General features: G+C 41.7%; 7 protein-coding genes and 2 long non-coding RNA genes across 37 annotated transcripts; 4 read left to right on the top strand and 5 right to left on the bottom strand.

Annotated features, from left to right (window-relative positions):
- Positions 1–2,938: 2,938 nt before the first annotated feature.
- Positions 2,939–224,218, top strand: PALLD (palladin, cytoskeletal associated protein). Of its 5 annotated transcripts, XM_077353635.1 has the most exons (22): positions 2,939–3,103; positions 8,552–9,579; positions 87,936–88,114; positions 88,773–88,833; positions 90,537–90,642; positions 92,464–92,538; positions 93,035–93,176; positions 93,989–94,012; positions 106,510–106,629; positions 108,250–108,595; positions 188,437–189,132; positions 197,563–197,698; positions 198,812–198,913; positions 201,006–201,056; positions 201,869–202,090; positions 205,778–205,927; positions 213,801–213,895; positions 218,015–218,147; positions 219,438–219,645; positions 220,801–220,966; positions 221,083–221,216; positions 222,256–224,218. In XM_077353635.1, exons 2-22 carry the CDS (start codon positions 8,552–8,554, stop codon positions 222,426–222,428), a joined length of 4,347 nt encoding a protein of 1,448 aa, XP_077209750.1. In that variant the 5' UTR covers positions 2,939–3,103; the 3' UTR covers positions 222,429–224,218. The 5 variants fall into 5 exon arrangements, with proteins under 5 accessions (XP_077209750.1, XP_077209751.1, XP_077209752.1 ...); XM_077353636.1 differs by lacking the exon at positions 201,006–201,056 and having other exon boundaries at positions 2,940–3,103; XM_077353637.1 differs by lacking the exons at positions 2,939–3,103; positions 8,552–9,579 and adding an exon at positions 62,902–63,362.
- Positions 173,624–175,393, bottom strand: LOC143845340 (A-kinase anchor protein 4-like). The gene has a single exon (XM_077353641.1). It carries the CDS (start codon positions 175,238–175,240, stop codon positions 174,290–174,292), a length of 951 nt encoding a protein of 316 aa, XP_077209756.1. The 5' UTR covers positions 175,241–175,393; the 3' UTR covers positions 173,624–174,289.
- Positions 224,219–236,496: 12,278 nt separating the features above from the next.
- CBR4 (carbonyl reductase 4) lies at positions 236,497–244,625 on the bottom strand. The gene is made up of 6 exons (XM_077353634.1): positions 244,442–244,625; positions 241,694–241,848; positions 241,113–241,233; positions 239,408–239,544; positions 238,060–238,194; positions 236,497–237,050 (listed from the first exon to the last, which is right to left on the bottom strand). Exons 1-6 carry the CDS (start codon positions 244,528–244,530, stop codon positions 236,872–236,874), a joined length of 816 nt encoding a protein of 271 aa, XP_077209749.1. The 5' UTR covers positions 244,531–244,625; the 3' UTR covers positions 236,497–236,871.
- Positions 244,626–264,691: 20,066 nt separating this feature from the next.
- On the top strand, positions 264,692–283,279 carry LOC143845338 (uncharacterized). The gene is made up of 3 exons (XR_013234368.1): positions 264,692–265,019; positions 280,082–280,164; positions 283,197–283,279. It is a non-coding gene; the product is annotated as an uncharacterized LOC143845338 (long non-coding RNA).
- A 444-nt stretch (positions 283,280–283,723) lies between these two features.
- Positions 283,724–347,204, bottom strand: SH3RF1 (SH3 domain containing ring finger 1). 4 transcript variants are annotated; one of them, XM_077353629.1, is made up of 13 exons: positions 346,834–347,204; positions 346,101–346,258; positions 344,306–344,787; positions 317,082–317,357; positions 315,786–315,881; positions 306,490–306,792; positions 304,437–304,547; positions 301,249–301,400; positions 296,731–296,901; positions 296,305–296,561; positions 294,754–295,094; positions 291,489–291,826; positions 283,724–287,439 (listed from the first exon to the last, which is right to left on the bottom strand). In XM_077353629.1, exons 3-13 carry the CDS (start codon positions 344,684–344,686, stop codon positions 287,271–287,273), a joined length of 2,595 nt encoding a protein of 864 aa, XP_077209744.1. In that variant the 5' UTR covers positions 344,687–344,787; positions 346,101–346,258; positions 346,834–347,204; the 3' UTR covers positions 283,724–287,270. The 4 variants fall into 4 exon arrangements, with proteins under 4 accessions (XP_077209744.1, XP_077209745.1, XP_077209747.1 ...); XM_077353630.1 differs by lacking the exon at positions 346,101–346,258; XM_077353632.1 differs by lacking the exons at positions 346,101–346,258; positions 346,834–347,204 and adding an exon at positions 346,462–346,606.
- A 9,244-nt stretch (positions 347,205–356,448) lies between these two features.
- Positions 356,449–400,284, bottom strand: NEK1 (NIMA related kinase 1). Of its 10 annotated transcripts, none has more exons than XM_077353605.1 (35): positions 400,131–400,284; positions 399,004–399,151; positions 396,516–396,612; positions 396,067–396,164; positions 395,021–395,104; positions 394,600–394,667; positions 394,430–394,516; positions 393,621–393,675; positions 392,660–392,860; positions 391,510–391,570; positions 390,630–390,784; positions 388,898–388,957; positions 388,637–388,696; positions 388,457–388,504; positions 388,298–388,372; positions 387,298–387,470; positions 387,084–387,215; positions 385,434–385,536; positions 382,831–382,914; positions 382,314–382,397; positions 378,903–378,980; positions 374,728–374,823; positions 373,471–373,623; positions 372,615–372,677; positions 372,302–372,530; positions 371,072–371,224; positions 370,196–370,363; positions 369,616–369,733; positions 369,377–369,477; positions 366,854–367,071; positions 365,362–365,516; positions 362,384–362,583; positions 359,068–359,201; positions 358,719–358,851; positions 356,449–357,724 (listed from the first exon to the last, which is right to left on the bottom strand). In XM_077353605.1, the coding sequence occupies exons 2-35, from the start codon at positions 399,118–399,120 to the stop codon at positions 357,705–357,707; spliced, it is 3,861 nt and encodes a 1,286-aa protein (XP_077209720.1). In that variant the 5' UTR covers positions 399,121–399,151; positions 400,131–400,284; the 3' UTR covers positions 356,449–357,704. The 10 variants fall into 10 exon arrangements, with proteins under 10 accessions (XP_077209720.1, XP_077209719.1, XP_077209723.1 ...); XM_077353604.1 differs by lacking the exon at positions 400,131–400,284 and adding an exon at positions 399,961–400,124; XM_077353608.1 differs by lacking the exon at positions 400,131–400,284 and adding an exon at positions 399,961–400,124 and having other exon boundaries at positions 387,298–387,383.
- Positions 400,285–401,790: 1,506 nt separating this feature from the next.
- Positions 401,791–471,024, top strand: CLCN3 (chloride voltage-gated channel 3). 11 transcript variants are annotated; one of them, XM_077353615.1, is made up of 15 exons: positions 401,791–401,808; positions 411,938–412,114; positions 418,837–418,908; positions 443,906–444,066; positions 444,669–444,768; positions 449,528–449,715; positions 450,811–450,933; positions 451,059–451,265; positions 451,863–451,943; positions 453,455–454,000; positions 457,853–458,039; positions 459,360–459,758; positions 460,364–460,580; positions 466,602–466,677; positions 468,109–471,024. In XM_077353615.1, exons 2-15 carry the CDS (start codon positions 411,955–411,957, stop codon positions 468,265–468,267), a joined length of 2,676 nt encoding a protein of 891 aa, XP_077209730.1. In that variant the 5' UTR covers positions 401,791–401,808; positions 411,938–411,954; the 3' UTR covers positions 468,268–471,024. The 11 variants fall into 11 exon arrangements, with proteins under 11 accessions (XP_077209730.1, XP_077209729.1, XP_077209733.1 ...); XM_077353614.1 differs by lacking the exon at positions 401,791–401,808 and adding an exon at positions 402,991–403,244; XM_077353616.1 differs by lacking the exon at positions 401,791–401,808 and adding an exon at positions 403,557–403,574.
- A 3,875-nt stretch (positions 471,025–474,899) lies between these two features.
- Positions 474,900–484,028, bottom strand: HPF1 (histone PARylation factor 1). 3 transcript variants are annotated; one of them, XM_077353626.1, is made up of 8 exons: positions 483,804–484,025; positions 483,140–483,299; positions 482,068–482,257; positions 480,652–480,750; positions 479,522–479,672; positions 477,050–477,137; positions 475,411–475,583; positions 474,900–475,121 (listed from the first exon to the last, which is right to left on the bottom strand). In XM_077353626.1, exons 1-8 carry the CDS (start codon positions 483,987–483,989, stop codon positions 474,990–474,992), a joined length of 1,179 nt encoding a protein of 392 aa, XP_077209741.1. In that variant the 5' UTR covers positions 483,990–484,025; the 3' UTR covers positions 474,900–474,989. The 3 variants fall into 3 exon arrangements, with proteins under 3 accessions (XP_077209741.1, XP_077209742.1, XP_077209743.1); XM_077353627.1 differs by having other exon boundaries at positions 483,833–484,023; XM_077353628.1 differs by lacking the exon at positions 475,411–475,583 and having other exon boundaries at positions 483,804–484,028.
- On the top strand, positions 483,979–487,247 carry LOC143845335 (uncharacterized). The gene is made up of 3 exons (XR_013234367.1): positions 483,979–484,397; positions 485,025–485,068; positions 485,635–487,247. It is a non-coding gene; the product is annotated as an uncharacterized LOC143845335 (long non-coding RNA).
- Positions 487,248–487,587: the final 340 nt, after the last annotated feature.

Genomic DNA, 487,587 nt, shown 5'->3' with positions numbered 1-487,587 from the left:
ACATCTCTCTCTGTTTGGTTTTGACTACATAATTGTTCCACACTTCTCCCTGCCCCACTCCTTTCCCATCCCATCTGTGACCCCCCCTGAGGGCTTCCCAAGGACTTCTCTAAGAGGGAGGACTCTTGGGTAGTTTAGGTGGCTTAGGTTGTGCAGGAATGCCAAGTAACTTGGCATTTCCATTGCAATGTATTATTACTACATTATTACCCATGGAAGTAATGATGAATGCAAAGTGGACTTGGAATGTCAGTCTCTAGGCACTGATTGCTCTGGAACTGGAATGACAGAGGCCAGAGTGGAATGATGGTCTTTCCAGCCTAACACCACCTCTGCTCAATTCAGGAGGGAATTGGGGGATTTGAAGGTGGTGCTTCACATTTGAGCCCATCCTAGTGGCCCCCTCTCCTGCTCCATCACTGGCAGGGGTGGTGTGGGAGTGCCCTCAGCAATGTGGCTGGGCTGCTGTGAAGTGCACCCTCAGGTGAGCAAATGCATAAGGTAGAAATGATAGCCCACCTTCTCCTTCTGTCAGTGATCCTGTGCCCTGTTTGGTCATTGAGGCAGCTGTGAATGCCTATGGGGATGCCTTTCCCATTATTAGGTGCCTGGGTCTGTGGAAAGGAGTCGATCCCTTTAAAGGAGTGGAGGGTGTGCTCCTGTCAATGAGTGTCACTCCCATGGCCCATCCCTCCCTGCCCGCTGCCTGAGAAGGATACTAGACTCTGCCCTCATAGTGACACTGCCTCCACACAATCTGTCCACTGGCTGCTCACATTCTTTTTACTGCTGAGAAACCCCTGAAACAATCTTTAGGCCTCGAGAAACCCCAGAAGTTGCACGATCCTGTAGAATGTGGTTGGGAAGCAGAACTGTACACACGCTCACCTGGGGCTCCTCCCCTTCCCACCCCCCAATGGCCATTTTGGGAGGGGAAGGTGGTCAACATGACCATATATGATCATATCACCCAATAAATGTTTAACAATTTTTAAAAATATATAAAAAATCATTAACCTCCATCCATTCAGGTCTAAGATGTAGACAATGTCTGCATCTCACCATGCTTTTAATGTACAAAAATTGATTTTCTAATTTTTCAGACAGATATTGCCAGCCATATTTAAGTGACTCTTAGATTACACTGGTGCAAATATGGTTTTGGACATTTGTAAATCTGGCTGAGTCAAAACCCCTGTGTGAATGTCACACAATTGCTAATGTGGTGTAGTGGCTAGCTGTTTGAACTTTGATCAGGAGGAACCTGTTTAAAATCCTCACTCAGCTATGAAACTCATGACTACCTTGGGCCACTGTTTTTCAGCCTGAACTAGTTCCATAAATCTCAGGGGCTTTTTAGTCTTATACTAGTTTACAAATTCTGGCTTTCCCTTAAAATCTTGAGAATTATAGTTCTGTATGTATTTCTTCACATACGGAGACTGCAGTTCCTAGAGTTTTCTGGAAATGGCTGTTTATCAGTTTATGTGTCGGGTGTGCATGTATGTGGGTATCTTGTATAGCCCTTGAGACAGGGAGGTAGAAGGAGAAATAGTAATAGAGATATTTATTTATTTATTTATTTATTATATTTATATACCACCCTCCCTGGAGCTGCTTCCACAAAGAAGTTTCTCTCTCCACCCTGGCTTCCAAACCGGAGTGCTCTTCTTAAGCTTCCACATGTTATCATGGCCTAGCCATCCTTTCCCCAGATTTCCCCCTTTCCCAAACTTCCTTTACTGTGATCCTTTTAGAAGGAATGCAGTCTGAGTGTGTTAGCACATTTTCCTGCTGCTAATGTCCCACCCCCATTGATATGGTTTTCCAACTGTCAGCTTCATTTATCTGTTTTAAAATTTAGTTAATTTGAATCCCCAGTTTTCATCCTTTTAAAAACAAAAGTCTCAATTCCTTTGTGAAGGTACCAGGAGAAAAGTGCAGGCAATTTCTGTCCCGACTCCTGATTGACAAGAAAGGAATGAAGAGGGGAAGCGCCATGAGGACTAGAGGGATAGTCATTGTATGTTGCATATGTGTGGAAAAGGGGTGATGACCATTCAGTGAGAGTAAATGCAGAGTCACTGAGGGGGACCCATGGAAAAGAAAGGGCTTGTTTAGGGGTTGTTGTTGTTGTTTTTAAGATGGAGGACATTCTGCAGAAAACTCTTTGTATGGAAACTCTGTCACCAGCGTGCATGATTCTGCATTACTAGTGGTGCTAACAACAACACAGATACTCTTACCCATGTGAAAGCAGCCTCAGAAATCCAAACTGGTTTGCAGGTACAGCTTGAAGGTAGATCTGAAAAAGCCAAAGACTGCTGATACAGAAAAATGCACAATTTAAACATCATATTGTATGATTGTACATACAGGAATTGTACATGCAGAAATTCAGAATCATTTCATTGTTTTGCTGGAATATAAACTGTGAACAGGAAAGGATATGCAAGGGAAAGTACTATAGGATATATCCCAGAAAAAGTGTTTAAAGTAAAGTCTATCCTGATGAAGAGCTATGAACAAAAAATGGAACCATTAATTACTAGGTATCCAAATATGCATTGCAATCAAACAATTGGATTGTAAACTAACATTTCAATAAACAAAAATATTATATTCAGATGCTTATCTGAAATTCTATCTGAGGAAGTTTGTTTCCTAGCGATCAAACCATACTGAATATTTCCTCAGACTTGCTGCAACTTTGTCAATATCACATTTTAAATCCCTTTAGTATTGTAAAGAAAAGTACTGAAATGCCATAAACTCAAACAATGCTGTTTTCCTTGAAGCTATAAGTACACTGAAGTGGCTCATTCATCGAGGCCCAACGTCCATTCCGTTGGAATTCCAGATAGTGGCAGTCGCTGAAACATGAGTTCAGTTGCCAAATATAGTTGAGAGGGGTAGGAATACATAGTCAGAGAGGACAGATGTAACTCAGAGGCCACAGTCACCTCAATGCTTACTGTGGACCAAGCAATCCTGAATGAATAGTTAAAGCAACTTCCAGCTTTCTTAGACAAAAGTGAGACAAGCTTCCAAGCCTGAATTGTATTCTGAATGAAATTCTTCACACTGATTTAAGAGTTGCAAGGTTTGTAAGATTCTCTCATATTCTTCATTAAATATTGTTGATTCTGCTTAGCAAATACTGGTTTTGCTTTTTACAGAAAAATGGCTACATTGATACAGATCTTCTGTAAATCAGTTTGTTTTTAAAGCATCTTTCTATGTTAATTTGAAACTTTTATGATATAACTAAATGCTGCATATTTATCTTTCCATTTTAATTGCACCATGAAAATAATTATGTTTAATGCTATATTTCTCATTTATTTTGCATCTTCATATGGTGAACTATTAGTAAATACCTTTAAAATCCATACATGTATTAAGAATTTTAGAGATATTTAAAAGTTATGTTCATATCTTGGTATACTGTCTAAACTTTGAGATGTGTTACTTTTTAGGAAAATTATTATATTTTAGACATGACACTGATGAAAAGCAGGAAATAACAGATACATTTAATTTTCAATGTTTATTTCAAATTATACAGGATATTGTTTTATGGTGATTATAACTTGTTGGGGAGATGAGCAAAGCACTTATAAATATGCTGCCCTCTAATCAGTGGACTAGAAATAGCTCATAAGCTATTTCTAACTGTGATCATGAATGCTATTTAATAAGGGTCAAGCATTGTTTTAACAAAATTAGCTATGATTTAAAGAAGCAGGATCCAAGCCCACAGGACATTCAGTTTCCTAGACGACATTTGAAACTTACATTATATCCACAATGCAACAGAGCATTAAGTGTGCTTAACTCCACTGAGATAAATAAGACTTTATATGCTTAAATCTACATTTGTAAATTTGTAGTCCCAAAACTAAATCAACATTTGTCCCCAAAATAAAGATTTTGAGGCTTAAAGTTGGCGACATAAGGTTAGATTTTTTAAATTTTATTTTATTTTTTGCTTTGGAACACCTGGTCTATTTTTGAGAGGAACCATGCAGCTATGGTTATGGAACTTTTAAGTTTATTCATGACTTAGCGCCTTCGAGAAATCTAGTTGCCAGGTGACAAAATATTTGCATGAATATCTATTTTAGGCACCCCTGGTCATATTAGCTGAATATTCTGGAGTTGAATTCTGTCTTATTAGTTCTTTGTCAAACTCAACGAACTTTCTGAAAGAAAGTGAAAAAGACACTTTCTACAGCTATGTTTTGTTTCACTGTACCATGGGTAAAGCAGTCAGAGAACCAAGTACCACCTTGCATAACTGATGCAATCCAGGATATGTGGGACTGAAGCAAAGCTAAATTTCCCTTTCTTGAATTCATTGTTTCACTGCAAGGGTCTGTGCTTTGCATATAGCTTGACTGCATATGTGAAAGACTTCTGTAGTGAGATCTTAGCTTGTATGAAAGCAAAGCTCTCTAGAGTTTTATAGAGATTTGAGCCATTTACCACAAAGAGATAATTAAAGATGAAGTCAATAATAAGCATACAGTTTTTATAACAATTTTAAAACTAGACATATATAGGGTAAGAGCCTCTTGTGGTGCAGAGTGGTAAAGCAGCAGACATGCAGTCTGAAGCACTGCCAATGAGGCTGGGAGTTCAATCCCACCAGCCGGCTCAAGGTTGACTCAGCCTTCCATCCTTCCGAGGTCGGTAAAATGAGTACCCAGCTTGCTGGGGGGTAAACGGTAATGACTGGGGAAGGCACTGGCAAACCACCCCGTATTGAGTCTGCCAAGAAAACGCTAGAGGGCGTCACCCCAAGGGTCAGACATGGCTCGGTGCTTGCACAGGGGATACCTTTACCTTTATATATAGGGTAAGTCAGAAAATATCCCTACAAAAGCAGTTTTTTAAAAACATATTCATAATAAGCCCTTGTGATTGTCCTGTGACCCTCAAGAAAATCTTATTGTTTGGAATAAACATTTTTTTTGAATAAACCCATGTATGAATCAACTGGAATCCTAGCAAAAAGCAATACTTTTTTACTTTCCCTCCTAGATGGACACAGAGAGGTCTTATATTCAAATAGACAACACTGGTCTATACTGCAGATATCTAAATCTGAGGATCACAGGTACACTGACTGTAAAATGATAGTTGTTCAAACCTGGGTTAACTCCCAGGTTTTCTGCAAAGCCAGGGAACCTCTCAGGCTTGTATATGATCTGAATACATTGGGGGATTTAAATCCCCTCCTCAAACAATAATGTTTTTGGTGCATGCACAGACAACGGATTTACTACCTGTGCCTTAGAGGAGTTCTGAGAGCCTTCCTGGACTCAACCACAGTTGAGGTGAATTCTGGGCAGCTACTCCAGGTGCAGAAAACATTCTTAGCGTGGCTACAATGGTTTCCAGGGAATCCCTCCAGGCCTAAAGCTTCTCCCAGACACTTCTGTGGCTGTGGCTAGGTTCAGTGGCAGCTGCAGAGGCCTGGAGCCATGTCTGGGCTCAGTGTATAAGTTGGGGGGGGGGGGGAGAATGGGATTCCCCTCCACAAGTAAAGTGGAATACTGTGGACCTTTGCCTGTGTGTGTGAGAGAGAATGTTCATATGTTCACCAGAGGTAGCCAGAGCTAAGCACTTCCATGTCCTGCTGATTTCCACTAAAGAGTTAGGATCTTTCACATCCTTAGAAATCAATGCAACTTTAAAAGTAGTAAATTTAAGTAACTTTAACCTTCATATGCATACAACAAAAACAGCATTCAATTTTCTGGCATTTGCAATTACACCTGAGCCCCTAGACAAAAGCCCAGTGCACCGTTCCCTGCACACATCAATGTGCATATTGATAAATGAGCTCCATAATTCCTACAGCCTTCCCCATTTACTTAAAGAGCAAGAGCAGTTCCAGGTGGATAGAAAGCCATGACCTACTCATAGAAGTAGAGAACGCTTTCCACACATGGATGCTCTATTAAACCTTTATATGGAAGTCTCAACAGCAATTATTGTTTAATATATGATATTTTTAAAATAAATTTATCAAGCTGTGGATTGTTAAATATTATCCAGTTTTAAAGTTGTTATATACTATTTGTCACAGTTTGTAAATCTGATTAAGGAAGCAGAAAACCCAATGTAATTAAGAAATATATTCATATAGAACAAAGATTCAAAGTCTAAAATTATAAGGCCCATAGTTCCCATTCTCTGTCTAATGATGGTCCATTAATATGGCACACAGAACAAGAGTGGTTATAGAGAGATGTGTGTACTAGTTCAAGAATTCAGACATTCTACCCATCAATTAACGGTTCCGTGCAAGGTAAATCCCAGAGAAGCATCTAACTGTAACAGGAGCTTGCACAAGCTAATGTAAAACACATCCGATTGCTTCTCATGACTGACAGTTCAAGCATCTGTCACTGGACAAAAGTCATATGGCATATGACAAATGTCAGGTTTAAAACTGTACAGGTTTTTAAAAAATATATGTTGAATTAACAGTTCCAAAACATCATGTTAAACAAGTTTGCTTGGCTTTTTAATTTAAATTGTTGTCTTCATGAAGAAATGTTATTGTGCACTCATTTAAATTTTGGTCTACCAAACTGCAAAATGTAACGCCACCATTTCTTGGCAAGACATATATTGCAGCAGTAAGCAGATGTACAGCCATGCCTGCATTTTTCACGTATACAATATACTTAGATGACATTTAGTCATTTTTTTTTAATGGGAAGGAAAATATTTTTGGCTTATGACTTGGTGCAGCCCCCCATCTATTTTTTTCTCATTCTAACATCTTATTTCAATCAACAAACAAAGCTCACAAGCAGAGCATAAAAGCTAATACCAATGGCAAATCTCTAGCTTCTCCTTAGACTAAGGAAATAATAGGTTCATATATTTCATGGATAGAGCTAGCTTAACCATTAGAGTAAGATGGTTTCTCATAATTTTTAGGCTCTCTGTTTAGCCACGAAGTTTATTGGGTGATTATGTTTGCTCTCAACATAATATGATTCATGGGTTCTTGTGAGGATAGGTGGTTGAAGAGAAATCCTATGAGCATTAAGCCAAGCCTGAATGTATTTAATAAAGCTATTTTGAAAAAGAAGGCAGAATAAATGTGTACTGTATGGAAATGTAATAGCAAGGCTTTCAAGGCCTAATGTACATAGCAGAGTGTATTTCATCTTGTATGGAGAGCACATACTCAAGGATGGCTCTGAAACCAAATATTTTAAGCATTAATAATTTGCTTATGACTTCAAACAAAATGGCTCTTTCTTCACATGACCTCTCTAGGCATGAAAGGCTAGCCACTGACAGGGATGGGTTTGAACCAGAAAATGCAGCTTGTGTTAATTCACAGTCAAAGCACAAAATGAAACGGACCAGGAAGTTCATTTGTGAACCAAAGTAGCTTGTGGTTCATGGTCCCACAATCCCCACTTAAAGGCCACAAATAGTTTGCAGATAGCCTTCTTGGGCTTTCTTTTGCAGTCCCAAAAGAAAGCCCAAGGGATTACACAAGATTACACAAGAAAGCCACCAAAATAGCTGAGCAGTAGGAACGCCTCACCACTCAACTGTTTTTCAGGCTTTCTTGCTGAGTCCCTTTAAAGTTTAACATTTAAGTGGACTGCACAAGAAAGCCCAAAACAGCTGAGTAGTGGGGAGCAGGCAAGGAATTTTGCTTCATGGTTCCATTTGTGTCCATCCCTAGCCACAAGGAGTCATCATCTGCTGACTATTGTAATATATTACAGTGAGGCAGCAAGGATGTTACAATGGACTGTACCATTTATAATGTGAAAAAGGACATTTTAGGAAGAGTTTCTATATATTTGTTAACATGAAGTAGCGTATATTTATTTAATTTTAAATGTCCCACTTTGTTTTTAAACTTAAGGCAGCTAACAAATCATTCAGACATGCCTTGTCTAGGGTGGAAATGGCCTGAGTTAAATGATGCAGTCCATTCTAACATTAAGTATTTATGGCCTTCATTTGCTGATTGCATCTGAATAAAGTCTTAGGGCTTGTTTTACAAATTTACATTTAATTGATTAATGAATGGGCTAAAAATATACTTATTATTTTATTTTTAAAGGCTTTGATTGACAATACTGTCCAAAATATGTTAGTGTTTTAGTTAACATGTCCAAAATATGTCTTGAATAGTTCCTATTAATTTATATTGGACTGTGATTCTCAAAAAATCTATGGACAATGCATGATTATTATTGAAATTCATCACCATAACAGGCAATATTTCTTGGATTTGGAATGCTTGTGTTTTTTGTTGCATTGGAAATGTTACATCTTCAGTCAAGCATCTGGTAACCATTGTTCCAATTACATAGTTCCAATTAAAAATCAGCATGTTGAGCCTATTACAAATTTAGGAAAAATATTCCTGTTTCTGTGTTTCAGCCTTTCGTACCTTTTTCTTCTGACTTCGTAGGCAAAACTGTATTAATGCAAAAAACAATAGTTAACTGGCATGGAGTCTGTTGATCTCATCAAAAATCAATGTGTTGTGTTCCAGATGCAGGAGATGAGGTATGAGCAAGAAGCTCCCCTGTCTTTAATGATGAAGGACGCGTATTCTGCAGAGGAAAGCGATCATGCAACCAGCCATGAAAACACAGGTGAAAATGCCTCTTCTTTCGACCTCTTTTATGATTCCCTCTCAGACATACAGGGTGCGGAACTTCCACATCAATTGTCTGCCTTTCTTAGTGAAGAGGAGATAAGCAAAAGCCTTGAACTTGCCCAGGAATCTATTGTTAATTCTGAAGATGGGAAGGCAAAGCAGGAGTTCACATATTACTTCAACACCTCTTCTCCAAACTCACCAGAGGAGACCAAAGGGTGTGATCCAGATGCTTCCAAAAGGACACAGGTGACAAGCCCAAATTCCCTATTGATTGCAGCTCAAACTCTCCCAGAACAGAAAAAGAAGAATGTACATTCTCAGGAAGCAAATAATATTTTCAGTGTTACTAGGGAAAAATCTAGCATATCACCCGTTCTACCTGCAAGGCCAAGCTTTATTAGAAGTCTCAAACAGGCTGAAAAATGTGGTCCAAGCCCTAAGATGAACCCTAAGTCCAATTCATCTTCGAACAGTGAAGCTACTTCCAAGAACAAGCTGTGTGATAAAGCTGCCACTTTGATAGAAGAACTCTCTTCCATATTTAGAGAAGCAGCCAAGACAAGAGTTAGGAGCCCAGATGGAAACTCTTCTTCCCCAGACAGTGGGTACCTGTCTCCTAAAAATAAACAATCAGTCATGTCAAATTCCTTAATTAACTCAATCCCAGACAGAACATGTCAAGAGGGCATTGCTGAGAATGAATTACCCAAAGTCATTCACAGTGGAGAATCTGTGTTCCACAGGAAGGTCAGCTCTCAAGCCAATGAAAATGACTCCATAAACCAGCTCTCAAAGGAAAGTCACAATCAACTGTCAGCCCCTCAATTTACGCTGAAACTCAGGAGTCTGGAAGTTGCTGAAGGAAGCAAGGTGCTACTAGAATGTAGAGTTACTGGAAACCCAACACCTCATGTCAGGTAAGACTGGAGAATAGTCTTCCAGTTATATTATTGTGGACCAGATGAAGATGTTTCTTAATCTCATATATCTGCATCACCTGTAGGAATAACCATGACAGCCAGCCATTATTTGTGGTGCTCCCAGTCTCATTCCCTCTTCATTGCTTGCGTACTTCTTAATATTGTTGCACAGTGAATTAATGATCCCAACCCTTCCCTGAGTTTGACAGAGCCACTCATACCACTTCATACCTACCTCATTGTCAGTGATATTGTTTGGAAATAATGGTTTGAGGAACATGACTTTAGTAATGAGATCTTGAAGCAATGTCAAGTTGTGCTGATAGAGCTGTTAACAGTGGGACATATCATCTGGGTGACTTTGCCTTAAAATAGAATACACATCAGAAATAGGGAAGGGGTGGATTTCAGAATTTCACAGTTTAGATGTGCTTGGAAAAGGGAAACATGTATTGCTCAACACCTCAGCATTTTGTTTTATATAACCAAGAATACTATCTCTATAATATTAGTGAAAAGGGTAATAATTATAGTAATAATAGGTTGAAATAGATGGAAGTAACAATAGGTTGAAATGTGCTGGAAGATTTGCTCTGTGGATTGACTTTGAAGAACAGAAGGAAAATGGATGAACAGGTCCCCTGGAGCCACTGTTTGTCCCATTTTTCCTTTTTAAAAGTCCCCACAAGTCTATGTAAAATATGATACGAATGTAACTTTTTACTATGTCTATCTAAGGATCTTACAATTCAGAATCGTGTTTCTGTGCTGCAACTTTAAATTGTTTCCTATGATACTGTCAATTGCCATGACTTCCATACTGGATTGCTTCATTGCTGACTACTGATGCTTAAATCAAATACAGCACATGAGTTATCAGATACGTGGAAAATGCCCACTGAACTGAACTTTAACATATCAGTTTCATTCCTAAAAAGAGTGTGAGGTCAACAGAGTTGTCATGTATCCACATTCTGGCACTCTTATGCATACAGTTATGGTAATTACTTTCACATACCACCAGTGCTTTTCCATGCTGTCTTACTTTAATTCAAGGGAAACACATAATATAAAAATCCATTTTAACATTATGCCATATGGTCCCAAAACAGTCATGTTCCAGCACCAAACACTGGTATAGCCCATTTCACACATTAATCAGAAGCAAACTTGGCTGTTAATTTGGGTCTGGTTCAGATACTTTTGAACCACTGACTGCTTTTATATCGAAACTTAATGTGGATATCTGTACACATTGTACACATACATGCATGCACACATATACACATAAGAGTCTTGCAATACACAAACACACATACAGAGGAAATTATAAGGTCTTACTCTCTCACTGAATTGGGGAGGGGGTCTGTAAGAAGTTCTTCCAGATGATTCCAGTGGCTGGGGAGACCTTGCATTGTAAAGTTTTTGAGAATTAATGCTTTGTACCATTTTTGTTGATGTAGCTTTGGGCCCCAGTTATCTAGGAGAAAGGCAAGTTTAGAACTGGTTTAAGTTAATTGAATAAACAAATATAAATGTAAAGCCATTGTGTCTCTTAATAATGAATGTTAGAATCCAAACTATGTTGCTGGCACTAGATGATCACATGGAAGGCTGATTTCAAAAATGTATGTTCATCACTTCATGACCAGCAATAATTTTCAACAAACTAATAATTGTTGTTGTTAGGTGCGAAGTCGTGTCCGACCCATCACGACCCCATGGACAATGATCCTCCAGACCTTCCTGTCCTCTACCATTCCCCAGAGTTCATTTAAGTTTGCACCTACTGCTTCAGTGACTCCATCCAGCCACCTCATTCTCTGTCGTCCCCTTCTTCTTTTGCCCTAGATTGCTCCCAGCATTCCAGGGAGTCCTTCCTTCTCATGAGGTGGCCAAAGTATTTGAGTTTCATCTTCAGGATCTGGCCATCTAAGGAGCAGTCAGGGCGATCTCCTCTAGGACTGACCGGTTTGTTCGCCTTGCAATCCAAGGGACTCGCAAGAGTCTTCTCCAGCACCAGAGTTCAAAAGCCTCAATTCTTTGATGCTCGGCCTTCCTTATGGTCCAATTTTTGCAGCCATGCAACTGGGAATACCATAGCCTTGACTAAACACACTTTTGTTGGCAGGGTGATGTCTCTGCTTTTTAGGATGCTGTCTAGATTTGCCATAGCTTTCCTCCCCAGGAGCAAGCGTCTTTCAATTTCTTTGCTGCAGTCCTCATCTGCAGTGATCTTGGAGCCCAGGAAAATAAAATCTGTCACTATCTCCATTTCTTCCCCATCTATTTGCCAGGAATTGAGAGGACCGGATGCCATGATCTTTGTTTTCTTAATGTTGAGTTTCAAGCCAACTTTTGCACTCTCCTCCTTCACCCGCATCAACAGGCTCTTTAGTTCCTCTTCACTTTCTGCCATTAGAGTGGTATCATCTGCATATCTGTTTATATTTCTCCCTGCAATCTTGATCCCAATTTGTGACTCCTCTAATCCCGCCTTTCTCATGATGTGCTCCACATACAAGTTAAATAGGCAAGGCGACAGTATACAGCTTTGCTGAACTCCTTTCTCAATTTTGAACCAATCAGTGATTCCATGTTCAGTTCTCACTGTTGCTTCTTGACCTTGTCAAGAGACAAATAAGATGCTCTGGTATTCCCATCTCTTTAAGAACTTGCCACAATTTGTTGTGCTCCACACAATCAAAGGCTTTAGCATAGTCAACGAAGCAGAAGTAGATGTTCTTCTGGAACTCCCTAGCTTTCTCCATGATCCAGCATATGTTGGCAACTTGATCTCTAGTTCCTCTGCCTCTTCGAAATCCTGCCTGTACTTCTGGAAGTTCTCGGTCCACATATTGCTGGAGCCTAGCTTGTAGGATTTTGAGCATAACTTTGCTAGCATGAGAAATGAGTGCAATGGTGTGGTAGTTTGAACATTCTGGTAGTTTGAACAAACTAATAATATTGTTATCAATTTTCTCACCAGAATTCTCCCCACCATTCATAGCTAGGATTTCCATCTTAACATTGTTAGATCCCTGGATATTTAGGAGTGGTGCCATGAGAAGGTGAAGTTTAGGGAGCTCAGTGAGGATGTGATGTCAACTCATCGTTGTAGTCTGTCTGTCAGTTGTAATTCTAGGACTCTTTGTTACAAGTTGGATGTTCTCCCAACCAGTGTCAGGCTATCGTTATGTCACAAACTGACTTAAGCTTCCAGCTCCTTACCCAGCCAGTTCTAACTCTTTGGGAGCTTTCACATGAAATAAGTCTAAGTAATGCAGTTTCAATCCACTTCAGCAACCATTCACAAATGGCTTTTGCTATTTCACACAATCAAATCCGGTTGCAAAGTGCATCAAAAGTGAATTGGAAACGTTTGTTATTTAATGTGCATTAAAGCTCCCTTTGCCTAGGCCTAGTCTGCACACACAGGATAATGCACTTTCAATGTGCTTTGGCAGCTGGATGTTCCTGTACGGAACAGGAAAATCTACTTCAAAAGTGCATTGAAAGTGCATTATCTATTGTGGGCAGAGTAGGTCCTGATATCATTCATGGCTGAACAAAGTTAAATTTCAGTGGCCCCTTTAAGGCTAACCAAGTTTTTTTTCACAGTATAAGTTTTGTGTGCCTGCACACTTCTTCAGAGAGTTGCCAGTCCATACATATAAATGGGCAGCAAGTTTTGCATACAGCATAATAAAGGTACTGAACAGGTACAAGGGCCAAACTAGAATAAAAAGCTTAGTTTATATAGTGGCCATTTAGTTTGGGCTTAATTCCAGAGGGAAACATGGTGAAAACATGGTAAAGGAAACATGATGAAGGAAATAATTATCAAGGAATAAATAACTAATTAAGGAATAAATTCATTTATTTATTTAGATTTCTATACCACCCATATAAAGAGCCTCTTGTGGCGCAGAGTGGTAAGGCAGCAGAAATGCTTTCTGAAGCTGTCTGCCCATGTGGCTGGGAGTTCAATCCCAGCAGCCGGCTCAAGGTTGACTCAGCCTTCCATCCTTCCGGGGTCGGTAAAATGAGTACCCAGCTTGCTGGGGGGTAAACGGTAATGACTGGGGAAGGCACTGGCAAACCACCCCGTATTGAGTCTGCCATGAAAATGCTAGAGGGCGTCACCCCAAGGGTCAGACATGACCCGGTGCTTGCACAGGGGATACTTTTACCTTTACCTTTTTTACCGCCCATATCTTTGCAGCTCTGGGCAGTTTACACAGAACATTATAACTTACATGGAACATTATACAGACTATAACATCAAAACAACTTTCAATAAAACATCAAAAGATTACAAAACCACAATTATAATATAATAACAATTAACAGTAACTTTGGGAGAGTCATGGGCAGGCGTCTGGGGGGACCAGCAGGTGTTCTGAGTCGGTCGGCCTCAAGCAAATGCCTGGTGGAAGAGCTCCCTCTTGCAGGCCTTGCAGAACTGTGGAAGTTCAGGCAGGGCTCTGATCTCCTCAGGAAGCTCATTCCACCAGGTGGGGACCACGACCAAGAAGGCTCTGGCCCTTGTTGAGGTACGACGTGCTTCTCTGTTAAATGTTAAATCATTAATGTTAAACCATAAATGTTAAATCATTAATGTTAAATCATTTACAGCTTTACCTGCCTACATTCTGTCAGCTCCCATTGGTCACTCTTAGAGAGAAGTGAAACTTAATCTGCCCGCTGCACTATATTAATCAGTTCTAGCAATATACAACAAAAAGTACCACTGGCCTTTAAAAAAGAAATATAAAGTAATCAGATATTCCTGAAACGTGAAGAGGATTGCTATGGATGATATTCATCTATTTTTATGACACTGCTGAGAACACTGAGAACACTGATTCGTGTCTGAACCATTTAATGAGACTGGCCGAGAAAATCTGACTTGAACCATCATTTTCTTTTTATTGAATAACACCAGGGGGCAGAATAAAACACTGTTCTATTAACACACAGCATAGTTAATGCTACATTATTTAGATCAATGGTTAAGAAGTTTTCACTTAGAGTTCATCGTGGAACAATATTTAAGGTGTAACAGAGAAGGTAGAATTTTACCTAATTTTATTTTATCATTATATTAGAATGGGATGGTTGTTGTCTAACTGGTTTAGTTAGGCAACTCATAAAACATGACTATTAACTATCTGTTCTCAAACTCTTCCATATAGTTGTACAAATGAAAATTTGGATAAATATAGATTTGGGGGGATCTTCCCATCAGTTCTGTATTTTTTCCATTCAAAATCCTCCATAATTGATAGAAGAATAGCTATTGTTAGATTATACAAGGTAACAACAGGTGGCACTGTAAGGCAGGATATAATTTTTTGGATAAAGATTTAGGAATAAGTTTGATGAAAGAACATTCTTAAATCATGCCATAACTGTCCATAACTTGCTGATGCTTAAAATGAAGCAAAAATGTAATTCAGATAGCAATCTTAAACATGTATGAACCAACAATACAAAACAAGCCTCCACACTTCATTGTACTGTATCTGAAAACTTCAATCACAGTTATGTATGACTATTCATCTATTTTTTTATTTGATCCATTTGTAATCCCAGGATGTTGGTCAGCAACTATGGAGAACTGAAGCTAGTTTGAGCCTGATCAGTACTTAGATGGCAGACTTGTTAAGAAGGTTGTTTTTGATTTAGTAATTCAATTTTTGAGAGGGAAGAAATCATGGTGTAGCCTGATCTCATCAGCTCTCAGAAGCTCAGATAGACTTGGAAGAGAGACTACCAAGGAAAAGAATGGAAAACCACCTCTGCTTCTGAGTTGCTTTGAAAGACCCTTGCTGGGTTCACCATTTGTACATATTTTGATCCAAACAGTAAATAATTTTCAGAAAGTTTGATGATGGTCACCTCCGGAATAGATTTCAGTAACTCACTCTACTTGGGCCTAAACCTTGATCCAGAAATTGTAGCTGGTTCAAAATGCAGCTGCTAGGGTCCAGGAATACCTGGGAGGGCCCATATCCAGCCTGTGCTGAGGCAGCTGCATTGGTTGCCAGTTGTCGCCAGGATCTGGGTCAAGGTTTTGGTTTTGACCTTTAATGCCCTTCGCAGTCTGGGACCCATATACTTGAGGGATCATCTGTTACCATATGCCCCCACAGAGCTTTACTCTCTGTGGGCACCAAATTTTTGGTCTTTCCTGGCCCCATAGAAGCATGTCTGGCCTCAACCAGGGCCAGAGCCTTTTTGGTCCTGGCCCCTACCTGGTGGAATGAGCTCCTAGTAAAGCTTTGAGCCCTGTGAGAGCTTTTGATGTTCTGCAGGGCCTGCAAAACAGAGCTCTTCTGCCAGGTTTACGGTTGAGGCCGGGGTAATGATTAAGTTCTGATCAGGGCTCCCCTGGAACTAGGCAGAGTTGAGTCTATCTGTTACCTATGCCCCCCTCTTCCCACTCTCTTTATTAGATGTTTTACTGTGGAGATGGGAGACTGCATTAGTTGCATTCGTTGTCAGGATGGCCTAGTTAGAATCAAGGTGCATAAGTAACTGGGTTAAAAGAATTGATAAGACCTGTGAATTGCAACAAATGACAATGCAAATAAAAGAGATGAACAACACTATGGGAGGGAGCCTTGACAGTTATACTGGTTGATGGAGTCACAGAGTTACCTCCTTGGGACATGCAAGCACTGGCTGCTGAGTAATTAGTGACTTGGGATGGGCTGCTGATATTATTACCTCCAGTAAGATAGTGTCACGCTAGAAGAAATGGGAAGCCCTTTGGAGAACTACGTCATGAGCTGCTATTGGCATAAATTACTTGCCTCCACTGAAAAATATTACATCAAAGTTACATTACAGAGTGTATAATCTGCCAAGTGACAGAAAGGCATCATCACTGACAACTATCTGGCACATACAAATCTTTACAATTTCCAGCAGCCACTGAATGATAAAATGCCTCTGTGAACTCCTCACCCTTACCCTGATGTGACAGTCCAATATAATAAATAGGAGTTTAAAGATAAACAAGACTTTGTGTTTAGAATGCCTGCGTGTACAGTTTTCATTCTGATGCAAGGAGTTCAAATGGCGCCTAAACAATAAAAGACTAAGGGAAGTAACTGATTACCACAGAAAGTCTTTAAGGAGCACGAATGCTATTAAACTTCATTGCTCCTTTTTGACTGAGTACAAGGCATTTTATTTCCCTCCATTTCTCCTAGACTAACCAGGGGAACTATGTTTTTTGATTCAGCTGTGTAGCTGTGTTGGCACAGAATCATAGAATCACAGAATCATAGAGTTAGAAGGGGCCATACAGGCCATCTAGTCCAACCCCCTGCTCAACGCAGGATCAGCCCTAAGCATCCTAAAGCATCTAAGAAAAGTGTGTATCCAACCTTTGCTTGAAGACTGCCAGTGAGAGGGAGGGGGGGAGGGGGGCATCAAGCAATATGTTTTATTTCAGTGGCACCTTTAAGTCCAACAACATTAATTCTGGGTACTAATTGAGAGGATAGGAAAAGAGCCCAGCTGCCTAGTAGCATGGCTTAGTACAGTGGTCCCCAACCTTTTTGAGGCTGGGGACCGGCAGGGCAATTGCCCGCCCGTGCATGCTGTGCTTGCGCACCACGCCACGCATCATGCAAGCGCAGCTGAAATTGCGGCACTTTCGCGCACACGCAATTTTGGCCACGCATGTGTGCATGCGCGCCCCGGCCGCGCATGTGTGATGCGCGGGCGTGGCCCTGATTCCCTCCCCCCCCGCAGTAAGAAGCTTCCTGGGCTGCAAGCTTGTGGCCTGGGAAGTTTTTTACTGCGGGGGGGGGGGGCGGGGAGAGGGGCCCGTGCCCCGGTTGGGGATCACTGGCTTAGTAGGCAGTGTTGAGTGAGGCCAACACCATCTAAAGTCAAGTGTGCTGCAGCAGAAAGCAGGAACTCAGGAAGCAGTACCGGACTTAGGCAGAACATCTTTTCTATGTGAAATACATCTTCTTTACAAAAATCCTCCAGGTCAAAATGATGAACAAATGTTTATCATTTGACTAATGGAGTCTTAAGCTTCCAACCCAGCTATAATTATGTCAGTTTTTAAAATATGATTGTAAGAGCAGAATTCTAACACTGTGTCAAATAATTCAACTGTTTGAAACATAAATGAGTGTTTTTTGTGTCACACTGAAGGCTAATCCAGGCACTATTGCTCTATCCAGGGTTTCCAGGATACACAAGTATAATGACAACAAGTATAGAAGCACGCAGGGGCAAGGTCTATAAGCCAGTGTCAGATATTCTAAGGTTCAATTCAAGGATCTAGGAGTCCAAGGCTTGGGAACAGGTAAAGGATATAGGAGTCTGAGTCCCAGGCTTCAGGAGCGAGCACAGATTGCCAGAGACAAGGCAGTAGGTTCAAGGTAACACTGGAACACTGAGCAGCCCAATCATGACTAGAAAGCATTCTTGCCTTCCCACTGAGTCTGCTACCCAGTCTGGTTGCTCCAGTGAGGATTCGTTCTACTCACTGACGAGAACCAGAAGTTCCAATCATTATAAATCCAGTCCCCAAATTAATAATGATGGGTTTATTAATAGAGTTTTTCCTCTTCTGACCTTCCCATATCTAATCAGAACGCAGATTTAGGGAAGCCTCGGCCTATACACACTTATCTGGGAGTAAAACCCGTTGTCCATGTGTGTAGTGTCCAGTGACAGCTGACAGAGTGAGATCTATTTTGAGTAGATATATATAGAACTGCACAATAAATATCTGAGGTGAGGCTTCACCAGTACCTGCTTCAAAACTATTTTCTCAGTTATACCTGTTGTCTTTACAGCTAAAAAAAACCTTCATGAGGAGTAAATCACTATGGATAACCGTTGTTACCAAGCTATCTTGCTTTATGAAGCCAGAAAAAGGATTCAGGTCATATTATTTTACATAAGAACAATATTGGCGATATGTCTAAATAAGCATATGTAGACATATGTGTGTAGCTGCATGAAGTAATTAATATTGTCCACATTGCACATTCTTTTTCACATTATACATTCTTGAATTTCCACAGTCATTGTTCTGAGAAATCTGATTGTCATCAAATACCCTATATTTTAAAAGCCCCTAGCAGTTATTTTCATTTCAATTAACTCTGTGTGTCATCTGTAGATTTCTTCTTGCCCAGTTTCTTTCTGGTCTCATTGGAGCACTACGATTTTATAAAAAGGAAATAGATTGCTGATGCTCTAATCTGACAATCATAGGCCTATTTGGCAACTTTCACATATCAGTGCTTCCAAGTGGAATATCTGTTCTTGACACTGTAGGATTCTGACAGCAGTGGGAATGTGGGAGGGGAAAAATCTCAGCAAAGAATGACACTTGGAAACAGTCTTAGTGGTGGAACTCCAGTCATTACTGACCAGTGCTCATAATTATATATGATACAAATACTAACTATCTTGCTTAGATTCCAAGATATGACAAGCCCTGGCTAGTAGTTGGATGGAAGACCACCAAGAAAGTCCAGGGTCACTACACAGAGGCAGACTGGCAAACTGTTCTGATCATTTCTTGCCTTTAAATCCCTATTGGGTCGCTGTAAATAGGCTGGTACTTTAAACACACACATTCCAAGCCGTTCTAAATTATGGTGTTTAGTCAATTTTTGACATTTATTGTTGCTTGCTTGCTTGCTGGCAAGGAGGCATCTTAGATGACTTTAAATTCTTGGAAACTGTGATTGTATAACCATATTTAAATGGCACATTTTTGTGGGATGGAGTGAATGGCTTTATAAATATTAATGTGGCAAATAGAATTATCACTTTAAACATGACTTGGTAATCCAAAATGTTTTAGAAGACATAATCCATACAATGTCTAAAATGTTTAAAATTAGTGTGTTGGTGGTTTCGTGATTGGGAGAAAGATTCAGCAAAATTGCATTTTTGCCATTTGAGGTTGGGAACTATTTTAACATCTGAAGAAATTGGGTAACTCCAAATTGGTTACTGGTTTACACCCAATCAGAGTTTTAGAAGGGTAGCTGTGTTAGTCTGTAATAGTAGAGCAAAAATCAATTTCCACTAGCACTTTAGAGTCCAACAATATTGGCCAGGGTATAAAAACACTCATTATTCCTCACCAGGCTGGACTTAAACTGAGGAAAAATCACTTTTGTTTAGCCATAAGTATACCTCATTAACATATTAACTGGAGAATTTACATCCCAAAAGGGAATGTAGGGCCAATTCCACATGATAGCAACTGTGCAGGACCACCAGTGGTGTATCACTGCATAGCTGCATAGCTGCATGCTCCACAGCTTTCTGTGTCCTTGTGGAGGATGCATTTCAGCACTGGATCTGCTCCAGTGCCGAAATGTGTCACTGTGGGTGACACATTTCAGAGGTACACCCGGTCCCCTGATGAAATATGTCGCCCCAGGAGACAAAGCTGTGCCAAAGAGGTTCCACCGCTTGGGGGGACAATGGAGGATTTTAATTTTGCAGGAAAGTGGGATTGTGTAGGACCACAATTTTACCTTCCTGAAAAATATTTTTAAAGCCCTGGTGTATCCTTCAGCATCACAAAGTGCCACAAAGTGGACTGTGGCATTTTTTGCCTCCTCCCAGCCTCTGTAGGGTGGGGAGAAGCCGGACCTCAAAGATTCAGTTCTTCTCATCCACACAGGCCTGCCACTAGACAGGTCCTGTTGGCTCCTGCAGAAGGAAAAGAGAACACAAATTCTCCCACATTCCCTTGCCCCAGGCTATATGAGAGCCCGATCTGCAGCAGTCCTTGAAGGGGGCCGAAATGGTGTCATCATCATGTGGATATGGGAATTAGCCCCACATCCATACTAATGCTGCCCTGGCCTTTTCCACCCATGCAGAATCGGCTGAAATGAGCTGAATTTTCTATTCTTTTCACTTTACTTCTTCATATTCAGTTCCTTCAGACTCTTTATTTCCCCCTCAGCTCCATTTGGTATCAAAGCAGGGTGAAAAACAGTGACTGGAGCAACAGAAGCAGGAAAATAAGGCAGGGAAGGGTGAAGTCAGGGAGTTTTAATGTTTAATTAACTCAACTTTAAATTTAAAAATTGGGACAGATACATAAACAACAATCACAACCCTCTTGTAGATGTTAGGATAAACCATGCCGAAGGAAAGAGCATACACAGCATGATCCTCTCAATGGACGTGATTACCATTATCTGTGAACAAGCCAACACATGTATTTACTGGCTTTGTTACATAGAATGAGAACCTTTCAAATTTGGATCTTCCAACTGCATATTCTTTAGCAGAAAAAAATGTGCATCTGCCCTATTCACACAACATGATGACCATGTGTCTTGAGAGGACTGGGCAATGTGTACTCTCCTGTCATGCACAGTTTATTGTAATGACAGAAAAAGGCTATGTTGACTCCATCTTGTCTACTTTGGCCCGATCTCACTGGGACCGATTATGCACAGGGGGAAAAGACTGGGCTGGTACCTGCATGGCAGTGGGGGAAATTCCCACTCATGCACAATGTTGATGCCATCCCGGCCCACTCCTGGCCCTATTTATTTAATGTATTTATCCTCATATTTATTAACCGGCACTTCCGGGTTCAGCCGGCTTATGGTGGTTTACAATAAAAATCCTAAAAACCACATAAAACATAATCCATAACAACAATCCAATACTGGCAGCAAAAAATTAATCTGCAGACTTTCCACCCACCCGTACACTACCACAACAGCCTCCTCCACCCTGGAGGGAGGTATCTACTGGCAATGTACAGCCTATGAGCCTATATAGGGGGGATCCGATCTTCCTAGCCTGGTCTCAACCAAATGCCTAGCAGAAGAGCTCCGTCTTGCAGGCCCTATGAAATACTGACAATTCCGTCAGGGCCCTCAGCTCTCCTGGGAGCTGAGGGGCCTGACGGTTGGGGCCGCTTTAGGGCTTCTGATGCTTCATGCAAGGGAACACTGATTTTAGCATTCCCCTTTTTGCTGCAGCTGCCATTGGTGGCCATGCCAGACCAGGCCTGTGCATACAGGAAACAGCCAAGCCTTCAAGGTCCAGCTCCTCCTCCACCTATGGTATCCCAGCAGGGACAGAAAATGCCCTGCTCAACTTTGTGGAGCCAAATGGGGCATATTGTTACCTGCCATGAGGGTGGGATTGCATTGCCATGCAATCTCACCCTCATGAAAGTAACCTAGCCCCACCCCCCTGACACGGTGGGAAAATGCAGCAGAACCTAGGCTGGTATGTGCACATTCCAAAATCCGGGGCAGACCGTGTCCAGCAAGGGAAATCTTCTCGTCAGGACATGAGAAGAGGGGGGCAGGCTGCCCTGCTGCAAGAAACTGGCAGCAACCCAGTGTGGCTGTAGCCATTCATAATGGGTCTGGGAGTGATAAAGAATTGCATCCTGTAATTATCCAAGAATGACTAAGTCTTACAATTGAATTGCTACATGGTGAAATCAAAGTATAACGAAGGCAAATTGCATGGGGCTATTTCATACATTGTTTGCCTAATAAAATTGTAGCGTTTGAATTGGCTGTAAGTGCAGTTAGCCAAGACTCCTCACCATTATTTTTAGTAAATACCATGTTCAAATAAAGATTATGTCCTTCACATGATACCATTTTAGCAGATACACAAAAGTAGTTTGCAATGTATTCCTGCTAATAATGTACATATCACATTTTAGCCATACTGAATTTCATGTGGTTATGTGGTCAGTTTTGCAGATTTTTAAAAGCCTATTTCTTCATGCAAATACAACCTAAGATGCTTCACACTACACACACATTTTGAACAACTGACTGTGGTATCCTTTGGATTTTAGTATCCTTTGCCATGCCGAATTTACAGTAAACATTTATGGATGCTTGACTTACTCCTGATTTTTTTTTTTAAATAACCGCCCAGAGCTGTAAAGAATTAGCAGTATAAAAATATAAATAAATAAATAAATAAATAAATAAATAAATAAATAAATAAATAAATAAATAAATAAATAAATAGAATTAAATCCACGAGCATTGGAATCAGTTTGGGGTCAGTTCTTCCACATGTCTCTCCTTCCTCTGCATTTTCACACTTGTGGAGTTAGATTATTTTCTTCTGTATGTATCTGAAATGATGACTATTTTCAAGGGAGGGTAATTGTGTTATTGGTGCCATCATCAGTGGCATCACAGAACCCCCTTTTAAAGAAAGGCTCTAAAATCCCTCTAAAAATAAAAAAAATTGAAACCACACATCTTCATGGAGGGGAGTGGCTTGATAGCCCAATCACTGAAAAGTTGGCTAGAGATGGGTGGGAGGGGCAAAGCAAAGCAAAGCAGTAGGGGGCCAGAATCAATGTGGGGGGAAGTCATGCAGAAAGCCATAAGTCATAGGAAGAGGTCCAAAAAAGGATGGACCAATGTCAGATTAGAAGTGAAGTTTCTTCACAAGTCTATAACTTCTCAAATAATTAGCAAATAGAATTGCTTGTAAAAGCTGCTCTTTACTGAACTACAAGTAAAAGCAAGTAGAAGACTTTTAATATCTCATCCATCTGTTTTGTTAAGGTCTTTTTCTTATAGCCTCTGTAATGTCAGCTTCAAAGCAAGCATAACTTGATGATCCCTTATGTTGAGCATGTATGTAATAAAAATTATTATTGCTTTGCATTTATAGTTCCTTCATATCAAAGGATTTGACTGTTTAACAACTTCTGCCATATGCTGGCAACCTTGCTTTCATTTCAAACATCTAAAAATGAATCCTTGATCAAGAGGAATAAAAGAAAAGACATATGTTCCATCTGTCCCTATTTATTAGGCTAATCCTGGTTTCTGTGCCTGATAAGCCACTGCCCTTGCTTTTTAAAGATGCCTTAAATGTTTATTGGTGTGAGTTGCTAGCATTTAGCTCTCTCGCCAAGCTACTTAGAAGTTATATCACTGAGTAGAAGGTGCATTTATCTAATGTACATGCATGTAAACAGACATGCATGAATACTAAAGATACCATGCAGTGCGCAGCCTGTCACTTCACATAAATCTATGATGCAACCTCATTTGGAACACTGTGTACAGTTCTGGTCATTGCAGCTCAGAAAGGATGTAGCATTGGAAAAGGAGCAAAAAAGGGCAACTAAAATGCTAAGGGGGTGAAACACCTTCCTTATGAGGAAAGCTTGGAGAAATGATGAGGAGTGACAGAATAGAGGTTTACAGAATTATGCATGGAATAGAGAAGGTAAAGTATTGTTTCTCTTTCTCACAGTACAAGCACTCATGGGCACTCAGTGAAATTAATGAGTAGTAGGCTTAGAAAATATAAAAGGAAATTTGCCCAAAGATATGTGGAATTCACTGCTGCGGGAAGTGGTGGCAGCTACAAGCACAGAAATCTTCAAGAGGGGACTGGATAGACACAAGGAGCAGAGGTCCAGCAATGGTTATTAACCACAACATATAGATGGAACACTATATCTGGAGCAGTGAGGTTTTATATTTTTGGTGCTTGGGAGGCAACAAAGAGGGGGCTTCTGGAAATCTAGCCCTTCTGGTAGACCTCCTGATGGCACCTGGGTTTTGGCTACTGTGTGACACAGTATTGGACTGGATAGCCCACTGGCCAATCCAACATGGCTTCCCTTATTTTCTTAAAGCTGAAAACAGATCACCAATAAGTTAATCAAATCAAATTAAATAAGGTATGGAAACCCACTAGGGCCCAGTATACTTCATAGTTCTGCTCCCTGTCCAGGACTGCAGAAACAGGGTTGAGCACCTGGCAGATCACAGTACCTGGGTACTGGTGGTAGGAGGGCTGTCTACAGCTTGGTAGGTCTCAAGTTGGTAAGCCTGATCTACACTTTACAGAAGCTTTATCTGAAAAAGAAGGGACTCTTCAAAAAAAAAAGGGGGGGGCTGTGTATTTTGCTGAAGGTTGGAATCCCTTGTGAGAAACACAGTAAAGGTAAGGTGACCAGATTTTAAGATTGGGAAAGAGGGACACGATTGAGCAGGGGTTGCCAACCTCCAGATATCACCTGGAGTTCTGGAATCACCACTCAAACCTGCACTGATTGGAGACACCAGGGATTGTCAATCTCCAGGCTTTGCCTGGAGTTCTGGAATCACCACTCAAGCCTGAACAGCCCCCAAACTATGTTGTCCTTCCCCTCCCTGAAAGTCCCCATAGCCTTCCTTGCCTACCTCTTCCCTTGATGTGCAATAGTAATAGTTTTATTTATTCGATTTTAAAGAGGAATGACATAGAAAATGACATATGTCATAATTCAGGTGAGGTTCCATCTTTCCATCTTATAAATTCAGTACAGTTAATTTGTAGCTACTTTTATATTATGAAAAATGCATTCTTGTCTTCTTATACTTGCAGCACAACTGGGTACTTCCTGTATCTAAAAATACATGATGCTTGGAAGCACTCATTCATTTTGATCTTGCCTTAATCAAGTTATGACTCATGTGACACCAATGGTGTACTGCAGTCTCTTTGAGAGCTACTTCTTCCTGAGACACTTCAGATATATTTCAAATCACATTCAGACAATTACCTAAACAGAATACCTTTGGTAAGATATCACATAATGTGCTTATTACAAAGTAATGTTCCATGAAGGATATCACTTTTAAATAATGACTGCAATCTGCCCGTCTTTTAAAAAAAATAATACCACCACTCTTCATAATTCATTACTTGTTCCAGAAAACAGCAAGCTGAGTTTCTTTAAGAACAACTAGCCCTGACAAACATAAAAACTGATGGTATTTTTAAAATATAAATGAATGGATTTTAGGACCAATGGTTTCCTACTTAAGGAGTCCAACCATAATTTCTTCTTTCAAATAATTAGGATTAACACAGTATCCCATATAGCAATACCTATTCCAGTCATTCCACGTTTTCATTTTTAAATTAAACAAAGTGAAAAAAACAGCTTTCCACTTTGTTTCTTTGTGCTATCTCAATATTGTGATTGTGGCAGTCTCCGTAGCAGGGCCTTGCCAATTTTCAGACTCCGCATCTCACTACCCTATAAAAAGCCACCTCTAATTTTTGTCCTCCCCCTCCCTCCCCTTATCTGCTGGCAGTCATCCTTCGCTCTGCTGAGGGTGGTGTAGTTTCATAAGGACAACAGGGGCAGGACTGGGTCAGGCCAGCTCAGGGTCTTCCTGGTGCGGCAGCCAGCCTGGCAGTGCAGCTCCTCCTCCAGCTCCTTCAGGCCCAGCCACCGCCCACAGGTAGGGCTGGCTGCCTCGACTCCACCCTGCTGGGTGGGGGGAAGGGGACCAGCTGGCTGCAGGTGGGGAGCAGCAGAGGTGTGGGCTTACCAACAGGCTGCCAGGCGGAGCGGCAAGAGGGATTGGTGGGTGGCATCCCTCACTGTGTGCTTGCATGACTGCCTGCCTTACCAGGGCGCTCCGCTCATATGCGCGCTGGGCTGCGCTGGGCTGGGGCTAAGCGTGCTGTGGTCTTGGGCCTGGCGGGCATGTGCCAGTGGGAGGTGGGGGGCCTCCTGGGGGCTGTGCAGGGGAAGGAAAGGGGTCTTGCCAACTGCAGAGCGAGCCTGCCTGCCTGCCTGCCTGCCTGCCTGCCTTGGATGGCCATTCACATGCCCCGGCACCCAGTGCGGGAGTGAGGCTCTGGCGCCAGCAACCGTCGAGGCGGAGAGGACAAGAGGGGGCTTTTGCATGGCCTGTGTGCTCCTGTGAGGGAGGACGGGTGTGAAGCTCTGGTGCCCACAATCACTGACCCGCTTCCCAAGCCCAGGGCGGTTACAAATCAATCAGGGTCAGGTCCCATGGGGTGGGAGAGACTTAGATGGGTGGGTGCTGTGGGCAAAGCTGGTCTCCAGCTGAGGCCTCACAGGATGAGCACTGGGAGTGGCCCCTGCTGCTGATGGGGCCGTGGCTCGTCCGAGCGTGGAAACTGGCCGGGTGCTGGAGCAAAGCTGGGAGCGGGGCAGAGGCAGCCGGAGGCATCCAGGCTGTCCCGCTGCACAGCTCCTCTGCTGCCTCTGGCTCCCTAGGGCTGGCTGCCTCACACCGCCTCACACCACTCCGCTTCATGTAGCCTTGCCCTGCACCACCTCGCCTGGCAACAGGGCCGGGCGCCATTGCGGGACAATTGCAGGACATGGTGGGACCCGGGAAAATTCGTCTGGAGACGGGGCAGTCCAACCAGAAATGGGACAGGTGGGCACATTAAATAAAGATCAAAACATATAAAGGTAAATGTAAAGGTATCCCCAGTGCAAGCACCGAGTCATGTCTGACCCTTGGGGTGAGGCCCTCTAGCGTTTTCATGGCAGACTCAATACGGGGTGGTTTGCCAGTGCCTTCCCCAGTCATTACCGTTTACCCCCCAGCAAGCTGGATACTCATTTTACCGACCTCGGAAGGATGGAAGGCTGAGTCAACCTTGAGCCGGCTGCTGGGATTGAACTCCCAGCCACATGGGCAGACAGCTTCAAACAGCATTTCTGCTGCCTTACCACCCTGCGCCACAAGAGACTCCTATTCAAAACATATACCTCCCTTCAAAATAATAATCTGAACTCTTTCCAGGCAAGAGAAACAGTGCTGAGCAGTTAGTTCCCTAAGAAGAGAAAGATAGTAAATAAGTACTAACTTCAAGAAATACTTGCTAAAATAATTTAGTGTGGAATTCAGGTTGGATCACTTTATCCAAGTATGTCCAATAATAAGGACATGGGGCTGAGCAGAACAATGGCAAACAAATATTGCTTATTTATTTATTTTATTTATGTCCATACTTTTATACCACCCCTCATGACGATTGTCTCGGGGTGGTTTACACATAAAAACCAGTAAAATACAGCATAAAAACCCATAAAAACCCATTATACAACAACTGAATGTAGGGGTGACTTTAGATGCCTCACTAACTATGGAGGCACAGGTCAAGATGGTAGCCAGCCAGGAATTTTTTCATCTTAGCCAGGCTCGGCTATGAGCACCCTACCCTTTGCCTGAACCCTTGGCTACAGTGATCCATGCAACAGTCACCTCCAGAATTGATTTTTGTACCTAGCTCTATGCGGGCCTGCCCTTGACCCTGATCTGGAAATTATAGCTCGGGTCCTCACATGAACACCTTGGAAAGCTCTTATCCAGCCTGTGCTGAGTCAGCTACACTGGTTGCCAGTTTTGGCATGGATTCGGTTCAAGGTCTTGGTGTTGACCTTCAAGGCCCTTCACAATCTGGGACCCATATACTGAGGGACCGGCTTCTGCCCTATGCCCCTTGCACAGCCTCGCACTCTGCACGTACCAAGTTGTTGATTGTTCCTGCCCCCAGGGATGCTTGCCTAGCTTCGACCAGGGCCAGATCCATTTCAGACCCGGCCCCTACCTGATGGAATGAGCTCCCAGAGGAGCTGTGGGCACTTGGAGAACTTGGTGCTTTCCATAGGGCCTGCAAAATGGAGCTCTTCCACCAGGTTTATGGTCAGGGCTAATGATAGAGCAGGAGATATGGGTCCCCCTTGGCACTGGTACCTGAACATCTGGTACCGAACAACTTACTGCCCTTGCTAGGGCCTTCCTGTTTAAGGAGGGCCATGGGATTTTTGCTATCTATTATAATTTTGTGTATTGTGATTGGGCTTTAATGAAGGTTTTATTGAATGTTATTGTATGGATTTTTTTTTACCCGCCACAAGCCAATTTTTTAGAGTAGTGGGTTATAAATCCAATAAATAATAATAATAAATAAAAAATAAAAATATCATCAAGAGAAAGATGATGACATTCATCAGCCCAATCACTGTTCCAGCCAGATCGGCATAGCCGTTCCCCTAATCCTGCCCATCTGAGGCGGATCACATAATTTTGAAAAGCCCCTATCTTTCATTGATACATGGCTGTTGAAATCAGCTGGTATTGGTTATAAGCACGCTGCCAAGCCAAGTGCTTCCACAAATGGACAGACAATAACGACCTCTCTCTTTGTAGATTATTATCGGAAGTATAGAGGAAAATCAATCCTTACAATTTAAATATTTTCACAATGAACCCATCATAAAAAATATTATTTATCAGTTTTGGGTATGTGTGTATTTGTCATTTTTGGCATTCTCTAAAGGTGGGTGAGGACAACAATTTTGTACCCTTGTGACACCAGTCAAGAGCAGGAGGAGATGTAGTCCACTGGGAATCCAGTATGATGGAAAGCGAAGTTCCGTTCTGTCTCCCCCTATAACAGAAGAAATCCTGCCCTTTTAATCATATATATTATGTTGTAGGCAGTTAAATTACATTGTAAAATTACAAGCTAAAGTTGGAAGGTGTCATATAAATGTAGTAATTAAATATGTAAGAAAAGAGAAGACCCACAACCTCAGGAAAAGAGAAAATCCACCATCTTTCTTGACTGCTACACTGAGAGATAAGCAAACAGAAAATAAACAAGTTCATACCAAAGTTCCTAGAAGAATCTTAGGTTCGCATTTTGGACCCAAGTAATGTTGCCAATCTCTATTTGTGACCTGGAATTCTCCCTGGATTATAACTGATCTCCAAATATTAGTTCCTCTGCAAAGTGGAATGCCTCTATGGCATTCCTGCTGCGCTCCCTCCCAAATTCTATCTTATTCAGGCTCTATCCCTAAATCTCCAGAAATTTCCCAACCTGGATTTAGCAATCCCACGCTTGATTGGAATTCCAATATGGAATTTGTCTCTAAAAAGAAGTCTTTGGTGAGGGTGATATGGATTGGAGGTACAATGCTAAGGAAGAGTGGTTAACCTTTCCCACTATCATTTTCCCAAATGGAAACAACCCCACAAACTGTCTTAAATCTTAGGAGGCAGGAAGGAAAGATGCCCACAACATATGCATTTTGCATCATTAATTTTGAGACTTATCCAAAGTACCAGGTAAAAATGGTATTTTTTGTAGAGTTCATTACATTCTGTGTATGCTGCTTTTAACTGTTGATTTAAAAAAATCAGTTCTCTGTGCAGGAGACTCTCACAGTTGCACCCAGGACTGGTGCCAACATTGTACAGCTGTGGGAATTTGGCCTAATCTGCAATGAGCAGTGAGTTGAGCTAAATCCCTTATGTGGTAATGGTAAGAGAGACATAACTAGCTAGTTTTCTATAGTCATTCTTCTGTCTGTCCAATAACTGTTCTGCGTGTAATCTGCATGGGGCTTTTTAGTCAATCCCAGCTCAAATAAATGCATCCCATCTACACTGAATTCGATTTCTATTTTGAATTTGAGCACTTTAAATTTTCCCTCTGCAACATGCATAATTGATCCAGAGTGACCCTACCTTTCCCCCTGATATTCAGGAGTGGATATAAGCCATGGCATTTGAAAAATCGCCATCAGCAAGTGTGTAGATTTCTCCTTTTTGCTAACTAACTTCCTGCTCCATGCCTTGTAGCAAAGCAGTCTTCCATGATTGGCCATGGCATCAGTTCAAAGACTTCCTGGTTCCTGGTTGCAAGACTTTCTTCCCAAGATTAATTTTTGCCCTCGTTTTGAAATCTGTTTTACAGTGAAAGTGCTCTAGAATGCCACACTTCTCTTAGCAGAGATTTGCCTCATTCTGTGAGGCTGCTGCTAGCTCGGCTCCCCTTCCCCCACCACCACCACTTGTTAAGGAAAGAGATAAGCAGACTCATGCTGTACTTGGCTTCTCCACAAGCCGTCAAAAGAAATAAAGCAGACTCCTTTAATGCCAGCTGGACTTCACCCCCTCCCCCCCTGAGCTTCCCCAATCAAGTGCAGAATGCTTTCTTTTTCAATTCGGGGGGGGGGGGGAGACCCAGGTTCAAATCGATCTGAATTCAACATGGACAATGGAAAAAAACAAAGTGCAGAATCAGCCCTGGAGGCATGCAGTGATGAAATGTACTCAAAAGAGCAGGAAGTCTACTGTTGAGCCCAGCAGATCACTGGAGGATATAATTTGAAAATCATCAGGAAGGAATAAAACTTTGTTGGTCTTAAAGATGCCACTGGACTCTAAATCTGTTCTGCTGCTTCACACCAACATAGCGACCCACTTGAATCTTGTTCCTGTGCGAAGTAGACCTCTCTTCCAATGTCCCTAGGATATTGTTTATATTCTGGTAAATTACGCACACTGCAGATCTTGCATATTCTGACATAATCCACTCTGATTCTAATCCTTAATCTCTAAATTAAACTAAAATGTATACTGAGATTTTGTGTAGTGTAGGGTCCCGTTTTTTTGACGGGCCATTGCTTCTGAATATCCTGTGGACTTAAAGACTGACTTACCAAGTGCTACTGTTGGTAATACTACTGTTATAGCATTTGCTATGCTCATGTATATATTGAAGCTTGTATAAAAGTTGGAGGGAAATTCAAAGATGTAGAGCCAGTTTGGTGTAGTGGTTAGGAGTGTGGACTTCTAATCTGGCATGCCAGGTTCAATTCTGTACTCCCGCACATGCAGCCAGCTGGGTGACCTTGGGTTCACCACGGCACCGATAAAACTGTTCTGACCGAGCAGTGATATCAGGGTTCTCCCCTCACCCACCTCACAGGGTGTCTGTTGCGGGGAGAGGAATGGGAAGGCGACTGTAAACCGCTTTGAGCCTCCTTTGGGTAGAGAAAAGCGGCATGTAAGAACAAACTCTTCTTCTTCTTCTAAAAACACCCATTCTGCATAAATGCATGGTCCTGCAAAACATTGGGTATTGTGGCTCAGCTGGCCTAAGGAAACATTAAACTTTAGCTCTAAAGCTTTATGATATATTTATATCACACACATCTGGTTTTCTCATGGTCATGAGCCTGGAGAGGATGATATTTTGCATATACTACCCATTCTTTATTTCACCAATTTAAAACCGGTTCTGAAAAATTATATATCATTAGTACTGAGCATAAACTGTCAGAACAGGGGCCCTCAGACATTTCCTTTACTTTTCCCTTCAGGAAGTACAATATAATTTGCTCAGAGAAAGAAGATGACAGAACCAGAAAGCTTGTTCTTGCTTGTTTTGCTTTTATTGTAAGTGTATGTAAGGTGAACATTGTGTAGGCAGTAAATAATTAACCCATCACCATGGAAATGTTAGTTTTTTAAAGAATTAATCTTTTTTACAGACCTGATCAATTCCGTGGGACATTACATATAAACATGCTTAGAATTAGGCGGTATAAAATGTGTGTGAAGATACACTCTTAGGAATAGTGCTTTTAATTTCTCTCAAATGTCTACTTATTTAAAATGTCTAAAATTAATCATATGCCTGTGTGCAGCTGTTGGTATGGGGAAAAAATGAGGAATCCGGGTGACTTTTATATAGATGTTGGCTTTAGGGCTGCCAGACCTCCTTCTATGATAGGAAACCTCCCACTGTTAACCCTCATTGTCAGCAGAGGAGCCATGGGAGAATTCTTTTTCGTTTTTTTTAAACATGTCTGTGGTGCCAAGCCACTCCCAGGGCATAGTCTCCTCCCCCAACCTTCTTACAAGTTGCCAGTCATGGGCTGGGCATACTGGTTGGTATCCAAACCCTGGAGGGCCTAACAAGCAGAGCATAAAGACTGAGGCCTTCTCCAGCACTCATGTTCAGAGATTTGCTGTCTGTAGATGTAGTCACTCTGGCTAACAATTATTTATGGATCTCTCCTCCAGGAATCTGTCTAATCCCCTTTAAAGCCTATACAAACTGGAGCTGGCAGCCCTATTTGAGAAGTATCTCATTGCACCACGGGAGGGAAATCTCAGGGAAGCATTGGCATAGAATCCCTTTAAGGAAGCTAGAGAACAACTATTTTCAAGTATAGCAGAGGCCTAGCACAGAAAACTGTGAGCTAGTTGTTGTCTGTGATCTATTAAATCAGTAATCAAATTTCTTTCCAAGTTTGTTTCTGTTTAAGCACCCTGAAATTAACAGTGAGCATGTGGCTAAAATGTATGTTTCCCTCCCAATGTATGTTTTCCTAGTTTATGATAACAATTGCCAAAGACTATAGTGTAATACTGACATCCTTAATGTTTGTGAAGCAAGAAAAGAAAAGAACAGCAATTTTATTCAAGGTGTTCATAATTAACCTAATGTGTCCTGATTAATTGATCTATAAAGTCATCATTTCTTCTTGAGATAATTTTTAAAGGAAGGTATTCAATGGAAATAAATAAAATTTTTGAATTTGAAAACAGCTCTTCTTATTCAGTTCACACTTTTCTGAAGCAAATCATTCATGGACACAAAAGTACACATCAACAATTGGACTTTGTTATAGATGTTTCTTTGGTTAAAAGAAAATACCTGGTTTGCTATTTGTTTCTGTGAAGTCCAGTCTGGGAAGCTCTGTCTAGTAAAGAAAACCAGCTACAATTCCATTACCACAGTTAAAGATTTATTCTGCTCTTTGTTGACAGCTTTTTGATGACAGTCCATCAGATCTTAAGGTCTGAATAAATGTAAATTTTGTATCACTACTGAAAAAAGCAACATCAAAGAAGGGACAAAAACCCAACCCCAAAATGGAATTGGATACAAGTGATGACATAAAATTTCAAAATACAACTCTCTCCCTCTCACACACACACTCATACTCACACTCACACTCACACACATATATACATATATATATATACACACACACAAAAGCAAATGAATCATGGATTGGATCCTGCAAAACATTTCTGGTAATAGTAATTTCTCTCAGCCCAAGGAGACTTCCGGGAACACAAGGTACCTTCTGTTGAAGAAAAATGCCTCTGTGACCAGAAAACTTTGGTAGGATCCCACACAATGCTTCATTAAATGAATGGTTGTTAATGAGGAATGGTTTAAACAGCCTTTCCATGATATTCACACTCAGAGAAGGGGGAAGGGAAATCTATTTTACCTGCATTATCAGCTCATTGTAGTCAAACAATGACTCCTTATCAACAAGAACCAGATTTAGTCTTATGAATGGGCTGGATAGGCAATCATCTCCGTCTACATAGTAACTGGGCAAATATTATTCTAGACCTGTGTGGGGGCCAATGAGACTCAGGTCAGGTCATTTTCTATTCAAGCAATATTAGTGTGAACAACTTCTCTCTCTCTGTGTCTTGACTGTTCTTAGAGTATGATCTCATCTGCAGATTGTAAATACTTATGCTTTCAGGGAAAAAATATTACAAAGGAAGAATTTATGAAGAATTCAGATGGGAGCCAAAGTTATAACTATGTTTAGTTATTTATTGATATCTGTGTCTAACAAATGGAAGTAGGGCTGCTAGCTCTGGGTTGGGAAATACCTGGATATTTTGGAGGACAGCAGGGTTTGGAGAGGTGAGGGACTTCAATTGTACATAATTAGGAATGCCATACCCCAGGTGGAGGCAGGGGGTCCCTGTGCCCAGGCCCTATTGCCAATCTGCACTGCCAATAATCTGGTCAGCAGGGGGAATTCACCACAAAAAGGGACAAACCATAGAGTTTTTGCCCCATAACCAGAGCGGCACCCTGACATGCCTACATCACTTCTGGGTTATGTTGGAAGTCATGTGGGCACATGAAGCTCCCTCCTCTTAGTAAGTCCACTCACCATCCCATGCTGGCTGCCGTGAGGGATCTGACCACTGTAGGTATGGTGCCATACAGTCCACCTTCCAAAGCAGCCAGTTTCTCAGGGGAGCTGATTCATCACCTGGAGAGCAGTTGTAATCCCAGGAGGTCTCTAGCTATCACCTCAAGGCTGACAAGCCTAAAAAGATGTCTTACAGTAATGTATTGAATTTGGTGGGAAGGTTTGACATAACATCAGACTGGGGAAAGCTGTTACGATGCAGCATGTAGAACAGTAACTGAAGGAAATGTGAGTTAATGATTTATTTGTTTGTTTAAAATGCTTCTATGTCTCTTTTCTGTTGCATACTCCAAGAGATTTCCATAGATAACAGCTTTAAAATCAGTAATGGCAGAATACCAAACAATCAGCACACCTGGTCAATTGCCAGAAAGAAGAATGTGTAGCTGAATCACAATCAGCTCATAGCAACTTCTTCCACAGGGTGTTCCTGGCATGAGATGAGCAGAAGGCAATTCTTACATATAGAGACCACAGCCTTCCTGGAGGATCTCTCATCCGAATACTGACCGTGGCCTACTCTGATGAGCTCAATTGCCAAAGGCCCTTTGAATTAGTGCAGCCTTGCATTTTATCCTAAACATTACGTCCCCATTCTAAAGGATTGAAGCTGTCACTGAAAATGTCCAGGTTGAAGCTGACACTGTCCTACCCTCCCTCTGTATTGGCACTAAAGGTAACCCCTTTTGTAACAGGTATAGGTCTCTCAAAGGCTCATACTGGGCAAGATGGATAGATGAGATCATCATGCTCTTATTCAGGAGGGTACTTCTTAAGCTTTTGCCTTCATGCTCACTGAATTTCCCAGGAAACATAGCTTCCTACTGTCATATTTAAAACACAGGATTTTCTTCTGTGAAATCGGGGCTGGTTAGATCCCTTCCCTCTGTGTCAACAAGCAAAACATTTCCATTACATCAACTAGGTGAAGAATATTTATCTACCTGGTAGGAGAGGGAACAAATACTGAAGACTAGTAGAAATGTGGGTTATTTATCACTAATTATAAAGTTGAAGTTGCCGGCAGACAAATTATTCCCTACCTGATTGGTCCTGGGTGTGTGCTGCCAATAGGGAGATACCACTCTATCAGTGAGGGACAATCAGTTCAAATTGCACTCAGCTAATTAGGTCCAAGCAGTGCAAATTGCAGTGTCAATGAGAGCCAATCAGTTCAAATTGCCTGCAGACAACTCAATCACTACCTGACTGGCCCACCCTGGGAATATTCTGCCAATATGGAGATACCACGCTACTAATGAGGACCAATCAGAACAAACTGCACTCCGCCAATGAGGACCAATCAGTTCAAATTGCACTCTGCAAAAGAAGGCCAATCAGCTCAAATTGAACTATGCCAATGAGGGCAAATCAGCTCAAATTGCATGCAGACAATTTACTCCCTACTTGATTGCCTTTTCAGAAATATTCCCCAAGTAAGAGATGGTTCTTACCCAGAAATGGCCTGTCCTGGTAGTTTGTTGGGTGGAAAAGGAGGCAGCCTCAGAGCATGCCCTGCTGCTAGTAAGTTGCCCTGGCTGCTTTCAGCTTAGAAGATATGGGGGGGGGGGTTGTCTTCTGGGGCAGCCTCTGTGTGCCTTCTGGAGGGGGGTGCAACAGGAGGCCCAGAAATAGCCCCATGGGAGCCAGGAAAAGCTTCTGCACTGGAAATGTTTTGTTGTTATGTGCGAAGTCGTGTCCGACCCATCGCGACCCCATGGACAATGATCCTCCAGGCCTTCCTGTCTCTACCATTCCCCGGAGTCCATTTAAGTTTGCACCTACTGCTTCAGTGACTCCATCCATCCACCTCATTCTCTGTCGTCCCCTTCTTCTTTTGCCCTCGATCGCTCCCAGCATTAGGCTCTTCTCCAGGGAATGTTTACTCATGAGTAACTCCTGTGAGGTCTGCAATCTGAGAAGAGAGGAGTGATTTGAGGTAGCCATCACAGGCAATTGTAGCACGGAAAATGGTGGGACTGGGAAGATGTACACTTTCCCTTTCCATATTCAAGCTGCCCTTAGTCTTGCTGCAATATTTCCAAGATGATCACAATAAAGCAAATTTGAGACCAATGGCATGGAAGATGGTGAATGTGTAATTGGGGCACAGAATCACCATGAGGCCATGGGGACCTGTGGAGGGGGAAGACACAGCTTCCTAGTAGAATAGTTGGTTTGTATGCCCTGCTTTTCATTGCCTTCCCTTCCTCTCCCCAAAACAGACACCCTGTGAGGTAGGTGAGGCTGAGAGAGCTCTGAAAGAAACTGATCTGTGAGAGCAGTTTCTGACAGGACTGTGACTAGCCCAAGGTCACCCAGCATGTGGAGGAGCAGAGAATCAAATCCAGCTTGCCAATTCTCTTGACCACTATGTCAAGGGTACTGACCAATGGTTTCTCAGGGATGCACTTGGGTACTTCCTAAATGGAGGGGTGATTGTGTGATAAATAAGGTTTGCTATTTGTGTGTGTTTGTGTAAAGGAAACTGCTATACATCCCCCCCATCCCAAGCAGATCTTTCTTCCAGGGAAACTCTCAGTTTATAGCCATGAACCACATATGTTGGCCTAGTGCAGGGGTAGTCAAACTGCGGCCCTCCAGATGTCCATGGACTACAATTCCCAGAAGCCCCTGCCAGCATTTGCTGGCAGGGGCTTCTGGGAATTGTAGTCCATGGACATCTGGAGGGCCGCAGTTTGACTACCCCTGGCCTAGTGATTCCACAGCCCTTCTCCAGCTGTTTGGACCCAGGGGGTTCCATTTACTTCCGCCAATTCAATGAAGAACCATCAGGTAGCTGTTTTGCAGCCCCAGAGAACCACCAACAGGCTCATGAAGGCAACTCCAGTAAGTCATGTGTCCCTTCCCCTATTAATGTTTTTAAAATGTTAAAGGATAATTGGATGGATTTTCTTTTTAACTTCAGAATGGGTTTCTATGATATGCTTTTTGGGTGCCTGAATTCCAATCTGAGGACACACACACACACACACACACACACACACACACACACAATTCCAGCATACTGAAACCCATACCCTGTAGAACAGGGGTAGTCAACCTGTGGTTGCTGGCAGGGGCTCATGGGAATTGTAGTCCATGGACATCTGGAGGACCACAGGTTGACTACCCCTGCTGTAGAATACCTGAGCCCAAAATTAAATTGGAAATTTCTGTAGTATATACTTTTTATTTATTACTTTACCTCCTCCCCCCATATAAAATGGTTTGTGCTATTACTCCATGATACCCTGTCACTAATCTGCCAACCCCGTACTTCTAAGGCAGCAAATCCATGGGCCCAACAACTGTCTTGCATTTGGTGGTTTACTGCTGAATGTATGAACTGACTTTGTTATGCTTGAAGTTATATGAACATTCTATCTGTAATGATGGATGGCCCAGGCCCCTCAGTCTTGTTGGGTCTCAGAAGGTAAATAGGGTTGGCCATGGTTGGTACTTAGATGGGAGACCACTGCAGAAATCCAGGGTCACTATGCCGAAGAAGGCAATAGCAAACCACCTCTGTTAGTCTCTTTCCTCCCTGATTGTACTTGATGTACATGTCTGTGATGATGTACTGACATATATGGAACTCAACTCATGTGATATTCCCCCATAGGAATCTTTAATCAAATTCTGCATAGTTTGCTTCTAAGAGAGAAGGGAAAACTCCAGTTACACGCAGGCTGCATGGTACAATGGTTAGAGTGTTGAACTGAACTCTGGGATACTCATGGAAGCTTGCTGGGAGATCTTGGGCCAGTCACTTTCAACCAAACCTGTTTCACATGGTTGTTGTTATGAGCTAAATGAGGGGGAAGAGGTTAATGTCGGCCACTTGGGTGGGCTAAGAATTTCATTCTTAAGAGTAGAGGGGGAAGCTGCAACTGTTTCTGCCCTCTGTTGTGGGGGGACAAAAAGTCATGTGTGATGTTGTATGCCACAAAACTCCCACTGAATATCTGATTCAACACAAAGATCTTGTAATGTGTAAATTAGACTTCATCTCTGAGTTCAGGCTTGCCAGTCAATCTACTTAAGAACTAGTACTTCCCAGACCTGTTGCTAGAGCAAACAACCATCTGCATCTTTGTGGAGTATTCTTCTGGAACAGTTTACATGTGGAAGTGTTTCGTTGTTGTTGTTTTTGGTTGTTTGCAATTGTGATATTATTGTTTCCTTTTAGCCATCTTGAGCATATAGGTGGATAGCAATGTTTTAAGTAAATGTAAATAAAGACTAGCCAGTAGGTGTCCCTGTATAATAGATATATCAGAGGATATAGCTATACCTCTAAACACAGAGGATATTGCAAACAAGGGTTCCATTAATCATCATTTAAAGGTTTGCTGCCCAGATTTTTCTCCACTGGGACAATTGCCAAGCACTGTTTCAGCTTGTTAGTACCATTATTTTCCTTGCTGTTACGTAGCTATTACATAGATCTCTGTCGCACACACAGAGAAACAACTTTGCTATATTTTGTGGTTACAATGAATGAGAGATCACTTGGGTTTTGTTCTCAAATACTGCAGACCCAGCATACAATCAGTTTATCCAGAATATGGGCTAGATCTTTTTCATTCAATCTTTACCAGTTTGCCACTTTACTACAGTCCTTTCCCACAGGGCTTCCATCCCCACCACCGCCATGCACATCCCATAGCCTTTGAGGATGATCATATGGGGAACATTTTCCTCTACCAAAAATGTTGGTTGGATGCAACAGGGACTTTTTTAAATTAAACGTGTGTTCATTGATAGCATGAGTGTATGCTTACAAAAGTTAAGCATGCCGAAGTCCCATTGAAATGTAGCCCATAATGGCTTTACTTTTCAACCCTAAAGTTCACTAGGTAGCCTTGGCTCACTGTCTCACCACTTAACCTACCTCATGGGGTTATTACAGTACGATGATCTCAGGATATTGAGTTAAGATGGGAAATAACTTTAACGTACATACACACATTTTGGTAGCAAGGCCACAAAACATATTAAACTGTGTATCATGAGCTTTCCAGGGGGATTTTAAAAATCTACTATAATTGATTCAGGCTCAGATGGGTTTTTCTAAGTATCCAATAGTTGTAGGGAGGAGTGGACAAAGGCACTTAAATGTATAGGAAGTAGAGTGCTCACACTACTAGACTGAGGCTGACAGATGCTAAACATTAGACTAAAACTGATTTTTTTCTGAAGGACCTCATTGAAGATAGGCATAAAATGAGTACTCCAGCACAGGAGAGTCTGTAACATTTTAGCTTTTTTATGAGAAAAGAGTTCCATTTTTTTCCACTGAAAGATCCAAGCCAGAAGCAGTATCCATTAAGGAAGCAAATAAGACATGTGGGACACATTCTTTAAGAACCAAATTGCGGAAATAATCTAAAAGATCCAAATCTGGAGGTCAAATTGGGGAACAGCTGTTCCTTGTACTTCCTAAAAGTTTTGAGTTTGTTTTATATTTCACCCCTTGCCATATGACTATGCTTAGGTTTCACTTAATTGGTGAATGTTTTGTTTGTGTCTCTCGTGAGGCATCCACAGTACAAAACAAGTCATGGATTTCAGATACAACTCATTAAATGGAAATATCTCATTCTCCTTAAGGTATTTTGTTCAAGTTGCTTGATTGTGATGCCCCTAACATCAGACATATCAGAATACAAATAATTATGCACAGACATATTAGAATTATCAAGGATTGCACCCTTGTTCAAATTATATGTAATCCATGCATGTATGAGAGGGAGTAGGATCACCATCTGCTAGCCCACCCTTCCCTACATATGCATGTACAATTCATATATGCATACTGGGCATGTGCATATAGATACTGGCAGGGAGTCCCATTTAGAGTATATTGTGGTATTCTAGTTTTGAGATTATTAGAATATGGATGGGTCCAATTTCTTTTTCAAAGAAAGGTCATAGTAAGTAAACCAACTAAATCTCTCTCAAGGGATCATATGCTGCGGAGGAGCTCTGAGCCACACTCTTTAAGCACCAATGTAATAGCATATCCAAACTGCAAACTTGCTATTTCAGGGGAAGTGCCCCCCACGTTCACAGCAAGCTGATTATTCAATTCCTAACTTGCCTAATAAAAAAAATTATCTTGTTCATTGGTCCTTCTCCAGGCCATTCTAAGCACCTTTTTAGCATATCTGCTATCTTGCCAGATTCTATGCTATCTTCATCTATACGACAGTTTTCTCCCCAAAAGTATCTTACATTATTCTACTGCATTTTGTCCTTAGAACGCCCTTGTGAGCTAGGTTAGGTTGAGTGTGTGTGACTGGCCAAAGGTCACTCAAGTTTCATGGCAGAGTGGGGAATCAAAAATGGGTCTCCCAGATCCTCCTCTAACAGTCTAACTACTGCACAGCTGAAAGGGAGAACTCAGTCTGTGTATCATCAACATACTAATGACATCTTTCAACAACCTTTCCAGTTCAGAACAATGGCAAATGGTGGGAGTTGCCATTTGTACTTGACTAGGACTAATCAATATATAGTTGAATTTCTGACTATTGAGATTCAATTGAGTGTTTACTGGAACATGATGGGATCCAATACATTCTGTAAACATAACATACTTCCACCATAATATGGACAGAGTGCATTCCTTGTGTCTGTCCCTAAGGAACAGGAAGTTGGATATACATAGGGCTGATCAGTCAGTAGGTCTATCAACAGAGAAAAGAGTCCTTCATGCCAAGCTGTTTACTCCTAATTGGGAAGCATGAAGCTTTGAATTTGCACATCCCAAATATCTTTCCAAACTACATTAAAAGCAGTGTAGCACATGTAAACAATTTGAGCAAAACCACAGAATGTGGTCATTGCAATACCTCACTGCTTTCTGAATATGTTGAAGTAAGCCAAGAACATTTTGACAAAGTATACCATTCATTCACTAACACTCTCTGGTGTTTGAAAGAGTACTGATGGCAGAACTGTACAGATGAGCTATCATTTTAGCCAGGCAAAGGAAGCATAAATTACAGCTATGATGAACTGTATATTGAGACCACATTAAAAGCAATCCTTGAGGACTCCCTGTTAGTGTACAGCAGATTGTACTTACTATTGACAATTAAGCTACTATACCCCATCACATTTTCATTCTTGAAAATTATAACTTCCATTACTTTTATGTCAGATGAATATATGGTAGCCTTTCTGCAATGTCCTACTACAACACACTGTACAACTTCTTAAACTCTCCAGGCCAGCAGGGATTTGACTTATTGGAGAGTGGAGACCTAAACAGAGTTATACCTTCTAAGTTGATTACATTCATATCCTTAGAAGGGTAAAATTCTACCTAAGAAGACTGTCAGAGTGCTAATTGGTGGTGAATGCCCTCCTTTATCCACCACATCAACTGGCATTTAGCTAATATAACAACTAAATGTACGGTCCTCCCTCCATGGCAAGGAGAGACATACCAGAATGAACAATATTTGAGGCTGACAAAGAGGGACATGGAAGAAGAAATGTTTTTATACCAACTTTTTCTTATAAAAAGGAGCCCGAAAGTGCCTTCCCTTCCTCTCGCCACAACAAACACCCTGTGAGGTAGGTGGAGTTGGGAGAACTCTAACAGAGCTGCCCTATAAGAATGATGACAAGTCTAAAGTCACCCAGCTGTCTGCATATGGAGGTATGGAGAATGAAACCCAGTTATCCAGATTAGAGGCTGCCAGTTCTTATCCACTATACTGTGCTGATGTATATTAACATATTAAGGATATAACCCTACATTATTACCAAAAGTGAAGTCACATTGAACTCATTTACTTCTGAGTAAATGTGTTTTAAGATTTGGGTTTTAAGAAAACTAAATAGATACACTGGATATTTGAGAGGAGGGAATTGATCCAGATGAGTCCAACCCATTGGACTTCTGACTTCTCAAAACCTCCATATGACAGATGCATGTGTTTCTACCTCATGCTACCGATAGTGGTGGAGCTAATTGAAAAGGAATTGTTCCCTGGCATGGGCATGACTTGGGCCACATTGTTGATTCCTCATTGTACTTCCCTACTGTAAGACTAAGCAGGGTAAATCCTGGTTAGGATTTGGGTGGGAGATCATCAGGGAAGTTCAGGGTCTCTAAGCACAGGTAAGCAATGGCAAAGCCACCTATAAACATCTCTTGCCCTGAAAACCCCGTGGGCTCGCTGTAGGTCACCATGGTTACTACCTTTCCAACTGGATTGCCATTTTCTCAGGATAATTACTGAGAGAAGAGCCAAATAGGGAACCTTAGTAAACCCACGAGCTGATCAGTCAGTCCTGGAAAAATCCCAGAATGGTTTCTGTGCAAGAAACAAGAAACCTTTCCCATTACTCGAGTCATGCTTTGAACTGTGAATCAGGCTGCTGGTGTATTTTTTGTTATGACTGATTATGAGTGAGAAAGGAAATCTGTCTGAAGATTTGAAGTTAATTTGAGAATTACCCTTGCAGCTGTTGATAAAGTATAGTTCCAGTATGTCCATTGACATTTTCTTTATTGTGGCACCTGACAGGAAAGCTCATCAGTCAAGCTGGTGTGAAATCAGAGTGAAAATAGAATAGATACTATGTGGGAAATATGAAGGGGTGAAACTATTTTATGTGAAATTTCACACTGCTTTCTTAAGAAAAACAGAAAACCATACCCCTGGTGTAGTGGAATATGATGTGAGCTAAATGGAGTAGCTCTTTGGTGCCTCCTAATAAATCACAGACTTCCATGACATCAGTTTTACAAGCAAATTTAAATTCTCTACCTACTGCTGATTAGTCACTTCTCTGCCAAGAGTGCTGTCATTTATAGCAGAAATTTCCCTGCAAGCTCACAATATCTTTTTTATATGCATTTGTTAACATCAGGTTGTTCTTGCCTATGTGTTCTCTTCTGAATGACAAGAAATAGAAAAATTGCCTTTGAAAGTATATTCTTAGGGACAGCCAGTAAGATATAATACACAGGTGGGATGATATTTTGCAAGCTGACGGTAAGGATCTTAGGTGCTTAAGTGGGATTGTGCTATTCACTCAACAAAGTTCAAGGACTTTGAAACCCAGCTAACCTAGTGCTGTTTTACTGAACACACAGTTGCTGAGGTAGTGGATTTGAGAGTGTTTATTAGACTACTGCATGTGTAGTGGTAACATTATAATATATACTTTGGTGCCAACATGCCTTTTTAAAAGGATGGCAGTTTTTCTTAAGAGCCAGTTTGGTGTAGTGGTTAGGAGCGCGGACTTCTAATCTGGCATGCCAGGTTCGATTCTGAGCTCCCCACATGCAGCCAGCTGGATGGCCTTGGGCTCGCCACAGCACTGATAAAACTGTTCTGACTGAGCAGTGGCATCAGGGCATTCTCAGCCTAACCTACCTCACAGGGTATCTGTTGTGGGGAGAGGAAAGGGAAGACGACTGGAAGCTATGTTGAGCCTCCTCCTCCTCCTCCTCCTCCTTCTTCTTTTAAAAATTAAACATTTTTAATGTTATTGCTCTGGTTAGTATGGTATTCAACTTCTGTCGCTGCTAATAATTTCAGTTTGCCAGAGTTTTATTGGACTATTTTGTTCAGCAATACAAACAGCCTGTAAATAATCATTAAAATGTCAAAATTAAGTATGTGTAGCCAAACTGAAATGCCAACATCACTTATGAGCTACTGTTTATGTCCTTGCTAGCAATTCATATCTCTTTTCCCACGGATAATCCAGAATCCTGTTATAGAGACTATTGGTACTGATTAAAATGTTATATGTGACAGGCCATGTCTATCGTGGTTCCCTGTAGTTCCCAAACAGTTGATGCCATCCTAAATAGAGGGGCTCAGGGATAAAACCCATAGATATAGATATAATAGCAAATCTAGAATCGTGTGACAAGCCTGATCCCATCAGTTCTTGAAAGCTAAGCAGGGCTGACCTGGTTAGTATTTGGATGGGAGACCTCCAAGGATTTGGGTGGTAGTTCTTCGAGCGAACACTTGGGGTCATGACATGGGGGCAGGAAGTGGCAAACCACCACTGAACGTCTTTTGTCCGACTGCTTCTTGGATCTCCTGGCTATACCACACATGCCATACAATAATTAATAAGATGTGGTAATTAATCCTGGAACCCACAAATACAAACAGTTTTGTTTAGGGAAGGGAAAAGATGTAGGGGAGGTTGTGGATTATTGTTGATTGTGCTCTTAAATACTTTTAAAGATCATTTTAATATGTATTACAGGTAAAGCTAGCAAAAAAGTCATGTAGACATTCTCTTTTTTGTTCACTATACAAACATTATTACTGTTGTTTTAAATTTAATTTTTTAATAATTTCACAGGCCTTATTCAGTGTCAGGTACAACAAAGATTGAGCAAGAACAATATAAAAAGAATTAAAATAATTCAATGTATTATACAGTGCATTTAAAATTAAAAAAATTAAAACATAGGGCTTGAATAGGACTTTAGACCTGAGAAGTCCTCAGTATAAAATACTAAGTACAAATTAGTATCTCAAAGTTGATGACATACAAACAAGACCACTGTAAACCTGCCTCAATGAGTATCTCTCAGTGGGTAGTTCACAAACAAAGACATAGCAAACAAAACCAGACACATTCCAGGGGAAGAGAGACACCTTCATTCCTCCAACAGCAGTTGCTGGTAGAACAATTACAAGGACAAGAAATGGTGCTTGCGGGGTGGGGGATCACCTTATAAGGAATTTGTGGAAAAGTTTTATACAAAGTGAATTCTCTGATCCCCCTGACAAAGCTTTTACAGCAAAACGTGTAGCGGCCTTTTCTAACAATAAAACTGTCACTTAGCCTCTTTGGGGGTTTGCTGGTACATTGCTAGAACAATCACACCAAATAAAAGGGTTTGAGGGCTCTCAGGAAGAACTGGAAGTTTGAAGGGGATATATTTAAGATTGAATTTAAGACAACTGGAAGAAAACTTCTTTGCAAGGTATGTAACTTTGTAAATGCCTGCTGCATGCTCAAAGTGGGCAGTTTAGCTATCCTTACGTTTCCTTTGAAAAGGACTGTTAGGAAGGAGACAGTAGGCTTGCCAGCCTCTACCTGGGCCCTGGAGAAAATGGCAGTTTCACAGGGCAGACTCCGTGATAAACCACAGTTTTTAGGTGAAATTCTTCCCCAGATTCTACCCAGCACAGTGACTGCCCCCGAATCTTGAGATTTGTCAACCTGAAATAAGGCTAGAGTTGCAATTTGGCCAGAACTGGCAAACCAAAATTAGGAATGTTGGCCATTTCACAGATTTGTAAGTGTAAGCCAAGTTAATGGTGGCAGTTTATGACAACATGTATTTCTTCCCTGAATCAGTTCATTTTTATCAATGCTTTCTTGTTCTCATAAAGCTTTACATAGGAAAACAGCTTTAAGAACATCAGTGTATTCTAGTATACTGCCAGGAAAACAGGTAACAAGATGATTAAATCTGTTTTTTTTCAATACAATAAAAGGTACACAAATGAAGAATGATTAAATTTACTGAGAAAAAGCACTAAAGTAAAAAAAATGTATAAATGCAGAACCGCATTAGGAAGGCTAACAGAAAATGCAAAAATATGCTTCTTTAATCATGATAGAAGTAAGCATATACTGTATTGTCACTTGCAATCCCACTGCAAAATATATCTGCCAGGTTTTATCTTGAATCGGGTTTTATGAGCTCTTGAAAAGAGAGATTAGGCACGTTAGTCACAGTTTTAACTGTAGGTGTAACTAATTCCGTAAAGGGCATTCCTTTGAAAAGATAATTAATTTTATTTGTGCTAGAAAAACTAGAATTAGTCAGCAGCCTCAGTACAGTTACCAGGAATGTGTAACTGACATGTTAAAAATGCATTATAATATGATCAGCACTGAATATCCCAAGGCAGGGGTGGATCAGACTATTTCACATGTTCCTGCAAGATGAGAGTCTAACAGAGGATGTAAAGCAAGAGACAGCTGTGCTAGAAAATGCTAGAAGACTATGCTAGCCTCTTGGTTTATTCAGAGGCTGTGGATGATGAAAAGACAGGGGAAATGGCTAGAATGATACTGGAGAAAACCCCAGGATGAATCTGTCAAGGCATGGACTAGAACTCATTTTTCAGCCTGCTCTGTGAAGGTGATGGCAGTAAAGAAGCAATAGGCCTCTGCCACCATTGCACAGTGCAGGCCCACAGAGCTCTTCTGGGAGGCCAGGGGCTTATTGATTTCTGGCCAACAAGAAGAGGTGGACTGTTCTGCTGCCTGCTGTGATCATTTTGCTAAGCACTTTGTGGATAACATCTCTTGCATCTGTTCTGACTTGACTCTACATTAGTAGCAACAGGGTCAGGTGGTCCCAGAGTGTTGATTTGCCAGTTGTGTGGGATGCAGAAGGTGCCTTGTCTCCCCTTACTTGTTGGCTTAGTCATCTCCAGTCTGGGGTAGCTGATGTAGGAAGCAAAAAGGGTGAGGGGGGCAGGGATGCAGTTTTAATCTGTTAGCACTGTATTTTATTGTAATTTTTTTTTTACTATTGTAAAATCCTTTATTGTACGTGGTTCTATTGTGAACCACCCTGAGCCCAGCTTGGGAAATTCCTTGAGATTTGAGAAGTGGAGTCTGGAAGGGGCAGGTACTTTTGGACAGGAAGGACCTCTGCAGAGAATAATGCCATACAAACCACCCTCCAAAGCCATTTTCTCCAGAAGAACTAATCACTGTAGTCTAAAGATCAGTTGTAATTTTAGATGATTTTCAGGCCCTGCTTGGAAGCTGGCAACCCTAATGGACAGAGAAAGCAGCAAGAGGGTCCTCAAGACCAGGGGAAAGCTGAGATCAAGCCCAGTGGCTAGTCCAGGATATATCTGGGGCCCCAGGGCAGAACTAAGTCAAGGAGAGCAGGATAATGACAGGGATGGAGCTTGGAACCCTTCACTAACTTCACTAACTTGCTTGGAGCTAGTTACACTGGTATAGGTAGACACACAAAATGCACAGGGTCACCTGCAAGGGAAACCAAAGAAAAGGAAAATTGTGTCAGGAAAGAGGGGCCAGGGACAGACCACTAAGGAACCTGATCCACGACAGCTGGGATCAAGAAACCCAGTAAGAGGTTTTGCAGGTAAACATAACACTTAACACATTTGTGAGGTCTAAATGTGTGGTGTTGTTGTTTTTTGCAAGGGAGTTTAGTTTACTTTGTAGAGCTCTGCAAAACAACAAATTAGATTCTTTAAAATAGTTAATGACACCTTGTCATGCAGATACCTGATTTGCTTACTAGATAACTCTCCTGAAATGATTTGCCCAACCACATCAACACCAGAAACACTGATCTGGTTTGGCCTCACTTGGAGTATTGTGTTCAGTTTTGAGCACCTGAGTTGGATGTTGACAAACTGGAACGTGTCCAGAGGAGAGCAACAAAGATGGTGAGAGGTTTGGAGATCAAGACGTATGAAGAAAGGTTGGGGGAGCTTGGTCTGTTTAGCCTAGAGAGGAGACGACTGAGAGGGGATCTGATAACCATCTTCAAGTATTTAAAAGGGTGCCATATGAAGGATGGAGAAGAATTGTTCTCTCTTGTCCCAGAGGGACAGACCAGAACGAATGGGATGAAATTAATTCAAAATAAATTCCATCTAAACATCGGGAAGAAGTTCCTGACAGAGCGGTTTCTCAGTGAAACAGGCTTCCTCAGGAGGTGGTGGTTCTCCATCTTTGGAAATTTTTAAACAGAGGCTAGATAGCCATCTGACGGAGAGGCTGATTCTGTGAAGGCAAAGGGGTGGCAGGTTACAGTAGATGAGCGATTGTGATGTGAGTGTCCTGCATAGTGCAGGAGGTTGGACCCATGAGATCCCTTCCAACTCTATTATTCTATGATTCTCTGTGATTTGTTTTGGTTTCTATGAAGAATGATTGTTGGTTCATTAATCCTCTGGAATAGCATTTTAAAGATTTTTGTTTATTTCCAATTATAAGAGCCAACTTATCCTAGAAATAGGTGGAACAGGGAGCCTGGTAAAGTTAATTCTTCACAGCTATCCATACTGCAAACATGAACATTGTCTGTATAAAAATTGATTGATGAATACAGGAGGCTCATTGCAACTGAAGCATGAATCGAGTCCTCTCTGGTATAGTCGACAGTCTCCAGCAGGTGATCTATAGGGAAGCTTTTCCCCCTGGCTGACCTACGCTGTGGGAACTCTGCCAAACATAGCTTATCTGGGAGTCATTCTCATTGCAAATGTCCAAAAATGCTTGCTCAAATACAGAATGTGATAGGATACAAATAAAAATTAGTTTTTGTTCAAACTTTTAAAAATCCCAATTGTAATATAATCCTTTTAACTAGACTATTTCATAGATGTTGTTATTTTACTGCTGTCATTCTGGCATTATAGTTGATTACTCCTGGCCTTCTTTTCCTCCAGTTTCCGACTTCCAAACTTATGTTCTCACATTGCTGAAACTTTATTGTTAAAACTATAAAAATGCATCCCATGTCCAACATCTTTTTGTGTATACTGAGGTAATGGAGCCTCAAATCACAGTTCTATTTGTGTTTCAGTGTTCAACTGAAGCTGTTATGCAGATAGTTCCATGTGTGTGTTTGTGTGTGTGTGTGGGTGGGTGTGTAGCACAATAAAATATTAATCTGGAAAGGTTCCAAAATTTCCAGTTAATATCCATGAGGTTATGCAGGTGGCTTCCTTACACCACATGCCTTAAATTCCTGCTATTATTAGGGTTTAATGGCTGGAAACAGGCTTCAAATTATTTCTAAAATCTATGGTTTTTCATAATCTGTTTTAAAAGCAGGATGATTCTGTAGCAGAATGCTTACTTAGAATGTAGACAAGCTATATAGAGGAAACATTTTAAATTATTTTACTTTTGTTCTGATCAACAAAAATATAAAAAGTGTTGATAAATTACTTCTTATTCCTCTGCAAGGCAAAACTGGTATCTGCCTCATTGCTGCCAACATTTTTTAAAAGGGGTAGATTTCAATTGTAATTAGAAAATTTCTTGTGTGGTTCCTATTTTGGTCAAAAGGTACCACAGAAGTGTTCTAAATAAGAATGTAAATAAATTATAAGAACAAGCAAATTAAGAAAACTAGGCTGAAGGGTTTTAAAAAATAATTTTTGCTTTTTCCACACAATGTAATGGTGTATCTTTATGGTATCCAATCTGCATGCTAAACAAGAAACATAATACAGAGATTTTCAGCCATGAATTACTGGCAGTCAAAAGTAGAGCAAGCTTGATTTTTTGTTTGTTTTCAAATTTACACAAGTGTAAGACTTGTAGCAATGCTAAAAACATCCTTTTATTGTAGAATCACTTGTCAGTTTTTCACAAGCAAAACTATGAAATATTTCAGTTCAAAAATGCTCGTTTCAATTGTTTGACATATATGGGCACTCTTGGGTCTGTGCATGAGCCAAAAATAAGACCACTTTTCATTGAAAACATATGGAGCAGCAAACATGGAAACCAATAAAATTCTTCCATTTGTTCTCTGGCACTACAGCTTTCAAAAAGATCCAGTTAAAATAATATAAAGACAAATATTGAAAAAAGGCCTCTATTCTGTTAATGCTCCAAAATACCAGAAGTGAGATGTAAACAGAAATAATATGGAGGGATTTTCGTTGCTGTAACCACATTTATTTAGGTTCCTTCCCTCCAAGATAATGCGAGCTCAAAGATGTTTAGAACTTGAATACAATCAATATGGAATCGCTTTAATATAAATGGTTGAATTTGATGGCCTGCAAAATACTGTTCACGTTAATTTAAAAAACACTAAATCTAAGTACTTTCAGTACCATGTTTTCTATACATTTAATATGTGGTTATCTTATTCTTAAACTACTTTTTGCTTTTTCATGTCTAACTCTCTGGATACATTGACTTGCAGGCAGATCTGTTGGGGCTGGACAGAGGACACTTACAACTTACATGGCTTCAACATGGCCACAGCTTTATTAAACATTGAACAACTTTTTGTTGGCATACAAACTAGGCACGGACCAGAAAGAGCCTGACTACGTGGATTTTTTCCTATGGCTACTGCAGCCCAGGGGGCCACCTGTCTCACCTTAGGAGCACAAGTCCGCTCTTCTGCTGCATAGCCCCCAAATCAGGAGGTGTTCCCGCCTGGCATACCAGAGAGAGGCGCAAACCTCCTCTGGACATGCAGGCCACCTGGCTCTGAGCTTCCAGCCTTCCCAGCCAGGGTGGCCTAGCTCACATCGAGCCACCTCATTGATGAGGCCCACCAATTTCATTTGAACCCCTGTTCGAGCCTGTCCTTTAGGCTCTCTGACCGTGCCCTAGCTGCCCCCCATAGCTGTGAAAGATTTATAACAACAATTCCAGATCAAATACAAACCAAACAACAATATTGTGTCTTAACAACCAGCATACAGTAATGGGAGGGTGGGAGCAAGCTGCTCGTGGCTCGGCAGGAGGGACAGGGAAAGAGGGCAGCGTGACGCAGCCAGCGCCTTAAATAAGGCACCACAGACGCACATGCTTCCCTCCCTCCTCATGCACTCTGCCCCTCCCCTCCAATCTTTGTAAGGATGCAGAGCATCCTCTTCCAGCCCCGCCCTACCGTCTCTTCAATGGCGGCGTGGGGGTTATTTCCCCATCCGCATTTCTCCTAAAATCTGGACTCTCACTATTGGTACAGATGCATGATTCTTTTGTCAAAATTACCCCAAGTCATATGGCTCAGTTTAGGCTGCCTTGGTCATGGAATGCTAGTTTTTCTAATCTACAATACACAAGGGAGGATATGGTGAACAACAAGATTCCTGGATAAAATACCTGTTTCAGATGGATTTAGAAGAAGAGAGCTCATTTTTATACCCTGCTTTTCACTATGACTGTTTATACACTGGAGGTTTCATGCCAGGCTGCAGGCTGGGGTTTTAATCATGGCAGGTTGCCCCACCTCTTCCTGTACCCACACAGGGGAGTATTTGTCCTGGTGAGCCTCATCCGCCCCCGATTTGTTCTCCTGCATGAGAACTGGGCAGTGAAGTTCCCAGTGAGTAAACAGTCTATCAGAAGGAGTCCAAACACCTTTCCCTTCCCCTCTCCACAACAGGCATCATGTGAGGTAAGTGGGGCTGAAAGAGCTCTAAGAGAACTGCTCTGTGAAAACAGCCCTAAGAAAACTGTGACTAGCCCAAGGTCAACTGTGCGGTTGGGTCATAGGGAAGTTACACTCATGTAGTTCTGATAATATATAAATCAGATCCCCTGGCTACCAGATAAGTTTTTTTTAATTCTGAAGTCTGACAGAGTTTGACATTGCATCCATGAGGTTCAGCATCTCTATGTTGATTGTGACCACCCTTTGTTATTCTGGATCAGTTCCAGGAGGTTTCAGATGACTAAGCTGAACAGGCAAATCCTATTATTTCTCTTTCAACTAACTAATTTCTCTTTCAAAGATTGAATGATTCCAAATTTAGTAATGTAGATATCTTCAGTGGCATATATTTTTGAGCTCTGATACTTTGCATTGTGAAAGCCAAATTAGATCTCACACGCTGTTTGGCTCCTGTTACCTGCAAGAGAAACAGTGTCTATAATACAATTCTACAATTTTCATCCAATCAAGACTGCTAGTTTGGTCCACCTAGATATCAGTTTTAACTTGCAAACTGATCTCTGTCTTCTACCTTTTTCCTTCCTTCCTGAAGGGCTGTAAGTGATCTGCATTTGAAAGGTCCCAAATTCAATCTATGGCACATGCAACTTAAAAGCATTAAGAAGAACCTGAACAGCTGCTGCCAATCATAGGCTTCTTCCATGCTGAAGTTTTGTTCTTTCCCTCTGCCCCATCTCCAGGGCAAGTCTGAAGATAGTGCAGATGGAGCGATAGTGCATTCCACAATGTCTGTTTTTAGGTGGAACTTCCCTCTGTGTGTGTGCCCCACTGCTGTCTACAGATCGTTCAGTTGTAGGAACTGCACTTGCACCTTTATCCTGGAGCTATGCAGCAATTTAACACCCCCATTGGCTTATGCAGTTACCACCCCCAAATCCCACTGGTGAATTGAATCTTGCCTACCTATTAGTCCTTTCAATTGCTTAGCTGCTTTCCCACATTACAATGGTTGTTTTGACTGGATGTGCTGCCTCCTTCCCTTTTAAAATTATGGACAGTAGCTAAAGAAGTCAGTATAACTGCGTCCATGGCCAGTTCCAGGACTTTGGGAATATTCCTTTGGAAGGCTATCATTAAGGTTCTTCAAAGATCCCTTACACCAATCTTATTATGTTAACCAGTATAGAATTTTACTATATTTATGCACATTCAGTATTACTGTGCACCAGTTTGGTCACAGAAAGTGTGTGTGCTGGGGGGGGGGGGGGGGAGAGACATGGTACTATCTACAGGCACCTCTTTTGGCCAGTAGAGATTGAGGCCTGGCTCATCAACCCATCTGTAGCTTGACAGGTTGTAAGCTCCCTTGCCACCACTTCAATTGACCTCACCCCAAACAGCCCCATTGTCTGGGGCTGTTTTGCTGCTGCCTTGCTCACCCACTCATACAGCCTACAGAATTTGAAACTTGAGCTCAGTTATGGTGCCTGTGTGCCCTAAGGAATGTTCCATGAGGCAGCAAGGCAATGATTGCCTGCTTGTTTGGGGCTCTCTGACTGGCTATGACAGTACAATCAGTGGATGCAAAAAAAAAAAGGGGGGGGGTTAAACAAATCACCACCTATCGTCCACAACATCCTCACCTCAATGGTGGGCGGAGCACTACGAAATTGCACAGGCATTTCATACTGGAAAAAAACAAGCTGTTCCAGAAAGAAGAAAGGGAAAATAGGTTTCAAAAGAGCAGAGGGAAAAGTAGAAAAACTAGCATTGCTAATGAAGCTGAGTGTGAAAAAATGTTAACAAAGTGAAAATACATGGGAATATGAAGGCTGTCTGGAAGATGCCAGAATAGGTGACCTGAATCAGATGAACAGCCATCTGATCACTATAAGAATCATAGAATCATAGAGTTGGAAGGGGCCATACAGGCCATCCAGTCCAACCCCCTGCTCAACGCAGGATTAGCCCTAAGCATCCTAAAGCATCCAAGAAAAGTGTGTATCCAACCTTTGCTTGAAGACTTCCAGTGAGGAGGAGCTCACCACCTCCTTAGGCAGCCTATTCCACTGCTGAACTACTCTGACTGTGAACATTTTTTCCTGATATCTAGCCTATATAGTTGTACTTGTAGTTTAAACACATTACTGCGTATCCTTTCCTCTGCAGCCAAGGCAGTTCTATGTGTTTCCTTCTGCATCGTTCTTTAATTATAAGCTTGAGCACAGGGTTCTCTTCTATATTGGGAGACAATGTTTTAAAAGCAGGATCTAAATATAATAGATGAATAATATTAAGTGCCTTTTCTCTAATGTTTAGCTATTGTGCTGAAAAGCAGCCTTGGATGCTGTAACTGAGAGAGGGCAGTGCTGCAGGTAAAATGACATTTCCAAGCCTCTTTTCTACATACTTACTACATTTGTGCCTCACTTTTCTCCCCCATGGAGGTCCAAAGTGGTTTACATTGCTCTCTCTTTCAGCCTCACAACAACCTTCTGAAGCACATTATGCTTAGAGAGAGTGACTCATCCAAGGTCAATCCATCATTACCATGGCAGAATGGCCACTGTACTGCACTTTCTCTCACCTATGGGAAAAAAGATATAGATACCCTTTATTTGCAGTCACATGGAGAAAAGCAACTTAAGAAGAGCGATTTTTAGTTAGAATGGACTGGAGAAAGAAAGGTTAAACAGTTTCTTTCCCTGACTTCCCTCTGCTCAAACTAGCAGCCTGAAGAGGCTGCCTTTGTTTAAAAAATTATATAGGGGAAAAAGTCAGAGATGTCCATGTAATGTCTAATTTGGCTTTGAATTCCATTGAATGCACAATGACAATTAGATGGTTTGGAGAAAATTATAAGAATTAAATCCCTCATATATTACATATATATGTAGACACTGGGGATTTAACTCAGAATTTCCTAGTTCATTATTACCAGTGCAATCCTAAATAGTTATATTCTTCTAAATCCATTGAACTTAATAGGCTTAGAAGGGTGTAATTTTGCCTAGGATTGCACTACAAGTCTTAGAATAAACATAGAAGGGAGCAACACTATAAAACACTGCCCGCATCAACAGGAAAACACTGTGGAACCTCTGGATTGGCTAGCTCTGTTGCAAATACTTTGATCTGGTCAACAAGGCATTTCCTGGCTTGCAGCAGTTTCTGGGGCTTATTTAAAATGTCATGTTTTTTTACTTGAAATGGGCGAAATAGTCTTCTTGTTCCCCAAGTACATAATGGTAGAAACTCTAAGGATCTTTCTGCTGTCGCAGTTTCATTACTCTAGCTCAGGGGTAGTCAAACTGCGGCCCTCCAGATGTCCATGGACTACAATTCCCAGGAGCGAATGCTGGCAGGGGCTCCTGGGAATTGTAGTCCATGGACATCTGGAGGGCCGCAGTTTGACTACCCCTGCTCTAGCTACTAGCATCCAGATAACCAGCATTGTTACATGATTGCTGAAGGGTCCATGTAAGCACACAGCTTCCATAGCTGGCCAGTAGTTGGCCTCAATGGCATGAAAAGAGCTATGTATCAAGCCTACTATGGGCAATGGGATTGTGAATGATTACTTCCTACTAGAGCCAGCTTGGTGTAGTGGTTAGGAGTGCAGCTGGTGAACCGGGTTTAATTCTGCGTTCCTGAACGTGCAACCAGCTGGGTGGCCTTAGGCTCACCACAGCACTGATAAAGCTGTTCTGACCAAGCAGTAATATCAGGGTTCCCTCAGCCTCACCTACCTCAAAGGTTGTCTGTTATGGGGAGAAGAAAGGGAAGGTGAATGTAAGTTGCTTTGAGACTCCTTTGGGTAGAGAAATGCAGCATATAAGAACCAACTCTTCTTCTACTGTGTGAGCAACCCAAGCCATGAAGATCCGTTTGGCATAGTCATGGAACCATTGGATGAAGACCATAAAAAAGGCCCAGATTCAAACCCCACCTTACCATGAAACTTATAGGGTGACCTTGAGCTACTCATTCTATCTAAATCTAATTTAACCAACAGAATTATTGTAAAAGTAAAATGGAGGATGCCACTCTGAGCTCTTTTTAGGAAGGGGTGAATAAGAATGCAAGTAAAAATTTGCTTGACTACAGGGGAAAGTATTGTGTTTACAGTATACTCCATTGGTGAACAGATGAATATGAAATTAAGGACTGATGTAAAATCACTCTAAATATCTACAAGTTAGCAATTTATCTTTTTAAAAAAAAGCAATAGTATAATATTCAAGTTCGACATAACCTTCAGTAGCACATGGTTTTTAGTCATCTGGAAAAACCAGGGATCAATTCAGCCTTTTTTCTTACTTTCAGTACAGCATATGGCATTTAGTATTCTCGAGCATGGCAAATTGTTCCATTCAAGTTATTTCATGTGATATTAAAATGTATTTCCAAAAAAATTGTTTCTGACACTTTCCTTAGACTTGCCAAACAAATATGTCTGTTCCTAGTTTAGCTGGGCCTGAAAGAATTTCTCTTATGAGAAATTGCCATCGGGTACAAGATAGAACAGAACATTATAAAATTACCTGCTGTTTTTAATACTCAAAACTTTCAAGGAATTCAAACTTGGTTTCTTCAATCCAGTCTATCTATAGTTCCTGCACACTACTGTGCTCTTAATGTTTCTCACAAACAGAATGAGAATTTTTGCTGGTTACCTTAAAAGCTACTAACCAATACTAGCCAGTGTGCTGGAAATGTAATAGATGGAATACTGAGGGCCATGCTGCACCCGGAAAAAATATAGTGAAATGCTTACCTTATGCAGATGCCATATTTTTGGCATTTTACATGATGTCATCACCATCCAGTGCCCCAGCAGCAAACCGGTAGCTACATCCTCCATTTTAAATTGCTAGCTGGGGAATCGCATAAAATAGATTTCCCAAACTATGCATGAATAGCCATAGTAGAGCAACCAGCAAGCCACATGCTAAAGAAATGTGTGCAGCCGAAGTAGCACTACCTCTGCGTCCAGTGCCTGCCCTCGCACCTGCCTCCCTTTCCCTTCTCCTGGGGATGGGTTTGTTATTGTTTGTTTTTTTGAAGCAAGCTGCCTGAAGCAACGAATAGGCGTTAAATCGTCCAGGAAAAGCAAAAAAAAAAAAAAAACTACCAGTTAACACACAAAGCATGCATCTCTAAAGTCCACCCCCCAAAAAAAAGCAATCAGGAAAAAGATTAATTTTTAAAAGCTTCAATGCTCATGATTCAAAAAGGCGTGGCATTAAAAAAGCACTATGCATCTATGATTAGATGCATAAGCATCACAATGGAGAAATTTTACTTTAAAAATCAATTAGCTGGCATTGCAGTCCCTTTAAAACACAGAGAAAGATGATTGGCTGCCTGGCTTATTGACAGATGGAGAGTTGCATGTAAAGTGTGTTGCTCTCTTGTGCCATTTCAAGCAGGCGTGCAGAGTGCTAAGAAATGCGAGAAGGCGGCAGAGGAAAGTGAGAGAGCTAGAAGGTGAGGAATAGCTGGAGGTACGTTATTTTTTAGTGTCATGCTTGATTTTTTCAATGTGTAGAATTGCCCTGAATATCAAACAGGCTAAAATAGCAGGGTTCCCTAAACAGCATGGGCTTTTAATGTATGGAACCCTGTTCCTATGAGGACCTGGATTAGATAACCTATGAAATACTTTCCAAAATTATGTTCAAGTTTATGTTCAAAATTATGTTCCATCCTGGTTTCAGCACCAACCCAATGGACCTATTTTCTATTATAATCTTTTCTATTTCTCCTTCCCTAGTACAGCCATAATCATGTAACTAGCTAACTCAACAATTCCTGTTTAATTTTTTGGATTATGTCTCTAAGGCTAACAATCTATCAGTCTATTTAGAACCCTTATGTAATGTCTTTTAGCCCTTTGATTAAAAGCTCTTCTACCTATGCTAACTTTTTGGATTCTAGTGAGTATTTGTTTATTTATTCATTCATACGTACTTAGACTCAAGGTGGCTAAAAGTGACTCAGTAACTATCAGCACAATTCTAAGCAGAATTATATCCTTCCAAGTTCATTTGATTTTGAAGAGTCTGTATAGGGATGGGCAGGAAAGTGCAGTTTTGTTCATTCTTCATGGCATGCACAGTTCACGAATCACAGACTTGACAAGCTTTTTTTGCGCTAGACAAACTGGTTCTGTTTGTGAAGTTCATGATGCAACAGAATACCTCCTATGGCCTGCTGGAGACACCAAACTCACATGGGATCTCTGACTGATTCTTCTCTACCTGCCCTTCAAGTTGGTGAGGATTGGATTTACAGGATCTGAATTATGCTCCCCTCAAAGGAAATGCCTCCAGGAAAGAGTTTTCTTGTGAAATGAAGAGCAGGTTCAGGAAGTTCAGGAGTGTAAAGAACATATCCCTGATAGGGAGTAGGCTTTTCTTCTTCCCACTGGCTACCACTCTTTCCCCCACTTGGAACGTCCTGGGGAGCATCCTTTGCAGGTGCCTATGGAGGACAGAGGAGGACAAGTGTTGGATGTTTGTGTCCCTCTGGACATGGGCATAGCACACCTGGCACTCTATCACACTGGGGAGGGTGTGGAAATGTTTCAAAAGTGCAGGCTGGAAATGACATCCTAGGACTGGAGAAGGTGGGAGGAGGGACAGCTGTTTTCTGGCAGTGGACTGGGAAGGGCCATGGAGGGGTGTCCTGGAAGCAGGAGCAGCAACGAAGAGTTGTGTGGAAAGAGAGACTTTTCTCCCCCCCCCTTCCACTGGATCACTGCTCTCAGAGACTTATCTTAAGAGTCTTATCAACTGCTAGTCTTTGGGCACTGCTAACAACTCTTTGTCCTCTAGGGAGAATCTCAGGAACATGAGGGAAGGAGACTCTGAAACCTCTGACAATGCCCTGCTACAGGCTAGCTCCAGTGGGCTTGCAGGATACATTTAGTACCTGGGAACAATGGCCTATGGTATGGGCATCTTCCCGCCATGATGAGCAGCCTTTATGCCCACTTTCACCCTCATGGCACAAAGAAGTTAGTTCATAATCAGGAGGGTGGGAGGGTCATCAGCTGAGAAACCCACTAGTTAAGTTCCTCTGCTTACCATGAGCAGAGAGAAAGGGTTCTCAGAGTCCTGAGTCCACCTAAGACCCCCAAACCCTAGCAGGGGAGAAGAATTGCAATCAAAATGTGGGTCCTCAGCTAAGGAACCCACTAGCTAAACCCCTCTACTCAGCATGAGCAGAAAGACAGCTGAGAATCTAGAATCCACCTGCCAAACCCCTGATCATGGGGAAATATGCTGAGGCACTCCACTTTTAACAAGACCCCTGCTTCTCTGTGTAACTGTGAACAATCAAGAGAAGAGAGGCAGCTGAGTGAGCTGAACACATATATAGAATTCTGATCCCATAGGACAGAATTGGAACTCGGTTCTTGGCAGCCAGCAGATCCTGTTAAGGCTTTGGAGTGCTCCTATTGGCATTTTCCAAACCAGGGTACATGTGGAGATTTCCACATGTACCCCGGTTGCCTCGGAGTTTTGTAAACAATTTAATTCAGCGGAGACAGTCTGTCTGGAAATGTAATCATGTCTGAACCACCACAAACCATAACAAACAGCCCCAAAATTTGTGAAATGTTCATGCCAAGCACCCTTCTATGAACAACACTTTGCGAACCACAAATCAGCTAAAATTCATGACGAATTTTATTTCATGAGCTGGTTTTTACCCATCCCTGATTGCTCTGACCTGGATACCCCAGATCAGCCCAATCTTATCAGACCGATCGACCCTGATTAGTACTTGGACAGGAGACCATCAAGGCAGTCCAGGGTTGCTCCAAACTACCTCTATTCATCTATTGCCTTGAAAACCCAATGGCTGCAACTTGACATCACTTTCTTCCACCACCTCTGATTAGGACTGCACTGAGATCAGTTCTCAAGCAAACAATATTATCATGTTTTCAGGATTTCTTTGGAAACCCTGAAGACTAGAAACTGTTTAAAAATGAAAGTTAGTCCCTTTCAGGATCTAGAAAAAGGCAGCATATTCACCCACCTGCCCCTTCTTTTCCTTATTCCTCCCAAGTTATTGATGGAATATCATGCTACACAAATGTATTGAACTGTATATGACTAATTCTGCTGAAGAACAGTCATACACATATGCACATGGCTGAATAACACATCTCTCAGTGATTAGAATGGGAACTCATGGGCTGCCTCCACTGGAAAGTACTGTGGTTGTTTCACACATGTAACTCATCAGCTGAGCCTGCAGCCATCCAACAATGAACATGAAGGTTGTCTATGACAGCGCTGACAAGGAAAAGACAATGCTGCTAGTTTAACAATTATCTGTCAACTTTGCAAAAATGTCTATTCTTCTGCATTGCATTTAGCTAATTGACTGATTAATTAGTCAAACTATTCCAATGGCCCCACAATTAGAACACTTTTGAGGACACTGCATAAAGAAGGAGGTAATAAGCATAGAGGACAAATGTCTCCTGAAGGAAAGCATTGACAGAGTGGCTACAGCAAGGCCATGTGGATGGGATTTTTACAGATAATGTATAAGCAATGGAAAGTCCATAATTCAAATGAAACTCAGCCAAATCTCACTCAAGTTATTATTTTGTAATGGTTTTATAATGAATCAGTTTGAACATGAACTTCTAAGTCCTTAGTAGTGAATGTCAAAAATACTGAAATTATTCCTTTTTATTCCCTTGAAACAGAAGCCTTGCAGCTTGCAGCTGGGAACTTTCTAATGGAGAAAGTTGTGTTCCTGTTGTGTGTGTAACAAAAATCCAGGTTTGAATATATACTGAAGGTCCACAGATTTGGGAGAGTAGTAACCTCTTCATTCCCCCTTATAAAATCATATGCACAAAACACTTTCTTTTGGTAGCATGCTAGAAGTATAAATACCACCGAAACACAACTGTCTACATTTGGCAACTATAAATACAATCTTTCTTCTTAGGACCAAGGAATGGTGAGTAGGAAGCAAGCTTTCAAGTTAACCAGAGCTCAATACTAAGTGAAGAGAAAAAGAGAAAGAGGGAGAAAAAGATGTTGCTGGACAAGATTCTGCATAGTGTTAAAAGAAAATGTGTAATAAGATTGAATGGAGGGAGCATTAACACAGATTTACAGAGCACATTCCTGGGAGTAAGCCCCACTGAATAGACCCTAGTAGGATTCTGAGTAATCCGGCTTACCAGGGCCAGTTCCAGGCTTGTGTGGGCCTTAGTCAACACAATTGACCAATACAATATAACTGGGCCCCTTTCCCCTCCTCTAGCCATATCCCTTTCATTTGGCTTCTCCCCGTCACTCTTCCTCAGTGATTCCCTTTTCCATTTCCATTTCCTTACACTGGCAAAGGGGTCATACAAAATGTTGCTTTCTTACTTATTTTTATTTCTTTGTATAAACTCAAAGAGAAGAATATATGCTTCCGGTGATTGTATTTGGAGCACCATTCAAATAAATTGGCATGATTTGTATGGAAGCAATACAAATGTTCGTCTGGAAGAGCCTCGGCCTGTGGGAGCCTTGGTCTGCAGAATAACAACCGGCCGGATTGTGGAGAGATATGGGTAGGGGTGTGGTTAGAAGACAGTTACTGTTGTTGTTACAGTTTTATGATGGTTTTATTGAATGATAATGATGTTTATTGCTATTGAAAACATTAAAAGCCTGCAGTCACTTGACTCTGTCTCTATTACCAGTTGGCACATATCAGAGCCTTACAAGATGCCAGTGTGTTGCTTTTTACTGAAAACAGGACAGACCATAGCCACCAACCAACCAAACCCCTGCATTTCTGGTATAGTTAGATATTGTGTTGACCTTTCTTATTTTTGAAAGTGACACTTGACCAACTCATTAGGCTTCATATGAATCAGTGGTATAAAACATTATAAATGAAAATGTCATTGTGTACCATCGACAGACTGGAAAGCAAAAATAGCCCTGGGCCAGAGCAACTGGCTGGCTTGCAGTGGTGGCTTGCATAGGGCTGGGTAGCTTGCTTGTAGCTGCTCGATCCTGTAGCTTCCCAAAATGGCGCTTATGAGGAATGCATCTTGCTTGGGGGCCAGGATGGAGGGAGGTGCCCCCCCCCCGTGATCAGCCTACTGGGTGTTTTTTTCCTAATGGGCAATCTGTCCTGGTTGAGCAATCTGAGATTTCTATGAGGAATAATATGTACAAGAGATATATGTGTTCATATCCCATTTCTTGGTGTGAAAAAGTTGTTGTTTGGTGTTAAGTCATGTCTGACCCATTGCGACCCCATGGACAATGATCCTCCAGGCCTTCCTGTCCACTACCATTCCTCCAAGTCTATTTAAGTTTGCACCAACTGCTTCAGTGACTCAATCCAGCCACCTCATTCTCTGTTGTCCCCTTCTTCTTTTGCCCTCGATCGCTCCCAGCATTAGGGTCTTCTCCAGGGAGTCCTTCCTTCTCATGAGGTGGCCAAAGTATTTGAGTTTCATCTTCAGGATCTGGCCTTCTAAGGAGCAGTCAGGGCTGATCTCCTCTAGAACTGACCGGGTTGTTCGCCTTGCAGTCCAAGGGACTCACAAGAGTCTTCTCCAGCACCAGAGTTCAAAAGCCTCAATTCTTTGACGCTCGGCCTTCCTTATGGTCCAACTTTCACAGCCATACATTGCAACTGGGCAGGCCATAGCCTTGACTAGAAGCACTTTTGTTGGCAGGGTGATGTCTCTGCTTTTTAGGATGCTGTCTAAAAAGCAGAGACATCACCCAGCCAACGAAAGTGCAAAAATACCCACGTGTTGATAGCAGTGCTTGTATTGGCTCTTTCTTTTCCCCACTTATACTTTATTTCAGAAGACAGGAAGGAGTTGTGGGTTACCATAAAGATTAACAAGTGCACAGTGTATGAAACTTTTGCCCCATGCCTCCTCCAGCGCATTGGCATATATCTCTCAAGTGGACTCTAACAATTCATTGTTCCCCCAAGGGCTGCTTTGCAAAACCCACTTTTGGATTTCTCTTTTCTGTGAGCTGGTGCCATTCCAGTCTGCACCAGGCATCCAATGCTTATTATCTCCCCTAACCATTACAGGCTGTGTCTGTTTTTTACTGTAGGAAAAGTCCCTGGACTGGGAGAGACAGGAGTCGGCAGGCCTTCCGAAAGTGGTACCCAGCTCCAATAGTAGAATCGCAAGCGTTCACCAAAGCAGGCAAATTCAGCTTATCTGATTTACGGCCTGTCTTCACGAATTCACCTGAAAGGAGCCGAAGATCCGTGTTTGCCAAGGCTGAAAAGGTGCCTCTTGCGAAAGAGGCCCGTGACGTGGCCCATTTATTTCACGGCAGCCGCCAGAAATCCCACATGATGGATTTGTGCAGGGAGGTAACGCTGTCAGGTCACAAAGGAAACTTTCAATAGCTGTTGTGCTGGGGAGGAGGGCAGGGACAGGCAGCCAGGAGAAAAGCCACATTGTGCTTCATAATTGACAGTTAATTGGTCCCGAACACCCCTTTGCGCAAGTTGCCTTGGCAGGTTCCGCCGCTTGGCTGATGCCCGGCCTCACCGATCCCGAGGACGGCCGACTTTCCCCGCCAGCATCTCTGGCATTTTGCTCGCCACCTTCGGCGAGATCGCAGCAGCCGGCTCCGGGCGACGGAGAAAGCCGCGCGCACATGTGAGCGGAGGACAGGCTGCAGGGAGCCCGATCGCCCCGGTGGTTTCCTTGCGTGTTATTTTTGGACATCCCCGGCATTCCTGCCCTCGCCTTCCCCGCCCCCACCGCCCGCCTGCTTGGCCAGCGCGCGCCCGCCCGATCCGATCCGCGCTCGTCCTGGGGAGCACCAGCGAGAGCCCCACGTTGGCGGCGCGCCAGACGCCTTCCACTCGCCTCCCGCGCTGCCAGCAGCCTTTGTTCTGCCTTGGGAAGCGGTCCGGACTCCGCGCACGCGAGCGTCTTCCTCCGCGGCTGCCCTCGTAAGTGGCGCTGCGCAGGCGGAAAACGGGGCTGCCCGGCGCGGACACAGCTGCGGATAACCCGAAGAGCGGCGGCGGCGGCCGGGCGCGGGGCGGGGTGGGGGTGGGAGCCGTTGTCTATGCCACCGGTAAGTGCCTGGGCTTATATGTCGCATCTAGGGACAGAGCAAAGCGATGTGCTCGGGGGGGGGGGGGTGCCGAATGATGGATGCTCCAGAAGGGTTCCCTGGAAGCGTGCCTTTGTCCGTCCTTTCCCTCTAAACTAGCAAAAGAAAGAATGGGAGGATTTAACTCCATCCCGAAGCACCTCTCTCGTGCAGAAAAGGGCTTTAGTTCTGTGACTCTGGGTGGGAAGCAGGCTGGGCTCCCCTGAACCCGCGCACGGGAACGAGAGAGAGCGGCTCCTACCGCGTATGGGGCGTTTAGGATGACCTGCCTGGGAGGTGGAGAGTATTATGGCTGACCCAAGTAACGGAAACAGGAGTTCGTGTAAGCAGGATATTTCTCTTCAACCCCCCCCCCTCCCGAACTACACTTTATGGAAAAGCCACAAAGAGGCTACTCCTTTGAACGCCCCCCCCCCCCTTCATTCAACGCCACCCCCCTCCATTCCGACACACATACTCTCTCCTCCTCAGAGTTTCTCAGAATAAAGTTTAAAATAACAGATCACAAGCTGTAGGCCCCGCAATATCTGGATATGCCTTGTTTTTAACAGGCCATTGATACAGCTGAATTTGCTTGTTCAGGCTTTTGTGCTGCTCCCTGCCCCCTTGTCCGCTGTCTAAAAAACATCCGCCAAACAATGACAGCAGTCTTAACTCATCAGAGATTTTTTTCAGGCCTCATTCATTTTAAGGGGAGAAAGTTAAGAAACCCATTTAACTTCCCCACGGAAATCAGTGAAAAGCATAACTTGGTTGGACCATGACCTCTTAAGACTGTCTGGGTTACAAATTCAAATAGATATGGAAGGGAATTTAACATCTCTAATAATGTTTTAATTATCTCCTACATAAATAGAATGATTGCATCTGCTTTTTGTTATGGGAGGGATATTGTAATTATAGAACGTTTATGTTGTATTAAAAGAGCCATTCAAACTGTTTTTCCAATATCCTGTAGTATCAATTTCTCTCCTACTTTGACAGCTAGGTTACATCTATGGAATAATAATTCCACTCCTACCCTAAAACTCCTTTGTCTTAATGTTCTTGAGGGACTGAAATTTTAACCCTGCTATCTATTTGTGCTGACAAGATAATGTAGCCAAATTCATTTGATGATGCGATCCAGTCTACAGATCCGAGTATGAAAATCAAGTTAGGATTTACCAACAAAAGAGAGATGTGAATGGTTACACTAAGCTAAGTGTTTGCAAAAGGAATTATAACATAAATTAAAAGTATTGGAGAAAATAGTTTCTTTCCCTCAGTACTTGCCCCTAAGTCCAGAGAATAATTCTTGCATCTTCTGTTGATCTGTGTAGAAGCACATAGTGAGCAAGTGTTCTGTTAATCAAATCAGCTGTTTGCTGATGGAGATTTTGAGTTCTTGCTTAATGGGCATGGTGTTTAACTTTCATTCTCTGTTCAACAAATTGTCGTCATTGCATTAGGAAACACATCTCTTCTTGCATGCTGTTGTTTAGTCTATTTATAAAACAGAATTCACTCACTGGAACTAGAGACCACAACTACCAAAGATTCCTGGCCAATGCTAAAATTGGAATGGGCCTTTCTAGAACTGTGCTTCCCCTTCTGATGGTGTTACGTCCAGCAGTGTTTCAAATGCAGAGATGGAATGCCACTTCTGTACAGAGAGAAGGGTGCTGCTGTTCTCTCTGTCCTGATTTTATGTCTAATGTGTGTATTTAATTTTTAAAAGCTGACATAACATACAGCTGGAAAGGACCAGAAATTCACATCCATTGAAACTGTCAGATTCCCCATAAATTTGCCCCCTGCTGATTTACACACACAATGTAGCCACCCATGTGTATGTCAAATGGAAGGCATGAATGAACAAAAAGAGCCAATGTCCACCCCTCCCAGAAAAAACAACGTACCAAAACTAGAGTAGACAGCTCCTAATAGCACAGGCTGCAGGAAATGAGAGCCAGAGTCACCAACAATTCTGTCCCAGAGAGTTTTCATCTCCTGATCTAGTCTATCATCAGTTATACTCTGAGCATGAAATGCAATTAAGCCATACATTTTCTCCAAAAGTAATCCTTCTCATTTAATCATTATAAAGACAACCATTAACTACAACTTCTACTTTTAACAGCACAATCCTAAATAGAGCTACATGCTTCTTAGTCCATTTGAACTGCTTAGGGTAGCTTTGTAGACATTCAAACTGCTGCAAACCCAATAAGTAGAAACTCTTCTGGCTTGCTCAGTTTGAGAATAGATTTTAATGTTTGAAATCACATTGGATTTGTTCAGGGTTTATGTTTTGTTTTGCCTTTTACTCAAGCGATAGATTGATTAAATTTTGCTTTGAACATTTAATAATGCAATCCAAAGTAAAGTTATACCCTTCTGTACATTGAAGTCAATGGTCATAGAAGGGCATAGCATCAAATGTTTTAGACATAGCTGATGAACCAATGAACCAGATGAACTCTGTGAACCAAGAGTTGCTGCCTGGCACCAGATGTTATGTGCTTCTTCAGGGGTTTGCAGTTACAGTGTTTAATTATTAATTGTCTGGACACTTTGCTGGAATGAAGTTGCAGAGAGTTAATTTTCTTTCATATTAGACTTTGAGTTGTAAATTGGGCCTTGTTTCAAGAAATGCTGGTAATTTGCCTACGATATGTCAACTACCCATTTAGTTTGCATGTGTTGGCAACTTAACTTGTACAGTTTGTCCAACGTCTTTTAATCCACATGGGTTAAGTGCTAGTCCTGATGACATGATCAGAATGCCTGGCCCACTTTTGAAGGTATGCTTGTCCCACTTGGAAATGACATCACTGCACAAAGCTAGCTAACAAATATGGCAAATTATGAAGGTAATGCTGCAGAAACATTTGTGACCCAGATCCAGTTGGATCCTGGAAGTTCAGTAGAGCTTGTAGGAAATGGTTGTCAGGAAAAGTCAGTTGTACTATCCCTGGTATATTTTTTGGAAGTTCATTGTCATCAAGGAACAACAAAACATTTGGGCAGGACTATATGGCAAAATTAATTGATGAGTATTGCTTTAATGCATGATATGCAATGTATATTTTGTATGCTTCACAGAATGTTTGCAACATATCTGTAAAATAGAAGGTGTTTTTTTTAATTTTAAAACTTTGCACTGATTCATTGTTTCAACTATAACTGAGTTTGCAGATCCTAAACCATCTTTGAATGATGTCATTAACCAGTGTGTCTGCCAGCCGATTGTGGTATCCGTGTGTGTTGCAATAGAAAGACGCCGAAACCTTTTGGTCTGGCATGGTGAAGTAGATGTGGTTTGTGGTACATTATGGTGACTTTGCAGCATTTTAGATTCTTTCTTCCTCATCCTATTATGCGATGATGTCATTTCTAAATTCAAAACCTTAACCTTGAAAGATTCTGCTCTGGATGCGACTCTTCCCTCTGGGGAAAGGGAAACTGCCCCACAACTTCATTGTAGTACAGAACTGCCTATTCAGACACATTCCATTGTTAGCCACCAAATGACCTTGTGGCCAGAATAATTCAGAACTGGATGAATGTGATTTTTAAAACAGTCTATGGGCACACTGCAATGTACATTTAAGAAAATACTTTGTATGTGTGCTAATTTTCTGACTAATTGAGACCACATGGCTCTAGTTGACTCTTAAAAAACATATAAATGTTTGGCTAGGCTGCTTGCAATGAGTTTCTTTTCTTTTTAATTGCCCAGAGAGACAGAATTTGAATCATGGCATAAGGCTCAGACAAAGGTAATGTATGTTTTAGGAGTGCTTCAAAACATAGGGTTTGCGGGATATCAGGCACACTGATTCATCACACTGGACAGAAACAACAAAAGAGGGAGCAAAGTGACCCAACCTGTGTACACATGCTAGCAACCAAAAAGGTTGCGCAGCAGCAGAATAGGTATTAAATATTAAAATACAGGTATTTATTTCAATACATGTGCAAAATTAAAACTTAAAAACATCAACGTATATCAAGCACTGTTGCACAACTCCAAAACATTTTGACACATGGATAAATGACAAGGAGCAGATCATACTGCTTGATATACGTTGATGTTTTTAAGTTTTGTATGTACACACGTATTGAAATAACTATTTGCATTTTAATATTTAATCCATGTTAATACATATTCTGCTGCTGGTCAACCTTTTAGGTTCCTAGCTAACCTAGGACACATACAGGCCACAAACTTCACCACACTGATCTCAGTTATCCCAAATGGTAGACTGACTAATGGGATGAAGCAGCAGTCCCAGACTTCTTGTTGCAAAACCAGGCTGCTATGTGAGCTGGTTACTCAGTGTGTTGAGCCAGCAAAGGCTGAGTCTAGCTGAGGAGTTTTATAGACTACTGATAGCTCCAGAACTGGTTTATCCTATTAGCACGAGCTACGGACCCCACGGTTCCAAGGACCCAGTGGTGCTATATGGTTATTTTTAGGTTGTTTTCTTTTTTATGTTAAGGAAGTTTAAGTCCAGGTTAATACTAGTAAGTGTTTTCGGCAAAGTGAAACATCAGTTGCTTCCAAAATTCCAACTATTCCTGGGAAGTGTGCCCTGATGTGGCTTGTGTAGAATAAGTAACATCACCAAATTGTGCACTGTTAGGGCCCTGCGATGCTTAAACTGGCTCTGGTGCTATGGGCCCTGTGAATCCTTAAACCAGGCTTGGGTAGCTCCATCTTTACCAGAATAGCAGCCCTGATCTCACCAAGACATTGAATGCAAGATTTCCCCCCAAGTTGGACCAAATTTAAGAATATCTTAAACTGCCAGGCATGCACTCCTCTTTCTGTTCCCATCCTTTCTTTGATCCAACCACCTCCTTTGCTTCTGGGGTACCAGTATTATTGCAAGTTCCCTAGTAGGGTGGGGGGGGTGTCCCATCCCTAGCTCCTGTTTCCTGATACCACTCTGAGTGGAAATAGAATCAATTGTTTTTTTTAAGGTTGATGGGTCTGTGATGTGTCATCACTTCTGGAGAAGACCTGGAAGGCACATCATGCCTCCATAGAAATTACTGGAAATTCTTTTGTTAAACCATTGTGTTCAGCAAAACCCAGAAGTGAAGTCATGCCTTCATTGCCAGATGACCCCCATTTCCCCTAGCAGGTCTTTTCCTTGTTTCCAGGCTAGGTCCTAGGAGACTGATGGATTCTGGAGGTGGACACATCTACTCAGGCATTCCTGATTCACCACCTCTACTGGAACAATAACTGGAACCTGTTGCTGTATAGTGGCCATGGACATTCTGAGATGTTTGTAGTGTAGTAGTAGAGAACATGGGTGAATCCTCCTTCTCTGAGGAATCGTCGTGTAATATCAAGGTTGGCTCAGAATAGGTCTTAATACTTCCCAAGGATGCTGCTCAGTGAAGTTCCCTACAAGCAGAAAATTAGCATGTCTGGGGGAAAGCCATCCTTATTTGGAATTTAGAAAAGTCTCTGCCCCATCCAGTTTCCTGGGAACACCCCTTGCAGGTTACCAGCAAGGAAAGTAAAGCATCTTCCATACTGCTCTTGCCCAAAGCCTGCTGCACTAAGGCCTGCTGGGTTAGCCTCTGTAGTATATAACAGGAGAAATGTATACCTGGGCTTCCTCCAGGCCAGTTTTGTACTTCCTGGGAGCCAGAGCAGGAACATCAGGGGAACTAATTTTGCCAAAGGCTTCCTGGGTTATTGGAGTGGCATAGGATGATCTATGACACAGCAGCTCCCACAGCTAAGAGCAGGAGACTTCTTATGAGCCTTGAAAGGACACATAATGAATACATAATGAATACTTCCTTATAGCATTCCCCCATCCTTTAATGAGGCTTTTAAAAGTTATATTCTTTGGAAGTTGAATGCTTCTTCTCTACAGCACTGAAGTGAACATTTATCCTGTTTTTCTTTAAACAGTGTTATAGGTACTGAGAGGTACCTGGTGTACAGATAAGATGGGATACCTCTCCATATATTTTATGGGGATTGCATAGCAGTTATGCTGGATCTGACTATACTGGCAGTGAGAGACTCTGGCTCTTATTGTCTGGAAAGAGTAGTCTACACATTATTGTGAAGGGGAACAGACAACTAAGCTTGTATTTGGAAATACTCTGGCAGGCTATCAAAACAGGCTGTTTGTGGTATAGAAATTATAGTATTTGATATTGTCCTGTGGAGCCTTCCTGTTCATTTGGCTCATCATTACCTGCTGGGAGTGGGGGATATCCACAAGAGGCACTTCCCCACTTCTCAAGCACTGGCCAGGGGCGGGGGATGTTGGCAAGTGGGGGAGAATTGCCAGCAGCATCCCAAAATTATGACTTCAGTCCCCAAACATAAAATTTTGCCTGGATGCCAGAGTGTGCCTGCTGTCATCTGGCAATCTACTGACATCACTTCCAGGTGATATAATGCCATCATGCATTACCAATATTGTCATCACACCACCAGTAAAGCCCCTCAGTCACCAATAGTCCCCCCACCCCAGTTGGCAGGTCCTGCCTTGTAACCCCACTTTTTAACAAGGTATGGCAACACTAAAAATGTCCTCATCTTCACCTGAAATTACTGTTTTATTCACCCAGATTCAGGGTGCTTTGTTTTCCTTCCCCAACTGGTGACAGATTACAAGGCAGAGAAGAGAGAACAAATGGTACTGATTGAAGGGTCATGTGGGAAAGGAGGCAAACTTGATGAACTAGTTTTCTCATCGGACAACTTGTTTGATGTTGCCATAGTGTGATGACACTGTGACACTCTTTATTAGGTTCTATCTTCAGCCTTAGACTCCTGATGGCTGTTGGTAAGCAGATGTCGAACAAACATTGTTCAGAATAGCTAATGATTGGCTTCCTTTAAGCATTTGGCGCAACTGTTTTCTAAATATTCCCTTTCCACATGTAATGTTGGCACATGGAAGCTGATAGTGATATATTAACCCATGTGCTCTCTTGAAATGTATTTTAGTTTTGATACCACATCTGTAATTGAAATTGTGGTTGTGCTGAGACATCAAGATCCAGATGCTCCTGCAGTTTATCTGTTGATTTAATGGAATATCGGTTTATAGATTATATTAAAGAAAACCTGCACAAGTGTATCCAGGATGCTGATTACAGCTAGGCAAGAATCAGGTCTAGACCAGGGGCACCTACAACTGGTGGAAATTACTGATTGCTGGGCATTCTGGAAGAATCTACTGATAGTTACTGCTTATTTTATTTTATTTTATTGTTTATCTAGGCTATGTAATTTTTATCAATTAATTATAACTATGAATTACACTTGTTCTCATGCCATTTATATGCCATTAAAGGTTTTTTGAATTTGAATTTGATTACTGCTTGTGCTTGTGTAGTAATCTGTTCAGAATCTTGTTTCACATTTTAAGCCAGAAAATATTTAGGGGGAATGTTGCATGATAAAAATGGATAAAAGCAAAACAGAAGGAAAAGAAAATCCTCCAGCAACATGGAAAATAAGGCAGGTTTAAGACAGACTCAGACCCTAAACCAAGAATGGACAAACTGTGGCTCTCCAGATGTCAATGGTCTACAATTCCCTTGAGCCCTGCTGGCAGGGGCTCATGGGAATTGTAGTCCATGGACATGGAGAGTCACAGTTTGGCCACCCCTGCCGTAAACTATGCCATGTTGAAGAAACCCCATAGTGTTACTACAAAATGGTCGAATAGTAATGCATGAGGAAGATATTTAGAGAACTCTCTTAATCTGAGCCTCTCATTGCTTGAGCACAAATCCAGCTCTGACTGAATATGCCCCTATGACTAGTTCAGTATATGTCAGCTTTTCTAGCCTCATGCTGTGGGAGATAAGAGGTTGCCCAGTCAAAACTTCACTTATTTTGGCAGCATTGTTATATTCCTGTGTTTGCATATTATTTCAGAACTTTTTATTATACTAGCAACATTTTGTATATTGAACTGAGGGCAGAGGGCATCCTTCTTATCTTCCTGATAGTTGACATCCACAAACCTAATTGGTCATTTCAGTGGTTTCCACAAAATTTACTGCTTATAGAAAGCCATTGAATGTCCAGATGGAAAAACTTAACCTAACCTGAGATTGAAATATGTCACATGACACATTCCTTGTGACCCATATTACTCATTTAAGTCATGGTCCATTTGAATCTTGTCCCTGAATTCAGCTAATGATTCTTTTCTTCTCAGTCTAAGGTTCTCTCTAATACTAGAGTGGCTATACCTTACATGATGTATACTGTAATAACTGATAAATTTACATTTCTTATTTAAACTTATTTTATTATGACAAAGCACAACATTTGACTGTTTGGGGCTCACTGTAAATAGCTGCATGGAGGTCCCCATGCTATTAAAACATGAATTATTTTGGAACAGGCTAGGAGCTACAGTCTGCTATATCAATGTGACCATAAGAAGATTACAACCAGTGACACTAGCTAACAGCTGGTAAGCTAATATGAAGACATAATGGGTTGTATGATGCCTCCCAGACCATGAATTAGCTATTTATGAATATGGACTTTTACAAATATGCTAATTTAAATCCTGGAGCCATATCTTTACACTGCTCCGCGGTATAAATAAAAGGCTAAGGGGTGTGGGGGTGGGCTCAGTCCGGTATGGGGGGGGGGCAGAGATTGGCCCCTTGGCCAGATGCAAAGTATCAGCTTAGTCTCACTCACAGGGTTGTTTTGAGGATAAAACAGGGAGGATGTTCTTACCATATAATTTCTAACAATTCTAAGAGCTACCATTTTTAGTTCTGTGAATAACCAGGAACTCTATGGTAAGAACTTCCTGTAAGACAGTAGATGTGGCCTTTCTGATGCCCCTTCCAGTAGCAACAGGCAATGAGACCTGGCACAGGTGATCCTCCACTGAGGACTTGGCACTCCTAAATGGATTTCATCTTGTGGGTAATGGTTTCTAGCTCTGAATGGTTTTTTTTTGTTTTACAAAATCACCATGCAAATGGAAAGCTAGCACAGCAGGGAAAAGGTTTTTTTTACCACTTCTCTTTGCATGTGCTGCTAGCCTTTTGTTTGCAAGGAGTTTTTAACTGGGGGAACTTTCCAAATAATACGTGAAATAAAACACAATACTGGATTTCTAGAAAAGTGATGTCACTGTTGACTTAAATCTTTTATTTGCCTAGTCTTTCCTTAAATAGTTTCTCTATGGATACTTCTGTCATTCTTCAGAAACAAATTAATGTTCATCATATTTTGTACCCTTATACTAACTACTGGTGAGAACATTACACATTCTATTACAGTCTATGCAAAAAAACACTCACTGGTTTCAATTGTTCTTGATTGCACCCAAAGTACAATGTAGCACAATGGAAAGTAATCGAAATCTGTTCTGATGAGCACTTTTATCCGGGTTACCTGGCATGGAGAGAGGGACATATTTATACAGAAGATATTAATTTGAACATTTGTCTGTAAAATGTCAATACCTGATAAAATAACAAGAAACGAATCAAAAATATACTTCTTTCAGTATGTATTAAAATAATATTGAATGATACCACAATAAGAAGAATCTAAATTAAATTATGGTGCCTTCCATTTTCCGTAGAGATCTATAAGCATAAATAATATGAAACATCTTACAGTATAAAAATCTTGAAGGATCCATGTTTATACAGTTCAGTTGCATATTTTAGATTGTTGCTGTTGACACCACCAGCTCATTCTGTTTCAATAGCAAGTTAATTTGGTGCTTGTGTGAGATATGCAACAATTGCACTGACTATTTCTGGAAACTGAAAACATAACCAATCCAAAGCAGAATCCTTTTAAGTTCCATTGATTTCTATGGGGAAAATAAGCACATTCTTATATCTTTACCACTGAAATCAGGACAATTGCTTTGTTTGGCCTAGACCTTCATCAGATATATGAGGAACACATGTACCCTTCATCAGATACAAGAAGCTGACTGATAAAAAGAATTCATGGAGGCATCCTTAAAAAGGTAATGTTTAATAATGGATAGGAGCCATGGCTCAGTGGACAGCACAATTACTTTGCATGCAAAAGGTTCAATCCATGGTTCCTCCAATTAAAGTACATCAAGTAGCAGGCATTGGGGAAGGTCTTTCTGTGCAAAAGACCCTGGAGAATTACTGCCATTCAGAGCAGATGATTGTGAGCTAAACTGAGCAGTGGTCTTACACAGTGTAAAGCAGGAGAACAAGGGTTTTTTTATAACATATTTTTATTTTTGTTTCACATAAAATAGAAAAATACAAACACAGTAATATACAGTTGCTATAATTCCAAGAATTCTAAAAGTTAAGCACTATCCCCCCTCCATATAATAATCCTTTACCTAGGTAACTCAGATAATGGTCCCATTGTTTTTGAAAGGCATCTTATGTTTTTCCATTAACAATCAATGTTAATTTTGCCATTCTGGCTAAATCCGCCAGTTTATCTAGTCAATCGTATACTGAAGGTAGCTCTTCCAAGTTCCATTTCCTGGCCAATACCAATCTTGCTGTCGTTGGCACATAAAAAAAGAATGTTCTGGTTTGAGCTGAAAGGCACTGTGGTGGTATACTTAATAACATGGATTCAGGTTTTAAGGGAAAATTTAGAACCAAGATTTTCTCCAAAATAGTATGAACCTTTGCCCAAAATTTATGTACTTTTCCACATATTATCACACCCTTTTGCCATTTTTACAATCACTTTAGGAGTCACATACCACCTATAAATGACCCTGTAGATGGGGTTTATCTTCAATCAACAAATTCTCAAATTCTGGCATTCTGACCACATCACAGGAGCATGTTCTACCCCGGCCTTTTCCAACTTTTTTACCATTGAGAAAACCCCTGAAACATTCTTCAGGCTTCAAGAAACCTTAAAAGTGCCATCATTGTGCAGAATATGATTGGGAAGCATAGCTGTGCCCCTCCCCTTGCCACCCCCTCCAGGCCTATCATTGGCCTTTGGGATGGGGGGGGGGAGGTCAACATAATCATATATAGTTATATCACCCAATAAATGTTCAACAAATTTTGAAAATATATTAAAATTTATTAACTCCCACCCATTTGAGAACTCTTGCCGGGCTGTCAAGAAACCACAGGGTTTCATGAAACTCTGGTTGAGAAACCTGTTCTACACAGAACCCTCCCAATATCTCAGCTTGCCGTTTGGTGTGAGCAAAGCAGCATGCATATTTTTCATGCCTGTACATTTTTGGTACATGCAAAAAGAACACTGGATTTTTAGGGGATACATTTACATGTTCTAAAATGCACACTCACTGAAAATACATGCAAGACCCCATTCACACAAAATGGCAACCTCACATATTGGGAGACTCATCCATGGCACATATTCCCATTATATGAGATGGGAGCACCAAAATAAAGTACCTGAAAAGGGCTATGGGATTCTTTCCCAATATGCTTCAATGAGAATATGTCAGGTGTGTGCATGTCTTACTCTGAGCAATATGTAGAGGATTTATGTGCATGGTTTCCTTTTAGCATTAACAGGAATAGACTGCATAAAAATATTGTACAGTAATACGTGAATGGTCCCCTTAATATTTAAATGGCTATAATTTACTGCCCTACAGAGCAACATGAGAAGTTGCGTGCCATGCATCCAGACCTTTGTTCACTGGACTGCCCTGGGTAATAAAAAAAAAGGAGCTGAATAACTTTATGGCTAATAACATTAGTAATTCTATATGTCTGGGATCAAATCTAATTCTGTAGAGTGTAATAATAGAAAGGAGGGTGGTCTGGCAGTTTATAACACAGATCCCTGGGTCAAATTTCAGTGTTCTGTTTAAGCTCTGTAAACTGTTGGCATAGTAAGGAACAGTTTGCTCTCACTTCATGTTGAAGGAAATATAATGGGGAAATTTATTCACAAGCCAATGAGATTGCCATATGGAATGTGACATAGTTTCAGTATTTTTTCTTAGTCAAAAGGAATGAAAGGTTGATAGAGTTAAGGTTCATAAAGGATCACCAAGCACCTGACATCTTCTCTAAAACAATGTATACATACGGTTGCTGACTATGGGTTGGGGAATTCCTGGAGATTTGGGCATAGAACCTGTGGAGGGAAGGTTTGGGGGAGAGTAGGAATGTCATATAAGAGTCTGTATGTATTGGTTTTATTGAGCCCATGCTAAAAGCCTTTGGTTTTTAACTTGATTAATAAATACTGGTACTATAATTTAAAATTGTGTTCCACCCTGACCGTTTATGCACTGGAGGTTTCATGCTGGGCTGCAGGCTGGGGTTTTAGTTGTGGCAGGTTGCCCCACCTCTTCCTGCATCCACACGGGGGAGCATTTGGCCCAGTGCACCTAATCTGCCCCCTATTTGTGTTCCTGCATGAGAGCTGGGGCAGTGAAGTGCCCAGTGCATAAACGGTCCCTGTGTAGACTTTAGTTCATTCCCCTTGTGTTGATCTCTGTTGCCTGCAGATCAGCTGTAATCCCAGGAGTTCTCCAGCCGTCACTTGAAGATTAGCATCCCTAGCTCCAAACCACACCCCTTTTGTAAATGTTCTGAATCCAAATGGGATCTCTTTTGACATTCAGTAGAGGATGGAATTTCCCCAGCAGGGGTAAAACGGGGAGGGGGGTTACCTTGGAAAAATGGCATGAGAAGGATTTTTTTCCACATTGTTCTCCAACTCAACATAGCAACCCCAGAGGTTGCTCTTTGTGAAAGTGCAAGCATCCTTTTAAAATAAACTTTAAAGGCTAAACAGAGCTTAACCATCCCCCTCTCTTTGAAAAAATGGCCTACACATCACTGTGGAATGCCTCTCTTAAGCTGACCAAAGAGGATGCTATCCAGTGATATTCAAAGTATGATGCCCTTCCTTTCCTGGTTCTTTCAGTCAAAACATCATACACTTAAAACATTCATATGCTTTCAGGTAATTAATCACTGGCTGATTTATTTAACTATGTTTCATCTTTGTCCTCTATGGGGACTCCTTCCTTTTATCCTCGCAATAACTCTGTGAGGTGGGTTAGGCTGAATGTGTTATGTATGCGGACAGAGACACTTGCCTGAACAGAATGCTAATGAGGGACTGTAAATAACCATTCTATGACTGCATATAGGCTCTGGACATGGATCAATTGCAGAGCTTCATTAAGGGCCACTCAGGTTACTTGGTGGGCTGCCTGAATTGTATATAAGTTTGAGGAGTTTTTTTGTCTGCTGTTCAGTGTTCTAGTTTGAGTCAGTGTTTAATAAAGAGCTGTTGGATTTGAAGAAACCCGCATCTGTGTCCTGCTGAAGCCAAAAACTTAATAGAAGGTATGACTGGCCCAATGTCATCTAGCAAACTTCTGCGGTGCAGTGGGGAGTCAAACCTGGGTTTTCCTGATCCTAGCCCAATGCAGTTGCTGCTGTACAGAAATGTCTGCCTTAAATTACATTGTCTTCTACTGTAAATATGTAGCATGAATCTGGGATGCCAGTATGGGCGGAATGAGGTCTGGACAGGAATGTGGAAAACTAATTACATATCTCCAGTCAGCCATGAAGTTTGCTATATGACTGAGCCGGTCACCTCTGTCAGCTTCTCTACCTTACACAATTATTGTGAAAATATTGTGAAAGAGGATGGGTGAACCACGTACAATTACTCTGTGCTCCTGGAGGAAATATAGAGAATCACTTTATTCTTCACAGAGGAGTGACTTAAATCCTTTCACTATATCTACACAAACACACGTGCACACACACGCACACACACACAAATGTGTAGTTTCAGCCTCTGCTTCTTTAACCAGGAAGTTTATTCATTTATTGTTTTGCTAGTAAAAAGTCAAACTATGGCTGATAAGACTGACTACTTTATTAGATAGCAGAGTGTGGGTCAAGTAGACTGAGACAGTGAATGAGAGTGGAATCCAGAGGTAGGCTGAGTCCAGCCTTTTGAAAGATACCTTATCTTTTTCTTTAGCCCAACAGCAAGTAAATCTTGTTTCGTTGGCAGGATAACGGAGGCAGATAGGAGGGAGATGCCTGACATCTCAACAAATGAATTAGTGAAACAACTTGAAAATGTAGATAAGTTTACCGCATTTTGTCTTCGGGTAAAACATTCCACCCACAGGGAGGAAGCTGTACAAAAACATTCAATTTAATTATCTGTCAAAAGCAGCACAGTTTCTGGAGACCACAGAGATAATGCTGTGATGCATTTATTTTTAACATGCAGTGATTGTAACGAATAGCCATGAATGAATGAATTCTACAGTTCTGGGCTTATTACACAGAATCACTGTAGAATTCATTCATTCATTCATTCATTCATTCATTCACTTCAATTATAACCTGCTTTTCTCCCTACTAACCTAAAGCAGATCTGGTTGGTTAGATTGACAGTTTCAGCAAGCTTTCATGGTTGAGTTGGGATCTGAACCTGGGTTCTAGGGACAATCTAATCTCTATACTGCACAAGCTATGAATACGACTGCAATCCTAAGTACATTTAGGAGAAATCACCATTGAATGGACCTGATTCTATTTCCCTAGATCAGAAAAGTCTTATTAACTTTTGTGTGATTATGTAAACATGTTATAGTCTGGGACACAAACAATTCAGACTGGACAAATCTAATGCTCATTACAATGAGGCTTCTTGGAGAAGGGACAGGTATAGCCTTTCTCAGAACATCAATGTATCTTCTCTTATAGAAGCAAATGGCTTCTATTCCTAGATGTTATTTATTTATCATATGACATGTGTAGTATAGCCAGGAGATCTAAAGATGATTTCCTATGTCATGAACCCTTGTATTCTTTGGAGGAACTACCACCCAAATTCTTGGAGGTATCCCATCTAAATACTAGCCAGGGTTGGCCTTACTTAGCTTCCAGAATCTTATAGGGATCAAGCTTGCCTGGGCTATTGCTAGGAGAAAAATTAAGCACTTCATTTAGGGTCAAGTCATCACCTCAGCTGAGGGGTTGGAAGTTGATCAGTGATATATATGGTTGTACCTGCTGAAAAAATGACACAAGGGGAAAATAGTAGTTGCTCTAACTATTCCAGCTAGAGTTGCCAACTTTCAGGTGATGGCTGGAGATCTCCTAGGATAACAACTGATCTCTACCCAGCAGAGATCAGTTCACCTGGATAAAATGGCCTATTTAGAAGGTGGTCTTTGTGGAATTATACTTCATTGAAGTCTCTCCCCTCCCCAAACTCTTCTTTCCACAGGCCCCACTCACAAGATCTCTTAAGTATTTCCCAGCCCAAAGCTGGCAACCAACCATGCAGCAGGACTACCTGCTGCCAACCATGCAGCAGGAGTGTGAAACAGAGTGATAAAACTGGCTTTCTCTGAAAGCACTGTCAAATCCAGAAAACTCCCGTCTCTCCGGCATCTCACTGAACTTAGATCACCTTTCTTGACAACAGTGCTTACCAATACAGTAGGCTTGTTGAAGGGATCTAATTCTCCAAGCTCAAAAGCATCTGGTCCTTAGTTGAAGGAATTTCTCTAGAGGAGTATATTTAGCCTCAGGCAGCTGTTGAGAGGGAAAGCCCTGCTGCTTTTCGTTGGAGTGTGGGTTACTTGTTTGGGGTTTCGTTCCTGGGCTTAGTTTGCTTCAAAAGCAGTTTCTGCCAAGCCTGTGTTCAGGGTTTTTAAAATTGTTGTTTAAATATATTCAGAGAAACCAGATGCTCATCAGATTGCAGGAAGTGGACTGTGAGAGTTTCACTCATGGTGAGAGCAGGAGCTTTGCATACTCTGTGGTGTTCTTATCAGGTTGGGGAAAACTTGGGTGTGTGTATGTGTACATTTGGTGCTCCATTAAGGAAGAGTATGGGGGCAATGGGCAGGTAGGATGTGAGAGTGCGATCTAAGTTATCACTTTGACCGTTTATGCACTGGGAACTTCACTGTCCCAGCTCCTGTGCAGGAGTACAAATCGGGGGCAGATGAGATGCACCGGGCCAAGTGCTCCTCTGTGTGGGTGCAGGAAGAGGTGGGGCAACCTGCCACAACTAAAATTCCAGCCTGCAGCCAAGCATGAAACCTCCAGTACATAAACGGTCTTAGTGGTGCCAACTTTGGGTCAGGGAATATCTGGAGGCTTTGGGGGTGGAGCCAGGAGTGGGGAGGGACCCCAGTGGAGTGTAATGATATGGAGTCTACCCTTCAAAGCAGCTATTTTCTCTAGGGAAACTGATCTCTGTTGCCTGGGGGTGAGCTATAATTCCAAGGGGAATCCCCAGGTCCTACTTGGGGACTGATCACTGCATGATCACTGCACCTTGTCTAAGAAACTGCCTAAGTTCAGGGCAGAATAGGAATTGTGTTATTATATCACATCTGCTGCTTAATGCCCTACCCCCAGGCTTGTAGTCCTGGGGGATTTAGACATCTGCTGTTACCTCCTTAATAGGCTAAGCTCAGAAGTTTGTGGCTGCCATTGCAACCATCACTCTGCCCATCATTTTTAAAAAGCTTAATGTATATGGGAACATTCTCAGATACATAAACTATTTGTTTGTTCTGAATTGAAGTCTATGACTATTTCTTTCTCAACATTACCTGCTGATAAATGGGCATCCAGTTCCCACTTCCCTAAAGCATGTGGGACCAGGTAGGCTTGCAACCTCCTAATCCAGTGTGTGTATGGATGGGTGTTGTCCACACTTCTTGTGTTTACTGGAACCAGTATATGTGCAGCAATGGACCTTCTATGAGACTAAAGCCAAGGCCTACAGCAGCTGGCTTCTACACCTGAGTAGCATGTGTATTCTTCAAGAGACCTTTAAATGATCTTTCATTACGTTTTCCGTCTTCTGCTCATTATACATGTAATCTTACATGATTATTTTTAAATAAACTATCTAAATTAGGATCCTTTGTTCTACCTAGTTTGCTAGTCATTGCTTAATACGAAGGTTTTCAAATAATCAGGCAAACTATGGTTCCCAAGATCTGTTAAGAGACAATTGAACATATGTCTCTGCAGCCACTGTAGGGAAAGCAAAGGTAAGAAATATTAATTGATGACCCAAAGAAGATGCTGTTCACTATGACCATGTGAAGTTTTTGCATTCATCTGGGTTGGAAGGTGTATTTCCTCTGAATTATGTCTTAAATTTATATAGACAAAATAAGATTTGCTCTTGGGAGATACTTTTGTTTCATCTTAGTGTTTTGGTAAACAAAAGGTGAAAAGAGAGACTAGTATGTGAAGAGTGACTGGAATGTGAACAGTGAGGGAACAAATGGCTTCTACATGCAGGACTGGTTCAGTTAATTGTTAAACTAAAACGATAGAGACTATTCTGTTTTTGTTTCTGTATGACTAAAAACCAACAGCCATATTTGAAAGAACATCACAAAGGTCCTTCATTCCATGCATATTTACAAATACCTTCCAGGGAGCAAGTCAGGTGAAGATATAAAAATAAGGAAAACAGAGTCCATGGTACTCATTTCAAGCAAGAGCTGTAGAGTGCAGCTGCCAACCTCCAAGTAGGTAATATACACAAAGCAACGGTTGTTCTTAAAGGCCAGATAACAATTAACATACACAGTTTTTGTTATCTCAAAACAAATTTAGTTATGTTTCACATCAAAGAAAATGATCCTGTCATTCAGCTGTTGAAGAGACCTGAGTACAGATTTCAACTCCAAAGTGTAACACCCCTTCCCAACCTTTTGCCATATACTTTATCAAAGAAAATGTGGGGGTCTAGGAGATTCTCCACTGTTTTTTTGAGTATATAGTAAAATGTCTTAGTTTATGTCACTATATTACTTTAGGGTTTTGTTTTCCATACTTGTGTTTGCTTTATTAACCTCCAGGTAGGGCCTGGAGATCTCCCAGAATTACAACTGATCTCCACACAACAGAGACTAATTTCCCTGGAGAAAATGGCTGAGAGGTTCCTCCCCTCCCCAAACCCCATCCTCTCCAGGCTCTACCCCCTAATCTCCAGGAATTTCCCATCCAGAGCTGGCAACCTTAGTGTAGAGCAGCTTGGTGGTAGATAAAGTATCTGACTAGGAACTGGGAGATCCAAGTTTAAATGTCCACTCTGCCATGGAGGTCTGCTGGGTGATCTTGTGCCAGTCACATGCTTTGACCTACCTTATATGTTTAGTATGAGCAGGGCTATCTTAACACTATTATTGGCCCCCAGGTAAAGCAGTGCCCTGGAGCCCTACCAACACAACTACTAACAGGAATAAAAACATAAATTATCAATAAAATTAAACTTATATTTATCAGTATCTCCAACAACATTAAGGTTCCAATATTTAAAACATGCTGTACAGCAAAGATTAATAACACAAACATTTGGACAATATAACTAACCCTGAACTTGAAAAAAAATACATACACAGATTAACATGGGGTCCCTATTTTCGTGGGGCTGCTGGGCAGCTAGCTGCCCAGTGTGCCCATGTGTTGACAGCCTGGGTATGAGGGTTAAATGGAGGAGAGGGAACAAATAGATGCCACCCTGAGAAGACTAATAGATGCCACCCTGAGCTTCTTTGAGGAACAGTGGGATAAAAAAGTAAAAAAATAAAATCTATTTTCTAATGTTTTCTTGAAACATCCATGGGTGTGGGCAATTTGGGTGAGGGCCACAGTGCCAGGGAAGCACTTTCTTAAGAGCTTAAGTGATCTTAAGTGCTCACTAACCTAGTCTATAAATAGTACCATCACAAATACTTGTTTGTCTAAGGAAGTATGCATGCACACGAAAGCTCACACCTTGAATAGAACTTAGTTGGTTTTGAAAATGCCATTGGACTCAAAATTGGGTTCAATTAAGATCACTGTTATTTGCTACCCATAAATTATCTATAATCCTTTATTGTCCACCTGCACTAATAAACAAGCGAAGACCAGAACTGGAGGTATGGCCATCTATCTGGTTTGTTATCAAAATATGCTTCTTTAATTTGGTCCATAAATACATTTTACCCTCCAAACTGCAATATTTTGGGGGTGGGGAGGTGACTTCAATGTGGCTTTCAACCTGTAATTCACATGTAAGTGCTAGAACTCAGTCAAGGAAAGGGGGGGGGACTTGTATTTTCTAAGCACCTCTGAAGATAAATAAGATAATATTGACAGTGGATAATTATTAATTACTAAATTTGTTGTCTGCTGTTATTTGAAAACCGATTGTGCTTTGTGACATCCAGTAGTCTCTGAACAGAGAGATTCATTGTCAGAAGGACTCTTCTCTCAACCTGTTCTTCCACAGGGTGAAACTAGCCACCTACTTTCCAGCAAGAAAGGAGATGATCTGTCTTCTGTTCTTGCAAAATGAGTAACAGCTGCCTCCTGTTCTACATACTGACTGTTAAAAATGCATTATTTAGAGTGTGTTATCTAACCCTTTGGACACTGATCAGTTTTCACTAGCAGATATTTCTCTGTTCTGTCTTCCAGCTTCTCTTTATAAATGCGCCCACAAGGCATATTGCAATCTATCAAAACTAAATTCAGTGGCTGTACATTTTGCGTATGTGTTTTTCATAAGTAAAGGATGAGGAATACCTTGCCCATTTTTTCAGTTATAAAACCATGACTTTCATAAACATATTCAGTAGAATAAGAGTTTCCCTTTTTAAAGTAATTCATTCTGGGCCCTTATATGATGGCCCTGATCTGCTGAGGTTAGCTGCAGTGCTAAATGCACTCATTGAACAAAGATACTATTATTTCCAAAGAAGAATGTGTAGGATCAAGCTGTAATTATCAATGGACTGTGTTTGTCATGGGTAATTTAAGCTGTGTTGCAACTTGGAGCAGGATCTTGTCTGTTTACTCCATTGAGCTAATTAGACTGTTCCCTAGAATGTACACTTAAAGACCGCAGTCTTAGAGAGCTGAAGTTGTCATGATTAATTTTAGCTGGTTTGTGAGCAGTATTTTTTGAAAGGCGATACTAAGATTCTAATTTTAGTTTACATTGCAGGCAATAACAGCTGAAAACTTTATTGTTATAAGAAAATTGGGATTTTTTTTTTGAATGATAATGAAGTCAGCATTGGGGGTGGCAGCATCAGTTGTTATTCTAGAACATCAGGCCCCACTTAGAGGTTGGTGATGGTTTTGGTGTTGTAGACTTAACTCTCACTATACTACTTCAGGAGAAGGGTGGACATGCAAGGCTAAATACTACATGCACAAAAGACATCTTTTTACATAGATAACAAATTTATTGAAGAGAAGAAAGCTCTGTGCAAGAAATGTGGGTGTTTTGTTATGGTGGCACCTTAAGAGATGGCACAATGTCTAAGCTTTCATGTACAGGAGAAAACAAGTTACTCCAAGCCCTGATGGTTATGAAGAGCACTTAGAATACCCCTTAGAATAAAGGCTGCAAATCTTGCACAAAGTAATGCATGAATGTCTGTGGGACATAAGCACTTATAACTGTAAACTGGACTGAAGCCAACATCCTCTTTCCTTGAGTCTTCAGACTGTTTTTTTTTTAAGGCAATGAAGGGTGTGAACCTCTCCCTCATTAATCATTGTAAAGAGCCAGGCCTGCAGCAAATAGCACAATAGTTATCGTTTTGTCACTACTGATTATTCACTGTTTTTATCATCTAACAAGGCCTTGTTATGGCGGGAATTGCTATAGGAAAGCAGAAAACAGGATTGATGTGGGGAAAAGAACAAATGACAGTATGCTAAATTTTTGAAATAAAATTGTTGAAAGAAAGGGTTTTTTTTTTTTACAAAAAATCCCTGAGAGATTCAGTAATATTGAAATAATAAAATGATACATGACAGGCTTGACATCTGGATTTAAATTCTAAGTTCTTTTCCAGGGTCCTGAAAACTGTCCAGTCGTTTGTGTGTGAGTCTGCTCTTTTTCAGTAGCATTTTCCCTCCCAGGGGAGATGCAGGTGGGCTCCTGCAGGTGTCTGATTTCTGCAGGAGTTCTAAAGCTGTTCCTTTCAGGCAGGTACTTGGCAGTTAGTCTAGAAGGAAGTATTCACAAGAGGACTGGTTAAATCAGGGGTAGTCAAACTGCAGCCCTCCAGATGTCCATGTCCATGGACAGCGAACGCTGGCAGGGGCTCATGGGAATTGTAGTCCATGGACATCTGGAGGGCCTCAGTTTGACTACCCCAGGGTTAAATTGTCTATTTACTTACTTACTTACTCACTTACTTATTTCATTTCTTCCCCATCCCCCCTCACCCGGGGAATCCAAAGTGCCCTGCAACATGACTTGTGCTTTGATCCACTGTGGCCAGTAGGATAGGCAGCATAGAAATACTTTAATTAATAAGAAAGGTTAAAATCTGTCAAAGAAACTTGCTGTTTGTTGCCAACAAAGTTCACTCTAGCTTTGAGCTATATGAACACTCTGTTCTTATTTTTCATTATGTTTGACCCATATACAGAAAACTGAGAGCAGACTCAGTTAATTTTCAATCAAGATCCAGCAGAATATGACTGGGTTAATATTTTCATTCAAATTTAATACAAATTAATATTTGTATTAAAATGGCAGCAACAGACTGTACTTAAACATAAGCCTTTTGTTCATCCTAAACATCCTATACTTTTATAATCCTCGCACCATTCTCTGCCATGCCTCACTTAAATATTGCACCAATCAGGAAAAATACAACTTGATCAAAGGCCCACTTTTGAAGTATTTAACTTTGTACCAGTCCTTTTGGAAGCTATAATACACAGGATAGTATCTCTGATTTCCATAGAGCAAAACCCATCTCTGTAGACTTCATGCAACCTATGCAGCTGGGAGTCTTCAGTAGGAGTAACCACTGCAGCACAGAAAGTGAATGTAGAGCACTACAGTTGCCAACATCTAGGTGGGACCTGAAGTTCTCCAGGGGTTACAACAGATCTATAGACCACAAAGATCTGCTTTCCTTGACCGTTTATGCACTGGAGGTTTCATGCCGGACTGCAGGCTGGAGTTTTAGTCGTGGCAGGTTGCCCCACCTCTTCCTGCACCCACATGGAGGAGCATTTGGCCTGGTGTGCCTCATCCACCCCCAATTTTTGCTCCTGCATGGGAGCTGGGGAAGTGAAGTTCCCAGTGCATAAACCGTCCTTGAGAAGAATGGCAGTTTTAGAAGGAGGGACTTTATGGCAGTTCATCCCTACTGAGGTCTTTCCCCAGGCACTGCCCCCAAATCCCCAGGAATTTCTCAAACCGGAATTGGCAATCCTACAAAAACACAAAAATACTGGCTGTTTAAACTTGCGGAATGCTCTCTGCCTGCAGGCTTCCTCACTGGAAAATGAGGCCAAATGGGGCTACTGAGTAAACAAAGTAGTTGGATTCTATACTGAAGTGATCTATTTTCTCTGGGTGCAACAGCACACACAATAGGAGCTCGTTGGATTTTAATTACAAGGAAGGAGTGGTAGAATGTTTTAGTTCCATCATCAACATTTCCTAGCCTTAAGGGATGTATGGTTTATTCTTCTGCAAAGGGAAACTGTATACATAAGTTTTCATTAGCATGAATGGAAGTTGCTTTGCCTGCCTAATCCTATTGTGCGTTGATTAGAGAATGCACTGTTCTACTCTGGAGTCCATCCTAAATAGAAAGAAACATTATTTCATTGTATATTTTTGCTGAGGCCCATATCCTGGTTGTGTTAACTGGTGTTGTTAAAAGAAATTCTCTTGATTCCTCTTAACCTAGTTTCTCCTTGAAATCCAACAATCTATTGTTTTTCCTCATTTTAGGAATTTGGGATCTGTTTCCAATCAATTTGAAGAGAGCTGGAGCAGAAAGGGAGGGTCTGCACAAAACCATAATTTCATTCTGTAGCTTCTCAGAGGCAGGCAATGTCTTCCCACCTTCCTGTCCAACTTCTAGAGCATCCTCCTGTGGTCTGTGACATAAAACAACTGCAAGGACTAGAATTATAAAAGGGAGCATTGATTTCTCTACAAGAAGAAATAGAAGAGAAATAGCTCTCTTCAAGGAGGAAAAAAGAGATATCAAAGGAAGCAAAATTTTGAAAAAGAAATTCCCTTCCCCATAACAATGCCAGTGTTAACCTTATCCAAAGCAAGCAGAAAGTTTTTTTATTTTAGAGAGAATCCCACATTGGCACATTTGCTGACATTCCTGTTTGGAATACTTGCATATGCATGCTAGCCCATGGTCAGCTTTGACTGACATGATTTGGAATATGTGATCAGTTAAGAACTGCCCATAAACTGAAAGGCTATTCTCGGGCAATTAGTTCTAATCTTGTTTTAATGCTTAGAATTTAATTTCTTTATCTTAAATTCCTATTTTTCTATTACAATGTTGTGTGTGTGTGTGTATACACACCTCTGCCATAATCTGTCCTGAGTCTCATGAGAGAGGGTAGAAAATGAATACCCATAATCATAACACATTGCCCAGCAGAAAGAACCAACTGATATCTCCAATGCTGAATAGAGACAGCAAGAACTTCAAGCTCACTAGAATCCTATTTTGCTAGACACAAACAACAGTTTACTACCTGAAAATCTAATTCAAGCTCAACGTTTGCCAGTAGCTTTGTCATTTTACTAGGGCAGCCATGTTGCTCTGCAGTAACAACTTCAAATCCAACAAGATTTACTTGTGAATCTCTTTAACAGCAGAAGCAAATTTTCTCTTTCTATTTGAGACAGGAGTGTAGATTTGAGCATTTAGTACGTTGTTTCTTTGCCTGGAATCTCCCATGCCAGAATTTTTTGTTTGGGAAAGGAAGGGTCTGCTCACTAAAAATGAGTTATATGTCTTGTGTGAGAAGTGGTATCTGTGTGGTCATGTGACCTGTCTTGCTAACATTAACCTTTAAAACACTGAGGGCATAGAAGGTATGATAGACAACATAGTTGTGCCAGTTAGGTATTTGCAGGCAAGAATCAAGAACATGTGCTGGTAGCGTCATAACAAAACTAAGAAGACTTCCATGCCTTGTGACAAAGTGAGACCTTTGTAACCTACTTGAATATAAATCAAGTTACTGTTTTAAAAGTTTATGATTAACTTCATAGTTGAAACTTAGCAAAATGTTAATGGATGCATACCATTCCAAGGCATTCTTGGGTAGATATATTGAATGAATGAAAGAAAGCTTAGGCTCCAGCCATCAGGCCCTACCTCCCTTTTCTGCTCCAGTACTACACTCTGATATGCCAAGCCACAATTTTATGGCCGCCTTTCAGTCCAGCATGACCCAAGCATCTCACGTAGAGAAATATGAAAATGCTTTTGAATATTGCAAGTATTTCTGCTGCCAATTAATGTTGTGAACTGGTTCTCATGTAAATTTCTTGCATTTTAATAATTTTGCACTTTAGTTCCTTAGCACTTTTTATTCTTTCTTTTTATATTAATTACAGGTGGTTCTGTGAAGGCAAGGAGCTAAAAAATTCTCCTGATATTCAGATCTACTGTGAAAACGGAGAACTCCATAAACTAATTATACCTGAAGCCTTTGAGGACGACACAGGGCGCTATTGTTGTCTTGCCTCAAACTCAGTCGGTTCTGACTCTACATCTGCAGAAGTATTTGTTGAAGGTAAGGAAACGTGACAACTAATAAGGCCACACACATTATGTACATTATGTACAGACTCCAAGAGATTTACAATAATAGCCCTAATGTATAAAGGCATGCAAGCTGCAGAGGGAGGCTTGTAACTGTATCTCTCCTGCCTCCATGGCTTGCCTGGATCAGGTAGTCATTTCTTAAGGAGGCACATTTCCCTGGAATTACAGGTCATCTCCAGACTAAAGAGATCAGTTTCCCAGGAGAAAATGGCCTCTTTAGAGGGTGGACTACTTAGCATTATACAACACTGGGGTCCTCCCACCCTAATATATTTATTTATTCATAATTTAATTTAATCTCTGCACCAAATCCCACCCACAAAGTCTCCAAATATTTCCTAAACCAGAGCTGGAAACCCTATAACTGTGATTCTATAGACTTCAAGGTTTTGGCTTGAAATTTAGAAAACTGTGGTATCTGGGTGCAGGGATAGATTACCAAGCCATGTTCAACAAGTGAATGTTTTAATGTATTTTATTTATGATTCTGTTTCTACACCACCCCTCTCAGACTGCAAACATAATTGTAAAGTAATGGGAACATTTATTTTTCTTTAACTTACAGCTTTGTATTGAAGTCTAGCTGATGACCATGATGGCATGAACTTTCTTTGGTCTGTTTGCAGGTGCCAGTTCCTCTGATTCTGACAGTGAAATTTTCAAATCAGATTCTGGAGCCATGCCACAGTAAGTTTACATAGCACAGCCCTTGGTTACACACTGTGTTTCTAGGATAGTCTGGAGGGATTATTGCAAAGATGTTCTGCTTCATCTCTTTGTCATACTGTCACAGCATAGGAAAAGACAACCCAGTGTTCATTAATGATTGGGCCATGTAAAATACTGCATTGAACCTTGGACATGGGGAAACAGAAGGGATTTGTGTTCATTATTTGGATGGCCAATTAGAAAGTCTATGCTGGGTGAACCGTCAAAGTAAATTTGATTTGCAGACAGAGTCAGAAAGACTTTCTGTACTGTGTTCTCTGTTTCTATTAGTGTCACTTAGTTCTACATAGCAAAAACTATTCTCATGTCAGTGGCACCTGAAATTCTGCATATCTGAAAATCTAGGTATGTAGCATTTCAAACGCTTAGTTGAACTTTTAGTTGAAACTTAGTTTGTGCTCTTTCTAGTCTATATCTTTGCTTTGCTCCTTTTTTGGATTTGTATTGCCCAGTTCAGATTTCCATTCTAAACTGGATACTATTCGTTGTTGGCCTAGTTCAGAGTAAATTGATAGAAGGATGGGGTTTCATACAGCAAATTTCATCCACTTAATGAGCCATTTTGTCATAAATTAAAAACAGAATTTTTTTTTGAAAGAGAGTAGCTTTAGAATTTCAGTTTATAGATCTGTCTACTGCCATGCAAAGACTGACCAACAGTCTGGCTGAACAGCTGTCTTTTCTTTGTGCCACTAAATTACACAATGAAGGGGATGGAAAGTAATGCACTTCTGCTGGCAGGTTAAATCCCCTGCTTCCTGAATGGTTGACCAATAGCCTCTCATTTTATTGCAATGAATTGTCCCAAGGATAAAATTAAAGATTATATAGTATGAATCAACTGGAGGTGATGGAGCCAAATCCACCAACCTAAAGAAGCACAGTTGCCCCTTGACAATAGGCAACCAAAAGATGAAAAAAATGCAGAGAACATGTAGTAGATAGGACACTGACACCCCATGGTCCTGGAGGTGTGTATGTGTCTTGTCCACTAAGATGCATCATTTCACAACTAGACTATTTACTAACAACTTTATATGCTAACAGGTCACCCACCCCACCAGAGAGAGGGCAATAAATGAAACATAATCACCAAAATGAGCAATTCAGATCATATCAGCTATAGGAGAAGCTTAGTCAAAAGCTAGATGTGAGGTTCAGCAACTCATATATGAGATTAAAGGTAAAGGTATACCCTGTGCAAGCACCGAGTCATGTCTGACCCTTGAGGTGACACCCTCTAACGTTTTCTTAGCAGATTCAATACAGGGTGGTTTTGCCAGTGCCTTCCCCAGTCATTACTGTTTTACCCCCCAGCAAGCTGGGTACTTATTTTACCAACCTCGGAAGGATGGAAGGCTGAGTCAACCTTGAGCTGGCTGCTGGGATTGAATTCCCAGCCTCATGGGCAGAGCTTTCAGACTGCATGTCTGCTGTCTTACCACTCTGTGCCACAAGAGGCTATAGCAGTGGTGTACCAGGAAGTAAAACCCTGTGCACACTAGCAACATGTTGGCTAATATATGAAGACAGGACTAGAATCTATCAGTGGGCTAGATCACTTCTGTGGCTGTCATGGGCTACCATGGTCATGAGAACAGGACCTATAAGAGGTAACTAATCATAGGAATATTGTCTGACTTTTCCCCTTCTTTATGCAGGGCCCAGAAGAAAAGTACTTCTGTTTCTTTAACGATAGGATCTTCTGTTCCAAAGGCTGGGATCACTACAGCAGTAATCCAACCTATCTCAGTGCCTAATCAGCAAGTATGTAGATGTCACATTTTAACTTAGTTATGTTCTAGGTAACTCATTATGACATAGACATTGTAAATAAATAAAATCACTTGCTTCCAGTGTTCCAGCTTAAATTCCTTGTTAGAAAAAAAAATCCTTTTTGTGGGATGTGATTTTTAAAAATTCTGCCATCACAACCTATAGAGACCTTCGTCCTAACTGAGGATGTTTCTGGGTTTGTCTTAGCAGCATGAGAAATGCTGTAACTTCGTGCCATTTTTGCTTTGTTTTGAAAACATGATGCAGCCATTTTTAGAATACAAAAGAACTGTAAAATTGGCATGACCAGTCCTGTGGGAGAAAAGTTCCCAAAGCTCCAAACTTCTCAACCTCAGTCTTATTTGAGCTATACAGCCCGATTAAGTTCTAGAGCAGATAAAGGATATATAAAGATTTCTCTGAGAGATGTTTTTAAAAAAACTAATAAAAGCAGTACAGTGCCTTTCTAGAACTGTTTGTTTTTTTAAAGGAATCAGACTGCAAAGAATTCCCTTAATTTAAAAAACAATAAATCGACAGGGAAGGGGTGGAAAGGGCAGGACACCCTTGGGAGCATTTGTGAACTCTTCCTCCCTTGCTATATGATGCACATATCAGAAGGAAGAAGTGGGGAAGCAGCTGGGAGAAACTGGGGATCCACAAGAAAGGAAGGCTTGTCTATTGTTCTGACACTAATGCTGAACCCTGACTCTTGCAAGACTTAAGGGGAGCTTATAAAAATTTAAATGCTTAAGTAGTACTAGAGTTTAGTCAAGTTGAAGCCAGGAAAACCTTCTACTAAGATGGCTATCCACAAGTCAAAGCAGCTTTAAGAATCTCTCTTACAATTTCAAATGGCACCCCTCACCTGAAACTGACCACAATGATCAGAGACTGCAGCATGAAATCTGTTGTGGAGGTATGACCTCCAGGAGGGGGGAAAGAAAATCTGATGGAGTAAGTCTTGTGAATTTCCTTTGCCTTGGGAGCCAAGGAAGGAGAAAAACTGGGGCGATAAAGGTAAAGGTAAAGGTATCCCCTGTGCAAGCACCGAGTCATGTCTGACCCTTGGGGTGACGCCCTCTAGCGTTTTCATGGCAGACTCAATACGGGGTGATTTGCCAGTGCCTTCCCCAGTCGTTACCGTTTACCCCCCAGCAAGCTGGGTACTCATTTTACCGACCTCAGAAGGATGGAAGGCTGAGTCAACCTTGAGCAGGCTGCTGGGATTGAACTCCCAGCCTTATGGGCAAAGCTTTCAGATGGCTGCCTTACCACTCTGCGCCACAAGAGGCTCTTTTTTTATTGCAAACTATATGTGGCTTATTTTGGGGCAATAGGACTTTTAAAAGAAAGGGACATACAGTGAATGGAAAGCAAACTGAGTCTTGGAGGGACCTAAATTTACATGGCCTACCTGCAAAGTGAAAGTGAGTTGGTATGGAGAAGAGAAGAATACACTTGAGGGGAATGGAGGGCAAAGGCAAGTGCATCAGTGTTTATGAGATTCAGACCTATATTTGACCAAATTGACAAGTTTTTGTGCAGTTGGGTTGTCTATCTGTTTTAATCTTTAGACCCAATAACTTGGCTTTCTATGAAGCTTTAAAATTAAAAATACAATAAACAGAAAAATTGCAGAATAAGAAATATATGTGAGTTTAAGCCAAGGTACTAGCTTTAAAAGGGAGTGTGCTGTTTTTGGCATTGTATGTGTAAATGGGCTAGACTGTTTTTGCATGCAATATATTATTACTAGTGATACCCCTATGTCCTGCAAACATTTGTGTCTCTCTCACTCTCTTTTCTTAGGTCCAAAGTCCTACTTCATACCTCTACAGATTAGATGGATCTAAACCCAGTCATGCTGTGCCTATTTTTACAAAGGTATGGTTTCTCCACTGTGATTCCCATTGAATTAATACAAGATGTAATATTAAAATCATTTTAGTGCATGGATCACATAACACATTCAAAAAGTAATGCTGTTCCTTTTCTGTATCTATATTTTAAAAGCTCCCGTTATGTACTGATAATAGTAATTGTACATAGAAGGGCTCTGAGTGAGATTAATATTCTTCTTGCACTTATGATAGCCTGTTTAAAGGACTACGAGTTTTCTACGAGTTTTTATGGCTGTTTTTTGGTATCCCCTTTTCAGGTAGATTTTGTCAATGTGGTTCTAGCATTTTCAATACCATCTTGCACATAACAGTGAACAGCTCCTTGCAAAAAAGGGAGGGGGTGGATCCATATGTGATATATCTTGGCAGTTTCCCAGACCTCACTTTCAGATGTAAACAATGAAAAACAGACTAACACTTATTAGAATGCTGGTATCAGATTTTACTGTCCAAATAAAATCCATATATTGAATTTTCAGGAACTGCAAAATGTGACAGCAACTGAAGGACAAGTAGTTGTGTTTGAGTGCAGAGTGAGGGGACCACCTCCCTTGCAAGTCAGTTGGTTTCGGCAAGGCACCGAAATTCAGGATTCCCCAGACTTCAGAGTTCTTCAAAAAAGTAAGCAGCGGAATATTTCTGTTTCCAACAGCCACATAGCATGAGAAAGTACAGGAATGTATCTTCAGTATTGTTTTGTTATACATGATTATATCATTTTTATTCTTGATTTTTAAGTGCCTCTAGTTATAAAGCTGCATTTGAATGTCAAAATAAGCCACAGATAGTTTGCAATAAACTCTGCTTTGATGTAAGCAGCAAGCCCTGGGCTACATTTAGATTCCCCCTGCCCCTGACAGAGGGCAGTGGGGAGGCCCTCATAGTATTTTGGAATATCCTGATGATGTCATGACTCATCTGGCTCCCCTCAATTTTGAGCCAGATCAAAAATAAACCTCCTTTGATCCAGCTCAGAGGGAAAACTGCAGGATGGCTGCAGGTCCATCTGCATGTTCCAGCCAGAGCCCCTAAGGGAAATGTCCAAACTTAGCTTCACCTAATGTGGAGCTGTCACTTCTGGTTATGTAGCTGGAGGTGACATTGGTGCACTGGAAGACAGTTGGTTGCTCCCCAGTGAGTGCTGTGGGGAACAGGGGAGCATTGAAAGGCAAATTGCAAACCTTATATAAACTTTGGCTAATAAACCAGCAATAAACACTTTCTGGTATGGTTTCTTGTGTCATCTTCATGCAGAGAGCTCAACTGACTGGAGTCTGCCCAAACCCTGGCATATTATGTCGTCCGATGCAGCCTAATACTGCTACATCAAGACATGCTCATAAGGTTTTTCAGAGTAACTGATTTCTGACACATTTTGTTCTTTCCCCTTTTCTTCTCTTTCCTCTGTTCTCTTTGGATGATGTGATAAGCAGAGCCTCGATCTGCAGCTGAACCTGGTAAGCATCATGTGAAAGAACAATCTTTTTGTTCACTCGCCCTTTGTGTTTGTACTGAAGCTAAACAGTGTAATGTTTCTGCAACGGACTGGTAACATGAAACCCCCTCCCAGACAGCCTATTCTTTATTACAGACTTCGGATCCTGCTATTCTGCACTTTACATCAGTCCCTTTATTAGTGGAACAGCAAATTCCATCCAGGCCAGTGTGGGGAGCCTCTCCCTCCCCCTCCCGTAAAACTTTTAAGCTCTCATTTTCTGAAATGGAGCAACTTGCAAGCTAATAAGGACAGACGCTATCTACAATTTTCCATCACTGAAACTGTACTGGGATGGTTTGATAGTGAAATTTCATCTTCTTAAATATGTATTGTATTTAACAAAATGTTGTTTATTTTTTGTTGCCCAAGGCAAATGGAAAAAAATGAGGGCAGAGATACCCATGGGTTCAGGGCCTGATGTGGGTAAACTGGCACAGCTCCCTAGAGTCTTCCGTTTGAATAAGGGTGTTGAAAAGTTGTTTGAAGATATTAAAATGCAGGTGCTTGGTAAAGTGTTACACTTAAAATAATTTGATTATCTGCCTATGTTCTTTTCCAAGGGTACATCTTTCCAGGGTACATTTTTAGTGTCACTGGTGTAATAAATAGAACAGGGAAGCAAAGCAGAGTGCTTTTATCTCTTCATCCGCTAATCTTTTGACAGTCAGCAAAAATATTCTCCGGTGGCCACTCACTACATGCTAACAGGTCAGACATGGTTGGCTCTGGAGAAGAACAAACAGCTGCCCTTTCTGGATTCAGGCACCTGAACATTTATGAAACAGGTTTTTCTTGTCACTGTTAAGCTATATCTGCTAATGTGTTTTACACTCCTTTTTCTGTCTAGACGGAAATCAGCCTGCATCACTAATCTCTTCAGACTGTTTTGACAATTAATAGCCAGTCGAATTACTTCAGGCCAACATCACAGTTTGTCAAATTACCTGCTCAGTACTACGTTATTTTGACATTTTGACTTTATGCTGATTGACTCCTTCAAAGAACAGCCTGTTTAGGAAGGAGGAAAGAAACCGGTAGAATCATTTGCCAGCTGTTGATGCTTTGGCCATTACTCAGCTGTCTGGAAGCAGCCACAAAGAATATTGAATTTCTTTACAATAATTGTCTTCTGGTATGTAAAAATACTAAAGCCAAGATTTTTTTTTGGGGGGGGGGGGGTGCTTGATTCATGTTGTTCTCATTGGAAAGACATAGACCCCCCTTCTAAGTGATATTAGTCTTACAGTGCTGTTCTAAACGGAATTACAATCTGTTTGCGATTTCAATGTTAAAGGAACATTGTAAATCATGTATAGTCATTCTTGTTCAAGCTGTGTTCTAGTCCTTCAGTTGTACAAAAGAGCCCAAAACCACAGAGGCAAAGCCTTGGATGCAAAGCCTTTTCTTTGTAATGCCCGTAATCCGAGGCCTTTTCCTCACATGAACTTGTGGCAAGGGAATCACTGTGGCACAGCTTCTGGTTTCAGCGCAAAGGTAACATCAGAAACTGTTGAGCACATGGGAGCAGTCCCAGCAACAATGCCACCCTGCATCAGCACTCTCCTAGCATCTTGGAAACCAGATATTAGTAGGAAAAGCTGTGCCAGAGAGACTCAAATGTTGCAAAGGCAGCGCAAGAAGAAGATTACAAGCGGAAGTGTAACCTTTGGATGACTGTATTTACGCAAAGAGTGGGCCGTATTCCAAAACAGCATAAGCTAATGACAAAACATGGAAGTCTTATCACAGAACTCGAGGAAAGGAATTGTACCAACTTTATGTGGTTCATCAAGCAACAGGATTTAGAGGCCAGCGGCGAATCTGTTTTGTTACTTAACTGAACGGAACTCGGAAAAAAGCCAAAAACAAAACAAAAAAGATAAATAACGTTAGATTACTAAGGAAAAAGAATCCTTTCTTGCTGTGTCATTCTGTTTTTGCTGTAAAGGTAAAGGTAAAGGTATCCCCTGTGCAAGCACCGAGTCATGTCTGACCCTTGGGGTGATGCCCTCCAGCGTTTTCTTGGCAGACTCAATACGGGGTGGTTTGCCAGTGCCTTCCCCAGTCATGACCGTTTACCCCACAGCAAGCTGGGTACTCGTTTCACCGACCTCGGAAGGATGGAAGGCTGAGTCAACCTTGAGCCGGCTGCTGGGATTGAACGCCCAGCCTCATGGGCAAAGCTTTCAGACGGCTGCCTTACCACTCTGCGCCACAAGAGGCTCTTTTTTTTTTTTTTTTTTGCTGTACTTTTCTCTTTTTGTCTTCTTCTGCAGCACCAACGTGTTTACAGTATGGTGAACTCTATGGGGAATGGTTACTTGAGGTCCTTTTGCTTCTCCAGTTACTCTTCAGCTTCTTCAATTATCTTCTCTAGATTTTTGACCTCTCTTCTACCCATAACCTTGAACAGTTGGATGAAGCTGAAGAACAAATTATTTTTTTGCCAGATAAGGAAACTGAAGTATTTTAAAAAATACCTTGGAAAACTGATCCAGCATTTAAAGAGGGAGGGAAATCAGGGTAGGAAACAGGAGGCTACAGAAGAAATTTGGGAACACCTTCAGTAAGTCTTTGAGGCAGCAAATGTATTCTTCTGTGATAAACAGAGATATTTACTGTTACTTTGCATATATGTTAGCTGAAGCTGCCATCGTTTCATGCAAAATAATTGTTTGCTGAGTTAGGAAATTCTGGAAGTTTTCTCTGCAAAGGTTTCTGCCATTTGGTTCAGCTCATTTAGTTTTCTGTTCAACAGACCTTTGTCCTGCCTGAAGCATTTCCAGATTAGTTAGTAAAATGCCATCTTTCAGTGGACCTGCAATCTTAATGTGATTTAGGACATTGCAAAACCACAGAAATGAAGGATATGCAAATGGCTAGGACAGCTCCTTGTTTATACTTCTGATGGAAATGTCCATAGAAAGTTCTTGTACATCTTTATTTATTTTATTTATTTATTTGTAAATTTATATCCCGCGACTTCTCCAAAGACTCGTGGCAGCTAACAATAAAAGACATTCAATACATTGAAACCCCAATAACCCCCCAATAAAAGCCTCAATTAACTTTGCAAGAATGAAAGCCAAAAATATCTCCTATCTCCTGATAGGGGACCACCCAGGGGTGGGATGCAATGATGGAAATACTCATCCTGAGGAGGGGCCACGTTGATCTTCCTTCCAAAGTCACATCAGCTGTATCTGTATTTGAATTCATATATCTCATTAACTCACCAGATGTTACAGTGGTGGTGCAAAAACAGGATCTGCAGGGTGCTCTTCACAGCTTTCCAATGAGAATCCCACATGGCTATGGGCAATTTGTGCATGAAGCAACCACATGGGCTCAGCAGGTTGGGTTTCTCCAACATAATAAGCCACCCTCATTTCCAACAGTTGCTGATCAGGTTGTGAAAACCCACACAAGCAGCCCTGCCTAGGTGGTGGAACATCTGTTTTGTTCAAAGAACTAATATTAGATAATGTGAAAGATCTCAGTCTGAGTTGAGAATCATTGCTTGTTTGAGAAGAGAATACTGACCTTGATATATCAGTTTAACTCACATGCAGTTTCAGTACTATTTTGTGAATCAATACAATTTCACTTCTTTGTTCTTTGTATTACCATAGAAAGAGGATTGCCACCAAAATGTCAGTATTCTTGCTCAGTCTTCCTCTGTTTGGTATACCACCTAACATGTCATATATTTCCTCACACCTGACATTAGAAGCCAATAATATGAGTGTGATTGGAGAAATGCACAACTTAATGATACAGAATGTGCTGCAAGTGTGAAGGTAGTAGGAAGGCAGGTTTGAATAAAGAGGGACATTTTTTTAAAGAAACCCTGTTTATCTAACAGCCTATAATTCTGCTCTTAATCTCCAGTGAATGGTAACATTCACCCATAATTACTCAGATTGCTTAATATTGCTTAATATGAAGTGTCAGCAAGTTCTTTTTAAAACTTCTATTATGGAATTTTAAATACATGTAAAAGTTTTCACAAGAGTGACTTGATACCATCTATTGTTCTAGTTTGGTCTTTTCTGTATCTCTGTGGAAACTGGGTTGTCTCAGGTTTCTCACAGAAGTCCTGTTTTTTGTTTTCTGCCTGAAATGTTTTCTTCTCTACAACCTAAATTTTCACTTCGTCATTGCTATTCACTATGTTGTTTAATAATTATTACATTTTATCCTATTGGCCCTTCAAGGAACTCTGGTTGGCAAACGTACTTCCATGTTTATCCTAAAGGTAGATAGGCTATCACAGTTTCAAGTTCCAAATTTCAAAAAACCTTTAATGGCATATAAGAACATCATAAAATAGGGGTAATTCATAATTAACTGATAAAAATTACATAGTCTAAATAAAACAAATAAGAGAAATAAAATAAGCAGCAACCAACAATAGATTTCTCCAGAATGCCCAGCAATCAGTAATTTACACCAATTGTAGATGTCCCTGGTCTAGAACTGATTCTTGCCTAGCCGACTGTCCCTTTGTATCACAGTAGCCAAGAGTTCGGCCAACAGTTCCGTTATTTCTAGGGACCTAGCTAACAAATGTCTAATGATTCTGTCCGTAGGGCCAGAAAGGTCCACTGTGATAACTGACGCAAGATCACCAAAATAGTTTAGTGGTTCCGGGGACATTTGATCCAGATCTTCAATTTTAGTACTATAATACACTCTGGACATTATACTCCCTTACTATAGGCAAAGGTCCAAGGTTGAATGCAGAACTCAAGTTCTTCCATATGTCAAAATCACAGCATAATGAGTGGGTTTGTGTTACAGTAGCGTTGACCACTAAATAATGTTAAAATAGCTCAATGAAATCGTTTGCTTCCTATAATTATTTTTGCATCAAAAGAGAAGGCATAGATGAAAGCTGAAAATAAAATCTGTGGTGTTGCCATTCTTTTGGTATGACGCATTTACATCCTAATCTATGCATGTGAATGTTAGTTTCAATGGGTTTTCTTCACTTTGGTTGCTTTCCCAGAGCATGTTTTTTTTCTGGTCTGGCACTGAAAACTGAAGCAAAGCTAATGAAACTATTATTATTGTTTTTTTCAGCATCCACAATAACTTCATCTCTTAATTGTCTATGTCAAGTTCACCCCAGCTTCACTCTGATCTTTCCAAACCTGGTTTGATATAGTTGTTTTGGAAGGATCACAGTTTAACCATGTTTGCACACTGTGGGGACATTTTTACAAATCCCACATCAGGGCTATATTCCATCATTCTCTCACCATCATTCTCTCACCATAAGAGGACTTCTTCCTTTATTTATAATCAGTTAATTGTTATAGTATTAATGCTATAGTGATTCAGCAATAACAGATTTCTTTAAACACCCCCTCCCCAAACCACCGGCCATATTTATTTATTTTATCTGTTTATTTATTGAATTTATATACCACCATTTCCCTTTGGCTCACGGCAGTTTACATAATAAATAATTATAATAAAATCCCATAATCCCCTCAATAAGACTATTAAAACCAATTAATATCAATATCAAGGCGGCAAGCGAGAAACCCCTCATTCAGCCGGGGGACAACCATGTTACTAATCTTCTAATGGGAGTGAGGTACCAGATGAGTCAGATGGACCCAGGAGGCCCAAGATCGAATGTCAGGACCTCCCGCCCTGGCCTCAACCATATGCCTGATGGAAGAGCTCCATCTTGCAGGCCCTGTGGAAAGCTGGCAACTCCGGCAGGGCCCTTAGCTCTTCCAGGTTGGGGCCAGGGCCAGGGCCAGGCAAATGTCCCAGGGGCCCGGAACTACCAGTAAGTTTGTACCCACAGAGCGAAGAGCCCTGCAGGGGGCATAAGCAACCAAGCGGTCCCGTAGGTAGGAAGGACCCGGGCCGCGTATAGCCTTAAAGGTTAATACCAGAACCTTGAACTTGATCCGGAAACAAACTGGTAACCAGTGCAGATGTTGAAGCACCGGCTGAATATGGGCCCTCCAAGATGTCCTAGTGAGGACCCTAGCAGCCGCATTCTGTACCAGTTGTAACTTCCGGATCAAAGACAAGGGCAGCCCGCATAGACCGAATTACAGTAGTCTAATCTGGAGTTGACCCTTGCATGGATCACTGTGGCCAAGTGGTCAGAGGACAGGTAGGGCACTAATAGCCTAGCTTGGCAAAGATGGGAAAACGCTGTCCGGGCTACTTTCGTGACCTGAGCCTCCATAGATAGGGAGGCATCAAAGGTCGCACCCAAGTTCCTGGCCATTGGGGCAGGTGTTAATTGCACTCCATCCAGGCATGGGAGACGCGCTTCCTGATACAGCCCTCTTCTACCCAGCCACAGGACCTCAGTCTTGGAAGGGTTGAGTTTCAGGCAACTCTGCCTGAGCCATCCAGCCACTGCTTCCAAACAACTGGCAAATGTATTCAGTGGGGAGTCCAGCTGTCCATCCATTAGGATGTAGATCTGGGTGTCATCCACATATTGGTGACATCCCAGCCCATAGCCCTGGACCAGCTGGGCTAGAGAGCGCATATAGATGTTGTAAAGTGTGGGGGAGAGTATCGCCCCCTGTGGAACCTCATATGGGAGCTTCCCCTTATGGAGGGGAATGGTAACAGCAGTGAGCAGGATCAAACAAAGTGCAGGGGGAAACTCCATGTAGATATTCTATTGCTTTTGCAAATTTGTATTCGAAATGAAACATCCATCTAGCAGTTTTCCCAGCAGCTTTCCCAATGTCTGCAGGAATAATTGGAGTTGCACAGATAGTTGTCACTAAATGGCAACAGTTCCAGATGCTGCCATAGACCATTGTCATTAAAGCAAAATTGTTAGGTCTAAAAATGCCTAAGGTTCATTCCCAGGATAATCAGTGTGTTCAGGCAACGTGTGAGCCAGCCCCAGTACAACACAATGTTCTTGTTAACAAAATGAACTGACAGATTAATCCACAAGCTTTCTCTTTCTTTTTGTGATACTTAAGATTTAATTTTTCCCAAACGAACAATGGTCTTCTGTTGTGACCTTCTTGGTCAGATTAGGATGGTTACAGAACATAAAGGGGGTTTCAGTGGCTGCTACCCAACTGTGGAGCTCATTTCCCTTGGAGAATCACCAACACTTAAATCATCTTTTGAAAGTATGAGACCCTTTCTACAAAACAAAAAAAGGGGGTGGCTGAGAACAAGCTGGCGCAAGTTGGGCTTCTGGGTGCCTGCAAAGCTTTTGTTTGGTTTAAGTTTGATTTTACTGGATTCTTCTAATAGCTTCACTTTTACTTTATGGTTTCATGCTGTGGACTTCAAGGTCAGAGTGAATTAGCATTTAAATTAAATAAATTACAGATTGTATATGTTTCTTGTACAAATAGCTATTGGCAATTTAATTAGTTGGTATCACTTAACAAATTGGCTATTGAGTAAAGGTGGAAATCCTGTGCTTAATTACACAGGCTTAAGTCTGAGAATCTCACTGACTGGCTTTCTCAAGAATATGGATAAGCTGAAGGAAATGGGGCAGGAGGGGTGCTGCCTCAAGTGCACTGAATGGGGTTCAGAAGATGGTCCAGCAGGAACCTTGGGAGGAGAAAGAAATAGAAGAAAAGAGAAGAGCTGGCAAACAGAACTAAAATTGGAGCAGTGAGGCCTATGATCTGGAAGCTGCACTGCAGGTCACAGCTAGAATTGCCTACTTTTTCTCAGTTGCAACTGCAGGGTGTGGTTCAAGTGGCAACACAGAGGAAGAGGTGATTCAGCCCTTTTCCCATGAGAAAGTGTATTTTCCCATCTGAGTAAATAGAATCATATGGATCTTTCTAGAGTGGGAATTCAACAAATGGGGCACCATCACTGGAAAGGCCCTTCTCTGCTGAATATATTGAACATCAGATAGGTTCATACTGGGTAAGGCAGTCCTACACCTGGTCCCATGCCACTTAGGCCTTTGAAGTTCAAAACTAGTGCCTAGTGAAGTTCAAAACTAGTGCAAAACTAGTGCCTTGAATGGTTCCCAGGAACATACCGGTAACCAGAGCAGTTACTTGAATATTTAAAAATATAAAATGGTTGCATTCCAGTTAGTAACCTTGTTGCCGCATTCAGAACAAGAGGAGTTTCTATATTGTTTTGAAGGGCAGCCCCTTGCCCAACACATTGTCATTATCAGCCTACTTGTTAGCTTGACCATTACTATTTATGTTCTTCTGTCTCTCTCTGGGAGAGTTGCAGCTGGCACACTGGTACTTCCTGCCCCAGATATTATCTGAGCTGTCCAGAACAAGGGACTTGTCTAACAGCACCAATAAACCATGAACCTGTTTTTTAAAGTGCAACCCCATCCAGAGTAGGCTGTTCTAGCCTCCCACAAATGTAGAACCACTTCCTGGTTGAACCTCTCTATCTTGTTCAGATTGAGCTTCAAGCTGTTAGCCTTTATGTCGCTCATTATTGATTTCAAGTACTTCTGGCTCAGAAACTGGAAACAAATACAACTAGGTATCACTGAGACATGGTGACACCTCACTCGCTGGATTCATGTAGATGTTGAACAGCCTCAAGAATAGGTTACAACCCTAAGGGACATCATAGCACAGGAGCCCTGCTGCTGAATTTCTCCCCCAATACCACTTCCTGACCTTTGTTTCTTAAGCAGCAGCAGAGTAACCAGAGAAGTGGTCCAGCAGGTCAGCATTGAAAATGATATCAGAGGCTGCTGAGGAATGCAGAACTAGTAGGGGCAATTTACAATTTGAGTATTTTGCTGGTCCCCATAACAGAATGCATATTTTGATTTTCACAGAAAGCGAATCTATCAAGCTAACTCTACTAAATGACATTGCATAAAGTAAGCCGCTGTGCCCAATTGCTAACATTCTGAAAAATCAGTCTTGCCTATTAATTGTCTGACATGATTGTTCCCTAGTCATCATCTAGAGCAGATTAAGATCAGTGTGCTACAGGAATACCAGCCCACATTTTTGTCACGTTCCCTAGATTGCTCACTGCTGCCAACAGAAACTGTTCTACTGTCTGAAAGGGAGAAAAATCCTGTCATGGACCTTTCAATTGGTTCTTCATTTACAGATTGTCTCCAGCACAGGAAGTCTCTGGATGTGTTTTAATACATGATGGTTTTTCAAAAAAGAAAAACAGCTTAATTTAATTAAGACAGCAATCTGCTGCCACCCAGTATAACATGAAGAACTGCTTCCTGGATATAATCATTTAAGGAGGAGAAGGGCAGTGCTAGCTCATTAGGCATGGCTGCATTTGTTCTTTAACGTGAGCATGCAAGTAGTGAGATTAGAGATACAAAAATTTGCAGCCTTTGGTGCCTTAGAATTAGACAAATGTGATTACACTTGGGGTTCCAAACAAACCAGCCTCTGGATAAATTCAGCCTTGAGGAGGCTTCTCAACCACCTGGAGATCTCACCCACTTTGTCCACAGCATTGATTTATCTGGACTAATACCCCACAAAGCTCCAGAGTTTCAATGAGTGGGAAGTGGTCTGTGACCTATGGATGCCTTGGAAATAATGAGCAGAGGGGCAAGGGGAAGTCTATCTTTTAACATCCTCGTGATTTTGACTACAAGATATACGATAAAGAGTCATTATGAAGCAATTAGGAGCATGCACACCTAGATTTTGAAGACAGTTTCCTCTTGTTTGAGTAGCTCCTAAATTGCCATCCTTCAGGTAGAATCTGGTAAAAGATAAAGGTATGCCCTGTCCAAGCACCGGGTCCTGCCTGACCCTTGGGGTGACGCCCACTAGCGTTTTCATGGCAGACTCAATACAGGGTGGCCTTGCCAGTGCCTTCCCCAGTCATGACCGTTTACCCCCCAGCAAGCTGGGTACTCATTTTACCGACCTCGGAAGGATGGAAGGCTGAGTTAACCTTGAGCTGGCTGCTGGGATTGAATTCCCAGCCTCATGGGCAGACAGCTTCAGACAGCATTTCTACTGCCTTACCACCCTGCACCACAAGAGGCTCTTTTTAGAATCTGGAGAACTGCCAAAAGTACAGAAACTGGTTCCCCTGGAGAAAATGGCACCTTGAGAGGGTAGACTCTGTGGCATCACATCCCTATGAGAGACAGCTTGGTGTAGTGGATGGGAGTGTGGACTTCTAACCTGGCGAGCCGGGCTTGATTCTGCGCTCTCCCACATGCAGCCAGCTGGGTGACCTTGAGAAAGCTGTTCTGACCCAGCAGTAATATCAGGGCTCTCTCTGCCTCACCTCACCTACCTCTTTTGTGGGGAGAGGAAGGGGAAGGTAAGTGTGAGCCATTTTGAGACTCCTTTGGGTATAGAAAAGTGGGATATAAGAACCAACTCTTCTTGTTTTGAGTTCTTTCCCATTCTGCCCTTCTCAGGGTCTCTCCTGAAATCTCAAGAAATTTCCCAACCCCAGAGCTGGCAAGCTTACTTTGCATCTTTCCCCCCTGTATTTGTAAAATATCAGTGGCACAGATCCCGTGCTGTATGGTATCATTCACGTGTGGTTACCCAGGAGCCTGAGCTGGCTTCCTGAGAGCCAAGCCTAGGGTTGGTGTGCCTGATGCCTGTAATTTTGAAGGCCAAAGTGTTGTCATGCAACTTGAAGCCAAATTTCTCAGTTTAAAGGAAAGACAAGCCAACATTTAGAAAAGCTGAATAGTGTCTGATAATGAGAGAGGAAAAACCCACAATAAAAGTGGTGGTAAGACTTACATTATTATCAAGGCGCTTAATTCTGTTTGGAAGAATTCCATAACTCTGTTTTAGAGATGTTGTGCTCTGCAGGCAACATGTTATTTTAAATCTGAAAATATGGACTGCCTGTGAATCTTACTTTGTGTACAGAAAGTACTGTTAAGTGTGACCTCTGCTGGGTAGCATATGATTGCTCAATATCCAGGTTTATTTTAAATTACTTTTTGCCTTTGGCAATTCTGGCTGCCAGGATTGTTTTATCAAGGATGAAGACATCTTTGAGAAAGATGAAGCCTTTTCTCAGGAGGGAGGGGGAGACACAGATCACCTGATTTCCTCTTGGGGAAGAGGGGTAGAAACATGTAAGGTGTCACTAATTAGGGTAAAAGCAACTCAAGGAAGGCTTTTTTCCAGGGAGAAAACAGCAAGGAGAGGAGTTAAGAATTCTATTTTTCTCCATGATAGCACAATTCTGGCGGCCAAATTTTGGCAAAGAAGAAAAATTGTCATTCAACATAAATGTAGGATAAACTGTAGCCTGTAGTTGAACCATGAGTTACACAACTTAGAACAGAGTCCCTAATTTTTTTTTAGTCCATTGGCACCTTTGGAATTCTGACACAATATGGTTGCTGCTGGAAGTATAGCCTGCTACAAAATGATTGCCCCGGTGTATCATCATTAGTCACCTTTGTGCTGTGGTGGCAACTGCTTCCAAGGCAACATTTTTAAAAATCTGCATACCCAATCAAATCTCCATTGGCCAATGCATATAGCTGTAAACTGTATCCATTACAACGTTGGTCTGTATAAGGATTTCTTTAAATGTTTTTTTGAATGTTTAAAGTTTGGGAGTGGAGAGGAGATCTGACCACATGCTAACAATAATTTTGAAACTTTTACATGGGGTTCCCCTCAAAGACCATTTAGAAACTGCAACTAGTGTGACAGCCCAACTAGTACTAGGAGCAGGTCACAAGGATCATGTTATACCTATTTTGCCATCTTTGCTTTGGTTGCTTATGGCTTCCATGTTCATTGCCAGGTGCTGGTGCTTATTCTTAAGGTCTTTCATGACCTAAAGCCCATATACCTGAAGGACTACCTCTCCTGATATGATTTTGTGTGGAAACTCTACGAATCCCAGCAATACATTTTAGTTGTTCTGACACTTCCCCATAGCTGTACTTTCTGCTTTGGCCAACTTGTGGACCTTTTCTATGACTGCACCACTCTTGGTGTATGACTATACTATGACTGTAGAATAGCCTACAAGAGAAAGCTAGAAGACCTACATCTCTCTTGCAGTTTCAGAAGGCTTGTAAAACAAAATGTTTTGGTTTTTGAATCCTCACAACAATTGTTTCTTCTGAGTCTTGAAAAACAGCACTCTTTGTTGGGACTTTGTTCTTAAGTTTTTCTTTATTGTTCATTTTAATTACATTGCTTTTATAGGTATGTTATGTTGTACTGATTTGATGCTATTAGTCACCTTGATCTCAGTTACCCGTAGAAAAGGTAGCTGTATGAATGTGTTCAATGCATACATACAAGTCACACATCCAATGTGCATACATATTGTCTGATGCCCAACATGGGGAGTTACACATCTTTCTCACATGGAGAAATGCATTATCTGGGGCTGACACATATTGCCTGCATCATGTAATTTTTGAAATAGCTTTGTTTTCTATTGCAAACTGAATGTTGTGTTCAGGCCCACAGCTCACCTGTTTGCTGCTTCTTTCCCATTCCTTTTTAGAGGAGATATGTACTCTGGTAATTGCAGAGACCTTTCCTGAAGATGCAGGAACCTTCACATGTACAGCAAGAAATGAGTATGGATCAGTGATAAGCAGTGCAAAACTGACTGTGCTATCAGGTATTCAACAGAGCTGATGTGATGTTTAACATGTATAGAACTGGTGATGTCTTTTGGCTGCTCTTGCACACAGCTGCAGAAACAGTGAAATGGCTTGTTTCCCCTCCTGGTTCAATCTCCTGTTTAGTCTTCCATGTTCTCCATTGTTGACTGATTAATCTGCATCTGGGGAGAAAGAATGTGTACTGTTGCCATGGGGAGGAGGCTTCTACATTGCCTTAAACTGTGGACTATAAGAAAGGAAGTCATTTTTATCTCACTAAAGGCAAGTGCTGAGAATCAAGTATTGTCAAGCATCTGCAACTGAGACATGGTTGCCCTGATCTTTATTTCAATATGGCGGCCTGCTGTAAAAATGCCATTTGCCTAAGAAAATGCTGTGCTGCTGTGGAATTGTCTCAGCCCCAAAGCCTTCGTAATGAATACCCGAAGTTTCCTTAAACTAAGTCAAACCAAAGATCAACATTGTCTACCCTGATTAGCAACAGCTCTCCAGGGTTTCACACAGAGGTCTTTCATATTACACATGACCAGTCCTGAGATGACTGAACCAAGAACCTTCTGCATGCAAAGCAGATGTTCTACTTGAATCACAGCCCCTCCTCTAAAGTTGACCGGGGTCCTTTTATGTTATATATTAGCAAACACATAGAAAGAAAATCTTAAGATCTGTAGGGTTAGGTGACAAAGGCACATTTGGAGTATGTGGAGTATATATATATATGTGATGCATAAAATTTACCATGCTGGTGCTGCTATGGAAGAAAAAAATGTATACATTAGATTAGCATCTAATAATCCCTTACTATAGATCTTTCTCCCTTCTACTTCCTCTTTCTTTCTGCCTTCTTATATTGTTAAGCCTTAGGAAGTTTTTTAATGCAGTGAAGCACAGTTTAAGTATGCTTAACAATATTTAATTGTCTGTATCACCTAACCAAAAAGTTTGCCAAATCCATCCTATGATAGAACTGCCTACCTACTGAATCATCCAGTTACACACACAAACACACACCCCATCTTGAACTGATGATTGCAATTTAATAATGAGAAATCTTGATTTTTAGGGGTCCCCCCAAAAAAAGATTACACTTTGAGTGAAAGTTAAGCAGGGCTGGCTGCTTTTAACACCGAGATCCTAAGGCTAGGTGGCAGCAGATACAAAGGGGGCAGGAGGAGATTTCACTGAGAAGTGAAAATGAAATCCTCATGCTAGGATAAAATCTGAAACAGAAATATATATTTGGAATAAGTTAGCAGTTCTCACGCATGAAGATGTTGAATGTCTGTGGTGAGTGCTAACAAAATTTTGATGCATGTGGTTCAGTTGCTCAGCCAGTACTGAATGTGCATAAATCAGTTACTGTTCTCAATTGGCAACAGTTTCTACCTACATCATAGACAATGGCAGTGAATAAATATTCATCAAGATGGTTACATCAGCTCCAATGATCATGAGAAGTTGAGAAAGACAGTCCTTTTGGCAGAGTTGTCAGATATAACAAAATATAATAGTGATGTAACCTTCCATTAACTGTTTTTGAAAATAATTCAAACTATCTGTTAGTAGTTATGGAACAACCTAATAGATGGGATTAATATCTTCTTTTTCCACTTTAGCTGGTTCTGAAAGCTCCATGCAAAATTTGTCAGTGAGGGAACAGAACAATGATGACTTTCACCATTTTCCACCTCCACCTCCACCTCTCGAGATTAGTGCTGTTGAGCTTCCTCCAAAGAAGCACTCAGACAGCCATCAGATGAACAACACTGAACGGAGACCAAGCGTAGCAGCCCTTCAACTGCAGCTCAACACTGCTGACCAGAAAACCAATGGTGTCCATCCCAGTCATGGAGTTAATGGAGTGTTTAATGGCAATGCCAAAACTGATATACCTGTTCCTCATTCAAGTAGCCTTCTTTCACCCACAAAAACACCACCGCCTGTGCTTGCCAAGCCAAAACTGTGAGTACTTACCTTGTCTTGTGAAATGCTGATTGGATAAAAATCATTGGAAAATAGACAGAATGTGGATACTCTTGAAGACTGGTTTCTGTACAGGAGTGCACATAGTTGTGGGAAAACCTTATTCCCATCATTGTACCTGAGTGTGTATATATGAGCATTGAACATCAATATGCATAATGTGAAAGGCTGCGGTCTGAGGCTACCTAAATCTGCAGATTGGGGCTACATGGACACTAAACAGATCTTCCTACAAACTTCGGGGACCTCCAAGGTTTGAAGATACATCTGAAATCTTTTGAAGATACATCTGAAAGGGGTGACCAAACTGTGGTTCTCCAGATGTCCATAGACTACAATTCCTATGACCCCCAGCCAGAACATGCTAGCAGGGGGCTCGTGGGAACTGTAGTTCACAAAGGTCTGGAGAGCCACAGTTTGGCCATGCCTGCTCTAGTGTATTTGAGATCTTTATAATATATAAAATGTGCAATTTTGACATGTGGGTGGTAGGGACAAGGCTTTTTTCCTGCATATACATCTTTTCTTTTCTTTTTTTTTCTTTTCTTTTTAGTCTCATTTTGGTTTGATGGATGTGCAGAATTATCTTTGAAAAAAAGCAGCAATGAAAGTGTGTGTGTGTGTGTGTGTGTGTGTGAGAGAGAGAGAGAGAGAGAGAGAGAGAGAGAGAGAGGTAGAAAATGAGAGAGAACAAATATTTGTCTGAACAGAAATTGAACAGTCTTGCTTTGTTCACATTTTGGTTAAAGTATTACTGTAATTTTTTTTAAATAGGATTCTTTACCTTCATGTCTCTGAAAATCAGACAAAATCATTTTTGTGGTTATTTGTGAGGTTTAGACTTAGTTCTTGTGGAATGACATCATGGTCTCTTTGTGCGTGGGATTTTTGAGCATCAGGTTCAGGTATATGGTGAAAAGCATTGTGTTTAGACTTAGCTCCAAATAATTGTAACTTTTTGGGCTGATACTGAGGTTCAAGAGAGGACATGATCTAGTTGAAACATGCTCAAAATACAGGATTACTAATACCAATCCCAGAGATTTAAGCAAATTTGAGGAGAGAATGAGCACAAGAAGGTGGTGATGTTCCTGTTGGCTCAGTGAGTAAAAGTACCTAATTGGAGGAAGGGTGGGGCAGCTGATGGGCCAGAACTAGGTGGTGGTGGTTGGGCAAGTGACCAAGAGGCTGGAAGTTTCTGTTTCCCTGTAAAATTGTTGCAGAGAGTACAAAATACATCTTGTTCAGGATTTTTTAAAAAAAATTGGAATTAAATTCATTAAGACAAACCTGATAACATATCTTAAAGGAAATCCTTCATTTGCTTCATAACTCAAAGCCTGACAACATTTGCATTTATTTTACTTTCAAGTTTAGTCTTGAGGTGTTAATCTCATTATATTTTAGCAGCAGCCTAATTTGATTAAGCTACCTGTCATCTGTTTATTGTCTGCCAATAAACCAGTGGTCCAATCTGCTATTCACAATTGGTCTGTCAACATATAAAAGAGAAACAGGAAACTGACATACATTGACATTTTTTGAATTTTTAAAATTCTTGCATATTCCTGTACATAGAAGTTCTCATGCAGTAATGATCTGGATCAAAACAGTTTAGTCTCTTGCAGATCTGTAATTAGGTTCTGCAGACATTTCAAAGCTGTGAATAAGGTCCAATTGAGATTTGTGAGTAGATTTCTTCCCTTCCCTTCACTGGTTTACATTACCCACTGCACTTCCTCACAATCTCTAGTGTTAGTCCTTAGATGAAAAAAGAGATAATCCCATCTAAACTCTTTTGAAGACTATCAGCTCAGAGGGAGATGGTTTCAATAACTATAACCACAAGAGAAGGATGAAACCTCATCTTTCCCTTTCCATATGATTAGGTTTGCTTGCAAATGTCCTGGTGGGGCAACTACAAATGATCTCCAGACAACAGAGATCAATTCCTCTGGAGAAAATAGATGGTTTGGATGGAAGACTCTATGGGTCATGCCTTCTGCAGGCCCACCCCTCAAATCTCCAGGAATTTTCCAACCCAGAGTAGACAGTTCTATTCTGCATTGGGGGCTTATGTTATTTCTGTTAGCATTTTGAAAACACTGGATGTATCTGATTGTAGCTCAATCACCATTTCATTGTGTGGCACTTAGGCCTGCTTCATTATCACTCAAAAACACTATACTTAACCTTGATACTACCAGCTAAATGGGTGGAAAACACTGCATTTTAGATGACATGAGGGGAAGGTAACCTGCATTCCCCTTCATACATGAAGGTCATTGTTTAAAGTTTAAGTCATAACATTATGAAACATTCCTGCTTAAGATGTTTTATTGACACAAAATGAAAGTCTTTGTCTAAGCATCTATGGTAATTTGTTATAGGTATGTAATTTAGGATTAAAATTCCTATTCTCTATATGTCTTTAAAAAGTCAAATGATCTAACTATGGTGTATCCCACAAATGAGTCAACACGTCTTAATTTTAGCAGAGCTCAGTCTTTCCATATTATTCTTGGAGACTATAATGCTAACCACATTTTCTCGGAAGTTGGTCCCACTGGAATTTCATGGGACTTACTTCCAAGCAAGCATTGTTAGAAGAATGTGGATTTGTTATTGGACCAGAAAATGCTGATGTGTACAGGGCTATGGGTTAATGGGTTAATGCAAAATGTGCATTTCTGGAAGGCAGGGGCCATGGTTCAGTAGAACAGCATCTGCTTGGCATATAGAAGGTTCAGTCCTCAGCATCACTAGTTAAAATAACTAGCAGGCTGTAAAATACTTTCCACCCCCAAAGCCCTAGAGCAGGAGTAGTCAAACTGCGGCCCTCCAGATGTCCATGGACCACAATTCCCAGAAGCCCCTGCCAGCAAATGCTGGCAGGGGCTTCTGGGAATTGTGGTCCATGGACATCTGGAGGGCCGCAGTTTGACTACCCCTGCCCTAGAGAGCCACCGCCAGTCTGAGTAGACGATACTGATTTTGATGGACCAAGGGTCTGTTTCCATATAAGACAGTTTCACATGTTAATGTGATTTAAGATGGGGGGGGGACTATTTGATTTAAAAAAGGATGGTTCTTGGCGTGTCACCAGAGAGAATCTACAATTTCTTACACAGTAACTTTTGTAGTATCATTAATGTGATTAGGTACAATGGGTTAGATCCTACAAATGATTTCTGTTAATGAGAGCTCCTTCCTCCCATCTGTGTATCTATTCACAAACAGCTGAGAAGAGTGACATTTATAAGAATGAAGGTTATCTTTGGTAGGATTTAGTAATTTCATTTGGCTTCAGCAGAACCAAACTCTCAGCCAAGGTGAGCACACTTAATATGTTGACACCCTCCTACATACCCAGAGCTTCCTGTAGAAGAGCTGACACTTCCTTTTAAAAAATGGGTTACTCCCTCTTTGTCCTATTTATGTTGGGAAGTCATTTAGGTTAATCACCATGAATGTTCAAAAAGAATGTTTGTTTAGTAGAGTATAAGCTGTCTTTCTGCTTGAAAAGAACAAAACTGCCAGAGTAGACTCTGTGTTCAGAAGTGCTACGTACCAGGATCTGTAATTAATAAAGAAGTATCTCTGGATTCTCAATCCTTTTATGTTTAGGCTTTTCCTTGTTGATTGGTTAGTTTTGTCTCTGCCACTGTAAAGAATGAGATAATTTAGTTTATTTTACACATATCTAATAGAACAGGTGTTTCACCTTCATGAAGAATGACGTGTATGTGATTAGCCCACATCTGAACAAAAAATAGTAATTTTAAATGTTAACTTCCTAAACATTACTTCATCTCCTCCTCTGCCAAAATGGTTAAATAAGGAAATCTAGTTTTTGGTTTTTTTATATTCTAATTTGTTGCCTCAAATTTTCAGGTTGACTGATCATTCACATTGAATTTACCAGAGATGGAAGCATTTACCAGTTTGGGATGGTGGTGGTGGTAAAGATAGTGAATAGATAGCCAAAAGAGTGATCATTATCTTCCTATCTAGCTTGCCACACTTCTGATTTGGTGCCATACCACCTAATCACCAACATAAGGCATGTCCTGCATACTACTTTTCCCCAAGGTAATCCCATAGTGATCATAGGGAGGTCATGTAGGTAGGTCCCATGTTACTGTTTCTTGACCATGGATCATAATTGACTATTACGAATTGAAATACACTGGAGCAGAAATGCAGTCTATTGGAGCTACAAGATACATTAGTTCAATAAGGATACCACTCCATGTTTCCCAAATAGTAGGGAAATAGTGTTTCTCAAATAGTAGGATGGACAATTACAGGAAACAATTCGCTGTTTGGATGGTTTTATTATTGTGAACTGCCACCAGCCATCTGGCAGTCAACAAGTCAAACAAACAAAAAACAACAAGTAAATAAAAAGAAAAACAACAGTTCATGGTGGGTCATAAAAATGTGCCTGTGGACAATGCACAGTGATGGATTTGCAGTGCTTTCCACTGCTTTTAAATAATGGAGCAGCATGAAATTTAATGGGTGTTATTATCTCCCTAAAGTTCTGCACTGTGATGGCACAAACACTGATGGATGTCTGTTTCCCTTTATGGGTGCTTTTGCTTCATGGTGCTACTATTTTATGCAGGATCAAAATGTGGCCAAATGATCGCAAATGTAAAAAAATTATATAAACCTAACCAAGTTGTCTTGTTACCTGCTGTAATTCTAATCTTTGAAATCTAACATTTCTAAGTTCAAAATGCACTGGAAAAGGAAATAATTATTTAAACAGAAATCGGGGAATACTAGCCAATTTGTGTTGTGGGGAAGCAGTGCTCTTTGGAAATGAGAAGAACATTTTATAAAGCTCTAGTAAAGGGAACAGCTATTAAAGTGTATTGATGATGAATTTCAGACTGGCAGAACAATGCATCAGGACCAATGCTGCTGAGTTTAATCTGAGATTTGTGATCATCAAATGTCAGAAACTAGTAATGAATATCTACTAAAGAAATAAAAGAACTGCAGCAACAAACATCAAAACAATTCTTCAAATTGCATGAGGATGAACAGAACAATTCTAGAAGTAATACTATTTGTATGCCATAATTCAGAACATAGTATGGCATTATTCAGTTCTTTTAACAAAAAACAGGAAGTAACTCCAGTAAGACTCTCTCTTCTGTTGCAAATATAACTTTTGTCACAATTTAAAGGGGTAGATACTTTTAAAAAATGAAAGTTAGGGATTCAAAGGAATTAGAAAGATTGTTGCACTACAGCAGGACTCCAGATGGATAGTGTAAACATTTCCTTATTTTTTAAAACTTCCAAACAGCTCTTCAGAGGTGCCACAAGCAAAATGTTAGCCAAGAGTGGCTGTGGAATGGAAGATATCACCAGTGTAGGTGGCCCTTTGAAATATGTGCACTTTCCTTTCCAGATCATCTGATAATATACTTACATGGTACTCATCCCCCAAAAAGAAAACCAGATTTGGGGAGAAGCTTACCAAGGATGACTGGAATACTTAAACATGAAGTCATGTGGATGCTCCAAAAATAAATTTTGCAGTTTGATAACCAAAGTGAAAGAAAACTTCAGTGTAGAAATGCATTGGTTTGTTCCTTAGAATTACAGTCCTATGCAAACGTAATTGGCTGATTCATGACATGTATGACCTGTTGATGCAGGTTTGCAATTGGAGAACAATTACAGTTCAAAAGAAGATCATTCCAGTGAGTCTAAGTCTGTGATCCTAAGCACTAGTGAATCAATTTGCTTAGAGTTTCACTATTACTCTAATGTTAATAATGATAATTATACATACCCCACTTGGCATCACAGCAGCCTTATTGGACATCAGCGTTTTAATGATATTCATACTGTTTTATTGCCATACTAGTATCAAAGCCCTTTTTAAAAATGGGCTTTGTAAGGGCGGCAGGCAGGAGGGCATGAGAGGGTAGCTGCAGCTCCCTTTGGCCCGCAAAGTGGGCTAAAGGGAGTGGAAAGCCCCCTCCCACCAGTGGCAATGGGGCTTTATGGCCCGCAGGGAGGCTCCAAACTCCCCTCTGCTCCCTCCCAGCAGGAGCATACCTGCGAGTTGCAAAGCCCTGTTGCTGCCTCTCTCCTCATGGGCAATAACGGAGGCCGCAGCCACAAGGCTTCTCGCAGGCAATGAGGGAGGGGGGGAGCTGGAGGGGGAGGGCCAATCAGGGTGGACCTGGACGGACAGGGTCCTGGACAGTCTGCTCCCAGGAGGCTGTTTCCCAAATATATAAGGGAGTGAAATAGTGTTAAAGATTGTATTGTATTTTCAAAAATATTGCTAGCAACCCTGAAATGCAAGCAGGATATAAATTTTATAAATAAATATTCTTCAAAATGTTAGGTGAAAAATTGTTACGATCATAGACACGCAGGACTTGTAATAGAAGCACTCTTGGAATTTCAGATTCATCCTTCTAATCAAAATACTTGATGCCTTTGATGTAATATGTTAGCTATGTTCCTATCTGTTGAGGTACAGCAAACAGAGTCTGGATGTGACTGAATGTGGATGATGCAATTAAAGATCTCTGTCCAGTCAGTCACAGACTGGCTGGATGTCCATGTGACAGCTGCAGGTTCTCTGTTTTATTTATGGAAATGAAGATGGATGAGCTAAGGAGTATTATAAAGTCCTTGATGGCCTTTAAAAGCGAAGAAAAATAATCTTGCATTAGTTCTTCCTTTCTTGCAGTTAAATTGAGGTTTTTTCAAAGGAACAGCTTTAGATTCCACTCCTCATCCCTGGATTCCTCTGATCATATCGCTATGAGAACAAGAGAACAAAGAAGAGCTCCTTTTTGGTCCCTTGTACCAAATAATACGAGTTTAGTACATTCTCCCTCCTCTGATTCCAGTGCTTATTACACATGCAAAAGTTATTGATTCCTGCCAAAGTCTTGGTTTTTCCAAACATTCTTCTCTTCTTCTCTCCTTTTATGTAGAACTTCAAATGGTCACTATAAGACTTTTCCAGAAAATTAATATTTGTTGTTCATTCTTGAATTTTCAGCCAGCTTCATGTCAGCAGAAAGCTTCATATTAGCCATTCAGGTCTTTCATATCTGATTTGGAAAGCACAACTCAGGACTCTTATGTGTGTCAAAAGTTGACTGAGTTGCAAAGCACCTTCTCTTTTTCTTAACATGTTTCCATTTCCCAATAGATAACCATGAGCCGTCTGAATGTTTGGCTGGGGTTTTAGAGCACTTGTCTGCCTATGCCAAAGTTTCACAAGCATCCCATTTCTCTTGAAAATCAGCGAATAGGCTGAAAAGTGCCAAACCTGAAAGGGAGAAACAAGAAAGCTGGGAAAGCTTGTTCCTTTAAAGACACCTTCCCTAAAACAAGATCTCTGAGAGTTGGCAGCACTTTTCAGTGACACAGAAAAGAGTGTATTGATACGAATGGCTTTAAGCATAGAATTAAACACTTAGCCCTATGGGAAATCAGTACAATTTAAGGAGTGTTACATGAATTATGGAAAGGCAAACTCACTTGTCTCTGGGAAGGAATGTTCAGATGCTGCCTCATCTCTCGATTAGGGAGGAGTTGATTCCCCAGCTCCCTCCTGATTGGGATTTGACCTTTATTCACAGAACTTCTTTCCAGTTTTCTTCCATTGAACTTCAAAAGGACTTTGGGGAGGGTAACCCAAGAAGGGAAGGCTAAATACTCCTAAAAAGAGATAGGATGCAATAAAATTCCTTCAAACTATGGGGTAGAGGGAAGTCATTGTAAAGTAGAACCACCTTTAATTGTAAAATGGAAGAAAACATTTTGGATATTTATGACTCTGGGAAGTCACTAAAACAATGGGAGGGGGCATTGAACAAAGCTGAGGGTCTTTGTACTGATGCTATATATACATACGAATTTAAAGTTGATGATGAAGAAAATCCAGCTGCATCTGTGCATCCTTGGATACTGTATTGTCATGTTGCAACAGGAATTACTCACTTACTGGAGCGTCTTGTCCACTTGGAAGAATCCAGAATGCAGATTAATTTTTCAGCTCAACAATAGTGCAGTATTTAGTCATGCAAGGATGCAACTAAGATGTTGCTCCTAATGATAAATGTGATACAGTAGAAAAATTTGACGAAGAGCTCCTGTTGTTTTTTATACAATTCTAAGTGACTACGATAGAACCTTTTTTGTTCTTTTGTACTGCTGTGGTCCAATTGCTTGTGATTGACTCAAGAAAATATTTGGTCAGAAGTATATAACTTAAAGCAAATTAAGAAGTTTGTTATTTCAAACTCTATTTACAACTAATTTAATCTGTAAGATCATTCAGTTTTGAAACACTGTGTTTTGATGAGATAGGAGCCCTTTTTTGTGCATGGCTCTGTGGAGTGTGTCTGTTTTCTTTTTCTTCATAAATAAAGATGTGTTTTACTTCTGTTGGCATTTTAAAAACATCTATTCACTATAAAAACCTGGCAAAAAAGCAAAGACATCTTTACAAGACAAACTTTAAGAATGATTAAAGTAGGATAGTAAGGGAAAACTTACAAAACAAAATACTCCCCTCTCCCATCCAAAATAAAATTACCTTACTTCATAGACGCCAAACATTGGGACAAAGTTTCTAATTGGCCATTAAAAAGATTTAAAATGGAAACACATTCTGCTTCAGAACTTTTCCAGTTAGATTTTCTAAGACATTTAAAAAATATTGTGATGTCTTTCTTTCTTTCTTTTAAAAGATTGCTTTGAAATTATCGGCTGTCATTTGTAAGCAAGGAGTCATTCTAAATATGTGTTTGAAGCAGTTTATATTTCCATTTGCTTTTCTAATCCACACCCACTGAAAGATTCTTCTCAACATGAGATCATATCGATCAAAGGAGATCTTCACTCTGAATGATATGTTGTTCTTGCTATTTCCTGTTGTCTCCATCCTGCACTTTCTTAAAGGAAGAAAGGGAAATTATCTTTGACAAATAATAGTCTGATGGGGTGGTTGCATATCTTCTGACAGGGCAAAAGTGTGAAGCAGAGGGGATAGACCTACTTCCACAGAGCCTGAGGAGACCCTTAAGAGACCCCTGCCAGGCTACAAGCTCATTATCATAACAACATAGACTTTTTTCCTCTCTCATGATGCCTGAAATGGTATGTATGAGAGATGTTGTCTGGAGCTTGTTAAGTGGCACAGGAAGATATGCTATAAGTCTGTATGAGGCCTAGAAGAAGGATGCATATGCCTGCCTTCTGGAGTATGCAGTTCTGTGCCGAGTAGTCCCCATGGTTTATGGCTGCTTCCTAAAAGTTGCAACCTTAAGATGGCCAGTCCTACTGGGTTTGGATTTCTATGGTCTTAGTCTATTCCTGTGGACCAGCTCTCACATTCGATTGCACTGTACATGAATGACTATTCAGCTTGGCCTAGAGATAATTTCCGGTCCAGTATCTGTTAGCCTTGAGGGGGAGAAATGTAAATAGATGTCTCTGTAAATAGATGTCATCTCCCCAAAGAACGAAGGAGTACGTATCTGGCCAGCCCCAAGGAGGAGGTACTTGATCAAACTGGGTTGCCAGGCAAGGTGCAACTGGGCAGGGACAACCTGTCCCTTGCTGTAGTCAGACTGTGATGAAAAGGCACATCCCATCCTCCTTGCAGTCAGGCCATGCCTGACAGGCACATTCCATCCTTTTAAAGTGTGCCGCATTCTTTGCCATAGCAAGAATGGGTAATGAAGGCTCACCCTTGCTATGCTGAGACTTCCACATGCTTCCAGCTTGCAGCCACTTTTCTCTTTGGGCTGGGGTGGCCCCAGTGGGGTGTGGCCTCTAGGTTGGGACAGTTCCATTAACCTTAATGGCCAATCTGCCATTGATCCTCAACAATTGGTTACCAAATGGAACAAGACAGATATGTCATTACATTTGCTAATATATTGAAATAACCACATTTATTTGCGACTTAATTCATAGGATGCTGTAAGTTAATTGATGTAGCTTTGAAACCCCATCCATGTCAAGGAAGAACCTGCTGGCTTCTTTCCTGCTCATGATTGAGCATGCTAGCTGCTACTCCCAGTTGTACATAGTTGCCACAGCATGGCATGTCAACTGTATGCTATGTCTTCATGATTTGTACACTGTTTTCCAAAATTCCTGATCTCAGGACAGAACCTATGCACATTGACCTTGTCTACATAGATGCATCATGCAAAGGCAGAGAATTTGGCCATCCCACTCAATAATGTGTTCTGTGCATTATGTTGTACTCACATATGTTGTGTGTATAGAGCTATGGATTCAAACAGGATGTTACTGAGTCTGGGTCATGTTGTAAAGCAATTGGGAGAGGTTGTGAGGCTCCATAGAAGAACACATGCATCCAGAACCAGAATCAGTCCAGTTAAATAATCAGATAATAGAGAGCTAGTGTGGTATAGATGGTAGAGTCTTGCGTTGGGATATGGGAAACATGGTTTCAAATCCTGATCCTGCCGTAAAGATTGCTTGGTGGCTTTGGTCATTCACTGATATTTATCATAACCTACATCAAATGTCATAAGGATACAAGGGGCTTGTCTGCATTCTCATTTTCCTCATTTGTAAGTTTTGGGAAGGAGTTGCTTCAGAGAGGAGTCTGTTCTGCATATACTTTGCTCCCCCTAGTGATCAATTCAATATTGTAAAGGTGTATGTCCAGTTTACTTATCATCCTTCAGATTTAAACTGCAGGTTTTTATGCAGGACATAAAGCAATGTAATATTGAATCAACCACTAGTGGGAGCAAAACACATGTAGAACAGGGGGAAAAGCAAGAATTTATAAGCAAAGAAAATGAGAATGCAGAAAAGCACAATGAAAAATGGCAAAACAGGCATTCCATCCTGAGATTCTTGGAGCATCGGTGGGATAAAAATAACAGATAATGTGAAAGACATGTCCCAGAAATCCTTATAGGCCATGGCCAGTTAGAGCAGATCAGTAGTTCCCAGCCTTGATGTGCTGTGGGCTTTTCTGAAAAGTTTTTGAACCTTTAATGTGCTTCTGATTTGATGATGGAACTGATGATATTATTAGTTTGTTATATCATCATTTGTATGTTTTTAACTTGAGAGGCTTTGCAAATACTGCCTCATTTTACTGCCTCAGTTTTGCCTGTTGGCCAGAGAAACCAATAAAATGGGGAAATTGCCCAGGAAGAGGCTTCATTTAACCCTCTGGTTTTGCTCTTCCCCTTCAGAACAGAGGGGAGAAAAACCAAAGAATTAAATGGCTGGCAGCCATTTAAACCTAACAGCTGAGCTGTGGACCTTGGCACTCAGCTGTTAGATTTAAATGGCTGCTAGCCATTTAATTCTTTTGCTCCCCACCATTTCAAGGGAGGGTTGAATGTGGGGGTAAAGTGCCCCTTCCTTTCTGACTGGCCTGTTTATAGGGGCTATTTGAGGGAGCCCGAAATAGTTAAACTGGTGCAGAAAAACCAAAGACCTGGACAGCAGGCCAAAGTTTAGTAAATGTTTGGGGAGCACATCTTCTCCAAACATCAGTTCCTGAGCCCCAAACTGGCCCAAGTTCGATCTGAATTTTGGCTCATGAGCTGATTTGTGCCTGTCCCAAGAACCCAAGTTCTTTTGATTCCTTTAAGGTATCCTCTTGCTGTCCTTGTCTTGTGTGTTCCTAGGAGTCAGCTGAAATAATCTTTATTGTAGAAAACATATGTATTCGGGGTACAATAAACAAACAGCAGTTAAAACTTGATTTTAACAACCAAACTCAATGCCATTAAAAGCTGTATGGCATTTTCAGGGGCAGCTGTTTTCCATCTTGTGGTGGAATTTAATTAGCATCAGCCTTACTAAACTTGATAAAGCAGTTTGCAAAAAAATAGTATTTTGAATGAAATGACTCCTACTTAATAATATAAAAGAGGATCCTGTGGACTTGATTATCATCCTACATTGTTTGATTTCATGTCTCCTTTATTGCCTTGAATTAACAAAACCTGACCAAGCTCCAGACATTTTCTTCTGAGCTTGGAGCTGTTGAGATATTTCTGAATACTGAAAATGAAAGACAAATTAACTTGTAAAGGGGGGGCTGGGTTTTTGTCTTGCCACCCTTTTAGCTTTGGAAGACAAGAGACAGTCCACAGTTTTGCAGTTTGTTTTGCAAAGCAGCTATTTCCGTTTTGCTATATAGAAGAGAGGTACATTTAGCTAGACCCACCTTGGTTGGTGGAATATTTCAACGACAGCATGAGTTCATTTCTGTGTTTCACTACACCAGGAGCATACTTGGTGTAGTCATTATGAGAGTGGCCTCTAATTACGGCCTATTCCACACATGTTGGATAATGCACTTTCAATGTCCTTTTGCAGCTGGATTTTCCTGTGTAAAACAAGAAACCCTACTTCTAAAATGCATTGAAAATGGAGAGCCGGGTTTGATTTCTAGCTGCTCCACATGCAGCCAGCTGGGTGACCTTGGGCTAGTCACAGTTCTTTTACAGCTGTTCTAACAGAGCAGGTCTGTTAAAGCTCTCCTAGCCCCACCTACCTCACAGGGTGCCTGTTGTGGGGAGAGGAAGGGAAGGTGATTGTAAGCTGCTTTGAGACTCCTTTGGATAGTGAAGTGGGATATAAAAACCAACTTTTTTTCTTCTTCAGTTGTTTAAAGAATGTAGTTCACAAAGCTATAACAAATATCCAGAGAAACAAAGATCACAAAGGATAAAAGAATCTACTGTTCTAAGATGTGACAGTTTGTTGAGCAGTATTTTTTCTCAGTATCACTGAAGGATACGCACCCATTAAGTGGTCCATTTCCATACGGAGAATTACTTTCATTTTGTGGTGTCGTCATGGAAGAAAGAAACTCTCCAGAGGTAGCATCCATCCATTTGTATATAATAGCTGACTAGGAGAATAATATCTTTCTGCTCCAAGAGAAGAATATGTACAACAAAGGGTAGGCTGAAGACACCAGCAGTGTCCTTGACATGACTCACTTGGGGGATGTGTGTGGTTACTGCAGCTTTAGCCATTCATCTTGATGTGTCAGTTGTGTAAACCTTGTTATAATCAAGGCTGTTGCAATGCTAAAATCTGGAGGGTGGAAAAAAGAAACTGCTGTTAAATTCTAGTCTCTGTTCCACCAGGCCTGTGGTTGAGGCTAGGTATAAACATCAAGATACAGGCCTCCATGCTTGAGAACCTGACCACCAGCACTATTACTATTACTATTACTATTACAATCTCTTTCCTATTTTTGCTTTTGTATAAACATGCATAGGTTCTTGTAACAAAAAATATCCTCGGGAAAGAACCCACAGAAAAGCCCATCAATTATTTTAAGTGGGTTTTTAAAAATCTTTTAATTGCACTGTACAAGACAACAAATATTTCCATACATGTATAACAGCCAAAAACTCTTTTTTAGAGGGAATAAGCAGTAATATTGTAAAGTCTCCTGATCCTTTAAATTACCATGTCCTTCCTTGCTATTTTTTAGCCTGAATTTGCCTCCCAGTTTCAAGTCCTACCTTCTCTATGAAGCCTTTCATTCCACCCATTTTTCTCCGTGCTGTTCAGAAATTGTATTCTAAATGTGCAATAAGAAGATGCAGCCTTGCCCTGGTTATCCCTGCTTCACTCTCCCTGCCCTCCCCTTGCTGTCTTCTTTGTATGTTTCTCAGAGCAGAGAGTGGTCATTTTCCAAGGCTGCTTTGTAAATAATGCATAGTCTCAGAGTAGTGGCAAATGATCTAGAACAGAGAGAAAATTGCAAGGTGTTCCAGTTCAGCATCCAATGTTAACCCCTCCTGCTAACCCATCCAGTTAACACATCCAGCTGAAAGAACATTATAACAACACCAAATGCAATAAAGACACACTTTGCCACTTCCCAAAGGAAAGATCTGCTTGCCTTAATTGGGGGGGGGGTTGTTTCTCATTTATAGGGGATTGTTTGTTTTTGCTCTCCTTTGTTTTTATTTTGCATGAATCTTCTTTCTTTTGGATGGTTTCCTAGATTTTCTGAAACATATGCAAGTTGTTTTTTGTTCTGGTGCAAACAGACCTCTAGCCAAGTTTATAAACATTTCTATTGACTGCTCTCAAAGTGCCTGCAGATTCCTTGACACTTCCGTAAAGGATTCACTTAAGAAGGAACCTGTCATTTAACTTAACATTTTAGCAACTTTCTTTCATAGTAAGTCTCATTCAGAACATGAAATTGCATCACTCAGCATCAACCAAAAAGAAGACTCCTTGCTGTAAAAGCTGTTACAAGACAGATATCTGAGCTCAGTTTGTATACAATGTGGATGTTCTGGTGGAATTAATTATTACTGAAAACTGTTCTTTTCTAAGTAAGACCGCATTAAGCAAATTCTTTGCCTGCATCGAGCAATATCAGTGTGTGGTCTTATTTGGCATGACTTTCTCATAATATCAACAGGGTGCTGAGGCCCCAAAGTTTTAGTTATGGCTTTCTTTACATAAACATTACCAGCACTGCTAAAGAAAATTGACTAATGTGCAGAGGTTCATTTCAGTTGAATGGAAGATCTTCATAAGAACTGCCAGTTGGCTGGTGAAATGTTATTGCACTGACTTTTACCCTGCACTCTTGCTCACCAGTATCCAACCAACAAGTACCTACTTTCCTCTAGGCCAATGAATAATACATGGACTATAGCCAGTGCCTTCTCTGGATGGAATCAGAGGCAAGTTAAGAGATGTCTATCTAGTTTGCCATTAGATAAGCTTGAAGCCAGCTTTGCATAAGCCTAAAGCCAGCTTTGGCACATGAGAGGGGAAATCAGAATGTCTGAACATGTCCATACTCCTTGTCCATATTTCTGGGTTATTGCCTGTCCCGTCTAGATCTAGTGGATCTTTTATTGAGAGGTGGGAGGGGAGAACCCATGGTCATAACTCCCAGGCAAGCTTGAGCTTTTAGAAATCAACCACTTGAATTCCACTTGTAGGTAAGTCTTTAAGCACTTAGGACAGCTCTTAAAACTTTATTCAGAACTTTTGTAAGCTCTGTTCCTCTCCATCCTGGGAGGAGGTCTTAGGGTTGCATTATCAGGCTCCGATTAGTCTGTTCCTTCAAGCAGATAAAAGAGCTGCTTTTGATTTCTTTTACCTCCTTTTTCATCTGGGATCCTTTTATGTAGAGCATAATGTTATATGTGTTTATACTTTTTGGCTGCTCTTGTTCATGCTGTTCATGTCTGGCCAAGGGCCTAAAAAGGAAGACTGTGCCTCAGTCTGGGATGTTTGGTGCAGCTGAATGGCAGAAAAGCTATTACAAAGGCAGTTTCCATCTTATAGATCTTTTCATCGACATGTTTCTAAGTGCCTGTGCATTGTGTTATGTGCCCATCTGTAAACACTTTCCATAACTGAAATATCATCATGCCCATTTATTACAAAAAAGGCAGGAAAACAATAAGAAAAATAATTAACATTCCTCCTGTACACATTCTTGGCAGCTAGACTTCCAGCATATCTGCTCTAGCCAGAAGTGTGTGGCCTTGCCAGTGAGAAAATGGAATTTACAGTTTCAACTTGTTCTGACCGAATGCTGACTCCTTAAAGTTTCATGTTTGGAGAATAACATATCTAGACATAAACTAGGAAGGAAGTGGCCTGCTCGTAAGGTTAAGTCAGAGATTTATCTACCTGCCACTCCCCACAAGATCAATGGCTAGCATCAAGAATGGCTTCAAGGTGACCAAAGTTCTGCTAGGGTCATATCTGTTTTTTCAAACAAGTTAATAATTCTGCTTGAATATGAAGGCATGTTGTGCTGATGGATTTTGAAGGCACCCAAGTCCAAAGTTTGTGTTCTGTTTTATAGTGAATGCTGGTTTCTGTAGTTATCTATTGTCTAAATAAGTCCATGGAAACAGCGAAAGCTCCCTTTCTAGCAGCATTAGCAGACTTTATCTGTCTTCCCAAGACCTTGGCCTGAATCCAGTGGTGATTTTTCTCTGACAGAAAGCATTTCCATCAGCAGAATGAGACTTTCCTGCCTCCATCCTCATCCTGCAGTCCACTGGGCTCTCCAAAATACTGCTTTTGGGGACAAGGGGACCTTCACAAACACCCTGAGCAATGAATGGTGGATTCTGCAGTGAGAGGGGGCAAACAGTGAAAATAACCCTCCTTTACAGCAACCACTTAAAGCAGCTCATCAACAAAAGGAGAACAGAAATAAATGCACAATGAGGCTGAATGCAGAAAGAAAAGTGGCATACTTCTCTTTCCATAGTTGAGGTGAGACAAGTGTTAGATCTAGTACAGATTTACTGATGTAGCATTGCAGTGAAATGATTCCGTTAATTTGCTTAGTTTGCACATATATGAGTGGCAGAATGATTCACATCGTTTTTTATAATTCACATTACACAAGAGACCATACACCCAAATCCCTTATTTTTAGGAGACAGCAAATGAGAGATGTGGTTCTCCCGATGGACTACACTTCCCATGAACCCTTGCCAGTGCTGGCAGAATCATCAAAGGTGTTCTTTTATTTCTTTTCTGGGATGTTGTGGGTCCATTGTCAGTGGTGTGATTTCATCAAGCACAAAGGCCTAAAGAAGAAGGAAAGAGAAACCTGTAGAGAAACAAAGGGACTACAGCCTTACATCTTTTGATGTGACAGAAACCTTTTTCATATTAGGCTCCTTTTGCCAGTTCTCAGCAGGCAAATTCATGCAAGTCAAATCCCATTCCAAATAAGTTTTATTGGCTCCTGCTAGAGGCCTTTAAGGCTGAGGGAAGTAGAAGTTTAACCCTTTTTATTATTGCACTTTATAGGAACCTTGTATAATATTTAAGTACAAATCCAAGATCAGCTAAAAGTAAAACATGGACAATTTCACATTAGAAGCCCTTCTTCTTCCCCCTCCCCCTTCAAAACCATTAGTGCAGGAAGGCTTTGCACTTGCTTTGGCTTAGGGGCAGTTGACACGCAGCCCAGTTGCTTGCTTTTTCAGGCTACACTATTTTCCTGCATTATTTCTCTCTATGAGAATAAATAAACTATTTAAGACAAGCAGGTGTGAGAAAAATTTTTAAAAGGACATGGCATTGTCCAGAAAGCTTTAAAGGACACAGGCCTGCTTGAAGGATTACAGTTTAATAAACAGATATCACTTTAAATACATTATATCTCCTTTACTGAAATTGCTTCTCCCACCAATAGAATATGAAAAAGTACCTCCATCAATTTGTATCTTTATTGGCTTTAAACTGATTTCTGGCTTTCAGCAGAGTAACAAGTCTTTTCATTTTTCCACATCTGGTTGTTTGTTAAAGCTGTGTGAGTCAATAAACGTTTCACCTCATGACTAGTGTTCATTTGATGTAATTTGCCTTGCAAATTAAATACATTTTAGTCACTTTTGAAGAACTTCTTCTGAGCCCCCACAATGACTATTTTTTGACAGTATCTTGGTGTAGTTAAGCTTCTAATCTGGTGGGCCGGGTTTGATTCCTCATGTCTCCACATGCAGCCAGCTGAATGACCTTGGGCCAGTCAGTCCTGTTAGAAGATGTTCTCACAGCACTTTCTCTCAGAGCTCTCAGCCCCACCTACCTCACAAGATTGTCTGTTGTGGGGAGAGGAAGGGGAGGTGATTATAAGCCCTTTGTGACTCCTTTGGGCTGTAAAAAGCAGGGTATAAAGACTTCCTTGTTTTTCTTCTTCATCCTAATTCATCAAGATGAGGTTGAAAGCAAGATTATTTTTATTTTATGTTGCGCTAGAAATGTTAAATGTCAGGGCTACATAGCAAGATTTTAATTTCTAAAAATATTATAAACAGACATTATGAGTACTGTATCATGACATTGTACTTGAGGAAGTGTGTCTACACACGAAAGCTTGTACCTTGGATAAAACTTTGTTGGTCTTAAAGATACCACTGGCATCTAAATTTGTTCTATGTGTACTGTAGTTTGCTTTGAGCACATAATTTTGAAAAAGAATCAGCTCTTTTTCTGAGTTATTAAGCAGCATTTTAACAGTAAATGCAGATTTTTAAGATCAGATTTTTAAAATCCCTACCCACTCTGGCAGTATCCAAGATACAATTTTTTCAGAAAGATCCAGATTATTCCCACTATGTCTGGGACAATTTAGAGAGAAGGTATATTTAGGGAGGTATATTTAGCAGTAGGTGCAAACTTAAATGGACTCCGGGGAATGGTAGAGGACAGGAAGGCCTGGAGGATCATTGTCCATGGGGTCGCGATGGGTCGGACACGACTTCGCACATAACAACAACAATATTTAGGGATGGGTGTGAACCTAAAAATTCTGATTTGCTTCATTTTGGGCCTTGGGGCAGACCTTGAACCAAGCAGGAATTTTCCTGATATTAACTGAGCAATTCAGATCCCTTCTCCTGGCCATGACTTGCCTGCTCAACCAATACAAGTGGGACGACATGAAACTGACCACCAATCCATTTCACTTCCTCCTTGCTTGGCAACAATTTCACAAGTCAGTTTTGCTTCCTCATCCCCAATCAAAGCAAATCTGACTAGTGAAATGGCTTGCCACCATTTCAGCCTAACATCATGGTGGTTGCACCCATCTGCTGTTAGGCTGAAATGGCTGCAAGCTGTTTCACCAGTCTCTTTTGCTGCCCCTCTCTTGTAAGTGGGGGAAGCAAAATGGACAGGTTAAATGGCTTGTGCTGAACTCTGGCTTGTGAACTTGTTATGTGCCCATTCCTGGCTATATTCTTTTAGTTAAAATCAAGTGGTTTTATTCTTGCTTTGGTTTTTTTATCTCTTCATTTTTGACTCGGAAAGGGATACGTTTCTACAAATCCCTTTGAAAGTGATATGAATTGAAAAGAGCCAGAGCATAAAGAGTTTTTCAGCAGAGCAATCACTACATCTGTCTTGAATATGTCACTGTTAGTGTTCTGCAAAGATTCAGAAAATATACTTTTATTGCACAATCTTATTGAGAGTTACTCCAATCAAAGCCCTTCAGATCTTATGGACTTGGATTGGAGTAACTTTGCACTGTTAACATAAGCAGAAACCAAGTATTGAATCCTTTGCTATTTGACATTACAACACAAACCAGTTCTGTGTCAGAAAATAATGTTGTTAGAAGGATCAGTTCTTTTATCTGCATTTGAACATATTTTTAGGTGACAGGCAAAGACCCTGCACAAGCCCCTGACTATTCAGCATCCTATGGAATATTTTGTTAGACTTCAGCTGCTCTCATTTGAGCAGAAGCTTTCCTCAGAATGTAACTTCATAGCAAAAGTCACCGATATGCTGTGTGCTCTTTGTTCATGAGGGGCAGGCAGGGTATTAGTACTTTGAAAGACACAAACATAGAAATACCTGTTGATCCTATTAAACCTTGACTGCAGATAACTCATTGTCATTACTGTTGACGAACTGGCTAGGAATCCCTCCTGTTGCAGGTCTGTGGAGTTTGAGCACGCTAAGATTATTGCACAGGCTGAGAATGGATTATGCATGCTTTGACCTCAGTCACCCTTTTATCTTTACAACAGGGTGTGTTTCTTAACTATTGCTGTCAGCTAATCGTTGGGTGTATTTATGTCTAGTGAATATACCTATTAGGAAAATGGAATGCAATTTCAAATTTCAAGAGTTTCCTATACTAACTCTGTCTTCTGAATTAGTGAAAGGTCCTTTGTCTGGAAACAGCTTTGTACTTTATGTGGATTGGTTCTTAACCGCAGCTATAAAATTGTTACAGCATGCTTCACAAATCCATTGGATTCAAAGAAATGTAGCTTTTGAACTGCAAGCAAGCTTGGTTTCCATGGTACTGTGAGAAATTTAAAATTCAGAGACCTCATTGTGGATTCCAGATGGAAATAAATTATGCTGATGTTTAGTTTCTGCTTATTCTTCTTCATGATGTCTCCAAAGATACTGCTTTAATATAGGAACATTTCACGGCATAACTGTTGGTTGTAGATTTAAAAGCAAAATCAGGCAATATGAAAAACAGTGTAGTCACTGGATTTCAAGGATCTCAGTTATGCTGCCTGAAAAGACTGGAATGAATTTCCTATTCCTTTTGCCAAAAGCAAATGCCACAGAATAAGCATAGTTCTGAAACTTGCAATACTTTACCAACTAGATTAATGAGTGCTTTGTGTTGGGAGTTTTCCCTTGCCATATTGTAGCCTCTGTGCATTGTAAATTATTGATAGCGTAAGATGAGCAACAGCAGCTGTGCTATAAATGCATCTAATGTTCTGGCACAGATGGTTGTTATGTCAGTGTTGTCTGCAGGGTTGCCAGTCTCCAGGTAGAGAATACAACAAACAAAACTGAGGTACACAGTAAATGGAAAATACACTTATGACTGTCTTGATGAGGCTGTAAATCCTTGGTATTGCCATTTGGAAACTACATGTGCAAAAGCAAAGTCAACCTCCAGAGGGCAGTATGAAGGAGATCCAGAGAAAATGGACAACTGCGGAAATGGCCCTACTCTATGTATGAGTGCTTAAGAATCTGAACATCCCTGGATCTCTGGCACCCTCAGTCTGAGAAGAAGAGCAGACAGTAACATGTCATTTTAAGGTTGAACCATTATAAAGCACACCAAGTAGACTTTTTTCTCCAGGGCATATATGTTTCCATTTGTTTATGTGTCAACTTAGAATTGGGGGAAAAACTCATGGTGTTCCGTTTTTCAAGAACAATATCATTTTTTAAACAAAAGAATGTAGTCAAAGTAAGCTTGCAATCATTTATTTGAAACGGGAAACAAATTATGAGACTTTTAAAATCACATACGTCCTCTATGCTTAAATGTATAAGCCATTCGTTCCTCCATTAGATAATGTTTCAGGCTTCTGTTTGCTGACGGTGATGCTTATAATTGCCTGACTCATTTTAATATCTTTAAGGTGAATTTTTAAAAAGGCGCTTGATCTGTTGTAATAGCTTGCGATTTCATCCTACCATAGCCTTTGCAAATGTACTGATTAGATTGTTAACAAAAGGGAATAATATGATACATATCAAACAAAACAACAAAAGGTTTTGTAAAAGAAAAAAGAATCTGTTTGCATGATTTCACTACATGAATACAATCAGCTATTACAGTCATTGAGAGTATCCATGGCAACACTGGGACTTTTGCAATTTGTTGCTGGGCCCACCCATCACTCCGGCCACACACTCGACTTGATTTTTGGCGCTGGGATAGAGGTGGATCTGGGTACAGCTCTAGCTGTGCCGTGGTCAGACCACTATGCCCTGCGGGCCCGGCTCAAGATACCACCCCCCCAGTTGGGTGGCGGGCGCATTCTAGCTTGCCTGCGGAGACTCATGGATCCAATTGGATTCTGGAATGCTCTGCGGGACCCGATGCCTCCTGCCGACTCACTAGCAGCCTTGGTGGCGGACTGGCAGTCCCGCCTGACAGCTGCTATAGATGAGATCGCCCCTAAACGTCCTCTCTGCCCTCGACTCAAATGGGCTCCCTGGTATACTGGGGAGCTCCAGGAGAAGAAAAGGGAAGTGAGACGACTGGAGCGAGTGTGGCGAGAGACCCGCGATGAAGCTACGAGAACATCTTATCGCACGCTTATGAGGGTGTATGAGATGGCAGTGAAAGTGGCAAAACGTGAATTTTTTGCCGCAGAAATCACGTCTGCAAGCTCTCGCCTGGCCCAATTATTTAGGGTAGTTAGATCTCTTACTGCCCTTGAGGGACGCCAAAATAGTAGCAAATTGGAACTCGGCCGTGAGGCATTAGCAAGCTATTTTGCGGACAAAATCTCATCTCTCTGCCGCGATCTTCCTGCCACAGTTAATACAGTAAATGAACTGGAGGCCTGTTGGCCACCTTGGGAAGTGACGTTTGATGGCTTCAGACGGCTCTCCTTATCCGAAATGGACAAGTTGCTAGGCTCGGTTAGGGTGACCACTTGCCCCCTTGACCCCTGTCCATCATGGCTCCTCAAGGGAGCTGGCCAGAAGATAGGAGGCCAGCTCAGGGACATTTCAACCTCTCCCTGGAGTCCGGGGAGTTCCCTGAGCAGCTGAAGGGGGCAGTGGTTCACCCTCTCCTGAAGAGATCCACGCTGGATCCGCGGGACTTGGCGTGTCGCACTTGGCATTCCTGGGCAAGGTGGTTGAAAGGGCCGCAGCAGACCGGCTCCTGGCATTCTTGGAAGAAACTTCGGTACTCGATCCATATCAGTCTGGCTTTCGACCTGGCCACGGGGTGGAGACGGTGTTGGTCGCCCTGTTGGATGACCTCTGTCGCCAGCTGGATAGGGGCGGGTCGGCAGTGCTGGTTCTTCTGGACCTGTCGGCCGTTTTCGACATTGTGGACCACGAGCTGTTGGCCCACCGCCTTGCCAGCATGGGGATACAGGGTGCAGCGTTACACTGGATACGCTCCTTTCTCCAGGACCGGATCCAGAGGGTAGCAGTGGGGGATGAGTTCTCGCGCTCCTATAGACACCCTTGCGGGGTCCCCCAGGGCGCGGTCCTCTCCCCCACATTATTCAACATCTTTATGCGCCCTCTGGCCCAGCTGGTATGGAGTTTTGGACTGGGTTGCCACCAGTACGCTGATGACACCCAGCTCTATCTCCTCATGGACGGCCACCCGGACTCGCCCCCCGGAACCATTTGCCAGATGTTTGGAAGCAGTGACGGAATGGTTTGAGCAGAGTCGCCTGAAACTCAACCCCTCCAAGACGGAGGTCCTGTGGCTGGGACGTAGGGGGCGGGACCAGGAAGCTCGCTTACCCACCCTGGCAGGGACGCAACTCACCATCACGTCCCAGGCCAGGAATTTGGGTGTGACCATTGAAGCCTCCCTGACTTTGGAGACGCAGATCAAAAAAGTAGCGGGCCAGGCGTTTTTCCACCTTCACCAGGCCCGACTACTAGTGCCCTACCTGTCCCCCGAACACTTAGCCACAGTGATCCACGCAATGGTCATCTCCAGAATAGATTTCTGTAACTCACTCTACGCGGGCCTTCCCTTGTCCTTGATCCGGAAACTTCAGCTAGTGCAAAACGCAGCTGCTAGGGTCCTCACTGGCACACCTTGGAGGGCCCACATCCAGCCAGTGCTGAGGCAGCTGCACTGGTTGCCAATTGCTGCCCGGATCCGGTTCAAGGTTCTGGTTTTAACCTTCAAGGCTTTACGCGAGTTGGGACCCACATACCTGAGGGACCGCCTATCGCCCTATGTCTCTCACAGGGCCTTGCGCTCTGTGGGTGAAAATCTGCTGGTCATTCCCAGCCCTAGGGAAGCACGCCTGGCCTCAACCAGGGCCAGGGCCAGGGCCAGGGCCAGGGCCTTTTTGGTCCTGGCCCCGACCTGGTGGAATGAGCTCCCGGGAGAGCTGCAGGCCCTGCGGGATCTTTCAATGTTCCACAGGGCCTGCAAAACGGGGCTGATAATATAGATCTATGCCCCCCCCCCGGGGACTCGGGATTCGGACCTGAAGTAAAACATCATCAGGACCTCCTCTCCAACCGCTAGTAGCGGGAGGGGGGGAAGTTGAGCTGCCGTTCTTGCCATGCTGGTAATATTTGGTAATGTTATTATTGTTTTAATGAGGTTTTAATGCGGATTTTGGGTTGCTGTTACCCGCCATGAGCCGCAAGGGAGTGGCGGGAAATAATAATAACAATAACAATAATAATAATAATAATATTTCTTTTATTTAACTCATTTATACCTTGCCTCTCCTCCCGGTGAGGATCCAAAGTGGCTTGCATTGTTCCCCTCTTCTCTATTTTATCCTCAATGGGGCTGCTAGAAGCCATTTGTGCACAGAACTCAAGTTACTAAAACACTTCTGCCAAATGGCTGGCCTTCTTATTTGGGAGTAGGAAGAAACAGAGTACTTTCATAAAATGTATTGGAAAGCAGCGTTAGCCCACAGTGCATCCATTAACCTCCGGTTCAGACATGACTATATTTAAGGTAGCCAGTCTCAAGGTGGAGCCTGGATATCCCATGGAATTAAAATGGCTGCTTTGCAGTATGGACTCTGCAATGCCACATGAGCAGCTGGTCTCTTATTGCACTTAAGGAGGGAAGCTTGTTCCTATAAATGTTTAAAGGTAAAGGTATCCCCTGTGCAAGCACCGAGTAATGTCTGACCCGTGGGGTGACGCCCTCCAGCACTTAAAACGTGGTTAATTGTGTGTGCATTAAATGCCATCAAGTTACTTCCCAACTTAGGATGACCCTATGAATTGTTGCCCCCCCCCCCCCGCCGACTTCTTGAATTATTGACACAGATATGAACCCGGGAATCAGATCCTAGATCCTATGACATATTCAACCCAATAGAGTTTAAATCCTTTCCCCCTCTTCAATTTTAGCTATATTAGGCTCATGATGACTGCTCCAAATGTAATACTGCCAATCAATTTCACTGAATGAATTTCAGGTTCTATTATTTTCAGAGAGGATAATCTATGTTCACTCTTGACACTAATTCATAATTTTATACATCCCCAATATGTCCTCTCTGTAATCATCTTTTTTTACACTTGAGATCCCACTGCCTCTGTGTTTGTGTGTGTGTCTTTTCAGTCACTGCCAAGTGAGAGCGTTAAGGGAACCTTCTGCCTCACACTCATAACAGCATGATTTTACCGTATGACATAGTGTGAAGGTTGTAAAAAGAACACAGTAGTCTTTGAGAACATATTTTCCAAGCCAGAGCAGGCCCTGCAGAGCTGTAAACAATGGTGCATTATAATGTCTGTTCATGGGGTATCAGTGGGGGGTTCTTTCTTTTGCCAAGGCTACAAAGAAGCATCGTTTAGGTTTGGCAAAAAACTGAAATCAGAAATACTTTTCTCATGTGAAGGCTAGTCTCGTTGTTTTTTTAAGAAATGCATTCCTTTTCCACATTTATTTGTTCATAAAGGTTACAGTGGCTCTGCAACCTGTTCATGCAATACGAAATTACCAAGGCCCATGAATTAATATGACAAGCTCTGCCACAGGATTTTAACAAGGTTTATAGCTTTCTTCAAGATTTGAAACATATGTGCCAGTGCTGTGGCAAGATCACTGGGACATGAGTATTTCATTCATTTGGTGAAGAAATAAAGTAAAATATATAATTATAAATGATCCCTTACCAGAATTTATGTCAGCAGTGGGACACCTCCTGCCAGAAAAGCCTCCTCTTGTTCATCTATTCTGGAGCAAGCATTTTTTTAAAAAAACTATTCTTACAGCTTTGTTTTCCCCTGCAGAACCACAAACATTCACAATTTTACAAATCTGGTCCATTCATTATCTCATGCTGCTTTATGTGTTCATAAAAAGAGTATACCTGTGCATTAAAATATGTGAGTGATCATCTCTCAGGGATAAAGTCAGGGCTGCCTGTTTGGATTCTCTATGAATTAATGTCACCTGGTACGTTGCACAGAGAGACCCACTGTCTTTCACTTAACGTATCTGTGGAGAAAGCTGTTTTGGAAAACTTTTTGTTGCTTGTTGGGATGACTTGCAGTTTCAGTATTCATATTTATTTATTTATGTTTAGTTCTTATATACCACCTCTCTTGACCAAGTCGCCTGTTCCAAGAGGTAGGAATATTTAAAAAAAACAACTAAAAATTATGTCAGCTGCATCACTATGTCAGTTCCAGAGAAAACTCCAAAATGACATAGGGTAGCTCCAGAAATTGTTGAAAATTCCATGGTGATTCCTAAAGTTACTCTGTAGTAAAACCATGGAGTTCTGGTAATTCCTAAGGATACTTTTTGCTACTTCTGAGTTTTCCCTGGAAGTGACATAAAAATACAGCCTAAGTTGCCCACCCTCCCATACCAGGCAACCTGATGACCCTAGCGAGGTGGTTAAATTAGAGTTCTGTGGTCAGATGCTGCTCGTGATGTAGACAAGAGTACTTTATCCCAATTCTTTCCTTCCATTGTTCTACACGTAAGATACAGCTTAATTTTTGTGACTGACCATTTTAGTGCAATGATGGGCACTTGTTGTAAGGAACCAAAATAGTTCTTCAGAAGACACATTGCCTAAACCTCAACCTTTTAACACTGGTTTCCTCCTGTTTATTCTTGGCTTCCCTCCAGCTTTAAAACAGGGTTGGACATATGCAGATAGGTCCATCAGCAGCTACTAGCCACAATGACTAATGGGAAACCACTGTAGTTGGAGGCATCTAAGCTCTGAATATCAATGTTTGTTTGGCTGTGAAATAGCTTTGCTGGATTAAATGAACCACTGATTTTGTTCAGCAGTGTTTTTCTTATTTATTTATTTTTATTTTATTTGGGGATTTATACACCACCCCTCCCAGCAGGGCGGTTTCCAACATTTATAAAAACCAATAAAAGGTAAAGGTATCCTCTGTGCAAGCACTGGGTCATGTCTGACTCTTGGGGTGACGCCCTCTAGCGTTTTCATGGCAGACTCAATACGGGGTGGTTTGCCAGTGCCTTCCCCAGTCATGACCGTTTACCCCCCAGCAAGCTGGGTACTCATTTTACTGACCTCGGAAGGATGGAAGGCTGAGTCAACCTTGAGCCGGCTGCTGGTATCGAACTCCCAGCCTCATGGGCAGAGCTTCAGACTGCATATCTGCTGTTTACCATTCTGTGCCACAAGAGGCTCTTTTAAAACCAATACATAGTCATAAATACATTCTCATAAACATTAGCATCAACATTAAATTCAAACCAAAGAGACAGCTCATGCCTCTATATTGAGGCTTCAGGAGGGGGGTACAGAATATAGAGGGTGCTCCATCAATGTTTTCATCCAGTATTGTCATGAAGTTCATTGGCCCAAACAAAATGTTTGATGGAAAAGCTCCATCTTGCAAGCCCTATGGAACTGGGTCAGTTTTGTCAGGGTCCTCAGCTCTACCAGGAGTTCATTCCACCAGGTGGGGGCAAAAACTGAAAAGTCCCTGGCCCTAGTTGAGGCCAGATGTACCATCTTTGGGCCAGGGATCACCAATTTACTGGAAATGGATTATTATAATGTCCTTTGAGGGGTCAAATATACTGGGCCCAGACTTCAGATGGAATTAAAGATTAAAAAATAGAATTAAAGGTTAACCCCAACACTTTGAAACTAATCCAGAATTCAACTGCAAGCCAAAGCAATTGCCTCTTGGCAAGCTGGATATAGGCCCTCCATGGAATTCATATGAGGACTTGTGCCTTCTGGACCAGGTACAGTTTTCAGATCAGCATCAAGGAAAGGCCTGCATTATAGAAATCTAATCTGGAGGTGACTGTCACATAGATCACTGTGGCTAGGTGTTCCAGAGCCAGGTAGGGCTCTAGTAGATTTGCCTGGTGGAGATGGTAAAATGGCAGCTGAGCTACCTGTACCTCCACTGATAAGAAGGCATCAAAGATCACACCCAGTGTTCCAGTGTTCTTATGATTAATGCTTTGGTGACACTTTTTAAAAAAAGCAATAGAGGTGGTTCTTATTAGATATATGATCCAGCCAACTGTAGTGAATATATCCACCACAATAACATAGCCAACATTGCTTTTCTTTTTAGATTTTACTATGGACATCTTAAAGAGAGGATTGAATAGACATATGTTGTAGAAGTCCGCGATTAGCTATTATCTACAACAGTGGTCCCCAACCTTTTTATCACTGAGGACCGGTCAACGCTTGACAATTTTACTGAGGCCCGGTGGGGGGGTAGTCTTTTGCTGAGGGACGTCGCTGCTGCCTGAGCCCCTGCTCCGCTTGCTTTCCCACCAGCTCCCCTGACTTCCCACCGCCTGCTGGGGGCGCTGCCAGCAGCAGCTGCGCAGTGCCACACCGAGGGGGAGCCCTAACCATGGCAGCCAGTGGAGAGCACCAAAGGTGAGTCGGCGGCAGAGTGGCAGGGCAGCCCCCGAGGCAGCAGCTGGGGAGGAGGATGAGGAAGAGCCGCGGCCCGGTACCAAATGGTCTACGGACCGGTACCGGTCCCTGGACCGGGGGTTGGGGACCACTGATCTACAACATAAAGATGTCTCAGGCAGTGATGCTCTGTATTCTTGGTACTTGGGGATTACAGTGGGAAGGTTTCTAGTGTCTGACCCCATTTATGGGCCTCCTGACGGCACTGGTTGTGGTTACAGAGTGTTGGAGTAGAATAGATGAACACAGAGTGTTTGACTAGATTTTCGTATCTTTTGTCTACTTTGAAAAGACCAGAATTTTTCAGGTAGAGAGGGACTCTCCCTATGGAGAAAATAGAGTCCACAGACTTAATAAGTAATGCTATCCTAATTTGGTTTACATTGACTCTTTATTTACTATATCAATTAAAATTGGTGTCCAGTGTTGCTATTATAAGGCCTATTATACCATTCCTTTGCTCTTGACCTTTGATGGTGTGTCATCCATCTGGCATCAGGCATTTGACCAATTACTGGGTTTTATATTTTCAGTTGGATGACTTTTATTTTTGCTCCTTCTTTCCAGTATACAATGTGTGCAGTGGACATTAGTTATATCCTGCACCCTTTGAAATTATATAGTGCATTCTACCCTATATGCAGACAAAAGGGCATTAAGATCATGGGTAGGGTGGCCATGGTCTACCAACCAGTGGGAGAAAAGGGAGACAAGCATTGGTGACAGCATAACAGCACTACCAAGAAACCCCAAAAGTAACATCACACCTGTCTCAGAATCACCATTTTAGTACTTGAGTTCTGTTAAAATTATTTAGAAACAGTTTTTGTCTAGGCCGGAAAAATGGTAGAAAATAAGAGTTCGGTGTGAGAATTGAAGGCATTTCTGAAGTTCCATCTGAACAAGCACAGAAGTCATGCATTTTGTGTTCATACATGTCTACCTGATCACATTTTATACTATCTCATATAGCAAATAACAAGCTGTAGTTGACATATGATTTTTACTCTATAAGCTGAATTTTAGTTCAATAAATATGTATGAATAGTCAAAGCAGTATTTTATTCTTGCTCCAGGCTTTCCCTTTAAATTTCAGTAATACTAATCAGGACTTAAAACTCTGAACATTTCCATATAACGAACTAAGAAATATATTTTGCAGTTATCCAGCACCATTGTTGAAAATATGTGGTTTGATAAAGCTGAATATATATGGAGCTTCTTGACTACAGTTTAGGTCTATCTTATTAATGTGTGATCCTGCAACAATGTCCGTGAGTCATACCCTTTCAATAGCCAGTAACCTATACAGATGACCCCATTCCTTGGGCAACGTGAGTTCAATTCTACTTCACTGGAAGTTCCGGTGAGTGATTCCTCTTTCTATTTTAGTAGAAGTAAACTCTTGCTCTTGCTATTCTTACCCAAATGCTTTCCTAGTGTGAAAGCTCTTATCAGTGTGGCAAAAGGAACAGCACAAAACTAAAGAAGGCCATCAATTCTTTTGGAACTCAGTATATTTCTGAGACACTACATTAGCAAGGATCTGATTAGACTTCAGTTTTTTTGTTGATTCTTCTATAAATGTTCAGAGTGGTTTTTCATCAGGCTTTTTTGCTCATGCAATCATCATATCTTTGCCTCTCTGAGAACTGAATGAAATTGACTGACCATTAGCTTTCTAATGTGAAAGTATAAGATACACCCACTCATAAAGAGTATATTCAGGCTCTAATACAGCCCTTTTTAACCTTATGACCATGGAGGTACCCCTTAAATATTTTTCCAGCTTCAAAGTACCCTGGAAGTGATGTCAGCTAGCCATACCTCCCTGTGACATACTTCAGAAACTGCATGTCATGACCCACCCAGGTGAGGGCTGGAGATCTCCCAGAAGAGCTTCCCTCCAGCCATCCCAAGAGATTTGATGAGCCAGTAGGTACACCCAAATGCAATGACCCCATGGTCAACAGTCAATATGATATAATGGTTAGAATGGCAGTGTTGCACTGAGGAGGACCAGGTACAAATGCCCGTTCTACCATGAAACTCAGTGGGATGACATGCTGGCATCCTAGCCTCCTTTATATGATTGCTAAGAAGATAAAATGGAGGAGAAGGAACCACATACGCAGCAGCAAGATTGTGAAGGTGATGAGAATAAGAGAGATTGAAATATTTTTACTGCTGCAGAATGTTACAGAGATGTTTAAAAACAACTGTGAAGGATTTCACCTCCACTTACTCTCTTCATGAAGGTTATCTGTGGAATTCTAGTACTTAAGTCAAACTGGGATGTCCCATTTACTAACAACAGCAAAGACTTGTGCATAAAGGGAAGGAAACTGGGCAAGAGGCCAACTGTCTTCCTAATGAATCCATGACAACTAAGGATGTAATCAGACAACTGAACATTGGTCACTGATTGTTTCATAGCAGTGATGCAGGTTATCAACTCTAGTGTAGTATACTCATCTGTCAGGAATACCCAGTCCTGATGGAACCGTCAGACAAGTGGTGGAAATGTTAGAATACATCCTATAAAAGAGGCTTCTTTTTAAATGGGGAAGGCCTGCCCACAATAAATTGAACAGGAGGGACCACAGGATCTGGCAAAAGATACCATTTTTCCTGCAAAAGAAAGCAGTTGAGATTTCCCTAGATTCTGAGTCAGCACAAAAGGTAGGGTTCTGTAGCCTGTTGTAAATGGCTAGTCTGATACGATGAGCTTCACTAACATTGACCAGCCAGCTGGAAGCAGTTTTAGAAGTAAATAGAATGGAGGTACAGAGGGTGGTGACTAAGGCATGGCTGGATGAGGCCTGCCAACCTTAGCAGATGAACCAAAATCCAGGTGGATGTGGCCCAGGACCAGTGCAGTGGGTCAAGAATGATTGGCTGTCACAGCCTCTTTGGGGGCAGTGGTATACTTCTGGGCTAACATTGGCCAGGTCCAAATGCCAGGTCAGCCTTTCAAAGAGGTATTCCAGAGGAGCCTGAGGTATGCAGAGCTGGGAGCCAGTCAGCTTAGCCATGGTTGAAGAAGGAGTTATGCAAAGTCATTGTTTGTAACCCCAGAAAGAGTGATTAAGGACTGTTTCCTTGCAACTTTACTAGAGATAAGTTTGGAGAAGGAGATAAGATAGACAAATGCTCCACCACAAGCCTTCTGGGCTCTCTGCTGGCCCAGGTATTCCGAGCCCCGATTGCATATGACTTCTCTCACATTACCAAGTGCAAAGAACACTATACAGATATTGCCTTTCAAAATAGTCAAGCTTGATTCAAGCACAGCTTGAAGGCAGAAAATGAGGGCTAAATATACCTGTGTGAACATTTATACCTATATGCTCACATTGGGGATTCAGAGTCTAGATTGGAGTCCTCCTGGTCCAAAAAGTCTAATGGACAACAAACCTCATTGTAGCCCAAACAAGACAATTAAAGCAGGTGATGGGAGAAATTACACCAACTTTGGCAATCATTTGCACCTCTCAAGAGAGGTGGTACTCACCTTTACCACTGTTGTCCATCAAGAACCTATAGCAGATAAATGTATCAATGTTGTCTGACATTTTCTTCATTGTTGTCATGAAAGCCAAATACTGTAACATTAAAATAATCAATCAGCAATACAACTGGATTATAGGGAAAATGTGATATGACTTGTAACGGGAAACATCATGAATTACAACCGAGCATTGGAAATTATATGGCAAGGAATATGCTTCCTAGTCATGGTGAGGAAAAGCAACATATACATTGTTACCAGTCTGGGCTTTAAAGAGTTGGCTAACTATAAATATAAATAAGTTAGTCTAAATTATTTTATTGTTCCAAAACACAAGAATTGGCTTGGCTTTTAGGTATCTGGTGTTTCCTGCTGTCTGTTGACTAAGATCCTTATCAGTTATGTAAATTGCTGGACTGAGGGGATTCTAGCCTGAGAAGACAAAAGTCCCGCCAGACCTTTTCCCCCCTGGCCACCTCCTGTGCTTCCATGGCACGGAGGTGCCTCTGGGTGAAGTACGGCCCCTCGAGGGGAATGACTGGAATGTAGGGGTCCACAGCTCCTGCTTTCAATCAGCCCTCCTTGACAGCACTGATCACATTTTGGAACTGCATCTGACTCTTGCAGCATGGGGGAGTGGGGTTTGGGTTATAAGAGAGCGAGGCACTGACATTTCAGTGTTTGTTTCTGTGTAAGACTGGATGAACCAGGAGAAATGAAGGGAAATCATTGTTGCATCCCCTCTGCTGTTTGGAAAGAAATCTAACAAATGAGATTGGTTTTGCTCTACTCCCCTGCACCCCTGAAGTTGTCGAAATGCCAGGAACAGAGGTAGGGCTGAGGCTCAGTGGTGCAGCATCTGGTTTGCATACAGAAGGTCCTTGTTCATTATTCCCGCATTGATCTAGTTTTAAAAAACCATGTAGTAAAGTGGGTGATCCTTATCCTTACCACGATACTCTGGAGAACCACTGCCCATTAGAGTAGACAATACTAGCCTTAATGCAGGGGTAGTCAACCTGTGGTCCTCCAGATGTTCATGGACTACATTTGCTGGCAGGGGCTCATGGGAATTGTAGTCCATGAACATCTGGAGGACCACAGGTTGACTACCCCTGCCTTTATGGACCAATGCTGGGACTCTGTATAAGGCACCATGGATTGTGTGTGAATCCTAGGACACATCCCAGAATTCTCTGAAACACCCATAAGGTCATTCTAGCAAGGCATTACTTGTTCCTCATTATGCTGCATATTTGTTGGATATATTCATGATACTGTTTACTAACTCACTGCTAATTTACTCCTTTTCTGTACTCTGGTGATTCCTATTTCATTGTCTGAGGAAGTGTGCATGTGCACAAAAGCTCACTCCTTGGATAACTTTGTTGGTCTTAAAGATGCCACTGGACTCAAATTTTGGTATACTCATAGGGCGTTCTGTTCCAGACATGCAGTATTTCTTTGTCCAGATTGGTGTCAGAGGAATCAAATTCTACAATCTCTTTCCCCTACACAATTGCCTTGTTAAATCTTGGCTTTAGGTGCTGTGTTGACTGTTACATCTATTTATGGGTATATAATTTTATTTTATTTTTAGAAATATTAGGAGGGGTTATACCTAGCCTCTGAAAACTGATCAACCCAGAAATGATTGATTTCTCTTTCAGATGCCTCTTACATTTGTGTTACAGTGACAAATCTGTTTAAGTTCTGTTTACTCAGTTAAGTTAAAGTTCTGTTTACTCAGAACTTATTTTCTCCCCCCCCCCCCCCACACACACGAAAAAACACCCCATTTCAATTCCTACCACAAACTTTGAATGATGCTGCAGATGAATTGATGTTACAGGGTAGCTGTGCATCTTTAATCCTTGAAACATTATCTTTAAGCAGTTATGGCTAGACTACAAAGAAACTAAGCTATGATAAGAATTCCAAAGGGATGACAGGTTAGTCCGCAGCAGCACAGATTAATAGGTATTATCCAGAACTGTAAGGACTGAGCCTACACCCACCCCACAACGAGTTGGGAGAATCGGCTATACAATTTCCGGCTGCAGATGCGGAGGCCACTTGCAATCCTTCCCCCACATACTAAAATCTGGGCACATCACACATAGAGAGAGGTGTTTGGCTAGCTAGCTCTTTGCATGCTGTGATAGATTCCCATGCCGGGAATGCTTAGTGCAGGGGAACTCTGAAAGGTGAGTTCATCCCCAAAATCTGCAATGGTACAGTCCATTTGGTGGCCTCAATGCTCAGATCTCCCATTCCCTCTTCAAGTCTGCAGGATCAGACGAAAAACTTATTTCAGCAGAATCTTTCGTGGACTGGAGGGCACTCCCCCCCCCCCGCCCCGAAGCAGCTACAGACCTAGCTGTAGGCCGGTGTGTCATGTTAGTCTTTAAATTATCACAAGTTTTTAGCTGATTTCCCGCACACGCACACGTACCGCTCCCACCCCCACCCTCCGGGGAGGTTTCTGGGTTAAGCAACCAGACTGTACGGCATGAAAAGGAAAAGCCCTGTTTTGTGCTCCTTCCAGCGCATGCCGCAGAGCAAGCTTTCCAAACCGCTGAAAGCTCCCCGTTGACCCGCTGATTTCCAAAAGGAAAGCCCCTCCATAAATGGGCATAAGCGCGGCGTGATTGGCTTGCGAGCGGCAGGGGAGGCTGAGTCAGAGTGACCTGCCTCAAGGCAGACGGGGCGGGCGGCAGGCAGGCAGGGAGGGAGGAAGGCAGGCGCACAGCTTCGCCCCAGGGCTTCAGCGAGACACAAGAACCGTTCCCGCAACCAAATAAGGAAGTCGGAGTCCGGGTGTTTCAGAATACGAGCATGTTCAGGGTTTGGGGGAAGCGAAGAGTGAATGTTCCTGCAGCGAAGTGCTGCAGAAACCCACCTGCCCCTCTGTCCTCGCTCAGCCGCTGTCAGTAGCCTTCATTGGAGTCCAGCGGCCCCTTGGAGAGCGACAGCGTTTTATGCAGGGCTTACATCTTCGCGTGCATGGCATCCTTCAGCTGAAGAACGGTGCTTGCACACGGAAGCTTATGCCTTGAATAAAACTGCACTCAGACTTTGTCCTGCTGCTTCAGATCAACACAGTGACCCACCTGAATCTCGCAGTAATTTTGATAAGCCTCACCTTTTCTCAGTGGACTTTGCTCTTGTGGCAGAAAAATGAACGTCAGGAGCTTTGAGGCCAAGGTGGTGTGTGTGTGTGTGTGTGGGGGGGGTTGTTCCCCCCCAGCCATCTGAAAAACTCCATCAGCACTTTTTCTTATATTGTGTTTTCATGACTTGTTGGGTGGTTGACAGATCATCCATGAAACACAGCCTCTCTGTTTCTGAGTAGAAAGAGGAACAACAGGGGAGGTGCCAAAGATTGCCCTTGCCAATTTTTTTGCTGTATTTAAATGTTTGGATGCTGTTTATGCAGCGCTGCTTTTGGAGAACATGAAGTGGATGGAAAGCAATAATTATTTTTAAAATGAGATGGCAGATAATGCTGGAGCAATGGGGAACAGTGTTTAGGGTATCAGATTCTAGTCCCAAGGTCTCATGAAACTCACAGACTTTGGGCCATTTACTATTTCTTTGCAAAATCTACTGCTTGCTAGCCCTGTAAGTTACAGTGAACACGTGTACAAAGGTACATTTGTTTGTAGAAAGAGCCAAAATGCATTCACGTGTACATTGATGGGTGGGAAATCACTTAATCTGGGTTTTTAAAAAAGATGGCACTTAGCTTTTGCCAGGCATTCTGGTGCCTGAGGGGTGGAGGTGTGTGGGTCAAGGGACTGGAGTCCAGAGTGCATCCAGTGGTGAAGCTGAAGGCAGAGCCCAGCAAACCAGAGGAGCAGAGCCAGTTTGGAATAGTGGCTAGAGCAGCCTTTTTCAACCTTTTGACCATGGAGGAGCCCCGTCAATACTTTTTCAGGCTTCAAGGAGCCTCAGAAGTGGTGTTAGATGGCCACTGCTCCCTGCCACACCCCTGGAAGTGACATAACAGGCAGTCTCAGGGAAGACTGAGAGGGGAGAGACAGGAAATGGCATGCAGGCTCCACTCCCTCCTAGGTGTAGAAACCATGAGAGAACCCTCTCAAGTTTGGAAGGGGAGAAATGGAAGCAGCTATTTCCATAGCTTGTGGCTAAGTCTGTTAACGCAGGAGGGGAAAGGCTGCGGACTCCCTTCAGAGCTCCCATGGACCCTTGGGGACCCATAGATCCCAGGTTGGCAATCTCTGGGTTAAAGTGTCAGACTAGGGTCTGGAAGACCCATGTTTTAATCTGCATTCTACCACAGAAACTTGCTGTGTACATTTGGTCTACTCACACACTCTTTCAACCTGATCTGGTGGTGGTTGTATGTTATAAACCTTTTTGGATCCTCAGTGGGGAGAAAAGCAGAGTATAAATGTGTATGTTAAGTGCTGTCAGGACACAGAAGGTTTATGGTAACCCCAGTAAGGGGCTTTTGGGGCCAGTAGAAAGCAGAAGTAGTTTACCATTGCCTTCAACTTCCTTGGTGTTCTCCCTTCCAAGTAATCCTGCTTGGCTTCTGAGATTTGGTAAGATCGGGGTATACCATGCTTCCTTCACTCCAAGCTGTCTAAAGCTGTCTGTTTACCTAAGGTGTGCTACTCAGAAAAATAGCTGGGCACGAGGAAGGGAGCCAGCCTTCCCCTTGGTTGTTTAGCAATTGGCCCAAAAGTAAAATGGGAGGGAGGTGAGGCTGTTTTTTCCTGATCAGTTGGTATCCTATATATCCAAGATATCCTAAACTAGATTATACAAAATGCAGTATTTTTTTTCATTCCTGTGCAAACAGACATAAACAGACAAAAAAATGTAGTGCAGGCAAAGCTTTTAAATTAGGAAAGTTGGGAACCAAGCATTTGCTTCATGCTTTTTAATTATCTTGATTAGATTTGTTTGAGAGTTGTTGTTGTTAGGTGCAAAGTTGTGTCCGACCCATCGTGACCCCATGGACAAGTTAACATGCAACAAAATTCCATTTTACAACCCCAGCATTGGGTTAGTGGGAAAAGACATGAAAACTTGTCTTTGGGTTGATATGCCTTTAGGTTGACAGCTAGATAGAAACTATTCATATTGTCCCATTATAGTTTCGAGCTAGGGTCCATGGGAGTGACCACCTGTCCCATTTTGTTTCCTGAAGAGCCTGATAACTTGCTTGGCATCTCTGGACCCAGAGAGATCTGGCTGGTCTTGCCTGGAGTCAGGGCCTTTTCGGCCTTGGCTTCTGCCTGGTGGAACATGCGGCCAATAGCGATACGGACCCTGATGGAACTATCAAAGTTCCACAGGCCCGTCAACTGGCATTCTTTCATGACGCCTACAGTTGAGGCCAAGATGACTTAACACCTATAGGTCTCCCTCCTCTCCATATCCTTTCCCCTTGTCTATTTATTTCTGGAATTTATATACCACCCCTCTCGAACCAGCCAAATCGGAGTGGTTTTTTGGCTTCCCCTCATTTCAGGGCATATCTCAGTACTGATAACCAGAAAATAGCCTGTTATACAATGTTGTGGGTAAAAATTGTGAAGTCCCAATTTTTTTTACAGTATTTTATCTTTTTATTGAAATGGTTTTAATATGTAAATTCATGCTGTAAATCGCCCTGAGCCCATTTGCAGGGAGGAGTGGTCTAGAAATTAAGTTATAAATGAATAAAACATATCCCACTATAAAAGCAGATTGCTAAATTTAGGGGGTGGGGATGAGTCAGAAGAAATAGTTTGTTTCTGTATTCTTCTGTGCCTCACACTTTCAACAATGTGACTGACTTGAGTTTATCGACTCTGTGGAGATGATATGCTGAGTAATGTTCAGTGACATTAGAGGAAGATAATTAGCAAGTGGAGCTGAACAGAACACTACCTAGATGGGGGGCAGGGGGCGCTATACTTACCATTTTCCCTTACCAGCTACCATTTTTAATTGTATAATTTCATCAAGAACCTAATCTCTACTGAAATGGTGTACTAAGAAACTCATCGCTTATGAACTATGATGTAGTTTTGTGCAGGCTAAGAACTCTCATTAGATACTTCAGAATCACACCTTGGGATTTCAGAATATGTAATATAAGATAATAATATTTTTAAAATGTGTATCCTGCCCTTACGCAACGCTGAGGGCAGGTAACTGCAATAAAATAACATACAGATTTAAAATGTAAAACATTTACAATCTAGTTAAAATAGCTAACTGCCTGTCATGCCTGCGTCTCCGCCACCACCGCCGGAGGACTCGTCTGCATTCGCACCGGCCCCACCGGGAACATCTGTGCCTGTGCCACCCACAGTGCTACCACTTTTGCCAGAACATGTGGCTGAGGGGGCGAAGCTGAGTGTTGAGGAGTTGGGGTGTGATCGATGCAATCTGAGCCTCCGGCGGGATGAGTAACCAGGAGGACACCCTGCCCTTTGTCCCAGCAACAACTATATCAGCACCAGCACCTCAGTCCAGCCCAGACAGCTCACCGGAGCACAGGAGACAGTGCCAGCAAGTGGGTTTGACAGCATGCTGGCAAAGTGCCCGGTTGATGGCACGCTGTCAAGGAAGAGGCCCCTGCTGCAGGCATTTCAGTGGATGACGTCTGAGGCCACAGGTATGGCCAGTTAGCAGGTTGCACTTAAGTGGGGTGGCAGCTATGCTTCCTCATGGGTACAGTCTGAACACAGACCCCACCCATCACCTTGCTCTCAGTTCTTGCCTCGACCTCACTTCAGAGAAGCTCTGCTGGACTGTCTACTGGTTCCTAACCTGCTTTCAGTTTCTGGACATAAGCTCTTGGTACTCGGACTTCTGACTCTACTCTCAAGCTCAGCTGCTTCCCTGACTACTCTCTGGACTACTGACTCAGCTTCTGACCTGTCTCGCTCCACAACCACACTCCCACCTCACCACCTGGACTCAGACCTCGTTGGCCGGTAATTAGAACTCAGACTGGACTTTGGCTCCGCTTTTGGCGCACGTTTTGAGTCTCAGCTTGCTGGATGAGGGTGTTGAGACTCGGACTATGCTGGGGCACCTGGGCAGGGCAGCACATCTGGCACCCACCACCACAAACTGTGCTTGCAGTGCAGCTCATCCCAGCTGGAATGCAGCAGCAGGTGACTGACCTGGATGCCTGGAGCAGTAGGTGGCTGACCTGGCTGCCGGCAACCAAGCGGTGGAGATGTGGGTGCAGTCACTTATGATGGCTATATTAACACAACGGACTGGGGAGGTGGCAGCTGCTGTCTCTCATAGTCCTTTCTGCCCGCTTAAGGCGCCAGAGAAATTTGACAGGTTCTGCAAGGTCTATCAGAACTTTTTGGCCCAGGTGAAAATGTTCATGGGGGTGAGGCCTGTGAGTTCCCAACTGGGCAAGCCAAGGTCAGTTTTACTGACAACTTGTTAAAGGGACCAGCAGCTTGCTGGGCTAATCCCCTGTTGATTGCTGATGCACCAGAACTCTCGAGCTTCCCACCCTTTGCCACCAAGCTGGAAGAGACATTTGGCAATGCCCAGAAAGTGGTCCACACAAGCCAGAGCATACAACAGCTGTGCCAAGGGACCAGGTTAATCTTGGACTATGCCACAGAGTTCCAGTTTCTCGCCTAGGACCTGGACTGGAAAGAGCCTGCCCTGGTCGACTCGTTCGTGCCAGGGCTCACCAATGAGGTCCTGGACAAGCTGACCCTTGTGGACTGGCTGTGCTTCCTGTGGGAGTTAATGCAGCTGTGCTTCCTCATCAATAATTGTTTGGAGGAATGTTGCTTGGCTCAGGCTGGGCCATGTGCTCGCTCTCGGGGGAACCAGCCCCTGCCACGTTCCTGTGCTCCAAAGTTACCGCCTCCTCCAGAGTTGGGAGAGCTGCTGCAGTTGGGAAGCACCTGGCTGAGTTGAAGCCCAGTGAGAAGCTGAGCCGGCATCAATACAATTTGTGCCTGTATTGTGGGGGGCTGGAGCACTATGTAAGACAATGTCTGGGTGTGGAGTGGAGTACCTACATGACATGCAGAAGGTCCTGAGTTCAGTCCTCACCATCTCCAGTCAAAAGGATTAGTTAGTAGATGATGCAGCCTCCATCTGAGACCCTGGAGAGCCACTGCCAGACAGAGCAGACATGGCTGAGCTTGGTAGGCCCATTGTCTGATTCAGTATAAGGCAGCTTCATGTGTTCATATGTGTTCACTCAACCCTAAGGTTGATTAACAAACTGTCAGGGGCATCAGCCCATCAGCCAATGCTACTGTCTAGCAGGTTGTTACACCCAACAGATTGTTGAACAGCTCAAGTGCTGTGTGAAAAGCACCCATGGGCTATCTGTGGCTGTGATTAGCCCACCTCTGTTCTACACAGTTCATTTTATGCCCTTTGAACTTATGAAATGGAAGTTATAACAGCATAGGTTTTGCTTTCTTAACCTCACATTACAAGTCTAAGCATCATACTGTAATGGTGTTAGTAAGATCTGGGGACATTTAAATCATTATAACAGGTCAATTGTGTGTGTGATTACCTTGCATGCTAGCACATAGTTTAAATTCTTCCAGTGAAGGCACAATGTTGACACTTCTTTTGAACATAACCCAATAGGAACCATGACTTGGGCTTAGTTTCCATGGTTGTCAATACAGCACAGACTGAACTCTATGAAGTGTGCTCAGTAATCCTCATTGACCTTAGCTGAAGATGCAATAAATCAGAAGTTGCAACAACAACTTAGAACAGCACCTTACTTTCTTTGGTCAATTTAGAAGAACATTTATCCGTTTCTAGCATCTGAAAAGATTAATTTTTTCTAGTGCTTGCATTGCTCCTAGGCTACAATATTGGCATTGCAATCCTAAACAGAGTAACACATTTCTAAACCCATTTGATTTCAAGGGATTTAGAAATGCTGTAACTCTGCTCAGGACAGCACAATAAGCATGGTTGCTTAAAATGTGGAATAAGGAATTACTACCAAGTAAATGACTAAGATGAATTTTTTAAAGAAACTTGAGAGGGTATGAGCCTAAGGAAATACTGCAATGAAAGATCTATCACTAAAATGAAATTAATTGAACTGCCTTTAGTTGTTTAAGTTTCCATTCTCCAGGGAAACTGCTCATTCACAGAAAATGCTCTTCAGTATAGTGGCCATAAATAGAAAATACAGAGTTATGTATCTAGGTTTTTATATCATATCTCTCAGTTGCTATGGAGTAAAATTAATTCATCAATAATACTGAATTCACTCAAATGTAGCCTTGTTAGGTTGACGGAAAAAGTTAAATGCTTGGAATTTGAGTATCTTACAGCAACTGTCTTCAACCTATGGAACTGGACTAGGACAAGCCCCTAAGTTGCCATTTTTGCTATGTTTTCAAAAGACCCTGTGACAGTTTCTGCCCAGCCCCCCAGCTTGGAGACTGGGTCAGGAAGTTGTTCTTGTACTCCCTAGTTCCCCCAGGATGTGGGATGAGAAGTTCTTCAGAGATTCTTGCTACAACCTGTGGTTTGGGCCCTGTGGCTTCCCTAGCTCCTGGATGCTGCCCAGAGGTACAGCATCCAGGGTTTTGTTTGATCACATATATGATCAGACTAGACTGAAGGTAGGAATCAGTCAATATGTCTTAATTAAAAGCCAACTTTATTTTTGCATGACACATCTCTATAGTAAAAGACAGTTCCCAGTCTAGAAATGCAGGCTGAGAAAAGCCACTGAGACTTACAAATCCTGAGCATCTCCTTTGCCAGAGGTTTGCAGATGGGAGTGTTTCATGGAAAGGATGCTGGTCCTTCTACATACCTTCTCATGCAGTTCCACATGCAGCTGTGCAAACACATATAGAAGGGTCTCCCCCCCCCATTTGTATTCAAAAAGGCAGGATGTTCTCAAAAAGGAGAATACCACTTTAACACAAACATCCCAGGCTAACCCAATCTCATAAAATCTCAGAAGCTAAGCAGGGTTGACCTTGGCTAGTATTTGGATGGGTGACCTCAGTACCAGGGTCATGAGGCAGAGACAGGCAATGGCAAACCACCTCTGAACATCTCTTGCCTTGAAAACCCTATGGGGTCACCCCAAATGAATTGTGACTTTGTGACATTTTCCACCTATCACCTTGGTTTAGAATGTTCCTCAGAATTCAGTGAAAACACTGAACCACTCTTTAAAATGTGTACATATCAGTACAAAAACTACTGCAACCAGACCCCAACTTGCTTTCCTGTGGGCAAGGTTGTTGAGCTGATAGTTACTTTGAAGCTTTGGGCATACCTGGACATCTTTTACTTTTTTCAGTCTGCCTGAATAGGCAGAGACTGAACTTGTGGATTTAGCTGCTAAATTTTTTAAAGAAAAGCTGGATGTATTGACAGTAAAAAGTGGTGACGTTTGTAAGAGTAAAGTTCTTCCTTGCCTTCTATCTCTGGCTAACCCACTGTGCACCTAGCTATACAGTCACTAATGCTGTTTGATGTCATACTTGGACCTAAGAGATGCCATGAAAACTTACTGGGTGACCTTGGACAGTCATATCCTCAACCTAGCTCACAGGCTTAGTTTAAAAATGAAATGGAAAACAGCACAGTGATGGAAGCTGTTTTGGGTTCCCATGGGGGAGGATGGTAGGATAAAAATGATGAAATCAAATAAATACTGATTTAAAATGGCAGCCTCATCCTAACCATTTACTGGCTCTAATATTTTGGAAAAGCCAGCCTGGGCGGAGCGCTGTTTGGGACGTCTCTGGGTGTCCGGCTTGTGCTTCTGCCTGCTTGGGCCAATTTGGCCATGGCCACACCTGGATTCGGCCAGCCCCTGGAGCACCCACCTCCAGAAGCCAGCCGCAAGGTGCTGAGCCAACCTTACCACCAGACACTTCCTGGCCGGCGAGGAGGGCACTCCCATGGCTCCATATGTTCTCCGCTGCTTGACCCGACCACCAGCAACCATGCTGGCCCAACTGTCAGCGCACACATCACGCCACCCACCAGTGAGCCTGCAGCCTCTGATGGCCTGCGGTGGCCCGACCACCTCCAGCAATGTTCCATGGCCACCAGTACTGTGCTCCACTTGACTGCCGTGCCGCCAGCGCCTCAGGTATGTCGGCCGCTGCCTGCCCACTCTGACTGCGCACACCTCTAGCACCTGTTGCATTCCTGCATGCAACGGGCTTGATGGCTAGCATTTGTAATACTTTTACAATGCAGTTGCAGAAGCTAGACAACTTGTGAGGATCAGTGTTGTGTAATTTTGCCTGCTCTTTGCAGAAAGGTTTCAGAGAGTAGTAGGGGATAATTAATTGATCTTGTATCACTGGGATGTTCCCTGCAAAGTTCTGCGGATAGTAGATGTATTTTGTAGGATCCATTCTGCACAGCAACAACCACAATGGGCTGCTTTATGCTCTGCAGCTTTCTGTGTCTCCATGGGGGGACGCATTTCAGCACTGGATCTGCTCTGGCAGTGAAATATGTCCCCCTAGGCATCACAGCAGCAGCAGGATGGTTCTGCCAAGCAGAGGGGCACAGGAGGGGATATTTTGCAGGAAGGTGGGATTGCTCAGAATTCAATCCCACCTTCCTGCATAAGAAAACAAAATGCCCCAGTCCTTCCCCAGCACAGCGAAGTGCCGTGAAGCTGACTGGGGTATTTTTTGCTCCCTCTGGGCCACCATAAAGCAGGGAGGAGCCAGGCCTGAAAGGTCCAGGTCTTCCCTGTCTGTTTGGGCCTGCTGCAGGACAGGACCTGTTGGCCCTTGCAGCAGGCTAAAGGAACACGGATTCTCCCACATTCCCTTAGCCCAGGGCAACTGAGGACCTCATCCGTGGCAGACACCGGAAGGGGCCTGCCCAGTGGCTACGTCATGTGGAAGAGGGGATTAGCCCCGCTTCCCTATGACTACCCTCGGGCTTTTCTGCCCCTGTGGAATCCGCCTAGCTGACACTACTTAGGGAAGCAAAGAAGTTCAAGCTGTGTACTATTTATTTAATTTCATTGGATTTCTATTCTGGTCTGTATCAAGTGACCAGCTGTGGACCTGCAGGTTTCAACAGGATTGAATCCTTGATCATAAGCTTTTGGGGGGCTGAGTACTCTAAAGTGAGACACAGTAACAAGTCACCTGGCCAAGACAAAATGGAGTGAGTCAAGAACACCACAACAACAACTCAGCAAACACAAAAGAGTTATTTATTTTGATTAGAGTCCCTATCAAAACTCCTGTGAGGCTACTCCAGAATAAGTAATCTGATGACTGAAATATTAATACCATAGTTCTGCTCTGCAATGGGGGGGGGGGGTTGAGAACGGTGTGGGGTTTTTATCTCTTATTTATGTAACCCGTTACAAGATGGTTTGCCAGTAGCAAAGGGGAATGAATCGAACAAATAAATATAAACGAATAAATAGTAGGAAAGCTGTTCAGATGCTAAAGTTACAATCCCAAACACGTTTACTTGAGAATAAGACTTGCTTAAGGATAAGTCCTAATCATACTTATCTGCAAGCATCACATTGAATTTTGACCTAATTCTTTGTGAATATGTTTAGGTCCTTTTATAAAAGAATTCCTTTGCACACTTTCCTGGGAGTGATCCCCCCCCCCCCAGAACACAGTGAGTTTTACTTTTGAGTAAGGTGCAGAAGATTGCACTGGGTGCAGTTCATGAAAAATTCAGATGGAACTGCAGCATAATGGCTCCCTTTTTAGACTGCAAATTGAATGGGGCTGTTAAGTATCTGTTTTGTATGAACAAGGTTGCAATTTCGATGCCTGACACTGCCAGTTAAAATGGTCAGGTAGTAGGTGGTTTGAAAAGTGCTCTCTGACTGTCAAACTAGATGTTACAATGGCCATAGGTCCAACCCACCGCTATTTTAGCACTTAAAAAGGGAAGGGGGGTGGGACTAAATTTCCTAGTGGTGGTACACTGTGGGCCCAACAGGGAATCTTTTAAATGGCTAAATTCTCTAAAATGGTATAAGTTTGGCTCTTACATCTTGGAGAGCTGCAGCCAGTCAGAGCAGACAATATTAACCTTAATGGGCCATGATCTTCTCACTAGAGGATAATCTGATGTGTTCAAGCTGAATGAAACTGATGCTGTAGCCACTTAGAGAGATCTTTGGATAAGGAAAAGTGGGCTATAAAAACAACTTTCCTTCTTCAAAAGAACACAGCAACAGAAAAAAGCATAACACGGTCATCCATCCAGGGGCACCTTTATTCAAGATAGAAGCTTCCGTGCGCAAGCAGACTTCCTCAGACCAACACAGCTCCTCACCAGAGAAAAGTGTGTGGCATACTAGAAAATGTAAACATTGCTTTGTGCCATGCTATCAAGTCCAGAGCTTATTGCAACACTCCCTTTTAACTGCTGCCATTTTAAAACATGCACATTCCAGAGAACTCTGCTGTTTTCCTTTCCCATGCTTGATTTATTAAAGATTTCTGTGTAATTTGTAATGGAAACAGACACACAGGCATAATGGAAAGGAGGCAATTGCTACAGCAGCCGGTTAACACACAGCCAGGAGCCCTGCATGCTGAAGTTTTTAAAAATTCCAAACTTTTGCACTCTGTGAAGATAAGAATAACTTGAGCAAGGTTGGTGGTTTTCAAGAAAAGAAGCCCAGAAGGGTATGGCAGTATTCTGTTTTTCCCTTGAAACTTGGCTTTTTTAGCTACTGACTGGCTGAATTCTGTGGAACTTTAAGGGACTCTTATTGTGAAACCGCTGGAGCTAGAAAGCTTTAGCGAAGAATCACTGAGTCATGAAGTTGGTCTTCTCTCCTCTGACTAATCTGTATATATTATTGAGTACCTGCTAGGCTCCACTTTAGTTCCCAAAGTGGTGGTATTACAGCTGCAGCTGGTCTGTCTGTCTTTTTATGTGGGAAAAGTTGCACAGCGGCATGAACTAGGTACAGGAAAGGTAAGGCATGAGGGTTATGTGTATTTATTTCTGTATGTGCTGGGTGCTTTTTGTATGTCAGGAATGTAAATAAGTTAAACGAAGGGATAGAAGATGGCAATCTTTTTTTTCCCAAAACCCCCACAAAAAACTAGTGTAATGTGATCTTGTATGTAGCGGCTCCAAGAAACAGAGCTAAGCTCCTTTTGCCCTGAGTCTGCCTGTGTCTTACTGTATTAGTTAATCTTTTTTTGTAATTGGAGCCATATGTAGGGAACACCACAGTTTGGCACCACTGTAACATCCCCCCCCTCCACTTGAGATGTCCATGTGGCAGCAGCTGTTTTAGTCCATGTGTGATTTTTCACACAGAGACAGGGAGGGACTGTGTATGTTTCAAAATGTACTCATCACTCCACTCACCACATTCTGATACAAAAAACAGCACCGGAGGGTAAATGTGGGCTAAGAATCCCCTGCAAGCAAGTTCAGAAACTGAGGACAGTTAAAACCAAAACACAAACAGGGAAGATTCTGAGTGGGGCCAGAGATTCAAAATGAACCTATGACTGAACAAATGATGTGTGAATGTTTCGGTCAAGCAAGCAATCCATTCCCTCAGGGATTCTGAATATCTGACAAGAGTTTGGCATTTGAAATGTGATGGTTCATTAACAAACTCACAACTTGTGGCTCAGTTTGCTGAGAGCTTCTGGGGAATGCTCCGTTGTGTACTCAGTTGCTGCGGGTTTATTGTTATTTCCAGGTCTTTCGAACAGAGTGGTGAGAGACATTTTTGTCAGTGGTACTCGAATAGCTTTGTGCGTTTCTGAGCAGCTGCCTTTGAAACAGCTTGGTTTTTCTGGCTGTCCGTCTCCCTGACTGCAGTAGACATTTGTTTAAATGTTCGAATGGGACACAAAGTACGTGAAAGTTTCCTGGCAGCAGCTACCTAATTAGGAAGAATGCTGGGGAAAGGCAAGCTTGCTTTTTCTATTTTTCTTTTTTTTAAAAAAATAATGATGTGTTTCCAGAAACTTGGACAGCAGAGAGATGTGTTGGCTTTCAAAGAGAAACCAATGTTTGTGTTGAGATCAGCATTAGATGAATCCGAAGCACACTCGTCTAAAAATAGGCATGGGCATATTTTGCATTTTAGAAAGAGTTTAGAGGGAAGGAGGAGGAATCACTCGTGACAAATATTTTTGTGAGTTATGCTAACCCACTGTGTGGTTCACAAGAGCAAATGAAACACTGAATTATTAATAAAAATAATTTTGGAAGGACTGAAGAATTGTCACTACCAGGGAGCAGTCAATACTCTATTTATTTACACACATTCTCAGCAGAAGGGGCAGAGTGGAGGAACCAACCGTGGTGTTCTCTCAACTGATGCTTGCTGGTTTCTGACAGCCTGTGCGAAGACCACATAGGAGCTTGTGACGAACTATACAAAGGCTAACCATGAAAGGATTAGGATGAGTAACTGATGACAAGTGCAAGAGGTAGTAAATAGGAAACCTTATCTTCTGACAAATCGGTTGACCTCCAGGGACTTGTCTAAAACTTTGAGAGGGTATTAGGTGAGTCACTGGCAATTAATTGGTGCTGAGCACAGAATGCCTAAAGAGTTTTCTGCTATGTTATCTCATAGAAAGAATAAATAAAATAACTAGTTATCGATTCTTGTAAGTCTCTTTTACAAGAAGTCTGAGTCTGGTTGACTTTGGAAAGGAATGAGAGTACTTATTTTGCCCAGTCACATGAACTATATGTTTAATCACATTTGAGATGTTGCTGGCTTCAAGTTGGTGCAATGGATTTCTCCTTAGAACTGCACTGTATGAGAAGTCATCTTTTCTGGCTGCAGGGTATCCATTATTCAGATAAAATATACATCAGTGTCATATCCTCATCCATTGTTGTTCCTCTATATATTTATGAAACAGCCTAGGGGATGGGACGTGTCTGGCTGTCCAAGTTGGAATAGGGCCAATCAGGGTGCAGCCAGCTTTGCCCTGATTGGCCCTGCCCCTGCAGCTCTCGCCCTCCATCCTTGGACTCTAGCCTCTTTGCTCTCAGACACCTCAGTGCCTAGAGCCAGCAGCAGGTAAGGGAGAGGCCCTGGGCAAAGGATCGTGGTGGAGGGCCTGCTAACAAGGGCCACTGGGCCTGCTGACGAGGGCCTCCCTGCCTGCTGACTGCTCGTTAAGGACTGCTAAGGAGCTGACTAGCTGACTGCTAGGGAGCTCTGTCCTGGCCCTGCTAACGAGCCACCCACCCCACTCCCACCCCACACCCACCCCACTTGATCTGGCTGCCAGCTGCTGCCAAAGGCCACCTTAAGCTGCCTGGCTGGGGTCCAGGGGAGGGGACCCTTTCAAGGCCCGTTCTTAGGAATGGGCTTTGAAGCTAGTATTTTATATTGAAATAGTATCCTGATATATAGGAATGGGCTGCTGACTTGAAAATTGGCATTTAATAGTTAGCAATCCTTATTTTTTCATATGCACCAGTAAAAAAAAATCTTTCTGTTAGGTTTCTGCATTGGAGAACAAGTACGTGTCTCTAAAAAAAATTTTTTCCCCTGTAAATTGGCACTAAAGGGGCTGCACACATTCAGTTTCCCTTTCTGCTAAATCCACTGTGCTATCCTAAGCAGAGTTGCACTCTTCTATGAAATCAGTGGCTTACAAGGGTGTAACTAATTAGGCTGGTACCCTTAGAGTTTGGATACTGGGTTTATTCATCAAAACCTAATATAAATTAACATTCATTAATTAACATTGACAGCCAGCTTGGTTAGGAACCCCAACTTCTAATCTGGGGAGCTGTGTTTGATTCCCCGCTCCTCCTCCACATACAGCCAGTTGGGTAACCTTGGACTCCTTGTAGCACTGATAAAGCTGTTCTGACTGAGCTGTAATATCAGGGCTCTCTCAGCCTCACCTGCCTCACAGGGTGTCTGTTGTGGGGAGAGGAAAGGGAAGGCGACTGTAAGCCATTTTGAGACTACTGGTAGAGAAAAGCAGCATATAAAAACCAACTCCTCTTCCTCTTCAATATGCTAAATTGCTCAGTCATATAGCTAGCTGATTCAGTATCCTATCACAATATATAAGAAGAAGAAGAGTTGGTTCTTATATGCTGCTGTTCTCTACCCGAAGGAGGCTCAAAGCAGCTTACATTCACCTTCCCTTTCCTCTGTGAGGTGGGTGAGGCTGAGAGAGTCCTGATATCACTGCTTGGTCGGAACATTTTTATCAGTGCCATGGCGAGCCCAAGGTCATCCAGCTGGCTGCATGTGGAGGAGTGCAGAATCGAACATGGCATGCCAGATTAGAAGTCCGCACCTCTAACCACTACAACAGGGGTAGTCAAACTGCGGCCCTCCAGATGTCCATGGACTACAATTCCCAGGAGCCCCCTGCCAGTGAATGCTGGCAGGGGGCTCCTGGGAATTGTAGTCCATGGACATCTGGAGGGCCACAGTTTGACTACCCCTGCACTACAACAAACTACACCATGAAAATGCATTTGATGTTATAATTCTATAATTTTTTAATGCAATGGTAAGACCAGATAAGTCATTTGCTCACTTGGGAATGTACCAAGTATTTTGATGTTTTATGATGTTTTCATATTGTTTTATTGGATATAAACCACCATGAGCCAGTATGCTGGGAGTGACAGTATATAAATGTAATTAATAATAATAATACCATCCTGTGGTATTATTTAAGTTTGGAATGCCTATTCTATAGAAAATGCAGTATTCTTAATTACTGAATAAGTTTGTGACATTTTGTTGTTGCCTGCAAAAACTGAACAAAATAGCAGGGTTTTGTTTTAGAAATTTACATAAAAGTGCCTTGTAAGATTTAGTTGTGCTTATACTAACAAACTGATATATCATGGATAATTTGGGATATTTAGTTTTAGTTGCTCTTGCATCACAGGTTCCACTGTAGCAGACATCCATGATTATAGAGATCAATTCTCTGGCAAACATGGCAGTTTACTAGGGTAGACTCTATGGTATACCATAAAGTAAAGGTAAAGGTAAAGGTATCCCCTGTGCAAGCAACGAGTCATGTCTGACCCTTGGGGTGATGCCCTCTAGCGTTTTCATGGCAGACTCAATACGGGGTAGTTTGCCAGTGCCTTCCCCATGGTATACCATAGATGGTATACCATAGATTCTAGTGAAACCTCTCCCCATATTCCCTGCTTCCCCGGGCCCTGCCCCAAATAACCAGGAATTTCCCAGGCCAGAACTGGCAGTCCTAGTGTTGATTTAGGCTGCAAATCTAAAAATACTAGGGAGTAAGAACTGTTGGATTTCCAAGTAAATATGCATGGGATTAGGTTGTCCTGTTGCCCTTAACCTGTCATTATTCCCAACAGGGTTTTCAGCATTATTGTTGCACTGTATTTCTGAGTTCAACAATGGAGCTGCATCACCGTTTATGTGAGCATGGAGAAGGAGAGAATGGTAGAACCAGGAAACAGAAATACCCTTGTGCAATGTGGGGAACTGTGTTACTATGGAGTGATGTAACTTGATATTTAGTGGATGGAACTTGATCATTATTGGTGAGAAAAATGCCTCTCAGGCATAGGAAGTACCATTTCCTGGAATCCTATCCCATCAGACAGAATCAGATTTTCCATACACTATTTGACAATTTACAAAGGCTTTTATCTCTTATACCAAGAATAGGAGGGTATTATGCACATACAGGTTTTGACCGAAGTCAGCACGATGACCCTTTTAAATCTTCATTTTTTTAAAAAAGTTATGTTTATGTCTGTGCTCTGATACTGTGTTGGGGTTGTTTGTATATGTTTATGCATTTGCAAGACTTACAATGGCAGAATCCTAAGTGGGGGACACTTCCTCCATTGTTGTAGATGCTCATTGACAGGACATGGTCAGCTGACAGCCACTATGGCACATGATGCTGCCAGGGCCTCATGGGAATTGTAGTTCATGGACATGGAGACCTCAACAAGAAATTTCTGGGGGGGCACACAGCCTTTTGAATGCCAACACTACAACCTTTTCCCTTCAGAGGTATGCTGTTTCTCGTAAAGAGTAGATTGAAATCCCATTGGTAGACGAAGGACTAGGGACAGTCCGTTCCCCCATTGGTGTACGGAAGCACAGGAGAGGAAGCCAAAAATACGCTAATGTTTAGGCAAGCGAAAAGAGGCATCTTCAGTACCGTTATTAAAAAAAAAGTCATTGTAAGGCTAGTTTCAAATACTGCGCTGAAAAGATGCAGTTGCCTCCATGAGTGGAGAGGACAGTGCATAATCAAAAATACTATGGTGGGTTTTCCATGCCGAAAATGGCACCACATGCAGAATTTAAAAAGACTTCTTTTCAAAACCTTTTGCAGTGATCCTGCCATACATAATAGGCCCAAGCCTACTGTACTCAGCACAAGTACTTCTGTTTAAGCATGCATAGAATTGCACTACAAAGTTTCAGACCTCATTCAGGACTTAGTCCAGTATTACTCAAGTGTTCCTTTGTATGATACGTCTAAATTCTTCCAAACATTTGGTTATGCAAAGATTGAACTTAACTTAGATGTTCTAACAGCTAAGACCAAGTGAATGAATTCTCACACTTCTTAAACATGAAGCAAACAAGCAATTTCACCAGTTGCATCATAGCTCTATGATTGAGTCTACACAATGAGTTCATGGGAGAAGCTGTTAAACTTTATCTTACTCTACCTTTCCCTTCTTCTGAAGGGTCTGACGCTTCTCTGAAGATCAGTAGAGCTTTGCAAACAAAATGAGCTGCAGGGCAGTAAACTACAACAAAGAGCAGGACCTCCTCGTTCCCCCTTTTCTGTTCATGGCATGCACCAACAGAAGAGAGGAAAATATATTTTTCTTGATTTCCCTTCCCCCACCATCCCTGCAGCTTGCTATCCTGAGGCAATTTTGCCTCCAAAACCCTTCTGATCTTTCTAACAGGCATTTTGGACAAAGAGCAGGCTGCTTGAAGAAAGGGAAGGTGGAGGAACATCTGTTCTGCTGTCACCTTCAATTAATTCTCCCACTGGATCCAACCTATCTAGTATATTACTTAAAGGTTTTCAGGTATGCTGACATTTCCCAGTAATGAGCAATACTTTTTCAGGTATTTATCTGAGCAAAGGAACCCCAGGGCTGAATGAAGGATCCAAAACCCTGGATGGGTGAAAAGTGTCCATTGGGAGAGCTTTTCAGGGAGGCAGTGGAATATGGGGAGGGGGAGATTAAACAGGCTGTTGTTGCTTGCAGCTTCTCTGCCGCAAAGTTGTCTTCTCATGCTTCTTGCTTTACAGCTAGGGATGCAAAACAGGGGTGGTGTTCATATTACAAGTTTAACCCATTGAGTGGTAGATGTAATGCTCAAACTGATAGATACTGAAGTCCCTATGCATGTTCCAGTCAAAAACCCCATCCCAGATTCCTTTTACTAATTTGTTTTAAAAAAAAAACTTTGATTTCCAGTTGGATTTTTGAACATTTTTGAGGTCATCATTCAGCCTCTGGATTTTTTTTTAAGTTTTGGTTTGCAAAGTTATTTAATTGGAAAATATGTGCTATATGCTGAAAGTACTGCTCATATACTCAAAAAGTAATCCCAATTAAACATGCTTTAATTTTTTTTGTTAAAGTAACATTTGTTTTAGTTCTTTGCTTGCGCATCACTTGCAAGTGTGCTTCTATACACTAGATAGGAATTTGAGATTATTTAGAGCACACTGGACAATTTGCAGCCAGTGTAATAGTTGTCGAGTTGAACTTGGTCTCCTGTTACCCTTTCCTTCAACTGCCATGATATTACATTTTTCCAAAGTCCATGCCTGAGTCTGGTCATCAAACAACATCTAGGAGTTCCATGTTTGGGACTCAGTTCCCTGTTGCCTATGGGTCCGCAATGCCCATGGGGAAGTGACTCAAGCTTTCCTATGACATTTTATTGACCTATAGTGGTGCTGGGAGTTGCAGTTTGCCTGATTTGGAGAAGCATACCTGCAATACACTTTCAGCCTGAGAGTTCAGGCAAAGTTTCCCCAACAGACCAAGCAGCAGTTCCCTTGGGCCGTTTCAGGCTGAGGGCGGGGTGCTTAAGTTCTCTCCTTGTGCCATGATTCTGATCTGAACTGGGTCTTGTGTGCCAGGAAACTGAGTTCCAAGCATCAAATTCCCAGACCCTGTATGTCAGATGTGGAAAAAATATATAATCTTGGGCCATTCTTTCACTCTCAGACTAACTTATCTCATAGGGTCTTTAAGAGGATAACATGAATGACTGGAGAGCTAAGCATGCTGCCTGAGCTCATTGAAGAAAGTGTGGAATAAAAATGTCTAGACAAACAAGGAACACAATTCATATATTAAGACTCAGTTGATGTAACATAAAAGGGAAGTATCTACTAATGAAAGTTAGACCAACGAGTGCTTCCTTTTTTAATTGTGTTGAAGTACTTAAGTGTATCCTGTGATAATTCTGTGCTATTTTCAACCTTTTCACAGCAGGAAGGTCATTTAAGGTGTATGTTCAGTTTTAAACGAACCTAGAAGCCTGAATATTGGAGGGACACTTGAAACTGACTCACAGTATCCAAGTGTGCTGTGACCACAGACACAGTAGGCGTCCTCCCCCTTCAGTGAGTAGCCATTGAGTTGGAAGTGAAAAGCGACCTCTGATGAACCCTGTGACTTCACTGAGAAGCAGGGTCTCCCTATCTGTGTCCTAATCAAAGTCAATGGAAGCAGCTGGGCATTGAGAGCCTTGTATCTATATAATCGTATGCATAGTCCCAGACCTTTTTGGTGAGTGTTGGAATTATGTCTGATGGTTTTGTATTTTAGGAATAATATGGATGCAAGTTAGAATTATGGTTATCAGATGTCTTTTAGGAAGAGTACCTATATGTCCTCATAACTGTCTGCATACTTCTGGTCCAAAGTTTATTTTCAGTTTCCGTAGCCAGGAAGAGTCCCGTTCTCCTTTGCATCTTGTTTCTCAAACTTGAGGTACCAGGCATTATACCTAGAAATGTACACAAGGTTTCTATCAGAGGGAAATTTGTTTGTTTTTTACAGTGTCCTGGGCTTTGTTTTCTGCTGCATGGCTGAACTTTGTACCAACTTAGAGAACTCCTTTTAACAAGCTACTGGACTAATGGCAAATGCAATAGTAAATAAATAAATATGTATGTGGGGCCTTAGGGAAGTAGGCAAAGCTCCCCAAAGATGCTCTGGTCCTCCAGTTGGGCAAGTCCTGATACCATATTAAATGTCATAACAGAGACTTAAATTCCATATGCAGTGAATAGGAGCTTCCTTGGAACTTCTTTCGCGTGTGTGCTTTATGGGGGAATCTTAGTAGACCATACATTGAACATGAGTCGGCAGTGTGACTTGGCGGCTAAAAAGGCAAATGGGATTTTGGCCTGTATCAAACAGAGTATTGTGTCCAGATCATGAGAGGTGATGATACCGCTTTACTCTGCTCTGGTTCGGCCTCACTTGGAGTACTGTGTTCAGTTTGGGGCGCCACAGTTGAAGAGGGATGTAGACAAATTGGAGCATGTCTAGAGGGGGGCAACAAAGATGGTGAGGGGTTTGGAGACCAAGATGTATGAGGAAAGGTTGGGGGAGCTTGGTCTGTTTAGCTTGGAGAGGAAAAGACTAAGAGGGGATCTGAGAACCACCTTCAAGTATTTAAAAGGGTGCCATATAGAGGATGGAGCAGAGTTGTTCTCTCTTGCCCTGGAGGGACAGACCAGAACCAATGGAATGAAATTAATTCAAAAGAAATTCTGCCTAAACATTCGGAAGACGTTCCTGACAGTTAGAGCAGTTTCTCAGTGGAACAGACTTCTTCAGGATGTGGTGGGTTCTCCATCTTTGGAAATTTTTAAACAGAGGCTGGGATAGCCATCTGACAGAGAGGCTGATTCAAGGGGGTGGCAGGGTACAGTGGATGAGCGATAGGGTTGTGAGTGTCCTGCATACTGCAGGGGGTTGGACTAGATGACCCAGGAGATCCCTTCAAACTCTATGATTCTATGATTCTAAAGCCAAAAGATCTATCAGTGACAGGGTGGGACATTCAACTTCACTTTTTAACAAAGAAACCATGCTACAAAGGTAGCTCAATCTGCGAGGTAACAAAATTTCATTTTGGAAATGTAAAATTTCCCTCAGAGTGGGGTGTGTGTAGGGGTTTGTTGTAGCCTACAAAATCTCTTCCATTTCCTTCTTCTACTTGACCCAACAAGAGCTGTAGCATTTTCCATGTAAACCATGATTGGGTAGCAATTAGCAGCCAGCTAGTAGGGTTGCCAACTCCTGATTGAGAAATCTCTGGAGCTTCGGTGCTTGGAGAGGGTGAAGCGCGGGGGGGCTCAGTGAAGGTATTATGCTGTAGAGTCAGTCTCCAAAGTTGCCATTTCCTCCATGGAAACTAATCTCTGTAGTCTGGAGATCCATTATGATTTTGGCAGAATGCCAGTCTCCACTTGGATGAAAGATAGCTGTCCTTCCAACTAAGCATAGCTCTGTTAGCAGGAGACTTTTGTATGTATGCAAATGGTTATATAGTTAACATATTGTTAGCTATTTGCCTTGAATCCACAAAATGTCAAGACAACTGAATAACTTTTTTTTGGGGGGGAACCTTTTTGCATGATGTCTGCATGCTTGTTTGGGTTTACTTTAATCAGCTCCTTGGACTTGATTTAAGCAGATCTTGGAAACTGGGCAGTCAACAGAGCTGTTAAGGAAACATCTGATCTGATGAATGAATAATCCTGACATGGGACCCAGACAAGCACTTATTAAGGAAACCAATTAAATTATAGGAATCCATTGAAGTGTAAATATGCTGCTTCCTTTCCTGAAACACATGAGGAGACTTTCATTCTGCCTCAGACTTGGAGAAGCTTTAATGAAATTCAGATTACTGTCATCTAGGTCTTCGTTTCTTGGAAATGACTTTTAATTGATTATATTTGTGTAGTAGTCTTTCCTGCAGTGCTGAATTTAAGTGAGTCTAGACAGTGGCCAACATATTCCAACCTCACTGAAAGCATCTTGGATTTTGTATGGGCACCACTGTGAATTGTTTGTACAGTTCAAGCTGTGCTGCCTTGCTAGCAACATAACACTCCCCCTCCACCCCAAAAAAGCCCCTAATAAACTCATAGGTCCAAATCAGAATAATAATTATTTGTGGACATTATGGTTGTTGTATACAGACCATGGTGACCTTTTATTTTTTCCCCCTTCTTTATCATTCCCCCTTATTGTCAGAGCTGGATTTATGCATAAATCAAGAAACCTGCCTACTGCCTTGTGGCCCTTTGCCTGGCAAACTACTTGATTGTGTACTTGCTGGACCTCTTATTAAGTTAGTTTAATAGGCTGGGTTGTTTTCTCAGTTGCAGAACCATTGCTGTTTCCATATGATAAGTGCAAACAATGCTTTTCTCTGTGCAATTTTAAATATGTATAATCAGAATAAGCTGTGTGTGGATCAGACAGCATTCCTACCATTTGGATATACAAAGAGAAATAGGGGATTTGCTTCCCGTTTGGGAGCATTTAATAGATTTTTGCAGAATCGAAACATAAAAACTGATGATGTGCCAAATATGAGAGGTGGTATAGCCAGGGAGAACTCTTTCAAGAAAGACTGTGAATTTATCAATAAAACTAAGATCCAGGGTGGTATGTGTGCACTCTGAAATTCAAATTCAGAGCTGTTCATACAGGCTGAAGCCAGAAATAACATCAAGAAGATGCTGGCTTCCCTGTCTAAAAGTCCACCTGATGGCTTCACTCCAAATAGTCCATATGACCCTCAGTTAAGTCCACCCTAACTGTTTATGCGAGAAGAGGTGGCAATAGATCTTTATAATGGAACTTGCTTGCATTTTAGGATTGAAATAGATTTTAAAACTGGTACATATTTAATTATTGTATTTTAAACCTACTGCAAGCTACCTTGAGCCCTCTGGGGAATAGCGGGATAACAGTCTAAAAATAAAGAAAAATGGTGTCCCCCATCAAAATCCCAAGATGATAAACTGAAAGTAGTATAGTTTGAAAAAGACCTTGGACGTTGAGTATAAGAACCTTTCTAAGTGGGAATAGATCCAGAAAACATTTTCTTGAAGTCTGAGAGGGATTTTAGCCTCATAAACCTTGGATCCTTTTCTCCTTCAAAGGCACATACACTGGAACCCTGACTCTGCTTCTCTTTTTTTTTTTAATGTGTCACAGTGCCATCCTAAGCAGAGTTACAACCCTCTAAGCCCATTGACCTCAATGGACTTAAAAGGAGTGTAATTTTGCTTAGGAAAGAACTGTGCGAGTAGGTTGCTGTGACAACTTCTGAGGTGGAGAAAATCTAAAACGAAATCAGATTCATGGTTATGACCCAAACAATGATACATCAAGTAAGAAAATGTAAAAGTCTAGTGATGCTGCTATAAGACTAATTTGTCTGTTTCCAATACTGGATGCTGAAAACATCCTTCATTGGGATTTTCTAGATTCTTACACCGCTGCCAGTTTTCGCTTGTTTACACTTTTATCATTCCATCGACTGGTTAGTCTGTAGCCACTTTGACCTGTTGCCTAATTCTAAGCATATGTACTTGGAAACGGCCCATTGTTTTCCATGGACATTTACTTTCAAATTAGTGTGTTTATGATTACAGACCTTGACATATATAAATGTTTTGTATAGTCTACTTTATGTCTAAATAAGGGAGGCTGACTGCATTCAGGATATTATACTCTACTATATTACAGGATTCAAAACACAAATATTTATTGGAGTAACCATAACATTGCTGTTTTGGGGAGCTGTTAGGAGAGCATTATCAACTTCACCCCCCTCCCCCAAGTTTTCTGTAATTATATAGAAAAAAATGTTAAGAGCATGCATGATCCAAACAAATTAACATTTTAGAACTACATTGATGTCACAAATTTTGGCTGAATGGTGCTCTGTGGATGTCACAAATTTTGGCTATCTGTAAATTAAGTACTGCTAAACACATTATGCTGATCCTGATCCAGCTGTAGTTACATGCAGTCACATACAAGTGAGAATCAGGGGGAGGGGGTGACTTTGCCTAACTCTAGCTTTGCTACCACTGTGCCCCTCCCAGCTTGCCCAATTCCAGATTTGCAACAGTTCTCTGCCCTGAACTCTTACCTTCCACTGTCACCGTCCCTGGCCCTGACATGATTTCCAGCATGGAAAGACACACCAGGCCAGACACAGCTCTCCCCCCCCCCTGCTGCTGTCCCCCAGTGAAGTTATGGTTGTGAGGACTGGGAAGCAGGGTTCCACACCAAACCTGTACTCTGAAGGGTCATCTCGTTCTACCTCCCAAACCAAGTGCCCAGGTAATGTATGCCACTTACATTGCTACAGTGGCATCCTCTCACTGTCTAGCAGAGGTGGTTTAAATTTTCTTTGAGGACTCCCAAGTTTGAATCTTCAATTGTTTGATCTGGGAACTTAAGTATCCACTGTTCAGGGTACAGTTGGCTGTTAGATATATAACAGCTGGTAGCCCAGGCATTTACCCCCATGGACATCTAAAGTCTAGTTGAATCAGTTCAGTTGGACTCAGACAGCAGACAGTATTGTGCATGCAGAAACTCGAATGTAGATTAATAAACCTGCTTTATACATGCAGATTTTTGTTTCTGGACTGGGATATGTGCAATATTTGTGAAAACAACCAGTGGAAATAACTCAAAAGTGCATTGTCCTGAATGGAAAATGGTGGGGTGTGTGTCAGTATATTTTGCTTTAGCTGAAAGCAGATGGAAGGTTTTCACTTTCTTGTAATTGCCCTCTTAGAATATGCTTTAGGGCACAAGAGTCTCTTAGGAAATGAATTGAGACAGAGGCTCTTTCTTGACAATGGCTATGCTTTCCTTTCCTAGGTCTCAGACCTATTGTTTGTGGATTAGAACTGATGGCCCATTCCCAGGGCCCTGGCCTATTTCCCATACTAGTTAATCACATGGAGGGCAGATAACATTAGAAAACATAACTTAAAAAAAACTCACAATGTTATGGACATGTTTACATTCTCTGTGGGCATTTCTTACTAACTAAATGACCCACTGGTCTCCTCTTATAAATAAACATACCCAACTTATTAACACAAAATGAAGAATTCCTACATAACATCTTTCCATGATACAGTGAAATGACCCAACAATATCCAGCTAACAGTTAAAGTTCAAAATATTAATTTTCTTTCTTGGCTGCTATAAATAGACCATGAGCATGTAATGCATGGTTAAATTAGAAGAGAAGAGAGAAGCACTTTTTCCATTACAGTTCATTTTAACAGATGTTTTCTTTGTTTCCTCCCCCCTCCCCCCCCCCGCCCCCATGACAACACACCAAGGGACTGTGCTTCAAGCTCTATAGGGAACTAAAGCAACACTTAGAGAACAACAGTTGCTTCATCTATCATTCATCACCATTTAGATCCAAGGATTGTTGCAACTCCTAGACTTGAGGGATGCCTTGTAAACATAGTTATACTATTATTTATATGTATGGATTGAGAAGAACAGTGAATTCCTTTTTCATACTCTTGAACATTCCTGGAAAAGGGGGCAGCATGTAGTGAACCCTGCAAACTACATCTTTCAAGACCAAACGGTGACAGAAACCTGGAAGCTCTCGATGTACGACTTTTGAATGAAATGTGGGAAAACGAATAGTATTCTTTTTTTCTTTTGCATTATACCACTAATAATGATGGCCTGCCCCATTAATATTGCTTTTTAGAAAAGTCAGAAGTGTAGTGGCAGTAAGAGTAAGGCATAATATTTATGCAGTGCTTTGCTTACACAGTAAGACTTTAAGTAGTCGTGCACAATTTTCCATCTTCTCTTACCAAAGTCTTTGCCCTGCTGGTGGTGTTTTTGTATCCTGAGAGAGTCCATTTGGTTTGTTAGTAGGGTTGCCAGTCTCCAGATAGGGCCTGGAGATCTCCCTCATTTAGAACTGATATCCAGGCAGCAGAGATCAGTTCCTTGAAGAAAATGGCTGCTTTGGAGGGTGGACTGTATGACTTAACCCACTGAGGTGCCACTCCTCCCCAAATCCTTCCCTCCCCAGGCTTTGCCCTCAAAATCTCCAGGTATTTCCCAATCCAGAGTTGGCAACTTTGTTTGTTAACTGTAAAGCTAAACCAACCCAAACTTTTACTAGCCAGATCAGAGCAGATATCACATTTTTTTGTCTTGTCTCTTAGCCCAGCAGACACCAGTTTCAAAGCAGTGGACTAGTCATCATTGTCAGTTTAGACCTGACTTGGCGAGCAAAGGTCGTTTTCCAGTCCAAATCCTCCATCGGATCTTCCCTCCCTCCTGCCACCATAGCTATAACTTATATTCTCCAAGGACCAGCAGCCTTACAAATCTACACTCAGAGAGATGCCTGATTTATGAAGAGGCTTGACTGGACTTCAGAAATGAAATACATACCCCTGGTGTGCTCAAGTTTTCTGTTCCCTCAGGCCGTTGACAGTTATATACTGGTTTATAATAGGGCCTGTATTCTGTGGAGCTTGCAGAAGGACTTCAGTAAAACTTGCTGTTCTTTTGTTTTGAAGGATACAAAGAAAGAAGTTGCCTAGCCTTGTTTGGCATTCATTTTGTGGTGCTGCTTAGCAAAATAGTCTGCAATGTGCAGGAGAACAGAAGGCAGAGCTTTGCTCTCCACCCCAGCTTAAAGCATAGTTTCAGTTGTTGAGCTCAGTGTGTAGCTGTTTGGAATGCTTAGATCTGAGAGAGTTATCTTATGGTATGTCATTTATTGTTTGCATCCATGGATGTTCAAATGCAGCATGACCTTAAGCACGCTCAGAAGTAAGACCTACTAAGTTCAGTGGTATTTGCTCTCTAGAAGGTGTCTTTATTCTGCCGCATGAGTATCATTGAATTTATGTTGACTACTTGCAGAGGAGAACTCAGCTCAACAAACAGATGTGGGGTTCAAAATATGAGCCATTGTGGAGTTATGTTCTAGAACCACTTGTGTAGAATTTTAACTGACACAACATCATCTCTGAGGTGGCATAGCATTCTCTGCTTTTTGAATTAATAATTTATATATTTGGCAGAGTTACAGAGGTTAAATCAGAAGTATCAAAACAGAAGGATGCTGGGCACCTATCCTTCATGAGGGTTGCCAGTAGGTCAGAGTGAGGCCTGGAATTATCCAGGAATTGTAGGTGATCTCCAGGTTACCGAGACCAGTTCCCTGGTGGGTATTGGGCACCCATCCCCCGCTGAGCTGCTTCTTCCTGAAACTCTTTCCTCCTCAGGCACTACCCTCAGATCTCCAGGGATTATTTCCCAAAGCAGAATTGGCAGCCCTGTCCCACATTCTGGCCACAGGTATCTTCTATGGATTATTTGATGGGTAAAACACAAGGTTTCTTCCTTTGTACTCTTGATGAGAAATACTGAAAGCCTTAATCAGCTTTCCTATTTCTTTTGTATCGTACCCAGAGCTCCAGTGGTTTTGGAGCAGCAAGAGGACTGCTGTTTTAAATTCTGTTTCTGATTAACAGCATCAGCCTTACAAGATGATCTTCTCTGAGAACTTAAATGGATACACTGAAGCAAATTGTTATGTTGGAGAGAGGTTTTCCTATTAAGGGCGAGTGATGTAATGCCTGTGGAATACAGCCAGGTTCTCTCCACTCATTTTATTTATATTAGCTGCATACCAGAGAAAGATACCCCTAAAAACATGAGTGTGGCTTGCTATTTTTAGCCAGGCTAGATTGGAAAGAATCATTTTTAAAGGTATTCTCAGCATCTAAATTCAATCAAATAGTTTTAGCAAAACATTTGTTAAGGATCTTAAAAACAGAGTATATATTTGATGCTGCCTGTCTTGAGGCATGTGAAACAGTTACTCTTTGGACTAAAGCCTTGATCAGTTCTTATAAAGTTCCCCCCACCCTGGCTATTTGACATTTAACATTCGTATTTAAAACCAGCATGTAGGTTGTTTAACAAGCCATTGTAACCTCTAGGATTCAACTGTTTGCTTTCTATATCCCTTGCCCAGTCCATCTTGGCCTGGTGTATAATATTCATTAAAACAGTAGATGAACCTGTCACCTTCCAACTCTATGGGCTTAGGTGGACTCAGATTAGGGCTACCAGTGCTTGGTTGTGGACAAAGAAAAGTGTTCCCTCTCTCTTTTAATAATTTCAGGACAGAGCAATAGACTTAGCGTCTCCTGTCACTGCAACACTGGGTCAAGCTTGGACAACACCATGCCTGCAGAATCTCTCCCAACCATGTTGTTTTTAAAGTCAAAACAATTCCCTTTGAGAAAGAAAGCAGAAGTCCTGGGTGCATGTAGCCCTGGCTTTCATTTGTCCTGGAAGCAAGGAGACATGCCCCCCCAAACTACAGCATCCTGTGGGTATAGATGTTGATGTGTATGAATGTGGTCATCTTGCTTTTGCAGAATTCCCCCTTGTTCTCCCTGATCACTTTTGCCGACAGCGTGTTTCTTTCCGACTATAATGGTGCTATGAAAATGTGACCAAGGAACAGTCTTGCATTAGAAATGCTCCACCAAACTATAGCTGGACAAAAGGAATTCATTTGCTTGCTACCACTGGGGTATTTCATTCATTTACTTCTATAACACACAGATGTGCACATTTCTTTATTGCATTTCTGCTCCACCCTTCAAGGTCCCCTGGGTGCCTCATTATAGTATTAGGGGGGGGGAATTTCAGGGGCTTAAGTGGGACATATTGAATCAGTTATTTGATGCTTGTAGGATATGCTAATAAGGGACTCATCCAAAGAGCAACCTGGAACAAAGAAGACAGGCAGAGATGTAAAACAAAGTCCTAGTTCAGTAGTTGGGAATGTGATCTCTGAGACCCAAACCGGAGAGAGCCATTTATGCTCAAGTCAGTACATGCCAGCTGTAGAGTCTGGGACCTTCGAGTGTGATGGGAACATCCCAGCAGAACCATCAGCAGTTGCTAAAGGAAGTTATGAGCTACTCTCTGACCACCATCACTCCCTAGTTTCTCTGCCTGATCATAGGGCTGTGCTTGCCCTTCCCCGCTCAGCAACTGTGTTCCTCATCATGTATGTTGTATGGTAAACTGAGGGAGCTTGGAAGAGCAGGGTAATTTTTTAATGCAAGGTTAACGTCTGGGTTCCTTTCAAAATACCTTTATTGGCATAAGCAGGGTATCTTTCTTGCATGGTCTTTTGAACTTTGCTTAGTGAACCAGAACAGTTCTGTGCTGGCAGCCACTAAAATGCACTGCAATCCTTAAGCCTGAATCAAAGGAAACTGTAATGCAGTGATATTAAGGGGAGATACACAAGGCAAGTATTTGTCTGTGTGCATCTGCTGGAATTTGATCAGTGCTATCCTAAGCATAGTTATGCACTTCTACATCCATTTAAATCAGGCTTAAAAGGGTAGGACTTTGTTTAGGATTGTACCGTAAAGCTCATCATACTTGTACCCCCCCTCGGTTGGTTCATCTAGCTGTAATGTATGTAGGAGGTATTCTGATGTTGTTGCATCCTAATGTAGAAGTGTGATATTTACCTTCCTGTTAGAAAATACTTACGAGAATATTTTGTACTGGTCAAGAGATGTTTTTCCCTTTCCAATCCTATAATTCTACAGCATACTATTCACTCTTTATGTTCAACTCATCTTAATTTTAAGTTCAAAAGTACATTCTAATTGGAAAAAGTTGGTTTGAAAATATCCATTAGTGTTTCTGATACCAGGTTCGAAAAGACTATATGTGTTTGGTAGGACTGTAATTGGCATTGCTAACGTATGAAGTATTGCCTTGATAGTATACAATTACAGAGATGTGTAATCACTTCTTGTTTAACAAATATTTCCCATTTGAACTAAAAAGGTAAAAAACTTTTCTATTGAGCCACTCTTCATCGTGGACCTAATCCTGCTAAAAATGAAGCAATGTAGATTCCCATTGATTTCATCGGGGCAGTTAAGCATGAGACTAAAGTGCTTGACTGCGATTGTCAACTGCACCTGTTCTCTTCTTCTGGATTGTGCTCTGTGTCATACTGTATTTCTGAAATGAGTGACTTCAAACAGGAGTATCTGAAGACACAAAAATGCAGTAGGATTAAATTATGTAAATCTAATTCATGATAATTCATGGCTTTGATAGTACATAAGTTTATGTGAGTTATGTAATATGCTGGGGGTTGCTTTGTTTTACAGGACAATATATCAAAGGTGCTGGAGAACCAGTTGGCATACAGTAGACCTTTAAATGTGTTCAACGTGTGTACAGTCACTGTAGAAGGATGGGGCTAAGATCATGGTGGCAACGTCAGTTTCACAATGTGTTTTTCTTCCCAAACCTTGAGAATCATTTGATATTTTAAAATGATACAACAGTAAATCATGAATACCCAAGACTCTTATCAACCTAAATATCTTGATGCAGTTAGAAGTCACCTAAAGAAATTAGGTTACTCATTCTGTAACTTTCTGAAGTTAAATTACAAACAAGCCAAAGACATGGTCAAACAGAGAGCAGTTGTCATAGAAAGACAGCAAGACCTAAGCAAGTCACCCCGTTTTAGAGCCCTGGTGAAAACGAGGCACATTATGTCACCAGCCCCTTATCTATTGTTTATTGAGCTCCATCCCGATAGAATGGTTTTAACATTGGCTAGATGTGAAGCCTTACCCATAGCCATTCTTGAGGGCAAGTATAAGAGAATTCCTTACTCTGAAAGATTATGCCCATGTAGAGTGGTAGAGATAGAATCTCCTTCGCTGTCCCCTCCATAAAGAGCCAATGGCTATGTTTATTCTCCCACTTCTGGGTAAATTCCATGACTGCTCAGAGGAAACTTGCTTGGACATGTTATTAAATGGCAAAAAACCTGTCTTTTACAAGCCAAGTGGCCAAATTCTATGCATATTTGTGCAGAGATCGAAATAATTGATGGTAATAGTGGCTAGGGCATTTATGATGTCTAATGTTTAAGTTTCATATTATTTTATGTGATTTTATTTTATTCAGATGGCTTTTTACTGTTTTTATCTGTATTTGATATTTGATGGTCTATGACCTTAACAATAACTAATTAAAACTAAATCATGACTATATATGTGGGCACGGATGCATCAAAGATATAAGAGTAGAGGTAACCAATAATCAGAAGCTAGGGTTTCTTTTCTCTGTAACTTGTAGGTGACTCTTCCATGTCTTTTCATGCCTTCTAACTCTTCGTGTTCTCAAGCCTTTCTTCCCTATCATTCCCAAAGCCTTGCCTAAAACAATCATGCAAGTTCTAGAAAATGAGTATTTTAGAACCAGTGATAGAAACATAAATTAAATGCCGCGCAAGTTTGCCTAATTTGTGAATTGTACCTTTAGCTGTAGTACAAGTTTCCTTAAAGTAACATTTCTAGCTCCTTTTGTGTAGCATCCAGCTGGTCCCTGGTTTCTTGGTGGTATACAACTGAAGAAAGCAATAAAACAGCCTTTCTCCTACTCTCATTTTTTACAATTGTTTTAATCGATGATCTTGCCCAGCTACAATTTTATCAACCAGTTGAATTCTGTGTGTATGTTGTTATTGTTGCTCTTGTTTATGTTAAGGCTGTGGTGATGACAAGCGCTGTGCCAGCCAAGAGTGAGTTGGGCGCCTAGGCTTGGTTGAAGCAATAAGAGAGTGAAGAGTTGGCTTTTCCAGGTACCAAGTAACCATTCTAGCTGTCCATATTGAAGCATGTTTCCTGCAATGGCATCTTTCTGTTGCTTATGTCATGAGCTCCTGAAGAAATTCTCCCATTAGCTCACTGGACATTTTCCCATCACTCTTGTCAAACTGGACAGTTGAATTAATAGGAAGAAAGGCCAGAACCTTGTTTTTCTCCTGCAAATTGTTGGCATTCTGGTTATTAGTCCATTGCCACCGCAATGGATTGTACCAAGTTTTCTCCCTTCATTAGAGAAGATCTTCTTGCCCTTGTAATAAGCAATTGTGGCAATTTTCGCTAAATCAGAGCCATTGGTTGCCTTTGCCACAAACTGACTCAACTTCAACACAGATTATATCAACTGGTCAATAAATTGTTTGCTTATCCGATCCATATTGCCATACATATCCCGTGCTCCATTAGTCTGTTTTAATAGGGCCCTTTTGCTCCTGAGCCTGATTTATGAAGTGGAGGCCTGCTTGTAAGCCCTGTTTGCATCACTGGCACTGTCATCCAGACTGGAAGCAGCATCACGCAAGACTTTCTGAACAAGGGACAAGAGGATACTAGATATACCTGCCCGTGGCGATTCACGGTGAGGAGACTCCTGTAGTCCACCTGACCCTTGGTGACATTTGGAAGATGGGCTTCCTCCAGCCCGGTCGTAATTGGGATCCTTGTGAGCGTAACCAGAGGAAGAGGCATGTACCTCATGAGATATTTCCTTTGTTTTTTCCATTAGATGTTGCTGTATCAGTTTCAATGCCATTCCAAAAACATCTTTTGCATGCACATCCAATGACCAAGGCTTTTCTGAACCACCATCATAAGTCCCTGGAGCTGCAACCTTTTCAGGACCGCTCACAGGCTGGCGCGTGGTCTTGCTACTGCTACTTTCCAGTTTATTCTGGATTTCCTGACGTGCCTTTTGAACAACCAAGGAGCAAAGTTTGTTGACATAACTGGAACTATGTTCTTGGCTTCCTCTTTGACCACTGGTGCCAGATGAAGGCAACTTCTCAGAGGCAAGGGTGTAGGCATTAGTTTTACGAGAGCCAGTTGCAGGTGTCAGTGCATGTTGAAATCCAATGGCATATTTTTGAAGGTCGTTGCTTAGCCAACTCACAACATTGAGCTCTTCAGTGGAGCCTTGCTTGAAAAGGCAGACTGCACCTTCAGTATTATTGGGATTGTTTTTTTCATTGTCTTTTATTACAATAACTTCTTTCTCCTCCAAACTGCCAAGATCAAGTTCATTTAATCCTCTCTGATCTTTATCCTTTATACTTAGGCTGGAGACATCAACAAAGCAGATCATTTTGCGGTCCTGGTCCTTCTGTCCCTCAGGGCTGTAGTGGTTTACTTTACATACAGCTGCCCCACTGCGTAGCCAGTCAATTTCTTGAGTCATCTTTGGTGTGTTAAGGTAGAATTGCAACCAGGGCCATAGAGTGTTCTTCTGTTACGTGAGCAGCTTTGATCCTGCCAGACTCAAGGTGTTGCCTCCTCTCTCAGCTTTCCATGCTCTTCTACTGGTAAATGGGATTTTTTGCCTGTGTGGTCAAACGGTTTCTATGACAGCAATGACATCATAAAGCATCAGTATCTTCAGCCAATCAGTGAAGCATCCGGGCGATGTTTTAAGAAGGGCTTGAAAAAGAGAAGGCAGGATCTCCTCCACATGTACACAGATTCTGCTTTAAGGTTGTTGGGTTGAAAGGATATTAAGCATCTGAAAGAAGGGGCTTTCTGTTTCAAATTGAAGGGTGCATCCTTTTATGAACTGAAATATCTACCTGTGATTCCTAAACTGGGGAATAATAACTCTCATACACGAAAAAGAAAGCTGATAAAGAGAGGGTGGCAGGTCCTCTGTTTCATCACCCAGATAGATTATGTCTGTTCTGTGAGGTTAGTTTAACAACATTATTGCGTGATAATGTTTTAGGATCATTGAAGTATTTCCTAAAGATTATGGCTGTTTTGCTTGTGAACATTTGTATAAAACGGAGAATTTTGTGTTGTTCCATTCTAATATTTGAGCAGTATGAAAATAATACTACCTGCTAAGTTTTCCCTCCTGTGGGCAGCCTCTAATAAAACAGGAGCTACATAAAAAAATTGTTGTCTATACATTTTGCACCCTTCACAACAAATTTGAGATATACTCTTTTGGTACAAGGCTGATAGCAGCAGTCTTGCTGTATTGTGGACTGAACATTTAGTAGACCCTGAATATAGACTTGAGCACAGTGTTCCCTTTCTTGGGTAACCCTGCTTTGTTATTTCAAGCAGTACTTTAAAGGGGGGGGGGAGGATCCTTCCTATACTGGCAATATTTTGTGTTCTCATCATCCCAGGCCATATCATTGCTTTTGGTTTCCTCAGGACAAACATTAGCTTGAGGCCTAGTTGTCAGATAAGGAAACAAAAATGGAAAATGAGCATGAATACAGCTGTTGGGTTCGGTGATGATAAGGCAGGAATAGAAGAATTAGAGTGGGATAGCCTTAATAATGTTCCTCAAGAGTGCAGCTGGAATGTCTTCTTAAGTTATCTGAAAAAGAAGCTTAATTGCACAATTCAGTACAGAATTAGGTCCATTTAGAACTATAGACATTAATGCATCAGAATACTTAACTGGATAAATTAACCACTGAAGACGTTCAGGGAATTGGAGATCTTTTCTATTTTCCTTTCCTCCCCCCCCCCCCCCACCTTAAAATGGGAAATGCTAAGTTTATTCTTTTTTCTCTTCTTTGAAGCAAAATATCACAAATAGTGAATGCTGTTTGCTTATTTCTGTTAGAGAAATAGGAGAGACAGAGGGGTGTTGGGGTTAAGAGCAGTGGACTCTAATCTGGAGAACTGGGTTTGATTCCCCATTCCTTGACATGCAGCTAGCTGGGTGACCTTAGGCCAGGCACAGAACCTATTTCACAGGGACCTATTATGCATGGAAATGGCTGCGCTGGACCGCTGCCAGTTCCTAGCAGCGGGCCAACATGATCTGCCACTTCCCGGGAACGCACAAGGGTAGGAAACCCCTGGTGCATGTGGACTGCCCTGACATTGTGCATACACATGCACAACGCCGGGGCTGGAAGGGTCTACTGCATCATGTAGCAGAGGTGGCAGTGGGGGGGGGGAGTGGCATGCCACTATCCCACAATCATAGGGGTGGAAACCCGCCCCGTTATGCTCCGTGGCTCTGCAAAGCTGACCAAGGTGTTCAGTGTCCCTGTAGGGGTGTTGTAGGTTGCGGGAGGAGCCAGGCCTTGAAGGCCCAGCTCTTCCTTTGTGCATGGGGCTGCCCCAGCAGGGCCGCTGATGGTGGCCAAGACAACACAGAAAACACAGAAGTCTCCATGTTCCCTTACTGCAGGCCATCTGAGTCCTTGATTTGGGCAAGGGCTGGGATGCAGCCGGGATGACAATGATGTATGCATAAGCGGGGACTAGACCCATTGCCCTGCCACTGACAGCCCAGCTTTCCCACCCCGTGCATAATTGTTCAGGGTGTCTGTTGTGAGGAGAAGAAGGGGACTGTAAACAGCTTTGAGCCTCCTTTAGGTAGTAAAAAGTAGGGTACAAAGAACTGCTCTTCTGGCAAGCTCCTATTAGCAAACAGATGCAAGAAAGAATGGGATGGTTTTAAAAGACTGTGCTAAGTTATTGGGTATGTTTGTTAACTGGGTGAACTCCAGAGTTCATGTGTGGTTACATCCATATAACTTTCTCAGGAACTTTACATAACACTATACAGTGCTTTGATCTCCACTTGTTCACAGTATCTACATGCAGAAGTGATTCTGCAGAGGAGCTAAACAGGCCCTGGATATTGTTTGAAATGCAAAGGGAACTGTGCTTAAGGACGAGGTTTGCTCTGAGATTGTCAGGGCTCAGTCAGAATCTTTTGGTTTCGCTGAGCCGCCCAGCGCCCTCCCCGGGGCCTGGGGAGCGTTTTTCCAAGTCGGCCAGGGAGCCAAAACGCTCCCCAGGCCCCGGGGAAGGCAATCCGCGGCTCCGCGAGCCACGGATCGCCTTCCTCGGGGCCTGGGGAGCATTTTCCTCCATCATACGCCGAAGAAAAACGCTCCCTGTGCCCCGGGGAAGGCGAGCAGCGGATCCGTGAGCCGCGGATCGCCTTCTCTGGGACCTGGGGAGCGTTTTTCTACATCGGGGGGGGGAGCCAAACCCCTAGGGCCTGCTGTATTTTTTTTACAGCGGGCTATACTGCTAGTACATAATAATTCATAGAGCTAAACCAATAAAAATATTAAAAACATTAAGGGCCATTTCCCACGGCGATCTTTGTTGCAAATTGTTTGCGGAATGAAAAATCGCCATTTAAAATAGTGGAATTCGTCGTTTTGCACACCTGGCTTTGTAGTGGAATCAGTTGCGTTTTTTTAGCGTTTCCCACAGGCTTCCGGTCTCGGCAGAAATCGCTAGAAAGGAAGCGCTATTGCCAAGCTTGTCCCGCCCCTGGCCGTCAAGCAGCCAATGGGCAGCCGTTAGCATGCTCCCAAACAGCCCCTTTCCCTTTAAGAAAGCTTTTTAAAAAAAAAAAACAGACCCATAGCAACGAATCTACGTAGATTCCTTGCACTGGAGAGACCCATCCAGCTGCCTAATGTGATCTATCGTTTGATTGTATGATCGTTGGCACGCTGCCTCGAGTGATAAAAAAAAATTCCCCCCCCCCTTCTCACGGGCTCGATTTTCGGCTGAATTTATGTGTAAAAAATAAAGGGACTTTATTTCAGCAAACGGGCTTTTAAGTGGTTTGTGCTTAGTGACTAAAGGTGAAGGACTGAAGCCAGGGAAGCCTCTAAACAGAAAGAGGCTCGCCGGTGCGTTTATCCCCGCTCGCTCCGAGAAAAAAAAATGGCGATCGCTTCGCCGGAAGTTTGGAGGAGAGATCCAGGGGGAGGGACTTTGAAGAACCAGCTACAATGGTAACGCACAGGTCTTTAGCGCTATTGTTGCAGATTGGTTGCAGGAGTGTATCGCTATCCGGAGGGTGAATCCAGTTTTCTGGATTCCCCTGAAAGCGCCACAACGAAGCGCTTTTGGCGGGTCGGTTTCAGGATTGTTGCAGATTGTTGACGACGTCGTGCGTTATGGCAAATTAGTAGCGTTTTCAATCGGCAACCATTGTGCTATTTTTAAGCCGTGGGAAATGCCCCTAAATATTCTCAAAACATTAACAATTAGTTCATAAATCAGAGCATCAATAAGCAGTGATGTATCATTGTTAGCCAGGAGGTTCATCCTTGCCGAAAGTTTATCGCAGGCCGAATATTACTAAAGGGTTTTTTTGTTGTTGTTTTGGCCCATCGATGTATCACAAAGGAAGGAAATTCAGTGATGATATAATGACTGCTGTTTGCAAATGCTCATGAGTTTTGCATAGAAGTGTTAAGAGCTTTGCAGAGAAATGTCACAAACTATTAGGGTTGCCAGCTTGCGGGTGGTGGTTGGAGATCTTCCACTGCTACAACTGATCTCCAGGTGCAGAGTTCAGTTCACCTAGAGAGAATGACTGTGGCATTTTACTCCACTGAAATCCATCCCCTCCCCCAAACCCCACCCTCCTCAGGCTCCACCCCCAAAACCTCCAGGTATTCCTCAACCTGGAGCTGGCATCCCTACATCCTATACCTCTTGGTTTTCCTGACCATCTCTATACATTTGCTTGTGTACATTGGAAGTGTGTGACAGCCTTTCTTTCTTTTTTAACAGACTAAACAAGTTTATGTCCTGAAATCTGAACCAGTTGGTTTTGCTCCAGAAAGGTCTGACAGGGCTTGGAACACATTGTACCTGTTCCAACAAAACGCTGGAATGGATCCCACCGTGTTTTCGTAGCATCCAAGCAGGCATCTAGCATGTCTTCTGCTGGTGTAGTGCTTCTCGATCCAAACCCACAAGAATGCAGCCTCCACCTGCAGCCCAGAGATCATTCCATCACAACTGGCACCTGGCTTCCAGCCACATTGTTTGGTTGAAGAGTTGGGACAAATTTCAGTTCAATCCCTACTAAAGCTATTTGCCCCAACTTGCCATATGTCCTTTGTTGGCCAGACCTCAGACCCTTTGGTGCAGCATTCCACATGCCCAAAGTTTCTTCGAGGCAGGAGTCTGAGCATCTGGGTCTTGCCATTTGTGGGAAGTATATTTACAAGAATGCTTCAGAATCCTAAAGATGTATAGCATGCATGCATGTGGAACCAGACAGGGAAAACCAGCAGATTACATTCTGTATTATCACTTTCTGTATTATCTTAATCGGGCCCTTTCAGCTGCCCCTGCCCAGGTTCCAAGCAGAAAGGCTTGATCTTCACTGAGAAAGCTGCAGCCTCTCCAAAAGCTTCTTTATGCCAATGTTTTAATTAAAAGGCCTGACAAAGACTGTAAGCTGGGGTTTTCCAGCTTTTTAAAGCTTGCAGGCACCTTTGGGGTTCTAGCAGAGGGGAATAAGTACTATCACAAAATGACTGCTTCAGAGATGGGGCACAGCATCAGATAGGGTTACCAGCTCCAGGATGAGAAAAACCGGGTGGCTTTGGGGTGAAGCCTGCAGAGGGCGGGGTTTGGGGAGGGGAGAAATTTCAGTGGGGTACAATATCATATAGTCCACCTCCAAAGTGGCCATTTTCTCCAGAGGAACTGATCTCTGTGGCCTGAAGATAAGTTGTAATTCCAGGGGCTCCCCAGGCCCCACCTGGAGCTTAGCATCCCTGGCATCAGATCGTTCCATTCTATGTGTTCAGTTTGTGTCTTAATGCCTGCTTTGCATTCCATGTGGAAATGGGGCAGTACCCCTGGACTACCAGATCAGCTGCAAAATATTTCTTTCTTTGTAGTGTGCTTCCTAGGGTACTGGCTCCCTCAGCTTGCTGTAATAGGATGTGCTGGACTTCAGTTCCTTTCCAGTTGAGTTTGGTTCTTGCCAGCAGCCAGTTCAAGGTCTCTTTTTTATGGTCACAGTAAAGTTACTGGTTAGGTACCTGGTCTCTTCTTCGTGATACTTGATGCTGCCTTTTGACTGTAGCCTGCAGTGAAATAAATAATAAGACATCAATGTGCAGAAAGATTTCTGCACCAAATCTAAAATTTGGCACAGGAAGATGACAAAGGGAGAGGGTGGTTGGGCTAAGGAGGAGAATAAAATGTTCTTTTCAGGTACATGTGTTTATCTGTCATTTCATTGGGCAAAGGGGGAGCGCTGGGTTTGAGACAGGATTTGAATGGCATCCTGGAGGTGCTCTGAGAGGTAGTTCTAGACATAAACAAGGGAAAAGGAGAAAGCCGTTGGCTGAAGACATGCTGGGGGAGCAAAGGTCATTGAGAGGTATGATGGGAGGACAAGGCCATGAAGGGCTTTGAAGGGAAGCACAAGAAGTTTGTGTTGGATTAAATAGTGGACCAGGACAAAATTTAGGGGTCTAAGGAGAGGTGTTCCATGATCAAAGTTATATGGATGTTGAATTATTTTGGCAGCAGGGACAGGTTTAGAGAAGGGAATTCAAGTTCAACAACATCACCTTAAACTTCTAAAAAGGAATGGGAAGATTATAGCAGTGGGCCATACTGCATACATGATGACTGCTACCCAAAAGAAGAGGTTCCAGTGGAGTAAAGATGACCCAGGACTGCAATAGCAGACATTTTCCTTGAATGTCTCAGATTTTCACTGCCTGAATCACTGGCTGTTCTGAGACAGTGATGGCAAAATTCGATTCGATTCAGATGCAAGGCCTGGTCTGCAAATTGTGCAACAGCACTTATCTTGCAGCATTAGTCATGGAACTGGTCTATTTAACTTGGCCTCGGCAGAATGTCTGTCTGGGATGCTTTGTCTATTGAAAGTTTGCACACAGTTGACTGCGACTGGTATGCGTGAGTGAATAAACATAATGTGCTGATGCGCCTGGGTTTGAAGGAATACGCGCAGCTAGTGCAGAGCCCTTGTACTAAAGATTCCTCTTTTGCTTTTCCAAGGAGCGGGTGTGTGAAGAGCCCTTCTGATGATGATTGATTTATGGCTTTTCCCCCCCTTTTTTTACAAACAGAAGCCACAAAACTAAACCATGCACTTTCTCCTCCCTTGTCTTTTGTAACTTGCTAGGTACTGTTTTTCAGGCCGTGTGTTCAGCAGTTTCTTTGCCACTGACCCAGGCCACATGGACAAAGCCCATGTTTTAGAAGAGACCCATTCTAAAACTGTGTGTGTAATGCATTGCCTATGGCACTTTGCCTTGTATCTTTTGCTTCTTTCTTGTGGTGTGTCATTTTTGTTTCCATTTGACTGTTGTTATGTTGGGATAACCAAGCTGTTCTTCATTATATACACACAGGATTAGCTTGACTGCCATTCCTTGGCATTTTGCCATGTTCCAGATGTGGAGAGTCCTGGCAATGCAGTCTGCATAGGCTAAGTTCAGGCATAATGGACTCTCAAGAACGGGCTCTTCTCCCCTCTATGGCTGTCAAATATATTGATGCTTTAGCATTGCATCTAAACCAGAAGAGGGAGAAAGAGCTGGGCATACCCTGCTTTTCACTATCCAAAGGATTCCAAAGTGGCTTATAAGCACCTTTCCCTCCCTCTCATCACAACAGACACCTTGTGAGGTAGGTGATTGAAAGAACTCTAACAGAACTGCTCTGTGAGAGCAGCTCTAAGAGCACTGTGACTAGCCCAAGGGCTGCATAGGAGGGAGTGGGGAATCAAACCCAATTGTCCAGATTAGAGGCTGTCATACTACACCACACTGGCTCTATATAAACTATAACTAGTATTGATGTGCCCCAATTTGGTCTTATTCTTAAACATGATAATTTGAAGGTAGTGATGTTTAGGATTGCCAGCCTACAGATCATAGCTGGAGACCTTCTGAGATTACAACTGATCTCCAGGCAACGAAAATCAGCTGACCTGGAGAAAATGGCTACTTTGGGAGGTAGACTCTATGGCCTTAGGTCCCAATGAAGCCCACCCCCTCCCTAAACTTTACCCTCCTTAGGTGCCACCCCCAAAATCTCCAGGTATTTCCCAAACCAGAGCTGGTAGTGCAGGTGCAATGTTGTATCCTTTTGAAAGCCCCCAAATTAGGGAGGAAAGAATTAAGGCTGGAGACTGTAGCAAGAAGGACAAGGATGTCCCTGAGTCTGACTTATCTTTGCAGGTATGTAGTGTTCTGTCTGTGCAGGGTCATTAAAGGTAAAATGGAGCTGATCCTGTACATTTGTATCTTTTTGTCTTGGCCTGTTTCTGTCTTTTGTGCTAAAGCAGCAACCTAGGAGCCTTGGATGATGCTGGAGGATCAGCAGCATATCTACCCTATTTTGCAGCTGGGACCAGCTGCTGGGTGGGGTTTGGTGATATGTGGGTGGGGCCCCTGCAGAGAAATGAACTGGTCCCTCTCCCTGGTGCCCAGCCTCCCACCACCACCGCTGTTGCCATTGAAGGTGTGATGGGCAATTGGCAGCCATCCGGGGTGGCCCACACCAACATCTACACCAGAAGGAATGCTGTAGGGGTTCATGTGGGGCAGCCATTGGGTATTGCAACATTGCGAGCAGCCATCTCACCTGGCATCAGGATATGGCATTGTGGGGCTGGACCATTTGCAGCCAGTGTACACACCATTGAACCATCTTCCACCTGCCAGGCTGGTTGGGTTGCACAATTCCCACTGCCCATCGAAGTTTGATGGGACCCAATGTGCCACCATCAAGTATGGGACCCAGGCATGAGTCCTGGTCACCATACTTACACACGCTGTTGTGGAAGTTGCTGGTCAGAGATTCCTTGTTATATATTATGTATTTTCCCACAAAACACCCATCCATAATTAAGACTTGACAGTGGCTGTTCCAGGTACATGTGTGGGCAGAACCAAAGCTATAGAGAGCCAGTTTGATGTAGTGGTTAGGAGTGCGGACTTCTAATCTGGCATGCCAGGTTCGATTCTGCACTCCCCCACGTGCAGCCAGCTGGGTGACCTTGGGTTCACCACGGCACTGATAAAACTGTGCTGACCAGGCAGTGATATCAGGGCTCTCTCAGCCTCACCCACCTCACAGGGTGTCTGTTGTGCGGAGAGGAAAGGAAAGGCGACTGGAAGCCGCTTTGAGCCTCCTTAGGGTAGAGAAAAGCGGCATGTAAGAACCAACTCTTCTTCTTCTAATGTCCAGTTTGTAGGATTTCTGTGTAGTTTTTTGTCATATTGCAGAATTTTGGGCCACTGGAAAGGGAACTTAGTAAATACCAGGAATTAGGGCAAAGAACCCATTCAAGTTTAACTGCTCTGTCCCTCCAGGAATCCATGGGATCTATGTTGCAAGAGTTCATTTAATTTAAATAGGACTGGTGCATTCTTCAGTTGTCCATCCCTTGATCAGAAATCCCCCCTTCATGAAAGGGTTCACTTCTTGAAAGTGTTCACTGTCACAGGAATGGACATGAGAGTGCGTGCTAAATACGATAGAACTATCCAGCGGAAGCTTGGGCTGGCTTTTGTATCTGCGGATTGTGATAGGTCGCTTTGCAGGGAGGAAAGTTGTTGTTTTTTAAAAATTAAGAATGGGAGTTTATTTTGTTGATAATGTAAAGAAAACTGCAGTGTTACCGCTACATTTACACATGTGCTAGTCTGCAACTGTTAAGGCCATGTAATATATGGTCCTCCGCTTACAGGGCAGTATTTAAGCCAAGATTTTATAGCTGTCAGCTCCACTACATGATAAACGCTGTATATGCATAGCATTATAAATATTTATATGCCAGATATACAGGAAAAGGTGTGAGCACCCACTAAAAGAAAACCCACAACAGCATCTGGCAGATTGAGTCAAATTCTGGACTTTCCAGCTGCAATAGACTGCACATAAACAAGCCAGTCAGATGACCCTTCCAATAAAGACCACACAAGGATGAAGCTGGTCTTTGCTTTGATAAGAGCTTTGCTTAAGGAGGTAGTGTTGCCACAACAGTCTCTGTAGTCATGACTCCTACGGGGCAGGGGGGAGAAGGAGCTTGTATATGACCTATCAGGCACAACTTGTCTTTGAGAAGCTCAGCCTGGCTGTGGTTCCATGTGCCCTGGTGGCTTCCCGATTAGATTGCTGTGAAACGTTTGGCACAGAACTGCCTTTGCAACATTCTAAAAAACACCAGCTTGGCCAAATGCACTTCCTCCATTTCTGATGGAGTTAACTTATTTGAGTACACTATATATGTATTACTACTGCTGGTGTCCAGTTTGGTGTCCAGTTTGTTTCTGATACCGGTTCCAAAATGCTGCTCTGTTAATTTTTGTAAGCCTCCTCAAGTGGCTTTGGTGGAGAGAGTAGGACTGAAATGCCTAAATTAAATAAACTTTAAAACTCTAAGGCAGGGGTGGTCAAATTGTGGCTTTCCAGGTGTCCATGGACTACAATGACCATAAGACCCTGCCAGCAGAGGGTCATGGTAATTGTAGTCCATGGACATCTGAAGAGCCACAGCTTGGCTACCCCCGCTCTAAAGGCTTGAGATTGGAAGGACCATATTCTCCAGCATGATCGTATCCATCAGTATCCCATCTGAATGGGGTCAAAGACTGTCCTGAGTTTTGGTTAGTTAGTTTGGGCTCTTGTGTTCTTGATCACTATCTAATTTTATGCTATTACTCTTGTGTCCCTGTTCAAAGTTCATGCTCATCTTGGAAATGTTTTGCCACAGAGTGTATTTTGTGACCCGATGTCTGTTTTAAGCGTTTAGCTACTCCAAGGGTCCCTTGTGAGGGGAAAACAAAATATTTTATTGAACAATTGTATATAATGTTTATTTATTTACATCACCTATACTCCTTTCTTCCCAGTGAGGACCCAAATTGCCTTACATCAATCTCCATTTTATCTTCCCAACGACCGTTTGAGATTGGTTAGGATAAGACGAAATTTGAACCTGGACCTCTCAGATCCTGGTTGCAAAAATATTGCAGCCTCGGAATTGGAAAGTGCTGTCAAGTCACAGCGGATGTATGGTGACCCCGGAGGGTTTTCAAGGCAAGCACATTCAGAGATGGTTTGCCATTGGCTGCCTCCACATCACAACCCTGCTGTTCCTTGGTGGTCTTCCCTCCAAATTCTTGACGGGGCAGACCCTGCTTAGTTTCCAAGATCTAACGGGAAGGGGCTAGTCTGGGAGGCTGAGGTGGACTTTGGAGAAGGGAGGAGCCTGAGTGGAATATGATGCCATACAGTCACCTTCGAAGCATCCATTTTCTCCAGAGGAATGGGTTTCTGTTGCTGGGAGATGAGCTGTAATTCTGGGGAATCACCAGGTCCTTCCTGGACCCTGGTACCCCTATTCTCACCCAGTATACTCCCCTCTCACAGGGCTTCTGTCCATACAGATCCCTTTTTGGTAGACCCTCTCCCTTTTCACCAGTGGAAAATCTGGTTGGATTGTAGCTCAGACTTGAAGGGGCTGAGCAAAGACAAGAATGAGTACTGAGAACAATTACCGTTGGCCTTGTCGCACTTTTAAGCTGCATGGAGAGAGTCCCACTTGAAACTGAAGGTTTAGAGCTCTCCTCTCCCTTTTGCCATATATTTCCTACTCACTTTCTTACATTGTACAGCCCCCCAACATTCACCTCCCTCCCTTCCTCACTGGAAATTTCCCCCTGCTTGCTTTCTTTTCCTCCTCCTAAGAATCCAGCTTCTGAAAGATGCTCTTAAATGTCATCCCTATTCAGTGGTACCTTTAACAGGGTAGAAAATTCTCCAGCAAATCAGTTTCTCTTCCTTTGTTCCTAGCCCCCCTAGCTTTGGGACATAAGTGGAGGGAAAACTGGGTTTAGGGATACATACCTAAAGACACCCACCACGGCCCAATATCCTTGAAGCATCAAGTTGGACAAGAAGCGACAAACTGCCCATTTCCCTTCAGCTTAACAGCAAGCCCTGCTGACCAAAGGTTATTATGCCTGTGCACTAGAATTCCATGGCATCATGAAGGTAACCTGCATCATTCTCAAATAGTTTTGGAGCTTTTGAAAGAAAATTGCTGTGTGCCTGCATGATGCCCTGTCTGGCCCCATTTAGGGACTTGCCATGTGCAAACTTGAGGTGGCGATAGTAGCTAGAGTAATAAAACTAATCTTAGTTGTGTGTTCCCCCCCCCCCCCATTGTGGACTAGGTTATAGGTAACCTGTCCTCCTTCTTGTATGTGTCTTTTATGAGGATTAAAGAGGGTTAAGGTTAAGATGCTGTCAAGCTAGTATGTAGTGAGGTATCTTGAAATATGTGCTTAGCCTTAGAAAGGAAAGAGGGATCTACTTTAATCCACGCTTAGAGAAACAACCTTCAATCGGTTACTGAAAGTTGACCAAATAAGAACAGATGACTCCAAATGAGAAAGTGGGTAAGAATCTTCCTTGGAGCTAAGCAACAATGCAGAAACATAACTATGGCTTGTTAAAATGGCATAGCGATCATAATCTGCCGCCAAATAGTTTTCTGAATTGAGTTATCTATGTGCAAACACACACCCCTCCCCCAATCTCTGTGGCATTTTTCAGGCATTTGACAATTGGATACAGATTAGTGAGAAATTATCCTGTATAACTTAAAAGGCATCACTTTGCATGTGTGTGTTGTATTCTGTCATGTTTTCTCTTTCTGTGGCAGGATTTATTTACTTTCTGGCATTCCATCAAATTCACAAGGTTAACCCATGCCAAAACACTATCATCCTAAGAAATTAAAGAACAAGTTTTGCTGGAGGTTTTGATAATAAAAGAGGAAATTATTACCATTTCTATTCCAGCTCATAGGCATTCATATCTAATTGTTTTGTATTTACTTTATTCTGTTTTTATTGTAAAATATGTTTGCATAAAATATCCTGTTCATAGATGGTTAGATTAAGAGCCTGGAAGGGTATAATATTCCTGATTTCTATCCATGGTTACAAGATTGGCAGTACTATATAATAGTGTTGTCCTTTCCTATATTATGCAGATACTCCCTGCTTTCCTTCAATACCTGTATTAACCAATTGCTGTTTCACCTAAAGTTGGCATGCTATTCTATTCTATCTTTATTCTCCTTCAGCAAAGGAGCCCAGGGTTGCATAAGCCACCTCCTTTTGTCCTTACAAAGCTCCGCGAGGTAGGCTAACTTTAGAGAGAATTACAGGCCCCAGGATATTAAATGAGCTCAGTAGGGAATAGAACCTGGTTCACCCCAATCCTAATCTATCCACAGCACTCCACTGACTCTAACTTTAAACCCCTTCAACTTGAAGCTAGTTTCACACCCTGGTTTCCAGTTCTGGTTATTAAGAGGACTCTGGTTAAGTTGATGTAGCTCTTCACCCAGCAGGAAGGGCTGGGAGAATTCACACATGAGAGGAAATGATCTCGAGGGGGAGGAAATGTATGATGCCACGTCTTGTTCCCAAACAGTTAGTCATGGTTAGAATGCCTTGCCTGCAGACAGCCAAGTAGGTAGTTCACTCTTTTCTCTTCCGACCCCATGCAAAAAAGAAGCAAAAATTCCCTTTCATCTAACCAGATCTCTTTTTTAATGTATATCCACAGGGACCCTTTAAGACTTCAGCAGCTGCAGAACCAAGTCCGCCAGGAAAAAGAAGCGAGTCAGTGTTCTCATCAGCAACAAGTTGGTGTCTACCAGAGCCTGCCCTCCTCGCCATCTTTCCCCCCTCCACCTTCATTCCAAGAACTTGAATCCAGCCACTCCATTGTTCCTCCTGGGCAAATGAGCGTTCTCAACTCTCATTCTGCTCCCACTATGCAGTCCTCCAGCTCCTTCAACTATGCCCGTCCTAAGCAGTTCATTGCCGCCCAGAACATCAGCCCTGCTTCAAGCTACATGACTCCTTCATCAGGATCTTCCACCTCCAGCCTCCCATCCCCGATGTCTCCCACTGCTTCCCAGAAACAATTTGGCAGGACATCCATCCCCCCTTTCTCTCAACCTTTTGCTCCTGAAGGGGAATACCCCTGGCCTCCATCCTCTCCTTCACCACCACCGCCACCTCCCCCTGTTTTCAGTCCAGCGTCCACCTTTTCGGTGGCTGATTCCTTCCCACTGCCTCCACCTCCTCCACCTCCTCTCCCTGCCTCTGTTCCATCACCCTCCCGCAGTCTGTCTCCTACGTCTCGATTTTCCAACTCCACCCAGTCTCCAGCAGCCTTCCTCAGTTCCATGCTACCATCTCAGCCATCTCCTGTTGCCGTCAACGCACTAGGACTTCCAAAAGGTGTCACACCTCCGTAAGTAGAAACATTTGAACTTCTCAAACATTATGTCTCTTCTTTTCACTTTTAGTATTATGCCTTTTGATGCCTATCATGCGAAATTAGACATGATGTGGGAGACCCATAATACTTCTCACTGGCTTTTGACCCCTCCAAGCTAACTTGCAGCCAGACAAAATCAGAAAAGGGGTGGTTGGTGGTGGAAGTAATATTCTAGTGTTTTGTCCATTGTCTCACCAGTGAAATCACTCTTTTCAAGTTGCTGTTAGTGCCACAGGAGGGGAAAGACGTAAAAGCAGCCATTAATGATCATTAACAACCTTTTTAAAAAATGAGAGCTCCTAATTATGGATCACTTGAACCACATCTGTGATGATCTCTCATATTCTTGATATGAGGCCTCAATTTGCAGGGCAGTTATTTTGGGGATTATTGTGTATTTGTGCATCATGGACTTCTGTGTACCTTGGAGGACAAGCAGCCATGGACTCTTTTTTTCTTTCCTGGACAACATGTTCCTAGACATGGCCCATAAGTTGCTCAGTGCAGTTACATATTGTGGATATAGGAAGAAGGGTACTTTACTGTCTTTGCTTAATGCATATCCAGCTATGCTCTGCAGTGCTCTAATATTAAAAGGAGTGATCTGAAAACATCTGGAGGACAATTTGGTGATCCAAGGAAGTCAACATGGATTTGTCTCCAACAGGTCCTGTCAGACAAACCTGGTTTCCTTTTTTGACCAAGTGACAGGTTTGCTGGATCGTGGAAATTCGGTTGATGTCATTTACTTGGATTTTAGTAAAGCTTTTGATAAGGTTCCCCATGATGTTCTGATGGATAAATTGAAGGACTGCAATCTGGATTTTCAGATAGTTAGGTGGATAGGGAATTGGTTAGAGAACCGCACTCAAAGAGTTGTTGTCAGTGGTGTTTCATCAGACTGGAAGGAGGTGAGCAGCGGGGTACCTCAGGGATCGGTGCTCGGCCCAGTACTTTTTAACATATTTATTAATGATCTAGATAAGGGGGTGGAAGGACTACTCATCAAGTTTGCAGATGACACCAAATTGGGGGTACTGGCAAATACTCCAGAAGATAGAGACAGAGTTCAACGAGATCTGAATACAATGGAAAAATGGGCAAATGAGAACAAGATGCAATTTAATAAAGATAAGTGTAAAGTTCTGCATCTGGGTCAGAAAAATGAAAAGCATGTCTACTGGATGGGGGATACGCTTCTAGGTAACACTGTGTGTGAACGAGAACTTGGGGTACTTGTGGATTGTAAACTAAACATGAGCAGGCAGTGTGATGCAGCGGTAAAAAAGGCAAATGCCATTTTGGCTGTATCAACAGGGGCATCACATCAAAATCACAAGATGTCATAGTCCCATTGTATACGGCAGTGATAAGACCACACCTGGAGTACTGTGTGCAGTTCTGGAGGTCTCATTTCAAGAAGGACGTAGATAAAATTGAAAGGGTACAGAGGAGAGTGACGAGGATGATCTGGGGCCAAGGGACCAAGCCCTATGAAGATAGGTTGAGGGACTTGGGAAGGTTTAGCCTGGAGAAAAGGAGGCAGAGAGAGGACATGATAGCTCTCTTTAAGTATTTGAAAGGTTGTCACTTGGAGGAGGGCGGGATGCTGTTCCCATTGGCTGCAGAGGAAAGGACACGCAGTAATGGGTTTAAACTACAAGTACAACGATATAGGCTAAAGTAAAGGTAAAGGTATCCCCTGTGCAAGCACCGAGTCATGTCTGACCCTTGGGGTGACGCCCTCTAGCATTTTCATGGCAGACTCAATACGGGGTGGTTTGCCAGTGCCTTCCCCAGTCATTACCGTTTACCCCCCAGCAAGCTGGGTACTCATTTTACCGACCTCGGAAGGATGGAAGGCTGAGTCAACCTTGAGCCGGCTGCTGGGATTGAACTCCCAGCCTCATGGGCAAAGCTTTCAGGCGGCTGCCTTACCACTCTGCGCCACAAGAGGCTCATACGATATAGGCTAGATATCAGGAAAAAAATTTTCACAGTCAGAGTAGTTCAGCAGTGGAATAGGCTGCCTAAGGAGGTGGTGAGCTCCTCCTCACTGGCAGTCTTCAAGCAAAGGTTGGATACACACTTTTCTTGCATGCTTTAGGATGCTTAGGGCTGATCCTGCATTGAGCAGGGGGTTGGACTAGATGGCCTGTATGGCCCCTTCCAACTCTATGATTCGAATAGGTTTGTTGGATATCTTCAATCATAGCTAAATGCTTGATGGGTACATGTTGCTGGTCAGAGATGCTTGTGTTTTGGTTGTGTGCTCTACAAATACAGAGGTCTTGGCCATATACATAGAGTCTAGCATCTAAGCACCTATTTCCAGGAAGACAGAGTGTGGGCAATGGTTGGTAGGATTTCATCAACTGGTGGTAGAAGTTGTACATACTTTGTCTCTTTCTTACAAACAGATGTATACATGTAGTTTCAGGTTGTATATGCATTCACTGCAATATGCGAGTCGATCTTCTTATTCTCATTATGTGTACCTGTTCACCAGTTGGATAGCTCCCCCCCCCAAATTATAATTCTCCAGGCCCCTATCAAATGTGTCTTGCCAAACCTTGCATTTTTAACTTTCCTTGTTGTCATGAGTCCTCCTTGCAATCTTTGCCATAATTCTGTGAAATTGAGTCAAATGGTTAGCAGGTCTCCTCCAGTCTACAGCAGTTATTAAATTGCAGTTGACCTAGTTACCTTGTTCTCTATAAGTAGTAGAGAGGGTTGATGTAACATAAAGTGTATAAATGCCTAGCTATCCAAGAGAAATTGCCTTTTGCAGGTAACACTTAGGGACAAACAATGTTTTGCAGAGCACAAGTTTCCTTGGTGTACTGGAAAAGGTACTTAAACATTTTTGTGCTCAACTACTCAACTACTCACTCTGTGCATGCATGCATGCACACACACAGACTCCTTAGTGGAGCTTTTTGATGCCCAGGTATAAGGTAAATAGCCTGATGAGAAAATCAGCCAAAATGGAAGTATTGAGCATCCCAATTTTTGTCCTAGGCTCCATCTCCAAATCTCCAGGAGTTTCCCAACCTGGTTTTGGCAATCTTATCCCCTCGATCCTCCATCAGTGGCCAGGAAGGACCTGGCAACCTGATGCCTATGCCTTCTTGCTGCTGATGGGCTGGCCTCACTGGTCAGCAGCAGCACAAAGCAGGAGGCAGTGATGTCATGAAGCCACCTGGGACTTCCAGATCATTTTGCTATTGCCTGCTGTGCACCAGTGGGTCCAGTACAGCAGCAGCAAGCAGGTTCTGATACAAAGCCTGGGTCCTGCAGCCTGCTCTTCCACCACTATCAGATAAAAAGTTTGTTAAGCAGCAGCTGCCATTTTCTATGAATGCTTGTTAGTAGAGCTTTAACTATATTATGAAAGTTGTTATACCAGGGTTGGTGTGTGGTCCTGTTTTGGCCAGTGGTATTTCTCTGTAAGTGCAGGCAGTATGAACCAAGAAGAATTATGCTAGCTCTTGAATCATACCAGGGGACACCCTATTCCAGTTTGGATGCTGGTCAGCCTTCTTCCTTACTTTTCCTGTGCAATGCCTTCCTATTCATCATATTGTTCAGTGAAGGCTCCTCTGAGCTCCCTTCTCACTGCTTCCCAATTGCCTGTTTCCCTTTGGCTCACAGTTTGTAGAATTAATAGCTAACATGACCTCAACAGTTGTGGTGAAAGTTGAGGAAGCAATTGTTGAAAATATCCTACATATGTACAAGAATGGAATCCATATTTAACTTAGGCCAAAAGAAGACATCTTGATTTCCCATGGAGTCAACCTTCTATAAAGCTTTCAATCTAAGCTCAATAACACTTATTCCTAAATATGTGGCATGAAAGCATGTGCAATAAATATCACATAGGCATTTTAGCCCAAAGGAAATTCATCCTTGTAAATTAGAGGCCTCAGTAGGCTGTGGATTTGGCAGTGTTGCCTGAGCCATCATTGTTCAAGTGAACTTCTTCCAATTGGACAGTTTGAAGATGCTCATTTGCCAGTGTATAGGTTTATTCTTTCCAAAATCTTATTTTAAAAAACTGACTAAAATGTAGGTTTCTTCCTGCATAAAGAAAACATTAGAAATAGCAACTCTGGTACCCAGTAATCATCAGTTTAGCATTAAACATTGGCTTGAAGCAACAAAAAAGTTTGCATCTGTAAGAAGGACTGGATAGAGAAGGCAACACCACTCATTGTGCGTGGGACGCCCCCCCCCTTTAAAATTGCTAGAGACATTTAGCCCTATTCCTTCCACCATAGTACTGTAAAGCCGCTTGGCAAACACTGTACTGGAAGCTTACTAGATTTAAAGAGCTCTGCTTTCATATTTTTCAGTGTGGGAAAGCTCTGGATAAAGAGGTTAGTGAGGGCTCATGCCCCTGATCAGCTGAGATGTGAGATATTGCTCTCCTTTTTTGGAAAGACTCCCACCTTTTCAGTCTTTCAGCCACAGCCAGGGTATTCCTGGCTGTTGTCATTCCTGGTTTTTGCTTACCAGCAATATTTGTAATTCTTTTTCCAGTAATTCTTCCTTCCCATTTATTCTTCCTTCCCGTTGCTTCTGTCTCAGTATTTGACACTAGAACATGCAGATAATTTGCCCCCTGGCAGTTGTATTGAAAACCAAAATGTAAATTATCCTTGAACTAGAATGTGGCCAGAAATGAGACTGTATAATTTAAGTGTGTGTGATGGGGTGTCTTTTGGATTGACAGGTGTGCATTTCTGCGTCAGATGCAAAGGTAGACCTCTGGTTATATACACATTAAGGAGGAGAATGAGCCATGTAGTTGAAACAGGAACTGGTTCTATTTATTCCTCTATGTTTATGAAAGTCCAGTTTTCACTTGTCTTGGAAGGCCAATCCAGATTTTTCCATTTGTTTATGCTCATGAAATTGCCTGGGTATGCCTGAAAGCACAGCTGGCTCATAGGGAGACATTGAAAATATACAGTATATAACCACTAGAAAGAGAGCATAGTATTAGTCATCCATGCATGGCCAGACTGGAATCCCTTTCAAAGACAGGGGGGAAATTCATTTTCAGCTTATGTGTATATTAGCTTGAAAGTATCAGACTTAAGCAGGATTTGCTGAGGCTTGGTTGTCCACATTTTGGTAACATTACTCAGGTCATTCACTAGCACCCAACTATATAAGAATTGCTAACAGTAATGGCCTTCAATAGGAATAACATGTACCAAATTTAATAAATACCTTTGAAACTTGAGAGGAAATCTTGTTTTGGAATGAACATTGTTTATACTTTGCACAATTACCATAAGGTATCTTTTCTCTTTATTGCTGATGTTAAATTTAATAGCTATTTCCATGTTCTGCAGAGCAGTAAATCACTCTGAAAGATCTATGAGAACTGAAAGGATTAAGGAATGCTGCAGGGGAAATAGTGTCAAAGTTTTTGCCTTTCTCTGAGTTAAAACAGCTGGCCATCTCTTTCAAATGTGCTTTAAAAATTGGTTTACTAATTACTGACAGTTGACATGTTCAAGGACTTTTAGATTCCTTTTCCTCATATCAATGGTTCTGAGCAATCTCAATGGAAGGTTCTATATCACTATAACAGCCTTTCTCAACTTTTTTAACATTGGAAAACCCGTGAAACATTCTTCAGGCTTCAAGAAACCCCCAAAGTGGTGTGATCATGAAGAATATGGTTTGGAAGCATAGCTATGTACATGCCCACCTGGGCCCATCCCATTCCTACCCCTTCCAGGCCCATCAAAAAAAAACCACGCTGCAACAAATATGTGTTAATTCGTTGCAATGGAGAGACCCATCTAGCTGGCAGCTGGTGTATGAGCTGGCGATTCATCGTTACCACCCTCCCCCGAGTGAAAAGAAAAATCCCCCCCCCCCTGCACGGGTGCGATTTTTGGCCGAAAATAAAGGGAACTTGCAAACGGGGCTGTGTTGTGCTTAGGGACTTAGGGGAGTTTTACAGCACTTCTGTGGAGGGACTGCATTCGGAGAAGCCTCGGTGGGTGAATGAAGGCTCACTGGTTCATTGCTTTCTACTCGCTCCGAGAAAAAAAAATGGCAATCGCTTCACTGGAAGTTCGGAGGAGAGAGCCAGGGGGAGGGACTTTGTTGAAACCGCAACAAAGGGAACGCACAGGTCTTTTTTCTAGTGTTGCAGATTGTTTGCAAGAGTATAGCGCCTTTCGGAGGGTGAATCCACTTTTCCCGATTTCCCTTGAAGCGCTACAACAAATTGCTTTTTGCGGGACTGTTTCAGGAGTGTGGCAGATTGTGTGCGACGTTTTGCGGAACTGCAAATTAGTAGCGTGTACAATTTGCAAGCCTTCTGCTAAATTTAAGTCATGCGGAATGGCCCTGCATTTCAGCACTGTTCTGTCAGTGACTTAGTCAGGGTCTCCGACACCAGTAATGGCTAACTAATTGGACAGTGGGCTAATTCAGAAGAGTTAACTAGACTGCAAAAACAGAGATTTTTTCCAAGGTTCTCTCTGAATTTTCAGTCTATTATTTTGATGGGTTTGCTCGCCAAAAAGTAAAACCCCTAGTGATTCAATAAGATGTGTTCCTATTGGGTCAAAGTGAAATCTGTAACTGCCTCATCTTTCAGAGTCTGTATCTGGTGATTAATAGAAAATAAAGAAGAAAGTCACTTGCTGAGAAGGTGAAGTTAGATCAGTGAGCACAGGCTAGCTGTTTACTACCTCTCTCCTTCCAGCCTTTGACCCGTTAGAGAAGAATTAATTGGAAATAGTAGGACTAGCTTCTGAGTATCAAAAGCTGTAACTGGGTGCATATTGTATCATGATACTTCAGAGCATAATAAAGATGGCAATCTTCTTAAAGAATAAAAATAAGGAGCTGTATGATCCCCATGCATCAACCCGAGATCTGTTCCACATATCGCAAACCAATTAAACTTAAAATCCTGGTTCAAAAGAAAAGCTTGTTCCAGGAGATGTGTACCCCGATAAGGGAGGATATTTTAAGCTTTTTTTTTTTTGTTCAAAGGCCCTAAATTCACAGTATTGGCACAAAAGGCCTTTTTAGATTTAGATTTTGTGGCGTCAGAAGTTGATTTTTGCCTGGTGTTCTCTCGATGTCAGCGGTAAATGTTTTGATTTCTCATTTAGCAGTCTGAACGTTTACTATCTTCTGTAGATCGTAAACTCATCAAATAGTTCTATATTTAATGCAAATGAACAGATAGGCAAACAAAAGGTGAGTTCTTGCGTGGTCATTAATTTTTTTATAAATGCTATTGATTGATCTTTAATTTGCAAATGAGTTTATACACTGGCTTGCATTCTACAAGTCAGTTGAGACTCAGACTATATGTTACCATGACCATGAGTCCAACACCGTGTTTTAAATAAGAATTCAGACATTTCAATATGTTGCAAGAGCCTGCATTGCAGCAAGACCAGGCAATCTTGCGTCCACCTGCACATCTTTTCAAGTGCCCCCTTCCCAGTGGCATTTTTAAGTGGCTGAATGCATCTCTAAAATTGCATTGGCATCCCCAGGCTTGACCCATGGAGCTGATAACATTTAGTGTGGCCCTCAGCCAAGCCTGAAATCTTCCTCTGGGCCAAGGCACTTGATAGAGGAGGCTCTTCTGTCAGAGGCAAGAAGCTTGGGGTGGCTTCAAATGTGGTCGAGCAGAGAAGTAGGAGATGAGATGTCGCTTTGATACAGTCAAGGCAATTACCATTCATTCTAAATTTTTGCAGAGTTGAAATAAAAATTGCTATTATAGTTATTGAAGGCTTTCTCTGCACTTACAATGATTCCTCATTGTCATGGCAGCATTTCACAGAGTAGTTTATTTTTGTTCATAGATAAATACATTGTGGAATCATTTCTGAATGGTATTAAAAGCTTTCCCTGTACTGTTGGCTAGTTGCCTTTCCTTGTACTGTTTTGTGTAGTACTACTGAACAATGTTATCTGTAATCTGTAACATAAATAAATCTGATTGGGCCCTTGGAGAGTCACTTGCCCTGGAGAACCAATCAAGCATCCCCAACTGCCTTTCCTTCCACCTTCCAGTTGCATGAAGAGGGAGCGGTCAGGTAAGGCGGCCCCTGGCCCAAACAGCTCTGCCACGGCTTTTCCAGGCCTTGGCAGGGCTGCCCAGATGATAGGGGAGAAGGAGGCAAGGAGCTCCTGCCTGAGCTTGCCCCCAACCCAAGTAGCCCTGCCGGGGCCTCGCCAGACCCCAGCAGAGCTGTCCGGTGGGGGGCTAGAGCCCATTGCATTTTTTGTACAATGGACATTTCTGCTAGTAAGTTAATCATTTCATTGCAAAGACAAATTGTTCAGTTGTGTTTTTATAAATGGAATCAATTAGGTCTGTAACCTACTCGTATATTTTTGCAGGGGATTTCCAAAGAAAACAGGTAGAACAGCAAGGATTGCATCTGATGAAGAAATTCAGGGCACAAAAGATGCAGTTATCCAGGATCTGGAAAGAAAACTTCGCTTCAAGGAAGACCTGTTGAACAATGGTCAACCAGTAAGTGACAGGAAGGTTCAAAGGGGGCTTTGGGTATTTAGAGAAGTGTTCTGAACCATTCCCCCAAATCTCATGTTCAGAAAGGACAGGATTCATGGCTCAGTGGTAGAAAATCTACAATACCTGCAATAGGCTCCAAATTCAATCATCAGCATCTCTAGCTGAAAGAATTAAGTAGTAGGAGATGTGAAAGACCTCTGCCTGAAGCTCTGGAGAACTACTGCCTATCTAAGTAGACAACTGTTTGACCGACCAAAGGTCTGATTCAGTATAAAACATCTGTTAGGGGTGAGAGAAACAAATATTTGCAGTCTTCATAGAAGATACATGGTTCCTGAATGTCTAAATAAATAGCTAGCCAAGGAAATCCATCTACTGTCTCTAATAAGTTGGTTTTCATTACCTGAAGATGCGATCTGAAATTATCATACTGTTTTATATTTTCAGTGAACAATTTTATAACTAAGACATAAAAGTAGTACTTAGTCAACGGCTTTCCCCCCTCCCCAACTTTTCTTTTGGGAGTAAAATAAATAGCATCACTTTGTCATGCAGTATAGATTTTAAAGGGAAAAAAATGCGCAACTGCGCCACAGCAGTAAAAATTATTTTTTCCCTCGATAAATACTATTTAATGTGAATATAACAAAGTACTTTAAATGGACCAATTCTTGTTGTTGTTTACTTACTCAAATTAGGCACTATAGTATGTATCAGATGTGATTGGGTCATTACATCATTCCCAATACAGTGTGATATCCAGAGGAACCTGCACTTTGCATCTCTCTTTGAGTCAGTAATCAGCATGATGATTAGATTAGAAGAGGTGTGAATGGATGAGTGATTCAGACAGAAATACAAAGAATGGGTGGGGGTGGTGTTTTACTTCTGCATGCACTAAAAGATATATCTGCATGTATATGTGTGCATGTGTCTATTATAATGTCAGCTATATATATGATGTACTTCTGGTTATAGAGATCCGGGGAAACCTGTTCCAGAAACTAACTTGTTATATCAATGAACTTCAAAATGTGCTGCAGTTGTTCAGCATGTGTTCCTCATGCTTATTAGCCTGAGATATTGGAACTCCTTTTTCTCATTTTGGTTTAGAAGTTAACCTACGAGGAGAAGATGGCTCGTCGACTGCTAGGGGCTGACAGTGCTGCTACCGTCTTCAGTATCCAGGAGCCAGAAGAAGACATGACACTCCAGGTGCTGCTATGGCACTTTCCTCTTGCAAAGCACAACAGCCATCTCTTCTTTTTCCTCTGCATCTTCCTCCCCTCCTTCTTTTGGAGGTTTGATTAAATCAGTGCTTGACTGGCCCTTTGGCTTGAACCATACACTATTGCTCAGAGAAGGCTGCTTCCTTCCTTTCCACTCCCCCAGGACTTTTCTCAAGCTTTGACTGCCTGAGGACAATTGGCTAAACCAGACCTCTGCCTGTAGTCCTTGCCTGAGGGAAAAATAGACATGTCTGAGGGCCAAGCTAGGCAATGTCAGAATGTGCCATGCCTCATCTGTAGTGGAATCCCATAATACCCAGCCCATATATAATTGATTGCGTGTAAGGAAGACTAGAATTGCCCCTATGAATGGGATAATCACATTCCTTCCCCCACCAACTCAAAGAGAGAAGGAATATGTAATTCAGCACTGAAGGTGCAAATTTTCTAGCCTGTAAGAAAGTTTAGATTAGGTTTCAAGCAGGGTTTATTAACTGGTAAGAGACTGCTGAAGAGAGAATAGGTAGTTGCTGGTGTTTGTCAGCAGCCCTGTCCACATGTTACATGAACCTGCATGCATGTGGGTACACCTGCTTACAAGAAAGAACCAAGACATGTTCACTTTATACATGAAACCAGGGACAAGTACTTGAGTAAATGTTTTCACATGTTCAGTGCTACATTCATTGAATTTAACATGAGAATTATTTAAGGCCCATATAAAGAATACATGTGTACACTAGTGTGTACACAGTTTGAATATGCATTCACAGTACTTTGTAAAAAGGGGTTACTGTTTGAGCCAGAGCTAGCTAAGATAGCTATGTGCCTCCTGGCAACTGGAAGGAGATGGGAGGGATTTGCCAGGAGAAAAAGGTAAGCCCAGGCCATGTTGCTAGTGATGTCATCATGCCAACTATTTGCAGGCAATGTTCTTGTATTTGGGCAAAAACACCAGGGCCTGATGGCAGGGGAGCCCTGCCTAGAGAAGTCTGGCCACCCTACCCAGAGTCTCCTCCTTGGGTAAGTAGCTTGTACATCAGGGCCCTGGGGAGGAGCAGAGCTGCTTTCTCATTGGCAATCAAGACCAGCTGCATGATGGTACTACCCTTGTATGCTTGGGAGTGAGCAGAAAGGGCAGTGTCGTAGGGGAAGCTGTTCCATACGCAGACTTCCATGCACAGGAAGAGATATCATGAGCTGCCTCAAGTGGGTCTGGGAAGGACAAGTTCAAATTTTCTAAATAGATAAATTGTGCCATTTTCCCTCATAACATGCTTAAATGTTACAGTGTGGGGGAGGGGGAATTAGCTTTTAAATTATAGAGCAATAATAACTCTTAGAAAATCTGAAGTTTGGCACAGGGATTGTGCAGAAATCCCTAAGAGACGAAACATGATATATATCCATCCTTCAAATCAACTAGCAGCAGTTCAAGTTAAAGCAGAAATAACCAGTTTTAAGGACCAGCTAGAACAAATGTAGGTTTCTGTTGGCAGATAGCAGTAGTTGGATTGAGATGGTTATATTTAATCATACAGATGGGTGCATAAATTTCTCTTTCATCTGCAAAAGTGTAGCATCTGCATATGGTATGGTAAGAGCTGAGTAGAAGAGGATAGATTCCCATCAAGCAAGGGTGCTTTAGCCAAAGCCATGTGTAACATTTGTACTTTTGTACCATACAGCAGAGTACTTTCAGTTCACTTTCCCTTCCGGCATACAGTGGGAGAACACTTTGAACATCTGCTTCTGTTCTTGTTCATTCTACCTCTCTGATCTTTCTGTGTTCAGCGATAAAACACAGTCCTTGTCATCTTGAGATCCCTTTTGTTGTCTCCGTATGGAAACTGCGTTTTGGCTACCACCCAAATTCAGCAGTGAAGTGACAAGTAGACTTTAAAGAATCACCAGTCATTTCTGCTTCTTCACTGAAATGCCCATGTTGGTGATTCAGACCATCCTTGTCAGTCATTTGCATGTGTTTTCATATGTAGTGAATTTTAACAAAAGAGCTCTCTGAGACTGCTGTGTATTTATCTTGTTTCCAGTATCCCTCTTTTCTTCTGCCTTTACAGGAAATTGGCTCTTTTGATGGTTCTGTACTGACTCCTGTGGATGTTCAAAAGGTTAAACTTTTCTCCTTCTTTCTTGGATTGCTGTCCACTGATGTTTTCTGTTTCCTTTCTTGGCTTTTACAATGCTGTCCCCAGACATTCACCATTGGTCTCGTCAGTTCCAGGGCATAATTCTTTAAAAGGCATAATATTTTGTTCTTTTATACAGTGGTTTCCCATGATTATATATATGCAATTTCTTTCCTAGAGATGGCTCTATGTGTATGTGAAATCCATGGTGCCCAATAAAGCTCTAATTACACACTAGACGTTTAACAAGTAACTACATGTTACTCTTACCTGTGTGGAAAGGTAGTCTCCCATAGCCTCCAAAGCCTTTTAACGCCAGTATTATCCGTATCTTTTGCTTCTCCACTGCAGGAAAATAGTGACACTGAGCTCATGCTAAGGCTGACATTTTGAGATGACCAGTTCCCTTTTTAGCAGAGCCACAGTATATTTACCAACATCTGCCACATGGACATCTGTTTCCAGCCATTGTTTAGTTGCATTCTCAAGGAAAGCTAATTGCAGTGTGGAACTGGAGGGGGGTGGATAGTTAGTGTGCGGCAGAAGTTTTAGGATGGCTTAAAATGCAATCCAGACGTCTTATTGCATGTGCCCATCGTTTCATAAGGAACTCATTTAGGACTGAGGTTGTTACAATTTGCTTGTCTATATAATGCCATTTCGTTCTTTGTGTGTAATGCTAATGGATGGTGGTGGGGGGGAGAGAAGCTACAGAATGGAGTTAATGAGGAGCATGTCAAACTATTTATCAAATAAAGATGGGACTTAACCTTGAATGTTTTATTTTTTGGTAGGAATACAAAGTATCCAGCTTTGAGCAGAGATTGATCAGTGAGATCGAATTTCGACTGGAGAGGACTCCTGTAGAAGAGTCAGATGATGAGATCGAGCATGGAGAAGAGCCCCTTGATAACAGCGTGGCACCATATTTTGAGATAAAACTGAAGCATTACAAAATATTTGAAGGAATGCCCGTCACATTTACCTGCAGTGTTTCTGGAAATCCAAAGCCAAAGGTGAGGGAATGAAAACCTGTCTGGAGTTGTACCTAAGAGAACCAGACTAGATTGGACAGGGACATCTAAAGGTGATTTCCTTATTTGTGGATAATGCAGGAAGTACGGGAGGTCTACAAGCAGATCCTTCTGTTTTTATCCCATCAGGAAAAAAAATCTATTTTTGTTTTAACTTGGGAGGTGGGTCAAGGCTAAACTTGGGCATCTGGTAACTTTCATCTCATGGCCAGGTAATTGTATGTCATGGCCATGTGACACTGTCGACCTGCTTGTACATGAGTCTGCATGTAAGGATTTCCTCAGGATGTGGCATTCCACTTATTGGAGATCTCTGTTTAATGTAAAATAACACAACATAATGTGCAAGTTTTTAAATGCCCCAGAACTCTTTATAAGATTGGATGTTAAAAAAACAAAAATAATGGTAGGGGAGGCCTGAAGAAGGGTTTTCTTGGATTAACTAATCATTTTTATATTTAGAATTGGATGGCTTTCAGGTTTTGGGTTGTTTTTTGTTGTTTGTTTGCTTGCTTTTTGCTCTGTCTTCCAAAAATTCCATGGATAGAATTTGATTCTCATCACACACTGGGTTCATTGAAGTCACCCGAGGATTCTTCTCAAGATGCAGACCAAGGGTTTTAGCAGCATGGACTGGGAGACCTTTTTGACTGCATTTTATGAACATGTGCCCAAACTTTGAAATAATTTGTAATAAATGTCTAGCCCATGTAATGCAATATTGCTAATAGTTTGAAATTTAATATAATTATTTTTATTTTGGTAATTTAAACATCTGACAGTTACAAAACCTATATTTTATCTGTCCCTCAAGTCTCGCATGCAGAAGTTGAGTATTTGCATGCATCTGTATATGCACAGTTTCATTTATTTATATTTTTAAAACATTTTTATGCTGCCTTTCCACACAGTTAGGATCATCAAGATGGGCCCATTAAAGTGGCCTCACAGATGAGATCTTGAATACCTTGGGTTTCAAAATTATGATTTCAGATTCTGAAGTGTGGATGTCTACATGTGAAAATATGAGCGTAGTGGGGGGGGGTTTCTCCATAATTCTTTTCCGTATCCTTCATCACAATTTGTTAGGTTGCAATTTTCAAAAACTTTGAAGTCTAAGTAGACAAAAGTATCACAGGGTAACATTAATTCCAGAGGTGAGAATATTGCTTTGAGATTGGGGGAGGGAAGTATTACACAACCAAGTTATACGTAAAAAGCCATACATGGAAGTGAATTTTACAACACTATAATCATGTTAATCTAGGACATCAGGTATATACAATTTAACGTCAGCATGTATCCCTGCTGATTTAATTCCTGGCAAGCCTTCTAATTCTGTAATGAAAGAAGTGTGTTATAAAATAATTACTGGCTCTTACAAGACCAACAGATGTCAAGTAACATTATGAAGCATACAAGTTCAAACTTATTTTTGCAGCTATGTCATTGCTAACCTATTGGTTTACAAATGATAACATATCTTTAGTGATTCAAATAAAAGTTAGGTCAGCATATGGAAACACATCAATAAGTCCTTTATTGGCACCATGGAAGTTTTGCAAGTTTGCACACGAGGAAGCAAGTATAACTAATGCCTCGGTAGTAATTAAATCATTTGACCTCATCAGTACCTGAGAATCCTACATGGAAGGCTTTTCTTTTCTGACAAGTAATCTTCAATGCAAGCCCCATGAGTATTGCTAAATGAGGGGGATATAGGTAGAAATAAAAGACCTGCCCTTTTAGCTCAGTAATAAATAGATGGTATCCAAGCATCAGGAAAGATTATGAAGTTGGAAGAGTTCTCTGCTGTAGTCTATGTGAATGCTGGATGTTTTGCTTGGAAATGTAAAGATCGGTAATGTTTCATCAGAGTGTCTGTCTAATATAAGCACATGAGAAGAATCCTGCTGGATCAGTTCAGAGCACCTGTTTCCAACAGTGGTTTACCATCTCAGCAGCTGGCATTCAGAAGTATATTACCCCTGAACATGGAGACCTCATAGCTAATAGCTGTAAAGGAACCTGTCCTCCTGGAATTTATCTAATCGACTTTTAAAGGTGTCAGGGTCAAACCAGAGGGGTACATTTCCTCATCTCCCTGCATTTTTTCAGATTTAATAAGCAGGTACTCAGGGGTCCAGTTTGGCTTGGACTGCTGGGGAGAGGGAGTCTCCCCTTCTCCTCTGGTTTCCTAACCTGAAACAGCCGTGTTGCTGTAATGATACTGGAACACATAAGGTTCTCAAAACAATAGAAGTTAAGCTCAGCTATGTATGTAAGCACTAGTTTAGAAATGGAGTAAATTCCAAGCCACAAACATAAATAGACTTTGGTAAATATACAATAAATGTAATGAAATAACCATAACATGTAGAACTCTCAAGTTGTCAATTATTACAGTGCCTCCTTGGGGCCATTTTTAAGACCCTTCTTGCAACATTCATTCCTTTCCTCCCCTGTTCCTGATTAGCTTCTTTCGCCAGCAGCTTGAATGCCAGCTCTCATCATTAAGCCCACCATCATAGAACATAGAAGATCAAAGCTCTTCCTGTGCGTTTTCCCTGCACTGTTTCATTCATAGTGGGATTCAGGAGAGTGGAGTAACAAATGCTATAAAGGGATTTATTGATTGGCCTAAATCAGGGGTAGTCAAACTGCGGCCCTCCCGATGTCCATGGACTACAAGTCCCATGAGCCCCTGCCAGCATTTGCTGACAGGGGCTTTGCTGGCAGGGGCTCATGGGAATTGTAGTCCATGGACATCTGGAGCGCCACAGTTTGACAACCCCTGGCCTTAATAATGGTTTTGAGGCAAATCCTGCTGTCCTTACTCTACTGCCAATGATGTGCAACCCCTGCATCGACCTACACTGTAAGTGCAACAGTCTGTGATGTTGGCCTTTTGTGCTCACATTGGCAACATCCTTCCTTAAGTATTGGTGCTTTGATAATGCTAGAACTGGTCCAAAAGTCAAACAAATTTAAGTCTGTATGAAGCAAGAAGCCCCCCCCCCCCAAGTTATTTTTCTTGTTCTGGTTCTTCCTGTTAAGCAGCCCTTTCCTCTCTCGTTTCAGTGACTGATAACATTTCAAAGTGATTATAAGCAGCAAGGACCTGCATAGATGTTTGTCTGAATACAAACATATCCTTGGTGGCCTTAGATGAGTAGGGCAGCACAGGGAACATTGGCTGCTGACATCTGATTCATATCACCCTTCTGGGGAAAGGCATTCAGTGACTAGGTTCTGGCTTAGCCTGACTAGACACAGAAGCTTGGCTTGACTGTCAATGCAATTCAATGAACGCCTTAAAAACAAACTACCACCAAAAAATCTTAAGAGTAGTTCCTGCATTTACATGATGTTGTTGCCATTGGCTTCTGGAGTCTGATGGGTAACTGAGTTTCATGTCAGGGTGTTAAACTAACACCCTGACATGACTTTAGCTGCTTATAAGGCCTAAGAGGTTGGAGCTGGATCTTCTTCATCTTCCTGTGTTTCGTAGAAATAAATTGTCTAATCTCGGGCATTTTGCAGCTAAGTGGGATGTGGCAGCAATTCAGAGTCCTCGTGCTCTGGTCAACCTTTGAAACATTCATGTTATTAGGAATTGTTACTGTATTCACCCTCTTTATTGCTTCTCATGGGGTTTTTTGGGTGCAGATCTATTGGTTCAAAGATGGGAAGCAAATCTCTAAAAGGAGTGAGCACTACAAGATGCAGAGGGAACTTGATGGGACCTGCTCTCTCCACACCACAGCCTCCACCCTGGATGATGACGGGAATTATACTATCATGGCTGCCAACCCACAGGTAAGACAGCTCTTGGCTCTAGAATAAGCATGCTTCGAGGCACAAATCTCCCTAAGTATTTACATCTGAGTTTTGAATAATTTAATTGATGGGTGATGTCATTCTGGAACAACCAGCACTTAAGACCTGTGTTCATCTGACACCAGTAGGGTGGGACATGCACAGGTTGCCAAGTTTAGAACAAGGTGCCGTTGGTAGATTATCATAACAATTATTTTGCCCTGTGATCTATTTCTAAGCAACTGCCAGTATATTAACATTTTCTTAAACAAACTTGAAATATCTGGTGCTGAAATGCTTCTGGACTTTATAAACACAGATCATGTGTGCTTGTGCTCCTGATCATCTTGTTGTGTAAAAAGAAACACAGGACTGCTGCTGAAAATGGCGGCATACTGCCTCTACAGTAAAACAGCCATGTGCTGATGATGGCATGTGTATCTTTGCCTTCCAAGTGTAGCCAATGGTGTGGCATGGAGAACCACACAGTGCTTGTGTGTTATGCTGTTAGCATTCATGGAGGCATTGGACAGGAGGTTCGACTAGATGGCCTATAGCCCCTTCTACCTCTGTGATTCTATGTGGGGTAGCTTTCACTATGGTGGGGGAATTGAAGTACTCCGCAGCCTTGTGTTTCTTTAAAAGTGAGATTCTGCCCTTAGCACAGACAACACAGAGAAGCAATGAACTGTAATGCCTGTGAAGGAAGCCCAGCTCAGTGATTGTTCAGTTTAATGGATGTGCATGGAGGGAAAGCCCAGTTTAATGACTGCTCCATTCTAAACTCTGCATCAGCATACCTGGTACAGGTTGTGAAAGCCAAGCTAAAATGGTCCAGTGTGGTGTGTTTTTAGTTATTCCTCTTAGGTTAAATCATCCCACTGAAACTTCAGGTCAACAAATACTCTTCTATTCTATATAAAGCCAGGATCTCCATCTTCATTCTAAAGTCTTAAAACATGCACCATTCAGAGAAGTAGCAGTCTCCTGTGGGAATTAACTTGTCACCTTGAGATACTGTTGCTTTCTAATCTGAGCAGTTATTTATGTTTCCAAGAAGCAATACTAAGATATGGTCCAGATTTCTTAGCCTAGATAACCTATCACCTTTCTGAAAGGCAAGAATAAACATAATGCATTCCTGGTCATGCTTGCTTGGGAGCCAGTTTGATCACAGAAGCATGTACCAGATTTCAGCTCAAATCTACCTAAAAGCACATCGCCTGTGAACTGTCCATTCCTACAGCCTTGCAAAAAGCAGCAGGATAGACTACTGAATGAGGGCTTGTGGTGGGCAGCACCAAATGTATTGCCAAAACCAAAATTGCAAGAAGGATTTATGTTTAAAAATAACACGTTCTATTGCTAAGCCATAGCTTATCCTCTCGGAGACTGTTGTGGTCCCTTACGAAGGTTGCTAGGCTACTTAACCATAGTGGTTCAATTTTTGCAAAGTTCCAGATCTAGCGGTATCTCTGATGTATGAAATAACAGGAACCTTGACCTGATATCGCAAATGGTATAAAATTATAAAGTATAACTTTTGCTTCCATATAAAGGCAATAGTATGGTCACCCACAGTTCCCATCGTAGACTTTACTGACTTCCAAACTCTGCTGGAGCATACTGGTGAAGGTGCAGTAACTGAAATAATTATTTATTAATGCGCTGCACCTACAGAAGCATCTGCTTGCTGAATCTTGTAGAGTTTACAGCTGAGCCCTTGCCACACCCATGCGGTGGGTGAGCATCTCTGCCTTATTCATGGCCTTGGGACATCCAATCATTCCCGGTGTTGTTATAGAGCAGAATTGTCTATCCTCAGAGGAGGGTACTCACTGCAAGAGACACTTCTCAGGCACATCCTGGATAGTGGCTTATATGAAGATATCTAAAGAAACATAGGGTTTGTGATTGCTGCAAGACAGAATAGGAAACCCTTGTGGTTTTCAAGTCTGGCATGGAAGGCAAGCACAAACTACAGCTTGCCAGTTTCACATGGAATAACTAACTGCAGTTTCTTAGGAAATTATGTTGAGCAAGGTGAGGACGGAGTATGCAAGCTTGAGCCTCCCTTCTGTCATGCCAAGCACTGTGGTTATTAGCATTGTGAATGAACCATGTCAGAGATGTGTAAGAGTAGCATTATTCCTTTCCATGTTCCATCATCATGTTCCCTTTTAATAGCCAAGAGTAAGCAGTAACAAAAAAGCAAGGTTTTTCAAATAAAATTAGAAATGTTTGACTTTAATTCCCTTTTAGCTATTGGACAAAGAGGGCTTGATAGATGTATTTATGTTGGACAATAACCAGAGAAGTCTGCATGTGAAGTTGGAAGTTTATTATATTGTGCAACAAAGACGAGCTTTTACTTGATTCATCCAGTCATTTATAATTCTCTCGTCACAGTACCGTTTCCAAATAAACACAATTATGTCTCCTGGCATTAGTGCAGTTCCACTGTGCTTTTAACAGTGCATTAGAGACCAAAGGCAGCAGTGGATTAATGCATCAGTTTTTCACACCAGAAGATCTAGATTCCAGTTGTGTTACATCATCATAAATGGAAATAAGTATGCTTTGAAATCCTAAACACTGATGGAAGTTTGTCCATAGGCCCGAAAGCTAGTACAGACGTGACTTATCTGTGCTGTGTTATAACACATGAATATAAGAAGGCATTTGGAGAAAGATTCCAGTAGGTTTCTATCAAGCTGTCCAAAATATTCCTTGTTAGAAGTAATAGTAGAGAAAAATGTCTCCTGATGATGTAGGGGGGTTTAGCTAGTTATCTGATTCAAAATTGTATAACGAAGTATATGGAAATTCTGGATTCTTTATGTGTAGGTATCCTCTGGATCTGAGGCTATATCAGAACTTGAAAAGGCTAGACCAAAACAGGGACACTTTTGAAACGATATGGAAGCATTGACATTCACCCAGAAACAGGGATTTGATCAGTACCGTACTGAATTCACATTGAGACTTAAAATAGAAAAATAATGCGCAAGGAAACTCCCTATATAATTTCAGCCTAATTCTTTTAACACTTTCAGTAATCAAACTACTCTTGGCAGCGCTCTGTTGTTCTTTCTCCTGTTATTTATGGTACACTATTTGTACCCTTTCAGATTACTGACCATTCTCTTTTTGTTCATGTGATATCCTCACATGATGTGATTCAGAGGTGTGGGCTCTCTCTTGCAGTTAGGGTAGCCATCCACCCTCCCGGCCACAGGTAGGGGGTGGTGGGTAGGGTTTCCAATTCAAAATTGGGAACGTCCTGGAGACATGAGGTTGGTTGATGAGGAGGACAGGGATCTAGATGGAGTACAATGCCATCGATTCCACCATTTTCTTCAGAGGAACTGTTCTGTAGTCTGGAGATGATCTGTAATTCCAGGGGATCCCTTGATCCCACCTGAAGGCTGGCATCTGTACGTCTAGTGCTCCTTGAAGCTTTTGAATGCTGTTCCCCAGGCCTTTGTGTGAGCAACTTTCCACACTGTTTGATTAACATGAACAATGGCAACATAACTTTCTGTGCATTGGTAGGATTAAAATTACCTGCCAATCCCTCTAATTTGTTTATTCATGTATTACTTCCAATACTTATATGAACCTTTTCCCACACAAAATATTATCAAAGCACTTTATGATAAAACAAATTAATGTTTCAAAAACTATTAAAGTTTTTTTTAAAGTATGAGTAACTAAAACCTCAATGATTTAAAAGCCTTACTCCCAAGAATCTGTGGAATCATTAAAGGCATTTTTGTCTCCAAAAGGAGATGAAAGAGATAAAATGACCTTCAATAGGAAAGCATCCCACAGCTCTGGAGCCAACACAAAAAACGTTCTGTTTGCAGCTGATGACTATTTAGCATCCAAAAAAGCTGGTAACAGGAGCAAGGCTTCGCTGGTGGTCAGGGGTGGGTGTGGGGGAGACCATTCTATTTGAGTTCCTGGATGAAGGTAGTAAATTTAGAAGAACCAAATGTACTTTCTTTACTTTCTTGCTAGTTAAGTGTAATTTATATTGATGGCCAAAATAGGACTCTAAAGATTCCAGATGTTTCTTAACTCAATAAAAAATTCACTTAAAGGTTCATTTCCAGACTGTGGAATTTACCTTAACATGGGGATTTGTTTGGTGATTTAAATTGGCCAAAGAGATGTTGAACACGGACTTTTGATCTCCAGTTCCAACCATTGTTGGAATCCTCAGGATCCAAATTATTTAACCCTTTATGAGCTTATTAAGTCATTGACACCAGCCAGATTCCAGTGGGCGTAATTTCAGCTCTGAAACATATCTGTTCACACTGGTTGCCTTTTGTTACTCATATTAATGAAACCATCAGCATGGAAATGCTGTAATGCCAAAAATTGCAGAAAACTACACTTCATGATATGTGTGCATTTTTCAGTGGGATGTAAGTACACTTACAAGACAATTCTTAGTAGAGTTAACTTTCTAAACCTATTGATGCCAATGGGTTCAGGATGGCATACCTATGTTTAAGATTCTGCTGTTGACTTGTGTTCTCGATTGTCAGGTTTTCTGCAGTTGGTGTCTACAGCACAGGGACCATACATAACGATGGTGCCTTCCACTCTGCCACTGCATGAACCTTTTGTCCACTGCCACAAGTTGTGGGGCAAAAGTGAAGTTCTGTGTGTCAGAGAAGCTGGAGCGAGAGAGAAAATGGATGATGGGAGCAATCCTAAGCAGGCCTACTCAGCAGTAAATTCAATGTTATTCATTGGTTCTTAATCTAGGGTGCCCAAGTTCCAAGTGATACCTAGAGTTCTCCTGCTATTACAGTTGATCTCCAAACATTAGAGATCATTTCCAATGGAGAAAATAGCTGCTTTTGAGAGTGGATTCTACAGCCTTGTTCCCTGCTGAGGTCCCTCCCATCTCCAAAATCCACCCTCCCCAAGCTCTGTGCCTCCTTCCGTCTCATTTTTTTCCCTTTTAAAATCCGGGTATAGATTAGCCCTCTATGCCTGTTGCAGTCAGCTGAAGAATTTACCTTAATAGTTAATACCCTTTTATTCTATTACTTGTATGTTGGATCCACTGGATCACAACCCAAGTTATTCTGCTGGGCTGTCCAGTTTTTCTGCCCACTGATCAGGAACTCATACTGTTGACTTCAGTAGAATGATTGCTCTCTCTTTTGTGACGTCACTGTTTTGGTTGGCAACTTTCATTTGGTAGCAATGCATTAAGGGGGCATGCATAAATAACTATATTTGTTGCTATTTATAACCTGCCTTTGTGAGTAGACATCATTTGAATGGTATGGGTTTTTTCCCGTATACATATATATATATATATATTTGTGCAAGCAAATAATAGCTGAGTGGCTACAAGCACTTTCTGTGTTTGCGCAGCTTGTTCTGTATGTGTTTGGCGTGACTTTGAAGCCCTGGAGAAGTGTAGATTAATGAGTAGTTATGTTAATGGATAACTAAATTCTCCATACCTGTTATGAGAAAAAATTACCTTTCCATATTTAAACATCATTTTTTTCAAGAACAGCAGTGGGTACTGACTGATTGTACATATTTTTGTGGGAGCAAGTTTCTTTAGAAAGAATGGGCCAAAGCTGGAATTAATTAAAAGAGTTTAGTGTTGGAAAGCAGCTATCCTTGCAAGCTGTGGTTAATGGCTATAGATAGCTGCCCTGATGTAAGTGATTTGCTTTGTGTGCTGAGATCTTACGTTTATGAAGCTGTCTCATTCATTTCTGTGCTGGAAGCAGCTCCATGCACCCATCCCTTTGAAAACATCAAGACCACTAGACTGAAATAACCAGCTGAGGTCTTGTTGCTGTCTTAGGGGTTTCCCCCTCCCCCTTTCATTCCCTCTGCCTTTGAAAAGCTTACTTTATGCTGTGGAATAAACAGAGGATAAATCTTCTGGTTGACGTCCCAACTCAAGCAGTCCTGCTTCATGTACAGAGCAGTGAAACCACCAAGGGTGGGAGGGAGCTGCTGAGAACAAAGAACATCCACAATGAACTTCAGAAATTTCTTTTCCCCCGCTGGGTGACCATTGCAGCACTGGCACTGTAAAGCAGCAGAGTATTCCTTCAGCACAGATTTTTAAAAAATACAATTTAAACAAAACCCTTCCAAATTAACAGTGGTACTGACAAGAGCCTCTTATGGCACAGAGTGGTAAGGCAGCCAACATGCTGTCTGAAGCTCTGACCATGAGGCTGGGTGTTCAATCCCAGCAGCCGGCTCAAGGTTGACTCAGCTTTCCATCCTTCCGAGGTCGGTAAAATGACCTTGCTTGCTGGGGGGTAAAATGTTAATGACTGGGGAAGGGAATGACAAACCACCCTGTATTGAGTCTGCCAAGAAAACGCTAGAGGGCATCACCCCAAGGGTCAGACATGACTCGGTGTTTGCACAGAGGATACCTTTACTGACCATGTTCTTGTTATGATCCTTCAGGTTACAGACACTGTCCAATAGCTGCTTGTGTCAGAGATATAAATATTTTCCTACATATAAACGGCTGCATATTCCCAGCTGAAAACTATGGTGATTCTAGTCAGAGTCCCTGCTGTGAATGGATAATTGCTATTTTATGATTTGACAAAATGACCATTTGGAAGTGTTTATTCCTCTGACACAAGGACCTATTGGGTAGTGTCCGTGTCATGAATGATCATCACAGGGTTGGGAGTATTTGATTCTTTATTATTACTGCATGTCAAAGAGTTCTGTTTCAAAGAGGTTAACCACAATAAAACAGCATGATATTGAACATGCTATTCTCTGAGCATCATTGGTGCAATCACAGGTGGGGTTGCACTTATGAAGTTACAAAGCATGATGTTCTAACAAATTTGATTGTTTATGTAAATGGATTTACTGGTTCATGAGCAGAGATGCTCTTTATGATTTTGAACTGGAGCAGAAAGCCTTAGGCCTATTTTCAGAGTACATGAAGCTTTACATGGCTGACAGATCACACAAGATACACTTGCTGCTGCAGGACCTCCGCTTAAATGAGTGAGGCACCACCTCACCTTCCTTGGATGGATTTGGCAGGTGGCCAAGTGTAGTCACCATCTTTTTACCAATGAAGAGCCTCTCAATCAAATAAAAACAAGTTGATCACCATTGCCTTACAGACTGAGCCAAAACCTAGGCATAGATCTGCTCACTGTACCTTCTAGTGATGGAAGGTATAGCATAGCCTGGAAGTAAGTTTAAATGTTTTGTATTAAGATACATTTTAAAGGTTTTAAGGTTAATGTTATTTATGCTAAGTAAGCTATATTTGTGACTACTGTTGTATATCACCCTGAGCCAATCTGGGAAGGTCGTATATAAATTAAATAAATGTAACTGGGTTCATGGAGACATCCATTGCCTATTGGCATACCATTATACAGTGGCTTGGCATGATCATGTTGCTACATCTGATGATTACAGAGGCTGCATTTACCAATTCGTCCAAGCTAAGGCAGTTGCTGGCTACCTAGTTCTTCCTACCTACTTCCCTGAGATCTACCACCCACCTTTGTGCTGACCCTCCTATCTCATAGCAGTGGTTGGTATGCTATGATAAACAGATACGTATTATTATAGAACCATAGGGTTGGAAAGGGCCACACAGACCATCTAGTCTATCTTCCTGCTCAATGCAGGATCAGACCTAAAGCATCCATGATAAGTAAAAAACATCTTTGAACAGTTTTGTTAGAAATAAATAAACAGTTGGTAAAACTGTGTGAGTGGCAAGTACTGAAATGTGTTTGTTTTAATTGCTGAGAAATCTGTTCTATATAACTGCTTTTCAAATGTTTAATTTTAAATTCCCTCTGCCTGCAATGATTGACAGGGCAGGATAAGCTGTACAGGGAGGCTGATGGTCCAAGCTGTCAACCAGAGAGGACGTAGTCCCCGGACACCACCTAACCAGTCTCATGTCAGAAGGTATGTTAATCAAGTATTTCTTTACTATATTCCTTTGCAGTCCTAAGGGCTAGGAGGGGCACTTAGGGGAAGAAGATCAAAGGAGAAATGAAAAAATACACAGAAACCAGCTTGGAATAAAAGGCCACAGCTTCATTGTTCAGAGCACATGGAAGTCCGGTGGCTGGGAAGTAGGGGGGCATGCCAGGAAGCATGTTTGCCCAGTCTGGCAGGGACGCAACTTACCATCACGGCCCAGGCCAGAAATTTGGGAGAGACCATGGTTAGTGCCTCACTAACCATGGAGGCATAGATCAAGAGGGTAGCTAGCCAGGAATTCTTCCATCTTTGCCAGGCCCAGCTACTAGCGCCCTACTTGTCTTCTGACCACCTGACCACAGTGATCCATGCGACGGTCACCTCCAGAATAGATTTCTATAACTCCTCACAGGAACATCAGGAAGGGTCCATATCCAGCCTGTGCTGAGGCAACTGCATTGATTGTCAGTTGCTGCCCGGATCCAGTTCAAGGTTTTGGTCTTGACCTTTAAGGCCTTTTGCAGTCTGGGCCCCACATACCTGTCTGACCGCCCGTCATACCTTGGTCCCTCTCAGGGCTTTACGCTCTGTGGGTACTGACTTGTTGGATATTCCTGGCCCTAGAGAAGCATGCCTGGCCTTGACCAGGGCAGGGCCTTTTCAGTCCTGGACCCGACCTGGTGGAATGAGCTCCTGATTGAGTTGCTGGGCCTGAGAGAACTTTCTGCATTCCACAGGGCATGCAAAATGGAGCTCTTCCACCAGGTCTATGGTTGAGGTCAGGGCGGTGAGGAAGATCAGTTCAGCCCCCACCCCAGTGCCAGTGCTAGATAGCACCCTGGTGTCTGGGCGCAGCTGATATGGGGGTCAGGAATACTTACCCTGGACTCTGCAAACTTGACGGGGCTTGGCCGGCTGAAGAGAGAAACAGCGTCGGGGCGTCGGGAGAAAAGCGACGCTGTGAAGAGAAACAAGCCAGGCGTGAGGAGAAGATTACCGAGAGGATCAAACCAAGGCAGAAGGAGTTGAATACAGCCCACAGTATAACAGACGACCCGCCCGGACTTGTAACGACGGAGCAGCACGCAGTGACAGAGAATAAAAGAGAACACACAAAGGAGGGGGTAGCGGCCAAGGGAGGGTTATCGCGGGGATTACCCCCTAGAGGAAAGGTGCGGCTACATGTGTGGCGGCCTCGGAAGGGCAGCGGAATCGAGGGGAAGACAGCGTAGTGGGGAGACCGGAGTGAGGTAACGCCCTAAACCGGAAATGAAAGCAAACAAGATGGGGTTTTGAAAGGGGGCGGGGTCTACACAAGAGGGATATAAGGGAGGTGTTTTGGAGGGCACAAGGGGGAGAGAATGGGAGTTGTGAGAGCGTGAGGACACAGTGGAGCAGCGTGGTGATTAAACTGAAAAACCTGAATCCTGAGTCCAGTGTCGTCGGGATCCAACCTGCAAAAGAGAAAGAGAAGAAGGGTACCCTCAGGGTGGTAAGAGGGGTGCTTCATACTTGGATCAATGTGACATCGATGGCCCTCCTAGAACCACCACTATTAGGCATTCTAGGGGGATGGGTGTTGTGTGCTATTACCACCGTATTCTGTTCTATTGTATTGTACTATTGTTGTGTCCTGTTTTAATGGGGGGGTTATTTGGGGTTTTTATCAAGGACCATTGTAACCCGCTACGAGCCAGTCTACGGGAGTGGCGGGGAATAAATTTAATAATAATAATAGTATATTTACATGCTGTAATTATGGTAAAGAGACAATGAAAAAAGATCCAGGGGGGAAAATAGTGAAAGCCCAAAGATGCAATAATGAACATGGTCCCCCTAAAGTGGAGACAAACATCATACACAGGGCAAACATCACCCATTTTTGCTCTAGAGCAGGCTTTCTCAACTAAGGTTTCATAAAACACTGGAGTTCCTTGATGACCTGGAAGGGTTTCCCAAATTGGTAGAAGTTAATTATTTTTGTATATATTTCTTAAATTTGTAAAACATTTATCAGAAATAGAACCACATATGGACTTGTTGACCAACCTGCCTCTCCCAAAATAGCTAATAATGGCTGGAGGGATGGGAAGGGGAAGGGTCCTGGGTGGGCATGGACACAGTTATGCTTCCCAAACATATTCTGGATGATCATGCCACTTCTGGGCTTTCTTGGAGCCTGAAGGATATTTCAGGGATTTCTCAATGGCAAAAAATGTTGAAAAAGTTGAGACATATGTGGCTGGACTATTCTACAGAAACTCCCCCTCCAAATACATGTTCAAAAGTTATTTGAATCTTAGTGTTGCTGACATCTGGCATGTCATGTTTTCAGGGTTCTGTCAGCACTTGTTTTTTGATGACTGTAGATGTGACTCATAAACAGGAAGCCTCAAAGTGACGTCCTAACAGACATGTAGTGATTGTCTTTTGTTCTCCCATGTCTTACTCATCTTCTTGCTAAATGTATTTGCCTGTACTGTAGTTGAGATAGTCACTCACTCAATTCAGCTAAAAGCCGAAAAATGTTTAAGGATCATTTGTAGATCACAGCCCAATTAAAAACCTAGTTTGAACTTTATGAGAGCTCAGGAGTCGTAGAAGCAATGGAAAGAAAATGAAAAGGGTCATGTACTATTTCAGCTTCCATTGATTAGAGTAACTAAAATAGTTTAAAACCAGAGGATTGCCAATTTAATAATGAAAGACAATAGCAGCTCCTTTTCTTCTTCATGGCACTGTTTTGTGGTTGGCCACAGGGTCTCCTGGTTTATAATAGAAAATTGTATAATAGAGAATGGTATATCAAAATGTGACTTTCATAATAATGGGGAAAGCACTTTTATAAGTCTTTCTTCCGTCTTTTTTAAGGTGACCAGATTTTAACATTGGTAAAGCGGGACACCATTGACCAGGGGAGGGGGGGGTTCTTGATTAAAAATTTGGTCTATATGGAGCAACAAAAAGTTTCATAGAACTCATAGAACGCAAAGATAGTATTGTAACATATATATTTTAATTTCAACATAAGTATAATTTGCCAGGTCCCCCCAGATGTCCCTCCAAAAGTGGGACAATCTGATCACCTTAGTCTCTTTCCTCCTTACTTTCTACCACCAAGCTTTTCACCATTTTATTTAATACCTTACAGTGGAGATAACCAATGCAGGCTTTAGTACTAACCTCCCAACCCATCCTCCTTTCAACCCCCAGCTCCCACAAGGAGGTGCTTCCAGCATAGTGCTGGCACACTTCCTTCTCCAAAGTGGCACCACCACTGGGTAATTCCACTAGGAAACCTACAAGCCATCTGTGTAAACTGTGCCACCTTGGAGATGCTCACTGCTAACTCTGCCAAATGGACAGCCTTACTGACACAGTTAGCTACTATCAAAGTTAGTCATTGCCTCTTGGTAAGGCCACCTCTTGAGCTAAAGCAGTCTTTGGCCCTTCATGTTCTTTATTAATTCTTCAGAAAACAGACCCAATAATCAGTCTAATTTGTGGGCCGGCCCTATAATTGTTGGCAAATAAGTGTACAGGCCATACGTGTATGTCAGTGTGTGTAATCATTGCTGTGTTGGGTATAGTCTAGGGTTGCCAGCTCCAGAAAATACCTTGAGATTTTGGGGGTAGAACCTGAGAAGGGTAGTGTTTGGGGAGGGACTTCCATGTGGTAGAATGCCATGGAGTCTACCTTCCCTGGTAAACTGATCTCTCTCACCTAGAGATCAGTTGTAATCCCAGGAGACCTCCATCTCCTACCTGGATGTTAGTAACCTTAGTACAGCCTTTTAGACAACATAGAGTAGTGCTGCAGTATGATAGAGACGTGACATGGAGGTTGTTAGGCAACTACTTGTGTCTTTGGGATTCTGTAGACTTCCTGGCAATCTTAGCCCAGTCCTTCATAAACAGTGTTTGGGGGGGACTCCAGTTGACATTGCAGCAATCTCATCGAAAGATGGAGTTGTCCTGGAGAGAATGCTGATGTCCTGTGTCCCCCCTCAGGCCATGCTGAATTGCATTTGGGCAGTTCACCCACTGGATTAACTAGTTAGTATACAACAGAAAATAATATTTTTTGCATGTTCTCTTCAGACCTCGATCTCGCTCAAGGGACAGCGGAGATGAAAATGAACCAATTCAAGAGCGCTTTTTCCGACCTCATTTCCTGCAGGCCCCAGGAGACTTGATAGTTCAAGAGGGAAAACTTTGCCGAATGGACTGCAAGGTACATTTTTAGCTTTATATTAACCTCCAAATAGAGATTACCGTCAATTGTGATTTAAAATTCATTCATATCTCTTTTTTAAATCTTTACCAGATACACAGAGGCAATTCTAGAACTGAAGGACTGAGCCTTATAATTAAAAGTAAAGAAATTTTGCTTGAAACCTGTGGCCCTATTCCTTGTGCTCCTAGGCCATAGCTGCCTAGCCCTGGCTCCCAAGGCTTCTGCCCTAGTTCAGGGACTGTATTTTTTTAGTTTTGGAAAAGCTGCAGGAATCCCAGCTCTCTGCTACAGTCAGTGTGGAGACTTTGTTGTCCCTGCAATTTTCCCTGCAATTGTCCCTGCAATTTTCCATGTAATAGGGGTTCACTCCTATCTAAAAGCAGGCTTTGTACTCTTATTAAAAACAAAATTATAGAGTGGTTTAGCATTTTAAGAGACTTTCTTGCCCAAATCAATTACTTTGAAATAATGGGAATTTCAACTTGGTTGTGACTTTACTAGATTTCTCACCCTTTGTTAAAAAAAAAACATTAAAGGCCATTTTGCATCCAATTGAAAACAAATATTGGATTCAAGACTTTAGCATACTCACAGTGCATTCAGGATGGACAAGATAAAATCTAAAGGATTTAAATTGCTCAGTCTCGTTAGAAGATGTTGGTGCCTCTTTGGGAAATATACAAGTTCTGTCTTTGAATATACCAGCATAGATAGAGAAGTACAAAATGTTATAAGTCTATAGTGAAATTCATATTTAACCTATTCACTCTTACAAAGGGATTAGCTGAGAATTCTCCTATTGAAAGGTATTCACCAATTTTTGTATAGTAAATAGCATTCTTGCTAGAGCAGCCTTTTCTCAGCAGGAAATATTCCTGATGATAGATAGCTTTCTGAGGCTTGTCTAAAGCACTCTGAACATTAAATATGGTGTACAGCAGGAGTAGAATTTGAAGTTTAAAAATGGATTTCTAATTAATTCTTTTAAAGATATTATAATGTTTGGTTCTGTTGCTTGGGGGGAATTGAAAGGATCATTCTTAATAGTAATCAGTATGGAGAAGATAGATGCCATATACTATCTTTCCATGATGCTTGTTGTAAGACTTAATGGTATAGTGGGACTTCTATTCAAACAGAACTCTTCTAGAGGTCCTGCAATGTTTGCCAGATATTGTTGAAAACACAAGTTGGGCTTCAGTCCACTTATGATTTGTGGTACAACACAGTCTCTCTGCTTGTCTAATTGAGGGGTTCTTCTGGTGTTCTCGCTCTCTCTCTTTTTAGGTCAGTGGCTTACCAACTCCAGATATAAGCTGGCAAGTCAATGGAAGAGTAATACGTTCTGATAGTTCCCACAAAATGCTGGTTCGTGAAAATGGTGTGCACTCTCTGATAATCGAGCCTGTCACAGCAAGGGATGCTGGCATCTACACGTGTGTTGCCACCAATCGAGCCGGTCAAAACACATTTAGCTTGGAACTTATTGTTGCAGGTAATATTTCCATTTGGCATTCTTCCACAGTAGTACAGAAAGGTTGAGCTGATGCTTTTATGCTACCAGAGGATTATGATGAAGTATGCTGGAGGGGGAGGGGGTGCCCCTCTGCACTGATATTTTTTGCACATTATGCCTCACTTGTAGTTTCTTTTTCCTCTCTGGAGTATAAGCCTTTTATTTTCTCCTGAATATCAAGCAAGTTCCCTAAGAGACCTGCACAGAGTTTCCAGGAAAAATAATCATCATACCAAACGATTATATAAGACTTCTTAAGTGCTCAAAGTGTTTTATTTTTTATTCCTTACAACTTATCCTACAAGCAAGGCTTGTATGAAAGAAGCCCATGTTATAGGTCAGAGGAGAGGCCTAAAGGTCTAAACACCTTTGTGGGGTAACGAGGGAAGGAATTCAGCTGGAAGTCATTATGTAGAACTTTAGTTTCACCATTGACTGTTTTAACAGTTTTATGCTATGGCTCTTTCTTGCAAGAAAAATATTGGCTGAAGGCATTAGCAGTAGGCAAACAACTACTGTGTACATACCTGTGGTGCTATCAAAAGGTGTATGGGATTGGATCCAGAGAGATGTTTCACTAAGTCTCGTTCAATTCCCTTTATTACTACACCTCTGTCTATGTAGGTCCTATATAGGAACACTGCTTCCTTTTCACCAATGATAAAGCTGGCTGGGTATAGCTCATGTGTTGTTAAGAAGTGTTTGGTGGATAGTATCTACAATTTGGTAACTTGATCCTCTAAATTCAATCTATGGGTTTGTTTGTTTTTTCAAAGTGAGGGACTGCGTTCTTTTTGAACAATGAGTGGTTACATCAAATGGCTAGGTTTGATTGCGCAAATGGGGGAGGGGGGAATGATTCCCTCCATCCAATGAGGGTTGTGAAGGATTTCTGTTGGCAAGCCATTAATTCCAACAGAATTCTGCATCCGAATGTAGCTGCATTCCCTGATTCTGCCCTTGAAATTCATGAGACTTGTCTCTTTGTAGATTACAACAGTGTTGGGGTTGCACTTTTGACAAGCTGCAAATGCAGGGCACTTTACTTTCCCAAAACAACTATGAGCCAGATCTTCAGGAAAAGCATCTTTATAAATAAATATATTTAAGATTTCCGATTTTTCTTTTTTATAGCGAAGGAAGCCCACAAACCACCTGTATTTGTAGAGAAGTTACAAAACACCGGAGTAGCTGAGGGGTATCCTGTGCGACTGGAATGCCGAGTTTCAGGTGTGCCGTACCCTCAGATTTTCTGGAAGAAAGAGAACGAGTCTCTCACGTACAACACTGACAGAGTAAGGTTAGACTAATTTATTGTCCACTTTTGAACCTCAGTGGGACCTACCAAAACCTCCAAGTTAATATAAGAGCAAAACAATGTATACAACTGTTTTACAATCTTGATCTCTTTTTCAGCATGCATCAGGATAACCATGGTTACATTTGCCTGCTTGTTCAGGGAGCTACAAAGGAAGATGCTGGTTGGTACACTGTGTCAGCTAAGAACGAGGCTGGGATTGTATCATGCACAGCAAGGCTGGATGTCTACAGTAAGTTGGCGTTTAGGTTACTTCACATTTTCAAGTGAATTGGCCCAAATGTATAGCTACTTCATCCTTTAGCAACTCAAAGTAATCATTTGCAGTAATTCTGAATGTCTGTTGTCCATGACTTATTCCCACATTTTCAATGGGAATATCTGCAGAATATCTGGAGCTGTTCAGGGCAGTGAGAGCACTGGCAGGGGCTACCCTCTCCACCCACCACCTGGCCACAGTCCCTGGCCCTCTACCCTCCCTCCCAGCTCCAGCTGCCTGCCTACCTTACCAGTGACTAGTACTTCTTCCATATAGAAGAAGTTGGAGGGGGACGTGGCATGGGGTGGACCATCCCTCCTGATTGGCCAATCAGGGATGGGACAGCCAAGATAGCCTGATTGCTGTTTATGAAATGAGTCCCAACTCCTTCCAGCATCTTTACCATTTTATTAAGTGGTTCAGATTCAGATGAGGTAGTCATTCAGCTATGTACCTTTCTTTATGAGACCATATAATATATGTTATAGATACCATACTATATTTGATAATATACTGATCTGGATTCATGATCCCTTGTGATGAGTTTTTAAGTACTATATATTTAACGTTAAGGAAATGAAAACTATAGCCCAGGAAATCATAGGTTATTTTTTTTCATGAACTTATGCTGCACTGTTCAGAAACTAAGTGGGAGTAGGACCAAATTTTTTATTACTCAGATTGGCAAAATACCTTAAGCCAGCCATTAGCCCAAGAGGAAACATGGATTACTTGAGTCCTTAAATTACTGCTGTTGATCCAGCTCTCAGTGTTTAGGTGGTGCATGGACCGTGACCTCACACTGAGATGAATATCCCCTTTGCATTTTAACTTCACCCAGATGTGATATGAATGCATATCATGCTTATATCAACTGGATTCACAGGCCTCCTTCATGGAATCAAGGTGACCGTATTTTAAAAGACTTGTTTTGTTTACCAGAAGGGTTGTTTTATAGCTGCAAAGATGTTGCAGTGCTTGTGACGCAATAACAAACTTTCTCTTTCTGTAGCTCAATGGCAACAACAGTCCCAGACAACCAAGCCAAAGAAGGTGCGTCCCTCAGCTAGTCGATACGCCGCACTTTCTGACCAAGGACTAGACATCAAAGCAGCATTTCAGCCGGAAGCAAACCCAATTCATCTGGCACTGCAGTCTGGATTGGTAGAAAGTGACGATCTGTAAGCCTTAGCTGTCAGGTCTACCAATTTCTTTCAAAGTGAAACACTGAAAGCCATTGTCTTGACCAATGATAATTTATGCCACTTTATGTGAAAGGTAGACACCTTTAAGTGCAAAGGATAAACAACACAACACCATAGCCACATCTCTCTTGATCATTGTACCAAATTGGAGTAGGTAGCAATCATGAAATAGATGTATACACTCCACACATACAGATGCGCACATATACCACCTTCACAGTCATGTTTTTTTATTATTATTACTATATGTGGGTAGTACTATTTTGAACAATTAATGAAGTTAATGAGATTTCTCAAAAGTGCATACACTGCAGACTGTATCACTGAGTGCCTTTTATGAGTTATAGGTGCTATAAACACATGCTCTTTGGGCCACAACACAACTGCAAATGTATCAGCAATGTATTCTGATGTGCAATACTGAAGGGATAAAACAAGACAGGGGCAAGAAGATAGATCTAACTGAAATTCTAGTATCTGCAAACGGCTTTCTGTCTCAAAGTAGAAAGGAACTACTTGCCTTAAATATATTTTGTATGGGCAAGGCAGATCAACACCAGATAGCTTAATGTGACTTTAACCAACAGAAGAACTGGTTAAGCTATAGATGTACTGCCAGGCTGATTCAATATTAAAGCAGGCCTTTTGATGGAATTGTTTTACAGTGTTACATTTGTTAAAAGTGGAATAGGGCAACAGGCCAGACTTTTCCTAGATGAAAATGTTGTTGTTCATGTCTCTAAAATTCCATGGTTATCTGAATGCTAGGATTCTTTTTTTTTAATGCTTGACATTTGATTGACCAGAGTCTTTGTGACAAAGGAGAGGATAGTAAGGAGTAGAAGAGTAAGTGTGGGAAAGGAATGAGTTTGCAAGAAGAGTTTAAATGATAAGCACACACTTTAGAGAATAATTAGTAGCGTTGGGAAAATGGAATGAAGAATGATGGGAAGTAAAATGGCATTACCTTTTAAACACTGCATGCATAATGTACTAGGAAGGCCACTTTTGTGTTCTTGTCTAGTGTAGCAAGACACAGCGATCCTGCTGCCGATGGCTCAAATCTTGCGAAGGAGGCAAAAAATGTTAAACTTCCAAAGTGTAGACTAAGTCCTCATCTAACTGGGCTATTGCATTAAAAAGATGACTTCAAAAACAACTAAATTTAGTTGGAAGGGAGCAGAAAAACACTTTGGTTGGGTCTGGTGGGGGTAGGCTTTGATGGTACAAGAGTATTTTACTATAAAAGGAAAACGCTGTATTCCTTTATATAAAGCACGGTTGCAGTACTTTATTTATAAAAAAAAATGTTGAAATCTTTATCTCAGCTCAGTTATTCAAGCGCAGTACTTTTTTTTAAAAAAAAAGTTTTGTATTATGTACCACATCATATATTTTGCGTTACTGCTATACATGTATTGCTTTGCACAAATACACAAACCAGATTTTTTAGCAGCTAACAAATTTAGCACAAAAGGTAGTTCTATACAAACGGATGCAAGTGGTTATGACCACACTTACAGACATTTCTTCCATGTTCGTGCTGTCATATGAACCATTCTGCTGTCTCCTCCTAACTAAGCTCATTATACCATCTGCTGAACAAATTTCTTCTCCAATGTGCCTTGCTAATCTACTATTTGTTTAGCTTCACTAGTAGCATTTTGCTTCTTTTTATTTGTATTTATATAAAATATACAATCATTATTACTTTGGATTGTTGTGCTGGTATCATGTGGGTTTAACATCAATAAATATTACACAAACTAATCATGTGTGTCTTTCTTGGGGATAGATAGCTTAAGAGGCTTCAAAACAACAAAAACTAAGGCTGGACTCATAAGCATATTTATTTGAAAGTGCGCTCTGTTATAATTAGCAAAACTGCTTTTATGGCCTTAGGATTCTGCTGCTGTAGGACAATGACACAATGACACAGATAGGTAGATACATGGAGGTACATCTATGGAAATAGATTTCTCTTGAAATATCATCCCTGTTCCATAATATCTGAATCATGGTGAGTCATGTTGACAACACAGGATTGTAGCACATACTACACATTTGGCAGCCTATGTTTGAAGGCCCAGAGAAAGAAAAACAAGTCTCTTGACAAATATACGAAAAGGTTCATGGTGAGCTCAACAGTTATTTCCATTCACTCACCCTTAGCAGGAGCTAAAAGTTGCAAATTAGACAACTGCTGTTTGCCATAGGTTGCTTCTGAATCATGTTTGTGCCTATGACAGAACTTTAAAAATAGTACTGAAGACACTTAAATTGCTGTCACGTAACACAGTCCTAAATAAGAATTTGGCCTTCAAGATACAGCAGTAATCAGTGATGTCTTTTACATTTGTAAAACGGCAAGTTTAAACTGATATCAACCATGAATCTTAACAACTTGCCCTATGAGCCAGTGTACTGTAGTGCTGGACTAAGATCTGTTGAATCCCTACTCTGCCATGGACGCTTGCTGAATGACTGGGAGCCAATATAAATGAAGTAAATAAACTTTGGGGCAGGAACACATCTTAAGGTGGCCAGTACTTGAGAACCAGAGTTACTATTTTGGGGGTGGGGAGGGGAGGTGTTGACAAATGCAACTGGGACTGAACAAGGTGATCTAAAACCTCACCACCTGGATTTATTCATCCTGCTCAACCTTTTTACTATTCAGAATCCCCAGAAACATTCTTCAGGCTTTGAGATACCCCGGATATGAAGTCATGTTTACAGTGTGCATGGTATCGCTAATAGAATAAAATGTGTGTGACATAAGTTATCTCATTTTGGGTGTGCAGCATGCTAAGCAGGAAATCTTGCCTGAACAACCTTGTATTCATCTCAGCTGTTATAAAGCCCACCCTGTGAAAATGGCTGTTCTGGAGACTAGACGCCCCCTTGCCCCCACCCCCACTGCGAAGTTTCAATGGGCCCACTGCCAAAGCAGCAAAGGCCCCATTCCCCACCCCACTAGGAAGCTTCAACAGGCCCACTGCCAAAGCAGCAGAGGCCTAATTCCCCCCTCACCTCCACCCCACTGGGAAGCCTCAACAGGCTCACCACCAAAACAGCAAAGGTCCCATTCCCCCCTTGCCCTACCCCACTGGGAAGCCTCAATGGGACTACAGACAAAGCAGCAATAACCTGATCCCCCCCCCCTTAAGAGTAATTTAAAACCAAAGCCTTACCTCTCTGGAATCCAGTTGCTCCACATGAAATGAGCCTCGGCCAGCAAGGATGCTTATAGCCGAGGCCCCTCCTCTTCCCACCTCCTCCAGGCCAATCACGGGGCATTTCAGGAGAGAGTGTGGGTTAGCATGACCATTATATAGTCATTTCCCCAGTACATTAAAAAATCTTTTAAAAATATATTAACAATTAATTTTCCCTCCCAATTTCATGAAACACCTCGTGGGCCATCACAAAACCCCAGCTGAGAAACCCTGAGCTAGCCATTTCCATGTGTATTCCTTCACACATTTGAAATAAGAATTATGCCTATAATAACATGGCCCATTCTACTGACGAGGTTCTGCATACACACACAGACACTCCCACTAAAGTCAGAGATGATAACCCCACTGAAATGAAGTAAGGAGACAGCAGGTGAGCAGGTTCTATCTCTCTTATTTCTCTGTCCAGCCTCAATCAGAGATGTCACTGAATCCTTATAGCACCAATTTATGCCTCTCAACCCAGCATGCTGTAATAGCACAGATATTAATGACTTCAGTCAAACAAGATCAATGGGCAGCAAGAGCCAATCAGGTTTAGTTCCCACTGCTCCGAAGAATCCTCGATAAACCAGGGTTACAAGTCTGTAAAGGTAAAGGTATCCCCTGTGCAAGCACCGGGTCATGTCTGACCCTTGGGGTGACGCCCTCTAGCGTTTTCATGGCAGACTCAATATGGGGTGGTTTGCCAGTGCCTTCCCCAGTCATTACCGTTTACCCCCTAGCAAGCTTGGTACAAGTCTGAGTATACTGCTAAATGTTAAGAACTAAAACTAGCTTGAAGTTTAAAAACTGTCCAGTTTTACATACCTCTGCCTCTCTCCAAAGGATTATACCTGATGCATTTCTGCCACCAGCAGCTTTATCCCTAGAGAAATAACTGTTGTCTAGAGTAGTGGTCCCCAACCTTTTTCAGGCTGGGGACCAGCAGCAGCAGAGAGGGCGATTGTGCAGCCGCACATGCTGCACATGCACGGCCGCACGCGTGCAATGCGCATGCACGGCCAAAAATGCGCATGCGCAGCAATTTCGCACATGCGCGGCCCAGCCGCACATGCATGTTTTCGGCCATGCTTGGCACATGCACGTCCCTGCTTCCCTCTCCCCCCCTCCCACAGTAAGAAGCTTGCCGGGCTGCAAGCTTGCGGCCTGGGAAGTTTCTTACTGCGGGAGGGGCGGGGGGGAGCCGCGGCCCAGTGCCAGGGTCTTCGGGCTGCGGCCCGGTGGTTGGGGACCACCGGTCTAGAGAACAGTGTGTCCAAATTTAAGATTAGTACTAAGATTAGTACTTAAAGAACCGCTGGGGGGTAATGACTGGGGAAGGCACTGGCAAACCACCCCGTATTGAGTCTGCCATGAAAACACTAGAGGGCGTCACCCCAAGGGTCAGACGTGACCCGGTGCTTGCACAGGGGATACCTTTACCTTTACCTTACTTAAAGAACCAATCATCTATCAACTGAATCACCCACCATAGTCTGGGGAGGAATGTGAAATGAACTGTACTCTATAAAGTAGAAACGCAATTAAAATGAACAATTGTATTAGTGCCCTTCAGGCCTGAATTTGGATTTGTAAGTAAACCTGAATTGGCTTTTGACGACAGAGTACTTTATACGGAGGGATCAGAATGTTTTCTTCCTCAGATGACTTGTCCTTGTGGTTAATTTTGCCACTGGTCTACCATAAGGTCTAGCATTAATTTATAGCAACATTATGCTTGTTAAACAGTAGAAGAAAATAACTGTCCTTGTGGATGATTCAAGATATTCATAATCACAGCAGAGATGACTCAGGCCTCAAATATAAAACAAGATAAAACAAATATAAAACAAGCTTTGCTTGCTTGTCTTAAAAAAACTCTTGCTCTAAAAACAGATACTGTTAGGCATGGCGGTTTTATAAATGCAAAAGCAATAACAAGACAAATACAGGGAAGCGTGGGGCATTATCAAGGTAGAGAACTGGAAAAAGAAACAGGGAAAGAATTACATTTTATAGTAACTCCTACCTCACTAAAATTACAAAGTACTCCATAAACATAACTATCCCCAATAACTCTACAGAGTCCTATTTGCCTACCCTTTAAAATGTTCAGTGAAACCCATCAATTTATCTGAAGAGGCAATGACAAGCTGGTAAAGTTTCAAAAGATGTAGAATGAAAGAATGATTATTAAACCAACAGGAGTGGCACAATTTAAACATTTCTAACCTGTGAGATATTGCCTTACATTTTCAGAAAACAGAAAGGATAACATCCTTTTGACTGCTAAACAATTGTTCACATAAAGAAAATCAATATTTATTAACTGTGTGTAGTCAGCTGTCAAAAATGCATAGGAACTAGCTAGTCTGACACAATACAGCAGCATGTGAAGCAAAGTTTACTGTGTGGAAAGCTGTTTTTTTTAATCTAATTCTATTTATTTTTAATTTTTTTACTTTTATATGCTGCCCTCCCCTGGGGCTCAGGGCCGTTTACATAAAACTTGGTGGAAAAGGAACAGTATGGAGAAATCAGTGGCTATAAATAGCAATATTAGTAAACAGTAATAACAACAGAACAGTATCCAATAGAACAATAACTTTTTGCATCCTGTCCCTCACCTGGTGGAACAAGCTCCCAGAGGAGGTCAAGGCCGTGACGGAACTTGAACAGTTCCATAGGCCCTGCAAAAGAAAGCATTTGGCTGAGGTCGACCTGTACCACTACTTCCCAAGAGCCCGCCTCCTAAGCCTCTCTCCCAAGACGCCCACCAGAATTCCACACAACCCACTGGGCTATCAGTATGAATTAATTTAATGTTTCCCACATTTTTCTGCTGTTCCACGTTGCTTGTTGTTTCACTTCATTATTGTTAACCTAAGTTATCTGCATCTGTTTTATGTAAACTGCCCTTCAGGGAGGGCAGTAAGTAAGTAAATAAGTAAATAAGTAAATACGTAAGTAAGTAAGTAAGTAAATAAATAAATAAATAAATAAATAAATAAATAGTAAACAATGGAACAATAGTGAACAGAATATAGCATGATGGTTGGACAGTACAGGTGATGATTTACATGGGAGGGAGGCTTGTGGGGGACAGAGGAAGGAGTGGTTCTGGTCGAACTCAACCAAATGCCTGGCAGAGGAGTTCCCTTTTGCTCTAGTTCCATTAGGTGGGGGGGCGTTCAGTTAAGACCCTGATCTCCTCTGGGAGCTCATTCCATCAGGTGGGGGCTGGGATGGAGAAAGCTCTGGCCCTGGTTGAGGTCAAGCGAACTTCCTTGGGGCCAGGGATCACTAGGCAGTTGGAGGTATCAGAGCATAAAGCTCTTTGAGGGGTGTATGCAGAAAGGCAGTCCTTCAGGTACAGTGGGCCCAGATCTTGTATGGCCTTAAAGATGATTACCAGAACCTTAAGTGTGATCCAAAATTTGACTGGTAGCCAACACAGTTGTTTGAAGAATGGGTTGAATATGGGACCTCCATGGTGTTGCTATGAGGATCCTGTCCACAGCATTCTGGACCAGATGGAGTTTATGGATCAAGGTTGTCCATCATCTTCGGAACCTCTTTAAGGACTGGAGATGTCCCGGAGGACTGGAAAAGAGCAAACGTTATTCCGATCTTCAAAAAAGGGAGGAAGGGAGGAAGGATGACCCGGGAAACTACAGACCAGTGAGTCTGACCTCCGTTGTGGGGAAGATAATGGAACAGATATTAAAGGGAGTGATCTGCAAACATCTGGTGGATAATTTGGTGATCCAAGGAAGTCAGCATGGATTTGTCTCCAACAGGTCCTGCCAGACCAACCTAGTTTCCTTTTTTGACCAAGTAACAGGTTTGCTGGATCGAGGAAATTCGGTTGATGTCATTTACTTGGATTTTAGTAAAGCTTTTGACAAGGTTCCCCATGATGTTCTGATGGATAAGTTGAAGGACTGCAATCTGGATTTTCAGATCGTTAGGTGGATAGGGAATTGGTTAGAGAACCGCACTCAAAGAGTTGTTGTCAATGGTGTTTCATCAGACTGGAGAGAGGTGAGTAGCGGGGTACCTCAGGGCTCGGTGCTCGGCCCGGTACTTTTTAACATATTTATTAATGATCTAGATGAGGGGGTGGAGGGACTACTCATCAAGTTTGCAGATGACACCAAATTGGGAGGACTGGCAAATACTCCGGAAGATAGAGACAGAGTTCAACGAGATCTGAACACAATGGAAAAATGGGCAAATGAGAACAAGATGCAATTTAATAAAGATAAGTGTAAAGTTCTGCATCTGGGTCAGAAAAATGAAAAGCATGCCTACTGGATGGGGGATAGGCTTCTAGGTAGCACTGTGTGTGAACGAGACCTTGGGGTACTTGTGGATTGTAAACTAAACATGAGCAGGCAGTGTGATGCAGCGGTAAAAAAGCCAAATGCCATTTTGGGCTGTATCAACAGGGGCATCACATCAAAATCACAAGATGTCATAGTCCCATTGTATACGGCACTGGTCAGACCACACCTGGAGTACTGTGTGCAGTTCTGGAGGCCTCACTTCAAGAAGGACGTAGATAAAATTGAAAGGGTACAGAGGAGAGCGACGAGGATGATCTGGGGCCAAGGGACCAAGCCCTATGAAGATAGGTTGAGGGACTTGCGAATGTTCAGCCTGGAGAAAAGGAGGTTGAGAGGAGACAGGATAGCCCTCTTTAAGTATTTGAAAGGTTGTCACTTGGAGGAGGGCAGGATGCTGTTTCTGCTGGCTGCAGAGGAGAGGACACGCAGTAATGGGTTTAAACTACAAGTACAACGATATAGGTTAGATATCAGGGAAAAGATTTCACAGTCAGAGTAGTTCAGCAGTGGAATAGGCTGCCTAAGGAGGTGGTGAGCTCCCCCTCACTGGCAATCTTCAAGCAAAGGTTGGATACACACTTTTCTTGGATGCTTTAGAATGCTTTGGTCTGATCCTGCGTTGAGCAGGGGGTTGGACTAGATGGCCTGTATGGCCCCTTCCAACCCTATGGTTCTATGATTCTATGAATTACAGAGTGATGGAGTGAGGAGAGGTAGACAGAATTTTTTAAGGTTCCCTGATGATTTCAGTCCTTAATAAGAAATGTTGGGTGTCTTATCAGATACCCAAATCCAAAGTTAACCCATTGTGATTTACACTTTTATGTAAATTCTATGATTCTATGATTCTAAGGTTAAGGGCACGCCTGCGTAGAGTTAGTTGCAGAAGTCCAGTCTAGAGGTGACCATCACATGGATCACTATGGCTAGATGCTCCGAGGCCAAGTAGGGTGCTAGTAGTTTGGCTTGAGAAGGAAAAATGGGAGGAGTCTAAAGAAACCAAAGTAGCTCCCATAAACAGATTTTAAAAGATTTGAGTAACAAAAAAGTCTCATTTAGGAAGTGGAAGGAGGGTCTTACAAAAAATGAATATAAACAAATAACCAATGTTTATAGGGAGCGTGTCAGAAAATCTAAAGCTCATTGTGAGCTTAGGTTAGCAAGAAATGTTAAACACATCCAAAATTTGGTTCTTTAGTTAAATTCAAAGTAAGAAAAAAAAATTAAGTCATGGTAAGACCATTGCGGGGACAAGAAAGTGAAATTGTAACAGGTGATGAAGAAAGAACTGAACTCTTCCATTCCTACTTCAGCTCAGTCTTCTCTTGCAAAAGAAATTGTGCTCATTGTGGCAAAATCATATCACGTGATGAGGGATGGAAGTTGCAGTCTAGGATCACTGTAGGGACAATCCATGAACACCTACAAAACTAAGTCCTCTGGGCCAGATGAATTGCATCCAAGGATACTAAAAGAACTTGCAAATGTAATTGCTGACAATCTGTTCATTATTTTTGACAATTCTTGGAAAATAGGTGAAGTGCCAAAAGACTGGATGCAGGCAAAAGAATTTCCCAGCTTCAAGGTGAAAAAGGAGGATCCGGATAACTACCGACCTGTAAGCTTGATGTCTATATCTGACAAAATTTTAGAACAAATTATCAATCAGTCCTTGATTACTAAGAGTCAGCACGACTTTCTCAAGAACAAGTCATGTCAGACTAACCTTACCTCTTTTTTTGAAAAAATTATTACCTTGCTGGATCAGGGGAATGCTGTAGATACAGTTTATCTACATTTCAGTAAAGCTTTTGATAAGATTCCACATGAAATTCTTGTTGACGAGTTGATAAAATGAAGTGTGGATCCTATTACTGTTAGGTGGAGGACACATGGCACCCAAAAGGTTCTCCTTAATCGTTCATCCTCTCTTGGAGGTGGAGTGCCTCAGGGATCTGTCCTTGGCCATGTGCTGTTCAACATATTCATAAACAGTTTGGATAAGGGAATAGAAGGGGTGCTTATTAAATCTGCAGATGTTACTAAACTGGGAGGAGTAGCAAATACAGCAGAAGACAGAATCAGAATACAGGATGATCTTGACAGGCTAGAAAACTGGGCTAAAATAAATTTCAATAGTGAAGAATGTAAAGTTCTGCATTTAGGTAGGAAAAATCAAATGTATAATTATAGAAAGGGGGAGACATGTCTTGGCAGTAGTATGTGCGAAAAGGATCTATGGGTCTTAGTAGTCCATTCACTGAGTCAGCAGCATGACTCAGTGGGTAAAAAGGCAAATGGGATTTGGGGCTGAATCAAAGGTAGTGTCCAGATTGCACAAGGTGATGGTACCACTTTACTGTGCTTTGGCTAGACCTCATTTAGAATACTGTGTTCAGTTTTGGGCACCACAACTGAAAAATGCAATAGCAAAAATAGAGTGCATCCAGAGGGCGGCAACGAAAATGGTGAGGGGTTTGGAGACGAAGACGCATGAGTAAACATTGAGGGAGCTTGGTCTGTTTAGTCTGGAGAAAAGACAACTAAGAGGCAATATGATAGCCATCTTCAAATAGTTAAAAGAAAGGAAAAAGGGGTATCATCTCAAATTCATGTACAAGTTACAGTTACGCATAGTAATCAATATTCTTTTCTGTTAAATATTTTTGTACGGGCATCACCTTGTATTCAGCATCATGTTGTTTTCTAGTAGATTTTATCATAGTTCCACTGTGTACCACAATGTGAGACCACACCTGGAGTAGTGTGTGCAGTTCTGGAGGCCTCGTTTCAAAAAGGATATGGACAAAATTGAGAGGATGCAGAGGAGACCGACGAGATTGATCCGGAGCCTGGGGATCAAGCCGTATGAGGAAAGACTGAGGGACTTGGAAATGTTGAGCCTGAACAGAGGAGGTTGAGAGGGGGCGTGACTGCTATCTTAAAGTATCTGAAAAGTTGTCCCTTAGAAGAGGGCAGGGAAAGGTTCCTGTTGGCAGCAGAGCATATGACCTGTAATAATGGCTTTAAATTATGTGTATAATGGTATCAGCTAGATATCGGGGGGGGGGGATTCACAGTCAGAGTAGTTCAGCAGTGGAATCAGAAATCTTTAAGCAGCAGCTGGACAAATACTGATCATAGTAGCTTCAGGCTGATCCTGCATGGAGCAGGGGGTTCAACCAGATGGCCTGTATTGCCCCTTGGATAGCAGGCAGGGCAGATTTGGGGCCAAAGGAACACTGGGACACAGCCAGAGGAGTTAACATGGCCACAGCTTTCTTATATACACGAGTAGGGCACAGAATGGAGGGAGCTGTCTTCCAGCAGTCAGTGGACTGCCAGGCACCCAGCTCTAAGAGCCTCCCTTGCAGCTGAGGTACACACTCAGTCAGCACATAGCACATTGCACTTGAGCTATCTGGGAACTACATTGGGGAACAGCAAATGTTGGGCACCAGCAGGCACAAACCTCCAACCTTCTGCCACCCAGAAATGAGCACCACCAGGCCACCCCAGCACAACTGCATTTATCAGCTTTGAAAATTCAAGCAAAACATAAGTTGAACACAGAACAACATTTGTAACTTCTACCCATTCAAATAATCTTAATTATGTATATTTCTTTTTTTGTTAACATTTTATTTATCCAGAAAATGAATACAGAATATAGAATCATAGAATCATAGAGTTGGAAGGGGCCATACAAGCCATCTAGTCCAACCCCCTGCTCAACGCAGGATTAGCCCAGAGCATCCTAAAGCATCCAAGAAAAGTGTGTATCCAACCATTGCTTGAAGACTGCCAGTGAGGGGGAGCTCACCACCTCCTTAGGCAGCCTATTCCACTGCTGAACTACTCTGACTGTGAAATACTATGTATCTATAGAATACTATATATTTCATTTATGTAACTATAAATATTAAGTTGCTACCTTACAATATGCCTTATATACATTTCCATTGTACCTGTCATCACCCTTGAGTTTATATTTCCCTCATTTATATTTCCCTCATTTCACTCATTTACCTCCACCTCATATAAATCAATTATTTTTCATTATATCACGATATAGTCTTATACTGGACTCTACTTTCTATTAAAATCTGTTTTGTATCATATATGCAAGTTTGGGCTTTGACCCACATTCCATCGACTTAACGCTTCTGCAAGATCTGTAAGGATTCTTTTTTCCATCTTGATGCATATGAGATGCTGGCCGCTGTTAATTATATATATTATATTATACTGACCTCAAGAGGTGAAAAGGAGACCTGCTTATGAACTATCACTACTGATGACGAAGTCCTTTCCCTACATGAACAACCAGAGTGAGGGAATGAGAGGAGATTTGAGTTATCCAAACAGTATTGTGTCCAAAATTTCCGGATGCGTCTTATATGATGATAAATGGTATACTGATTCTGTGGTTATCAACAGGGCTTGATATAGTTTACTGCTTTCATTATTTAATTATGTTCACTGATGTATTTATTTACTTCATTTTGTAATCAGCCTTTCTCGCCGGTACTCAAGGCTTATATTTCTGTACAGGTTATGTACAGTTCTAAACTAACTTATATACAGATTTAAACAGCATTTGCATGTAGCTCAGTGTTCAATCAAAAATTAGCCATACTGTGTACGAACTACAGTAGTATGGATTATGAAGGGACAGGATTGCAGCTCAGGACTGATAAGGATTTGGTCAGGAAACATTTAGAGAAGTCAAATTCATTCAGGTATTCTGAACTGGCTGAATTGTACATAGGGATGCCAGCCTCCAGGTGGGACCTGGGGATCCCCCAGAATTACAGCTCATGTCCAGGCTACAGAGATCATTTCCCCCTGGAGAAAATGAATGCTTTGAGGGGTGGACTTTATGGGATTGTACCCAACTAAGGTCCCTGTCCTCTATAGGCTCCATTTCCAAATCTCTAGGAGTTTCCCAACCTGGATGTGGCAACCCTACCCCCATCACCCACCAATGGCCAATGGGGCCTGGTAACTCTAGCTGTACCCTACCACAGGGATAGTCAACCTGTGGTCCTCCAGATGTTCATGGACTACAATTCCCAAACACTGGCAGGGGCTCATGGAATTGTAGTCCATGAACATCTGGAGGACCACAGGCTGACTACCCCTGCCCTACCGTACTAAAGGAATAATGAGGGTAAGCTAGACAGTTCAGCATATTAAAAACAGAGACATATCCGTGTACTATGACTCTCACACAGCATGCTACCAAGCTCCTGTATTAGCCAGACAAAGGGCATTCAACGTTTTGCTGAAATAAACAATTGTCTAATTAAATGCAAGCTTTAGACAATTAGACAAACAATTGTCTAATTAAATGCAAGCTTTCCCTACATAAGAAAGAACAAGCAAGGAAGCAATGATACTTTGAGTGCAAGGAACACCATCTGCATAAGTGCTTTTCTTTTTTCTGTCTTAAAAACCAGTCCCAAAGTGCTGCCCTCAAACATTTCTGATGATCTGTGTTGTGTATGCAAAGCAGCAGAGGGCTGAGCTTGGGGTTTGGAGCAGGATCCAAGTGGCCCGGAAGGATAGCCAATGAACTTCCGGGGTCCCAACCACAGGATCCAATGAACTTGAGCCTTGGACAGCCAATGAGCTGCCAGGTTCCCAACCGCGGGGTCCAATGAGTTTAAATCAATCAGGCTCCGCTGATCCAATCAAGGCTCAGCTAAGGGCGTGTCCACCTCTGCCCATGTGTATATATTAGGGGCTTGTCTAGGCAAGTCCCCAGTCAGCATGGTTACTTCCAACCTGGAATCAATATAAAAAATAATAAAGAACTGTAATGCATGACTTCACCTCGTTTGTTTCCTATCGAACCCACTATACCAGTGGTCCCCAACCTTTTTGAGGCTGGGGACCGGCAGGGCAACTGCCCGCCTGCGCATGCCGCGCATATGCGACGTGGCCAAAATCGCACATGCACTGCACTTGCGTGCATGCGCAAAAGTGCCGCTCATGCGCGATTTTGGCCGTGCATGGCGCATGCGCAACCCTGATTCCCTCTCCCCCCCTTCCCACAGTAAGAAGCTTCCCGGGCCGCAAGCTTGCGGCCTGGGAAGTTTTTTACTGCGGGGGGGGTGGGGAGAGGGAGTCACGGCCCGGCGCCAAGGCCTTCACGGCCCGGCACCGGGCCACTGCCCGCGGGTTGGGGACCACTGCACTATACAACACTTTGCAACAAAATGAACATTTTATTTTTTAAGAGTAAACTAGAGCCACATTCTGAAGTGTTTGATGAAGGTGAACCTTTATCCTTCGAGTAAAAGAGGCCAAGTATCACATTTAAGTTGCACATTATCATTCTTTCAAATCCTCTGAATGAAACAATGCATTCAAATTATCAGGATTAGTGATATATAGGTATATTCCTTGTTAAGAATCAATCGCCTAAAACAAGAATCAAAGTAAATGATCATGCAGGTGCTCTTCCACAGCCTTGGACTATTTTTAAGTACTTTATTGTCAGTTTCTTTTGCCTTTCTGAATGGAACATCTGGACTTTCCTATTACATAATTGTGAATAAAAAGCCAAGCCATTATGCAAATGGAATGAAAAATAGACTGTTTAATTTAATTTGCATGCTAACTCTCCAAGATACTATCTTCAATGTCTATCATTCACACATGCAAAGGACACACGAGTCATCTGTTTTTCATTTGGTGAATTTTCTTATCTACTCACAAGCAGCAATGTAGGCACATAATTTAAAGTTTTCCAGGTTAACAACAGTTTGTGCTACTTGTATCATCCTCTATTTAGCCTAGTGGCTGAAATATTCTCCCCAGATTTAAAACTGTGTTGTTACAAATTTTAAATCATAAGCTGCAAACCCCCATCTACAACCAGAACGTGTCCTGTTATGTAAGGTGATTCCAGAAGAAATACAATTGCTTTGGCAACTTCTTGAGGTTCCCCAAACCTTCCGAGAGGAATAGTTTTCCTCAACTGATCTTCTTTCAAATGTTCTGTCATATCCGTATGAATGAAACCTAACAATGTTACAAAGAAAAAAAATAAGTAAAATCCTGACATAGCTCCAGCGACACCTGCACAGCTTCTGAGAATCAGTGACATAATTTGTCAAAACTCAAACCACAGTTTGCATAACAGAGAATCAATGCAATTGAATGTTCGTATACTCAGTTTTATCTGAAGCTTCTTGAAATAAGGACCAAACTGAGTAAACCTAGATGTGGATGAAACTGAGTTTTATATTTACAGCCTTTTTTGGCAATGTCTCATCATTGATCTTAATAATATATACCTCAAAATTGTATCAAAACAAACAAACAAAAGCTAAAGGCAGCACAGATTAGATGAAAGAACCCACACGCCATCCTGGCCTGTTTGAACGTCATTTCTCTCACCCATCACACCAGCCTCTATGTACAATAGGACAGGGCAAAGCAGCTTTGCATACTTTCCATATCCAAAATGCAACAACTGCAACAGAAGCTGCAACTAAACCAGGGTTTTACACTGCAGTGTCAGGAAGGTCTTGTATCCAAATAAATTCATGTTCTGCCAGGATGGGGATAGCCTAGACTGTAATAAAAATGCCCTTGGTTAGCAGACTGCAGACTGACAATGTAGCAGCACTCAGCTGGAGTGGCTTGTCTTGCTCCATTGTTGGATTAGTTGTTGGGTTTAGCATGATCAGTTAGGCAAGTTTACTTCAGTCCTGGGGAAAGGGAAGTCTAGCTGATATTTGAGTGCCTTTTACTCTGCTCAGACTTTCCTGAGACCCCAATGGCTGCAGCCAGAATGGCATTAAAATAAATGGAAAGACATTCAGCCTGATGCAGGCTAGCTTCAAGGGCTGTCCAGTTGACTTGGGTCCCTCAAATTTCATCTCCACATTCCCCCTCTATCGACAGTCCTGATTGGTACTGAAATTGCATCTTCCAATCAATATGTAAGGAGCCAATCCAGACTTAATATGAAACTATGAAATCCCAAGTGATATTCAGAGAATAAGTAATTTAACTCAGAACTAACCTGGAGCAATCATGTTGACTCGAATATTCTTTCTTCCTACTTCTTTAGCTAAAGAGCATGAAAATCCAACTAATCCAGCTTTGCTGGCACTGTATACAGACTGACCAGAATTGCCCTTCAGTCCAACAATACTTCCTAAAATTAGATAAAATAAAATGAAACCAAATGGTAAATAAAACCAAGATTTAAGAATTCTAACAAGTCAGATTACATTTTCCAACAGGTATATTGTTCCTTGATAAATGTAGAACTTTTAACTACACTATTTTAAAATAGTCTGTATCAATGACATAATGTGCATTGAATAATCAGGCATGCATTCAGTGAAATGCATGATGGATGCAGTTTAAAAAGTGGGAACTTACAAATATTTGGAATGGGTAGAAGAAACAGGGCAGGGTTACTACATCCAGACTTAGCTGCAACCTCCATTGAATACATTTTCAATGTGTGTGTGTGTGTGTACACACACATATATATTTAATATAATGCATGCACCTGCACACATATATCACTTGTTTGGGGTGGAAAGGTTAGCCTCCTTACTTCATTGATTTTTGTGTAAATATCTGTAAAAACATTCTTCATCTCCTGTGGTCCCAGTATGCAATTTTTTTGATCTACATGCTGGGATTATATTCAGAATTAGACATATAATGCTAAAGAATCAAGGATTTTTTTTTAAATTTATATGCCCAGAAACTGTAGGTCATTGTCCAAGAATCCATGTTGTGCTGCTTAGAAACTGAAAAGGGAGAGAAAGAAAATGTAATTTGTTTGGTTTGACAAAATACTCTGAACCTATGACACTCAGTGGCTCAGCAGTCACTTGTGACTCTTTGACATGCCACCTATGGTTCTTCTAGGCATTATTCCCCAATGTGGCACCCGCCCTATGTTCCAGGAAAGTGAGCAAGGACATCTCTGTATCCAATCTTCCCAATAACTTTAAACCATATCAGCCTTTCGCAGTTTTTTAACCATTGAGATACCCCTAAAACATTTTTCAGGCTTTGAAAAACTCCAGAAGTGGCGCAACCATGCAAGTTATGGTTGAGAAGCACAGCTGTGTACATGCCTACCCATGGCCCCTCCTCTTCCCATTCCCTCCAGGTCCATAATTAGCCATGGGGCAACACAACCATATACGGTCATTTCACCCAATAAATGTTTAACAAATTTTTAAAATGCATAAAAAATTAACTCCCACCCATTTGGTCATCGAAGGTCATCACGAAACCCTGGATGAGAAAGCCTGCTATATGCAAGAGACGTTTGCCATGGCATAACATATTTCTAGATAAATAAGATTAAAGCAATACAATCACATTTGTTTCAGGAGACACACCTACGTTAACAATAGCACCACCCTGCTGTTGAATCATACTCTTCACAGCGACTTTGCAGGTCAACATTGTTCCCAAAAGATTGGTATGAAGCTGGGATACCATTTCATCAACCTTGGTTCGCAACAACAAGCCATCCCTGTTGAAAACATTGCTCAGGTTACCGTTTATTCCTTGTAAATTGCCATTAAACTCAATAACAAAATGGGACAATGTGTTCTGGCAACATTCTTAACCATTCAATAACAGAAGACTAAAAGCACTATGATCATTTTAGTTAATTTTACAAGTTATATATTCTTGTCAGTAAACATATAGGTTTAGAGAGTCATAAAAGTGTAAATCACAATGGGTTAACTTTGGATTTGGGTATCTGATAAGACACCCAACATTTCTTATTAAGGACTGAAATCATCAGGGAACCTTAAAAAATTCTGTCTACCTCTCCTCACTCCATCACTCTGTAATTCATAGAATCATAGAACCATAGGGTTGGAAGGGGCCATACAGGCCATCTAGTCCAACCCCCTGCTCAACGCAGGATCAGACCAAAGCATTCTAAAGCATCCAAGAAAAGTGTGTATCCAACCTTTGCTTGAAGATTGCCAGTGAGGGGGAGCTCACCACCTCCTTAGGCAGCCTATTCCACTGCTGAACTACTCTGACTGTGAAATCTTTTCCCTGATATCTAACCTATATCGTTGTACTTGTAGTTTAAACCCATTACTGCGTGTCCTCTCCTCTGCAGCCAGCAGAAACAGCATCCTGCCCTCCTCCAAGTGACAACCTTTCAAATACTTAAAGAGGGCTATCCTGTCTCCTCTCAACCTCCTTTTCTCCAGGCTGAACATTCGCAAGTCCCTCAACCTATCTTCATAGGGCTTGGTCCCTTGGCCCCAGATCATCCTCGTCGCTCTCCTCTGTACCCTTTCAATTTTATCTACATCCTTCTTGAAGTGAGGCCTCCAGAACTGCACACAGTACTCCAGGTGTGGTCTGACCAGTGCCGTATACAATGGGACTATGACATCTTGTGATTTTGATGTGATGCCCCTGTTGATACAGCCCAAAATGGCATTTGGCTTTTTTACCGCTGCATCACACTGCCTGCTCATGTTTAGTTTACAATCCACAAGTACCCCAAGGTCTCGTTCACACACAGTGTTACATACATGCTGTAAGTTACTGTCACTCTTTAGAGTTTATCCAAGAATTCATCACTGATAGTGGGAGCAAAGTAAATACAGAGTCCCCAAATACTTAAGATTCACATTCAACTTCTGATCAGTTCAGAGTTAAAGGCCAAGCTGGACATGACAATGTCCAAGAGTCCAACTTGACAATATAAACCGGTTGCAATCAGGCTCACAACAAGGGGAGGTACACTTGTTCCCCCCACTGCATCTTTTCAAGTGCCAAAACAGTCACAGGGGCATAGTTCAACCCACAGATGCCATCACACCTGAGGCTTCATTGATAAGAATACCTTCTTGGTAGTAAGTGCTAGCACACTCCAAGGGACTACCTTCTGAGTTGATGAACTGTTGCCCTGTTGTTAACTATCTTAAGCTGATGAAGGGCCAAACTTGTGTATAGCTATTTCTTCTATACATTCTAAGATGAAACCGACCAATTAACTCTCTCTTGTAAATTCTTTGCACATTTGTCATTTTAAAAAATTACTCCTGACTGCTACTAAATACTAACCTGTTGACACCTGCAGCATTAACCAGGTAGTTTACATTACCTAAACTCTTTTCCATTTGGCTAAATGTATTTTGAACATCATCTTCTTTGGAAACATCACAACTGAAGGCTAGATGACCAGCTGCAATAGAATAAAGTCCACAATGAAATATAAACTTCCTGAAGACCTAGGAAAACCAGTTAAAAATAAACAGTCATAAAACAATCTACTGGCATGCAGTCCCAAAAACTCCACATAAATCAGACTGATTATGTTCCTTTTTTTCACATGCAAACGAAGATATTGACAGATCATGCAGGTTTTATTTTTTAAAAATTACACATAATTCTTACTTGGGGGGGGGGGGGGAATGAATTCTTAAACAAGAGCAAAAGAAAGCCAAAAGCTTCTTGCTGGCATTTATCAACTTAGTACAAAATCCTTGATTTTCACCATTTCATGGTATGCATGATGGCATTTTATTTGCAAGGTTTTAAATGATTTTGCTAGTTTCTTCAAGGCTAGAAAATAAGACATTTTATTTTGTTCTTTCACCGCCTTTTTTGAGACGAGTGAAAAATTAAACATTAGAGAAGCGTACCTCCCAGGCTTTTTGCAGTGTTTTGAGCGACGTCCAAATTTCTTGCAATAACAGCTACCTGATATCCTTTCTGTGCAAGTAACTGGGCAGTAGCCTGTCCAATTCCTCGAGAGCCTCCAAAAACGGCACAAACCTTTGACATCTCCAAATAATAACTGACAAACAGAAAAAAAAAACATTAGATTACAATGCATGTATTTATTTTATACACAGGAGCACTAGTATGTGAAGCAGCAGAATTGAACATTTTACAGTCATTGGAATAAGAATTGGTAGATGATGAGACTTATTGGGGAAATGGAACAGTAGTGTCGCCAGTAGTGTTTGCTGAGTCTGGGGGAACTTCTGCCGCTCCTTCTGTTGCTCAACTTTGCTCCTGTGATCAGTGAAAGGAAAATGGTGGTGGAGGAAGGGGACACCAATTGAAACCCTTGAAACAAATCCAGAAGTTCCAGCTTGTCCAGAACACAGCAACATGAGTTCTTCCTGGGGCTAAATGGAGAGATCATATCATACAAGTATTTCAAAACTTCATTCAGGTTTTGAACTTTAATTTTGAATTGTGTGTCAGAATGTACTGATGTGATATATTACAAAGTTTTGATCCAAAGTGGATTTATAATTTATTCCAGATCGCTGCTTTGGGGGATAAAAGAGGTCTCATCTAAAGCTACTAAATTTGCCCCAAAAGAGCATTTTCTTTCTACCTAGTAAGTGAAGTCCTGTCTGTGATTGTTAGAACCAGAAAGGAGCTCCACTTACATTTTGGTTTTTTTCCCTTTTTCTTGCAGAAAAATATGGCAACTTTTGTATTTTCAAATTGTTAATTAATTCTAGTTGTCACACTGGTAAAAACCAAAAGAGGCAAATTGGGTGATACTCCCTAGAGGACATATAATCAGTCCCAAAAATGTAAACACATACTTAGAAAAGCCATTTCTTTCGTTACTAACTCCCATATTCCAAGTCTGAGTCTTGATGTGCAGTAGCCACCTTGGTGTGAGAGCCAGTTTGGTGAAATGGTTAAGGACGGCGACCTCTAATCTGGAGGGTTGAGTCTGATTCCCCACTCCTCCAGTTACAGTTCTCTCAGAGGTCTTTCAGCCCCACCTGCCTCATAGGATGCCTGCTGTGAGGAGAGGGTGGGTAGGCAACTGTAAGCCGCTTTGAAAGCAGATGCAAATCTGTGTCCTGCTACAGCAAGAGCACCAGAGATCACAGAGCACAGTGATTTGCTCCATTCATTGCTCTTCCATGGAAGTTTTGCTGTTGTCTCAGAACTTTGGTGTGTCTATGTACTGCTTCTCTGTCCAGCATAATGGTTTGTTTCCAGCTTCTGTGTTACAGTTGTATTGCAATAAGCAGTGGGTTGGACTAGATGGCCTGTATGGCCATCAAAGTAATACAAATTCTGATTCTGATTCTGATTCAAAGTAATACAAATTCTGCATTCTACATCCTTCTGCATTGTAAGCAAACACGGTCTGGGGGCTCTGTATCTAATGCTGTAAACTGGGGACAGGGTGAAAGCTAGAATGGCCCAGAACAGGCAGGTAAAGGCATTAAAAGGTATCCCCTGTGCAAGCACCGAGTCATGTCTGACCCTTGGGGTGACGCCCTCTAGCGTTTTCTTGGCAGACTCAATACGGGGTGGTTTGCCAGTGCCTTCCCCAGTCATCACCGTTTACCCCCCAGCAAGCTGGGTACTCATTTTACCGACCTCGGAAGGATGGAAGGCTGAGTCAACTTCGAGCCGGCTGCTGGGATTGAACTCCCAACCTCATGGGCAGACAGATTCAGACAGCATATCGCTGCCTTACCACTCTGCGCCACAAGAGACTCTTTAGGAAAAGGCATTAGAGTACCACAAAAACAGTGGGATGCATTACAGTTAGTTGAGAGCAATGTTTTAGAAATGAAAAAGTGGAACTCCCACCCCTTTATCAATCTGTCCTGGGCCAAAATGCCTCTAGAATTCCCCCAAACAGAACAATATGCCTCTTGAACACCCCGGAATGGACCTTGGGAACACTATTTTAGAATTGAAGAAGTGTAACTCTCGCCCCTTTAGAGAGATTCAAGTGGGTCACCGTGTTGGTCTGAAGCTGCAGAACAAATTTGGAGTCCAGGGGCCCCTTTAAAACCAACAACGTTTTATTCGAGGTCTGTTTTCATGTGCACGCACACTTCCTCATACACAGTGCCATGGAATGGAAGTCATCAGCATCGGAGTTATGCGCGTGCACACGCAAGCTCGCCTTGAATAAAACGTTGCTAGTCCTAAAGGCGCCTCTGGACTCCAAATTTGTTCTCACCCCTTTATTCACTGACGCCGCAGGGGCGCCCGGCTTCTCCAGAGCCGAAGGAGGGTTTCCTTGGGGGGAGAAGGGTGACAGAGCACTGGCCCTTCTAACCATCCTGCCCCGGCCAAGCTTCTTCCTCCGCCTCGCCCCTGCCTTGGGGGCCGCGGAGAGATGTTCTGGGTGGGGAGGGGTGCGCACTCCTTTCCCAGGGCCGTCTCGCCCCACCTGTCCGAAGCCACCCGTGGGAGGAAGATGCGATGCCCCTGCCTTCCGCAAGGGGGCAGCCGTCCCCACCCAATTGAGGATGTGGGGTGGGAGTTGGTGGTGCGGACAAGGCCCAGGTTAGCCCCCGCTTTGTGCTAGGGTGTCAACAGCCACGCCCTCTAGAGCGTGATTCTCAAGCAGCACGAAGCAACTCTTCCGTAGCCGTGTTCGCTTCCCTTACCTTCCTGCGCTTAGTCTATAGCGCGCGCCGGACCGAAGGAAGACCTTTCCGTCTCGCGGTCGAACTTTGTGGACTACCGTTCCCAGCATGCACCACGGCAGAGTCTATGTTATTCGTCGATGTGTTGCAGTGTGCTCTGGGATTGGTAGTTCCTTCTGTCTCGGGTTGAACTATATGCTGAGATATTATTGATCTAATGTTAGTTTCAGAGATTCTCTAGGCGGCTTCTAGTCTGTATGGGGGAGAAAAGTGAGGTATAAATAATAAATCCAAACAATTGTACACATTGTAAGACTTTTTCATATTTTAACTTCCTTCTACAAAAACGTTTTTATAGTTGTTCATCAACAAGCACCAAGAGGCAGTTCTTTATTTTTTCTAAATAACAAAGCTGGGTGTCAGTTCATTATCCTCTGCTGCTGTTTTTTTCCCCCCCAGAAAATCTAGTTTGTCTACCAGACTGGTATCCAAAATGTTACTTTCACAAGTCACTTTAGAAAAAAAAATTGAGACACTGGTGAAATGTCAAGGGTTTTAAATGTGTCAGTTTCATTGGAGATCAGAAGGTGGACAGTTTTAAAAATGCAGCTTGCAGGGAGGGGCAGTATAAAAATCAAATAAATAAATGTAGGGTAGAATCTAGGGAATGCAGGAAGAGGGTCAGGTTTATGAAATGTCAAACTGTTGCCAACCTCATCGTAAAGGGATAGTCTTTGAATCTACACTGTGTCACAGAGGCCAACATCCAAGAAATTATTAGAGCATTTAAAATGCATGTGTTCCTTTGCCCATATACAGAGGATTTGGTGCATTGTAAGACTTTGGTCCATGATAAGACTTTGAACATAGAAGACATTAGTTTGGAGTAAAAAGGTAAAGGTATCCCCTGTGCAAGCACTGGGTCATGTCTGACCCTTGGGGTGACGCCCTCTAGTGTTTTCTTGGCAGACTCAATACGGGGTGGTTTGCCAGTGCCTTCCCCAGTCATTACCGCTTACCCCCCAGCAAGCTGGGTACTCATTTTACCGACCTCGGAAGGATGGAAGGATGAATCAACCTTGAGCTGGCTGCTGGGATTGAACTCCCAGCCTCATGGTTAGAGCTTCAGACTGCATGTCTGCTGCCTTACCACTCTGCGCCACAAGAGGCTCTTTAGTTTGGAGTACATAATGTCTATACAATCTTTTAAGAACACCCACCTCCACCCACTCAGAGATGCCTGAGGAAGGTAGAATTTGTGTAGTATATGACATCATTTCTTTATAATGCTTTATAAGACTTTTGCTATGGTACTCTTAGGGCAAAATATGGAGAAACAGAATGATTTCCAGTTGGCAAAGCTGTCAGACATATATGCATAACATAAGGAAAAGTGGAATATATTTAGATGAGGTGGAGTGAAAACTGGTGGAAAGAAGATTAGCAGTTTGAGATCTGCAGATGATACCACTTTACTGGGAGAAAACAGTGAAGACGTGAAATGACCACTAATGAAAATTAAAGCAGAAAGTGTCAGAAGAAGATTGAGATGGGAAGAGCAGCCATGAAGGAGTTAGAAAAGATTCTTAAGGGAAAGATGTATCTCTGGTGACCAAACTGATTATAATTCATCCCATATTATTCTCCATTATTATGTATGGATGTTAAAGCTGGAAAATGAAGAAGGCTGACAAGAAGAAATAAATTGCTTTGAAATGTGGTGTTGGAGAAGAGTTTTACAAATACCATGGGCTGCCAAAAGACAAATCGGGGGTTCTAGATCAAATCAATCCTGAATTCTGCTTGGAAGTTAAAATGACTAGACTGGGTGTTTGGTCACATTATAAGAATAGTGTCACTGGAAAAGACAATAATGCTAGGGAAAGTTGAAGGCAGCAGGAAAAGAGAAAGACCCAACATGAGATAGATTGACTCAATCAAGTACATTACGGCCCTCAGTTTGCAAGACCCAATCAAGAATGCTAACAATAGGATGTTTTGAAGGTCAGTTATTCATAAGGTCACCATAAGTCAGCAGTGACTTGACATCATTTAACACCCACACAAAGACCATGGAGAGATGGAGAAATCCCTAGAGAGTGGAAGATTGGAGATGTGGGTGGAGGGTTACCTATCATGCCAGGCAAAAGGCAACCTATATAAGCAACCTATATATATAATGAAAACCAGTCAGTTCTCTTTAGTAAAGTACTACATTGCAAACACATTTGCCCCAATTTCTTGGATAGGTACTTGAAAATGAACAATTCATAACAGGCATTCTTGGGATTACACTACCCACCCAATGAAGTGGGGGGAAACTGATTGACTAAGCCAGACTGGTACCTGGAAACAGCCCACTGTAAGTGAAGTCCTAAAGCAATAAAAGCAGATCATTAGTTGTAACCTACAGCTTGAAGCTCATAGCAAACCAGCTCATCAATTATCTACAGCCCATCCTCAAAAGATAGTGATGCTTCGGTCTTATCTTCTATCATATGTCCACAATGCCCCTACTCTGTAACTTTGACTAACAGGTGAGTCCCTGTGTAAAAAAACTAATAAATGGACAGATAGCTGGTTTTTAATTTTTTTTCATTATTTATTTTTAATTACAATGTCCCGAAATTAACAGAACCTTTAAATCTCCTCAGACACTCCATTTCTGAAATCAAAGTCAATTATACTACAAAAGTTCATTAATAGGAGACCCCATCTTACAACTGCTGAATTGAAATCCAAGAGCTCCATAGTCCCTCCCCCCCCCCCCCCGCCAGCATGAGCAAAGACTTGGGATCTATTTATTGCATATGTTAACTGTTTTGCCAAAATCTGGGACTGTGCCCTTTTACAGGTAACAAGTAGCTCAGCATAGGTAGTGAATCTCTGTATTTTTCTTGATTAGATAGGAGTTTTACATCATTATGCCTCACCCAGTATTTCCTCCACTTCATGGCATCTTGGTCCTTCTGCCCACCATCCAAACTAAAATATCTCTTAATGAGGATTTATTTATTCTTTTATTTTTGCATTTATGCTCTGCCATTCCTCAGAGGCTCAGGACAGCTTACAAGAGGATTAAAATGCAGAAGATCTATTCATTGCATCTGGAAAAATGGACTTTGTTCTACAAAAGTTTATGCTGGGATTTTATTTATTTATTCATTGAACTTATATAGCACCCCTCACTATGATATCACAAGACCTGAGTTTATTTCTGCTGGTAGACAGGAACACTGAATCTCCCCCCCCCCCCATGCCACTTTTAGAAAAAAATGTTTAGAGCAACTCTTGTGTTTTATTAGAACCACTTACAATTTACAGGAAATACAATTACTTTCTGGATTCCTTGAGTGATTCTTCAGTATTACGTGCAGCCTTCCCACAGTGTGTTGCTGGCAGAAGATAATTAAGCTGTAATTAAGTCATTTTACATAGATCTTTGCTGATGGCTGGCTAGCGAATATCCCAGGGTTTATCATTATTGCCCACAAGCATTAGCAAATCAGCCATATCCCTTCCCAGCAGGGCTTGAATCTATTCCTTCATGTCATCTTGCTTCTGTCTCTTTTGCTTGAATGAAAGCTGCCTCTTCCAGCCAAATTAAGTGCTCTGATGGCAAAGAGCCTCACCAGAGCTGGCAGAGTTACTGGCAGAAAGCTTATCAGATCAGAATAGTGCATGGTTCTACAAACAGAATACATTTTGGACACATTATTCTGACAGCTGAAATCAGTTATTTAAGTATTTGCATTACTCCAGTCTGCACCATAGCCACTATACACCATAGCCACTATATACCAGTTTGGTGTAGTGGTTAGGAGTGCGGACTTCTAATCTGGCGAGCTGGGTTTGATTCTGCGCTCCCCCACATGCAGCCAGCTGGGTGACCTTGGGCTCGCCACGGCACTGATAAAGCTGTTCTGACTTAGCACTAATATCAGGGCTCTCTCAGCCTCACCTGCCTGTCTGTTGTGAGGAGAGGGAAGGGAAGGCCCTTCTGGTGGCCCTCTTAGTAGAAACTGAAATCCATGGTTTTACAGGGTTGGTAGGGCTAAGGGTTCCAGATACAAGCCTGTATACTACCTTTCCACATGAATGGATGCAAAGCAGCCTCTCAGGCATCAGTATTTCTCCCACTATCCCTTCACTTCTGTGACAACCTGCTAGTGTGCCGCACATTATAGTCATTTTTGTGGGTTACATGCAGGAGAGTATCTTGGTAAACAGCTGCTAGAGCAACGAGTGCGTGAATGGTGCTAGCACAAAACAGAAGCGGAATGAATTTTTGCCTAAGAGGGCTATACTAGGTTGAGAAAGGTTGAGAAAATACTGCAGTATTTTCTGTTTGTGTAATTGCATATTTTGTATTGCTGGGCTATATCATGTCAAACAGTTTTTGCATTGTTTAAACTACTGCATTGCTTATTGGAGACTCCTTTGGGGGAAAAGAAAAGCGGCATATAAGAACCAACACTTCTTCTTCTATTTCAGATTATGTTTCGATGGGATGATTGCACAGTGCTCCTTGACTGGAACCCTCCTGAATTACAGTTGACCAGTGCCTCTATAAGCTATACATTAATTTAAGAGTTGTGAGACAGGGAAGAAATTTCACTAGAAAGTGACATTTAGTGGATGGGGGGGGGGTTCAGTTGGATTTTTGTCATTGTCTATTTGTGAGTTTATGTGCTTTACTCAAGTATGTTATTTTTATTTCATTTTCATTTTACCTTATTTATAGTCCACCTTGCTCACTGACACTCAAGGTGAATTACACAGTGTATATCCACACAATCATCAGACTAGGAATACAGCAATCTTAAACAAGGCATAGAGTCTTGGACAACTTTAAACAATGCAGAGAATGGTATTTTTTATTATATAAGCATAAAAGCAAAGCATTGAGAGTACAGTAATATGGACAGCAGATACCTTAGACAGTGGTATTCACAGTCCAGTTTTCTTTTTCAATTGAGCCCAAAGGACTGGTGAATTCTCTTATTCTAGCTAGGCATCATTATGCTGAATATTTGTTGGATATTTTCATGATGCTCTTTACTAATTTGCTGCTAATTTTCTCTCTCCTTATATCCCTACTCTAATTATTCCTATTTCATTGTCTGAAGAAGTGTGCATGCACGTGAAAGCTCACACCTTGAATAAAATTCGGTTGGTCCTAAGAGTGTTCTTGGATGCAAATTTTGTCATCCCTGAACCATTTGTTATAATATAGCCCTACTAACTTTATTAAAATGTCCTCCTGAACCATTCTGTTTTACATAGTATGTGACTGTATGAGTGCGTAGTGACATCAGGGAGGTATGCTGGCATTAGTTTGCATTGATTGGCTGCAACCATATCTGGTGGTGGCAGCATGCTGCTCTGTGACTGGTGGGTGTTGACCTTGTTGCTATGATGTATTATTATTATTATCATTTTATTTATATCCCGCCTCCCCCCGGAGGCTCGAGGTGGGTCACATAAAACCAATCCCCTAAAACCAATGCAGTAAAAACATGATACCTCACAGAACCAATCCTTAACAAAATTAATTATGACAAGACAAGAATGGCGGCAAGGTCCATCGTAGACTAACCCGATCTCCGCAACCCCACTAAAAAGGGGAGGTGGAGGGGAGCTGATAACACACGAAACCACACTTTGTGAGTGGGGGGCCAGCTTGTGCTAAGCTTTCTGGTCCTCTCAACTCCCACAGCCTTAGATCATGCAATGATTGGGCAAAGGTAGAAACATTATGCATAGAAATACTTGCTGAAATACCAATAATGTGGCATATCAGAAAGTTTCCTATTACTTCCAAATTTCATACATTCTTGTATTCAGATTCATTATATATTATATATTAATGAATGGGAATGGTTCAAGCCAGATATCGATTATTCATTAACCACATTCACATTCCTTCTGTCTGTAGTTAATGGGAAAGACATTCCTGAGACCAACATTAGCAGTATCTTTCATACTCCATGTGGTATAAAATTCTGTGTTTCCGTTTGAAGGAGAACTACCATAAAATGCATTTCTGTTGATATCTAGCTCCTAAAAAACAACCCAAATTTACAAATCCACCCTGGAGATGCAGCTAACATGAAAATAATTACATCCATATTTTGAGAGGGAGAGCATGAAGATAAAGGTATTCATTGGATCTTGCCAATCCACATGTTTTTTTAAACTCTTGCCACATATTGCTGAGACATTTAGATATTATTCTAGCTAAAACCCATTTTAGAGTCTTTGAACATCAGCCAGAATATTACAAATCAGTAAATGACACCGTCCATCACTTCCTGAATAGTTGAACTGTTTTGGAGGATGCTGTAGTGGCAAAATTCACACAGTGAATGGGAGAAAGAAAATGAAATAACACTTTCAAAAGGTACAATGTTTTGTTAACTACTGTTCTTCAAATCTGAACTGATTTTTTGGGAGCTGTGTCTTATGTATATTGTTACATTTTGTTTGCTGTTAAAATAAATCTCTCTCTTTTTTGTATTCACTTTGAAAATCAAATCAGCTTAAACTATTATTTTCCAGCACAATTCGCAATATTCTTTCAACCCAAAGGTGGCCAAATCACAACCATATCTTTTCATCGCATTAATGTTCTGAACTATGGAAATTGGCCGATTTAGAATTCCACCCCAAAATTCAGCACGATTGTGTAATTTTTGTACTTAGCAGAGGTGAAATGGCTGCCGACGGCTTTCCTTTATACAAGTAGAACAAAAGCAGCAATCATGTTGCGTTGTGTCCTGCTATGCTGATGTACAGGGAATGGGGAAATTCAGCATACATTTTCAGCCTTCACTTTGCATTTCTGTTCCTTCAGTGATTTCATAATATGCCAAGCCCTCTCCATACACACTGCTGCCATGGCACGGTATTGGAGTTCAGCTTGCACATTCATTCTTCATCCAGCATGGATGGGAACGGCAAGGAGGCAGCCTGAGCAGCCCAGGGGAGAAAATGCGTTGCTCTATTGACAGAGCCCCCAGGACAGGCCAGAGCAGTGCTTAAGAACAGCAGAGGGAGCCATGTGCACTCTTTCTTGTCGCTCAGTGTGACAAGTCAATGGGAATTTTATAAATGCAATTAAAATGTTCATGGCCTCCAACGCTGCTTATTCACTCCACTTACTGTGCCGATTTTTTATAGGCTCAAGGGACATTTTAGTCCTTCCACCCAGGGATAAATAAAACATGCAGAACTTGTTCCCCAGTAGGTTATTGTGTGCAGAACGTGACATTTTGAAAATGACCAGTTCAAAGAACTTAATGCAGGACTGTGCTTTGCAAAATCCAGGGGCTACCTCCAAACCTTGCCTTCCACCCTATCCTTAATGCTGGGTGTTTTTCTTTTCCCACTAGCAATATCCAGTGATCGGAGGGAAAGTGCCAGTATTCATTGTAGGGAAGGCCACATGGATGCCACTTCTGAAGGTTTAAAGATAACAGCATGAAATTCCCAGGCCCCTGGTCATCTGGAGAGACTGTTCAAGTGTTGTTGGTTTGCAATTTTAAATTTAGTGAGAAGGAGAAAGTGCAATCTTAAGATAGACCGGGATCCCCTCCAATAGGCTATTACTCATCCAGGGATCTTGGCTTACTAGGAAGTGAGCCCAGTGGCCTTCAAGGGAAAGGAAGGTAGCTGCCCAGTTGGAGAAGGAGAAGGTTCTTATATGCTGCTTTTCTCTACCTAAAGGAGTCTCAAAGCAGTTTACATTCGCCTTCCCTTTCCTCTCCCCACAACAGACACCCTGTGAGGTTGCTGAGGCTGAGAGATATTACTGCTCGGTCAGAACAGCTTTATCAGTGCTGTGGCGAGCCCAATGTCACCCAGCTGGTTGCATGTGGGGGAACAGGGCATCAAACCTGGCTCGCCAAATTAGAAGTCCGCACTCCTAATCACTACACCAAGCTGGCTCTCTAGATCCCTAGATCCTTCTGTTCTCTCCATTAACCTCAGGAGCAAGGAGCCAGCACTTCTTCATTGGTCAGCTCCCAAAGCTCTTTTCGGGTCTATGCTCCACCCCCTTGAGTGTATTGAGTACCTGCAGCAGCTGGAGCGGCTTTCCAGCCATTCAGATTCTCCCCTTCCACCTTGTTGCCCTTGCTCAGTTGTGACCTTGAAAGGCCAAGCCTTTCTGTGGTTTGGGAAACACTGGATGGTTAGGTCTTCAGAGCAAGACTTAATCCCCCCGTGACACTACAGACTGGGGCTGTTATAGAATATTCTGATGTTTTGGGTAATATACAGACCAAATCTTGTTTTCAGTTGAACCAGAAATTCCATTAGAGTAAAACGGGCAAAGCTTGTGAAGGTAACGAATCATGGGAGGGGCAGGGAGACTCAAGACTACAGATTTTGCCCTAACTATTGGTCAAAATGACCTGACAATCATCAGGAGAAGTTCCTCTGATCTAACTGCCCAGAAGAGATGGTTTATATACCCAGCTTTTGTGTACCTGAAGGAGTCTCAAAGTAGTTTACAATCTCGTTCCCTTTTTCTCCCCACAACATATACCTTGGGGCAAAACTGTTTCTGAGAAACCAGAAAGGAATGAGCTTTTGTTAGTCTTTTGCCCAGGCTGGACTCCTGCTGTGGGAAAGGGGATCCATGTCCCAGGAGGCAGATGTTGGAAGTCCTGCAAATTTCAGGCACTCTTATTTTGCTTATTTTCTATATTTTAAAGTTTTTTTTCTATTTATTTATTTAAAACACATCTAAGCTGCCTTTCCACCCAATTCAGGGTCCCCAAGACATAAAACATTAGAACAACATTTAAAACTAATTTATCAGTCACATAATCACTTAATAGACAAACAACCATGGAGGTTACAGAAAGAATGCCAAACAAAACAAAATTAAAATATTCACCTGCTGGCCGAAGACAGCAATAGGGGGAGACAGATAAATCTCTGGGGGCAGGATGTCCCGAAGCTTAAAACCATGACCAAGATGGCAGGGGCACCCAAAGCAGGGCCTTTGAAGATGACCAGAGTGTGACCTCTTAGATTTTTCCATTAGCTTAGAAAAGAGAGGAAAGAGATAAAATATATATATCCTGCCATGTTTTTTCTGGTTCTGAGAGATGTCACAATTATTTTCCTTATGTGCTGGCTGTTCTAAGCTCAGTCTATCAGAAGGGAAAAAAGGGGAATTGGAATTGTTTTCCTTATCTTTCACACACACACCCAGACTACGGTCAAGGGGATAATTATGGCTGGCCTGAAGCTGCCAATTAATATACAAAAACCTCTGGGTAGCAGCAGCATCTCCTCCTAAAGAGGTGTTTCGGGAACCGAGAGGCAGGAGTGCACATGCCAAAGCTCCTACCTGTCTGCCTGGAGGATCCAGAGAAATGGGAAAGCATAGTTTATTTATATCATTTACCAATCACTTTCCCCCTTCAAGATTCATTGTAGACAGCAGTAGAAAGGATGGTGTAGTGTATGCAGGCACATGGGCGATCCTACGAAGATTGAGCACATGAACCGAGGTAGGATCGGGTACACCTGGGCTCTAACCATCACAGCCACCACAACAGCCATTCGGTTTGAATCACTCCAGGGGTCTGCGCGGATGGCTATCCACCCCATCATGTACGTTCACAATTAAAGAGAGCTGCAACAATTCCAGTGTCATGTGGTACTTGAACAAACATATTTTACAGAGGGGAAAGGAAAACTTTCAAGCAGCTTCAGAACAGGTTGAGTGGAGGAAATACAACAGCAAGGGCCTCCTTCTGCAAGCTTGTTTTCCCCATCTCTGCTGTTGTGTGTTCAATGTTGGAGCGGAGGGGGTTCTCCAGGCCTCAAAACAGGGGGAGACAGGGTGCCTTCTGAGCAGCACAGTTCCCCCTTTCCTCCCCTGCATCAGTGCTTTGTGTCACCTTCTAGCAACATGCTGCTTTCTTCCTCCACAGCGTGTCTGTGAAGCCTGCCTTTTATTTCCCACCCTGGTCTTACTTCCACTTCCTTTGTCCTTGAGAAACTAGCCGCCTCTGCTCATTCACCCAGTAGGCCCTGCACCTGTGTCTGATCCATGTTTCCCTTTTCTGTCATCTGCTCTGCTGGCTAACTCTTTAGATTCTCTTGTCTTTCTTAGGCAGGTAGCCAGTTGTCCTGTGCCTTTCCCTCCCTCTGATAGTTGTGGCCAGGTAAATATCCCAGCTCTGGGGCCTCGGTGGGGGGAAATTGCATCTGGGTGTCCAGAGAACAACATTTGATTTTACTTGTGGTTGCATTGTTTACAAAATGACTAGCACCAGTTTCTTTATGCTGTCTTTGCCTCCCCCACAGCTAAGGATGCATCTGATTCCAGATGCAATTTTGAGATTTTTTTCACCACAGGTGCTCAATTTGTCCTTGCAGATGCATTTCAAGCCAAATAACTTCACTGTTTTTGTAAGATATTGGTATGTTATTGTGATTGATAGCCTGGATACATGCCCACTATAATCCAGACATATTTCCTTAGATTAATTTTTGCATGTCTTAGGAGCATCACCTCATTGTCCTTGTAAAAGGAAAACTAAAAAGAAGACAATTACTCTTATTGCTTGGCTAACTGTTATTAAATATTATTAGTAGAGAGTAATACTAGGCAGTAAGAAATCATTAGTTTCACTGTCACTAGTTTCCTTTAAATCTGGGTGGATTCACCTGCTCATAGATAAGTACAACTACTTGATTTGGATTGTGACTCTATTTGGGCCTTAGGAAAGACGGGTGCTTATAGTATGGTCAGTAGCCATCTCGTGGCAGAGGAATAGTGTGGTCTTCAGGAAGGAAAGTGGTGCACATGTTAGCCCATGTACTTCAGACATTCATACTTTAATCATTACCAGTTACCATATTATTTCTATAGTATTTCGGTACCATGCTATTAGAGATTTTTATCTTTGTGCAAGAATTAATCCACTCCCATTTGCTATCTTGCATGGACAATTTGCAGACAAGAAAGGGGATTTAGAGTTTGTATCTGTGATAGTCTTCTGTAGAAACAACTGAGCATTTCTTTTTCTGTACAATTTATTCAGATCCCAGAATAAAATTTCTGGATCCCATATGAATAAGAAGCCTGCTTATTCTTCTAACTATTATTTAATGACTCTGTTACTAGACCTGGACTTTAACTTAACATTAGATGTGTGCAAATATATAGCTGCTGCAATTAAACATTGCTTGTTTTTAATGAATATTGAACAGCAATAACTTTCTGTTATATTGCTGTCTTTTTCTGGTAGAACACCCTATTGACTCTGAGACCTAGCTGGGGCATGCAAAGCTGCATTGTTTACAAAACATCTAGCAGCAGTTTTTTAATGCTGTCACTAGTTTTGACTATTAGTAAAGGTAAAGGTATCCCCTGTGCAAGCACCGAGTCATGTCTGACCCTTGGGGTGACGCCCTCTAGCGTTTTCATGGCAGACTCAATACGGGGTGGTTTGCCAGTGCCTTCCACAGTCATTACTGTTTACCCCCCAGCAAGCTGGGTACTCATTTTACCGACCTCGGAAGGATGGAAGGCTGAGTCAACCTTGAGCCGGCTGCTGGGATTGAACTCCCAGCCTCATGGGCAAAGCTTTCAGACGGCTGCCTTACCACTCTGCACCACAAGAGGCTCTTCAGTTTTGACTATTATAGTCACATTAACTTTGCTAAAATCGGGGTCAGTAGGTGCTATGCTCAGAAAAAGGAAGATTCCAGTCTTAAGAAACAACATTCCAAATTAGAAAGCCAGCCTTCATCAGATGAGAAGACAAACTTCAAACCATTTTTATTAAACATAATAAACCTGCCCACATATTGTCATGACTTTGTGCATCGCCAGTTTCTCACTCTCTACACAGTATCCAAATTCTCTATTTCCTTGCAGAGCAGGCCTTTGGTTAAGAGCAGCATGTTTGTGCAGCCGGGATCAATATGACCACTGTTTTCATGCTCTTATGCTTTCTGCGACACAGAAAGAGAAAGAATAGCTAAGTGGAGAACTTTAGACAAAACTATTGTTGCTTGGGATACACTGTTGACAAGCAAAATGTATTTATAGATCTGCAGCTGTGCTTAGAGTCATATAAAACGCAATCCAAGAAACACCCCCCAGCTTCTTTCTTACTGATCTCAGCTAAGTGTTATTCCTTGCCTTGTGTCACTAATCACAGACTTGTCACCAGATCATCCCATATACCATAAACCTCAAAGCAACATTTTTCTTGTTTAACCTTGTGTGACCTATCCTACTGGGTATTTATACTTCCTAATGCAAAAGTATATCCCTAATCTGTTGGCAAAGTAGATTACTGAAACCAGAATTGGAATGAGTTTGTACCTTTCCTTGTGTTACTGTACTACAAAGCACAGCTAGAGTTAATTGTTAAGGGGTGAAAACAGAAGTTAGTTCTATGTCTGTGTACTCAGAAGTAAGTCCTGCTAAACTCCATGTGCACATATGATAGCAGTCTTTCAGACAGGGCTGGTGGTCTTGGCCAGTGGGCAACAGAGGCAGCTACATCAGGCCATGTGCTTGTAGGGGCTAACTGCCCACATGTTCATCCCCTTAAAGGAGGAGGGAAAGAAGAAGGACTGCAGGCTTCTGCCATTGCTTGTGCTTGCCCTTTCTGGAGCTCAAGCAACTGGCTTTGTCTGCCCAGCTGGCTCCCACCCACCTCCTTTCAGGGGACAAGGGTAACCTACAGTCCTTGCTTGGCTCCAGCAGGGGAAACTGGGGACAGTGATTCTGGGGCCTATCCTGCATTCTTCCCAAGGGTCCTGAATCATTGAGACCTCCCCTGCTAACAAAGAAAGGCATATTCATACCATGTATTGTTCTTATGTTATTATGTAAACTGCACTGAGCTCCCAGGGAGGGCGGTATATAAATATAATAAATAAATGAACTGGCTGACGAAGAAAGGTATATCCATCCCAGGTTGGTCAACATCCAAAAAAAAGGAGTGAAGCATTTAAGTCCATCATAAAGTCCAGGAAATGAGAGTTTAACTGATTAAGAGGATGTTGTGTGTACAAAATCTCTCTCCTTCCCCACTGTAGTTCATACTAACATTACCTCAGCCATCAAATAGCTCAAGCCATGTAGTGTAATACTTAAGGCTATTCCCACCACTTCCCCTTCTATGTGCATCCCTTTGTAAAGTCAATATAATATTGTAGCTAGTTCTTGTGTTTTTTTTTAATGTTTGGATATGTTTTATATAGATTTATTTCTAAAAATAGATAAGCAAATGGCAATAAATTAACAATTCATTAATCCTCTCCCAAATGCAAAATCTCACATATGATGTACGTGTATATTTAAAACATTTACATACTCTCCATTCTGAAAAAGATGTTCAAGGTGACATCGTAATGGCCCTTCTACTAACATCCAAACCATAAGATAAAGGAACTGTCACATTCTCAGACCCTGTCTACAATTCCAAAAGAGCAAGGCCAAGCACTAAAATGTTTAGCAGTTCCTGGTGCTCTGCATCCCATCCCTACAGAAGGTTTCCAAATCCAGTCACAGGTTTAACTTCAGTATCAATGAAAAGAGATGGGGTCTATTGAAATAATGTGTTCCACCCCCTGCTGCAATCTGGTAAATAGTGATGGTTTAAAGAAGGCGGGGGGGGGGGGGTTCCGCCATTTTCTCCATCAGCTAAGGGAACTATTTTCAGACAGGTAGCAACAGAAGAGAAAGATCCAGATCCAGCTCACTTCATTGGGACAGCCTGCTGGAACAACACTCTCCTAGGAACAGAAAATGCTTGTTCTCCTGCTAGCTCAAGAAAGAGAAGGAATCAACACTCATTTGCTATTTGGTGCAGCTGTGTTTCTCCCTTGGGAAAGGACAGCTCCATATGGATTCAGTGGATGATTCATTGGAAGCAAAAGTTATTTGTAGCCATGCTGGTCTAAAATCCAATTGCAACCCCAAAGCAGAATCCACGTAATACAGTTTGAAATACAGAATACAGTTTAAAATGGTTTGTTTTATGTAAGCATGACATACGCATTTTGCATGTGTTAAGGAGCTTGAAATATTGCCTTTTGAGTGACCGAACTGTGTTAGTAGCAGGCTCTTTCAACATTCTTCGGTGCTTCTAAGGAGTGTTTATTTACAGAATTCAGAGGAAGTGACATCTGCTTTCAAAATTATCAAGAAAGCAATTCTACAGGGTAGCATTTCTAAAAATAACCTTGCAATTGTTATGAAAGGAGGAATAGTCATACAGCTTTCATGGACAACCTACTTTAAATGGTGATACACTCATTGTTGACTAACTTTTCGCCCACTGACAGCTACCGCATGTCAATTGAAAAGGCTATTATGGTAAAAGCAAGCATATGACAGAAGCTTCAAGCTAGACAGCCTACAATTGCCAATGAACAATATGATGGCCATGTTGCTGCATCACCTTTCATCACACATTGCATGTCCAAAAACCCTAGTGAATTAGTGTGTCACACAATTCCTACAAAGGATGGATTTCCAGATAGGAATTCGTTTGGACCTGCACTTAGGTTGTTGTCTGAATTCCTGCAAATTTGCAGCATTCTGGTGCACACAGTTTTGAGGCAGTAGCTATTGACGTTTTCATATCAGGAATAAGGTGAGCCTCAAGACAAAGCTAATATAGATTTTGGTATTTCATGGTGGCCAGTATGAGTTTTGTTTTTGAGCTTACATCTTCTCAAGGAGTTGTTTGAGGTTATGTTTGCTGTTCCCACAGCACAGCACAGCATAATGCTTTCAAACATGTGTTTCATGTACAATAGCTTTTCAAAATGTACAGAGGTTTGAAAGTGGCTTCGCTTCACATGGTACTTGTGCTGCCCATTCACCTTTGAGCATACATGTTTTTTGATCCTGTATCTGCAAAACCTGCTTACCTAAAATGAAAGTTGGAAGAAGAACATGTGTATCATGAGCAGTGATTGTTGTTCCATATCTCTGGGGAAAACCTATCCTGTATCCATCCTATGTACACTTGTGGTCAAAATCCACACGCCTTCTCTTTATATACACAGTGGGTTGGATCCAGGCTAAATTTCCTGTCTCCCTCTCTCATATCCCTGAAATGTTGCTCCTCAAGGCAAATCATGGAAATCTCCTTCCATGAGTAAAAAATGGAGCCAGTGTCCAACGCAGTGAAAAATCATCATTATGATGATAAAGGATATTTGTGAATACATTATTAATAACAAATGAAGGATCAGAGAGAACTTGTAGGGGAGAATCTCATTTCCCCTGTTTATCTTCCTTCTCATACAATTTCTTTTTTCTGGCCCTCCATAGTCTCTCCCCTTTCCCAGTTTCATTATCTCCCTTCTCTCTACCCACTAACTGTTTATCTCCAGCCTATCTTCAACATTCCCTCTTTCATATTCTCTGCCAGCCACTCCCTCTTTCTTCTCTCCCACCTAACTACCATTTTCTGTTTGCTCCTTCTTTAGCTGCTCCTCATCTCTCCCCTTCCCCTCTTTCCCTTCAATTTTTAAATCTTTTTATAGTCTCTCCTCCTTTCCATCTTTGACTGGTAAAGAAGAAACCAAGGTTTGGCAGTGATATTGTAGTGCTTAGTTACCCTGTAATTGTCCCTGAGATCTCAGATTGGAGTCTTGTGAGAACAGGACAGAGAAGATTTTGCTACAAATCTAATGATTTTGATAAGGCTATAGGAAAGTATTTAATGGTCCTCAGTGTGGATTTGAATGTCTCTCATATCAATCCACTTCATCCCCCAGAGGAGCAACAGGACATCATGGCCGTTCTATCACTGATTACATCTTATCACTGGTTTTCAGAGGATTTGCTAGTAGCCTATCCAACTTGAATCTTTCACATTTCCTTTTAAAGCAATTTGTGCTTGTGACCATGACCACAACCACTGGCAGTGAATTCCACAAATTAATTATTCATTGAATAACAAAATATTTCCTTTCTCTGTCCTGAATCTATTGCCCATTAATTCAATTTGTGCCTCTAAATTCTAGTATTATGGGAGGTGGGGGAAATTCCTCTCTATCCATTTTCTCTGCCCATGTACAATTAAAAAAAAAACTTCTATCATATTGCACTCCTTAGTTGTTTTTCCTCTAAACTTAAAAGCCCCACACTCTTTAGCCTTTTCTTGTAGGAACACTTAAATACATGAAGCTGCCTTATACTGAATCAGGTTTTTGGTCCATCAAAGTCAGTATTGGCTGCTCAGATGGGCAGCTGCTTTCCATGGTCTCAGTCTTTCACATAACTTACTATCTGATGCTTTTTAAACTGGGGATTGAACCTGGGACCTTCTGCACACCAAGCCGAATCTCATAGAATCATAGAGTTGGAAAGGGCTATACAGGGCATCAAGCCCAAGCCCCTGCTCATTGAACTACAGCCCCTCCCTCACCAAGGTTCATCAGTACCTTAATTGTTTTATTTGACCCAAGTTCTTTTGAGATATAGTGACTGTATTCAGTATTCCAAGTAAAGCCATATCACAAGTCTAAACGGGGCATTATAATACTGGCTGTGTTATTTTCAATCCCCTTCAGAATAATCACTAGCAGGGAGTTTTCAACACTGTTGCACACTGAACTGACATTTTCACAGAACTATCCACAACTACACTAAATTATTCTTACTTAGTCTCTACGAGTTCAGAACTCATCAGAATGTGTGTTCCAATATGCATCGTCTTGCACTTACATTGATTTGATATGTCGACACTGCCTCATTCAGTTTGGAAGAATCATCCTTCCAAGTTGCATTGATTTTTACCATCTTGAATAATTTAGCATCATAACCAAACTTGGTCATAACCTTGATCACCTAACTGAAAATAATTTATGAAAAGAGTAAATATTAGTCCGAATACTGATCCTTGTGGCATCCTATTGCTCTCCATTCATTGTAAGAAATGTTCATTTATTATTCTTAGATATCTGTTGCTTAACCTATTTTAATAATGAGAGGGCTCACTCTCATAAGAAGACCCTTCCTAGAGTCTCATGAGAAATTGCAGGAAGGGAAACAATTTGAAAATGTAGGGGATTTAGCAGGCTTGTTTCTCCAGTTTGATCTATGCCTCTTGAACCATGCTCAGTCACACAGTTTCTCTTTTTTTGTTAATTTACAAAATAGTTTTTTGAATGCTTTTGAGACCCCCGAGTATACGGACATCCTTACCTTGACTGTGTTTGACCTGGCTTTGCTGCTCTTGCGAGAAGCAAGAGCCACTCACTTTACTACTAGAAATAGTAACATATATATATTTAAAAGTGAATAGAATAGAAACATTGGGTGGGTACTCTTTTTTCCTTTTTTGGCATATATTTGCTAGATTTTGTCCCCTCTCATAAATTCAATCTTCCAACAGTTGACCAGTTCATATTGACCGCACGGTCTTCAGCGAGCGTGCACCAGTCCATTGCTTAGTGGAGCAGCTTAATTCTTTGTGAAAGGATACTTCTGCTCCTGGACAATGACTTAGCCAAGCAAGTGAGAATGGGGCTTGTGTATATAAAAGCTTTGCATGCCAAAGATGCTCAGGGAGTCCATGCAGAGGCTGGATGCCAGCAATTAAAGACTAGCTAGAGAGTGACGTAAGTGTGATATGCCAATAGCGACTAAATGGAAAAAGCACTCCAGGTGCTCAAATATAGGCAAACAGTTCCTATTAAAGCGGAGGGCCTGTAAAATGCTGTCGGGTGTGGGGGGACTAGTAGAAATGGGAAGCTGGATGCACCTGAAGCAGACAATAAATTCCAGGCTCATCCTACAAATCTGTAGTGTACTGAGATCTAATTTGCTGCATGTTACTCAAGGTACAGCCTAGGGTGGGACTGAAGCCCTGATGTTTCAGAACTCACTCTTGATGGCATTCGCAGCTGTTTTGATACAGGTTCCCTAAGATGGTGGATTAAGGAGAGTTATTGTTGTCTTTTTTTTTTTTTTTACAAATATAAAAGGATGTTCCCGGTGTTTTGTCATTTGTGTGTTTGATAGGGTATCATTCTCTGCTTTTGATCCAAGGACTGTGCTATGTAATCTTGTAGTTGTCAAAAAGTCTGCATTGCCTGCAGTTCTGGCATATAATATGTCAAATGGCTCTATAATATAACACCAGATGTTCAGTTAATTCCCCAATAATTATTTTTATAACACTGGATTAATCTCAATTTGGCAAACTAGTAGTAAACTCAGTTTTTTATGGTCCAGTGTTACCTTGTGTGTATTTGGGGCACTTAAACACTTGGGACCATTATTACCTATGTACACAGAGGTACATATTCAAACCAGCACTCCTCAACAAAGGTTTTTGTTTTTTTATTGTGCTAACAGAACAACCCACAAAGATCAGTGTCATATGGCAAAACAGCAATGAATGAAAGATACAGAATAGAAATGCACTATTATGAAACAACAATGAATAACAAAATCCTTCCCTAAATCTCCTGTTTACCTGCAGACAATAAACCTCTAAAAGTAAACACGTTGCACCAGCTGGGGGAGGGGAAGAAGAAGCTACATGGAGAGGTGAAATTGAGCAAAATCTGAAAACTCTTGGGGCCATTTCCCACGGCGATCTTTGTTGCAAATTGTTTGCGGAATGAAAAATCGCCATTTAAAATAGTGGAATTCGTCGTTTTGCACACCTGGCTTTGTAGTGGAATCAGTTGCGTTTTTTAGCGTTTCCCACAGGCTTCCGGTCTCGGCAGAAATCGCTAGAAAGGAAGCGCTATTGCCAAGCTTGTCCCGCCCCTGGCCGTCAAGCAGCCAATGGGCAGCCGTTAGCATGCTCCCAAACAGCCCCTTTCCCTTTAAGAAAGCTTTTTAAAAAAAAAAAACAGACCCATAGCAACGAATCTACGTAGATTCCTTGCACTGGAGAGACCCATCCAGCTGCCTAATGTGATCTATCGTTTGATTGTATGATCGTTGGCACGCTGGCTCGAGTGATAAAAAAAAATCCCCCCCCCCCCTTCTCACGGGCTCGATTTTCGGCTGAATTTATGTGTAAAAAATAAAGGGACTTTATTTCTGCAAACGGGCTTTTATGTGGTTTGTGCTTAGTGACTAAAGGTGAAGGACTGAAGCCAGGGAAGCCTCTAAACAGAAAGAGGCTCGCCGGTGCGTTTATCCCCGCTCGCTCCGAGAAAAAAAAATGGCGATCGCTTCGCCGGAAGTTTGGAGGAGAGATCCAGGGGGAGGGACTTTGAAGAACCAGCTACAATGGTAACGCACAGGTCTTTAGCGCTACTGTTGCAGATTGGTTGCAGGAGTGTATCGCTATCCGGAGGGTGAATCCAGTTTTCTGGATTCCCCTGAAAGCGCCACAACGAAGCGCTTATTGCTGATCGGTTTCAGGATTGTTGCAGATTGTTGACGACGTCGTGCGTTATGGCAAATTAGTAGCGTTTTCAATCGGCAACCATTGTGCTATTTTTAAGCCGTGGGAAATGCCCCTTGGTCAGGTCCAGGGATCAACCATGAGACTGAGATAACAGGAGTTTGATTAAGCTTAAATGTGGGTAGATGTAAAACAAAGCCTAACTTAAATCAGACAGGGGGAAAGTGGAATAGCCAGTGTGAGTTAGGGATAACAGGAACCTCAAATTTAAACCCTCTACTTGGCTGTGAAAAGCTCAATGAATGACTCCACGTGGAAGTAGAGCCTTTTGAGCCAATTGCTCTTAGACTAACCCACTTCACAGGGTTGCTGTAAGGATGAAACAAGGAGTAGAAAAAACATGTACCCTGCCCCGATTTCCCTGGAGAAGGGGCAGGATCAAAATACAGTAAAAAAATAATTTGTGTCAAGGGATTCCTGATTTTCCAGCCTCAGCCTGCCAACAACCAATGTTTCATCTGCACTGGACCTCTGGATGCTTGCTCAACTGATTAGATTAAATTGCTGGAAATAGTCCAGTGGAGTAAGATTTATTACTTTAAAAATATTGTTTGGAGAATCATGGGTTCCCTCCCCCCTTTCAATAAATCTGACTTTGGCTAACATTAGCTCTCAAATACATACATCTCTTTAGACTTTAATGAGGAAAACTGGCTCTCTTTCCATTCTGTCTGACAAAGAATCCTGCACAGTGTAAACTTGTACATGCATTCCAGCTGGGGTTTGTTCTATAAAATTGTACTTTAAACTATTTTATATTTGCCTTCAGCACGACCTCTTCTATACCATTCCCCCTTGGACGTTCTCCTCAGAGCTTATTGTGTCCGTTTCGGATTCCAAATTCACTTTATTCCCTGATACCATTCTAATTTTCAAATGACTTCAAGCCCTGACCTTCTGCATGCAGAGCTAGGATATAAACGTTCTCCGTTAATGAACCAATCAGGAGGTAAAGCAGTACAGCACGGCCTTGGCCCAATCAAAAACTAGGTTGTAGAGACCGGTGCCATCCCATCTCTCATGATGCAGAAGGCCAATCAATTCGCTTTCTGTGGTGCAGAACAGACTGTAAATAAGGAATTCAAATACCGTGCGTGAGGCAGCATCTTGATACAGCCATTCAGCAAAAGTGAAATGACTGTTAAAGTGGTAAATCCTTACTGGTAAGTAAATTCTTGCTGCCAGCCCTCGGGGTCTTTGTCGCTCATACATACCCAGTGACATTATGAAAAGATTGAAATCTCTTTCGAAGTATTAATGTATTGAGGAAAGGTGTGTGTGGAACACAACACGCCCTCAGTGTTTCTTTTATGGCAACTATATGAACAAAGTCATTTGAAAGTATATTTGGAATGCAAGTTATACAGTTTTGCCAACCAGTTTGTACTTGTTCATCCACGTCACTTATCATGTTCCTGCAATATGCTTTTAGTAGCTTCTTCGATATTTGTCAGTGTCTGTGCATTTTCATTGAAAGAACTAAGGCCAGTTTCCCTCAGCATGGCAGTTTGGCATGCTACCAGACACACGACCCCATGAATCACGATATATTCTTTCCGTTGGGGGGACTTCACTTGTTTCCTTCTTCCTGGAATCATATATGAAGCAGACAAAATATATCGGAACACAATATGTAGATTGTGGCATGCTACCAGTGATTAATTCCTGCAGAAAATGATTTGGGAAGAGCTCCGTTATCTTGGTATGATGTTTTAAGCATTTGGCTTTTAGGGAATGTTTTTAACATGGACGTTTCTGCAGTTTGAACCAATGTATATTAGAAAATGTTCTGGGGCATTTTTTTAAAGGGGCATGCTTCATTCAGACAGGGAACAAGCCAGTTTTGTTGGGCCTTTACACATCCTCTCTTTCCCACACACAGCTCTAGTATACCCAAGTCTACACAGCACAGTCAGCACAACATGCTTACAAATTTGCATATTGCAGGAATGATGCTTGATGATGGGCAAGCTGTCTTCACAAAAAATTCCTCCACCATTATCAATTTTCTGATTGAGGATCACCAAATGAATTTCTTAGGAACTCAAAGAATATTGTTTGAGAATCACTGCTGTATAGTACATACATTATCTCAAATAATTTAAACAGGATGCAAATATTGTGGAAATGACATTGTAGTAGCTTCTTGTACAAGCCAGCTATCAGCTGTCATGGCCAAACCAAGCGGATGTTGTCTACATGAGAATCTTTGAGATTTACCTAATTTCATGCCCCTTCCCTCCAAACTTGAGCTGTGTTCCTCCTCTGTGCAAAGTATACTCCTTCCATTACCTTCTACCCAATTCCTACAGTCAATTGGTCAATGTCCGATCTAGGTCTGCCAGTGGATGGTATTTGTATTGTGATATTTAAAAATAAAATGTATATGAGTTTTTAATGCATTTGATCCTAGTGTTGCAGTCCTTGGGTGAAGGAATTCAATTAAAACATTATTATGCTTAAACATTTTAAAAGCTTGCAAATTGGCCGTGTTAAATAGCCACAGGATCAGATTGTTTCACATAAGGGGGACTGCAATGACACACTAACTTGTCTCAGTATTAAACATTTTCTTAAACTGCTCTAAAAATCCCAAGAGGACAATGTTTTCATGAAAAGAACTGTCATGTTTGAAAAGTGCCCAAGGAATAAGTATTCACTGTAATAAGTAAATTAAAAATCGTTCAAGCAATCATTTTAAAATGTCACTTCTCATCTTTAACAACATCCTTGCTGCTTAATTAAACTGGATGACTGAATATTTGTAAGAGAATAATGACCCTATTTTACTATTCTACACTTAACTATTAGAAAACCTACAGTGCAAGCCTAAGCAGAGTTAGACCCTTCAAAGACTATTAACTTCAATGGTTTCTGAAGGATAAAACTCTGCTTAGGGCTACATTGTGGATCAGCACCAGAAAAAGATAGCCCTTATTAAAAACACAGACCTACTTTACAGGGTTTTATAGGAATTTTAAAAAATGGGTATTATGTGAAGCAGTTTAAACACTAAACGCACTATCTACATTTTTATTACTTATCACACAGGGCTAGGTCTTAACTAAGTGTAGCATGAAAGAAAGATTTTACATATAGTTTGACTGTGGAATTACAAAATATAGAGGGTGATGTCTGTTGAGAAAAGTGATTTAAGGTTATGGGAACCCTTTTAAACTTCTTGCTGGTATTACTACTTGAGACTGCAAACTTGATTCCAAAATTATATTTGCCACTTCTTATTATCATGCTGCAGACCGGGGGGGGGGGGGGGGTTGCAGTCAGAGCTGTTGTTAAACACTATGACCTCCTTTCCTACACGTCGAGTCTTTATTTTCATTTTCCTTTAATGGCTATTGCTTTGATCAATAATGCATTGAAGTATCTGAAGAAGTGAGCAGTGACTCATGGAAGCTCATACCCTGCCACAAGTTCCTCTTTTGTGAGTTGTTTGCTAATAGTTCTTTGGAAGGAGTTCAAAGGGGAAGAAGGACCAGGTGGAGGGGAGTGAGCTGAGGGTCTGAAGAGTCATGATCCATAACAGATTTTTGTTTGTTTGTTTTGAGTCATTTTGGTTGGTTCCAATAAAAGGTATTCTGTATGCCTTTGTATTCTGTTTTAGTAACTGGTTGAGGTGGGTAGGGGGTGGGGCTGCTTTTAGCTATTTTACTGTTGTATTTTTAATGTATGCTTTTCTTAGCTGGTCCAGGAGTGACTGTCTATAAATCTGATAGATAGATAAATAAATAAATAATATATCTCCTCCTGTCATTTCGGCAGCTAGCAGAATTTATCTACCTGTTCATACAAACCTGCTTGTGTTGGGGTAGCAAAGTGTGGTTGAGCCGCTTTTGAGGGGAACTGCTTTATTCCCTTTTGTTTGCTTCTGAATCATTGTGGTATGCTATTTAGAATGTCCATAGCACTTCCCACAATGCTGCTTCCCCCCAACCTTTTTGCCTTGCAAACTTCCACAGACTTTTTAAAAAATGGTCCAAGTTTAATGATCCAACCAATAGAGCACATCAGTAATATAGGAGCACCATTAAGATGATTTTACTGCATTGATTCCATTGACTCAAGGCATCTCAATGGTACTGCTATAGCACTACAGTGCTATCTTGGTTCAGCACTATAGGGCCCAATTTAGAACGTAAAAGACCCACTAAACTCTGAGGAAGATTGCACAGTGAAGAAGAGCAAGAGCATTGTTTGAAATGACCTCAGTGCTTCAGACATGGCTCATCAATTGAAGGAAATTTGTTGTATGAAGCCTCCGTCTCTGTATCGCTTTACTCAAAATTGGTCCAACAACAAATAACATGTGGCTTAGAACACTAATGTGAAAATATTCTCAGAATGAAATTTGCTAAGTAAACTGTTCCATGTACCAAGAGGAGGAGAACATCTGGGGGCTTTTTGCACGCCTTCAAAATCGCACAATGGTTGCCAATTGGAAACGTTATTGATTTGCCATAACGCACGACGTCGTAGACAATCTGCCACACACCTGAAACCAATCTGCAAAAAGCGCTTCCTTGTAGCGCTTTCAGGGGAATCCCAAAAAGTGGATTCACCCTCCGGAAAGCGCTACACTCTTGCAATCAATCTGCAACACTAGCGAAAAAGACCTGTGCGTTAACATTGTTGCGGTTTCTTCAAAGTCCCTCCTCCTGAGCCTGTCCTCCAAACTTCCGGCGAAGCGATCGCCATTTTTTTTTCTCCGAGCGAGCGGGGATAAACGCACCAGCGAGCCTCTTTCTGTTTAGAGGCTTCCCTGGCTTCAGTCCTTCACCTTTAGTCACTAAGCACAAACCACAGAAAAGCCCGTTTGCTGAAATAAAGTCCCTTTATTTTTTACACATTAATTCAGCCGAAAATCGGGCCCGTGAGAGGGGGGGGGATTTTTTTTTTTTCACTCGAGGCAGCGTGGCAACGATCATACGATCAAACGACAGCTCACATTAGGCAGCTGGATGGGTCTCTCCGTTGCAACGAATCTACACAGATTCGTTACAATGGGTCTGTTTTTTTTTTTTTAAACTTTCTTAAAGGGAAAGGGGCTGTTTGGGAGCATGCTAACGGCTGCCCATTGGCTTCTTGACGGCCAGGGGTGGGACGAGCTTGGCAATAGCGCTTCCTTTTCTGCTGAGACCGGAAGCTGTGGGAAATGCTACAAAACGCAACTGGATTCCACTACAAAGGCAGGTATGCATAACGACGAATTCCACTATTTTAAATGGCGATTTTTCATTCAGTGACCAATTTGCAACAAAGATCCCGGTGCGTAAAGCCCCCTGGAATTCTGCAGCTTTTCTGTAATAACGTTCTATGAGTTAAGAAATCTATCCTGCCAACAAGAAGTAACTTTGCTTTGGAGTAAAAAGACATGTTTTAAGAACAGAAGCATCAATGCAAAGACAAACCAAAGCAAGCCTGAATGCCAGGTCAATTATAAGCTAGAAAGATAGCAAGGCAAAAATGTAATCAATATGCGGTGGAAAAGCAACATTCAGAGATGATAATTCAAGAAACTTGCACTTATTTATTTTTTAAAACCCTTACTCCTACAATGAATGGTAAAATCATCTAGTTATCATATAAAATTTGCAAGTAAATTCCAAGTGTATTACTATTTGGTCAAGGTGCAGAGTGTAGTGAGACCAACCTGGAATGGACCTTGAGGCTTCCCCTACTCTTTCCGACACTGGCTTTTCTGTCATTTAAACTTTAAGTAGAGGTTTAGCTGCCATCTGACGGAGTGAGCCCTGGCTAAAGCTTATACCTGGAGTACATTATGTTAGTCTTTTGGGTATCACTGGATAATGTCACTGCACCTCACTAACATGGCTTCCCCTCTGAAATTACATTACTCTTTTCATAACTCATAAATTGTCCTGGCAGATAACTATCCTTCATTCTTGGAGTAGAGTTCTAGAGATTTATGGATTCAACATTACATTTGTTAGTATTTTAGTGCCCCTTTTCTATTATGTTGTGTCCCTTTTGGGGAGCATCAGCAACAGCCACTTCTTTGTTGGCTTTTGCTTATTTCTGCTGTGCCCCTCCGACTAGCCTCTAGCAGCTTTCCAGACTCACCACAGGAGATTCCACATAATTTGCCTCCAGCAGGCACAAGCAGATCAAACTCACTGTCCAGCATTGCCAAGATTTCCTTCTGGCTGTTTTAGCATTCAGCTCACTCCCCTAAGCAGCCTTCAGTGTGACAGGAACATTGACCGGCTGGTGTCTTACAGCCGCTTTCCAAGGGGGCGGGGCTTTATATCTGCTATGTGTAGTTGAAGGCCACAAAGAAGGCCACCACAGTGTTATTTTGTCTGTTCCCAAACTCCTTCCCTATCCTCATAGCCATTCTGATACTAAACACTTTACCAACACAGTAAATTGAAATCCATCACAAACACATGTAAAACTGTCAATACAGTGCACTAGGCTGGTTCATGCCAGGCATTAGAAATGAAATAGTATCCCTAAGATTCAAGAGTGGTTGTTGGAAATAAAAGAGATTTATTTTCTAGGGAAATTAACCAAAATAAAAAATATATTCATAGGGTTGACCTTTTGCAGTCAAATGCGATGCAAAGAATGGATTCTGTAATTGATGAGTTTTTGGTGATGGGTTTGCTGTATATATGATGGTTAACTATGGGGAGGAACAAATGTGTAATGTAATATAATTTGTAATGCATATGATTTTTATTATGTATATATCCGTTTTAATTTTTTAAGTAAAAATTGTTAATACAGTGGATAGCGGGGTTCAGGAAGGAGAGACACTGTCATGGAGTCTCCTCTCCAAACCAGCCATTTTTCCACAGGAGAACTAATCTCTGTAATCTGAAGATGACAGTATAATGTTCAACCCTAGCTATAAGGCCCACCCAACAGAGGGAACATGGTGATTTCACAACAGTTTGATCCCTGTTAAAAGATCAACCAGTGTGACATCACCAGTGTCTCAATAATTTGCATACTCACCTTGGGCCTGAAATGTGTAGACTGAGCCTCCTGTCCATGAAGCCCCACCCCCCTACTCCCCTGCTCCAGAGGAGATTCCATCTCCACTGAGACAGGCAGTCCAACAAGAGGATGCCAGGAAAAGTGCAAAGGCAAGGTCCAGAAGTGCACTGACAGAAGCCTTAAAGCCTAGTGGGTCCAGCACAGGCCTCAGATGGGAGCTGGGGCTCAGGCAGCAGGCTGCACCTAGGAACAGGCCAGAGGCGGAAGCCATCAACAGCTGGGCCTCCTGGAATGTGTACAAGCAGACACAGCACCTTCTTGAAACCTCAGGAAGACAGGGTAGGAGAAAGGAATGCTTGGCCAGGGAGACCACTGGTGTAGATTCCCTCCAATCATAGGGTGGCCCCTGGAAATCTCCTGCAATAACAGTTGGTCTTCAGATTAGTTGCCCTGCTGAAAATGTCTAATTTGAAGGGTGGCTTCTATGCCATTATACCCTGCAGAGATCCATCTCTTCCTCAAACCCCACCTTCCTCAGGTTCCACCCACAAAGTCTCAAAGTCTTTCCTAACCCAGAGTTGGCAGCTGTATTCAATCACCATGAGCCATTCCCAGTAGAGAACCCAGGCTACCACCAGACAAACCTTTATTAGGCAAGCCCTGAGAAGGCCAGGGAGGAAGGCAAAGAGCTATCCCATGTCAGTGAGGGAGAGGTTGCTGGTTATTCAGAGAGGAGAAGGTTTTTTTGTACCCCACTTTTTACTAACTGAAGGAGTCTCAGAGTAGCTTACAATTGTCTGCCATTCCTCTATCCACAGCAGATACCCTGTGAGGTAGGCGGGGCAGAGAGAGCTCTTGAGAGAACAGTGATTGGCTCAAGGTTAGCCAGCTGGCTGCATGTGGAACTGTGGGGAATCAAACCCGGTTCTCCAGATTAGAGGCCGCTGCACATAACCCGTGCTTAACACCATGCTGGTTCTAAGTGTGCTGCCAACTCCCCTCCTTTCTGAGTCCTTTCCTGAGGCACAGCTAACAGAAAGGTGGCCCTGGATCAGTGCCCTGGGCAAGGAAAAGCCAGACCATTAATTATTTATTTTAGTTGCTTGTCTGGCTGCCTTTCAACCGTAGCTCCAATTTAAAAATATTAAATGAGCTTTGCTGGCTACTGTCTTAATTAAATCAAGCTCCTTGCCACCTATGGCTCCCTAGGATTGCTAGCCAAGTAATGAAGATTAATCCATTCCAGGACTCAGTAGTACATGATCACATCCTAATCACGCCTAATCCCATATTGTTTCTTCTAGTCATGGAAAAAAACCCACAGTCTGAGCTTGGCTTTCAGATTCAACAGTTAGGAATGTGCTCTAGACGCAAACACCTCCAAGCCCTGTCTGGGGTGCCAGGTGTTCAGCGAGAGGGTGATTACGATACCACCTTTTGTTAAGCTCCCATATGATTGCTGTCTGTGTGCTTTAGGAGAAAGGCACCCACACAGGCTAGGTCTCCACACAGCCTTGGGCTATCTTTACTTCCATAGCTTGCATGAAAGAAAATACAACACACACACACTCACACACGCAAACTCTACTTTTGTTAGGAAACAATACTATACATTGCCTATGTGAGTCATGGATTAATTATTCCAAGGCCTTGGAATGGAGAGCAATGTCTCGTGACACTGCACAGTGAAAAGCATTCCTCTCAAATTAAATATACTCTAAGGGAACACCCATTTAAACCAGATACTGCCCCCTCACCAAATCATTTCTCTCTTCCATTGCCCAGAATACTGAGGGAGGAGGGGAACAGAAGAGAGAAAGTGCCACCAATAAGGATATAGAGGTATAGCCAGACAGGGCTTAAGTTCAGAGTGAGTTAAACTTCAGAAAGTGGGTTGAAAGTCTGCACCACTCATCCCTGAACCATGCAGAGTCCTACCAAATCATGCCTTTGAGCATTTGCAGAGAGTATTTCTGAGGAACTACATCTTTCCCCAGCCAACTTGAAATTAAGGAATGGGATTTGTAATTTAAAAAGAAAAACTTTGTTTTTGTACCCCACTTTTCACTACTCAAAGGCATCTTAAAATGGTATTTTTACTGACCTACTCTTCCACTCCCCATAACTAAAAAGAAGAAGAACCATCACCGGAATGGGCATAACAACGGAGGTAAAGACAGACACATTCATTAGCCAATTAAAATAGGCTGCAAGTACTAGGTATTTGACTTCAAGGGTACTCACAGACCTGTACTTTTGATAATGGGAAAGTGAACTGCAAGCCAACAATTCTTTCCGTATTGAGAGGCATCACGATGGCTCAGTTATCAAGCGGAAAGCTGCAGTTTTACCAAAATGTTTCTACTTTGGTTTAGCTAAACAACAGGGCCAAAGCTCCTTCAGTTGCATCAACAATCCCAGCCAGCTGAAATAAACATCGTGACCCAGGGCACATCCTTCTCTGTACAATGACCACCAATTGAAGATTCAGCGGCTGACTCATGTCCTGTCCCAAGCATGCACAGACAGACCGTGAGAAAACCATGCAGAAGTTAACCACATGAGAGCTTCTGCACAAAGCACGCTGCAATTTGGAACCCATCAAATATAAGGCTTTAATCTGAAAAGTGGTCCAACCTCTCATGAGTTTTTGAGTATTGCTAAATAACAGTTATCTTAGATCACTAGCTTTCTTCGAATGTTTAAGACAACTGTACTTTTTTAGAGCTCATCCCAGACTTTCAATGCCACCCCTCGAGTTCTGATTTGTTTCCTCTTCTTCATGAATCTGTGCACTCATGTAGGAATGGTTGGGATTCAAGCAACAATTTTGGAATTCATTTAATTCCATTGAGATTAAATACGGGCTCTAACGAACAAACACAGTATGAGGCTGCTGTGTAAACACGTTCAATGAATGCAGGGAGATTTGGGGAGCAGTGCCTGGGCAGGGCAAGGTTGAGGATGAGTTGGTGTCACTTCTGGGAATCATCCTAGGTTGTCCCCTAGTCTTAATGATTGTTAGCATTGGTATTTATATGGAAGCCTTCCCCCTCCCACTCCTACATTTCTTGGGGGTGGGAAATTGGGGCTGGTAATGCTCTTCAGTGGGTCAATGCAAGGCCTACATGTACACAAGATGAAAAGTTAAAAAACAACACAAAAAAAGCACTTCAGACAAGGACATTTTACTTAAAGTTGTAGGGTGTGTGTGTGTGTTATGGTCTGCATTAAGAATCCCTGATCTATTTTTTCACCTTGCAGCTTTTGTCAGCTTGGACTTTAAGATCCTAGATAAACTTTTAAAATACATAACTATTCAAGACAGACTTTAAACAATAGGGATGAAATTCAAAATGAAGCAAAGGAAGAGAAGAGAAACCATGAATATGAAAACAGCTTTTGACCCAGAGGCAAATTCATTTATTATTTGAACTGCAAAAGCAGGTAGAAGTCAGCTTTGGTGTGCAGAGAGTAATTTGGCTGACTTGTTTTCAGGTGCTTGTGTGCACCCCCTGAATTTGTTTAGCACTGCAAGTGTGTGAACCAAGCACTAGGGACGCAGTCTCTGCTGGGGATATGAGAGGCCTGCACAAAGGAAACAGAACAGACAATGTTCCTAAAGCACCTTTAGGCAACATATTTTTATGCCTCCCTTCTCCTGAACCTGAACCAACATGTTTCTGAGCAAAACAAAGAAAAGCCCAAGTCACAGATATGCATGTAATATATTTGCAAATACATAGTACATTGCTTTCTCCCATCTACTTCTTGGAGAATGAGGGCTGTTTGTTTTCATCTCTAGTACATCTCATCCTAAATTCCAGGGCATTGTACAGATTTTACATGCTATATCTCCTGCAAATCTTTGTGGGTTCGTGTTTGCAGGAGATATGTCATTTCCCCCTTCCTCACTATTTCTTCTTTCTCTTCCCTGAAAGCATCCATACCCTTACCCCTTTTCCTGAGTCCTTTTCTCCTTCACACCTGATAACAACTTACCAATGTTTGTTTGCTTGTTTAGATTTTGCATTTTGATGCAAATTAGGGACATTTTTCAAGTCTGTAGAAAGATCAGTCTCGTTCATTCATAGCTCCTATCACAAGATCCTCATACTGGGCCAACTTTACAGTTAGATTAGACAAGTGAAAACCAGTGAAATCCTGCTCCCCATCGCTGCCAGTCCCCCACACCCAATTTTCTCATTGTGGCTCATGGGGTGACTTGCCAGGCTTGGTGCAGCTCCAGGCCACACCACCTACTCTTGGGCCAGCATTCTCTGCCATGGGAGCCTTTCCTGCAGTGCCTGTCAGCCTTCTCCGCTGCTGTGAGCTGCTGATCAAAGTGGCTGTTGGCTGATCTCTTCCATGGCTGCTGGTCCCAGAGCAGCTGCTAGCAGACTATGCTGCCATTGCAGGCCGGAAATGACTGCTGGCATTTGCCGTTGGGTCAGCTTGGAACAGCTCCATTTTGCTGTACTGAGTGCAGACAACACAAATGCATTTGGGGGGAGGGATTTGACCAGCCCCATATATTTTATACTTGATTTCAGATATTTCTGCTAATTTAGGGTGTCCTCCCAATTTGAAGACCTGTTTAGCATCGGTGTGGCCCTGATCCTGGGATTTAATTATCTGCATATGGAGGCCACCCATCTCTAATAGTATATAGATATACAAATGGGAACCTGCAAGAATGTGTGCGTGGAGGGAGCATCTCATTTCTCCCTCCCACACTATGTCCTCTTCCCTGGCGATCCCCACAGCTTTTCCCCTTTTCCTGCTTCCTTTTCTCCTTCCCACCCTAAAGCCAACCTACCTTGATCTGTGCCCCTGACTTCAGCTTCTGCCTCTCAGCCTCTATGTAGGAAACAAAGCAGCGGAAAGGGCAGGAGCCTCTCCTTTCCCATGTGTTGAGACCTCCTTACCCTTCTGCTCCTGTGAGCCTGTGAGAAAGGAAGAGAATAGGTGGGGGCTGACGTAGTCTGAAAGTCAGTTCCCCTGATAAATAGACTTTGACAATATCCGTATGGAGGCGGCCAAGGCGCACTGCCTCCTGGTTATAGATCCATGCCCACTTACTGTGTGGTTTCTGTCTTCCTGGCAGGAGACTCCTGTCACTTCATCCCCCAGTCTTGTCCTGGATTTTTGCTTCCTGACAAGTCAGGTCGTTAAGCAGAAATCAGGACAACCCGCTTTCCCCCCTATTTTGGCTTGTGAATCACTGTGATGTGGCATCAGCCACCATTCACCATCATAGCGCCCCCCACCCCAACCTCCCCAAACATAGAAAAAATTTTTTTCAAAAAAATCAAGATCTGATTCAAGTTTGCCCTGGGTTCTGAGCAATAATGCCTTGGGTCGTTGAGCTTTGACACTATTCAGAGAGTTGTAGCTGAAGAACCATTTTTTTAATCCAAGGATTTGGGGTTAGCAGTATTGTGCGTAGTTCCTGCATGGAGCGTTAAGTGCTGCGTGGTGCTCAGATGGTGTGAGGATGGAAAAGGAGGTGGTGCAGAACAAAAGGGAGAACACCTAAGTTTTCCTCTAGGTGTTCCCCTAGATCTGGCAGAGCTAGACACACTGCTGCCAAACCATTAGCAGATGAGAGGGCAAAGAAATACTATTGCTTCATGGAGCATTTCCTCCTATTCCTTTAACAGCCCCCTTGTGAGCAGTCCAGACTCCGCAGTCTCATCAGTGGGCTGGGTAAGGAGGGAAGGAAGGACGCTGTGCAGGCTGCTTGCTTCCCATGCAGCACCGAGATGGAGGTCATGTTCCACAAAGAGAGATTATGGCCATGGTACTTTGCTCTTTCACCAAACTGGGCTTCCATGACTTACTATGTGATGGCTTTAAGGGAGAAGGAATATCCTTCAATATGGTCACCATTCCTCTCTCTGCCAGTCATTATATCTACACACTGAAAAACAAAGGGAATGACCAGTTGTGGTTTGCTCTTATTCTTACAAAGCAGGATCTTAAACAAGGATAAACTAAAAGAAATAAAAACCATAATTGGGTCTGGCAGTGAACTGCCAGGTAACAAGGGATACATATGAGCTAAAGCAGTGGTCCCCGACCCCTGGTCCGGAGACCGGGACCAGTCCATGGATCAGTCGGTACCGGGCCACAGCTCCTCCTCGTCCTCCTCCTCCCCAGCTGCTGCCTCGACGGCTGCCCTGCCACTCTGCCGCCGGTTCACCTTTAGTGCTCTCCAGCGGCTGCCGTGGCTGGGGCTCCCCCTCAGCGTGGCATTGCGCAGCTGCTGCTGGCAGCACCCCCCAGTGGGTGGCGGGAAGTCAGGGGCGCCAGAGGGAAAGCAAGTGGAGCAGAGGCTCAGGCAGCAGCGATATGCCTCAGTAAAAGACTACCCCCCCCCCCCGGGCCTCAGTAAAATTGTCAAGTGTTGACTGTTCCTCGGTGATAAAAAGTTTGGGGACCACTGAGCTAAAGGATAGCAAATGATCTGAGACATTTTTATATACCTATTTGTTTAAGCAAGTTGTGCACAGATTGTTCTTACTAAGAGAAGGACCCCTGGAACCTTTGGAGTGTAGAAAGTTCAAAACTTCTTCCCTCCAAGTTGCTAGAAACCTATAATTCACACCTCAGTGGGGGTTTGCTGGTTAAATGCTGTTCTCCCACTCCTTGGAGCTGCCACTTGTTTTGTGTAAAACGAGTTGCTCATAAGTGATCTTTTATAATGGAAAGCAGGAGTTGGGGGAAGGCAAACTAGTGCAAGTTTCTGCAGCCATTTCACAGCAATTCGGAACATTATCCCCTCCCCCTCCAGGACATTTCCCCTAAGACTTGTACTTTTGTCAGGCTTTTGGGGTAGTGGGGTAGTGGGAAACAGCAAGGATAAAGCACCAGTGATGCTCTATCCATGACAGTTCTTGAGCTGTCATCTTGTGGCTGCAGACGGAGGGCTAATACATCTATAGTTCTTGAAAGGAAGGCAAGCCTGAGAATACAGTTCTTGTAACTTATTTCTTAAAAGCCTACTGATTATGTGTGCTAGATCGGAGAAATTATACTCAGAACAAACATTTGCTCAATACGGTGGCAAAGCACTTCACAGGAGGGGGTAGAATAAAGATTAATGCATCGCAGACAAATTGATATGTCATCCTCATTCAAACCATGCATTAAGCTAAGTGACTATATCTCCATCCATTTAGGTTCCTTTCCCCTTGTACTGTAGCAAAGTATGATCAAATTTAGTTAAAATCTCAGCTAGATTCTTTCTCCCCCTTTCACACAAAAACATTTGCTTTTAAGTGCACGTTTCTGCCATCAACTGCATATTCAGATACATGGAGCATATTTACATGCCAGAATGCATTCAAGTAGTTCCCAAGGGGCCGTTAGTGTGTGTGTGTGTGGGGGGGGGGCAGAGACGAACATGACTATCAGCCAGTCATGTTGTCAAATGCAAAAGGAAGCCTCATGTGATTGACAGGCGTATGGAAGCAGTATACCCGATATCTTCATTTGCAATCCTCACAAGAACAGTGCCGGTCACTGACGTGGTTCAGAGTGGGGACAGTGCCAACTCCTGAAACAGTTTTCCTCCCCCTTTTCTTGTGGATTCCTCCCACAGTTGAGAGGGGAACAAATATTCTGCCACTACATAGGCATTCTCCCAAAACCAGGAGCATGCTTAATGGCTACACTGCCCTAAAATCTCAAGATGTTAACCATTCTGAGACCTGATTTAAAATGAGTTGCTCAGCACTTACCCCCCTCCCCCCTCCCCCACCCACATTTACCAATGCAGTATTCCAGGTGAAGAGTCTTTCATGTAAATCAGGTCACCTCACCTAGACATGCAACCTGGGTGCTAACGCTGCTCTTGCACAGGCCAAAGATCCTGACTTTTGCCCTTATTTAAAATGCAGCCAACTGAGCAAATGATGCCATTCTCAGGGTAGATAAATAGAAGGTGGCTATCTCAGCTGGTGGCTATCTCAGCTGCAAGACAGTCTCCCAGCCCAGAAGCACATCCACATTTTCTTCTGTGTGCAGCTGGAGAATTAAGCCCTTAACTCCTTACATTCATCTTTACTTTCATAATTAGCATCCAGCACAAAATTGGTCTCTCCTACCACAAAAGCATTCCAAGTTCCCTCACCCACTTTGAGATCATTAAGTACCAAATAAAAGGAAGCAAATATGCCTTAGCCCGGCATTTTCTTTTTCCAAGAGTTTGAATTTCTAAGCGGTAATGAACCAGATGTGCTCCCTGCATAACATTGCGCAGCAGGGATCTTTCCCCCCCTTTTACATGTAATAGGAAGGAATAAAACACATCCATTTAGATGCTTAAATCCATGTTTCGTTTTGTTGAAGATCAGAATGACTATTTGTCCCCCTTTAGTGTTTTTTCTGTAAGAATCTGCAGTTGATTACAGCATACATGCCAAGTGAACCCTATTCTATGGCTGACTACTGCATGCCCCAATTAGTTTGGCTTATTCATCATTTGAAGTAATGTGGTATAGCATGCCGCTCATGTTCAAATTATGTAAATACGATGTGGATCCAGAACAATTTGTCAAATACACGGGGGGGGGGGAGAAGGCGGCCGGGAAGATGAAGAAACAAGATTTTTATGAATGAGCAATTAGAAAGGGGGGAAGCACCGCTCTTTAATTAGTTTGTTCCAATGCAAAGGCAGTGGTATAATAAACATCTGACTTCTGTGCCTGTGACAGCTGTCATGCGGGTCTGCTAATCCCCCCCCCCCTCACACATACACAGGAGAAGACGAGTTAGTTTTTATTCTCTGCTTTTCATTACCTGAAAGAGTCTCAGTGGCTTATGATGGTGTTACCTTCCCCTCCCAAAATTGTCTTCCCTTTCCGCTCCCTGTCTTTTAGACCAGTACTTAAAATTGTGAAGACAAGCAGCATTCCTCCTCAGCTAATTCCTAGGATACTAAAAAACAACAGTGGAGTATTGTCAGTTCAATTATCCTAGAGTTACTTTGAATGGAAAGTAACAGAAATAGTCTCATAGTCTCAAAAAGGATGCAGTGTTTCTGCAGCTCAGCCTTATGCTAAAGTGAGATTATGGTTCCATGAAGAATGGTTTCATGTGGTCCAATAGTCTGTTAAAAATGGTTTTAAGCTGTGTGTTGGTGGGCATATAGTTCAGCATCCATTGGTTAGATCCAGCAAAAAAAAAATCACTAAATGTAAAGGGCGTGATTTATGTTTATTTCTCCCTCTGGATGAAGACCAGCCTAAGCCCAAGATCTGGAACAGGTGACCATAAAACACTCTTTACATGTGATGTCAGGCTATATGGAACACTGCAAAGGTAAGTGCTTTATTTTTAAAAGACTGGATGCAAATAAAGTCTTAGTCAACAGAATGTCAGAAAACCCCATGTATTTCTTATCTCTCTGCTGCAATTTAGAGTGTCCATCTAACCTGACTTGTATGCCCTGTTGTAACTGAGATGCTGTTGTTTGACACCTCAAGGTTGATTTCCTGCTGTTGTTTTTTATGCATACTAACCTCCCCAAACATTTCACCTTCTCTTCCTTATTTCCCTCTATTTCTCTCCCTGTTTGGTCCCCTTAGTTCCCACGTCTTCCCGTCCCTTGATGCCTGGACTGTTATCTCCAAATTATGACACTTGAACTGTGCCTGGTTCGAGTTCCCGGGGAGGGGGAGCCCCTCAAGCCCTTATATTCCCTAACCTATCCTTTGTGAGCCAGTTCTGACTGCCTTCAACATAGATACTTGCATTTCTAATAAAGAAACTGTAATTCAAAGAGTTTGCTTATTTAGAATCGAAGTCTCTCACAAAGAACTTCAATGACATGGCACACCTAAATGATGCATCATGCTACCCACCCCATCAGGTACATTCTGCTTTTTAGAGATCAAATACTTTAATGGGGGATCTCCCCCTGTGATGCCCTTTAAGCTCCCTCTATAGTTCCAATACAATTGCCTTCCAAAAGCAGCCTGCAGAATCCTATTCTTTTCACCAAGCACAAATACCGATTTAAAATTTAAGTTGTAGCCATCAACCGAAGGGGAGAGGCTCAAAGCCCCTTGCCCTTTGGTCCCAATCCAAATGGGGTACCAACATGCTTTTTTTAAATGGTTCTTTCTTTTATTTTCATAAAGATAGAAATATAGAATAGAGACAATATAAGTTATTAATACAGAGAACAGTAAAATATAGTCTTCGTTTGGAAATATAAGACCCCACATTAACTACACAATGGTATAAACTTTTGCCCAAAGCTAATAAACTTTTTCACGTTTCCACCACGTTTAAGAAGAGAAGCCTACTTTGTTACCACCTTTCCAACATTTGTTAGTAAAATATAGTCTTCGTTTGGAAATATAAGGCCCCACATTAACTACACAATGGTATGAACTTTTGCCCAAAGCTTATAAACTTTTTCACGTTTCCACCACATTTAAGAAGAGAAGCCTACTTTGTTACCACCTTTCCTACATTTGTTTACATAGTTTTTAACAATTTTAACGGTCATTTTTGGTGTCCCATAGCACCTATAAAACAATTTATACTTAACACAATCTTAGAGCCATCCACATTTCCACCACATTTAGGAAAAGAGGCCTACTTAGTTGTACAAAAGAAAACTATATAAGTTGTTATATAAGATATAAGTATAAGTTGTTAATATAAAAATGGTAAAATAAAGTCTTAGTTGGTTACATTTACACCTCCTCGATTAGGTGCCTCCTTTTAGTTATGCATAACTAAAAGGGTACCAACATGCTTGATTTATTAGGTCTGAAGAATCACAGAGCTGTAGAAATGGTTTTGCCTTTAGACCAGCGGTGTTTTGAGCAGAGTGAAGTCACTTCTATATTGTATAAATACTTCTTGTTTAGTAAATTAAAACATGGTGATAGATTTGTTGGATAATTGCATATTAGTTCAATTAAGCAGCAGCAATTGGCTGCGAGGCCCAGGCATATTGTGTGAACTCAACTCTTCTATACTGATTTTTTTGTTCTGTTTGTTCAATGATAGCTCGATGAAAGGCAGGTCTTTCTTCAATCAAACCTAGTTTCCTCACCTTTTCTAGCATAAGAAAAACTCTTGAATTTAGGAATGAAGCATAGTTTCTTTGCTTGATTCCAGGCATCTGCATTGTTGATGAGACATATAAGATAAAACATCTGTTCCACACAATATATTTCTGGTAAGGCCTTGGAGGAGAAGTGTCTCATGGTTTAAGTGCCAGTAAGCACTTAACACCCACTCAGGGCAGCTGTCCCGCCCAAGTGCTTCCTCCTCCAACCAGCTAGCCTGTCTGTCCAGCAGCCTTCCATCCCCATCCCTGACCACCCCTTCCTTCCACTTCCCTCAGAGGCTGCAGATTCCTGCCCTGTGAGAGCTGCCCCTACCAATGAGTTCCTTAAGAGCTGCCTGCAGCCTGGGGGGAGGGGGCGGCCAGAGTTCTTTCACTCCACCCCCTTAATCTACTGCCCATTGTATTCCTGAATGCAACGGCTTGGTCCCTATTTCAGTTAGATTCTACAAAGTCTTTCTCCATCAAAGAAACATCTATAGGGGGGGGGAATGCAAACATTACTGCATAGCATTCTATAAGCAGCACTTCTTTCCCCTTAAACGGTTCAGTCCCTTCCAATCACTTTCTCTGACCATAGCTGCTGTCCCTTCTAAAGCATTCCAGGCTCTGTCCATCAGATAAGAATGTATTGATATTCTACAAACTTACCAAATACTGAGCTTATTTATATTTGCTTATTTTAATAGTACGTTTGCTGAGCACTTAATTTGGGCTTCTGAGCTCAAAGGTGAAGTAAAAAGCCACTGCCCATCCCGTTGTCTCTGCTGTGACAGAAAATTGCGCCTGACTTCCTTCCCCCCTGCGGCAAGGCAAAATGTGACAGTGAGGAAAGACATGACACAGGGAAGCTACTGCCCACCCTCCACACCATGGTGAGGTGAAGCCCCTGCCCTGGAAAGGAGGAAGGTTCCTGCCCCTTCCTTGGAGGGCCCACTAGGGCTAGGAGAATCTGCCTGAGCTGCTCTTTGCCACTGTGGGAGGGTGGACAAGGCTTGTTGGTGCCCAGAGCGCACACTTCAATATGGTCACAACTAAATGTTCGCAATAACTATTTTTAAAAAACAGACCAGAGTATAAAAAATGCACAAATAGAAAATAAACTAATGTAATATCATCTACTGGCAAAATTCCTATGCAAAAGCCACCTTTCTTGGTCAATATATGTATCTCAGCACAACATTCCTTTCTCTGCCTTTCAGATATATGTATCTCTGCCTTTCAGATATATGTATCTCAGCACAACATTCCTTTCTCTGCCTTTCAGATAACAGCTTACCATTCAGGCTTCTTCCTGGCGGTTTTGGTTTCTTTACTGAGGTTCTTCAAATTTTACTTTCCAGACCAGGGTGAGTTCTTCACAAGGATTTCCTCAAGTGGTATTATTGGTAATGCATTCCTCTGTGCTCCACATTTTCTTTAAGAATTAATTCCCACAGCATCTCTTGAGCTTGCTTTAATTTATCAAAACTGGCCAGAACTCCATGTTGTCATAAGGTTACCATTCTGATCTGGCTAAGCCACGTAATGCATAGACATGCGAAAGTATCTGTTGGTATGTAGACAGGAGACTTAGAGTGATTTAATAAAGTATGAGCAGCTTGGCACTGGAACCAGATCCTACAGATACTAACAGAATCAGAGAAAAGCTCAGCAGCTAGGGTCATCTCAATTTCCCTCACGGCCACATGCCAATCCCACCTGACCCTATTCATTTTATACTGCATAACAGTTTGTTTTAAATACAGATTACTTGACTACTTGTAACACATAATTACAAACTGGTCACACACATTTGTGTTAAAGCTGTTTGCTAAGAAAATATTTATTAGGAATGGAAATTTAACAGAGAAAATCAAACACGTAACAGTCACTGGACCTCAAATATAGACATTAAAATATCCCACAGAATCTCTTTAAGTAAATACACAAAATGAAATGCAAAGGGTTTGTTTTTATACGGGATTACACACAAGCAAAAAAACAAAAACCAATCCAACTCCCACGATTTTATAAAGATCACAAGGCATTAAAAACTGCATTTTTTGTTATTGTTGTACTGCTGTGTAACAAGCCCTTAAAACAAAAAGATTCCTTTCTCTTAAAAAGTCATTAGAAAATGCATTACATCTAATAGCGCTATTGTATTAATTTATATTTTGATAGACTTTACATAATAAAACCCTATTGACAGAGGCTCCTGTCACACAAGTATTCTACCTCATGGAGAATAGAAAAAAATTCTTTGCAGTAGTCTTTTTTAATATATAAAAACATTAATTTCTGAAAATAAGGTTGACACATTAGTGTCCGTGTGGATATAAGCTGATGTCAGCTTTTCTCCCATCTAAAGTTCATTTCAACTAACTTGCATTTCACACTGACTATTCAAGTAAACCAATTTTTAAATTCTAAAAGAAGAAACTTGAACAGTGCTTCATACAGGTGTTTTTTTTTTGAAGGAATGATTTCACTTTTCATAAAATAATTTATATTAAGACCATCATGAAGTTACTTGATATTGCAAGAAATCCCTTTCAGCTAATAATTTCCTCTCCATTTGCAACCATTTAAAGAACAAAATCATCAGTTGTTTTTCCCATCCAAGAATCAGTAGCCCACCACCAACTACTCTATGTTTTTCTTCTTTATATTGCATGTCTTCTCTATATATACTGCAAATTCCACCCTGGAAAGGGCTAAGAGTTATCTCCATTGATTCTGAAGTAGGAAAGAAATGGGTGAGCTCAAGATTACCTCCCTTACCCTATAACAGAGTTTTTGAGTCTTCAACAACTGTGTGACATTCAATAGATAAAACGTTTCCCATGAAAGCACCTCTCTGCCAGGAGATGTACCCATTGCCATTTTTTCTTGTTAACACACACTTAAATACACAGGAACCCTACCACAACACAAGGTGGTAACCTGTGGCTAAGCTTTTACAGGTGAGCTGAGCCCCCTGAGTCCTTAAGAAGCAGTAGAAAATAATCTTGTGCATATATTTTAGGTCATCAAAAATGACAAAAAGATAAACCCCACAAGCCTGAAATAATAGTGTTTTTCTTGCACAATGTAGGCCATTGAGAAGTAGTAGTTTGTGGGCTGAAATCAGCCACCATGGTTCAGCCTGGCCTCTCAGTTGCCAACCTTCATCTGGCTCTATCCTTCTTGATACTGTTTCCAGATTAGGGATATGACAAATAAGAATTGCCCAAGGGACAAAATTATCTCTCGTATAACCCTTATATGTCTGTCAGCCAGGAAATGGCTCAGAAAGTTGGGTGATGGTGAGAGCAAGCATTTGGGTGGAAAATCTCCTGTTTCGGTTCCCCTCAAGCCAAGGAACAGCTTTAAAAGTGAGGAATGTACAAGCATAAAGGCAGTTGCTTTACTCCTACAGCTAGATAACATGTTCCACTCCTCCAAGCTTTTCACTAAGCACAGAGAGAAAAACAAAAAGTGGTGAAAAAGAGCAGGGTGGGACTTTCAGCAGATTACTGGGAAGGTTTTCACCAGTTTCCCCAAGATAGCAGGACAGTTGGGAAACAAAAGATACATCCCTAAATGGAGAGTTATATTTGATCTGAAAAGAGGTGCAAAAAGAATCCCAAGTGAGATACGTTCACAAGCCTTCCTAGTGCCATTTGTTCTTAGGAGTATTTGCAAGTGCACAACAATATCTTCATCTTCTGTTGAAGATCCTTCCAGATGGTGGAGGACAAAGAGCCTATTGGCAGGCAATATGTATCCTTCCCCTACCTAGTAGAAAAGTAAGAAAGAGTGCAAAGAAAGGGTACCAAGGAAGTTAATAGTGAGAACTTTCTTCCATACTAGAAATTCAGTGGAGGGCATGTTCCTAGACATCTGTAGCTGGTAGGATTTTAAAGACTCAATCCACAAAGTACCCTCTATCTAACTGGGACTCACTCACTAGTTTTGGTCAGTGGCTTTTGTGCAGGCAGAAAACTGGTTGATTTAACATCCCCAAGTGGGCACTTTTTAGAGTAAAGTTAACTCACAACTGGAATTGGAATGTAATTTACAAATCATGCATTGTTTTATATGCCTGTGAGAATTTGGCAATACATGCAAGACAATGAGAAGTGGACACATGAAACTAGCAGTAATTACAAAATTAGCAAAATGTTCACAGTGTTCTTACAGCCTTTACTTTAAAAACACAAGTGTATAACTTACCATTACTATTGCCCATACATTGTAAAACTGTCTCTCAGCCATGCAGATCACTTTGAAAAGATATAGAAGCAAATGACATTTCCTGGCATACAAAAGCTTATACCCTGATAATATTTTGTTGGTCTTAAAGGGGCCACTGGACTTTGTTCTGCTGCTTCAGACCAATGTGGCTGCCACCTGAATTTCTCGGCTTCGTTAGGTACTGAGTGCAACTTGAATTTACATTTTGAATCCTACCAACACTTGCAGATATCACTAATACAATTTCCCTCTTCTGAGCTTTTTTTGGATTATCATCATTCTACGTCTCTATGTTCAGCAACTGCCAAGTGCCCAAAGAGCTAGCCAAATATGCATAGCTAAATCTTGTCAGATGTCCAAATTCTTGAACAAACAGAAGCTAGAGGAAGTTGTTTCCCCCATTTCTGGCATATTCTGCATGTCTCATTCTCACTTTGAGAATGTTAGGATTTAAATCAGTTGCACAATTACAGTTTTGCCTTCCAGAAATGTTATACTGTTTGGGGTATTTGGAGCTGCCATTGACAGAGAGCTTCTCATCCCAAATAGGAAAAAGCCCACAACGCCATTATATCTCAGTCTGCAGTTCCAGTTTGACACCACGACACCATCATCACAGCCAACGTTTACCTATACAACGAACTCACTTCACTGCCACGTACAGCGGGAGAAAGCAATCTGTCAGACACGATGCCTTTGTATAAGAGAGAATCCAGCCTCCGTAATTCATTTCATAAATTAATAGCTTGTTAATCATAATCACCAAGATTTAGCTATCAAACAGAATTCAAGTTTAGAAAATGAATAAATTAGTTACAGCCTTGTAAACAATTGCTCTTTTGTGTTATATTTTTTAAAAAGTTCATCTGTATAATAAATCAGACATTACAAGGCACACATTACACATAGGAATTCAAAATGATTAAAAATAATAATAAACCCAGCAAATGCCCTAATCTTTCTTTGCTGGCAGAATTGTGCTATGATACACTGAGGGGGGGAAACCATAAATATAAATGTGTTTATATTACAGCAATTTAAAAAGTCTTCAATGGCTGTACTCTGTCTTGTAAAGTATTTGTGCTATTTTATAGTGCTGTGTGATCTGAAGCGAGTCTTCTTAGATACTCTCTACGAAGCTGCCTGGGAACAGGCCAGTTTTCCCATTCCGTTGCAGTGTGCCTTTGAACCAGCCGTCTTCACGCTTTTTGTGAACAAAAACAACATCTCCTTCTTTAAGCTCCAGCTCAGCTTCGCTCTGAGGAGGATAAGATACCACAACCCTGTATCTGTAGAAGGAACACACATTTTTGTTGAGGTTATTACAGAGACTATACGGTTTGCAAAAACATTTGCCAGATACAACTGCAATAGGAAGCTGCTGTGGACAGTATACTACCTTTCCATTAAAAACAAAATGTATTCTCAAAGAAAAATTAAAATAGGAATATCAAATGAAATTTACACAGGACACTTATTTGTGGTACTTTATTAAAATCTCTGTTAAAAAATCAGCATTAGCCAGTTTAAAGAGTATTTTTTTAAATGAATGCATGACTGCTAATATCATTGCATCTTTCTACTTAACATAAAAATAAGCCAAAGCTTTACATTCAGAACTTAACTACATTTCATTTCTGTAAAAGGCGTAGTAGCATACCTGGCCAAATTCGTGCAGGACCAGTCACAGTTCATCACAACCAGCACAATGTGGTCAGATAAAACATTGGCTATAAACATTGCCTTACAGGCATCAAGGCAAATCAGGCAACAGGTGGTAAATGTAGCAGGAGAAACATAGTATTGATGCACTTAACTCCTTTTTGATTTTCCCACCGCACAGATCATGGGAAAAGCACCTATCCCTGCATCTCTAGGAAGCTGCCTGAACTGTTATGTTATGAAATTCTCCTCTCCACCCCAGTTCATTTTGTTAAACTGCTGTGGAGATACTTCCTTGTCTTCTACCTCTCTGAAGGCCCACCCATATGCAACACTGTTTTGAGTGTCCTGGGTCCTATAAAGCCAGATACATGCTGGGAGTGCTCTGTTCAGACATCCCAGTTAATTCTGACACTCAATTCTAAGGAACATGGGGGCCAAATTCTGACTAAGAAAGTGTCTTGCAAGAAGAGAGGACAAGTCATTAAGTTCATTCCTTTTTCCCAGCCTGAGGAAGCCCCCAGGAAGCTGACATTTCATTTGCCCTGTTGGGGAAACAGTTTTACAGTCTGTCCAGGCCTGGCCAACAAGACGTAGAGGTCTATTTTGGATCAGCCCCACAGAAGGAAGGGAGAGAGGGCTTAAGCCTTCCCTCATACCCCATTTTCCTGAAATGGCTTCACGGAACTATTCAACTGGAGAAATTTACATAAAGACCTTTAGTACATGTCAGTTTCCATGCACATGGGTGGTGCTGATTCAAAGCAGCCCTCCATATCTAGTTTGACAAACCTAGGCAGATTCCAGAACAGTGAAATGTGTGGTTAAGTCCTAAGATTTCCTCTCCTTGGTATATATTTCCACAACCAGGTATCAAAAAGAAATGGTCCTCATAAAAGCTGTAACACTGATCAGACACTATTAATGACAACTCCTCTGGATGAACTCAATGATTTAAGCTGGAAGAGCAGTGCAATGCAATCATATGGGATTACAATCACTTCTGCTCATATAATGTTAATAAAGACTTCCAATTTGAACATTGGAATTTTCCAGAACTGTATAATTAATATTTGTTACTTTTGACCATACAAGCTCACTCTTAAAAGTTCCATTAAAGTTAACAGAACATTGCTTCTAACGTTGAAAAAAATGATAAAAATTATTTCAGGTAACTAAGGATGAACTGAAAAAGGAATCATGGTTTGCTGAGTACTCAATCTGCTTTCTCCTCTAGTATACAAGTTTTTTGTTTTTTGTTTTCTTTGAAAAACATTACAAATCTCTTTGACCATAAACAAAAGCAGGACAAAGAAATAGACTAGAAGTCTTAAATGAAGTTTAGCAATAAAGCTATGTAGATTATATATTAGCTTTGACCTGGTCTCCCTGATTAAAACCCTCCAACAATATAAAAAGGTTAAAGATTGTTCATCAGCAAGATTCCCATGGGGATTAATATATAACTAGTAAGCTATTTCGCATGAATGGCCAAGGAGGAAGGCTTTATGTTATGAAGAATTAGGTTCAATTATAAAGATGTGGAGAAAATACAAAATGACCACATTAGTAGTGATTCAAATACATAGCTTTATTGACCCAAGCACTGAAATAATTATCCCACAGCTTTGATATGATAGAGCTCAACTAGGAAATTACATTTACAAAAACAACACATACTTGAAAGGTGTAGAACCCAGGAACCTTTCTACCTCAAATAAATGTCCTTATAAACATTTGACCTGTTCCTTATACCACGCAGCTTCAGGTTCCACTGCAGTTCTTGCAGATTTTACACACACAACCACACACACACACACAGAGAGAGAGAGAGAGAGAGAGAGAGAGAGAGAGAGAGAGAGAGAGAGAGAGAGAGAGAGAGAGAGAGAGAGAGAGAGAGAGAGAGAGAGAGAGAGAGAGAGAGAGAGAGAGAGAGAGAGAGAGAGAGACTCCAGACCAGTGTGGGGTAATGGCTACAAATGCTTGCTGGGTGACTCTGGGTCGATCTCTCAAGCTAATCTACCTCGCAGGGTTGTTGTGAGAATAAAACGGAGAAAAGAATGATATAAGATCATTTTCATCAGCATTAGGGAGGTGGGATATAAATGAAAATGTTGCTATTACTCTCTTCACCATGCTTGGCTGGGCTCCTAAGATACATACACTAATTAACTACATACATACACTAAATTTCTTTATTTGACTTCATTTATACCTGGGCCGTTCTCCACAAAGTGGCTTATATTGTTCTCCTCTCCACCATTTCATTCTCACAACAGCAAACTTCCATGGCAGAGTGGGGATTTGAAGCTGGGTTTCCCAGATTTCAGCATTAATCACTATACCACCCTGGCTCTCTTAAAGAGAAAGGTGAAGAAAGTTTGTGTGATGAGGGGACAGGGACAGGTGTCAACACAGGTACTCAGAGGCACAAAACAGATAACAGTCATGTTGGGTAACCCACAACTCTGAGCTTCAGTTCCTGTACACAATAGTGAGAGTAGAGTTTTTCCTTTTCCTTTTCCAGCTGGTCTTACAAAGGATTAATTTTCAATCACAATATAAAATGGAGTATCCAAGTAGATGCTGTACTTCTCCAAATGATCCTCCTAGTTATCTAATCAGCCACTAAACACTAGCCAGCCATTACTTTTAAGTAGTTCACTGGGTAGTTAGAAATATGTTGGTCACATCCATCTGGACATTTCCTGAGGGCATGGAAAGAAGGTGCACATTCTCACTTGGCTCCAGGGGTGGCCACAATACTGTCATTGATAACACCCACACACACATTCCCATGGCTTAGTGATGCCTTCACTTTTATACTATTTAGTCCATTTGTATTTTTTCCTGTGTGTTTTGCAGAGTCTGAGAAAAAGGAATACTGCTGGATTCGCTGTGCAATTCAAGTATAAAACACGGCATATTCAGTCACTTGTTTCTTTGTGAACTATCAGAAGCCCCTGCCAACTGAGGAGCTCAAATGTGCCAAATATTGCAATAAGAGAAAAATACTGCCTTATGAATGCACGGAAACAAGCTGGAGAACTCAGATGTCTATTTGGCCTCTTTCCAGTGATTAAAAATGAGGATGTGGGAACAATACCAAGACATTAGCTGCAGCAGTATCAAAATTTTAATACAGTGCTTGATTTTCTTTTTACATTGAGTTCACATCCAGTGAAAGACAGCAGTAATAATGCCCTGTCCACACCTCTGCAAATGAAATTATAAATATTCTGACAGGTTGAAAGCCTAGTCTTATCCTAAAGCAATCCTGACAGATCAGACAAAATATCCATCTAGCCCAGCATTATTTCCAGGAGTGGCCAACAGCCAGGACTCTTGGTTCCATCTACAATGCAGTTGCACAGGAAGCTACTCCTGAAGTGATGGTTATGATACAACAGCTAAATGGGCACAAATTATGGTCTCTTATGGCCACAGCTTGCAACAGGAATCTGTGAACTAAGGGGTCTCTGCACCACAGTCACTGTCAGGCTGGCACCAGGCTGGTATCACATTGGGAATAGTTGACAGGTTCAAAATCAAGACAGGACAAGAGAGATTTTCCCTCATAGAAAAAAACAACACCTAATTTCCATTGTTTTTGCAAACTAACACTTCTAGATGAAATGGAAAAGGAATGCATTTCAGATGCTGGAAAGTGACTTACCGTTCACAGACCACAGGCCTGGATTCATTCAGGACCGGGGCCAGTGAAGAGCAGGGCTGCCGTGGAGGAGGAGCTATAGGAATCCCAGAATCTGCAGAACTGGATTTCCGATGAGTGTTCTCCTGCATTAGTACTGACGATGCTTCTCCATCCGCAGGACAGGATTCAGGTCTCCCATGACTGGAAGTCGATGGGACCTCTGGCCCAACAGCCCCTTGCAGGGCAAGCTCTGCAGCTGCCTGCTCAACTTCCAGCGTTGGTGATGATGGTGGCGACACCCGAGGCTTGCGCTTTGCAGATGCTCCTGAAAGCAACTTCAACAACCCCTTTTTCTCTTTCTATAAATAAAAAATAGGCATGTTTCAAAGAAAGAAACACCACTAGAAAAGGAAAAGCCACAGATGCGTTCACACTGATGGGCTTTGTTCCTGCCCAGAACTTTTCTTCAGAGCTAATGTTTAAGGTGTGAAAATCCTCTCCCCTCACAAACATACTCTGGTCTGCACATATTGAGGGGAAAGAGTCACATCTTCCCAGTCAGTTCTTTACAAAAGTAGTGCTGCGGTATGTATAATGTACAGGTTACAGGAAACAAAGTTGGGTTGTGTAATTGCACAAATTACGGCTTACAGAACATCATTTTTTGTGATGTTCATGTATCACAATGATGGGTAATAACTAACAAGTTGTCCTACCTGGAGACAGGTACAAGAATATTTAAGAACATAAAGCACCACCCCACCAAAGGAATAAGGCATAGTGCCTCATAAAAGTGCAAAGTTGGACACACGTAGTTCTGCAGAACTCAGGAAGTAGAAAATCCTCTGCTGAAGGCTGAACCTGTGATGATGATAGTGGAATCAGAATCTCTGACTGATCCAGAAAGAATCTTATTAGCCAGTTCATGGCAGAGCTTGACAATAGCTGTGCTTCAGTGACCAATCTCCTGAAAAGGTTTGTCTTTTCTTTGGGACGTAGCCGAGGAAACAATGCAGTTGTTTTCTGAAGAGGGCAAGAAGGAAGGTGCAGAACTACCTTGTTCCTATAAAGACCCAGATAAGGAGGGCTGAATGCAGAGTTCAGTGGAATTCATTGCTGAGCAAATGACCATCAAAAAGGAAATGTGCTGCAGTGGTTAGAGCATTTGACTGGGATCTGGAATAGCCAGACCAGACCTCTGCTTTGCCACAGAAGCCCCCTAGGTGACCTTGGGCCAGTTGCTCACTCTCAACCTAACCTGGGTGGTTATTGTGAGAATAAAATGCGTGATTATTGTGAGAATAAAATGAAGAAGGGGAGAATGTTAATTAATTTTGACTTCCCACTGGAGAGAAAAACAAGGTTTAAAATATAAATAACTATTTTCAAAGTTAGGAGTCTTATGCAACAGGCAATGAGGGGATTTGAAGGATATTCCTGTAGGGGAGTAGGGACCAGGCAAAAGTTCGTAATGGTCTGGGTGGCATGATGGAAAGATGAAATCTAGTGAGAAACTGCTTCATGATGAGTTGGACAAAGAAGGAAATTGATGGCAAATTTCTTTTGCATTCCTGACATTTTTTTTTAAACAAAACTCATTCTTTATGTCATAGGTAACACACCTCACAAGACTGAGGAAAGATATATAACTATATATGTGATTAGGAAAAAACTAGAAGGAATCCTAGCAAAAAGAGTTTCCAAACACCACCTCAGTGGATGAAAAATGGACCCCCCCCCCCCCCAATAAATGCACTCAAGACTTTGCCCTCTGAGGGAAGAAGATTTTCATTCCTAATAGATAGTTCTAGAAATTTCCAAACTGAAGTCGTGCACAGGGACCAAAGCTTATCAGTATGGTGCACAGAAAGAACAAAAAAGTATGTCTATTTAACATACAGGGTGCCTTAGTAAACAAATTTAGCAAATATTTTCTACTGATAAGAACATAAAAAGAGTCCTGCCAGATCAGAATGATGGTCCATCCAGTCCAGCATACTGCCTCACCAGTGACCAACCATTTTCTCTGGACAGCCAACAATGGCATAGAGGCCGAGATCTTCCCCTGATGTTGCCCCCTGGCTCTGAGATTCACAAGTTTGCAGCCTCTGAATGTGGACATTCTCCTCAATCACCATGCCTAGTAACCACTGATAGTAGTCATTTATGATGTCAGAAGGGAAATGGAGGGAACTCTTATTACCCACTTTCATGTCACACTGGTTCCATAGTGGACATAAATTACTTCCAAATGTTGCAGCCAAGAAAATTAGAGCCATAATGACCATGGAAAAATGGTATCCTAAGACTTTTAAACCCTAAATATTAAACTGCTAACAGAATTTTATCTGCTATTATCCTTTTAGCTGCATTACATGTGTGTGTGTATGTATAAAAAATATAATCTCTTTGTAGAGGCCTTTGGCCAATACAATAGAATCTATCCACTACTACTACTTCCAAATGTAAGCACTGACTCCAACTCCCCAGAAAGATGAAATGTCATCAGAAAAAATGCAGCACAGCTGCCAGACCAACACTGGATTGCTGTGCTCAGAATCATCCCATCATTTCCAGGTTTTCCCTTCTGCTACCAGTGTTCTATATTTGGCAGCCACTATTACCCAGAAAGTGATGCAGAAGCCAGAAAAGGTTGTTTTTTTGGTTGTGTTTTTGTTTTGCTGTATAAATTGATCCCTATGACAATTGATCAGACCCCCATAATGAACACTAGCAGAAGATCATAGTTTTGGAGCATATATACATATGGAATCAAAGGACTGCTGAAACAGTAAGGAGTGAAGTACTTTGTGCTGTACAATTTGAAAATATTTTCTTTCCCTTATGAAATCTTAGGCTTTCAAAAATGTTTTATAGTAATTCACAAGGGCAATTCATTCCCTGAACCCTAATTTATGCTCTAGCTTAGACATTCCTACTCTAGAGGGCAAAAAGGTACAAGGCCCTGGAAGTGTAGCATGATCAAGAGAAACCACAACATAGTTTTTAATCTGTCAAGTGTCACTGATTTCGCCTACTAAAAATTATATTTCTGATATTTTAACAATAATTAGCAACTACATCAGACTTCATCTCAGGAGAACACACATCTAACTAGCATCCATAATAGTGTTTACTTATTATAGTAAACAATTCAAGCCTCTCAGAACCTTGGTCCAAAGAAATGCTAAGAAACTAACAAATCAGTCTTTACAGTTACTGCTAATCAAATAAAGGCTTTAAAAACCACCATTGTATGCTAATGCTTGTATCTTAGATGGCCCACCTTGCCATCTCTGTCTGGTTTACTGACAGCAGTCACCCCGCCAGTTGCTAATGTATTCTCGGGGGAAGCGGGAGCTCCAGGATGAACTGTCATGATCCTTCCACTTGCATCTCCATCCAGAGATGTAGAAGCCGCAGGAGAGTTTAACGTCGCTGCTGCACAAGCCAGTGGGACACTTGTCCGGTTGATGTTCACAGCTGTGATGTAAGTAGCCGCATTTGAAAGCTGAGGTTGGAGCTGCTGGTGTGGAATAATTACTGCAGCAGGAATAAGGCATGCTGAACTTTGAGCCTGAATTGGTGTCACTGTGGCTGTAGGTCTTTCTTGGCTGTGTATTGCAACTGCAACAAGAGAAAATATATTTCATAAGAGTGAAAAACATTAACCAAATAGCTCATGTGGGTATTTCAGTGTCAGAGAACCCATATTTCAAACCAATTAATTCATGTACCATAAATTTTTGACTAGAACCTGCTGCTATAATTAACACTGTTCTCACAGAAACATTGAGTGATCATTCTATGTTGAGCTGATATCAGAACTGGCCTTATCACAAAGAAGAAGATGACATCAAAAACATCTTTGGTTCTCTTTGTAAAATATTTTGCCAAAGCACAATGGAGACTTCCCTTTGAAAGTTCTGTAAAGGAAAATCCTGAACACTATCAACATACTCCCCAAATATTCCTAATTGCCTGAAATTAAGATGACTATTTTCATGCAAACGAATGATTATCTGGTGACTAAGTATGCAACCCCATGAAGTGGTTTCTTCTTGTGCAGCAACCAACAGGAAATGTGAGTTCCTGCCTAAACTGTCAATCTAAGGTCCTTGGAAGAAAATAGAATTATGAGATCACTCTTTAAAAACATCACAAACATGTACTCTTTTGTTCTTAGTGGATACGTATTATTTTATTTGCCTCCTAAGAACAAACATCCCTACTGTTCCATCTATTGTAGCATCTTGCTTCTTATAATGTCCCAGATGCCCTAGGAAGTAACAGCAGGGGCACAAAGAACAAAGTCTCCATAGCTGGTGTTCCATGACAACTGAATCAATTTTTTGCCATGAAGTTACAGCTTGGTGACCCCATAGTGTTTTCAAGGCAAAACACAGTCTCCCTTCCAAATACTGAACAGGGCTGACACTGCTTTGCACTCAAAATCTGAGGAGATCACGCTATCCTAGGCTATCCAGGTCAGGGTACTGAGGTCCAGTCTCTGAATATAAGGCTAATAGTCATTCTACCCCATTCCAAGGAGAACAGTACATCTTATTTCTGGTTACCTTAATTTTATCTTCCCTTCAACATTCAAATTCATCTGAGATGTACTGTCAGACCCAGATTCAAACTATCATTTTCACTCAATCTCACCCAGTTACCCTCACTAGAAATGCTGTACCATGTGATTATTCATACAGATGCAATAGGGACCATCAAAGGGGCCATCTCTTCCTGTTTTCAACCTCTTACAGTTCAACCTCTTACAGTTCTCCATTCTAAATACACAACCATCACTTAAGCAGATTAAAACAATAAACTGTACCTGTTCGAACTGCATTGCGAGCTTGGTTGACTGTCATTTGGCTGGTCATGTGCATAAGAACCTTTGTTTGTGGACTAGTTTGTATGTGTGCTGCAGAGACCACTGCTGTTGGTACCACACTCGAATTCATTGTTACACCATTTCCTTGAAGTTTCTGCAGTGTTCCAGCAGTAGAAGAGCTGACCATGGTTACCACCCTCCCTGTCTGACCAGCAGTTGATACAGGGACTTTTGCTTGGGAGGCAGTTGTTACTGCTCTGTCAAATGTAATTTAAAAAAAATTAGGTATGAGTAGGGTACTACTAAGTCAGTCAAACCCTCTTCTCCCTAACAAGCCACAATCACTTACAAATAAACTGGATATTCAAAAAAGGTTCTTGCCTTATACTGTTCATAAAAGATTCTTGCTTGAACAGACAGTCATACCTTGTGACTGGTGCCACATAGTTGCCAGGGAACACCCCAATTTTGCTTGTATGCATGGAGGTTCCTTTGAACCAGCCATCCTGACAACGTTCAAACACCAAGAACATCTCGCCTTTCCTCAGTTCCAGTTCATCATCTTTTCTAGGAGTGTAGGGATATATAGCAATGTACCTGGGAAATATAGGAATTGATAAGGCTCTACACATTAAAAATGACAGGAAAAAGCCAACTGTTATAATGTTCTATTAATGAAACAGCCTAGCTCAAAGAACAAGTGAATGTTTACATAATTAATACATTTTTATGCCAGTTTTCCAAACAATAATATTCAGGCAAGTTTCTGAAAGATGCATAATATCTGAGACATTACAATTATAAAATAATCAGAAATTGTACTAAAAATAGGACTCAGACAATTTTAGAAAGAAATGTAGATTGAACATATGAGTTTAAATACAACAGTATAATTAATAAGGTATTTGTTTTGGTTTCAAATGATATCATTGTGTAAAATCAATCAATCACCAAAGTTCTGCCTTTATAGTACACAGTACCTTTTCATCCCAATTTTTGGGTATTCCACCTACAAAATCTCTTATCTCCCATACCTATCTGTTGTCTTCCCAAAGCCTGTTAGGGGTGTTCATTTTGGCAGAAGGAATCTGTGCCGTCCCTTAGATCAACATGATAGCACATATCCTTCAGGAGTTTCCTTTGTACACTAATTTCAGGATGCATTAAATATTACCATGTTTGCAAGTTCATTCAGACGTATATTCCGATGACTTAGTTATCTGTTTACTTTCTGACAGGGATCCAAAAACAACTCTAGCAGTTGCAAACTTTTTTTTTTTACTATTTTTGTCTATTAGATCAGTGGTCCCCAACCTTTTTGCTACCGGGGACCACTCAACGCTTGCCAATTTTACTGAGGCCCACTGCCCTAACGCTCTCTGACTCTGGTCGCTATGGTAATGTTTAAACATCCCTTCAAAATAAGATACAGACACGCCACAACAATGAACATAAGGAACATTTTATTTTCATGGAAATTTTAACTCATGACAATGACAAATCAATGCGAACCCTGAGCTTGTTTCTCTGCAACGAGATAGTCCCATGTGCGTCTGCCGGATTGTGGCTGAAGTAAAGGGCCGGGGGGGGGAGGCGTCCTTCGCGGCCCACCTCCAGTTAGTCGATGGACCACATGTGGTCCGCAGCCCACAGGTTGGGGATCGCTATATTAGATGATGTGATCAATGTATCTTAAAACTTTTATTAATAAAGGAAAGGAAATCATATAATCTAAAGCACCGGCTACTGAATGCCTGAATATCCCCTATGAACAAATCACTGGTGGGTTAACAGTGCTTTAATTTCCCCTACTGCCTACACTCAGTGTTTCAGTTGCTTAAATCACAGGATCACTTGTCAGATAGCTGCTGCTTGAAAATGGAACCATACAGATGCAATTCAATGCAGAAAGTAGCTCTCCAAGCTGATGCAGCAATTCCAGTGATTAAAGCAAAGCACTTCTTTCTGGCATTGTGCTGATTAAAATGGCTTCAAAAATCCTTCCATGCGGAATAGCACCCAGATAGTTCCATCTTCAAGTGGCAGCTTCTGCATATGCGATTTCATGACTGTACACATCACCCTTTAATAATTGCATCCATTTCTGCCTGTGACAGAAAAGCCTTAAGGTTATCATACAAAAAAAGCTAATACTGGATAGCATTCACCTTCAGCCAATCAACAGCCAACCTCTCTACCCTCCTTCAGAATTAATTTACTCATTGTTTGATCCAAATTTGCAAGTGTCATGAAGTTCCAACTGTAATGCCTGGCAAGAGTTTTCAAAGAACATTGTCAAATGGAAATGTTGGTTTGAAAAGACAAACAAATGATAACGGCAATTGTGTTTCCTCATACGGTATCATGTTGTTGTTTAAGAACCTGAATCCTACCTTAGCAGTTTAAGAATTAGAATTTGGCAATATACGAAAAATGCAAAATAGACTAGAGGATTCAGAATTAATTGTGATTTCTTTTTTTAATTGCCTATTCTATTGTTGCTTTTTTGTCCATGTGAACCACAGAGATATTTTTTTCTGTGTCAATCTTCTAGGCTGGTGTTAAACTGAGCTCAAATATTCTTCACAAGCCCAGACATTCTGTATGTCACTGACTGAAGAGACAGGGGAGGTTAAAACAGATTGCAGCCAATGACAACAGTAGTCATCTACCTATACCGGCAACACATTATTCTGACTCTCCCAAAGTTACTGTTAATTGTTATTATATTATAAATGTTTTGTAATCTTTTGATGTTTTATTGAAAGTTGTTTTGATGTTATAGTCTGTATAATGTTCCATGTAAGTTATAATGTTCTGTGTAAACCGCCCAGAGCTGCAAAGAAATGGGCGGTATAGAAATCTAAATAAATAAATAAATAAATCTCTCCTCCTGTATCCTAGAGCAGGGGTAGTCAACCTATGGTCCTCCAGATGTTCATGGGCTACAATTCCCATGATCCTCTGCCAGAAAACGCTGCCAGGGGCTCATGGGAGTTGTAGTCCATGGACATCTGGAGGACCACAGGTTGACTACCCCTGTCCTAGAGGATAGATATCAACTAATGTAGACAGGGCTATTTACAACATGACTGGTGAGACACAGGACACAGGACTGGTGAGACACAGTAAAAGGGGAGGCCCCCGCAGATAGAAAAATTATGAAATGACCTTTCAAAACTTTCTCAGGTCTTTAAAAGGACAACATATAATGACAATGCTTGGTTTATAGAAAAATAGAAAAACAGTTTAATTACTTTGGCTGTTACCCCATGTGTATACATGCACTGAGGCACCTATAATTTTTTTAATCCAGTGAATTAATTCCATTTCTGGAATTTAAGCTTGTGACACCCCTTCTCGGTTGTTGTTGATTAAGCATTTGTTTTCCAACCCATGTTGTTAATAACATATTTTGTACACAAAATATTTATGTCCAATAGCTCAGAGTACGGATGGGCATGAACCAGCTCACAGACTAAAGTTCATGGCGAACTTTGGGCAGTTTGTGGTTCATGAACAGAAGTTCAGGGCAGGTTGCTCGGCACAAACTGTCCATGAGCTTTCAAGCTTTTGTGGTGGTTCTTGAATGGAAAAATTTCCAAACAATCTGCGCTCAAATGTTTACCAAACTTCAAAGCAATAGTAGACAGAATTGGAAGGCATGTAGAAGTGCATCAGAGGAAGGTCCCTGCCAGGTCCAGAGGGTCCATTGGAAAAGTCAGCTTGGTGTAGTGGCTGGAAGCACGGACTTCTAATCTGGAGAGGCAGGTTTGATTCTCTGTTCCCCCACATGCAGCCAGCTGGGTGACCTTGGGCTCACCACACAGCACTGATAAAACTGTTCTGATTGAGCAGTACTATCAGGGCTCTCTCACCTACTTCACAGGGTGTTTGTTGTGGGGAGAGGAAAGGGAAGGTGACTGTAAGCTGTTTTGAGACTCCTTCTGGGAGAGACAAGTGGCATATAAAAAAACAACTCTTCTTCTTTGTACACTCTTGAACCTCCACCCAGAGATCCCGTGAGTTTGGTGTCTCTAGATTGAACATAGTTGGTTCTACTGCATCATGAACCAAAACAGCATTTGGCATGGTTCGCGGCTCATGAACTGTTATAAACCATGAACCATCACAAACCACATTTTCCCAGTTCACGCCCATCCCTTGCTTGACAATTCACATGTATGAAGATACTCTACTACAAGCTTTCTCAACTAGGAGTTCGTGAAAACCTGAAGATTTTGGACAGCCCTGGAAAGGTTTCCTGAATGAGTGGGAGTTAATTAATTTTCATATATTTTAATTGTATTAAACATTTGGATGATGGATGATATTATCATATATGGGGGGAGTGGGGAGGGCCCCCAGGTGGGCATGTACAAAGCTATGCTTCCAAATCCTATTCTATACAATTGCACCTCTTCTGGGGTTTCTCAAAGTCTGAGGAATGTTTCAGGGGATTCTCAATGGTAATAAATTTTTAAAAGGCTGCTCTACCAGGTAGCAGCTGCTATTATTCCAAGCATTTACTTACTAAGTAAACTATATAAACGTCAGCATAATTGCAACTCTAGTGTGATTTTATTAATAAGTCGCAATTTAGTTGGTTTGTTAGTTACATTTACTCTGTAAGAGTTAGAAAACATGTTCGCTGTTCACACGACATATCATCTGGCTCATGCATAGAACAGAAGGCCATTACTTACACAAACTGATGTATACTGTTATATGCTGCTAGCAAAAAAACTTGATGAACTGCAAATGAAGGCCATGTTTGTTTGCTTTTTGTTTCTTGGCTACATACAACAAGTATTTTTCAGCTAAAATGGCAAATTAAGATTTCCTCACTTTGTCTAAAAACACTTCAGCTTTTCTTCTCTTGTCAATTCTAGTCTTCTGCCTCATTTCAAGCTTATTGTTTGTACAAGTTTCTATTTTACTTACACACTTGGTCTTGCCTGCGGGCGCAAATGTGTTATTTGCTCAGTAGATCCTGATGCAGATTTTTGTGTTGCTCCTGAGGGTAATCCAGTAGAAGGGGGAGCAATTATTGTAGCAGACAAAAGAGGTGGTGGTGGAAGGGGAGGATTCATATTCTATAAATTAAAACATACACATATATACACACACATATTTTTTTTTAAAAAAAAAGCATTTAAGGTTTTGATACCTTATGCCCAGCTGCAAATTGTATCCATAAACACAGTCACATTGATATAAATATTACATGACCCCAAACAGACCAGGAACAATAAAGTGATTTTTCCAACTCTGCCACCTCTAGATTCCGTATACCGTATGTACTCACATATAAGCTGAGTTTTTCAGCACAGTTTTTAGCACTGAAAAGCCCTCCTCGGCTCATACGTGGGTAATTGAAATAACAGCCTGCTCCCAGCCAGCCAAACGTAGCATTGCCTTTGCAATGCTTTTTGCAAGTGAACTTTTTGCAAGTGAGCTAGTTGCTCCCAGCCAACCATTGCCTTCTGCAAAGATCTTGAAAGCTGAGCTTCCTTTGGCAGCTTGTAGGACATCAATGGTTTGACTGAGGGATTGTGATATCCCCCCCCTTCTTTTCCTATTCTTTTGGTTTCTACGGGTGGGGTGGGTTTTGGGTGCTTTGGGATTTACTGTTTCTTTTTCCTAGTGGTTTTTTTCTCTCCTTCTTTTATCTGAGGGGCAGCATTGTTTGCCTTTTCTTCTTGGGGGTGTGTTTCTTTTAAAAGTTGATTTTTACAGTTCTTTCTTTCAGTTTTCAGTTTTACAGTTCTTTATTTCAGTGTTTGGTTCTGGCGGGGCACTGTAGCCCCCAGTTTGGTAGCTGTTGTTGTAGTAGGTTGCCAACTTCGGGTACTGTTGTTCTGCTCTGGTTTGCTGGCCTGGAGGGCACTGTTTGGTTCTACTGCCAGAGCTGTTCTCACAGAGCAGTTCTGTCAGTGCTCTCTCAGGGTGTCTGACATCGAGAGGAAGGGAAGGCAATTGTAAGCCGCTTTGAGACTCCTTTGGTTAGTGAAAAGTGGGGTACAAAAACCAGGAGCTATTCATCCTCTTGACTTTTCTGTATTTGTTGGAGGGGGAGGCTGGATGGGAGAGCCTGTGATGCTGTGATGATGGAGCATGGATTAAGCACTTAGGCCACCCTATAAATTTACCAGTAGCTGCTGCATTTCCCACCCTCAGCTTATATGCGAGTCAATAAATTTGCCCAGATTTTGTGGTAAAATTGGGTGCCTCGGCTTATATGCGGGTCAGCTTATATGCGAGTATATCAGTAACTAAGCAACTGGTTCTGTTTGTATTCTTTTCAAAACAAATTTTTAAATGGCAAATGCAAAAGCAGAAAGAATGAATAAAAACATATCAGTTCACTCTTCTGACACAAACCCAACAGCCTTCCAATCTAATTCAAATAGATTGCCGTCCACAGTAACTTCTTAAACTAGAAGTGGAAACACAGTAATGAAACAAAATAGTTTCATTACAATCAATCAGGGACAAATTTCCCTTTTCATGGGTTAAAATATCAGAGCTACGGTTGCCAGTCTGTAGGTAGGACCTATAGGTTTCCTCAAGTTACAACTGATCTCCAGATTAGAGAGATCGGTTTTCCTAGAGGAAAAGGCTGCTTTTGAATGTAACCATTACAGCATTATACCCCAACCGAGGTCCCTCTGCTCCCCAGACCCCACCATTCCCAGGTTACCTCCATGAATACCCAGACTTGGAGTTGGCAACACGAAATAGAGCCCAATTATTCTGCTACTGTTACATTTTCTCTTATTCTTTTGTTTTAACTGCTAGTCTCTAGAGTTTAGGATGGTTAAGTCTAGTAATCTTTTACAAGTAGTGAAAAGCCATAATTCTTTCAGCAGGCAGGGTCTAATGTGGTACAAGTCTGTCCTCTCAAATCCCATTCTTTTTAAAATTAAAAAGTTATAATTTTATCTAAAACAACTCAGATTACCCTTTGCCTGGTTGATTATTGATGCTCCTGGGGGGAACTCAGACTAGTAAAAGATCTGACCTTCTCATATCAATTTTGAACTACAATAGATACGGACTGCAACAGACAAAGGTTTTCGTGTCCCTAACTCAAGTAGATAGGCATTAAGACAAAACAAAACATTGAGACAGTATTGTACTTAATTCAAAGTAGAGAACAACACTGCCGCCGCATGTAATTAGTCTAAAACTATGCTGACATAGCTTTCCATTATCAGTAAATGACAATAACACATGTCCTTTGTTCACTAGAGTATGCATGAGAACTTCATAGAATAAATAGAGCAGTGACTTCTACTATTACTACTGTTTCACTCCCCAAAACACAGGCTGAAAAAATAAAACCACACACAATGCTGTTGAACATGTATTCAAGATTGTGAAACCCTGGAGTGTCATGGCAGTACTAGAAGCGATTCCCAGATAGGTTGGAGTTAATTTTGAATATATTTTTATTATTAATTCATTAAACATATATTGGGTGATAGGATATGGTCATGTTGACCCCACCCCCACTGCCGAAATCTTCCCAACCATATTCTGCATGATCACTCCACTTCTGGGGTTTCTTGAAGCCTGAAGAATGTTTCAGGGATTTCTCAATGAAGTTGAGAAAGTTGAGAAAGGCTGTTCTTAACGTTAGTGGATTCATGCAACTATAAAGCATATGGCAGAAGCATGTGGTATCTGTAACATACAAGTGGGGACATATTCATCTCCAGTTTCAAAGCACACAGAAGTAAAACAATTGAAGGGGGAAGAATAACCCTTGGAATAATTGCAAGACTGAAGAAACCTTTCCTATCTACAGAAAGGTAGTGTACTATGAAAAATCCACATAGAAGGGACTTATCCAACAGCGGACTTTATTGTTACCTCAGATGTCCACTTGCATTTCAGTTGAATAACATTTTAGCACACAGGCATACAATCTAGCATAAAGCAAGAAAGGTATAAAAGTGCAGAAATCTTTAGAATTCTTACTGTCAGAAACATCTTCTGTTTTTGAGTGCAAGAAGTTAATCACAAATTTAATTTTAACTATGAATTCAATTCAGCCTACTGGGATTGAAGAAAAGCAAATCACAAAGTGACATAAAGGATTCTGAGATCCGTCAGGTGATACTTACACCAAGAGCAGCTGGGTAACTGACTTCTGGAGGAAAGGTAAATGAAGTCCCTGTTGTTACTGGACTGCTGGGTGGTGGAGTCACAATTAGCCCTGTTGTACTGATATGAACCTATTAAAATTTTTAAAAGATCATTAACAGAAATAATGTGGCCACCCTGAGCCCTCAGGGAAGGACAGCATGAACATTTGAAAAAATATATATATTAACTTTGTATTAACTGCATTGAATGTATTTGGAGTAAAAAGGTGGACTTTAAAAATCTAAATAGTACATGATCTTCATTTATTATTTTAATCTATAAAGAAAACTGTTAAATCATATGGTGTATTTTTAAGGGCTCCATTTGTGGTACAAATACTTTCCAGAAGTATTAGAAGGAAACTTGCTGGATGCCACACACTGAAAGCCAGTATGAATTTTAAAACTATAAACTATAAAGTTAGTACATTAGTTTCAGAAAAATGTCCTAACACTTAATAGGTTTTATCACTTCATTCCTTCCTCCATAACTGTTATACTTGCATATGATGCAACTGCAGAGTACAAAGGGGATGAATGTAAATTCAAACACTGTCAGCCTGACTTCCTAACTGCAATCCTTCCTTCCTTCTTATAATTTTTCACTGTTTCTTACTTTGCTCTAACCATAGCTTGACCGCTGGGAGCTGGCGGGTGAGGCACGAAAGGCAAGAGCCCTTCGCAGGGCCAGTGGCGAGGGAAAGCGTCCTGCTGGTAGGCGCGCTCATTGGGAGGTGCCGTTCGTGGGGGAAGTGGCATTGGAGAGCTCCCCCACAAGCGCGTACCTCCAGAGCTGGCAGTCATTTGTCGCTGCCTGGTGGCGGGCAGGCTGAGCTGTGGGGAGGGGAGTGAGCCATTGAAGCGCCCTCGTCACTGGTTAAGAGCCTTGTGGCCGGGAGGCTGGGTAAGCAGCTCACACTTGATCCTGGAGGCGGCTGCTCCAGGGGCCGTCCCAATCGTCCGGATGGGCCTGCTGGAGGCAAAGCGCTGGCCAGACCCGGACAGCGGCTTCCGTTGTCCCAGACAGCGACACCCCGATGGCCATTTTGGAATTATTAAGAGGAACTATGGTAAGGATAGTTTTACAGCTTACTACCTGTGTTATTTTAGCACTGTGGATTGACACACCTGTCTGTGAGATGGGTTTCTAAGCTCTGATTGGTAGAATTGCTTCATTGGCCTCAACCCAAAGCCTGGTGGAAAACCTCCATTTTGCAGGCCCTGCAGAACTATTTTTGTTCTGGCAGGGCTCTGCTCTCTTCTGAGAGCCCATTCTACCAGGTGGGGCCAGGACAGAGGAAGCCTCCCTGGGGCTAGTGATCTCCAACTTGTTGGTGCTTGCAGAGCATTGTGCTCTTTAAGGGGCATAGATGGAGAAATGGGCTCTCAGGTACTCAGGCCAGACCGCGTATAGCCTTGTAGGTGATTACCAGAACATTAAGCCTGATCCGGTATTCAACTGGTAACCAGTGCAACTGTTGGAAATGTGGTCCTCCAAAGTGTTTTTTTGTAGGAACTCTGGCTGCCGCATAAACCAGTTGCAGTTTCTGTGTCAGGGAATCAATCCTATGTATGTCATTATGAGCTCTGGATATCATGACAAATTATGATTACTCCATGCCATGTGTGCAATCTGCAGGGTGATCTCAATCAACAAATCATGATTTGGTGACAGGGCAGCATTATCTCTGAACTGGGTCACTGACTTAACAGGTGTTTATAATACTGACACTGTACACTGAAACTGAGGGTTTACTTTATACACTCTGCATCTTATTCAAAAAATTAAAATGTGTCTTTCTTAATTCATACAAAACATAAAGAAATGCTTGCTGTGCATGTTATATAAACAGACCAGACCTTCAGATCAAATACATCTTTAAAGTTACAGCAGTTCACATTATGTGGAATTAATGACTGCTTGCGTACATTCCAAAAGCATCGGCAGCAATTACCTTCCTTTTTTTGACAGTATTTTAAATTGTTCTTTAGAAAGCTAAGGTATGTGTTGTATTCTACTTCCAGCAATTACCTGAGAAGGTGCACTGCAAGAAAGGCCTGTAAGTTCACTTATGCGGGCTGCAGCAGTGGGATTACTAGAACTGATGAGGACAGGAGGGCTGATTTCCATTGAGTGACGGTTCTGAGAAGACTGAGAGGCCTTGTTGGACATGGTAAGGGATGTAAAAGAATGCCGTTTTTTGGTGTTCTTCTTGGTATCCATGTGCTTTTGAACTGAATTAGTGTGGGATGCACCAGACGTGCCTTCTCCGGAGTCTGCTGCAGAACTTGAGGGCTTGTCCAGTTCTATCAGTTGTTTTGCAGTTGTGTTAAACTGTAAGACAATAACACACTTTTATAAATAAAATATGAGAATTGTTATTAGGAAAATGTTTAATAGATTCAAGGGCCCTACAGGAATAACCAGCAGGAATAATCAGCTAAGTTTAAAAGGTTGCATTTTGTTTTGGTTCAACTTGTTTGTGGCGGGGAGACATATTGAGACTGGACAGATGCATCCCAAATTGTAGAACATGGGGGATAATTTACTGAGACCCTGTCACTATGCTGCATTTGTCTCCCCCCAAGGATGGAGGCATCCCCACAACTGAATAGCCATGCAGTTATGTCCCTTGTCCTCAGATCAGAGAATTAAATTCCAGTCTGCTGCCTATCAGAGAACACAACACACTAGACTTAGACCAACTCAGTATAAAGGAACTTGAAATGTTATCTTACAGACTATTTGTACTAGTTTATTCTGCACATCATAACCTGAATTGTATATCCTTATCCATGGTTCCTCTATATATTTGTGAAAAAGCCTGGGGGTAGAATGTGTCTGGCTGTCCAAGTTGGAATAGGGCCAATCAGGGTGCTGGCCCTGGCCCTGCAGCTCCCATCCTCTGTCCCTGGACTCTAGCCTCTTTGCTCTCAGATGCACCTCAGTGACTGGAGCTAGCAGCAGGTAAGAGGAGAGGGCCCTGGGCAAAGGGTCATGGTGGAGGGCCTGCTAATGAGGGCCTCTTGGCCTGCTAGGCTGGCCCTGCTAACAAGGGCCTCTTGGCCTGCTAGGCTGGGCCTCCCGGCCTGCTGACTGCCTGCTAAGGAGCTCTGTTCTGGGTCTGCTAATGAGCTGGTCAGCCCCCGCCTGCCCCACTTGATCCGGCTGTGAGCTGCAGCCCAGAGCCACCTTAAGCTGCCTGGCCAGGGGTCAGGGGAGGGGCCCCTTTCAAGGCCCGTTCTTACGAACAGGCTTTGAAACTAGTTGGGAAAATAAATACGAATGGGTTTAAACAGCATGGTATAGAGAAAGCTTTTTCTCCCTCTTAAAAATATTAGAATTCAGGGTTACCCTAGGAGAATGACGAGGGAATTCAACACAATTTGAGTCCAATGGCACTTTTAAGACCAAAGTCTTGGACTCAATTTTTGTTTTACCACTTCAGGCCAACACAGCTGTCCACCTGAATTTATCTTGGTGGATTCAAGACAGGCAAAAGGAAATGCTACTTTATACAATCGGTAATTGACTTGTGGAACTTGCTGCCCTGAGACATGGTGATGACTTAAGATGGACTTAAAAGGGGGTTGGACAGATTTACAGAGGATAGGTATGTCATTAGATATTGCCATGTTAGCTGGAAGGGACCTCCACATTCAAAAGTGGAAAGCCTCTAATTTTCAGATGTTGACAAGTATTCAATTGTCTGAAGTTCTGCTTGTGTGACTTTCTGTAGCACCCAACTGACAACTGTGGAATCAGGATTCCGGACTAGACGGACCACTGGTCTAACCCAGCAGGCCTACTCTTATGTTTTTAAAACATTCTACAAAGGCACCAATGTGAAGGACCAGGACAATCTTTGTTTATTCATACTTTATGCTCAGGATCTTCAAGATTTGGAGTATATACAACATCTTGAATTAAAAAGTAATAAATGCTTTCAAGCAGGTTAGCATGATTATACTGTGATTTAATTTATGTTTCCCAAAATCAAAACCAACTAGTAAATTATAAATGCAACATAATAACCTGCCTCAAAGCATCTACTCTTCCTGCCCCAAAATTTTGCTTCCCTCAGCTAGGAAGACATACATAAAAAGCTCCTCACTCCTCGGAAGCATTTCACATTAGAAAATGCTTTGTTATTAGAAATATACAAACTCTAGCACTAAATTCCACCTGTGATGAGATTGTCAGCCCTTGTCTGTAGTGTATATCGGGAATCTCCACCCTTTCTAGATGGATCTACCTTCAGTCATCACAGGACCCATGTGGACACATTAGGAAGGCACATAAATCAGATTATGGAACTGCCTGGTCAGTGTATCAGTGCAAATATGTTAGCATGTGAGATTATCACATGGACAGTTTTATTTTACTTGCTTCTCTTTCTGCAGCAATGTTGCTGATGAGGTCTCTGTAAAGATAACTGGACGATACTGAGTGAACAAGCATGTTATAATCTTTATTTTTATCTTTTTATAAAAAGCATCCACAATTGTACTTTTCGTTCCTCTAAATTTCCTCCTTTATCTTGTTCACTTTTTAGTCTGCCTTTGTTCACGTTCTGAATCTCTCATCCTTCATAGTATTTTTCCTTTCACTTTCTGCTGGTTCCTTTGCATTCTTGCTCTTTCTTTTACTTGCTTTCATAATCCTCCCTGTCACTATTTGTTTCTGTCACTATTGCATTTCTGCTCTTAGTAATCCCTGCCTTTTTTTTTTTAGTAAGCAACACATAAACCACTTACTCTAGGTAGACCTCCACTACCAATATTAAGTATGAATACACACAATTACCAAGCCCCCCCAAAAACTTGGGGAAACAATGTTTTTCCCAAGGACTAATTTCAATTCTTTCAGTGGAAGAGCTGGACATTTTAGGACAATGGGGAAAAATATTCCAATGAAATATTTTCTTATTTGGAAAGAGTAAAACCAGGTTTTGCAAAACCAAGTTTTACTCCATCAAGGGAAATCTACAGCACATATTTTAATTGTTCCTATAATCTCTGATTCATTTAAGAAATGACCACTCACTAATAGGTTCAAAAAATTAGAGCAGGGGTAGTCAAACTGCGGCCCTCCAAATGTCCATGGACTACAATCGCTGTCAGGGGCTCATCGGAATTGTAGTACATGGACATCTGGAGGGCCGCAGTTTGACTAAGGCAGGGGTAGTCAAACTGCGGCCCACCAGATGTCCATGTACTACAATTCCAAGGATTAACATCACATTGGAGAAAACCCAGAAATTATGTAATGTCTAAGAATTGGTAGAAACTATAGAGAAGCGTGAGATCACTTCGGGATTTCCCCCAGAAGTTAAGTCACACTGTCACTAACAACCACTCCCCTCATACTCCCCCTAGAAAGGCTAGAAAGAGCCTCTTGTGGCACAGAGTGGTAAGGCAGCAGACATGCAGTCTGAAAGCTCTGCCCATGAGGCTGGGAGTTCAATCCCAGCAGCCGGCTCAAGGTTGACTCAGCCTTCCATCCTTCCGAGGTCGGTAAAATGAGTACCCAGCTTGCTGGGGGGTAAAACGGTAATAACTGGGGAAGGCACTGGCAAACCACCCCATATTGAGTCTGCCATGAAAACGCTACAGGGCGTCACCCCAAGGGTAAGACTCGGTGCTTGCACAGGGGATACCTTTACCTTTACCTTTATAGAGAAGCGTGAGATCACTTCGGGATTTCCCCCAGAAGTTAAGTCACACTGTCACTAACAACCACTCCCCTCATACTCCCCCTAGAAAGGCTACAGGAGAGAGAGAAGCCAAGGGAGCAGGGTCTCTGAACCTGTCTGTGCTTTAAAAAATAAAATCTCCATCACTGAGCAACTTCATCCTGCCATCCCAATCCTAGTAAGTGTACAGCAGAAGACCGGACTTGTGATGTCCTAATTCTGTAACTATGCATACATATGCCCATTCAGATCCTTTCCGAAAGCAGGAAAATAGATGTTCTGATTTTATAGGAATTTATAGCAAGCATGCTCCAGGAACAAGCATGGGGGAGGGATGGGATTTTTAGCCGTCATGTTAGTAGTTTGATGTTTTAATGGGAATTTTAATGGGGTTAGTTGTTGTGACCCGCCTCGAGCCTGTCGGGAGAGGCAGGAAATAAATCTAAAATAATAATAATAATAATAACCCACTAGAAGATTACAATCCATTGTTTAGTACAAGCAACGTGTACAGTAGGCAGTTTTCCAAAAAGTACTAAATAAAGGAAACACACAAATCTTTGTTCAGAAAGACTAAAATATTAATACTAGGGTAAAATAGTTAACAACACTGAAGGGAGTTCCCAGAACCAAAAGTTCTAGGAGATTGCTAATCTACCTAACTATATGTTTATCAGACAAAACACTGAGGCTTGGCAGATCTCATTAGTGCTACACAGAAGGAACATAAAAGTATGACAAGAAAGATTTATGGAGTTGACACAAGATCAGGCAAGCTTATGGAATCTGCAGATACCTGACACGAACAAGGTGGCACTCGAAAGCCAAATTTAAACCAATGCAATGCTCTTTGAGGAAGGTACAAGAAATGGAGATGGACTGGATGAAGTGTAGTATTTCACTTTGTTGGCATCTTTTAAAGTTTTGTTTAGATAACAGTCCAAAAACATTTAAAATTTTATACCAAAGGCTGAAGCTGATGTATGCCTAAGAACAGGGATTGGCAACAAGACTTAAAGCCAAATGTGGCTCAGTATGGAACTCAATATAGATTTTATCAGAAAATATTTCATTTTCATTTTAAAAGTATACTGGAGCAATAAATGGGATGCTAGAGAATGGCAAGCAAAGATTTTTATGACACTAAATTGCTTCTGAGGGATGCTTCAGAGAAAGGAAAACAGAGGCCAGCAATTGCCATGAATCTAATTGCTTACTCTTTACTTGAGACCCAGTCCTAGGATATTTATCATCATATTGCCACTATTATAATAATCCCTTCTATCTGGTTCCTTTACCCAAGGCTATTGTTTTAATGGGTCCTTAATAAAATTTTGCTTTCTTTATGCTAATAACCTTTTACCATCTTCTGTTATCCATTTTTTGCATCCTTGATAATAACACTGGGTATACCCTGAAACTACCCACTTTTTCTCACACATTTTGCTCCAAACAATCCAGTATCTTTTGTTAACCTACATAAAACAGTTGTTGTCAATCTTAAGAAATCTTTGCAAAGAAGGAAATTTATCTTGGGGAAAACTATCATTTTTATCATGTTCACTCATCCAATAAAAGATAAATTTAAGGTTCCCAGAAGGTTAATTATGCCTTTATTTCATCTATTAATGGATCATAATTAATTTTTTTACTGACCTTTATTATCTTGTTAATCAAATACCCAAATGCTTAATCCAATTAACTTTTTTCATACCAAAAGTCGTTATCTTTTTAACATTCACTTAGATCCGTATTTAAAACAAAGGACCTCCATTTAATTTATATTCAGTTTATACCCTGAGACATAACTATACTGTATATATAATAAGGAATTCTGTTTTTACTCAACTTTTCAATACTTGTTATACATATAACAATATTGTTAGCATATACATTAATTTTATTTTGAGAAAAATATGTCAATTAGCAGTAAATTTTATGCTGTATGTTTTCAGTTATACAACCTGGGTCTTTTATACCAGCTGTTTAATGATCTCTTGCTCTGAATTCTGACATAGTTTAGCTCTTTAACTGTAAAAGGTTGAAATCCCTGTAAATTTTTGTAGGGGTCAGATGCACTCTGTGCTGTTACCAACAACTAAGTTGCCCTACCTGTGAGGAAAATTACCCACGAGACACCATAATATTGCTTAGAGCTATGCCAGCATGATGTCATACTACATCATGTGTACTTTGAAGAGACAGCTTCATATAGCTTGATAGCAGTGAAAGGGAAGGCCAACAATAAGATCCAATGTAAAGAAAACAGCATGACTTTTTGAATGTAGAAAGCATAAATTTTGGTTTGTATATATTTTACTATTTCATTAACTGTTGCTATAAGGCAGTATTAATAAAATTAGTAACATTTTGAAGAATGTAACTCTATTTAGGATTGGACTGTAAACCTCTCAGAATCTACTCAGCATCTTCCTGCTACATTTTAAGACTGCATTGTCAAGACAAGTGAATGCAAGTTTTTATGAAACATTTGAAGCAATTGTGCTTGATTTAATAGCACATCTAGAGAACTTCTCCTCATAAGACTATAATTATCATTAATTTCTTTAATTGTTAGAAAATATATCTCCTGTAAGACATATATGGGCACAATCCAGCCAAAGTTAATATATCTTTAATTCTATAAATGGGACTCAAAACTTTTTTGAAGTACTAAAAGATTATATACTCTTTAAAATTTGGGGATGGAAAGAATTTAAATGTTCCATTTTCATTAGCTACACCTAACATAATATTATGTACATTTATAAGGGCTTTCAAATAATGCTTAATGAATCTTCAAATCAGGAGTATAAATATTTTTAATAAACTCATGAAGACCTTTTATGCATGAAGGCAGCTACCCCACACTGCCGCCGTGCTGTTGCGGCAGAGCACGATGCCCCGCTGTTCCCCATGTACACACAGGGGCGGGGCATGCTGGGCTGCCCCGGCATAGCACGCGCGCATTACGCTGGGGCCAGGAGGGCCGGATCGCTGCTGGCCGAGGTAAGCTGAAGTGGCGGGTGGGGAGGTGGAGAGGGACTGGGGGGAGGCCAGGCCCCCTCCATACGCACTGGTGGGGGTAGGGGGTCGCCCCTGCCAGCTCAGCAGCTCCATGGAGCCTGCAAGGGTGTCCTGTGTCCCTACAGGGACACCGCAGGTCGGAGCTGGGCAGGCCGAAAGACCTGGCGCTGGCGAAGCATGCACAGCACCAGCCTGCCTCAGCCCCTGCCGGCCCCCAGCGTACCCAGGAAGCTGCGGAAGTTCCCGCGTTTGCTTAACGCGGACCTTCCGTAGTCCTGGGCTGGGACGCGCCCGCGCTCGCGGTGAGCATCATTGGGGATTTCCCCCAAAGTGCTGCCGCTGCATTATGGCCCGTGCATAATGGGCTTAAGAGAGCACACTTGCCCAACCTGGATGGTGTGCGGCTACCAGCGGTTCACTCCACCAGGAACCTGGCCATGATCCTTGATGCCCCCCTCTCAATGGAGGAACAGGTCACAAGAGCAGTGCGGCTGGCATTCTACTACCTTTACCAAGCCAAGCTACTAGCATCCTACTTGGCCCTGGAACACTTAGCAACAGTGATCAATGTGCTAGTTTCAAAGGTTTGCCAGGTGGAATAGAAGGCAGCCTCAGAGCATGCCCTGCTGCCAGTAAGTTGCCCTAGACTCCTGGCCTCTTTCAACTGGGGTGGGGGGAGAGAGCAAGCTACATTCTGCTGTAGCCTCTGCATGCCTTCTGGAAGGGGGGGGGGCTAGAGGATGCCTAGAAATGGTATCCTGATGGCCTTCTGGGCCCAAGGGCGAGCAAGGAAAAGCCTCGATCCTGGGAATTCTTACTCATAAGTAAGGCATAGCCCCTGTCCTAGGAATGTTTACTCATGAGTAAGTCATGGTCCTCAGCCAGGAATGGACCCCCTGGGTAGTTTAGCCCCAATCAGGAGGGAGCTCTCCACCAGGAAAGGCTGATAACTGGTCAGCTTTCCACCTCCAACTTCCTGCCAGTTTCAGAAGTTTGCTGGGTAGAAAAGGAGCCAGCTTCAGAGCATGTCCGGCTGCCAGTAAGTTGCCTTGGCCTCTTTCAATGCAGGGGACATGGGGGGGGGATGCGACATGATTCCTGGTACATTCTCTGCATGCTTTCTGGAGGGGAGGCTATGGAAGGCCTGGAAACACTCCTTTGACAACCCTTTAGTACCCAGGACAAACAAGAAAAGCTTCTGCCCTGGGAATGTTTATAAATGTGAATAAATCATGTGAGGTTTGCAATTTGGAATCTGAGAAGGGAGAAATGCTTTAGGATGCTTTGGGCTGATCCTGCATTGAGCAGGGGGTTGGACTAGATGGCCTGTATGGCCATCTTTCCAAGGCCATCACAACAAAGCAAATTTGAGACGAATGGCATGGAAGATGGGGAAACTGTAGATGGGGCCCTGGGAACGTGAGGGGGGGGGGGAGACACGGTTTCCCAGTAGCAACTTCCCAGTAGAACAAGAGTTGTTTTTTCCAACCTGTTTATCACTGCCCAAAGGAGTCTTAGAGAAGCTTATAATAACCTTCCCTTCCTCTACCCACAACTGACAATGTGTGAGGTAGGTGAGGCGGAGAGAGCTCTGAAGGTAACCTAGCAAGTGGAGGAGCAGGGAATCAAATCCAGCTCGCCACATTAGAAGTTGCTGTTCTTAACCACTACACCAAGATGTACAAATTGCCATAGTCTTAAAAGAGATGTAGCTAGAGCACAGGCAAAAGCAGCAAGTCTTTCTTTACTTGCTCATTAACTGTTACAGCCTGGCATCTGGGGGATGTGGGGGTGGGTGGGAAGGATGCAGCCTCCCTGCAGCCTTCCCTGTCTGGCACAGCACTTGGGAAATAGGCCTTCCCCACCCAGCCTGGCCTTTGGGAAATATGGAAAATGAGGTGGGAAGGAGGCAGCCCCCTTTGGGCCTTCCCTGCCTAGCCTTTGTAGGAGGGGGGGAAAGGTGGCAACCCAGCTATCTCCATATGGAGGAGTCAGGAATCAAATCCAGCTCTTGGTATTAGAGTCTACTACTCTTTAACCACTTCACCACACTGGATCTCAAGATTGAGTAGAGAGGAGGGAGGGAGGAGGGCGAGAACCCAGGAAGGTCACAGTGCTAGCGCCCATTGTATTCCTGGGTGCAACAGGGTTTGCCTCTAGTATGAAACAGTGTTCCAGTTCTGATTGATTTGCAGATTGATTCATTTTAATATACAGTTCTCTTTTTTCTTAAAAGATAAAGAAATGAATACAAACACTCAACTATTTTTAAAGGTCACTTTCACTGATCATCTCAGCATCCTCTGGCATTTCTGCACTGCCTATTTTGTGTGAATAGATGCCAACAGACATCATGAGTGAGTGTACCCTATGATTATACCCTTGGAGTTTATAGCAGAAGCTTCAGTTCACTAGAAAAGAGTGATTTAAAGACTAGCATTTCTTATGCGATGGAATCTCTGACAATTACCATATTTTATCCAACACAGTACAGGACACAGTGAGAGAACACAAATATTATGTCACATAATTTAGTAATTCAGTCTGTTCACAGATGATTTCTATCAGAATTACACTGTTGACTAAAGGTATCTAAGGCTCTCACCTCAACATATGAAATCGGGAATATTCCTATCTTGTCAGCCAGCATTCCTTCAGCCCAGTTTTCATCCACTCGCCGAATCACAGTCAAGATATCATCCTGCGCAGAAAGGCAACAGATATTTTCTGGGTCTAATTAAAAAAAACATTTCACCTAATTTCTGCTGAATATATGTGTTTCCTGACTTAGTATTGAACACAGAAAAAATATGTGCAAAGCAGTGTGAAGCTGTATAATTAAGAACCTTTCAATGGCAGCCCATTGCTGGGGAGCCCTGAAATTAATCCCCCAGACCAGTACATCTGGCATCAGACAAGAAGCTCATGCCTATTCAGTTTCACCTTCCCCAAAATATTTGTATCAGAATATTTCTCAGGACATCTCATACTCCTGTTAACTAGCTGTCTGCTAACTTGCACTGGGTTTTTATTTTTAATTTATGAATTATTTTAAAAAATCTAAACTCCCCAATGCAAATCTTTGGGTAAAGACAACCTAGGTAATGCCACTAACACAAAGATTCTCTTTAAAAAGAAGTCCCAAGAACAAGTGAGAATGGAAAGACAGAAGCTGCAGGATAGACCTTAAGAGGTCTATCCTACATGTTCAAGATAGATTGACAGGCAAAGTATTTCTGGACTGTACTGCTTCTGATTTATGTATGTGTGCTTGTGTTGTGCGTGTGTGTGTGTGGGGGGGGGAGTTATCACATGACTGAATTGCCCCCACACCATGTAAAACTTCTCCCTGCACACAGAGCACTAGAGTGGTGCTAGAAAACTAGCCCATGCATGCTGTACTAGTTTGAAAAAAATGTACTTTTTGGAACTAAGGGTCTGTTTTTTTTAATTTTTAGCTCGAGGTGCCCGTGAAAGAAATATCATTTTGAAGAATAGCAAAACTGAAAAAAGACCTTTTCAGCTGAAACCTTATGAACTTAGTTCCAAATTGTCTTAAGAGAACTCTTGTAATGCAATATATATGTCAGAATTGGATCAAGGGCATCAAGAGTTTATATCCCTATGCTGGCAGGAATCATACTTGGTGCCTTGGACAACTAGCACTACCTCAAAGACATATGGGACAGAGAAAGAAGATATATGCTACGTTTTTTTTCAGTGATGAAGAGATATAAAATGTAATAAATAAATGAGGTTGTATACATTAAAAATACCATTTTCAGTAGTAAAACTCAAAGTAGAGATTTCCTGAAGAGAAAATAATAATCATGAGATAAATAATAAAAGACTTCTGCAACTAGTATATTTTTAAAATTTCTTAATAATATTTATATTTTACCTTTGTAAAGGGTAAACAATCCTTATCTGCTTCCTTGTCTTTAACTTCAAAATCATAAAGTGCTTTGCACTGTGGTGGTGGTTGAGGTAAAGGTTTAATAATCTGAACAAAGTTGGTAGGAAAAAATCCATGGACGCCATTGACTTCCCCATGGAACCAATTTTCATCAACTTGCCGGCGCAATATGATGATGTCTCCTTTGCTGAATTTAAGATCTCCAGGTTCTTTCCCCTCGTAGTTATATAATGCTTTGGCACAGGGTAATTGAGGTACACCCTGCAGAAAGACAGGCATAATTTTGAAGCTACAGCATTTAAAAGAGAGTGCAATGATCGTCCCTGAGTCCTTGGAGAGAGGGAAGAAAATAAATGCAAATATAAAATAAATAAATAAATAAATGTTCCACTCATACATATTTTCAAAAATCTAAGACATTTTATAGTTAAATCTCTTTGGATCTTTTGCTGGAATTTGTGTTACCTTATGGAAGCCATGACAGGATAATGAATACAGATAATGAATAGAAAACTGCCTCCTGTAAGTGCTGTAAGATTCCTCTTGCCCTTTGACCCTGGTAAATCCCTTTCTGCCATCACACTGGGAATTGAGCACTAGTTATCAGTGGGCAAGAGAAGAAAGATGATTTCCTGCCAAACAAATAGTTTCCATAATGCCACACCAGTCTGATCAAGATTTAAGGCTGTCTCAGATTTCCAGAAAGCCTCTTTATGCATTCCAGGCAGACAGGGGTTTTTCTTGCGCCATTAGGAGCTGCTCAATTTGTCTACAGTAAAAGGATTCCTCCTGAGGAAATAAGGACTGGATACTTGGGGGATTTTTTTTGCTACAGATAGGTTGCGAGAAAGAGGAGGAAAACTAGTATTTCCTTTCTAAATACACATCCTGAATAGGTGCATTATTTGTATATCACAGTTTACAACATTATTTAAGAACTAGCTGAAAACTTTGAAAGTGCCTCCCCCCCATCCGTGTCCCAGCTGCTTTCCAGGCCGCCAGGAAGTGCTGAGGGCGAGGGGTGGGGGAGAGAGAGTGCTTCCCGGGGGCCTGGAAAGCACATCCGGAGCCTCTGGGAGGCCCCAGGTGTGCTTTTCAGGCCTTTGGGAAGCGCTCCCTCTCCCCCACCCCTGCGGCCAGATGGCTTCCCAGGGGCCTGGAAAGCACACCCGGGGCCTCTGCAACGGCACGGGTGTGCTTTCCAGGCCTTTGGGAAGCGCCCCCTCTCCCCCCTGCAGTCTGTCACCTGGGGCCCGGCAAGTGGAGCAGCGGAGTCACAGACATGCCTGGCTCTAACAGGCAGGCATGTCTGTGAGGCAAGGGGTGAGGGCTTGGTGAGGGAGGGCAGGAGATGTAGGGGCAGGGCCAATCAGGGTGTAGCTGGCTGCACCCTGATTGGCCCTGGAGAGGGCCAGACCATTCGTCCCCCAAGGCTGTTTCACAATTATTAGGAGGCACCAAATGGATAAGATATGCTAAGAAAATATTCAAGCAAGACCCCCAATATTCCTTCAGTTCCCCCCCTCCTGGCATTCTGCAATGAACTATGAGCTTGTTCTTACAGAGTTGTGAGCTTACATCTATGTTAAACCACTCCAGAACACAGAATGAATTTTACATGAATAAATAAAATTAGATGCTACTTTTCTACACAGTGGAAATATGTTCTCATATGTAAAATTGTTCAATATCCATCATGTGAGTGCCCTCTTATATCCTGAAATGGCACAGAACACATACAAGTTTACCAAATCAATGACAACGCAGCACCACCAAAACCCAGAATGAGGCTATGAAGATGAGGAAAGGAGCTATGTAGAAAAAGGGAAGATAAAATTTCAACCACTGTGATCCCTTGGGTCACTAGGGGCAAGGATTAGATGTAGCCTCTGCCTAGATATTTTTTATTTAAAAACAGTAATTCTGCATTGCCTGAATCTATTTGGGGTGGCTTATGAAGTAAAACGTAATACACACCTTAAAACATTGTGAAATGTATAGGTAGAAATAAATGTTTGAGCCTGAGCCCCAAAGAGAAGGATAGACATCATATGAGTCTCAAGGAAAAAGGTATTCCATAGATAAAGGGCCTCCACTGAAAAAGTCCTGTTGTTGGTTGCCCTGAGTTAACCTCTTTCCTTTCTCCAATGGTTCTACTTTTAGAATGAAGGAAACAGCTGCACTAGAACATGGGGAAGGCAGAAGTTTTAGCATTCGCCTGCCCTTCCAAACACACAATGGCCAAGGTAGATCTTACTCCATTTATGGATAAGTATTCTTGCTGGTGCTAGGCACTTTATTTCATCAGCCATGCTTCAGCCATGCTCATAAAACACAATCTTATTACAACAGTGCCAATGCTGAAATTGATTTTCAATTACTACATAATACTGATCTGAAGAAGTGTGCATACCCACGAAAGCTTATACACAGAATAAAACTTGGTTGGTCTTAAAGGCGCCACTGGACTCAAATTTTGTTTTGCTGTGTCAGACCAACACAGCTACCCACGAGAAACTGTATAATACTGATGTTGCACAATCTCCTTGATAGTTGATTATAGATGTACTGAAAGAACTGGTTGTGCAAACAGCTACAACCAAATATTCAAACAAGTTTTCATTCTGGGTTTTAATTTGCAATTGTGAAAAAACACAAGAATGCAGGGCTATTAAAAGGGCACCCATATTAAACAACTAAATTCAATTGTGTAATTTCTGGAAAACTAAAGTCCAATATGATATGCATTTTTTCCAGCAAGAATGCGCTCAAGAATGCCTTTTTCATTTACGGTTTCTGGAAAATTAAACCAGAACAATTAGTTTAGAGTGTAAAAAGCTCTTTCGAGGGAAACGTATCTAGAGGACACTTCCTTCATGTTGCTCTCAACCAAAGAATCTCACAGCCAGATCACAGTTGGGAATCTTTGGCCTTTAAATACTCTAATACTCAACAGCTGTTTGTTACTTTACAGGCCCTCAAACATTTGCTGAATTAGAGTTTATATTTCATTCTCTTTCTCAGTTGGTTAAACATGAAAAGATGGTTTAAGGTAGTGGATAGAGACAGAAGGGAATACAATTTGCAGCTGTACTTTACCACAAAAACAGTTTAATACATTTTTTTCAGACAAATGGTATATGAAATCTATCCAACAATAGATAATCAAAATGGTTTTGAAGAAAACCTGAGATATGCCTGCTGGAAAAAAATTATCATAGCCTCTACCCAGATTCATTTGTTACCGTGGCCCCCTTATCTTGTATCATCTGCAGCATGGCAGAAGATTTGCAGTGTTATCCTGGAACAGAGCTACACCATGAAAGTCCATAGAAGTCAATGGGCTTAGAAGAGTGTAACTTGGCTTAAAACTACTCATGTGGTAAAACACCACACTGCAGAACTGCACCTGTAGACAGCCACTATGGGATTCCATAGCTCTCCTATGTTATTACAATCCAGTTTCCATTCTTCCTCAGTATAGGATTGCATTATACCAGGCTTTCTCAACCAGAGTTTCATGAAACTGTGGGGTTTCTTGATGGCCCTCGAAGAGTTTCCTGAGTGGGAGGGAGTAAATATATTTTAATAATTTATTAACCATTTATGAGATAGGACTATATATGATCATGTCAACACGCCCTCCCCTCCCAAAATGGCCAATGATGGGGTCAGAGATGGCAGGAAGGGGAGGAGCTCCAGGTAGGCATGTACACAGCTATGCTTCCCAACCATATTCTGGATGACTGTACCACTTCTAGGGTTTCTTGAAGCCTGAAGAATGTTTCAGGGGTTTTTCAATGGTTAAAAAGTTAAGAAAGGCTTAATTACACTGTAGATGCTGCCACACTGCAAGGCATGCATGCAAAAGGGGCCTCAATCACTCTGGCAAGTGGTTTTCCCTAATCCCACCTTGGTCATATCCATCCAACCTGACATAAACACACTTGAGCCTAGGGCTGCATGCTCCAACCACTTCGGCGATCACTGAAGCCTGAGGTGGCCAGTGGCGCGGAGAGGAGGGGTGGCGGCAGCACTGGCCACCTCGAGCTTTGGTGATCGCCAAAGTAACCAAACCATGCCGGAGCACTCAAGACCTTCCAAATGTGATGCCTGCAGCAGATTCTGGATGTCTCTCTATGTGATCATAATTGAAATGAGACAATTCAGACAAAATGTGACAACCAGCCGCAAATTAAAGCGTAGATTGCAATAGTTTGGTCATGTCTGCAGAATGAACACCAGCAGACTGCCTCATGAATGGAAGTTCCAACAAAACATGGCGCCAAAGAAAACATGGCTTAAACCAATCAAGAAAAACCTTAGAAACCAGCAGCTGACTATCCATATAGCCAAAACAATCATCAAGAGTAGAAACATACTGCAAACAAGGCAGAAAATCCAGCAGCACCTACAGCAGCATATTGGCTAAAAGGACAACCTGCTCCACCAATCATCAGCTAAAGGATCAAAAGAAAGAAGAAATCTACCCAAAGCTCCTCTCAACAATGAATATGAAATAGTATATTTTATGTATATAGTATTAATTAGTATTAATATTAATTAATACTAATAGTATTAATAATTATGTATACTTTATGTATATAGTATAGTATATAGTATCAACAGAGGTTAGAAAAGATGACTATGGAGGTCCCTTCCAGCTCTGTGATGCTGCAATGAGCCAATTATTGCATTCCTAACTCTGGAATTGAAGGTGATAATTTATTTATTTATTTATCATACAGAGAGGCCTACGTTAGCAAGATGGAATGAACCTGTTACTATACACATTAGCCCTTGGGAGAAATCAGAAGTGCTTTGCCTCACAGGTTCATTTAAATGTTTAGATTTTGTACTGGATCAAACTTGCTTAGCAGTGGTGGGAGTGTGTGTAAGGAAGACTAAAACTGGGGTTTCCCATGTTGCATGAGTTTTTCCCCCCGTGATCCAGAAGTGTACAAATGTTTGTTACCTGGAAATTCTGTCAGGCAATCTTTACAACACCAAAGTACACTATCATGCCTCCCCAAAGTCATCTCCCAACAGCAAAGCAGCAGCAGTGAATCCTGATATTAAAATTAATTGCACAGTGGCTTGGAATCTGTGGCTGGGGGGGGGGGCAACTGCTGTGAAATACTGACATTAATACAGATAGCAGTTTATAGATTCTAAAATGACTGGTAATGTCTCTCCAAAATATGACTCCTTTGTCAAATGGAACACAGGACTTAATTGTGAGTGATCCTTCTGCTGTCAGGTAAGATCATCCTAATGGGTCTGTGATTCTTCCCATCAGGTCTGAGTTTGGGGCTTAGCTCCAATTGAATTGTGGGAAGGAATTCTTGATACGTACAGTCAGATATGTCTTGATTTTTAAAATCTGACCATGCTGATATCACTGAAATTAAAATTCTATATACATTGGGTTGCAGAGGTGGCATGCATAGAAGTACAGTTTTATACCATGCTTCCTCTAAGGAATTCAGGGTGGGATTAAATCTGTTAAAAAATCTTACTTTGATTACTGTATGCTTAGACAGGAAGATATTTAGGTAAGCACCTCATGAAGATATCACAGCACAGTGAACAAAGCAGGAAGCTCCCTTCCTTTATTTTGCTCCCATGCAATGAAAACCACAATATCAAAGCAAAAGCATGGCTGAGAACATGTAAACCACAATATCACATTCAGCTTTGTTCCAGGACATATTCAGAGTTGGCTGCTGAGCAAAAGTATTAATTCCTGTTCTGTCTAAGTGTGTCTGTTCAGTAATCTAAGAGTTGTAAAAGGGACATGATTAAAGTATGTTTTCATTATACATACAGGATCCCAGTGACATGGTTAAATCACATTTGCATTACAAATGCAACACAGGAAGATTAAGGCTAAGAGGTCCACAGCTTCTTGTGCCAGCTAAAAATTACTAGTTTCCTTCCATGTGTTTCTGAGCATTGTTGGCAAAAGGTAGATAAAATGTGGCACCCAGATGTTCAAACAGACATGATTTTGTCAGTTTACCACAGCTGGGGGGAGGATGCTTTAAGTACAATGGAGGGAATATTATACCATACAGGCACACACACAGACACAATAACACTGAAAAAATGAATGTTCTCCATACACCATTTTGCATGTTTTCATTTATGTTGCATTTCCACCAAAATGCATGAGGCAGCCTACAAAAACAGTGTAACAACCAACTAATAACAAGCACATCCAGTCCACATAATATTTCTGGTAGGGCCTTGGAGGAGGAGCATGTTTCATGGCTTGAGTGCCACTCAGCACTTAATACCCACTCAGGACAGCTGTCCTGCCCGAGTGCCTCCTCCTCCAACCAGCTTGTCTGTCTGTCCAGCAGCCAGCCAATCGCCTTCCATCCCCCATCCCTGACCACCCCCTCCGCCTTCCACGTCCCTCCAAGGCTCAGAGGCTGCAGATCCCTGCTGTGTGAGAGCTGTCTGCTGGCGAGTTCCCTTCCTAGGGGCCTGCAGCCTTTCCAGGTCCTGGAGGGAGGGAGAGGCTATCTGGAGAATTCTTCCACACACACACCCATCAACCCCCCATTGTATTCCTGAACGCAATGGGCTTGGCCCCTAGTAACTAAAATAATGCCCAATCACCAAATCATTAATCAATAATAGTACATAAAATATTATACATAAATAATCTAAGAAAAAAATTGTATCTGCATCTGTTCCAAGTGAAGCTTTAAGAATTTACCTGGTGGTAGAAACTATACAGAATTAGAGCAAGTCAAGCTTGCTTAGGAAAGTAGTTCCACAGCATGGGAGTCACTACTCAAAAAGCCCTGTTTCATGCTTCACCAGAATGAACTTCTATGAAAGCCATAGAGCAGAACAGCACTGAAAAAGCTCAGTGATAGGAAGCAAATATAAGCAGTTGACATTCCCTGAAACACAAGGTCAATTTTTTTGCTCTTATTGGAAAAAGCTAATGAACCATCAGTGTTTCAGTTTGGTCTAGATTTCAAGCTGGCTTGAAGAAGAAGTGCTGGTTTTCTCTACCCTAAGCAGTCTCAAAGAAGCTAACAATCTCCTCATAACACTCACCTTTTGATGTAGGTGGGACTATGAGAGTATCAGAGAGTTGTGACTGGCCCAAGATAACACAGGAGGCTTTATATCAGCAGTTCTCAACCTTTTGGGGGCCACGACCCCAACTTTGGCGGTGGTGGCGGCGTGCGCATGAGCGTTGGCACAAAGGTACATAACAATCGAGGTGGCCACCGGCTGCCTCCTCTGCCTACTGCCATCTGCCAGAAGGGGTGACTTAGACGTGAGCCTGGAAGTTTCCCCAAAAGGGAGTGGCAAGGAAAGGAGACGTGGTAGCAGCTCGCACGGGCTGCCCTCTTATGCTGCCTGCAGACCTCCTGGCCGTCGGGGAGGGCGAGGCCTGCGCCAGTGGGTGGGCGGCTGACAATCATCGCAAGCTGCCTTGCCAGCTCTTCTGGATGCGCAGCCGGACAATTTAGGCTCCTCCTTACCGCTTGACCACTCACCGTTGGTTGGCTTCCCCGCAGGGCTTTGCGGGAAGGTGGGAAACAGCAGGCATGTCAAGGCAAGCTCCCCCCAGGTGGGCGCACAGGCAGACTGTCTGCTGCCGCTGCTGCGGCCACCAACCTGGCAACCTTGCAGAATTGGCCAGGGTACCCCACTTGGGGCACGGACCCACAGGCTGAGAACCACTGTTTTATGTAGAGGAAGTGGGAAATGAAACCCAGCTCTCCAGATCAGAGTCCACTGCTCTTATCCACACCACACTAGCTCAAATTCATAAAGGTAGGCTATAACTATTTAAAATAAATATTTATGAATAGTAGACTGAAACTAACCGAATCCATAATATGATCTAGCCAAAGAGACTGCTGCTGGGTTTGCTGGAAAACATAAATATTAGCCTAGTACACATAACAGATTGAAGGGAAAAACCTGTTGGCCCTTTCCCCACTTGCAGCTATGCATACTAGCCTTTCCCTCTCCTACACATGTCCACTACAAGTTTACTGATCATAGGCACAGCATCTATGTGCAGTCAAACTGTATGCAGATTTTATTCCTAATCATAGAGACATGCACCGGCAGTGTTGAGTCCGGCATGTTTGCTCAAACCCCACCATGTGTACCAATGTTTTGTATAGAGCTATTGTTGCATGTCATCAGCATTTTAATGATGCCACACTTGAAGCAAAGGAGGATTCATTTTTAAATACCATATCCTGCAGTCCCAGGCATTTTGGCTCATGAGATATCATATGACAGAGAAAAATAAGTTAAACGGCCAAACAAATAAATAAACAGAACAGCAGATACTGTCTCCTCCCTCTCCTAGCTTGGAAAATAGACTGGGTGCCAGGTGAATCTCTGCTGGGAGTTCAGTAAGTGGCACAGCACCACAGAGAAGGCTGTCTCCCACACAGCCATCCACTCTACATTTTCAAGTAGAAATGCATGGAAGAAGGCCTATCTGGCAAAAAGATTATTGCTATATAGGGAAATTAAGATGTACCAGAGGCAAGGCTGATAACTGCTAATGAGTAAACAGCTGTCACTAGATACTTGGGTTATGCCACATCATTCTTCTGATTGTACAGATTAGCCCTGTGAATGGGGGTGGGGGAGGGGTGATGTATGCAACATCTGCACAATTAAATAAGGGACAGGGAGCAAAGACATGCAAAGATCCATTAGCTGTCCCTCCCCACACAGACACTTAATGTTCCAAGCAGTTACATAAAAACTTAGTCTTTTTAATCTCCTGGTAATTTCCACTATGTCCACCAAATGTGGAATAAACTTTTGGAAGAGAGATTGCTTTTAACCCAACAATATGGGTACAGGTAAATTACATGCTTATAACACTCCTGTGCTTTTAAGAATTTATCTTTTTCTAAGGAATTCAGACAGAAATCTGACAGTATAACAGCATTCTTCACTCTAAATTCAATACTTTTATCATGTTAATGTCCAGATATTAATAACCTTCATCCAGTCATGTATTACTAGGGTAAGGAGGAGAGGGAGACACAAGCATCTTCTACAGCTTTCATTCTTTGCATCTATTATTTTATTTATTTATATTTAGTCAACCCATGCCTCTCATGTTTCTTCAAGGAATTCTAAGCTACTAGTATGAACAGCTTTTACAGTTTGTTCAGGTACTTGTATGTTTCTCCACCCCAGGATGAACACAGTTTAGAAGTCGGTCTCAAAATGCTATTTTGTGAACTAAAGACATTTATTGCACTCTCAGAAACCTAGTTTCCATTAAACACCAACATACAGGTGGTGAGGGCTGAAAGTACGAAACAAATTCCACAGTTAAAGATAAATCTGAAATTGTCTGGGTGAACATTAAGCTTTGGAGGAAAAGGAAGTTATGACAGGTGGTCTCCTGGAAACTGTCACAATCTATTCTTTCTCAAATAAAATAAAAGGACAGGCTAGGTGGAGAGGTGAGACTATGATAGAAGTGAGTCATACAAGATTGGTAAGGGTTCAGCTTACACATGTCTGAGTGCTCTGCAGGTCGGGCTACTATAACACATTCTATGCGGGGTTGCTTTTGGAAGTTCTGTTTGGCACATATTATGTTGGTGATGAAACAACTGCAGCTTCCAGATTGTTTCTAAACTAAAATCAGTTCTGGTTTCCACTTTTGACATCTGCCTAAATGATTTAAGAATATGACACCTTAAGGCAAGCTCATATGGAAGGGGGCTGCATTAACACAAATGGTTTGCTATCCTCTGTGTATCCCAAACTCCTTGAGGTACTGTGGATGACGAGGTACAGGATTTATCAGCTGTTCCTAGTTTCTTCTCCCCCCCACTTTCCCCCCTTCTTTTTATCAGTTGCTTGTTTTTATTTGTGTGAATTTCCCCTAGACAATTCTGAAACTGAAGAGCCTTAAATTTTCAAAGGCAGTATAATCCACAACAGAAATTATTTTTTGCAGAAGAATGAGAATTGTTCTGAGCTTACAGAGCAAATGTGACATTTCTCTGAACTGTGGTTTTCAAGGTAAAATTTTAACAAGCTATTCATTTAGGATGATTACTACATTCTTAGTGCTAGCAATCAAACTGGGACTGTTAATACTCAACAGCATAGTATTACATACTATCTGCAAATTAACACTTCAAAGGGTCTGTGAATGAGAAATCAAGGTGCCACTGGAAATGTAACTGAGCTGTTACTTAGAAACAAATAAAATCTGGGGGAATGTATAGCTATTTCCTCCAATCACCTGATACTAAAACGATGCTTACGTATTAAAAATACTTATTTTTAGATGACAGGCTATGATTTTAGAGACAAAAATAGCATGCATACTTCTTCAAACATTTAGAACTGAGTAGTATAGCTTTTGTTGCCTTTTAAGTTAGATTTATTTAGTTTCAAGAAACTACTTTATTTGGTATACAAGAAAAAGTTCTCTCAATAGTTATACTTTTCTACAAACAATAGCTGCTACTGTCCAGAGTTGCAATGACCTTTGCACCACCACCTACTTTGTTTCCTTTTGGAATGCCATTCATCCATCTGAAACACAATTGAGCTCATTATTACTTTATTTTCTGCACTCTTGGGGAAGGAAGAGACTAACACTATAACAGCAAAGAGGTTTCATCTTTGTCTGGCAGGACAACCAAGGACAAAATATGCACTAGTATTAAATATCATGCATTACAAATGCCTGTAATGCCTACAGGGTGGGGCAGGAATACCAACAAGCCAGTTTCTAACTTCTCCAACCAGTCTCTGGTCTATCAATTACTAATGCAGTTACTGGTGTATTCCTGATGTACTCAAGGTGGCTAACAATGATAGTTAAAAACAATGCCAATTCTAAAATCACATAAAAAGGCTAGAGTGATTTTGTTAAGAAGGGTTGGCACTAGTTAAAATTTGGATGAGAGACCACCAAAGAACTCCAGGGTCACTATGCAGACTCAGGCAATAGCAAAGCACCTGTCTTGAGAACCCAACAGGGTCAACCTTGTCAGCTGCAACTTGATGACCAAAAAAAAAAGGGGGGGTAAGGGAGACCACTGGTGGAAAAACCACAAGCAATATAGCCAAATATCCTCATAAAAATCATGTCCACATTCCTTCCCGAAGAGCAGCTGTCTCCCTGAGAATCTCTAGAAGATCATTTCATAATACAAGGACCACTATCAAAAAAGCTTAAGATCAAGCATCTGTATATTGAACACGCTTGTAAGGGATAACAGACCAGAGGATTGCAGCTATGGCTCATGTTCCAAGGCATACAATGAGGCAAAAACCGGGGCAAGCCTGTCTGAAAGAAGAAACGTGCAACAGTCTTGGTCGCATTTTGCCCGCCCTCGCATCCACCCTCCCCTCTCCATTTCCTGACCGCAATTTTTTTTTAAATGGCATGGTCTGCGTTGCCATGGGAACGCAAACTAATCTGTCCATGTATTTGTGGAAATAAAATGTACTATCTTCAAAGTACACAGTTGTATATTAGGAGCAGCCAGCAACCCTATCTAAAACACATTCATGTTTTTGTTTTCTGGTGGGAGGTCATGAACAGGGAAAGAAAGGAGGGGCATGTAATGAAGCAGGCCTCTCCCCATTAGCATGGTGTATATTTATTATTGTGAACACACATGTTTGTTTACTTCAATGGCTGCAGCTACGCATTGCTTTGGTCGTCTAAAATTTATTTATTTATTTGGATTTTTATACCACCCTTCCATACAGCTCTGGGCGGTTTACATAAAACATTGTGAGGTAATTACATGAAACATCACAACAAATATATCATAATATATAATATATCAACTAGGATATTTCAACAGAACATTGTTTAACAAAGATATTAACTTTAACGGAACCCTTAGGTGGGTCATATTTAGTTGTGTAAGAAGGGTGTCATAGTGGCTGCTGCACACTCCATGGAGAAACTTAGGCAGGAAAAAAGAATGCGACTGTGTGATTCTCGGGGTACAATCACCATATCCAGCATAAGTGTCAAGCTCATCAGAAATCTACTCAATCATAAATCGATATCATTATAAAAAGTATAACGAAATCAAGAAAAATGTTTTATTGTTGTTGCAGGTCCCCGTAGCAATGCAGAAGTATCCTTTTTTAAAAAATAATAATAATAAATTGGGGTCTCAAGGGGGGGGGGGAATTTGAGTTCCCAAAACCACCGCGGAGAGGGGATTGGTGGCTTATGTTTACTGACAACCCGAGGAGTGGAGGGAAACCTGTGGGTTGTCCATGCTTCTGGCTTCACCACCGCCTCATTGGGAACGGAAAAGCTGCAATGAAATGGCAGGATAACATGGGAGGGGTCTCTTGTCCGGAAGCGGCAAAACACGTGGTTTACAATTGTGTTTTTACAAGAAAGGAGGCGGCGTGCATTGACCACCTCCATACAAAAATGGTCAGAGTTCTTTAAGACTGGGAGTCCCAGGCTGTGATGGGCCTTGTTCCATGTATCCCCCCATGATGTTATATGTAAACTGTCCTGAGCCATAGGGAAGGACAGTATAGAAATCAAATAAATAATAAAATAAAGGTAAGTACTAACACTTTGAGTTGAATTCAGAAACAAATAGAAAGAGATAGTCAAAAGGAAAATAAAATGGAAAATAAAAACATAATATGGTCACCAGCTAGTGGTGACCTACGTGTCCAAGATACTGTTTTCAAGTAAAATTACTGTGTTCCCGCTGTCCCATGCTCTGCTGAGAATGATCAGGAACAGGGGAAATAACTTATTGTTCTGGAGGTGTTCTGAAAAAACATCAAGAGTATTTTTGTACTCCAGAGTGTTATACAGACCAGAATACCAGTGGAAAAATCCTCTGCTGATGTTTTATACCCCAGCTGACTTTTCAGTTATAGAAAATTAAAGTGACTTTAGGGACACTGCTTACTAATGTGCAAGTAACAATGCACTATAAGGAAAACTTGTAGAACAACTTCTCTAACAGATGTTTCTTCTGACAGAAAAGTGCTATCAGTATAGAAATTCATCCCAGACCATGGTAGCAAGATTTTAAACAATTCTGCCTTATATTGCTTCTTTACACTCCTCTAGAATACAAGGGCTTAAAGAAACAGTAGTTTAGAACAGGTTCACCTACCTGAATAAATCACACCGCTTCAAAAAAAAGTCAAGCATATGTTCATCTTCTGATTTTAATGTTGAAATTTATCACAGATTTGTAAATGGGATAATACTTTGCAGATTGCAGATTGTTATTTTACCACAAATTAAACATTACAGCTAAAACGTTATTCACGTCCCTTAAAAATAAATAACAGCCTGAAATGATTTGCAAAGCTGTAAGATGGGCTTTTATTCTCAAGACACTTATCCAAACCTGGTTTTGAAGTTATTTAAAATTCTCCGACATTTATCAATGGGAAAACTGTGCAGTATAAAATCTGGTATGCCTCATCAAGTTTAATACTCATTTTCCATTCAGGCCACAAGACAGTGCAGCAGTGTGATTATTATGTTATCATCCAAAGGTCTTGGCTGAACCTCTTCTTTCGAGATAGACTTCCTTACTCAGAGCCTTTAACATATGACTTGCACTTTAATGTAAAAGAGATCCTTTGGAACAGTACAAGGCTGGAACTCTGAAACCAAGACTTTGACTTATTCTAAGGGAAGTGTAATAATCTGTAGTCTCCCAGGTAAAGCTGAGTTATTTGCCATTTGGATACTTGAAGAACCTGAAAAACTACCAAGAGTAGATGTATACTTTTTGAAGCATTCATTAGGATCTTTGTCACTGAGGAAAAGTTATTGTAAGTGAGATAAAAAGTACTGGACCTCATCTCAAATTTTCTTATTTGGACAGCCATCGTTTTTCTTTTACTTATTCTTTACAACTTGAAAAAGCTGACAAGTGAATAAATGCTCCAAAAATTAGCATTGCAGTAATACTGTGACATCATTTCTAGAGCAAACTCAGAAGCGACATCATTGCATCAATGCAGTTCCTTAGGACTCATAGAAAACTCTATGGTAAAACCAGAGCTCCCAGGGAATACTAGAGCAGTATGTCAGCACAATGACATCACTTATGTGTTTACCCAGAAAGTGACATCATGCCAGTGTCCCATCATATCCTAATCCCTTCAGGCTCCTGCCAGGTTGGCAACCCTACACCACACACATTTACCATTGTCTATGACCTTCCTCATGCACTTGATGAAGCACACTAATTCACAAAAGCTAATACTGGAATAAAACGTTGTAAATTTCAATGCTGCTCTAAGACTCCTGCTTATGTTTTACTGCAGCTGATTAACATGTTTCCCTTTCTGGAGCTAATATAGCTTGAAAAGTGCCCTGACATGGATAGCTCTGGCTAGCCCTATTCCTTCAGATCTCAGAAGCTAAGCAGGGTTGAATCTGGATAGTATTTGGATGGGAGGCTACCAAAGAAGTGTAAGATCATAACACAAGGCAGACAATGGCAAACCACCGCTGAACGTCTCCTGCTTCAAAAACCCTATGGGGTTGCTGTAAGTTGCTGCAACATGATGGCAATCACCAGCTCCAGCTTGCAAAGCAGGAATCTGTTTAAGTCTACCCATAGTGGGAATCAAAACTGAACTGAGTCCCTGTAAACGTCTTGAGGATGCTCTTGTCCTTCTCAGTGCTTAGTCAGCCTGGACCAAATTCCTCTGGGAAAGGGCGAAGGGGATGATGCATGAGGCAATAGTGAGGAGCGGGCATCATCCTATAAATGGGCAAGATCAACAACTGCCCATACACATGCATTACTGTTGTGGCCCTACCTTGTGGAATGGTCTGCCTGAGGAGGTCAGGAATGCTCCCATACCTCTGTCTTTCCACAACTTCTTTTAAACAGAATTGTTCAGGAGGGCATTTCTGTCAAGGTAGTAAAGCTGTATTACAAGGGAACACTTAGGCAAGGTGCTCTTTATGAAGGAGTCTGTGGACTAGGTTTAGTATGAATTATCAGTTTGTTTTGTACATTATCCTATTCACACCATATTGCCTTCTACTTACATAATATCATTTTCTGCATTGTTTAACATATCATATCCAATATGTTATATGCTTTGTTTCAAATTTCTGTAATCTAGTATAACTGCATTGCTTATTAGATGGCATATCCTATTGATAACATTGATTTACCCAGTTTAATTGGGCTTGAATCTCAACAAGAAAGGAAGACTTTAAAAAATCAAGTCACAGTTTATCAGAAAAGACAGCAGCTGTCTTTGTCCTATCAAGTTTATTTAAGCAAGTTTATTTAGGATTTTTTATGGCAATTCTTCATATCCTTGTAAAAAAGAAATAAACAAGCAAGGGCCATAAATGTATATAACTCTGCTTTAAAAGAAATGCATGGAAAATTACTAGAAGGGCTGCATATCCAGCTCCTTGCCTAAGAACTGGACAGCATGCAGGGACAGCATGTGAGGGATAAAGAGAAGAATCACACAGATCAATTAAAAAAAAATAAAAGTATTAAAATATGCTTTATTGCCAGTACCTATTATGAATTACATTTCATATACCTATAGATATGGGCAGGCACAAATGATAAAATATTCCAAATAATTATTTTCCAACTATTTAAAATAGATTCTTTGATAGTTTTTAAAATGCTAATAGTTTACTATTCCTATTGGCAACCCAAAACCATCAAGGTAAGGCTACATCATGCTATTAAAACACAAACGGAGGTCATAGCACAAGCAACTGTTAAGCATTTGTTCCGCTGATTTCAATGAAAGCTAAAGCACATGCTTAATTCTTCTTTCAAAATCAATAAAACTTGCATGCTTAATTTTGACCAAATTATGCACAGAACGTTCACTTTATCAAATTACCACAATCTAGGCACTAGCAGATTATTTAAAAACCATTTAAAGCCCTGGAAAGGAACTGGTATTACAACCCTTTAAAGCCCTTAACTAAAGCATTTAAATATCAACATCCTTCTAGCCAACTTTATGCAAAATAAGCAACCTTCTTCTGTATTCAACAACTGAAAAACCTTTTAGACAGTGAATGCTAAAGAGAGGAGAGAGCAATATAGCTTTTATTGTTAATATATGACACAAATGTTGTAAATTTGGATACTGTCCTTGACAAAAACTGTTAAGTACAGTGTAAACCTTTCATTTAAGGGCTATGTGAAATGGAATGCAAGGGGAGTGAGTGACACCAGAATAATCTCCCCTGGAGGAAAGCAGGTGAATAGAACAAAAGTTATTTCTTTTTAGATTAGAGGAATACATGGAAACTCAGTAAACGTACCACATTCTTAACCACATACTTAAAATGCAGCTTGATTAACTGATCTCACACATGGAATTAAAATAGTATGTTGATATAAAGTCAATAACACTGATCTGTTTTAAAATGTGCTGTCACCTTTTGTTTCAGAAATGAAGTAAATGCTTGCATTTCTATAAATGAAAATGACAAGATTTGGTTAAATATATTTCCTATTGGACAGATTTCAACTTCTGCAAGCCCAGAGGGAACAAAAATGATTATACTGGCTCTAGAACACATCATTCTTTGCTCTAAGCTCAAGTACAACACGAAAAAAGGAAGGTTCACAAGGAAAAATCAACAGAAAAACAAGAACCTTTCCAAGGCAATATTCCTGTGATAATGTATATATTGAATGCCAATAAGATTTCTGTAATATACATCAGCGGTTCTCAACTGCTCTGATGCCGCAACTCCAACTGCAGTCGCAACAGGGTCACAGCAGCGTTCGCACAGATACACAACAGTTAGGGCAGCATGGAGGCCGGCACCCCTGACTTCCCACTGCCCGCTGGGGGGTACTACCAGCAGCAGCTGCGCAGTGCCACGCTGAGGGGGAGCCCCAGCCATGGCAGCTGCTGGAGAGTACCAAAGGTGAGCCATTGGCAGGGCAGCCCCTGAGGCAGCAGCCAGGGAGGAGGACAAGGAGGAGCTACGGCCCGTTACCGACTGGTCTACAGACCGGGGGTTGGGGACCACTGCCCTAGGTTGAGAACCACTGATATACATGAAGAAACATTTTAATGAACAGTAATATAAGGAAAGACTGTGCGATTTTCCCACTATTGTACAACAAACTGTTTTTTGAGGACTCAACCACTGAAGTCACTGAAAACAAATTTATGTAGAAACCATTATGGTTGTTTCTTCATGTATATAAAAGTAATTATATTGGAATTCAATATATACATTATCACAAGAATATTACCTTGAAAAGGTTCCTTGTTTTTCTGTTGCTAAGCTCAAGTACTGCAATGTTTTTGTTTAAAACAGAACAGAAAGTAGGATTACAACTCTAAACATACCAAAATAATAGCCCTGTTTATTTAAATATCCAACTGAGTTCAGTAGCGTTTAATCTGTAGTTACTGCTCTTAGGAGGAAGAACTGGAGGAACATGCTTTCAAGTATCTTCTCTGGAAGATGAATATGCTAAACAAACAGCTGTTTCCTTAAGGCTACATCTTCATTGGCTCAGAAAAAAAACAAAGCAATGCAAAGTCTCTTCATTCAGAAAAAAGGGGTCTTCTACAATGATAAAAATTAAGCCCTGAAGCTGAAACCTATACAAAGGGTTTTCCTGGCTGACATGTCACACAAAAGCTCACCACATCTCTAAGGAAATGCTATTTTAGCATGTAGTCTAAAACCCTTTAGATCACATTTTTAAAATTATGATCAGTCTCATTCCAATATTTTGAGTCAAGCTATGTTCCAGTCAAGGAAACTGATGACACAATTCTAAAGCCAGTCTGTGAACTGCTTAGGATAGCAACTTCACCTCAATGCAATTTGAAGTTACACTGAAGCGATGCCAGTGTGGCATCTCACCTGTTCTTTACAATGGTGCATGAGTCAGAAAAGGGAAGGGCTACAGGCATCTCAAGAGTGGTGGGGATTCCACAACCTGTGCACTGCCCCCATTGCCAATGTAATGCTATGTCAGCAGTCAGATTTAATGGCATTGTAAAACAAAATTTGTCCAATGGTACCTTTAAGATCAACAAAGATTTATTCAAGGTGTGAGCTTTCCTGTGCATGCACACTTCTTCAGACAAACAAACCAAAACAGAAAAACAAAGTTCCTCTGTCTGACTTCTGCCACTCCCATCTAGTCACAACACAGCACTGAGTCTGCAGCCAGTCAAAGTGTACCTGGGTGCTATAAAAATCTGAGCCAAGACACTGATCTCTGAGATAATAAGGCACAAGGTATAAGGTCCCATGTTTCTGGCATCATGACAGATCAGACCACACACAATTCAACCACACACAAGAGACTTTGACAATGAGAATGCTAAAGAAAGGAAAGACTGCATAAACAATCAAGGAGAACAAACATTGTTTCACCATACTGCTAACACTGTTGTGCTCAAGAGCTTTATATGTACTGTATCTCAGGACATGAACACATAACTGGATTTTTCACTCTTCTAACAGAGGGGCAGAAAATGTACCTCAGACAGGTGAGCAAAGGACATTCTTTGCCTCAAACCTGAACTGCTGTCAACATCTCTCTTACCCAACCGACAACATGTATCTACTGTGTGTTAGCTTGACACCTCTTCCTCCTTTAACAATTGCTTGTAAGGAAAGAATTTAAGAAGGAGCTGTGCTGGCAGAACATCATCACCATGTCAGAGTAATAACATGTCTGTGTAATTCCATATGTGGGGGGAGGGGGAAGGAATGGGCCAAACACTCACGCCATTTGCTATTTTGCTGGTGCAGAGTCCCTGAAATAGCCCTAAAAGAAACTACAGGCCAAGTTCCAGTTCTGGCAACAAATGGGTAAATATTGGTTCAATTACTACACTATCTTCCCCATTTGGTGAATCTTAACATTTGGAAATGCTTGGGGGGGGGGGTTAGGGTTAGGGAATGGAACCCAGGAAAGGAAAGAACAATAAGGTGGTGCCATTCTTTTGATCCACTGCTCACTTCATGTTCAGGACTCAAGTCCACTTGCTGCTCACAGGGCATCACACATTTTTGTTCTTGGCAGGCAGCCCTCCAGTGGAGAAGAGGCAAGAAGGGACCACATTCGTAGTGCAGTACCAGCTGTCCAAGCTTACGTTACTAACCGACAAAAGTTTGGGTCCAGTGGTACCTTTAAGATCAACAAAGTTTATTTCTGGATGTAAGCTTTTGTGCTGGTCTTAAAAGATGTCATTCGTCTCAAACTTTCTTCTACTGCTTCGGGCCAAACTGACTACTCGCCGAAACATTACTAACAGGTAGTGACTAGTACATGTGGCTACTAGACTGTATAACAATTCTGTTATTCTAGCCTGAACCCTGCACCGTTCCAAGCTTCTTAACAGATAGTTATCTAACCAGCACACTTACACCCAACATGGGCATGCAGTGATAGGCACAACTCTACCCTGATAGATCAAGAGCATTGGCTACTCTATTCATATGGCTACTCTTCAGAATTCAATCATTCTGCACAAGCAGTCTCTTCCCAGCAATAGAATCTGATGGTGCAAAGGTTTGGCTGTGCTATGACTTCCAGGGCTGCCTTGTACTTAGCCTACCTGGCCCCAGAAAAGTTAGCTACAGTTATCCACATGACAGTTATTTCTAGATTGGACTTCTGTAACTTGCTCTATGCAGAGCCTGCCCTTATCCTTGCTCTGGAAACTGCAACTGGTCCAGAACACTGCAGCCAGAGCCCTCACATTCAGCCGGTGCTCTGGCAGCTGCGCTGGCTCCCAGTTGAATCTCGGACCAAGTTTAAGGTTTTGGGACTTACCCATAAGGGTAATCGCAGTCCAGGCCGTGCATATTTGAGAGACCGTCTTTTTACCTAGAGCACTTCACGCTTCAAATTCGAACCAGTTGGTGGTCCCTGGCTCCAAGGAAGTATGTCTGGCCTGAACTAGGGTGAGGGTATATTCTATCCTGGCCCCACCTGGTAGAATGAGTTCTCAGAGCAGATCTGGGCCCTGATGGAGCTCACACAGTTCTAGGGAACCTGTAAGACAGAGCTCTTCCGACAGGCTTTTGGTTGGGGTCAGTGAATTCCAAATAATATCTACTGGCACTCCCTACTAAAACCACCCCACTGGAGTCTAGCTCCAGGAGATCTGAGTGCAGTACACTACCCATTGTAGATGCTGACTATGTTTCTGAGCTGCGTAGGGCAGTATATAAATCAAATTAATAATTGCAACAACAGCAGCAGCATACCCATCTAGGGATTGAACTGAATGCAGCCTAAGTTAGTGCTGTTCCACAGTACTATGCCTTTCTTAGCATTGTTTTCTACCCTGTTATGTGGATGTCTTGATCTCGGAGCTTAGGGAAATAATAAAAATGGGAAAAGTCAACAGTAGGTCTAAACTAAAACCGCTATACATATATTTAACAATATAATTGCTACATTTATGATTTCCTATTTTTAATTGTTTCATAATTCTAAGTATACACAAAAGTCAGTTTTTAGGGTTACCTATTTTTATACTACTTTGCCTACCTCCATCATAGAAAATCACAGCTTTTTTCATACGCCAACTATAAAAATCTTGCTATTTGTCAATTTATTGCACCTGCAGTCTTACTACATTCCATCTTAAACGGCTTCCCATTTCAAAGGAACTCGCACTGCATACAGATTTATCACAGGAATGAAGAGAGCTAATAAGATATGCTGCTTCATGAAGCATTGTATTTGCACCACCAAGAAAACCACAAGGACAAAATGAAAAAGGTCTCTGACAAGAGCTGAGATCAGCCTGCATTCATTAAATACAGCATGCCACTGCACTGTACACATGCAGCTAACCAGAATCTGCACCGTGTACATTTATACTATGAGCAAAAAACAGGCTAAACTCTCTGGCACAAGTGTGCCATATCAGACCAGATGTGGGCAGAGAAAGACAGGACAGAGAGAAGGAAAGAGGATGGCCTGCTTACTTGGCCATCATCCCAGGACTATTTTTGTGCCACTGCAGTACTACACACAGATTTACCATTTGACACAAAATATGTATTATAACCTGTAGTCCAAAATATTCTGTCAATTGTACATATACACAGAACAAAACACTGGCTGTGAACATATGAAGCATGCTTTAAGGGCTACACAGTCCTTTAAAGAGAGATTATATATGCTAATTCACATTGGACAGTTCATTTCCATTGCCACATCATCATAAAACAAAACTGTAAGAGAAGAACTGGAAAAATAGTATAATGTTATGATCTGTATTCTCTCACATTAATATCTAGACTTTATTATATGATGATATGGTAACAAAGAGATCTATAAAAGTGCATTAGTCAAAGGATGCAGGCAAATGTAGGAGGATGCTGGATTTAAGCTATCCTCATGGTTTAACTCAGACAAACTGACCAGAACAAATTTAACTGAAGGAGTGAAAAAAAAGTTCATTCAGCCAATTCAGGACTCCTGAAATGCGTGGGAGCCTCTAAAACTTGTGTTAGTACACAAATTGGATACCTCAAATGCTGAGACTGCTTATGTATACATCACCACATGAAGACAGTGGAAATATCCAGGCTCATGCAGCACTAAGGGAGCCCTGGGGAGTACACACATTTCTGAAAACAGTCAGAGTAGGTTATCAGTCCTACAAAGAAACATTTTAATTTGAATTAAAGACTACAGAATATGATTGTACAAATTATTCTAATTTATTTACTCTGCTCCCTCCAAACGAATTGACATTACTCTGTACCTGTGTTTTTCTGAAGCAAATATATTTTTTAGAAAAACATAATGGATAACTGACACTAATCAAGTGACAATGAATGCATAGGCCATCATCATGCTACTGTGTATTATATGGCTTTCCTGTACTGTAGAGGGAAATACCACCAAGATAAACACTAATCCATTTGATTGCTTCTAAATCACACAACACAATTTAGAAGAGCCATACAATTCTATCCCAAAATAACAATACAGCATATATTCTACAGGGGGACTTAATGGATTAGTGTTTACTTTGGACATAAACAGAGAGTATGAGTTAGTATCTCTTGTGTATATTTATTTCATTCAGCTGTCATTAAGTTTTTTATACGGCTGAATTCTACAGCTCCAGCCAACATTTAAAGACTACTGATAAACAGAACCTCAAACTGTCCAAACTGTTCAAGTTTTAGTTCTTTTTACATTAATGTGTTATCCCAGGTTTAGATGGAGACAGATCCTGACTACACAGAAGAAACACCTACCAATTCCTTCAATTAATCCACATATTAGGGTGTTTCTCCAAGGAACTCAAAAAAACATCTCCCTCTGCATACCTCAGATAACTATGCTGCTTTTCTTTACATGACTACTCATGCAAGACAGGTAAGTGACAGAGGAAGAATAGGTAACAAATGTACTCTGCCTGAGATCCTAGTCATGATCAGTTCTGAGCTAGAGGGACGAATAATTTGTCTCAGTATAAGGCAGCTCCACATAAAGCATCATATTGTGCTAAAATAGTTGATTCATTTCAATCTCTGATTAGTTTAGTCAGACTGGTAGCAGTGTATGAGAGATGCAAACAGTTTTAGCAGAAATGGGAGAGGAAAGTGGTAGCAACAAAGTCTGAGGTAACAAAAAGGGAGCAAAAGGATTACTGTATGAAAAAAGCACTTATAGACTGTTTAGGCCTTGGGAACTTCACTGCCCCAGCTCCCTTGCAGGAGCACAAACTGGGGCAGATGAAGTGCACCAGGCCAAATGCTTCCCCATGGGGGTGTAGGAAGAAGTGGGGCAATCAGCCACGACTAAAACTCCAGCCTGCAGCCCGGTATGAAACCTCCAGAGTCTAAATGGCCATAGAATTTTAACCAGCTTCTATTTTTGCCTTATATATACCCCGGGAAGCAAGGGAAAATGTTAACTTTTATTAATGAAGCACCAGTGGGACACATTTTAGAACTACTGACTGATACCAAGTTATCCAGAAACATCAGAACTATGGAAGCAAAATACAAGGAAATTGTTTTACATCTGCTGACAAAAACTATAGTCAGCAAGTTACATAAAGGAGTCACCTGGTGATCCTATCAAATGACAAGTATAATAAAATGATGTATGAGTGTACTCTGTACTGCAAAGCATAACAAAATGTTCCAGAATGTCTATTTTATATTGCTACAGAGTACTGCTCAAATGGTAAGATGACCTAGTATTTTGATTAACTTTTAGAGAAATCTTTAAGAAACTAAGGCTGCAAGGTACATCGATTGACCCTTAAAACTTTTACCTCATTGTTTACAAACAGTACACTATCATGTGATGGCATATTATTATGTATGATAATCAATAGGAGGGGCTAGGCATACTGCACCTTGCTTCCAATACTGTATGGAATTTTATTGTAATCCAATTGCAATTTATACTAAAAGTAATATCCAGCCACATAGAGACAAGTCTGAAAACAAATGTATGCACGCACATATATCTCACAGCACTGGACAAAAAAGCACACAGGAAGATGCTATTTAATACATACATATATCTATATGTACACACATATAGAAGATCTATAATTTGTAAACTTTGTTTAAAATTTTAAATATTTAAAGAGATGGGGGGTGTTGCCAAAAGTCTGAAAACCATCCTCCCCTTTAATCCAGGCTGAATGTGTGAACATGGTCACTTGAAACTTTTAATGACATAGAAGTAAACAACATTTACCAGGTAAGTAATATACCATTAAACTTCTACTAAAGGACTTGGTATTTTTTCTCCTGGTTGCTGGCAGCCCATTTTTTCAGCAATGCTAATTGGCAGTATTTTAAAATATCTTTTTAGGTCTTTACAAGCAACAATGGCGTCACTTTTAATAAACAAGACCACCTGACTAATCAAATACTGAAAATATGTTTCTTGTTGCATTTCATCATGCTTTTTTATTATTATTTATTTATTTATTTCCCACCATTCACGGCAAGCAGTCTCGTGGTGGGTTACATAATAAGAAAACCCACATAAAAACAACAATACCCCATTTAAAAATCCCATTAATATTAGATCAAACTTGGCATTAAAAACTATTGACCCTCCCCATAGCCGGTACGACTGCCTTCAGTGCACCAGAGGGACTGTGCATGCTGACAACCACCAGCACTATGTTCTATGCTTAAGGTGGCCGTACCTTCCAGAGGGGCTCCTCCGATTTTCTTTGCCCTAACCTCAACTATAGACCTGGCAGAAGAGCTCCATCTTAAAGGCTCTGCAGAACGCTAAAAGTTCCCACAGAGCCTGCAGCTCTTCTGGGAGCTCATTCCACCAGATTGGGGCCAGGACCCTGGTCAAGGCCAGGCAAGCTTCCTGGGAGCCAGGAATGACCAATAAGTTGGTACATGCAGAGCATAAAGCCCTGCGAAGGGCATAGGGCAACAGGCGGTCCTTCATATATATGGGTCTCAGAACCTTGAACCTGATCTGGGCTGCAACCAGAAACCAATGCAGCTGCCTCAGTACTGCCTAGATATGGGTCCTGCAAGGTGTTCCTGTGAGGACCCTAGCAGCTGCATTTTTCACCAGCTGCAATTTCTGGGTCAGAGACAGGCCCACGTACAGCAAGTGACAGAAGTCAATTCTGGAGGTGAATGTCACATGGATCACCATGGCTAGGTGTTCTCAAGACAGGTAGGGTGCTAGAAGCCTCACCTGATGAAGGTGGTAAAATGCCTGGAGGGCTGCCTTTGTGACCTGTGCCTCCATGGTCAAGCGAGGCATCCAGAATCACCCCCAAATTTCTGGCCTGGGGTGCTGGGATCAGTTGCACCCGGCCAGAATGGGAATCCGCACTTCCTGTCCTGCCTTCTTCCTTCCCAGCCATAGGATTACTGTCTTGGAGGGGTTGAGTTTCAGATGACTCTGCTCAAGCCATCCTGCCACAAGCTTCCAAACATCTGGCAAATGGTTCTGGGGGGAGGGGAGTCTGGTCGGCCATCCATGAGGAGAGAGAGCTGGGTGCCATTGGCATATTGATGACAACCCAGCCCAAAACTCCAGACCAGCTGGGCTAGAGGGTGCATAAAGATGTTGAAAGGAGAGGGGGATAGCACCGCCCCGAGGGACTCCACAAGGGAGTTGACAGGGATACGACACCTCATTCCCCACTGCTACCCTCTGGGTCCGATTTTGCAGGAAGCAGTGCAGCCAATGAAGGGCTATACCCCATATTCCCTGCCCTGGTGAGGCAGTGGGCCAGTAACTCATGGCCAACCACATCAAAAGTGTTTGACAGATCTAACATTATGAGAATGGCTGACCCACCCCAATCCAGCTGGCAATGGAGATCATCCATCAGGGTGATCAGCACTGTCTCCACCCCGTGGCCAGGAAGGAAACCCGATATGGATTGAATGACGAAGTTTCATCCAAGAACGCCAGGAGCTTTTCTGCGGCAGCCCTTTCAACCACTTTACCCAGAAATGCAAGGTGCAAGACCAGGAGGTAGCTGGACAGATCCTGCGGATTCACTGAAGGTTTCTTGAGGAGAAGGCGAACCACTGCCCACTTCAGCAGCTCAGGGAACTCCCCAGTAGATAGCGAGAGACTGACAATATTCCTGAGCTGACCTATCCACTGGCCACCCCCTTTGAGCAGCAAGGACGGACAGGGATCAAGGGGACAAGTAGCTGCCCTCATCAACATGTACATTTCGGGTAATGAGAGCCTTAAACAACTGTATTTTGCATTTTATTTTAAGTATTAAAGACAATTACATGACCACCAGTTTTCATCTGGCATATATTAAATGTCAACCCCTTATTAAATACAACAATGAAATTTATGCTTATCATCTGGATCAGGGAATAGCACGCACCTGCCTTAGCAACTGGCTGTATCTCTATATCTTACAGTAGGAATTTCACTGTAAGCTATATTTGTTTGTTCTTAATATCAGCTAAAGTAGTAACTGGATTAAAAAAAAAACCCTTTAAATGCTTAACTGCCTGAAAGCTTACTTTCCTTCTCCATATTGCTTGAACTATTACTATAAACACAATGCATTCTTTGGAACTGATGAAGCACTTAATCACCGCCCAGCACATTCAAGCTGCACCCAGAGGCTCTACACACACAAATATCACAGATGAAAAGCAAAGCTTTTTAAAAGAACCTAATGTGACCTACTACTGGGCAAAAGCAAGATTAGGTCAGTCATATTACTGAGCTACCTTTCCAATTACAGGTTTGGGAATTATTATTATAATTAAAGCTTCTGACATTTACACTCAACACATTTGACAATATGGAACAATGCCAAGAAAACAAGGAAGGTAGATGCATCATCTCAGCTGGATTCTGAAAGCTAATAAATATTCAGAAGATACAAGAGAATGAATGATAATAACTCAGACTGCAAACAAGGGAAAGTGTAAAAGCCTTACGTGGAAAGAACATAGGCAATTTACTGAATGACAACAGTAAGTTAAATAAACCCTTCATTAAAGATTCCTGGAAGATCTCATATACTTATAATAATTGATGATAAGTAAAATAGTATTAACAGTGCCATTAGTTTCTAAGCCCATTAATTTAGAAAGTCATAACTATGCTTAGTAAGACAACTCAGAATTACATTTACTATACACAGCAAGTAAAACTTATAGTTACAATCCTATACACATCTATGTGGGAACGTAGGACGGTAGCCTAAGAACAAGTTTATTATAGTCCCCCTTTCTCTCTCTCTAATACACACACATACTTTATTAAAGATTACAAGGTTCCAAGAGACACTGTCCTGTCATTTATAGAGCACTACTTTTATACGTGCAAGACTTGTTCAGGGATACTACCCAAATCCAAACAACCCCCCCTTAAAGGCAAAATTCTGAAGTCAACAATACTGGCTACTTGGATGGAGTCAAATCAAAAGAAGTATTTTTGTTTTGGATTTTGTTTTTTGTTTTTTAAGATTACCACTTTTCTTCCTCAGCCAGCATCACCAAGCCTTGTTCAGCTATATTCAATACTGGAAAAGGCTGTTGAAAGTTTGCATTCATTTTAATGACATTTCATTGATTCATCTAACATAACCCCCGTTCTTGAGATTATGTCATTGCAAAGTGGTACTGGCTGATGATCCCAAATGAACATTTATATTCATACATTTACATTTCTTATGTGAGCCACACATTAAATACTTACCCTAACAGGGGGACTCCGTGCTTGCACTCTCTGCTGCTGACCACTCTGAGAACTTTGCAGATCTTTTGGAATGCAATTAGCAACAGTGCTACTCTGGGCTCTTAATGAATTTGTGCAATTCACCCCAACACCAGGTTTCCGGGGTCTCTGTTTAATGCCATCCAGTAATCGAACTAGCAAAATATTACTGGGAAGGTCATCAACACTGCAGTCAACTAACGTCCTGCATTCTGGACATCGCAGCTCATTTCTGGAACTTACAATACCCAGTAGACACCGTTTACAAAATGTATGTTGGCATGGTAAGACTTTTGCAGAAGCGTCAAGGCGTTCTAAGCAGACGGGGCATTCCAACAGATCCAATAAGGCTGATTCATCCATCTTTTATTTATTTTCCCATGAAATAAATGTTTATAAAATTCATTCTGTTTTTGAGCATGTCAAGGGAATCATGTTATATCCATGCCTCTTCACGCTTTTCTCTAAAATTATTTGTAAAGACAGAGACAGAGAAAGGTGTTAGCAATAAGGGAAAATGGGGAAAGGATATTTCAACAACAAAAATACCATGCTTTCAAATACATCTTTACAGTATGACAATATAAAGGGAAAACATTCCTAAACAAGAACTCCAAACTACTAATGTCTAATGTGTAATCAAATTCCTATTCACATGTCAAGAACTAAACAATTTTTGTATTATAGAGTTATCAGTAATACTTGGTTAAAAATTATACACATGAGAAATAAAAAAATAAAGGATCTTAAAGGATCTGTTAAGATTTGTAATTTTCCAGTTATCTGAATTAAATAAAAGAGAATCTGATTATATAAAGACCAATCTTATCAGAAAATGGAAAAACTTAAGATTGATACAACCTTACTGTTTTTCAATAGTGAAAGTTGGTAATAATGACAGAGTTCAAAATATCCCTTAATTTAGTTACCCACAACCTTCACAGAAGTAACAAAACATACAATTATTGTTCTCAGACTCTCAGCAGTTTTCATATCTTCAATTATTTCAGAGTTAAGTCGTTTTCTGGTTCAGGACAAAACACTTGAGTGAAGACTATTAATATTTACAAAACTGCCCATGCTTAACTTTCATAATGGAAGTCCTCTAACTTAAATGAGAAATACAATTCAGCAAACACCCCCCTCCCAAGCACAATAAATATTCAAACCCAGTTTTTACAATGAGGGTTTTTTTTTGTAAAGCAGAAGTTAGAGCAAATTGCATTCAGAGAACTGTGCAGCTGGATCTGTGCACCAAATGGCTCATTAGAAGTCACCACAACAAATCTTTGAAATCCTTTCTATAAAAGCCAGTAGCTCATTGGGACCACTGACTGTTCAGTTTTTTAAGAATCCCAGTAGTGTGCTTGGTGATTCTTGAAGTTGTTATTTGGACCCAAGCCAACAGGAAGTTTCAAGGCATCAACTTCTTAAAGACAGAAAATCTTATTAATTTTTCAAAAAAGGGGGGAATGCTGTATTTGGTTTTAATCTCATCAGGCTCCCCAAAGTGGTAGGTGTTTTTTTTTTTAAACCAAACAAACACAAACCTTAAGACAATGTACCTATTAAGAGCAAACCATATGTATACAATTTACTTCTTGAAGCAGCGCTGTTAAAACACCAAGACAAACTATTCTTCCATCTTCAAGATGTCCTAAACAAGACTACTGTTTAGGATAGAAAAAATGATTATTTACTTCACTATCTATCTACTACACATATTCCGTAAGTATTTTCCTAGCTAATGAGCTTGAATCAAGCAGCATGCACATACTCTGTCCAGACGTTCTGAGTTAGCAACAGAAGGTTAGTGCAGGGGTAACAGACACAGCTGAATGCCGAACACAAGAAGATGCCTCCTAGTTTGGATTATGAACACCAGACTTCCTTCGAGATCACTTCAAGGCCAGCGAAAACGGGGGGAAGAAGGAGCTAGAAACAGAGAAAGCCCGCACAGTTTGTTACCAAGACAGGCACGCTGGCTGGGGGGGAAATCATCAAGCCGATCTTGACAGACTGAATGAAAGCCTTCTCTCTTCAGACCCGGAGAGCGTAAATTAAGCATTATGGCTTCCTGTACGTGCACAGGATACGTTATATCGACCCACACCTCCGCATCAGGCAGAGAAACCCACCAACCAACGTAAGAAGAGACGAGACGCGCAGGTTTGGGGGGGGGGGCGGACGAGCTCTAGCCCCCCCCCCCCAATAGCCGCCGGTGACCCTAACTGGGAGGGAGCGCGGCGGAGCGGAGGGCGAGCGTGGTCTCTATGGAGACTGCTCCGGCGGTGTCTTGTTACTCCAGGTGGCCCAAGAGAAGACTTCTCCTCCTCCTCCTCCTCCTCGAGGGGGCGGATGCCGCAGGGGGCGCGTCGCGAAGGGGCCCGTTTCCACGCCCTGCCCTCCCTCCCTCCCTGTGGCCCCGGGCGGGAAGGCCAGAGCGGGCAGGAGCCGGGGGGGGGGGGTGGCCGGCAGCAGTAGGACCTGCCGCCGCCCCTTCCACTCACCATGTCCGCAGAGGCCCTCCGAGGGACGGGGGCTGCCTCCTCGCCCCGCTCGCCCGCCGCGCCTGGCTTTCGCGCCTCTTTGTTCCCGGGAGGAGAAGCCGCAGCGCTCCGGCTCGCCCGACGCGGCACACCAGCAGCGCTCCCTCCCCCCAAAAGGGGTTGACGCGGGAGGCCGCCCCGCCTTAGGGAAGGAGCCGCCGCTCGGAGGGAGAGAAGGGGCGCGGCGGCGGCGGCCTGTGAGCGGGAGCCCGGCGCCCTCCCACTTCCTGGAGCTCCGGCTTCCCTAGGCGGGCAGGCGGAGCTCCCTCTGCGCCTCAGCCCCGGTGGGGACCGTGCGCGAGCGAGCGAGTGAGCGATCGAGAGCGCCCAGCCCAGCCCCTCTCCCCCCCCCTCACCCCCAGGCCCCCCGACCCTGCTCTGCGGGGAAGGCGCCCTCCTTCCCCAGCCAAGGGCTGCGGGGCTCGCGCGGGACCAGAGCAGAGTTTGAAGCGAGTCGCTCCCCAGGAGGAGAGGCCGCCGGGCCGGCTCGGGCGCTGCTCGGCAGTACGAGATCCGCCCGTGAGGGAGAGCGGAGGCACGAGGCTTGGAGGGCGGGGGAGGAGGACGGTCGGGGCTCCGCGGGGCTAATGAGGAGGAAGAGGAAAGTCTCCAGCAGCCGCGCGGAGCGTCTCAAAGACTTCACAGGAAGCGGCAGCCCTTTCATTGGCTTCCCCCTGGGGAACCGCGAGGCAAAGCGGCGGAGTTGGTTCGGAAGTGCAGCTGGGCTCGGGAGAGGAGGGGGGGGGGTCAGGCAGAGGAACCTACTGTAAGTTTTTGGAGTAGTTGGCTTTCATAAGGAGCTAGATTTATTTAACATAGACGCGTGTATTTATATCTCGCTTGAGGGTTGCCAGTCTCCAAGTGCCGTCTAGAGCTCTCCAGAGATCTCCCAAAAACTAGTTCCCCCAGAGAGAAGGGCCGCTTTTGAGGGAGAACCTTCATCTACCCATCCGGAAGCCCCGCTCTCTTCCCAAATCCCCAGAAATGAAAGAATGTCCCAACCCAAAGCTGGCAACCCCATAAGACTAAAAGCAGCTCAATGGGATATAAATTAAGTGGGGAAATCAAAGGAAGTAGAAACAGAAGGTGAATATTGGATTGTCTCCAAACAGACTTCCCATTCAATCTTGCCTAGTTCCCTTTCTTAGTGGAGCCCCATCTCACATAGCTTCTGTGTGTTCAGGTCCCATGACATGCAGCATAACTTGGTTGTCAGGAGATGTCCCAATTCCTTTTTCACCAGGAGAAAAGCTAGTTGCTTCCAACACTTTCCCTTCCTTGCAGAAAAAGTAGTAGCCTGTGTGCTCAACTCAGTTGCTGCATTGCCTGCTTGTGCCTAGAATAAAACCTGAAAGGGTTTCCTTCAGAAATGGCTTGCTGAAATAATTACTATAGCCAGTTCATACATATATGCTTGAGCAGCGGGTGATGGCCCACAGCTAAGGATGAGCCACTGCAGAGTAAGCAGTGCTGACAGAACTTACATATGTGTCAGCACCAATAGAGTACTTTGTAGTATGCAGATTTGCTTGACAGTCATCAAACATGATCAGAGATAAAGTAGTAATAAGCTTGTGGAAACCTGCGCTTAGGGCATTATAGGTACTTGAGAGTGGGTTGCGTACTGCAGCCTTAGTTATAAATACATCTCTCCTCTGGCGGGGGGGGGGGGGCAATGGTAATAGGAGTTCTTCAGGAGATGAGCCATTTGGATGGGTGTGGTCTCAAGGCGGTTCACAGCTGAATGATAGGGTCAGCCTCAGGGGGGGGAATGCCCTTAGGGTGGTGGTGGGCAGTCCTGGAAGAGATTGGCGTCCTCCCCGGGGTCTGGGAGGGCGATCCGCAGCCCTGCAAGCCGCGGATTGTGTTCCCCAGGGCCTGGGGAGTGTTTTCGCATGTCGGGGGGGGGGAACGCTCCCCAGGCCCCGGGGAGGACGATCTGCGGCTCATGTTCCCCAGGGCCTGGGGAGCATTTTTGCAAGGCAGGGAGGGGGGAAGAAAAACACTCCCCAGGCCCCAGGGAGGACGATCCGCGGCTCAGGTTCCCCGGGGCCTGGGGAGCGTTTCCCCCCCCCCCCCCCGCCTTGCAAAAACGTTCCCCAGGCCCCGGGGAGGACTATCCGTGGCTCGGTGAGCCGAGCACTGGATCACTTTCCCCGGGGCCTGGGGAGCGTTTTTCCTCCCCCCACAGAAAGTGAAAACGCTCCCCAGGGTCTGGGAAGCCGTTCTTGGGTAGACGACGGGGGCCAGCGGGCCTACCTTCGCTCTCGGCGGTCAGCAGAGTAATGGCCGCCGTGGAGCGAAGGTTAGCTCTCGTGGGGGGGCGGGTTGGGAGGCGCTTCACGCCTCCCAATTGGCTGTTGGCGTGCGGCTGCTGATTCGCAACTCCCGATTGGGCCCTCCGCTTGTCAGTCCAGGGGAAGGGGCCTATCGGCACCCTTCCTCATCCCGGACAGGGCCCGCCCTCGGGGCCCTTACTAGGAGCGGTTAAAGATGATGCTCTGTGTTTCCCACAACATTCCATGTAAACTGCCCTGGGCCATATGGAAAAGATATAAAAATCTAAGAAAATAAAATAAATAATAATTTTTATTTATTAGCCGCTGCTCCCAGACTAGCTGGCTCATGACAGGTTACCACATAAAATCATAAAACCCCATTCATCCCAACCCTCCATAGCAAAAAACTCCCAGCCCAGCCCACCCTCCAACCCGGCAGACCTCCTGCTGTGCCTCAGGGGTTTTGGGAGCAGGCCTGGCCATTCTGAGGAGGGTGCCCTGTACTTACTTATCCTGGCCTCAACCAAATGCTTGGTGGAAGAGCTCTGCAGAGCTGTGAAATCTCCATTAGGGTCCTCTGCTCTTCTGGGAGCTCATTCTACCAGGCAGGGGCCAGGATTGAAAAGGCCCTGGCTCTGGTTGAGACCAGGCGCACTTCCCATGCTCCAGGGACCACTAACAGATTGGTACTTGCCAAGTGAAGAGCCCTGTGGGGGGGTGGCATAGGAAGACAAGTAGTCACTCAGATATGTGGGGCCTAGACCACAGATGGCCTTAAAGGTCAACACCAGTACCTTGAACCTAATCCAAATTACAATTGACAACCAATGCTGGCTGGATATGGGCCCTCAAAGGTGTTCCTGTGAGGACCCTAGCAGCTGCATTCTGTAACAGCTGCAATTTCCAGGTCAAAAACAAGGCTAGGCCAACATCGAGCGAGTTACAGAAATACATTCTGAAGGTGATTGTCACATGGACCACTGTGGCTAAGTGCTCTGCAGATTGATAGGGTGCTAGTAGCCTTGCTTGGCATAGATGGAAAAATAGCAGGTAGGCTACTCTGGTTACCCGCGCCTCCACTGTTAGGGAGGCATCCAGGATCACCTCCAGATTCCTGGCCAAGGGAGCAATATTAAGCTGCACCCTAGCCAAGCTGGGAATGCACGCTTCCTGATCTGATCCCTTCCTACCCAGCCAGAGGACTTCCGACTCGGAGGGGATGAATTTCAGGTGACTTTGCTCAAGCCAGTCAATCACGTCACCCGAAGAGACAGAATTGTGATCATATTAGTGATACTTCCTTCTTCAAGAATACCTGAAGCATTGGAAGATGAATTAATGGGAAGGAAGGCTAGGGCAGGGGAAGAAAAAGAAGGCAAGGGCAAGCTTTGTGTTTCTGTGTCGGAAGAATCTCTGACTTCCCTGTGCTTAAAAATTCCTATCTACTGCTTATTGATTTCAGCTTATTGTCCTTCTGGCCCTCTCTGCAAGTGCAGAGCTGTGAGGGCGGCCCTTGCTCTCTAGCCATGTACACCAACAGCGGGTGGTTATCCAAGGCAGCCGAAACAGTGGTGACACAACACAAGATCACAGCCCCTGGATGAAAGGCCACTAAATTAAGAGATGCCAGCCTTTGATCACAGGCTTTCAAACACACAAAAACAAACAACAGGACACAGAAGATAAATATTGTGCTAGGATTGGTCAGTGGAAAAAGGAAACCAGGCCGACAGAGAATGCGGTGGTTAGATGCTAGAGAAATGGCTAGTACAACAAAAAGAAACAGTGCAGGATTGGAGATCATGGTGGTGGTTGTGCCATAGGATCGCCAAGAGTTGGACTCGACTGAATGGCTAACATCATCACCACCGTCAATCCATTCCCTAATAACCCCTAACCAAGAGTTTACCTTTTTCATTCTTCATGGAAGGAAGGGATGAGACCTCCCCATGACCCTTGGGCTTTTGACTAGCAGCACAGGCCAGAGTGTCATTTCCGTTCCTTCTGCAAACTATGGGAGCTGAGAGATTGGAGTACTTTCTGGCAGAGAATAAGCAAGCTCCTTGTGACTGCTAATTCTCTGACTAATGGCTGTGGCCAGGCTGGTTTTCCATGACAGAGAAATTATCCATTGCTAAGCCCATAGTTCAAATACGGTTATGTGAGCACATGTTTCAGATGCAAGAAGACATAGGTTCAATCCTGAAAATCCTCTGTAGAAAAAGATAAGGGAAGGCCTTTGCTTCAGGCTGGCTCAAGGTAGTTTGCCTCCAAGTCTTTCCGTGGTGTTGTGGTTAATAACTGCAGCTTCTAACCTGGAGAACTGGATTTAATTCCCTGCTCCTCCACATGCAGCCAGCTGGGTGACCTTGGGCTAGTAGCAGTCTAGTCAGAGCTGTTCTCGCAGAGCAGTTTCTCACAGAGCTCTCTAAACTCCACCTATCTCACAGGGTGTCTGTTGTAGGGAGAAGAAGGGAAAGCAATCGTAAGTTGCTTTAAGACTCTTTCAGGTAGTGAAAAGTAAGGTATAAAAAACAGATCTTCCCCTTAACTATGCTGGTACTGGCAGAGTCCAATGTGAACTGAGACAGGGCAGCTGCTGCTTGCTTAGCCTGCTTGACCTGAACAGCAGTATGGTGGCTATGGGGAGTAATGACAGACACAGGCAATGCATGTGGCACCTGCTCCCACATTTTTGCTGAGAGGAAGTAGAGGCCCAGTGGCATTTTGGTGCCCTTGGCCAGTTGTGATGTATGGTTGACTCAGGTGATGAACAAGACTTGTTCTACTTGACATTCTAAAGAAAAGTCAGGGTATCTGATACTGCAAGGCAGGTTATGTTGGATACACTGGGAATACATATACGAATACCTTTTCTTTTCTGCATGGGGATTGTTGTCTGGCTCATGAGTGTGCAGGTACCTGATTATTTCAGTGGGCTTCAGTTCTCCATCAACCTGAAAACCAGGAATTCCAGGAGGGGCTGCTTAACAAGTGTACCAAGCAGGTATCCAAGCAGCAGTTCAGGTAGTAACCCAAAAAGATCTCGGAGGGAGAGCATATAGGACAGGCCTGGGAATGCTGTGAGGGTCAAAGGCTCAGGGTACACTGCTGAATCTAAGCAGCCCAAGTTGAAAGGCTGAGAGGGTTGATTTTCCTGGGTTCAGAGGGAGGAGATATCTGAACTAAGCCTTTGGGCTGACTGAGAAAGAAGGAAAGGGCATGGCTTGAGACAGGCAGTATATTTGGGAGAGATTTCCAAATAAACTTTTCAAATAAAGAGTCAAAACAAGAAAAAGTTAGATCATCACTGGGTAGATCATATAGTTGACTAGGATAGATTGAAATGAGAGAACAAGACACTGTACTTTGATTGGATTTAAAAAATGCAGAGCTGACCATGTGTGACTGGATAATCTTTCTAGGCATGTCTTTGTACCATGGCAGCACCTTTCCACAATTAAACTAATAGGCTATTATGTTCTTCAATTAACATTCAAGCATGCAAAAACACAGTTCTCTCTTGCCTTTCTCTAGCCACACCTATGACTGGGATCAGACCAGTGCAGGCCAGAAATGTCACGGCAAGTTGGTTGATCATAGAGTGAAGAAGGCTAGAGGCTGCCGCCATAAAATGGGGGAAGAATAGCAAATATGAGGCTTTTGTCTGTAAACCGGAATACTTTCTCAGTGCAAAATGACCAAAGGAATAATAGTCACATGTCTCTGTGTGGATTCACTGAGGCTTTGGACTGTGCCCAGAGATATATTTTTAGTACAGCGTGTATCCATTACTCAGTTGCTGCACAATAACCAAATGTCTTTGCTCAGTGTAGCTGAGCCATAATTGTTAATGATAGCCTTGGGCAGCTGTGGGGAGTTTTTTTTTAAGTGTAGAAATATTCAAATTATGACCTGAACTGATATAGTTCCAGGTAATTTTCTACACTACTGACTTTTTCTGAGCATCTGACTCTGCTTTTCAAATGGCTCTGGAGAATTATCCCAAAGTTTCACGCTTCTAATAGTTTAAAACCTTAGGATTTAAAACAGATTTAAGATAATTCATAATTATTCCCTTTTGTATCCAGGTGCTCTGATCCAGTGATCTGTTCTGGATGTGGAGAGTTCCTCTGTACAGAAAGGTGTCCTAGCTTATTTCAGAACAAAGAGATGACCTGTGCAGTCTTTTATGGGTGTCTTGTGTATATGAATTGGTTCCCTTGGCTGAAATTAAGTCAGATGCAGTTTTACAAGATATGTTCATATGAACCTTTGAGTTGGAGTGAAAACTAAATTAGTCTCGCCTCTCTCTTATGTTTTCATTACATAACCCACTAAGCAATTAGTTTGCAATGAAAAGTGGATTGCAGCAACTCTCTCATAGTAGGGCCAGGAAGGAGGAGGTGGAACAAGGTGAGCTAGGAGAGGAGGTTGTGAGAAATTCTATTGCAAAGAACACATACATATGCACATCAAATTACTGACAGCAACCCCAGGCCTTTCACATTTATCTCTAGAATACACTTCTATGCCTGTCTTCCATCTAGCTTCCTGGAAGGAGGATCTTCCTTCACCTTTTCTCCCCATTTTTCTATAACATTTAGGCAACTCTTCAAAACCAAATTTCTTAGTGTTTCTGTTTCCTTTACCATTTTCTTTCCATTCCTCCATAACACACCTTCAGTAGGTTCAGGTGGGAAACTGTTGGCTGAAACAAGAGAACTACATTTGAGTCTAGTGGCACCTTTAAGACCAACAAAGTTTGATTCTGGGTATAACCTTCCAAGTTTCCTTCCATGCATGTAGTCTGGACTGCTCTGTGATTTAGTGTCCACTCACTAGGATCTATTGACAGAGTTTAAATATGTAGAGACACAATAGAAAGAGAGGGGCAAGAGCCTGCACTCAAAAGTATTGAATAAATCTTTGTTGTCTTAAAGGTGCTATTGGACTCTGATTTTGTTGCTCTCCCCATAACAGACACCCTGTGAGGTGGGTGAGGCTGAGAGAGCCCTGATATTACTGCTCAGTCAGAACAGCTTTATCAGTGCTGTGACGAGCCCAAGGTCACCCATCTGGCTGCATGTGGGGGAGCGGGGAATCAAACCTGGTTTGCCAGATTAGAAGTCCGCACTCCTAACTACTACATCAAGCTGGCTCTCAGAGATCCTATCAGGACATTGAAGTAGGGGTGCAGATATATTCCTTTTGCCCTCAGGTGAGCAAGTAAAGTAACCATCAACTTGATGAAGGTGATGATGTAAAACCCAAAGGAAACGCTGGTTGCAATATGCAAAACAGAGGGACTTTCTGAATGCACAGTAGATGGGCATATGTAGCTAGGACCCCTGTGGTCCACCAATACCAGGCAGCCCCTTTGGACAACTTTGACAAGGGATGTCCATCAAAAAAATTTGGGGTAGGGGAGGAGAGAAAAAGGGAGATCAAGAACCCAGGCATCTTTGCCCCCATCCTTTTGCTGGTTATTCACTTTGTGAGAAATCTGGCTACCAATTATGAACTCCAAAGCCTTGGATGTGCTCTGGCCTGCTTGAATTTTGTTGGAACGGTACACTTCATGCTGTGTCTCATCATCTGTAGCTGCTAGCATGGAAACGGTGGCATTTTGAAAGACTCCTGTCTCAGGAGAGGCCTTAGTGAAAGGGACGTGGGTTGTATTGGTGTTTGGGGTGCTTGCCACCCTATAACCAGGGGATGTAGCCTGAACTTCATAGCTGCCCCAGAACTGTAGGGCCTGGCAATTAGGGACTCAATTCAGCCCTCTTGGTTCTGGCAGGGCATCCTACCTGGGCTGCTGAAGAGGCATCAGGGTGGGCAGTTGCCACACCCAAAAACTTTTTGGAGCATTTGGGAATCATGTTGACTGATACTTCTCAGTAAGCCTTAACACTCTGACCCACCCTTGCTCTCTGGGCGACTTCCACTTTTGAATAGCTATCAAAGTTTGTATATTGTGGAGTGAGACAAGGCACATACTGGGGCTCACTCCCTAACCTATGTGGAACTAATGCAAAAATAATTTTGCAGAGCAAGTGGACGACATAACCCACTTGTGGATACGTTCCACCACTCTGGGAGCAGCTCTCTTTAACAGGATGATTTTTAATTACCTGTATCATTTAAAAATATTTTCCTGCATATACATAACTTGCCTCCAGCCACATAAATCCTCATGCTACGTTAGCAGATGCTGCCAAAACAGCATTTCAAAAGATCCGTACCACCAATCTGATCTCCAGTGGTCAATCAGGATCCCCGCTGGTGAAAAGCCCCACCTGGCCCCACCCACTTTCTGAAACACTTGGGTGGGCACTAGGAAAAGTGCCAGTGGGTGCAGTGGCACTCATGGGCACCACTTGCATAACCCTGATCTATGACGTGGCTGCATTCCGAATATCATGGACAGTAATTGGCATCATATCTCAAAAGGTATCAGAATGGAGAAAAATGCAAAGAAAGGCATTATCTGCATACTAGGAGGAAAGTCCATTTTCAAAACAGGCTGTAGAAAGGTGGAGGGAGGTGGAAGGGCTCCTGCAGAATGGGGCCCAGCTATCAAGGTGGGCCACCTGGGCCAGTGCAACTGAGTGTGCCTGGATGGCCTCCCTCACTCCCCTGGCAGTCAGGAGACCTGGAAGTGTGGCATGCCTGCAGTGGAGCAAACCTGGATGGCCTCCTCTGGCAGCCTCCGGAGAGTAGCACAATTGCTGCACAGCAGGCCTGGACAGCCTCCCTTACTCTCCAGGCAGCCAGGAGGAAGCATGGCATGTCTGCAGCAGAATGCACTCAGTCATGTGGGCTGGGCTACCAGTGCTGACAACACAGTTGTGGCGGGGCACACCTGGCTTACCTCCTGCCCACTGTTCTTCCTCATGCCAGGAAGTGGCACAGAGGTGGCAGTGGGCGGGGAATCTGATTGGCCCTCAGTGGGGGAGTTCCCTCTCCCTTTTGGGGCTTTGTCCCCCAGTAAGGGTCAATTGGAGGCTTGGCACATCATCTGGTAGTATGCGTATTCTGTGATTATATAGAGATCAGTACTTTGGCCTAAAATGGTCTGCAAATAATATAGCATTTTCTACCTCCAGTAAATTAAATGGGATTAACAAAATACAATTCTAAGGTCTAGCCAAAAGTCATCACAGCTAAATAAGCTGAAATTTCTAAACCTGATCCAAAAGCATAAGAGCATTTAAATTTTGTTTTCCTCCCATTTAAATTTTGTTTTCTTCCCTTTCAGGAAAACTATAGGAAATCAAGAGAGAAATTCACACAATTGTACAAAAAGATCAAGCATTTATTTTGTGCAGTTAGAAATAAAACATAACATTTAATTTAGTGCTTTAAAAATCACTTTAAGTTCACTTCTATATACTTTCTGCCTGACACTGTTAGCTGGGGAATGTAAACCTACTTCTTCCAACAGAATAACCAGAGGTTAAACATTACAGGTGATCTATCTAACTTGCCAACAGTTCACCAGTTGCATATCAGAAATATTTTAAGTTGTCGCCTTGCAGGAATTCACCCTCCTCCCTATAAAATATCCCCTCCCCCCAAGGAGAGTTCATGCGAACACACAGAAAGTAAATACGTCTTGGTTCCTCTGAAAAATCCGGCTGCCAGATGCATATCTTCTTTCAAAGCAGACACACAACCTTTGTATTTACTTTTTATCTCAGTCACTGCAGGGATGGGTCCCAATTACTGGACAAAAAGGAGCAGCAGGCTTGTCCCAGTATGTATCACTATCGCGAGACAGACTTTCACTATTCAAACTGCTATTGTTTATAGAAGAAAAGTAGTAGAACCTCTCTCTGACTCCAAGCTCATTCTTTAATACACTTAATAGAAATATCAAGTTTTCAATATGACACACTAGAGGCTTTGATTTGGAGGAAAAAAATGGCAAGTGACCTGGCGTCTACACACATACACACTCATACACAAAACCAAGCAAAGTCTTTGACTGCTGTTTTGAAGCATACATCAAATGGAATGGTTCACCAATTTGAGTGTGAATAGTTTCCAAAGAATAGCATTTTTAAGATCAAGGAAACTACTGAGCAGTGGAGGGGGGACCTTGAACAGGAAGCAAAGAGCAGAAAGTGGTATTAATACTACTCAGGATTCTTTTTTTAATCCAAAGAACATAAAAAGGTCTTTTCTTGGGTTTTTCTTTTAACTACTGAAGATGTGAACAGTCAACAGCTAATATGACAAGGGACTTACTCATACATAACCTCTCAAACATTAAATCACTTCTGAGTCAACCTATTATCTGCTTGAACATTTTAAAAGGAATGTAACTTTTAGAAGAATGTAACTTTTGCCAGTTATCGGTTGAAATGAGGGTATACATGTCAAAAGAAATCTATAAACAGCATTTCAGTGAGAAGTGTCAACGTTTTCCCATCTCCTTTGTGCATTCAGCAAGCTTTTAAAGCCTGCCCCGACAAAAAACTGTTCCTTTTCTGTTCGTGTCTTGTAGGTGTACAGATTTTGTTCAACACAATTATTTGGCTTGACATTTCACAAAGGCAGATCATTGTCTGCAGAGGAAGAAGATTTTGGTAAATTTATTGTGGTGAGAAACAATTTACTGAACACATCTACTTTAAAAACAAACTCTGTTTTAAAAGGACTAAACATCCATATAAAAGCAACAAAAATTCATGATGAGGGCAAGATTTATTTTCTATGCATGGGGAATTATTATAAATTATTCATGCAACCAAGAATCTGCCCCCAACTCAGGAATAGCCCCCCCCATTTTTAAACTGTACAGCTCACTCAATTTAATATGTTAAAGCTGCAGAATTTAAAACTTTGCAGGTGTGAAAATAAAACCAATTTTAGCAATAGTGATCTGATGCAGCTTTCTTCAACATGGCTGGGTGACTAATTGTTGGTCTCATATGTCCCCACCTTCATTTCAAAAGCTAACCATAATGTAGCATTGTATCCACACAATAGTAATGCTATCCATAACCCAATGTGGGAAGCAGCCTTTCAGATTTAGATTGAATCAGTCATTACTGTGGTTTACATGAACTGTTGCACCATGGTAAATTTTGAAGAGGAAAGGGAGAGAGGGATATGTGTGCCAGAAGGGGGAACATTTCCTCTGTGCCCAGACAATGAACTGATTTAAACATTTATGAATATTGCACATAGTGAGCAATATCTAGTCATTCAGGCAGATTTCAATAGTTAACAGAAATTGTGGTTTGTACGAGAACATCTCAAAATGAGTATGCATTCTTACTTGGAGTTCACTGTTTGCTGTTGACTTCTGAGGGCTGACTTGGTATGATTTCATACCATGCAAGCCTGAAGGCAGCTTTAAAAGATTGGGGGAAGAATTCCATATGTGGAATTTACTGCTTTTACTTGCAAAATTTAGAACATACCAATTTGTGAATTTTCCTGTTGCATAAGGGAGCCAGAAAAAGCCAAAGAAAGCAAATAGTTTGCCCAGGAAGATATAATCAGGTAACAAAAAGAAAATAAACCTGTATGCAAACACATTCCAGATGACTTTACCTTCTTGATAAGCTCCATCTGCCATTACTAAATGGAGAATTTTGGCATATAGGTGTTTGTGTTCATTACCCAAAACATTCTGAACTATGGTTGAACAAATATCAATGTTCTCGTCTTCATCTTCATGTATAGCCTAAGAAAAAGGCACAGAGCATGTATTATTTGAAAACAGAAAATTAACCTTATTTTAGCCCACTCTTGGAGCCTCCAAGGTTATCAGGGCAACTATCAAAGGTGTGTGCAAGCCAAATAAGCTTAGACTCCAGTCCTGAAAGCACAATCCAGTTTGCACATTTGCCATGAAAGATACATTATTAGAAGTGTTCATTATTGAGAATATTCCACGAACCTTTAATTTGTCATAAACTTCAATGAATTTTTCAAAGCCAATTTCTTGCTCCAGGTTACATCTCAGCTCTTCCAAATGACTAAACACACTATCATACTCTTCACATTCACTGGCATTATCACCATCACTGTTGTCTTTGAAAGGAAGAGAGAGAAACAGGGAAACTGTTCAGTATTCTGTTTCCTTTGCACTTGTACACTGGGCCGGATCCTGTGGACTTTTCTGCTCTATCACACTCAATCCCTCTCTAGTGCAGCCATCATCCCACATAGCTTTTGGTCCATGCAGGCCCCATGATTCCACAGCATAGTCTTTTTATTGGTAGAAAGTACCATCTTTGCTTCTACAGAAAAGCTGGTTGCAACAGCACGCAAAGCATGGGCAATCCTAAAAAATTAGAAGCCCATTCATGGATGCTGTGGTAGCTGCCTGCCACACAGCAAGTTGTGTTTAGTATATCCCATCTTAAAGTAACCTAAATATTTAAGGGGGGGGATTGGTGCCGAGATTTTATATATATTTGGTGACACAGCTGCAAGTGTCAATTAGCCCCACGACACTGTCTAAAACATGAGATTTTGTATAAGGTTGTGCTGAGACCCAAAGCAACCTCTCACACTTAGAATGGCTAGTTCTGTGCAATTTTCCCATTGCAGTCAACAGGTGATTGTACAATGGTACCCTCTGCCTGTGGATTGATGTACTGCACATGGACACACTGTGGGTATGTAGCTCTCCACAATGATCCTCAAAAGTTTTGAAGTAACACACATCCCTTAATTTACCCCTGCTTGGGGGAGGGAGGGAGTTGCACAAAGTGCTCCATACCTCTTTGCCCCTATCTTTAAATAGGACAGGGTCCTATTAAATAAAAGAGTAAGGCCACCTGGGGAGGAGTTAGGGCGGGCCCTGTCCAGGATAAAAACTCAGAGGGCCCAATCAGGAGCCGCAAAGCGGCTCCTGATTGGGCCCTCCGAGTATCCATCCAGGGCCAAGCAGCCAATGGGGAGTGCCTTCCTATTGGTCCCTCACCAGGACAGACCAAAGTTCCATCCATTGCCTCAGAACCCTGACAGAGCTAGCAGGAGGCTGCAGACTGCCCCCTCCCCCCCTTCAGGCCTGCTGCAAAGGAGCCTCTGACAGGCCCTGACTGAGGGAAGGAGGCCTTTCCAAGAGCAACGCAGGGGAGCCTGAGGGCCTTCCTTTTGAGGGGGGGGGGACTTTCCCCTTCTGCCAAACAGTTGCCTGACAGGGAGGCCACAGAAAAGCCCCTTCTCACTTAAAATACTGCTCTGGCCGGGGGTCAGACACAGCCAAGCCATGTGTCTTTCTTCTTTGCAACTCTCTGCAGATTTGAGGCCACTGCACAGCGTTATTCTGCAGAGGAAGCTGGCTCTTTTGTCTCCTGTTTCATCTGCACAACAACCCTGTGCAGTAGGCCTCAACTCTTTCAATTCAACAACAACCTGTGTGGGAAGCCTTAAATGTTTCTTTTCTACCACAACCCTGTCCAAAGTAGCCCTTTCTGCCTGGGGAGCTGATCTTTATACTCTGCAGGTGAGCTGTAATTCCAGGAGCTCTCCAGGCCACACCTGTAGGTTGGCTACCCCTGGGTTGGAAATATCCCTGGAGGTTTGGAGGTGGGACTTCAAAATCGTACAATGCCTCAGAGTCCAGCCTTCAAATGAGCCATTTTTTGCCTGCAGTTGGTAGGGAGTGGTGCAGGAGTGTCCCTCCTGGCCTATGGGTTATGGCCAGCCCTTATCAACAACTCTTTGTATTTTGGGGCGCAGACAGGCAGACCAGCATCAGTCCTGTGAGTCTGGAAAGTGCAGGAAGATCTAAATAAATATTTACAGCCCGAAACTAAATAGAGAACAAGTAAATGTCTGGAGACACATCGTAACTGAAATAGTAACTGGCAAATAACCTTGGCCTGGCAAATAAAAAAACAGTATTAAAAACCTTACTAAGGTCAAGACTGCTGTGCACAGACAGTCTTCCTCTTAGGGTTGCCAGCTTCCCTGTGAGGCTCGCTACTCCACCGCCCTCATGGGGAGTCTGCTATGGGGAGAGAAGGGGAAGACGATTGGAAAATGCTTTGAGACACCTGAGGCCTGCTGGGTCACTGCGGCCCATTCCCAGTTCTCTCAGACCTCTCACAACCCTACATACCTCACAGGTTGACTATTGTGGAGAGACAAATGGAAAAGGTGTTTGTAAAACGCTTTGAGACTCCGTTTTTCTAAGGAGCAACCATGAAAGAAGCATGTGGGCACATAACATTTTACCAACAGTGAAAATATGGGAGACAGAAGGAACAGGGTGGACACCTGTGTTCTGTGACTACCCTATGTGTATTAGGGCAGAGGGGCATTTCGGTGAATGTGGCCTAATTCACACAAGAAGGGAAATGACGCAGAACTGGGGGGAATTGGTTGCCATGTAATCTTCCTCTAAGAAGAGTCTCCAGTCTGATTTTCCCTTCACATATCTGAGGACATGGCTCTGGAAAGCTCATCTGTAACCACTATGCCACAATTCCCAAAGTCCTCTCCCACAATCAACGAACATTCCACACCACAGGTTCTTGACACCCATATCTCCACACCCATGGCCTCATTTGCCACCATGCCACCACAACCTCCCACACAACACACATGACAACCCCATGCCCTTACAGACTGGACAACTCCTCCCCTTCCTCTTCCCACTGCCAAGCTCTAGCGCCCGTTGTATTCTTGGAGACAACGGGCTTTGTCCCTAGTCAAACATAAAACATGAGCTAGCAGATAATATATAAATGTGAAATTACTGTAGTTCATAATTTTTTCACATCTTATGTAGAGGCAAATCTAAACATGCCACAGAACCACCTCTAAGCTGTTTCTCCTTCCTGGCCTTATGACCCCTCCCTCCCAGTGACAGAACAACAACCCATTTTTGTGTCCCTAACTCACAGCTGGAAAACAATGAAGGTCTGCAACAAATCCTGCAAAGATGGTGTACTGAACTCAATAAAAATCTTTGGGCCTAGCTTAGGGATGCTTATCTTCACATAAGCATGCAAGTCAACCCAGCACAAGTACTCCAGTCTCCAATTAATGCTCAAAAGAACACATGTGAAATAAAAGTAGATTTGACCTATTAATGTACACCAGTTTTATATATGCTAGTAATTTCTTTCTCAAAGTTCTTATCTGAAACAACCCAAAGTTGGGTTAGACTGTGTCCAAGCTGGAAGACCGACTCCAATCTGAAAGCTTTTAGCCTCATAATTCTGTAAGAACAACTCTCAACTGGGACAGATGTATACCTGAGTGCCATTCTTCATTAAGAGCACTTTCACTACTGGGATTGTTGTCATCCTCATCCACCTCTGTACCATTTGTAAGGCATTCTGCTTTCAAAGTAGCTTCTTCCTCTTCACTGAATTCTTCGCTAGGCTGCTCTCTAAGCAGTTGCTCCATTGAAGCTTGAAGCTCCTGCAAATCTGTGTCTGCTTCCCCGAACATACTACAAGGCAAAACATTACTATCCTGTTACCTAATACATGATAAAACAGTTATTACAATGCTCAAAATAAAATTGCAAAACATATTTATCAGTAGTGACAATGTATAGTTAATCTAAGAAATTGGGGCATCTGAAGGGCCTAGCTATAGGAATGTTTAATATGTGTCTGCTAAGGTGAATGTTACACTCTGTGGGCTGCTCCAGCTTTGCATAGGTAACATCCTGATGTTTTGATACTAGTCCCTGTTGCAGAGCCCACCAAACAGCTGATCCTGCAGAGAGATGCAGGTGTCCTGGGGTTGAACCAGGCCCCCTGCAAAGCCTGCTGGCTGGCAGCCATGGCAGTAGTCCCTTTTGCTTCCCTCCCTTTGTAAGGGGGGAAGCAGAAGGGTGGGTTTAAATGGCTGCTGGCCATTGAAACTTAACAGCTGACCAGTGGACAACTTGAGCTGTTAAGTTTAAACAGCCAGCAGCCATTTCTAGGTTCACATACCACCCCTCCAAAAGGAGAGAAGCAAAAAGGATCGCTTTATAGCATGGCAGGAACACCCACCCACTGTGAGGCTTGAATGGCTACAAGTGATTCCAGCAGTCATTTTCACTTCTCACCATTTGGAGAGGGTGGGAACCTTGAAATGGCTGTCATATTTAACAGCTGATTAGCAGACTGTTTAAATGGCCAGCAGCCATTTCAGTGTTATAGCTGCTGCATATTTATTAGATTTATATAGTGCCCTCCCTTTCGGCTCAGGGCGGTTTAGATTATAACTCTCATATGCAGAACAGTACAATGAACATTCAATATAAAACTTATTTAACAGTGAACTTGTATCAAACAGTGTAATAGAACAGGAACACTTAATAATAACAACAACAAAGTATGATATGACAGTAAAAAAAAGGTAAAGGTATTCCCTGTGCAAGCACCGAGTCATGTCTGACCCTTGGGGTCACGCCCTCTAGCATTTTCTTGGCAGACTCAATACGGGGTGGTTTGCCATTCCCTTCCCCAGTCATTACCGTTTTACCCCCCAGCAAGCTGGGTACTTATTTTACCGACCTCGGAAGGATGGAAGGCTGAGTCAACCTTGAGCCGGCTGCTGGGATTGAACTCCCAGCCTCATGGTCAGAGCTTCAGACTGCATGTCGGCAGTATGACAGTATTCAATACCAAACAACAGTCTGGCCTGTCTGCACTGTGGTTTGTTAGGGCAAATTAATTTGGCTTGTATTCGGGCCAGCGGTACCAGTAGTTGGAGCAGATCAGAAAATATGCAGTCAACTTAGAAATACAAAAAAAAAGAAAAAAGAAAAAAAAAGAAAAAAAAGAAACAGAAAAATACTAGCAATCCCTCCACCCCAGTTTGGGTGAACTGAATGTACATGCCTAACCCCAATATGCATGTGTTGCATAGAGCTGGCCATAATGAGCAGCTTGACATGCAATATTGTAAACTTCAAATGCTAAATGTCGTTATCCCACAGACTCCTGAAGTCAAGTGCAGTATGTTCAACCATTCCACAAACTGATACCTCCCTTTCAAGAGTACACAAAAGAAAATAAGGTGGTAATTGTACTGTACTGTACTATAACATACAGTGACAGTAGCTCCTGAATTCTTAGCATGATCCGAAAGGAGAAACAGGGACAAGGAAGACTCTGAAAGAGTAGCTGTTGAATTTGAGAACATCAAGCCATCAAAGGGGATCTAAGGCTCCTTCCACATGGATGATTTTTTCCTCCAGGACACAAACTGCAGCTGGGTTTTTTCTAAAGCATTCATATAGTACCCTGCCATTTCCCCTCCTTTGCTTTTCTCGTATTTTCTTTGACAGATACTTTCAGAAGTAGGATAAGCCACATGTGGATGGGAAGGATTCCTAAACTTTCCCTCCAATATCCTTTTTTCCTTCTCATTCTCTAATGCCCTCCATTCCCATTGCCAGAAGGCTTTTAAAAAACTCATCAAAAGTATGATTGATTTTTGATAATCCAGGAAAATATTCTTCTGGAAATTTTCTCGGATGTGAGGCAGAGGATTGGTGGGTGCTGTGAATGCATTTGCAGTAGTAATGAGGCTCCAATAGAGAAATGGAAGCAAATTAAATCAGAGAGAAGGGGAACTGAAAACCACAGCATAGGTCTTTGACCACTGCTGGCACAGGATAATTTCTTCAGAACTTTTGTTAGGCATAAGACAAGATAGATGAGCGTGTCTTGCATTTCAGCCTCAAAAAATTCTATGGCAAGGACGCAGAGTAAAACATTCCAAAGTCTGAAAACACAAGGTACCTGAACTATTTGCAAGAGAGGCTTAACAAAACTGATTTTAAAAGTCAATATGCAAAAGGAACTCTTTTCCCAACTGAAGTTTTACTGTTAACAGATACTAAGCGTGCAGAATAAGGTCTTCGTTCCTACAGGGAAAAAACAAAAAACCCAAAAGTGTGGCTTGAACACGTAACAGGAACTGCCTGTTAAATATTTAGGAGCTGGTATCTAAGTCAAGAGCGCCAAGAATAGCAGTAAAAGAGACTGTACTGTCTCTAAGCAGATTTTTAAAGCCTATTTGATAAATCTAGATAACACTGCCACCCTGTCCCCACAGTCCATCTGCCTCTATCTTGCCTTTCTTCAAACAGCTTCTCCTCAAACAGCTTCTCCTCTGCCTTAGGCTAGGCCCTCGCACTTCCCCCTCCCAAGCCAATGAGCATTCAACTTCCTTTGCAGCAACTATACTGAATCTCTAATTTCAGTCAACTCTCTTTAAAGCTCACATATCTTCCGAGTCAGACTGTCCTTCTTTGATAGGTTCATCTTCCATGTCTTCTATTTCAAGATTCTCTCGATTTTGTATGTCAGCAATACTGGGAACATCAACTAACGTTTTATACAGCTTAGAAAGATCTGGAAGGGAGCAAGTTCTCAACATCTGCAAGAGAAGCACTGTGTTAATGGGCACGACCAGAACAAGAAGCAACTTTGTTATCTGAACAAATCTGAAATATAAATATAATAAATAAATAGCCAGTTGGAATTGATGCTACTCAAGCATAAGGGACTCAAGGAAAATTCTGAGTCATGGTCCCTGCAGCATACTTCAGTGATCTCAGAAATTCCCCTTCCTAATTGATGGTAGAGCACAGCATACCTCCAGGAATAAAGAAGGGATTGAAAGGGAACACAGAGTTGGCCTTCATCAGAAAATGCACAACATTCAACCTTGTGATTTGGATCCAGCAATGTGCAAGGGGAACATAATGGCCTAGATCTGCTTGCTTCTGATATTGGGCAACACCTAGTATTTTCCTTCACATATGTTATAGTGCCCAAAAATTTATTGTCAAAGATGTGCACACAGAAATACAAATGGGGATACAATAAATCTGACTTGCGTAATCAGCTACAATGATCCTCATGCTTCCATAACAGCTTAAGTGAAAATTTTTGTGGGGGCCAACCCATTTTGACATTTGAGCATTATAAACAGTAATGTTGAAACCTAATAGAGTCAAAAAACAATATAGTTGTTTCTTGCAGCAGCAGCTTGTGCTGTCTGCAAATAGGGAAGGAATGGGACAAAGAAAGATGCAGAATTGTTATCTAGCTTGCAGACCAAAGTTGTGAATTCTTCCTGGTTATTAGTTGGCTGTCATGATTTCTAAAAAAGCCATTAAAATCTCAGCAAACCAGAGCTTTAAAAAGTTTTAGCCAATTTCCAGCATTATCTATAGGAGTGCTTGTGTATAAACATTTAGTATAACTGTTATTTGCCAGGGTTGATTTCAGAGATGTATTTTGATCTGTGAACAAGCTGTTAATGTAATGCTTGCCTTTGACAATCTGTATCAGGCTTGCGCTAGCTCTTACAAGTGCTTTTCTCATAAGAGTACTGTAATGTTTGATACAACTGTCAAAGCACTGTATTTTATTCATATTTCTATGATTCAATTAGTCACACAACAAAAATTAGTCCATTTCCAATTACAAGTTTTCTTAACATAGTAGGGTAAGGGGCTGTGGCTCAGTTGCAAAGTATCTAATTGGCATCCAGAAAGTACCAGGGTTCAATCTCTGGCATTTTCAGGTTAAAAGATTAGGTGGTAGGTGACCTGAAAAATTTCAATCCAAGACGCTGGAGAGCTGCTGATAATGTGAACAGACAATACCGACTTTGACAGACCAAGGATCTGATTCAATATAAGGAAGTTTCATGTGTACTGTGAATAGTGCTAATATATGCCACAATTTTATGATTTTGACACTTACCTTTGGATTATTTGCATCGAAGAGGCCAGTAGAAAGCCCTATCAACAATGAGTTTTTGCCCCTAGTCTTTTCTGGTGATACAGAACGTGACCGTGTTGGGAGAGAATCGTCAAGGGAAGACTGAGCAGACAGGACTGGAGAAGCTGTTAGTATGGCTTGATACTGTGCCACCTTCTGGAAAAAGGGCTCATGTTGCAAAGAATCACTGAGACCAGTCTCTGGTAGGATAAAAAAGCAGCCATTTAACAAATAGAAACAGGTGAAGCTTACCACAGAATTTTTTTTTTTTAAGGTGAATATAATCACAAACGTTATCAAAGAAATTAGACGTACAGCAAGACTTTATTCCACCTGGGATTCCCAATTTTTAAACTGCCGTCTAAACATACCAATAAAAATAAAATTCCTGCATTAGAGAGTATCCTATCACCCCCATGTAGATATTACAGTTGTTTGTGTTCCCCTCCTTTCTGACTCTTGGAATGACCCTTCCTGGGGTTGGTAGATCCATGTAGATAAGCAGTTATGAGGGTCAGTGGATTGGAGTGAGGAGAGATGAAGGGATGAGACTGACCCTTTTCCTCAATGGAGCTCCACTTGGGGAAGAGGAACCACTTCACCTCGTTTCAACTGCCATAGGGCACTACACTAGCCAGAATGGAACTTACAGTACCGCTACACTTCAGACTTCACTCTGGAGATGGATCATTTGGTTACTTGCGAGCACTACAGATCACCATGCCTATGACATGGGATGGAACTTGGGCAGAGATGATCTGCTAGCATATGGGACAGCGAGTAAATAATAATAAGCACTTACGTAGTACTTTAGTCTTCAAAGGACTTTCTACATATTATCTTAGAGTGAACCTTATGACAGTCTTGTAATGTGGTTGATTTCCATCCCTCCTTCTGCATATAAGGCAGAGGATGTATGAGAATGGACTGCCTATGGCCACCTAGCAAGTTTATATTCAAGATGAAATGTGATCTGAGGACATCCAGCATCATAGCTCATTCTCTTAAGCCTACTATGTTCCACTTAGCACTGTAGAAATAACAGGTGTGTAAAGATAAAATATACACCATAATAACAGTTTATAAAAAAAGGTCCCCTCCCCCCCAGTGGCGTGGCGCTTGTTGCGCCAGGAGGGACCAGCCACTTCAGGCGCTGAAGCGCCCAACCCTACTTGCAAATCACATGTTGAAACAAGGACACGATAAAGTGAAGATGTGGGAACAAATTTCCCTGCATTAGCTTGCTATATATGCTGTCTTTATTCATTATTGATCTCAGCAAGGGAATGCCAGGAATTTTCATCCACATCCATACCTGCATAGCTTTAGCATTTGTTCATGGGGCCACCAATCACAAAAGGTTGGTTCAGCCTGAGATTTAGATCCTGTGTCAAGTGGAACATAGTATTATACTTACATACTCTTTCCAGTTTAGATTACCACTAGAGATTTATTTATTTATTATTTATTATTATATTTATATACTGCCCTCCCCAAGGGCTCAGGGCAGTTTACAGAAAACAGGAAAAGACACAATTAACATATGGTAACAGGTAACAGTAATAACATTATAACAATAATAACTTAGCAAGATCATAATAATAACATTATAAAATAGAAACTGTGAGAGCCTCAGCTCAATTCTTACTGGACCCAGTGGGTAACCAATTAGTGTTGGTCATAGGGGGTGGAGCTTGGGGGCCAACTGGAAGCGGTGGTTTGGTCGACCTCAACCAAACGCCCGGCGGAGGAGCTCCCTTTTGCAGGCCCTGGGGAACTGTCTAGATTCTGTCTGTGGAACTGTCTAGGTTCTCCCTGATCTCCTCTAGGAGCTTGTTTCACCAGGTGGGGGCCAGAATGGAGAAAGCTCTGGCCCTGGTTGAGGTCAAGCGGGCTTCCTTGGGGCCAGGGACCACCAGGAGAGCGCAAGGCATGAATCAGAAGCATGCTGACTAAACACGGAAGACTGTAAGCCATTACTTTTTCTTGAATTTGATGATGAGTTTAGAATCATGAAGGGGCAATTGTTCTATCTTTGTTCTCCCAAGAAGCAGAAATATTATATTTCCAATACTCCTCACTTCTATAGCTTATGCCACCCAAGCTGCTGCTAGTACTCATCAACAGGTCCCTCAATTTCCTTTCAATGCGTCCATTTCTCATTACAATTTCTTGAAAGCAAATCTACAACAGTTGAAGACATTTGTACATCTGAGCTTTAACACTCTAATTTTCCTTTTAACCAGTGGACCCTTTTTGCACATCTAGTACTTACTGAACAGGTGAAATTCAAAACTCAATGTAATCTGTTCCACCAGTCTCTATCACCCATAGGGTTTTTTATGCTTGATCATATAAAGGTCTGGCTCATGCTAACCTGAGGCCCAGACTAAACATGAGAGTTAACCTCTTTAAAAATGGGTCTGCCCTATGTAGATCACACATAAAATTGGGATTGGGATTGCTTGTGCATGGACAAAAGCAAGTTGAATTATTGTTGCTGACCTTTGGAAGCTTCATCATGGAGTGGCATCTTTTTAAATATTCTTTCTTCTGTGGTAGGCTCTTCACTGTTACACTGGTCACCATCAGCATGATCCAGTGGCCTGTTAAAAGATCATCATAGTCCAGAAGACAATTATGTGACATGGCAAATATAATAAGCCTTTTGAAAATGCACTTTTATCTCTCAACTCTACAAAATAAGGGGAGAGAGAGAGAGAGAGAGAGAGTGATGGACTCACCCTGTTGCCTTGACTTCTTCCCTTTCTTTAACCCACACTTCTTCAACAACAGGGAATGCATTCATGTTGCATTTTTCTTTGGGCTCTACCAACAATTCAGTTTCCAAATCTTCAGGCTCTGAGGGGGCAATTCACCAAGATAAGAAACGAGGACTGGGTTGGAGGCTTCATTTGCATCCAAGTTAATTTCTACAGGATGCTGAAGTTCAGCAAAGGCTCCTATCCTTGTGCACAAACACCCCAGTCTGGAGGGATGACATTCAGGAAACTCTCTAATTCATCTAGGCTAGCAATGCTCAGACACATAATTGGCAAGCAGCTCTGCACAGTGGCCAAAATCAAGATAATCTGGGAATTTCATTACACTCCTGCACACACTTATCTCAGCATAGCCATGCATATGTTGTTGTTGGTCGTAAGTAATGCAACAGTAAATCAGAAGTCTGTCTCTTTAAAATTTCCATTAATAACATTTCTAGAGTTTCTTACTAAGTACGAGGTATGTGTCAATTTTTAGTCACATGGACACATGGAACACAGACAAATGACCAAAACAGTATAATATATAATAATAATATACCATCCATCAGATCATGCTTAGGTGACAAGTGCGTGAATTCTGGTGCAGGAATGCTTCCAGATGTTATTGTTTCACTGTTAGCTCCTTGAGGTGATGATTCTTCTCCATCAGGAATTGCTTGTCTCAGTTCACTAGTCTCGCTGACTGTTAATGTTTCTTTTGGTACTTCTGCAGTAAAGTGATACATTCTTGTCAGTTTATAAATGTATCTCTAAAACACGTAAATAGCTGAAGAGCAGAGAGTTAAATTCTTCACAGACAGCAAGAGGAAAAGAACGTTTTGCATAAGTAAATCTCACAAAATCTACATCACTACAACTGTCACCTCCTCAGACAAACAGGAAGGTTTACAGATGTATGAACACACTGGCACAGCAGGCTTCAGGGACTTCATGAAAATACAAAGATTTTGAGGGGGCTGGCAATTAAATTTTTAAAGGCATACTGTCATGCTCAAACAGTGAAAATACTTCAGCAAATCAATGTGCCTAAATTTATGATCTAGAAGTCATTCCAGTGATGACAATTTTGTGTCAAGATAAATTTCAACAAAGAATTCTCCTCTTCATGTCTTCCACTTTTAGAAAATTTTATGACATCATAAATGTAAGTGAGAAAACAAATACCAGATGATATTTCATAACAAATCAGAAAACCAGGTTTGCCTTCTAATTCTAGAGTTAAAATGCAGCAGAAAACTCTTTGTGCAAAATGTTAAATGTATTCTCTTGAAACAGAAACAAACAAAAAAGACACTCGTCTACCAGAAAAAAATGAATTTATAAAATCCAAACAATGTCCACAAAGAAATGGCAATGCAAAATATAAGCTCCTATGCAACTTTTAAATAAATTTGTAACTTCAATTTCTCCTTACCGTTGGTAATGCTTAAGTCCTCCAGTAGATCAGTTTGAAGTTGCAATTCCGCTTCTCCCAGTATCTTCAGTACTGAATCTGTTGGGCTTTTACCCCAGACTTTTCGCTGAGGATCAGCAACACCTAGCTTAATAACCTCCCCAATAGTTTGTGCTGTAGAGAAACATTTAATACTTTAGCACAAAACTGTCTAAAATGGTCAGGGTCTATTCCCCCCCATTTTTTATGAACAGCAAAAAAACAAAAAAACAAAAAAAAAACGCTTATCAATAAAAAACCTCCATCAAAAAAAAACCTCCATCAAGTTATTTCTCAAAATACTTGCAAAAAATTGCCCAATTTCCTTCATCTTTAAACTTTGAAAGCACGGAACCTGTAAATGGGTTTATAAAATACTGCTGCGAATACCAGTTTCTACTGACACCAATGTTTTCAGCTAGTACAAATGCTTCTAAATTAAGGGTTGGATTCACAGAAAATAATCTTTGAAAAAACACTGAGTTGATTAGCACCAGAGATTCAGACTCAGATAAAAGGAATGTAAAACACTAGCAACAATTACAGTTTCTTTTCCTCACTTTCTCTGCCTCAAAATGTGTTTGATTGCAGAGAAAGTTGCTGTAAATATATGCAGGAACCTCAGACGTCCTAAATCCAGATTAATGTTCTGTGGGAAATATTAATATGGAAACATGAGTACGGTAGCATCTTCAGATACAATCTTCCCCCCAAAGGCAGTAAGTAGCCAGTTGAGCAGAACTGTAATTAATGACTAGGGGAAATGATTCTGTATGACACTAAATGTTGGATCGTGGCAGGATCAGTTACTCCAAGGGAACTGATCTTTTTTGCCAGGGGAATGATCTGCAATTCCAGCAAATCCCCAGGTCCCAACCTCTCCAGCATAGAGTTTCCCCCTCCCAAGCAGCTCCTTCATCTCAAGGAGCCTGGAAATGAACTGTCGTAGCATTTCCCCTCCAAAACAGCCATTTTTCCCTGGGGAGCTGATCTCTCTATAGTCTAATTCCAGGCCGCAGAGGGACATTGGTGACCCCTGGGTCAGGAATGGTTCTTGAGGTTTGAGAGTCCAAGGGTGGGCAGGAGCTTTTGCCATGTAGCCAGTACCTAGGAAGGCCACAGTGCATGTGTGTAGCCTAATATAGTTAATAACACTAAGGCTAGGTACCTGAAAGTCATTAACAGAGCACACTTTAGAAGAAATGGCTTTACCTTCTGTCCCTGAGAACTGTCCTTCCATCGTTAACTCAGCTAGAGGAACCACAAGTTGAGCTCCTGGCTCCCACTTCTTGCGATCTGCTAAAATCACGCCCTTCTCTTCTTGAGGCTGATTATTTTCATTGGCCACGGCTCCCCCATCATTGCTCTGAGACTCATTGTGTTCTTCCACGTCTTGAGCTTTAAGGTTCTGATTTAATCTTCGGAGTATTTCTCGCTTGTTCTGAAACAGGGAAGAAATACTCTCTTTTAAAACTAAACGCGAAGGAAGGAAAAGAACGTCAACAGTCTACATCACAGAGCTTACTTGAACAGCCATATCAGGTTCGATTTCTGCCAAAGGTTCCCGAGAGATGACAGCATTTGCATCCTTTAAATACAGGAGATAAGAGACAACTTGAAATATTGTGTTTACAGTAATTTAGGAGTAATCTAAAACAGAGGGAAAAATTATTGGCCATTAACAACTGCAAACAGCATGTTTGACATTATGTTATGTTATTTATTATATACCGCCCCTCCTCTGAGGCTCAGGGTAGTCTATATGGAACTGGAGACAAACAGTTCAATAACACGATAAATTGATCAATAGCAATACAGTCATAACAGTAGAACAATAATGGAACAAACATGGTGAGAACATCCATTTAACTGTAACATACTGACAGCCCTGTGGGATGGACATGTTCTTACATATTCCTTCTACGGCAGAATTTCAAACAGTCAAAATCTTTGAAACAGGGCCAGTTATCATATTGGCTATTGCACATGGTGAGTCTCATGTTGAAAAAGCTTGTAAAATATAAATATAATAATCCGGGATGCAGATCTGTTTAATCGTTGATACAAGAGTCAGAAATCATATTAGCCTTCAGATACTAATACAACATGCATGGAGTCACATCATGACCAGATACTACTTTTTCTTATGACATGCATATGCCTCGGTTGGAAGTCCAGAAACACAGGGCTTGTTTGTGGAGGACAAGAAGAGAAAAATGCTCTAAGACACTTTTTCCTGGGAGACCTTGGCTCACGGCCACACTGAGACAATGCCTCCCATCAACCTAATCTACTTCACAAGCCTACTTTGAGAACAAAATGGAGGAAGGGAGAACCACAAACTAACTGAAAGGAAATAAAGTCACAATGGTGCCACCTACCGCCCCCACTTCCTTCAAAGCTGATGTCATGGAGATGACTTGAGGTGAACTGGGTTTTGACAGTCTGGTAGGAGAGCCTCCAGCTTCTTGCTTGCCATGTGTGGGACTTAATTCTGCACCTCCCATAGGATTCTTTATCCCTTTGGCTACAAGCTGTGGATAGAATATATATATATCTCCTATGTAATGTGACCGTGTGCTAGTTACTTCAAAAATGTCATGCTGCAAAAGTCCCCTCCCCATCTCTTGAAAACAAACAGTAGTGTTTGAAACAGAATGCTTGAGCATGTTCTGCCACTGATTCCTCCCTAGGTTATTACACATTAGTTATTTCATCATATTGCACTAACTTGGGGTGTAATATGATCACAGTGAATACACTATTCAAAGCAGTCATACAGCTAAGGGTCCAGAAACCCAGTGGCCAGTAATGGAAGTTTCTCAACAGTCCTATTCCTCTGATTCCTATTCCTGGAAGAAGCACCTCACAGGTACACTATCTGGTGCTATCTTAGAGGGGAAAATAAGTCATTGACCTGATTAGGGAAGAAACCACACACACACTGAAGAGCCATAAAAGGGCTTGTGATTCAGATTCAGCAGTCATCCAGATCCCAATATCACGTGGGCTAAACCATCCCAGCCATACCAAACACCTAACCGTTCCTTGTTAACGCAGAGAATTCATGCTCACACGTTTCAATGCTGCCCCTTCAGCAGCCCCTTCAGCATGGGAGATATTGTAAGTTACCTTATCCAGGTAGACTTTGTCAGTATGATTAGGAAAAAAATTAACTCCCTGATTGACATGCTATTGAAATGCCTTTATTGCAATTTTTATTGTGAACTATGGGGTGCCCCTATTTTAACTAAATTGCCCCCTACTGTACTAAAAGACAATAGAGCTCCAAGGACTAAGCAGGGAGTGGCCAAGTATCTCACCACTATATTTTCCTTAAAGAAATAATGACTCCTTATTCCATTGCTCAAGATCACTGGATCAAATGTAAAGGAAATACTGAGTGGGATGCATGCTAAGCTCAGGGTGACTACTCATACCATCAATAATGGCCAGAGTACACTAGCACACTTAATAGCATTTTAATTGTATGTTAAAGGAAAGAGGCAACACTGGGGACACATATATCAGCATTTTTGGAGCTACTCCAGGCAAAGTGCAGTACTTCTTACTTTAAAGCTTGTTCATATAAAGCTCATTAGCAGGTACCAAGATGCCAAAAGCTTAAAATTTCTTACATGTTCTTCCCAAGCTCTCTTCTCTCTTTCATAAGCCTCTTTTCTTTTTCGTTCTAGCTGTTCTTTTAGGACTGCAGCCCGGGCATTTGCTTGTGCCTGGAAACATAACCCCCAAAATAATCCATCAGCAACAGACAGACAACCACCTGAATTTAATGAAAACCTCAGCCATTATCCTAACCAATTAAGAGATTTTCTGCATCTTTCATTGGATTTATTACTGACTAACCAACATTTAATTGCAGAAATGTGCCTTCTGCACTGAAGAGCTGTGTTTAACCATGTGGTAAGAGAACTGTGTGAGAAAAGTGGCACCAAATCCAGTAATAGTCCCCTGTTCATGCTAGAAGTTTTTACTTACATGGAGCTATACAGCTTGTTTTGTTATTTTATCTCATTCCCTCTGGAAGAACCTGAAATAACTTGGATTTATACAAGAAGGTCCTCTGGAGTCAATGAGCTTTTCCTTTGTGTTGAAAAGAACCATGATGTTTTGAATCAAGACTAAATTTTTATTGAACATAATTTGGTCTTCCAGGCAAGACCAAAATTTCACAGAGCAACTGATGAACACAAAACCAGGCTTACAAGAAAGCAGCAAGTTCTTAAGTATGAAAGGAAACTTTTAGGAAAGTCTTGTTTAGGGGATTTCAAATAATTTAGGTAAAACACTACTGAAGAATGTGGGTTGTACTTCACACTCCATGAGTTCTGACTCCTTTCCTCAATATACCTCTGCTCTGACAGCAACCACAAACCACTTGCAAGGACCACAATGGAAGAGTCATCGGAGCAGCAAGAAATCAATTTTCAAACACTATGGTAGCACAGGTGAAAGTGTATGAACAACATCAGTGCCCACCAAATCAACATGACAAGTTGTGCAACCAAAATTGGGTTGCTTCCTGCCAGTTTTTCCATGCCATCTTTTCTGATGCCTCTCTTCACTGTACCTGCTGTTCATATGAAAAGCCAGCAGGAAAATGGACACCACCAGATCATTGAGTGACCAGATCTAATTTCATAAAGTGCTATAAGAAGACAGTTTCTATAATACAAATGCTATGGGTAAGGGACGAGTGCTGACTTGCATGCTGAAGAGTCCAGTACAGTTAAGGAACCAATCTTGTCTGGGAATGCTTCTCTTTCAATGTTATTAGACACTTTGCAGCTGCTTTTGATACAGTTGACTACACAATCTTGTTAAAGTATTTGGAACAGAGTTGAAGTAAGGAAGACAACTCTAAAGTGTTTTAACCCTTCTCTAGCTGACTAACTTCAGACGATTGTTATGGGAGCAGCCCAAATTGTGACACAGCCAAAGAAATATGTGACAAAAGCTTGTGTAGATGTAATATAGACAACTCAAATAGTTGAGAAAAGGGGTTGTAAATCAGTTGAAGTGAAGGAAATACTTGTGTCTGGATTTCAATTCCTCATTTCCTCCTATTATGACTTCTTCAGCAAGGTTTCGCTGAATTCTTCCTTCATATTCTTAGAATTTCAACTGGAACAACTCCCTTTTAGCTGGTAAAGTTAAAGCCTTCTATAACACAATATAATCTTCTGTCTCACAGGGAACTCTTTGCTCTCAGCTATTTATTTATACCACTAGGAGCAAAGCCCATTGCATTCAGGAATACAACATGTGCTAGACTGGGGGGTGGAAGAAGGTGGGGGTAGGCATTCTGTGTGAAAGGGCATGCAGGTGGAGGGGATGTAATGAGGATTGTTGTGGTGTGGGAAAGAATGAGGGTTTGTTAGTGGAGAGATGGAGGATGGCAGCTGCACACGCTGCAGGGATGGACAGGCTCATGGCCATCTCTGGCAGACCCCCCCCCCCCCCGAAGGATACGAAAGAATGTTGAGGCGGTGATGCTGTGGTCTCGCCAGCAGGGATTCTGGACAGCCTGCCCCTTCCCCCAGGACCTGGAAAGGCAGCAGGTGGCTGTTCTCTGGATGGCCTCTCCCTTCCCGCAGGACCTGGAAAGGCTGCAAGTGGCTGTTAGGGCAGCAAGTCATTGGTCAAGGCCGGGTGGCTTGGTCATCTAAGGGGTGAGGCACCCTCCAGGGAAGCCCCAAAACCTAGGGGCTGGAGGCCCCCAGGCAGGGAACTTACAGTGGGGCAGCTCTCACGTGGCAGGGATCTGCAGCCTCCGAGCCTCAGAGGGAAGTGGAAGGAGGAGGGGTGGTCAGGGGTGGGGGACGGAAGGCAATTGGCTGGCTGCTGGACAGGCAGACAAGTCGGTTGGAGGAAGAGGCACTCAGGGGTGGGACAGCTGCCTTGAGTTGGCATTAAGTGCTGAGTGGCATTTAAGTCATGAGACCATGCTTCTCCTCCAAGCCCTTACCAGAACTATTGAGTGGAACAGATAAGGTGTGAAAACACTGTTGCAAAAAGTAGGACTTGCAATCTTAAGTGTCTGTTTATGCAATTATGAATGGAAACATGTTTTTGTAGTACAATATTATTGATGTACTATAGTGTGTAACAGGGTATATCTTTCAGTGCATTCTATAAAGTCAGATGTTATTTTAATAAGCTCTGTATTACACCTGCATAATCCTTTTTCACAGTGTGCTTATATAGTTTTTGGGCTGTTCCCTATCCTATGATCCACATTTTTTAACTTACAAATTTCGGGACAAACATACTATGCTGGGTTCTACAAGGCTCTGTATTGCCAACTCTGTTGTTTATTATTTACATATAAGGCTGTCATCTCTTAGTCAGCCCCCAGTAGCCACCATCTCTACTCAGGGGCAGTTCTTGGATGCTGTGATCAAATGACCAAGGGACAACATGCTGAACGGAAATACAGATAAAATGGAGGTGATATTAGTTGATAAGGCTGAATTACACTGTCAGTTTTGGATGTAGCAAGTATTTTACTTGAAGGGCTTAGGTAGCCTGCTCAACCCTTTGGTTCACCTGGACTGCTGTATTAAGTCTTTGGAAACAAGATCATAATGACAGACTATAGCAAGACTATTCACCCTGGATCCATCCCCACGATAGGTACTGCAGAGGTTCCCATAAGTAGTAGGAATTCTGCCTAAAGTCTGCACATCTATAGATTGTTCTGAGGTGTCTTTGCTAGTAGGTATGTTTAATTATTAGTCTTTTTATACCCATGATCTTTTGGATTGGTTATTGAAGACTGCTTGGAGAAAATTCCACCCATCAGTCACTTAATGCTGCTCAGTTATGCTGCCCAGCTCAGTCAATGCTAAAAAGGAGAGTACTGCGAGAGAAATACAGAGATGTTGTCTGGAGGTCAGATCAGATGTTGGTATCAGTTGGGGTCTGAACACTTTTTAATGTTTTCCTGAAAGGACTATCTCTATGCATTGTATTTTGATGTGATAACCTGTCTTGACTGGTACCTTAAGCATTTTGTAATGTCATCGATATGGCTGAAGCCAATTTTTTCTACCTTTTGTAATTTGAGCGTTAACTTGTGAGACCAGGAACTCTGGAAAGCAAATAAATTCACCTACTGGTAACAAATACTAAAAATGACTATCAATTGCTGTTTTTGTGACATAAGGCATAAATCAAAGAAAAAGTCTATGTTTATTACACTTTCATAAGTTTTAAGGCATATATAATATATATATAATATTCTTAGTAGTGAGATTTATTACACTTCCAAAGGGGCTTTAAAACTTTAAGGTGGCCACTTAGCTCCAGAATTATTGCTCAAATTAGAAAAGGTAAGAAAAATTGGCTTTTGCCATCTTGATAACGTCATAAAACATTGCATCGAAATATAATACACAGATTTACTCTTTTAAAAGAACAATAAAGAATCTTTACCAATGTTTGGCTCCCATCTCACAGACTAACGCTGAGAGGGGATGAAGGCCTTATCTGAACCTTGTCTGTGTGAATCATCCCCTCTATTAATCCTCCCCACCTTTTCCTTTTCTACCCAATAATAATTTTTTTTCATCCATCTTTTCTCTGTAGAAGAGTCTTTTGAAAGCAACCGTTCTGTAGACCCATTTGTCTCATGGCATTACCCGACCCCATCAGCCTCCCTGTGCTTCTCTTCCTTCTGCTCCATGGTGGCACCATGAGCAATATTGAGGCAGTGCTGTTAACAGTTCTCTGACTTCAATGCAGCAAATTCAGTATCACCGTCACCGTCTCCTCTCTCCTTCAATTTTACCTTTAGTGCTTCAATTTTTTTACGTCTTATTTCTGCTTCTTCACTTAGTTCATGTGCAGGAGAACCTCCAGCTTCATTCTAAAAATAAATGTGACAGATAGATTTTACAAACAGAGAAGAGTATTTTACCCATAAACTTAACTTTTGAATTTTGCCTAGCAAATGCAAAGATTTCTATGAGACTCCATGGTGATCTTACCAAGACCTTATGAGCATAAGGATACATAAATTTAGGCTAGAGTGGATTTGTCTCAGTAATTCCTATGAAGACGAAGGCAAAAGTTTACTAACGTTTAAAATGTTAATTTAGAACGTTAGCATCTCTGTGTTGTGTGTCATTAATTTACTTCCTACTTATTCTAAACCTATGAATTCATGACCTCCAGAACAGCTTATCATTGATAGCCTTGCTCGGGTCTTCCTTTAGTAAGTCTTATGATGTGAACAAAGTATGATCACCTCAGTTAAGTCACTTTAACTTTTAGGGAGAATATGGCTTCATTTGATCAACATCTATGTACACAATTCTAAATTAATGTAATTATATGTTTCATATATTAATAAGCATGTGTTCAAATAGCAAATTTTGGAGGAAAACTTTGGGTAAAATTGCTCTATGCCGTATTGAGGTACCCACTTAAAACTCAGCACAAGATAACACTAGCCTGCAGGAGTCCCCAATTTGGTTCAAACACTGTAATGTAAACATGACTGCAGAGACAGTCAATCTTCTGTAGTCTTTGGATATACAGAGGGCCAGGTATAAGCATCTGCCTTCAGAACATGTTCAAGTTGTTAGGTTGTCATAAGCCGCTACAAGTGAGATTTTGAACCACCATCTTCTACAAAGTATGTATAATTAAAGACCTGCACAGAAGATGTAAGAATAGGTATCAAAGATCTTGATCAGAGGAAATTTCCTCACGTTTGATTATCATTAGTACAAGACTTTGAATATCTCTGCTGGCATATTATGGTTTTCAATAATCAAGATATAAAAGGTTTTTTGTTTGAGTGCATATAACCTCATGATGGTGGGCTGGGGATTGTTTTTAGGTGTTTTATGTATTAGGGTTTTTATGGTGTTTTTACATGTTGTTACCCGCCGCGAGCCTCAGGGGAGCAGCGGGCTAGAAATCCAAATAATAATATAATAATAATAATAATTAATAATGATGCTGTGTACTATCATCACTTAAAATAAACACATTTGTTTCATTGATGCATATAACAGGTTGAAAACACAGCTTTCTCCTGGAGCAGTGAAAATATTAGAATGCTATCTAATTGACAACATTCCCCTTCAAGGTGGCCGGGTTCACACTAAACTCAGTTTAGTTCGTTAGTTTCTTAAGTAGTCATCCATTTGCCTTTACTATCAGAGACAAACTAAACAAAACAATCCTATAACCAAGCAGCCAATTAAAAAAAGTAAATATGGTAACTTTCTTGTTAAATTCAGGCATCACAATAAGCTACAGTTTACAGAATGTGCTTTGATCAAATGTCGGTCAGTTGTGACATGTCAAGGCAAGATGAACAAAAAATGGGGCTTTATACTAGAGCAGTGGTCCCCAACCTTTTTATCACCAGGGACCGGTCAACACTTGACAATTTTACTGAGGACCGGGGGGTAGTCTTTTGCCGAGGGACATCGCCGCCTGAGCCCCGCCGGCACCCCTGACTTCCCGCTGCCTGCTGGTGGGCGCTGCCAGCAGCAGCTGCGCAGTGCCACGTCGAGGGGGAGCCCTAGCCATGGCAGCCGCCAGAGAGCATCAAAGGTGAGCCGGTGGCAGAGTGGCAGGGCAGCCCCCGAGGCAGAGGACGGGGAGGAGGATGAGGAGGTAGCCCGGTGCCGACTGATCCACGGACTGGTCCCGATCCCAGGATTGGGGGTTGGGGACAGCTGTGCTAGAGCATGCTTTCTCAACCATGGTTTTAGGGAAACCCTGGGGTTTTTTGACAGCTTTGGGAAGTGTTCCTGAATGGATGGGAGCTCATTTTTATATATTTTTAAAATTTTAATATTCTGCATGATCAGGCCACTTCTGGGGTTTCTTGAAGCCTGAAGAATGTTCTAGGGCAGTGGTCCCCAACCTGCGGGTCGCGGCCCGATGTCGGGCCGCGAAGGCCATGGCGCCGGGCCGCGGCTCCCTCTCCCCGCCCCCCCCGCAGTAAAAAACTTCCCAGGCCGCAAGCTTGCGGCCCGGGAAGCTTCTTACTGCGGAAGGGCGGGGAGAGGGAATCAGGGCCGCGCCGTTGCCCGCGCAATGTGCGGGCGGGGCAGTTGCCCTGCCGGTACCTAGCCTCAGAAAGGTTGGGGACCACTGTTCTAGGGTAGCGATCCCCAATCTGTGGGCCGCAGACCACATGTGGTCCGTCAACTAACTGGTGGGCCGCGAACGACCGCGAAGGACGCCTTCTCTCCCCCCCCCCCCCGGGCCCTTTACTTCATCCACGATCCGGCAGGCGCACATGAGACTATCTCGTTGCAGAAAAACAAGCTCAGGGTTCCCATTGATTTGTCATTGTCATGAGTTAAAATTTCCATGAAAATAAAATGTTCCTTATGTTCATTGTTGTGGCGTGTCTGTATCTTATTTTGAAGGTATGTTTAAACATTACCATAGCGACCAGAGTCAGAGAGCGTTAGGGCAGTGGTTGAGAGTAGAGGCGTAAACTACCCCCCCCCCACTGGGCCTCAGTAAAATTGTCAAGCGTTGAGTGGTCCCCGGTGATAACAAGGTTGGGGACCACTGTTCTAGGGGTTTCTCAGCAGTGAAAAAATTGAGAAAGGCTGAGCTAGGGCTATAAACTGATTTTTAATACAGATTATGTTTTGTTGTGAAGTCTGAATTCATACAGCAAAATATGCTGAGCAGCTCTATCCTTCTAATTGCCGGTCCACATTACAGGGACAACATCCCATTGGGAGGCAAAAAAGAAACTGACAAGATACGGTTGATATCCAAACCAGAATTTGTTACTCAGGTTAAGAGTTTATTGCAGAAGCTATGATTTATTGCGATGTCTGAACACAAGCTCAAACTTGGAGAAGGTATTTGTGTCTAATACAAAACTGTAGATACGCTTGCATCTTTTAGTGCCTAAGAAGCAGAGAGAAATGTCTGGGGAAGAAGAGCTGAAGATAATAAGCAAAGTGCCCTACTTCACATCTCTCAGAGCTTCTGTTTCCCAACTGATGGGTTGCCAGTGGACCAGCACAGCTAAGCCCCTGCTTCTGAAGAGCTGGGGAGTCAAGAAGACTCCTAGTGTCAAAACAGAAGAGGCAGCAATTCAGTTCCATTTGGCAAAGCAGACAGACGGTCTGTCCTATTGCATAGACAAGATAAGCAGAGCTGTATTAAATTATTTTGTCATGTGTATCAGTTGGAAACATGGTCCACCTGCCTTTTCTCCACGAAGTTTAGCCTTGATCTGCTGGCGTTCATTGAAATTTTGAAGTCTAATTTGTCTTAGCCTTGCCAAGTACTCCTGAAAGAAAAACAAAATCAGAGACTTTTCCATAAGCAGAAATTTGAAATACAGATGCTTAACAATATACGTAAAATGCATAAAGTGGTTGAATTGAATGGGACAACTCTTGTGGAAGTGCTAGAACTACCAAATGCCTAGATCCTCTAGATAAATTCAGTTATTTGTTTGAACCATTACTCAAGCACCAGGAAATCTGGAGCATCAATATATTTTAAGAGAAGAGAAATGAACTCTTTCTGATTTTTTATTTATATGGAACAGTTATGTTAATTCATCTAGAGACTTTTCAGGGAATCGTGTGTTGATGCTAATGGGTACTCTCAGGAGGAATCCTTCTCTTGGCTATACATGAAAATTCATGCAGAAAAGATGAGGCAAAGAACGTGGCTTTATATATGTAATGAAGGCAGAAAACATGCAGGAAGCATACCTCTTCCTCCTTGTTTCTGGCTTTCCTTCCTCTTGATGAAATGGGCCTGCCTCCATAGATAGCTGCCAGGTTTTGCAGTGTATCCTGTTCACCATTTAATGTATTAAATTCAAGAATGGCTGGGGCTATCACATTCTCTAGCCTTATATCTAATCAACAATTGAGAACAGTCATTGATAATTGCTAACTCACTTAAAGCAAAAGATGCAATCTTCTCATTGCCCAGTTTTGTCTCCTTTTCTTGCTTCTGTCTCTCTCATCCTTTAGCTATGCCTTATTATAACATCACCTAAGGGACTAGAATTTTGTATTTAAACTGATTGGTACCTCAAGTTTGAACTTAGTTTTTTGCTTGCTCAAAATAGCTTGCTAACTTAGCTAAGTTTAAAAGTGATCAGAAATACTTTCCTTTGTAACATGTTTTGACATTCAGCGGAATCTCACTTTGGAACCTTTAGTGAGCTTGCCCTCACATTAAATGCACTCTCACAGCCTTGCAATAAATTTCATTAACAGAAATGTCACATTACAGGTGACAATCTATAACACATTAGAGATAGGCTTGCATAAATGTAACACATACAACATTCACTTGGGAAGCTGACAGTTTCTTTAAACACACAAAAATTTGTACCAATATTGATGCAGCTAAATTGCAACCTATAACCACTTAAAACAAGTCATAGAGGTGCTGCATGCATTTCCTATCTAGAGAAGGAAATAAAGAGCTTGGACTTCTGGTGATTAGGACTGAACTAGAGTGCAAAACGCTTTGATCCCAGAAAGCCTAACAACTTCCGATAACTTGAGATTATACAGAGAGGTCTGGACTTTCTGTGGCAAGTTGAAGCAAGGGTATTTCTCTTCTGCCTCAAAATTATAAATTTTATACTACACACAAATAAATGTTCTAGAACAGACAAGACACAAGGCCAAGCTTTTTGTATTTCTTGTCAACATGGCAGCAGTCCAACCCCTAGTGGACGCTCCTTTCAATAGCTTGTATTGAGGGGCAAGAAGCAGCTGCATTGAGAAATCACCCATAAATGCTTCATGATTAGATGTTTGGAAAGAGCCAGGTGCCTTTAATTGTCTTCCTTTTACTGTTTTACCAACTTCATTGTCATAATTTTGCTTAGATAATCACTGAAAATAAAAAGGTGTGAACTTAGAATCATAGAATAATAGAGTTGGAAGGGACCTCATGGGTCATCTAGTCTAACCCCTTGTCACAATGCAAGCTACAGCTTTACAATGCTACTCTTCTTTAAGATGAGGGCCATTTCATTCCAGCCAGCAAAACATAGTCTGCTTTTCCTCCTGACGTTTCCTGTCATCTGTGTCATCTCTGCTATCTTAAACAAGAGACAGGGTTCAGAGGATAGCATCAATAAATAGCACTGCATTTTACTTCTCTAGAGAAGAACCACTGCAATATCCTATATTTATCTTCTTGCATGACAGGTATTCTGTGTTTACATTTTGGCACTGAACTCCCCCCAAACTGAAGTTGGGCTGCAGTTAAAAACAGAGCCCCCCCCCCTGCACAGACACTGGCCTATCCACAAAAGTAATATGAATGCCAGCTTTATTATGGTAGCTCAATCAAATGGACAACAATGTTTTTTCACATACTCATGCATAAACCTACTGAGCCATAAAGTGCTTAACTAAAACAGCTCTTTCACAGGTTATACATTGCTAGAGCAGCATGATTTATGTGGCTGCAAAGAGCAAGAGGGCAGTGGGTATAGCAGGGTTCTGTTTCTTACAGCAACTCCCTTCAAGGCAAGCCACTCCTAAATTTGGAGACAGAATCAGAATAATCCTCTGGTGTAGCAGATTCATGGCAAGGAACTATTGTCATCAATTAATCCAGGCGAACATAAAGGATCACCTCAAAATTGGGTCTGTGAGTATACAGAAATATGAGTAAACAGAATATTGTAAAACAAAATAATGATGAGCAGACCTACTGTCAGATAAAGTTACTGAGCAAATTAAAAGTGTCATCTTCTGAGACGTCTCTAGATTATGACAGTCAAACTTCTCAGCATTGCTACTTGCCTGACAAAACAAGGCAATCCAAGAAAGGGGGAAATATATGAGTCTCCGTTTATTTTTAGCCCTTCACAGTATTTTCACCTTTTCTGGATTGTATAGACCTATTGCTGTGTGCCCAGTTTATTTGTCTTAGAAAACAAGACAGCATCTTGCTACCTCTTGCTACATTAGCTACAATAGAAGGAAAATGCAGACTGTATGCCAGAAGTCGGCCAATGGGAATGCGCATATCCTTAGGCTGGGGGTGGCCAAACTGTGGCTCTCCAGATGTCTGTGGTCGACAATTCCCAGGAGCCCCTGCCAGCATGGGAGGGGTACATGGGAATTGTACACCATGGACATGTGGAGGGCCATAGTTTGGCTTTAGACTGCTTTAGACTACCTGCATACAAGCCACGTATCTATTAATGCTGTCCATATCAAATGAAGTCGAAGGAAACCATTACCTTGCTGTAAAGATAAATGTTTTCAAGTTCTTATGAGAGTTCAGTTTAAAGGGATAAAATGCTTGTCAAGTAAAAAAGCCCAACGCTTCATACCATATGTCCTTCAGCGCGAGCTTTGTTTTGCAATGCTTCCCGCTTCCGCTGCCAGAACTCTTCAACTTGTTTAGCTCTTTCTGCAGCCACCCATCCTTTCTGCCTGTGTAAAACACGGGGGAAATGCAAGACAGCGATAGCCTTTAATTTCAGATATTTCTCCTATCATTCTGACCATGGGCCTCTTATTAAACCCTGCCATGGCAGCCTGCTTCTAAGCCCAGCATTTCATTTCTCAACTTTACCTTCAAAGGTCCCCGGGGTCTTACTCTACCATAGCTCTCTGCTGTCATATCCCAGTAGAACATTTATGCCAATAAAAGGTTACTGACTGACTGACAGTAGAACACTGCCCTTTGTTCTTCCAGATTCACCATTCCTAGTCAATAAAGGTTTCTGCTCCCTCAGACTACTCGGCCCTTTCTCTTACACTGCCCCTTGTGCTTGGAATCACTTCCCAGAACACCTCTGGGTAGCCATATCTCTTATTTATTTCTTGAAACGTTAACTGAAATATTTATCCCCCACCTTTCCTCATAATTCAAGGCAGTGCTTCTTTCAAGCCCCTCATCAAAACCTTTTTATACCACAGCCTTTTCTTTCTATTAAAATGAAGCTTAATGAATATATTCCTTTCTCTCTCCCCTGTTTTCACATTTAACCTTTAGCCTTCTACAGGCTTTCCCTAAAGTAACATCTTGACTTCTGTAAGTTTATCAAGGTCACTGAAGGCATTATAGATATACAACACTGCTGACATAACTGACTTACAATTGTCTATGCTCATCTGGGGGAAGTAGCAAGCTAAACAAGTACATGAATGTCAATTTACCTTTACTTACCATGATTTTATCAGCCTTTGTGGAGATGCCACAAACATGGGAATCACAGAAACATGCAAACTTCTACTCAGTATTTTTATCAGGTGAATATAGCTAATCAAGAGGTAGAAGATCTGTACATAGGAAATGTAATGGTGCCATCACACAAGTTCAACCTCCTGTCCCTAAGTCCTGCATTTTTTAATAAAAGAAAGTCTGGCCCAAACTGATGTTTGTCTGAATACGTGGGTGGGTGACTGCAACCAAATCTGATTCCTCCTGAAATGCCCACTTGGACCCTGTTTGATGTTTTTGCACTTGAACATCATACACAGGGGACCTACAAGGACTTGCAGAGGGCATCTTATTTCCACTCACTTTCCTCTGCCCCTTCCTTGAAATCCCCTACAATCTTTCTCCTTTTACCGCTTCCTTCTCTCCTTCCCACTCAGAAGCCAATATGCCCATATTTACTCTTGTGTCTTTAGCTTTCAGTTTCCCCAAAAAAACCCTCTTATGCAGTGGAAGCCAACAATCCAGGGGAACCCACTACTTGCAGAAGGTACCTTAGTTTCCTATGATGAAATCCTCAGAAAAGCAATCAGCTTTTCTGTTTACATGACAACCATGTTTGCAAGCAGTACACCAGTATTATAATGGCATTTCCAGCCACAAATATGCATCAGGAAAACAACAGAAATGCTGCCTTAGACATCTTTATGTTTAAGGACCTAGTTCTGTCAGTCACACATCATGTTGACATTAAAGTACTAACATGACAAAAACCTAAATACACGCACGGGACAGACCCACACATCCACAATCCAACCTGTTTGCATTGGCTTGTCTAGACACTTCCTCCAATCTTTTCACTCTTTTCCTAATTGCATCAGCATCAGGTGAATGATGGTGACCTGCAGGCCCATTAGGAACTCCTGGATGAATTCCAGGTGGAAGTCCTCTGTAGATAAATATGTACAGTAATTTTCATTACTTTTGTCTAGTGCAGCATATACCCTGCTCTTAAATGAAGACAAACATACCTGTCAAGAGGCTCTGGAGCTTGTTTTTCTCTGAGTTCAGCCTCTTTTCCCTCTGCTATTTTAATGTTTTCCCTTTGCTGTTGCATCTGATCAAAAATAGCATGGTAGTGTTCATACAGTCCTCGGGCTGGCACAGGTGAAGGCACACCTCCTCCGCCACCAAAACATTGAGCCTACAAATTTAATAGCATGCTCTTATATCCTGATTCTAACATAACACCTGTTCTAACACACACTGGCAGCTCAAGTTGTCCTGAAGAAGATAGCGCAGGCAAATTTTAAAATGTCACTGTTTATACTACAGTCTTCTGCTATTTGGTCATTCAAATAAGCATCTATTCATTATTCTAAAAATGACTTGATAACATGTTGAATTCTTGTTAAGTTGTAATTCTAGCTATATAAAGATGTGCACATATGGGCTTACATATTTACTCAAAACCATCCTGTAGCTTCCTTGCAAAAACAATTGCTATAGTACCATCATTTCAACATTCCTAAGAAATTTATTTGAATTCATTTTACCGTCTACTCTAGTAGACACTCATTCACATTTAATTTAAGGCAATTTAATGCCTGATGTAATAAATATCATGGATAAAAAAATACATTAGCTTCTAAGCTCTTTTTAGGTGCCCCCATATGGTCAGTCACTGGAATATGTAACACACAATACATTACTATTAAGTCTTGCTAAGGAATAAATACCTTGGACCCAAGTGAAGTATCTCTTACCCTCCCATTACATAGCCCACAACTACATTTAATATCGGCTGAAAGGCAGACATTTGCAGATCTGAAAAGCCTGCTGAGGAGTTACCATTACATAGCCTTGCCATGGTGTCTCATGCCATCTCCCTTCTAGTATGGCACCAAAGCATCAGAACACTGGAAACAATTGAGACTGGTACAGATGTTTGGCATATTAGCAACTGAAATTCCTATGAAGAAAGGCAAGGCTCTCCGGGTTAGAAAGACTGCTGATGCAGCTATTACCAACCTTGGTTTCTCCACTTCCACCTGCACTGAGCACATTCCTCCATCCCTGTTCCCTGGCTCTGTTTATTCGATCCATCTAGAACGAAAAACAAACTGAATCTAAACAGTGTTGATGGAAGTCAAACCTCACAACATAAAGCAAGAAGCCAAGGTATTTTACCCTTTCTTTTTCAAGTCTTCTCATCTGTTCTACCTTCATGAAACTGATCTGTAAAATGAAAGGTCAGAGCATGTGAACGGAGAGTGCATTAAGCAACCAAAAAGCCACAGTAACTCACAAATCCATTCTATTAAACAAAACCCTATTAGCAGAGACAGTCTTTACTATTTCTTAATTTACCTGTTCTCTTTGTCGTTTTTCCTTCTCAAACATTTCTAGCTTTTTCTTTTTAGTAGCTTCCTGGAAATTAAATACAAATTTAAACTCTAAAAATCATAATTTCATCAGATTTAGATTAGGATGGTTAGGGCACAAAATATGTTTCAGGAAAGAAAATAAGGTTAGAGGATATCTAATAAGGAGGAAAGGTTTGAAGGTTTTGTTTTATATTTAAAAGCTCCTAGCTTAATTTTTTTCTCCTTTAATTTCATCTCTTTATACCTCAAACATTTTCCTCCTTTCTTCTCCTGGTTTCCCTTTCTTCACAGGAGATGGACGGGCCTAAACAAATTGAAACTATAAATTAGAATGAGTACATGTTGTTTGTTCTAGATGACAATTTCTGAGAATAGACTCAATGAGGGAATCTATGTAGCTCATTTTATGGTCTTTACAGGGCCTATTAGCTCAATCCTATGCGAATTTACTCAGAAGCAAGTCCAACTTGCCTTATACAGAGGAACCATGGCTGCAACTATAATCATACAACACAAGCCTACACACATGCACTTCCAGATGTCATAGTGACTTCAGTTAAATTTTTACTTCTTGGTAAGTCCACAAATGTTGCTTGGTTTTGCTTAGAGAAATAAAATCTATACAGCAACTCTACTAGAGACAACCAAAATGACACAAAAATTGTACAAGCTTTTAAGCTCATTAGAATCCTTCATCAGGCCAGATGTGAAAAGAAAAATTAAGGGGAGAAAAAACCCAGATATTTTCAGGCCATGATCTTAAAAGTTTCAGTCTATGCAGGCTTTTGCTCTTCTGCCACTTATCTGCATGAGTGATAGTGAGGCTAAAAACAAATTACTCACCAGACAACTTTCAAGCTACATTTTGTGTTATAGGACATGAAAGAAACAGCAAAGCATTTTCATTACTTTAATATGCAAGACAGATGTAATGGAGTCTGCTTTTGCAAAAGAAGGTTCATGCTATTTATAATGAAGCTGGTCCACTGCAGATTGTCTTGAGGTTATCAAATAGATATTACAGCTCTTTAGCAAGCACAAGGGGAAAATTTCCCAACTTAATACGATTCCAAGGTTTTCCATTAAACGATGCCTCCCCATGTTGCAAAAAGTCCTTAATCATAACTATTAAGAGTGATCTAATGAGAATAACTAACTGGATTTCATAAAGCTATTTACTGGATCTCAATGAGAAACAGAAAAAGTTTATATACCGGGGAGGGTGGTATATAAATATATAATATAATAAATAAGAAAATGCAAGTACAGTAGCCATTGGTTTCATACACATTGGAATATTCAAAATTTCAAAAACATAGCCAAGCTTTCTGCAAACAGGCAGAAAATACATACAGTCACCATTGCTATTTTATTATTGGGAAGAACATCAAGTTACTTACTGATAAAAAAAACCCAAATTAAAAAAGAGATATTGGATGAACTCCTCACATTTAATTACAAATGCTATCTATGTCAAACATGTGAAGTCACCTCTAAAACACTTCCTTTAAACTGCATATCATAGTCTCATATTTATAGCTTGCACATTCTTGCTCACACTAACAGGGGCTGCACCGGATGCCGTGCAAACGCCATGCACTGCAACCCAGTTGTGCTTGCTGACATAAATTACATATTTACTGAGATCAGATTAGAAAATTATAGTCCACCTTTCCCACTGACACTCAATACAGATTATATAATGTAAGTAATTGCTGTCAGCAGGATGCAATAAGACTGGCATTGCAGGGCTATCCATTCTGCATGCAGTGCTCACAACTTTTCCACTGGTGAAAAATGGAATGAAGGGATCTCCTTTGCCACTAAAAAGGCTGTGATGTGGAATCACTGATCTGCATGGTAAAATGCTACATGGGAAGGGGGGTGCTGGGTGATAATGAAAAAAGCTGGCTAAATCCAACCCTTTCTATTCAAGGCAATATACTTCTATTTTCTTGTTAAATCTTTTTCCTCACCTGTCTACATTTAAGTAAAGGCTTCTCATAGTACTTTCTAGCTCCATCCCCAGGTTTTTTAAAAGTTAAAGGCACTCCATATTTAGCAGCAGGTTTGGTGATTTTCTGAGCAGGTGCAGCAGAGGCCAGGTTTTGTCCTTGAGCTGGTCTCTTGACTACATGAGAAATGGAAGAAAGACACTAAAGATTACACATCTGAATGTGATCATAAAGCTGTGTTCCCTAGAAATCCCACTCAAGACATATGACATCACTGACCAGGTTTAACCTAACTCTGTTCTGAGTCAAGTACACACCTACTTTGGCATAACACTGGTCTACTTATCCAAGCAGATAGTTTTCAATTTTTTTCCAAAACAAAGGTGTTCTCATAAGTAGAAGGCACTATAAATTTTGCAAAGAGGTCTGTATCTCAGAATGCTTTATGCACAACCTTTTAATTGTATATTGGACCATTTCAAACTATCAACTGGAAAATCAGTTACCAAGCAATAAATCAGCAAGCTAAATGGTCAGATTTGGCATCCATGACCTCAGTTTCAAAACCAACCTTCTAGAAGATCATTGGTATTTATTTTAAAATATTTAGATTCCACTGTCTCTTCTTAAAGGTTATTAGTGTAACATGTTTCAAGAATATAAGTCTATGAACAAGGTAAGAACAAACACAAAAAACACAAAACCAACACAGAACTGACACAAAAAACTTTTACAATACAATAAGGATCTTGACTAAATACGAGTGAGAGAGCTCTGACCCTTAACACACACAGCTGCCATCACCTACATTTTCACAGTTTGGGGATCAGGTCAAGGGATATACCCACAAGTTCACTTTCATCTCATCTAAAGACGATTCCATGTGCCCACCTTACATTACCTGGTGCAGCATGCTGTCCAAACTTCTGCAGTGCTTTATGGCTGAACTCTTCTGCAATAAGCTAGAACAACAATGTTAAGTTAGCAGCAAAAAGTTGCATGCATTATTACAAAAATCACAATAATAATTACTATATCATTTTAAACCTTGTAAACCACCCTGAGCCTTTGAGGAAGGGCAGCATAAATATAACAACAACAACAGTAGTAGTAATAGTAGTAGTATTCACATGGAGAGCTGCGTCTCAACAGAATGTATTCCTATGTTTGTGGGGAAAAGCTGTGTGCTATTTAGAAAACGGAACTAAAAAGTAGAGTTAAACCTAATTCTAACAAAAATAAGCTAAAGGAACTACTTAAAAAGTACTGATAAATCAATAAACCAGTTTGAATTACAACTGAAAGACCTACAAGCTGTTTAACAAGAACATGAGCCACTTGCTTCAATCCAGCAGGCCATCATCTACAAACCTTAATGAACAAGTGAAACTCTGGCTTAGAAGGGACTTCAATCACTGCCATCTCAGTAAGATTTCTGCCCGTAAACATACATATAACTATCACTGAGATAGAAGTGACTCATTGAAAATTGCTCATTAGAATTGTCATGTGCACACTGGTGAGCCCAGGAAACGCTGAATTAGTTGACGTGTTTTATAGTGTCTAAATTCATCTAATGGGAGATATTTTGCATATTAAGGGGAGTAAATGGCTAAAGGAAATATCTAGCATAGCGTCAGACTTGGGCAGCTCAGTGAGAGAACTTCATGCAAAATATTCCAGACACATTCATATTTCACGCACATTTCCAACAGCAGTAATATGGAGGTTAGGGTACAGGACCAAGATTTGAGAGACCTAGATTTGAACCACCGATCTGTCACAGAAACTCAGTGGATGACTCCGGGACAGTTACTATTTGTGAGCCTAACCTTGTTCACAGGGTTGAAACTGTTCTGAAGATAAAATGAAGGAGGGGAGAATCAATCACTATAATTTTATTCTTCTTACAAATGCAGGAGTAAGTAAATCACTCCTCCAGAAGTATGTGCATACACATGCACAATACCAAGCACTTAAAAGGATTTTCAGAAGAGCTTCTAAAACTGACCTTTCTAAATACAGTGGTAAGAAAAAGTCCATGACTGTACCTGTGGTGTGAGAAATTTTTCAATGCGTTTAGCTATACAATTTTTCTCCAATATGGAGGTAACTGATGGTCTATCCCTAGGATTTCTTTTAAACAATTGTGAAATTAAACTCCGGAGCTCATAGGAATAATGCACAGAAACAGGTGGAAATGATCCAGAGATTATCTTGAGTACCAAATTTTTCATATTTCCAGCTTCAAACTAGAGAGAGAGAAAGACAATTTGTACTCATCAGAGAACTGCAATGGCTTACCATAAAAAAAGACAACCAGATTTCACCACATAATTCAGAAATCTTATAAAAATATTTGAAAAGGTTGTCTCAACTTCCTTTCAGCATCAAAATTAAACCAATCATATTGCCTGCCATATTAACCACATCTCTTCAAGCATGCAGGGACAGAAAGTGAAGAAGAACAAACAGCTATTTGTCACAGGCTATTAAGTAATGGCTCCAAGTACTGCAAGATAAACATTGCTTCAGGAACCAGTGAAGTCAGCAAGGTCTGGTGGTTATAAATTGTTGGCTGCAGACCTAAGAAACTGGGTTGAAATCAACATTCCGCCAAGGAAGCTTGCTGGGTGACCTTTCACCAGTCCCTGTCTCTTTGCTTAAAGTACCCTGTTGTGAGGGTAAAATTATGGAGAATTGTGTTATAAGCAAACTTGGGTCTCTGAAGAGAAAAGTGGGGCATGAACATATAAACAGCCAGAAAGCTCACTGGATGACCATGAACTAGTCACTGTCTTTCAACCGAGTCTTCCTCATAGGGATGACTAAACATATTTGACTCAGGAGGGGACACTTTCTACTGACAGAGGAGGGAATAATTTCCAATTCCCCCCAAATAATGTTTTGCTCTGTTCCTCTTTGACTCTGGAAGCAGTGCTGAAGGAGACAACTCTTTGACACCTGAAAATAAAACATCAATTCTAAAAGTTTTCTAAAATGTCTACTTACTGCATGTTTTAGTGTACACATTTCATAGAGAACACAGCCAAGAGCCCATATGTCACTAAAGAAAACAGATAAGAGAATGTTAGCACCCAGACCTTCCCACTGTACTATTAATTCTTGAAACTTGGGCCCAGTTCACATCTTCTTAAATCTATTATTCCAGGAGTTCAGGCATTCCAGTGGGGGCAAATTCTGAAATCTAAATACATCGTATGGAGATTCCAAGCCCATGGTTTGGTGGAGCCACAAGGACAAGCTTATTTGTGTAGGCTGTACAATAAACACATCTTAAGTTTGAAAAGCAGCTCAAAGTAAAATGTGAGTAGCATGTCTACAAGGAGCTTCTATTCCACTGCTTCCTGAGTAACGATGGCTCCACCAGACCTTTATCCTTTGCAGGAAGGAATTCTAAAAGCATCTTTCTTAAAGCACTCACTGATCTCCAATAACTATCTGGGTTACATCAGAGCTAGCCTTATGCTTTGGCAAAATATTTCAGCAATTATACCAACAGTGGGAAGTGTTAAATGACATCAAGCAGACACATTAAACTCAAGCAGAACATTTTAAACTGGATCTAGCTTGACACATCTTGGCGATTATGAGACGTGTTTTAAGATCAAGATAGAGGAAAATAGATACTAACATTTTGGCTGATAATATGCTATATAATTTTGGGCACCTGTAACTTTTTGATTTGCCTTTATCCAAAAATCGTGAGATGAAGCAGAAGTGTTTTAGCTTATGCACGTTGATAAAGAAATAGAGCAAATTTGAATAAGGGGCAGGGTAAAGTCTACACTAAATAATACCTTTTATTGTTGTAAGGCTTGTTCTCACAGATTTCAGGTGACAAGTAATAAGGCGTTCCTATACAGGTTCGAGCAAGCTCTACTGTACTAAAACAAGAGCAAAAGAATTATTAATTAATTAAAACATGCTAAGCAATATTATGATAACAGGGAAAATATTTGAATGTTACCTATTTAGCACTCTAGCTATTCCAAAATCTCCCAGCTGTATTGTACCATCTTTGGTTAAAAATATATTCTAAAGTCAAAGAAAAAAAAATGAGTGAGAAGGCCATCAGTATCAGTAACAAGACCATAATCCCTGTATCTATGCATGTTAACATGACTGCAGACTTTGAACCAAAATTTATTAGTCCCATTAGAAAACACTATTGGTTAAAGGCACATTAAGAAACATAGAAAGAACATTTTCTTACTATATCCAAAGAAACATTTGAAAAAAATGTCAAGATAATGTTGTTCTGCTAAACTTCGACTACACTAGCTACAGCCCAGACCACAGATATATCACTGTATTGGGTGCTTATGAGAACAAAGCTCAAGACTTTCTGTTAGAATGTGGAAAGGTCACAGATAGTTTCTCCTGCTTACCTGTGACTTTATATCTCGATGCAAAATCTTTCTGTCATGGACATGTTTTAATGCTAAGCAGATCTGTACAAACCAATCCATGATCTAAAATTAACAATAAAGACATTTGTTAGAATAATATATCCTTAAATATGGAGACTAGATCCAAATGCAAAAGTCTGATGTTCAAGTACAGTGGCATACAGTTTCCTTTATTCATCCCCCCCCCAGTTTCCAATTGTACAATTTCATAACATTAAGAATGAAAGATTTTATTGATTGATTCCTTGATATATACCATAAGGACTGTAAGCACAGTTTCACTTGGAGAAGAGATCCCTCCTATCTCCCATTTCCTGCTGCAGTTTATCGCCTCAATAAAATACTGCTTCTAGTACTGGGGACTCTTATGAGCAATGTGATACAGTGGTCTGCCATTAAAAGGGGGGGGGGGAAATGGCAAAAATCATGGCCCCTACGCACATTTCCGCTAGCAGAAGATGTCTTGTGGTGCAGCAGCCTACATTACACATACTGTTCAGAAAACAATCAACATCCATTTAAAGTCTGTCTTTCATTCTCAAAACACTGTAAAAACAAAATTGCCCACAATAACCTAGGCTGACACAAGAGTTAAACCACATGAGAGAACTACTAATACAGTTGCTATAGCACTGTATTTCTACAGTCTAACATACAGCAGGCCCAGCATTATTGTGGGGGCAGAATACACACAGCTAGGAGTGTCAACAGCCTGGTGAGAAAATGCCCTGCACCTTCATTCAAGCCTAATAGGATGTTATTTATCTCCCTGCCAAGATAACTTGAACTGCCCATTTAAATACATTAAGCCTCTAATAAAGAGAATGGCTCTTCCTTCCAGGCTGTTTGCAACCCTAAATACAGGAAGCTGCTGTGAGATATTTGAAAGTTAGGCCCAGGGCAATTACTGCATGCTGCAGATACACAACAGTTATACGGCTACTACTACAGAGCAATATAGCGGACATATATATAAGAGAGAGAGAGAGAGTTTATCAAGCAATACAGACTGCAAAGCCAGTTACCTGGTCTTCTGAAAACAAGACACCTTTCTGTGCATTAATTTTCTTGAACAGATCTCCTCCTTCACAATAATCCATCACTATGTAAAGACAGCCACCTTCTACAAAATGATGGAAGATATAATGAAATAATTTTTTGTCAATAGTGAACATAGGAATCAGCTCCTTAAGTTGTGGGAGGGTCTAATTTCCTAATTGCATTTATTTTCCAACCCAGTTCAAGAGATGAGAGACTTGCAACTTAATCTTAAATATGTTCAACATTCTTATAGATTTCAGCAAAGCTTTCTTCTAAGCAAGGATGGCTGAAATTGTAGAAATGGAAGCTTATGATAGGGCAAAATAGTTGAGCAAAGTATAAATGACAGTTTTAAAAAAGAGATTGCATTTCCCCTTCAGTTAAATTTATACTTTCATATATGTAATATACATGCTGCATATTAAAACCTAACCTTCAAATGATTCTCTGTACAGGACAATATTTGGATGTTTCATGTTTGCCAATACAGCAACTTCTCGCCTTGATTCTTCTCTCTCTTTATTTGACATCTTTAAAAAACAAAACAAAAACATATTGTCTTTGAAAACAAATATGAGATCTAGTTTGCCAGCCAAGAGCCCAAAAGTGACATATTTGTATCAAGTAAGGTGGCAAAACTTTTTTAGGTTTTTCTGAAAGGTGTATGTCTATTTGATTTGATTTCTACAACCACCCTTCTTAATAAATGGTTCAGGACAGTTTACAACATCTTAACACCGCCCGTGGTGCCGCGGGCGCCACGGACTAAATAAAAGGGTAAGGGGTTCTGGGGTGGGATGTGTCCGTGATGAGGAAGGGTCCGGATTGGACCCATCCTCCGGACAGACAATCGGAGGGACCAATGGGCAGGCGCACAGCGCCTGCCCATTGGTGCCTCCGATTCCCAGCCCCAGCAACTGTGAGCCGCGCACAGCGCGGCTCGCAGTTGCTCCCTTTGCCGCCGGAGGGAAGCCGCACCGGAGGGAAGCAGGGAAGGAGGCATGGCGAGTCTCACCCGAAGGCTGGAGGCAGCCCCTTAGAGCAGTGGTCCCCAACCTGCAGCCCGCGGCCCGGTGCCAGGCCGCGAAGGCCATGGCGCCGGGCCGCAGCTCCCTCTCCCCACCCCACCCCCCGCAGTAAAAAACTTCCCAGGCCGCAAGCTTGCGGCCCGGGAAGCTACTTAATGCGGGAGGGCGGGGAGAAGGAATCGGGGCCGGGCTGCGCCCGTGCAGGCCGCGCCCCACGGGTGCGGCCCGATCCGTGGGCGTGGTTCGCGGGCGCGGCCCGATCCGTGGGCGTGGCTTCCGGGCGCGGCCCGATCCGCAGGCGCGGCCGGGCGCGGCTCGATGCGCGGGCGCGGCCCGCGGGCGCGGCTCGATGCCCTGCCGGTCCCCAGCCTAATAAAGGTTGGGGGCCACTGCCTTAGAGCATCCTGGCCGTCTCTTCTTCCCACTGGCCCACAGCCAGTTCGGGCGTCGCCAATGGAAAGGTAGGCCACGCCGCCAGACTCGCGGGCCCAGCCCGAGCCGGCCCTGCCTGGCCGCGCCCTGCCAGACTCCCCAGCCTCGCTAGCGCCCGCTGCATTGAGCCTGCAGCGGGCTTATTTACTAGTTTAAATATAAAACCACGTAAAGTGGTTTATAATTTATAATATACATAGTAGTAATGGTAAAACCAATAAATCAGTATAAAATCATAAATATTTTAATGCAATAGCCCACTGTGATTGGTAGTTTAAGTTTTTCATGGTATCATCAAGATAGCTCAAATTGGAAAAGCAGGGAAATAACTTTGACTACATGAACAAAGCAACCAATTTAAATTTTATTGCACTGTGGGAAAGCTCATAAATTAACTAACATCTAATAATAATCCATTACGATCATTGTGATATAAAACATAAATCAAAGAAAAAGTCAATTTCCCCCACATTTTTATAATGGAGCTTTACCTAAAATAATAGAGTTGGAAGGGACCTCATGGGTCATCTAGTCCAACCCCTTGTACTATGCAGGACACTCACAATCCTATTACTCATCCACTGTAACCTGCCACCCCCTTGAACCTTCACAGAATCAGCCTCTCCATCAGATTGCTATCCAGCCTCTGTTCAAAAATTTCCAAAGATGGAGACCACCTCCTGAGGAAGCCTGTTCCGTTGAGAAAGTGCTCTGTCAGGAACTTTCTTCCACATGTTTAGATGGAATTTCTTTAGAATTATTTCATCCCATTGGTTCTGGTCTATCTCTCCGGGGCAAGAGAGAACAACTCAGCTCCATCCTCTATATGGTACCCTTTTAAATACTTGAAGATGGTTATCAGATCCCCTCTCGGTCATCTCCTCTCCAGGCTAAACAGACCAAACTCCCCCAACCTTTCCTCATATATCTTGGTCTCCAAACCCCTCAACATCTTTGTTGCCCTCCTCTGGACACACTCCAGTTTGTCTACATCCCTCTTCAACTGTGGTGCCCAAAACTGAACACAGTACTCCAAGTGAGGCTGAACCAGAGCAGAATAAAGCGGTACCATCACTTCCCATGATCTGGACACGATACTCCGTTTGATACAGCCCAAAATTCCATTTGCCTTTTTAGCCAACAAGTCACACTGTTGACCCATGTTCAATGTATGGCCTACTGAGACTCCTAGATCCTTTCCGCATATGCTACTGCCAAGAAAAGTCTCCCCCATCCCAATCCAGAACGTCACTTCAAGTATTGTGAGTGATTTTGAGCATCTTGATGACATTATAAAAGCTTACGCTACTAATCAGAATGAGTTATTGTATCAAAATATAATACACCAGCATACAAGCTTATTAAGAAAAACGTAAGTCTGTCTTGTCACCTTACTTGATACTGATATTTGGTCTGACTAATCATCATATTTCAGAAATTAAAAATCTCAGAGAAACTCACCTTAGATATATTGATCTCCTTAATAACATATTGTTTTCCATTTTCCTTTGCTTTCACCAGAATTGCTTTACCAAATGATCCTTCACCAATCTTTTGCACTCTAATATATTTGTCCATGGTATTATCCTAAGGCATCCTTATTAGTAGGCTAAAGAAGAAAAAGAGTGCTGTTTAACTGAATACCTGATTTACCAATTAGTTTCTACCACATCAAGACAAGCAATACTACTTTCTTGCATAAGGTATCCTACAGAATCCATTTCTCCAACCTTTAAAAGAACCGCACTGGTCATATATTAATTTACAGGCACAATTAAGCATCCTGTTTCGACTTTTATTATTCTATATATATATATATATACAGTCTGGGTTCCTCCTTCTGTAAGAAGCACTTAAACCCAAAGGAAGAAGAAAGACAGTGAAAACATTTTATTCCTAAATAGTTTCCAGTCTTTTTTACTTTATTAAAAACAAAGCCACCTAGTAAAGATGGATTTATCCAACTGTTTTGCAAGGCACTTGAACTGCCTCGAATGAAACACAGGTAGCTAATAAACAGAAAATCGTCATAGGACAAAAAGAGGAGCAAATAAGAAAAACTTCTCAGCACTTTGAAGAAGAGCAATGAAGCGCCGCAAGCGAAACTGGGTATTTACGAGGTACCAATACTCTTTACACTTTTGCATCTGTTTATCCCCTTTCAGAGCTCACGGGAAAGTGGGATCTAGCTGCCGGGTCTCTTTGCAAAGCTGAAACCCGTCAGCGTCACCAGGACCTCCAAGCCGCGGCGGCAATTCGCGTCTCAAAGAGCAGCTAGGGGACCCCTGATCGGGAGAGGGGCCCTGCGGCACCCGCACCCTCCGGGAAGAAGCCTCCCCCACGACATCGCCGCCGCCTCGACACGCCCCTCCCCGCAACACCGGCAAAGGCAACAAGGCGTCAGGCGAGGTAACTTACGCGGGGACAGCCGCGAAAGTAGCAGCCTCGAGCCCGGGAACGGCCAAGTGAGGGCGGCCTCCCGATAAGACGGCCAAGTCAGGAAGCGCCAGGCCCTTGAGGCGCCCCCTCCCCCCCTATCTAGGCAGCCGCTGACGAATTCCTTCCACCCATCCCTGCTCTCCCCTCACCCTTTTCCTGCAGCTTCAACCTAGCCCAACCTGCAGCCCCGCCCCTCCCGCGTCGCTAGAGGCTGGCGAGCAAAACGTCGGGCTGCTATTGGGCAAAAGGCGGACCGCATGTTCGGATGCACCTCGCGGGCCGTGTTGTGCCGATGGCTTACAGGTTCACCCTGGCAACGGGCGGGGAGACCGCGTGACCGACGTGCCCGGCATTACGAGAGGCAGGGCCGGAGGGCGGGGCGCCGAGTCGGACTCGTGTGGTTGGCGGCTAGGAGGCCTGCGTGGCGACGTTACGCTCGTTCGTCTTGGTGTCTCTCTCTCTAGCAGGGCTGGCAGCACTGGTTCGCCAGATGTACGTGGACTACAGTTACCATGAACCCCTGCCAACGTGTCGTTAGCGCTCTCTCCGCCCTATCGCGTGGTCGCCACGTGCAGCGGAAGGAGGGGCCAGGACGGACTGCGCCACTTCGTGCTGCACAGAGAGGGGCTGCGCCCCCCACCATAAGTAGCATCTTCGCTATACACTGCGAGCCTGGGGCTTCTCAACCTGGTGTCCTTATGATGTATTGAGGTTTTGTTGTTAGGTGCGAAGTCGTGTCCGACCCATCGCGACCCCATGTACAATGATCCTCCTGGGTAGTCAAATTGCGACCCTCCAGATGTACATGGACTACAATTCCCATCAGTCCCTGCCAGAGAACACTGGCAGGGGCTCATGGGAATTGTAGTCCATGGACATCTGGAGGGCCGCAGTTTGACTACCCCTGCTCCAGGCCTTCCTGTCCTCTACCGTTCCCCAGCTTACAGAGAGTTTTATAGGGGGAAGTGTAATAAATATATATATATTAAAAATAGGAGTGATACGGCCCATTGTCCCTTTTTTTTGGGTGTGCCTAAAAAGACCACATATAACGATCTAACACCAATGTGTGGCTTCCACGATGCCATATCATTAGCCTGATGGCCAACCTGATTCATCACCACCACCGCCACCGGTTTTTTTTATTTATTTTTTTTGCGGTGTTCATAGTTGTCTGCTGATGAGAAGTCCACATACCAGGTCAATAGTGCTGCCTGGTTATGCATATTTGGAAGTCCCATATAGTCTTTTTCTTACCCATTAGCCTCTCTGTAGTCAGAGGTGTGTTTAGACTTGATACATATTTTTCATGAATCTGTTTCCTTTTTGGATAGAATCTAACTCAGGATTTCAATATCTGTTGTACTGCATCATGATTTTTTACACTGAATCCTCAAACTGCACTATCATGGGCCGAGTCATCAAAACACACATCCAGTGTAGTGGGATTTTTGCCTTAGTTCAAAAATATGGATTTGAGGTATAGATCCTCCTGATTTCTACGCGCAATCCCACAATTTATAACAACCCCCCCAGCAGAAACTATAATTTTGATTTATAATTTAAACATGACTGCTGCGTTTTCTACTCTTCTTGTTCTAAACAGGCCTACTCAGAAGTAAGACTCTTTATTCAATTGGGCTTAAACCAGGAAAGTTTTTAGGATTGCAGTCTTTGTGTTCTATTTTGTGCTACTGATAACTTGATCAGCTACAGAGTTTTGTATTTTTTTAACCGGATCTTCCCAGAAGGCCAAGGATTCAACCTGAATTCTGCGTGGTTTTATATCTGTGTATCTGTCAGATGTCCACTCAGGATGCTTTCAAGGTGAGACGTTAAGATTATGGACTAAAAGAATCCCTCCCCCCCTCCATTTGATTTTATAAAGTCACGTGGACTCCTAAATACTGTTTAAGGCCAGTGAGTTCAGTGGATAGAGAAGGATTACACTGTAAGGGAACAATTCTGAGCAGGTCTTCTCAGATATAAACCACATTTGATTCAGTTGGGTTTACTCTTGGGATTTTTATTTCTAGACTTTATGATCTCTTCCTGAAATCAAGGATTTTGCACTACATTTGATATGTGAGTGCATCTGTGAATATTGGAATAAGATCTGTGCTCAAGTGTATGTGGCTGAAATTAGATAATTCCATTTCGGAGTGTCTTTAAAAATTATTTGGCCCTGGCCCTGAGAACTCCATTTTGTTTTAACAGCATTCTGAAATACCAGATTTCTAAAGTGTCATGTAAACATGAGCCATGATCAGACAACATTTTTGGAGTGATTGCATATAAATATCAGGATTTGAACTAAGCATCAGAAGACAGTGTGTCACAGAAATTCCAGTGCTGGAGTTGTACTCTGCAGATAGATGTATGCTTTGGTTGTGGATATTTGTGTCTTCCTTATAGGAATCCTGGGAACATATGTTTTGCACTATGAACTACTTGATCCGTATTTGTGTGGTGCTGTCTGAAAAAATAGGTATGATGTGAGTCAATAGTGAGTTCTAAAAGGATTCATTTAAAAACTGCAAAAATCCCTGAGAATCTCTGTGGTGTTCCAAAGTTCATGTATTAGGAGTGACAAAAAGCACAGGACCTGCATAATTCTTGGATGTGAACTGTGATTTCAGTGGTTTTGTGTGGTCTTATCTAGTGTGTGTGTGTGGTTTGGAAGGACATGCCTTGTACTCCCCCTCCTCCATTAAGATGTAGAAAGTTTGGGTGCTGTATTCTCTATTTTACAGCTTGCATTTATATTTTACACACAATATTTGTATATAAGTATGTGTAAAAATATTTCAGCCCCATCCTATGCACACCTGCTGTCTGTACTGTGGGCGAATCGCAGCCTGTGGCGCTCATCACTTGGCCGCGGGCAGCAGCCAAAACCTCAAACACTGCCCCCCCCCCCCCCCGAATAGGCTTTCCGTGGTTCGCTGGGAATGTGGGATGCAAAACATCCTTGGGCCCTTTCAGTGCGGCTGCGTGGTGTGGTGGAGCGTTTACGCCACTCGCACCTCGCCGAGGCGGGCGGGGCGGCGCACCTTGGGGCTGCTGGGTGCCGGCCGCACCTTGAGGGTGGATGGGTGGAGGGACCGCGCGGCTGTTTATCCCGCGTCTCCCCTCGTCCCTCCCTCCCTCTCTCTCTCTCGACGCCTCCCCTCCCGCAGGGACCAGGCCTCTCCGCCCGGCTCGGCGGCAGGAGGATGTGCGAGCTCCTCTCCGGGGATCACCAGGCGGCGCCACACGGCCAGGTAGGGCGGGTTTCGCCCGGGGCGCTCGACACCCTGGGCGGCGATGCCTCGGGAGGGAAGAGGGGGCTGGCTTCGGCCTCGCCCCGGTGGCCTGATGGCAGGGCGGCGTGGGGGTGAAGCGGCTCTGCGGGGATGGCGAGGGGAAGGGAAGGGAAGGGCAGAGGCTGGGTGAGACCGCCCTCATGGAGGAGTTGCCTGTCGGGATGCTCACCGCCTCCGCCGGACTTCGGTCAGGCGGAGTGTTCTCCTGCGCCCAGCGCCCCTCTCCTTGGATGCTCCCGGGTGCCCCTTGCTTGGTGCCTCCCCGGCCCCCGCCCGCCCGCAGGAAAGGTTTGGAGGCACCTGGGCGTCGGGGGTCCATGTTGAATGAGTCCGCCCAAGCAGCCGTCTTACAGAGGCGGGAGGCAGTTTCTAAATGCAAGATCGCCATCATCTCGAGCCTGTTTGGGGAGAGAAATATTTCTTAAAGGGTAGAGGGTGTGCGGCCTGGGTTTTTTGCAGGGCTCTATAACTGGGCTCCCCTCATCGGAAGGCAACATGAAGAAGGCACTTTTCTTTAAGTCTTGACATAGGACAGGGCAAGAAACCCTGTTGATAGTAATAGCGCTGTGGTACCTTTAAAACATCTAGCAAGATGTCAGTGCTGGGTTTTTTTGTTTGTTTGTTTTGTACTATAGATCTAGTAGAAAAGGTGCATGGCCCTTTCGGTGTTGAATTATTCAGTAGCAGTGACTGACACATGGTTACTTTAGTACTCAGGGATGCCTGTTAATCTTGAAGTTCTGCCACTACAGTGAGAGTGGCAGAACTTCAGTGAGAGATAGACATTAAGTAAATGTATATTTTGGGCAAATTAGGAGAGGGGGACCTATTTCACACTCTGCTTTGTAGTAGGGAGTAGCTTCTCAATGTGATTGGAGATATCAAAGTCTTGCTGCCCCCCCCCCCCCATACACACATCACCCCTGTTCTTTTCTAAGGACTTTTCCCTCCCGGTTTTTCCATAGAAATATTTTCTCTTTTGGAGTAAGTGAAATGCTTTGAGACAGGGTTTTTTACTTATTCTAGTAACTATGATTATCCTTGTGTAAGGTACAATATTAGCTAATGATAAACAGGGGAACTCTCTCCCTCAATTTTGTCTACTAAACATCCTTTCTTCCTACTAATGTTATAATCCTTTTTATTGTGTATTCTGCCCTTAGGCATTTCTAAGATTCTTCCATAATGATACAACTGTAGTTTTTAAGAATCATATGACTAGAGAGCATGAGTTGAGTTTATGTAGAAATAGAATAGCTGATTTTCACTTAAGGACTTAAGAGCTGGGGAATTGAATTCAATGTATTTCCAGTGATACAGACATAATTTAAGGTAAAACAACTCTTTTTACTTTGATATAAAACACAGAGATAATGAAGATGAGCCGTATTTGAATTAATATGCAGTTTTCTTGATTATATAAAGTACTTTGTAACCTAAATCTACTCCAACTTTTTATGGATGGAGAAAAGAGAAATAAAACTTGAACACCACCATACATATGTCACACATATAATTATGTGACTTAATATTTAGATTGTTGTTTTCTTCACTAAATGTAAAGGTACTATGCTGCTGTAAATTATGTTCTTATACAAGAAGGGCTTCAATCATATGTTGTTGTTGTCAGCCATTCAGTTGAGTCTGACTCTTGGCGATCCCATGGCACAGCTGCTGCTATGATCCCAGATCCCGCACCTCCCCCTTTAGCCATACAGTGTTCTGGCCAGTGTCTATCCCAATTGCATCCAACCACCGTGTCCTCTGTCAGTCTGGTTTCCTTTTTCCACTGACTAATCCTAGCATAATTGCTTTCTCCATTGAGTTGGATCGCATGATATAGCCAAAGTAAGTGAGCTGGAGTTTTGTAATTTTGCATACCAATGATATATCAGATTTTATGCGCTGTAGTATTTCCTTGGTTGTTAGTTTGCTGCCCATGGAACCCGTAGAAGCCTTGTCCAACATCAGGGTTCAAATCAATCGATTTTTCTCTTGTCTGATATTTTTCATTATCCAACTTTCACAGCCATAAGTGGCTATTGGAAATATGATAAACTACAATGATCTACATTTGGTAGCCCTATGTCCTTGTTTTTTTCATGTTTGGTTATAGCTCATCATTGCTGATCAAGCCAGAGCAATTCAGGTGTTATTGTGACATGGTTATTTTTTTTGCAGTGGTCCTTATTTTTGTATTTTTTTAGTGTTTAAGAAACGGCCAGATTTCTTACTTACTTCACTGACCTTTGTAATCAGCACTTCTAGGCCTTCCCTAGTTTCTGACAGTAGTGTCATCAGCATACCAAATGTTATTTATATTCCTTCTTCCAATCTTGATTACTTACATTCAATCTCATAATGATCTCAGCATACAAATTAATCAGGAAGGGGGAAATAATACAACTCTGGCTCACTCCTTTCTCTATTGTGAACCAGTTTGTGTCACCAAGTGGTGAGCCCGCCGCAAAGGAGTGGCGGGCTATAAATCTAATAATAATAATAATAATAATAATAATAATAATAATAATATATGTACAATGACTTCTTGGTTTGCATAGAGCGACTGCATCAGTTTGATCAAAAGCACTGCCACCCCCAAATTTTGCAGGGCTTCTTACAATTAGTTGTGATCAACACAATCAAAAGCTTTCTTGTAGTCAATAGAGCATCCTCCTAATATTCCTGTGACTTTTCCAAAATCCAGCGCGGTTTTGCTATGTGATCGCGAGTGCCATGCCCCCTTTGAAAGTCAGCTTGAACATTTGGTAATTCTCAATGGTTGTTGCTATGTGTTGTTGTATGATTTTGAGCAGGATCTTACCAGCATGAGAAATGAGGGCTATTGTACAGTAACTGGAGCAGTTTTTTTAGTCCCCCATTTTTGGTAGTGGGATGAACACTGATAGTTCCCATTCCTTTGGCCAGTTATTAGTTTTCCAGATTTTCTGGCACAAGGCTGTAATGATTTTAATTAGTACACATCTCAGCAGTTCCACGAATATGATGTCAATGCATGGAAGACTCAACGGCTTGCTTGACTTCCTCCTTAAGAATGGGCAGTTCAAGTTCTATTTCTATTTCTTTTTCATTTTGAAGAGAGAAAACTTCCATTCTGCGTGTGTATGGTGCTTCTGTGTATTCCCGCCACCTGTTCTTGATGCTCTCTTGATCAATCAGTTCCTTCCATTGCTATCTTTGATAGTACTTTTGCAAGCAGAAAATGGCATTTGGAACCTCTTTACTTGTGCAAAAGCATTTCTCATGTGTCCCTTTTTCTAAACTTCTAACTGCTTGCATTTCTGATTCCATTAAGTTTCACTGTCTATTCTTGCTGCCCTATGAAAATACAAATTTAATTTTCATGCTTCCTCCCTTTTGCCTGCAGCTTTTGCTGCTTTTCTACATTCAGCTATTCTTATACTTTTGCATCTGAGAAGTATTTTGATTTTTTTTCTGGCTTCTTGTACATTATGTGTTTAACTGCTGTTTCAACAACAGTTGATTGAATTTCCTACCATAGTTCATCAGGCATCTTCTCTGTTGTGTCCTATAGTTGAAATTGATTTTTCACCTCTGCTGCATATGTGAATGGAATTTTATTTACATCAAACTTCCTTAACCTTGATGTTCTCTTACTGTCGTGGAGTTTTGTTTTTATATTAGTCACTAACAGTTAATGATCTGAACCGCAATCAGCACCTGGATATGTTTTTACAGCAAATATTGAATTAGACCACTGTCATCTACAGATATGGTCCATTTGATTCCTGTGTAGTCCATTAGGTGATGTCCAAGTGTGTAGGCAATGTCTATGCTGTTTGAACCAAGTGTCCATGATGGAAAACTGATTTTCATGAGAGAATTGTGGCAGACGATCATCTGCATCATTCCTTTCTCCAAGTCCCAAGTGGCCAGCAATGTCTCTCTCTGCTTGTGTGTCAACTTTTGCATTAAAGTCATCCATTATATGAATCACAATGATATATGTAATTCTAATCCTTGAACCAGTGTGTGGATTAAAAAATATGCACAATAGACTCATGCGCTTATGAAAGAATGGTGACACTGGCAAATCCGCATTAGAGTCAGTGAGGTGTAGTGGTTAAGAACAGCACACTCGAATCTGGAGATCCAGGATTGATTTGCCACTCCTCCACATGGTCTGCTAGGTGACCTTGGACTAGTCACAGTTCTCAGAATTCTCTCAGCCCAATCTACCTCACAAGGTGACTGTTGTGGAGACAGGAAGGGAAAGATGATTGTAAGTCACTTTGAGAATCCATAGGGCAGAGAAAAGTGGAGTAGAAAAACTCGTCTTCTACTTGACAGTAGGGCAGTGGTCCCCAACCTCCGGTCTGGAGACCGGTATCAGTCCGCCGAATAGTTGGTACCGGGCTGTGGCTCCTCCTTGTCTTCCTCCTCGGCTGGTGCCTCGGGGGCTGCTCTGCCACTCTGCCCCAGCTCACCTTTAGTGCTCTCCAGTGGCCGCCTTGGCTGGGGCTCCCCCTTGGCATAGCACTGCGCATCTGCTGCTGGCAGCGCCCCCCAGCGAGTGGTAGGAAGTCAGGGGCACCGGCGGGAAAGCAAGTGGAGCAGGGGCTCCGGCTGTGGCGGCGACATCCCTCGGCAAAAGACTACCCCCCCTGGGCTTCAGTAAAATTGTCAATCGTTGACCGGTCCCCAGTGGTAAAAAGGTTGGGGACCACTGATGTAAGGAGTTCATAGTCTGACGAAGAGTGCTTGCACTCGAAAGCTCACTCCCTGAATAAATCTTTGTTGGTCTTAAAAGTGTTACTGGACTCTGATTTTATTGTGCTACTTCAGACTAACACAGCTACCCATTTGAATCTCTTCTATTACTCTGCTACCATAGTCCCAGTTAATGCACAACCATCTCAATTGTTAGTAGTAGCCAGCAGCTGCTACCACCAAAATCTGAGCCTTTATTGCCTCGGTGATACATTTACTGTTTTGATGATAAAGTATTGAGAAAACACCCTTTGAGTTGTGACATTGGTGCACCAGAAGGCAGGACTAACACGTCACCTGCTCTATTCATGGATCATGTTGTCCCAGTATCCATGATGGATGTTAAGATTTGTGAAAGCCATGTACTCTAAATTCTTGACCATCTTGGTTACTAAAAGTATATAAGCACTACATCAACAAACTTTAAGTACCTATAAAAAAACCAGTCACTCTCAGGGCACCTTTCCTTTACTACTCAAAGTGGTGTTTATCCATCGACTACTTAAAAATCATCCCTACAGAAAAACAAATCAGGGCAGATCTGATATTCACACATCAGAGCAGTGAGTGCCTACCAGCAAATGAGCAAAATCAACAAGTATCCATACATATGCCTTGTCAGTTGTGGCCCCCAGTGTAGAGAATGCCCTGCCTGAGGACGTCAGGAAGGCTCCTACTCTCCTGGCTTTTCTCAAACTACACAAAACTGAATTATTCAAGAGGGCTTTTCTGTGCAGTAAATAGAATCGCAAGGTGATAATGTTCCATAAAGTTATATGGATAAATTATTACGGACTGTGGTCTATGCCAGTGGTCCCCAACCACCGGGCTGCGGCCCGGTGCCGGGGTCGCAAAGGCCCCAGCACCGGGCCGCGGCTCCCTCTCCCCGTCCCCCTTGCAGTAAGAAACTTCCCAGGCCGCAAGCAAATCGGCAGCAAAAGCGGCCGATTAGCTTGCAGCCCAGCAAGCTTCGTTTTGTGGGGTGGGGAGAGGGAAGCAGGTCCGCGCATGCGCGTTTGCACCATGCGTGGCCGCAAATTAATGTGTGCATGTGCGGCAGGTCCGTGCATGCGTGTTTGCGGCCATGCATGGCGCAAACGCACATGTACAGACCTGCCGTGCGATCGCCCTCCCCACCACTGCCGGTCCACAGCCTTAGAAAGGTTGCGGACCACTGGTCTTTGCTACAGAATATTGCTTACTGGGACTACTATGTAACTTTTGAATCATTTAATGAGTCATGCTAATACTTTAGTTTGCTTCAGTTTAGTTTTTAGGCTTATGGTTAGTTCAACAACCCTAATTTCTGTTGCATTGTTCACTGAAGGTCCCATCCTGCTGACTGTATTAATTCAACATGTTATAACCTGGTGGTCCCCAACCACCGGGCCGTGGCCCGGTGCTGGGCTGGAAGGCCCTGGCATCGGGCCGCGGCTCCCTCTTCCCCCCCCCCCCAGTAAGAAACTTCTCAGGCCGCAAGCAAATCAGCCCCAAAAGCAGCCAATTAGCTTGCGGCCCGTCAAGCTTCTTTTTGTGGGGGGGAGGGGAGAGGGAAGCAGGGCCGCGCATGCATGGCTGAAAATGTGTATGCACGGCACTTTCGCGCATGTGCGGCACTTTCATACATATTCGGCCACGCATGGCGCAGGCGCGCATACCCAGCCATGCAGCCGGGCGATCGTCCTCCCCGCCGCCGCCGGTCCGCAGCCTGTAAAAGGTTGCAGACCACTGTTATAACCCACCTTGAATCCAAGAGAGAAAGGCAGTGGACAAAACCCAGGATATGATTATTTAGCTTATTACACGCACCTGCTGTATTATCTATATTGCTTTTCAACTTGGAATACAATGTAAATAATACAGAAGTATGTGAAATGAAAAAGCTAAAAAATCATACACAGTGTGATGGAGAAATATGTCTACAAATCTGGGGAAACCTCCATTTTCCAGGAATATATATATAAACTGTGAAAAGGAGGAACCCAAGGACTGGCTTTAAGGAACCCAAAGACTGGCTCTGACCCATTACACTCAGGAAGGGTGCTTCCACTATCCAATGAGCAGCAGCAAGTGTTTCTCTCTTGTCTTGTGCTGTTCTTGATCGCTTGGTGGGAGTGACTACCAGGCAACATTTTTCTAAGAGTTCCTTAGTGCTAGGAAGAAGGCCTGGACAGTCTCTTCTCCACTTTTAACTCTGCAGTGGTACCTCATAAACTAGGAGCTCATGGGAATTGTCGTCCATAGTCCTCTGGAGAGCCACAGGGTGGCCACTCTTGCCATAAACAGTAAGGGGAGGATGACATCTTCCCCAGGCACTTGCATGTGGAAGTATTTTCCCTTTGCATGTATGTTTGTAGTGGATTCAACCTCAAAGTTTGTGTGGTGTGTTTTTGTGGAATAAGAACAATGCTGTATACTGGTAGGAATAAACACCTTGTCATATTTTTCTCCATTTGGAGTGCTAGGAAATAGCAAATCAGATTTAAATTGGCCAGGGTACAGAAGAAATATTGGAGCAAGAAGGTTTATGGATGTGAATAAATTACTTACTCACCCCTTTAATTATTTTTATTTGTTTATTTAATTATTTATTTATATTTATATACCGCCCTCCCCGGAGGTTCAGGGCGGTTTACATGGAACATATGAACAATACATGAAACATATGAATAACCATACAATAATATTAATAACTGATAGTTGTAACAATATAAACAGTTTAAACCAGGGGTAGTCAAACTGCGGCCCTCCAGATGTCCATGGACTACAATTCCCCTGAGCCCCTGCTAGCAAATGCTCTCTAGGGCATAGTGTTTGCTGGCAGGGGCTCAGGGGAATTGTAGTCCATGGACATCTGGAGGGCCGCAGTTTGACTACCCCTGGTGTAAACAATGCAACAGTGCAAACTGGTCCAGAGCACTCTGGTGGAGTTCTGGGAGGGAGGGGAGCAGGGGCCCTTCAGTCGCTGTTGGTTGTGCCTGGTTCCAACCAAATGCCTGGCGGAAGAGCTCCTTTTTGCAGGCCCTGCGGAACTGTTTAAGCTCCATCAGGGCCCTGATCTCCTCCAGGAGCTCATTCCACCAGGTGGGGGCCAGAACAGAGAATGCTCTGGCCCTGGTCGAGGCCAGGCAGACTTCTTTAAGGCCAGGAACCATTAGCCAGTTGGTGGTGGATGAGCGTAGAGCTCTTTTGGAGGCATAGGCATAATGTGTTTCATATATCCTTCCTATTCTACCAAGAGAGCTCCTTTCATGGAAAACTTTCTGTTAAGTCTGCTTTGGCAGCCTCACTTATGAATGGGAACGCTTTGAACTTGGAGCACTTCTTTAAACTGAGTAAACTGATACATTCTTCATCCTATCTAAATGTATTTCCCTTAAATGCATTTAATAAAGAGAGAGTGGTACTATAATTTCCAGTGTCTTTTAGTGGAGAAACAGTTTTGTAGTTCTCTTACTACTGGTGCTAAAGATTGGACTAAACCCTCAGATGGAATTGAATTTTCAGAAGTCAGTCTGAATATAAAGATCTGGAGTAGCTGTTGTTGAAGAATTTAGTGGACGATACTTACTGTATTTGCCGGCGTATAAAACGACTGGGCATATAAGACGACCCCCCAACATTTCCACTCAAAATATAGAGTTTGTTACATTACATTACAGTACTATGGGCCACTATGGGCAGCTATGTCTATCCCAACTGAAGTGTACCCGGCGTATAGGACAACCCCCCCACTTGGAGGCATGTTTTTCAGGGGGGGGGAAGTAGTTTTATACGCCAGCAAATACTGGACATATCTGTGAACTCTTCTTCCTAATGAAGGCAACTTTCTTATCCTTTCAGTAAATTTCACCTTTTTTTATGTATTTGGAAGGCACTAACATGGAATATCCTCTTAGGTTATAAAAGCAGCTAAATGGAGTCCGAGCAGCTGTTCCATAGAGGATACTACCGAAATAGCTACAATAGCATAACAAGTGCAAGCAGTGATGAGGAACTTCTAGATGGAGCCGGGGTTATCATGGACTTTCAGACCTCTGAAGATGACAATTTGTTAGATGGTGATGCATCTGTCGGTAAGTCAGTAAATTCCTGCTTTTGTGATATTTCATGATGTATGTGCATCCTGAAAGATTGGGCTTTGAGAAAGTATGGATGATGTATATTGTTAGTGGTATATTGGGGACAAACAGAACTGCAATATAGATAATGCAGCAGGCACAGGAAATAAGCTAAAGAAACATACCCGATATTGAAGAGGTTCATTTAATACTGTGTATGATTCTTTAGCTTATTAAGAAGAGATTCTTAATCTAAAAGCTTTCAATGCCATGTTTTGTTTTATTGTAGTATTCAAGTAGTCTTTGTGCATTTATTCCCTGTGTTGGGTGGATGGGGAGAAGCTTTCCCCCTCTTTCATCATACTTCAGCCCTCTGAAGCTGAAAGGTGGTAGATTCAAGACAGACAAAAGGAAGTACTTCACTCAGCATATAGATAAATTGTGGAACTCGTTGCCACAGTATGTGTTAATGGTTGCCAACCTGGAAAACTTTAAAAGGGGAGTGGACAAATACATGGAGAACTGGGCTATCAGTAATGATTCAGCATGATGGATAACTCCTCCTTCCAGTACCAGAGGCACTTTGCCCCTTTATATCAATTACTGGGGATTATGGATGGGAGAATGCTGTTGCAGTCATCCTGCTTCTGGGCTTCCTAGAGATGGCTGGTTGGCGACTGTGTGACCAAAATATGGAATGGTCTTCTCCAGCAGGAATCGTCTTACGAATATTTCCACATTTCCCCATGTTGGAGTTGAATGCTGTGTGTAGTTGAACCTCAGACTTCTCCCCACAGATTGTTCTGAGGCTATATCAGAGGGTTGAGCATCTAGCCACCTGCTTTGTCTTCTAATTTTGGTGCAATACATAAATGTAGGAACTATATTTGAGTTCCTCAGTCTTTTCCATTTCAGGTAATTTGAGGTTTTTCTGAAGTTCCTTGGTTTTTCTCAGGATTTTCTGAACTACCTTTTAGGGGGGGAAATTTCTCCATTTTCTATTGGTCAGCATTTCTTAGGTTTTCCCATGAAGGACAAGAACATAGAACCATAGAATAATAGTTGGAAGGTACCTCATGGGTCATCTAGTCCAACCCCCTTCACTCACTATGCAGGACACTCACATCCCTATCACTCATCTAATGTAACCTGCCACCCCCTTGAGCCTTCACAGAATCAGTCTCTCCATCAGATGGCTATCTAGCCTCTGTTTAAAAATTTCCAAAGATGGAGAACCACCACCTCCCGAGGAAGCTTGTTCTGCTGAGAAACCTCTCTGTCAGGAACTTCTTCCTGATGTTTAGACAGAATTTCTTTTGAAATAATTTCATCCCATTGGTTCTGGACTGTCCCTCTGGGGCAAGAGAGAATAACTCTGCTCCATCCTCTATAAGGCACCCTTTTAAATACTTGAAGATGGTTATCAAATCCCCTCTCAGTTGTCTCCTCTCTAGGTTAAACAGACCAAGCTCTCCTAACCTTTCTTCATACGTCTCGGTCTCCAAACCCCTCACCATCTTTGTTGCCCTCCTGTGGACACGATCCAGTTTGTCTACGTCCCTCTTCAACTGGGGTGCCCAAAACTGAACACAGTACTCCAAGTGAGGCCGAACCAGAGCAGAGTACAGCGGTACCATCACCTCCCGTGATCTGGACGCTATACTCCGTTTGATACAGCCCCAAATCCCATTTGCCTTCTTAGCCACCAAGTCACACTGCTGACTCATGTTCAATGTATGGTCTACTAAGACTCCTAGATCCTTTCTGCACATGCTACTGCCAAGACAAGTCTCCCCCATCTTATATTGATGTATTTGGCTTTTCCTACCTAAATGCAGAACTTTAGTTTAGCCCGTTTCTCGAGCCTATCAAGATCATTTGTATTCTGATTTTGTCATCTGTTGTGTTTGCTACCCCTTCCCGTTTAGTATTGTCTGCAAATTTAATAAATATCCCCTCTAATCCCTCATACAAATCATTTATAAATATGTTGAACAATACAGGCCCCAGGACAGATCCTTGTCCACTTGTCACTCTTTTCCAAGAAGATGCTGAACCATTAACAAGTACCCTCTGGATATGATCTCTCAACCAGTTATTGATCCACCTGACAGAATTAGGATCCATTTGAGAATATTTCTGTTGCCACTGCAAGGCAGAGTTCCATCCTTCTAAAAGGATTAATTTTGATAGAAGGAAGTTACTCTGCTTAGGGAAGTACTGTCAGGGAAAATGAGAAAGAGAAGAATTGCTTTTATATTTGAAACCTCCCCAGAAAGAAAATACATGGTTGGGGTACTTCAAAGAACACAATATTAAGATGAAATCAAGTAAATAAGGTACATACCTGAGCTATTAAATCAATCTTGTGAAGAAAAATGATGTCTCAGAAGATTAGGGAGGCACCATATTTGTCTAACTGTAATGTTAGAACTGTGTGGATCTGTCAGATAAAATCACAATGATTTTACATTGAAACTTAAATCTCAATCAACTTCGTGCTAACAGGTCACTCAAACAATTTTTGTTGAAGTTAAGTAATAGGACTTACCGAAATATGCAAACAGAGGTAAGCTGTTCTATAGGAGAGAAACACTATCGTTGTGCTAGATTCAAGTGGGTAGCTGTGTTGGTCTGAAGCAGCACAGCAAAAAATCAGAGTCCATTGGCACCTTTAAGACCAACAAAGATATATTCAAGGCGTGAGCTTTCAAGTGCAAGCACAGAGTGTTAGATTTGTGTGTTAGATTTCAGAGCTGGCTGAGAACTAGCCATCCTTTTTTCAAGTGTGGAAAGTCAGTCTGCCTGTCAGATCATATTCTTAATTATGTGTTTTTAGCAAAGCTTTATCAAGCCTTGTTGTTCCCAGTGTTTGGTTTTGCTTGTGCAGCAACCATGCAAAGGTGAAATGTACATAGGCCATTTAATGCACGAATGGGTGATGTCCAGAGGACTCTGTGTATGCCACCTTGGAAAAAATACAGCTGATGACTTCTTATTCATTTTGCTTCTCTGTTAGACTCTGTGCTCTCCCTCACATCATGTTTTATCTACCATAGTAACTCTTGTGGGATGGGAACATATTACTTGGGTTCCTCTCAACTAATTCTTGACACTATGTCTAGAGTTTATGTAGTTATGCGGATGATACTGATAAGGGCTTTGTGGGAATATAAACTTTGTATAATTGGAATGGTGCAAAGATGTCTAATAGATTGTTCTCACTCGTATATATACTGAATAATTTAGCACTGGGCATTATGTGAAGAGTTTTTGAAATAAAGGAAGATACTCTGAAGATGATTTTATTATTTATATATATATGTATGGTACCTACTGAAACTATACTACATAACCCAAAATCAAGACATAGGTCTCCTGGCAACCTGAAATTCTAGATATGGGTGAGAGAGGGGAAGCTTCTATTGTTCCCCAAATATGCAGTCTCCGATTTAGTTGGTGGAAATTAGTTTCAAGGAGACAAAACAAGAGGGGTAACTGGGATTCTCCCGCTATGTATACAAGATTTGTTCCCTCAAGAGAAATCTAAAAATAAACCTGGGTAGGTTCTCTGGCTAGATTCTTTTTATTTTATAAGAAAAATAAAAGGGTAAAATACGCATACAAACACACAGAAAACAAATACAAGGCTAGTTAAGAGGAAATCATGGAGGAGTTGGGAAATAGCAGCTTGGGGAAGGCAATGTTTACCAGTCTTGGATATAGTGGACTGCGAAGGTAGCAGCAAACAACCAATGTTTCATGGGAAGAAAAGAAGGCCTACGTGCAAGTTGGGGTGTGCAGAGGATCCAAGGCACAATAGTACGGAGCAGGTTGCTATATTTTATAGAGAAAAATGCTCTCTGTGGCAGGCTAGTTTATTAGCTCCTCTCCCCCCAAATGACTTGATGGGTTTTCTGGAAGTGAACAGTTATCTGGGAGAAGCTTGATGGGTTTACTTGAGGGAAACTAGGTGTAAATGGAGCTTGATGACCCTGTGAGTACTGGATGGAGAAATCTATCAGGTTTGGTGAATAATGTTAAGGAATCTGACTGCTAACGCTGTTGTAGTTCGTTAACAGGTACTTTGTTCATTTATTTTGTGCTATATACGTACTAAGTTTTGGCTTGACTGAAGAGTCATGAAATCAAAGAATCCATAGATCAAACTTTTAGTAGCAGTTGGTTGAAAACTCAGTAATACAGTGCAGAAGGGATTAGCAGAGAGTTCTATTGCTGAATCATGGTAGGTTACCTGCCACAGTGGATTTTACAATGTTGGAAATTATTAAATTGTAGCTTTTTCATATTAAAGATGATTTTTAGAAAATAAATTTAGAGTCTGAAACGCAGGATTCAAGAGTTGCATGTTTAGCTGCTATTCATCATAAATAAGTACAATTTATACTGTATTTCTATGGATAGCTGCCCAGAGATATCTGTCTTGTTTCTGGTGCTCTGAGAAGTTGCTTTATCTAGAAAGGCAACTTCTCTCTAAGTTCAGATGAAATTCTCCAGTGGTACAGTAGAACTTTCCTGCCTCCCCCCGCCCCCTTCTCTACATAATACTGCTTTTTTAAAATAGTGGAGCCTCTGGAATGTCATGAAGGGTGAATTAGTAAAAATCACTAATTTAGTATGGATCCAGTCCAGGGGCTTGAGTTAACTGATAGAACCCCAGCACAAAGGTACTGCATAGAACTTTGACTACTGGTGTCCAGTTTGTATAACTATTGTACATGTCAGTCTTGAGGTTCAACTGAGAGCTTAACTTTACTTGAAGCACACAGTCATATGATATCTAGTGCTATCCTTTGTTGGTTAAGGGAGAAACAGAGATGAAAATTCTAGCAACTGGCCAATGCTAATTAATTTGCTAAAGCAAATTTGGATGCATAGTTTTTCTGTCTTAGTAGGTTCCCTGAAGTTAGACCTACTTAGCATTGAGACAGACCATATTAATAATGAGCCACAATGTGAGACTGCTGGAACTCTGGATTCAAACCCATTTTCAGCCATGAACCTCAATCAGGGATCCCGATCCCCTAACTCTGGGGATTACCTAGCAAGCTTCCATGTCAGAGTTAGTATTTGAACTTGCATTCTCAGGCCCTAGTCTGACACTAACCACTACATACTGTAGAGGAGTGGGGGGGGGGAGGAGAAGTGTGCACTTCCCTGAGCTTTGTGAAAGAAGAGTGCTATATAAGATTGTATTGCTAGTCCCTTGGTCCCATTGCTCCTATAAGATTCTGTATGTCATAAATTTGACTCTACATTAGCAGTGACAAGGTCAGAAGGTGCCAGAATGCCGCTTCATCCAGGGATACTTTTCAGGCTGAGGATACGATAGAGGTTTGAGGCCTATCATTGCCCTTCCTAGCTACTTAAATCTGTTGGGGGCAGTCTGCCTGATTTGAGTACCAGAGAAAGTTAATGTTTCCGTGAGAGGGGGTGGTCACCACTGCCTTAATAACAGGTTATAGGACTGATAGTTGGGGCCAGTGAATGATGGAAACTGACATCATTGTATTGGGACCCTCCCTAAAGAAGACCACCTACCCCACCCCCAAGCGGAAGATGGAGAGGCAAAGACTACCCACAGCTGGGGCGATTGTGGAATATTTTAGCTGTTTTAATTGGTTTTCTAATTGTAATTTTATATGTGGCTGTGAACTGTCCTGAGTTGGAAATCCTGAAAGGGGCGGTATCTAAATTTAATAATAAAAATAAATAAATGTACACCAGCCCTTCCACAAGCCAAATGGGTTGAAAGGGTATTTGTTTAGGGTTGTCAGCCTCCAGGTAGTGGCTGGAGATCTCCTGAGATTACAACTGATCTCCAGACAAAAGAGATCAATTCACCTGGAACAAATACTTGCTTTGGAAGGTGGACTCTATGGCCATACTCCACTTAAGTTCCTCTCTACCCCCAACTCCACACTTCTTAGCCTCTACCCTCAACGTCTCCAGGAATTTTCAGCCCAGATCTGGCAATGTTGCACATAGTGACTCAAGCAAATCTCACTGCATTCACCAAGATTAGGAAGTGTGCCTAGGACTATAACTGACTGCAATTCAAATCTCATTAAGTTAGCACCATTAAAGACCTATCCCGAAGATGAACTCGGCTGGCAGACACACCCTTCTCTCCTTTCGTTTTTGTGTGGAAAAAAATGTTCCCAGTTTTTAAGTCAGTTGTTATGTGAAATTGTTACAGCTGCTTTTTGTACTTGTAGACATTGTGTATTTACAATCTGACAGTGTGAATCAGGTAAGAGAGCACATTTGCCTGTTTTCTATTTCAGGCTTGAAATCCTAAGTTTTTTTAAATTAAAAAAACAAACTGAATGGCAAACATGGCTGCCTTGTTTTGTGCCGGTACCTTAAATTAGTATTAGTTTTTATGGCTGGTGTAGCTGTTATTCTCTAAACCAGTTAATTCTGTTTTACTTCAGGTTTAGTCTCCTTCAGGCTCGGCAGGCTTCATAGATTAAGTGTGCCGTTCTGCCTCTAAGCACTCCTAGATTGTAGCCAGTAGCAACCAGGTTGCAATAATTTCCCTTTGATGACATCATCGATTGTCGGAGAACAGAGTTGCTGCAACAAGCCAGCACACTGTCCAAATCCTGATCAAATATGGCAGCTTCCCAGCCTGCTGCTGTTCTGTAAGAAATGGCTCGGTTATTCATTCTGATCTAACAAACCCACTGTTTATTTGTTTTCGCTCATGGAAGTATCGTCCGATCCTTATTTACCATACGATGGGGGAGGAGACAGCATTCCACTGAGAGAGTTTCATAAAAGAGGTATAACAATTGCATGTTGTGAATCAGTTTCTGTGTGTGTCTGCATGTGTATGTGTGTGGGGGTGGGCGGGAGACTGCCTCTGCCTCAGGAATTCTGAATCGCTTTTTAAATGCTGCAGTATTTCACTGACCTCCTCCAGCATGTGCAGTTTATACGAGGGGGGAAAAACAGGCTCCGCTGCATTTCTAGCAAGTCAATTGTGTTCCCCCCCAGCCCCCGTTTGTTTCTTTTCTTTTTAAATTGGCGGATTAGTTCTGCTTCAGATCGCATCGGCTAGTGACTCCATCTTCGGTATGTGCCAGTCTTTTGAAAGGAGACAAACCCTAACCTGTCTCTTTTACGTAAGCTGTGAAATAAACTACTCAGTAGTAATGGCTGCCCAGAGTTAGGCTGAGAAGAATTTATCAAGGAAGCTGTTTCCACTCTTCAGAGAAGTTAAGCCGAAAGCTGTTTGTACTAGGCTTTGAAGTTCCTGTACGTGCTTAATGCAGTTAACTCCTTCTTGACAGCTTGGGTGTGTGGTGCACTATGAATTTATTACAGCCATTTTAGTTAAAGTACATGGGCTGCAGCTAAATTTATAGGAAACTAGGTTTCTCTTTCTTCCCCTTGAGGACTGCTGTAGCAATCTGTAGTATAAGATATGCTGGTATTTAAACTCTGTCTGTTATGTCAGCCACTGTTTCTCTGTTCAGTGAGATTATGGAAGGTTTTAGGCAAAGAAATGAAGGGGGGGGCGGGTATGCTGTGCTGATTCTGTGCACCAAACATTTGCCAGCCATGCAGCAACAATACTATCTCTGCTGATCTCTTACTTGAAAGGGCAGATCTGCTGTTCATACAGTTAGCTATGAATGGCATACTCCTATTTGGTATTAACACGGAGCTGGTAAACAAAATTATATATATGTTTGTATCTCTGCTTTGTGGCATTGTTTTTCCCTCTTCCAGTTTAGCAGTGAATTTAGCTGTCTGCCTTGTGGGCACAGAGAGTCTCAGCTTGCATTTGTGATTTGAGCTGAGATTCTGTAGGCCAGGGGAATAATATCAGAAGTTGAATAAATATAATTAGATCTAGGAGTCTGGTATTATTTTAAGAGTGTAGGGTTTTGTTTTGTCTTGAAATGGTAATTTCATGTGGTGATTGGGGTGTTTTCCATCTCAGCTTCTCTGAGTTGCTAAATGAACTAAAAATAGCGTCTTAGGGAGCTTTGAGGTAAGGTTACTTTCCATCAAACACATTTATGAATTTGGAACAGCTAGGTTCTTAATTTTTGTGTCACAGATTGTATTGCTGTTCGGAAGTAACTAGGCCAAGAGTTTGTCCAGTCTGCATTTGTAGTAAGTACTTTGTGTTTGCCACTTTGCGTATAAGCCTTCTTAGGTTTTCTCACTGGAGCCGTCTGACTTCTTGCGCAGTAACTGCTTGACTTACATTACTTTTCTGTTAAATCAACTATTTGGCAAGCTAGTTTTCAGAAACCAGTTAGACTTGTGATATGTCAAGTGGTTAGCACATTTTCTTGTTTTCGACTGTAATCTTGTAAAAGATAATGAGAACAACCATGGATCTGTTTGGTTGTTATCCTGTTAAATTGTTATTCTCTGCTGTTGTTATTATTATCATTACCATTGCTGTATTTCTATTCAATACAAAAACTGAATTTGATGTATTGTTCCTTTATGTTTAATGTGAACAGCCCTGAGCCTCAGGGGAAGGCAGTGTACAAATGTAACAAATAAATAAATAAAATAATCATGTACAGTGTTATACATCTGATGACATTAATCTATGTACTTCTGCCCAATGAAACCATGGGTCTTTCAGGCGGTGCGTTTTGTGGGTGCCATGTCCTGTTTCAGTCTTTCCAACATACATAGAAGAAAGCTGCTTTGTCTCACTGCAGAATTAAATAATCTAGTCTGAGTAAGTAGGATGGAAAAGCAGAAATGCCACCCTGTGAATCATCTTCTGTCAGGTGTTCTGTGTTCTATTCAATGCTGTACCACTTAAAGGGGCATGGCTAACATATCATTTATGAAAGTTTAGGTATCTGCTAAGGAAATGGATGTCTGATTAGATGGAATATTAAAATAGACACAGATTCTAATCGTGAAAGGTATAATTTAAGGGAGCTTTGTAAGTTACTTAAATAATCATATGGCAATTAGCAAATATTACTGATTATTCTGCAGTTATTTTTAAATGATGTATTGAATAACAACATTTTGAACTAAATATCATAAGAACAGCTCATTATTCCCCAAGTTAATTGATGTCTAAATACAGTTAATAAAAGAATGAAACTTGTTTGACACAATTGGCAAAAATACATTTCCAAGGAACCACTTCTGAAAAGTCCTTCGTATGCTTGCCCCATTGGTATCGATCAAAATGAAGAATCCAATAAGTTGTAATGCACTTTATATCAAAGAATATTTATGTCCATTAAAGATCTGCCTTTAGAAAAGTATCCAGAAGTCTGTTAAATTTCAGCTTTCCAGTTAGTGGTAAGCATTTCATAGCAAATCTTGCTATAGCTATAGACAGGAAATCTTTATGCCAGTAAGAAGTGCTCATTGGCAGGGAGAATGCAGATTCTTGAATCAAAGGGTTGGAAGGCTTTTTTTTCTGAGGCACATAGTATTGATTACTGTATAATGGGTACTGAACATGTAGCTGAGATTAACATCTGAGTCATGTAATGTTTGTATTGTATTATTTCATGTATAGCTGCCTTCATTAACTCTAAAGATTCTTGTAAGTAAACACAGGATAAAGTAACTTGATTATATTTAGTTTTTAAGATGTTTTTATTCTGTTTTTAACTGTGCACTAAAATAAACAAGTTTTACATTATTTTTATTGTTCAGCTCAACTTTTGAGTTCCTACCTGTTAAGGTTGGGTTTTGTTCCTTTTTTGGTTTAGCATATCTTAACTTAGGTCATGGGTTGTCAGTACTTTGTAAACATGGCACCTATGAGCTGTTGGTGCATAGGATAGAAAGCAGCAAAAAGTAATGGTCAGTAGTCAGGCAATGATACAGCTATTCTATCTGGAAGTGCTCATGGTTGATTTTGTTTCTCTAAATGATTCACAGACTATAAAGATTAATTAAAAATCATATTCTGTGAGATGCTATACTAGCATCCATAGGAACTTAAGAAAAGAAAAGTTGTTTTGTAGCTAGTTGTATGCCCTTCCAGTTCTATTCTGTTTCTGGCATTACCATACATAGGCAAGCCTTTCCCCAATTTTTTGTAAGCACTAGCAATGCTATGAACTTCTGTACCTCTCATGATTCCATCTGAACATAGTCATCTTCTTATAAGATTATATTCTTCCAACACTGGCTACATTGAGTCTATATAAAGCATTTTTTGCTCATGTGCGGAACCTCTGCCTCTTCTCCTGTACCAGCTATTGCAGTGGCCCAATATCTTGCCCTTTCAAATAGCTGTTTGACTCATATGCTGTTGGTAAGGTTGTGGGATCAGACTTGCTTGACAGATAGTAACACTGCCATATGATATCTGGCTTCCACAGAATACTGCTGTAGGTTTTCCTGTTTTAAATAATTTGGCTGTAATTGTTTCTAGTTGCTGTAATTTCTTTGTTCTGTGCCTGATTTTTTTTGTTCCTTTTAATGTGAAGTTAATTATGATTATTACATCTTATATGGTTGGTTACTTGAATCTTGTGATAGTACTGCAATAAAGAGCATTTAGGCTCAGTATGTCATGCAAATACATAACAAAGTTTAGAACTGATAAGTAAGCATGTCTAGGACAAATGTGCCTTTTAACAACAGATTGTCATCCATACCTTTTCTTCAATTATGAAGCATAAATATTGTATTGAGTGCCTGATCTCAGGTTCCTCTAGCTTAGTTTTGTTTTATTGTTCTTGTAAATAAATTATTTTCCAGGGTCCATTCTGTCCTGTTCTACTGAGGTTTTCCATTTTCTTTAAAATGCAACCATATACCATTATTTCAGTAGTTTAAGAATTATAGGTAGAATTATACTTAGAAGTGGCATCTGCAGCTTGGTAGCATGTTAAAAAAAAGCACAATGACACATAAGATTATATAAAAAGGTAAAGGTATCCCCTGTGCAAGCACTGGGTCATGTCTGACCCTTGGGGTGACGCCCTCTAGCGTTTTCATGGCAGACTCAATATGGGGTGGTTTGTAGTGCCTTCCCCAGTCATTACCGTTTACCCCCCCAGCAGCAAGCTGGGTACTCATTTTACCAACCTCGGAAGGATGGAAGGCTGAGTCAACCTTGAGCCGGCTGCTAGGATTGAACTCCCAGCCTCATGGACAGAGCTTCAGACAGCATGTATGCTGCCTTACCACTCTGTGCCACAAGAGGCTCTTTAAGATTATATAGACAAGTCCAATAAATTCACAGATATTCTTGATTTTCAGAAGCATCTTGCTGGGAAAATGCTTTGGTTTGATAATATAGCTATTGACTTCCAGAGTTGAAATTATGTGCTGGTTTGGATCAAAAGTTTGAAGAAATTATTCAGTGACACAGTGGAATGGAGTGGCAGCCATGGAAACTGTATAGCAAGGAAAATGCCTGGAAAGCTGCTGTGGACACTCCACTGTCACTATGACTGCCTCAGCAGTCATGGCATCTATAAGACTTACAGCCAGAGAAACTCTAGTGAGAAGCTGCCGAATTAGAATTCAAATGTAGATTTGATATTTTTACATGTGGTTTCATTAGGGTAGGAATAGTTAGCTCACTGTATGTGTGTTGAATGCCTTTAGGTCACTTTCGAGCCCAACAGATCCTATTGTTAACAGGCTTGCTCAGATCTTGAGGACTAAGGATCAAGCCTTCCTTGATTGACTCAATCCATCTCAGGTTGGGTATTCCTCTTCCTGCTGCTTTCAACTTTTCATAGTGTTATTGTATTGATCCAGATGACACTCTATTTGGTTGCCAGAAATACATCCTTATACCTAAAGATCTTTTCTAGTTCCCTCATTTCTGCCCTTCTCAGTCTCCCTCTGATTTCTTGACTGCAGTCTCCCTTTTGGTTGATGATTTCACCAAGAAATAGAAAATCTTTAGCATTTTCAGTTTCTTCATTGTAAACACACAAATATGATGGCCACTCCTTAAAGGTTTATGTATGCTTTGCAGATTAATATGACTTTGTTGATGCATTGGCTATTAGTAATAGTTCACACCTTCTATGAGTTATTTACTCTTGACTATACCTTGTTTCCATCTATGCCCTGCAACTTGAACTCTGGCCTTATGTGCCCTTCTGCTCCATGAATAAATGCATCTGTTGAAGTAGGCCATAGCTTACAAAAGCTTATGCCACAATAAATTTATTCGTCTGTAATGTGCTATGAAAACACGCTTTGTTTTGGTTATGGCAGATGGAACCAAACCCAGAGGGATAGCTGAGCATGTTTCTAACACACAAGAGTAGCCTTATGGCACATTTCTGGAAAATGTGCTGCAAATATAGTTGGAAATTGGATTTTTAGTAAGGTTTTAATGGGGTTATCTGTTTTATTGTACTATGTTTTATTGTATTATGGTTACTGGACATATGTAACCTGCCACAAGCCAGCTGGGAGTGGTGGGCTAAAAATCAAAATAATTAAATAAATTAACTATATGCATGATGTCTCAAGAGAACGTTTTTTCCTTCTGAGATTTTTTTCATTATTTCTGATAGAAAAATAAGAAATTTGGGGACACATTCAAAATAAACTCCCATTAAAACCTTTTTATAACAAGATTTTTCTTACTCAGAATTGTGTTATATGAAGACTATTATGCAAGATGACCTGTATCAGATGGTGATGATTCCTCTGTTTACTGTAAGCATAATATTTTGTAATGTAGATGACACTGATGATAAACTTCTGAATAGTTCAAGACTGCAAGTACAGTTCTGATGTACAGATAGCATTCCGCTAGCTGTCTTGCATTTGCCCTCTTTCTTTCCAGGCAATTGGGATAAATAGTGCTTGCACCTTTCTTCCTAAGTCTCCACGACAAGTCGTGCTAGAGGCTTCATTAAAAAAAGAAAAGAAAACAGGCATTCTGAGGAACTAAAATCTGAAATAGAAATAGGTAAGTGGTGATGGATCATTATAACACTATAGTTCTTAATTTTTTAAATAAAACAAAAAGTTCTGGCAGCACAGCAGAAAAAAGAAATTGGAAAAATACGGGTGGGATCTTGATAAGCAGGAAATTGTGCACCATTCGTTTTTTAGAATGTGTTAATGCATTTGATCTTTCTTTGTAAAAAGATTGGAGTATAACAGGCTTGGGAAAGCACATAGGAAATCCTGAAATGAGTGCCGTTAGATACAACCTAAGACAGGGGTTGTAAGTAAGGCATACTTTTTCAGCATGTGGGGTTCTTTGAAATTCTGGCACAGCGTGGTGGGTACTACATGGTGGGAACCACAAAATAGTTGCTGGAGTAGGTGTGGCCAGCCACAAAACGATTGTCACAAAAAGTAGAGCCAACTACAGAATAAGTGAGGTCATGTATTAACTAATAGGCACTGTTAAGCAGTTCATGCAGAAGCTGGGTTTGACAGGATGCTATTTAAAGTGAGCATATGGTTAAAACAAAATTTTGTATACACACAATTTACTGTCAGTCATACAGTGAAGATCCTTGTGCTGTGGTGTTATTCTCCTAAAGCATTTAAAAATTATACAGCCAGTTAGAAGCCCTGGTGGGCAAAAGCCGTATCTGACCGCACCTACATTCTAAAAACACTTAGTGCATGCCAGAAAAGTCCCAAAGGTACCATGCTGAGGATTACTAGCCAAAGGCAATAGTGGTTAGATAGCATAGGGCAAAGCAGTTTGCCGCCCAGTCTCCCTTTCTCTTTAATAGTAAGTGTATTTTTGTTTTGCTTGTGTAAAATTAAGGCATACACTTAAATTTGATTATACCAAATCCTTATCCATGGTTCCTCTATATATTTGTGAAACAGCCTGAGGGGTAGAACGTGTCCGGCTGTCCAAGTTGGAATAGGACCAATCAGCAACGCTGGCTGCACCCTGATTGGCCCTGCCCCTACAGCTCCTGCCCTCTCTCCCTGGACGCTAGCCACGTTCCTCTCAGACATACCAGAGACACACAGAGCCCTGCCAGACTGAATACGAGCCCTCATTCCCTCCTATCACTCCTGCTGCGACGGAGGGAGAGAGAGACAAAGAGAGCTGCCCCAAACTGCACACCAGCCCTCCTTCCCTCCTACAGACCAGCCCTAATTACCTGCTATGCCTTCTGCTGTGAGGCACACCAAGAGACACCACACACACACACACACACACACACACACACACACACACACACACACACATAGATCTGCACCTCCCAGTGTCCCCTGGGTCCTAGCGCCCATTGCATTCCTGCTTGCAATGGTCTTTCTTGCTAGTAGCATATAAAATTGTACTGTTATAGTTGTAAAATAAGTTTGTTGGATAAGAAAATAAATATTACATATTTTTGCATTTTCCCCAAAATTTGTTTTTCTTAAAAAAAAAATTGGTAAATCTCTTTCCCAACCCACCCTTCAACATTTCTGGAATAAGTGTTTAAATAATAATGATTTATATAAAAATGTGTATTGTAATTGCCATCAGGGCAGAGGATCAGTCCCATTATAACATGAATAATCAACACTGGCTTTTCATTTTAGGTCAGAACTGTTTGTATTTTAGGTAAGAGACTTGATTGGAAGTCAGATATAATGTGGATAGAAAAAAAAACCTGTTTGTGCATGTAGCTCTAAACAGCAACACAGTGACTCAGCACCATTCAGCAACACAACCAGCTGAGTTATGGTCATTGACATTGGACTGCTCTTAAAACACTGCAATAGGAAGAGTAGAAGATTAAGACAAGTAATTTTTTAAAATCTAGCTAAGGTTGTCTTTTTTGTACAAAAGCAAATTATTAGCAACATCCTAAACAGAGGTTTATCTTAACAAAGATACAAATGTAATTGGGAAAAAGCAGCAAGAGAGGGGGTAGAAATATATTTCCTTTCATTTCCCATGATCAGACACTTTGTAGCAGACATCAAAATTAAAATTTGACAATGTATTATTGATTACTGACTGCTGTCAATTTTATATACTCAATTAGCTGTAGTTGAGCTTCTGTATGTAGATGGTACTGTGATTTATGACTATTTTCTTTAGGCCCTGCAAGTGATTCATTAAATACATTTTAAATTTATTTATGAGGATCAGGATTGAGACTAACCTTTAAGTTAGAGATTTGGGTGAAATATAAAAATAATTCTACATGCTGTTGTCATTGCAGGATATTGTGCATGCTTTATTATTATTATTATTATTATTATTATTATTATTATTATTATTATTATTATTATTATTATTATTATTATTATTTCAATTTATTTCCCACCACTCCCAAATGGCTCGTGGCGGGTTACAATATCTTAAAACCCCATTAAAACCTCCATTAAAATACTTAAAACCAACACAACATGGCGGCGCAATAATAAAATTCCCTTCCTACCCCTATTCCTAAAGGGGGGGGGGGATGCTAAAAAGAGCTAATGCTAAAAAGAGTTTTGTTATCTAGACAATTATTTGAACACAGGTTATGTTGGGTTATAAATAATTTTTCATCCAGTCTTTGGCATAAATTTCAAATAAAAATACTTTGGAATGGGATTTTGACTACTTTCTCAGTATTCATAGCAATAACTTGAACGGTATCACTTTTAGCAGCAGAGTATCAAATTAAATTAACATTTCTACCCGCTGTAATGGCAGACACAAGAACATGATTTTAAATATGTTGCGCTATTTCAGATTCCATTGACATGTGTTTACAGTCAGGGTTGAGATAGCCTGATCCAGTCAGCTACTTTGAGCTGCTTCTGTTTTGCTGAAACAATGTTCCCATAGTCTTTTAGTGTTGTGCTGGTGCCAGAACCAAGCAAAGGAGGACCTGTAGTTTCCCATCTCTACTGCCTACTGTCATGACTAAGCATAAAATTAAATTATTTCCAGTTAGTAGTTTTAATCCAGCCTGTTCATGTATTTGAGAAAAATAAGGTACAAATGTCTTGATTCCTGTCTTCCAGTCCAAAGACATATTATTATTAATTTACATAAAACCAATATGGTGCAAATGGTAGTGGATTTCAGAACTGGAGTCTTGGGTTTGTTTCCTTATTAGCTGTATTCCTACCTTTCTTTCCAGCTGTGAACCAAATGGGGAGTATAGATCACTGAGCCATGGACTAGCAAGTAACTATGAATACAGTTCCCAATTTAAAAAAATGAGATATTAAGGATGTGTCCAGTTTCTTGGCCTTTTTATTTGGCAATTGTGTGCTAAGAACGGAAGGTCAGTGAAGATGTATTCAAGATACTGATTTTATTTATTAGACTTATATACTGCCACTCTCAGCCCAGCTGGATTGTGGTGGTTCACAATAAAAACACAAATGCCTTTTAAAATAATCCAATATCCCATAAAACCAGCAACAAGTCTACAATAGATGGTGGCTACAACAATCCCTACTTAGCCACCACACAGCTCTCCATTTACAGTCATGATATTCTGTTAATGCCATCAGGAGATGATGTGTCTTTCTACACTTCTGATTGCAGTATGATAATATTGTAATAGCTCATTAATGACTTGGATCCACCAGAATGTTTTGTTGATAGAAGGGATTTCTATCAGCAGAAAGTGAATTTCTCACATCAATTCTCCCCCTAAAAGTCAAAATGCCTCCCCCCACCACCCAATTTTGCCCCTGGCGACATAGGAAGTCCCCCCTCTCTTTCATCTTTGGAAATTCTCAGCTGAATCTGAGCCAATGGCTTTGTTGTAATTAGAGATCCTTATTAAAATAAGTTGCTTTGAGTTATCCCGGCTTGTAGTTTCTAGATGCTTATTGGGAAGAAGAATACCTGAAGTTTTTTTTCCCTGTTGTAATGCTGTAATCTTCATAGAGTAACAAAAACCTGAAATATAATTTCTGATTTCTAACCCTACTAAATATTTGGATGGTGAGAGTCTGTGATAATTTATTGTGTAGTCCTAAACAGAATTACTAACCAGTGACAATACTCTTGACCAGGGGTAGTCAAACTGCGGCCCTCCAGATGTCCATGGACTACAATTCCCAGGAGCCCCTGCCAGCATTTGCTGGCAGGGGCTCCTGGGAATTGTAGTCCATGGACATCTGGAGGGCCGCAGTTTGACTACCCCTGCTCTTGACAGTTCAGTCCTGAACATAGCCCACTAACCTTGGTGGATTAGAAGGGTTATCTGTATTTTTCTGTATATTTGATTTCAGGGTACCGTGTTTCCTAATGAGAAATACAGTGCACCTGAAAACAGTGCTCATTTTCTTATCTTTTTAATCTTCTAAGTGCTCATTTTCTTTTCTTAGTTTTATCTTCTAGGTCATAGCAACAGTACTATGTAACAAAATTAACGTTTGGATACATAATCTGACTTCCCCTGTCATCTCAGGAAGGATAACAGCATCTCAAATTATGCAAATGGAATATATGAATTTATCCTACCCGCAACCAAGGCTGCTGCTTAGGGTGCCATTTTCTATTTGTTATGCAAGCCTCTTTAATCATAATCACTTATCTAATACATTATTTTAATTTTCTTGGAATGCCCATTAAATTTCATCTACAGCTTTTGTCTAATTCAACCCCTATCATCTCTTTGAAGAACCATTTCCCTGGTATGTAGAACTGGATCCAAGCTTCCTCTTGGACTCACAAGACACACTTCTATTTGTACAAAAACAGGGAGCGATTTCAGTCTAATCTGTCATCTCACTGTAGATCCCTGTGACCTTCAGGGGTCGGTTTTTGAGGGGCTGCAGAGGAAATGAGACTGGAAAAGTACAAGCCATGACCAGAACTGTGCTTGAGACTCTTCAGATTTCCAGATTTGCCCAGCTGTTCCCATTCTTAATCACACCCTGATCATAATTTGCATCAAATATTCATCAAGATGTCGTAAGCCTTTTTCTTATCTCACTCTAACAGCTGCAGTAATGAGATGTGATGGGTTTATTTTTATTCTTGTTGGACAAGTGTCTTCTGTGGTGAATGTCATAAGCTTTAATTGGTATTTAGTTGGTAATCACAAGATGTCATAGTCCCATTATATACGGCCCTGGTCAGACCACACCTAGAGTACTTTGTGCAGTTCTGGAGGCCTCACTTCAAGAAGGACGTAGATAAAATTGAAAGGGTACAGAGGAGAGCGACGAGGATGATCTGGGGCCAAAGGACCAAGCCCTATGAAGATAGGTTGAGGGACTTGGGAATGTTCAGCCTGGAGAAAAGGAGGTTGAGAGGGGACATGATAGCCCTCTTTAAGTATTTGAAAGGTTGTCACTTGGAGAAGGGCAGGATACTGTTCCCACTGGCTGCAAAGGACGCACAGTAATGGGTTTAAACTACAAGTACAACGATATAGGCTAGATATCAGGAAAAGAATATTCACAGTCAGAGTAGTTTAGCAGTGGAATAGGCTACCTAAGGAGGTGGTGAGCTCCCCCTCATTGGCAGTCTTCAAGCAAAGGGTGTGGATACACACTTTTCTTGGACTGATCCTGCGTTGAGCAGGGGGTTGTACTAGATGGCCTGTATGGCCCCTTCCAACTCTATGATTCTATGCTTTCTGTCCAGAATGATGTGCTAACTTTTAAGAAAATCCAATAAACAGTATTGGGAAGGCAGAAGGGATGAGCTGAAAGTCCTAAATCAGTGGTCCCCAACCTTTCCGAGGCTGGGGACCGGCAGGGCATCGTGCCGCGCCCCCGCGGACTGCGCCCGTGCGGGCCACGCCCGCGGATCGGGCCGCGCCCACGGGCCGCGCCCACGCCGCGCCCACGGATCGGGCCGCACCCGAGCCGCGCCCGCGAGCCGCGCCCGGGCCGCGCCCTCGGATCGGGCCGCGCCCGCGGGCTGCGCCCGCGGATCGGGCCGAGCGGGCGTGGCCCGCACTGGCGCGGCCCGGCCCTGATTCCCTCTCCCCGCCTCCCGCAGTAAGAAGCTTCCCGGGCCGCAAGCTTGCGGCCTGGGAAGTTTTTTACTGCGGGGGCGGGGCGGGGCGAGGGAGCCGCGGCCCGGTGCCATGGCCTTTGCGGCCCGGCACCGGGCCGCGGCCCGCAGGTTGGGGACCACTGTCCTAAATGATTTCACACATGTATGATAGAATATGTGTGCCTGTTGAAAATTCTGTTCACTCTGTGCTGTGGTTTGTACCCATTTGCAGCTGCAAACTCTTACCTATTTCTGGAAACTTCATTTGTTTCTGCTTCATGTGGTTTTGCTACTCTACATTATTGTCTGACTGGTTGTGTCAGTTGATGATGCAAACCTCTGGCAAGTCACTACTATTACTTGTTTTAGCTGTGTATGATGAAAATTAAGGATGACTAATCATAATATCTAGTGCACAGTTAGCTTAGTTTTCATTGCTGAGCAGATACTGACTCAGTGTATGCATATGTACATACATTACCTTACAGCAGCTCAGAAAGCCGCATTGACAATTACCAGCAACCAAAAAAGCCACATACTGAATGCTCTGTGTACCATTCAGCCAAACACAGTACAATAGTATAAGATACAACTATTAATAAACAGCTAACTGTAACCACATTAATGAACAGGGAACCTCTATGCATATGGGGCTTTCTCTCCCAACCACTGTTGAACCTTAGCCAGATCTTGTGTGTCTGGAGTGAGGGGAAGGACTTTCATCTCTTCCTCCTCCCTCTTTTCTCAGCAGAAGGCCCATTAGGTGAGGTGAGATTGCCAAGGGACCCAGAGAAAGACCAGCTGATTGTGAAGGCATAGTAAAACTACTATCACCACCTCATTGTGGGCAGCTTGCTGTTTTCTCAGCTGACTGCTGTGGTTGTTTTACTCTCTCTTTTTGGCAGCCTCTGTCCTTCTGGAAGTTGTCCCTAGGCTGAGATGAGAGTACAGAGGTGCAGAGAAGGGGGGGGGTTGTTGGAGAGGACAGATCATTTACTGCTATCCCTGGAATGAGAACCACAGGTCAGGAAGGCTTACAACATATCCTTCTTCTTTGTTGTCCAGCAGCAGCTGTTTGAAGGTGGGAAACTACCTGCCCTACTGGATAATGACCGTATTCATTTTCCTAGAATATGGGGCTGGTGCCACACTAGGGAAGAGCTGTAGGCAGCAGGTGAAAGAGCCACAAGTGACTTGAAAGCTGCCGAGTATTGCTGGGTTATGCTGCGATGCTGACAAATACCAATACTTTGTCATTTACTAGTCCTTTCTCAAGCATAAGGGCTATATTGATCATTAGCCTTAGCTTATTGGAATAATCCTATTGCCGTTGAAATAATAGCATACATTGTCACAGGCCATAGCTCTCTTATCAATTACATTTGGGTGGGATATGATGTTGGATATTCATCATGCTGCTTGTACAAATTACAGATTCCTAATGCATTCCATGTTATTTTTCTTTGTGACTTGCAGAAATGACATGCCAACTTGATTATGCTTATATTACCTCCTTTTCCCCATTGACTAGTTTCCAATCCTTTTAACATCTTGTGTAATAGAAAAATGTTATATGCAGTCCTGTCCATTTTTATTAATTTTATGCAGGCATTTTTATGGACTAAGCATTTATTATTTAATTGATTTATATATTGCACCTCTCCCTTATGCCACTTGGCAGTGTTCAACAGGTAATTCACAATCATATATATATAAAACATAATACAAAAACTCTTAAAAATAGAAATCACAGTATTAAAATTGTAACATCACAACATCTCAGCATCACTGGCAGCCTCTACTATAGCATGTCAGAGGTCATACATTACGGGGTGTCCAAGGGAGGCCCATATGATGTTATTGAGATCACTGGCCACAACTAAATGCTTGGTGGAAGAGCTCTGTCTTGCAAACCCTGTGAAACTGGGATAGCTCCGGCAAGGCCCTGATCTCCTCTGAGAGCTCATTCCACCAAGTGGGGGCCAGGACAGAAAAAGTCCTGGCCCTGGTAGAGGCCAGATGTACTTCCTTGAGGCCAGGGACTACTAGCTTGTTGGAACTAGCAGAGCTCAAGGCTCTTTTGAGGACTTAGGCAGAGAAGCAGTTCTTTAGGTATGTCAGGCCTGCACTGCAGATTGCTTAAAGATAAGAACCTGCACCTTAAACCTGATCCATAATTCAACTGGAAGCTATTTCAGCTGTCGAAGGATGAGACAAATATGAGCCCTCCAGGGAGTACCCATGGGGACCCAGGCGCCTGAGTTCTGGACTAGGGTTGGGCGCTTCGGCGGCCAAAGCAGCCCGTCTCTCCCAGTGCAGCAAGTGCCACACTGAGGGGGGGGGAGGGGAGTCGCGGGCATCAGTGCGCCTGCCGGTATACACACGCAGGTGTGTGCCCCCACCGGCACATTGACACCTGCGCCTCTCCCCACACCGCGGCGCTCGCTGTGCCGGGAGTGACCAGCTGCTTCAGGCGTCAAAGTACCCAGCCCTATTCTGGACCAGTTGTAGTTTCTGGGTCAGGGATAAGGGTAGGCCTGTGTAGAATGAGTTATATAAGTCCAGCCTAGAGTTGACCATTGCATGGATCACAGTGGCTAGATGCTCTGTGGCCAGGTAGTGCACTATCAGTTGAATATGTCTTCATAATGCTTGTAGATACCAGGCACTATCTTTACCACATAGTGACTCTTCTATATTATTGAAAAGAGCCACTATGGGTGGAGGGGTGTCCGGGCCCTTTCTGGGTGTGCGGACACTGCTTCCACTCCACGGGCCAATCCAGACATGGCCAGCAAAGCTGGATTGAGCCTGGCCCCTGGAGCGCCCGCCCCCAAAACCTGGCCATGAAGCGCGTGCACAGCGAGGCAGCGCCAGTGGCGCCATGGGCTCCAAGGCAGCAGTGGAGCCTGCCCAGTAGCAGTGGAGGCTGTGAGTGAGGGACCCTAGGGGCTATTTCCCTTTGTCAGTACATTAGAAGTATGCAAGCTTCCAAAGGTAGAGGCCTTCTGATTGGCTTATCCAGGGAAGGTGGGAAGCCTTCTTTATAGGCATCTGCCTTTAAAGACAGCTCAGAAACCCCAATTGGTACAGAACAGTTGGCCAGCTGCTATCAGGCATGGAGCAAATGTACATGTCATGCCAACACTCAGTCAATTTCCTGATTAAGTTCAAGGTTCTGATTATCACCTACCAGACCCTTAATAGCCTTGGACCTGCATACCTGTAGGACTAGCTGTGCCCTGCTGCACAGCTTTGCTCATCTAAGCAAAGCCTTTAGGAGTGCCATCCTGCAAATGAGTAGAACTGCCAACTCTTCATTCAGGTATATTTTCTGTAGTGGCCTGTGGCTGGTTAGGAAAACCCCCACACTTACATCACTTCTCAAACTATACAAGACAGGATTCTTTAGAAGGACATTTTATAAAGGGATTAGAACAGTAGTATAATGGAACAGGAACAGAATAGAACAGCAAAGAAGGTTGCTGCTACAAGGGATAGTTTTGTAGTCTTTTGCAGTGTTTACTGTGCTTACCTTTTCTACTTTTCTACTTCCTCTACTTTGATAACACCCTTTCTTTATTCTGTTGTGATGTGTCTTAGACACCTTTTTGTTTGCATTGTTTTACAGTTCTATAATCCTTGTCTTCCTGCATTGCTTGTTGGAGGAGGCAATTTGATTGAATTGCTTTTTCATGTGTTGCAATATTCCTTGAGTCTCTGTGGAAAAAGCAGGCTATAAATGAAATTAATAGTGTGATTTCTGAGTTTGTGAGAGATTTCAGTTCTACATGAATATTGACACATGGATTTAGCGCAGTCCCTATGGGATAATTTACAAGTCATGAGGGGCATTAAAGACTTTTGGTGGCAAACAGAAAGCATCGGGTGTTTTAAGCAAAACCTTTGCTCCACTTGGAATGGTTTATGGCAGCCAGTGGGGAAAACTTATGTTCTATATTGCTGGTTCCATCCCAAGAATAAAGTTTCAGATTTCTTTCCCCAGGCCCTTAAAAGGTGATAACACAGCAAATAGGAATAAAAATTAAAGTTAGGGAGGTGGCTGACGGCCCCCAGGCACAAGGCTCTCATTGAGTATGTGCCTATGATCTGTGTTTTCTATGGCTATAGCATAAATATAGGTTTATAGTTTCCTTGCCTGGAGTGCTGCTCTTATGTCCCAGAGGGAATTCAGTAATACTGTTGCATATATGGTGTGTGGTAGCGAATCAAAGAACTCCTGTTCAGACCTCCCTTTGAGAAGTCTCAGCCACAGTGGGAGAGCAGCAGAGTATACCATTTCTTTTCCTAACTGATTCCCCAGTGTAGCAGGAATAAGTCTTTGATGGTAGTGGAAACAGCGCTAGGAAGCTCTAAAGGTAAAGCTTGTTAGCTTAGATGTTTTACTCTGTATTTGAAAACAGCACTATAGATCCATGATGCAGATTCACCATGAGCAGCTGGAGAGTAGAAGTGTTAAAAAGTGTTAAAAAAATAATTCAACTTCTACTTTGTGATACTTGAAACTTGTTAGCTTAATATACTTGCAATGTTGACCTAATTTTGTAGCCTAGACATGAGCTAAGGACACCTTCAAAACACTGCTCCAGCTGTTTGTTTCTGAATTGTGACACTACATTTATGGAGGGTAGCTAAGTATCTATCTATAGGAGAGATTAAAATAAACTGGATGAGATGCAAAGAAGTATAAGGCAGTGGTTTCTAGAATAAATATGTTGTTACTATTAAAATGTTAAATGACTGAAAGAAGGGTGTTGAGGGGGAGGGGTTTTGGGGTGCACTAGAACTTAATGTCTGCATGGAATTACATTTAGGCACTTTTGCCTTTAAAAATTCAAATAACTACAATGCTGAGCCATATATTAAAAATCTGCTATATTATGCATCTAATTATTTCAGACAGTATATTGAAAATGTATACGTATTGTATAGTAAACTACAAAGTCAAGGCATTGTAGTTACATTTTAGAATCTCGTGACTTGCAAACCTTTGGCATGATTTTAATTGCTTTATTTAGTTATGAATTTGCAGATTAGCTGTTTTGCTATTATTTGTTATCATAAGTGTATCTGTCAGTATTTATTCATGATAGATTTTTACTAACCCCAAGGTCTGGACAGCTTCTGCATTGGAAAGCATACTGGACATAACTGTCAAGCCCAATTCTTGTCCAGTGATAGACGCCAGACTGAAATGCTTATCTGTGATTAAATTCCAGATGGCACTTCTTGCCATTTTTAACCAGCAGCAAAACTTTTAACTCCTGGTGCCTTGGCATCCAAGGTCTCGGCTGGCCAAAATATATCTTGAGGCTTTCTTCCATTATGGTCTAACTTCTGTTCTCTTGCTTGCTGAACTTCCACGGCTATACCTCATTTATCCAGTGGTTGAGATAGTCCAGGTTTTCATCTTCACTGCATGAAATCTTCCTAAACACATTTTTAACAGAACAGCTTAAATTACTTAAACCATCCTCTGCTGTATCCTCCCAACAACTCTGTGAAACAGGTTAAATTGGAAAATCATGATGGATCCAAAGCCAGCCAGAGAGTTTCAAGGCTGAGTAGGGTTTTGAACATGAGTCTCTGGTCTTCGTTCAGTGCTCCAAGCATTATACCACAGTAGGACAAGGAGTACTCTAGAGCAGGGGTAAGTCAACCTGTGGTCCTCCAGATGTTCATAGCAGGGACTCATGGGACTTGTAGTCCATGAACATCTGGAGGACCACAGGTTGACTACCCCTGCTCTAGAGGCAGCGTGTGTGTGTGGAGGGGGCAGGTTGTGTGGTTCCTTAGCTACATTAAGCCTTTCACAAAGGGAAGAAAGTTATAATTTTAATAGAGGCTTTTCAGTATGTTCAATTTGCTCCTGATTTTTGGGGCATTCCCAAAAAAACATTTAGCTAAAAGTAGTCTCAAAAGAACTGTGACAAAATCAGGAGGGTGAGAGAACCAAACATTCTGGAGTGAAAACTACAGGCACAAAAATGCATGCAGAAATCAGGGGATAAACTGAAGTGGCATGGGATCATAACTGATGTGGCGGGAAGAAATGGGGAAAGCTCAGGGATCAAACAGTAATATTCCTTATCACCACACTCCTTGCTGATCATGTAGCTACAATAATGCTGCAGCAAAGATCTGACTCATTTTTGTAGATTTATTTATTTATGAAGATATCTGTGTGCCGCCTTTCCACCCACCTTAGAGTTCTCAAGGTAAACGATCAGAACAGTGTTAAAATACAGATAAATATATACAAGCTAATAAAATATTTAAAACAATAAATTATACCTATCAGCATAGAGAACAAATATGGAGAAAGGCTACTGAGAATGAGGGGCTTTACGCACCGGGATCTTTGTTGCAAATTGGTCACTGAACGAAAAATCGCCATTTAAAATAGTGGAATTCGTCGTTATGCATACCTGCCTTTGTAGTGGAATCCAGTTGCGTTTTGTAGCGTTTCCCACAGCTTCCGGTCTCGGCAGAAAAGGAAGCGCTATTTCCAAGCTCGTCCCGCCCCTGGCCGTCAAGCAGCCAATGGGCAGCCGTTAGCATGCTCCCAAACAGCCCCTTTCCCTTTAAGAAAGGTTTAAAAAAAAAAAACAGACCCATTGTAACGAATCTGTGTAGATTCGTTGCAACGGAGAGACCCATCCAGCTGCCTAATGTGAGCTGTCGTTTGATCGTATGATCGTTGCCACGCTGCCTCGAGTGATAAACCCCCCCCCCCTCTCACGGGCCCGATTTTCGGCTGAATTAATGTGTAAAAATAAAGGGACTTTATTTCAGCAAACGGGCTTTTATGTGGTTTGTGCTTAGTGACTAAAGGTGAAGGACTGAAGCCAGGGAAGCCTCTAAACAGAAAGAGGCTCGCTGGTGCGTTTATCCCCGCTCGCTCGGAGAAAAAAAAAATGGCGATCGCTTCGCCGGAAGTTTGGAGGACAGGCTCAGGAGGAGGGACTTTGAAGAAACCGCAACAATGTTAACGCACAGGTCTTTATCGCTAGTGTTGCAGATTGTTTGCAAGAGTGTAGCGCTTTCCGGAGGGTGAATCCACTTTTTGGGATTCCCCTGAAAGCGCTACAACGAAGCGCTTTTTGCTGATCGGTTTCAGGAGTGTTGCAGATTGTCTACGACGTCGTGCGTTATGGCAAATCAATAGCGTTTCCAATTGGCAACCATTGTGCGATTTTGAAGCCGTGCAAAAAGCCCCAGAGTGATGAAACACAAATAAAATCTTTACTCACTGGCAGAAGATGACAGTGGAAGGAGACAGATGAATCACCCTGGGAACATTTCATCCTGTGTCTATCTCAGTTTGCTGCAGTTCACATTGTGTTAAGTGGCAACAAGTTGCTTCTGATTTAAGCTGGCCCTATGAATTAATGACTTCCAAAATGTCTTCTCATTAACAATCTTGCTCAGGTCTGAGGGCCGTAGTACCCATAATCGAGTCAATCCGTCTCACATTGGGTCTTCTTTTCCGGCAGCCTTTGACTTTTTCTATTATTATTGTCTTTTCCGGTGAGTCTTGTCTTCTCATAGATCTATTGTGCACGGGTAAGAAAATCCCCGATTATGCATGCCCCCGTCTCCAGCACTGGCATGGCCCAGCCCAGGGCCACAGAAGGCCCGTATTATGGAAACGCGGGAAGTTCCGTGGTTTCCTGGATACCTGCAGGGGCTGGGGCAGGCCGGCGCAGTGCATAATTGCCAGCGCCGGGCATTTCGGCCCGCCCAGCCCTAACCTACGGTGTCCCTGCTGGCTCCGCAGAGCTGCCAGCATAGAGAACAAATATGGAGCCGCGGAGCCAGCAGGGGTGTCCTCCTGCCCCCACCATAGTGTATGGAGGGGGCCCGGCCCCCCTACTCCCCCCAGCCCCTCCCCACCTCCTCCGGCCGCTGCCACATACTCTGCCGGCACATACCCTGTCCTACGCTAGGGCAGCCCCTTACATCCCGCCCCCATGCGTACACGGGGAACAGCGGGGCATCCTGCCCTGCCGCAACGACACGGTGGCAGCGCAGAGTAGCTGCCACTGTGCATAATGGGTCATAATGTCATCAATGTCATCAAAATTTGATAGCCTCAGTATAGTCACTTTAGTTTCTAGGGAGTCCAGGCATGATTTGATCTAGTACCCACTTATTTGGTTTTTTGGTGGTCCATAGTATTTTTAAAACTGTTCTCCAATATCACATTTCAAATGAACCAACTGTTTTCCTATCACCTTACTTCATTGTCCAACTTTCACGGCCACACATAGTAATGGGAGCACTATGGTATGAATTATCTTCATTTTGGTCACCAGCAACACATACTAACACTTAAGGATCTTTTCTTCCTCCTTCATGGCTGCCCTTCCCAATCTGATTTCTTGGTTGCTGTCTCCTCTTTAGGATGATGAGTCAGCCAAAGAACAGGAAATCATTGCAATTTCAGTTTCTTCATTGACAGCCTTAAAGTTGCATAATTCCTCAGTAATGATTAATTTTACTTCTTGATGTTCAGCTATAATCCTGCTTTGGCGATTTCTGTTTAATGTCTATCATTAGTTGTTTCAATTCTTGACTATTTGCTGCCAGCCATGTGTTGTCATTGGCATATCTCAAACTGTTAATGTTCCTTCCACCAATTTTCACTCCACTTTCATCTAAATCTAATCCAGTTTTCCTTATGTTCCAAATCTAGATTGAAAAGATAGGGAGATAAAATGCATTCTTGTCTGACCCCTTTGTCAGTTGGAAACTGTTCTGTTAGTCCTTATTCTGTTCTAACAGAGGACTCATGTTCAGCAGACAGGTTGCACATTAAAACGTTCAGATGTTGTGGCACACCACTTTCTTTACAAACCAAACATTGCTGAAACACAAGTTGATTTTCTTCTGAAATTTGTTAATATATTCTGGGAACCTATATAAATTTCCAATTTGATCTGCATATAGCTTGAATATCTGACATTTCTTGTTCCATATATGGTAATAGTCTTTGTTGTAAGATATTGAGTTTCACTTTACTTGCCTGAGAAATCAATGCAAAAGTCTGATGGTTGCTGCAGTCTTTAATGTTTCTTTTTTTTTCAGAAATGGAATGTTGATCAAGCATGTCTAGTCTGTGAGCCATTGTTTTGTTTTCCCTATCTCTTTGTATATGCTTGTTAAGATTTTGAGCAACTCTGCATCTGTGGCTTGAAATAGCTATACCGATATTATATTACTCCTGGTGATGGCGATTTCTCCTGATTGCTTTGCTGCAGCTTTCACTGCACTTTGAAAAATTACAGGTTCTTCTTCAAAAGAGTCTTCTTGGAAGCAATCTGTCACCCTTTTATTTCTTCTGTATGGTTCTTCAGTGTATTCTTTCCCTCTTTTCCTTATTTTAGCCTGTTCAATTTCCATGTTGATCTTTCAGTATGCCTGTGTTTCAGATCTCTCCTTGATTGCTTGAATTTTGTAGAGCGGGTCTCTTCCTTTTCTGTTGTTCTTTGTTTTATTTCTTACAGTGATTTTTCTAATAGTTCTCTTTGCCTCTATGTCTCTATGTGCCCATTGTTGGAACACTGCATTTAGACTTCTGCTTCTGTGACCTTTCACTTTTGCTTCTTGTCTCATCTGCAGTAATTTTAAGACTTTCATCAGTCAGTTATCCATTGTGGCTCTTCATTTATGTTTACAGGAATAGTGTTTGCACATTCTTCCTTGATAATATCTTTGGTTTCAATGCTTTGTACTTCTGGTTCCTGTTGTCTTGAACTTAGTAATGCAAACGTGTTCTTTGTATATAAACTCTTCAGGAACGTTGCTTAGATTCTTTTTTGACCTTATTAATGTTTTGGTGGTTTTCTTCAGCTTTATGCCAAATTTCAATGTTAACAACTCCTGGCCTTGTTTTAGGAGAGAGAAGAGAGGTTCTCTGTCCTCTGCGCCTGATTACTATAGTAGAAATATAACCCATATACAGGTAGGCTTGTAAATGAAACTTGGTGTGCCAGATTCCTTGCTCTGCTTTTCTTCCTCACCTCCAAGAAGGTGTCGCTGAACTGTCTCTCTTTGCTTGATCTGAGTCTGGGAAGGAGAAAGAGGAAGATAATGGATTCTTTTTCTGCTCCCCCCCCCCCCGCCAGTGAGAAACGATCGGCCCAAGATTGCAGATGTGCCAGTTCGCAGAAGTAGATATGATGAATGAGTTCTTTCCCCAAGCCCACATGGACACTTAGCTCATTTTTTTACTTTGAGAGAAGAAAACCTTAAAGTAGTTTTTTGTCGTAGTCTGTATTGGGCTTTATGTTTTACGTTGTTTTGTTTTTTTTAATCTCATGCTTGCTTGCTTCTTATCAAGAAGACAGGGCAGCATATATGGTCAGTGTCTCCCCCCCTCCCCATGCTCTTGAGAGGTACTTTCAGCTGAGATACAGTAACTGGCTCCAAAGCATCAAGCAAGTTATGTGGCAAAGTGAAGATTTCAGGCAGTGTCTTTCTATTCAACATAAACCACTATACTGCATGGGCAAAATGTGATTTCTGGTTGGGATGCAGGTGTTTTTTTCTTCTTTTTCCATCTGCTCCTTGGACTTAAAGAGAAATTAATTTTTTCAAATTCCCCTCTCTTTATCGTTACTGAGTTTTAAAATGGGGGTAGAGATCAATGGCAGTAAAATGCACAACAGTAGTAGTAGTAATAACAATAATTTGATATGGTCTAATGGTGATGGTGGCTGCTCCTGCTTAAATATATGGAATGTATGTTTTTGTAAATCTAGTTTTTCATTAGGTATATGAGAGAAGTCTGTTTTCTGCCTTTTATAATTATATTTACTACCTTGGGCAAAATGCTAATCACCAAAGTACAATAAACTGGAATAACGGATGTTTTCTCTCTAATTCTTGTTTTGTTTTTCACAGTCTCTTTTATGAAAATAATATGAATGAAAAGTGTTGATGGGGAGAAATGCCTATAAACATACAATGCCTTAAGCCAGCCTTTTTAATTTACTCTCTTGATAATGTGTATTATTTGTATGAAAACTATTTACCTGGATTTATGAATGATGTAGCCTTGAAACAACCAGATTCTGAGCCTAAGTAACAGTCACTTGTGAACATTAGTATATCTTTTCTGCATTGCTTCTTGTAGGACTAGAAGCTGGGCATTAAGGCAATAGCTATCCCCTGCAGATGATGGGCTATCAGTAATTGGTATTTATGGACACTCTGCCTTTGAAAATGGAGATTCCCTTGAGCTATCATGGCTAGTTAAGACTACTTAAATGCCATGTTGGCCTGATTGCAGACACACAGCAGGAAAATAGAGGTAGTCAAAATCCCATCCCAAAGTTCAAATACCAGTTAAGACATGCTTGCATCTTCAAGTCCAAAGGGAAATTGAAAACAGAGTTATAGACTCTAGAGCACAAGCCAGGATCAGAGTCCAGGGAGTCAATCAGGAATACAGGCTGCAAAGTCAGGAACGAACAGACACCTTGCTTCCACACAGTCACTCCCTTGTTTGCTACCTTTATACATCAGGCTAAACACCTGTCGGCCACTTCATCCCTTCTCCTGTAAACACATTCCGATGGCTAATGCAGAGTCTGGGCTGTGCTGGTGATCTGGCACTGTGCCTTATTATTTTTTTAATTTGTATACTGCCCTCCCGTAACAGCTCTTGGTGGTGAACAACATAATCAGTAGAGCATATAACAAATTAATTTTTAAAAAATCATCAAAAACTGACAATTTACTATAAACATATTCAGACATTTAAAACTGTATTAGCAGCTGCTTGGCCAGATTTATTCAGGTTACTTCCAGCTCACCCCAGACATTCTACTTGGACATTTCCTGATCAGGGTTCAAATGGGGGCTTGACAGATGCTAATTGTTCTATTAAACTCAGAAATAAATAAGTGGTGATTTATTGTTATACTGCAATGCTGCTATGCTACTGTTATTTACATATTTCAAATGTTGATAGAGCTTTTATAGTGTTAAAGCAATGGATTAGGGGTGATTAAACTGTGGTTCCCCGGATGTCAATGAACCACAACTACCAGGAGCCCCTTCTATCATGCAGCTCCCTCCTATATAGTATAGTATAGTATAGTATAGTATAGTATAGTATAGTATAGTATAGTATAGTATAGTATAGTATAGTATAGTATAGTATAGTATAGTATAGTATAGTATAGTATAGTATAGTATAGTATAGTATAGTATAGTATAGTATAGTATAGTATAGTATAGTATTTATATACCACCCTCCACGAGGGCTCCTATTTGTCCTTCTATCCTATTCCTGAGGTTTTGGAGACAGGAGAGGGAAACTGGCTGGCAGCTGGCTCTCCATTGCCAACTCAGGGCTGGGAGGCTGAGGGGACCATGCCTGGCTGTCGATACATGTCTTGGCTCTTCAGGGACTGCCTCTTCCTGCAGTGTCTCTGTTACTGGTGGTGGGTTTGGGTCAGGCCAGCAGACTGCCTCTTCCTCAGAGGTGTCATCTGCATCATTGGGCTCTGCTGGAGCTGTTTGGTCCATCACATGTGTGCTCCAAATCAACCTGCTGATTAGTTAAGATCATTAATAGAAGTTCTTTTGTAGGTGCCCCAGCTTTTGAAGTTCTGGTTCCCATTTCCTAGTGTTTTTAATTGCAAACAAGGATAGCACTTTCTGGAAGACGTGACTTTACTATTTCTGTGTTAATGTTGCCTTTGAGAGTTCTTAAAGTAGAAAAGTGGGATAAAAGTCTTGTAACTAGTGAGTCTCCTGCTGGACCCAAAGAGTATCAAAGAAATCTAGTAAACCAAATCTGAGTAGCAGTATTTTATAATAAACAGAATTGATAATTTTTTTTCTGTTACAGAGCTTAATTATTCTTCATTCTTTTCCCACAGCGGGAACTCATTATACAATGACAAATGGAGGCAGTATTAACAGTACAACACACTTACTGGACCTCTTGGATGAACCTATTCCTGGAGTTGGAACATATGATGATTTCCATACCATTGACTGGGTGCGAGAGAAATGCAAGGACAGAGAGAGACACAGACGGGTATTTATAACTACTTAATTGCCATTTTATCCTAGATAGGTAGTAAATGACAAATTAGGTGTCGGCAAGGGCTCATAGAAGCAAGGGCATCCAACTCTCCTCTTCCTTGTTTCCTGTCATTCCTCCTGTAACCAGTGGATGAGGGAGGGGGGGTGGTGGTGGTGGTGGCAAGCAGCTGGGTTTGGGAAATAAAGCATGCCTAATGCCTGCTCTAAATCCCACCTCCTCCATAGTGGGCCAGTTTTGACAAGGAGAGGCAAAGACTTGAGGCAGACATTGCAGTGTGTTCCAAGCTTCTTATTGCTAGAGTGATGGGAGATAGGGCAGCCAAGTAGACTCTCTGTGGCCTCAGTCTAAGAGCAGAGAGACTGAGAAAAAGTTCAGCAGGACAAGGTTGTGGCTTCTCCAGTTTCTGAAACTTTGCCATAAACAGCTGACATGAACAAAAGTTTAATTAATTGGGTGAGAAGGTGGCAGATATCAGGATCCCATTTTCCATAGGTCGGAAAAGAGCTATAGCTCAGTAGGGGAGTGTTTATATTTTGATGTAGATTTGGAGATTAAATAATTGCAACGTACAGGGTAACATTTTGTTTCTACAGATCAATAGCAAGAAGAAAGAGTCCGCCTGGGAGATGACAAAGAGTTTGTATGATGCATGGTCAGGATGGTTAGTCGTAACGCTAACTGGCTTGGCATCAGGTAGGGACAACTGGAGGAGCCTGTTGGTATTTTGCAGAACTTCTTGTCGCATTTATGATGTGTTAAGTTCTAGACACTTATAACACTGTCAGTGCACAGTATGCTTAGATATTGGGGTCAGTCTCCACTTCTTTTCTTGCAAGTTATATGCTAAATGCAGAACTTCCTTGTGTGGTCCTGTTCTAGGAACATTCTTTTTCTTATCTCTACAAAGTATACATAACTTGCTCAAGTGCACTATAGAATATTGCTGAGTATCAAATTTCTACATTGTCTGGTGTTCTATTGTTTCCTTGCCAAGTAAAATATTAACATACACACAGTAAAAAATCTAATTGTTCTAGCAGTCGAACAAGTTAGGCTGGTTTTAAAATTCATTTGCTCTTTAGAAGCTGAAGAAATGTTCAAAACTGACTATTTTCCTGTTGCATCAAGAATTTTATCTATAGCATATGAATAGGCTAAGTTGTATACGTCTGCAGGGCTCCAAATCACACATAAGGCTCTGTGAACATTTCTACTGGTGTTGAACCCCAGAGAGGATCACTTCTGCTTCTGTGAACCTCATGTACTCATCAGAAGTGTTGCATGCACACCAGAGCCCCACTAACAGGACACTCAGGCACAAGTGAAAACATAAACAGACCCAAATCCTCTTGTTCAACATTTCCTCACGACATATGACATTGCCCAGAAATTGGTTATTCATGATCTTGCAGAAATGCAAGTAGAGAAATAAGTATCACAGTGCAAGTGGTTACAGCAGTCTTGCTTGTGTTTCTACTTGTGCAACAAACCTAGTGCAAAAATATCTGACATCAAGGTAGTATTTTGTTCACCTCCAAGTGATGAGAAGCCGCAAGGGCTGCTGCTTATACTAGTTTTCCAGAAGAAAAAAGAACTGGAGTCTTACAACCTTTTTGTAGTATTTCAGATCAGGAAAAAGTATAGGGGAGGCTTAAGCCTCCTCTCCGCAAGAACAGCTGTCTTGATCCAAATTGGGTGCATGGGAATCACGTTTTGTGGGGAACTCACAACACACATCTGCTTCACAGGGCCCAAGGAAAGACTTGAGAACAATGCCTCAGATAATCGGGCCCCATGCTCCTTTTCACAGCTAAAAATAACATGTTTACTTTTTGCACTGACTTCCACACTCCTCCCTCCTCCATTCAGCTATCAGTGGGATCCTGGTCATTCAGTTCTGATGGCTGTTGGCTAGATCTATTAATGCAACCATTTCTAAGCTTTGCCATCCCTTTTGCTGTGTTGGAAAATCTGAGTCACAGTGATCTTGCAAGCATCTCTGTGTGAGAGAATATATTTCAAGACTGACAGATAATTTTTCTTTTTGGATTCTATTGAATGACTGTTCAATTTTTGTCAGAGTTGATTAATGTCAGGAGTCAGGCACCTTGACTTTAACCCTATTCTGATTTAATTTAAAAAAAGAAGAAATGTGATTAGTATCCAAACCCCCAGGGAACACCAAGCCTTTTAAAGACTGTCTTTTAATCTTCCCAAAGTTTTTTTTTTTGGTCTGCTTATAGTTCTTTTCAGATTTCATTGCGCTTAATTAAAAACTGCATTTATGAAAACGCTAATGTGTGTGATGTTATAAGGGCACCATATGGGCCCACATTTATGTGCATGAATGTTTTGAATAAATATGAAAAATAACCTGATAACTGTGGCTGCATCCAAAGACCACTATGGGATGTACATAACAGGACACTCCCCACCGTCTTCCTGCTGCAACCCTTTGTGCTGTCTGAAGAGCCATTCCTGGGGCAGGGGGTGATCTATCTCCACTTTTTTGTGTAATTGGAAATGTCTTCCATTTACTTAAAAGGGAATTTGGATCTAAGCTTGAATGTTCCTGGTTTTGTAAGTAGGAGAAAAAGATTATAGTTGGTATTAATGCATTGATTTTTATACATCTCAGTTTTCATTTTGTTTAAAACTAAAGCTATATACTGCAACATAAAAATCTATATGAAATCAATAAAATTCAAACTTAATTGTAGCTAGATTTGTAGTTCCCCATCCATTGTTTGGAATTCACGTATGATTAACCTCAGAAGCCATGCCAATAGTGTCATTTTATACATATACTTCCTGATCAAGAAAGGAATATATGTACATATCACTTCCACAGGATTGAGACGTCTGTGTCCCCAGCATCTCCATATCTAATAGCAGCATGTGTCCCACCTGCAGATATCTAAATCCATGGATCACGGCTATATCAAGACTAAACAGATTTTCCTGCAAATGTAGGAGAACCCTTAGGTGTCCAGAAAAATCTGGAATCTTAAATGAAAAATACATTGGGATTTAACCCCCCCCCCCCCGAATATAAGACATTCTTCCAGCATAGTTGTTGCTTGGTTTCAGTGAAGCCCCAAAGCAATCTGGGGGGTGGCTGTGGCAGAGCCCAGGAGCCATGCTGAGCCCAGCAAGTAAGTGGGAGAGTAGGATCTCTCCTTCCCTGCAGGTCTTGTGGGCCCACACTCGTACAGCCCTAATAAAAGCTCAATGAACATTATGTTCATACAGTCACTCTGAAGTGATACACAGAGAGCCACATTTGCAGTATGTTTACTTCCATCTATGGCATGCAGCTTGTACCTCAGAGAAGTACGCCGGTTCCCTGTCCTTGTGGCAGCAGCTTTTTCAAAGTGTGACCCACTTGTCAGCCACAAGCTCCACTGGGCAAAGTCTTCTTTTTTGGAACTTGCAGCAGATGCTACATAAAGGAGTAGGGCTTAGAAAAGCCACAGGTGTCTCCTAAGTCACTGTGCATTGCTGCTCTAAAGTCTGCTTCACTCATTTCTATTGATTGCTTTTTCATTCTTTCAAATTATATCACATCATTTTGTGAAAGTTGGGAGCCCTTGGCCACAGTGATTTTCACAATCTAGAAAGGCAAATGCAAGTACTAACACTTAAAAAGATCACAGCAAAATGTTATTCTCTTTGGTAGATGAGATACAGGTTGTCTGAGATACCTAAAGCTTGGTTATATACATTACATTCTTCTCAATTGTAAATAATTGGATGTGGTATTATGGAAGCTACTGTTTTTTTTTATTTAACGTGAGTTTATTCCAGTACAAAGAAATTAAAATTATTTTATTAGACTAGAATCTTGCTTTTTGACTATAAAGTTGTACCGAAAGTAGCTTATACTAATTTATGAGAATTTTAACTTTTTTATACCCCATTCACATTCCTGATAATCTTAACTGTAGGACACAGTTCTGTTGTAGCTTATCCATCTCCAGCATAACCTGCCCTTATTCCACCATTTTGTAACTGATTAAAGAAAATGTGTACCATTATCATTGGACGTGACATGTGACGTTTGTAAAATGTTGTGCCGTTTATTTACCCCTGGATCCTATTTGAGTAAGGAGTCCTGCCTTTTGATATTGGCACTGAGACACTTTCTCAGCTGCTTTATGGCTCCTTCTCAGGAACCCCAACATCTAGTGTTATGTTACTGGAAAGGGTGCAGTCAATATTTCTAAGGAAGATCATCCAGCTCCCTGAGTGCGTATCAAATGCTAGAGTGAGATTGGAAACAGGTATGCAAAGTGTGGAAGACAAGATCTATGTGTCATCGATCCTATATTGGCTGAAGCTAACCTATGACCCAAAGCGATTGTCTGCCTTGATCTTAAGAGACAACTTTCAGCCAATTTGGCTAAAAACTGTGAAATGCAAATTATCACAGCTTGGCTTCATGGAACAACAGCTAGCCTTCATACAGCAAGATCAAGCTAAATCCATAATTAAACAAAGGGTCAAGGACATCAGCCGGCAAAGGGATCTAGCCAAAACACCAGAATTTCTGTGTCCAGATAGGATCCGATACACGCTTGTTCCAGCTCCATACCTGTCAGACCTAGAACTTATCATCCATAGAAGGGCCTTCGCCCAAGCAAGATGCTCAACTCTACCCACTGCTGTGCTGGAGGGGCGCTACCAAAAGAAACCCCTTGCTCAGAGACTCTGTCCTTGTGCCAGCGGATGGATAGAGTCAGATGAACATGTGTTTCTGTTCTGCCCCATTTATGACACTATCAGACGCACCTTTATCCAGCCAATTCTGAACACTTACCCGAGATCTTCCACAAAGGAGAAAATCAAGGTACTGCTTCAAGACGCAGATAAGCAAACAACTCTCTGCACAGCTAAATTTTGCACCGCCGCCATGAAATTGCGTACTCGGTATATGGATCAAAAAAATTATTTATGATCCAACCCTATAAGTACAAAGCCATTTTTTTTAAACTGGTAACTTAAAGTATGTTTTAAATACTGACTATGATGTCAGACTTTTAACATTTTTATAGCATTGGCAGTTTTCCTGCTTTTTGGATTGTCTTGGTTTTAACTGCATGTATTTGGGTTTTGGTCTGAATGACCGTGAATAAATATTGATTGATTGATTGATATTGGCACTGAGGAGAACTTCTTATCATCGACAGCCATGTCTAGCTTTGATATGTCTTTTTAAACTTAAAAAATATTCTCAGGTTAATAATGTGAAGCAGTTTGTTAGAAACAGCTTTCTGAATTAATGTTGCCACTTAAGTTCTCTTAATGGTATTTTGGTTAAAGTGATCTGATTTAGACAACAGCATTGTTTTGCCAACTCAGCTAGCAATGCATTATGTTGCTGCTTGGTGAATTGATCATGATGTTATATTCATAGCCTCTGAAAGTGCTAACCCATCACTTCACACAACAGGTGCATTGGCTGGCTTGATAGATATTGCTGCAGACTGGATGACTGACTTGAAGGAAGGCATTTGTCTCAGTGCCCTGTGGTTTAATCATGAGCAGTGCTGCTGGACATCAAATGAGACGACGTTTGAAGAGAGAGATAAATGCCCACTATGGAAAACATGGGCAGAACTCATAATTGGTCAAGCAGAAGTAAGTATAGTTTTCAAACAAAGCAGTATTGTAGTGATGTGGGAGACTGGTAACTTAATTGGGAAAATTAGAAAACATTTCATCCACACAATAACGTCTCGATGCTTATCTATATTATCGTAACTTAGCACACCAATTTAAAGTTTTTTTATTAACTGATCTGCCTGCTCACCTAATTTTCAATTATATGTTAGAGTGAAATTGTCAGGGATATAAGAGTGCAGAGCTCTAGAACCAGAGCTGCTAACCAGAAATTTAATGTTTTAGCCAGGAGACAGACAGCAATATGTTTGTTTAAAACACTTCTGTACTGCCTTTCCATCTAAGTAGGGTCTTCAAGGCAGCAAACTTCAAAATGCTTCAACATTAAAACAGCTGAAATAGTTATTAGGGTCCATACAGGATTATGCATGCATTGATCTTTGTGTGTCAATTTCCCTCCCAGTGGCAGTCCTTTGTGGTTCTGGAGGGGGGGTACCCTTATCTTTGTGGCTTGCTGGGGAGGGACAGGAAGGGGCAGGTTGAGAAATTCCTTTGCACATCATGACACAATGTGAGTCCAGTGGTACCTTTAGAACAACCAAGCTTTGTTCAAGGTATGAGCTTTTGTGTGCATGCACACTTCTTCAGATACAGTGAAACAGAATTTCCTCAACTATTACATATAAGTAGTGAGAGGATGGGTGAGGAGGAGTTAATTACCAGAAAGGGCTAGCTCGAATCAAGATACATGAGTAACTGGGTGATTATAGCTGAGATTGGATTAGATTAAGGCAGTTGTGAAGACCTGTGAATGGCAGTAAATCAGCATACAAATACAAGATCTAATGAACAGATGCAGAATGAAGTTTGAGACGCCTCTAAGACCAACAAAGATTTATTCAAAATGTGAGCTTTTGCGTGCATGCACACTTACAAAGTTTGCTTTAATTACTGGACATATCTATAATATATGCCAAGTTAAAGTTTTTTTTGATGGCATACCTGAAAAGGTCTTGCACTTGAGTAAATGTATTTCTTAAAATACAACAGAATATTAATATGACTCCTTTTAAAATTTGCTAACAGTTTCTCTCTCCCTTTCTTTCTCTGTAGGGCCCGGGCTCCTACATAATGAACTATATAATGTATATTTTCTGGGCCTTGAGTTTTGCTTTCCTAGCAGTATCTCTTGTGAAAGTGTTTGCTCCTTATGCATGTGGCTCTGGGATTCCAGAGGTAGGATTTATCACCTTTAACCATATCATGTCAGTTCTGTGATATACTGTGTGTCACCTATTCACATGTTAGAAGAGGGTTTTACTTGAAATTAAAATGTGTGGTGTTTTCTTTTTCCTTTCTAGATCAAAACCATATTGAGCGGCTTCATAATCAGAGGGTACTTGGGCAAGTGGACCTTGATGATAAAAACCGTCACTCTAGTTTTGGCTGTAGCCTCAGGTTTGAGTTTAGGAAAAGAAGGCCCTCTTGTACATGTTGCTTGTTGCTGTGGCAATATCTTTTCCTACCTCTTTCCAAAGTATAGTACAAATGAAGCCAAAAAAAGAGAGGTACGTCCTTACAATTAAAAATAAATGCTCATAATAATGTGATTAAATAGGCAGTAGTATATTCTTATATCAAAAATATGTTCAACTTTTCTTCTCCTCCCATTTGGTGAGATAACCAGGCTTCTTCCCACTCTCCTTTCCCATGAGTGTTTATATACACTCCTCCTTACTCTTTTGCTAAAGGGTAAAAAATTACATGGGGGGAGGTGGTAGCATTGCTAAAGGGGGGGGGTGGTTTTTAATGGCTTGTTTTTATATTTGTTTTAAACAGTGGCAGAGAAATACCCTAAATAAATCAATCTAAGGCAAGAAGTTGATGATACCTTTTGAGATTTAGAGTTAACTGCAGGCTTGTTTTAAAACTATGAGTTGTGACTGTCCTGCTCTGGTGCCTTGGGAAAAGGAGCTGTCTTATACACCATCTCCTAATCTAAGCAATAACATTTCTCCAGTCATGAAAGATGAGAGTTGAGGTTGCTGATTATTCAGCTTTCCTGCAGTTTTGTAGATTTCATCTTCACAGTACGTTTTTGAATAATAAAGTTGTTATGTATGACCTGGCTGCAAACAGTTTAAGCAACATTGTTCTTCCTGCAGGTATTATCAGCTGCATCAGCAGCAGGTGTGTCAGTAGCGTTTGGAGCCCCCATTGGTGGAGTTCTTTTCAGCCTGGAGGAGGTATCTATAATCAGCACTTAAAATTGCTTCATTATTATTGTCCTTGTGCATGGACTGATGTGGCCTTGAGTCCCTCATATACAATCCAGGTTTCAAAATGGCATGGTTCCACTCCATGTGTACTAACCCCATGCTTGTTTGGTTGTAAATGATTAGTACAGTTTCACCCTTGCAAGTAAGTGAACGAAAGTTACTACCCCACACATACCTCTGTAATTTCTGGCATACTTCAAGCACTTATCTGCCAATTGTGTAAGAGCTCATCGGAGGCAAATTTTATCTAGTCCTGGCCCAGTACACATATTGTTAAAAGCTTCTCACCATGCAATTAATGTCTTTATTCTTCCTGTTACCGGTGAAGCTCAACATAGTTAGCAGTATTTGGTTTGCAGTTCATTGGGCATTACAGATAGCAAAATTGGTGGAAGAAGTACATAGGTTGACCTCTCGAGTCTGGCACATTATGCTTCTAATTAATGACATATTTAGTGTGACTCCATAAACGTGTTTTTTTTCAGTGGTATGATAATTGTTAGTTGAGTGGTGACAAGTAGAGATGGGCATGAACTGAAAAATTCTAGTTTGAGGTTTGGGGAGTTCCCAAACTACCCCCAAATCCAAATGACCTGACCCCTTGGTTCAGGATAGTCTGTTTGCTTCTGTCCACTTAGAAGCAGGAGGAATCAAAATGGGGGGGGGGGGGGGCACCTGCCTCTTAGCTGTCGGGCCAAAAGGACTGCAAACCTTTTAAGCTCACTGGATTGCTCCTCATCCTGCTCCATTTTGGCTGGACAGTGGGGCCCTCACACCTCTCAGCTGTCAGGCTAAAAGGGCTGCGAGCCTTTTCGGTGTACCAGATTCCCCCCCCCTCCTTCCAAAGGCTTGTAGCTATTTCAGCCTGACAGCAGGGTGCATGTGTTCATCTGTTGTCAGCCTGAAACGTCTGGCAGTCTTGGCAACTATTTTAGTGGTCAGTTTTGATCCCTACCCCCTTGGAAAGGGGGGAGTGAAACGGGTGGTATAAATGGCTCCGAGCCATTTAAAACTAACAGCTGAGGGTGGACCGCTCTGCTCAGCCGTTGGGTTCAAATGGTGAGAACCCAACCAGACAACAATGTGGCCAAATTCATCATGAATTTGAGGTCGTGAACCGGTTTGTGCCCATCCCTCGTGACCTGCTTATGAACAGTTAGCATGTCATGAAACAATCCCAAAGCTCAATTTGTTATGATTGTGGGAAATGGCCACAGAGCAGGATCCGTGCGCTGTGCAGCCATTGCCTTGTTCGCCAAAGTGTTGCTGGGATTTCAAATATTTTAAATAGTTTTGTATTTAAGGTATAGTGTGCTGTCTGTTTCATTATCGCTTTGAGAATTTCTACTTGGGATGCTGTAGCCAACTATTTAAAAAAATAAATAAACTAGGTTGAGTTAATTTCTGTCAAGCAGTGTCCTTATAAGCCTTGCAGAATGCCAACAAATAGTGAAACAGACCTCTTTTGTCTCTTGCAGGTCAGTTATTATTTCCCCCTGAAGACCTTGTGGAGATCATTCTTTGCTGCTTTGGTGGCAGCATTTGTTTTGAGGTCCATCAATCCTTTTGGTAACAGCCGCCTCGTCCTTTTCTACGTTGAATATCACACCCCCTGGTATCTTTTTGAACTGTTACCCTTCATTCTCCTGGGAGTCTTTGGTGGATTGTGGGGGGCATTTTTCATCCGCGCAAACATCGCCTGGTGCCGCCGCCGCAAGTCGACCAAGTTTGGGAAGTACCCAGTCCTGGAGGTCATTATTGTAGCGGCAATAACTGCCGTTATTGCATTCCCTAACCCATACACCCGAGTCAACACCAGTGAGCTTATTAAAGAACTCTTTACAGACTGTGGGCCCTTGGAATCATCCTCCCTTTGTGATTACCGAAATGATATGAATGTCAGTAAAATAGTTGATGACATTCCTGACCGTCCAGCAGGCACTGGAGTGTATTCAGCTATATGGCAGCTGTGTCTAGCCCTTATTTTTAAGATTATAATGACAGTCTTCACCTTTGGAATCAAGGTAAGATATGACACAGGATGTCTCTTTGGCCATTGCTCTTCTCCTTCCCGTTTTCCTCCCCCGATTCAAGTTCGCAATGCATTGTGTACGGCAGTCAAAAGAATATTCACTCAGGTTTGGTTTAGGACAGAAGTCAAATGGCCGCTTGCTGGATATTTAGTCAGGAATATGGACATTCTCCAGTTCCGTGTCAGCAGCAAGAGGCATGTGAAAACTTCTGTCTCTTCCTCCATAATAAATCATGAGGGGATTAGAAAGTCAGCCTTCAGAAGATAAGATCTTTACTGCTTTGAAATTTTGCAGATTCAAGCGGGCAGCCGTCTTGGTCTGAAGTAGCACAACAAGAATCGAGTCCCATGGTACCTTTAAGACCAACAATGATTTATTCAAGGCGTGAGCCTTCGTGTGCATGCACACTTCCTCAAGCAATGGAACAAAAATCATAATTATGGATCCAATAGGATTCCTGAATGCTCTGCGGGAACCAATGCCTCCCGGCACTTCTCTCAATGGCCTGGTCAATGACTGGCATAACAGACTGCTGACTGCCATTGATGAGACAGCTCCCCGACGCCCTCTCCGGCCCCGTCTCAAGCGAGCCCCCTGGTACACCGAGGAGCTTCGCGACAAGAAACGGGAACTGAGACGGCTAGAGCGAGTTTGGAGGAAGACTCGTGACGAAGCCTCGAGAACATCTTATAGAATGCAGATGAAAGCCTATGAGATGGTGGTGAAGTCAGTAAAACGCAATTTTTACTCGGCTACCATCGCATCCGCAGACTCACACCCAGCTCAATTGTTTAAGGTAGTTCGATCCCTCACTGCCCTGATTGAAGGGCAACAAAACAGTAGCCAATTGGACATCAGCTGTGAGGCATTTGCGAGTCATTTTGCGGACAAAATCTCGACACTCCGCCACGACCTCCCTCCATCGTTAGATACAAAAAGTGAACTAGAGGCCCCTTGGCCGTCTTTGGAGAAAACTATGAGTAACTTCAGACGACTCACGCTGACCGAAGTGGACAGGATTCTAGCGACAACAAGACCAACTACATGCCCACTAGATCCTTGCCCATCCTGGCTCCTAAAAACAGCTGGCATAAAGATAAAGGGCCCCCTCCGGGAGATAATCAACCTATCTCTCACAACAGGAGAATTCCCGGAGGGTTTGAAAGAGGCTGTGGTACGTCCACTGTTGAAAAAAACATCTCTAAACCCACAAGAGCCTAACAACTACAGGCCCGTTTCGCACTTAGCGTTTCTGGGCAAGATGATAGAAAGGGCAGTCGCAAACCAACTGACGGAATACCTGGAAGAAGCTTCGGTCCTAGACCCATCCCAGTCAGGCTTCCGGCCTGGCCATGGGGTAGAGACAGCACTAGTCGCCCTGACGGACGACCTCCGTCGCCAGTTGGATCGAGGCGGGTCGGCACTGCTGATATTATTAGACCTCTCAGCAGCGTTCGACACAGTTGATCATGAGCTTTTAGCTCGCCGCCTCATCGATGCTGGAATACGAGGGACAGCCCTTCAATGGCTGATCTCCTTCCTCCAGGATCATGGACAGAGGGTTGCAATAGGAGAGAAAACATCAGACCGCCAGCAACTTACTTGTGGAGTCCCACAAGGAGCGGTCCTCTCCCCTATCCTATTCAACATCTTCATGCGCCCTCTCGCACAACTGGTACGGAAGTTTGGGCTGGGTTGCCATCAATATGCAGATGACACCCAGCTCTTCCTCCTGATGGATGGCCGCCCTGACTCTCCCCCAGAAGCATTAGCCAGCTGCCTGGAAGCAGTGACGAGATGGCTCAAGCAGAGTCGCCTGAAGCTCAATCCTTCAAAGACGGAGGTCCTGTGGCTAGGTAGGAAGGGCCCATGCGAGGAAGCGCGCCTGCCCACCCTGGATGGCGTGCAGCTCTCTACGGCTCACTCCGCCAGGAACCTAGGCGTGATTCTGGACACCTCCCTCACAATGGAGGCCCAGATCACAAAGGTAGCACGGCTGGCATTCTACCATCTCCGCCAAGCCAAACTACTAGCGCCCTACCTGGCCCCGGAACACCTAGCCACAGTGATCCATGCGACGGTCACCTCTAGACTGGACTTTTGTAACTCGCTCTACGCAGGCCTGCCCTTAGCCCTGACTCGGAAACTACAACTAGTTCAAAATGCAGCAGCCAGGATCCTCACAGCAACACCGTGGAGGTCTCATATCCGGCCTATTCTCCATCAGCTGCAATGGTTACCAGTTGAATTCCGGATCAGACTAAAGGTTCTGGTAATTACCTTCAAGGCCATACGCGGTCAGGGCCCAGTGTACCTGAGGGACCGCCTCCCCGCCTATGCCCCCAAAAGAGCTCTGCGCTCTACTGCCTCCAATCAGCTAAGGATCCCTGGCCCTAAAGAAGTCCGCCTGGTCTCGACCAGGGCCAGAGCATTCTCTGTTCTGGCCCCCACCTGGTGGAATAAGCTCCCAGAGGAGATCAGGGCCCTGACGGAGCTTAAACAGTTCCGCAGGGCCTGCAAAAAGGAGCTCCTCCACCAGGCATTTGGCCGAGACCAGACGTAATCAATCAGCGACCAAGGGCCCCTGCTCCCCCCCCTCAGAATCCCATCAATAAGCCCTGGACCTGTTTGTATTACTATATTGTTTACTGTTATACTGTGTTGTTATTTGGTTACAATTATTAGTTATCAGTTATACATGTTCTACAGACTGTTTTATGTATTGTTTTCTGTTATAATGTAAACCGCCCTGAGCCTCCGGGGAGGGCGGTATAGAAGTATGATAAATAAATAAATAAATAAAATAAGAGTACAGATACAAGGAGAAAGTAAATTAGTAACAAATTAGTAAACAGCATCACATCCCAAATATGCAGTGTAATAATCCCTTGCTAGAAAAGTTTGTCTCTGGCTGGCATCCATTTATGCGTCCTGTTGGAGCATTTGCACTTAGGGTCTGGCTGATACCTATCTCTGTCATTTTAGGCCAGGCAGTGTTATTGCAATTGATACTTGTGCTGATATTGTGAGGGACACCTCTTGACAGTATAACTGTCAATTACCCCTCAGGGAAAGGAAGGGACTGCCTGCTAACAGTTTTGCTGGAGGGATTTTGCTTAAGGGCATAAATGAAGATTTAGCATATGTTTGATGTGATGTCAGTTAATCTATGGACGTTAAGTAATATTTCAAATGCAGGATTTCTTTTTGCTGGAAACTCCCCCCCCCCCCCCCAGTTTGTTTCCAGCTGCTTGTGTAGAACACACCCTGCCATACTGGGCTGGCTGGCTCTGCTGCATGTCAGCAGCAAGAAGACTATGGGTAGGTGGAACTTTCCTGTAATGCAGTATTTATTGCCTGACTGCTTCCAGGAATTGGTGAGAGAGAAAACCCACACAATGCTAGTATAATTATGCGCCTTCAGTAGCCTGTGCTGAGGAGAGGCAAGGATGTTGGTCATTTCTAAAAGCTGCTGGAGGTATAGTCGTAATGGGGCTGTTCTTGTCTCAGGCCTATTGGCCCCACTCTCCCTGTAGCCACCACCCAGAAATAGCAGTGGAGGTAAACTTTCTGCATTGCATTTGGCATTCTTGCGTACAAGTTGGTACTGTTCCTCTAACTGTCTGGTGCCTTGGTTCACTACAGAGGTTTTTTTTTTGGTGGTAAGGGGGAACCTTTTATGCTTTTTAGCTATTTTCTCATAAGAAGAATGGAAAAAGAGCTTGTGTGGGCTTGTGTCTCTGGAAGCTCAATAGACACTGCTAAAGTTAATGCTTGCAAAACATTCCTTCAGTGAAGCTATAATTTCCATTGAATTTCTTCGTTTTTTCTTTTTGTGGTTAGGTTCCCTCAGGTTTGTTCATACCTAGTATGGCCATCGGAGCAATAGCTGGAAGGATTGTGGGCATCGCTGTGGAGCAACTTGCTTATTATCACCACGACTGGTTCATCTTCAAGGAGTGGTGTGAAGCTGGAGCAGACTGTATTACACCTGGCCTCTATGCTATGGTGGGCGCTGCTGCATGCTTAGGTAACTAAATCGCAATACAGCGAATGCAAGACATTAGTGTCTTTTTAAGTTGCCTAAGCAGATGTGTTTAAGTGGAAAACAAGAAACTGCATAAATGGAGGTGGACCAGCATTAGAAGTACTTGTCATTTTGATGTGCCTGTCTTCTTTGTGTGCATTTGCTTAACCTCACCCCCCTGCTCCCCACCGCAAACACATATGCCCAGAAGTCAGCTACGACTTCTGATGTCTCATGGTAGTAAAAAAATTTAAAGCTGAATCAGAAATGAGTAAAGAATTGAAAATAAGGAAACTAACATTTCACGATATGTAACCACCAACCTGCGTACTCTTTTTGATACTTTCTAGTTCTGTCTTCAGTAAACACAGATGTAGTTGTCCTCTGCACTGGCTTTCCTTGTGCTGTATGCTGCTGCTTCTCAGGTCCTTTTCTTAGCATTTCCAAAGAGACAAGAAAACTCTTTTTCATACCTAATCCTGTTGGCAAATTTCACATACCTCACAAATCTAATCTGGTGATCCAAACTGACAAATGATCTAAACGCTGTGATGCTTCTGGTGGATCATTTGTTGCGTAAATAAACAGTGAGAATTTAATCAGTTGACCTTTTGGAGGTAATATTACAGAAACCAGCACCAAATATCTTGGGAAAGCAAGTTAATGCAGAGTCAGTTGAAGATCAGCCTAGCAACATCAGGCCTTTTTAGGAGATGCAAGTAGTATGCCACATGTAGGTGAAACGACTCTTCCACATTCTAAGAGGGACAGAAGGACCATGTTGAACTTAGATACATGCATCCTTTTCAAACAGCTTAATTTTTACCAGCATAAATTCCATTTTATCTGGATTCAGTTTCAGATTGTTTACCCTTGACTAGTTCTAGTAATCACCTTAGAACAGATAGCTGTTTAAAGAAATACAGAGTGTCATTAGCTTATTGATAATGACCAACTATGAATGGTCTCACTCAGTAGCTCTTTATATATAGAGAAAAGAAGACTCCATCTACATACATGTTCCAGATTCAGCTCAGATTTGACATTTTTACTTCTCGCACTTGCCATGCTAGAGATGAAGTGGTTAGTTGGTTGGTTGTTCTTTCAGTTTTCTCTTTCTGGATTGCTCTAAATTTTAATGTTAGTATTTTAAAATCCTGCTGTTCACTATACGTATCCAGTAAATTAAACAATATTAATAGTGGGGATTGGGAATTATTACCTGGTTGGTACCTGGCAGTCTGATTAAAAAACCAGTATATTTGTAGATTATCCCACAAGAGCATATTGATGAGCAAGGTATTTTTTTCCCTTTCCTTTCAGGTGGTGTAACAAGGATGACCGTCTCTTTAGTGGTTATTGTATTTGAGTTAACAGGTGGCTTGGAATATATTGTGCCCCTCATGGCCGCAGTAATGACAAGCAAGTGGGTAGGAGATGCCTTTGGCAGGGAAGGTATTTATGAAGCCCACATTCGTCTGAATGGTTATCCTTTCCTGGATGCAAAAGAAGAATTCACCCATACAACTCTGGCTGCTGATGTTATGAGGCCTCGAAGAAATGACCCACCCTTAGCTGTTTTAACCCAAGATAACATGACAGTGGACGATATAGAAAATTTGATCAACGAAACCAGCTACAATGGTTTCCCAGTTATAATGTCAAAAGAGTCCCAAAGACTAGTGGGTTTTGCTCTAAGGAGAGATTTGACTATTGCAATAGGTAATTGTTTTTCTGTCCTCCGAGTTTGTATGGTTTCCCTCAGAGCAGCTAATGTTCAAGACAAACGTAGCAGATATGGGATGACGTTTTGAAAGACAAATGGAATTGTGCCACTGTAGCATTGTGCTTGCGAGCATTGAGATAGAGCATGTTGGATATGACTACATCCTTTTAAAGCAAAATACATTGGATGAATTTATGCTTAATTCTTATGTGCTCCATTGGTCTCTGTTGTGACAAAATAATCGTAGTTGCCAGATTCAGATGGTAATGTCCAGGTACCTGGACAACTATACTATAACGAAAATTCTGTTTTTGCCTTCTATAATTGGCACCACCCTTTGTCTTGGAATGCTACAATGCAGATGGCACCTCTAAATTTGATTTGTGAGTTTGAATGAACTTATTAATATTTTAAACCTTAGGAATATTACATAACACAAATGGGTCTTGAGAGAAAACAATTTGTAGCAATACATCACAAGTATGGATAGATGTTTGTGGACCTAGTAGCTTCTTGCATCTTTTTTGAAAGTATGTTGTATTACCTTAAAGTGTGAATTCAGCTTCCTTCTCTCGTTTTTCTTTTCCTTTCTTGACAAAAGAAAGTGCCAGAAAGAAACAAGAAGGCATTGTTGGCAGTTCCCGGGTCTGTTTTGCCCAACATACCCCATCACTTCCAGCAGAAAGTCCTCGGCCTTTGAAGCTTAGAAGCATTCTTGATATGAGCCCTTTTACTGTAACAGATCACACACCAATGGAGATAGTGGTGGATATTTTCCGCAAGCTGGGCTTGAGGCAGTGCCTCGTAACGCACAATGGGTGAGTCCATTGATGGGAATTGCTGTTCATACCACAAAGGCTTGAGTGTGCTTATGTTCCCACCTATTTCCAATTACTCTGGATAGAACTTTGGCACCCAGGCACAGTTTAAAAGCATGAAGCATGGGGCAACAGTCTAATTGGGTGATCTGGCATCTGCATTTTGTTTCCAGTTTTATTTTCCAGATGAATGCTTCCCTTTGTGTATTACTCTCACCATTTCCCTTATCTTCCTGTCATACAACCCCATATAAGCCCTGGGAATCATCAGCTTAGTTCAGTTTTGTAACATGAGAAAACGTTCTCGTACATTCTTGTTTCCCTCATAAGGAAAAGGGCAGAAGTGCTAAACATCAGTAAGAGCCATATAACACTGGGATCACATATTCAAATTACTTTAGTGTTGGGAAAAACTTCGTTTTTTCTTGTAAATATCAAGGAGGACCAGTAGTTTTGCAGGAACTGCCCCCCCCCAGCCATTTCTGGACTACAATTTAGTTCTAAGACAGCTAACTGATATAATACCTGTCTGGTCAATGCTGACATCGAATTTTAGTTTAAACCTTATTTTATTGTATGTTTTTAATATTATTATATTTATATGTTGTAAACTGCCCTGAGCTGGTCTCCTGGGAAGGCGGTGTATAAATTAAACTAATAATACTATTACTACTAATAATAAATAATAATACATGGCTAATATGTGCAGTTGCCTCCAGTTGAGGCCAGGTGCCATTGAACTGCTTCCAATTTTTCAGTAAACATTTTTGTGTCTTTCCTGGCAGTCCATCCTAAGTGATGTCTTATAGGCAAGAGTAGCTTACAAGAAGTGAAATACAAGAAATATAAGGTTTTATAAGACTTGATGTCATAGTTATTATTTAATTTATATACCACCCTGCCCAGTGAACCGGCTCAGGGTGGTGTGCATCATATTTCCATATCAGTCATTAAAACATTTCATTAAAATACAAGTATAAAATCTGAATATATAAATTTAAAATTTTTAAATTGAATTGCTTTTACTGCAAGTGAAAAATTACCATATTTTCTTAGGATCTTCCTCCTTTGAAGTAGTTTTGATAATTACTTAGACATTCTTCCTTTTAAAAAGCCCCTGAAGAGCGGGAAGGAACTGCACATTAAAAGGAACATGGAGGTGTTTCTAAAACTTATGGTCCTATACCATAAGAAAATCCCTGTTGGATCAGATCAGTGGTCCATCTAGTCCAGCATCCTCCTTCACACAGTGGCCTTCTAGTGGTCCTGGAAGTCCAGCAAATAAAGCATAGAAGTCAAGACCTTCCTCAGTACTGCAAACACTGGTCTCCAGAGGTTTGCTGCTTCTGAATGTGGAAGTTACCTTTGGGCACCCTGCTTAGTTGTCACTGATGGACCTATCCGCCAAGAGTCTGTCTAATCCCCTTTTAAAGCAATCTGTTATTGGCAATCACTACATCCACTGGCAGTAAATTCCACAATTGAATTACTTGTTGATTAAAGAAATACTTCCTTTTGTCCAACCTGAATCTATTGCTAATTGTCTTCATTGAACATCTCTCTGCAAGAAAATGTTCTCTCAGTTCACTTTCCACCCTATACATACTTTTATATTATTGTTCCCCCTTTTTTTCTAGACTGAAAAGCCCCAGACTCTGGTCTTCTCCCACCCTTGATTTTTTCTTCTACACTTTCCCCAGCTTTGCAGTGTGTATTTGTGTATGTATATTTATTAGTGGTGTTCATTCAAATCTACCTGGGCTGAAAATATACCCCAAAAATCTATCCCTTATTGATATTTTGGGGTATATTTCATCTTCCCAAATGTATCTTGGTTTTCTTGAAGAAACAAACAAACAAAAATCTTATATATATTCGGGAATTTGAAAACAGAGGAGAAGCTGTTTAAAGGGACTGAAGAAGTCAGCCACAGTTTAAACTGGGTTGCAAGAGAAGCCAGCCCACAATAAGCTAGGTTGGTAAGATTTGAGAGCCCCTTGCCTGTGCAGCTCTATGCTGCCTTCTCCTGTCACTCAGTTTAAATTAGTTAGCGGGAGAGGGAAGCCCAGGCAGGATCACTGTGCCCATGGAGAGCAGATGTGGGTGTGTGCTGCCTTCTTCTAATGGCCAGTTTAAACCAGGGGACAAGAGAGGGCAGCCTAGCTGGCATTGCTGTGCCTGGAGCCAGCGTGGTATAGCAGTTAAGAGCAGCAGCTCCTCCACACGCAGCCAGCTGGGGGATCTTGGGTTCATCACCGCCCTGATAGTGCTTCTGTGACCAAGCAGTCCTGTCAGAGCTATTTCAGCCTCATCTACCTCACAGGGTGTCTGTTGTGGGAAGAGGAATGGAAGACAACTGTAAGCTGCTTTGTGACCCCTTTGGGCAGTGAAAAGTGGGGTAAAAAAGCCAACTCTTCTGAGGAGGAAGAGGTACAGTTCTGTGCTGTTTTCTCCTGCTGCCTGGTTTAAACTGGGTCACCTTTTTGAGGTTGTGGCCCGTTGCCAAGGGGTGGGGGGAGAGGTGACCCGGGGTCCCGCGCATGTGCGGCAGCCCTACACAAACATGCATGTGTGGACGTGGCGCACATGCGTGTTTCCACCCGGTGGGGGCACAAATGCACATGTGCGGCAGTTTTGTGCATGTGTGCATGCGCATGGCTGCTATGCATGCGTGTTTGCGCTCCCCGCAGGGGCGCAAATGCACATGTGTGGCGGCTCTGCTCATGCACGAAACTGCTGTGCGTGCGTGTTTGTGCCCCCACCGGGCACTTTTCTCTCCCCCCCCTCCCGCAGCAATAAGCTTGCTGGGTCGCGAGCTAATCAGCCACTTCGGCGGCCAATTTGCTTGCGGCCTTGCGAGCTTCTCGCTGCGGGGGGGGCAGGGAGAGGGGAGCTGCTGCCAAGGCTCTTGCGGCCCGCCACCAGGCCGCAGGCCGGGGGTTGATGAGCCCCTGAACTGGGCTACAGGAGAGGCCAAGCCAGCCTCAGGATTGGGCTAGTATTTTTAAATTTTAAATTTATTTTATTTTTCACTTGTATTCTGCCCATCCCTATTGGCTCAAGGTGGATTACTACACAATTCCATACACTGTTAAAATATATATAAGTTAATATAGAAAAGGAATACAATCTAATTATAACATTTAGAAGTTTTTAACTTTTAGAGAAAAGCAGCATATAAGAACCAACTCTTCTTCTTCTTCTATTTATAAAATAATAATCATCATCATAATTATATATATATATATATATATATATATATAATTTGTGATATAGGGACTAGAACTGTTTTCTAATAACCCTTTTCCTAATAACCCCCCACAAGAAGGTGATTTTTGTTTTACTGCTGGCACACACTGTTACCCATAATGCTCTGTAATATCTTGTCCAACATCCTCTGTCCTCTGATGTTATTATCTTGTACCTCTCTCTGATTGTGGGGCGATCTGTCCACATCATCTAGTGTTGCTGTTGGTGTCAAAAGCACACTCTGTAATGATGTCGGGACATTGAAAAGGTGGTACTAGTCACGATGGACAGGAAGTCCAATTTTGAGAGCAATCCTAGGTTCCTTGTAACATGCAGTTCCTCTTACAGTGCCTGTTTGTGTACATAATGTTCACAATTGTAGATCTCTTCCTTCTCTTCTTCCACTGAAATTTATAACATATGAGCTCCCCCAATGTATTCTCTGGAGCTAGAGTCCCAGTTCAAATGTTACTTAGCAGGATCCTTTGCACATTTAACTCCTTAGGGCAGGGGTAGTCAGACTACGGCCCTCCAGATGTCCATGGCCTACAATTCCCATGAGCCCCTGTCAGCATATGCTGGCAGGGGCTCATGGGAGTTGTAGTCCATGGACATCTGGAGGGCTGCAGTTTGACTACCCCTGCCTTAGGGGGATGGCCTATGCTTATGAGCAGTTGGAGAAGTCTGTTATTTTGCCATCTTATTAATCAAAGCAACAACTTTCTCTTTAATTTTTTTAAATTATTACTATTTAATTGAGATTGCATATTAAACTGTAGGCTGTTGATATTTGCTGTGTTGCAGTATATTATTTGCATTTGCTGTTTTTAAAAGTGTTTAAGGAATAAGCATATATATCTTCCACCCAAAGGAAACATTACTGTTGCATGTAACTTTCTAAAGTTACAGCTGAAATGTATACTATATTTTATTATAATGATTATTTTTCAAAAAAAGTTGTGTTTCCAAATATATCCTTGAGGATATTATCCTAGAAAATTACTTTCCCCCTCTCTAGCATGGTGTTAAGAGTGGCAATTTCTAATCTGGAGAACTGGATTTGATTCCCTACTCCTCCACATGCAGACAGCTGGGTGACCTTGAGCTAGTCACTGTTCTCTTAGATCTGTATTGCAGAGCAGTTCTCTTAGAACTCTCTCATCTCCTCCTACCTCACAGGGGTAGAAGAGGAAAGGAATGGTGTTTATAAGCTGCTTTGTAACCTCTTTGGGTAGTGAACAGTAGGAGACGAAATTCCTACACTTCTTTTACGATGCTGTGATTGGGATCTATCAGTTAAATCCATTGGGTTTGGGACTATCATTTAAAGCCATTGATAATACGGGAACCAAATTGTGCAAAAATCTATAGTATACTAAAACGCATCGTTACCCTGTGCTATATTTTAAGGGTTCTAATTATCTAAAACAATTACTATTAACTATGTAGAAAGGTATCATAGTACTAATTTACTTAATGAATTCTTAAGTGAATTTCTTAGACAAAGTGTTGCCTTTGCTTTGTAATATGTCTCTCTTCTCTTGCTTCAGGTTGTTAAGTTATTTGGAATATAATTTTTACAGTTGTTGGGTTTTATTCCCCTATTCGCTTTTTGGGTCATTCCCCCCCACTCCAAACAATGACATGTATTTGCATATCCCCACCACTAAACCAATTTTATGGAGACTGGCAGTTGAATTCCACTTCCTAGTGTATATATATAAGCAAAAACAGTGAACATCAGTTGCAAGAAATTTTAATTTAAATGTGTAGATGTTTAAAAGCACTGGTCAACAAAGAATCTATAGATGTTACAAGTCACCTATAGATATTACAAGTCACAATCAGTAATCTTTGTCTCTAAAACCGCCCAGAGCTGTAAAGAATGAGCGGTATAAAAATCCAAATAAATAATTTAAATGGTTTCTAAATGGGAAAAGACTCAAAACCTTGGTTTTGCACTTTTGCATGAAGATGAAGAATATGACTGGATAGTTTTGCTTACAGCTGGAATGTTTGTATTCCATGTGGAATTGCTATATAAATGTGGGCTTTCATATCTACTACAGACTGGCCCATTTGAAAATCTTTGTTTTCGTGTTTAAGTTTAATATCAGTGAAATGTAGGACTTCAGAAAGAAGGTGAACTGGATCTCCACAAGTGAAGAGATGGGACTCTGGCATTCTATGTCATTTATTATCCATCTACCATTTCTATAGTCCCATAGCTATTCCAACAGGATTTTGATCCCCAGTCTCCAAATCCTTTAATATTTCCATTACCCTGGTTTTTGCTTTTTGTGAACATGCACATTTTGATTCAGCCTAATTATTCTAGTTACAGAAAGCTTTTACTGGTACAACAAAGAGTAGAATTTGTATAGACCTCACATGGCCTTGCTTAACCATCTTCTAGTACAACAGGAATGCAGCGAGAGGGGGGCTGTAATTGTTAGTTCCTAATACTTATAGAAAGTTGTGATGACATCAGATTGATTGTAATAATGGTAAACAACTAGCTCTGTATTTCACTTCTGCCTCTATTATCCTGAGTTTAATATGTGCTTTATGGTAGCTGCTACAAGATAGGTTTTTAGATTCCAGAGAAAGGGGGTACTGATTTTCAAATCACTTTTTCAGTTAATCTTTTCATTATTAGCATTTCTGCAGTCCATGTTTTCATTTTACTTTTTCTAAACTTCTCTCATTGTGATTGGATCTTTTTTTGTTTGATTTCACACACAGTTATTAGCATAACATGATCTGTTTCAGGATTGTCTTGGGGATCATCACAAAGAAGAACATATTAGAACATCTCGAGCAACTAAAGCAACACGTCGAACCCTTGGTGATTAGATATATCAGATCTCCTCATTAGACATGTTAGACATCAGGAAGCATGAAACTTGTGAATTGTTCAGTGTTCTCTTGCAATAGCTGAACAACAAATCTTCGCCTACAAGTACAGAGGCTTTTCATTTAGATGTCAGTGTAAATTTGAAAATGAATAAAATCCACTTGCAGAAAATATGCTGAATGAAGTGACAGCTGAAAAATATACTGTTAATTAAAAGAAAATGTTGTGAGAACCAGTGGGCTAGGAAGACTAGAAGTACTGCTGTCCCAAAGGTGTCGTGCACATCCTTTCTTTCCTTTCTGATAGGTTTTGTGTAGATTATAAAACCAGTGAGCAACGTTTTTGACTTTTAATAATAGCTACAAATCATTTTAGTTTTGACATCTGTACTAGAGCATTCATCTTGAAGCATGAGATTTTTGCACATCCTTTTCCCATGCATTTGGAAAGTCACTTTTCTAGAGTGACGGTTGGAAAGGTATTTATGTTCTAATTAAGAGTATCAATAATGATACCATTTATCAGTTGTCTGTTTTGCTGTATTTTGTTCCATTCAGATAGCAGTTGTTGCTCTGCAGCAATTGCTGTTGGTCCATCCTCCAGGTTTAGCTGCTTCACAATCGTTTCATGCATCCTTTGTAAAAAAATAAATTACAGCAAAACTGCTAACCAGAATAACAAGGTCAGCAGTTCATTCTTTGTTTCTGCTTCTCTTGTGATAATATCCTTTTAGGGCACCTTCAATCTTTGATATTTCAATAGAACTGGTGTGGGCTTATTAGCTAGTAATACCTTGGTCATAAGAGCACTGTTTCAAAAAAAATTTGGATGGGGGGGGGAGTATAACGACATGGGTTTTTTCTTCTGTCTCGCATGGAATCTTTAATCTTCAAATACATTAACATATAATCATCTATTCAAATGTATCTGCATGTGCTCTTATGAAGACACCCAAACCAATAGGTTATGCTGGGCAGAGCCTCAAAATTGAATTATTAAGCAATTTTGAGTTTAGTTAGATTGAACAATACTTTCTTCTGATAATGGAATCAGTGTCATTTATTCACACACCTTACCTCATTCCCCCTTTGTCCTCCTTTGTCACTTTTTTGTTGGCATATGATGATCACCAACACAAAAAAATTAACTATAAGTGAGTACGAGCTTAGTATTTATTTACTTGGATCATTATGAAATTTGGTAATAGTTTAGTGACCATCGTGTTCAGTATCATGATACTGCTGTCGTTTTTAACAAAATGATGGTTATTTGATAACAATAAAATGCGTTGCTTCAAATAAGACAATCAGGGTTTAATGCATTCTGTTCCTGTCAACAAAAACGCGTTGGCTACAGATTTAGTCTGGCTGTTTCCTTTTGCCCTTCTATTTAATTAGCCGTCTTCTGTGTGTCTCTTTTCAGGCGCCTCCTTGGCATCATAACAAAAAAAGATATCCTCCGTCATATGGCCCAGACGGCAAACCAAGACCCCGCATCAATAATGTTCAACTGAATTCAGTTACTGAGGAGAGAGAGGAAAGTGAAGAGGAGGTTCATTTGTTGAATAGCACAACACTATAGCGTATGGCATTGTTCTGTGATTCAAGATGAAAGCTGGATTTTTTTGGAAACTCACACTGCTACGATTCACGAGTTGGTTTAGGAAAGTGCAGCTAGCGTGGAAAAAGGAAATTTCTCACAGTAACAGAGGAGACGAGAGTGGATTTCTGCAGCCCCGCACTGGATGCGTTCTGAACCACTAGATCTGCCATGATAGTGCAGTGGGAAGATGGAAGGCTCCAATCTACCATGTTACTTTGGTATCAAATACATTGTTAGTCCCCATTTCTGGAGGGATCACTTTGAATTGAGCCATCTTTTGAAGACTGCAATATGTTGCCCTTTTTTGCCACTGGCGGCTGTTGTGTGAACTCATGAAATGCATTGTTATTCCACATCACCTCTTTACATTCCAGAAGAGCTTCTATTTCTCTGTCTCTCTCCTGAGCCGTAACAAAGCCTCTTTAGAATTGGTGTGCCCTTTTGATGGTAGTTTCTCATATTGAGATGAACTGTGACCTGCTGAGCTTGATCACAAGAAGGAACTGTTTCTTGTGCCATTTAAACCTAGTGTTTGTATATCATGAAATTCATGGGGCAGTTTAAAACTACTGCAATAGAAACAGATTAAACAGGTAAATAACTAGTATGAAGCATGTCTGAAATCCTGCAGCTTAGGAGCTGCAACTTAAAAGGCCAAAAACCTGTCTCAAGAGGACTGCTTCTTCTGCAAGATGGTAATGTGACCTGGGCTTATGCAATTATTTTGTATTATTAAAAACACTAAGGTATGTACCATTGTCATGCAGTGTAAGGAAAATGCTGCTATTCTAAGACATGGAATAATTCTGTATAAATGTATATCTGATAACAACTGCATGCTTAAACACTGATGATTGCCCCTCCCAATAAATTAAGACTAATCATTTTCTGTTTCCCATTCCCACAAAAAAGTGTTCCATTGCTGACACTGAAACAAGAAATGTAATCATAACTTGCACTGGACGTACATTGATTTTATCATTTAATTTATATGTTTATGGATTTAAAATATATACTAAATACAAAGTAATTAATTGTCACAGTTAATTTTACCTTTATAATGTGATTTTTGTACAACAATTCAGAACCTTCTGCAGGATTCGGATTTAGGTAAAATGTAATATTTCTTTGTAATTCTGTCTGACTTTCTATTACCGTAACCTTAATATTTTTGTTTCTAATCAAAAAACTGGAATACATTTGTAAACACTGCAGGATTTAAAACATTATGTAACTATTATAGTTTGATTTTTCTTTACACAAACTTTGAAATGTAGCAATAACTCAGTTGTAGCTGATCTCAAATACTGAATTGAAAATGTTTGTGTGGGATTTAAATTCAAGGTATAAATTCAAATACTTGAAACATTTGGAACATGCTTCCTGGTTCCATTATGTATTTCTAAATTTTTAGTACTCATTAAGTTAGAGCTAAACATCAGCCCTGAGATGTTACATCTGTGGTGTTGACCATAGTAAGACTGGAAGTTGGTAAGACGGTTTTGTAGACCTGAATGATGGCTAACAAGGCATCTATCTCATCTCTTAAGAGTGAGGAGCATTTATGTTGGCTATACGAACAATGAAAGTTATATAATTATTTGAGGGACTAGATGGTAAACTCTGCATGCGTAGTGAGGCTTAACATTTTCCTAAGCACTGGATTCCAGTTAATGACTTATCTTGAAACTCAGGAGTTTTCAAAATTCTCCAGGACAGCCCAGAAAACCTGTTTGGAAAAGCAGGAGCAAGATGCTGTGATGCTGGGTAGACACCATTCAGTGATCTTTTAGAGTGGTGCCTGAAGCAAAATAAAAATATGTTTCTTTATTGTAAAATACTCTGGCACTGAAATGGTGAAAGGACATGCCAGAAGAACTCTTAGTAAAGTCAGCAGGAGCACATAACTATTTTTTAATAATCAGAAACAGCAATTTGAATTCTTGCTAAAATGATGCTCTTGGCAACAACCCATCCTATTAATTTCTCTCCATGAAAAAAGTTTGTAAAAGCCATTTTTGTTGCTTAGGTAGAAATCTGGAATATTCTGCGTTTTGAGACCTTTTGGTACTTCGCTAAATCAGTGTTATCTTTGTAGCATTTGGTCTACATGTAGAAACTGTTGCTGGGAAGTTTCTATTTATTGCTCACTGTCTACAAATAATTGAAGTACCATTTGCTAATCATGTAATTTTTAAACCAGATTTTTCTCTGAGTAAAATGTCCTAATTTTTAAAGTCTCCTGTTTTGTTTGAAGCTCCCTACCAGTTAAGATTTATTTTAGTCTCTGCTGGTAGAAGAGGCATCACATAAAGTCACATTGCCCTCAAGCTGCCCACTGTAGTACCAAGTGAATTTAACCGTAATGTCTTCACATTTAATATTCTGTATAGATTTTCTTTGCCAGCACATACAGTGTATGTTAGCTAGGGACGATGCATTAGAAATTCAGGAAGTGAGTGTGCCAGAGCTGTCTAACAAAGATGCATTAATGAAGGCAGTGTCTTACTCAAGAGTTGAACAGGATAGGGGCGGAGGGCAGGGGCAGTGTCAGCATTTTTTGGTTCCTAAAGATTGCATAATCTATTAAATCTGTGCTATTTCCTAGAGTTGTATTAAACATTGAAATTAATGTTTTTATTTATACTAGTGTGGTAGAGTTGCATATCATTACAGTAAAATAAAATCCTATTACTGTAATGAATTCACCATAAAACATTAAAAATTTGTGTATGATGCTTCTGGTTTGACTCTTTATTGCTGTACTCAGATCTTGGCTATAGGGAACATATGGAGAAAGGTGGGGGACAGTAAAAAGCTGTCCTTATATTTGATTAACTGAATAAAACTGAAAAAATAGTTCTCTTATACAAGCACCTTTTCTAAAGTGGCAGTATTAGTGAAATTGAATTACCAGCACTAAATGCAGCACAAATGTAAGTCCAGTGTGAGGATATTTACACAAAATTAAAAATAATTTATTTCAATTAGTTTAGTGATATTAATGACAAATCTCTGTTGAGCAGAACTCTCTTTGCTATTAGGTATCTTTCTTCCCCCTTTGACTGTTACAGAAAAGGTAGAGAATGTGAACCCAAACATTGGTTCAGAAAGGCTGTACTTACTAAACCAGAATCTCTCACTGTTAAGAATAGTCTCCAATATTTATAATCAAAATTATACTCTAATGCCATAAAAGAAAAACATGAATTTTGATATGACATTATGGACCACCAATTTTCTTCCAGACATCAACCTCGCAGTACCAAAAGTTACTTTAACCAATAAGAAAATATTGTTTACTTTATGAAGCTACTCCAAAAGCATCAGGCACTTTTTTGATTCCCAGTATCTTGTAAAATCAAGCCTAGCTGAGGTATAATAGAACCTGAAACTTGGCTGAGCAGCATTTTAAGAGGCAATTTCAGGGAGCCTTGGATAATATTGTATCCTACACTTAGAAAATCAACATTCACCCACACCATGCACTGATTCTTGGCTACTTATCTGATGAGGACAAAAAGGCTCTTTTGGCATCCATAAAGACACAAGATTGGATGCAATAGGATCCTGCCAAAGTAAAGAATCTTCTAGTGAAGGAAGCTGTTCTTCCTTATGTAATGGACAAGAACTGTTGGCTCCAATGCTTACAATTCTGAATGAACAAATTTATTTTCATTTACAACATTTGGATAGGGCTGATTATGACTTAAACTAATTCTCAGAATTTAGATTCCAAGGCCTTTACGCAAGGACAATGTTGATAGTTGGATTGTTTATGATTATCTTAGTAAAAGTTAGATTCCAGAGAAAGGGGGTACTGATTTTCAAATCACTTTTTCAGTTAATCTTTTCATTATTAGCATTTCTGCAGTCCATGTTTTCATTTTACTTTTTCTAAACTTCTCTCATTGTGATTGGATCTTTTTTTTTGATTTCACACACAGTTATTAGCATAACATGATCTGTTTCAGGATTGTCTTGGGGATCATCACAAAGAAGAACATATTAGAACATGTCCTAATTTTTAAAGTCTCCTGTTTTGTTTGAAGCTCCCTACCAGTTAAGATTATTTTAGTCTCTGCTGGTAGAAGAGGCATCACATAAAGTCACATTGCCCTCAAGCTGCCCACTGTAGTACCAAGTGAATTTAACCGTAATGTCTTCACATTTAATATTCTGTATAGATTTTCTTTGCCAGCACATACAGTGTATGTTAGCTAGGGACGATGCATTAGAAATTCAGGAAGTGAGTGTGCCAGAGCTGTCTAACAAAGATGCATTAATGAAGGCAGTGTCTTACTCAAGAGTTGAACAGGATAGGGGCGGAGGGCAGGGGCAGTGTCAGCATTTTTTGGTTCCTAAAGATTGCATAATCTATTAAATCTGTGCTATTTCCTAGAGTTGTATTAAACATTGAAATTAATGTTTTTATTTATACTAGTGTGGTAGAGTTGCATATCATTACAGTAAAATAAAATCCTATTACTGTAATGAATTTACCATAAAACATTAAAAATTTGTGTATGATGCTTCTGGTTTGACTCTTTATTGCTGTACTCAGATCTTGGCTATAGGGAACATATGGAGAAAGGTGGGGGACAGTAAAAAGCAAATAATCCACCTTTCCTTATATTTGATTAACTGAATAAAACTGAAAAAAATAGTTCTCTTATACAAGCACCTTTTCTAAAGTGGCAGTATTAGTGAAATTGAATTACCAGCACTAAATGCAGCACAAATGTAAGTCCAGTGTGAGGATATTTACACAAAATTAAAAATAATTTATTTCAATTAGTTTAGTGATATTAATAACAAATCTCTGTTGAGCAGAACTCTCTTTGCTATTAGGTATCTTTCTTCCCCCTTTGACTGTTAGCACAACAATCACTATACAGGATCAAAGTCTAGCCTAGGAATATGTACCTCTCCCCAAAGCCCGTTGCTTGCTTAGCATAAGTTCAGATTTCTGCCCAAGTCAGAGATGAGCTCCTGTTATACTTGCAATACAGGCAAGGCTTTTTCTTATTTGGGGAAAAGTGCAAGTCATGCCTTGGAGGAGACCTGGCCTTCTACCTATCCAGAATCCAGTTCCTTCAAAGACACTGCAACCTAGAGAACCATCTAAGTTCTCAAGCAGACTTGTCACTAACCAAGAGCACCTGTCTTGGCTTGTAGCATGACTATCACCAGGATCCCATGCAACTGCCAGGAAGATCAGAGTACTGTACTTAGGTGAGCCCTGAATCTACTTCCGTTCAATTTTACTCAGCATCTGGGAATTTAATACTGGCAGTATTCTCCCTCCCTAAGACCCATTATGCACGGGGGTTTTAGCGCACATTCAGGGTGGAATGGCGGCGACTAAAATCACGGATAACGCACGGAGCCGGCTGCAACCGGCTGCAGCTTCGGTGCATGCCGCCGAAAAAGCCGCGTCAGTGAAACGCGGAAGAAAGCGCAGCTTCCGGGTGAGCGGGGCGCAACCAGAAGCGGCGCCCGGATCGGCGCGTGCATAATCGGTTACTCTGGGTTTTGCCGCCACCGCGCCCCGCCCCGTGTATAACCGGTATGCGTCGCGTCTTCCCCCTCCGCGTTTTCCATGTTTTCCATGTGACCCGAAATCGCCGTTTCGGCGGCCGTGCATAATGGGCCCAATTGTAGAAATTTCTGTGTGTTTCCACTTCGTCATTTAGGGTGGTTTTTTCCTCTTTTATTAAGCCTCTAGCCCTTGCCACAGGCCCTTGATCTAATTGTTTTTTTTAAGTTCTAATTTTATTAGATTGAACCATTACACTCATGTTGCTATGCTACAGATTTATATAAATGGCACTTACCAGCTCTTTGCTCCTATGAAGAAAAATAAAAGCGGAGGAAGAATCTGAAGAAAGCTAAAATTTCCAGTTCAGCTTTGAAATTCAGATTATTGTTCTCTTTGTGGGCACATGATTCTGGAGGTTGTGGTTTTAGTGCATATCATACAATAAACCTTGATATACTATCATATCACTATGACACTAGATACCTAGCAATTTAAAAATTTTGGGATTAATCTAAGTCTACATAGCTTTTGACCTACCAAGCCAAACACAGTTTGTATGGACTACTCTTCAAGCTTCTATCCTGGTACTGCAAAAACAGAATTGCCTGCACCTGTCAAACCACAGTACATTACAAATTACTTTTGCTGGTACATTTTCCTGTGCAGACAGGAAAATGTTAGCAATTAAAAAGGAACTGTTAATGGGCCTGCCTTATATATTTAAAACCTACCTTCAAGGAATTTTGCACACAGAATCCATCTCTACAGAGATTCCTGAAAGCACTGAAGAGAGCACAAGGCTGTTGGCTGTATTTCATTACTATATTGTATGAACTGAGAGTTCCCCTTGTACACACAAGTTCAAAATATCAGTCCATAATACCATTAGAGAACATTAGAGTTTATTTGCCATGGTAAATCCTATTAAGGAATCCCTAGATTTCCTGAAATACAATTTGAACTCCACTGCCTTCTAAAGCTGCACTTTAAGCCCAAGACAGGGGTGGGAGGAAATTGTCATAAAAGTGGCGAATATGGTTATGGTCCTTTCCCTCCCAGTAAGATATGCTTGTTTAGAAAAAAAAAGTTTTATTTATCACAAATGGAAACTACATCAGTTTAATGAAACAATACTTCACTGTACAGATTTCATTGTATATCACACTGCAAGATGGTCAACATATTCTTTTCTTCTGTCAGCTAAATGAGCTTCAATAATTTCTGCAAACAGGGTCCTCTTCAGCAAATTGTAAGCAAGGGGCAGCAACTGGCCAACAATCTTGTGGAAATACTGCAAATGATTTTAAAGACAAGTTATAATTGACAACTCTTCCCCAAAAGCAGTTAATATACATCTATATTTGTATCTAGAGTTTCATATAAAAAACCTGTGGTTTCTTAATTACAAAAACACCATTTTAAGAAGTGCTGAGTTACTCTCATGTTCTCCAGTTCATGTATAGCCTTTCTGAAGCTACTTCCTTTCACTTGTGACTATTATATGAAATTATACGAAAAGTAACTGAAGACTGCGACACAGTCATACTAAAGAAGGCGCAGGAAAAAAGTGTGTAACTTACATGAGACCCATAGCAGAAGAGATCTATTCCCAGTTCATATCCCATTCCATAGTCACATTCATCATTAGCAAACTGAACAAAAGTCAGCATTTCCTGAATAGGAGCAAAGGCTTTCAGTCTCTGCTCATCGTTAGGAGCATCTACAATGGCTTTACAAATTCTTTTAAGACTACCTGCAGATAAAAAGAAAGTCACATATAGGAACTCATTGTCCTATACATAGTGTAGCCGTTATTGGATATGAAGAATACAAAGAATGCTAAAAGAAGAAAATTGATTCATCTGAAATGCACTGGATCTCCAAAAAGACATATGAAATCTAGATCAGGTCAAACTTGAATTCTCCCCTAGAAGCTAAAATGACTAACCCAAGGCTACTGTACTTTGCTTACACGAGAAGATTCACTGAAAAAGACAATTATGCAACAAAAAGTTGAAGACAATAGGAAAAGAGCTAGCATGAGTTGGATTCAAAGAAGTAAGCCATGGCCCTCACTTTGCAAGGCCTGAGCAAAACCATTATAACAGGATATTTCTGAGGTCACTAATTCAGAAAGTCCATATGTCAGAAGCAACTAGGTGGCATGTAATGCACAAGGAGAGAAAGGGAGAGGGGAGATTTTCAGGACAATATCACGGATAAACACACGTTCTGTCAATTTTGTGATATCTAAAAAGTTAACAATTTTATTGTTGGCTCTACTTTTCAAGCCACAGTAAACTAGTTAGCATAAGGTGCCATGGTACTGTTTGCTTTTATCAAGTGAGAGAACACTTAATAGTATGATTAGTTGTTTTATGCTGATTTATGACATTAAATAAAAGAGCCTCTTGTGGCGCAGAGTGGTAAGGCAGCCGTCTGAAAGCTTTGCCCATAAGGCTGGGAGTTCAATCCCAGCAGCCGGCTCAAGGTTGACTCAGCCTTCCATCCTTCCGAGGTCGGTAAAATGAGTACCCAGCTTGCTGGGGGGTAAACGGTCATGACTGGGGAAGGCACTGGCAAACCACCCCGTATTGAGTCTGCCATGAAAACGCTAGAGGGCGTCACCCCAAGGGTCAGACATGACTCGGTGCTTGCACAGGGGATACCTTTACCTTTACCTTTATGACATTAAAATACTGTTTTCACAGCTTTTTAAAAGATTTAACTTTAGTAAAATACCTACCTTTAATAGCAACAATCTATTTTTGTTTTTGTGGATTGGGCAGTATAAAATTCCAAACAAACAAATAAAATGAAAAACTGATGACACACTTAAGTTACAAGTGTATATTTCTTCAAGGATATGTTAACTAAAGCAGTAACTATGCAATTCTATCGCATCCTTTTTTCTTTTTACCCACAAGTCACAACCCCATAGTTTTCAAGGCAAGAGATATTCAGAGATGGTTTACCACTGCCTAAATTTGTATGGCAACTCCGGTATTCCTGGGTGGTCTCCCATTAAATACTGACCAGGACCAACTGTGCTTAGTTTCCAAGATCTGACCAGATCTATGTAGTCCAGGCAACCCAGATTAGGGCCACACCTTTCTAATTCTGAATCCATTTACATCAACTGGATTAGAGGGGCGTAACTCTATTTAGCACTGCATAATTTCTGTCAGGGGAGGGGCAGAATTCCCAACATTAGTTTACCATTTGTTTCTGGAAGCTCTCTGTATCCAACACCATTCTTATCTACGGGAACCACCAGACCAGCTCCATGAAAAGACTTTGTCACTACCTGTGTCGAAAAAGAAAGAGGCAGACTAGTGTGACTGCTATGTAATATCCTTAAACTTCTATTACGACACCACAGCCAAAACTTCACTAAAATATTAATTTTGGATACAGTAACTTTTCTAGACTGCTATATTAAACTGATTAACTACCTGCAACTATGGAAACACAGTAAACTGGTTGCTATCGTTTCTTAGCCAAAACCATCATTTTTAGAGAGATGAAAAAGGTTCCTAACTGTTCCAAGAATTACTAAGCTCACTTTTCAAATGCCATCCCTATGAACTAGAAGCTGTGGCACTCCTGTTGTCTCCCCGACTGGCCAAGCAGCATCATGTGTAGCAAATATGTACCATGTTATGAGCTGCATGTATCTTGTTATGATCACCTTGATGGTTGTTGAAGCAGCAGTTGGCTCCCTTACTTGCAGTACTGAACAGCTAGTTCGACCATCTTCTCTTTAGACTGCTTATGCTGTAACCAATAAATTTGGCCTAGGTGTCTATAACCAAGCATAGTTTTCAACTTGAGTCACAATCTATCCTGTTCTGATTTGGTCCTCTGTAAGATTTGTGGTGCCTTCTATATCTTCAAAGCTAGTGTTTTCTGTTCTACCACTACTTCGTTCATCTTTAAGATACAAAACTACAGGCTCTCTACCTTTAAGACAGTTTTATAACTGAACGGGTTTTTTTTTAATGTAATACCAATAAACTGATGCCACTAAGAAAATGCTTCTCTGTCCTGAATGTGGGCCCTGTAGCTCTTAAAATATGTAGGGCCAAGCAACACTTTGCATTTCATGCCTGTTTCCAAATAATGTTCAAACTGCCTGAATTTTTTAAAGGACATTTGCCCCACAAAGAGCCAGCTTGGTGTAGCAGTTAAGAGCGGCAGCTTCTAATCTGATGAGCTGAGTTTGATTCCCCTCTCCTCCACACACAGCCAGCTGGGTGACTTTGGGCTCCTCACAGCCCTGGTAGTGATGCTCTCACAGAACAGTAACTTCAGGGTTAGGGCGCCTGTTGTGGGGTGAGGAAGGGAAGCCAATTGTAAGTTTATTTAAGACTCCTGATTGATAAAAGCAGGATATAAAAACCAAGGGCCATTTCGCACGGGGATCTTTGTTGCAAATTGGTCACTGAATGAAAAATCGCCATTTAAAATAGTGGAATTCGTCGTTTTGCATACCTGGCTTTGTAGTGGAATCAGTTGCGTTTTTTAGCGTTTCCCACAGGCTTCCGGTCTCGGCAGAAATCGCTAGAAAGGAAGCGCTATTGCCAAGCTCGTCCCGCCCCTGGCCGTCAAGCAGCCAATGGGCAGCCGTTAGCATGCTCCCAAACAGCCCCTTTCCCTTTAAGAAAGGTTTTTAAAAAAAAAAACACACCCATTGTAACGAATCTGAGTAGATTCGTTGCAATGGAGAGACCCATCCAGCTGCCTGGGGTGTTTGAGCTGTAGTTTGATTGTTTGATCGTTAAGACGCTGGCTCCGTTTGATTGTTGGATCGTTAACACGCTGGCTCCGAGTGAAAAAAAAAAAATCCCCCCCCCTCTCACGGCCCGATTTTCGGCTGAATGGAATGTGTGAAACTGAAGGTCACTTAGTGACTGAAGGGGAGGGACTGAAGCCGGGGAAGCCTCTGTTTGAGCTGTCATTTGATCGTGGCCATGGAGTGGGAAAAAAAAATCCCCCCTCCCCCCCCCCCCACGGGCGCGATTTTCAGCCGAAACAGTGTGAAAAATAAAGGGAAAATACATCAGCAAACGGGCTTCTGCGGGCTTCTTGTGCTTAGTGACTAAACTGCTCTGAGGAGGGACTGCAGCCTGGGAAGCCTCACTGGCTAAACCGAGGCTCGCCGGTGCATTGATCTCCACTCGCTCGGGGAAAAAAAAATGGCGATCGCTTCGCCGGAAGTTTGGAGGAGAGAGCCAGGGGGAGGGACTTTGAAGAACCCACAACAATGGTAACGCACAGGTCTTTATCGCTATTGTTGCAGATTGGTTGCAGGAGTGTATCGCTATCCGGAGGGTGAATCCACTTTTCTGGATTCCCCTGAAAGCGCCACAACGAAGCGCTTTTTGCTGATTGGTTTCAGGATTGTTGCAGATTGTCTACGACGTCGTGGGTTATGGCAAATTAGTAGCGTTTCCAATTAGCAACCATTGTGCTATTTTGAAGCCGTGCGAAATGGCCCCAACTCTTCTTCATCCTAAAATGTGATTGCATGGTTGGCACATTTCATAGGTTTGCCTTGGATTGTGAATTTGTAAAATCTAGTGTCACAAAAAGTCTGTATTAGAACTAGCTGAATTCTTAAGTGTTTTTTTGGGATTACAGTGTGAGAAGTATTTTTTTTCCACAAGTGAATATAAAAATAAATCATACTTTCTTATCTCGCTGTTTCATCATCACTGTTTTTTGCTCCAGCGAATAACCCATTTTTTTAGCTGTGTCAGTTAGTTTTTCATCTATCACTTTCAAAATGTCACTTTTCTTTTTATCTGGCAATTCCTTAAGCTTTCTGGACAAAAATAATCTGAAATAAAAGAAAACTCATTACACTAAGCATTCATACCAAATGGTCCATATTTCTGAATGGTTTTTCTGAATGGTTTTCTGAGCCAGTAGTTGGAAATGGATATACAATGTTCATTACTCATCCACTTTAGATAATACACAAAAACAGAAACCCACAAGGTTACAAATATTGTCTGAAATCAAAACTCTCAGTATATATTTTCATATTAAAGTTTAGTTCAAGATCCAAAATATTTTCTACAAAAAAATCCTAGTAATATTACATAACCTGAAGTTGAATACTACATAGCTTCAGCTGAAAATACTCAAACTATATCAACCAAGTGTTTGGGAATTATTTTAGAAATTAGAGAGGGAAAATTACATGGGATCAAATGGTGCTGAACAGCTGTACCAGAATATCTGGCACACAAGAGAAATATCCAGATTAGAAATTCTGATGACAAACCTAGGAGTGGAATGGGAGCAGTTCCTCAATGATGTCTACGCATTCACAGATTTGATCAACACAGAGGCCTTCCTTCCCCCAACCAAATCCCATTATGTAAATGCTTTCCCATATATGGGGAGACAAGATACACCATTTGCACATATTTCACCTTAATCTAAAAGGGGAATATAGCATGGTTTTTAGCTAAACAGGTGACCACAGGCAGAAAGTTTAAACTGCCCATCAGCTTTGCAGCCTCTGTTATATTTCATTAAAAAAACAGTAAAATCTTTTGGCAAAGTTTCCCTGTTTTGCTTGTTTGGTCAAGAAAGTGTCTTATATCCTACGAAGAATATGCACTGACAGAATGGAACTTTCTTGCTTCTTCTCTCCTGTAGCAGCCTGGAAAGCTCCCTGAATTCCTGTTCCTGGGGAACTCAAAAAAATTGCATCCCGTGAGTGCATATCCCTCTCTGCGTGCTGAAATACTCCACAAGTTCTATGCCTATTTTTTTTGTAAGTTTAGGGTGAAAGTATTAAACCTTACTTTACAGCAGCAAATATATTGTCACCAACTTGAGAAATCATGCAGCCTTTCTTGGCTTCGTTTTCTCCAACCCACACTGGCAATTCATCTGGCATGTCCCTATTAAAAATAATATGCATAGAGAAAGTTCAGAAATGTATCAGCTGAACCTACCTTAACTTATTACATCAGCATTTGTCAGGTGTTTTGTAGAGTCAAACACAGAAGGCTCAATCCCATGACTTCTTTCTGCTAAGTGAAGTCTTCCAACAGAGTCATGGAATCCAATCCAGTACATTTTTCTGTCAAACCCAGTGTAATTGAAGAAGTAGTAGATGGTCCCGTATTTCTCTGAGACAGAAAAGTCTCTTAAATTCTAATAATACAGTAGAAAAGAGCAAGTCAGGTAGCACCTTAAAGACTAACAAAACTTGTGGGTGGGTATGAGCTTTCATAAGTCACTGACTCATGAAAGCTCAAACCATATCTTTAAGGCACTCTTTTCTACTGCTACAGGCAGACTAACACAGCTACCCATCTTGATCTAGTTATGCAATTAGAAATTCTCCTTTTTAAAAAACTTTGCTTTTAGGTTCAGGAAAACCATGATCCAGGCAAGACGGAAAGATTAAAATGAACTTAATCAACTAAACAGAATATCTCCAAAATTTTAATTCAAACAGAAACAAATTACTGTATCAGCTATCCATTTTACCAACTAGCAATACTTCATTTTTCCACAATAAAAGAAGCCCAGGAAATCTTAACATTTATCTTACATGTTTTCATACTTTTTTATTAAAAAAAATTAACTACAAAAATCATATTTTCCCTCTCTTAGTAGCTTGCTGTAAATAATAACATGGAATTAGAAAGAAGACACATCAGAAAAGTTAATTCAAGCTTATTTGGAAATTCCAAGTTAGACTTTGGTATAGCATATGAGGATCATCCACTTCTATGGGAAGTATATTTTGATTAGACTGAGATCGGTGACATATTACAGAACAAATAATTGATACAAGACTCTTTGATGTAATGTATTTGACATACTTTTTTCTAAATGTACTTGTTATAGTATACAATTTTGTTGGATTCTTATCACATGATCATATTGATTTACATAAGAAAGTAGACTACTTAGCTATAGAACATAATGGGTGACTTTCTTTCAGCCTAACCTTTTTTATGAAGTTTCTGTAGAAAAAATATCAGGAAAGGTGACTTCCCTAAAATCCTTTGAGAGGTAGAATAAAAATATGATAAATAATACATTCTGGTGTCATATTTTCACAAGAAAATTACTTGAAAAATGTCACTTGAGTGGCAGAAGAATGAATTTTCAACTTCACATTTAATTCAAGAATACATACATGAAAAGTAAGAATAATTGCTGTATGACAGAATTACAGATAAACTCCCAAATTAATTTCTCACCTAAAATATCCCACATGATATTGCATCTTGCTGTCCCCAGTAAGTATAGTCTGGAATTCAGGAGGATCATAAAAAAATCTCCAGTGAAGGTTGAAGTTCACATCTCTTTGTTGATTTGTCTTTTTGTGTTTTCCAGCAAGAATATCATATGGTCCAACTAGCTGAAGTCCAATGGTTGACTGAAGTGCATCTACAAAAACAACAAAACAACACATTGTTCCTTGATAAGAAATATTTGAGTGAAAAACCATTACCAACTGGACTAAAAAAATCTTCAATGTAGAAAACTGTCACTCTCCACTGCTTTATAATCTCAAGGTTTATTTCTGTTTTCTCAATCCACAATCAGTGTTCAGAATATCAGTAGAAAATGTCAGGGATACATGAATGACCTCTACCTCAATTATTAAGTTCCTGGACAAAAATATTACTGAAAACAGAATAAAGATATTCTCAGTAGAACAGTGGAAAAAACAGTATTGTATCTGCAGCATGTGCTGCATAAAAGTCTTCCATTCTTACTATTCCCTCATACCACAAACCATGGAAATATCATGAAAATAAATGTCTCTGATTCTTCCATATATTATAAGAGTGTGAGACTGGAGACAGAAATAAATTTTCAGCCCCACTTGTGAGCCTTCAGGGAGGGTGGTATATAAATGTGAAAAACAAATAATAAATAAATAAATTTGGATTTTAATTTTAAACAATTGGAAACACTTACTGCTTAAGAGGCTGTTTGGTGTAGTGGTTAGGAGTGCGGACTTCTAATCTGGCATGGCGGGTTTGATTCCGCACTCCCCCACATGCAGCCAGCTGAGTGACCCTGGGCTCGCCACGGCACTGATAAAGCTGTTCTGACCGAGCAGTGATATCAGGGCTCTCTCAGCCTCACCCACCTCACAGGGTGTCTGTTGCGGGGAGAGGAAAGGGAAGGCGACTGTAAGCCGCTTTGAGCCTCCTTCGGGAGAGAAAAGCAGCATCTAAGAACCAGCTCTTCTTCTTCTTCTTCTTATCATTACTTACTAGGCTTGGTATAAGATTAAAGTTTCCAGTTTTTAAAACCCACCACATGGCTCATCAGGATCCAGCTCCTCACAAAACTTCCAGAAATGGTAGAAATCTTCAGGCATTTTGAGGCGATAACAAGTTTCTACTTCATGGCACAGATAACTGGGGATGTCTGTTTCGCTAGACCGTCTCTTCTTTTTGTCCTTAGTTTTTTCACACTGCCATCAAAAAATAAATCAACTATGTTTGTATAATTCCATGCTCTGGGAAGCTGCAAACTCCAAAAACAAATTACTTTAAATAACTACTAGTCAGGTGTTTCTGCAGAGAGAGAGTTCGTACCAAGACACACACTGTCAAAATTACATAGCACATCCTAAGATTGGGGGAGGGGGGGGGGAGAGCTGAAAGGCAGCTTGATATTTTATCCCTGCCCATCCCCTAAGAGAACTGAATAGAAGTTCATTAACTACTTCTAGCATTGAATTAAAGAACTCAAAAGCAGTAACCATATAAATATGCAATCAAGACCGACCTCTTACTAAACTTATTCACCCGAGTAGCCAGGAAGAAAAGCTCGAGCTCAAAACGAGGTGGGGAAAGCACTCTGTACATGCTCAAAGGGATGTTTTGTATCATGGCACAACCATCCAGGAGAAACTAGGCACGGGTGTGCGGGTGCCCGCATGACAGGGCAGCCCGAGGCTTATCCTAACTCAAACCTTTGACGAAGAAAGGGTGGCGCGGGTACCTGCTGGAGCCCCTGCACAGCCGCGCGGGATCTCCGCTTCCCACCTCCGGTCATTTTGCTTCCCGCCGCCACCTCCGCAGCAACCGCAACATCCCGCCTGCGGCTGCGCCGAGAGTCGCCAGGGCCGCGTGACGTCATCGCGCAAAAGGGCAACCATAGAGACGGAACTCAGCTTCCCTTACCTCGCCGCTATGGGGGAAAGCGAGCGGCCCCGTCCCTTTAGTGCCCTCACGCCTCTCCCTTGACTGGCCGGGAGGAAGGGGAGGGGCTTCTGACGCGTCCCTAAAACAGTTGTGGAGCGCCTTGCTCCGGGATCGCCAGGCCGTATTTTCATGGGCCGTATTTTCCTTCGTGTTACAAGTGAGCCCCTTGTCTGTCCTTTTCCCGCGCCACTGTTTACTTGAATGCGAGTTAACTTATAATGCCTTCTGTGTTACTGTAAGCCGCGCTCAGTTTCTGAAGATCGGGCGGAATCTAAATTCCAAAATAAGCAACGTTTTGAGCGTGGCCCAGCGCCACTTGACTTTGCCGTTTCCCTAGATGGGGCCACAGGCTTTCCCTGTAGGTGAGGAGTGGAGGAACCTGCTGTCGCCTCTGGGCGTTTAGGAACGTGAGCTCGGGAACCGAAACTCAGATCCGAGATCCGTGTCCGGGATTTGCTTGCAGTTTATCCGTGACCGGACTAAAGGTCCAATTATGGGGATCTGTTAATGGCCAGTCGTGCATTTTGGCGGGAGTCGTGAATGTGCATATAAGTTTTATTTATTTATTACATTTGTAGACCGCTGCTCTCGGCCCAGCCAGCTCGTGGCGGTTTACATTACAATAAGGACAAAATTAAAATAAATTTTAAAAAGTTCTCCAGTAACTGTGTTGAGTATTTTCTGGTTCCAATAAAGTTGTTGGAGCAGTCTCTTACTGAACCCACGAATTTAATATCTGCCCCTTGGTGTTCCTGTGGCAATGCCCATGCGTACTAAGAGTTTATTTCTACATTGGGACAAGGGGCCTAGGCCAGTGTGCTGTTTTCTTACTACTTCTGTGGTCTTAAATTTGTTTCCAAGAAATCCCCAGTCATGAACAGGCTTTATTCCCAAATATGCCCTTTTAGATTTGATTCTACATATTTTAATCAATGTTGGCTGAGAAAAAATAATTGTCATTTCAATTTCTTCACCATCAAATCTTTCAGAGTGAGGTGCTGCTGGTAGTTCATTGATGGCAACAATCTGGTAGGTTATCGGCACAAATCTTGTGTCCACCCATCACTAATTGCATCCCCTTTGCATTGTAGCTGGTAGTTTTGAAAATGTTCAACTGTCAGTTGTTTATTTTGTAAAAATCTCATGCTGCCTCTCAAGAGACTTGTTTGAGGTTTCTCTCAAGGAAAAACAATCACATAAAACCATAAGAACCTAAATTATTAATATTAAAACCAAGCCACTTCCTGATACAGCACACATAATTCCTAGTGGAATCTGTATAGGATCTTTGTTGCCATGATCATTGGAAGAACCTATCAATCTCTACCACTTAGCGCTGAGATGTCACTACTGGGGTTCCTTTGTCAGAACCCTGGAATAAAGTCAAAAATTTATAGGCACTGGGTTTCAGTTTGCCAAAGCATAAGACCAAACTAATAACGATCAAATTCTGTGGAGTTATTTTTTTAAGTCATTTTACAGCTAATTCTGTGGGTTACAATTTTTGAAAAAATACTAAAAACCTAGATTTTTAAAATCATAACAGGTTTGACCCAAGAATTCCAATTATCACTATTATCTTCATTTCCTTGCGGGTAGAGGATAAGAGGAAATGGCTTGACTGAGGAGTGAGTCCTTGGTAGAGGTGAAATTTGAACTGGGAAGCTGCTGTATGATAGCCTGCTGTACCAATAAAGATCCAGACACTATTCATCTTCCAGGACTGAGAAATGCAGTTAAGTTTTCTTCTGAAGAAGTGTGCATGCACAAAAAAGCTTACATCTTATATAAAACGTTGTTGGTCTTAAAGGTACCACTACATTTAAACTTCATTCTTCTAAAAGCCGCTGAATTCACTTCTGTAAATGTTCCACTTAAGAGGTATGCCATATTTACACAAAAGGAAGGCACCTTTTTTCCAATGTGTACTGTTTAGAAAAAGATAACTTAAATTTGCATACAAGTTTATGCAAAGTTGTGTGGTTGTGCTCCATCAGCATGGCAATTATAAAAATAAGAGCTGTTTTTCATACCCCACTTTTCACTACCTGAAGGAGTCCCAAAGCTGCTTACCAACTCCTTTCCCTTCCTCTTCCCACAGCAGAAACCCTCTGAGGTAGATGAGGCTGACAAAACTCTTAAGAGATCACCTAACAGAACTGTCACTAGCCCAAGGTCACCCAGCTGACTGCATGTGGAGGAGTGGGGAATCAAACCTGGTTCCCCAGATTAGAGTCCACCACCAAACTAGCTCGCAAGTTGTTTCATAGCATCCAAAGTATTGCAATGGCTGCCTGTCCCTTCTCTCCCAAAGATTGGGCCTTAGACTGGCTTTCTCAACCAGGGTTTCTTGATGGTCCTGGATGGGTGCCCTGAATGGGTGGGAGTTAATAAATGTTTAATATATTTTTTAAAAATTGCCAAACATTTATTGGGGGATATGACCATATATGGTCATGTTGACCCACCCACCCCTCCCAAAACGGCCAATGGGCCTGGAGGAGGTACAAAAGGGAGGGGTCCCGGGTGGGTGCAAACACAGCTATGCTTCTGAACTATATTCTGCATGATTGCACCACTTCTGGGAGTTCTCAGATCCTGAAGAATGTTTCAAGGGTTTTTCGATGGTAAAAAAAATTGAGAAATGCTGCCTTGGAGAGTTCTTTCTCAACTTCCGTAGCCTGGAAGGAACTTGAATGTTTTTATATATTTTCCTAAATGGCATGATCTGGGTAGCCAAGATCATTTAATACGGGTAAAATGGAAAATACTATACATCCATTCATGTCACCAGCACAGTATATAGTATTTTATCTTTCTGAAGAAGCAAACTGTAGTATCTGAAAATGAGTTTTGTATTACTGATTCTGGAGTTCCTTTATATTAATTTTGAATCTAACAGGATTCTGGGAGACAAAAACCCTTACGATAATTCAGATTGTACAGTTTAAGCTTTTGTAAAATATTTTGTTCTCTATTGACAGTCATGTGATATTTTTTTAATGACCATCCATGTCCATGTTGTATTTTTGTTACTAGAGTACATCAAATTACTGTTAATGATTATCATGCAGATATATTAATTTAAATTTCTACTATATTTTTGCCACAAGAGGGAGCCATTGAAATTCTTGCAGAATTGTCATCATCATCAACCTTAATAAAGCACTATTTTCTTAAGTGTAAATAAACATATTCTGTTAACAAATTAATCAACTCATCTCTGTGTTATGTTTAATATGTATCGCTATGCATAGGTACCAGTCTTCTAAACTGGAATGGGTGGTGTTTAGATATATTCTTACAGACATTTACTTGCTTTTTTCATATAAGAGTAAGAACAAAAGAAGCAATATGGTAATGATTTTTGTTTTTATTTCATTTTTAATATCTGCTCGCTAAGGAGATTACTCTTTAATTAAAAAAAATAACATAACAGCCTATGGCACATTTGGAGTCCCTTTATATGGATATGGATTTTACAGAATAGATTTTATTTTATTTGCTTGATGCAAGGTTTCTGTCTTCTGTTTAGCCATCCATATGTTTCTC

The sequence above is a fragment of the Paroedura picta genome, chromosome 10 (genome assembly GCF_049243985.1).
Source record: "Paroedura picta isolate Pp20150507F chromosome 10, Ppicta_v3.0, whole genome shotgun sequence".
NCBI classification, from domain to species: Eukaryota; Metazoa; Chordata; class Lepidosauria; order Squamata; family Gekkonidae; genus Paroedura; species Paroedura picta.
This window is presented reverse-complemented; position numbering and strand designations above follow the sequence as displayed.

Excerpts from the sequence above, each read along its gene's own strand:
- PALLD (XM_077353635.1), top strand. The coding sequence starts at position 8,552 with ATGCAGGAGATGAGGTATGAGCAAGAAGCTCCCCTGTCTTTAATGATG. Across the intron at positions 92,539-93,034 it reads CTGTGCCTATTTTTACAAAG|GAACTGCAAAATGTGACAGC; the intron begins GTATGGTTTCTC and ends TTGAATTTTCAG. Across the intron at positions 219,646-220,800 it reads CTTGGAACTTATTGTTGCAG|CGAAGGAAGCCCACAAACCA; the intron begins GTAATATTTCCA and ends TCTTTTTTATAG.
- LOC143845340 (XM_077353641.1), bottom strand. The coding sequence starts at position 175,240 with ATGACTCAAGAAATTGACTGGCTACGCAGTGGGGCAGCTGTATGTAAA.
- CBR4 (XM_077353634.1), bottom strand. The coding sequence starts at position 244,530 with ATGCTGGGAACGGTAGTCCACAAAGTTCGACCGCGAGACGGAAAGGTC. Across the intron at positions 239,545-241,112 it reads AATGCTGCAGGTGTCAACAG|GGATGGCTTGTTGTTGCGAA; the intron begins GTTAGTATTTAG and ends TGTTTTCAACAG. Across the intron at positions 237,051-238,059 it reads AGTCAACATGATTGCTCCAG|GTTTCATTCATACGGATATG; the intron begins GTTAGTTCTGAG and ends TAACATTGTTAG.
- SH3RF1 (XM_077353629.1), bottom strand. The coding sequence starts at position 344,686 with ATGGATGAATCAGCCTTATTGGATCTGTTGGAATGCCCCGTCTGCTTA. Across the intron at positions 317,358-344,305 it reads CACGGAGTCCCCCTGTTAGG|GGTGTACCTCAATTACCCTG; the intron begins GTAAGTATTTAA and ends GTCTTTCTGCAG. Across the intron at positions 296,562-296,730 it reads TATGTGGCACCAGTCACAAG|AGCAGTAACAACTGCCTCCC; the intron begins GTATGACTGTCT and ends TACATTTGACAG.
- NEK1 (XM_077353605.1), bottom strand. The coding sequence starts at position 399,120 with ATGGACAAATATATTAGAGTGCAAAAGATTGGTGAAGGATCATTTGGT. Across the intron at positions 393,676-394,429 it reads AAGCCTTACAACAATAAAAG|TGACATATGGGCTCTTGGCT; the intron begins GTATTATTTAGT and ends TGTTTTCTTTAG. Across the intron at positions 373,624-374,727 it reads AGAGAGCTTGGGAAGAACAT|CTTGTAGCCAAAGGGATAAA; the intron begins GTAAGAAATTTT and ends TTCTATCCACAG.
- CLCN3 (XM_077353615.1), top strand. The coding sequence starts at position 411,955 with ATGGAGTCCGAGCAGCTGTTCCATAGAGGATACTACCGAAATAGCTAC. Across the intron at positions 444,067-444,668 it reads ACAGAGAGAGACACAGACGG|ATCAATAGCAAGAAGAAAGA; the intron begins GTATTTATAACT and ends TTGTTTCTACAG. Across the intron at positions 444,769-449,527 it reads GCTAACTGGCTTGGCATCAG|GTGCATTGGCTGGCTTGATA; the intron begins GTAGGGACAACT and ends TTCACACAACAG.
- HPF1 (XM_077353626.1), bottom strand. The coding sequence starts at position 483,989 with ATGGTTGCCCTTTTGCGCGATGACGTCACGCGGCCCTGGCGACTCTCG. Across the intron at positions 483,300-483,803 it reads CCACCCTTTCTTCGTCAAAG|TGTGAAAAAACTAAGGACAA; the intron begins GTTTGAGTTAGG and ends TTTTGATGGCAG. Across the intron at positions 479,673-480,651 it reads AATATATTTGCTGCTGTAAA|ATTATTTTTGTCCAGAAAGC; the intron begins GTAAGGTTTAAT and ends CTTTTATTTCAG.